The 576,716-nt window shown below is 36.0% G+C and overlaps 1 protein-coding gene and 1 long non-coding RNA gene across 4 annotated transcripts; both read right to left on the reverse strand.

Annotated features, from left to right (window-relative positions):
• Positions 1-152,140: 152,140 nt before the first annotated feature.
• Positions 152,141-429,193, reverse strand: FSTL5 (follistatin like 5). 2 transcript variants are annotated; one of them, XM_048304426.1, is made up of 16 exons: positions 428,929-429,193; positions 405,377-405,515; positions 386,219-386,252; positions 347,130-347,378; positions 283,177-283,373; positions 273,695-273,815; positions 242,760-242,926; positions 222,444-222,564; positions 214,874-215,035; positions 212,840-212,974; positions 199,456-199,482; positions 195,135-195,253; positions 188,124-188,273; positions 181,780-181,887; positions 180,082-180,206; positions 152,141-154,578 (listed from the first exon to the last, which is right to left on the reverse strand). In XM_048304426.1, the coding sequence occupies exons 2-16, from the start codon at positions 405,497-405,499 to the stop codon at positions 153,876-153,878; spliced, it is 2,541 nt and encodes an 846-aa protein (XP_048160383.1). In that variant the 5' UTR covers positions 405,500-405,515; positions 428,929-429,193; the 3' UTR covers positions 152,141-153,875. The 2 variants fall into 2 exon arrangements, with proteins under 2 accessions (XP_048160383.1, XP_048160384.1); XM_048304427.1 differs by lacking the exon at positions 199,456-199,482.
• An 83,908-nt stretch (positions 429,194-513,101) lies between these two features.
• On the reverse strand, positions 513,102-519,648 carry LOC125325645. Of its 2 annotated transcripts, XR_007203466.1 has the most exons (4): positions 519,532-519,648; positions 518,763-518,971; positions 516,112-516,310; positions 513,102-514,393 (listed from the first exon to the last, which is right to left on the reverse strand). It is a non-coding gene; the product is annotated as an uncharacterized LOC125325645 (long non-coding RNA). The 2 variants fall into 2 exon arrangements; XR_007203465.1 differs by lacking the exon at positions 519,532-519,648 and having other exon boundaries at positions 518,763-519,169.
• Between the last annotated feature and the right edge of the window lie 57,068 nt (positions 519,649-576,716).

The following is a 576,716-nucleotide window of genomic DNA, read 5'->3' on the forward strand; positions in this document are numbered from 1 at the left end:
GAATGGGTGTACATGTTAAAAAACACACATGCATATGATACAAGAGGTTTAAGACAAACTTATTACATAAAACACAATCTTCGTAGGTTATTCATTATCATGATGGTTCTAGCAAGATAAGAATATTTAGCTTCTACATGTTGGAAATCAGAAGTGATAGTCATCACTTTGTAAAATGCCTTCTAAATTTCTTTCTCATGCCTTCATTCACATTCAGCTCTCTGAGCTTGGGAATGACCAGCAAAATCCCCACTGAGGACTACTGTGCAGGTACATGTATGTATTGAAAACTCTTTAATGCATTTACTGAACTTGTTCTTCAATTAAAAAAAAAAAACCCTAAACACCAGTATTTTGCTCAGGTTTGTTCAAAAAAAGAAGTCTAAAGCATGAAGCTATTGGATAAATTCTCATCATTGTGTGAAAAAAAAGCCAGTACAGGCAGCATGTTGGGACCTTCTAATCTTTTGCACCCGACAGTTGTGCACTCTGCCACAGCTGCTATATGCCAGTTCGTGTGATCTTGGAGCTGCAGAAACTCTTGCAAAGGGCAACTGGACAAGCACAATGTGCATCCTGCTTGAACACGCTACTCATCTTTTGGTTACGCTGCTACAGAATCAGAGAATTTTAAGGTTGCAGAAGACCTTTAAGATCATCAAGTCCAGCCATCAATCAACCACACCACCACACTGATGATTAAACCGTGTCCTCCAGTGCCATATCCACAAGTTTTTCTTTAAAACTTCCAGGGATGGTGACTCCACCATTTCCCTGGGCAGCCTATTCCATTGCTTTACAACCCTCTCCATGAAAAAATTTTACTAAATGCCTTATCTAAACATCCCCTTGCACAACTTGAGGCCATTTCCTCTTGCCCTGTCACTTGTTAGCTGGGAGGACAGGTTGCCCCCCACCTGGCTACAACCTTCTTTCAGGTAGTTGCAGAGAGTAATAAGGTCTCCCCTGAGCCTTCGTTTCTCCAGGCTAAAAAACCCTAGCTCCCCCATCCATTCCTCATAAGAATTTGAAAAATAATTTCCCAATGGGAAGACAGCTAATGGAACCAAAAGTACAGCTGGAGAAACAAAAGAAGCAGCAAGATCTGGGAATAGAACTGGAGAACAGATTGCCTGTAGTCTACTCATCAGAAAGGGATGCCTGATTTCTCCAGAGTTTGCTGCCTACGGTTCTGACCAGTAGTTCTTAACTGTACACATCAAGGTCCTCCAGGCTCAAGACACAGAATCACAGAATATTCTGAGTTGGAAGGGATGCAGAAGGATCATCAAGTCCAACTCTTAAGTGAATGACCCAGAGAGGGATTGAACACACAACTGTGGTGTTTCAGTGTGGGTGAAACCATGGCCAAAGTCCTTAACAGTGAAATAGATGTTAAATTCAAAGATGTAGCTGGATGTGAGGAGGAAAAATTAGAGATTATGGAGTTTGTTAACTTTCTGAAAAATCCCAAACAATATGAGAATTTGGGAGCAAAAATTCCAAAGATGGCAATTCTGACAGGTCCTCAAGGTACCGGGGAAACACTTCTAGCTAAAGCTACAGCCTGAGAAGCTAATGTACCATTTTATCACAATCAATGGTTCAGAGTTCTTAGAGATATTTGTTGATGTGGGTCCAGCTCAAGTTAGAGACTTATTTGCTCTTGCTTGGAAAAATGCCTTGTGCCTTCTCTTCATCGATGAAATAAATGCAGTAGGAAGGAAGAGAGGAAGGGGCAAATTTGCAGGACAAGGAGAGCACTCAATCAGTTCCCAGTAGAAATAGATTGATTTAATGCAACCACAAATTTTGGCAGGGCCAGATATATTTGAACATTCTCTAATGAGGCCAGAACACTTTGACAGGCAGATTTAAAATGAATTCCCAGATATAAAAGGAACTACATCTATTTTCATAGTTCACCGTACGCCTCTGAAATGAGACATTATTCTAAGTAAATATAACCTAGCAAGAAAATACACATTACCAACACCTGGCTTTTCTGGTGCTGTCATGTAAATGCTGGGATAAGCAAATGTGTTGGCTGCAATTAGAAGTTAAAGAAAATGAAATACAAGGGTTTTAATAATGGTTCGAAATTTCTGGTGAGGGAATACTCTATCATACCCAAAGTAAGAACTTCTCATGCTCTAACTGATCCCTTTCCCTCCTAATAATTTTCTTTTTAGTTAGACTGTATATTTTTGTTTACATATGGCTAATGTTTTGTCTGTGTGTTTAGGGGTTTAAATGAGGGGTTTTTGTTGTTCTGGGAAGTTATGTGCTGCCCTTAAGCTTTCCAAAATCCCTTCAGTAATTTTGGCTAAGAAAACAGTGGTTGCTTTTAGGAATAATACAGCTCCCCTTCTTTCCTCAGATTTTTACTAATCAATACCAATGACTTGTAACAATATCTTGCATAACCTTTGCATACAACCTTAAATAATCATAGAATCACAGAATGGTTATGGTTGGAAGGGACCTTAAAGATCATCTGGTTCCAAACCTCCTAACATGGGCAGGAAACCTTGTCTCATTTAAAAACATCATAGATGTTCAGCAGTCCAGAAAGCATTCATGGGTAAAAAAAAAGCTGAAAAGATTTATAAACAATTCAAGGAATAAACATAGAAAGGGCAGGACACATAGAGAATGAGAGGAAGGTTGGCATAGGAAAAAAAGGGAAAAAGAAAAATGAGCACTACTGGGGCTGAATATTTTAGGATGGTCTGGAGAAAAATAATCAGGATGTCAGCACACCAGCCACATTTTTCTGCTTTCCAAAGCTCAATTTAGAGTCAAATCCATGATCTCTAAGCTCTTTGTAATATTCTTCCCTATGGACTGCTGTACCCTGTCTCCCTGAGGACAGTTGTTTGGTTTTTTTCCATTATCCATGCGACTTTCTCTCCACCTTATTTGGTCTGACAGGTTTCTCTTTTCAGTGATCCAGTTTTGCTTTTCTCTCTTTCCTACCTTTGTGCTTTGACTCTAATAGCTTCTCTTTTTGGTATGTGGAAGTCAGACACACTTTGGCTCTCTAAGAGGACTTGCCATATTAATTTAAGCTTTACCTTGACAAATATGCAAATACCATCTTAATTTTAGGTTTGGACTTAAGTGAGATAAAACACATTTAATGACTTCCTTGAAGCAGGACCTCAATTTCATTACTCTAATCTCATGTTCTTTCAAGGTGTGCACAGAGCGATTAATATATTTATAAGTTATTAATCCTGCTGAAATTTTTATGTACACACAAATGCAATAGTTCTGTAAAATGTGATGAGTTAAAAATTACCAGTCTCTGGCAGAATACCTGTTTGAAAATGACTGTGTGCTATTTCTCTCTGTGTGTGTGCTCACTGTCTAAAAGCAAATTGTTACATTGCATCAGGCACTTACATTTTATGTTCTTTTCAAAAAGAAGCAAAAAGAATCCTGAATTTATTTATGTAGAAAAATATTTATTGAACCTTTCCTTGAACTACCACCACCATCCAATGTTTCCATTAAGAAAAGCAGACCATGGAAGATGAAAGATAATTTTAACAGCAGTTCACATTTTGTGCTACTTCTCTCATTATGCAGTGTATACACATTCCTTAATATGTTTTCAGATGCCTTCTTTCCCATTTCAAGAGTTTTGCTATCAAAATTCATGCATGAACTTATGTAAATAAAATAATGTGGGTACTGGTCCAGAGTCTGGGCATCATTTCATTGGTTTAAATCTAGAACAGCTATTATTTTCAGTAGGACTGTTTGTATTTATACCCAGTGTAAGGGAATTTTGATGATGTGTTTCCTAAGAGGAACAGCTATTTTTATTCTCTTCTGAAATGGAATTTTTGCTTATATCTTTAACAGTAAAGTTGAGCCTCTGTACAAAAAGAAAGCATTAGAATTCTAAATCACTAATGATTTAATCAACACATTAAAATTATAAAATTATAGTCTTTTCTAAATTTGCGTATTAACAACCTTTCTTCCTCCTTTTCAGCAAAACACCTGACTTAAAAGAAACTATCACAGTGCTGTGAATTCAACTCATGTGTAGCATCTTTTCAGGCATAGAATCTACAGACACTCGCAGGAAAAAGCAAATCACAGCCTTTGCATTTTTTCACTAAACTAGTTAACCTATTTACCATGCCCCATTTCTGAAACAAAACACATTTCTGAAGCATGCAACATTTTGTTCACTGTACCACATAGAATGCATTTTGCATACAGAGGTCTTCATTATTAGCATCTGGTAGGTTAGGTTCTAATCATTAAACAGAAATTCATGCTATATATTAGTACATGTAATGCAAGAAGTTTACTTAATACATCCATTCCCTCTCACTTGCCCCAGCTCTGACCCCTCCAAAGATGGCAAAAGCTACTTCAGGATCCCTTTTTTTAAGAAATTAGGTCAGTAGTCTCTTGAAGGTAAATATTGTGTGTGTGAGTGAATGATAATCATGGGGTTTTTTGTTAATATTTATTAAGTAGAGAAGATAAACTAGTAGCAGTAAATATTTAGAAGACTAACCCTTCTGTTACACCTTAACCTGACTAAGGAATGTAATACTGGGAGGTATTTTCTGCAGTTTGTACACGGTAACTTTCTAGACTGTTAAAATATTCACAAATTGAAACATACGTGTATTTTACCTCTTTTGCATAATGAATAAGCATATTAATTATATAACACAGCATGCATCAAAAATGATAAAAAACACAAATGAAAAAAAAACAAATTGAGTCACAAAAAATCTAACTATATATGTTTATCTTTTTGTAATCCTAGAATAGATCTTTAGGCTTAAGAGGGGAAGAAAGTGCAACACAATGAAACAAAGTTAGGATTCCTCTAAACTGCTCTTTCCCCCAGCTTATCCTATCTATGCTGAATATTTTAATGAGGAAAAGTATAAATGTAATTTCTATTATTACATCAATGACTTTCACAGTATCTAGAAGCCAGCATAATACAATTTAGTCATAATACAATTTTATATGCTCAATGCATGAAAATTCTTTATATGAGTTTTCACCAATGAAAAGGGAAAAAACATATGTATAAATCAATTCCAAGATGTAGAGAAAAAAATGCTACAATCTTAGAAGAAGTTTTGAATCAAATTAATGAAAAAGCTCCTCATAAAGTCATAAATGCATGTGAAAAGTTCTAAACTATAACCTGTATTTATAAATGTATTGCACATGTGTAAATTTGTGTGATGCACTACGTGTGCAATACATATATAACCCAATATATTTTAAATATAAATCATGTGCATGCAATGTATTCTATTCTGAAAGTAAAACTTAATAAAATGTCAAATCAAACACAGTCCAGTGGAAAAAAAACTTAAAAAAAACATAAATACTGAGGGAAGACTATAAATTTTAGTAATTCCACAGACACAATTTCACCTTTGAAAACATCAACATCTAAAACAGTGTGAATAATTAAAACAGCAGTGGTAGCAGAAATTTCAATGTCAGATATTTTTCTTTAGTGGACATCACTCAGAATAACTCATAAGCAGGATAGCAAAACACATTTAACAGATCTCTTGTGCAATAATACCAATTTTCACTAGTTTCCAAATGTATTTTACTGTATGATATGTAGTAATACTAGAATGCAACAGATGGTATGGGACTGAATTCAAGGAAACAACCCACTGTAGCATTCTGGCATAGTAATAAAACTCATCAATAGAATCAAATCTGGAGTAGAAAAGAAGTGAGAATTTTTTTACAAACAAAAGATTTCTGCAGAGGAATTATATACTTAACTTCATATGTTCAGTGTATTTCATTTAATGAATAATGTGAAAAGTACATAGTAGGTGTCTTTTCCATCATGTTGGGGCAAAACTTTAAAACTCAGATACTTTTTTTACTCTTGATTAAAAATGTGACAATTATGACATTGGCATTTCACAAAGTGTGTGACTAACTGCAAGACAACATTTGTACCAATTTTCCATATTAATTTCTAAACTCAGATCTCATTATAAAATCTTAGTATACTAAACCCAAAGAACAATACACTGGGAAGAAGTAGTTGACTTTTACACTGTTGTACTGATGGAGGTTAAAAGCACAAAAAAAGCCCAAAGCAAGGAAAAGATTTTTTTGGTGTCTTGGTTTTGTCCATGACTCCCAAAACACACTCTCTATGCATTCTTAAATATGTCTACATCTGATTTTTTTTTTTTTAATTTTGAGCCAGAAAATCTGGTATGTTTTGAATGAAAACAATCAAAATATTTTCATTCCTCGAATTTAAAAAATTAAACACATAATGATCACATAAAATATCTAGTACTAAATCTTGAGAAAAAAATTATTTGAAATACTCATTAGTTGTAAATACTACACATTCACCTACAGGAGTTTTTCTTGACTCTATTTCCTAGGTTACCTCGCTTCTCTGCTAATGATACAGAGCTGACTACTGAAGGATATATTAGAGGAAATTCTCATGAGGGGGAGTTAACAGGAATGTTTCTGAAAATGCACTCTCCAGCTATACTTCTCCCCTTTTTTAAGCAATGCACAAGAAATAGGATTTTTATTCAGGATACAGGAGAAACTTCTGAACTCAGTAGCTTTTTGGGTCAATATATGCAACATTAGAACTTGGAATATTCCCTTCACTGTGGCAACAGTAAATAAGCCATACTGTATGTATATTTCATTGTGACAAAAGCCACCTAGAGCAATGGACCTAGTTTGTATGTTTTCTCCATTTCATGACTGAAATAGCTCCATTAGGAATAACAGTGCGTTGCCTACAACTTCAAATAGCAATAAATGAAGAAGAAGTTTTTAGTCAAGGTTGTTAACAAAGAAGGCAATTTAGAGAACATATATAGTCTTACAGTTTAGTATTTTGGATTTTTTTGGTTTTGTTGGTTTTTTTTTTTTTTTTTTTTTTTTTTTTAATATGAAAGGAAATATCAGGAACTTTTGCCATATTATAAAAAGGGTCTGTGGGGAACTTCAATTTTCACTTAAGTTTTTCCATGAAAACTTTTCAAAGCTAGCTACAGGCTTCAATGCCCTTCACCCGACATCTGGGATTGCCAGTCAACTAAGGATTACCTTTACTAAGGGTTTATTAATTTCTGTCAATCCTGGTAGTTTCAATTGAATTTTTCAGTATGTTCTTAAGAACTAAAAAACCTCCAAACCTCACCACTCCAAAACCAGCCACACTAATAACTCCTTTGAGACAGAAACCTTTGTCAATCTCTGTGAAAAAATAACAGGGGTAATATCACCTTCTTTCAGAGTCTTAAGAACGTTGTGAACTCTTGCATTAATACTACAAGCTTGAAAACTTTGGTATTAAGCAACAGATTAGAACAGGCACAATACAAGGCAATCACTATTGCACACTGATGTCCCTAATGTCTACCAACCTTTATAATTTCACTAACATAAGAAAGTAAAACTATGGAAAATTTCATTTTACTTAATTTTGTACTAGGAAGAGGGAAAAAGTAAACGTTGACAGAAATGGTAGAAATGCAAATATCTGCAGTGATCGTTCTGACAAGAAACACAAACTAGTAAGTAGGAGAAACTCACTCCAAATACAAATCTTCAAAAATACGACCTAAGGGCTTGTTTTCACAGATTTCCTTCCTATGTTAAAAAGAAAAACCCCAAAATCCCCAACTGTCATATTGTAAAAAGGTCCCACTTTTTTATGTCTGATGTGGAAATTTTTTATTCTCTAAATACACATGAATTCCATCATTCCAGAAATATTCAAAGAATTAAATGGGAAAATCTGTATAAGATCAGTGACACAAAACTACCAAAAAATTAAGCAATTCCTTAGAAAATGAATGTTCTTCCAATTTCGATGCCCCACAACTCAGATCAACTCCTGAACAGTCTGTTAAGAAATTGTGGCAAGATATTTTTATCTGGTGAGATACCCCTCTGTTTTCTATAAATTCCTGCTTTAGCCATTATGAAGAAACTAATGAAGCACAACAGATTATGGCAGCCCTCTGAAAGATGGGAGACAGAGTTTTGATTTTTTTCCCCTGATCTCATTTTTTTTGCATTTACCATTATTTCCTTTATTCCCTTAGAAAAGCCTGAAACGTTCTGTATGTAACCCATAGAAGTTTCTGTTCTACTCAAAGACTGGTTTGTTTCAGTGAAAAAGAAAAAAAACCCTCTCAAATTCCACTATATTTATTTGGTTTCTCAAACTTGTAGTGATCAGCATGGCCTGATCTGAATTGTTTTAAAAACCGTGCTGGGTTGTGAAGGTATTGTGTAAAGTGTTATCTGGTGGTACTCAAAAGTGATTCAAGATCACCACAGAGCTCGTGACAGAGGCCCACAAAATGCTACTGATTTGTATTTGAGCTGCTCTTTCTGCTATTTATCTTTTCAATAGAGGGTGACCTGATAGCTTTCTGTTAAGCATGTGCATAGGGAGACGGTTTCCAAATACAGAAGGTTCTTTATCTTTTATTATTTAGGTATTGAGTGATATAAGCAGATTTCAAGTTAAATATTAAGAGCTATAAATTAAGAGACTGCTTTTTAGTATGGATTTTGATGTTTGGGAGTTTTCTAGCAGTAAGGTTTCATCTGATAAAAGTCTTCTATTACTATAGATTTAAAATAGCAAATCTGGGTTTTCACCTAGCTGTGAATGTTCAAAAAATAGAATCCCGTTTTCATGTGAAATATTCCATTTGAAAAAAATCCCAAATGCTTGAAAAATAAATGTTGTATCTGATTTTTTTTTTTTCTTAAAACCAAGTATAGGAAAGGCAGCAAAATGTTGAATCCAGGCTAGAACTGGCAGCCAGGGATAAAGGCAGATATTGATGACGTAATTTGCGACTGTCCTATGTATACATACAAGTGAACAACATGCAAACTGGCTGTGGTTGTCATTTACTTTTGAAACTTACTCTTTAACACAAACCTGAATGAGTTTCTTAGACACACAGAAGTTTAGATTTAGGGTTCTCAGTAATATGAGTTACCTAATGCATCCACTTTTTCATGCAACTGTAGTCTCCCAGCCAACGAACCCAACACTAGCTACCAGTATAGAATTAAGAATTAAACTGCACCTCTCTCTCTCAAATCTTTTCTCCTAAGTACCTTCCCCATCATTCATTTAATTAAGATCTACAGTGAATATTGTGAATATCAAACTCTTAAAGGTCATTGTGACCTATGAAAAACAAGTGCATTTCTCTAGTGGATGAGTAAACACTGATAAAGTTTAGGCCAGCGACAGTGAAATATCCAAGAAAAGCAATACAAGGCAGTCCCAACAGAGACAGACACTGTCTGCTATGCCCTTATCTGCATTTACTAATGCTTAATTGTTGATCCTGTTTTTTTCCCCTTCACCAGCATCTTTTATAATTCACACTAAATTATACAGGATATGAGACAGACTATTCAAGGCACAAGTTTATTATCAGTTTATTCTGTCTGATTAGCCAAAACTTTCATTGTAATACACAGGGGAATTCATTATGCCTCTACTGGAGTCTAATTCATAGATAAAATGCTCAGAATAATGTCTTCAGCCTGAAATTAAACTGCTTTGGTTTCCCTAAAGAGCTCACTTTTATTTCCAGGTCAGTAACATTAAGGATACCTTCAGCTATAGATAAATACATTATTTTAATTTGGAGAAACATTTTCAAGGTTCCAAAAAAAAAAAAGAAAAGGTAGGCATATTTACAAATATTTACCAATACTTTAGAATAGTAAGAAAACCCCATCTCTCTCAATACCTCCAAAAAGAAAGCCATTTTAGACTAAGTAAAAAATTGTGGAACCGTCATACTGCTTTTAACGTTTTCATCTCTAAAATCTATAAATAGGACAGGAGAAGTCAGGAAAGGATTATACTGACATGATCCACTTTCTAAGAATTAATAGCTTTCCTGCATCCTTAGCTCAGGAAAGGCCTTAAATGAAACACTCTGCTACCATTTCTAGAGGCACCAAATACAATTTCTGCACCAAAATATCTTAAAAGATACCTTCATTGCTAGTAGCACCATATTCCAATGAGCAACAATATTAAGAGTTCTTACAGAAAACCATTTAGGAAGGCTGAGAAGTTTGCAAGTATATTTAGAATATTTTCAAATGCTTACTTAACACTAATGAATTCAAGCTATTACTGTTAAGCATCATTTTGAAGCTTTATATATTGAATTCAGCATTTATGATGCACAGCCATACAACACTGCAGAAGATAGAAATTTTTGATTAGAAAATATAAAAATCTAGATTCTATCCACTATGAAGTCCTAGTAATTCATATCTCTGAAGCAGCAACAATATGTAGAAAGCAGCAAAATTAATCAGGAGAGCCAGAGTCTTGTGGAACATTGTCTATTATTTTTAATGAATTCTCTTTACCAGTTCAGAGACTCCAGTGCAATTTTTTTTCTGTGGAGACATAATACATTTTATGATGTAATACTTTCTAGACAATTATGGCTACTCAACTGTTTAAATCAATGAACTACTCCTAAAGAGTCACTTCTTTTCTGCTTCACTAAGGGAAAATAAAATAAATTCCCTTGTGTGTTCTACACATCTTCTTTGATAGGTAAATAATCTCTAATAAGGTAAAACATTTTCTTATTTTGGACAAATATGTAAATTAAGCCTGAGGAGATAAATTTTATAAAACAATAAAATTCATGTGTATTTTTGTTGTTGTTGTTTTGGGGTGGTTTTTGTTGTTGTTGTTGTTTTATCTAGATTTTCTTTAATATTGGAAAATATCAAAATACCAGGAGATATAGGAAAGGCAACCTATTGCTAGCTAGAATTAGAACTAAGTGAAAGGCAAAGTAATTCTAGCCTAGTGTTTCAATATCAACCAGACATCCAAAGGAAAACCATAGCTACAAATATCTAAACCCACCTTTGTGTTTCATACACCTGACTGATGCATGCCTGAGGGACATTTGCTGATTGTCACAGGTTATACATGATTGGTACCTGATGCATGAATAGAAGAGCTACTGCTCCTAATCAAATTTGGTTCCTAAACAGAAAAGATGTGCACACACAATAACTGTGGAGTGACCAAAGGTATGCCTTAATTTAGTGTAGCTAAGGCAGCTCTAGAAATTTCCTGACGTTCCAATAAGAGACATTTAGAAGGATCCCTGTAGTAACTGTCAAATGAAATCTTGCATGCAACATGTTTTAAGGTGAAAGATTACTCTTACAAAATATTGTTAAGGAAACACAAACTACAACAGCAAATAACCAAACATATATCTGTACTGCTACATTGAAATAGAAATCATGGGTCAATCGACATTATATTTTTTTTCCAAGAACTATAATGAAAAAATGCTTCATGTCAGTAAACAAACACATACCTTTGTTGACCCCTTAAAATAAGAGGTTACCTTTGCCATATCTACGATTAATTTACAAACCAAACAGTTACAGATGAGCCTCACACAATGCAATCATAAAGAGAAATTCAATAATTCTGTCTTGAATGAGTTTACTTTGCCTGAAATACTTGATTTCTCAGGAGTCATTAAAATTTCCTCCTGGGGGCTAACTCTGTGTAACACCCTATCACATTAATATCTATGAATAATATTAACATATTCCATTATTATAATAATATTAATACACATTCACCAGTTTCAGTTTAGGAGTTTCACATTACATAGGTTTCTTTTACTCAGGCCAGAAATTACCTCCGAGCTATTGGGAATAACTGTTGTTCTCCATCCAGTATTGTTGTAAAAGGTCTTTGAGCTCCTTTACAGAAACAAGTGGCTGTTGAATGATAGTCTCCAAGTCACAGAAAAGGGAACATACATCTGCCTAAACCAGTAGCTTAGGAGCCTGGCTGCTGTTTTGAGAGGGAAGTGTAGTAATATATTTAATGGAGGAAAGAACAATTACAGTAGTTTCAAAATACAGCCAGATGAAAGAGGAAGGTTTATTTCCTCAAACACACAGTTTCAGCCAAACTCAAGTAAAAAGGAGTTTAAATACTGAATTTGAGCAATCCAATTATTTCAAATTACACACTTTAAAACAGGTAAGGGCATCCATTTTTTAAAGAAATCTACTGCTCCCTTACAGGTAACAGAGAAAAATATTAGTTGTCACTTCTAGATCAAAGAGGTAAATGGTTTATGTGGCTCTTTCTTCATTCTAGACTCAAATCTTTGCAATTTAGCAAATCTAGATCTCATGATGGGTTTCTGCTGAAATTTTGGCTCAAGATTTTCATATATTGACATAACAGTAATAATATTCTCTTACATCTGTCTGATGTTAGTTGTGACAGTTAACAGACGTTAATTCCTCATTTTTAAATAATGAGAGTAAATAGTTTTGAATCCTAGATATAAGAGGTTTTAGAAACAGTTCCCTTTGAATGACTTTGAAAATCTGGAGTGTCTGATAACCCAGAATTATAAAATCACTGAGAATGGAAATTCTAGTTTGAAATACACAATGTGTTTCCAAAGTTTGTATTACACTAAGGAGAATTCTTTGCCCTTTAATATGGGAAAAATGACAATTTCTTCCTTTCACTAATGTTCAAGCGCCTCATTGAGAATGTTGTGAAAAGCACCAACAAAACATCATTAGTATGTCTACAAGAAAGAAAGCTGATCAAAAAGTGGAGGAGTACCACACAAGTCCAGGGAGAGACAAGTCCTTGGTTGTCTCTCTCCTCCTTAAAGTTGCTGCCTTCCTGGATCAGAACAGTGACCTTGTCTTGCACCTCTCACACTGCAGGCCAAATCCATTCCTTAGGCTGTGAATAACTGGTGTGGGAAGAAGTCCCATATTACACTCAAACTTTCTTTCAAGAAAAAAGTTCCCTTTAAACTGAGGCACTCACCATGAACAATTTTTATTTCAATTAGCCACATCATTAGAAATTATTGTGAAAAACTAATCATGATAATCAAACTTATGTTCATAGTCCTCTTTCAAGGCAGGGTGACTTAATGGTACAATATATTTGGATCTCCAAGGTCTTTTGAGAAAACCATATAAACTCCATCTTTCGTGAGGCACTGAATGACCTAAGGACTCAATATGTCACCATGGAAATGATTCAAATCATATAAATACCAAGATACTGGCCTGCCTTCTCCGAGAGCTCTCTCCTGTACAGCCCTGGCCACAGCATGGCTGGAGAGTGTGAGCGGTGGGGTGGGGGAAGGAAGCTTGGAGGTGAAAGAGCTCATCATTCTGATTTTTGTTAGTTTGAAGGGTGTAAAAATTTAGTCACTATAAAGTTTAGTCCCCTATATTATGATTCCTCCATAACATTTTATTTTTCTTACCACTCACTGCTTTAAAAGAGGGGGATGATCAGAAGTGTGTACATATATATATATATATATATATACACACACACACATTCATATATATAGATGAATGTTTCAGTATATATTATATATATATATATATATATTTATGCACACATATATTCACACATATATGTATACACACCCCCCCCCCCCATGTATGTGAGTATAAAATAGTTGTTACTGAGCATTTATCCACAGGCACCTCTAGACATACTAAGCTAGAGGAGGTTTACACTGCATTCAGACAGTATGTACAGAAAGAAATTAGATAAACGGGGATGCCTCATAATGAAGCCTGTTTCGTTGATAAGAGAACAAGATATCTGATTGCTGAAATCAGCTTGCTTCCTGTTGTTGCAGAAATGTGCTGTGTGGAGAGATAGCAACGCAACAGTCATTTCAAAATTGAATTTCAAGATGTAGTCACCATGAAACCAGGAATTGATTTGAAAAGCCTACAAATGCCTCCTTCACCTCCTACTTGGATTTAAACCAGAAACACTTTTAGTACAGAGTTACAGAAGGCGTGTGTAATTTGGCATTTCTAATTTTGACACAAAATTCTATAAATATGCATTTAAAAACATAAAAAAGGAAGCTTATATTTAGGATTTATGTTTATATTTTGTGGCTGGATAGGGACTACACCTGGAAAATCACTAGTTTACTTTTTGGAAAGGTTTTTTGGAAAGGAAGTGTTTTTAATGTTGACATCAAACAATCACCTGCCATTTCACAAATTCATTGAACCCAATGGATGAAAAAATAAACAAACAAATGAGGTAAATATTTTGCCACTTTCAGCACCAAAATAAGAGAAAATCCACCAAAAGTGTCTTGCAACTCTTTAGAATGCGTGGTTGCTTAAAATACAGTACAATAGAAGTATATAAAATTATAAGATCTATAGCATTATTTGCAAATATTTGTATAATTTCTTGTTTAACAGGTTAATATGTACTCACAATAAAAGCTTTATAATCATTTTGAAACAATGTGGTATAGTATGCCACATTTTCTAAATATTGCCCTATACAAGCATTATTCTTCATGAAAGAGTGGAAGAAATTGGTCTAAATAAATTTTACTCTACAGTTAAAGCAAATGTACGAGAGCCTTGCAAATAACAAGAGCCAAAGAATAAATTGTTTCCTTTCCTGCAGCATTTGTTTAAAGAGTTTGAGCTCATTTCTCCTTTGACATGTCAAAGAAATCTGTAGACATAACCAGTGGAGATATGAAAGTATGCTAATACATTAAAAATTGACAAATTTTTAATTTGAAAGCAAGGAGGGAGGGAGGAAGGAAGGAAAGAAAGAATGAAAGAGGGAGCAATTTAGGAAATCAGCTACCCAAAAGCAGAATTATGTACACATTGAGTCCTTAGGGGAATTTTTGAGTTTGTTGAATTGACAAAGTCATTCTTAAAGAAGGTAGCATTTATTCACAAACGAATGAATTTTTTGCCTCCTGCTGCCACAGTGAGACTCCTCATATCAATAATTTCAGTTTTATGTTCTCTTAATTAAAAAGCTATCAACAATATTAAGATTGTATTTAAATATTTTTGGCTATACTTGGACATTCTGAGACTTTTTTTGCCTCTATACATCCAGATTTCCAATGCAGTAACATACAGCATTAGTAGTAGTCTCACACTCCAATTATTTTTTTAAATCATCAAGAAGGCAGGATTCATTATTGTTTCTTTAGATCTCTTGGAAGCCTTTGATATACAAGATGTCTGAGAATATAGACATGAGAGACAAAGCTTAACTTACTGCATTCTTATCTTTCCTCTGAGTGAAATGAAGACTAGAATTATGCATCATGTGTTCCTGGTCTCGGTCATATAAAAAAATTGAAGTGTTTTACTTTGCTCCTATTCTGAGGAGCATATAAAAACACAGATACAAATATTCAAGATACAGTAGAAAATTGACATCTTAAGAATATATCTGAGAAAGCATAGCCTTTTTTGTCTATAAATTCACATGCAGATAGTACAATCACTCATGTTGGTAAGACTAGATTCATTCTCTGCTTTCCCTACACAGACTCCCCACACACATAGGCAGACAGAGCTATTTTTTCCCATAAAAATAGTGACTGAGTACCCAAAATCCCTTCAGTCTTTCAGAACTCAAAGCATTAAAACTGGGAATCAACCTTTATATTTTCTCTTTCTCTCAGAGAAGAAGCCCTAGCAAATGGGAAGAATGGCTGGAAAGTGCTTGTTCGCTAACTGAAGGTGATATAAAAGCTATTGTGGAGTACTGGATACAATAGACTCTCATCAGAAGGAATAGCTACACCAGTAGTGAGCAAGGTTTATGCTACGAGTGTTGTTAGACCACCAACTGTTTTGCATACACGGCTTCAAGCTACTGTTGAGAAATATGGTTCCTCTGTTCCAGGAATGATTATTTCTTGCATTACACATGCAACTTAGAGCTGTCTCTATCCACCTGCACAAACTATTCAATCACTTTCTGCTTCACTGTTCTTCTTATTCAATTATTAGAAACAATTCTGACAGTTTCTCACACCAAGAAATACCTACTTATAAATATTCTTCTGCTGATTTTTGGTTTGAAGAACGTACACGACCACAAAAGGCCTAAAGTGATCTTCCAAAGCATGTATGTTTTTGTATGTCATATTAATTACCGTTAATATTCTGCTATGTAAAGCTGAGCATCCTGGAATTTTTGCTCATTGTACTATAACAACTCTTTTGAAATAACAAACTCTTGAAATAACCATACTCTAGCATAAGCACAGTCCACAAGAATTAACAGTCCATCACATTTGACTGAACTGAACCCCATCCCATAGTGATTTCTCAGCTTTGAACCTTACAGACAGAACTTTCTATATGTATCAGTATTTTGTTATATGCAATCAGATGGGAGTTATCCTCTCAGCTAGGTCCCTCTCTGTCTCCCAGGTTCCATACATCTTTTCCATTGAATACAATACTAATCTTTGTCATGCCCTTGGCTGTCTTTACATCATCCTTTACACTTCACTTTCAACCCTCTTGGCCTAAGGCAAGTCTCATGGAGAACATTACTTGTTTAATCATTCTTGGCTAAAAAATAGATGACAATAAATATTTTTTTATTTCATCTGGAAGATAAACTCTATCATTCGTACTCCAAAATTAATTATACCAAGAGACAAAAAAAAAAGCAAATTTCAAATAAAAATTTGTTGTACTCAATAAATAACTGCCTGAAAAAAACCCCAAAGAATCCTCACTGAATTAAAGATATACAAAGTTGTCATAGGACAACTACTTAATTATTATGACTTAGCCAATTATGCAGCTAGTTGTAGTGACCAGGTTTCTGATTTATTTTTTAGGAATGTCACACTATAAAATATCTTGTGGGTGGGATTTTTTTTCCTGAATTATTTTTCCAGAATGAAATTCTTTTCCTAACAGGTCTGTTTAAGCCTACTTCCATTTCATAAGATCTGCCATAATTGCATAACTTAAGCAATTAAATAAATGCCAACAAACCAATCAATTAATGCCAGTGTATACAGGATAACAGCAGATTGATTTGTATCAGTAGAATTTATGTCACAGTCCCAAATTTTCATTACAATGAGATAAATGAATGAGAGCTTGGTGCACGTTAGATAGTAAAAGTGTGACAGTGATTCAGCAAGGGACATTAAGAACATTAATGAACAAACATAACAGTCTGAAAATGAAACACTTAAGAATGTAGAACAGTTCTCTGTAAAAGTAAAACCAGGAAACCGTAACAGTTCAAAATAAAGGCATTCCCAAAAGATTCATGTAATGAAACTGAAAGCAGAAACTCTTCAGAGTTGTTAATTTAGAGTAGAACTGAGTCCTGCACAAAGAAACTAGCAAGACTATATTGTTAATTGAAGACACAGCTGTGAATTAGTCTCAAACATTTGATGCTGTCAAATTCCATGGAATATACCTTAAATTAGTCTAGTTATGGATAAGAGAGATGCTGCATTCATCTTCTCACAGGTGGAAAAGTTTCTCATAGTGGAAGCCTTTTCTGAACCAAATCAGTTTCATCAGCAGTAGTCACCCATTGTTTGGTTGCTTCTGTTCCCAACATTTCCTTCAATACCAGCAAGCTTGCTTGGCATTGTGTCCCCTATAGAAGACGTAAAGGTGACTGTGTCTGCCTACAGTCTGAGGCCATACTGTGACTGCTGTCTGTAGCAGACATTCATTTCTTTTATGTGCTAAGCCAGATGGCAGACAGGGGATGCCTGATATTTTTAGCACTCTATGCCATGTACGACCAGCTGAAGGATTCCCACATTAAAGAATAATCATAAAAAATTCTGAAAGTGTTTAAAATAGCTAAAATCTTTATAGCTGAAGTGCTGGAGTGCTACAGGTCTAGAATAAACCTTTTTCTTCAAGGCAACCTGTGGAGAAAATTTGTTTGCATACCTCTTTTTAGGTAATCAGAAGTAGAGCCTTTTTGATGCTTCAGTAACCACTGCACTTATTCAGAATTTATGCTGTATGTGATATAACCGGCTCAATTCAATGAATAGTACTAAAGCTAATGGCTTTTCTTAGAAGTAAAAATGAGGGCTATGTTTCCCACTGAACGCCTTAATATAAAATGAATTTTTACTTTATTTAAAAGGAGAAAAAAAAGTGATTCCATAACACAACTTGAGCCACTAAATAAACATTTTATGGAGTTCCTAGTGCTTTCCTTAATTCTCACCTTATTTTTTTAAACTTCATCCTCTTTTTTTTAACTTTTATAAAGCTCAAACATAATCTAACAAAAATAAATTGGTAGAGGTCTAAGATTAACAGTGGTTAAAGGGTAATTAACTTTCTGTAATTAGCCTTGTTGTTAACTAGAAACACTTAAAACAATTGGGGGGGAAAAAAAGCAGCAAATTTTAGAGTAATATCTGATGAAGGCTACCACAAGAGGGAGAAGAGATGGAAATTGATTCTTTCCACCAGTTGCTCCTTCACACCATTTTTTAATTGATTCTTTCCACCAGTTGCTCCTTCATGCCGTTTTTAAACTGGCAGAAGAATCTTGGCCTAGGAGTACTGCCAGTCTAACAGATGGCTATAAGTGCTGCTAGCCAGGAGAAATCAAAATGTGCATCAATTTTGAGGACTGGGATTATGTTCTTATCCAGGGGCTATCAAAGCAAAAGCCTGAGCCAGATTTTCTTCTCAACTATAAAGGTGTAAACGTATACAAATGAAAAACTCAATTTCTTTCTCTACAGTCATAATATCAGAGGATGAAAACTTTTGGTCTTTAATAAATGACCACCAGGAACAAACTCCGTTTTAGATCTATTTAGATCTGAATCTTTAGATGTTGCTTCTCAAGTCTGATTTTGTTTGTCTTACAAGATTGACTGTGCACTTATCTTGACCCTGACTTCTGTGAGTAGATCTACACTGGCATTTAACTTGGAGCCTGATGCTATATTCAGGCTCAAAACTCCTAGGTTTTCCACACAACCTTCACCTCACTTTTCTGTCTCAGTTCTTAAAATGAATAATAAACGAAAATAAATGGATTGGCAATAACTCAAGTGTTGCTATGACCCAGCCCACTGAGGGGCTGGGGCAGCGAGATGCCAATCAATCCCGGACCCTCCCGCGGATCGAGTTTCCCCAAGACACAGACTTGGAAGGTGGGTCGATGGGCGGCTCAGAAGCTTAAGCCGCATCTCCCCGGGGCTGTGCCCAGGTCCAAGCTGCCTCCCCCTGTTAGGGAAAAATCCCGGTTACTCGGTTGTTCATGGGTTCTTTATTATAACTCCCGCCTCTCGGTTTCTCCCATTGGTTCTTTTTGAATTGTACCCTCCCCCGGCTTGTAACTCATTGGTCGTTTTCCCCTTTCCCCATGTTTTTCAAGCCTCCTATAAAACTGAGGAAAAAGCCTCTCAGAGGATCCCTGTCATTGCCATGTTCTGGTTGCCAGACTTCTGACAATAAACCTGTTGGAAGCCAGACCAGAACAGCCTCTTTCTTCCTTTACCTCCGAGCTAAGTGAGCCAATCCCATCGGCTCTTGCCGTGTTTCCTCTGCAAAGAAGCCAGCGAGCGCGCACAGCCAGCAGCACCATTCCTGATGCCGAAAGTTGCTCCTGCGACGCACAGAAGTAACACAGCTGGACTCTCTCTGATCGAGGGCATGCCAGAGCTCGTGCAGTGAGCACAGAACTGCGTTACTCAAGCTGTTTCCTACAAGCAATCTGGATACAACTCACTAGTCACTTTGAGTACAGTAAATGGAAGATAAAAAGTCACTACAAACACAGGGTTTGGGTTTTATTTATCTGCTCTGACCAATTCTGGTGTTGGTCTTGTACACTGTATTTAATGTATATTATACCAGTAAGATCAGATTTGGGTTTCTTATTTTCTTTTCCTTTAAAGCCTCTACCAGAGTAACTGACTTAAAGCAACATCTTTTATTTGATATTATAATATTAAAAATTATGTGTCTCACTTGATCTAGTATTTCATTGGTGAGACAGACTTTTCTCCAGCCACAAAACTGAACAAATATTATTTTCTGAATTATTTTTTTCTGTTTCCTGCTGATTTAATGTCCTTTGCTTTCTCTGAGAATACTTGTTATTGATGCTACTTAGATATTGTATCTTAATGGCTTTTAGGTTGTAGCACTCATTGGAGAACACACACGTTTTTCTGTCAGCTATGAAAACTGAGAAAGAATTTTTTTTTATTTCTACAGTACAGAATTCACATTGTTAGAGATAGACCTGAAAACAGGTGTTTTCACCAATGTAAAAAAACCCCTAAACCCCGCACTTCTTAAGATACTCTACATATTTTTTGTACAGACCACTTAGAAAATTATGTCTAGGTAAGATTAGAATTGTTACATGAGAGTCAATTAATCATATAAAACCGGGGCAATATATAGGTCATGATCTCAGGACTTGTTCACCTTCTCAAATCCATGGACAAGAGCAATTTTTCATCTGAAGCAGTTCTTCCAAACACTTTATTTTTGTAATAATTATAGACCTAATGCTTTTTCCGCACCTTTAAATGTCAGGAAAAATAAAAGAATTTAGTAGAATTACTTTCAAATAGCAGTTGCTTGAAATACTCAATTTGCTTTCTTTTTATTTGAAAATGTGTACAACTATTGCCATATAGCTTTAAAAATTCCTGTGATATTATTACTGAATCTTTGCATTATCTTCTAATCAAAACAAAACCAGTCGAAAAATATCCAGTGCGTGCAGATGTGAGTTATACCTAGGAAAACTGAGCTAGAGGTCAGATCAAACAACTTAGACACCGGTAAGCAATGTTAGAGAAAAAAAATAATTTGAAAGAAAACCATAACCTATATTTATAGCCTGGACACGAGCATACATCTTCTGCCAACTGCCTCCAGCCTCAGCCCAGCTGATTGTTATAACCCTTACATTGCTCCTGGTGGTTTTGCTAGCTATGGGTCTCATATTAAGTCAAAATGATTTAACTTAGCAAAGACCTGATGCTTGCTTTGTTTAAGCTAGTATTTTCTAGTGTATCAAAGTAAATTAGGAATTCTTTTTGGAGAGGGTCGAAAGCTGGTTAAAGGATGTCACACACTTTGATCTTTGTATTGGTTGTGATCAACACATAATCTGTAAAAGGATACTGGTTTTTGTATGTTAATACAGCTCTTTGTACTTTGTACTTACAGTTTCTTCATTTACATTTAGCTAAGAAACTTGGACTGATGCCTTAGTGTTATTTACTTATGGCTGTACTTCCCCAAAACATATAGAATCCGTTTATATGGGTTATGTTATTTCATGAAGTTTTACCACCCACTAAGTACAGTATTAATTTAAAATGTCTGACACTTTACAATCCTGAGTTAACTGCATCTACTCTGGCTCCAGTTCTGAGTCACAATAACTGAAAATGTTGGTTCCAACATCAAGGTTTCAAAGTAAAACCTGACTCTGCCAGTGAAACTCATTATCCCTTTCTATTGCCCTTGGTGCTCTAAAATACGTTAGCTGCTTCACTTGGGGGAGAGCATCTGAAAAAAGATGTAGATGTACCTCTGTTACCACCTGAAGGGTGATAACATTTGCCTGCAACTCTGACAGAAGAAATGTGCTGACTCTTGCAGTAGAGAAACTAGTAAACTTTAGTTAAAGGACTTTAAAGAACTGATCCTGCAGAATATTTTAATCCTAAATTTTGACCACTTTATGTTGAAAAATATACATAAAGCACATTTCTAAGTTCAGAATTCAAAGAAAAATCACAATGAAGTATGTTATTTACTTTTCTCACTGTTTTTGATGGTAATTTAAAGACAATATTTTCAATGAGGGACAAAAAATTAAATTTAATTAGCACCTTAAAATTAACTTATTGCCTCATGAATTTCCCCACCAATCTGGAGAAAAGCTGTTTCATTATGATAGCATATTGACAAATCCTTCAATTTTAAATTTAAATCAGCATTTTATACACATACTGTTATTTGTTTATATGAACACAGTAATAAAAATACCACTTTAATTTTAATAGGTAATGTATGTAGACATGTAATCAATATTCTCTTGTTAATCTATATTTCACATGTTAAGCTTGAGGAATTGTTGAAAATTATAGTAGTATTGAAAATTAGGGTAGTGGTCTCACTTTGCATTATGTTTCTAATTATCAAAGATAAATTTATATATGTTTAAACTATGAAAGAAGGACTTTTTTCCCCTCAGTTCACTATTGATATAAAGGGAATCAGGCAGTCAAATAACTAGATAGGATGTCTTCAAATATAACCTCTGGAACGTAGAAACAATGAAATGTCAATGCACTTTTGTTTAATTAACATTATTATACTATTGTTATTCTGAAGTATAGAATATATCAGGACACAGTAATTGCTGTTATCTTACCATGAAATTCCTGACAAAGCAGAAGTACATCTATGACTCCCCCGGAGATTTTAATTTAATTAACTCTGTGGTGAAGGGGTTACCATTCATTTTCACTTGAATTTCCAGAGAAGTTTCCATTACTTCTCCTCTCTCCACACCCTACCTCCCACCCCCACATCCTAAAAAGAATTTCGGGCTCGTGAACTATATTTTTTCGTCAATGCTCCACTGTGCTCCACCACAAAGAGTGGTAGACGACCACTCTTTGTGTCTGATTTGGATTCAGAATCAAAACACGTAAGTCTGGCCAGGATAATTGGTCTACTCTGTGTTCAATGCCAAGGATACTCACTGACTCTTTTAATGGAGAATGGCAAAGCAAAAGCCAACTCAAAACTGTATTATCTGATCATGCCATTTAGTCAAATCAAACATAACGATGGATTAATAAAAATCAAAACCATGTCTCTTGCTTTCGACCACCCCTACTTCTTATTCACTGCCTAAAATAGAAGTAGATATGTTATGACCCCATTAATGTTGTGAACACCAAACACCTCTTTTCACTAATGACAGTTTTTACCTACAAATTAAATTTACCATTCCTTTTGTGGTATTTTAATTCATATGCCCAAATCTACAAACTATTTTGTAAGATGCATGGTTATTCCATTTTGCTGTAGTCTTTACAGAAGATAAACAGACAAAGTTTGCAATGGAATCAGTTTATGAAGTGACATTTATGAAGAGGTTGTAGACGCAGGGTTTTTTTTTAATTTGGACTTTTTCTTTATGTTCACAAGCTTCCAAAAACCAAATATACAAAACAAAAATTGAATGAAAGAATATGGATGTTAAAAAAATATCTGAAAACTATTTCAAGCTGTCACCAGCATTTTAAGTATATTTATAATTCATATGCTATGTGATGATCATACACAACAACCTAATCACAACAGTTGTTGCTTTTTATATCTACCTATATACTTTATTTGTAGGGGTGTTCAGAAGAAAAGGAGCTTATAAAAGTGGATAAGAAGACATTTAACCATGTTATATTCTTAACAAGTGTTCAGACTGAAAGTGAACATACCCTGGAAATTAAAGATTTCAATAACTGCTGCAGATTTTCCTTGCTTTGTTAATGCAATATTAATGAATGACAGTTCATTCCAATTCTGGTCTACATTATCAATTAAATCCTTATTTTGAAGAGTCTGAAAAAACAATTAATTGTACAAATTAATCTGAAGCATGGTCTACATTGCAGGCTCAAATATATATTGCTTTAAGGTCAATAAATAAGTAACTTATGAATTTCTACTGCTCATACCTGACCTGTCCCTACACTAAAATGCACAATACATTTCCAGTTCGGAAAAGAACAAAAGAAGACAGTCCTTTTTAAGTGGATGCACTGGTCCATTAAACATTATGATTGATTTGCTCTCCTGTACCAGCCCAAGAAAAAGAAAACTTTCCTCTCACACAAACAAACCCTTTATGAAAGCTGTGTTAATGTTCACCACTGTATTTCTAAGGATTCCAAAACACTGGGCCTCACAAAACTTTCCCCAGAGGAATGAGGAACAGGACAAAAATAGGGTAAAAAAAAAACAATTACTTCTATTTTTCCCCAATCCTGTCTTATAGTGAATGTAATTCAAAAGACATTTTTTCAGCCATAGGACAGAAACAAAGGCTGTTGCTGCATTGCATGATGAAGCACCATGCATCTAAGCAGATATGACAGATTATCCCTAACAGCAGGCTGATAGCACAGCTGTACTCCACTCCTTCTGGTTGCTTCTGCGACAGTACAAATATTCCTGTGCACCATAACACATTATGGGCATGCCAAATGTCCTCTCTGTATAATTCATACTGCAAACGATTTCACCTTTAAAACCAAGATAAATCTAAAACTCCATCCAATCACTTGCTAAAAATACTAACGGAAAGTACCCCAATTAAAGCAAATATTGGTAACTGAACTGAAATTATTTTTCAATTATATTTTTCCTGACAGTTACCTAACATGACTTGGTTGAAAGCAGCCCATGCTTAAAGAATACGTATTTTGACCTACAGTACTTCTTACATATGAACAAGATGACATATTAGACAACAAAAAAAAAAATTACAAAGAAACCTCTAAAACCTCCTTAAATGCTCTGGCTTCCAGACAGTGAGATATTGTGTTTTCTTTTGAATGACAAGGGAAAAAAAAAAAACACCCAAATCTTCTAATTTGGAGGTGTAGGGAAGCATCCAAATAAAAGTTATATTGGTTGCTTGAGGTATTTATTTTTCAGTGTAAAGTCTATATTATCTGTAGTGATGTGACATGAATCATCCTCAATTTTTGTATGGAGGAATAATCCCATGCACCAGTATATGCTGGCTTCCCAGCCAAGTTGTGCTGTCTCCATCTGTGAGTATAATCAAGACCCAGCTGGACATTATCCTGGACACCCAGCTTAGTTGGACCAGATGATCTCAAGAGGTCCCTTCTAACCGAAATCTGTGATGTCAAATGATGTCAGCATGACAGAATAGCGTGCAGAGTGTAGCATTTAATTTACTTAGCTGTGTCTTAATACGTTTATGTCTCTTGACTGACATTTTTAGAATAAGCCCAACAGCTGAACATTATTTTTTGACACTGTTGCCTTTACTGTGCATTTAAATGAAACCACAGACTTTTCTTAGTTTAAGTTTGTGCAAGGGAAAAATGGCTCAAGCAAAGCTAAATGACAGAAACGTTTTTCTTTTTCAGTGCTTACCAACTCTCAGTGGGCAGAGGAAAAACTCTCACAGTGTCAAAAGTTTGCAGTTCACTTGTTTCCTACTAATTGACATTATGCCACAAGAATCCAACTTGCAGCGTTGAATAATTAAAAATTAGTTGCCTGCTACTTAAAGCTCCCAGTGGGAAACACACAGACATGTCTGTACGATGTACTGAGAAAGGTCAAGGCTTTGGGCTGCATTCAGTGTTTGGATTGTGTTTCAGTGGCTTAAAACACCAAGAAGCCTTAATAGAGTTAAACTTGCTATTGACATAAATGAGGGTAATTGGGACCTCAAAACAGACATCATCATTTTCCCCTTCCCACAAATGAAATAAGGGTGAGCTGAGAACTAAACTCTGAAGCAGAAATAAAGTCAATCTGTCTTCCTTTCTATAGGAGGACATTTTGGTAAGTATAGAAATGATACTGAGAAACCATCCCTAACGCTCGACTTGCCACTCTTTCTAAATGTCATGAAGCATATGATATCTAAAAGCAGTTTTGATTTATTGATTAGGAACTTAAGGTCATATTATCTCATGGGCTTGTGCAGAAAGAATGAGTTAGAAATACCATTATATACAGGAGCTATTTGTCATAGAAGAAGGTTACCTCTTTTACCATAATCTAAAGGAAAAATGTATCTTTTGAGTTTCCAAATCAGTCTGTGAAAATGACTGAAGGCTGGATGCCTAGCTCCAGAAATAGTCCTTTGAAACCTTCTCTTAGAATGTTAAATTATTTGAAACCTCCTCTCAGATACTTTAAGCATGTTAATTTAGACTACATATACGCAGATTAGTCCCATTCAGGAGTAGTCAGGTGGTCAAGAGATTACTGAAGTACATAAAATCTGTGGGAATTGATATTATACAAATGTGTTAGCATTTTGTTCCAAACAGTTTTAAAAGCAGCTATTTAGAATCACAGAATCTCCTGAGCTGGAAGGGACCCACAAGAATCATCAAAATCCTGTGTCTCCTTACTTTACACATGTGGAAAAGTTGAAAGAATTGTGATCTTTACAGTAAATCAAGAACTTTTAAGAAAGCTAACTTTAAAAAAAAAAGTTTTAATTTTTCCCATGTGCCTGTTACTTCCTCAAAACCATATATTCTCAAGAGAAGTTTTTTGAATATATACATTTCTCACAGAAGTAGTTATACTTTAAGCCCAGAAGGACACCTTTCAAGTCTTTTTCCATTTTATGTCAGGTATTTGATATAACAGATTTTTCTTTGTTTTGAAACAGCTTTTAGGAGTCTTGATTCATTTCCTTCTGGGTTTTAGAACTTCGGTATCCATTTCTATCTTTTGACCTGAACTCATCTTGATGTTAGAAGACAAAAAAAAAGCAGATGAGAACAGATTGTGTACGAATAGTTTTCCTCCAAGTCATGAAAGCAAGTTATGAATTAATTATTATTGCAGCTGAGCAGCAAGTGACTGTGACAGTGTATTTTGACATAATGCAATAATATAATAAGAAAAGGTTGAAATGTTTTTTTCCTCAGAAAGCCAAAATCTAAGTGAGATATATAATGTGTAAGTCATGTGACAAATTTGTGTCATCAGAAGTAGGGCCAGATTCAGGAGTCATATGCAAGCCACATATATAAATGGGTATAAACAAAGAGACAGCTCCTGTGTGGGAATACATCCACTATTAGGATGACTACAGTTTGGAGTCTACATATATACTACATGTCTAATTCCTTCTGTTGCCATAAAAATCAAACACCAGTAAGCATTAGGTGCCAGACTTTAGTTCCAGCCAAAAAATGAGATTCCCATTCATTGCCATATGCCCTATTGAGGGGCTCTACCAAGCCACTACGGTGCTCCAGTAGGTCATTTCATGTATGCAAAGAAACACAGGACAATCATGGTTTCAGAGAATGACCCCCATTGCTGGCTTCAGGATTTTTCTTCAAGTTGTACTTCTAATCCTACATAATGTCTAGGGTAGGTCTGTGTGTTTAGAAAAGCTCAACATTGTCTCATATTACTCCCTCAGAAATCAGTTGAAAAGCCTTGCTCTGACAAAAGGAGATGCGGAGATTTTTACCAGAATAAACCCTGAGTATAACTACAGCAATAGACCTGTGACAGTATTGTTGAATTCAGCATAAATCAACACCTGCTAACTAAGTCTCTTCGTTTGTCCATCTGTGCTGTATGGCTAGATAAATATCCTAAGTCACTCTCAATATTTTAGGCTGGCACAATGATTTATGACAATGAAGATTAAGGGCCGGTAGATGGGGGAAGAGCTAGGAAAAAATGTGCATTGCCTTGGTGTAGATCTCTTGTTGAACTTGAAATGTAAGTACAAAAAGAAATATATTATCCTTTCCTTATTTTACAACAATTTTGGGGGTTTTTTAATGCTAAGATTTTGCATCATGCTTGAAGACATTGGATCTAATTGGTTTATTCTTTCTTAGAAGCTCTCAGAGAATGTAATTTTGAAGAGATTGTTACACATATATGTTGTTCTATATATATATATATATATATGTATGATGTTCTTCAGCTAGAAGTTTTACATATTTCTGGAATTCCTCTCCTTCAGAGAGAGGCCAGTGAAGAGGTGATGTGTGAAACCATTGGTACCTGTTGTGAGAGCTAATATACTGAAATACCTCTATTTTTAGCATAGATTTATTTTCTTGTATGAATACAAGTCTAATGCAATGTACTAGGAATTAGTAATTCTAATCTCAGTTTCTTTCTGCCTCCAGATTTACTGGCTAAAAGGGGACTTGGTGGAAAATAAAAGGAACTCAACACAATCTATGAGCCTAGAGGAAATGCCAGAATACCATCAGTATCTTTATATTTTTTGCTTGCATTTAGTTTGTGCCTGAGCTTCTAGTAATTTCCTCATGGGTGGCATTGATCAATAGACAGAAATGAAAAAACATGAAATTCTATCACAACATGAGAAAAAATATTTTCACTATGAGGATGGTCAAAGACAAAAACAGGTTTGCCCAGAGAAGTCATGAATTCTTCCCTTTTGGAGATATTCGAAGTCTGACTGGATACATCCAAGACAATCTCATCCTCTGACCCTACTTGAGAGGTGGAAGATGTGGGGTGAACCAGGTGATCTCAAGAAGTCACTTGCAAACCCCAAAAATTCTGTAATTCTGTGAATCTCAGTTGTGTCAGTATGAGGGACTTAGAATCCTCAGAATACATATGCTCATTCATGTTTGAATAAAGACAATTGTACATTTTTCTATGGCACAAAAGGTTGAAGTTTCAATACAAAAAATTCAAACGTTAAGTAGATCTCACATTAGATGAGACAGAAAAATTAAAAAACATTAAAAAAACCCAACCCACAAAAGAACTTAACAAAGAATACAACAACAAGGAACTCTGAACTCCTGAACTCCTACAAACTCCTTGCTTCCTCTGCAATCTTGGCTGCACATCACTTCTGTAAAAATGCCAAGACTTAGGAGATGCAATTTTAGTTTTGCTGATTTGGGTGAGTGGCATTTGAGCTTCCACTGTAGATAGCAGTTTTTAAACAAGCATAAGAAATACTTCCTATGTGTGTATGTCTATAACCTAAAAACAAAGTGTCTCTTCTAAATCAACCCAGGCCAGGTTACTAGTTTTGCATTCTATATAACTCTTGGCAATGAACTTTTCTTATGATGAAAATTTTGTTTTTCTTCTTCTATAGAGAGATCCTGACTTTCTAAACAACAAGTGAAATACCAGAACTCATTTAGGTCTCTTGAAACAATTTTACTGATTTTTATGGAAAAAAAGATGCACTGTAACTGCTTAGGACTAACCATATTTTGGGGACATAGAACCAGTCTAGCCAGATTTCTCCTTTACCCATTGTTGCTATGACCTAGCCCTCTGCGGGGCTGGGGCAGCGAGATGCTAATCAATCCCAAGCTGCCTTCCTCAGTTTGGGAAAATTTCCTCTTACTCAGTTGTTCATTGGTTCTTTGTTGTATCTGCCACCTCCCAGTTTCCCCTGTTGGTTCTTGTTGAATTGTATCCTCCCCCTGGCTTGTAACTCATTGGTTGTTTTTCCCTTTCCCCGCGGTTTTCAAGCCCCCTATAAAATTGAAGAAAAAGCCTCTCGGTGGGATCCCAGATTAAGATTATTGACATTTTCTAGTTGCCAAACTTCTAACAATAAACCTGTTGGAAGCCAGACCAGAACCGCCTCTCTCTTCCTTTGTCGCTGAACTAACGTGAGCCAATACCATCGGCTCCTACCACGTCTCCTCTGCAAAGAAGCCAGCGAGCGCGCACAGCCAGCAGCACCATTCCTGATGCCGAAAGTTGCTTCTGCGACGCACAGAAGTAACACAGCTGGACTCTCTCTAATCGAGGGTATGCCAGAGTTCATGCAGTGAGCACAGAACTAAGTTAGACCATCAATGTTGGGATCCTGCCTACTTTTGAGTATTTAAGATCACAGCAAATTATTTTAAGAATAGGGCTTGTTTGAGCTTTCCTATCCAACGTGGCGTGTTACACAGCATACTAATTAACAGAAAAAAACCCCAAAACCATTTTTTCCTATGTGGAGAGAGCGATTCACCACTGTGATGGACTCCATGTATATTTTTAATAAGAACTGATTAAATTAGCATTCTGTGCTACTTTCAAAACTACAAATAATGTTTTAAAACCAATCTTAACTCTTCATTACAAAAAAAACTTAGAGAAAATGCAATAATGAACCATAAATCATCAGCTAAACTAACATCTAAAAATTAGTTGAGAATATTTGTTGCTGATCAATATTTAACATTGGGGACCAGCATTTTACCTTACATGTACAAAAGCAATTCAGAAATGTCATGGAGGTTTCACAGAGTCTAACAACACAGGGGCCAAATGGAATTAATAACACCTGCAATTAATATTTTCCCATATAAGCTGAGCACGTATTACAGAAACTATTGAAGGTGGAAAGGTTAAAATACTAGATTTACAGCTGCATATCAGGAAACACAGAGGATGTACTTTCAGAAGTACAGTTTTCAAATTTTGCCTTAAAGCTGTGATTTTACACAATAACGGTAAGTAATAGAACAAGAGAAGAGTATGGATAGCAGTAAATAGGGAACAGTGTAATGAGGAGTCAGCTCTAAGGGTAAAAACCCTGGAAAGTAAAAGGAATTGATGATAACTCATGTATGATATAAAATTGGGAGACAAATAACACTTCTTCTATCAGTACACAACCCATGAATAATATATACATACTTTAGACCTAATCCCATCTTCTATATATCCTCTAGCTAAAGTAATAAGTAAAAATGCCAAGAACAAAAGGGGAATGATTTTTCAACACACTGCTGTATGTAGTATCTGTTTTGTTTTAAAAAAAGAAGAAAAATATTATTTCAACTGAAAAGATGAAAATTAGAAAAAAATACAGGTTTTTTAGTCTTCATACAAAGACAGAAACCTGATGGGCAACAGTAAAAAGGATGTACCTGAGACTTCATGAAATGCATCAGAACCAAAGTAAAATTCAGTAGTAATTACTCCAGTTGGAGATCATGAATAAGATGGTAGTAGTTAAGGCCCAGAGAAACAAATTACACAGATGGAAAGAAAAACCCAAAAAATTAAGCACCTAGGAGTCAGCTCAAAAAAAAGCGACTGAAGCAAGATGAGATGTGACAGATATAGATGCGGGTAAAAGAAACAATGTAATTGAGAGAGATGTGAAAGTAATCCCAATGTGAAACTGAAATTGTACTTGAAAACTGAATTAAAATAATAAAAGGGGTGTAGAAAAGCATTTTCTCTAAGATGCCATTTAAATAACTAAAACGAAAGCAATGGAAGTTGTATTAAAAATAAGGAGATCAGTAATTTCAGTTTCAAAGAGTAATGGAAATTGGGAGTATGAACATTTTTACTCATCTCTGTAGGCTCTTAGGTTTGACCTGTAAATCAATAGATGGTAGTCTGATTCATCACTAGAAACCGGAGCTAATCAGACATTTTCCACATTTCCTTCAGTTGAACCAGGGGCATTCCTACTCCTCCAGATAGGAATGAAGATCTATCAGGCTAGAGAGAAAACACAGAAATGAATGTGGTTTCAGGCCTTCAGTTAAGGTACCTCCATCATAAGTAAGTGAAAGATACATGTTGTGGTCCCTGCCACAAGCAATGTTTGACCTTTGAAACAAATTGCTTTCTAGCAGATGAACAAGAGATCATTGAGAAGCAATTTAATGCTACAGCTATTCTACCCTCAAAGCTGCACTGTGTAAAGTTTCCCTGGACTTTTTTTCTACACTGGACTCCAAAGGTCTGAGACAGAAAAGTTAAATGGATAAAAGTTAAACTGCCATGGTTTAATGACATCCAGGAACTAATATCCATGCAGTGGACCCTCCCCCTCCCGTCCTCTGCCCCACTGGGATAGGGAGCAGAATCATAAAAAGGCAAAATTTGTGTGTTGTGATAAGAACAGTTTCATAATTGGAATAAGGTAAAATCATGATGATGAGAGCAGGAAAGGGGAGAAGGAAGGGATAACATCCTGTAACAATACAGTTGCTGACCACCCACCGACCAATGCCCATCACATCCCCAAGCAACAACTGGCTGCTCCTGGCCAGCTCCCCCAGTTTATACACTGAGCATGATGTCCTGTGGTGTGGAATATCCCTTTGGCCAGTTGGGGTCAGCTGTCCCAGCTATGCTCCCTCACAGGTTCTTGTGCACCTCCTCACTGACAGAGCACGAGACAGTGAAAATTCCTTGACTTAAGGTAAGAACTACTGAGCAACAGCTAGAATATCAGTATGTTATCAACAATAGTCTCATAATATATCCAAAAACCACAGCCTTGTTCCAGTTACTCTGAAAAAAATTAACTCTTTCACAGCCAAAACCAAAACAGAAACTATATAAACATGAAGCATTAATTTCATTCTGATGGTCAAAATGATCACAGAACGTAGTGATAATAACCATGAATTCCCTTCTCTGTCACTTTTCTGAAAATCGTGAATACCGTTTTGAATAATTTTCTCTTTTATTACATAAGTGGCTTTTATGAGTGGCTCAGCATGTACAAGTCACAAATATAATAAGCATTCTCTATGTCTGATGAACCAAACCCATCGGGAAGTTCACCCACTTTTTAAGACCAGATTGATTTATTAAAGGGGACAAAGAGAAAGAGGATCCCATCTAATCTCTGTACATGTGCATCTTCTTAACCCTCTTGATCAGACCTGGAAAACTAGCCTTGAGTTCATTGGTGTGCCCCTTACAGTGTGACAGTTATTTTTAGCAGTTGCCTCATTGCCATAACACACAGGTCTTGAAAAGCTGTGAGGTTGCTCCAAGAAAAAAACTAATCACTTAGATTTACCAGCAGCTTAGTTATGTTTTGGAATCTAATAGTGAGAAAATAATGATTTAAGGAAAAAAAAAATCTATTTTCTAATTTGTATCCATTTCCTTATTAGTTCCTTTACCTCCTCACTCCATATATATCTCTTTTTCTCCACCTGAGACATGTTTGGGAAAGGATGATCACTTTGTCCTGTGATCCAGAACACTAAGAACAATACCTAGTTATTGTCCTGTGAACCCATTTTGTAATACTGTAATTCAAAGACACATAATTAAAACAGAAAAACAACAACAAAGAAAGGAACAAACTAACCCCTAAAAAACAAATACACAAAACCTCAACCCACTCCCAACATTAATATTAGTGTGGTGTTTGAAAGCATAGTCCTTACAGCACCAGAATTAGTTCTAGATTAAGAAAGTATACTATAAAAATTTTTTAGGAATTACTGATATATTCTTCGTTCTCTCTCTAAATTCTTTTAGTTTGTGTTTTTTTTCACTCATTCTCATATGATTACATTAATACTATTTTATTTCCAATACTTAAAGTAATTTTCTTCTTCTCTATTCAACCAACCTAGATTCAAGCATGATTTTTTTTCGTGTGTATGTTTCTCTGTACCCTTCCATGCATTACTTCAATCTTTTATTACCTGTACTTTTTGTTTATAACCCTAACAGTTTTCTGAATGTGAAAACCATTTATTTCATCTTTTGAGAAAAGACTTTTATTCATACATCTTTCAGAATGCAATCATTGCTGTCCTCAGCTGTGGGGAATCTTGCTGACAGTGGACTAACTTTTGACCCAGACATATGCTTCCACTTTGCAACAAGAGTTATTTTAAATGCTATTTCTGCTCTTCTATAAAAGGTCACTTAATCCAAAAGGCTGGATTGAGCAGTTTGTATGTGGCTAAAAGATAAATACAGTTTGAATCACCTGGGAATAAAAGTCTTCTCCTGCAGGTTCTCTAGAGCTGAAAGGCTGAATCCAATTTTGTTTTTACATTGCCATAAGATAAATGTGTTTTGAATGTCATCTTAGTTAAAGAGAAGTAGTTTGTTTTTTTCCTGTAAAAAACCTGTGCTTTTCTTCTGGCAGCAAGTTATTTTCTTAAGAACTCTCACTTCTGAGAATCAACATGTAATAAAGATTCCTCTGTGTTGATGATATTGCTGTAAGCACATTTGAAAAACAATGCAAATTCTTTTTTTAAGCTTTTTTTTTTACTCTTAATTTAACAAATGGTTCTTGCCTCATAAAAAAAAGCCAGTTTCTGTTTCCATTGCCTTTTCTTTCTCTGCTTTTTACTTATTTCCCCATCCTGGAACAGTGAATTTTCTGCAGCAAGAAAGAACCATTTCCTAATAAAAGAAAAAAAGCTTCCTCTAATTTCAACATACAGAATAAGCAATTTTTGTACAAATAGAGATTTATAATTTGTTCTGTGCTATTTAGCAAGAGCCTTATCCTGTCTAGAAGAGCAAATGCATTTCATAGAGGCAAATTCAATATCTGAGATATTATCAACTGAATTTATGGAAATACTAGCATTTAATAAGCTGATTCATTTAATCATGAGTATTCCACAAGCTTGTCCTTTTGTTAAGCATGGTACTATAATTTTTTTTTTTTTTCCATTAATATAACTTCAATCGTCTCACTTCAAAAATAATTTTGCCATCCCGTTTGCGAGGTATTGCTATACAAAGCAAGTGGGTGGGGGGGTGAAGAATCAAAAGGGTAAAAGTGAGAAAACTTGTGGGTTGAGACCAAGATAGTGTAATAATAATACCTATTGTTGTTACAGAATCTTGTAATGAAAAATGATGTCTTGGGGTGACTTTATGATGTGTATCCCATATCTCTGCCCATGCCCAGAAATTAACTTTGTGCCTTTCTATGCCTCTGAACTGAGCCTGAGAGGGGGAAGGAAAAAACTGAGCAAAACTTTTTCAAAGCAGTTTGCAGCTTGTTCAAGGTCACACAGAGATAGCAGGTTTTTTTTTTCCCAGCTGCGGCAGGGGAGCGAGGAAGCACCCGGCTTGCTGCTTTCCAGTCAGCTTTTGGCCAGTTGTTTCAGTTTCTTGCTCTCCGGAGAGAGACTGAGAGTTGAACTTTGTTTTTCCTTACCCGGAATTCCAGATTTTCTCCCTTTTCTACTGGACTGCTTTCAACCTCAGAGCACATCGGGAGGACTTTCCACTGGGCACAGAGGGCCTGGCCCTGGGCCAAGCCCCAGCTCTGAGGAGACCAAAGGGAGGACTCTTAACACTTTTTCCCAGGTTTTTCTCCACAGCGAGAGATGATATCATTTAGCATTATTTAGCATTATTATCCTTTTCCCGTGGTTTGTTAAATAAATAGTTTTATCTCCTTCACTTTCCTTCGAGGAAAATTTATTTTTCCCGAACCTGGTGGGGGAGGGGTGGTTGTGCCTTCTCTCAGAGGATATATTTCTAAATTTGGCCAAACCAGAACAAACGAAAATATCAAAGAGAGAGAAAATAAAACAAGATAAGTGATGAAAGTGAAAAAAATTCCTCACCACCAAGTAACTCATGTCCAGCCAGCCCATGAGAATGAGTCCTGGGGTGATGTTATGAAGCCGCTTTATTCCTTAACCATCCGCTCAATGCCCGAGCATGCTGTGCCTTTAAGATGGACCCGGGGGCGGGGCCGGAGCCAGGGACTGGAGGGGGCGGTTGAACGGCTCAGCCCAAGGGCTCCAGGGTCTGGGCAGGGCTCGGGAGGGAGTGCGCCAGGAGCACTGTGCTGCTTTTTGGGTTTCCTTTGTGTTCTGGCTAGCTGGGAAAAGGTTCTGTTGGTTTTTTTCTTGCTCTTTTTCCCTTGCTTTCCCCGTGCCTCACTGCCTCCCTTCCCTCCTCGCTGGTCCAGGGAGCCTGCGGGTGGCCCCAGTGGGCTGGCGGGATGGCCCCGGCTGGTCCAAGCCCACGTGTCTGTTCCCGCTCCAGGAATTTGTTGTATTTTGAGGGGTTTTTTTTATCCTGCTCCACCCTGTTTTGTTTGTGTTTTGGTTTTTTTTCCTACTTTCTCTTCTTGTGACCCACTTGTCTTGTTGGTGGAGGAAAAGGGGAGGCCCTTTCCTCCTGAAGTTTTGTCTCCAAAACCGAGACAGAGCAGCAATACCCCACTAATCTCTCCCTCATTTTATTGCTGAGCATGGCGCCACAGGTATGGAATATCCCTTTGGTCAGTTGGTTTCAGTGGCCCCAGTTGTGCCCCTGACTCCTTGATGGTGGGGTGCGGTGAGGAACAGAAAAGGCCTTGGACCCATGTGAACACTGCTCAGCAATAACAAAAACATCTCTGTATCACCAACAGTTTCCCCCATAGTAGCTACTGTAAATAAAATAAACTCTATCCCAGCCAAAACTAGCACAATACCATTTTTTGTACATAGCTTTAATAAGCCGGGCTTCCACATGGACACACTGAAATTCTTTCTACTATTTGACCAAATTGCACCAAGTAATTTCACTGAAGTAAATAAAAGTCATACTAACCAAATCTGACCCCCAATATTTCCATTATTATCATTCTTTGCCCCTCTTGCTTCTCCACTTCATAGGTGACTGTTCTGAAACCACCATGAGTGAATAAGGATTGCGAGGCTGCATTTTCTTGTGAAGGACGTGACTGGGTCAGGGTCAAGATCAAGAAGCTAGTATGAAAAGCAAAGAACACACAGCATGCCATACCCACTTCAAAGTTTAGTGAATGACTTTTAACTCTTGTTCTCAGACAACACAAAGAAAATTAGGAGACAAAGCTGCATGCTGCAAGTTGCTCCCGGCAATTTAAGTCCCAAGTGTCACACTGAGACCAAATTTCAGTACTGTGGCATGCATATCCTGTCTCATCTCTGCATCATATTAATCCTTTTTTTATACATTTAAAGCTGGTTTTATGCAACCAAGCATCTACTTTCTGGCACCTTATCAAATCTGTTTGCAGGCAAAAGTAATTTAGAATGCTTTTCACTTCACATTAGAAGCTTAAAAGTTTATATCTGAGTTTAAGATCCCCAACATAAATTTTTTTGAGAGCTTGATGACAAATATATTTCTATTCTTTAAGGCTCTCTGTTAAGCAAAAACCTCGGAATTATGTGAAGACAGACAGGTTTCTGTCCAACAGAACTGTTGTCCTGGTTTTGCAATTGGATTGTGCAATTTGATCAAGAATTATCAGCACACGGTGACTTTTTGATATATACATTTATGTGGGTTTTTTCTGTGCCTAAAGATTAAAGGGCGCTCTCTGCTCCTCTGTCACCTGTTAAGCACCTGACAGTTAAGATCAGTTGTTCCACAGCTCATTACCTGTTATTGCGACCTACCTCTGATCTATTACAGATTCAGGGTCTATGATTTTGCAGGGCACCCTACCTACCTACAACAGTCCCTCTTGTAAGGCAAATCAATCATTCACATTCTGCTCATTTATTATCTGCAGCTTCAGCTGACAGAAGCTGCAGCTGCACATCTCTTCTAGGACTCCCATATATTTCTTTCTATACTGCTATCTAAAGACATACTTTTGTCATTCTGAGAGCTGTTTTATGTTTGCAAAACACATTTGTCAAAACACTCAGCACTTAAAAATGCATAGTAAAGGTTCAATATATCAGACATAGCCATTTTGTTTTACAGTTGCAAAACTTGCTTGCACAGACACAGAATTTCCAAGTTTGCAATACCAAAATTAATGCTCAATGTCCAATTATTTAGAATTAAGCCTGAAGCATCTGTTTTTCTCAAACATTTCAATGGCATGGAGTTAGATTGTTTATTTCTTACCCACAGACTTTCCTATCCACAATGCATGTACACAATCTGCATAAACTTCAAGAGGAAGAAATGCAAAAGATCTGTTCCATTAGTAAAACTTAAAATTCCTACCAAACAACAACAGAACCAATGACTGAATCACTTAGGCATTGGGAATACTTCAATCACATTAGACAAAAGTTTTAACTGACTTCTTTGTCTAATGCTTCACAACTAATTCTCCTCTATTTGTGCTTTGCAGCATTTAAAATTTCAAGGAGAAAAACAAACAAACCATCCGTTCTATTTCAGTACACAAGATTCAATAACAGAAGATTTATTTGTACGTTTCCTAGAATTAGATAATCTTTGAAGGTACTGCATGTGTAACAAAAGTTATCTGAGTATAACTTCTACAACATGAAAATATTTTAGCAGCCTACCCAAGTCTCAGTGGGAAAGGTTTTACCCTGCTTACCAAGACAACAATAATTGTCCCCACTACACTAGGGAAACTGTAGAGCACAGAGAGAAATTGGAGGCATGGATGGGCAGCTCTGGGGACTGAGCCATCTACATAAGTTGTCCACAGTGACCAAGGGCACCAAATGCAGAGATGAATGAAACAGCAGCTGTCTCATAGTTGTGTATCTTGGCATAAGAAAATAAACAGTAACCACTCAAGATTTTATTTGAATATGTAGGACTATGTTTGTGCTATTTTAGAGAGAACAAGTATTTAATTGTATAATCTCAGACACTTAACAATATTTTTTTGTTCCCAAGAAGCATTTTGCTTAATATTAAAATAACACACATAAGCGCACAACAGGGCTACTCACAGATATTCACAACTCCCAAACCTCCCTCCAGCTCCATTCAGAATGGCTGAAAATGATAACAATCATAGCCTGTGTTAAATTCATGAGCATATACTGCAAGCAATTTCTTCTTTTCAGAGTTTTTTTTCCTAACATGATGTTACCAATCCTCTACACTATAGAAGAAGTTCAGAATTATAAGAGCAAATACTAACTCTTGATTCCAGAAATGAGTTAATTTTGTTATAGATGTGATCAGGAAAATGACAAGGATTAGCTACATCCTTTTCTGTGTTTACAGAATGACAGTGGCATAAGAAATCAGACAAGATAAACTTTTCAGATTTCACACTGAGCAGATGGAGCATTCTTTCAACTTAATATTGTTTTCTGATAGAGTCAGTTGTTAGCAAAAGATAAGGAAAATGGAAACTTTAGTCCTGATCTAGCAGAAATAAGTAGATGTCAACAAAATACAATATGTTCCTCTTCAATAACACTGTTTTAAAAGTTGCCTTTGTTAAGATACCTGTTTTGCAAGATCCTCTATAGAGTAGAATAGAGTGGAGTGGAGTAGAGTAGAGTGGAGTAGAATAGACTAGAATATTTCAGTTGGAAGGGAAAACTAAAGCATGTTATTATGGGCATTATCTAACACAACAACATTCAAAGCTTTCCTTTCCTTTTTCTGATTATCCAAAATATGATTCATAGGCATTTGAAATACATATATATGTATTTCTACTCATAGCTAGCATATATTTCCACGAATCACCAAACCATCCCTTTACATACAAAAGCAACCCCTTTCTTCAAAGCTATTCTCTTTGCAACTGTTTCTTAAAGGTGGCTGTCCTCCAACCTCCCTGAAACTGGTAGTGGAACATCTCTAACAATATATTTCTCACAGACCCTGGAGATAGTGTTTGCCTTTACAAAGAAAAGGATATACGAGGTAGTGTTAATGATTCTATTTCATATCTGCTTTGACTGATCTGTACGTAGCTTTAATTTCAAAAGGAGTAACAGGGTGTGAAGTGTTTGCAACTGCAATTAAAACCAGGAAAGACTCAGTGTGCTCATGACTGAGAGAATTAGTGTTTGACTGCTGTAAGATTTTTAGTCTTCCAAAGCATTTGTAAAATCACTCAGGAGTGCTGTTATCCCTTCTTTTTCTTCCTTATTTTTGTTCCTAAATAGCAAGCTGGTATTAATGCTGTCCTTGTTAAGATTAACGTGAAAACAGTCCAAGTTTTGTCCTTAGAGGAGAACAGAATCTGTCCCACACAGTACAGGAAGCATGTCAGGGGAGGACAAGAAAACAAATTTTTTTTTTGCGGTATTAGAAACAAAATTATTAGATGACTCTTAACTCATACTGACTTAATATATAACTGATAATAATTTCTGAGTGAAAGATGTGAGTTGTTTTCCTCCATTTCATCATTTCCTCTTTTTTTGCCTTTTTTATTTAATGTATTGATGAGCATTCTCCTCTGTATGTCCTCTATCCCCCAAATACAATTTAGTGCTTCTAAAATCTAAATAGATTTATGGAGACTGACTAAAACCTGGGACAACTTCTACTCAACAAACTTAATGGCTAAAACTCACATAACATTCATACAGACAAACTCCAGTTCTATTGAACTGTTTGTATTTGTGAGTTTTTTGTATATAGACAGTATTTTGAAAGCTTAGTTCTCTTCTGAATGCATAAATTTGTTCACAAGAACTTCGCTTATGAACTGGCTAGAAGATTTCTTATTCTTCCTCTGCAGTAGCCTCTGAGTTTGGGAACTTCATAGCACAGCCTGCATAGCATTTATAAGGTTACTAAAAGAAGCTGTGAAGAGACACACACAAAAGATGCATATTTTTCACTTCAGAGAAGGTGTTTAGCTGTAGATCTATCAAATATGCAGCTGTAAGTTTTGCAAAGATGTGACAAAAAGTGTGAAAGTGTAGGAAAGCTTTATTCCAAGCTCTTGCATAGATCCTAAATAAAGTAGAAACAGGATCAATAACTGGGTTCTCTTGACTGCAGTCAATAAATTTGAAGAGTAAGTTAATTATAAAATATTATTTTCATATTAGACAATCACTGTTTATGAAGCTGACTGCAGTTTAGTGCATAGCTCAAATTTTCTTCCCATTATCCACTTCATCACATAAATCAAGTGAAGCCCTCTCAAAGCTTTCCTAGTATTATCTATACATACATCTTTCAATACTAATTTGATACAACATACTACTTTATGGTAAGCCTTCAGCTGGCTGGAAAACTCAGACTTTGTCAGAAGCCAAAGAGTTCTGAGCTGGCAGAAACATTTTTCCCAACAAGGGCTTTCCAAACACAGGAGCCAAGTTACTTTGACTGACTATTGAATCACAACACTTTTGAAGCTCATCACCAGCATTTCAAACATAAATGAGCACCTAAGTCTGCATCTCCCTTAAGAACAGACCTAAATAACTAGTTGAGTTGCATGGCACAGCATTAAGATGCTGCCTTTAAAAAGGCAGAGTCTTAATACTCCTGGACAGCTGTACTGTGTGAACTAGAGACATCAGAGTTTGCTGCTCACAGCAGGGCTCAGATGCCGCCTGGTTAAGTAAAAGTCTTAGCTGCACATTCTGCTACAAATCAACCAAATGCTGCTTCTACTGCAGCAGGCATGTAATCTTGCAAATGAGAATGGATGCTAGTTTTGGAGCACTGTTTATGAGTCTTTTCGCAATAGATGGAGATCATATATCATTTTCTGCATGTCACTCAGATTCTGTTAAACACATAAATTACTACTTATCCGTAAAACAAAAGAAGGAAATCTATTTTATTATTCCCCTGGAAAATCTAAACAAATTATGCAACATCACACTTCCACCTACTAGAAAGCAATAAATTATGTATGTAGAAAGGGGAAATAAGAGAGGAAGTATCAAAGAAGAACAGAATACATCATAAAAATGCTGTTCACACTACAAGACGTAAGGCTTTATCAGATTTTCTATTCTGATCCATTATGCTCTGGGGATCATCTCAGCCTCAGAGCAATTCTTTTCAGTTGATGTATAACTCTAAAGTGGATATAGTGTGGGTTTGTTTTTTTTTTTTTTGTCCATCCTGGTAACCAAAAAGGAAATTAGAAATGTCACCGTAGAGGTACCCATATTGGTGAGATACAATGGGCACTTTTCTCATATAAAATCTTCAGCATGAAAGTGTATTTAAACTAAGGCATAATGGCCAGCATCACCAGATACTTAAGGTTTGGAAAAAAACACTAAGTAGAGACTGGGAATTACTTCAGGATTCTCAGTACAGGATATCAACTACATTCCTGAAAATTTCTGAGTGAGGGAATTAACAGACTAAATTACTTTGTCAGGGAAAGAGGTAGCTACTCACAGCTTTCCCATTACTTTTTGATACCCAAGCAACTCAAATTCTTCAGTTAGATGTATCAGGAATATAAGCCTGTGGGATTGGGTGTTTGTATTTTCTGGAAGGGAAAAAAAATAAAGGATGTTGCAAAACATTGGTCAATTCTGCATGTCTTTTTAATTTTTTTTTCCTCTTTTGTCTAAAACTGGTTGAGTTGAACCTAATTTTTCACAGGGTACAAGGAATCTTCATTCTTCAGTTTCTTGAGAGGAAGTTCATACACAGTGCCTACCTCTATAGCTTTTTGGCTGTTCTGAAATCATTTGTTAATGGACATTCAAAGCTGTTTCTCATTCTTCAGAAACATTCCTAGGCTGCATCAGTCACCACAACAAGGGTGTAACTATCAGTTAAGAATTGTACAGCAGCTTATTGCAGTGGTCGACTACAACTGGACTGTTGCAACAAATGACAGGGTAAAAAGTAGATCTAAGTCATTTGGCTCATGCCTATTGTTGCAGTTGCTTTCATCTGCCTTGACTCATCTGTTTCTTGCACAACAATTTTGAAACTCTTCAAGCTTAATTCTATTTACTATTAATTGTGTTATGAGAAAGCAGCAAAAATACCACATTCTATTTTCACTCTTGGATAATTTGCTGTAATAGGAAGGCAGAATGCAGGCTGTTAATCATGCTAAAACACCTCTAAACTGAGACAGCTATGGTTAATGCAGGCAATGTAGTTTTCTACCTAATGGTGAGCTACACTTTGCAAGAAAGAAGAATGCAGGAGGTTTCTCAGGGTTCAGCATTTAGGGCAATAAAGTCTGTGAACAGAGGGCATTTTTGACTTGGTTACCTTTATATTTATGTTTGTGAGGTTTTTTCACAGAACATCCAATCACACTTTTCTATAGATTGCGCATTTTCCTCTATACCATTTCAAAAGCAAATTAACATCAAAAAGTATGATCTATGTATTATTTTCCCTTGATTCACATAACCTTCAATTTTTAATTTATTTACAGAAATTTCTTAATTGAAGACCATGTTGCCTCATCCAGATTTCCCTATAATTCATCATAAACAAGTTATTAAAGGCATTAAAAAATTAGAATCATAAATGCATACCACCATCTCTTTAAGTTCTTTATTTCTGTAATCTGCGTATGCTACCTTGTTCCATCTACCTAGAGGAAATGATAAAATAATAGACACAGTATATGTGCTCTCAGTTTGTCCTTTAAGTTTCTTTAAAAAGAGTGACTGGGTTAAAAGGATTTCCTTGAGGCTTGCTCTGGCTTTAGGAAGGAGCTAAGAGTCCAGGGACAGAAGATTCAGAGGTTACAAAGTGTACTAAGTGAACAGGCAGCCTGCAGGGGAGGGAAAAAAAGAAAAAGAAAGAAAAAACAAGTTACAGCCCGCTGTTAGGACAGAAGGAACCTTCCTATGGGCTGGTGGTGAGGACTGAGTGTGAGAGAATCAGGGAACTGGTTGAAATCAAGCCCTGAAACAAGTTGCTCTTCTGCTAGCAAACTGTGGGCACACCATCCTGTATATAATTTCTTACAGTTAATACTGAACACACATGGCAAAGCAATCCTCACAGCATGTGGAAATATCTGCAAAGAGAGTGATACCAACTGAATAACTGTTAACTGTCGTGCCAAGTACCTATAATAATTCCCTATGCCATTTACTCCAAACTCATAAATGCAATTGGCTGTGATTTTTTTGTTCTTCATTTCTTTTTAATTTCTTTTGTTTCCTCCCTGTATAGCGAGATTAGCTTGGTTTAGAGCACAGTGCTAACACTGAGGCTCGTGGTTCAATCCCTGTGTGGGCCATTCGCTTAAGAGCTGGACTTGATGATCCTTGTAGGCCCCTTCCAACTCAGAATATTCTGTGATCTGGAAATAAATTCCTGACTGCCATTATTCTGAAGACAGAGAGGACAGCATATAATTTTTATATATATAAATATAAATATTTAATGGAAAAGGCTATCAGTCTTTCCTTTAATACTTTATTTCTTATCATTAATCAGACCAGAGCCATTAAGGAAAAGAAAAATACCAGAAGTCTTAAGGTGTTATGAACTTCTGTTAATCCTTGCATCCATATAAAATGAACAGAGAGGGTAATGAAAGAAATCATGGAAGAAGAGAACTGCTGATCTCATACTACAAAACATTAATGGCTTAGCTACCAAACTATATTTCTGTTTGTTTTTGCAAGAACAGAAGAAAGTACAAAGAGGATTTCTGGTGAAATATGTCTGAAATGAATTGTGTTTGCACTGGGATAAAAATTCATAGCTTGAAGCACACAAAAAAATAAACTAATATTAAATCTAATATTGGGACAGGCTCCTCTGAGCTGTCTGCTGCTCTGTTGACATATAATAGTGTCATATGTTAGCGTAACTCCGGAAGTGATTTTCTCGCAAAGAGATGCTTACAGCTTCCTCTATGACCTAACAGAACCTATCAACTGGCTAGTTTGAATATTGACAATTTTTAAAGCCACTTAAAATTTTGACCGCCTCTGTGGTCCACATTTAAGAATGGACAAATCCCGGGGAAGCTCTCTCGCTTCCAGCCTTGGGACAGGTAACTGGCCTGGGCCCGTGCGGCCCAGCAGGCCCGGGCCAGGCCCTGCTCGGCCGGGGCCAGGCCAGGCCACAGCCATCCTGGAGCTGTGCAGCCCTGTTCCACCCGCAGCCCCCAAACAGTCCTGTTACGTGCAGATGGTGAGCCCCCCACCCCTTTCCAGTGCGGCCAAGATTCAGCTGAAGCTGCCCCGCTGCCTGGCAAAGATCATGTGACCAACAGCGATAAGCGAATTCCAGCTGCAAGGCCGGGGTGAGATTAACCCTTTTAGTGCTGTAAGTTTCCTCCAGAACAGATGAAGCCTGCAGACATTAAGTAAAGAAAGAAGAGCTGAAAGAAATCTGAGGGAGGAGAAAGAGGAGATGCTTAGAAGCTGAAACTCTGTTGTAAAGCTATGGTGGTGATGGACTATGATATATCAGAGTACCTGTTGTAATTTCATGAAAGCATGGGGGGGTGGAGCGTTCAAACTGTACATGTGAGCAAAAGCACCTGTGCTGGAAGAAGCAAATGCTGAAGCAGCTGTAATTTGACGAGAAGTTTGAATAGGGAGAGATGGAAGTGATGAGGACTCTTGCTCCAAATCAGAAAGAGAAAGACCTCTGTTCCTAGAGATGCTCCCAAAGATAGTCTTAGATATGAAGATGATGAGGACCCATTTGCTCCCAGGGAAGGGGGAGGGCCTCTATTTCTAGAGATGAAGATGCTCCCAGAGATGCGTGAAGAGAACCTTTGTTGTTGAACAGCTCAACCTTAAAATGGTACCCCAGTAGCTCAAGATTGGACCCTCGAAAACAGTTGTGGGAAAAGCTGCAAGTCATGGGTAGGGACTCTCACATGTGAGCAGAGAACCAACTCGGGCAACTGTCTCGCTGTGACATTGAAGCCATGAGAGAATTTCTTGTGGAGATGTCTCCATAGCATGAGCAAGAGAGACTCCTCTTCCTAAATGGACTGAACAAGGTTATTATGGAAGTGGTAAACTGACTGAAAATCTCAAGGGTTGTCTTTTTACATTGTCAGTGGGAGAAGGGAGAAAGGTGGGAGGAGGAGAAGAGTTCTGAAGGTGTGGTATGATTTTTTTTCTTTCTTTTAGGTCTGTTAATAAACTTCTTTATATTCTTTTAAGTTTTGTGCCTGCTTTGCTTTCTCCTAATTCTTATCTCCTAGAATGTAAATAAGTAAGTAATGAGTATTTTAGACCAAACCACTACACTAAATTGGTGTTTCTGCCCGGTTACAAACTGAACCCGCTACAAATAGTCTGCTCAGAATTACAACTTACATTTTTGTACTACAAAGATGAACACAACTCCTGAGTTAGGTAAGAAAAAATTATTCCAAAATAATAAAAAACAAATATTTCTTTTCTTTAAATGCCGTGGTGTTTTGTAGCTTAAACCAACAAATCTTGATTGTCATATTGTAAAAAAAATTTCTATCTTTTTGTGTGTTTGATTGTCATCTAGCCCCCTAAACTTGCACATGGAAAATTTTTTGTTAGAGAGAAAAAATTTTAGTATGTACTTAGTTTCTCTACATTTGCAGAATACACAGCTAAGGATAATTACAGGAGCATCTGAAGGTTAGTTACAAAAAAGCATAATGAAAATCTCCAGAACAATTCAATAACTACTATTTGACATAAATTTATGCATGCTCCAATGCACTCAAATCAACTTTTTCATCTTTTACTTAGGTTCAAATTAACTTCTCAAATGTATAAAGTAATTGTGTTTACAGAACACAGAAGAGAAAACCTCCTTCTAAAAGGCATTGAACAGAATTAATACTACTGGCTTAGTCTAAGTAAGATAATCACTTTTGAAAAACTGATTGATAAATAAAAATTTCCTTATGTGCGGTGTCTCAGTTGCTGATTGGCTCATATTTGCACAAGTTCTTTATGGTTGCTTGAGGCAATCAGTCAATGGCAAAGGAAGCTCTACAATTAAAATAAATTATTGTGTTCAGGAGACAAAGGCAGAATATTTTATATGAACACAGAAAGTGAGGGGACATCAATTGGTATAAACAATGATGGGAGAAAAAAATAGTTGCTATTGTTCTTGTAACACATTTTGAAATACACTTTGCTTTCAGAACCTGGCAAGTCGTGCATTTCTTTTTAAAAAAGGAACTGGCTTAAGAAAAACAGGTTGGTTTAAGAAAGCAGGTTGTCACAGACTTTGGAAGTTTTCATGCTGCTTGATGGCACCAAGGGCTCTAAATAAGTCCATGTCATCACATTGGGACATGTTCTGAAAGCCTTCTTTTTGCTTACCAATAGCCCAGAGAATTGGGCAATATTCAACTTATACTTTATTAATCAATTCTTCTACCTATTTTTACTAGGTAGAGTAGATCTGTTAATGTCTTAATCCAACAAAGTAAAGAAGCCTAGTGGCTTCAGAACATATTGGTCATGAGAAGCAATTATATGTAATGCCCTGCAATCATTATTAGCCAGGTATAATATGATATTTAACATTTGCTCCTGAAACTGAAGTTGATGTGAGGAGAGGGGAGAGTTATAATGCTATTTGTAACTTGACTTCATGAAACCTGGAAACTCCTCTGATTCCTGCCACTAACACCTACAAGCTGCCATAAGTAAATCCAAGCAATATAGCATAACAAGAACATACAGACACTGGTAAATAAATCCTGTCAAAACACCATCTACAAACAGCTTCATAAAAATACATAAAATTGTCAGTTTTGTATTACTACTATGGGAGAAAATGTCTGCAGTAAATCTTCTGGATTTGATGACATCTCAGACTTAAGAAACTTAGATTAAATATGCCAAATTTCTTGAATTTTAACACTATCTGATTAATTTTATGTTTTATGCCTCACAGTAATAACATGAATATATGTAGCTGGGAAAGTTTATACATATTCTTAAGGAAAAGTAATTGAATACTTCATCGGAGTTCATAGTCATCTAGTCGTCGTCCATACTTCAATACTTCAATAGGTCTTCTATCTTCTATACTTAGCAGGTATCATGAGACATTGTAAAAAGTTTTAAAATTATTTAAGCCATCTTTGGAGCAAGTTGGATAGAGAGAGTGAGAAAGGTTCACCATATGTTTGTGAGACCTGCTCAGGTCTCTGCTGAGACCTGCCACATTGATTCACTTTTCACTTACATGACATTGTCTGTTGAGAACATCTGTATCCTAATAGGTCAAACACCGTGAATGCACTCATTCTGACACTTAGGAGTAGAGAGCTGCTCTTTTCCCTTGAGCAAGTCATTTATGTGAGAACTGGCGACAGACTAAGCTTAGTTTCCTTGCTTTTAGCTCTGTACTAGCAACATGGCCCAAACCTCCTCCACAAATTTCTTTTCCAATGAAAGAACATCAGTAATCTCCCTCTTAACTGTGTAACATCCCCTCTCTCTCCAAGCTTTCCCATGTATACATGTTATCATCATTCATTACAAAGCAGAAAAAATAGGATTGGTTTTACCACCAGGTACTCCAGCTTTTTTCTCATAAAAACTTCAGCTTCAATTTATTTATTAATCTCAAAAGCCAATTTTGTTTTCTGGAAGAAACACTGAACTTAATTACTTTCCAACAGACCATGTCCTTTGCCATAGACAGTTTCTGTGGAACAAAACCAAAAGAATTTGAAATTCATTGGAACTATGGATTATTATTGCTACTTGCAACTCAAGAGCTTATTGTAGTATCTTTCCTCTCAGTCCATTTTAAGAGAACTTAGAGAAATAAACAAATAAAAATCCCAAACAAACAAGCAAAAAACAACAACAAAAAAAACCCCACCAAATTTTGATTCTAAAAATCATGATTTAACAGAATCAAAGTTCCTTTTCTCTTCAGTTCTCTCTCTCCAAATATACATACAAGTTCAACCACCTAGCACCCTTCCACCAACCAGGATATCAAATATTACACTTCATGTGTTCTTTAACAATCCATCCTAATCATACCTCAAGGAGCAGTAATACTTTTGCTGCTTGGAATCACATAAAACATACTTTTGGAGGGGACTCAGGATACTACTCAGTGCAACAGCCTTCTCCAAGTAGGGGCAACCTCACAAGTAGACCAGATTTTTTTGAACATTGTCCAGAGGTGTTTTGAAAACCTCCAGAGAATCTCTGGGCTGCATGTCCAAAAAGGTCAGTCAGGATGTTTTTTCCTTGCGCACCTACCTGCTGATACAGTTTGGGACTGCCACCTTCTGCCCTTTAGTTGTTGTCATCTGAGAAGAGGCTGGCTCTATCTGCTTTACAACCCTCCTTTAGGTGATGGCACACTATGATTAGATTTGCCCTGCTCCCATAGCTTGCCCTTTTCCAGACTAAATTAATCAAGCTCCTCTGGCCTCTCTTTGCATGTCTTGTGGTTCAGCACTCCCAGCCATCTTAGAGGCCTTCCACAGCACCTTCTTCAGCTTATCAACATCTCTTTTGCGCTGGTGAGCCCCAAATCATAGACAGATACCATGTAGCTGTTGTCATTCCCTTGATGAAAGGATCAATATTTTAGAAAGAGAGTGGGAGTGGAATTGCTGACAAATAGATGTGTAGGACCTAAAATTAAACTTCACAGAGGATGATTTACAGAGGGGAAAAAGAAGACAAAATTTAAATCTATTTCATACCTACCTTCTCTCAAAATTACAAAAGAAAAGACATCTAGTGGTATAATAATTGCCATGGAACACTAACTGCTATCTTTCACTGGTTAAACAAAACTTGAAAAAGAAACTGCACAGAACAACCAAACAGTATAAATCTAGCAAAATAGCCCCATAAAGCAGTTCAGGAAGATGCTACTTCACCTTAGGAAAAGAAGTATAGAACTGGCTTTAGATCAACCCCTTAAAAACATCCTTTAGATAAGCAGTGGATAGGGGAGGCCTTATACTGTGTAGTCAGAGTAAGACCTATAGAGATTCACCTCACCCTGACCACATAAGTTTAGGAAAGGTATCAGAAATAGACTGAGAATCTGAAATTGCTAGAATAGTGACATGAAATGATTCAAGCAAGTTCAACAATAGTTGCTTTCTTTATCTTCTGAATCTTCTCCTCCTTTTTGTCTGCTAGCTGCAATTCCTCTCCTTCACTTCTCACACAGTTATTTTCAGTTTTTGTCTTTTCTTGGTTATTTTTTTTTTTCTTTTTTCATGTTTGTAGCCCTATAAATGTTACTTTGCTGAGTTTCAGTCAGCTAAACACAAACTTGCTTTTCCTGAATTTTTTTTTAAACTTCAAACTAGAAGCCTTGAGATTTGATACCAAACAGTGAGCTGAAAATCTCTGATTTCCAAATAAAATTTTGTCACTCACAAAAGTGATGTACTTTTACTATAAGTATGCCTCTCACCAGAGCCATGTGGTGGGCCACTCAGAATGCTCTGCTGTCAAGGTCAAACAGTGAAGTCTGACAATGCCCTTCAATGCCCTCTTCCCCATCTCAACCACTCAGGTATTCCCACTGCTTAGTTATGTGCATATGCCTTAACCTGCTTCATTCTCTTAATTTATTTTTCTGCTTATTATGTAGAATTTAAACATAAGTTAATTTTGGGTCATTCATACTGAAGGCTTAATACCCTCTAAATCTAATTTTATTGAATCTCCAGGCTGTTGCAAACCTCAACTCATAACATTACAGCATAGCTCACAACTCCAGATCATTTTTTTCTCCCAAAACTGTGAGGAAAGTACAGTTTGTTTCCAACTTGTAGTCAGTCTGTTGTTTACCTGAGCTGGATTTTGTCTTTTATAAACCTATATTGATATATTTTATATCAAGCAAGCCTTGCCAAACTTTTCCTCCATTTCCCCACCACCAAAACCTCCTGCTGCAAAACACATATAGCTTAATCCAGACCTGACTTGAACAATCTGTTTGTATCTCTATGTTTTACAATTTTTTCAAATTTTTATCATTAACATTCCTAAAGAGGGATTTTTCCTAAACTTTAAAAGTTCCTGACATGGTTAAGTTTTAAACATAACCATGCTAATGGTCTAAATAATAATAATAGTAAAATAGAAAAGTTATATCTTTCTGTCCACATCCAAGAGTTCTATAACACGCTGCTGAGAAAAATCTGTGTATGATATATCTTAATCTTTCCACTTAGCTGCCATGTTACAGTAGTAAAACTACTGATGTCTGAGATGTAAGATTATAGAAATTCCTTAAAGCTCTCATAAAAAACTTTAAGTGAAAAATGGAAGCCTCTTTCAACCATTCCTTCCTGCTTTTGTTAACATCATTATGAAATAATAGATACATACCTTGGATATGGACAGCATAATAATGATTTTCTATTGGAGAAACAAAAAACCCAAGTACTACAATAGTACTGCAAATAAGCAGAAACCTGGATGCTTCTACAGATTTTTCAACACAGACCTGTAGAGAATACAAAGACTAACAGGCATTGAGTGCAGCTTACTAGCTGGATTTCATTTATTCTGAAACTTCCTCGTCCTATTTTCGGAAGGAGATTGGAAGAGATTGGTGGTTCCCTTTGCATGATTCTTTTTCCCATTTAAGATCTACCATTAGCTCCGTCATTGTTTCCAATTTTTATAGCGAAATGTAATCAACAACAAGCACTGAGCCCAAAAGGAGCCAAAAACCTAGCTGGAAGATTCTGAAGTCTTTTATAGAAAAAGGGGATCTCTAAGAAGGACATATGATTTCAATAAAAACCTTACTCTGCAGTATTATGCAATATATCTAGTAATAGTAAGAAGTCCTCTCTAATCTATCTAGTGTAATTAAGCCCTGTTTGGAATTCATTCTCACTTTTCAAAGAGGCACCTGAAGCTATTTTGAAGTTTGAAATTACACAGATTCTGTTCCAATGCGAAGTGTATTTTGTACTTAAGATTGTCAGTGGCAGTCACACCATGCTGCGAGAAGATAAGCAGAATTGCCAGTAGGAAAACTGTTGAAATTCCAGCAATAAATCTTATTCCAGAATATTCACCAATATTCTTTAATGAATATTTTTATATGTTTTTTCTCCTTATACAAAGGAAATACTACTTTAATTCTCCTGACAGCTATTTTACTTTGACAGCGCATTTGTAGAAAAAGCTCTAGGGGTAAATTTGCTTCATTATTATATTTTACTGTTTTACAGCCACACATGGTTTTCTTATTTGGAGTCAGCTAGTAGCCTTTTGCTGTCTAAAGTGTGGGTAAAAACAGATAAGAAAAATATATTTTCCTAGAGAAAGAGAAAAAAAATAAAGCGCTTCTCTCTGACTTTTTAGTTGTCAACAAAATTCTAATAAAAACTAGCTTTTAACTTTTGTCTTACTAATAACGTTGAAAAGTTTTCATTAAAAGGCTTACTTTCTTTTAGCCTGCCACTTTGAAAGAAAGACATAAGTTGAATAATTTACCACTCACTATTTAGCACTGAAAAATACACAGAAAAGATGGTTTAAAATAGAGTTGCTCAGCTGCTTCTCTTCATAGTGAAGTAAATTAAATTAAGTGAAGTTGCTGGTTGGCTCTTGTGTATTTGGAGTCTCTTCATCAATATGAGTCATCTAACACTCAATAGGGTTTATCATAGATAGTACATTGCACAAATGACAGTGTAAGGGAAGTTTATAGTAAGATGTGGAAGGAACATCCTTCTGTTTTCTTTCCACAAGATATGCTGGAAGAGTTTTATGAGACAAAAAATGGTATTTTACAGTCAGACATTTCTCCATCCATTAATAAACCCATAGCCCCTGTGAAAAATAAAAAGAAATTGAAAGCATTTGAAATACATCCGGTGCATTTACAGAGCACTATTTAAAGGAAATGGATCTTGTAATCACAGTAATTCAAAATGGTGACATTTCAGCTTTAGACTTCAAGTTTACTTTTCATTTGAAATTTTCAGGTACTGCAACTGCAATGGGATGTCTTATGGTTAACCTCAGGAGCCCAACAGAAGATTTGCAAACATAATGTGGAGGCCACATGCACTCAGTGAAAATTTGGAAACCTGTGTTAGATATCCAGGAACTCCCAGTAGAAAGTGACAAAAATCATCCAGTCAGTAAGGGCCAGAAGGCACCTAAAGACAATATCCTTAAGCACAGAATCACTGTCTGGTCTAAAGAGGTGACTGTCCTGTTCTGCTCTGCACTGGTGTGGCCTTGCCTTGAGCACTGTGTGCAGTTTTGGGCACTACAATATAAAAAATACACTAAAGCTATTTAAAGAACATCCAAGAGATGGCTATGAACGTAATGAAGGCTCTGGAGGGGAAGCCCTGTGAGGAGCTGCTGAGGTAACTTGGTCTGTACAGTCTGGAGTGGGTAACCTCATCGCAGTCTACAACTTCCTTGTGAGGGGAAGAGGGACTGATCTCTTCTTGCTCATGACCAGTGATAAGACTCGAAGAAAAATCATGAAGTTGTGTCAGGGCAGGTTTAGGTTGGATATTAGAAAAAGGTTCCTCACCCAGAGGATTGCTGGGCACTGGAACAGGCTCCTCAGGGAATTAGCCACAGCACCAAGCCTGAGTTCAAGAAACATTTGGGCGATGCTCCATGGTGTGATTCTGCTCAGTGCCAGGAGTTGGAGTTGATGATCCTATGGGTCCCTTCCAACTCAGCATACTCTATGATTCTAAGTGTGCAACTCCTTACTTATTTAGATGGCTAATGGAGGAAGTACAGAAGATGTCATTTATCTTATCTCAAGCAATTTTATCTGTTGAAGAGGATGAAAGTTTGGTAAGAAAGTTTCACAGATATGTAGGCTTGGCAGAAAGATCTCTGAATGTAGAAACTGAGGATGAGATAGAAACGAAAGCAAGTTTTGATACAGAGTAAAAGAACGTTTTGCTGAACCAGTGATCACTGAATAACTGAGAAGGCAAAGGGTGGAGATGAGCTGGAAGGAGATTTTTATGATTAGGACAAAGGTATGTGACTACAAACAAAGACGTGTTTTTCACCAAGTAAATAAGTCTCAAGAAGAGCATAAGTAAATAGAAAACATGTTTTTACGAAAAAGAGAGATATCGCAGGCAAACAAGAAATGTCGATGTAGCAAGAAGAAGAGAGGTCTGAGAATTTTCCATTTTAAGCTTAAATTGTAACTTACTTACTCTTGTGATTGGGTAATAATGACTATAATATGGTGATGGTAGTAGCTATGATAGGCTATAGGCAAATGTAAAGGTATTGTGTATGGTGCTTATTGGTTATTATGTATTAAGATACTCTGCAAAGAAAAGTATAAAATGCTTTGTAACTTGAACAGAAAGGGGCTTCAGGTATGCCTACAGCTGGAGCTGGCAGCTGTAGGGCTGGCTTTGGATACCCACTCCCTGAAATGCTGTAACTTCACCTATGCAATAAACAGCTTTCAAGAGAGCCGCCTGAAGTCCAGACATCCTTCGTGAAACTTTCTCCTATATTTATCAGAATTATTTCATGTCTCTTATCATTAGGTATCTGCATTCAGGGACACTTTCCTAAAAATTAAGATGACAGGCTCACTCCTTTTTTCCTTCCCAATAAGAAAAAGACTACTAACCCTTGTTAATATTAACAGGGGTTAATATAAGGTTTTGCAAGAACAGAGAGAAATTTGAAAGTACTGTATATTTTACCCTCTTCTATAATACATTTGGTTAAAGTATACCAGATCAAATAATTATTAAAATAATTTGGGGAAATTGGATGCTAGTCTAACTGAAAACAGATTTATTGCATAGATTGCTATTTTTCAGAGAAAGAAGAGGTAAGGGAGAGTAGATGAGACTTATTTTTTGAGCAATTTTGAGTTTCTTTTGGTTTCCCCAACTAGACTCACTTGTCTCAGTGGAATGAATGACAACCTATAGAGTTGGATAATAACATGAAAGACCAAAGAGGGTCAAGCTACTTAAGATCACCAAGTGCAAGGTTAAGTAGTGAATCAATCCCAGTTTGTGAGTATCTACAGCAGAACAAAACTTTTATAATGAGTTCTTCAGCACACAAAGACACAACAAGGATCTAAGAGCTGGAAAACAAAGCCAAATTCAAACTAGCAACACAGTGCACATTTTTATGATAAAAAACTAATAATAGAAACACTTCAGCAGGGATTGCAATGGATTCTCTGTCACTGGGATTGCTAACATGATCTGATAGGATAGATTTTTTCATTTCTAAAGACCAATACTGCTGCTTAGGGATACACAGAAGTCCTATTTAGTGTGCCATAGAATACCTAGGATCATATTGTTTCTTCCTTGCTTAATCATGTATGAGTAATTATATCAGATACCACTAAAATTAACACACATTAAGGGTTTCCACCCACAAAATGAGTTTTTCACTTGAAGTATAAGTGATGGCTTATTTTTCCTTGCCTTAAGAGGACAATGAATTCCTAGAAATCTTGAAATTAGTCAGGTTATGATTTGGAAAGAAGCAGATACCCCTAAAGAACCATGAAAACTCTGTGTACATTTATTTTTATTCTTTCTGTTAAGGGACAATACAGCTCCAATGCTTCCCTAAAGAAATATTCCATGTTACTGTTTACTTGTCACCCACAGCCACTACTGTTGTGTAAAATGGCTACTTCAAACAGCAAAATCTGATTCTGTTTTCATGTATAAATCAGCTGCAAGTGGTGGGCTTCAGGTTGGAATTGCAAAGAGAAGTTCTGTACTCCCTAATTATTCTGTGCAAACTAGTAATACACCAATAAAAGGGGCAGATATAGAGCCACAAGTATAAAACACCCCTGCTCACCAAATGTATAGAGTTTATGTATTTACTACTTACTTTTTCTCACTGTATAATTTTTTCCCCTTCATTTATATACCCAAAGTTTCTCTTGGGTGTCAAAATACACTGTTATCTAAGGGAAATCAATGTTTATGAAATACTATGATGCCAAAATCAGGTGCACATCAGCAGCAGCTCATCATACTTTCTTGTGCAGCATCATTCCAACATGATGGCAATGACATCTCAATTCCAACAGACTACATAGACTTCGTTTTTAACCTCTCCAGGGTAATTTTTCTTTAGCTGAGAGCTTTATGTCTTTACATTCTTCCTTGAATCCCAGAACTAGCTACATTTCCTATGAGCATAAATTTGGAAAAAAGTGACTGTAAAAGGTGTTAAACAAATGAAAAGTTTTAATACTGATGATTTTTCTGTCATGTATTCTGTCATCCAGCAGACTTGTTCAGCTAGTAGCTGCACATTGCAAGAACTGCCTTTTAATATGGTTTTAAAATGGTTATTGACTGTACCTCCTAAAGGTCAGAGCTGAAGGTATTCTGCTCTTCACTGCTATTTCCCTCCTTCTCTTTTTGGTTGTCAAAACCAGTCAATGAATACAAGTGCATACACCTTAAAAGAAAGGTTAGTTCAGACTGGATTGCATCATGCTAAATTGCCAGGCATTTGTCTGTCATGTATCATGTTTGGTTCAGATAGATCTAACTATAATTTTTTTTTTCTTTCAGTGAGGGGGAAATTCTTATTGAGTATTAGTTGTGAAAATTGTTTTGTTTTTATTGCATGAAGGTCAAGTAAAATAAAGCTAGGTTTTTGTTTGTTGGTTTATGATTGCTACATTTTATTTAAAGCATTTAATTATTTCCACCCCCCAAAAATAAAAAAAAACCCAATTCTTCTGGCTAGGAAAATAAACTGTACGGGAAGCAATTTCCATAGGAAATAGAAAAAGGTTTGTTTCTCATCTTAAGACTGGAATGAAGAAAAAAACCCCTCCTTTCTGCATAGCAATATCCCCAAACCATTTGATTTTATTTAAAGCTTGTGATACAGGAGAAGTGAGCCATGTTATATCTAGCCCATGAAAAAAGTTCCATTGAAAGATGAAATTCAGGGTGTATTTTTTTATGTGGAGCACTCCATACACATTTGATGGAAGTGCAAAAAATGGAAATCAATGCTGATCTTAGCCCAAGAACATTGGTTGAAGTATAATAGCAGATTGGGAGTGGATAAGAAATGAACTGCAGATCAAGTAAGAAAGATTTCCTGCAGACTGTGCTTGTGCAGAGCTTTACCTTTAGCTCAAGAAACAGACAAGGTTCTTGAGCAGTCAAGGGTTTGTCTTTCAGTCCCACAGAGGATTTTTTTATATAAATTACATTTAATTGCCCATTTATTTTTGTATATCACTAGAAGGAGGTATATATGACAGCCTCTGGTCATACTTATATAGAAAATGTTGAACTACAAATGTTTTATTTCACGAGTTCAGGAAGAGTCAATAATTCATATGTAGTGTAACCACAGGCAAAATTTCCAAGTATTTCTACACATACTAACTGAAATCTATCCACAGCATACTCTAGACTGTATTTAGGTGGGAGCTTCATTTCACAATTCCTAGTTATTCTGTCTTTTACTGAATATAATTCCTTTGACCTTTCTGTGGTCCCTACGGTTGTAGTTCCTGAGATTCCGATTACATTTGTTGAGAGCCCGCTTCCTGCAACTCATTCTTAGTAGTTCATTGACTGAAAAAAATGCAATTTAAAAAAAACCCCAAACCCAACATGTTAGTATTGAGGCTACTTTGAAATTCCATTCTGATTAAGAAATACAGCAAAAATACGGAGGCATCTGAGGAAGGCGTGCTCTAAAATATACAATTTACAACACTGATCCTGCAAACAAATGCATAATTATGAGCAACCACTGACAAACAGTGTTGTCTTTACCAGCTTTGGTTGTTTGGGCTGCAGATGTGGTAAAACTTCTGATTTATATATTTTTTTAATTTCCTGAGAAGTAATTTTACAATGATGCCTAGAGCATGCGAGAGGCTCTTTCCTTAGCTTCATCATAAATCTAAACAAATAAATTATAATAGCAATGGTGCTTTCCTCTCGGATAAAACTCTTACATCGTGCCATAAAAAAGGGGTAAAAAGGTAGAGGTAATTCCATTTTTCACAGCATCAATTTAGAATCAATTTAACTTACCTACATAATGAAAATTATATGAGAAAATCGTGCACATTTAGGTGTCAACAAGATATACTCATGCTAAAACATTGTCACCTTCAGTTACTATGATGCTTTTCATTTTTATGCTGTTAAATTCTTTAGTTTTTACAATGATCATTTGCATTAGAAAGATAACCTTAGAAATGTTACATAATAACCTCTGCAAACAAATACAGATTCAAACAATGTAAATGTGCAGACAGAAAATAGCACTAAAAATATGTTTAAAGAAAAATGCCCCCAAAATACATCAGAAATTTATACTGCTCATAATTTCAATTCCTATCTAAGTCTCTAGTAATGTGCTTAACAGTATATATACTGAGAAGACTTGGATTTTAGAATGCCACTGAAATTAAGTACCCCAGACATATACTAGATGAAAGAAGTCATGTCAGACTTCATAATATAAAATAATAGGTACAAGGAGCCATATCTGGACAAGAACATAAGGGTATGGCTCATTATAAAGATGAAAATTATACCAAGAAGAACTGAGGTATTACAGATAAATTGAAATAAAAGGAAAAAGTCATGCATGTTAAAAACTACCTGGAAGTACAATCCAGAAGTAGCTCTGTTCAGTGCCCATCTATTTTTAAAACTTGAAAAAAATATAAAAGTTCCAATTTTGTACATCTCAATGACCCATATTAAGATGTGGGATTGATGGTTCATGCACATCTCTCACAGACTCTTGATTAGATTTCTCCAAATTTCCATTTCATCGATTTTGAGAGTGACACCTTATGAAAATTTCAGGTATCTGTTGGGGTGACTGTTAAGTGGTGATGACAATACATTGGAATCTTTGAATAAAGATTTGTCAACAACAAAAGAATAAACAAATTAATTTAAAAATCCAGCACAGTAAAGAAATGGTCAAAAAGGATACAAATTGTCATTCACTTTTATATGAGAAAAAATAAAACAGACCTAGCAAGCTAAATGTAAAACTGCAGTAAAGCAAACCGGGTGATACTTCAAGATGAAACTTGAAGAAGGCATAAAATAAAATGTTTTCAAGCACAGAAGAAGTAGGATGACTGTAGAGTCAGTGGGGCCAGCAGATTATCAAAGTACAAAAAAGACGCACTAGAGAAAGGGAAGACCACTGCAGAAAAGACAAGGGAATCCTTTCATCAGTGTTCACTATGGAGAAGGTCAGGAATGTTCCCTTCTTCACAAGGTACGAGATGGAGAAACTATTTTCTTTTAGAAATACATCAATAGAAGAGGTTTTAGTACAAATTAATAAATTGAACAGTAACAGTTGTCAGGACCAGGCAATTTGTTCAAGAGGTTCAAGAGTGAAAGAAGTCTAGTATGAAGTTGCTGAGTTACTGACTGTAGCATATAAACTATTGCTCTAATAAGACTCTGTGTCAAGAGGAATAAAAAACAGAATTGAAGAGATAAACCTCTTGAGAAAGGACTCATGCAAAGACTTAGGGAATACAGAAGAGCAAATTGGATAGCCATCAGGAAAACAAGTAAGAATTACTATTCTAGAATTAATAGATGATAGATAAATATGAAATATTTGCTAAAGCTCCACATGACTTTTATAGATTTTTGGGAGGACTACTGCCTCTCAGATTACACTGAAGGTGTTAATAAGCATAGATTAAGTAATATAACTAATCTGGATCTTCAAAAAGCTTTTAACAAGTTTCCATTCTCCAATATTTGACCCATGTTGTTCTTTTTTTCATTCTTTTTATTACTTCTGTTTTTATTAAATGCGTTCTTTTTAGGTTAATTATGTCAATGTAATTTCATACTCTATTCTTTTTTTCAGCTGCTGTATTTCTAAGTTACTTAAAAAATGAAAATCAGAAAAAGCTTTGATGCACATTGATGGAAAGCTGTCTAGGCTATTGATCAGCCAATTTGCAGAATTTCTTAAGGTCCTTTCACAATGAAATTCTGATATTGCTCCCTGGGCAATAATAAATGCATCTCCTGGGATAATACACAACTCAATTTTCAACCTAGAGTTTATTCTCTTCAAAATGCAGTTAATATCAAGTTAACAAGAAACACTATCAATTCTCAGAAGCAAATGTCCTGTTCCATACAGAAAAATGCACTGAAGACAGTCAATTTTTATGAAAGCTGGGCAGAACACTCCTTTAATTATCCTGAAGAAAAATTTTGAAAGAGTAAGATAAAAATGTTTTTTTAAGAAATCCAGAGAAGGAACAGTTTCCAAATATTGCATTTTGATGTACTCCTTCTAATAGCATTTCAAATATTTTTTTTAAGTGAAGAGGTATTAGGAGACATATTTGGAATTAGCCATAGATGGTGGTGGTTGTTTGTTTTTTTAATTACCTTTTTCAGAACTGCAGATCTATAAATCAAATAAGAATATAGTTGAGCTAAACAATGTAGCTGTGATTGCAGTTCAGAGTTTCACCTCAGCTGCAAACTCCGTGTCTCAGTCATGCAAAGGATTACATTCTTTCTCTTTATGAAAAAAGGGACAGGTCCCTGTTATCCCTGTTTCAGTCCTCTGTTATTCAATTAGAGTATTTAAATTAAATTTATGTTTTATGCGAGCAAACCCAATTAAACCCTACAAGGAAGTGTCTCCACAGGTTCATTTACTAGAGCTTTGTTTATGAAGGACAGAAATTTACCCTTTGGAGTGGAATCTACAGCATTCAGCAATATCAGATACAGCACAACACTACCCATTTAATTTTATAAAATATTACCAAATTACATCCTTTTATAAATCCTATTTTTTTTTTCAGCCAAAAAGATGAAAAAGCAACTACAGGGAACACAAGGTTTAATAAATACCAAGAGGAAGCTATCCAGCCTTAGATCAATTTGTTGATATCTTTGTTACTACTTCTCACTGTTTTGCTTTAGTAGTTGCATATTTTATCTGTGCTTAATTCCTTTATTGCCTAGTTAGCATCAAAGATTATCATATAAACCAGAGAAAAGGGAGAACAATATGCCTGTCTCCCCCTGCTCCCACAATAAAAAAAAAGCCTTCAAGCCAGCAAAAAACCCACCATATTTTTCAGTATACAAAGATTGTATCAGCTAGAAAATATCTAAAACCTTATAGTAAGTAGACTACCTGGCAATATTTTAATTAAAAATATCTCTACCAAGCACATAGTACTGTTTACAAAAAGGATTATCTTGGCCTCTGCAATGGCAGTTTTGTGTACTTGAGTTATAAACTGACATTAGCACTGGACTACACAGCACAGCCTTTGAAAGCAAAAGTAAACACAATGATTTTTTTTTTTATCATCATTAGTCTGAAAAAATGAAAATGAAGACTGTCCAAAAAAATATTTGCTGTAGCCTAATATATCACAGCAAATAAAGAACAAGTGACTAACCACTTGTCTATAATCAACAAAACAAGAGCCACAAAATGAAAAAAGATAATGTTAAATCTTCAATTTAAATAAAAAAGGTAAGTAATCCACAGTGCCATTTGTAGTGGCATTATAGTGCCAAGGAATTGTAGATGTCCAATAAAATGCTCGAGTTTGTGTAATATACCATATGTGAAAAGCTCCACCCTTACTATAAATCATCACAGTTTTATTGTTCTAGAAGTTCTAAACGGAATGTATTTATTCTTAATGTCAGTGTGAAAGAATTCCAATAAATATATAAAAACAATTTTGGTGAGAGTTCGAGGTTCTTTTGGTTGGTTGGTTTTTCTTAACCTCAGCACTGTAGTTCTAACGCCACAGAATTTCAAAAACAGTGTTATTCCTGACAGAATTCTTCCATTAGTTTCCAGCCACAAGTGGGATCGGACAAAATTCAAAGTCACATAAAAAGCAGCAACTCAAAAGGCAAGGAATGAGATGCCTTGTTTTTAGGATACACTAAATATTTTCAAGCCACCCTCCCACTGGTGATGACTTTGTGTTAGTGGCTACCAAGACACGTTGCTTAGATCACCAGATGCTGACAGATTTTGCATTTCTTCTTTTTTTATAAAGAAAGCTTGTCAAGAATTTTCGAAAAACTATTTCTGTTTTGGGGCAGTCTCTGTCAAACTAGTTGCAAATTTTGCTATTGCATTCATGCTTTTGGTTAGTTCAAACTTAAAAATCTCCTACCAACATTAGGAAATGCAGCTCTCACATTAATTTGTATCAGATAACTTACATGCTTAGTCAGTACATGTGCAGAATCCAAAACAGTACACTACTGTTTCTAAACATATTTCAAAATTATGTCATTAGTATTTTGAGAGTTTTTTTGGTCTTTACAATAAGTTATGTTATGCAGGAAAACAGTATTAATAAATAGAAACGGAGAAAGAATGTAGGGAAAAAATGGGCAGAGAAAAGCAGAGATACATTAAAAAAAATCAAGGGAGTAGGCAGAAAATTAATCCATGTAGTTTGAAAAAAAAAAAGGGAACACAATAAATGAAAATTCAGAGATAAAAGAACCCAGGAAATGGGATGACATATTTTTAGCAAGTCCAAATATTATCTGCACTAATGAGCACTAGACAGAAAAAAGTTTAACCATCTTTCTTGAAAATGAGAGAAAACTCAGAGAATGGGACTGCAAGGAAACCAACAGAAAAGTTTAGCAATTAAAGACCATAGCCAGTCTAAGTGTTTTTATACAATGTGCTGCACCCCCTGCAGTCACAAGGAAAAGGGATGTAGTTGTAGTGAGTGAAGGATATGAATAATACTTTATATAATTCCTTAAATGATTCTTTTGTACAATGAAGATTTATTTCTAAAGTCAGTAAAACAGTATTTGTAGCTACATTTATATAAAAGGATGGAGCAAATATTTGTCTGCTCAGCTGTTACTCCTAGGTTGAACCATTTTTGGTGTTGCTACTGAATCTGCCTAATAGGGTGAAACATGCTTTCAAGGAGCACGGACATACCATCACTACTCCATAAGAAGCTACTAAAAAATTACTCAATTTGATTGCTGTTAGGATCTGAGATGACATTGGCTAAGATTAGTCCTTTAGGGTGAAAGGAAATTTTGTAAATTAATTCTGATATAACCTCCGAAACTAAATTTCAGGAGCTCTGAGATAGTACAGAATATCATTCTAACGTCAGTTGTAACTCTAAACGCGTGTTTTTCATGAGAAGATGGTCAGAAACCATGCATAACCTCTGTCAACATGGAAAGAGATTTCTTGATCCACTATCTGCTTTCTAGTTGATTGGCAGCACACAATGCAAAACAGCAAAAAGTAATTCCAACCCATTCATGTCAGAGACTTTAAAAGGAACAATTCCTACCTGTTCCTTTCCACAACACACTCATCAATTTTGATAACTATTATGATCATATACAGTTTTAAATATTCAAATTAATTCTGCTAATTATGTGAAATCATTTAGATATGATCAGTTAGCCTTCCACATGCCCTGTACTTCTCTTTAGACCTGTGGATTACCTTGTAATTATCAGCTCTGCTATTTGCTGCTCCCAGACACTGGAAAAAACCACGGGTCCTGATTATAAAACATGTGCAGTGGATCTTTCCTAAGTGGAATATCTTTCAGGAAAAAATAGCACCTCAGTGCTACTGGTTCCTTTTATTGATTCACTCCACATGATTTCTACAACAGATGAAGGATGTTGAGTCCCCAGATTATACACTTTCCTCTTCCACTAACTTTAACAATAGTTTCTAGCACTGCATGTTTCTTGTTTTTCTCTGGAGAAAACTGCCAAGAGATGGAGATCAATACTTCATGCTTCTCAGTACCCCTCCAGTTTAGTTTTCCACCCTTTTCTACCTCATTGCTAGCCTTTCTTCTCCTTGATCATTTTGCATCTAATGTATAACTTTTGCAGTAGTCAAGACATGCTTCTTTTGTGAGCTACTATGAGAAACAACTGATGGAAAAAGCGCCCTCACAGTACTAACACCAAGACATGCTCAAAGTGACTTCCTTCTTTTAGGTGCTAGTCTTACCAGCAAAGAGATACCTCTATCCTCTCTAATGGCCAGTAGTAAGAACTACAACACTAACCCACAGCCCAGTTAGACGTAGGAGGAATGACTTATTTGCAAAGATCTGGAAGCTCTAGGGAAGCCAGAGAACACCACAAGTAGATGAAGCCTGATATCATGCTGCCTAGAAACCAATGTATATTTTGTGGAAGAGGAAGACAATCTGAAAAAACTGTTTCAGATCCAAGAATTTCCAATCCAACATTACCTCTCACAAAAAAAAAAAAAAAAAAAAAAAGTATTAGCAAACACTAACAACTATAAAATAGAAGTTGTTTACTATATTCTATTTAGTAAATATAAAACTCTAAGAGAATTTTCATAGGCATGTAGACTACAGTTACTTCAGTGTAATTGTTACCTGTAGTAAGTGTTAGCCTAGACATTGTTAATGAATGAGATTCTGTTAGTTTACAGAGTGAAATAATCTCACACACTCATCTGATGCCATGATGATTTTTTGCCTTTTCTTTTATATACCTTTTATACCTTTTTATAACTTCTGCATTCTTAGTGTTTTTTGCCTACATTCTTGGACTTTTTTGTCAAGATAGGAGACTAAACAATCTTCATCGTTAGGGATCAGAAAGCCCCAGACACCAAGGTCCTCCCCAGAACACATTTTGTAAACTAAGATAGAACCATCCAGGGGAAGGTTCCTTGGGGAGGGCGGCTCACTCGAGCCTCTCATTGGGAAATCTTTGATAGATATGCTAATTAGTAAGACCTATAATGTTATACCTGATCTTTTGGGGGTGGGCATTGTGGTGTGCATTGAGGTGCATTCCACCTGGATGTAGTGCACCTAAGGATCCTTAAAATAAATACCGAGATAAAATCCCTTTTTCCCTTCTAACGGTGTTTGACTCTTGATTTTAAGACCAGGAAAAGGCATCACACCCATATTGGTATGTCTAAGCCAGCATCTCAACCAGGTTCTACTGATCAAGACATGAAGGAATATTATTTGTATACTTGATATTACATATTTTTATTCTTATTATTCAATCGAATTTTTTCATTAGGTACAAATTCCCTGTAAAATTTGTTATGTTTTAAACCTAAATGGCTGCATCTCATTAACACCTTGTTTGGCTGCTTATTTCTATCCTAAAGGTCTGCAGTACACTATGTACTTACTACGGTACTGTAACTCTGGTTTAATCCTTCCGGTGTGTTGTGTTGCAATGCAGAGATTTCATTTGTGCTACATTACAAATATGTTTTTGTTTAAACAATGACACTGCCTAATGTTTTTCTTGGTCTTGACTAGGTTTCATGTGATGAGTATAATTTTCTGTTTACATTACCTTTACATATTCTGTGTCACTGTATTACATTTTCTCTGTAATTATATTAATTAGGAGAAATGTAGATTAAAACATTCAAGGTTTTGTTATCAATTAAGTAATAAGGAGATCAACTTTTCTAAGCGATCTAGAAAGAAAGCTTCGCACTATATATACTATGCTGTTATGCAAAACAGTGCATATAAAATCAGTTTCAGTGACTAAAGCAGCATTTAGAACTTTTTGTTTCTGCAGTTGTTACAGTTTTGAGGCTGCTTCTATCACCATAATAAGCTGCAGTAGGCACATTTTCATAGAGTAAATAAAACTATGGGCAAACTCTGCACTCTTCAGACTCCATTAAATAGGATTTTTATTCTTGTAATGGACTTTGCGGCCCAAAAGCACACTGAGAAGTTCGAAGTCCAATAGAGAGGCCTTATTAATAAAGACTACAAAAGAGAAACAGTTCACATAAAGGTTTCGGAATTCAGATCAAGTAACTTATAAATTATTACTCGATAGTTACTTGGGTTTGACAGAACTGCCCTCTACTTCACCCTCTCCTAAAACACAAGAGATACTTGATTTCAGAGCAGTGAACAAATAGCATGTGATGACTTCTTTCCCCTACAGTATTCCAGTGTTTCATGCTTGTTTTCTCTATGGAAGAAGCACCAGCAAAACATATCTGCTGTAGTTGCAAACTGGCCTTACTATTTCTTTGTAAAATCTGTAAACAACATAGTTTGTACCAGGAGAAACATGATAAACTGTGTTTATGTTCTAGGATGAAAAATTAGTCACAGTGTCTAGAAATCAGATAGCTGCATTAGCACAACCATTGTGCTTGAATAAGCCCTGCTTAGAGCCATGACATAGCACCTAAGAAATGTATTTAATATGCATAGAATAATAGAATTATTATGCTTGGAAAAGGCCTCTAAGATTATCTAGGCCTATTGCTAACCTAGTGCCAGCATGTTCACCACTAAACCATATCCCCAGGTGCCACATCTACATGATTTTTAACACTTCCAAGCACAGTGACTCCAACACTTCCATGAGCAGCCTGTTCCAAAGCCTGACCACAATTTAGAGAAAAAAATTTTCCTAATATCCAACCTAAACCTTCAGTAATACAACTTGAGGCCATTTTCTCTTGACCTGGCACTTGATACCTGGGGGAAGAGACCAACCCCCACCTGGTTGAAACCTCCTTTCAGGCAGTTGTAGAGCACAATAAGGTTGCCCCTGAGCCTCCTTTTCTCCAAGCTAAACACCTGCAGCTCCCCCAGCTGCTCCTCATAAAACCTGCACCCCAGACCCTTCACCAGCCCTGTTGCCCTTCTCTGGACAGGAGGGCTCCAGCACCTCAATGTCCTTCTTGTAGTGAGGGGCCTAGAACTGAACACAGGATTCAAGGCGCAGCCTCACCAGAGCTGAGTACAGGGGGACAGTCACTGCCCTGGTCCTGCTGGCCACACTATTGCTGATACAGGCCAGGTTGCTATCGGCCTTCTTGGCCACCTGGGCACACGCTGTCTTGTTCAGACAGCTGTCAACCAGCAGCCCCAAGTCCTCCTCCATTGGGCAGCTTCCCAGCCCCTCTGCCTGTAGCACTGCATGGGGTTGTTGTGACCCATCACTTGGCCATATTAAACTTCAGACAATTGCCCTCTGCCCATTGATCCAGCCTGTCCAGATCCCTCTGTAGAACGTTCCTTCTGTTCAACAGATCCACGCTGCCACCCAACCTGGCTTATAAACTAATAAACTTATAAACTAACTTATAAACTAAAGATGCATTTGATCCCCTCATCCAAGTAATCAATAAAGGCATTAAATAGAACTGACCCCAAAACTGTGCCCTGGAGAACACTACCAGTGACCAGCTGCCAACTGGAGGTAACTCCATTCATCACCCCTCCCTCAGCCCAGCCATCCAGCCAGTTTTTTACCTAAGGAAGAGTATACACCTGTCCAAGCCATAACAGTGTCAAAAGCTTTACTAAAGTCCAGACAGACTACATCCCAGCATCCACAGCCCTTCCCTCATACACTAAGGAGATAACCTTTTCATAGGAGGAGATCGGATCTGTCAAGCAGGACTTGCCTTTCATAAACCCATGCTTGTTGGGCCTGATCTCCTGGTTGTCCTGCACATGCCACATAACGGCACAGAAAATTATCTGCTCCATGACTTTCCTTTGCCCTGAGGTCAGCTGGCAGGCCTGTAGTTCTCTGGACTCTCCTTCCAACCTTTCTCATAGATGGGCTAACCTCCAGTCAACTGGGACCTCCCCAGTTAACCTAGACTGCTAGTAAGTGATGGGAAGTGACTCAACAAGCACTTCCACTAGCTCCCTCAAAATACTTGATTGGATCCTATTCAGCCCCATGGACACACGTGCCTCCAATTGGTGTAGTGGATCCCTAAACATTTCTCCTTGGATTATGGGGGCTTTCATTCTGCTTTCCATACCTGTCTTAAAGCTCATGTCCTGGATACCCTGAGAAAAACTGGGTACTTACTTTGAAGACTGAGGCAAAGAAGTAATTAAATATCTCAGCCTTTTCCTGAGCATCTGTCGCTATGTTTTCTTGTACATGCAGTGAAGGATGAAGATTCTCCTTGGGTTCCTTTTGTTACTGACATATTTGTTACAAGACAATTTTCTTAACTTTTACAGCAGTAGCCAAATTAAGTTCTAGCTACACTTTGGCCCTTCTAATTTTGTCCCTGCATAACCTCACAGTGTCCTTTTAGTACTCCTGAGTTGCCAGCGCCTTCTTCCAAGGGAGATACACTCTCTTTTTTTCCCCTCCCTGAATTCCAATGAAAGATTTATGTTCAGCCAGGCTGGTCTTCTTCCCTGCTGGCTCACCTTTCGACACACGAGGATACTCTGCTTCTGCACCTCTAATGTTTCCTTCATAAAATGTCCAGACTTCTTGGACTCCTTTGCCCTTCAGGAATGCCTCCCCAACAGACTCCCTCAACCAGTCCCTTAAACAGGACAAACCCTACCTTCTGAACATTCAAGGTGTATGTTGCGGTGGCTAAGTCCACTTTACACCCCCCAAGTTACCCTAAAAGTGATCTCTCCCTACAACACTATGCTAGAAAGTTCTCACTTTGTCTAGATTCTGCTGGTCACTGGCCCTCTCCCCCCCCCCATCCCTTTTCCCATTGGCCCCTGTTATGTCACTCAACCTTGCCTCTGCCCCCTAGCCCTCAGACTATTGGTTTTGGATGCTCTGCCCACCTTTGGGAGCTCTCGGGATAAAACTGGCGTGGGCATTCAGTTCTTGGTTCTTCATGCTTCTGTTCCCTTTGGGTGTGTTGCCATTAAACACCTTGGAATTGCATGCAGAGAACCCCTCTCACCTCTTTGTCTCCAGTTCATGCACAGACTGTGGGTGTGAGCGGCTGTTCACGACCACCTGTGAAGGTGAGATCGTGTGCATGTGTAGGTGCTGGCAGAGCGCTGCCTGAGCAGCATGAGGGACCCTGTGGAATATACATGGCATTGGTTCACCGAAGCCCTCTTCCATAGTAGTAGTTCTACTGACCCCTCTCCCTACTTCAAGAGTTGAAAATTATCATTCTGTGATCATTTTGCCCAAGGCTTTCTCCAGCCACCACATCTCACACCAGTCTTTCTCTGTCCACAAACAGCAGGTCCTGTGGGAAAGCTTCCCTAGTTGGCCTCATCATCAGCTGTGTCAGGAAGGTATATTCCTCACACTTCAAGAACCTTCTTAAACTGATTTCTCTGTGCTGTGTTGTATTTCCAGTTTGCAGGTTGAAGTACCTCATGAGAACAAGAGCTGGCGATTGTGAAACTTCCCCCAGCCACTTATAAAATATTTCATCTGTCTCTTCATCCAGAACAGGATATTTACTGATTGGCCTTCCCCTGATCCTTAACCATAAGTACCCAGCCCTATCGTCACCATCATTAAGGTCTGGACAATCAAAACACATTCTAACACGCAGGTCTACCCGATGCCTCTCCTTCCTTTCCTGTCATTTCTGAAGAACTTACAGGCACCCATTGCAGCACTTCAGTTGTGCAAGTCATGCCACCACATTTCTGTGATGGCAACTAAAAAAAAGAACAGTCTGGAATTCTCTGTAATAAACAAAACTGGATCTCCAAATTCACTAATTTGAATTGTGTTCTGTGCTTTATTCCTCCTGAAGAAATGGATATGTTTCTCAAAATTGCTACCCAATTAACATGTAGAAGGGCCCCTGAATATTTAAAAATCTCAGCCAGAGGATTGACAGTCTCTGATGGAAAGGTCAGTTTTCAATTGAGAGATTTTTTTTTTCCCCATTTCTGTGCAATAGCCCATAATGAATGAGCAAACTGTGTTTCAGGATTGTAGCTCAACTGGAACACAGAAATTAATTGTGCCAATCAGTCAGCAAGTAGCAACCTGTCACAAGTGCCTGCACATATTAACTATGAAATGAGTCAAAAGAATAAATATTCAGCATGAAAACCTTCTGAGAGCATAGCACAGTTATGTCTGCTTCCAGTAAAATTCACAGCACAGCTGTATTTGCTCTGCCAAACAGAGATAGAAGTCTAAAGCCAAAATTGGATTAATTAAGCAAGGGTTGTAGGATCACCACAGGCTGATCCCAGCATAACAAATGAGATGATGCTTCCAGTTCTTCCTGTGTGCTGGCCAAAATAATTGTTCTGTAGCAGGCTGTACTTGGAAAGACAGCTCTGAAGGCCATGCTATTTGGGTAACCTTTTACAATTATGCCACAAATTAATCCACTTGTTAATGTTTGTCATCATGGAAAGACACTTTAAAAATCCTAGATACATTATTGCTGCCCATGACAACCATCTGCAACAATCAGCTCCTTGGAATAAATTTCAAACTAGTGCATTTTGAGCTAAGGCCACACTGAAAATTAATGGCTTGGAAAGGTTGTGGATTTTATCCATTTTATTATACATGGTATGTTAACCATGTACATATGGTATTATTCATGCATTAAAATAATTCTAACATAGTAAAATTACTGAGATAAATATTGAATTCTCTGTTTCTGTTGATGGAGAATGGCTCAGCTACCACCCCTGTTGATGTACCATTGTTGCTCAGAGGAAACAAACCTAACAAGAAAAATAGAACCACCAGAAGTGCATACCTAAGACCTGAATATAAAAGATGAAAAGCTTGAAACTATGAGACTCATAAATCCCTCTTTGAAGAGGTGGGGAGATATAGCCCAGAATTCATGAGAGAGAACCCCAGGCAGACAGACTCATTCTAAAAGGGAGCTTCTCAACAATTGCCCAGCAAAACCTCAGGGCTCGGTATTGAAGGGCAATAGACATCCCCAAGTTTAAAAATTTGTCTAAGCCAGATCTCAGTAGCATTGGATGAGACATAACAGGGCAACCAAATGAATTCTTCTTGTAAATATTGATAATTTTGCTACTTATTTTTTCTCTTCATTACCCAGTTTGCCACCTGAGAATTAAGACCACAATCTTTTGATTTGCTGAAATAATTCTGTTTTGATTTTAACCGCAGAACACTTTATGACAGTGATGCCTTTTCCTGGTCTTAAAATCAATACTCAAACACAGTTAGAAGGGAAAAAAGGGATTTTACCTTCGCATTTATTTTAAGGATCCTTAGGTGCACTACGTCCAGGTGGAATGCACCTCAATGCACACTGCAATACACGCCCCCAAAAGATCTGGTATAACATTACAGGTCTTACTAATTAGCATATCTATCAATGATTCCCCAATTAGAGGCTCAAGTGAGCCCCCCTCTCCAAGGAACCTTCCCCTGGATGGTTCTATCTTAGTTTACAAAATGTGTTCTGGAGAGGACCTTGGTGTCTGGGGCTTTCTGATCCTTAACTACGAGGCTTGTAAGATGTTTAATTTCCTATCTTGACAAACAAGTCCAAGAATTTAGGCTAAAAATCACTAAGAATACAAAAAGCTGTAAAAGGGGTATATAAAAGGGGTATAAAAGAAAAGGCAAAAAATCATCATGGCATCAACAGAAAAGCAACTAGGTGAAGGTAATAAACCTGCAGCACATTTCCCCAGAGTCAATAGAGAGAAATCAAATGGTGTATACCTATCACATGTATGTACACCTTTAAAAGATTTAAAGATCTTAGCGCTCTTTGAGGAATTGCACCATCCTACTAAATCAAACCAAAATTCAGTATAGGGACTGGAAACACCTCTTATTTTCTGGGGAAGAATTTCCATTAGAACCTATAATAGCACTTGTTCTGTAAGGAACAGGAAAAATAACACCCCCTAAATCTTCATGATAATTTGGGAATTGAAAAAGAGATATTGTTAATTTATAATTAAAAGACACTTGTTTGTGTCTATTAACAGCATTTTAATATAACTACTACCATAATATTTATACATCACTATCTATATGGATATTAAATGAAAAAGGGTAATAGAACTAATGCACTTGGTTTAGAAATTTCTTTCCATTGTCTCTCTTTTGCACCTATTTTTCTTGAGTACTGCTGCTTGTACCTAAACAAGAACCCTGATTAAGTCCTAATTCGGCAAAAGCCTTACAGCTTCTTACTCACTACAGAAAATCATAGAATCATATATTATCCTGAGTTGGAAGGGACCCAAAATATCATCAAAGTACAGCTCCTGGCCCTGCACAGGATCAACCCAAAAGTCACAGCATGTGCCTGTGAGCATTTTCAATGCAATAGAAATGCGAATGGAAACGAATCTGTATGCACGTGGTCAGAATGCTAGCTGCACTTCAAGCATCCCTTCCTGGGAACATACACTTTGTTAAAAGAATCATGCAATACTATAAACAAATAGTCTTTTCATGTTTTCACTCACTGAAAGATTTATGAAGCCTAACAACTTCCATTGGGGCAGTGACTACTACTACAACTGCCACATGTTTAGCAGGGGAAAGAAAAATCTGGAAAACTTGAGCAGAGTGCTGTGGAGGGCTCTGTAATTTTTAGAACAAAGTATTTTGTGAGAGATGTAGAATCAAGCTTCATCTAACACCAAGAGCTGTCACTGAGATTGAAGGAAAAAAAGGTAAGAAAAAGATGGGGTGGGGAAAAAAGAGAGATTATATGGTTTAATATTAATTAGAAATCAACCAGAAATTCCTTATGTAGAAGTTGCTTGAAGCATTATAATATCCATTAAAAGGCTTGAGTGCAATTTTGGATGAAGTGATCTAAAGAGGTAAGAAATATGATTTATTTATTTTCTTTTATAACTGAAACCAAGGGTCAAACAAGTTTGACTCCAACACCCAGTGTCTGAAACATTAAAAATGGTTTAATGGAAGATAGGTGCTTAGCATTGTACTACATCAGGTTTTCAAAGTTAACACTGAAATATGCCTCTAATTAACAAGGCTAGTGTAACTGTTCAGGTATAAGTTTGAAATAATGACAATCTCTGGTATAGAAGAATTCAGATTTAAGCTAAAACTTACTGGGACTCAAGACAGAAGACAAGTCAATTACAAGACTTGTGATATTTCCCCATATACAGTGGAAAATATAAAGGCAAAAAGAATGACCCACAGTCACCAATAAAAGGATAGAAGAACGATATGTTCTGATTCTGTAACTTCTCCAGTAAAAGAAGACAACTCATCTGAAGTTTGTAGTGCTGTTTGTAAATAGACAAAGCTTTGCACTGCAGATCAAAGACAGTAGCTGCGATGTCTTTGACTCCCTTATTCCACCTATGCTAGTAGACAATGTTCTAGCTAGATTGTGAAGTCAGATATAGTGGAATCACTCTCACAATGCTGGGCTCCAGAAATATCAGGCAAGTGCTTAATTTTAATGTCTATTTATAAATACCTATGATAAGCAAGAATTCCAGTAAACAAGAAATACTTGAAATTTAGTTAACACAGAACTCTGCACTTCTAAGAAGTGTAGAACAAGTGCTGTGACTTTTGAGCACAATTATCACCAAGTGAAAGAGCAGGGAAATGACTCTCCATGGACATGGTTTAATATTTATCAAGATATACTTTAAGAAACTAAACATGTAGGAAGGTCGTTTGCACTAGAAACATTTTCCCATGTGGAATTCTTTGGGGAATCAAATGCAGAATTCTGCCTCCCAATAGAGAGTCTGCCTCATTATAGCACCTGAGACTGCTTTGAGTACATCTGCAGTCTAGTGTGACAACTCTAAAGTAAATTTGTACTCACAAAATTACTAACGAGTTGTTACTTGGGTTTTACAGGAGGGCAGATGAGAGGAGAATCAAATTATTCTGATTAAAGCATGAAAAAAATTATTTATGGGCATGATCAACTATCTTTCTGAAGTAGGTACATACAGAATCTTGTGGACTAATGTGCTGAAGTGTTTGATGAAGAAAACCATAAATAAAACTCCCATCCCTGAATGCTAAAATGATGTAGTGCTCATGCAGTCATTTTGTAAAGCAACATGAGGATAAACACTAGTGCATAGCCAACATTTCTTTGTAGTAATTACTAGAGACAAGACAGAGATAGATAGTGATTATGATCAAGTAAAAATGTACAACTTGCACAGATTTTGGAAGTGAAAAATCTAGTTCTCACCTTTGGAGCAAAACTATATCAGAAGTTACATTGCAAGCCATTTCATCACAAAACTTAGTTGATCAAAACTCTGCAATAATCTCCACGTGCTAAGATGAGGATGATAAGGTGGTCAAGAGTACTAGAAGGTGGTCCAAACAGAACAGACTTTACAGTATAGTTATGCACAAAGAATAAACGATCCACACATTGTATTACAGATGTGTGTCTGACAAAGAACTTGAACATACCCAATAAATCACTGAATAAGATGGCTTGCCACAGGCTCTTATAAATAAGTCTTATTCCTGGAAAGAGTACTTGTAAGACAGGTTGGAAGTATTATTTTATTTATGAGATGGGGCCCAAGGCCTGATCTCAGGAGTTTTAAACATGACATCAGGTCCTCGGTCCACACTGTAAAAGGCATATTTCAGAAGTGATATGTAACATATGTAGCAGAGACATAACCTTTCAGAGATGAAGCAAAAAGGGCACCTCAACAAATGAGGCATAACTTCAATCTAGAAGAGTTTGGACAAAGTCTCATCTCCAAGGCTGGCTGAAGAGGAAGGCATAAAATGAGAATAAATAGTATAAAGGTATAAACTAGAAGGGGGACTCTGTATTGAGGAATCTGAATTATCATTTTGTTCATAGTGTGATGTCAGAGCCATTTTCCTTTGTAGGTAACACATCTTTTACTAGAGGGATACAAGAAAACAAATCCCCATACAAAAGATGAAGAGCTAAACTCTTAAAAAGAAACAACAAGCAAGGTGCAGTACAGGTTTAAAAAATCAAAAATATAGAAGTTGGACCAAAGCCTTACTCTCTGTAGGTTTATTTGAATGCTATACAATATCACCATATCTCAACAAAACAAAACCAAACCACACTTCCATGATAAAAAGTCCATCTAGTTTCATAAGGGTTGCATCCCTTTGTGTTATTACCCAGCATGCAGCACATAAAATATTTTGAGAACAGCCTGGCCTTACTGAAGTCAGTGGGAAATTTGAAATTGCCTTTGGTGGAGCCAGGATGAAAGTCAGCAGTCCTATTGATTTCAGCAATACTCTTAATTGTCTGAGGATATGCACAAACACGAATCTTCAAAGGAGCAGGGCTTTGAACAATTCGGTTGTGTGTATTTACCAGTTGAGAAGAGAAAAATGTTTTAAATCTGGCTGCAACAGTAGCATGAGTTTCAAATGAAATTAAGTGCACTATTGCATTACATATATGCAGTTTAACTGAAATGAGTGCTCTGGATCAGCAGGTGTCAGTCCCCTGCTGTGAAATAAATTTAGATAGCTGAAGGCAAGAGAAGCATCCTGCAGCAGAGCCCAGCAGCCATGTGTGCTCTAGCTCTGCATTAGGGAGCCTGAGCAGAGAGGGAACCATCTTTCAAGCCAAGATTCCGGTTTCAAGGCCTGCAGTTTTCAGTGTCCTCATTTTTTATTGAATAGAAAAGAGGGGACGTGTCCAGACTGAGAGAAGATCTCAAGGTGTCTAGGCTGCTTGCTCCTAGACATGGTATTTCCTTAAATGCTCAGGTTCTTTCTCGCTTACATGGGACAGCCTAATTCCTTCAACTGCACAGGTTTAGAAGTCAAAGGCACCACGGGGAGGTCCCAGAACCAACACATTGCAAGGCACTCTCCAAAGATGGAAGAACTCTACATAACACTTTGCTTCCACATAAAAGAAAAACCACGAAAACATAGGGGTTCAACTTCTACCTTATCTTAGTTGCAAATTTTCTTTTTGTTCTTGTTTGTGTGTGCATAAAAAAAGAGAGAATATTTTTACATTCAAAATTGCAACCTGTTCTAACATTGCAAAGGTTTTTCTTTGTAAATTTTGTATCTGGTTCACACAAGCAAATTTCATTTCCTGTCAAATCAGTTAAAACTAAGAACTAAAAAAGAAACAAACTTTAAAAGTTAGTAACATCTGGGCGGTACAGCTTATGACACATAAGTGCATTCAAAGTACAAAATGTACTCAGATGACTCCCAAATCATAGAAAAAGCTCCTTTTTAAAATCTATCCTAAATGACTATTACTATCTAATAAATTGGATCTGTTCCTTTTTTTTAAAAATACATTTTGTCATCACAGGCTGAGGCTGTAGAAATGTGTTTTGGGGGGGAGGGTTGTTGATTTTTTTTTCTTTTTTTTTCCCCTGCTGTTTTGTTTGTTTAGTTGCTTTGGCACGTGGTAAGTCAAAGAATTAAATAAAAATGATCCTTCTCACATCTTATTCTGTTTAATCCCCTACCCCAAACCGTGAATCTTGGGCATGACATGCACATCTGCTTTTTCCAGTGCACAAGGAAGACATAAAATTTCCGTAGTACAAATAACACTTCCTTTTAAGGCTGTATGTTAGCTACAGCAATCTGATTTGCAACCACCACTCTGTAACTTGTCTAATCAACTCTCAAATGGATATTAGATCCAATTCACTGACTGGCTCTTTTCCCTTACTATAATTTCTTCTACAGCTGATCTCTTAGTTCCAAAACATTATCCACAGACATAAAGTATATATTAAAAGTCACTAGGCTTTCAATTCTACTAGACAATACCAGAGGCACTGCAACTATTTACCTTTTATGATATTATTTACTTTAACTATATCATTTTTACGTTATTTGTATTTCACATAAATCTTGTCATCAATAAAATTACAGAAACACATTGTTAACCATTTCTTGAAAATCCATGACAAAATTGAACACTGAGTCCATTATTTTTTGTTTATCTCCACCTTAAAATAAAGCTACTTTTATTAAAAAAAAAAAGCACCCTTAAAACATATACATTTAAATTACTACATTTTAGAAATTGTCATGTTATTTTTAACAACAAAGAAAAGAATACTGAAATATTTAAGATATCTGCTACCATTGCCTAGTTTGGTCTGTTAACTTCATATTTAAGAATACTTCTATTTAAATAAAAATATAAAATGTAGTCCATGGTGTGCAATCAGGTCGACTTTTTGATACTATGTAAAAAAAAGAAATTATTTAGCCAATATGTTCTGATGTTATTTACCATACTTGGATTTCTTTCCTGCCCAAAACTGATAGTAAAATAAGTCAAGCTCACCAGATGGAAAAGTACCAAAGTTGTCAATTTGTAATTATTGCTTGGAAAAACAGATCAATTGAGTCTTTACCATTAAAAGTTTGGTTCTTTAATAAAGATTTTTTGTAATTTTATTAGCACTGTGTTCAATTTGGTTTAAAGGTGTTTGGGTTTTTTTATATAGAGGACATTTGAAGGATTGACTGTACTAAAGGAGAGGAAATTTAACGACAAAAGCATATTTTAAATTAATTTTGCAGAACACTTATGATAAATGAATCTCATCTTTATACTGATTAACACCTGAGACATTATTTGGTTCCTAAGATATATTCAGCTATCCAGGGAACAGAAACTATATTTCATTATTTATATCACTGATCGAAACAACAAGGATTCTGCACATCAGGAGATAAAAACACTGAAGGAGCTCTTTATTAACAAGCTACATATAATATACATGTAATCAGTAAAATTCTGAAAAATAACCCATTCGGGGGGGGGGGGGGGGTGGGTGGAAAATATGCACAGTATGTCTAATAAATTTTATATTGAATTTTTTTAAATTCTCATTATGATCTCCAGGTAAAAAAGCTGGAATGTGTTCCCCTATGTGAACTTACCCTGCCTGGAGCCCTGCCTGGAGTATCCTCCTCATTTTCTTCTTGAACTTTTCTCCTTACTGAAAACTATGGGTAAGGAACAGCAAAGACAACACCTCCCATTCCAACAAGAGCGGAGGACAGGCACAGCCAGGGCCAGGGAATCCTCAGGTTCACTGTATTCCTGCAGATAAACTCCCATACATGCTTTAGAAGAACTGAGTCAAGGCTATCTGCTAGTGGACTGCATCACTGTTAACCAAGCTATTCAAGTCAAACAAGTTTATGGCAAAGCAACATCAAAAAAAGATGTTCAGGGTCTCCATTTTCAGAGTTTCAGAGTTCATCTTGAGTATTTACTTGATCGGACATAAAGGAAAGCAGTCCAGGATTACCAAAGACACAAAAATCCTAATCTTCCAGGAATCTGAGAGTATAACCAGAATTACATGCTTGCCTTGGATTTATAGTCTTCCTGAGGTAGCCAGTTTTAACAGCTCCTAGAGTCACACAGTGGCTTTCCTCCACAAAGTCAGTGTGTGCTACTTTCTGTGCCAGCCTACTGGTGCCTCAGACATCCAGACTGAGGACTAAACCAAAACCTGGGGTGTCTTCTCAACTTTGTATGTTCCAGAACAATTTTGCCTTTGTACTTGGATTTCCATACAGTGGAAAACAGTGTAAATAGATAAATAAGAAAGAAATCAACACTATATAGTTTAAGGAAACCCCTATAAATCGTGATTTTTATCTCACTTATAGAGAGAATATGTTCACTAGATAGTGTGTGCACCTTCTACCTAGTAAAGTCAATCATACAGAAAAAAACTAACCTCCAGAATGGGAACTTCTTAATGAAGTATACTCTATATAAATAGATATAGTATTTCTCTGCATAAATATACTGATTTTTTTCACAGTAATAATACTGTGGGGGAAAGACAAGAATAAAGACACCTGCTCTTCTGCAGGTCTGAAAAAAATTGAGATGACAGCACAGAGACTGAGTTTATAGCATGTAAGACAAAGTGTTGCAAAATAAGTGAGCTATTCCTATGCAAGCTGGAAGGGGACTGGAAACTGTAATTGCAGTAACATGATGTGTCATGTTGCAGTGGCTATTTTTTCTCTTCATCTAAAGTCACTTGTCTCTATGATACCTTAAAACGCACACTGCAGTTGTACACATGAAATTAACCTGACAAAACTGTTAAGTTGCACAGCTATAGAAACATACTGGAGGGTGGGGTGGAGAGGGGACAGAGGAGAATGTGTGCACTTATACATAAATTATTGGTCCATATGTTAATGATAGGTACACAGTCATTTTGTATTTTTAAAAATAATTCATGTCATATATTTTTTATATACAGCTAAAAAAAGGGTGCAAAAAATTTACAGGTGCTACCTATCATGTACAAACAAAAGTATTCACAGATGTCCAAGACTTATGGTGTATTGAAGCAAAATATTTGAGTGTTTAAAATGTTTGTATTTTCTTTCAGGTGCATCATTGAAAGCATGAAAAATTCAAAATATTAAAATTTTTCAGATGTTAGTACATGCTGGGTTGGCAGTAACTCCAAATACTGTTCTCAGAGCTCATGATTTATTTCAGTAGCCAAAAGGATTTTTAAGAGCTCTTAGAGTACCTAAGATAGGTACAAGCAGGCAGCTTGAGGTACAGAACAGAAAAAGGCTTTTGTATATTAAAAACCAGAGACCTTTATGAAGAAGCCTCATGAGTTTTTACCCTGCAAAGAGTAACTAAATGATCTGGAAAATGAGAAATCTTTGAAAATATTTGTTCCATCCATACCAGGCATTGGAACACAGGCTGAATTTAACAACATCACTTACAATCTTCATTATCACAATCCATGGGAAGCATTCATTATTAAAAAAAAAAAAAAAATCATTTCAGCATAATTTCTTGAAAACAAGTGTTAATTTAAAGGTACATTTAGTGAAAAAAAATATATTCTGAGACCACTGTCTTTCTAAATTTAATTACCTCTCCAGGTTTCTCTCTATCTGAAGTGAGGTTATACGCCTGTGCTTCTAAAGGTTTACAAGGGAGATAGCCATTCACTTATCTTTGAAATTCAGTGATAGTTTATACAAATCCTTTCCTGCCTCCTTAAGGGATATTATTTTAAATAGATGTATGTAATCCTAGGATGGTGCTTTTATATTTTACAAGAATCTTTTGCACTAGGAAGTCTCACGTCACTTTTATTTATTAATTAATATAAATCCATTCCTTGAATCTGAGCCACAGTTGAGCAACTATAATTACAGGTAGTCCTATAGAATAATTTTATTTAGCCTTTTATTATCAGTAAAAAAAGACATGGTTTCCATAATGAAACCAAATGACTCCATAATAAAGCATCCATGAAGCTCTTACATGATATTAGGTGTTTCTTAGGGGAAGGTGAGGTTGGTATTGGTTTGGGGGTTTTTTACACCTTAGAGCAAGATTATATACAGAAAACAAAATGATTAATTTTAAGTAATGAGGTATTAATATATTTTTGAACAATTTCATCTATATTTTTAATTTTCCAGACACAAGAGGAATTTTGAAGATGGCTGATTCTATCATATATCATATTGAGATCCAGCATACTAAAAGCTATAATTGTTAGTGAAATCCTCCTCTTCCTAAAATAAAATGAAGTTTTCCATTGACTTTCGTAAAAACACTGAACTATTTTTAACTTTAAAAAAATGAAACTTACTTACTTTTAAGACATTTTGAGGACAGTATTTTGGCCTATATTAAGGATTACATACAGCAAAAACATATACATTTATCTATCCTGGTAAAGCAGATCTTTCTGAATTCTCCTTTTGATTTGTTTTTTTTTTTAATTATATTGCATGAATTCTGATATTTGCAATGCCACCTAGCCAAGGAGTAACTTCTGAGGCCTGGGTTATGCTGCACAGCACTATGCTTAATATTCCCTCACAGCACTCAGCTGCTCTCTGAAATTGGGGTGAGTGGAAGGGTCTCTCACTTCCCTGACTTCTAATTTCTCTGAGCATATGATCTGTTTATCCCTCTCTGACAGAGGGTACATTTTCTCTGCTTTCTTTGTCCTCCAGCTCACTTTTGCAGCACCTTTCTGCTTTGGCTTGTACTAAAGCAGATAGTTTAGCTTGCATAAAGGGAGACCCCTAGAATCCTAATTCTCATAAAAACCATTTTCTCCTGAAAAATTGAAACCTGTATGCTGTGTGACTACTGGCTCCAAAATGTCAGTGCTTATCCAAAAAGCAGATAGAATTGTCATCCTGTTGTCATTAAAGAAGGTCTTAATAAATATATTTTTTGTAGTTCAAAAATAACACTGAAGAGATAATAGGTGAGAGGCTCCCTGCTGGTTGAGGAGGATTGCCAACACTAGAAGTGGGCCAGATGATTTACAGGACAAATGCTACCTAACTTTCTTGGCAGAATAAAGGAGGTGGGAACTACCACTCAGCATTGTCACAGATGAAGTTATTGTGTACTAGCGTACATAGAATGTGATGAATATGGTCAGTACAAGCAGAAAAGATGACACCTGTGGCTCTTCGAGACCAGCAAAGCTCTGTTAGCCTGCAACATTTTCCAGGCAAGGCACAGCTTTTAGAGCTGCGGTGACAGCAGGAACTTTCCCTTGGGAGATGCACAGTTTCAGAGGGATATAGTTTCAAAGTATGAGTAACAAGACTAAGTATTTCATAATCATTTAGAAAACCCATTTTCAAGGCAAAAGCTCACCTTCATGTTGCACTCATTTATGACAGTGTCCAGGTTGATTTCATGATTAACCAGCTGCCTCCTTGCAAGTAGGTAACTTTAAATAGATTTTCAACCTGTGTCATGATGGTCACTAATAAGTTCTTTACTACTGTTACCCCTAGCTGAGCTTTACTGGCAACATCTTATTCCCAGCTCATCAGGAAGACTTCTGGAAAAAGTTGAAACCATCTTAAATATTGAAATGTAGGACTTTTAAGCCTCAAACTGAACCCTGATTTTCTCTGAGGGGAAGGCTAATTTTCAGACTCAAGGGTATCTTTCGTCTTAAAAAATGCCCAAAATGAAGAAATTAAGTTCAAAATTCTAGTTCAGTGAGAACACAGAAATCAAAGCTGGCTCATGATTAGAGCAATTTATTAGAAAAGTATTGGATTATTCATCCTTTGAAGTCTTGAGCAGCCTTATGGAAATTATGATGCAAAGTGTAATTTACAGAGAACTGTATGATCCTGAGTTTCTGTTTAAATATTCATAAGACATTTGACGCTACAGGAAAACAGACAATGGTTTCTGATACACAGACGTAGACTCAATAATCCAATAGTATCTTCTGACTTGACATTTTAGAAAAATGTGCTGATATAATATTTTGTGTGGAGTTTGCTTTTGTTGGGGTTGGGTTTTTTGTTTTGTTTCTGGTTTTTTTCCAGAATGAAGGCAGAAATTCAAGAAGATAATTATTTTCTGTTGGTTATTATAAGTTGGTTTTGGCTTTACTGTCTTTTTTTTTCTTTCTAAACAAGCCAAACTGATGTTATTGCAAGAAAAGCAGTATATTGAAAATAGAATAATAATTAAAATTATTTATCTGTACCATAGATTGCTAGCTTCTTTGTCACCTCTCCAGAAGTATTTAGCTCTAGCTGGAAAAAAATTCAATTAATTTTACAAAACTAAAAGTGAATTCGGACCAGAACCTGCTATAAATCGCAGCAATGCTATAATACTAATTTCTTATCACACAAGTTTCAGAAAACATGAAATGTGAGGAGGTTTTTCCACGCAGGAAAAGATGAACTTTTTCATAAATTTTATATGCATAAAATATGCATACTAAATGCATTACCAAAAAATAAATTAATAAAGTACTTGACCAAAAGCAAGTTAATAAAACCCCAAACCATCCCATACAGTGTACAGGTTGCATTTCTTTGATACACTAACATCAAAGTAAAAAATAAAATCTGTAAGGAAGTAATCCCATACTCTGCTACAGTGACAAAGCAGTCCTAGAACTGGACTAGCAGTTGGGATTCCTGTCTGTGTGCTTGCTCCTATGACTCAAAAGCAGAGCTGAGCACTTAAAGAACACATTTTACACCCGTTCTATTCCTCCAGCATCAGGAAATTGGAGTGGCAGAACAGTGCTTACTCTTTCCCATCCCTCGAAACTTCAAAAGCTGAATCTGTACATGTTTAGTTTGAGGAGTTTGTTTCAGGGGCGGGGAGGGGGTTGGCTCTGTGTTTTTTGTTTAGATGGCATTAATCTGTGTTTAAAACTTGCTCTGATCCTTGTAATGAGATCTCACTTGTTACAATCATTTTTAATATGTACGGGTGAGTAAGAAAGCAAATGGACGACGTGATGCCCTAATGAGAATGTTTGCTGTCATAGAGATTAATAGGGAAAATGGATTATACCACCAACTGCTGCTGGATTGGATCTGAAATCTTGGCTGTGTGAATAAAATAATAATTACTGATGATCGAGTGTATGACAAAGAGTGTAAATAGATTTTTGGACAGTTTCTAAATAATACAAATTCTAATTACAAAGTACATTAATTATTTTTAGATGAAGCACTAAAACATCAAAATAGCTAAGTAGTATAGTCATTTATGAGATTATACTTTTGTTAGAAAGAAATGGAAAAGCTAAATTAACACTATAAATTGTTGCAGAACTTTATAGAGACAGTAAAATCACTTTGTTGCGTGGCTTTCTTCACAAGATAACATAGGTATTCTAACTTTAATAACCGGTACCAACAACTCTGTGTGCAAAAGAGAAGGGAGGATAGATCCTACTTTTTTCATTTGTAACAGTGCAGGACTTGGCATTCACCCTTTTGTACAGATATTACACTTATTTGTGCAAAGAGAAACAATAGTCTTTAAGTAGATATCTTCTTTTAGTAAACAAGGAGGCCACAAACAGGAGTACAGAGTGGAACTTTAGGACAACAACCGTAACACAGCTGTAGCAGTGTGTTATGAAAACATTTTGCAGAAGCTTTTTTTAAAGTTTTAATGTCTGGAGCTTGAGACACAGCCTGAAAGTTTGTAAGTTAAAAAAAAAAAAAAAACAACTAGACATTATTTTCTTAGCTATTCCTCAAGTACAGCAAATTTTGCATTTTTCCTTCTCCTGGCTGAATGCAAGCTTGCTACAGCACACAGTAATTACTCAAGAGAATTATAAACCATGATCATGGGATGAAATGATGGCCTACAGAAGTTGTGCAGGTAGTCACATCAGCCACTTGTCCTAAGGCAGCTGAGAATAAATTCCTGTCTGTTGCAAGTGTGGTCTCTTTTACCCTGTATTTTTCTTAATTACTTTTTTTTAAATTTTATTTTTCCCTGGCTGACACATTGAATTTTAAAACCATATACCTTTTGAAAAGCCCATAGCAACCTTTTTGTTTTGCTTCTTCCCCACAATACAGTCTTATTATGGAGTTATTTGCACATAAGCATATTGAAATGAACTTCAGGGAGGTTATTTAATTTATTTTTACTATTGCTGGTTGGTTTTTTCCCTGAAAAATCCATGGCACATTTCCTGACATAATAATTAAAGGGACGTTAGGAATAAGTAAGAATGTACTTGTAGAAAGACTAAATTGCCAACTCTGGTTTTATATGTAAGATTAAAGCTCTACAGACAACTGTTATTTTCTAGCAGTAAATTAGACTACTATATATACAGTATGTATAGAAAGTGTGAGGATAATGGCAAAATGAATACTACTCTGTCACATAATGAGGAATAAAATGAGCTCTAAGTTACACAGAGGATCGAATATTATGGTAGCTGGTGAAAGCCACAGGACATTTTGATAAAATATCTAAATATAATTAGACATAGTTCTTTTATTATCAAAAGTGAACTAAGAAACAGGCTCTGAAAGACATAATTTATTTCCAGTTTCAGAGACAATGGAATACCTATTTCTATGGAAACTTGAAAGGATTTTCTGTGACACAGATCAGTGTCCTTTTTCTTAACTGTTTACTCAACTTCTTAACAGCTTTAAATTAATTATTTTACTCATAATTTTTTTCATATGATCATATCATTGATCATAACGTCTGTCTCTTAAGTGTGAAGGGTATTTAAATGATGAAAGAAAATAATTTTGTTATAGTAAACAAAAGAAAATAAAATTCAAACATCTTCCTTCCAAAAAGAGATACAAAAAGCTTCACAACAAATACTTTGGCATTTGTTTGCCCTTTGTATTTTTTTTTTTAAATAAACTAAAGACTTCTCCTCTTAAAATGAGTTGAATTACAAGAGTGATTGATGCTGTGCTACTAGTTAAAATTTTGCTTCCTTTGAATATGCGTAAAGATTTCTTTTTATATTCTCCAATAGTCATCTGGTTTTGGGGCTTGCTTTTCTTCTTTTTTACTAAAGTTTTGAGCACAGTGAAAAATTAAACATGGGGAATTTATCCCATTGCACTTTTTGAAGATTGATGAAATTCAATCCACCTTGAATGACATACTGAATACATGGAATTGTGAAAGTGGGAGCTATGAATTGAAACAGCAAAGTTATTTGTGATTTATAAGCTCCCAAAGGCTTTACATCAAAACAACGGGAAAGGTTTTCATATGGTCTAGAATGAATTCTGCTTCTTAGCAAACACAAAAAAACCCCCTAAGAATGAAAGTTGATTTAAAGGACCTAATCTTCCTCCAGGTGAAAGCACACCCCTATTGCTACTTATTCTAAATGAGACCCTCAGTTTTATTCCTAGCACCAAGCATTTCCTGTCTTCTGAAGGATTTATTACTCTCCAACCTGAGTTTCCAGCAAACAGTTCTCTCCTCAAAAGATGAGATCAATGGCCTCAAACTTTTAAAGGAGTAATCTTCTGTAATTCTGAAATTTTAGGTTATATTATGGAAAGTTACAGTAGGTATAGCCTGTCACGAACTGAGCTATAATTATAACAGGTTTATGCAGCTACTCAGAAAGCTCTTCTGGATGTAAAGCAGAAAAATTCACTTGTGACTCATCTAGCCATCTCTATGCACTTATATATCTCTCTAGCTGTACCTTTCCTTTGTTTCAGCACAGATCCCGTGTATTCACCACGGGTGACACTGGAACACAAACACAGCAATATCCCATCGCAGTGCAATGGGACAATGACCACACTCACTGGTACAAAGGTATTTACAAAATGAGTGGGGGGAAAGGCTCCTTCACTCTCCCTCCCCTGCTGCGTATCCCACACAGGCCACACCCTGACACACTGCAAGCTCATTGAGCACCCACCAGCCCACACAACCCAGCTCCTACGGCTGCACTGCCTTCCTAAGAGAGCTTGGGCTCTGCCTTAGGCACCTTGAGGCAGAATCACCCATTCCAGGCCGTCCTTAAGCTACAAAAAAAAAGCTAAGGACTTATTCTGGAAGGAAGATAGATAAGCACAACAACAAAATACATCCACATTAGCACATGGAATAAGGTATGTGCAGATGCATCTGTGCAAATAAACACATTCTTTTCCTACAACTTTTCAGCACTTCTTCTAGCTCCCTTTATTCCTTGTGCTGAGGATGATTTCAATATAATAGGTAAATGGTTGTAACATTTAATCATCTACCCAGAAAGCTTTGGGCTATTTTATTTGAGCTTTGTTTTTTTTTATTTTGGTTGGGTTTTCTTTGTCTTTTTTTTTTTTTTTTTTTTGGTATTTTTTGTTTGTTTGTTTGGGTGGGGTTTTTTTGTTGTTATTTTGGTTTGGTTTTTTTGAGGGGGAGGCTTTCTGAAAGTGTTCTTTGGGAAGACCATTCACATGGTTCTACTGGAACTTGGGAGAAATCACAGAAAGTTTTTTAACCTGGCATCTGTCTTGTGCATACTCAGTAAAAGCTGATTTGAGAGAGATTTCAGGGAAAGCCTGAGGCTGTGTTACCTCTCCAGGGTGCTGAGAAGCCAAGACTGCTTGGAACATTTGAGCAGAGTCCTGGCACTCAGAAAGGAGGTCATGTCCAACGTTTGAAAGCTGGCAGTATCCAGCTTTCTGTTATGGCATATCCCAGAGGAAATATTATTTGATATAGGTAAAAGATATCTCTATGTCACTACTTTTATTTTTTCTCTGATAAGAATAGTACATATTTTTTTTCCTTGTCTGAAGATTTTGGCCAAGTTTTGCGGTATGTCTTAACTAAGAGAACTGAACTATATTTTACAGAAATCTCACTTGCTGAAAACTTAAAACAGCTAATTCAGACACCACAACACCTAGGGCTGTATCATCTGCTCCAGTGTGATGGGCACATTTATTTCATGGTTACTGGGTTTCAGTTAGTTATTGGAATCACTGTAATCTATGAAAATAAAAGGTCAAGAGTTTTTTTCTCTCTGTTTCTATAAGCAGGATGGTTACATAGTTTCCTCCTATTCTACTTGAATTACAGGGGTATATAATAGGCAAAGATGACCAAAAAAATTTAGTTTCATGCAAAACCTCACCTTATCTTTTTAAATTTTTTTCCCCTCTTACCCAGAGATGAGAGGCAAATCTGCATATATACATGCAATGCAACAGAATATTCAAAATATATAATTCTGGAATTTTCTCAAATTTTTCTAGAGGAAACCAAACCTTTATCAGGCAAAAAACCTACTTTCTTAATATAGACAAAACAGACAAGTATTCTAAACCAACCCTCCAAATTACCATTAAATAGGTACTTCTTCAATCAAGAATGTTTCAGAAAACTGCATGGCACATAAATAAATGATCCCATTGCTGCTTTCATTAAGAAACATGCCAATGCAATGGTTTAAATAACAGACATATAGAGCCTTTCTGTTAAAATGATGGGAAGGGTGAAGTTTGTTGACTGTTTCAGCCATGCCCGCAGAAGTGTGCAGCTGAAGGCATTTGGGCACAGGTGTTCAGACAGTGGTGGAGTTCCACTACACAGAGGAGTAAAGTCTCAGGGACAGCAGGAGCAGGGTGCAGAGTCACCCATCTGCTCTTAGAGGTTTCATCACTGCCAAGAGGAGAAACACTGGTGGTGTAGAGTCAGACTGATCCACAGTAAGGCAGCACACAGACAAAAAAGCCTGTTGCTGCACACACACCCTCTCTGCTTACTGCTGTGATTCTCATAGGCAGTATGGAAAACCCAATTGCTTTGGGCAGTTCAGCATTAGGGCAGATGCATTTGTTCTCTTTCTCTGCTAAATGGTTATGGCAGGGGCCTTCTACTGTCTGAAAGGAAGTTTTGAACGATTTAGAAAACACAGACATCCATTTTTACAATTTTACTAAATCTGCGTTCATATACTCATTAGGGAAATTCTATACTTATTGGAAGAACCTGGTTTGGACCATTTTTTTTGCTCCTTCAATTTTGTTTAGCTGTCCACAGCTGATATTGTCCCTCTTAAAATTATTTTTCTCAGTGGAAACATCCCTTTCAAGATCAGCAAATTGTGGCATTAATAAATCATCTTGAAAACCAGGATTAAGCATTTCTGAGATTTTGGAAACAAAACCACTTCTATATTGTTGCTGAGTGATTGAAACAGACAACTGATGCAAATTCCTTATAGCGGTGTTTCACAGACTTCTGACATTACTTTACTGCAATAACAACTGTTAATTAAATTCACTCAACTAGAATATATTCTAGTAATCACTGACTTAATTTACTGAGAATTTCAAACTTTAAATTATTAAAGATGAAAGGTACAAAAGAGGACCATTTATCACACCTGCTACACTTTTCATGGTATAACTTCTATAGATTTCTTATAAAGAAGTAATTAAATCAACATGTCCACTATGACATGAATATGTTTCTTTTCCAATGTCAGAGCTATTATTCATGCCAAAGATCATCCTACTAACTCTCCTTGGTGTCATAAGTATATGCAGTCATTTGTCAATAGTCTCATCCTCCCCCAGAACATCTTTTATGTGAAGATTTTTGGTTTTTTTTTTCCTTTTTCTGCTTGTGAAGATGTCACAGTTTCCCATGGATGTGTTACTTCCTTATTCTTCCTATATACAAGAAGTCTTAATATTCAGGATGCTAAGTTCACATTATATTCCACTTGGAGTCAACAGGACCTATAAAGCTCAAATACATCATATTAACTGTCTGTTACACCATCACCACCAGGGCAGGAAAAAATTGTAAGTATTTACACTGGTCCTGGGTAAAATCTGAAGGAAACTTTTCCCTAGTTTAATGTAGCTGACGTCACAATGTCCTGTACAGTGACATGGCCCCGTAGTGTTAACTGATCATGTCACATCCCCTGCATGTCAGTGACAATTTTCTGAAAAATAGTTGGAAGATGTTGGACTAAGGTTCCCAGAGAAGGAAAAAAAATCTCCATAGTCCCAGTCATGTATCCACAGCAGTCCTGATGAAGCAGGAGACACCTCCAAGCAACTGTCAGCTCCCAGAGGTCTGCCTTGGGAGCAGACACATCACAGCCCAAGGAAAGTAACACAGCCAGTTTTCCCAAACTCTGGTTTATACACTAAGGAAAAAGCACACTGTGGATCGTTAAACATGGCAGTGACATCCACCTGTGGACTATCAACAGGTCAAATTACACAAACATTTATGTTGATGGCCAGAAGAAAACAGGAGGCTCTGAAAATCTGTTCCAGCTATTAGTCTTTGATTTGCTCAACTATGTAGCTGATCCATGTAGCAGCTAACCTAATGAATTAAAGAATATTATTAGATCAGTTTTGAAGAATAATAGAATTTTTGCATAGTTTATTAATATTACATTGCAATGTTTATCATGGCAAGGAACTACTCTTAAAACCACATTATGGCAGTGTCATCAGGATCAGGAGCTCAAGCAGTACAGCATTGAAATGTAGATAAAATCCAATTTTCTTGGAAACAGTATCTTTTCTATTACCTTTTTAAGCTATTTTAAGCTGTAAAAAATAGTAGGGAAACACTATGGCTTCCTCTTTGCCTACTTCTGAACAGTTATTGTATGGAACAATGTAGATAATGCCCATCTAATGAGTATTTCATTCTCTCTGCTTCAGATCAGACAGAGCAGAGTGAGTTTCACTGAGACTGATTAGTGTTCATACAGAATATCATAGAGAGCAAAGGGTAAGCAATTACTTTTCTCTATAAAAATGCAACTACCTTTAGCACATATATTCAGTGGAGAGGGGAAAAATAATCCGGGATACTGCTAACTCTTTGTGGCTATGCTTCTGCAGTCATTGTTACAGTTATGCTAATATGAGGATTCAATTCTGCAAATGCATTTTGCTGCTTATCATGGATTTTATCATATATCAAGAATAAATTACTATAGAAGGAGCCTAGTATAACTAAATTTCAAGTTTTCTGAGAGCTATTGATTGCCTTCTCTCATTAACTGCTATTGAAAACTGTTCAGTAAATTATAACAAAGTAATAAAGGAGATAATTGCTTTAATAATCAGGTTTCTATATTGCTTTTCTGTGGAAATGAATAAAGAATATATTAAATCCTAAAGAACAGAGTAAAGCCTCTAAGTCATCGACAGACCATATTCCTATTTTGTCTAATGATGTCTTATTCCCCTAGCATTTCAGTGAAGCAGTGTGTCCATATGTCACAGGTTCTATTCCATGACAGCAATGCTCTGGGGTTCAAGCAAGTAGCTTCTTGTGGGGGATATCATTGCTGTGACACTCTGCTAATGTACTAGTTCTAAAACCTTTTTGGAGAGATCCCTAGTATGATTTCTTATTGCCAGAATTACTTCGAAATTCAATAATATTTGATGATGGGGGACAGAAAGGAAAGGGGAGGGAAGGGGAAGCAAAAGGTGAAAAAAGGATAAAAAGGACATGGTGTTAACCCTAGTGAAGGTAAACATGGGATTCTATTTACTGGGTCTTCAGAATGACAAGAGTAATTCTAGTTCAGCAGAAATCATTAATAATAGAAGCCCAGGATGCTAACAGAGCTCTCTGAGGGTACAAGCACAACCCAAGGAGATTAGTTACTGGTCATTAAAGGAATATAGTCTTCACAGCTGTGTGGAAGTGGATTTACAGGATATAAATGAGAACAAGAACATATCAAACAGATTTGAAATGGTCAGATACAAAGATAATATAAAAGTGGTAACAAGAAAACATGCAAGGAAGTCAGTCCTTAAAAGAATGCGAACCAAGAGACAAAAAAGATAGAATTATTTCAGCATTATTCTCTGAAGTTAAGGATGCAACACCTGACCAGTGCCAATACTTCAACATCCACATGGAGCCACCTCCTCTTCAGTAAAAGAAGAATGCCCCTTTTTGATTTCCTTCTTCATATATTTTATATATAATTTCTGAAATCGCAGAATTTCAAAGAGCAACCTATGCATCTGTCACATATCTAACACAAGGAGACAGATATCACAGCATCAATTTACAGTAAAGGCAAATGCAACAGCAGACATGTGACAAGACCTGGGATGATGGCAGGGGAAGACATTTGTGGACAATGGTCAACAGGGATTGAAGCATAGTTGTAATGCAGGAAAAAGTGGCTAGGGAGTAAAAGCATTGGGCAACTGAGAGAATAAAAATCTTCTGTTGCACTTAAAAAAACCCCCCAAACCAAAAAATACCACAACCACAACAGAGGTACTTGGTTTGAGTACAAAATGTACTTGGTTCTTAGACAAAATGAACAGGCATTAGTCTCAAGTAGCATAATAAAGAATACAATGAAAATGTGATGGTATTCTTCTCCCCCTTGTCTTAAAGCACTTTGACTAATTGCACTTATTAAGTGCATCTATAGTGAAACTGAGTGAAAACAACAAATTTTCACTCATTTAAGTGGTTCTCTTTCTTTCTACATCTGGGACCTGGCTGAAAATATAAGAGTTCTGGGGAAGGAAATTCCTGTAGTCAGTGATGCAGAATCCAAGTTCTGAGTAATGTTACACCAATTCCAATGTTACCCAAACAAATCTTTAAGAAGCAAATATTATATTAATGTACTGTTGAATCAGTAGAATGTGTAAAACTACAAATTTTTACTCTTTTTTTAAAGAAGTGTATTTCTTGTTATACTACACTGCATTTTTGATGATTAGGCATTAACATTTCTTAGGCTCTTCACACAATAACAAAACCCCACCTTACCTACAAGCAAACAACCCCTATATATCAGCTAAACCCCAAGTAGTCTGATTATCTCCTACCTCTAATTTTTCAAATCCATATAAGCGTCAACATATCCTCACAAATTAGGTCTGTATCATCAGATTTCCCTTCTCGATTTTAAGTATTTTCACAAAAAAGATATGGTCTATTTACATATAGATTAGCCAAAACCAATGCTACATATATGCAAAAATTATTTTGTATTTTGTATTAGATTCTTAAAATTAATTTTTAATTATTTTGACCCAGTTTTGATGATGAAATTTCTGGGCCATGCTTTTTTTTTTTATCTGATACCATTTCAAAACATTTTCCCATCTTCCTGCTATAAGCAACTTTAGTGTTTCCTAATTTCAGTGCCTTCTGAATTCATGGTTGGCTTAAAAAATACTGTATTTGTTTTGTTCTTCCTTAAAGATATGAAATGCATAAAAAATTTACAGTATCCAAATATGAAGAACTTTTGTTGAAGGAAAAAAGCTTACTTCACTGTTTGCATTCTTTAGCCACCTATTTTTCATTGACTTCTTGTCAAAACTGATAATAAATAACAAAATTAATAAGATACCTATGGACACTGGTGTTATTTCATAATAACAAAACTGACTCCTATGACATGAAAAAGCAACTAATAAAGTGTCACTTAAAGCAGACAAATATATGCCAAAGGCTAAGCCTAGAATCAGTGTACTAGTAATGTAATAATATGTTGTTCCCATCAGGCTTCGTTACAGTTCCTGGATTTATTTAATTCTATTCATGCCTAGCACAGCTCTCAGAAAGAGCTATTAGAGTATATCATCTAGCTTGTCACAAAAAGAAATACAAGTCATCCATTTCAATCTAAAAGTAAACTGAAAAAAACCCCAAACAACTAAACCACCTTTACCTACTATTTCAATGTGTTCATTCTTTGTGAGTGGTAAAGTTTCTGTGACATCCATAAAATGATGATGCATAGCAAAACTGAGGTCTTGGGAATGACCATAAGGCCTGTTGAGATATAAGCTGTGGTTTCTGCCCCAAGCGCAAGGTGGAAGAATGCAAGTTCAAGAAAATAAAGTGAAGTTTGAAAAGAGGAAACAATTTCTACATTTTAAATATTTAAAATATATGTCTGCATTGCTTTCTTTTCTTTCTAAAGGTCTCAACATGTGAGAACTTTAAAATGCCACAGCTAAGAAGGACATAAATTCAAGCTACTATTTCTTCCATTCATTAGACAGGAGAAGGGAAGGGTCTCAGTGGCTGTTACTATAGGGAGTTCCAATTTCATTGCTTTTTTAGTTTGTTGGGTTTTTTTTCTGTGCAACGTGCCCCCACACCCCTCAAAAGAAAAGAATAATTCTACCCATTGTTTTAGAGCAAAATGCTGTGAAACAAAGGTTAGAACACAATTTTCTTAGAAAAAAATGAACAGGCATTAGTCTCAAGTAGCATATTAAAGAATACAATGAAAATATGATGGTATTCTTCTCCCCTTTGTCTTAAAGCATTTTGACTAAGCTGATTAAGTGCATCTATAGTGACACTGAGTGAAAACAACACATGAATACATCCTTTTTTTTTTTAAATAAAAACTAGAGAAAACAGAGCCATGTATAAGATGTTTTCCCCCGTCTAAATTTAAAAAAAAATAAATAAAAAGGTCCTATTGTATATATTTGTTTTCAAACAAGATAGTATTTAAACTACCTTTGTCTATGGCAAATTAATATTCTGGGATACTAGCTGTGACACTTCTGCAAATTAGTTTATAAATGAAAAAAAGATATTAACACTCATTCAATATTGAACATAACACTAATTTAATTTTGTTGATTGCGACTGCCTTCACTCTCAAACCTGGGTACCAGAAAACATAAATTACAAACCCAGAATTTTACTGACTACATAGCATACTGATTGATTTGGTCAGCTTACATTGCAGGTAAGAATTTTAGAAATATGAACAGGCACTTTAGTTACAACAATTTGTTGCAAGATACAGCACTAAGCACTGAGAACTCTTTCTAATTTATATGTATAGGAATTCACAACCCAAATTCGCTGATCGTTGCTGTATTTAGATGTTCTTTAGTGTAGTCATTAGAGGAAAAATGAAGGGTTGATTTTTTTTTAATCTACTTACACCCTTCTCATTACTTCCCTATTTTCAAAAAAAAAGTACTATTATTAATTTTTCAAAGTGACAAATTTTTAATCATTTGTAGTAAAGTTCTGCATTACATATCAATTTTCAACATGCAAGCCTTTGTAAACCTGTCAGCATATTTTACAATTCATCAGAAGTAATTTATCCTAAATCACTTCAGAAAAATCAAGTATAAGAACACTTAAATGAGAGCTATCCACAAATACATTATAATCCTCTTAAATAGTCAGCAGCTTAGTCCTGCAAAATAGTCACTTAGGAGTGATTCAGCTGATTAAAAGATAACTGTACCAGATTGGAGAAGCCTAAACTTCACTTTCAGAGGAAAATTACTGTCACCGATTTCACTCAGATGGGATGGATTGCTTCTCCTTGGACCTCGCTCTCACAAGTGCTTACAGAGGTTTACATGACAAGCCTGATCTAGGTACCCAAATTTCACATGCACAAGCTTAGGTAAAAGGAACCACATCACTAGATTTCATTTATTCCTTTTAATCATAGCACGTTTAAGACAAAAAAGCTTCAGCTAGATGTCTCATCTTTTATTAATTGCCTCTAGATTCTCTAGGCAAATCATCCAGATCCTCTATAAAATTCTCTTCTCTCAATAAGGTGGAATCAAAGCCTTAAGTAATCTGAAGCTATTTACTCACAGGGCCTTCAGAAATGGAAAATTTCTGGAGTAACCTAATTGGAACTTGCCACTTTTTAATTATACTATATAATTGCCTGCGTTTTCGACTCTGTGACTACAAGCCCCTTAAGCCTTTTTTTAGTTTTACCCTTCCTATTTGAAATCAAAGATCTTTCTCTGTATTTTGTGTTATATATTCACTCAGTTTTGATAGTTAACTGCCATACCATAGCTGCAATGTTTTTTCCTGAATCACACCAGCATGCAAACCCCCAGACCCCAGAAGTACTAAGCAATTTCAGCCATAAGAGGACATATTGAAGGAGCAGTTCCAGTATCTGCCTGAGAGTGACAACCTCTTTGAAGTATGAGGCCTCAGAAATCTCTCCTGTTTCCTGAATATAGTCCATTTTAGTATTTGAAGTTATTAGTCATGATGTTTTCATTTCTTTCACTTTTTATATTCCCTTTGCCTTGTGCTTTGCAAATAACAGGTTCCAGTAAAAATAACAGGTGTACAAAAGAGAAGAGTTTTCTGCTGTTGATCATTCTCTAGTTAATTTAAGTTCTGCTCTGGGAAATGCAGAATTTTTGTTTATTATCTGAGTGAAATGAGGAAGAGGAACATCCATGTTACAGCTTGGATTCAACCAAATCCTAGATCTGGTTTCCACAAAATATTTCCAGTATTTCATTTATCTTTTTCTATGTCTCCTTTCACCTACAGTTGAAAAAAACATTTCTGTCTATAGAAGACAAGCTTTACTGGAGTAAAACTGAAACTTTCTCTTGGCCAAAACCGTTCCATCTTTGCCCATCCATTTTCATTTATCTGAGAATGTATTCCACAGGCTGCTTGAGATGTTTTTCTTTCACCTATGTAATAAATTGCGATAATTAGGAACACAGGCTGAATACTCACCCCTTCACTGCCAAGTCAAAATATGCACCAGCTTTGACAAAGCAAGATCAACACATGCAATTGCATGACAACCAACAAATCTATGTGATCAATCAACTTCACTTGCCTGGAACTAGTTAAGTTATATGAACTGTCAGTGGATTTATAAGTAACTTTCTTTCTTGTCTCCTGAACCACCAAATTTTATTTAAATGTAGACTGCATGAGGAAAAGAAATTATGATGCTTCACATATTTGTTAAAATTGGGGCCAAATGTCTTTCAGCTACATTCCTTCACACTTGTGATCTCTAGGCAAAGACAGCTAACAGACTGGTGGATCACCAAAGGGTTTGGATGGAAATTTTAAATTCAGAGGTTTTACTTCACCAACTGTAGCCTGAAGCAATAATGAATCATTTTCAAACAGTGCAGTGAACCAAAGGTAAGTACAAATATCCAAATATCACCAGAAACAATAGCCTGGGGATTTTATCACTGTACTATCATTATGACCATAACTTAGCTTTAATGTTATCTAAAAACGAGTTTAATGACTGAAAAGCACCAGAAAAATCAAACAGAATATACAAACAAACAAAAAAAATTGTCCCCTAAAAAAGGCAAATAATAAAAAGAAGAAACTAAACCAAGAAAGTTCAGGTCTTCAGCTGAAATTATGTGATAACCATATGAGACACTGAAACATCTAGCTGAACCAGTGTCTCCAGTTTTAAGACACAAACAGGAAAAGCCTAGGAAAATTCATTCCTTTCATACTAAATATTTGCTAGAAAACATTTGGCTTTAATTCATTGTTTCTCCATTTACCTTTATATTTGATTCTGAGACTTCAAGAATCCTTTTTTTTCTAATGAAAGTCCAGAGACAAAAACCTATTATTATTCTGTTGGTAACTCTGCCTTGTGCTGCACCACTGCACTTCAATACTGACCTATAAAAGCAGTCTTGTCTAGAGATAAGAGCAACTGGGTCTGCACCCTCAGTGAAGAAAAACTGATAGTTTTTCCAAAATTTTTATTTATATTATTAACTAAGAAGTTCTCAACTAGGAACTATATTTGCTTTAAATACATGTCCTTTTGCAAAAATTGTTAAAAGAAAATGTTTAAATTTTCTCTGATTAGGATATTTGGAAAGTAAACAGTATAAGTGGTCAAGCTACACTGTTAACTTGCATTTTCAGTAACATAATGGAATTAATTGTTAGTGATTCAAAGTGAGTTTAAGTTTTTATTCATGGTTTGGAATAATCTTCACAGTGAATTGTGTCACTCCTATCCTCACTTGAGTAAATATTTGTTTTGTTACAATGCCAACTTCAGAAACCAGATTTATATAAAACAAAATGTTCAAGGCAATAAGTGAACAAAGAAAGGCCTGCAGTTCCCATATAAACAAAACTTGGCTTTGAGAACAATATATTGACTGCACTCCTTGCATGGGAAAAAGAGTGATGATTGTTAACTTGAGCAAGGCTAATATTCAACATATAGGTAAACTAATCTTTTGCAAATTCCTTACAGACATAAGATCTAAACCCACTGATCTGACTGTAACAATTAACGAAAGGCCATTACTTCAATTTAAGGAAGAGTGCTCCACAAGAGCCTGCTCCAAATGAAATTAAATTCAAAATTACAGTAATATAAATAAGTGAAAAGAAACATAAACAACAAGCTAATGGAACAAAGTTAATATGAAGCAAAATTAGGAAGATTGCAGGAATTAAGTGCTACAGTTATTGTATAGTTTAAGAAGGTGAAATTCTGAACGTTTTAAAATAAAGGAACCACTTGAATGATTGACTGAAAGCAGTTCCTGGTATCTCCTTTTTTCTTCCCTTCCCTGTGTTACACAAAAGAGAACCATCTCCCAAATGATTTACTAAAATTGAACTAACCCTTCCACAGGTGGGAAAACACACTGCTTTACTTTCCAGACTACAGTGCTGCTACAGCACCACTTTGGGTAGTTCCTTATTACGCACCTCTGTTCCAGATAAGTTTCCTTCTGCCGTTTGTGATTTAAATAGCTGTGAGACAGTGAAATAAAATTACTTAATTTAAATGGCAAAGGTGGGAAGCTGTGATACAACTTATTCTAAGCTGTCTATTATTTTGTCTCACAGTGACTTTCAAAGAGCAAATTAGTTGCCTGTAGTTTTTTCAGTATCTGGTGGTTTACAGCAAATTAATTTTCCCATGCTTTTCCCATTTTCTTCCTAGATTCCCTTCTGCAGTTGGAAGTCAGATTGATCTCTTAAAATAATTTGTGTACTTTTCTATACTAGCTGATAGATGTCCATATTAAAAAGTGAACTGCATCCTTGACCACAATCGCTCTAATTTTGACATTATTAGAACGGATTATAAACTCCAGTGGCCTTGAACTGGGAGGAGAAGAGCCTTCAAGATGTAGTGAGTAGTAGGTAGGGAGCTGCAAATGTGTAGGAAAAGACACATTTGCTTCATTCATAAAGGCTGCAGTGAGAGAGGCTGGTCATCTGGGGGAATGGGGAGGGGAGTCTGTAGCTGCAGTAGCCCCTCTGTGGGCTGATGATGCAGGATAGAGTGCTTAAGTCAGGCTTAGGGAGAAAGCCAAAGTTCCCATAGCTACTGAGTACTTCTGTATTTATGATCTCGGAGACATATAAGTTCAGTTACTTGTTTTCACTACTATAGAAAGCACACAGAATTAATTTATAAAGAGCTTTCAACACACTACATGATTATGTTCTTTCTAAATACCAAGTTTTTGCAAAATATTTTAAAAATATTTCAGATTCTTCTACACAACCTTCTTTCCAAGAAAGTATTGATGATGAAATAGAAAGCCTAAGAAAAATTTAAAGCACTTCTATTTACAGCATGACATCCAAAATTCAATATATTTTTTTCTTTAAAATTTAAAAAATTAACATATTTAAAGTTGTTTTTCCAGTTTTAAACAATACAATCCCCACAAAACTCACAAGTTAGAGCTATCATCAGTTATTTAGACAAAGAAATAAGTCATACCAACAAATCCCATTACCTTCTATTCTCTTCAGAAAGCAAAATTTGACAAATTAAAAAAAAATTCATGGTTCATAACAATTAAAATCTCTGGTAGCAAAACTTTTTTTTTAATGAAACACTTAATATTTAATTTCTTTTGGAAAAATGAACTTAATTAACATGACTTTGAAGTTAATAATGAACATTTCACACGTCCCAAATGGCAGTTTCATTTATCACTCATGTGTATCTATCTAATTTATCTGAATGGAAATAGTCCATTATGTATAGTAAAAAAGGTAGTGCTCATAAAAAAAAAAATGTGCAGAAAGAGTTCTACACTGTACTGGATCCCAAGAGAGCCTATGGCTTTGAATTTTTCATTTTATTTCACTTTCTTACTGGAAAAAGATAAACCTATACTTTCCAGAGATGTCAATCTATTCACACAGGTTCCTCATGAAAAATACTCATTTATTTTGTAACTCATGTCTGAAGAGATGATTGCTGAGGTTGTAAGCTATTGGTATATCAGTGAAGTCTGCTAAAGGATCTGTATCAGAAGATTTGAAGTTGTCACATGCTTTGCTTTATGAAGATCTTTCTAGTTTTGAAAATTTCAGTTTTTGGATCCTTTCATAGCAGTGACATACCAGCTCACATAGTTTGTGGGGGCCCTGTGTCCTTTATACCACCACCAATGCTTTCATCCCAGCTCTTAGCAGGCTGCAAGGCACATCCTGAGGGAGGAAAGCCATTGTTATTACCTGATTTTGCAAAATTATTCTTGAACACTAAGAATTAATTAAAAGTCTGTGTATCAATTCAGTCCAGTTTGAGACAGCTAAACCTCTGAAGAACCTCTGAAGATGCACAAAATTTCTGAATCACTGTGTTAGTACATAAGCCAGAAATGATAAACCCTAGTATCTGGTTCAAGCCTAACCCTGAATTTTGACTTTTTTTTTTTTTTTTTTGGTTTGATTTTCTTTTTGATCATTGTAAGGTCTTTGCCAGATAATTTGTTTTTAAGCACTCCTTAGTCAAAGTATGCCTTCTTTATGGAAGAGCTGCCGCAAGAGAAGCCAAGTACCTACTCATTTTTACACTTTGTCTCTTTCTTAAATACTTATTCATGCAAGAGAAAAAAAAATATGCACAGGGTGTCTAAAGGTCATAACCTCAGTTTGAGCCCCATATTGACATTTTGTTTCTTAAGTCTACTCTATGAAATTTAAAGTTTGTTTTTTACCTTGATTTTTCAAGAAATTATGTATAAAGTATTTCACTACAAACACAGTTGTGTTTTTGTAGCCCTATCTGAAGAAGTAATTCAGGATCATACATTAGTGATTACATGAAACATCTACACAATAGGCTGGGAGCAGTATGCAGGAATATTCTCTAGTCCTGTATTGTTCTAAAGGATTGTACTGTTTTATTAATATTGAAGTTATATTGCTAAAATAATATTCTATCATCTTTATTAGGAAATTTATTTCAGTATTTTTCTTGGTTTTAAAGGAAGTATCACAATACAATGACACAGAAAACAAAAAAAGAATACCAATATATTTTCCAATAGATAGTAGTACCAGTAATCATACTGATAAAAAGATATTTGTACACTACTATTCTGGAAATTCATGCATTAAAGCAAGAGATAGTTTTAATTAACTCACTCAGTTTTAATTTAAAAGCTGCAGGAAATTTGGCTAGGTAGGACTGGGAAATGAAAACTGAGAATCACAAAGAAATAAGTTAAGACTTGACTATTCATCCATTTTCTCTGATTTTGAAACTAAAATAATTTCATGGGATACCAAAATTGCTGAAGAGTCCTTTCCAAGAGTAGCTTTGGGCAAGTTAACTCAAAAACATGTTTTATGCTTCTATTATATTATCCACTTGTATTCACTAAAGGTCCATTAACACTTTCCATATTTTATTATTCTCATTTGTCTTCCCCCCAGTCCAGAACAATTAAAGGACAAGTTAACATGGGAAAGATACTCCTAAATTCTGCATTTTTCTTCTTATAAAATACTAGGTTTGTAGAAGTTGTCAGCAAACATATGGATACAGTACTTCCACAAAAAATAAACCAAATAAACAAACCAAAACACCCTCCTACCCCCCTTGCCAAAAAAAAAAAAACCCAAACCAAAACCAAAAAATCAAACCATCAACCAAACAAAAAACCCATCACCCCAACAACAAAAAAACCCAAAACCAAGTAGCTTTTTTTCATTGAAATTACAAAATTCACCTCTACGGAATTCGTAGTGCTTGAAAGGCCTAGTTAAGATACAGCATACATTTAGATGATACAGTTGTGCTTCATTCATTAAGCAGATAAGAAGAATAGAGCTACATGATGGACTCCATATTGTTAAACTGAGGCAGACAATTTACTTCAATACCACATAACCTTCACTGAAAATAAAAAGATCGTTAAAAATAAGGATATAGCTTCTACTCTCTTCACAAACCATATTTTATTATATTTTATTGGTACTCAGTATTTTTTTCCTACACAAGCAATTGAAAGGTTTACGTCATAAATTTTTATGATTACATGGAGAAGTAGGTAATAGTCCAAGAAGGTAATAATTTTATAAATTGTAGAGAAATGAATGGCAAATAGATTACTTTTGCTTCCGCCTTTTAGATAAACCCTCCAATTACATTAATCATTCTAAAAGACTTTTATTCAAATGCTTATGTTCAGAATTCCTCTTCCATACAGAGCATTCATTGCTCAATGCCAAATCCTGAGGTCTGTTTAGTGCTGTTGGACATTTTCCATTTCTTACCTCTATAATTTTTGGGCAGTTGGTATTAATACAGGGGAACTTAGAAGAAATATCAGAGGAATTCAATCAACAAAGACAGAAGTTCCTGTGATACAGATTATCATCTGTATAGAAACTTACTTGAAGGTACAGTCCTAACATTTGGCCATGAAAAGTGTTCCTTGTGAAAGTTTGCTATGTCGTGTGTTCATTTTTGTGGGATTTTCTGGATGAACAAGTTACAAATCTGTTCTGCCGTGATAACTTTCAGACACCCCTTCTGTGACATCCTGCCTGTAGCCATAAACATGCACCACACATTCAAGTAGCCTAAAACAGTATCATGACTGAAAGATCAGCCATGACACGTGCCAACATTTCTTCTGAGATATCTTGACACTACACTTAGCTACCTGATAACAAGTAGAAGCAGATTTTAACATCTCTTTGAAAAAAATTGTGTCCTCCCTACTTTATACAGTGGTAAGAACTGCTGTGCCCTTTTAGCCATATATGATGCTAACCAAACAACACCATTGTCTGGTGATTTGTACAATAGAAAGATAGGGCAACATTAAGAAAGACAATTGGGCAGCAGTGACTGATAAGGCATAATTATTTTAAGAGGTGAAAAAAGCAGAAAACCACCTTTTTTATTATGTCTTTACAGCTTGATCCAGACATTTATTTATTTTTTTAGTCAAAAGAAATCAGCCTTTTTCTTTCATCAATAGACCCATATGCTTACATCAATAAGTATCAGACTTTCTCCAACAGAGAAATATGGAGAAACAAAGTTATTTCTTCTATATATTAGGTTACAAATCCTTACACAGCCTCACTTTACCAGGTCTTTATTCCATTTCCGTTCTTTGTCTTCAGAACACTTCTATACCAAGTTCATCTTTTTGCTATCTAAATTTTATCTGTTTAATCCTCTTTGCTTTCTCATACACCAAAATTTAAAATGTTAGTTTGTCTGTCTCCCTTCTCTTTTCTCCATGCTCAAATGTGTCTTTGAATTCTGCCTACTGATCCTAAGGTACAGTTATTCATCCTAATGCATCGCATGTAAGTTTCCCAACAATTATATCTGTATATACATTTGAACAAATGCTTCTCCTCGCTTGCTTTCCTCCATCCCAATCTTTCCTTTTCTGTTCCTGCTTCAGCATTTGTTTCCTTTACTGTCTGCATTATCTCATCATTTACAAAACTGGGAAGTGTCTTTCCTATTCTTCTGTGAGATGGAAATAGCAGAGAGCGGGGATATGTTTATTTGATTGCAACCAGCTCCATTACAAGTCCATAGTAACACTACTGAGCCTCCTCATGCTTCTTCTACTTCTGCAAGTATTATGAAATAGCAGAAAATCTTCATCAGCTGTCTTTCACCCCATCCCCCCACAAGAGCTGCAAGTAAAATGCCTCTGTGACCTTCCTTTCCAGCTCTCTGTTCTTTCCAGTGCAAGGTCTAGTTTTGAGGGACTACAGCTATGCAGTGTTTTTCATGTTGTCAAACCTAGGCTAAGCTGTGAGAAAATATGTAGACTAAAGCTGTGTAGGAAAAACAAAATTGCTGTAAAAGCTAAGCTCACACATTAAAGAAGAAAACACAAATATGCAAGGCATACAATTCATCCAAGGATGAATAGAGATTGACCCTTCAGCACGTGACCAGTGAAATCTTAGGCAGCAAAGACACTTTTGGTATCACAGGAATGACAAACATTAATGCTCAGGCAGTAGCTAGCTTAGTCTCATCAGCTGTGCACAGTTGCCAAAAACCAAGCGCTTTGTAATTCTGTGTTGTTTAGAAACTGCTTGTATTCTCTGCTTGCACACAGAAAAAAAAGTATATCAAGTGATCTGGACTGTGAAGGATGTCAAGACCAAAACTGACCATTATAATCAATCAAAACCCACATCCCTGATGACCTCTGCTCCCTCACACTTTGCTATGCTCAGCAAAACTGATATCAGAGAGAGGTTACCGCTGCTATGTAACTTGCAGGAAATTGCTAAAAGACTTTTAGTTAGACTTGGTGTTGAAATTCAAAAATATATCATCTTTCCATCTGAATTTTTGTTTATTTTTTTGACCTTGATTGCACTTCCTGCATCTGGAATATGTTGAAATAGTGTAAAGATTGCCATGGTGCAATCATAGAAAACTCAAGGCTGGAAGAGACCTTTAAGATTATTGAGTCCAACCATTAACACAGCACTTTCAAGTCCACTACTAACTGTGTCCCCAGATGCTCTATCCACATTTTTTTGAACATTTCCAGGGACGGTGATTTCATCACTTCCCTGGACAACCTTTACTGAGGCTTGAAAACCTTTTCAGTGAATAATACTTTCATAATATCCACTCCAAACCTCCCCTGGTGCAACTTGAGGCCCTTTCCTCTTACTCTTGACACCTGGGAGAAGAGTCTGCTCCCCACCTGGCTACACCCTCCTTTCCGGCAGTGGTAGAGAGCAACAAGGTCTCCCCTGAGCTTCCTTTTCTCCAGGCAAAGCTCCTGGCTCCCTCAGCTGCTCCTCACAGGACTTGTGCTCCAAACCGTTCACCAGCTCTGCTGCCCTTCCCTGGACTCTCTCCAGCACCCTTGTCCTTCTTGTAATGAGGGGCCCAGAACTAAACAGAGGGGTAAAGGTGCAGCCTCACCAGTGCAAAGCACATGGGGACCATCACTGCCCTGGTCCATCCAGCTGCACTATTGCTGATCCAAGCCAGGATGCCATCAGCCTTCTTGGCCACCTGGGCACTCGTTGGCTCATGTTCAGCTGGCTGTTGACCAGCATTCACAGATCCCTTTTTCACCAGCCACCCTTTCCCCATCCTGCAGCACTGCATGGAGTTGCTGTGACCCAAGGGAAGGACCTGGCACCTGGCCTTTGTTGGGGTCCCTCCCCCCTGCCGTGGGGTCCTGGGAGAGGGGCCCTGGGGGGGAGCACGGGGTTTCCCTAGCCCTGGTCAGCCTCGTTCCCCACTGGTTGTTTTGTGTTCCCCTGCCTGGGAAGGTCCCTCGGGTCCTGTGATTGTTCAGTTCTTGGCCAAGTCGCTGACCAGGAGGCTGGAAAAATAAACATCTCTGAAAATATCTACCAAGAATCGGTCCTTATATTCTTTTCCACAGGCCTCGTTGTCTGATATACATGTTGCAAGAATCCCCACTGCAACAGGCCGTGTTAAACCTCACACTGCTGGTCTTGGCCCATTGATCCACCCTGTCCAGATCCCTCCGTAGAGCCTTCCTACCCTCCAGCAGATCATAACAGTATCAAAGGTTTTAATAAAGCCCAGGTAGATAATATCCACTGTTTTTCTCTCATCCACTAAGCAGGTGACCTTGCCATAGAAAGAGACTGGGATGGTCAAGCAGGACCTGCCTTTCATAAACCCCTGCTGTCTGAGCCTCATCCTCTGGTTGTTAGGTATGTGCCATGTGATGGCCCTTGCGATGATCTGTTCCATGACCTTCCCTGGTGCAGAGAACAGACTGACAGGCCTCTAGTTCCCCATATCCTCCTTCCAGTCTCCCTTGTAGATGGGAATCACATTTGCTGGCTTCCAGCCAGCTGGGTCCTCCCAGGTTAGCCAGGATGGCTGATAGAAAATGAAGTCTCCTTACCTCTCCTTTTGCTTCTGATGTACTTATAGAAAGATGCTTTGTTGTGTTTTATGGCAGTAGCCAGACTAAGTTATAATAGGGCTTTGATTGTTTAATTTTCTCCCTGCATAGCTTCACAGTGTGCTGCTTGTGGTGAGAGATAGGAAACAATGTGGCCCTTCCTGCCACTCAGGCCACTTTTCATACTTTAGTTTGCATAAAACCATTCTCCTGTCAGGGGGTAATATGCAGGTGTTTAAATATAGAAGTGAAAGAAAAATGTGCTGTTCTGATAGAAAACTATTTGCTGAAGAAGAAATAGAAATATCGAGCAAGTTCAGAATGGTTTTGACTCACTAGTGATTCAAAGATAGGCTTTCAAAAGGGGTGAAGAAAAGGAAGGATAGTAGGTGTTTTTATACGTCACAATGTGAACTAGATAGCTGAGGGGCATAACAGGTACTTCACTAACCAGGATATATGTAGAAAATGAAGAAGCCTCAGATAATCTAATACAGAAATAGTTTTTAGCTCTGGGAATTTGAGAGAAAAGTCAGCAAGCTGGAGGATTAAAGAACTTAGCTAGTGGACACTAGAATGCTCCAGGCAGAGAAAAAACATTTTCAGTCAATGATTACAGCTATTCTCTTTGTACAGGGCACTTCTTTCATTTTATAAAGCACTGAAATACATGTATGAAACTCTAGTTGCCATTCTGCCTAACCTATTGTCTGTATGGAACGAGAAAAATTCTGTTCTGTATCCCTCCTGCTGCTGCCCAACCTTGACCATGCAAACCCAATGCAGGAACAGAGAATTTCCTTAATAGCCAGGTATAATTTTATGCTTCTGTACCAAGAAAATATCAACTAAAACCATCTATATTTAATTTGAAACAACTATGAACATGAATAGCTGAAGGGTCAACACAAACACAGAAGATTTGCTTAGATATGGTTTAATAAAAAGAGTTTAAAATGTCTAAGTATTATGTTTCATAAATTTCTGCATCACTGTTTTTCCATTAGAGAAGCAATGTTTTTCCTGCCACTGAGGACTGTATCAAATACACTGATGATTGGTTTTTTTAATCCAGGAAAACTTCCTTCCAAGCACCCTTACTTCTCCCCTCAACTTTGTTTGAAATCCTTTACAAACAAAATCAATTCACAAAGAATCGACATCAAGAGCTGGCAGACCCTCTTATTAACTCCCTATTCATTACTGTTTAGGGAGTTCATTGAAAGAAGATGGTTTATGATCACTTTAGAGTATACTTCATTCAATTCTTAACATTTGACAGATATTTTTCAGATCAGTCATTGCGTACAGAGATTTACAAGCAGTGTGTCAGAAGATCAGTTTGAATCAGATTTCTCCCTATTATGAAAAAATTTGATTTTTTCCCCCTAAATTTAATTGTTTAAACTAAATGTTTCAGATTTCTTCTCTTAATATGGGATATTTCAAATGAAACTACTACACTTTCAATTACAAACAAACAAAATTGTAGAAGTTTCCAAATCCAACTTGTCTGAAAATCTATCATAGCACTCCTGCGTCTTTTTGAGTTATTCATTCAATCCTGAGAATATTTTTAGTTGAAAAATTTTACCTTAATTTAAAGTGTCCTTTTACCTTGCCATAAGTTTACAGCCAGGATAAAGCAAATACTCCTTATATCTCAGAATTAGTACTTGCAATATGTGAACCACATATATTCTGTTACTAGGACAGCATTTTAACTGTTAAGGTGACATAGAGTTCATTTTCACTCACTGAAAATGTGAATGTTCAAAGGTTTATCTAATACTCTGTAAATACAATACCTTTACAGAACCCTTCTCCTTACTGCCACCCTGAATGCCTGAGTAAGGCAGGTAAGACCTTTCAGTAACCAGTTATCAGGAGCTACATGCTATATCATTCAGCTTTGCAAGCTCTAAATATTTTTAAACATTTAGTATTAGTTTATCTCCACATACCAGCATCTTATACGTAAATAAATTAATAGGCTAAATTAATCTCAATAATAAAATTATCAACTTTTACTGTTTCTGAGAACTTATGAGGGAAAAAACCCATATTGTTTTGGTATTTAAATTCTTCTTGACGTGTCCCCTAATGACAACCTTCACAATAATCTTGCATTATTCTGAAAAAATGTTAAAATTTTTGAGTATATGCCTTTATAATATTGCTAGCTATTCAGTAACTCTAAGTAATCTCAAATTGCCTAAAATTTTTCAGTAGTCAAGACCTGTGAAGTCCTATTCTACTTGCAGTTTTTAATATTAATCTCCCAGAAGAAAAGGAGCTGTTTAAACTATTGTCAGAATTCAACATTCAGCAGCTTTTTGGTCAATTTGCATCACACCTGGGTCCTCTCCAGCATTCTCTGCAATCTGAGATAGTTTTTTCTTCACAAGAGCAATGAGATCTAATCACTAACTCTAGCAGAGAGGAGAAAAATCATTTGTCATTTTTGCTTAAAAATTACTTTTTCTTAACCACTTAGGTAGTTTATCCTGTTACATGAATATGCTTAAAAGGCCATTTTCAGAGAAAAAAGCTAACTAATTTCATGACAGAAATAAAAACCCCAAAATTAAATGAATTTTAGGAGATAAATTTAAAAGCCACTACTAAAAATGGTTGAAAAATAAATCCAGTTAAAATTAGTAATTCATTCAAAAAAAAAATCAAAAGTAATTTTTGACACTCAGGATATCAACCTAGGGAACAATAAATATGGTGCTCAGATATTTATTAAACTCCCCCCAAAACATTGAATGCATTGATTTATAAAATTCAAAGGTAATACCTATTAATTAAAGCTTTCCTGTGTGTTAGTAATGCATTTTGGGCATTTACATGCCACATGAAAGGAGAACAAACCTCCTTTTCTTCTACTCTCTCAAAAGTGTTTACCAAAATCTTGGCTAAAGTTTAAATTTAAAGTTTTACAGATTATTTTTCTAGCTGTAATTATACAACAGACTTAAAAGTGCTGAATCTTAACCACTGCAAAATTTTAGCCCTCCATGGATAAATCCTTTTGTGGAGGAATTAATTTCTGTGGTGGTTGGGTTTTGGCTGCTAGAACAGCGTGGAACAGACTAACTAAGGGTCCCTGCATCTTACCTGCTCATTTTTAATCCATTTTTTTTTCTGTTATAATTAAGTGCTGTAAAAATTCCCATGACTGGAATTCTGGTTATCTCCTTGTCCAAGAGTACTACATTTCATGAGCTGAATCCTGTGCTGCTGTGGCCATCCCAGGGAACAAATAGGATAAAGGTGCACCAGTCACAGCACCAGTAAAGCTTACAGGGAAAGACCAGAACTAACCTGCTCCTATGGAATCACCAGTTATCCACATCCTTCTCGTGAATCAAGAGAAGAGAGTGAATATCTTATACAAGGTTACTGGGGAAAGCGATACCATGATATTGGAGCCATCCTGTGAAGGGGCAAAGAAAATAATTTCCACTGCAAAATGAAAATAAAGGAGATTGTGCCAGTAACTCCAGTGCAAATTAGCAGTGAAATCTCAGCCATTGCTATTGAAATGGCATCAATCTTTACATCATGAAGCAATTCTGCATCTCCCCGCAATGAGTAAGGCCCACTGTCATTGACTATGCAAAGGATTTGCACAATGAATATTCTTCATATATCAATAAATTGCTCATCAGGAAGATGGATGGTTTTTGATTCCCAGCAGTTTCCTGGCATAGCGCAAAAAACCCAAAAAAATTAAACCACTAGAGGTGGAACAGGAAACAACTCCATCAACTCATAGAAATATTAGTTAACATTATTTTCTCTCAGAACTGTGAGCATTGTGTCTGTTTTGTGCCTTCCCTTCTTTTTAAACTATCCTCATATTTTACACCATAAATCAGGGGGTTTTTTTCTTCAAATACTGGATCATACAAGAACCACACAAGCAGTTTTTCTAAAAAAGAATACCACAAAAAATTACAACCACTACCAATAATCCCTCACCACATATACGGAAACCAACACACTTGTTTCCACATTTCCAACTGCCATAGGAAAAACTTCCTCCTCTCAAACAAGTCCCAAGAAAATCGATTATCAGAAGAAAGTTATGGAAGTTCAGTTAACCCTTAAAGATTTGTAATCCACAGTATCAAAATACATCATCGATTTTTGTGGCTTCTTTTTTGCTATTTCAATCACAAATACTGAAATGTGCATATATAATTAGGAAATGATAATAGGAGAGATCAAAAGGAAGTTATCTACCATGCATTTTTAATGATTTTGAGAAAGGATTTTGATGGCACAGAAGAAGACATTATTAAAACCTCAAAGTTCTTAACAGCAAGATTTGTTATAGGTACTTCTATCTTCCAATCTTTTTTAAATATTTGCAATCATGTCCTTTCTATTGGCACTTTTCATGTAGCTCCATTATGTCACTTCTAAATTATTTCCCTTTTCAAGATTCTAAACATAGAAAGAAAAGGCTTCTATATTTTTTTTTTCTTAGAAAAACAAAATCCCTTGCCCTTTAAAATTTCAAATTCAACTCTTCCATTGTCCTTTGATCAAATTCCTTGAAGAACAAGAGAAACCACTTAATTTTTGTTGGTTAAAACTACAGTGCATTTTATTATCAATGCACTAAAGACCCTTTGAATGCATCTGCTAACTTTTACATCACTAAATGCATCATATTGAAAACATAAAACCACACACTACAACCCACAAACAAAGGGAAGCCTTAAAGGGAAGATTAAGCAGTTCCTCTATATGCTTTAATGTCCACGAAATATTGTATTTATATTATGGTTTGCACAAGAAGAATTCTTCATGCATGGAGCATGTAAACTGACTTTGACAATTAAATATGCAGGAAGGAAGGAAAAAATATTTTACTTGAAACTGAAATGTGCTGTTGCTACAATATAGACCAAAATGTCAGTTTATTTACATACAGTTGAGATGACTGATTTAAGTTCAAACTAATAGTAATCCAAAAATGTTGATTAGATCATGCTGCAACATATAGGTCATAACTCAGTTGCACCATCATCTTGTCATACTACCTTGAAAAGTCAAAGGGACTTCAAGATGTATGTAATAATGGTAATCTGTTGCAGTGGGGATCCTGCAACACGCATATATCAAACCAGGAGTCCCGTGGAAAGGAAATATATATAGACAGACAGATTCTTGCTAGATGTTTCAGAGATGTTTATTTCTCCAGCCGCATGGCCGGAGCTCTGCCGAGGAACTGCTACAGTCACGGGACCAAGGGTCCTTCTGCCCGCGCAGGGAACACAAACCAACCAATGGGAACGAGGCTGAGCAGGGGCAGGGAAACCCCGTGTCTGTGCCCTCAGGGCCCCTCTCCCAGGGCTACACGGCAGGGGAGGGACCCCAACAGTAATCAAGAGGAAAGGGGGTTACTGAACCTTTAGTTATCATTTTCTCTTGCAATTCTAACTGAATACCTTATCACTGGTGAATGGAAATACTAATTTCTTTAGCTGAACAAAACAAAGACCCAATATGTATGTCTTTTTGTACAGCTGGCTATACACACCCACAGTTTGGCTGTTAATGTTAGAAAATAATCCATAAACATAAATATTTTATGTGTAAAACCTACCAAGATTTCATTATTAAGCATCATCTCAGTTTTGTGTTGTAAAAGTATATTTTTTGGTCTCATCTGTGGAATATCCTGGGATTACCAAAGGTAATATATGATGGCAATAAAAGTTGCTGCTCATCTCAGATTTTCTGAAGTATTGTATATTTTATGGGGTCAATTTTTAGAAATTTATCATTTCCATGGTGCTTGCAATTTCATGGTATTCGAGTGTTAACACCCAGCTGCACAAAGGAGTTCTACAATCCTGTATTTCTTCCTTTAAATCTGCTGTACTGCAACAGAATCAAGTAGATATAAGCCTGTATTTTTCTATTTGTTATTTAATAGTAGTGATATCCTGTTGAAGCTTCCAGAGGAGTTGTAAATTGTATTTCTATAGCTGGCACATGTTACAGGAACACTGCTTAAGTGCATGTCTCCATTTCTCACCAGAGATATGGGAAGATTTTATTTCAGCATATATTTTCTTTCTGGAAGATACCAAAACAGTCTGCTCTCCTTTTAAGGGAAATTGAAGCTTTACTTCCTTTAGAAATGCATTCTCACTGAATTCAGAACTATGTGCAATGTAATGCTAATATCAGTGTTAATGGCAGAATGCCATTTCTCTTCTCTAGGTGCTTTAAAAAACACCCCCACAGAAGAAAAACTCCCCACCAATGCACACCTGTTTGACATCAGGGGAGATTTCAGAATCAGTTGTTTTGAGCATAGCAGGTTATATCCTTGTGCTTCTTATGGATACACGCAGGACAACATCTTTGCAACCACAAGAAGGTGTTTTGTGCCTGCACACCCAAAACAACTTCTCTAATGAACATGTCAATGACAAACAGCATCATTTTTTCCAACACTTCCTGGTTTGTAGAGAAAAACCCACACAATGCTAGCTTTATTCTTTTTTTTTAATCAGTGCTTTTCACAGCAAGTTGCACAAAGCATGATCATTTCTGGTTTTAAATCTTACTAGAAAAAACCAAGAATTGCATCAAGATGATTCTAACAGGCCTTTTTCATTCTGAAAGAGATTATAGGGATAGATTTGCATTATACATCGCAGGGGGTTAAAGAAGTATTTTAAGACCTCATTTTTATTGAAATATTCACTTGGCTGAATGCACACTAATGGGTTGCTCGTACACACAGAGCACTAACTATGATATTTAATAATGTAGGTCATCATTTCCCTGTCATCCAGTTGCCAACAGCTATTTCTTATTTTATATGTCAATGATAATTTTTTTGGAGCAGTAACTGCATGTGTGTGTCCAACCAATGAGACCTGTATTCATAAATAAGACACATATGGTGTCTTATTGTCCCCTCAACAGCAGTGAGGGGAATGCTACAGAACAGAGAACAGCATGAAGATGGGCTGCTCTGAACAGTTGAGGACACTTAGGTAAAAACTTCTAAAATTACTCTTTTTTTTCATATTGCTCATATTTTATGTATCTATATGCTATTATGGTTCTCTTTTAAAATTTAAATAACTTTTTAAAGAAATAATATCAAACAATCAAACACACATGGAAATTACCTCTGTAAAATAGAGACAGTTCCTGTTCTTAAACAGAATTACTACATTTTGCCCTTTCCTGTCCAAAATCCTTCGGTTCCAACTGATTTCATTGTATTTAAAAGTTTCATTCCCCCCTCCCTACAATCACAATTTTGTTTATCAGGTACTGATGGGTAGAGCACTTACAACAAAATTTTAACAACAACTCAAACAGTGCAGTGGCATCAGATAAAATGATGTAGGTGTAAAAAACTGCACACTATCTAAGCAAAATTATTTTTTCACTACATGGACAAGATATAAAGTAATCTGAAAGCTTACAATACTGTGTTTATCCAAAGATGCTGGCTGAGTACAAGTAACAAGCAGAGCTTCTAAGACTAAATCCAGATAATAATGAAAGGTGTACAAAATGCGTTAGATAAATCCAGTCTTTTACACTTCAAAAAGGTGATGGACTAGATTAAAATAATAATAATGGTAATAATAAGTCCCTGCTTAGGGTATTTATCAAGATTTGCTAAGGGTGATTGGGCTTCTTTTCACTTTGCTATGATATAGGTTAAATGAAACAGTACTTCTCCTTAAATCTCCAAACGTCATTCTAATTTCTGAAACACTCTTAGCCATTACAAGCAGTTCTTCACTTCAGTAGTCTGTTCCTTGAAGCACTGACTAAGGTGGATTTCACAGAAGTCAGCTGAGCCAGGGGTTTACAGTTCACTTGTCTGGCACAGACCTTCAAGAGCAAGTAGCCAACTCCAGAAACACATTCAGCAGTTCAGAAATAAATCATCTATACCTAATATTGTAAAGGTTAGTTTTATTATGGATATTATTGAATATCTTTTTGACTTCCAAAAACTAACTTGAAGATTTTTACGCACACATGTGTATTAATTTAAAGGTAGCCCACAACTGTATGTTGTGTGTTATCTTCTTCACAATCCTGATCTCTTCAGAAACATAAAACAGTATAAAAATGACTTTGAATTCATATGAGATGTGATGAAAATCAGGGAAATTATCAGCTTTAGCATGGATTGTAATACAATGCATAAAAATGTGGTAAATGTTTCTTTTGTTTTTAACACAAAAAAAAAAAGTTAATAAAACTGTTTCATACCTAGAGACAACAGGTACAGAAACAGAATCATTTAACAGAATCATTGCTTAACTGAGCAATTAAAAATAGAATTGAACTTTTCAATGTATTTTAAATTTCATACAAGCTGTATCACATCTTGCTTATTAGTTTCATATTATGCACATCCAGGCATACTTTCTATGAATACATTAAGTTTTCATATTGCTAGAATTTATTCTATTTCTATGACTACTTTGTATACAAATTTTAACAACCTTACCAGCTATTCAGAGATAATCTGGTTTTGTTCTGTAGTTTAAATTTCATATTTATTCTGTCACTAGTAAAAGCAGACACAAACTTAATTTGGCATTACTTTACAGGGCATTTCTTTTAGTTTCTATATATAGTCCCTGTCCCTTTTACCCTATAATGGTTAATGGTGACCTATACTTTCCATTAAACACTGAAAATAACACCTTCATTGTAAAGCTATTTTTAAATAATCATCATTCACAGTTAATTGTTAAGGCATTTTCCTACTCGTTCACTTCTTACTGTGAGATTACATGAGAAAAATCAAGCGAAAAAGATTATTAAACACTATTTTGAGGTAAGGATTTAAGGATTGACCTATGCGTGAGATTTTCTTACTAAAGAACTAATCACAGGGTTCTGAAAACAACTAAAGTCTTCACAGGTTTTTGTGTCTAGGCCAGCAACTGAATACAGGTGGAAAAAAAATCCCATACAGTGAGGTTCAGTTTAAAAAGCAAAAATAAGTAAATAAAAGATTTAGACCCAAATCTTCACCAAATGTGAATCACAGGACCCATCTGAAGAAAGCCCAGCAACACATAGTAAAGAACATGATAATATCTCCATGCTTCATTAATATAAATAAATGTTTTACAATATAAGTTTCTTCTCTTACAGTTATAAAAAAAATCTCACCTAAATTTATTAAACATCTGATAAACAAGCTGATATGGTCATAGGTCAAGTGATAGAAAAATGATGGAAAACACAAAAATAAGCACACACACAAGATTTAGTTGCAAATACAGTCCTCAGAAAACTCATCTTCCTTTTTATTTGTGACTTAAGGCCTTCAGTAGAAAAAAAAAAGCCCTTGAAGTCTTTTATGTGATGTTAGGAAGTATTTGATGACTTTCAATTTTCAGGTTACACAGAGACATTTTTTATAGACAACCAGGATTGTCAGGAGACACATTTGGTACAATGTGTTTTTAGTGTTATATCAAGTGACAAGCTATAATCTATACCTCTAGACTCTCTTATTATTAGTAAATTATTTCCCCCATGAAAACACTGTTTCATGGTGAATTTTTTTTTTTTTTTTTAAACACACTGCTTTCAAAATTAAGTAGAATAAGATATTTACCCAAAAGTTTTCTTGGAAGTTAAAGCCTGACAGTGGACTCAAGTATGTTTTTAACCAAACTAAATTTTGGGGCAACTGAGGCAAGAGGTTAAATAGAGAAACAGAGAAGGCTGCCAGCTGTACTATGAGCCTATGTTTCTAAACCTTTTGGGTCCTTTCTGACAGATTTGTCTATCTAATGTGATTTTTCTCCCTTTCTTTAAATCTACCTTTGTTTCTTCATTCTTTCTCACTTCCATTAGAGTCATTAAGATGTTTGACGGACTAACATTCTTCTTCTTAGTTTGAATTTTTTGTTTGATATTTAATTTTTTTAAATTGTTTCAAAAAGTTTTGGAACACATGTAGTATCATATTTTGGCTTGATGGTCTTTAAAATTTGAAATTTTTTTCTGATACATTTTTTTTATAATATTTGCAAGTAATACAAGTACTTTCCAGCACTAAAATATAGTATGCTTCAAAATTCAAAGAAACTTCATTTTCTGAATGCATGAGGTGAGAAAATTAAGACATTAAAGGACAAAGTGTCTTACTCAAGTTGTCATACTTGAAATTGATACTTCAGCATCTTTTTAGAAAGCAAAATACAAAATGGTCTTTTAATCAGTTCAGTTACCTCCCTCAGGTTTCTTCAGCCTTTGTTCTCTCTTAACAAAGTGCTTTTCAAATTATAGAAGAAAAGGTAAAGGTTTCCCTCCTCCCAACTTTCCTCCCTATAACTTGCATTTAATTGCTCCTATAATCTTTGTAGCTGAAGTCCTTTGGATACAAGGTGCCTTTTCAAGTGAGGTATTGTTGGTGTTGCCTGAAGCTATTATAATGTAATAATTTTCTTTGACCTCCATGCATTTTGCAGAATAGAACAGCAGCATTACAACCCCCATGGCACACCATGTAAGTAGCTACACCATAGAACACAGGCAGGAAGTTTCTAAGGAAGACTTATTCCACTGCAGCATGGAAATGTCTTCATGTAGAACAACCCTTGGGCTTCATCTGAGTATTTTAATTAAGTGCAATGCCAAAACCAAAGTTCTATTAAAATTCTAGTTTTGTTCTTGAATTTCCCCAGGTGGTTAATGTGCTATGATAACGTGTCACAATAGGAGAAAAAACAGGATTCTCAAAGCATCATTGAGCAGAAATACTCAAGAGTGCACACACTACTTATCACATAACTTAAGCAGGACTGTTTAATTGGAAAGTTTATAATGTGTTTTGATCTGCCAAGCATTCTTCGACATTTTAGTGATAAAACTCTTTGGAGATATCCTTAATAGCTTGGTGTTTGCAGCACAGGATGAACAAAGCAGCATTGCTGAATCCATGTTTTTACTGTGAGTATCTCTGTATGATCCCTATAAAAGTTCACAAAGACGCTTCATAGAATGGAAGTCTGTCAAAAACTGAAAGATGATAGAGGTCCAGACTGTTCTTTATCACTGCACATAAGAGAAATCATACCTCACAGAGGGCAAAATGATAAATTAGAGATAAATAAAAGAGATCATGCTTTATGTCAGTATTGAACTACATTTAATGAGCCAAGAAGGCATTTCAAGTCCTATTTGATACAGAGAGACAAAAGCATTCACTCCAGATTTTGCAGCATGTTAACATCACCATAGTTTAAAACAAACAAACAGTCAACACCACAATAGTTTGATCAGGTAGAGTTTCAAATGCATATAAAAATACCATAAAATTAAGTCAGCTGACAGAGAAATTAAAACCTATGTGACCAAAATTCTGGACATGTATAAGTTCAAAAGGGATTGTATCAGGTCTGTATACAAGATTATCAAGGGGTCAAATACTGCCATATCTTACAGACAACTAGTAGTATAATTTTTGAACTAAAGTTAAAAAAAAAAAAAAAAGAAAAATCTTACAAAATTATTGAATTTTAAAAAACTTATTTGCACTTCATACACAACCAAATTAATGTTCTTTTTAAGGTTATCAAATATAAACTAAACTATATTTTTTGCTTGGCAACTAATGCAAATATGAAGAAGAAAAGTCTTGAGTGTTTTCTGCCAAAACATTCCACTCCAACCACTGAAGTACATGACTTCTAGCAGGAGGCAGAAAGGGATGCATGAATCACTAATGGCACTTTTCTCAAGAAAAAGTATATTCTAATAGAGGATTCTGTACTAGGAGTAGAAATAATCCTGTTGACAAGAAGAACTCCAGTCCATTTATGTCTCATTTCCCTAGAACAGAAGTATTTGCACTAAGTTTTTCAAGGCGCTGCACAAAGAGCAGATTCCTAAAGCTGCAAACCATACCCTCTACGTTTTTCCTCAAGTTGTTTAAATTGTACCAGAATACCCAGAAGAAGTGTGATCGTGAGTATATTTTTTACCTCATGCAAAGTATCTAAAAATAGAACAAATAACTATGCTTCACTTAACTGAATTATTGCTTAAATAAAATCTGAATCCCAGATTTCTTGAGTTCAGCTTTGGCATTTGCTGCTAGACTAGAATTGCTGCCTGAGATCAATGGGTGGTAGAGTAAGTAATAAGATATAAGGAAGGCATATTACAAGTTAAAAATCACTAAAATCATTGACAAAGGTACAAGAGTGGAGCTGCAGAAAGCAGTAAAAGGAAATACAGTATTAACAACTTGAAGTTAAGAAAAAATCCCCTAGCCATATTGCTAATATTAAAATATTCAGCCTCAGACTTTCACTTTACCATGTTAAAACTGCATTTTCTTCCCAGAGGAGATACTGACCTGCTCTAAGTATAGAACTATGCTGACTCCGTAGCAGCATTGCTATACCTCTTCCTAACACCTTTTCTTCCTCAATACTCTCATTTGAATGAAAAGAAGGAAAGTTGGTTAGGCAAGTCTTGTTCTTCTATGAGCTTTGATTTTTAGACCCTTTTTCCACCTCGATGCACTTTCATATCTTTATTCTAAGTGAATAAGCTCTCAGCATGAAAAATTCTTTATTTCTCCACTATTTCTGTAACACAACAGCTAATACATATTTATAGTTTTTTAAGCCAGTTATCTTAACTGAAATCAAGATTTCTGTGTCTTTAATTCATCTCTTGGTTTTAACCAATGTAGAAACTACAGAGATTCATAGTGTACTTTTTATCTCCTTGGATGCAAGATCAGAGATTATTCACAAAAAGTTTAAAAGTTCCTTAGCTCAAGTGACTATGCAGTCACATAAATATTTTAACCAAAGGACCTAAATTGAGTCATATGCTGCTGAGAAGATTATACTTGCATTGTTTTCTTTGTTGCCTCCTCTTTACAGTTCTTTTTTTGTCAACGCCTGCCTTAACCTTATAATTAATCTACTTGGAGATCACGTCAGGTCTTGCATATTCAGAGAAAACAAGTTCTATTGCATGGAGCTAATAAATCAAAGGCAGCACTGACTTGTTCAAAACAGACACTTGTTTTGGATTCTCCTCAACAGTTCTGAAGACCTGACACACCACATATGTACAACTCCAGCCTGACAGGGATGTGGTTTTAAAGCAGTTCTATATGGTGAACATATAGAACTGCTTTTTTATTAAGCAGTTCTAGATGGTGATTTTCTGATGGATTCCTGCTGTTTTACAAGTCCTTCTCTGTCTATCCCTACATCTTTATTTCTCATGGTAATTAAAAAAAAAAAAAAAGGAGAAAGAAAAAAATATCAATGCAGTAAACCATGGTGTAAGAATAAAAGACTAGATCTATATGAAGACTTGCAAATTCCAACACATATGTACAAGAGCATCATTCAGCAGTTGCCTAATACTGCAGTTAGCTAAGGCCCTGTGCTCAGGATTCTGCTGTTGAAGTCTGCCCATGCTTTATGGTGTTTGTGGTGTGCCACCAATGAAATCATCAACACCACCAAGTACGTGGCACTTAGAAAGGGATTTTCAACAAGTCAGCCTGCTTGCCAGCTGAATACTTTTTTTATTGGCTCCCAGTGTAAAGCAAAATAAAGATTTTTTTTTTGCTTAGAGAAAAACCACCACAAAACAAAACCCAAAACAAACAGCCCAACTACAGAAAACAGAGCATTGGTAAATGTAGATACTTCACTTCCCTAATGCAGTAGCAAAAAAATACATTTATTTTAAATTTTTAAATTTATTTACAAGTTTCTTCAGGAAATGTAGGGAAAGTAGTATGTTTAAAATTTGTTGGTGGTTCAAGCATTTATTTCCTTTTTGGCTCTGCAAGTGACATTACTGACTCAGCCCTTCTGGCTGTAACAGCAAAATTCACAATCTCCTCCAAAAACACTTTTCCCATTTCTGTGCCAGAAGGGCTTCTTATAGAAGCATGAACTTGGTAGTTTTGTGGGAGAGGAGCTGTAGAATGGTGAGTGAAGGATTTGGCAGAGCTGGGAAGGTGGTGGAATACAGAGGGATCTAATACCCTCCACAGAGCATTAAAGATTTCCAGTCTCCTCAAACACCTCAGAGTCATTTTACAGCTCCTTTCCAACTTCCTCTGACTCATCTCAGAATGATATATATTAGCAACCCCAAAAACACTTCTGCTGCAGAAATTGTTCTCCCTCAAGGTTCCTGAAATGAATAAGTTATTTTCTCTCTATCCTTAGGCCAGTGAGTTTCAGATATGGCTTACATTATTGAAAAGCTTGAAACAGCTCTTCAGGAAAGATGAGTCTTAAATTTCATTTTGCTCTAGTGCCTAGGCATCTTAATGTAGGTTTTTTAGTTGGGAATTACATCCTTGAATACTTTTCTGGATTTCAGTGTCTAAATCCCTTCTTTCAAAAAGTTTTCTTTTCAAAAAAGCTCCCAAGAAATAAAGAAGTGATACAGGCCTTTCAGCTAATGAGCAGAAAGATAATTAAAGCCAAGATGCTTTTTTCATTTTTCTTCTTTACTTAAAAACATTCAAACTACTCAGATAACTCCTCTTACTGTAATGCTTTCATTTCAGGTTGTAAGTGAAGAGCAAGGGAGATCATGACACTATAACCTACTAGCTCAGATACTCACATGGTGCATTAAATAGCAGGAGGTTTGCTAACACTTGAACTAACACTTGAACTTCACTAACTAACTCTATTTAAAAGTAACAGCCAAAACTTGGTTGTACAATTTTAGCCAAAGCATTGCAACTTTGTCCTAAAGTAAAACCATGTTTGAATTTGCAGTCCCAAAAGACCTGATCAATCAAATCCCACCTGTAACGTGCATCGCACCTGAGAAAGATCTTTGGTGTGTTTCATAAGCACAAAGTCAATTTTTGGTTCACTTATTTAATAAGATAAACCTTTTTGTATTTACAGTATTGGTGGTTATACCTTTATTTTTAGATGGTCATTTTGGATGGTAAAAGTTCCAAGTCAACAAAAATTTTATTTTCATTGGCCCAAGATAACGTGATAAAGTATCACATTATCTCTCAGTATGAAAAGAAGTGAAAAGGTGCACTTTATTGACAAACACCTTATACAAAATTGTGACTGTTTGGCAGCTTCACCAAGTTTTTCCTTTTATTTGGAAACAAATCCAATTGTTTCCCTGGATTTTCTGAGGTCATTCTGTCTCATGAATGAAATATAAAGGTCAATTTCTTCCACACTGACATTCAAAACAGAATGCGGGGCATTTCACATAAATATACTTTATTCCCTGCTAATCCATAGTATCGTTAAGGTTGGAAAAGACCTCTAAGATTGTCAAGTCCAACTATTAAATGAGCACTGCTACATTCACCACTACACTATGTCTCCAAGTGTCTTACACATTGTTTGAAAAATTACAAGGATGGTGATTCCACCACTTCTCTGGGCAGCCTGTTCCAAGGCCTGATCACCCTTTCAGTGAAGAATTTTTTCCTAATATCCAATTCAAACCTCCCCTAATGCAACTTGAGGCTGTGTCCTCTTGCCCTGTCACTTGTGGCCTGGGAGAAGAGACTGACTCCCACCTGGTTATACCCTCCTTTCAAGGCAGTTGTAGAGAGCAATAAGTTCCTTCCCTGAACCTCCTTTTCTCCAGGCTAAACATCCCCAGCTCCTTCAGCTGCTTCTTATCAGACTTGTGCTCCAGATCTTTCACCAGCTTCAATGTTATAGAACGCATTGTGAGCCTTTCTTCTCAGCTTCCCTAGATCTCTGCCATTCAAAGGAAGACTCACAGGATGAACAATTGCACTTGAGGCTACTGAGAAAGTAGCTATGACCATCAAACAGGAGGGAAAAAACGTACACCTCATGTGAGCTTGTTCCTCATTTTGTTTGATGAACTACTGACCAAACAAATATCTGAATAATCCTTATTTGGCATCTGTGTAACTTCCTTTTATACAGCTAGTGGGGATTTTAAGTGTGTTTTCATAATATTCTTCAAAATTTAAAAGCATATTCCCACTTGTACAGAAATCTTAGAGTTTGGCCCACAAAGTGTACCACGTAAACAAACAAACAAAAAATCAACATTTTGAACTGGTGCCTAATACCGAAAGAACAACTCCTTTGTTTCTTTGGTCCCTGCTGTGGTAGGGCTTCCTCAGTAGCTGAAGTAGTTCTCTACAGAGTTGAAGGTGAGGATCAAAGCTCCTCTTCAAGGAAGCTCCCAGGTATTTCTTCCCTATGAGGTCAAGCTGCAGCCAGAGCTCACTCAGCTGGATATGTGACTCACTTTCAAAAGCACAAAGGTGATTCCTGTAACATGGTAACTGTGCCAGTACTTAGCCCAGTACCAATCCTTCTCAATTGCTGAGCTACATGCTACCAAAACAGCACTGTTTGATAGTACCCAGGTAGACGTAACAAAAAGTGTCACTGGCAAAAAGTGGCATTAATTTGTAAAACAAATTCCTGTAAGTTTGCCATCTGCAATGGGAAAAGCAGCAGAAGCTAACAGAAGAGGGAGAAAACAAACACAGCACCAGCCACAAAACACATCTAAAAAGAAACATTGCTTAGTGTGAAATTGGGTAAAGTCAGAATGGCTTTTCAAAACTGAAGGAGCACTGTTAGGCTTGGGAACTAGCATTTAAATTAGTTAAGTTCACAGATAAGGGATATCTGACCAATACTACAAGGCTTTCAAGAAGATTAATTGCCAAAGCATCTTAAGCTGTGTAGCCATGGGATAAAAGGATGGTCCTGAACAATTTGTTGGAAGATTGGATAAAGTGAATTTTCATAGTGGAGACCTACTGTGATGAGGGTTTCACAAGTGCTGGGTTACATGCTAATCAACACTACAAATACATAAACTACTCATAAAAGAGAAAAAATAATGAAGTGGCACAGGTTGTTTATGAAATTACTCGGTTCAAAATAGTTTTTATGCAACTTACATGATTATAAATTGGCAAATGAAATTTAACATGAAGTGATGCAAGTAACAACAACAAAAAATAATCCCAGCATCTACAGATAGTAAGGACACTGCCTATATCAAAAGAAGGCAAAATTTGGGGCTACAATAGATAATTCTAAGAAAAAAAGAAAGAAAAAAGCCAACAACAACAAAAAAGACAGTTTAGAGTGTAACAGCATTCAAAATAAACTTGGTAATTATTAGGAAAGCTGTTGTGCTTGACAGAGCACACAGTGAGACTGTTTGGATCCAAATACAACTCTTAAAAAACTCAAAAGCTAAAGAAGTGTAAATTAGGAGCTCAGAAAAATCTATGGTCAAACGTCAGATGTTTCCAGAACATAATAGACACCAGTTGTGTGGAATGATTTCTCAGTAACCACAGTATTAATATCAGCACCAAAAGAAATAGGTTTGTAAAGAAGAAAGTCTCTTTCAACAAACATAGGGCAATAAAAATCTCGCTGTGAGCACTGAAGCTTACACATACCCCCTGAGCTCTGCTTACACAAGGGCCAGAAGAAAAACCTGTATGAGGAACATTACCTTCCTTCACAAGATTTTAGAGGATGAATTTTCTGTATTGTACCTGGTACTTGTCATGATTGTGCCTCGAATTGACCTAAGACAGGAGGATTTGCCCTTACATAATGGAAAGAGTGTCTCATAAAGGCTTCCCTTCTAAGGTAATGCACAGAAAAGCTTTATTTCTGGTATTAAATTTGTCACATTCCTAAATAGTCTCAAAAATACTTGTAGCTAAGTGTAAAACAAATCTCATGGGTCTGTTCTTTTAAATTTCTTTCAAAGTAGGATAGAATTATTTCTATTTTAATGAGGGTTTTTTTGCTAATTTGCTAGTCAAAGTCATTTACCCAGCAGATCTCTCTTGTTGCCCGACTGTGCTTCCTACTTTGAAGTTGCAGAAATAGTTAAAAGGAACAGAATGTTTCTTGATCTCCAAAACTACTACATGCATTGAAAAGTAATAGAGCCCCGTGAGCATTTGAAGTGAACCAGTTAACTTTAGGCAGATTCTTTAAAATGTAGCACTAGAGTGCTGCAGGCTAAAGGAATGATCACTAATAAGGAGTCTTTGGCACATGGTATCCACCATCTTACACTGAGAAGTGTACTGAGCAGTTTGGAGCACAGCTTGGAGCAAAACTAGAAACTCTTTGGCTTTCTACCACGTATATACTACAGTTTTATTCTCTCTTCTGGTAAAGTAACAAGTTCCGGTGCATAATTGCTGAATAAAAGCCCAAACAAACAATCCTAGAGTATGACCCGCACTTAGAGCATGAGTCACACATGTATTCACAATATTTAAAAAGTATTGACTACTATAAAGGCTTTTCAAACAGAAAAAAATCTGTAAGATGTTTTGTTGAACAACAAAGGAAGTATGCAGAAAAGGCACAGCTTTGTAGAATAGAGTATTATGCAGTGTGTTAGCTATAAGACAGTTTCTTCTGCCATTCTAGGTACAGTAACCTCTGAAACCATGCTAGGAAAATTTGGGTTACACAGCAGCAACTACAATAAGACCTACAAAAGGTGCAAACCTCCAAATTTATTTGATCAGTCACACTTTGTAACTAGTAAAAACACTTTTCCAAAGCTTATGTTACATTTTGACATCTGACGGGGAGAATTATTTTATATAGCTGCTGATTGAAAATGATGTTTTGGTATGTGTTAGTCATTAAAGAGAATGTTCCATAAAGAATCTCATATCTTCAATACCAACATTTCTCTCAAGTAGAATTTTCTTTATATAAAGGAAGAATACATTTTCATTTCAAGTATACTGGCTTTTGTGGAGGTCTGAAAAATATCTGAATGCATTGCCTTTGTACAGTTGAAAAACCTTCTTGTATTCATGTAGATAAATCTCTTTCATGAACTTATTATCTCAGTAATTGGCAAATTCCCTGGATGGATTACCAAAGCCACCTCGAGGCAGAGGTATGTGCCCATTCCTGATGCTGTCCTGCCCAGCACCAGCAAATCTATCAGTAAGTAAGGAATCAATGAGGTGTAGTAACTGAGACCAGTGACATAAGATGACTAATTAGTATATCTGGCTAAGCTATTCTGTATTTATTTTTCAAGTTCCCAGCTTCATTTTTAAATGTTAAGTTCTTTATGCATGCTTATCTCCAGGACAGGTTAAAACTCCATGAATGTTGTCTCTTTAGCCCATCTGAAGATTAAAGTAGAAGTGAAGTTTTGACTGAAAAGATAAAATAAGTATTACATTTTCTTTCTCATGGAAAGCTGGTCTAAAGTAAGTGCTATTGAGTTCTGGGAAATCTTATTATCAATTATTCTTGAGTCTTTTGTTGTTGCTGTCATCACTGATGGTAAGTTATGGTACGCTTAAAATTTCTGTGAAGAATATGTTTACTGTCATTCATCACTGAGATTTACAGAGATCCCATAACAGCAATTAAATGTGGTTGTTTACTCAATGCTGTCACCAGAAGAGGATCTAGCCTGTAGAGTGGAACTATTCAGGGGCCTGAAAATGTTTTATTTGTCAGTCACATCTAAAACATGAGCCAACAAGCATCTCTTTTAGGGTCCTCTACACATTTCAAGAAAACCAGAATTCTTGGCCAGTAAAGAGTGTTTGGTTAAAATGCTTGTTTTGTCTGTAAAGCCAAATGAAACACTTCATTAACTCATTCTTAGTAAAAATTCAAAATTTTAAAAGGATGACTGGCTTTCTCTGTAAGCAATTATGTGCTGTTACTTGTAAGCCTCACTTGGTGCCAAAGAGGAGACCCCAGTATAAAAGCCATACCTGTTGCTCATCCCTTGGTCAAACAGAAGTTGCATGATACATAAATCAGTGCTTAAAGTGCAGAAACGTTCATTAAAAGATTTAGACAAAGAAAGGATTAAATAAAAAAAGAAAGCATTTCTTTTGCTCCACAGCTCAAAGCTGTTCCTCACATCAGGGTTTCAGAGAGATGTAGAAAAGACATAAATCTTTGTATCATAGGAATCCTGTGGTGATATACGCAAAGGAGAATCCAGGTTTTTGCATTCCTAAAGTGAAAATAAACAAGTGGTTTCAAAAAGGAGTAAGATGTTACCATGTCTCCCATAACAGATAATGAAAATCTCTAGTAAGTACAAGATATGATGCCATATCTGAGGGAAAAGCACAAAGCTGTGTCAGAAAGGTTTACGTTAGATATAAGGAAAGCCTTTCACACAGAGGATGGTTGAGCTCTGGAGTAGGCTCCCCAGGGAAGTGGTCACAGAGCCAAGCCTGAGAGAGTGTAAAAACCATTTGGACAATGCTCTCAGGGGCACGGTGTAACTGTTGGGGTGTCCTGTGCAGGGCCAGGAGTTGGAATCTATGATCCTAGTTGAACCCTTCCAACTCAGGATGCTCTGTGATATTGTCTTCAGTTCACTTCTTTCTTCAATTCCTGACTGTCAAGGCACACCTGAGAGATTTATAAATATCTGTTCAGCAAACTCACTGGAGTGGTGAATTTAATACCATGAAATAGGGCTAATCAGTAAAAAGAGTACATGCAGAGTGTCATGGTATGAGTCTTCTGCAGCACTGCTAAGGAGTGCTTCATGCAGTAGTGCAGATGCATGGGCATTCCATGCCAATACTCAGTGAAACAGCGTATCTACTCTAGCAGACTCAACTAATGAAATAAAGGTTATCACTCCTAAATGGACCAAGAAGTGAGGCATATCCTATAAAAACATTATTTTATAGAAGCAGGTCTATTTAATGCTTTAAAACTGCCACTGAAATTGCTGGTATGACCTTCAGTTTCCAATGTGCAGGTATTTTTAGCAATCCATAACTGTCAAAGTTGATGAAACTTTCTCCTACCGTACCTAAAAGCTTTGTAAAACTTCCATTATTCCTGACAATTAGTAATAATGGGCAGTTGTTTTAATGGGTGCTTATGTGTGACTGCAATATTAAGAACATGCTCATTGATTTAAAGTACTTTGTTTTAAACAGGAAGTGGTACAGTAATTTTCAAAATTTCAAAGTTGGTTTGCTTTGGTAACATTTATATACTACAAGTAATTTATTCTGCTGCTACAGAATATTTTTAATAAATACAAGATCATTTTAACCAGTACTACTTTCCTAGCTGAAAAATTATTTTCTTTAATGAAATCTGTAAGTTGGAAGAAAACTCATGATGCAAGAATCTGGTGTATATGTATATACACACACACACACATATATATATAATTACAATACAGAGTTAGGAAATTTAATTGCTGTAAGTTCTTCAGTCAAATCTAAGTTGAGCACAATCATGTTTTTAAAAGTGCCTTATTATAACCAAAGGAAAACCTGCAATTTTAATTTACCTAGGTATATCTTTACAAGGTTACAGGAGATATGGTGTTTAATCCCAACATTACCTCTTTCTTCATATATTTTTCAGTGACACTTAAAACTAATTTATAGAAAGTACTAAATGGTTCCTTTGTGAATTGGGAAAATGCAAGACAAATATCCTTTGTAAAGCTTTCTGGTTTAAGTGTTGATATCAAACATCAGGTCACACAGGTATTTGGCAGTTCACTTTTACTGCTCCACAGGGAAAGTGTCACAGCAGAAAGCAGATAAAGAAAAGCCTTATACTACTCAATAGAAGTTATTAATGGATATTTGTACTGGGTTTAGGTGACAAGTTTATGATTGTGGGGACCTGCCAGGGTGCCTTGTGTGACGAGAACGAGAGCCACTCCCATGGACAGAACCAGTCCCAGCCATCTTCACTGCTGTTCAAAGCTGAACAACACAGGTGCCCTTGTGACAATGTATTTAAGAAAGGGCAAAAAGTGATGCATGCCAGATGTGAGAAAGGGGAGGGAGAAAAATGTAAGCAAAACAGCTCTGCAGACACAAGGTCAGCGTGGGACTGGGAGGAGGTTCTCCAGGCATGAGAACAGAGATCCACCTGCACCCATGTAGACAGTGTGGAGGTGGTTATCCATCTGCAGCCTGTGGACAGGAACATAGAACAGATATCCACACTGATGCTTGGTGGGGGAGGACGTAAAAGCATCATGAGTGAATTTGGTCCTGAGAAGAAGGGAGGGATGAGGTGAAAGTGATTTTAGTTTTGTCTTTGTTTCTCACTCTCCCATTCTATTTTTAATTGGCAATTAATCTTCCCTAGTCAAGTTTATTTTGCCCATGATGGTAATTAGCAAGTGATTTCCTTGCCTTTATCCTGACCCCTAAGCTCTTTGATCTTATTTTCTGATTCTGTCTTGCTGAGGAGAGGGAGCAAGAGAGCAGCTGGATGGGGGTCTGACAACAAGACAAGGTTAACCCACCACAATTTTGCAGATCTTGGATTAAAATTATTTAGCCACAAAGGACTCAGGAGCAGCCTTCCAGAATCATCTAAAAGTAGAAGTTAATTGTTTTATTAGAGGGCTAATACAATATCATTTCCTGCAGCAGTGACGCAGGACATCAACAAGGTCTTGTGCTATGCATAAGACCTTTAATCAGGCCTGTTGCACCTCTTTAGATAAATGCCTTTAGAAATTTATTAAATGACAACCGTTATCAGCATTGTGGAAAACAGCAGCAAGTGAATGTCAGTGACTAGGTCCTGATAGCATTCAGACCCAAATGAAAGTAAACATCATTTTAACCTGCCTGCAATTTCAAGCACTACTAGTGATTTTGGATTCCCAATCTTAGCGTGATTTCTTGAAGGCAGGTACTCAGCATTATCTGAAAGTACCATACACCTGACAACATCTTTGATAAAAAACACTTTCAGAATTCTCACTCCACATTTGACCTAGAGGCAATTCTCATCACAAATATGTAGTTACTTTAGTTTAAGCAAACAGGAATCAACAGGTTAGAAAAAAGGCTCTGAGAGTACTAACTGCTGAATTTAATAGCTTTTTGTTCAAGAGCACAAAAAGCCCTGCTTTACTGAGCTGTAAGTTAACTTTGCTTGCTTACACTGTTACAGGTCTGAATTGACAGCGTGAAAAGTTATCAGTCTTAAGAAACTCAGTTGAATATTGTCAGTGTTTCAAATGAACACTGGAGAAAGAATAAGTGCAAATTAAAAGAAATCATACGAAGCTAAGTGTTATCATGTCAACAGAACATTCTAGAGGTTTTTAAAAAATATCCACATGAAATCAGAATGTAAATGAAACCTGACAATATACACAAATATCCCAAGTTGTATCAGCCTGAGGGAAGAATTCTGATTTCTACAACAATTTGTTCTCATAGTACTATGACATCCAGTGTCTTCAAGATAAAAAAGCAATAAAAAAGTCTATCCTGGCTGTAAGCTCTAAAGTAAAGGATTACTGTGATAAAGTCAAGCAGTTGTCTCTGTAGAGCATTTTAGATTGTCTGCAATAGAAAAAGCTGTGAGTGAGACATAAGTACAGGAGGAGAATCTGTTAGTGTTTGACATTAACTAGTGAAAAGCTCTCTAACTCTTAAACTGGTGATTCTCCTTCCTAGGGTTCTTACCACATTCCTTCAGGCTGAAAGAAGTTGAATAGTCTTTTTGTAACAAGGAGTACATGGTAGGTTCTTCTAAATTTTTAGGAGAATTTCACATAAATGGTGAAACCATAATCATAAAAATGTAAAATTAATAAATATAAAAAACATGATGAACAAGATACTTATGATATAACAGTACAGAACTCCAGGGAAAGAAATATTGCTGTAACTTCCTAGTGACTGAAAAAGAACTGATTCCAGGTGCTGCAATTAAATCGTTGTGAAAGAAATAAGTGGATTACAGCAGAGAATACCAAATTCCCAAGGTTGATTTATACACAATTATTTATATGCCTGAGCAGGTGTCTCGATAGCAACTTCAGCAGTGAATTTTACAATTCACAGGTGTAACATCCCTTTCAGAACTCCAGCAAAGACAGCTGTGTTTGAACAATTTCAGCCTGCCAATAGTTTCTCATACTCCTACTTTTCCTAAGATGCTGTGTCCCCAAAACTGCTGCAAACTTGTTTCACTCCTTTACTACAAAGAAATGAAAGATTTTGTGCTTAGGCAGACTCATAAGGTTGTTTGATGTATTGCTGTTTTGCAGCTACATATATAGCATAATCAGCAATTCCCTAGAGTACAGGAACAAAGTTAGTGTTTGCAGTGCTCAAACTTTCCTCATTTACAAGCCATGCAAAAGTGAAAAGTTTGGAGTTTGCCACAAAACTTTTGAGTCCATTTTAGATATTCATAAATGCCCATTTCAAAGGTGGCACAGCTTCATGATCAATAATGGATTTCTCTTTATGTCGTATCTGTGAAAGACTCTTATCTTGATTTTACAAGGTAAGCCATGGAAAACTAGAACCCTGAAACCAGAGTACACAAATGACTTAAATGTCTATTCCTTAAACACAGGAAGAACTAGTAATTTTTTAAGAGGATTAGTAGGCACCTCAAAACTCCATTGCTGAAAACAGAACAGCCTAAAATATTGCATAATAATGCACGGGTACAAAACTAAGATGGGTTTTTCTCTGTGCTGTTGCTGCTTTATTTTGGCTTTTAGTAAGAAGAGACAGCCTTCTTAAGTCTCAGCATGAAAATCTATCCTTTTATAGATCCTGTAGAGGTGAAAATATATTAAAAATGAAGTTTACATGGCATCTATAAATTCTCCTGAGATACATTGGATATACTCTGATCTGTTAGGTTGGTTTAATTAAAAGATTATGATTTTAGTGAGATATTTGAACAGTTTAAAGGAAATCAAATGAAGAAAAAAGTCTTCACTGTGCCTAATTTTGTTAGCAAACTATGAAATCTGCAAGAAAAACTTGTGCTCAATCAAACCTATTAAAAGCCACCAAGACAAAAGTACCAAGGAACATCAGTGCATTAATTCTAACCACACTTAGATACAGAAAGTTGGACAGATTTTTTGTTCCACCAATTTTCATGACTTATCCTCACAATGTCTGTCTGGTCTACATAAGAAAGCTAAATCCTTTTTGCTGTTGGATATGTGGTCTAGCTATCCCAAAGAGTGACAGCACAGGGCTAGCAGGGAACAAAAGCAACTGCTACACTGAAGGTTGTGCTTTCAAGAATGGCATTTTAGTTCTAATGAATCTCTTCCTGACATCCAAGCATATCTGAAGTACTATTGTGGTCTCAGTTTTCTGCTCCTCAGCCAGCAGGGGCTAAAACTGACAGCTCACTTCCCTACATAGGGAGAGAGACTACCTCTTACCTCATGAAACTTAAAAGTGATCCTTCTGGCTGGATAAGAGAGACAGACTCTAATGGGAGAAGCATCAGTTCTTACTCAGCTGAAAGGAAGGCGGTTCTGATGACAAGATTCAAAGGAAGAATAATGAAAATACAGCAGAGTGGAGGATCATTTTTACACTGAATGATACTTATGATCCCCCAGTGGATGTCTCCTTTGCTAAACTTCCAATTTTATTCGTATCTACAACATTATGAGTTTTGTTCATTAAAATAATTCAGTACCATTATACTATGACATTTTAGTATGACATATGCTCAGTAACTGCAATCAGGCTATAATTACTTCACAAATATATTTGAAAAACCTAAAAAGGCTCTTAGGAAATCACATACACTCTCCTTTCCTTAATGGCATTTGTGCAAACCACATATTTCAAAAATATTCTGTATTATAGAAGTGTTTCTGTGCATAGGAAAGATTACCTAACTCCCCAGTGGTTAAGAAGAGTTAAATATGCACTAGCATCCCTGATGTATTACTTAGTCATGTAAAATAGAGGCAAGTCAAAAGGAAAAATGTACGGTTCCATAGAGAAAAAATTTTATAAATAGCCCAAGAATGGCATTTGTGATAACTTCTGCAATGCCAGTACATGGCCCTCTTTTCCAACTAAGTCATACTTTAGTACTAAAAATGTGATAGAACTTCAGGTACAGTCCTAAAAACAAAATTTCTGTCAATATTTTAGTTCTTGAAAAACTAGGTAAGACTGAAAAACCAAATGTTTTCATAAACCCTTAGCAAATTTCTGTGAGTGTGTGATGCTCTGCTTAAATATAACAGACTTGAACAACTTGGGGTGGTTTGTCTGTTTTAGTGTTGGCTTTCTTGTATTTTGTACTCTTGTGTTTTGAGTGTTTATGTTTGGTTTGGGGATCTTTTTCCCCACTATGTCCTTACAGCCTTGAATTTCCATTCCTTTTTTCTATAGTAGATCAGAAGTGATAAGATTTTGCAAATAAATACTGTTATCTCTTCTAATCCATTGATCCAATGAGTTCTTGCAGCATTTCCAGCTAACATTATGGAATAAAGATTTTGGCTACTCAGAAGATTTTTTGTCCTTTATGTTATAATCAGAATTATTATATTATATAATCAGAAAGGGTGTTGTTTCTTTATTTCATTTGTAAATTATTTACTCCGATCAAGAAAAATGCATGACAAAACCTAGCTAAGCAGAATTTGACCCTCTAATCAAAGCGACCAAAGAAATAGTTAGTAATAGTTAAAAGAATTTGGAAATAATAAAATTTTTGTAATACAAGGGTTCTTTAATTAACTGAGATCTCTGTTATTTTTTAGAAGCAATCAACATAAACCTGGATCCAAAGAGCTAAGGGTTTGGAAGAATTCTTTTGTTTTAAACCACATTTCTTTAACTGCTTAACACATTTCTTTAACACATTTTACATTTCTTTAGTACATTTCTTAACTGTTCAGAAATTACATGGGTGTTTACCTTTGTGCATTAGGTAAGGTCCTAATGTTGGAGCTTCTATTTGCAGAAACAGAACCAATGGCCTCTGGAATTGTCCATTTCATAATCTCAAAACCAATGAAGATAATAAATATGTTCACAGTATGGGACTGGTTGGTGTACTAAAATGTCCTGTGGGACTCAACTAATAATATTCTTTATGTCAGAGCTGCCAGCAATGATGTGGATTATTTTGAAGGTTTTCATAAACCAATCTTTCACTGTCCTCCAGGGCTGCCTGGAGGACAGAAGTATAGTTTCATGAGAAAATATCAAACTTTTCATCTCACATTAGAACAAATATGATAACTTTGAACTTTTGAGTAAAAGACATAAGAAAAGAAAAAAGTTATAGCCCAGTTTGGGCACCCATTTGTTGTCCTGAGGGTTCAAAAGCACATCCTGGCCAGAAAGGAAAAAGAAAAAAATCAGAACCATATTCTTGTTTCCAAATAAATGCTTTAACAGTCTGACTTCACCATGTACATTTGGCCTCCCCAAATAACAATATTTTTTTACAACACAATGCGTTCTGACAAAAGAGATTTAACAAATTAGCATTTTTTTCTGACAGATAAAGGCTTTTGGTGCAGCTGCCTGCTCACTGATGAGGAAGCACAAGTTCTGTCCTGTTCTGCTGATGATAGTTTGTTGAAATATTCTGTGGCTGTTCTGTGGTTTCAAATTTGAAAAGCAAGAAGACTGGCTCTTACTGTAGGAAACATCCAACGACTGCTATTTTAGCACACAGCATTTACATATTGAATGGCAGCAGCCTCTGTTGTGAGGCAGCAGTAAATGGACACCACACAATCTGACTATGCTACTCTGATGTTCAACATGCTCTTCCTCATGCACACATAAGGAACAAAGACCTCCATGTCATTGCCAAGAACTCTTTTCCTAAGCTGCTTGCATTTAAAATGTAAGTGTAAATAATTATGTTTTCATCATTTTAAAAAAATGCACACAAAGACACATGAACCTTTCAATCTTGCCATCTGCTTTTATGTGGCAATTTGGTCTTTTGTGGGATTTTTTTGGTGTGTTTTGATTTTTTTGTCCCCTCTGCTGTTGAAATGCCACTGTGAGGTGCAGCAAGGTCAGAATAACATCCACTATTTTCTTGTACTGAATCCTTAGAAGCATTCTAAAACATTTAAACATAACAGTACCATAAAAACAAACAAACAAACAAACAACCTCATGGGTAACAACGATCCATCTATGCCATAATATCAGCTTTATATAACAGTTTAAATGATGGCAAGTCCTATCAGCATTCTTAGCTGGGACAAGATACATTTGGAGATTGTGTCACTCAGAATTAGGTACTTCCATTGCAGCCAGGTTTCTGAACTCCCATCACAGAGTTTAAATTGGCAGAGCTATGAGGCTGACTAGTCACCACTATGGAAAATAACTCAGCTCATTCTAGGTCCTACCAGGTAGATCTGAACTGTGCTTATTTGATATTGCAATGGTAAAAAAAAAAAAACTAACAAACCACCCTATACACACTCAGAGAACGGAATATCTGTTATTTGACTTGTTATTCATTTCACTTTTTGCCAGTGAATGCTTTTATCATTTTACTTTGCTCCACTATTGTAATCTACAACCTTACCCATGGGAGGATTTATTAAAAAAAGAAATAAAAAGGACACAGAAACTTCAAACCCTTTCCATCTTCTGTTCTGAAAATATCTTAAGTGTATTTTAAGTTATGTAATTTTAAACAAACACAGCCTTATTCAAGACTTGACTATCAGATGTACATGCTTTAAAAATATTTCACATACAAGAATGCAATATGGGATGCTTGGAAACATTATCATGACATTGCCTCAAGTTCTTTCATGAAAAGATTAGGCTGCAATTTACATAAGTAATATTACCATCTGAGGCTCTCTTTTTTTCTTCCATAGGAACTAGAGTACTTTTCTGCAAAGAATATACTCTCTATATATAATGGTCCTGGAATTTACTTGCAATTTGAATTTTTTCTCCTTGTAATTTGAAAGGCAGCTTTCTGACTATTTTTGGCCTGCTGTGGTAAAGGGGCATATCTTTAAGTGGAATTTAACAGAATTTTCAGAATATATTCTTCTTGGAGTTATGCATTTCATCTGTGAAATTGAAACACTTTCTTTAGAAACAAGAAATACTGCAACCTTCACTCATGAAAGGAAGAATATCAATATTCTGCAAGGAGAGGTCACTCCCAGTACAAAACCCTAAGTGTTTTCAAAGGATATATTTAAATATCTGTCCTATCTAGAGACTTTCAAAGGAAGAAGCACAAGGAAAGGAATTCAGTTCATTTATTCCTTGACCATGGCTATACACAGATGAATCTGAATGGGAAAGTGTGGGAAAAAAAAAAAAAAAAAAAAGAAAAAAAAGAGGAAATGGACAGTTTCTTACTTTAAGAATGGGCCAAATTCACAAATATGATTATAGTAATTCCACAAATTTGTAGAAACTGGTGGAAAATATATAATCTTGGCACAATTCTCAAGAGGGTGGTTTATCTTTAGATGTTAAGGAGTGTGATTAGCAGCCAAAGAACTACAGAGAATATTTGCATTTATCCAATGTTACATTTGTGATCCTTCAACCCAGTCCATCAGATGTGGAAAACAAACTTCATAATTCCTTCAAAAACTGTTCCAACCCAACATAAAATATTTGACATGTCTTCCTTCATAACTCCATGCACAAAGCCATTTCACCACCTTCTCCACAGACTTCCAGTGTTCAGCCTAAATGTGCTTGTACAGACTATATAACTGCTAGCTTTCCACCACTACCCTAATCTTTACCCTAATCACCACTAACTTTCTGCTTTTGGAACTTAGAAGAATCCACATCCCCCTTCAACTGTTATTATACCAAACTAAGAAAACCAAACAAGTTATTTATTTTTCTCTCAAACAGCAACATAAGCATTCAATTTTATTATTATTCTGGATGTCTTCCTTCAGGGTTCAATTTGGAGTTCAACTCTCAAGTCATACATGAAAGAGATGTCATCACCTTTTACAAAACAGTGTTATGACTGCATTTTTTTCTAATGGAAACATCTTTTCTAACTAGTTACACAGCAAAAGTCCTAATATGTTTGCCAGTAAGCCCCTTTTCTTCACATCAGTGTGTTAATGCAAAAATAACAGTTGTTTTGATTTGATCCAGATTACCTGTCCTCTTGACCACACTATATAACAACTTTATGCATTTCCTCATTCTCATTTTATTTGTCAAGGTTTATATGATTTATTTTGATAGTTACAACTTAACTAATGCAGTTTTGTCCATTCCTTCCTTATTCCTTTATTTATATCCTTTTAAAAGAAAGTAACAAAATGTTTTTCCCCCTCCATTTTCCAAAAAATATATTCATAGGCATCGTGCTTATTCTTTCCACTATAAATTTTTAGTATTTTTTATTTAATTGCAGATATTGTAAGAAAACTGCAGAGTTTCAGAGTTTCCTGCAGTAGACCCCCTCTCTGATCCCATGTGCCCCTGCAGAGGTGAACAGGACCATCATCACCTTTGCAGATTTCACTCTCTTGCCTCTTATTTGTGCCTCGAATTTGCCCAGAGCTACAGCTGGACCTTCAGCAGGCCCCCAGCTAGGATGTGCTCACTCAAGGAAAAGTATCCCAAGATCACAAAAAAAAAAAAATCTTTCTGGGGAACAGTAGATAGGACATTATGTACAGGTGCATGAATGATAACTGTTGGTTGAAAGGTAACATTTTACATAACATCATTCCACACCAACATGGTGCTTTTGAGTGGACTACTGCTATACCAAACAGTCTGAGATAACTTTGCATATCAAAACAAACAAACAAGCAAAAAGTTAAAATTAGTTTTCTAACAGAAAGAACCTCATCAGAGCTGAGTTTGACTAAGACATACAATCTATCAACAAACTGACATAAACATTTAGAGGACAAGAGAAAAGAAACTTTTTCAGTGCTTTTAGTTTCTCAGATATCTCTTTGGCTATTACAGCCGGATAATTATGTTCTGTTATCCACAAGAAAGCATTCATCTGACTCTACTCCTACACAAAAATAACTTCTAGTACCGCCAAAGCATGAATTTTTTGACAGGTTTGGGTTAGAAACACACCAAATAATTTCACTACTGCTATTTTTCTCTCCATTATAATTTTTTTTTCTGTCTCCCATTGCTTGAAGAGAGATTGTCAACTACACTCACAGATTCTGTTCTAAAACACCAAGAAGTCAGAAGAGTGACTGCTATATTTTTTAAGAGGTTGCCACACCATTTGAAAGCATTTGGAGGCAGAAATACTTCTAACAACAACCTGTTCATATTTCATCACTGCCAGTTTCCAGTCTAAGCTATGTAAAGCAAGATGAACAATCTAGGAACATCCAGAAGGTGCACAAACTTTAAGGTATAAGGTTAGTGCAAAAACTGCCTAATCCTATTTCACAATATCTCACCTTGACCATCTTTTCAGCACTAATAGGAGCACCGCATGTCATTAAAGTCAGCAGTCCATATCAAACAGACATAGATGCCATCCATCACTACAGACCTCACTGCACATTTTAAGCACACTTGAAGTTTCTAGTTCTAGCTAAATGATTTGTTTTTCTCTCTAAAGGAAAGACATGAAATTCATCATGAAATTACCTTAACATCCTGCTGCAACAGAGAGGGTCTTTGTAACTCATCTGTAGCCGTATGCTTTGTTTCTTGTATAACAACTGATCAGAAAAAGAGCAGTCACTCTGAGTCCTGGGCAGGAAATCTTTCGAGACTTGTAGTATAGCCTTTTCTTGAAGATTAAACAAAATCTGTGGAACAAACTTTTTTCCCTGAGGAGAAAGGAGTCCTCCTTCTTTCTGAAAGTACCTGAATAACTGCAGCTGGGCAGTCACACCCCCAGGAAAAAAAGACATCACAAGTGTGGATAATGAGATTTGGAAAGAAGAGCTTGGAATAGGAACCAGAACTAATAAAAAGGGGGAAAAGAAAGAGCAAGGTGGAGTTTTGGGATAAAAATAATTATTTTTGGTTTTTTCTATATGTTGATTGATGTTTTTGTTGAAAGAATTTCATTGCTACCAATGTTTAAATGAATGCTAATTTAGATTTAATAAACTTTAAGCTTCAAGCAGATCAGTCTCAAAGTTCTGCACAGTTTTCAGTCCCAAAATATCCTTATGTCTTTCCTTTCTTTAAAAGCTATTGGTTTTACCAAGAGAAAAAAACTAAACAAATTAATTTTCAAATCCCTATGCTTTGTGTAATAGAAGCAATGGACATAAATTTAATTCTGCTTGTCAGTAACAAGTGAACTATTTAGACATACAAAGATACTCTATCTTTTAGAAAATGGCTTTAATTAAGCAAAAGGTGGATGTATGAAATAAACCTTGTCTTTTCAGACTCAAACATTCAATGAAAATTCATTGGTTTCTGTAGAACAAATGTTTCTTTGTTCTAGATAGTAGTTGAAAACTCAATAAAGATAAAAGAAATAGGCAAGGATTTCCACATAGCTACAGAAGATTTTAGTCCAAATATTTGCTTTTTCTTAGTTCTGAGTAAATCTAGGGGCTGTTGTCTGGGGCAGTGCCCATTGCAATTGCTCATTTACTGCCTTGCAGCTGCTCCAGTCCATGTTCAGCTGCCAAAAGGAAAGGATCCCCTCACTTGGTGGGCAGCAACCCACACCTGAGAGAAGGATAACAATGCCTGCTCTCAAACTGCAAGTGCAAATATGAGGCTGGACTACAGAGATTTCTGAAGTGCTTTGATAAAATGCTTTTTTGGTAGCATGTCTCCTAAAAAAGTATGAAATCTTGGAAACTGTCTAGGGGGAAAAATATTTTTTAGCTATGCCCTGCTCTAGGAATGTTATCAACAAATTACTCCTAAAGAGCAAAGCACTTGCATTAGCCTTAAAAGAAAATACCCTTATGTCTCGGTTTTGAAAGACAGGTGTCTGCTAAGGAAGGCAGAGGCCCCCCTTGAAGTGGCAGATATAACCCCTTTTCCCTCCAAGTTATTATATTTTGAAATCAAGAGCCTTTAGGCAAAGATGTGGGAAATAGGAATAACAGTTCTTTACTATATATATATATGTATATAACCAGTTAAACAAAACAACAACAACTATGGCAGTAACAGCAATCACAAACCCAGTCCCAGCCTTCTCGGCTGTCAGGCCCTTTCCCCTCGGGTGCAGTTCCGCTCGCAGCCGGCAGGGGCGCTGGCGGCTCCCGGTGAGCAGGGCAGGTGCGATGGTTCCCCCGCGGCTGCAGGGGGCGCTCCGGAGCGAGCTCGGGAAACCCGCGGCTCTGGTGCCCTGGGATCCCGGGAAGGGATGGAACAAAGGCTTCACAAACCCCTGGGCAGTTGATCCCGGACTCTCAGGAACAGCAGGCTGGAATGGCAGGGACGAACGCAAATCCCGGGTGGCAGGCGAGATGTATCCAGATGGGAGAACCCCACGGAGGCCCAGGCAGGCAGGGCGAGCAGGGCTACAGCGTAGCAAAAGCTCGAAGCAGCAGCGGGGCAGGGCAGCCACAGCCCGGTCTCCAGCAGGGCAGGGAAAGCGGCTTTTGGGGTCCCGGCGTTGTTTCCAGCAGGAAGAAAGAACGGCCAAAAAGAAAGCAGCAGCAGCTCCTTTCTCTGCAGCTTCTCTCTCCGGACGCTCAGAGCGAACTGCCCCCACACCCAGGTGTAGACAAAGGAGTAGCCAGGCCCGCCCCACCCCCCTTTTTGTCTTTCTTAAGTACAGCTATTTGTCCCCTAGCAACATGCATATGGGAGAAAATTCCTTTAACAGGAAAAAAAACTAAGACTAAACTAAAACCCCAACACCTTAACAACTGGCACTGCTAATCATAATGGTGGGTAGGGGAGTCATTATGTAAATGATCATTTATGAAGCATTTCACTGGCATCCCAACAGGACAATAAAACATTTTATAAATAAAAGGAGTCAGTAAGGTGGAGTAAGAATTTTCTTTAGGGTTTTTTTGGTTGTCAATGACAAAGGTTCTGTTGATATTTTGGTCATATTGAATAAGGCTGATTCATGTTTGAAATAATTTCTGAGATAACCTAAGAAATAGAAAGGTCTTGTGAGAAAGTAGGTCTGATACTCCCCCTCCCTACTGCACTGTTCAAAGACAGTAAGCAATGACAGTAAGCAATGAATACTTTGCTAAAAAAGCCTAACTTGTTAGTGAAAATTCAAATTTTGAGTATGCTGTAACAAAGTATGACCTTGGTAGCACAAAGATATGACATTCTTATTTTTGATTCCACAGAGTTCATATGTGATATCATAGTTTAGACTATCCACACTAAAGGGAAAAGGCTGAAGTCAGTTTATCTTGTGTTCTAGTAGCTGTAAGAGCTCTTACAGACTCATAGCAAAGATTAATCTAATATCATGTACTGCTTTAGTAGAAGGCTGCACTCATTGCTAAGAAACAGGGGAAAGTAGAGAAATCTTTTCCATCTTCTGATTAGAATTTAGGGGTTTTCTGAACTAGAGACCTGACCAAAAGCATTATCTTTAACATCTATTGGAAAAAAAGGGATGTCAATTCTCCATGCCATTTCACAAACAGGTCTGAAGTTTTGATCCAGAAGCAGTACATAAACAGATGAATCAGATCAGAAAGGAAAATGGTGCATTTACGACAAAAGGACATCTGATTCTGAAATTGTCTGGTATCAGTTTCATAAAATTAGGTTTAACAATATTTTTAAAGTATTAAGAATTTGCTAGGCAAGTTATACTTTGTGACATTGTTGGATTTTTCTTTAAAGACAATATTCTGGAAAATTGCTGGTGAAACAGAAGTCTCTGAGACAGCTAGAGAAAGAAAGAAGTTAGGATCATAAAGAATAAAATACATGATTGTGAACAAGAAAGATGTTATTACAAATGTCACTCTAAAAAAATATATATATACATTTACTTTAATCTAAAGGAATAATCTGAGAGACAGGTTTGCAGGATGTCATTACAGCTAGCACCTGCAGCATGTTTCATATCTGAATGCCCTCTTTGACACTCCACAAGTCCTGAAGGGTTTTTAAGAACTTAGGCACCTTCAGCTAAACAGATTACCCACTTGTCACTTGTCCAAATAAATTTTGAATACTACTGTATTAGTAAGAAGAAAAATCACCTCAAATTTAATTCACCAACAATAGATTAAGAGACCAGTCCTGGTTTCTAATTTCCTCCTGGTGAAGGAAACTTGAAAGTTCATCCATCAGGCAACTTTTCTGCTGTGTAACTGCATTTCTGAAAAAGAGCCTGTCTTGTTTCATTGGGGGTTTTTTGTCTGGTTGGTTTTTTTCACTCCAAAAAGGGTGAATTTTAAGTGATTTTGACTTTGATACCTGGAACAAAAGAGTTGTGAGGCAGATGACTTCAGCTGGATTGAATTCTGGGGCTCTGGCTACATCATTTTAAGTTACAGATTAGTGTGGGGGTTTGCAGAAATTTCTACCTCTATGCAAAAGTGAGGTAAATTTAGAGGACAAAAGTACTTTGCTGTAGTAACAATATAATTTTTTTTCAGGAAAATGGTTGTCTTTCTCATGCGAATCTGTAGTTGCTAATTTTTTGTGTATGGTAGTAAATTACAAAGAATTGAAAATCCAGAATCTCAATTTCATCTTCAACAGCATAAAAAGATCCTGAACAGTCCACCCTTTTTTGCATCCCATCCCTACTCTCTGCCTATCTTTCATTTCAGGGCCAAAAGGTAGGTAGGTATATAGGTAAATAATTATTGCAACGAAAATTCTTGAGAACTACTGCACTGTTTCTAGTTGTGGCACAGTGCTGAGACTTTTATGACAGCTCTCCAGCAAAGTGGGGAGAAGGAAAAAGATGACACATCATTCATCATGACTTTGCCCTTATGAAAACTGCATAGACTTTCCTTTTTTAAAAAAATTGATGGAGTTTATATATTGATTTAGTTTATTTTCAAATGCTGGGACAGTTAAAGAAATGGAGCCAAAATAAAATAACCCATTTGTATAAGTCTGGGGAATTGATAAAAAACATTGCATTTGCATGAGATTTTTCAAAAAAGATTGTTTAATATCGCTGTCCTTTAAAACCCCGAATGGTATAGTTGGGAAAGATATAAATCAGGTAGATGAACACTGCATCCTTAGTGCTGCCACTTATGCCTCCAACTAATAGAAGATGCAAATGATGCTTATTAAGAGAAGTTAAAGGAGATAGAATTAGCACTACAGATCTAATAGAAAACCTAGTTTTTATTCCAGGGATTTCATAAACCAAAACTAATAAGTGCTTTACCGTCCAAAATGTTCATCCAGTCTTTTCTCCTTTGGTATTGATATGCTATATAACCAATTTTAACTATTCAATAGGAGGAAGTTACTATAGACAGGTCTTGCAGAGTAATTATGTTTTCAGGAATAATGAAAGGATGAAATGTACAGAAATTAGATGAAAGATTAAATAGATCTTTTCAGTTCCAAGAACAGTTGATAATGCCTGTTATGGGTATGTTATACTCAATGAACTGTTATGGCCAAAAATAAAAACCCATAAAGTTTCATACAGAGCCAAGAATTTATTTCTAACCTAATAATAATGTCAACAGTCTAAATACAATAGGGCCAATTAATCTTGCTACAGTAATATTAAGTTATAGTCCAAATTCATGCTGAAAAGCCTTACTATTGATGTCATTAAGATTGTTATTCAACACTTAACGAATAACTACTTTTTTCTTCGGTGTTGTATTCACTGCTAACATCTGTTGCATCACAGGGTCAATTGTACTTATCTCCATCAAGCAGAGAAGTGGTGGCAGGCTATCAGCATCCTGAGTTGCTTCCAAATAGGGCTTCAGTTTAGGTGTGTGTACAGCATCCCTTCTGCCTCGCTGCTGGCATTCAGCTGGGACTATCTTTACATGCTTTCTTATCACAGTCTGCACACTGAAGTTTGAAAATTGCACCATAGCCTCCTTCAACTTTATTTGCCATAAGGGGCTACTGCTCTTTAGGCAAAGAGTGAAAAACCTGGTCTGTCAGACCTTTACATTAAAGTTTATTCACAGGGGGCAACTAAAGCTAGGAATTAATCATTAGACCAACAGAGAATTATTAAGAGGAGATAAGAGCAGCTCAGGCCAAGGCAAGTCCAGACAAGTCCTGAGAGCTTCACAATCAGGTCAACACAAAATCTGTAGACTTTTACTAGCCATGGAAAAGGTCATATTTACCGTCTTACTGGCAGGGAAAATATGGCAATAATGGCCAAGTGAAGCTCACTGAAAGAGCAAATTGCTTCAGTAGATTATGCAATGACAGAATTTGACTGCTCAGTCATTCTATTTTGAAAAGAGAAAAATCATTGAACAAGGCCTAGGATGCAGCAAAAAAAAATGGAGGGATCTGAACAAGACATTAAAATAGTGAGGTCAGCAAGTTATGTAAAAAATGTATTATGGCAGTTAAAACACTCTGTAGGTGGGGAAAAAAAAAAAAGTAATATTGGCAAAAAACCCACAAACCCAAACAAAAGCCTACACAAGCTCACACATTTAAAAATTACCATGAGTTGAATGTCTCATGAGTTGAAGCAATTTTTGTGCTTTAAAAGTATTGAGACGAATTTTCTCTGAACATATGGATCACTGTACAAGAAACTTAGGTGTGGGATTTGTTTTGGAAATCGTCACATCCAAGATGCTGCTCCAAGAGAGCATCTTCAAGTGCGGCAAGCCCTGGAGGTTTCACGCCCATCCACGCGGGAAGGATGGGTGCTGATGCCACACTAGATGGCAGTGCTGTTCACGGAGCAGGCTGCCTTCAAGCCTTCGTGTGGGAACGGCTTCTCCAGGGATACATCTGACTCCTGCTAAGTGATAACTTATCGCTGTGTTGATGGCTAAAACGAAGTAATGCGCATCTGGAAAAAAATAAAAGCACAAAGAAAAAAAGACTGGACTTGATATGATAAATCAGGAATTTCTATGTAGGCTGGATACGAATTTGGAAGCTCAGATACTGTTGAATGCATTTCATGTTTGATATGTCCAATGAAAAAGCAGATTATATTAGAAAATCACATACTGATCACATGCAGAATTGTATGTGAGTTCACAGTGAACAGCAAAAAGTGTTTTAATACTACATACAGACCTAAAGGAATTATTCTGACACTTAGAAAGTAGAACAACACATTTCTTATCATAGAATGGTTTAGGTTAAAAGGAATCTTAAAGATCATCTAGTTCTAACTCCCCTGCCTTGGCCAGGGACAACTTCTACTTGGCCAGGTTTCTCAGAGCTCTATTCAACCTGTCCTTCATATGTTGTTATGAATTCTCATTCTAAGAACATGCTTTTCTATGGAGACATCATATTCCAGGCAAATGGATTGGTGAAGACTGGGGAAAAAGAAAAGGGGAAAACATTATTTCAAGAAACACAAATTGCTCTTCTTAAACAATTTCAGTTGTACATGCATCAGTCATTCAAGCAAACTCTCTTGTGAAATTTGTAGAGTAATGTGAAAAATAAAATGTCAGTTGTGGGAAAAGCCCCTTTGCATATATTTCATTGAAATTCCTTTCAGTGATGACAGTTAGGAAGTTTTAACAAATCTAAAAGCATAAAAGACTGCCACATGAATGTAAAGATGGAAAAAAGTCAATCCAGCATTCAGTTCCTTCAGTAAAACTCTCCAGAGAGCAGAGAAGATGCTAAGACGGAGTCTACCCAGACTTTGACTGACTGCATTGTTGCTGACCTGGCTGCAGCAAATTACCTCATATAACCTCACAGAAGAAAAATGTATTTTATTCCTTAAGACCTAAAACCCCCCAAACATTTTAACAAAGTGCATTTTAGTAAAGTATAAAAGCATAATCCTAGAAACACCAGTTAAAATATAGCCTACCTGTGGAGACAGGTAACCTACATTTGAGTTTGACTTTCCCCATCCTGGAATGTTCTAGTTCTTTCTCTTTGCAAGGCTACCTCAGTTTTTATAGCATTGAAGAGCTTTTAACACTTCACTCATGACAGCATGGGTCAAGAAAGCAGTAATCCCTCACAGAGCTTCCCTGAAAAGCTGAATCCAGCAGTACTCTTGATTAAAGGTTTGTAAAAAAAGCCATAGACAGTGCAATGAGTGGAGTAACAGAAACAGTCAAGTTTTAACAGTGTACAGTTTCTGTGTGGTGCCTAGAAACCCAACAGCAGTGGTTCAGGACTTTGCATGAAGCTAGAAAGGCAGAGGAGTACAAGTTGAATGTAGGCTAGCCCAAATTCATTGATAAGGAGAGAGCTATAGAGTCCTAGAATACAGTATTTTTTGGTGTTTCCAACAGATATATGGAGATACCAATGCCGTTGTACAACGTATTAATGAAATGTCATGTCAAAATCTCCATATATTTCTAATCTCTATGTTCAATATAGAAAAGTTCAAAGCTGCTAGAATAATCGTTTAGGTTGGAAAAGACCTTTGAAATCATTGAGTCCAACTATAAATAGGCTCATGAAGGTCTGTGTTTGTGAGATCTTTCCTTCCCAGAAAAAAATTTCCTTGCTGGTTTCTTCAGGGTATGTTAAGAAGGAATGGTAAAGAGGAAAAAACTGGAAAGATCCTGCTGGTAACATTGTGCCTGAGACTGTGACAAAAGTTGCTGACAAATTCAGAGACAATTTGGCATTGTGTACTGAATAAGCCAGCAGATCCCACTGAGTACTTGCAGGGTTCCGGGATAAAGGTGTTTTCCTCAGAATGTCACATAATGTGTATACTCAGCATAAAAATGAGATATGGCACACAGCCACATACTGCTCCAATTCAGGTATTAGCAAGAGACAATATTATGGGGAAAAAGAAAATCTTTAAGATTTTATAAAACAAAGGAATGTTAACAGTGAGAACAGTGCCACTATTGTGACTGAGGCTTCCAGTAAGCTGATTAAAGTTTGTTTGTCCCAGACATACTGAATTTTTAACTGGAGTCTGACGCTATAAATGTAACAAACTGAAAAAGTCCCATTATTTCCTGCTTGCAGGGCCTTCTTTGCATGTTTTTCCAGAGTTAAGAGAAAAGCTACCATAGTTACTTTGTGCAGCAGAGGAGCAATTCATAGAAACTCTGGCATTTGCTAATAATCTGCAAGAGTGTGGAAACCAAATGGCAGCTATTTCAGTGAAGTAGCAGAAAGCTCGCTCAGCTTCTTTTCATATTGTCACTCATATTGCTTTAATAGGGAAAACAAACTGAACTAGTTTTCTGGTGTGTCATTGTTTCTCCCAGTACTTTTTCATTCAATGTTTTAAACCTTATGGATCAGAAGTGGTCAGGACTTGCTTGACCTGCCTTGAGGTCAGGCACAGTACCTATGTCTTATAAACAGAAGAAAATACTTGCTTAGTTTATGCTTATAATAGTAACGTGGACTATGTTCATTAGAATTTGTACACATTTTATTTGAAAAGTTAATTTGTGACATGCAAGATATTATGATGCTTTATACACTTATCTTTTCTCACAAAACTTCCATTCATGTGCTGTGAACTCCACTGTATTCCCAATAGTTTTAAGTTTCAGACCTACGAAACATGTAAAATGCCCGAGTACAAAATTTAGATCCGTAGAAACTGCGCTGACCTGCCTCCATAACTTGGGCCTGTAAATTCTCCTGTGCATGTCAGCTTTCTCCAACATATTTTCTAGTGTCTGCTTCTGAGTATGTCAAGGTCTGACTATATTCCCACAATGCTAAGCAATTTGAAGACTTATTTCAGACCCATGTCAGCAGAGAGTAGGCTCTTTCTGTCGCAGAAATAGTGGGGTCTAATGCTGCAGAGGCTTCTTACCCTGTCCTTGATATTGTTCTAACATAAGCAATCTGATCAAATTAATAAAAATCAATCTGCAATATTCAGTATAAATATAAAAGCCTGGAAATTGCCCACTAATTTATTTATTTTGGGGTGAGTAAAACAAGAAAGCCCATTCAGATCAATGACTTCTATCGAGTTCCTTTCTGAGCCATCAACTCTTCCCATGCTGCATCAGAGGATCCAGGGCTTTCATCTGTGGGTGTGAATGCCACTTCCAGCTCCAAAGTTCAGGTTAAGTTCTGTTTCAGTCCAGTCCTCCATCATTTCTGTTTCTTTACAGAAATGCTCAAACTATGTTAAGCACATGTAAACACCAAGACGACAGTTAAGTCTGTGACAAATTTTACCCTTCAGCAATCTAGGACATACAATTGCGTGTTTCAATTCATTTGGAGAAATGCTAGACATCCCCACATTGTGTCTCATTTGGATTAAACCATTGTGTTTCTGCTCTGTAATGACTCTGTAGTGTGTGGCTCTGTGGCACTCCTCTCAAATGACGACAGACTTGCTTCATTCTTCACAAATCTTGGATAGTCAGCACTTTCAGAAACTAAGCTGAAACTAATTTATCCTACTGGAGGACAAGAACAACTTCCCTAAAATCAATTAAATCACACTAAGCAGCAGATGGAACCTAAGCAGAATACTGTACAATATTTGGTAGCAGAAAAAAAAACCCCACCTTCTGTGTGATTCTTAAAGCTAAGTACTGTAATAGCAAAATATATTTTTATTTTCTTGGATTTTTCTGTGTTTTTATGTTTTCTTCTCAGGTCTGTTCAGGATCTGAATTTGCCAGTGAAGTGTGCCAAGGGTGTTTTCCTATTCTAGTTAAATTAAAAAAAAAGATTGCCTTGAAGAACAAGAGAAGACATGACTGGCAATACAACACTATCTGAACACCAGAGTTCTTGAATTTTAACCATGTAGTTCACTTGTATAAACCAATACTTAGAAAAATTCTTCAGAATTACTGAAGCCTAGAATAAAAAGAGGAAAAGAGTTTTCTATTTTCCTGCTATTATATGCCTACGTGTCAGGAAAAAAGAGGTATTTGAAGAATCGAAGAATGATTTGGAATTATATCAATATGAAAAGATTAAAGAAAGAGTGGGAATATAATGATCTCAACTCCCCAAAAGTTTGTCATTCAAATGAAAGTATATTTGGAGAAGCAACAGAGAAATTTAATTCTGTTATTTTCATATTACTAAATTATCACCTGTCTGTGAGGTGTGTAAATCATGATCAATCCCAGTGAATAAAAATCTACAGTCAATAACTGAATCTCTAAATAAAATAGGGTTTAGTAGATCTCAAAAAAAAGTTTTCTGGTTAAAACTTAAAAACAAGCAATAGTAGTATTATGGTATTAACAAAAGCCTTAAAGAACACTCACATTTATTGAACCGAGAATATTCAGTCCTTGGCACATTTAAAATATTTAGGAAACCAGAAAAATACTCTTTGGAACACCAGGTTCTCATGTATGTGTGATGATCACATAAGCCCTTCATTTTTAGGGTAAAACTCATCAGATATTTAGATCTTTTTGAAGAAGGGCTTCATTTATATACAAATATTTCTAGTTTTTCTCCATTATGGCAAGTAATTAACTAGCAGTTCAATCCCTCCTATGAGGCCTCTACCCTTAGAACATCATAGCTTTACTGTGTCTCATACACATTTATTTACATCAGTAAACAGAATGAGGGCAAGAATGAAAAATGGGAACACGCAATCATTTCTGCTATCAGCACAAAGGAAGATGACTCAAGTAGCAAGATTTCTGTTACAGAACTACAGGTTATGGATGCCAAAACCAGTATTAAATGTGATAATGAAAAATAATAATGAAAAACTCAAGCAACATTTTAACTTCTCTGAGCAAAGTGCCTCAGCCCAAGACAGCACTGACTGAAATTCTGCTAGACCCTGTATTTTAGAGAGCTGTGGGTAAGGTTTGGTTTGAAATCTGGAAGGCTTGTCTTCACCACTTTCTGAGCCCAAAACCACTTAAGATTCCTGTACTAAACTGAAGCTAACTCTTCACCCACTTGGTCCCAGCCACAAAGGGCACTGAACAACTTCCACTACTCTATCTCCTTGTACCTGTCAGCACAGCTGGCATGTGAAACAGCAGGAGGTAAACATAAGATGAAAGTACTACAGAGCTCCTGGCTTTTGTGTCCCACACAGATCTTGAATGATGTGGTTGTATCTCTCTCTCATGGCTTTCCTCCTTGGTACACACAAAATGCTGCTGCTAGGGGGTACAAAAGGCTAGCTCTACAAAAATAAACATTCTCCTACAGAGTAAACAAAAAGATGCAGAAAAATTAGGCAAACACCTCTCTTCAGTGAAGTGAATGAAAGGTGTTCTATTTGGGTTTTAAATAACAGTCAGAGGTTTATCACAAGACCGAGGTCATCCAAAGTAAATAGAGCTTAGCAAAACAGGTAAAGTAAAAGCAATATCTTGTGGAAATGTAATATGATTTGAGATGAAAATGATTAATCATTTCAGCCAAAATTGATCTGAGCATCAAAGACAACTCAAAAGCTCATGCTGATCTAGTGGGAAAGAGGCTCAGTCCCATAGTTAAATGTTTCATTTAAGCTTACAAGGTAAAAGAGGATAACATATTAATGCCAGTAGGACCAGGGAAATGACTGCCACTCTGGACTTGGCACTGGTGAGGCCTCAATTTGAATGCGGTACCCAGTTCTTGGCTCCCCACTTCAAGCGAGACTTTAAGGGGCTGGAACATGTCAAGCACTGGAGCTAATGGAGGGTCTAGAGAATAAGTCCTATGAGGAGCAGCTGAGGGAGCTGGGGTTGTTAAATCTGGAAAAACAGGAGGCTCGGGGTAACCTTATCACTCTCTACAACTGCCTGAGGGTGTAGCCAGGTAGGGTTCAACCTCTTCTCCCAGCGACAGGACAAGAGGAAACAGCCTCAAACTGCACCAGGGGAGTTCATTAGGAAGAATTTCTTCACTGCAAGTGGTTAAGCATTGGAATGGGCTGCTCATGGAAGTGGTGGAGTCACCATCCCTGGGAGTGTTCAAGAAACAACTGAACAGGGTGCTCAGTGCTATGGTCTTGTTGATGTGGTGGTGTTCAGTCAAAGATTGGACTTGAAGGTCTTTTCCAACCTTACTGATTCTATTATTCTATGGTTCTAAGATAGCACAAATGCCACCCCAGATGTCCACTTAACTGGAAATACAAAGGACCCAGAAGCCACCGACTGGTGGAGGAAAGGATATGAAGGTCCAGCCTGAACAGCAGTAAACTATGTAGTTCTGTTCTCAAAGTATAGGGAGAAAGTTTATTTAGAAATCGTATCCAACTACAGTTCACAAGTGTATCTCCTTACTTAATCTTTACATAGAGAAAATGGATATTTATTTACAATTTTAATTAAGACACTTAAAAACTAATTTTGCTATAACTTGGAGACTTAGCTCCTCTTCCCTTCTCATTTATGCAATAATTTTTCCTTATTCTGCTGTTTCTACTTGTTCACAGTATTGGCTGCAACATTAATAATGATTTAGCATAGGTCTGCTGAGATGGGGGTGAGAGGGGGGAAAGCAATCTTATTGTGACAGATTCCAGGATACTGGAATTCCACCATACTGGGGTATGGTGGATTGTGGTTTGCTTTTTTTTCTTGAATCTCATACAAGGAGAGTACTGAAAAATTTTACCAGGCAAGTACATTTTTTTTCATAGGTATAATGACAATTAAAAGGAAAGCATATACCTAAGTTTTCATTACTAGAGAAAAATATAAAAAGAAGCATTGCACAATGAGAGAACTATTTGTCCATCCTTGTGTAAAGGACACATACCTGGAGAAGATTAAAAATAAGAACATTAACATCATGACTTGTAACAGGAGGCTATTTTTTTCATCTATTAAATTAAAATAAGAACAAGTTTAATATTCATAAGCTAGAAGAAGCAATTTTTCATGCATTAGTTCTAAATAGAAAAAAGCAATTTCAGTATCTTTCAGTCTTTTATCAGTAACTGAATTTGTCATACTTTGTGAAAGACAGCTCACTGAAGACAGTTTAAAATCATTTTTAAAGTAGTGGCACACCAACAGGGCATTTAACCCATTAAGAGGTGACAGGCAGGATAGATTCAAGTGAAATATGTATTTGTAACTCCTGTTCATGAATTTTTATCACTGGTCAATAGATTTTTGACACATAGTCTTGTTAGTACTTTCTCTGAAAATTTCATTCTAGGTTACTATTTAAACAAAACAAACACCTCTGCCACCTTCCCCCCCCCGAAAAAAATCCAACAAAAAAACAATCAAAAACCCCTCAAATCCAAACAAAAACACCCCAATATAAAACCAATATAAAACCCCTCGAACAATCTGGAAGTTGAATTACCTGTGCTAAGGAACCTAAGCATATCTTAGATGATGATCTCTTTAACTCTCAGATTACAGACCTGTCAGAATCTCTTCCTTCCTCAATACAACAAGGAAATAGTTCACCACACTTTGTTGCCAAGACTGTGTTGTGTTATACTCACTGACTGTAAAATAAGTCCTAACATCAGCGTAAGTAAGATTAAGTAAGATTTTGTCCCTTTCTTCCAAATTTAACTATTATGGTGATTCCATGAAGTACTCTAAGTACTGATTTTTTTTTTTTTTTTTTTAATTCCAGTATTACATAAAATGGATTGACAATGTGTGGAGGTAGGAGTCCAACACTCCCTGACTAGGTTCTTTTAGAGGTTCCACATTGGAGGATTTAAAGTTTAATATCAAATTTACTTGACATAATTGTTGTTTCATGACATTTTGATTTAGTAGAGTATTACAGCAGCACACTGAAATCGTAACAGAAGCATGATGTAGCTATTGCAAAACGCAGTTGAATCACCATGCAAACATAGTTCCATCACCAGTCCCAGTATTCTCATCATCATGGTGCTGGGTGTGTCAAGTCACCAGAAAGATCAACAATGGCTGAAACAGGTCAAGCCCATTACTCTCTTCTAAGTTCATTTTAGTAGCTGGCCAGTTTTCAAAGTGAACATTAGGTTGAGCCACACGTACACTTTCTCTCCCCACGCTGCTCTGGCTAGTTCAGAACAGTCTCCACTAATTATCCCAGGGAAAGCTGTTAATACAACCTGATGACTCACTGGTAGAGATGTGTATCTAAGACAAAGTTTACTTTTCAGTCCCCCTGAAAATGCAGCTTTCTTTACAATAATTGGTCATTCTTGACATTCTTCCCTGAGCTCATTATTTTTGCCCTTCTCCTCCGAGTCTTCCTCCATTGTGGGGAGATTGGTCACAGTGAAACACGGTCAGTGTGGTGCAAGTGCAAAGGGTCTCAACTGCTGGGCTCCATCTCACAGCTCTCTAATTAGCGTATGTATGTACAGAATGACTTTTTCCCCTCTCTCACCTCATATGCTTTCTGAATTTGGCTGAAATTAGGATTTTTAGATACAAAGTTAAGACTATGTTTTTCCTCATTTAACAACAGTATTCACAAAAAGATGAATTCATACTTACGGGTTATTACAGCTAAATAATGTTTAAATATGTCCTTTTTTAATTCCTATGTGTTCTACATTTTAGTTGCTAACCTCAAAACAAAGTTTTCAGTAGGTTTCTTTAGGAACTGCTTAAGATGAAGACCAAAATGCAAAGGACAAACTGATGAGAGATGAACAGGACTTTATATTAAAAGTGTTTCCTTTGAAGACATGACCATAGTTATGACGTGAGTTCTCCTATCTCAAATTGATTAGTAAGTTAACAGATCATTTTATTCCCCTACTGAACTATACTATAAATGCCTAGAACAGTTTGACTAGAAAAGCTGAGACAAGGACACACTTAAATGGCTATGTTCACATTTGGACACAGAATGGTAAGAGATCTTATCTACAATGGTTTTCTCAAGTTTTCCTTCCCTCTGCCACAGCTTTTTTTCAGATACATCAAAAGGAGCACTTACCTCTGCATATTTCATCCTGTGCAAGTTCTACAATCAGCTTGGGATTTCCTGGAATCCAAGAAACGTGTTCTGGATTTCAAATGAGAATATCCTTGGTTTAAAGTGAGATGTTCAGAGCTAAGGATTTCAAGTGACAAAACATATTGTTTTTCGAGTTTTGCTTAGGCCATACTTCAGCCAAACCGTAACACTTGCAGGTTTTACATTAAACCCAATCAGAAACTTAAACAACTAAAATAAATTAAGTCTCCTGTTGTTTCCGTCCCCAAGTCATAATGATAGAATCACAAGACAACTGAGGTCTGAAGGGCCCTTGGCAGGTCTCTAGTCCTACACTCTGCTAGTCACAGCCAGTTCCACTAAAGGTCAAATGGGCATAATCCAGACAGGTGTAAAAAACACCAAGGATGGAGACTGCATAGTCTCCCTAAGCAACCTGCTCCCATGCTTGACTGTCATTGCAGCTTTTCCTTACATCCAGTCTGAAACTCAATTTATGCTGCTGTGTCTTGTCCTCCTGCTACACACAGATGTGAAGAATCTAACCCTGTCTCTTTTATAACCTCCCATGGGTACTGGCAGGCTGTTCTTAGGCCTCCCTGAAGACATCACCTCTCTAGGTTGAAAAAGCCCCTTTACATCAGCTTTCCTCATAGAGCTGCTAGCAAAAAATGGGAAAAGGTTCCAGCTCTTCCCGTCATTTAGATTAAAGCTTTCAGTCAGGCCATCTGTATTTGAGAAAGCTGAACTTCAACTGTAAGAGCTACGAAAGCAACCACGGTGATCAAATATTTGTTTAACTTCACTGAAAAAACAATGGTGAGAAGTTGTGACCATTGTTTACATACAGAGTCTGGAATATATTGTCAAAAAAGAAGTAGAATTATTGAAGGCAAATAATAATAATCACATCACTCAACCTGCTGGTCATGTCTCTCTTGATGCAGACCAGGATGCAGTTGGATTTCTGGGTTGCAAGCGCGCACTGCTGAGTCATACTGAGCTTTTCATCCACTAACACTCCCAAGTCTTTCTCCCTAAGGTTTGCTTCAATCCATTCTCCACTCAGCCTGTACTTGTGCTTTAGATGTACTAATAGATGAGCTTTTCTTTGTAGCAGCCAAAGGAAACTTTTCCAGTTACTTAAGAAAAAAAATTCTTTCCAACTGCATATTATTTTGCATATACATAAATACATCTCTTTTCATACATCTGTATAAAACAATAGGTGCTTTCAAATAGTCAGTTTTACTTGCCAGCTCAGTGTGGCTGATTGGATGATTCACCAAAGTCAGGACTGTTTAAAATTTATGGGGTTTATTCTCCTTTTGTCAAGCATTTTCTACATACAGAACATTCACGTGGTATAAATTACAGAACAAAAAATGCATGAGACAGACTACTGTAATTGAGTAACAGACAGTTTACATGATTATTGTTTGTTCACAAAGGAAAAGAGTTCTTAAAAAGGAAAACAGATTCAGTAGCTAGAAATGTAAGCAAATTTTTATCTCAGTTAAATCTACTTACCAGGAGGTTTGCTCAAGCTAAAGAGAGATCTACTGTACCACACAGGGCAGAATGCTCAATGCACACAAGATTACAATGCTAGAAAATTCCAGATTTCTAAGCAATTTTACACAATCTAAATTGCAGTAAAACTTTGTTTAAAAAAAGGTATTTTTTTTCTGATTGCCTTCAGTAAATGGAGGTCATTTTAAGAGCTTATAAGCATTCTTTAGCAAAAAACATAATAAAAATAAAAATACTCTCAAACTTCTAAGTCATTGTTCTGAGTGTGGATAGATGTTCACTGCTGGCTTCCTATTGACTTATTATTCTATTTATGGGAATCTTATTTTTCCCATTTACATGTTTAACCAGTGTTAGGACACTAAGTAAACAAACTATAAAAAATACAAAGTTTTTGTTGTTTCAGTTTTTTCCTTTTTTTTTTTCTTTTATATTAATCCAATTGGATGCATGGACTAGAAAACCTGTTGAGCTAACCAAATGTTTTAACAAACAGGAATCAATGGTACAATGAATAAGCAAAAATGTTATCTACTGATTGTAGACTTCAGTTCTTTGCATTTTCTTCATTTTCTTAAAATGCATTTTCTTTATTTTTAATTAACTGTTTCCTCAATGATATAAGTGAAGTTTTGTAATGCCAGGTTTTTAGAATGTGGTATACTCTGAAAGGATGTGCAATATTTCTCTTCACTAGACCTGAAACTCCTTGCTGATGCCACCCTGTGATAGCTGAAAAAATCTATTTTTTTTCTAAAAAAAGGTTAAGCTTCTGCAAGCAGCTTTCTCAACTAAGACACCATAAAAATAAACTCCAAAATGCAGTGATCAGAAAACACTGCAAATATAATTTCTGGGGTTTTTTTTCTTGTCCATGTATGTTGCACAACTTGACACCAGGAATTTGGTAGCAAACTTTCTTTCCAATGGCAAGCAATCCTGTAGCCACAGTGGGAAAAAATTTTATAATTTCTATGTTTGTCTTTCTTGTGAGACTTTCGCTTCAAGGCACAAAAAGATTTAACAGTGGACTGGACAGGACATAATATTTCAGCTTAAGGAGTCAAAGGTTGTTCTACATCAGCTCTTGCTTTGTGTCTGAAGCAAAACGTAACAAAATTTGAATCATATTTAACTCTTCCATTTACAAATGCAAAGTACCATATTAAATTCCCTGAAACTTTTTTGGTTGGTTTTTTTTTTTCCTTCTTCTTTTACAATAATTTATTATACGAATCATGAATTTCAATATTTAGTTATTTCAGTCAAATAACACAATCTCAGTTGATAATTAATAAGGAGTACCATCATCAAATAGCCATCATTTTAGTCACTTTTATGTGGAAGTTGATTCAAATTGTGTACATGTCAAAGGAATAACAGGTATAGAAGGGCTTAACAATTAAAAATGAAAATTGTGTAAATTTGAAGAATGGTGTAATTTAAGTGCAATGTACTGTAAAACTATTAACTCAGTAAATAAATATCTAACACAGATCCTTATGCTTCTCCGACCCAAATTACTGTGTTGCCTCTCTCAACTTCAGTGATTTCACAATTTAACTTATTGAGCCGTCCATCCAGGATAAACAGAGATTCCTTGGAAGGGGTCATGAGATACTGACCAAAAAGGCCACTGTCTTTTATAAGACGGTTCTTACTGTTCCAAGGCCATTCGTCTGCCTTGATGGGCTCCTTCAGACTCTTCACCATTTTAACCTTGCCAGAGGAGAGCTCCATGAAGAGAACATCAGTTTGTGTGCTGGAGCTGCAGTAGACATTGTACTGATGAGCTTCAGTGAAGGATGGCTGAAAAGCTACATCAGATATGTGCAAATTAGTGTGAATGTCAAATGCATCCTGTATTTCTCCTCTCACTGTGATGGACTGGATCCTCATGAGGCCTTTTGCATCATCAATGCTGAGAAGGTAGTGTCCATCTGGGGAGATATGTGGCACGCCCGTCACATCGCCGTTGTATCCGATCACGGAATCAGTAACGCTATCCACGATGAGCTGCGGTAGGACAGCCCCGGTGGTGTCAGGCTTACAGCAGATAAAAAGATATCCTCCAAGATGTGTATAAGCCAGTGACTGAGGAATGCAATTATAATCCTTTAAACTAATTGTCTTGATGTACGACATTGTTTCTAGATCAATTTTCTGGAGCATGGGATCGTCCTTATGAAGAATATATCCAAACCTGAAAGGAGAAGCACAAAACCAAAGTCAGAGCTACTTGTGTGCATTATATATGAATAGAGAAAGACACCATGAGCTAAGGAGACAAGTTATTACGTGCAGCGGAGTATATATTGCTATATATCTTAGCTTCAGATGTTTCAGATATTAAGCAGTTTATAATATTTAATTTTTAGTGTTCTTGTAAATTAGAGTGCATAAAAAAAAATGCCTAAAACACATTTATCTGATTATTGGGAAAGTTCTTTTTTCCTACTGACATGAGGGAAAAGGTAAACATTACTTTCAGCATATCTATTCACTTCTAACTTTTACAAAAGCCAGGAAGGAGAAAGAGATTAAATATCAATAGATAGTACACCCCACATATTTGAATTCAGTTCATACAGCTCTTCGACTTACTTGGGAACATCATCTTAACCCAGTGCTCATTGTTATTCAGATAATTATCTGAATCTTCCTTATTTTAATTCAATAGAAATTAATATCATAAAAGGACTTAGGTTTATGCCTCCTAATTATCCAAACACCATATTTCTTACAATTTAAATGACCCTTTATGCTCTTCCATACCTCAAGGAACTTTCACTGAACATGAATAATATGGTTAAATTTTTAAATCCTAGAGCTGATTGTTTTTAACCTTTTAAATATAAACTATATGACTATTCTTTAATGTTAATGTATATACTCTGACTGTACAATCAAATATATATATATATATGCAAAAAATGTACTTCTAAATATTATGGAGTCATGTGGAAGTATACTAGCTTTACTTATCTAAGTAGCTTTCACAGCACTTTTCCCAAACAGCTGTTTTCCTTTGGCACATTTCTTGGCATTTTCCTCTGAATCTTTGATCCTAAGAATGAGGCTGTGTAATAATATATATAATCTAAAAAGCCCTTTCACATCCTGTTGATTTAAAGCTCTATGACAGTCAGAATGCTCCAACAATTGAGTCGACAAATAACACAGTATTTTCACACTATACTTGCAACCCCAGTGTATTTATTAGTCAGTGAACCACCAAAGTAATAGGTAAAAAAGGTTTCAGGACATCGTTCAGTCAGTTCCTCAGTATAAGACAGGGTGAATTACATCTGCACTTTCTACTGAATTGATGTAAGAACACTTTTAATTTTAGCCCCACCTTCCAAAATCCTTGCATACTGCTGCAGTATCATAAAAGCACAGAACTAAAGAACTATTTCTGTTGGAAGGGACCTCAGGATTTCATTTGGTCCAAATCCTGCCCAAAGAAGGGCCAGCGTGAATCAGATTGGCCGCGATTACAATTTGAGCTGATTATGAGATCATTTTTGACTTTGATTATTCTGCCACTTATAAATACATGAATTCAGTCATCTTGGTTAGAAAAGTGTGAGTGAGGTTTTACGAAAGTCATGTCTGGAGAACTTGGAATGGATAAATTACCATTACTTTTCTACTCATGAAGTCTGCTGTTTTGTCATAGAAAAGATTAGGATCATCAAGCAGAATTTAATTTTTAGGTTTTTTGGCCACATAACATCTGTTTGTTAATCTTTTTTGGTAGCCATAAAGTCATTGATTTCTGGTTCCATTATTAGTTAGTAAGCATTTTTCAGCTATAAGAAAGAGACTTGTGCTGTATTATGTACAGAATCATCCTGTAATAGAAAAGGTTAAATAGGTAACAACACTGACATTTCCCACGTCTCCATGTTTAATAACCAGTTATCTGGGCAGTGGTTACAAAAGGACAATAGAATTGGCTTATTGATTGCCTTTTTACATAACAATGCTCAGCAACAATCAGTGAACTATCCAGGAGTGTTCACAAGAAGATAAAGGGAAAACAAGTAATTTTAAGGTCAGTGTGATGACAGGCACTTAATTTTAATTAACAGTAAATTAATTTTCAGCTATTATAATATTATTTAATCCATTTTAATGAAAGTACATAGTACAGAGAGTTCTTGCTTTAACTACTTTTGATCTCAATTTTTTGCAAACACACAATAAACTTTTTGTGTTTGAGATTGGCAAACTGACCTTGGGATTGAAAACATTATTCTTCTCTTTCAGTATACCAACATATAGTCATGGGAAAAATCAGGAAATCTTTTTTAAAAGTGAAAGAAAGGGCTCTCTCAGAGTTGCTTTTATCTAACATGGGTATTAAACCACAGACTTATATCCAAGTGAAATTTTCCAATATACATAAACATACACCAAATCCATACTGAAAACACAGCAGTCATCATCTACATGATTAAATATATAAACATTTTTTAAAATTTGGCCTGTTGTTTTCAGAAACTGTATTAAACACAGTAATAAATTGTTTTCTGTAAAAAAATCAGACATTTAACATTTGAAAATATTTGATCCCTTTTATTCTATATATGTGTTCATCATACTTCATGGTACCTTTATTTAATTCAGGAAAAAGACTTAAAATCTCACTGTATGATTTGAGTTGCATTATAGTTTCTATCTTGCATGAAAGAAAACACAAGTAATCTTTAAAAAAAAAAAAGGTAACCTTTTTTAAAAAACCCAAATGAATTCTTAACCATTTTCTACCACAAAACAAATCTAAGAATCTTAATAGATATATTTTAAACTGATCAAAACCTAAACCAATTTTTTTTCATTTATCATATATCAACCAGACAAGTAAGAAGAAGAAATCTTTGCGCTGCTTGACAATTTATTTTTTTTTAAAGATTATTCCAGGTCATAAAAATGACCTTTTTCTAAAGTAAAACATAAATGCAAAACAAGATTAGCATCAATTATCTAAATCAGCAAATCTTAGTTGCTGATTTAAATTGTGATTAAAATGAAGGATTTAAATCAATGTGATTCAAAGAAATCTGCCTTGCTTATGATTATTTGATTAAGCAGTATTAATGATCAATTTATGTGATATTTTTTTCATTCAAACGTTATCGATTTCAAGAGGAATATATAAGTTACTTATCTTTGCTCCTCAAATAATATTCCCAGAATACGTGTTTTTGAACGACAGGTACACTTAACCTATGTTAACTTTGGTTGCATAAACCCTCTGATTACCAAATCTGAATGTGTTGCCTAAGTTAAAGAAAAGGTCTTGCCTACCTTCCCTGGGGGTAACATCAGCTGAAAACGTGGAAAGACTCATGTTTGAGATCTAGCCTTCCCCACAGAGGACACTGCCACTGGTTTGTACACCAGCTTCTCATTACCTAGTGGTACCTAGGTACACTCTAAACTCTGCCAGTTAAAAGGTTTGTATAAGCATTCCCCAATGCATGCCATTAAGATAAATTTTATTTACTGTGGAATAATTAAGATCCTTTAAATGTTTTTTTGTTGAATAATATGGTTAGTGTCAATGAAGTATCTTAGGAGCCACAGAAGAATGTGGACATAAACCTTCCCCCTAGCACAGGCATGTTTTTAAAAAAATTATGCTTGTCCACAGCAAGGTTCTCCAGGTCTCCACAGTTAGTCATCAAACACATTTTATAACAAATCAGCTGATAACATACCATGTCTCAAGTGTTTTAACCTAAATTTCCCAAAGAATTCTTGTACGGCTTTATCTGTCTTTGTAATATTTAGTTCACAGTTCAAAAAGCCACAAGTAAGAAGCTTACAGGATCTTGGACAGATTGTTCCTGTGATGTAAACAGTGGCTTCAGCTTTGGCAATTGAGTTTAACTGAAAACTGTAGAAACCGGCTTCAACATTCTAACCACCTTATCTGATGTTGTATTTATTGCACCTGGGAGATCTACTGTCCCTTGCTCTGGAGCTATTAAAGAACTTGATTTTATATGCTACAGCGGCCAACCATAGATATTCTGATAATCAGTTATACCAGAATGCCTGTTTAAAATGTATCTTACTTTTAAAGTGTGCAAAGAGCAATTTAATACATTTTTTTCAGAGATTGTTTATTTTCAACTTACAACTGTTTACAGCTATCCATGCTATTCATTGCATTTTGTTTACTTCTGAATTGGAAACAAAGGTTTGTGAGATATGCTCTCTTTCCTTCCTTAAAGTATTGACTTCTCTAGCCCTGATAAAATATAATTCTATTTTCTCGTAACACTAACACGCAAAAGACTTTTTGCTTTATAAATGTTTTCTAGTTCAAACTTTAAAAAGTCACTACTTTGGACAGAGATGTAAAGTTAGCCTAGAACGTAATATCTCTGGAGCTGAATACACTAAAAGATCAGTTATGTGAGCAGAATAATACACTGAACTTAAGCAGTAGTTTTTACTTACTGATTTCAAAGCATTGCACAGATAGTACATAGTGTAAAGAAAGCTGAATGACTGGCCTAAGGCTAATAATCCATTGGCATAGTCTGAGTGAAAATACAGGTTATCTAAGGCCCAACATGGTTTCTAACCGATCATGCTATAGGCTACCATTGCAACTGAGGTACTAAAGAGATGGATGTGAGAATGTACACACAATAAAAATATATAATTTTGAATAAGAGTATAAAAAAATCACTCTGTCAAAAAAAAAGTTTTTGATTACTAAAAATAGACAGAACTTTGGACCTGGCTGGGAGAGAAGCTGCTGAACTTTCACGAAGGATCTACCCTTCCCAAAACCAGAAGTACAGCTGCCAAAAGTAATTTATTGGAACTAATAGGATTTTATCAATACTACTGTTTAAACAATTCTTTCTTGGCTGTCATATTGCCTGTAACGTTTCAGTGCTCCAATTAAAATTCAGTCAAGCTGGACAGGGATGTAAATACCCAAACAGCCCAACAATATGGATAAAAACAAGGTGGGGGGGAAATCATTTAAAGCTGCCAGTCGTCTTGAGTGTAAAAGGATTTGGCAAGCTGTGTGTTTGATATGTTTGTCTGCCTGTTTCAGTGAGAGCTGTGTGGTTGGAGTTTTGAGAAGCTGAACAAATCAAGAGAGGTCTGTTCCTGTGCCTGTGAGGTTTGTGAGGCTGATTCTTAGTCTCTGAGAATTGCTAGGCAGAGGTGTAAGGATGGAAAAAGTAATGAAGTTCTGGAGGAATGATACAGAAGGGAAAAGGGGAAGTGAAGAAAATTGATAAGAAAAGCTAAGATTTCCATGTCTGGTATAGTTTAAAAAAACAAACCCAACAGAAAAAACAAATAATGAGAAAATATACTTTTGTTACCTGAAGATGAGAAAGTACTTTCCAAGCCACCGGCAACTGAGGAAGGTGATAAACAGGTTTTTTTTATAGGGACATATATATCTGTCAGGTTAGATAATTTGTTCCTAATAATTTTGAAAGAGTTGACTAGCTCTTAGCATTTTAATAAATCTCAGAATAACAGGAAAATTTGGAAAGTCTAAAAAAAAAAAGACTTGAAATATTCATAAGACAAAGTCAGGTATTCCAGCTAAGCTGAACAGCTTGATGCATATCCAAGGGAAATAATAAAATAGATGATATGAGAATGAACTACAGAAAATCATGAATATAACACCATCAACGTGGGTTTATGAAAAAATTAATTTTGTCAGACAAACCTAATTTAATTTTTTTATTAGTAAACTTTCTGAAGGTAACTGAGTATCAGAAGGGCATAGCTTTCTTGGAATAAAAACTGATACCTGAAGGAAAAATAATTTATCTGTAATAACATGTAGTTGTCAATGCAGAATCATAATTTTACAGGAAACTTCTTGGTACAAAAGCTGATACTTCGCAAAATTTTCACACATGATTTGGATGTAAATATGTATCCATGACACTAAGGTTGTAGATAATGACAGCAAAATCATTATAATCAGTTGCTCATTCAAGCAAAATGTGTTCAAAGGTAGCCAAGTGTAAAGTTGAGCAGCTTCACAAGTGAATGAGGAATGTAGGACATGAACACAGACCCGTATCCTAAAAACCAGCAGCTATAAAAGATTTAATGATCATAGCAGACATGCAAGTCAATATGAAATCTGAGTCTAATGAGTCAAAACCAAAACCCAAAAGCCTCTGACCCTCTGTGAAGTCCTTGGAGATATATCCAGAGAGAGGTAAGAATAATACAACAGACTCATATTTGTATTCTGCACTGAGGAGACTAAACTGAGAATTCTTTATGGTTTTTTTGTTCGGTTTTTTTTTTTTTTTTTCCTTTCCATTTCTGCCCTCCTAAAAAGGAATATTAAAAAATTAGGGGCAAGGACAAACCTGAAAATTATTTGTGGAATGGAGACAATGGTTTTATGCAACAGTCTGAATCCAATATAAAATGACTGCATACTGAAACCAACAACTTTAAATGAGGAATAGGTATTTTTTCCTAACAATAGGGACAATGTACCATTGCAACCAATTACCAGAGATATGATGAATTTTCTGTGGTGGGAATCTCTGGTAAAGATTATACTACTATCTACTTGGATAAGTAGATGTAGCTTCAGAAGTATCAGATTCATTATCTGAATCGCTTGATGCCTAATTGAAATGTTTAAATTCTAAATTATATACAGAAAGTCAAAGAAGATATTCTCATGGTCTCTTCTAGCTGATGAATATATGAAACATCATTTTTTTGGCTTTGTTCATATAATCAAAATTGCATAGGTACAATAGATTTTAATCTTATACTACTCATTCATTTGATGCTGAGATACTAAGAACCATAAAATCATAGAAACCTCAAGGTTGGAAAAGACCTTTAAGATGATACAGTCCAACCATTCCCACAGTACTACCACCGTTACCCCTAAACCACTAAACCACATCACCATATCATCCAGATGCCTCTTAAACACCTCCAGGGATGGTGACTCCATCACCTCCCAGGGCAGCCCATTCCAATGCCTGAAAAGCAGCAGCCAAGTGTTTAAACTTCATGAAATAGCGGCGATTTGACACAATGCCTTAGCTCACACACACACACACACACTAAAGTTGAATGCAGACAAATCTGCCTTTCTGCAGGACTGAGGTTGTGATCCCACTTTTCCACGCACTGTGTAGAAAAGAGCTGGTTTTTAAAACTTACCTTACACTGTTTCTGATCTTAACTAATTGTGAATTTCACACACTAGTTACTAATACTTTTACAATTACTGATCTTTCATACACACACATATATTTTGAAAATAAGCATCCTCCTTGACAACATATTGGTCTCCAAATTCAGGAAGCTTATGAATTGCTTGTAATATTACAACCATATAATGATAACAGCTATAATTTCATGTGGTGTGAAGGATGTTCTAAGGCTGAATGGTCATTCTTTTGAGGTTTATGGATCTACATGTAGAAGATCATGGTCAATAGCTTGGAGGAATGCAGTTAGATCACGGAGACCTGCTTCAGAACTGTTACCTGTTTACACACAGCAATGATCAATTGCAAATAAATTTTAGCCCACTGTCCAATAACCTAATTGCTGTCTTCTAACTAACTGATTAATCTGTCTTCCCTTCTCTACAGTATTATGAACCTTCTCAGCATACCAGTGTCAGATTATTAACTCTGCTTCCATTGCCAGATTTGCCTTCATCTTTCTGATGAGAAGACAAGAACAACTGTAAAAAAAAATAGTACTTACCAAATTTATCAGAAAAAAGTATTGCAAGTCTCTAAGGTGACAGTTTTGGACTGCACAGGCAAGTAGATTGGGGGATGCAAAAAATGTTGTCCTCCAGTGGTGTCTACAGAACCAGCAAAGCAGGGACATCTCACAAAACTGATTATCAGTGAGATTTTTGTATGAGGTCTTGGAAAACCAAATCAGTAAGTGCATGTGCTGAGCTTTGACTACCTCAAGATATCTTTTTCCATTCCAAGTAAAGGAAAGCTATTAAATCTGAGTAAAGAAGTCTGCATTAGTACTCTATGTTCTATAAAGAGCTGAACCCAACTTACAAAGTAGCCATAATATTGTAACTTTCCAAAGCACTTGGTGACTTAAAAGGATTTAAAAAATACATCCATTCATAATTATGTGATGAAATTGTGTCTGTCACCTCTGTGCAGTTAGCCTGGTTTTTATGATTAAGCTGTTGGAAAACAAGTGATAGTTGAGAATACCTTCACTTTTCCTGAATGTTTTATGTTGATGGAATATGCAGTGAAAAGTTTCCTCTCATATAGCTTAGTATGTAGAAGCCTCCCACTGCTCATTAATTTCTGATAAATATTTATGACAATTTCGACCTTATGTCTCTTCTATGCAGTGAAATCATGCACAGTATCAGACAGCACATAAAGGCATTTGTCACAGTGCATGTTGGAATCACATGTAACTTAAACCTGCCAGACATAAGAGCAAATCTTTACATTTCCAGTAATTTTTTGTACAGTCAATGCAAGTGGGAACTGTAGCCTGTGGGCATATCACTCCAATTGGAGTAAACGCTAGAACTGTGAAATCTGTGATTGTTTCTTTCTGCACTTACTCCATATGAACAAACAATAAAGATTTTAATCCCAGATTTTCAAGATTTTTGACCATATGTTGTGGCAAAAATTTAAAAGAAATAGGACTAATTATACTTAGCAACTCTATAGCAGTTTCTGTAAGAGCAGTATACTGGTTTGGCTGAGACGGAATTAATTTTTATCATACCATAATTTTTATCATGTATGGTGCTGTGTTTTAAATTTGTGAACAAAACTGTTGATAGCTCACCAATGTTTTAGTTATTGTTGAGCACTGCTGGCACAGCATCAAGGCCTTCTCTGTTTCTTACTCTGCCTTCCCCATGAGTAGTCTGGATGTTTGCAAGAGGTTGGGAGGTGACACAGCAGGCTACCCCAGGGATATTCCATGACATGTAACATTATGTTCAACAATAAAACTTCTTCCAAAGTAGCTGTTGCTCCTGCTAGGTGGAAGCTCAGCTGCTGGCTGGGGACAGCTCACCACAGGGAGGCATTAGTTTTCCATAATGAGCTTTACAGTACCCAGACAAAGGGGAACTGAGGTAACTAAAATTTACTTGTCCAAACCAACTTAAAAAAGATGGGAAGAGTATCCTATAAGGTGGTAATTGTAAAAAGCATTTAAAAAAAAACAAAACCAAAAAGCAGATTATATAGATGATTGCCTTATTTTTTAAAAATGAGAAAAAACTTGCCCACATATATAAAGTCACATAATTACAGTGACGAAGTTAACAACATTATAAATTCTGTGTTTGTCTCACAAAATAAATTCAAGACATAATTTTTCAAGTATTTTAAAGCATTTTAAATGTATTTCAAATATGGGATTTTGCTCCAAGTTTTATGGAACTTGGAGCCTGTCTGTAACACATACAGAACAAAAAGAACAGTAAACCCAGGAAGTCCATCATTCTTTTCCCAAAATAGGTATCATAATTACCACTATCCTATTTCCTGAAAAACAACCTGAAAACTCTCATTGCCAAGCTCTCATTGTCAAAGTAATCCTTATAGCAAATCAGATTATTGCTCTACCAAAACTACTGCTCTCTCTTGCTCGCATCAGATTATCAAATGTCTCAGAGTGGGGGAAATCTTTCAACAAATCTTTCTTTGGAATAATGTGCTCACAGAAACTTGCCCATCACTGAGAAACAACTTATGACATGAGGCATTAATATTAAATTTATATTTTAAAAGGTATCAATTTTGGAAATCTTACTGGGCATTATTATTATACATAAATATTGTCCGTTTTTACAAGTATTTTCACATCCTGTGTTTTTTCATACCTAATTTTCACAGTATTTTACCTGCAAAATTTCCATCACCTTAAGTTCCATCATTTGTGTCAGGTAAAAAGGGTAAAAACCAAATTTTCTTTTCCTTACATGCTATACAACTTTCACTTATGAGAAAATAGGAAAGTGCAGAGTATCACACTATAACAGGATTTATATAGCTGCTGCCCTTTCACTGCCCAAAATAAATTATTCAATCACCACCCTTTAAGGTGGGGGGCTTTCAAACCAGAAAAAACCCCCTCTGTTAATGTAGAAAAATGTTTTATTATGGTTTAGAACAAGTAGTGCTGGTTTTACATAAAATTCCTCTCAAGTTCTTTAACAAGTCTGTTCAGCTGAAGTAGCACTGACTCTTGCTGAGTTCAAGAAGAGTATTTTGCTTTTGAGGAATGAACAAAACTTTCTTTTCCCCCTCTCAAATACTTCACTGTTCCTGTATATCTGTTATGTCATTGCTATTTCTAGCTATACCAAAAATGATTTGAAAGTCATTAAACAATTTAAAATGTGTACAGCTTCCTGCTCTGGATTTTGTGGGTTTGTTCCATAACAAGAACCTAGATTTCAATAAATTAATTAGAAAATGTATTGTAGAACTATCATTGGTAGAATGTGCTATGTATAGGTAGTTGTAAATGAACCTGAAAAACAGAAACCTGACTGAAATTTTTAGTGACTCACCCAGTTCTGTGGGAGGTTTCCTGGTTACAGGATGTCACAATTATGTCCATAACTCTCCATCTTCATCACCGCAGTACCTACAGAAGTTTTTTTCTTATTTCTAGTACTGAGAAAAGGCTTAATAAGAAACTTATTCCAGAAGGTCAGTACTTACTGCCTGAACTTAGCACTGCCACATTTTAGTATCTCTTTCCATATCTGAAAAGGGTTGACATTATTTACAAACCAAAATACATAGCCATTGCACAAGGAGGTTGTTTATTGTCAAGCCTTTTCTGAATTCAATAGATACAGCCACAGGGCAAACACTCATCTTGTGGGTTGGTGTATTTCAGACTGGCAAGGATTCTGCTACCATTTTGTTACGACTGTGAATAGGTGTGTAGCAAAAGATCCTTAAGTATCCCTCTTGTCTTTGGACCCTTCTTCTGTCATCTAAATCCTACAGGACAGAGGGAGGGATAAGAGGGGAAAAGCCCCACACCAATTCAGTGCTGAAATTGCATGAAATATCACTCTCACATACCTGCCGTTTACTTACTCCCAGTCTGATGAGTTTTAATGGAGGTATGTATTATTTGATATAAAAAGGGCATATTACAAAACATAAACATGCATACATACACATGAGTATGTAGAGCAGGTATAATATCACCTTTCTGTTGAAGTACAGGAAGAAAAGGATGTTTTAGGGCATCCCTCCTTTCACTGTTTTTTTTTTTTTTTTTTCTAATATGAGAAGTGGAAAAGTAAAAATAATTTTTGCTCACAGGTTCTGGGCCTCAGTACTAAGGTTCCAAAAATTTTCACTGCTCCTTTCTGCAGAATCCTGTATCTTCCAAATTTGCCTATAAAGAGTCCACTGATGCTGTTTGAGATCAAGTGGTAGTATCCTTGAAAGTGATGACCTTTCCTTGTCCTCTCAAGGGATAAGCATGCTCTCTCTCTTCTTAGGATTAAACATAAATATTTTCATTTTCAGCTGATGAACTGGAGAGTTGAATGCCTGTATATCAATATCATATATAATTTAGGACAGCAGTGCTAAATCTCAAGCCACAGAGTTGAGTTCTGGGTGGTTCTGAAACGGATTTCAAGTAATACACTTTAAAATTAAAAAAGGTGTAGTTTAGATTAAGCACACATGCAAAATGAGTGCACTGCCACAATGACTCGTTTAATTTTAAATACTGTGTTTTTTATAATCTGTTGTTTTCATCAGTTTATTGATGAAATTGATATATGAACCAGAAAGTGAAAAAGTCACAGAAATGATATGTCTTAATTGTATCTCTTCCAGACTACATAAACATATCAAGTTGTCTATATTTATATCCTTACTGCTTTGAAATAAACAAGAAAAAGCCTATTTTTGCAATTCTAATCAAGCACAGCTGTTATTCTCCTCTTCAATCATATCAGTGGTCAATAAGGAGGTTCAGGAATTGCCACTATAAATGTACAGCTTTGCTACAATTCCTTGGGGCAAAAATAATTCTCTACGGGTGGTGTTCCTTTTCTGTGGACCCCTACACTTCTATGCATAACTATGTATGTCTGAATATGAGCTGAAAATCTAGGCTGCTATTTTTGCCAGCAGAAATCTAGACCATACAGTCAACAGTGTCTGAAGCATTTTTTAAAATAACCAGTACCAGACCCTGTAGGGGGTGAGAAAAATTGTTTTTTGAACTCCACTCTGTGTATAGACTAAACCTCCACTAACCATAGCAGAAGACAGACAGCTTACACCCACGGATACACTGTATTTTCACATCTAAATCTAGGTGCCTACAATCTGAAACTAACGCTCACCATAAGCATCCTATCAGCATGAAAACATAATATCCAAATATAGCCTTATAAAACCATGCAAAGATTTGGACAATTGAAGCTTAAATGACTGACACTACATCACGATGTGACTAAGAGTTGCAATTACATTTGATATGTGATTGTTTCTCCAACCCATTATAATTCAGGTATCATACAGCTGTAGGGGCTGTTAAAGCTGCCCTTTGTGGTCAGAAATTAAAACTACTGATTTGAAGAATAGCTAGCACTGCTGAAAGTGCCTGCATAGAGTGAAGAATGTTATATAAATCTCCATGCAAAACAGCCCTAAAAGCAGAGATGTCCCTCCCAGCATTTTCAGGAATGTCTGAAGATGATTTTCACTGCTCTCAAAGCATAGCTTTAAGAAAAAACCATCACTTTACTTTCCACAGAAAGCATGCTTTGCCAACCATAAAAATCAACTTCAATGTTTTATCAATTCTAGAGAGTCATCAAACAAAGAGAATCTCTTCAGAGTCTCTCTTTAATTTTTATCTTAGGGTTTTGCTGAGATCTACGAACTGCATGCAAATCTTATATATGAATTTCCAAAAGCAACTTTTTTCAACATAATATCTTAGTGAACTATGTTTTCATGACACTATTAAAGTACTTGATATACTCTGACAGAATTACCACCATGGATACTGCAAAATATCGAGATGGGATCCCCTTCAGACAATGAATTTGCAAAAGATAACTAATATTTTTCAAGAATACTAAATATAATGGAATGTGGCTAGGAAGCATGCTACATCTACTGATTTTAAAAGTTTAAGAAATTTCCCAGTTTTTAAAGAATTATTTTTAAAGAGTTTCTGCAGACAGGAAGTATAAAAGCTGTGCAAGGGAATGGTACACCACCTGTGCTACACAATTTTTCCCATTCTAAAGCACGGGTCCCACATGGATAACACAGGATGAAATTAAAGCCTACTGAGGCACAATTACTTGAATTAGCTAGAGCAGAGTTAGGTCCAAATTGTCTTACCATTATTGTCTCTATAACACTGTGAAATGTATATTAGGTTATTGTGTAAAACACACTAAAGCAAAGGCCATAAGAGAAAAACAAAGCACGAAGGAGAAACTCAATGCAGGACTTAAAGAAGTTCTGTACCGGAAAGGTGCCAAAGCCATGTGAATTCTGACACTGTGTCCTTAAATTTGCAAGGTGTCAGTTTTTTTCCACCCTTCAGGCAGAGCAAGTTACTTTGCCTCTGCTATGCACAAAGAATAGCCAAGCAAGATGCAAGTGTGGAGCTGCCAACAGGTGGCAAATTAACAACCTGACTTCCTCTGTGCTATTTTCTTCTTTTAGACAAGCTGTATATATTGCTTACCACTGCAACTGCAGTCAGTATAAAAGAGGAAATATCTAAGCATTGTTTAAAAAGACAAAATAGAGAAAATCTTTGGAAATATCTTCCTAGAAGAAGAAGAAGATGATGATGATGTAAAAACTTATGTCCTCTATCCTTTCTTGTTTTGGCCTACCCCCAGAGATTAGCCTCATGAAGTCTATAGACATTTTTTTAAGGTCTGAAATCAATCACTTCAGGAAAATTATGTTCTCAAATTAAAAAGAAAATCTAACAGAAGAGAATTAAATGAACAACAATCAAAATTATCTGTGGAAGAAGCAAACAGCAGTACTTTTGTAAAAAAGAGTTTATAACTCAAATAACTTCATTCAAGAAAAAAAACCCCATACCATTATCGACTTTATCCTGAGTAAATAAAAATTTTGTTTAAAGCCACCCAATGTTCTATGCCTTAGACAGCTTTTTTTTTTTTTTTTTTCCAAAATTTATGCAAAAAATCAACCTGGGAAGATAAAGTTCTATTATTACAAAGTTTGATCAAATCTGCTGACCAAAAGTTTTCTGGGTCTCAAAAGAAAATGCCATTAACTACCCAAAACCAGTGTGTTAGAGGTTCAGGGTCTACACTGATCTTACAAAAAGCTTCTGATCTACCAATATGGCAAACTACTACCATTTAAACAAAATACTGAAATGGAAGTGTGTTATATACCAAACTTTTTTTTCTGTTAAATGAAGTTATCCACAGTAGCTCTGGAGAAGGAAATATTAATAACTAAGGAAAGGAAAAAGGAAAATTGGTGTAAGAACTTTTTTCTTAGCTGTATAAATCAACAGCCTTTACTGGTACTTGTACTTTTTGCTACCAGTGCAACTAAGAATTTTCTAACATACGACATACAACACTGCAAACATTATTTACTTTTTTAAAATTACTCTTCAGTTTATATCCACACAGATGATTGTAAAGATGACTGCTCACACTGGTATATTTTACTTCAGATGCCTTGCATTCATACAATTCAAATCATCACAAAATTATTTTTTCTTGCTTAAAGAGTTTTTAAAATACATAATTTTCATTGTCACATTCTACTACAATTACTGTAGTATAATGCAGAAAATAAAATATTTACCTCTAGATTAAAAATATCTTTAATTGTGGAAGTGATTCTAGTTTAAAAAACTCAGCACTGCAAGAGCATAACAGCTTTCTTCTCAGGACTTACAAGATTGTTGTTGCCTGGAATAGTTCATTTCTGACAGGTTGCTCAGAAAAGACCTTTCTTTAACTTCTGCAGTTCAGAAATGGTTGTTTGATGATAACAAAAGGCTAAGTGGATTTTTCCCAGTAGGAATTGCTCAGCAGCACAAATGGTGCCTTTCTTTCGGGTACAAAAACAGTTTTTCACCTAAGTTTGCTTTCCTAATTTTGTTCCTGATGCTCTTTACAACATTAGGAACACTTGCTTCCTATTTTTCTTTTGTATCACAAAAGGCACTTTTTTTCTCCTTTTTTGGTATTTGCATGTAACAGCATTAAGCACAAAGCATTCTCCTATCTGAGGAAATCTGTAAAATCTTAATAATTCTCTATTTTTTAAGTGTTTATGTGCATGAACACATACATTCACGCACACATATCTGGAAAATATTTCTGCCCTCTTCACCACTTTATCTATTTATTGGTTGCAATTATTGTGTGTGAAATATTTAAAAGTGACTCATAAAAAAGAGAAATAACATTTGCAGCAGTATCATGTGGCTGTGATAATGTACCTGGGAAGTAATAACATAGCAGTCCTTAGGAGTGGGAAACAAATGGTAAAGAAAAAAAAAAGAAAATTAAACCACACAGAACATAAGGCTGTGGGGCCACTCTTATGGAAAATCAGTAATTTTAGAGTAAAATGAGATCATCACTATAATTTCTGTTATAAGGAGAACAGAATTTGATGGCAGGTCTAATTTTCTAAAAATATTGACCCCTTTATTATATTCCTGTTTGGGAAGAAGTTCTGGGTTTTGAAAACTTCAGGTTTCTGTGTTCTTATAGATTTGCACATTGAACATCTCATCTGTACTTCTCAAATTAGAAGAAAAAAATGTCTATCCAATAACAGATAATCTTTGACATTTATAGCATATGTGGGATGGAAGAGGAAAATTAATATACAGACAGCTATAACTTGATTTCATTAAAATCATTATTATTATTATTACTATTATTATTATGTGGATTAAGGAATACATTTTTATGATAAAAATAGAAGCCAGCACAGATCTAGTCCATCAGAAGTCATAAGTCATCTGTCAGAAGTCATAAGTTTACTTAATAATACTGATGAAAATAAATACAGGTCTTGACAGATCAATTCAGAAAGGAACTTAATATTCAATTGTAAGTTGTATGAAACCAACATTTTTAGATCTGTGGGAGCAGACAATCTTAGTAATGATAAAATTTCTGATTAGATCCTAAAATGTACTGAAATAGAATAGAAAAGGTTATCTCAAGGGCTAGGGGCAAAAGAGCAAAATCCCAAAAGAGACCTGCAGTCCCACACAAAGGGAAAAACAAGTGCTGAATATCACCTGAGAGACCTGAATGAAAGTGATCTTGTAATAAGTATTTCAAGATTTCAGAGACTGATATTCACAGATTTGTTCTGAAGATTTTATTCTTTTTTGATATTTCTTTTTATATACTTCATATAAGCGAATATTGTGTCTCTATTTCCATTCTCAGCAAGGGAGCTCAGTGTAGAGAGGATTAAATTGGATGTCAGAGACTCCACAGTCAATGATGGTCAAAAATACTAAAATGACTGGGTTTTTTTCTCTCTTTCTTTTACTCTCTCAGCACATACTGACCATTATTTTGAAAAATAAGGATATCAAGGACTTCAAGACAGCCATGCAAGACAGAAGGGAAGAAATATTTCAGCAAGGGCTTGAAGGAATCCTGACAAGTGCTATGTTCCTAGAATAAAGAGATCTTCTCAAATTAAGCTTTGTGCTCTGAGATTGAATAGGAAAAAATCCATTACTAGACAATAAGCAACAGAGATAGAAAATAATATTATAAAATAGATAGCTTTGTGCATTAGTAAGCTTTCAACTTCTGAGTTTATCCTACATCATATTTAATAAGATTGGCTCTGGATTAAAAAATGAACACCACAAAGTTAATGCTGCTGAGACGAAGTAAATGACATTTTAAGTGTCATCAACAAAATCCGCGCTCTTATCAGGATAGTTTTCACTTGGGTGAAAAAACCACAAGTGTACAATCTTTCAAGCATTTATTTGTGGGAAAGAATATGCAAGTTGTCTTCTGTAACTCGGCTGGATAAATCAAGTAAGTAAATCAAGCACTTCTTGCAGGAAGAGCTGACTTCTTTTAACATGCTGCACACAAAGCCCAGGACTTCCCACATTATTTGCACAGGGTAGGGATAAATCCTGAATTTTTTGGGTACTAGTGATGCAGGAGTCTATGAATTGTTTGAGGTCTCTCTTGCGGAGCACTTGCAAGATGTTTATTACAACACACTTTTTAATGATTGCAAATTGTTGTCCAATGCTGACAAGAAATAATCCAAGAAATTTTAGGACAAAGGGAAGTACCTTCATTTCTAAATTTTTAGAATCCAGGAATATATGAAACTGTTCGTGTTGTACCATAAGGGAACCCACACAGCAAAAACCTACTTTTAGTGTTGGCAGCAAATGCATTTTTCTGTCTCATACTTTCTAGGGAAGGAGAGCTAGCAATTTAATAATTAAAAGAAAAAATCATTTTTAAAGCAATAAAAGTCAAAGAAATGGCTATCTATACAGACATAGTGAACAAAAGACATTCTAAAGATGCTCCTAAATGTCAGTACAAGGTAGGATAGGATTAAGAAAATCTGGTACTTCAGAAAATATGGTAACATCAAGGTGGGTAGATGTAATATGGACTGAATAGTCAAATTTATATATGTCAAAAGAAATAGCACTAGTACAGAATGAATAATGAGGTAGAGATAAGGACTACAAAAGTGATAAATTACATACATCAAAACAGTCTCAATAGATCTTTTTCTTCATTTTAAACATGAAGTTCACATACTCATAGATGGGGATATGTGAATATTCTTAAGAACAAATACTGAACTTTACCACAAATCCTTTCTCCCCTTTTAGTTTCTACTACTGACCCAAATTAAGAAAATATTAGACTGAACAAAAAAAAAAAAAGTTTCAAAAAAACCCCATGATAAAATATTATTTTGTGCATATAGAAGCATTAGAAATGACATTTGAATTAAAAATGTAAAATTACCATGGGAAAAAAGATCGGGCACATCATGGCAAATTGCTGTGCTCTATCTGTAGATTGTAAGGGAGGTGGGGGTTGGTTCGAGTGGCTCTGTTAAGATGGAAGTTGGATGTTTTATTCACCATAGGACATTACATGCTGACAGCTGAGAACCCACGGAAGGAACACAGACAAAAATAGTCTATTTGTGTAGATTTGAAAGTTCCCTTAAAGTCTTTGATTTATATGATTTAAACCCATTTTATATGGTTTGTAACACAACAAATAGGAAATCTTAAACAAAATTAACAAAAATATATTCTAAATATTAAAAAATAGAACTGAACAAATGAAAATTTCCAATCACATTTTTACTAGCTCATTGTCACAGATCTATACTACAGCACTATTCCTGCTGCTATCCTGAAAACAGCCTCCATACAAGGCAGGCCCAGAAAAATTTTTAAAAATAATTGTGCTCTGGTTGTTTATTAACAAACATACAAAAAACCAAAAAAGGCTAATTGCATCATTTTAAGACTGACTCCAAGCTAATAAACGAATGTTTATAAATTGGGGCATTTTTTGAAAACCAGTGAGTAATTAAGGCAGCACTAAGATAACTTCTAACCACTAGGTAGAACAAATCATGTGCCATAATTGCAGAGATTAGTTTCCTCTTATAGTTGATTATGTTTTTAAACATTACATTGTGTCATATGTTTCTAAATACTGGCACTGATAGATGCTGAATTTTTAAAAGCAGGTAGGTTCTACAGACAGGTACAACATTTATTTTTAGCAATGGTTTGATCACTTAAGGTGGAAGATGATATTTTTCCAAAGGTAAATATTCCTGTAATGACTTCTACACATGCAAAAGAGAAAAACCTTACAGTGTGAAAAAATAAATAAATTACAATTTAGCAAAACCACCTTTTGTTGTATTACAGTTGGCTAGACTTACTTAAGCCAGGTTCTAGGCATTTTCTGAGCTAATAGGGAAGGTCAAATAGAACACAGGGATTCTTTTTTCTTTTTTTTTTAACTGATGCTGTTGTTTTATAGTGCTACAAAGGCCGCTTGCAATCATGTGTTTCGGGCAACATTTGAAGGGAATTTTCATTTCTACATAGTCACACTGAAGTGGAAATGGTTTTTCATATAATCTTTTTTTCTGCTGACAGCTGGAATTTGTTGTTCAAGAACTTTGTGAAGTTTTACTCAAGGTACCTAAGAGGAAAAGATTTAGACCATAACATAAAAAAATTGGTCAGAAGTATTGTATTGTCAGCTGACATGGGAAAAGGCATGTAGAATAACTGATTCCACAAACAAGATAGTTTTCCAGACTGATTCCTCATATATGTGTGTGTGTCTATGTGTGCATACATCTATTTTGCAAGTTTAGAAAGTCACACTGAATAAAAATATTAAAAAAGTTTTATATTGGCTACATATACATGTGCAATTAATTATTATTAAATTTCATAGCACTGAGGTGAAAATGAACTTTAAAATTTAAAATATTGCCTTCCTGAATTCCAAAAGGCCCTGGCTTCAGCAATGTTATTCACACCTCAGAACATCATTTCAGTGATGGCAAATCTTAACTGCATTTGTGGAATGACAGCAATTATCTTCATCTTCATGATCTCTGTAGGTGCTTTCCCACAGACACAGATGGGAATCCTTACTGCCTAGCACATTTTAAAGCCTGCAAACCCTGGTCCTTGTCAGTTAGAATACAGGAGTGGACCTGAAAAAGGACACCTGTGTAAATCTGGGCACTTGGTATATCTTGTATTTACCTAAAGGACCGAGAGTTTCTTAGTTTAAAGATATGTAGTCACTATATTTATGGAATTTTTGAGTGGGAACATGCAAACAGAGGAGCTCTGAAGTAGTGAATATAGTTTTGACACACTAAAGAGGACCTGCACATTTCTAAAAAGGCACTTATTTCAATAGCTGTTGCTGTTGCCAATGGTGGTAGTTGGACAAAGTAAGTTTCAATGCTTTAAAACTGTTTGAGCTGAATCTCTCAATCGGTCATTCTTTATATTCCCTCTGGAACAAAGATGCTCTAAAATCCACTATTTAAAGCCAATAAAAAAGGTGCAGCAAAAGACTTTTTGCTGTCTTCTCTCTCTCTTTCCCAAAACCCCCTATTTTTCAAAAGCAACATATTTACGGGCCAGAAGTGTCCTTCTTTTGGGGGGCAAATACACAGAGAGGGGAAAGATTGGCAAGGTTTCTATTTAGGATTAGTCTCTCACTAAGACACAAAGTGGGAGGCTGAAGAGTGAACCCCTAACCCTCCTTTGTGTGCCGTGCCACCATGTAGGATTCACTGACAGATTCCACAATCATTATTAGAAATTGCAGAGTACTTTCTACATCTTTTATAGATCTAGATCTAGATCCCTGGTACTACTGAGCTGTCTCAGATTCCTCAAGCTTTCAAGCTGCTCCCCTATTTTCCCCGTATCATTGTAGGTTTATAGCTTGATGACTAAGAACTGTCTCAAAACTTCTGCTCCCCTAACATGCACTGTGAACAGAATTTGCAAAATATCAGATCGTCCCTTATCTTCGCACTAAATCATACTGTCCATGTGAAAAATTCAACCCCTAAATTAATTCTATCTCTTTTGTTAATGTTTCATCTACAGTTGACTCAGCATTTACCACTGCCATTATTTCACTCAGAAACTACTGAATAGAAAGCTTTCTCTGATTATGTAGGATTTTCGCAGCAAAAATAATATCTTCTGTTTGATTATTTGTATAGAAACACTGAAAATGCTCTCACACTCTGTCAGCTACTTCACACCTCTGTAGGTGCTTAAACTCTGGAATGATGAAATGTGAATTTACCAAATCACCGCCTCACATGGGTTTCATTTAAGAAGGAATGCACTGGCAGCACATTCCAATTAACTCTTGAAGAAAAGCTTAGTTTTTGGATTGTTTTGTGCAAATGAATAAGTGTAATTTTAGAAAGACTGCTTCCCCTGTTACCGTACACAACAGAGGCATAAAAGAGAGAAAAACTCAAACAGAATATGTTAACTCTCTTCATATCCTGAGCCAACTCACCAGTGAGTTGATTGCTCATTCTTCCACTTGTTAGGTCAGGTAACTGTATGACATTTAAAACACTGCTAAAAGATTAAAACATCTAAAAAGTTAGAGTTACTCCATTACAGTGAGTTCATTTAATACCACTTTTGAAACACTTTACAGAGTGTAGTGAAAGACCTTAATTTATTCCAATTATCTTTTGTTCACTTGGATTTATGAACACTGGAGCTCAAATAATCAGCCCTTTTGCTCCTTCGGCTTCCAAGAATATATTTTCATGAGTATTGTACAAGTCATCTTTCTGCAACCATCCCACATACTAATTGGAAAAGTCTATTTTTGAGATAAGGAGTGGTATTAGCAGACAATTAAGGACAAGATCATTGGTTGTGCTGAATTGCTTTGGAACAGAAATAGCTCCCTGAATAAAATTTTCTTCTTAGTAAATGTATAAGGACAAATACTGAAAACACATACCCAATTCTTATAAGGTGCTTCTACAAAAGGAAAAAGCTTCAGAAGTAACCAAGGATAAACACCTTCGCATTCGTACTGTTTATTACAGAGTAATAGATCTCCTATTACTACCTACTTTTGTGGCCCTGGTGTTTGGTATTTTTTCAACAGAAGTGGGGGAGGGGGAGACTTTTTTCAAGCTGTGTGTACTGAAAATATGGGCATGAAACTGTGCATGAAAAACAGTGCTTTACATTCATTCATTCTCTTTGTGTAATTCAAAGTATATTGACAGTGAGTGCGCTGCCAATGATAATAGCAGGATGGGCTATTTTTCAAGATAGGCAAGATGAGTATTTAATTTCTTCCCTTTGAAATCTTCAGATTTCCAACAGCAAGACTGAGCAAACTTCTTTCAGTGTTCTTTCAAACAATAATTATCACTGTTTTGTGGCATAGTCTCTTTTTTCTAAGATTAAGATCTGTTGTGCATTACACTACAACTAGCTGGCACAAGCAGCTCATGAAAACTCATGGGAAACTGACTTCCTCTAAACTCTGACTTTGCTTAGTGAGAAAAAGAAGGAAATTTATTTCCATCATGAAGGAATTCTCAAAGGCATGAGGAAATTCCTTCCTTAGAGTCAGCAGGTGAACTAGTCTTGTGGGAAAAAAAAAAAAAAACAAACCAGACAGGAAATTCTAGAATTAAGTCACCTATACTTTTAAAGCATTATCATGGGATGCCAACCAGGTCTATCTGCAGCTGAGACTCTCTGTACAACCATGGATTTGCTATCTGGAAACATCAGTGGGGCTGCTCTACACATTATTAGGGAGATAACTAGTATTATTTTCACTATAACTAAGAGATACTTTCTTTTCTTTACAAATACATACATACACACAGACACATACATATATTTATAAATGCAGATACAAAAGGATTACAGACAAAACATCGTTTGATTCCTGATGGTGTTTGAGTGGAAGGCAATAGTATTACTGGGACATAAAAGAGAGGGAGACACCTTCCTAACATTCCAAAACTATCTGGTGGTGCTGAACTTACCACATTTTTCTCCCCAAAATGATAAATTTTCTTGTCCTCTTCTGTACCCATATCAACTAGCCACCAATTATAAAAGAAAGTTTAAAGATAATAAATTCATCTATTTTTCCTCCATTTCTTTTGGCTCATGCCTACTTAGTTTGGTTAGCTGGTGCTTTGATGGTGCACCACAGTTGTTCAGAGCATGAATGTTACACCTGCTGGTTATCAAACCAAAGGGTTATTTGCCCTGACTCCTGCTGTGTGATAAGTACAATCAAATATTAACTCAGTCAGTGGTAGGAAAAAGATGGGAAAACATTTTTTTTTCCCTTGGAATGAATTACTGTTTACCTGAGACCAAAATTTATAGTATCTCTTCAAATGTCTGATGTGGAGGAAGTGTGTCCTAAATTATCTCCTGCCCAAAAGAGCATTAAAATGTGTGGAATTTTCTTTTCTAATAGTGGGTAGTCCATTTGGATTTTCATATATAAAAATAACTAACCTAGGTAAATCAAAAGTATAGTCCCATCACTTATTAAGTAAAATTATTTCGCAACAAGTTTTAAGCACATACATACTACCAGCAATTACCATTTTAGCTATTATTAAAAAGAAAAAAAATAATGACTCACTGTAGCTTTAAATTATTTGCCTTTACTTCTGTTCCTCTGTGTCAACAAGCCAACCTATTGGACAGAATATGCTGCAGATAGTAATATACTGCAGATGGTATCAGATGGTTTGTGCTAGAAATTTAATTAATTCTTTTAAGTGATATGTCTTTTTTTGCTTAGAATTGCCTTTATTCTGACTGTGTGTTTGGTTCTGGAAGCTAATTTGGTAAGCCATGCATACTGTCTTCTGCTCCATCATTCAAAATTTTAGTTTACAGGTGACAAATGCACCTAGCTACAGAAAGCTTTCCTTTTTCTGAAAGGGGCTGGTTTTGCATGGTGAAAGGGAACTGATTTCTGACAAAGAGTAAATAGGGCCCTTGGGCAATTAACTACGCCAGCCAACTTAGCCAGGGGGGTTATTTCCCTTGTAGCTGTTTTTTGCAATTCACAGTCATAAATTGCTCCCCTGGTTGGTATACACTCCCAAGAATAATAAACTCAAGCTTTATGTTTGTTGCCTAACATCCTTAAGAAACACATGCTGAGATTGAGCATTTGTTTTGTTGACTGGTGATATTAAATTTAATAGACTGGGTTTTTCTACATCACTATTAAGTTGATGAATACAGTTAATTTTAAATCTTTCCTGTCACATTGTTCACATAGTGCATTCCTATTTAAACAAAATAATCAAGGTACTTGCAGGCCAAACATTTTATGGAAGACAAATTCTTCAACAACTGATTAACATAAATAGGTCTTGAAGAATACATTAAAAAAATCCCACTTTATTTATCTACATAGTGGTTTTAACATTTTCTTTTTTAGAAAAGACATTCTATATAATTACTAGCATTTCCAGTAAGCTCATGATTTGGTAAAACCAAATTGATTTTGTTCATTAAATCCCCAAATCTATGGTTTTAGCAGTGGCAAAACTACTGCAGGCTTTTTGTCAGATCACAAATTTTCTTTTGGCATTTTGGCAATCTTGGCAATTTTATCTGACATGTGAATAAAAATAATAAAATAAAAATTACCAGGCCTCATTTGATGTACGTATTAATCGTGTATCTGCAGGCACTTATTTGATTTTATTCTTTCAGTGTTCTTTTTTATTCCTGTGGGTTTTCTTTTATTCTTTCATTCCCTCTTCTCCTCAGTTTCACATAGGACATGGGAAATGACTCAGCCGCTGAAGGTAACTGTGACTCAATGTGCAAAGCAGGAAGCGGCTACTTGACCTATTTGTGTAAAATATCAACTTAAAAAAAAAGAGTTGCACAAGACGAGTCCAACACTAGCTTTGGACTGACCCTATTTTTCTTTTCTTAGTCCTGATTCCCCTCCTTGTATGATGTTTATCCCTATCCATGTTTTTATTTTCCTGTTTACTTGAATATTAAAGTACCTATATGTCAGTTCTGTTTGGGCAGTACCTCTAGTACTTGCTAGTTCATGAAGCAGTAACTTTTGTTCTCACAACACATATGTTTCAAATACAGCAGAAATATTTAATGTTTTCCTAAGGCTGAATGTGAGGACTGCAGATTACTTCAGGGACACAAGAAGAATTTGTCTACTCAGTTCAAGAAATTAGGTAATAATGGTACTTAGAGTCAATTTATTATTTAGCTACATTAATTTATACGTTTCCTTTTAAATTGCATATGGCTGATTGCTAACTTAGTTATTAGTTAACAGTTCTGAAGGAAATTTAAAAAATTATCTTTCATCAACAACATCTTTAGGAGAAGCCAAGTGTTTGATACAGAAGACTAGATTCTGCACAGGCACACAGAGCAAATTCTGAAATCAATTGTAAAATCACCCTAAATTGCATATTTTCACATTTAAAAGACTACCACTCACTACAATCAGAAATTATATCCTTGCTAATGGAGATGCCTGTAATTTGAGATGTTTGCTTAAATGGAATGATGACAGTTAAGATCATCTAATGAAGGTATTTCTATAGAAACTTGAACTTGGAATATCAGAATAAACAATGGAGTTAATTGTTGGCAGAGCAGTTTTGAGATGAAATGGATCTGTGTCAGCTTGCAAAGAAACTTAGAAGTTCTAAACATACAAACTACTAATACACATTAATGCAATACTCAGATGTAAAAATCCTAGACTACAGGACTCAATCCCTACAGGCAGAAATGTTGCAGAAAATAATATGAAAAGCAAATTATATGTCACATTCTTACTAGTGTATTTTGAGGAAGAAAAATAGATTTTCCTCTAAGAGGTCTTGGGGAGAGCTCTGCTTTATGCCTGTGCTAAGAGTTGTCCTGTTTTCTTCACCCTCCCTTTCCATATGGCTTTTGAAATCCAGCTGATCAAATTGTTCAGTTCTGTCACAGCAGAACCTGTTCTTTGGATAAACACAGAGACAATCCTACATTCACTACATTCAGATAAACTTACCGTATGTGGGTAATGATGAGGGTTGTAGCTGGAATGAAAAAGTCATCCACTCTGTCAAACTGCTTTCCCACTGGCTGAGTGTGGATTGTGTGATGAGAGACACTCCCACTGGCTTGCGTTATCACCTGGATAAAGTGATGATCATTATAAACTGTAGAAGTACTCTTTCAAAATTAAATCTCAATCCAAATGAATCAATACAGTAGTGCCTCTGTATTCCTTCTCTTGTATTGTCTTTCAGTTACCAAGAAAATGAATTCAAATGACAGGGAATAAAGCTGATCAACATTACAGATTTCAGAGAACTATTACATACCTGACCACTTAGTCTTCGTACTCCATCTTTTTTTATCACCCCTGCATCCATATTTATTCATTTGCATTACTAAGACCTTTAACAGTTCTTAGTTTAAACTAAGTTTTTTGTTTATCTTTTTTTTTATACTAGATCTTAGAGTGAGATTAAATTTTTTAAACTCTTCAGCCAGAGTGAAAAGATGAGATGCTATCCACATATCCACTGGAACATATGGCTATGCATATTCCCAATTCTTGTCAGACATGAGGTAATTCAACATAGAACAGACATATTTCAGAAGAACAAGCTGAACTGAGTTTATTTATGCCTTAAATTGTTATGAGCCAGTTTTATTCAAATCCCAAAATCTTGGATCTTCTCTGAAGCAAATGTTTATGGGTGAATAAAAGACAATTCCATATAATAGCCACTATGCTATTCACATATATGCATTAAGAGTGGATTTTTTTTAGAAAAGAAAAAAATCTACTATCTATACTAAAAATGAGGGTGAGGATGATCAGTCACTTTAAAATATGGTAAGACTGACTCAGTTATCAGTTCTGGAGAGGAGTGACAGCTAAACTTCCACAAATTACCTTGCATGCTCAAAGTTACTAAGAGGCTGTAGGTGCTAAAAAGGTGATTTCAAATGTTACTAATTTTACTTTTCAAATTTCTCTTATTCTTTTTCTTATATATAAGTATATATTAATATAAGTATATAATAAATGCATAAGGATTTCATTAACTTCTGAAGAAAAGGAAAACAAATTAAAATTAAAATGAATTTTTAAATTATGATATAAGGGTGATCATCATAGTCTCAGGGAATTACTATAAATAAGGAACAGAAATTAATAAAAAAGTAGTAAGGTAAGTAGAGCTTCTTGAAATGTTTCTTTAGGGACTGTCCCTAGGCTTTTTGCTGCTCCAAGGTACGGGAAAAATAAAGATTTTTAATATCTTTCATATATAAAAAAACCAGTACAGACAGAGCTTGACACCTCCAGAGTGTAAATATGACCTTAATGAAAAGGAAACATGTCTAAAGTCTGGTTTATCCTCTTATTAGGGACAAAAATATCATGAACAGCAACAGTTTGCTCTCAAAAGATTGGCAGTGTAGAACATGCTGCTGTTTTCAGCTGCATTCCTTATCCTTCTATCAATTTGCCATTGTCAGTTCTGACTAAGGGTGTAGAAAATAATCATTAACTTCTTTGGTGAAGTCAGTTGTCTGACTTGTTTTCTGGTTACCTAAAATAATTTCTCTGCACTTGTGGGGGTCATGGTAATAATGCTTAAAGGAAAATATGCAACACATTGCAATTACTCAAACTACACAAAGGTTCAACTTGTCTAGATTTCCTTACATATAATCATTGTGATCACCTCACCTGCAAAGTTGGTGAATTCTTTTCCATGTTTCCCCAGCTCAGCACCCAGACTTGATCATGTGATTTATCATAGTGTAGTTTCACTGGAACAGGATCTGTACTTACTGCCTGAAATGTAATAAAAATAGAAACCCTTTCTGTCACATTTTCAAAGGAAACATTAGTATATATGCTTGAATGAAAATGATGAGTAGATATGCATTTCCAAATACTTTCAGACTGTATTTAAGAATTATGTTGACAATTGTTGAAACAGGCCTCTGATTAATTCAGAGTTACCGAATTGCTGAAAATGTGTTTTTTATTCATTATGTACTCTAACACTTGGCATCAAAACTACATTCTATTGGAGCTATTAAGAAGTTGAAAACAAAGGTTTTAAATCAAGTAAAAAACTACTTGTCTTCCTTCCCTGCCATCACTCTCACTTTACATGTATTGGTTGAAAAACTACACCATTTAGTGAAAAATGGTTAAAAAGGGAAGAATATTCTCAAGCCACACACTGGAATTAATATGTTACTGCATACAAACAACATGATGTTGCTGCACCCAAAGCTTCCTACCTGTTAAAATGTGTATATTTTGTTGAAGTAGGAAGAATTGTTTTCATATGTTTTCCAATTACAGTTGCTACTTTTCATAGACCTGTGATGAGAACCAAAGTGTTTTCCCTACAACTTTGAGCACTCTCTTGAGATCACGAACCTTTTAGACAGTTTTTGGTATGAGAACTGAAGGCTCCAGAGGTATGAAATGGGAGGACAGTGTATTTGATTAAGACGTGTTCTGCACAGGCTGAACAATTGGAGGGATTACTTTTTTATTTTCATCATTAAAGAAGAAAAAATAGGCGGAAATTGTTTTTTAGTCTTACCATTATGGAACTGTAAAGCACAGCTTGTTTATCAGTGTGTCAAGGAGAGTACCAGCTGGCTAATTAAGTGAACCTAATTTAAACTAATGATGTAGATCCTCCAGATAATGCACTAATGGCTGGCTGAGACTGCTGATGATACTTAACTGTACTCCTGAGGTGTTGCAAGCGACCACTTCATCTAAGCAGAATTTGTTTTTCCTTTTGAAAATGGAAAATGAAGCCAGGTTGCTCACCAGCTCATTTAAAATCAGAAATTACCCCTGGAAAAAGGTCATTTGTGTTTGATAACTTTTTTTTGCTACATGTTAGAAAACAAGTTGCTTAAAATAATACTTGCACTGTTGTATAGCTAATTTGTCAAGGCATGTCAAATTTCCTTTTGGCTTCCCCAGACAAAGGTCTGACCCATACATGTTCTGCCAGAGGACTGCCAGCTGTCTGTAGAGTTGGGGTCATGGCACAGCCAGGAGGAGCAGAAGGAATTGCCTGCAGGGTCAGGCACAGGCAATACAGCTCCCTAGAGGGAAGCCAGCAGCAAAAAAGAGTCAAGCATCTCGGAAGCAGACTTGCACAGCTGTTTCCAGCTGACCAGGCTGATCTGCCAGCAGCACACTGAGGACTGAACAATGATGACTCCGTTTACTTCAGCCTCTAAGCCATCCCACTCAGTGGTATGCTGCTATGCAATACTGCACTATTCTTGCTTTCAAGAATTTACAAATGAAAGCAAATGCTTCTCTTAACTTTAGAAAGAGAATTATAAGCCAAAAAGTCTCTCTCTATATATATCTCTAAAGATACAACATTCATGTTTCCAATACATTTCAATTTAGTCTGCTGTAGAATCCTCTAAAGTACTTATTTTGATAAATATACCTGTCATAAAAATAAATCATCCTCAAATCTAGTTGTCACATATGTGCACACCTTTTACATTAACTTTCATAGTAAAAAGGAAAAACATGTATAATAGTACTTCAGAGAAAACACGGTAATAAGCAAAACCAAATAAACATTATTTTTACACAGAAAACAGCATAACTACATGACTTAAAGCCTTTTCAAATAAATTTTTAATCTTCTATAGGGTTTTTGCATAGTGACAGAAGTTTCATTAGAGTGCTCTCACTTTCAAAATATGAAGTTATCTCCACATTTGTTCCCACTAGCCTATGTGCATTTTTGCAAGGTAGGTTCTTCTTTAAGATGTAGACTAGAAAAAGGTACATGCACATGAACATGTATGGAAATTATATTCTCTGTATTAATATGATTTTTAGAAAACAGGCAGTCTAACAAGAAAAATATTCTCAATTCTGAGTAGCTTAGTTTCTATTTTCCAAAAATGAATTAATTTTTTTTTTTCTGGGCTAGGCAGTACTCTAAGTAATGAAAATAGACTGATCTGACTGGAAAATTAAATTCCCTTCTGTTTGTACAAGTGTTTTTTAAGTGCGTATCATATGAGCAGAGGAACATTTAATGGTTAGAAAGTTCTTCCTGCTTGCAAAAAATATAGAAAAGAAATGCTTATTTTTAAAAGAAGACAGAGACATGCTTGTTATAAGAAATGCTAAACAAAGTATCTCTTGACTTGTCACTAAATTTCTAATTAGCCTTACTTCAATTCTAAAACCCATCTGTGAATCAACAGCGGTTTTACTTTTTACAGTTTTATATTATGTGTAAAAAGATTGTATAGCTTTTGTGCTTTCATTATTTATTTGTTTTGTTTGTGACTACTGTTACTTTTTTGTTTTGTTTTGTTATTAAGTCTATCTGAATAATGGCATGGGTAAGCTGGACAGACAGCAAGGCCCCTTGAACTTTTCCCATGTATTTGGCTAACCATATCCTAGGAAATAATATTCAGATCAGTAACGAATAGTAAAAATTCTACTTAGGTGTTCAAAAGTGACGTTAACACATTTGGTTTAATTTATTTATCTGATTTAACTGTTATTCCTTAGTTATGTTGTCTTACCAAATATCTTTGTGAAGTACTGTGAAATGGAAAGATAATAAATTATGAATACTGAAACACCTACAACCATCAAAACCAAGACTTTCATTCCTGCAAAAGTTTTCCACAGCTGGGGTAAATTTAAATCTATACTTTCCTAAATTCATAATCTGGATATTATTAAATTAGTGGAAAACAATGCTATTCTATCCCTCAAAATAAAATTCCTTTGAAAGTGATTTTTTTTCCCTCTGGAAGAACATGAAATCTTCTGGAATATCCTGGTTTTAGCTCAATATACTTGCTAAGTAGCACAGACTTAGTGCATAAAGCTCTTTGCTACACTTAGGCATTCTCTGTCTGGTTTTCAGCTCATTACAGAAAATTGAATATTTTAATGATAGAACAATCTAACTCCATTAAAAAACTGCACAATTGCTCTACATATTTCTGGGAAAGGGCTGCACTTTTAATTAGTGGTTAATTTACTGAATTTTACTTTTAATTAACATATATCTTTGCAGTAAGTATCTCTACACATTTTGTAACAGTAAAGTGATATATATTTATATATATTTAAAACAATAACTAATGTAACTGAAGACAAATTAGAAGATCCTACCAATGAACCTATTTCATAAAACCTAAATTAAAACCTGTTTTTAGTGAGCTCAAGAGGAATCATGTGCTTTTGACACTGAAGTCTAAATGCTAATAAAGGCAATTACATTGATATTTCATTCCTCCTGTGTAGAAAAGGAAGCTGACACCTGAATGTCAGTCAGAGACCATGGAAAACATTGCCAGACATTCCAGTCTTTCAAATTTGTGGATTGTGTTGAGACGATGGGTTTTTAGTCTGTCTTCCTGAAGTAATATATCAAACCAGTTGTAAAAAAGTATTGTTTTCAGAAAGAAAAAAATCATTACCCACTAAGTTTATCTCTATTTTAATATGCAAAGGCCAAGCGAACAAAAAAAAACCCCCATGAAACCCTTTTTATTATTAACTTCTTGAATAAAACATTTTGTAAGTCCCTAGCATTTGGAGAGTTCAAGTTTTGAGGAAGCCATGTCTGAGTAAGCTGACACACAATACAGAAAGGAGATGTTTCAAGTATGCAAAGGTATTAAAATTATTTGTGAATTTAATGCAATTTTATAATTGCAATTTTGCTATTTACTTTTAAATTTCATATGCATACACATAATACATGTGTATACTTACATTGTGGAATAGTTTGAGTTGGAAGGCACCTTTAAAAGTCATCTAGTCCAAACCCTCTGTACTGAGCACGGACATCTTCAACTAGGTCAGGCTGGTCAGAGCTCCATCTAACCTGACTTTGAAGGTTTCCAGGGATGGGGCTTCTACTACTTCTCTGGGCTACCTCTGAGACTGTTTCACAAACCTCATTGTAAAAAATGTCTTCCTTATATCTAGTCTGCATCTACCATCTGTTATTTAATACCATTACCCCTTGTCCTATTGCTACTGTCCCTATTAATAAATCTGTCTCCAAATTTCTTAGGAGTCCCCTTTAAGTATTGAAAGGACACAATACTGTCTCCCTGTAGCCTAAAATATAATCTATGCATTAAAGATTTTCATTCACCAGTGAAAAAAGCAAAAGGCATCAAGAAAAGCTCTATTTAAGTGGGTTTTTATTAACAATTTAGTTAGGTTTCTAATTTTAAAAACCCCACGTTTTATTTAGCTAAAGAACACCTGTTTCCTATGCATAGGATGGTATTATAAGCACTGTGCTATTATAAGCACATTGGGTTTGCATGACAAGCTTTGGTAGCTGGGGAGCCATACAGGTGGCTCCTGTGAGAAGCTGTGAGACGCTTCCTCCATGTCTCCAAAGCCAATGCCAGCTGGTTCCAACACAGACCCGCTCCTGGCCAATATCTAGTCAGTCCGTGGTGGGGTAGAACCTCTGGGATAACATAACTGAGTAGCAAAAAAGTGTTCTTGTGGAGAAGTGCTGGCAACTAGATGAGAGAGGAGTGAGAATATGCAAGAGGAACAGCTCTGCAGATGCCCAGGTCAGTGGAGAAGGAGGGGCAGTAGGTGCTCCAGGTGACCCAACAGAGATTCCCTTGCAGCCTGGGGTGAGGACCACGGTGAAGCAACTGTGCCTCTGCTGCACATGGAGTCCGTGGTGGAGCAGAGATCCACCGTGGAGGATCCCACACTGGTGTGGGTGAATGACTGAAGGAGGCTCTGAATCCATGGGAAGCCCATGATGGAGCAGGCTCCCGGGAGGACCCGTGAACTTGTGGAGAGAGGCACCCAAGCTGAAACAGGTTTATTGGCAGGACTTGTGACCCCACAGGGGACCCAACCGGGAGCAATCTGTTCCTGAAGGACTGTGCCCCACGGACAGGGACCCACACTGGAGCAATTCATGAAGAACTGAAGCTCATGGGAAAGACACTGGAGAAGTTCATGGAGGACTGTCTCTCATGGGAATGGCCCCACGAAGGAGAAAGGGAAAAGACTATTCTCTCTGAGGAAGAAGCAGCAGCAGAAATACCATGTGAGAACTGACCTCCTCCCATTTCTCATCTCCCTCACTGCCGGTGGGGAAAGAGGCAGAGATTTAGGAATAAAATTAAGACCAGGAAGGAGGGAAGGCTGGGGTACAGGACAGGTTTTTTTAGGATTTGTTTTACTCCTCATTATCCTTTTTAGATTTTGGTAAGGAAACGTGTTGAAGTTATTATTAAAGTCAAATCTGTTTTGCCTGTGATGATAATTGGTGAGTGATCTTTTCCTGCCCTTATCTCAACCCACAAGCCTCTTCTTTCCCATGTCCAGCTGGGGAGAGGAGCGATAAGAGTGGCTTTTGGGGGGTATCTGGCCTCCAGTCAGGGTCAACACACCACACCTAGTTTTGCACAGACTCTATGACTGCATCAATCTCTGTAGCATAGCATTAATTTCTCTCTTTTACTCAATGAATTATTTTCACTAAGCAGAGTATCTCCAGCTCTCAAGAAAGAGGAATAGAGAAGAAGTTTGAATTCATAGTCTCCAGTCTTGGCTAAGGATGGTATTTATTTTTACTGTTTCAGTAATTTCACTGTCTAAAAGTGTACAGATTAATAGTCCTCCACCTTCTGTAACCAAATCTGACCTTTCCGTCAAAGCTGATAGACACCTTCTTGTGATAAGACTCTATTTTAGCCAATCCTCATTTTCAAATGAAAGGGACCTAAAGCCAGAAACTTCTTAAAGAAATAATTTTCTCAACCACTTGAATGCTATTCTCAACCACTAAGAGCTATTTTCCATGTTATCTCCCTCCCAATTATCTATTCAGAACAGTCACTAAACAAAAACTGCTGTTGAATGTTGAAAGTAAGTGAGCTTTTTTCGAAATAATGTGTTTACTCTCAAGATAATTGCATTTCTGTTTCTGAAACATGAAGGAAAGTCTTAATTTTTTTTGTCTAAATTAAATAGTAACTTTAAAAATGAGAAAGAAATACCTGTACAACTTTCTGAGACTGCACATCAAGAATGAGAACTCTGTCAAGTGTGGGCTGAGTTACGTATATAAACTTGTCTTTTACATTAACAGCAGTAGCCCATACACACCGCTGAACAGGATCACCACCTGCTTTGGGACAAACTTCATCCTATAATTCAACAGAAACAGGGAACGTGTAAGAATCAAAACAGTCAACAATGTAATAGAAAGACAAATTATACTCCTTTTCTTCTTTTTTAACTGTAAAATAAAACCTCAGAAAACGTAGGGAAGGAAAAAGGACACTTGACACTAGGATATAAGCTCAGTTAGTCAAACTGCATCTTGTAAGCACCACAACTCACAAGCACTGTAAAATAATCCATACACCAAATTTGGGGATGTTTTCTAGAAGTTCAAGAAGTTAGTACGGTTGACCTGAGAAAAAAAAAAAAAATTGAAACAACCATACATGTAGAAATAAAGTGAGCAAGGGGCAGGAGACCTTAAAACCAGAAAACCAAATCTGACACACGATGCCTTGTTGCTGCAGTAGCTGGCAGCTCCCGCCTGAGCAGCATCACTGTGCCCTGCAAAGGGAGGCAGCACAGGCATGGCTTTGCACCCTGCAGCTGAGAACACAGCAGTGCCTAACTGGGGAGGTGATAATGTACAAATGAAGACAAAGAGGTGGTGGTGCAGTGCAAACTGTCACACAGCACAGGGGCAAAGCAGCAGTTAGAGAGATCAGCTGTTCTGGTCACTCAGAGAACTGATAGGTTAAAGATCAAGTGTTTGGCTACTTCTGCCATGAAACATTCTCATGGCCTATCTTACTACTGTTAAACCCAACAAATACTAAATGTCTTCTTACTACCATTGCTTCCCTCTCTGCCCTTCCATTCCTGCAAAAGGATGAATTTGAAAAAAAACCAAACCTCTGTTCAGTGAATTGATATTTAGTAATACATATAACTATACACTCAGTCAATACAGTTAACTGTAGTTTACATGCTCACTCTTTCTGATTTGTAGAAATATATGGCCAATCATCATGTATTTATCTACCTATTTGTGAATATTTTCTCCCAGAAAAGCTTGGTTTTATAAAAAATAAAATTTACTTGGTGAAACATGTTACTCTATTTGGAAATTCCACTTATGAAATAGCATGATTTCTTTCCTATAATGGATACTATAATTATTTAAAAAGAAGGTCCTGAAAAATACTCTGCTTGGAGAAGTACAGCATGTATCAAGCTTGTTTGTTTTCCTGACCTTTTCTTCTTTTGACTCTTATTTTATATTCCTTGCATCACAAGGGACAATTTCACCAAATCATAAGTATTATTTCTTTTTGCCACTTATCTGCTGCTTATTCCTAATTTAGAATGCTCTGCCTGATACATCATAACTGGTCGCTGTGAAAATAATTATGATATGTCAGCAGATAATGACTCAATGTAGAATGAGCAGCAAGAGATGATGAGATCTTAAACAAGAATTCTGTTTCTAAGCATCAAGCTCCTTTTAAAAGGCACAGGAAACATTATGTGACAGAACACCATGTCTGGCACTAAGCAATGCTCTTCAAGACGATGATGCATTTCAACACTTATTTTTCTGTATCATCAACATTCTTTGCCTGCTGTGCCTCTACATTTTCGAAAATACACTCAATCTTTATGTGTCAAAAGAAGAAATAAATCAATTTCCAGCTTTAAAAGAGGGAGTTTCTTTGCAGAAGATTGAAAGCCACTGCTTTCTTTTACACGGCTCCTAAACCTCAACAAAAGGAAGTTATTTCAGGAATCATATTGATAAGGAAAGGTTACGAAACTCAGGTACCGTGTGATAGCACATCATCAGGAACTTCAGGAGAACTTAGAAATAAGTAACAAGTAAGATTTAGTTTGTGCTGATAAAAAGCCATGAAGATCAAAGGGAGAAGTTAAAAATCTAGTTTTTAGGGAATGACAGGCATGGGACAAAAGGGACTTTCATTCTTAAAAGCAGCTAAATGCTTTTTACTGTTGCATAAAGTCAACATATGCAAGTATGTCTCTAATATGATGTGCAATCACCATATCAGTGCTCTATTGTCATTTGCCTTCTGGATAATTGCCACTTCAACTGGAAGTTTTTTTCACTGATCTCATTATTTTTTATATTTAATCTAAATATACCTTGTCTTAGCTCCATACTTTATCTGAACAGATAACTACATCTAGATTGTTCTACTCAATCCTCTTTATTCCTCAGAGAGAGCACCTTCTTCAAACAACGAATCTGCAAATATTTGTAACCAATCTATACAGAGACATTATTTTCAGTCGTCTCTCAGGGACTCACATTAACTTACATGAGTTTCTGGGACTGAGTTCTACAAGGACATATTCAATATATTGTTCAAAAATAAGGCTGCCTTCTGCTGAAGGAATCTGGGTTTCTCTTGCATGGCATCATATAGATTAGTGTAAATGATTACTCTGATACCACCTCCCCTTGTGGGATGTATAGCAGAACAGCAAAGTACTCTAACTTAAGCACTTATATCTAGAGATGAGCTACCTCCTTATACATTTTCCTGAATCTGAGTCTAAAATACTTACTGAAGTGTATTTTTAAAGATTTTTTCCATTTTAAGACCAATACATAGTCATATATATGCAACCACACATATACATATCTACAAATAGAAATGTACTTTAAAGGTTCTAAAATATTTTTCATGTTGTCTTAAATTTATATAATCTAATGCCAATTCTCACCTTGCCCAAAAAGAAGGAAAACATAAAATAAAAGCAATAACCTGTTTTTCCAAAGAAACAGTAAACATTATGCATCAAAATTCTCATGACCAAAACTGATTTTTTTCCAGTATAAACTGATTTATGTGGTTGTTTCTCTAGTTATTGAAATCTGCATTTATCTGAAGCTGTTTCAACAGAAATGGAATCTTGCTGTTGAAAATTTAACATTTATCTGATTAGACAGTTTGGACTTCTTTTACACTACAGGCAGTTATACTGAGGCTCCATATTAATTTCCCCAGTGGTTGAGTAATAGGTTAAAATAATTTCTCCTTAAAATATAAGCATAAACCCACCATTTTCTTCTTCTAATTAAAATGGGAGCAATTTATTTTTTCCTAATTTATTCTTAAAAAAAAAAATAAAAAGCTAACATCTGATAAAACATTAATTTACTTCATTGTTGTATTCCCCCCAGACTTTTTAATCAAAAAGTGACTTGCTCTGTAACAAGTCAGCAGATGGAGGGAAATAAATCCTTAGAGAAAGTTTTTCAACATAGTCTGGGGCAAGAAAATCTCAAGAGGAAACATGTACTTGCAGACTTATATGTGCAAATTCTAGGTTTATTAACTTACACTTACTGCAAGCGTCCTCAGTGTTTTAAGAGGATGTGAGTCAAAGTCTTTAGGCAGTATAATGAAATGCCTAGCTATGCTATGGCTGCCTAAGAGTGAGATGATACCAACAGGTTAAAACAGTACAAGTTTTAAGACATGAATTTATGTATCACATCTTCTATATTAAGTTATTGTTTTCTTGACATTCTTTAGTAAAAATCAGACCGTGAAATTTTTTTATACTTTTTTTTTTTTACAAACAAGGGTTAGCAATTACTACACTTTCTGTGCTGAAAGAGTGTAAACAAAAGCAGTTTCTGCAGACTACAAAGTATGTTTCAATGTAATTTCCTGTGGAGACTTCGGTCTGCCATGTAGTCACATTAATTATTTTGAAATTGAGTATTTTGCTCAGACCTCCAGCATACATTCAAATGTGAGATGGCATATTTCACTGAAATTTTTCCATTATATGCTACTTCTTGTAATAAACAGAAAATCAGTTTTATGTTGAAGCCAAAAGGATTTTTTCATTAGTCTCAAAAAGGCATCTGTTTCAATTGCTTTTTTCCTAGTCTCTGGAAATAATTATTCTAACTGGGATTCACTGTGAAAGGAAAATAAAAACACTTTTGCATAAGAATTAGAATCAAAGTCTTTGGATAATATTAATTTACAGAGGATACACAGAGGTTGAATGTCAGTGAGGAAAATGTCCCAAGCACTTCAGAATGATGAGACATTTAACAGGTGAAAGACTCTACTTGAACCATGGTTAAGAATCTATTTGACAACAGGTTAAACAAACAGCTGTCAAAGCTGGTCTAACTAAGCAATAACTTACATCGGAAAACAGAAATCACTTTATTTCTGTCCCTATGCATCTAGAATTGTCACTATCAGACATATAAATTTCTACTTGCACTTGAAATTAAGAAGATTCAAGTGATTTAGGAGATTCTCGGAAGGAGAAGAAGAAGGTCTTTACAATTTCTGTCACCCATGATGATCCAGTAAAGCACTAAATCTTTTGCTGCACTTCAAACACAATGAGCCATGTTAGATACACACCACAGTGCTTTGCTGTATTTACACTCAGTGGGATAAGAGGTAATTAAATATTTAGATAAGGGTTCTCAAGTATATAGCTAGTGAGAAAATATATTTACCTTTAGCAAAATGAGCATACCTAACTATGTACGTGTGTAAGTACTGCAGCGTTGTTCACAATACGATGCAATACTATGTAGAAACACCTGAGCTCATTCTTTTATAGAAGCTCAGTTCAGGTTTGTGGACAAACAGGAAACCTGTGGAGGAACACTGGAGTGCCATGGGTAATATCCAGACATTTTCTATAATCTAAACAGCACTGCTGAATTTGGAAATGTTTCTATGCTTTAGCAACTCTTTGGCAATAAACGGCCCTCCTGTGGTTTTACTTGAACAGCTGATTCAGAAAAGTGTAAAGAAATAGGAGAGGTTTAAGCAAGCCTGTATTTCCTTTAATGTTAATATGTTAATAGTTAAGTCATGGAGATGCTCTAATGTCAAAGGCTATGTAACACTACCTCAATATATGCTTGGTACACTTACCAACATCTCTGATTAGTAAAAGTATATGACAGAGCCAAAGAGAATTACTAACCAGCAATTTATGACATGAACTCTTACTACTAAGCAATCACATCCTGAACTTGATAAAAATCTGATCCTGGAACAGAACTGGGTTATTTTATTATTTTCATTTAGAGGAAAGAGACTTCCCAAAGAGGCTTGAGGAATATATGATATTCTTCAAAGGAGGAAACAGTTGTCTAAAGCTTCATAGTCAATTAACTTTCTCAAGGATATACTACTGTTGTTATAGTAATATACAGTATATGCAGCGAATTTTATTAAGTTTTTTTTTCATTCTGCTTCTAGGAGGAAAGTGCTTTTTAAGGAGTTTTTTCAAAATATTTACTGAAAACTATTCCTCAGTTTATTTGTTTTTATGCAGTGAAAAACAATGTCACTCTGAGTAGAAAAACATTAATATTTTAGAAATACTTTCCAGATATTTCTAATTTCTGTTGCAAGAATAAATGTTTATTAACCACCCTATGTGAGGTAAGATATTTTCACTGTTCAGAGAAATAAGCAGAAATATCTTGAATTTAATGGGCAAAACGACATGAATGTAGGTAAAAATCTTAGTTTCTATTTTATTAACCACACCTCTCTCCATAGCTCCACACCTACATAGCTCAAGAAGGACAAGTCTATCCCCAGTTTAAAATTAAAATTATCGAGTAGCCTGATTTCCTGGTCTTTCCTTTTTTTTTTTTCTTTTTTTTTTCTTTTTTTTTCCCCCCTAAGAGGATATAGTTATTATGCTACTCCAGATTTGAAAGGTTCAAACAGGAAACAAATCTGACTTATTCATCCTGATTATTGCCACATTTAAATAAAAATACTCTTAAAATCTAGGCTGCACTTTAGACCAATAAAATTTTAACAGACTTCTCAAATAATCAGCTTTTTAATTAAACAGCCAAAAAAAAGTTTTTTGGCTTATTTTTGGCTGTGTCAACCTAATTTCACTTAAGCAGCACAAATCAAGGTATGATTAGCTGTTCAAAGCATAATTATTCACACTAAAATCTTGTTGCTGAGTACAGCAGCCTTTGACATCAATAATGATAACTGAAGAGGCAAATTCCATTGAGACAGCTCTAGCTCTGCTGTCATTGAGGCATTAGAGAAAAAAAAAAAACCAAAATGTACAGCTCAATGCTTAGTATGTATTTCAAGGTCACTCATTCAAATCCAAATGAGAAAAAGTTACTGTTTTTGAAAGGTGATAGATCATATAGAGTAAGTCTTAATGCAGTGACTAGTACCAAGTGTTCCTGTGGGAACATGCATCATGTCAGCTAGCAATCTGATTAGCAGTAAAGGGAAAACATCACAAGAATAAATGGAAGTGGAGAATACACGAGTGTTTTTATGCATCCTACTCAGGGAAACTACATCATAAATTCTCAGAATTTGGAGAAATCAGCTATAAATATGTTAACAGTAAAGTTACTGAAACTACTTATATGAATTTTAAGTTGGAACAAAAGCATCAATCATCTCTACTAACTTCAGTGGAAGCTTTGAGAGTGTTTACCAGCACAGGGATTTGCCTCACGATAGTTGAGAGTTTAATATAGACAAACATCCAGTGGATAAAAGGAAACCATTAAAACCATCCCATCCCCCCAACAAAAATCCTGTATTTACTATAGAGAGAATCAATCCCTGATTCACTAAGATGAACTTAACTGTGGGTCTGAGGTGGGGAGCTGGTGGGGATTAAACAAAAAAACCCAACAACAAATTCAGAAATACAGAGCTGTTAAAGAACTAGGAAAGGAGAAAGACAGCCAAAGAAAGAAAAGGGTTGCAAAAGTATTCAGGCAATATTCAATTGAAATAGAGACTGAAAGTATGAATTTAATAGAGGAAAATACAAGAAATTTTGAGATCACCATTATAAGCTTTTTATTAATTCAGAAGACATGGCTGAATTTATGAAGCAGAAAACACTAAACTAGTAATAATAAATTCTTATGCAAATAAAATTATAATTGAGAAAACACTACAAATAGATTTTTAAAAACAACTTGCCTGAAAACCGAGGAGTTTTTCACTAGGCTTAATATGCCTCTGAAATTCACATTCCACTGGTTGTATTACTTTGATGCCATCTTCATAAAAAACATAAAACATGTTCCCAATTCCCAGACCTTAGGGACAAAAACACATTGAAATGTATAAAATTAAATAATGACAAAGAAAATCCTTGTCTTGAACTAAAAACCTAATCACAGTTCGGTATGAGATCAATTTGTTAATGTGTATAGCAGTGATACAGCTAAACCTATGGGATCTTTTGTTGTAAAACTAAAACAAAACTGTTACATTTTTCAGAATTTCACATAATTTTCTCCATTGGCAAGTCTTTATGAATACAGATCTAGAAATACACAGTTTGACAGCTGCAGCAATAAAAGTGATCTTGTGACATCATCTACACTGAAATCAAATTAATATAAATTCTCTATGTATTCCTTTTTTTTTTTTTTTCTTTTGCTCAGGGTTGGAAGACTTAACATAATTTCTGTATAACACTGAAAGAGAAGACCAGAGTCTTTGTTATAAACCCTTACTTGATATTTCAGTCAGAAAAAGAAATATTCTCTATTTTATTTTATTACAAAGACAGAGTTGGGCAGATCTTCATTCCAATGTTGAAGGGCCACAGGTGTTTACAGAACTATTCAATCCTTCTTCCACAACGTTGCTGAATGAAAGGCATGATGCTAAGTTTTGTGGAGAAGGTGGGAACCAGATGTGTAGCATGAAGCCTCACAATATCTGTGATCAAGGTTATGACCACAGAAATGGACAGTCTCGTTAGTTTTGCATGTGCCAACTAAGACAACAGTTGTTGATTTGCTATGTGGATGCTGTAACGGGTGATCAGTTTATATTCATAAAATTCTTTGAAGAAAATCATAGTACTCATGAAATTATAACTATAACTATTCAGACAACTAAACTGTTGGCTACAATTTATCCTGGGCACAGGACCTAAGCTTCCACTTGACATAACAATGTGTGGTATAGGAACTCAGAGGAGTGAAACCCAGGAAAAAGAAATTTGAATCTGAAATTCTGCTTATGCTAACTTCTGAAGGAAAACAAAGTTTAACAGAGAGAGAACAGGTCTTAATAGAAAACAGAATAATGAGAAAATCAAGAGGGGGTAGGGAAAATGCATGTTTGTGTATGTATGTATTTATGTACACACATGAATAAAAGTTTCCAGTCCCTGTTAGGATTCACATAGCCAATACAGTTGCTCAAAACGTAGTAATATGCAGAAGATGTTCAGCCTACACCCAAACACACAAGGTAAATTATCTTTGAGAAATCTTGCAGAATCATTTCCCATTTCTGGCCAAATTTTCCCAGAAAGAAAGGAGGGGCAGTCTCCAAGCAGGGTTTTCCTCACTTTATACCAAATTTAACTATTAATAGGTTACCAAAAAGTGGGAGAGAAATTTGTCTATGCTGCATTTGGTGTAACATAGAAGCAGGCTTAGGTTCATGGAAAACTCCCCAGTCATGTCTATTCAGAGCACAGGGCATACTCAGGGCAAAATGCCCACTCTGGGCATTGGCACCTCGGTATGCCTTGGCAGATAAACCACACAGGCTGTATAAGACAGTAAGTTAAGGCCTCTCTTTAGAAAATGCCTGATATTGTATCGTGTAAGAACAGCTGGAATTTGCAGATAAGCCTGACTGATGTTAGGCTGCCTGTACCAGTGAACACAGTGTAGAGAACTCTAGCTGAGCAAGTGGCATATTGTGTCTTGGGGATGAATATGTATGTGAACCTGGCTGGGGACAAAACAGGGTTTTCCCTTCTCCCTCCTCTCATTGGCTGAAGTATATTAGAGTTATTAGCAGGATAAGCAATACCAGAACGTGAGGAAGTAACTCAGCTGATAGCCCCAGGTGACCCAGACATTTGATAAACAGGTTCCTAAACTTCCACCTCAGGTGTCAATACTCCAAAGCAAGATTTCCAATGTACAGATAATATTTATGCCTAACAAACAGCCCAAAGTTTTAAAGCTTTATTTCCAAAGTCTGGATAATAATGTTCTACAAAAACTGTTCTACAAAATCAGTGACAGACACACCGTATGAAATGTCCTTCTTCCATTTCAATACCAAGTTAAGGAAGCCAGTTCATATAACAAAACTTTACCTGTGGATCCAATTAGTTAAGTCCTGTTTCCAACTTATTATGACCCAATACTCTTGAGTCAGTGGCTACAGATACCTATCCAAGTATCTAATCTGCATAAATACCTAATCACCTAGGCAAGCCACTTTCTCAGAACTACAGGAGCTATTCCTTTAAAGACTTAATTTTGCAATCCTCCCCCCACTAAACACAATCCTGCACATTTTTAATGCAGTGTCAGAAGCAATAGACAAATAGATTTGCTTTATTTAGACTAAATTGATACTTAAAACTGGCTAACACTGATTTTTTTTTTAAATGGTGGTGGTTGGGGTTCTTTTGCAAACATATGAATATATTTACATTTATTTATCTACTGTATTATTACTGTAATACACATGTACCTTCAAAATCCTTTCAGATTTTCTCATGCAAGTGGATGTGATAAAATATTTGTGCACTTGATACAGAAATATCTGTAGGCACTAAGGCCTATGTATGGTTTCATGATCTTGATTGTCCTACTAATCACCCATGCCTCCGCTCCTATCTGTTAATACTTTGATAACAGAAAATGGCAGAGTACGCATGGCCCAGAGAAGTCAGCAGTGATGTTTATTGGCATCTTCAGGGTACTGTTCTCCTCTAAAATATTTCCAGTGCTGTAATTAGTAACAGCATTTCTTGGAAACACAAGGATTGGCCAATGAGAAATGCAGGAGAGATTGAGAAAATCTGCTCTAGGAGACACAAAATCTGCTACTATAAATTGTTTTCTGTTTAGCTTCACATTAGTCACAGAAAAACTTGAATGTCTTTACCATAAGCCCTCTGGTACGCTCTTATTTTTAATTGGTCTTTTTTGTCATAGAATTTAAGTTTTCCTAGGTGCATTCTAACCACTGAAGGCAACAAACTGTCTTGAAAAGACAATCATCTAAAAAAATCAAGGTGATACTAATCATGTTTTCAGTTTTATTTGAGATAAAATATAATTGATCCTTCTCAACAAGAGGTGAGAACACCATACTTTTGAGAATTTGGTGCAATCATGTTGCATATCAGTTTAATAATTTACAGTGGAATGGTATGAAGCCCTAAACACATCATTTGCACTCTGCAAGGCCAATAGAGCAGGAGGCTCACAGCTGAGCTCCACCACAATTAGGGAGATGATTTTTTGTACCAGCCGAGCAACTGGTAAAATGAATAAAAAAATAAAACTAGTTCATATTTATAAATACACTGGGAAAGCCAAAGGTTACTATGTACAGGCAAATGAAATATCAGATTTCTGAGTTTTTAAATTAATTTAAAACCAATTTTTAAAAAGTCTACGGAAATACCATTTCTAACATGAATTCACAGCAAAGCCTGATCCACTTATTATATTATTCTCTTGTATTAACAATCTTCCAATGGAAATAATTGAAACAATTTCTTACTCCTGAAATATATTAATTCCTAAATTGCAACTTTAGATGAAGAATACATGAGTTAGAACAACAAAATGGGAATGCATGACAACACTTAGATTATGGTATTTTTCTGGAATATGAGATAATTTTGAGATTATGTTGTATATATTTGAAAACTAATACCTATCTTTTGCTTGTAAAATAAAATTTCCATGACTTTTATAACACCTGATTTTGTCTTTATTTATATTTATCCTTCAGTTCATTACAAACATCCATTCCCTGTCCCTGTCCCAACATTTATTTACAAACCTTTCCTGAGTATAAGAATAAGATGCTTGGTTTCATTAAGCAACAACAGGTATCTCAATTTTAAACTGCTTAACACTATAATGTTGTCAAATAAGAGAGATTCATACAAGAAAATCAGTCTCAACAGCATACAGTTTTATCATGGCAACAAAAGTTAAATGTCTACATTTTAAATCTGAGCTTCTTGCATATCTTTGAGCAATTGTCTGAAAATTGTGAACAGCTTATTTCCTTCTCTCTCCCAAAAAAGAAAAGGAGTTTGCGAAAGTATGAGCCTTTAAGGCATTCATTACCCCTGTAATTTTTCTTTAAATGAAATTCCTCAGTGTTGCAAGGGAGTAGGTAATTACTGTAACTGTAGAGTATGATCAAACATAGACACACACACAAAAGAAACAACAGATGACCATTTCATCATAATACAGAAAATATGAACAAAAGTAATCGCCATTAGTACCTTGCTCTCGCCACAATATGTTTGCAACTGCAGCATGTAAGAGAAAGAAAGAACAGAAAATACAAATGAACAAGATAAAACAAGAAATGATTCATTAATTCTGAAATAATTATGCTGCTTTAACATCTGATCCACTACAATACTCCTACAGGTAAATCAATGGAAACTGTGAACTAACGATAGTTCTCTACGTCACATGACAAAATTGTGTTTAGCCAGAGCAGTTATTCGGGATAGGGTAAACCCCATCACTCCCACTAAATTCCCCCAAGCTAACTCCATTAACCAGTATCAATACTGTGTTTCATAATCTATTACAAAAAGCATGTGCAGTTTTCATGCATATAAATGATGCATATTAATGACAGGTGATGCAATTTTCATAATTTCCTTTAAACCCTGGACTTTGAAGATATTGAGTTCAGGACACTTATGAGAGAGATATGCAAAATCAAAACAAGATATTGTTCTGTATGGCTGTAGAACAACCATGCTACCAAAATTGTCATGTTGCATAATGTTTGCCATTATCTTTGGAAGACCAAGACTGGAAGTATAGGTTGGCATGGTAACCAACTAAATGTTTACATTGTTTTTTCTGTGAAAACATAGATTTTATTTGGCCATCTTGTTTACAATTGGATTTTAGACCTTTGAGAACAATGAAAATTATATTAGCCTAATATTGCTCTTTCTGTCTGCAGAGGGAAAAAAACAAATAAAGAAAATACAATTTTGCAAATTGTAAATATTTAGAACTCAGCATGCAACAGAATAAAATTTTTAAAACACCATCACTGAAAACCAAAGCTTATTGCAAAGTAATGATCTTAAGAATTAAAAAAAAACCAAAACAGCTTAAAGGAAAGGAATACAACACAGAAAACACATATGTCACACACACACACGTAATGAAATTGGGACATTCATTGAAACACAGTGTTGCAAAAGATAAAAACATTAGTATGCTTTAAAAAAAAAAAGTTTAGAAAAAGCAATGAAACACATATTATTAAAAATTATTTTGGTACACAGAAGTTCCTCAGTTGCTGACAGCTGAAAGTTGGGAGTGAAAAAGGAACTATCACTCCAGAAAAGGCCTGGATACTATGATTTTCCCAAATATCATTTGTACTTCAACAGATAGGAGATGGAAAAAACAGCCCTGGGACATGATGCAGGCCTTTGGGTCTGGTACTTCAGTCAGTTTTGGATTCAGCCCCCTGTCTAGGTATCTAGCCTGGACTTCATCATGACATGGTTTGTCTTTGAGGGCATCCAAAAGATTTCTAAGGACATCCTAAACAATATCTCCTACATCCACCCTGCCAGTCACCTCACTGCAGAGGGCTGTCAGGCCCACCAGGAATTTTTTCCTCCGTAAATCCATGCTGACTGCTCCTAAACACCTTCTAGTTCTGGGAATGGTTTCCAGGATGAAATGCTCCATCTCCATTCCAGAAATCAAGGTGAGGCCGATGCACCTATCGTGTCTTGGATTCTCCCTCTTGCCCCTGAAGAGCAGTGCTGGCTTTCTTACAGTCTGCAGGAACCTCCTCGATCACCATGATCCTTCACAGATCATCCAGAGTGGCCTCCCAATGCCATGGGCTAGTTTGCCCAGTGCTTGTGGGTGCATGCTATCCAGGCCCTTCCATCTGTGAAAGTCCACTTCGTGTAAATGGTCTCAATCAGATCCTATACACCATGGATATGGCTTCCTTGCCAGAGGATGATTTCCTTCCCAAACTTTCCCAGCGGTGTCACACTCCTAGGAACAGTTTTGCCAGGAAAGACCAACGTGAAGAAACCTTAAGTACAACTTGTCCCCTTCCATATCCTTTGCCACAAGGTCCTCACCCATTCAGTAGGCCCACATTTGCCCTTAGCCTTCTCTTTCCAGCTGATGTTTCTGTACAAGCCCATCTTTTGCCCTTTATGCCATTCACCAGACTCAGCTCCAGTTGGGTTCTGGAACTTCTAAGTTTATCCCTACATGCCCAAACAGTGGCTCCAGATGCAGATCACAATTCTGTATGTTTGCTATGTTATCTCACACAGCCTTTCTTATGCAATAAAGAAAATTGATTTCCCCAGGGCAACCTGGAGGATCTCCTTTAAAATTAGTTTTCTCTTCACATTGTGAGGAAATAACCATGTAATACATGGCACTTGAGGTCCCATAAATTCAGCCATAATGTTCTAAAGTTTATCGTTGTTTTTCTAGGGGTGACATAGAAAAGAAAATAAAAAGTAATTACAATTATGCAGCTGCATGGAATTGCACAGGATCAAACAAAATGATTTAAGATGCTAAGTACAGAACACATTAATTTGTGTTAATGTAAAATGATATGTATGATTCTGAGCTTTGCTCAACAAAATGGGCAGGATAATAAGTGTTTTAAAAGCCTCACATATTAATTTTAAAATTAGCATATCAGCTGGAAGAAAATTGAGACATAATTTAAGAATGCAATATAAAATCATAAACAACAGCCACCATCTCTCCTAACAGATCAAGAAACCTCACTTAGTTTTTTAATCAGACCTATAACTTATGTTCAGGAAAGATGTCAACTCTTGAGACAAAGAGTTCAATGATGGAACAACTACAAGTATAAGGTATGCTAAGGAACATTGTTTACCTTCCTTTTTGGTTAAGCAAAAATTAACATTTTCAGCCACACTTTATACTAAATTCTCAAACATTTGCAAACTTCATGATGTAAGAATACATAATTATTGATAGATCTCAGCAAAATTTTCTGGTTTCAAGATGGAATATCATCATCTCTCTTGCCCTGATTCCATATAGCTACTAAATAGTATCAGGAAAAGTACTGTGAGCCTTACAGAAGACATCATATTCCAGAAGTTTGTGACCTTGAGTAGGCTATGTCTGCGACACGGGGCCTTGTACATAAGGCTTGGGAAGCCTGCATGTCACATGAGTACCTGCTGCAAGGATATGTGCTGGAATGCCCATAAAAGCCTGTGCTGCACACTCACGGGTCTTATGACAAATGTAACATTGCAACCAGCCATAAGATATATGGGTTTCTTTGTTACACCAGATGAAACCACCGCAGCATGGGAGGGAGGGGGAACCTCTCCATGGACAGGATCTGCACAGCTTGCTATGGGAAAATCCATCCACAGTTAATCCCATGCTGCATAAATCCTCAATGCCCAGCATGTGAAGGGTTGCAAGATTTACTCAGTATCTATATATTCCTCTTTTTATTAGATCTTATTAAAGCAGCTATTTTATTACACCATTTGTTGCTGGGCCTTTTATATTGTCATCAAAAAGAAGTCTGCATTGTTTGTCTCTCTCCCTCCTCCCCCAGCAGCACAAAACAAGGGAGAATCCAAGTTTTCTTGAAAGTGGTTTTCTTTTTTTCTTTTCTTTTTTCTTTTCTTTTCTTTTTTCTTTTCTTTTCTTTTTTTTAAAGAATACTTACAGCTCCATAAAAATCACTCTTCATGGTCCTTGCATAGCTATTCTATGGTTTTATGTACAGCCCCAGCCTTTGATTAGGAGCAGCTAACATTACCTCTGAATGCCTGCTCTTCATCTTTGTTATATATTGTCTGTGTTGGTTGAACGGTAATAGGTTGCACATATTTCACTAAACTTTGTCCTTAGTAATTAATGAAATTCTGCAACAGACTAATAGCAGGGTAATTTCTTACCCACTTCGGATGGAAACAGCAACTGCAAAGAGCCACGGTATTTCTAGCACTAAATGAATGAGGGTACTACAATATCACTTTCCAAATAAATTCTGTATCCTCTTTCTTATTGCATTGGTAATAAATGTCATTACATTCACTTTTCTGACTCAAAAGACAATTTCAAAGATTTCAACTATGTCAACTAGTGTTCTTCCTCCCTACTTTTCTTTTCTTAAAACATTCAATGCATTTTGGAAATAAAGTGTGTGTGTGTGTGTGTGTGTGTAAAATTGACATTGAGTGAGTCTGAAGACTAAATTTAGCTCTTCTACTTCCTTTCGGCATTATAATTAGCTGTTCAAATTTTCAGTAGTCAGCATACAATACTATATATCCAGACCTACTCAAATAAAATGGATATCAATTAAAACCTTAATATCTGAAAAATTTCTTTGTTTGCTGCACTAAGAGAACAATGCCGTTTAAGACGGCTTTAAAAATAGGGGAAACCAGAAAAAAGACATCTGCATTATATAATATTCCAAATTTAAAAATTGCAGGGGAAAACGTGAATAATGATTGTTCATGAATATAGAACCACTGTTGTTAATTCCAAGTTTCATCTCATCAAAACACAAGCTTTGTACTCAATATTTTGTAAATATTTTATCTGAATTTCTATCAGAACTTAACAGCTGATAAAAAAAATCAATGGTTTCATGTCAGCTGATTGCTCTAAGCTTTGCACTGTCAGATAGGAAACCACTGTCCCTTTCAGTGCCTTCAATTCCATGATGGCAGGAGGTCACAAGTAGATGTAATAGAAAATGCAGTAAGGCATATGACAAAAATGTGTAGTTCAATATTATTTTTCAGAATTGTCCTATTATAACCTACTGCACCTTCAATTGCATAAAAAAAGTAATTTCAAGATGTTTAAAGGGATGCTGTCTCCTTACTTCACTGACAGCCACCACCTGTCAACTGTTTAGATTAATCCTATACGGATGAGAGTCTTACTCACTCTCTTTTCTCACATCTCTAATGCATACACACCCTTATGTTACAGGGTGAATCTATACCATAATTACTATATTTTGCTGAACCACATAAGTTTTTAATTATTATTTGTATATTAAAAATAATTGTGTTAAAAGTGAAGATGAGGTTGACATGAATTACTTTTTGCTCAGCTTCCACAATCCAGCCGAATGAAAAAAGTTATGCACATAACTGCTTTTAATTTCATTCTTTCTATAAGAAATTCAGATTTGTTTGATTTATATACAAATGCAAATATATAAAAACTAATTTATTTGTGAAGCCAACACTTTTTTTAAAGTTTCTATTGCTTGCTTCAAGTATTTTAAAAATAATTGCCATTAAAATTTCTTTCAAAATTCCAATCTGTTCTTATGTGACATGCACTTTAATTTCATTTCAGGTTAGCTAATACAATAACCAAAGATCTGGTTTATGTATATTAGACTATTATTTATCAGTTAAAAGTCAACAGTTGACATTTTAATTTTGTTCAAATATGAACATGTTAGCTTATTTTTCTACATTTTGTATAATTCTTTATAATTAATCATGTATAAGTTCTTTCCCATAGCACATTAACTCAATCCAGTCTACACTAGCAGGAAGAAAAAACGGTTCATGAGCTGAATTACTTGGTAGCTTGAAATAAAGTCTTTGCCTACGATGCTGTCAACAAGTATAAACTTGTTTAGCTCTGCCATAAAATAAAATGCCAGCATAAATTATCTCAGGAAATTAGGTAAATAGGTACCATTCAGTATCAGATGTGACAGGAAGATTCTATTAAAATTGCATAAAGCCTTTCAGAGAGAATTTAGGCCATAAATCACCATCAAAAGGCTTTTAGTCTTATTCCTAGTTCCAGACAGTGGAGATGTCTTGTTGCCTATGATGGCCATAAACCTGTCAAGTCAGTAGCATTCAGATCACATAATCTTGTTAGGTGATAGGACTATGACATTACCTAAAAAAGGCCCAGTTAGAAACAGAGCTACTTAATGGCATGGAACAGTTATATGATTTTTTTAAAATGTATTCCTAAGATACAGTGCATGAGGCAGAGAACATTTGTTCTGCTTTTTGTGACTAGGGGAAAGAATCTAAAGGATAAATTATCTTGCCTATGCTGATGTCATAGTGGGCGAATTCAGTAACACAAAAGCGTATGGTTGATAACCAAAATGAAACCTACTAAATATTAAAAGACAATCAAGTACTCTCAAATTGGTCTTGAAAATGTCTTAATAGCTTTACTTGATAACTATCTATCATGCCAGTTGTCTCCCCAAGGTACATAGATATGTCTCAATAAAATTTAAGAGAAACACCAAAGAAGTCATATTAATCAAGGGCAAACTGAACTGTGCTTTTTAACACAATTTTTTGGAAATAATTAAGAGAAATAATAATATTTTAAAAAATAAAAAGTAACAAACCCACAGACCAATTTCATTTTAAAGGAAACAGCATGAGCTTTTATGATCAATGGTGCTAGTATGGTAGAATCAGAAAAGAAACTAAAGCACAACTGATGGACCTGTCAAAGTCATCAAGAAACAAAACAAAAAAAAATACAGATTTTTAGAGTTACTTTACTTCCAAACTATTTTACTAGTAGCTAAGATAAAAATTTTATTTGAAAATTACCCTTGAAAATACTCACTTGTCTTTGATGATGAATATTTTTTATTTTCCTGCTTTTTACACTGCCTGATTTTCTTTAGAAAAAAAATATCTGTATGCAGTGTAATCTGATGTTCCATATGTGTATCAGATTACATCAATATATTCCACTCCATTATTTCTCTTAAATATTCCACTATTAGTGTAAGTCTTCCTTGTTATCTTTTTCCTAAGTTAACAAAATGGTTTATTTGGTATATTTAGCTATGTATTATATTCCATATTCAATTAATGTTACTTTGACTAAAAACTGAAATTGGACCAAATCCATTGGTTTTACTACTACCGCAATGGAACCTCATTAAATAAATAAATCCCACAAATGGAAGTTGTAATTTCTTCCTCCTCTATTTGTGATTATTACTGTACTGTGTATCAATAAAAAAACGGCAGTAACATGTTGCCCACTCCACCTTCTCATAAATTTATTGTCAAGATACACTGCCAAAATATCTTTGTTCTACATTTAAATTCTTCAGCTTCCAAACAGTGTTTCAACAACAGCAAGATGATGACTTTGGTTTGCCCTATGGCTTCTAGGAGTTGGGCTGATCCAATCTGTCTGTGATTATCAAATGTAGTCATCAGCAGAAATCTACAGTGGAGTTGTACGCTTGTGTGTACATGCTTTAAATGATGGTAAATCCAGCAGTATGGGGGAGAAAGCTATCCATTAATAAAGGGTTTGAGAGTCCCTTAAAATGTATCTGCACGTATTACAAGGTAGAAAATGAAAGCCATCTTTTATCAGTTGCTGCAGGGATGCTGGGCAGTAGAATATAGAACCTGTTTACAAAAAGAGAGAAATTGGAATCCTTAAGAAAAGAAGTAGTCTTAGTTATGACGAAATCCCATTTTTCAGCTAACAGAAGAAGTTCCAGCAGTCTGACATTCCTTTATACCATTGAAGCAGCAGAAACCCTGGAAATCATCACAGATTGCTACTAAAGGTAGAAGAAAAGCCTTGTCATATCAGAGCTATTCAAGTTTTAAATTGTACTGCTATGAACTAGTTTGGTTTTTTAATGTTCTGTTGACAATATATAGCTATAAATATTTTTGCCCTGTATTTTTACAGGGGCAGGATAATAATTGAAAACAGAGCCTGATTGAATGTCTTCTACCTTACAAAGGAAAAAAAAGGAGGGTAAATTATGTGTAATCAAGACAAATATTTAAAATATCCAGGTACAAACGCAGTGCATAGAAATACTTGCTAAAAGTTGTTTCAGATGTTTAGTCTGGTGCTACTGGTTTTGAAAAAAAATCAGAATACATCATAAAGTTTAGGAGTGCCATAAAGTACCACTATATTTGCTCCTAGTAGTTGCCCACTTCCTGAAACTTAATAACTCAAGCAGCTGTGGGCTAGTTAAACTGGGGCATATAAAAGAACAGACAACACTTGCATAGAATTAAATTCAGTAAGAGATCAAAAAAACAAGAAGACAATTATAAGTCAGCTAATATGTTCTAACAGAGACCACGTCTTAACAGACAAACTTGGTTATATTTTTTGATGTAAATAGAAGTTTAGTCATGTAAAAATTTGTATAGTTGTAACCCATAATTTTTCTAAACATTCAATTTGTTAACACAGAATATTCTGATTAAACATTAGTTATTTAATAATGGTAAAGTATATGTTAATTGAATTAAAAACTGCCAAAATAATTAATCTGAGAAGGTAGTTAAATCATTAGTAAAATGTGAAGAAGAACGTTCTGGAGCATGTCCAGAGCAACAGGTTGAGGATTGTGTCATAACAACTTTCATCAGTGATCTGTAAGCAAATACAAAATCATTTCCTAAGAAGTCTGTGAATTACTTGTAATGATAAATAACAGTTCTAAGAAAATGTTTGAAAGACTTTGTCAAGTTCATCTCTAAAAGAATTAAATTTTGTTATATCCAAATGGAAATGTAGATGTATTGGAAAACAAAGAACAGACTATGACTAACTGAGACATGTGAGACGGAACAGGACTTGGAAAGTGAGGTCTGATAGCATATGGGAGATAAACAGATAAACAAGCTTCCACTGCTTATATTAGTAGAAAATAGTGACAAAGGATCCATAGATATGGAAGAAAAAATTACCAAATACGTATTTCTCTTTCCAGAACATTAAAGAAACAAATAATACATCTGCTGCTGCAAAGAGCAGTTCCCATTTAAAAAAAACCCCAAACTGTACCAAACCAATTAGAATTCTCAAAACAAAAAGACTGAGTACTGTGGTAATTGTCTTATTATGAGGGACCTATATATTATGTGTGTGAGAATTTGCAATCAATATTCATAGAACAACAATTCTTAAGAGGTCAATTTATTGGGGGGAAAAAAAAGAGAGAGACTCAAAGGAGGCAACTGAAGGAAAAACTGACTTCAAAATGGAAACAGCATTATTCTGTCTTAGCAAAATTGATTAATAAGTAAAGCAAAATATATCAAGAGAAATGAGGGATTTTTTGACTCTGCATGTCTGACTCAGGTATATGCATGTCTGTAAGGATACACTTCAGGCAAACAAAGCATTAGATCTGTATTCAGGCAGAACAGACTGCAATTTAATGTCTTGTGAAATGTAGAAGATAGAGTTAGATAAAACGGTTCCATCACGCTTGAGTCTATGAATCCATGCAATACCTGTTCTGAAAAATGAAAATATGTTGGAAGGAAACTAAAACCAGACTTTAAACTGCTATTTGTATTTACAAATGTGATTACACCAAAGACTCCTTCCAACACAGCTGAGCTCTCTCAGGTATTATTAGAGGATCATGTCAGTAGGGGAGACTCTTGAGTCTTCAATGAGATTTAGACCAGGTCATTAATCCCCAGAATGTTTTTACCAGTCACCGCAGGGGTTATTCAGCTATCACCCAGACCAGCTATCTCATTCTCAATGGCTTTAACTGCAAGCTTGAGGGAAAATTGAATTCACAGCAAAAAAAGGAATTTGCAGTCTCTAGAGAATAAAAACAGCACAGTTCTCACATTCAAAAGTGGTTTAGATACTACTGCTGTTGTCAACATCAGAGGAATTAAACAGGATCTGATAAAAGAGAACAGTAGACATTTATCACCAGTACTTATAAGAGATATTTATATAGGTAATACCAACCAAAATTTTCCATTATAACTTCACAAATCTACCAAAAAGGATCCATGTGCTGGTATATAGTTGTTAAATAAATAAATAAATAAAATTTCAGCTACAGAATGAGTTAATCGGTAAAAGGCATGTCTAACACTAAAGTATTATAAAGAAAATAATTTCATTTCTCCCACCTAAGACAATGTTAAAATGAAAACATATTTTCAGAAGTCTTACTTTTAGTGTACATTGAAAAAGGCTGATGTGCTAAGAAGAGGCCAAACTATTCTTGAGACTGTCATCCACTACTCAAAATTTTACCTATGTGAGACAGAACAATGGTTTTGTGTTCAGTGCTGGCATTTACTGAACAGATCTGGATGACAAGGCATTTTCAGAGTATTCTTCATTCAATTCCATCTAGATTACCATCCTGATGATGAACCATTATAATCAAAATTATATTGACTTTTCTTGAGAACTGGATTTCAAATATCTGAAACTGGAAACTTTAAAATAAACAAGACCCTAGCACCCTCAATTCATACTTTGCATTGTATAACTTTATTTTTCCTACTAGCATCACATTTCCCACAATTCAGTATAGCTTTGCCATTCACTTCTTTTCTCTTTATAATACAGACAGGTGTATTACATGAATCTGCAAAAATCCTGTGAATTATAAAAACCTAGCAGTCTGATAGCATTTTTAGACAGATGATGGAAAGGTTTGCTTATTATTTAACCATCTACTTGTCCATAATGACACTGATTTTAATTTAGTCAGAGGTACCAGAAAATATAATATTTTCTCTTAGGAGCTGTTTAAATTACCCATTTGCAAAGAAATGAACTAGCCTTTCCCTTTCTGCCACAGATATTATTTTTTTCTCAAAGCACTGAAAGGGGTTTTTCCATAAATTTGGGATGTATTGAGATTCCACAGAAAAATAATAAAAATTTAGTTTATTGTGCAAAGTAACATTAAATCACAAAAGTTTACATATGCACATAAACAATGGGTCAGATAAGTACAAAAGTGAACACTTAATTTGACTATTAAACTTTCTAGGAAATAAAATGCATGCCCTGGTAACGGAATCATGTTCTGTATTTTTTATGTGGCTTTTGAAATTACTGTCATGCTCAAGGCACTACAATTGTACTTTATATTTTAGAACTCAACTGTAAAGTTCTCACTAAACTCTCAATAGCAAATCACCTCAATGTTCAGAAATGCTTTTATTTTGCTTTGATTTTTATCTTATGTGACATCACAAAGGAGAAAAGCCCAGATTAACTGACAAGCTAGTGAGAATTTGACCTTCTTTTATTCACAACACTAACCTATGATTTCCAAAAGGGAGCTCTCTAGTAAGGAACCAAAAAAAAAAAAAAAAGTAAATATGTCTGCTTTATTCTCCTAAAGGAGGATAAAAGGAAAATAATTTATAAAAATGTCATCAGTGACAGAAATAGTTTATATCAGATCATACGGAAACACATTTACATTCACCAGAGACTATCTTTAGGATGTAACTTGTTACCTAATCAGCAGACCTGAAATTAAAGTAGCTGTGCTTAATATGTGTGGGTGGGGTAAAAAAAAAAGACCCAAATCCTATCCAAGTGGTTTTACCTATGTAATTTTATTCCCTAATAATCCCTAATTTCATGCATGAACAAGAATTTTGGGAAAAATATAAAAACAAGTGGAGAAGAGTTAATAATGAGGCCCTTCTACTTCAAGTATCAGATCTCTGATGCTAGCAACTCCTCACTGCAATAGAATTTTTTTAAAAACAGCAGCAGTTTTTTAAACTGCATCTATAAAAATTTGCACCTGTTAAGATAATTTGTTCATGTCAACAGTGCTATTTTTATTGGTAGGTACTGTAGTCTTCTCTCATGTACCGAAATGGGTGGCTGAGCAAATTGGACTTGAAAATGTAAATATCTGCTACACCTAAATTTGAATGTTACAACTATGCATCTGTGGGTTATATGAGTATTTACACATGGACCAATGCTTAGGAAACCATGTTCAAACACCAAGGAACATAATGGTAAAACGCTTGCCTTCAACATACAACATTGAACTTGCATAGTAAATTACTTTTATAGGAAGGAAGATGACTATATCTTTTGGATGAATTGTATTAGAAATAATTTGGTTTATATTCTGTCTTCCTTCATTTACATTTTTCATTACACCAATGGTCATTCTAAAAACTTATTGCTAGTAGATCCTAAGGTATTTGTAACAAGCTGTGTTCATTGCATGGCATGGGATTTTACAAATCCTGCTAAGGTAGCAGACCTAAAATTATTACACCACATTACAAGTCCTGAAAAAAGTGTTTTGCATTGTTGTGGATATCCCTATCATATTCACAGCAGATCAGGTCTTCAGAAGATAAAGTTACTTAACTAAAACACTTTGAAACTGTATGGTTGGCTACAAATATTTTGTTGTTAAGGCCAAAGTTTTAACCAAACATACACAAACTAGAGTTCACCAGGCTCTTGAAATTTGGCAAAATTCACAACATTTTTTGTACAATGCAAAAGGCAAATGGAAGTGGTAAAGCTACTTCACATTACCAGATTACCAGAAATGCTGCATGATCAAACAACTTACTTATCCTTAGGTGCCCTCCCAGAAACGTCTGAACAATAATTTTCATGACACTTAAAAAACCCCATGTTAAGTCTTTTTAAAAGACAATTAATTAGTGTTACTAAAATCAGCTAAGCAAAGATATCAACATTTAGGTTATAAAACTTTCCTGCATGGAAGATTTCCTCTGAAACATTTAAAGCATAGTAAACCTATATGTAACAGAACTCAACGTCCTGCAGCTTGGAAGTGTCAGGCAGACTTGCAGCGCTACTAATTCTGTCTCTGGTATCCTGCCGAGTACTTGGCACTGTTGAATAAGCTTCTAAATAAACAGGAATGTCTTAAGTTAATGCAATCACACTCACTAGTAAGACAACCATCATTTTACTAGATGTATTTATAATAAATATATAGTATTCATTACAGTAACAGATTAAAAAAAAAAAAAAACACAAAAAAAAAAAAAAAAAACAACCAACCAAACCAATCAAACAAAAAATGGGTGAAGTATAAACTCAGGAATGGATTTTTCTAAGCAAAGTGAGGCAAGAGGAAAGAAATACCAAGTTAGACAAATAATAGGTAAACAGGGTTAATAAAGCCCACCACCATTTAACAGAGGATAAAGCAAGCTACTTGTTAGAAGTGATAGTGATTTCTTTGGCACATTCAACTCCCAGCATAGCAAGTGAATGTGTTCATTGTTGCTCTGCAATCCTGAAGAACCACAGTCATCCAGGCACAAGACAGCATGGGCAGGCTGGAACTGATCCGGACCTGCTGGGCACTTCAGTAGGTCCGATCAAGTCTTATGATCACTTTCATGTCATGAGGGCCAATTTTGACTCTTGGCATATCTCAATAACACACAGGAAAAAAAGGTCTTTTTCTCACACCCCCATAAACCACTGGAAAACACACTAATAGTCACCATATATAGATATCCAGTTCCCTTTTCCCTTCACATTCCCTTCATATGCAACACATCTATAATGAGGAAACTATCAAAAATTTACCAGCAATGTAAAAAATACGTTGATTCACAGAATGAATCAGGGATTTCATTTTACTTCTTAATATAGTGCAGATCGTGCACTCTGCCTTCAGTGACTCTTGGATACCATTAATTGAACTTTATTTTTTTAAATCACCTATCTGCACAAACCCAATTTATTTAATGCTTCATAGTTTTAATACTGATTAAATGTTTGAGTGTGGTCGGCATGCATTTTTCTAACTCTCACAATACTTACGAGTCTTTCGAGCAGAATCTTCCACAAAGAGAGAAGAAATATCTTCATCCACCCCTGCTTCATTCTTTGCAATGCAAGTGTAAGCTCCTGTATCTTCATAGCGCACATTGCTAATGTGAACCTCACTACCATTTGCTGAAAGGAGAGGGAAAAAAAAAATCAATGTGCAGACAATGCTAGGGCTTTCAGATTATAAATGCAGAAGGGTTTCTCTGCTTATACTAATTAAACCATTTTCATTCTTGACTTCGTAACTTGGAGGCATGCCAAATTAGTCCAAAGGTATTCAACTGGCTAGTGAATTACATGCACTATTTCATCTCACAGATACCCAGAGTGCCTCAGCTGATTTTGCACTTCAGAGCCAAATACCAATCTAAGGTTTTATATATATTTGACTACAGTTTTTTTTAATCAGGTAAATATTGGGTTTTTATTATGTTGTATTTGGTCACTTGACACCATAATTTCCTTTACACAAAATAATCCATGGAAAATAACAGGCCAAACTTTCAATGTAAATAAAAATTTTAATAAAATTATTTGTTATTCCTAACCAGAGTCACCTAGTTACTTTTGGGTTTGTGTGACTGTAGTGTAACAACAGGAAAAAAAAGGTGCATTGAAATTTTTCACCTACATCAATGTAGAAGCTTATGGAAACCTCAGGAATTGTATCAGCTTGTGCAGGAATGACGACAAACAGTCCAGGTTTCACGGGCAAAGATCTTTTAAATAATGTGATGTCAATAATGGTGTGAACAATGATTCATTGAATTTTAAGTATAGTAAACTTGTTCAGCTGTAGGAACTATACAAAAACCAGCTTTGTAGGTATTCTAAAGACTAGAAGGGGCACTGTCTTACTGTGTAGCACCCTTTTAGCTTGAAGCTGGTGCATAGATAGTTTAACTCAGAAAAATCTCAGGGAAAATGTAATGAGATCTTCAAAATTGTATTTCAAATAATTAAATGCTAGAAAATTGAATTAAACATATTTTGCTTAGGGAAGAACACTTTTAATTTATTTATCATAAATATATGGAACAGAGAGAAAGGGAAAAAAATTCCCTCAAATCCCTAAAGGTAAAATTAAGAGAATGCTGCTATGGAAGAGGAGTTCATCCCTTTCTACTCATAGTGGAAAGTGTTTCTGCAAGGCAATTGTTCACAAATATCCAGGGGAGCTGTCCATGAAAGAACAGAGGACTATGACATCTGCAGGTAAAGTAACTCTTCAGAGAAGCACTTGCCATGTCTGTCCCACTGCTTCTTACAGTGGGAGTGCTGTACTATCCTAATTAACATCCTGGTTTTGTTGATGAGTGAAAGTTTTGAAGGGAACACTAGTAGCAGGAGATTTTGTTTTCCTATGGCTGATCAAAAATCACCAGAAAGACTGAAGAAGCATGAAGATTTTATGCTGGACAGGTCCACTGATTTTGCTGAGCCCTGAAGATTCATACAAATGAACTGTTGATTAAAGGTAAGACTTTCCTTTAGTTTTTGATAGGGCTTTTTGGGGTTTTGGGGGTTTTTGCAGGTTTTTGGGGTTTGAGGGGTTTGGGGTTTTTTGGGGAGGGAGATAGGGTTTGTGTGTGTGTATGCAAAGTCTTTGCACTCCCATGGAGGTCTGCTGATACCCTTCAGAAAACAGCACATCCATTTCAGGTATTTCTTCTCCAGTCCTTTCTACCATCAGGTCCCCAAATCTCATTAAGATTCTTATCAGTTCTGACTGGGATCAGGTCTAGGACTGTCTGCTCCACTGAGATACTGCACATTTTCAAACAGAGAAGAGCACATTGGAATTTTCTGGTAATCCTGCCAGTAAATACAATCATTATTCTAACGAAGAGAAGGCAGAGAAGATATGTGTCTTGGGGAGTAACTGAAAGATATCACATCTTTTGAAATGTTTTAGCTTCGATTTCAAGCCTTAGTTAAAACTGTGGAAAAAGGGCAGCTAGTATGGAAACAATGCATGGATAAAACACTAGCAATGTGTAGAAAACAATAAATACACCCCTTTACCTTGAAGAGTTAGCTGTTTGGACAACTTTGGAGTGATATCAATTCCATTCTTCAGCCAACCAAGCTGTGGGTTGGGAATACCTTCAGCGTGGCACCGAAGGCTAGCTGTCACACCTGGCTCCCTTGCCTGGCTCTCTGGATAGACTCGGATAACTGGTGGAACTGAATACAGAAAACAATTATAACTTAGTGAAGAACATCATCTTCATTTTAAGAAAAATAATTACAAGCAATTCAGAAGACCCCTGCAGCTATATATAACAACACGCAGATGTGGTATTAGTCAGATATTCAGTGACATTCAATGCAGAATTCTGTCTCAGAAAATACATGAAGCAGAAAAAATATTCTGTGAGAAAAACCTCTTTTCACTGCCTGCGGTATCAAAGAAAAATGCCTCAATTCTAGTTCAATAGTTTGTGGTTGAGTAATAAGACTTTTATTTTTCCTTAGATTCCTTTATAAAATATGAAAAATGTACAATTAGTAAGTCATGATATGTTGTACAAAGACTGTAACTGTCCTGTTTCACAAACTTTAACAATTCATCTCTACCTTTTCCCTCTTTCCAAAACACCTATCAACAATCCATTCTACCTGCATAAAACCTGTTCAGGTTTATACTTTTCTATACCTGTTCAGAGAGGACCTTCTGTACCCATGATACCACTTCCCTTCTTTATCACATGGACACATCACTAGCTTATGTTCAACCTGACTTCCCTCTGAAGTCCTTTTCTGCCAAGATGCTTTCCACTAGGCGGTCCCCAGCATATACCAGTGCACAGGAGTTGTTCCTCCCTGGGTGCAGGACTCTAGCACTTCTTGTTGAACTTCTTAAATTCCTGCTGGTTCATTTCTCCATCCTGTCAAACTCCCTATGAATAGCAGCAAGATTCTGTAGTCTATCAGCCATTCCTCCCAGTTTGGTGCCATCTACAAAACTGTTGAAGGTAGAACTCTGCCCCATCATTCAGATCATTAAGATGTTAAACAAGACAGGTAGCCTTCTGGACAAAATGTCCACACAGTTGGATAACTGTGTTACATAATGGGTGAACAACGGGCTCACTGGTCAGGAACAAAGAGTTACAGTGAATGGGGCAATATCTGGCAGGGATCCGGTCCCTAGTGGGGTTCCACAGGGCTCCATCCTCAGCCCAGTTCTCTTCAACACCTTATTAACGACTTGGATGCAGGACTTGAAGGAATACTAAGCAACTTTGCTGACAACACCAAATTGGGAGAAGCTGTTGACTCCCTCGAGGGCAGAGAGGTCCTGCAGAAAGATGGGCAATCACTAACTGCATGAAGTTTAACAAGGGAACATGGCAGATTCTGCACCAGGGATGGGGCAACCCTGGTTGTGTGTATAAACTGGGGAATGAGGTGCTGGAGAGCAGCACTGTAGAAAGGGACCTAGAGGTCCTGGTCGATACCAGCAGTGCCCTGGCAGCCAGGAGGGCCAAGCGTATCCTGGGGTGCATCCCACACTACTCCGCACTGGGGAGGCCCCACCTCGAGCACCTGAGTGAAGTTTTGGGGACCACAATACACAAAAGACACTGAGTGGTTAGAGAATGTCCAAAGTAGGGCCACAAGGATTGTGAAGGGTTTTCAGGTGAAGCCATGTGAGAAGTGGCTGTGGGCACTTGCTGTATTCAGCCTGGAGGAGACTGAGGGGAGACCTCATTGCAGACTACAGCTTCCTTGTGAAGGCAAGGGGAGGGGCAGACACTGATCTCTTTGTGGTGATCAGTGACAGGACCTGAGGGAGCGGCATGAAACTGTGTCAGGGGAGGTTTAAGTTGGGTATCAGGAAAAAGTTCTTCACCCAGAGGGTGTTTGGGCACTGGAACAGGCTCCCAGGAAAGTGGTCACAGCACCAAGCATGATAGAGTTCATTAAGTGTTTGGACAATGCTCTCAGGCACATGGTATGACTGTTGGGCTGTCCTGTGTAGGACCCGGAGTTGGACTCAATGATCCTGATGGGTCCCTTCCAACTCAGCAGATTCTGTGAACCTATGTATAAGACTAATCTTATGAGTTTTTTTATTAATAAAATATAAGAATTGTTGACATCAATTTTCCAAGGTTTGAAAACTTGCTGCAGTATATGCTCACCAATTAAAAGCCTTCTACATACCACACATCAGTAGTGTCAGTGACATCACAGTGGACATATTCCTATTGGTAATCAATAGCTAAGCAAGATATAAAAATCCTGCTATGTAAACTTTTTAGATGAATAACTATTTATCTTGTCCTTAATTTTTTTATAGAGAGAACTTGCTCGAGGTTGTTTCTAACAATTAAAAAATATTAACTTTAATAGGATTAAAGAAGTCTATTTTCTATTCGCCAAAGTTTTGTTTAATGCAGCTGTAAAAATGTGGAATACTTAGGCTGTGTCACAAAACACAGCTGGTTAGAGGATGAAGTATCAGTTGATAATGAAAGAAGATAACAAGATCAAAAATTAACTGTGTCTATTTTGGCCTGAGATTAAATATTTTCAAATCCTATTCAACTATTTAAAAGGAATGTCTCAGCATGCTGTCCCATTAGATCACAGAAATGCCTTACATTTCTACATTACAAGAAATACACAAACGTACTTTATCTCAGAGAGGATGCAAGAATCAGTAGGTTTCAGGGATATTTTAAACCCAGTTAGAAGATGGTCTCTTCAACATAACCCCAATATGCAAATTGAAAAAATGTAATATAATAACATAGGAGAAGGTTAAAAATTAGATAATATGGCTTTTAGTTTATTAAGACTACCAGCTGAGAGGAAGAGCTTATAAAAATCAGAGATTTAAGGTTTATATTGATTTTCTGAAAAGGACTTTGCTTTCATGGAAGTGGCTCTTTATTTTCCTCTAAAGCCTGATATTGCCACTCCTATTTCCTCTCCATTTCTTCCCTGTTCTATCTGCTCTTGCATAGCATCTCTGAGATCCGTACTGAGACCTTGCCTTCCCCACTGTGTTCTTCAGACTGAGCCCCGCTTGACTGCACATTCAGTGGTCTGAACATTTTTTGGCACCTCAGCTCCCAGTCTTGCCCTGCCTCACTTCCTAAAATCCAATTTTCATGTCTGCCTGTTCAGCATTTCTTGACACAAGGTCCTTTAGGCAGCCTACCTCATGTTGTAGATTTCCCACTGCAGCAAAGCCAAATGGCTAATTCTTCCACTCTGTCTCTGGAAAAGCAAGGCCCTCCACTTCCTTAGAGACAGGATTGCCATCACTGAACACTCTCAAGCATCTCAGCAACAGAAACAACTTTTAGGACCAATAGCAAGGCATTGCAATTAATTGTGTTCTGACTACATATGCAAGGATATTTCTTGTCTCTTTTTCTGTCAGTGAAATATTCTCATTGCATATAAAACCTCATAGGTATTTAACTATCGCACCTTGACAGACTTCTACTGAGCACACGTGAAGAGAATTTTTTTTAACAGTCCAATTTCAAAGAATTTTCATTGACTAGAAAAAGGAAATAATTAATTTTATTTGGGCAAAAGGCATGCAATATTTTGGATGCAATATTATTGTTAAGAAAGTTCTAGAAAATACTGTAAGTGAAATCAAATTCTTCCTAAACCAACAAATAAAATCTCACCCTGCATGACAAAATGTTATTGTCACTAAATTAACTACTTAAGGGTTGTTAGAAGAAGTGAAAGCGAAGAGAGGACCTGCTCAAATGAAAATATGTCTGAGTTTTCTTTTACTACCCCTTATTTCTATAGTAGATTGCTTTAGCACTGTTTTCCCAGGCACAGAGGTTCTTGCATGACAGTAGGGCTTATTTCTTGCCCGATCTTTCCTCTATTTGCTGCCATTTTCCTCTTTTCTCAGCAACTCTCTGTCTGGTAGGTTATCTGTACAACTAGTAATGTTTTCAACCCTCCTTTTTCATGATAATTTTTATTTCATGTTACCCTGAAGCCTCTTTGTAATATTCTACTAAGAAAGAACTGTGCAACTGAGGCATGCAGACAGCTGAAATACAAGTGCAGTTACGGGCTCAGTCTATTAAGTTAACTTGATGTGACAAGTTCAATGTGAAGTCTTTGGGGTTCATTTGAATCACCTTTTTTTTTTTATTTTGTTTTGGGTATTTGTTGTTGTTGTGGTTTGGGGTATTTTTTTTCTGTAACTGACCATAAATATCACCAGAAATGAAATTTTAAGTACACAATTAATTGTTCTCACTGACTTTCAAAGAGATATGCTCTAGCATCTTAACCTAAAGAAGCTTACTTTACGAGGGAGACACCATTACATAGGTTAAAAAGGGAGGGGAGACACTGGATGTTTGTATTTAGCAGAGTAATGTATAACACATAATTGAGTGAATTCTGTATCCCTTATCTTTCAATCCAACAAGCAATGTGAGACTGTTGGTTCCAAATATGGTGGATATGTAACTATTCAATACCTCTAACATTTGCTATAAAACCTTCTGAGTATTACTTCAGTCGGATCTGATGGGGGAAGGGGAGGGAGAAAATAGTCTATTCAAGCTGTCTTGAATCCAGGGAGAATGTATGCGTTTAAAAAAGAAACAGGTGGTATCTATAGCGAACTAGGTTCTTCTAATGATGTATAGAACAACTCTTCTGTTAAACTGAGATGCTTTGGAAAAACAAAGCTGGCAAACAATTCTTCAGACACTATACATTCCCAATTTATATCTGGCCAAGGGACTGGATTCTCCTTTATTTACCTTAAGGTATAAAAACTACTGATCTTATTTAAGCATCACTGATATATTAGAAGAAAAATAAAGGTCAAACTGAGAGACTCAGATTCATTTAGTCATAAAGTCTGAGTCATATAATCTCAAATTTATATGCACTGAAAGTTTTAAGTATTATGTAAATACTAATAATTAAGATTTTTATGAAAGAGTTACTCCTTCCTGATCACATTTCTTTTGTAGTTTATATGAAGTGTTAAATATCAACTTATAGTATTGCTTACAATATTTACTTTACCATTTTATTTGTCCAAGAGTAGACTGATTTTTTCACTATAAAAGAAGTTTTTTACAGTGCTCATTAAGTGTATTTTTAAGACTCCAATGGAAGCTCATTATTTTTTACTACTATGCTAGATAATTCAAAACTAAAAAAAACCTTAGATTTTAATCGTAAGTCAGATTTATATATATAAAAATTGCATACTAGCAGAAAATATATGAATTGTTTTCTAAAAATATATAGCTGTACATAAATGGAAACCAAGAGAGAACTTAAAATTTAATTACATTGTTTTCATTGAACCTTCATATTAGATCTTTGTGATCAACGTAGTCTCATTATCCCATTAACCTTTTGACTGACTCTCCAGTTAATACAAGTATCATTATACTAATTAGTCGTTATCATAGCTCCAAATACTGACCATCATGCCTGTGCTTAAGAAGATTATTCCTTAGAAGTACAGGTCTAAACTGTGGAAGAGCTGCTCATCTGACCTTTAATCTCAATGGATTTAACTCCATTTATCCACAACATGCACAGAAAATAATCCTACTGCTCAAAAGGCCTCCTTTTCCTGTTTCTTGCTCCCCAAAACAGCAACATCCAAAATCATTTAGGAAGGTATCATTCCAGTGCCAGCTTTTGGAATAGCAGCAATCTGAGGTTTACAGGGTGAAAAAACCAGATGAAAAAACCCAATTTCTTGGCAGACACTTTATCACCAGAAAAATCTACATTTGTCCTCCTTCACGTCTCTCAAATTATATTTCTTGATTTTCTAGTCTTGCAGAAAACCTTCTAAAACTTAAGTGGAGTTTTGCCTCATTATGTGCTGAACTGAGTCAAACATGAAGAATCCTAGTATTTTAACTCTTGCTATGCACCTCTGGAGGATTATTTACACATTGGATCGGTAAGGAATGTGTTGATAAGAATATAATTTTGTTGATAATTTAGGGTAAACCAGACCCTATAAAACAGCGGAGAATGTTGTCCAAGAACCTACTAATGTGTTCAGCTTGCCAACCACACTGCTATGTATGCAGGAATTAAAATATGAACAAACTTCACTTCAGTCTTCTCACTGGTTTAGCCGGTACTTGCTACCCGGCTTTTCAAATGACAGAAAATAATCCCAGAAGAAAAAATTGGAGGAAAAGATGTTGATGCCATGTATTAGCTCAGGGACAACACTCTATCTACAATGTGTTGTGGGTCAGGAGGGGAAGAAGTTGGGGAAAAAAAGCTGAGATATATGGATAGATAAATCTTATAAGCCAGCTTCCTGGAGAAATGTAACAGCAGAGACAACATGTTTATAAAACTGCAAACAAGCACTAAATGTCAAAGTAATTTAAAATGTGAAGATATTAACAAGAGAAAAGGGGAAAAAGTCTATTAAAAGAAGAATGAATCATATTAAAAGCCAAAATAATCTTGGAAGCTGTATTTCATATGTATATAAATATAAGAATAACAGAAAAAATTTCAGCATTCTTGAATGAGATGTCAAAAAAAAGTCAGCCTAATAAGGGTTTATGCAAGTGATTAATAACTAACAAAACAAAGAATGATTGTAATAGCAGTGGCCAGGAAACTAGGGCTAGAGTATGCCTCAGGAGAGAAATAGGGTCTCTTAATGCAAAGCAAATTTGGAGAAGATTGGGGTCAAACATGATTCTGGATAGGATTAATTAACAACATGGAATGACAAACACTGGTAGTTTACTGCAGAAAGGGAGTCTTAAGAGTCAAAGATAAATATGAATTGAAATACCATGAAAGTACTCAAAGAAAAAAAAAAAGACATTAAATCTCAGTGGTGATAAAGCATACCCTTCATCACTGGAAAAGAACTGCTTAAAATAATTTAGGAAATAAATTGCATATAGGAAAAACAGCTAGGACAGGGTACACCAGCTCTAGAGAAGGTAAAGGCCTGTCTTCAGGGCACGACTAACAAAACAGTTAAGTTTTGTCCAAGTACAGAATTCAATGAAGTGTTACCTGGAACTTGAACAGATGCAGGAAAATATAAAAATCAAGACTTCAAATCCAGGTGCCTCAAGTTAATCTACTAAAATCATGGTTAGATTTCAATATCATAAATGTGAATTTAGAAGCCTGCATCAATTACAGAACCTTCTGGGAAGTGCATTCTATTAATCTTATACTCAACAAAACATTCTTAACTTTAGAAACTTACACACTTATTTTTCTCAATGTGTTCTCCAGGTTACTAAATTAGTACCCAAAACTACTTTATCTGTGTATACATGCATATATAAACCACTTATTGTTCTGCATAACATCACAGGTGCAAAGCAAGTCCTCTGGACTATCTTTAAACCTTTTAATAGTTATTATTGATATGGAAGCAATAAATTAAAATTATTGTGTTCCATTATTTTTAAGGTTACTTGAAGGAGAACACTGAAGAAAAAATTATATATCTTTTTCTATTAAGCTGTAACACAATACAAAAAAAAGTAAAACAGCAACAACAGATCTGCTTAACAAAATCCAAGTTTCTTATGGACTTGATAATTGGAACATTTTTCCTTACCAGTCACCTGGAGAATATGAGTTTGATAGAGCTTATCATACCCATCAGCAAAGCAGGTGTAATTTCCCATATGAGTTGTGGTAACCTTAGTGATGTACAAGGACCCATCATCTCCAAAATCCTACCAGGAAAGATTAAAAACAAGGTTATCATAATTCAGCCCACATCTCTACAGTAATTATGCTCGTCATCTTGGCAACAAAGCTGTGATACAAGTATCAGACATCACAAATATTAAATCAGAATATCTGACAGTAATCCGAAATTCAAATATTATACTTGTGAATGGTGGAGTTGTTTATACTTGCTACCTATATTGTGACTGTAAAAGAAAACACAACTTTTATATTAACAACTAGTTAAACTCTGCAGAAGCAATATGTTTATTTAGCTATGACAGTTATTTGCAGAAGAAAAGCTGTTGAGGATTGGATCCGACCAGAGGGAAAAAATAAATCTCTGCAAAAATTAACAAGTTAAATGACATCCTGTGGAAGTGTTGTCATCTTCTGTAATGAACAGACAGACCAAAAAAAAAACCACCTCATTTTTCTTCAATTCTTCTCATTAGATTCAGGGATACATTGCAGAAGCACTACTGCTGTAAACTAATTTCAGTGATCTGGGATTCCTGAAAGCAAATGTTTGTGGTCAAGACTGAGGCAAAGCAGGCTTTTAGTACATCATCGTCTTCTACGTCTTTTGGCACTGGGTTCCACGCCAGCTCAGCAAAAGGCCCATATTTTCCCCTCTTTCTGTTGCTGCTGATACAGTCCTGAAACTCTGTAGATCTTCGTGACTCTCACCAGATCCAATTCTGGGATGACTTTTTCTTTCCTTATCTGCACATTCAAATACAGTCTCCATGTTCTTCCTGGGTCACCTGCTGTTCCTTACACCTTCTTCCTTTTATTTGAATTCTCTCAAGAGCTCATTGTTCATTAATACAGACTTCTGGCTGCTTTTGATTAACTGTTCATTGCAAAAGCCTGTTCTTGAGCATAGAGGAGGTCATCCTTGAAAATCAACCATCTCTCTTAGACCCCTTTTTCTTTCAGCAAGATCTTCTATGGGATTCTTCCAAGCACATCCTTGAATAGGCTGAAGTCTTCTCTCCTGAAGTCCATGGTTGTATTGCTTTTTGCCCTGCTGTCTTCTCTTAGGCTCCTCAACTCTGCCATCTCATAGTCACCACAGCCAATGTTGTCCTCACCTTTGTATCTCCAACCAGTTCTTCCTTATCAAGTTTCTTCACAAACTTTGTAACCTCTTCTATAAATTCCTCAGTTCCTATTGAAGACTTTATCAAAAGCTTCCAAAAACAAAAGCTTCAGCTACAATACGTCGTTCAGGAAGTCCATAAGTTGCACAGTAAAAGAAATTTGATGGAAAATATTACTATGTGCTGCCTTATTCTTACATTCTATCCTTTGGATGTTATCAATGACAAAATACTGGGCTACATTAACTTCTGGTTCATTGTGACTGTACTTGCACTCCTCCATGATCTTACCTATGGCTTTTCCAATTTATTGAGGTTTATTTTTTTTCAGTTCTCAGTTTCCAGTTTTTGTTCTTACCCAGAGAACATAATCTCATATTTCATTCAAGATTACTTTCACTATAACATCTTGAGTCTTTTTGTAGACTGAAATTTAAACATGAAAACTGAAGCATCTATGAAATTTCCTTTAATTTCTCAGTTTTCTTTCTTTAAACATACTCAAAATATTATTCAAAAAACATATGTCTCTATGTATTTCTTTCTTTTTTTCATCCAAAGATGTTTGGGCAACTAAATTTCACATTTGCACAACTCTGTGCTTACAATGATTCTGCCAGTTGTTCATTGGAAGAAGAAGACAACCCACCTAAAAATTAACCTACCTGGTAATCCTGTCAATAACTTGTCTTTCTTAAGATAACTATAGGTTTCTATATTAGCACTTTGGTTACACAGAAAATATTTCTACCAAATCTTCAATATACCATTGCATGTTACCACTGCAAAGATCAAAAAAGGGACCCTCTTTAAGACTTTTTATGCGAACCAATACCATTGGATTTCCCTTCAGAATAACCCACACAACTAACTTCAAAAAACTTCCCTATTGGATGTTCTGATCTTTATCTCTTTCTAAAATATATGACGCAGAAGATCAATTTACTTTTCCCCTCTTACTAGCTGAACACATGTTTTCAAGGTGCTCCTCTTTAACAACATTTTTAGTGGAAGATGAAAGAACAGTGATTCAAAAGAGCCACACTACAGGTACTTACATTTTATCTGGAAAATGGATATTGTTATTGCTGTCTAAAACTTTTTGCCTAATCTCTGCCATATGTATTTGTGAACAAAATAGGGCATAGGATGGAGTGTATAAAAATTCAGCTGCTACAATGCAGTCTGGAGACTGGTTTACTTTACCATTCCTTATGCTAAATTATTAGATATTGCTTTGAAGCACACTTACCTGTTACAGCCTTTTAACTAGCTCATTGCAGGATATGATATCTTTAGGTACTATAGCTATTTTCTAAGTAAACAGGTGTCTGTGTTACGGTTTCTCCCTTCTTTTTCATAGAAACAATGGATGAAACATCCCTCTGAATATTTTACATTAGTATCTCAATAGAATTCACACATGATGACACTCAAGAGAGTTAGAATTTTATGGATAGCGTTTTTTGTTGGTAGTGGTGAGTTTTGTCTGGTTGGTTGGTTTGGTTTTTTTGCAACTACAAAATAAATGTCCCTAGCTTATTGTTATACCGAGTTCAATGTTTGTTTTGTTAATTAAAGCAAACTACTCAATACAAAGTGAACTTAATGTGGTAAGCAGCATTTGAAAATGGATGGTGAAGTGCAAAGAGAGCTATTTGACATTGCATGTTGACAAGCATTTAGTGCCTTATTGACTAACTCACAAACTAAGTAATTAAAAAAAACCTGTATCTATACTGACACACAAATATCTTTGACACAGAGCCTTCAAACATCAACAGCAAAAAACACAGAAAAGTGGTTTTTTACCTTTTGGAAAATATATTTGATGACAGTAAAAAAATTGCTACAAGCTCAATTTTTGTTCTCCTACTGTTCAAATAGAAATGGCAAGGTACTTTTAAAATTACATTGAGAAACCCTAATTATTTTTGTCATACTTAAAAAGATAGAATTGAACAATTATCTTAACAATGATTCCACTGCAATTCTGTTCTCCTGAAGAACTTGACATTTTACAAATCATGATATATGTTATGAGTCATGAGTAAATTAACATGAAAAGAAAACTTTAATTTGATAGTGAATCTTTGCTTTGGTTTCTTACTGCTTATAAAACAGAAACTAAAGGTGATTTTTGGTTCTGAATCAGCAATTATTTCCTTGGAGTTTGTAACTTGCTTTCATATGCTAACACTTTCCATATAAGAGAATTTACGACCATTTGCCAGTACTTCTTCATTAAAAGCTATAGAAAGACTGTTCCAGCTTCCTCCCCACAGGAGAACATACAATGAAATAGACTGCTTGAATTTGTTCATCATCACAGAAGCTAGAAGTGGTTTTGGTTTTGCTTGTGGCGTTTTGTTTTTGGTATTTTTTCCCAGCATTTGTTGCCAATATACTGCTCTCTTAAATAACTTTTTGGGGTTTTGTGCTTTGCATAAATAATAATAATTTTAAAAATCCAATAAAAAAAAGAACATAGGCTATGTGAACTGAAGATGTGAATTCTTACTTACATTATCCTCAAATAGAAAAAAAAATAGTTTATTGTGTCCTTAATAAATGGAATTAGCAAACATCAAATATTTTTAATTCATAGCTTTTCATATTACCTTTATTTCTATTTGCAGTCTTTAACCAATCTACAACAAAGGGAAAAAAATATATTGTTTGGTCTCTTTTTTACTGATGGTTAGCAGAGTTATCATAGTTCAATTATAATGATAACAAACTCTGGGTGGGGGAATTTCCCTTCTTTTTAAAGGAAAATCTTGATTTTCTAATGGGAAAAGTCAAAAACCACCAAATCATCTGTCTCTGAGCTGATCAGGTAGAAAATTTGAAGCTAAGAATTAAAAATTTTATTGGTTTCCTAAAGGAAAGCTGGATCAACAATTGCAACCAAACAGATATATCCAGAACAGCAGTTGTTTGCTTGTAAAACACAGCCAAGATACATACCCCCCCTTATTTCCTGTACATCCCTCCAAGCTTTCTGCATTTTATTTCAGTCAACTCATAGAAGTACCAGTAATACTAATGTCCCATTCTTGCTCATATTTTACATACCTTTCAGTATCTCTAACTTCCTTTATTACAAAGACACAGAGAGTAGATAACCTTTTGAGGGTTAACTGAAAACATTTTTTAAAATAATCATTTATGTACGGTTGGTTTGCCAGATAAAGTCAGCTCAGGCTTTTCATGCTAATGTCAATGTTACAACTCCTATTTGCCAAGTAATCAGTTTCTCTGTTCACATTGGCAAAGCAATGCAACTCTGCAGTTTGCTATGGACTGTCAGAAAGAAATTATATTCCACAAAGAAATCTGAAAATAATTGCACTTGGCAGAAATCCAAGATGGTTTTTGAAGTTTGCCTTCTAGATTAAGAAGGAAAACAAAATCTACATTTCATAAGGACAAATTTTGCATGCCTTCTCTCAGTCTCATATTTTAAAGCTGCAATAAGAATAAATCATGATCTAGCGTAAGTCCACTGGCTGAAGAATCATCCTGACAGAAAATTGCAAATCATGCCAAAGCTTAAAGAAGAAAAGCATGCAGTCTAACATAAGCACTAGTATAGTATATGCAGTAGAAAGCGACAGGATCTTAAAAGAAACTCTGCTCTGAAGAATGTAATACCAGACACCAATTCGTGACTATTAATGCAGGCTAGTTTTAGTCAAAGGAAATTAATCCTCCTAAGCTTCTTTTACAGTCATTTGAGAAAGCTCGGGGTAGCAAAATCCTTTCATGGGACCGTTCAGTGGATCTGTCATTGCTCACTGTTTTAGCTGCCACCCACCTCTCTCTGCTGACCATGAAAACAAACTTCCTAGCTACAATTAGACATTCTAAGCATTCCATTGGTTCCTCTTTTCTTGACACTGGAGAGAACAGAAAGAAAAAAGCAAATAATGACTGAACTTTACAGGCTGTGTTTCATTACTGCAAATAGCTTTACTAGCCTTACTCTGCTGATGACTGGGTAAAGCGGTGATCATTTGGTGAGTAATTCAGAACATCTAACTAAATCTCCAATGCTGAGAAAGTCTTCATGCATCCTAAGCCTGTATTACAAATGGTCAATGCAGAGGTCAGCCACTACTCTTGCTTCCTAAAATAAGACTTTGTAATGCATGAGCCCAGGCTGTTAGCTGAATTGAGCAGGATTTGGCTGTATGCAGCAAATCTGAAAAAAAGGTTATTTCTCTGACTATAAATGAACATACTAATACTGTACCTGTTTCGATAATTAATTAGATAGGTATGATTTTCCCTTTATTCTCTGGGATACAGTAAGGGCTGCAATTTCACTTCATGAGGAAACAGTAACAGCTAATAAATGGTAATATCCATTATTCTACAGAAAACACGCAACTGATTTGTGCTTTTCAAAAAATGTCTGTTGATTAAAAATTAATTTTGCTATTTTGAAATCTAATAATGTTCAAGCCTCCTAAGAACCTGAAGAGGGATGACAGAGAAAAGTGACATAAAATGCCTCAGTGCTAGATCACCACTGAGAATAATGACTTCATTTGATACGTAGATGTGTAAAGAGAATTTGGATTTTTTTTCTTGTTTATGGCAGACACTAGACATAAGTGAGAGCTTTTCCAAAGTACTAGAGCTCTTGAGGCTTGCCATAAAACATCACTAACCTTTTACTTCCCCAAAAACTCTGTAATTTTATGCTATCTTGCTATGAATCTGCTATAAGGACTGCAAATTTATTTAGACATTAAAAATCTCCAACTGAGTAGATGCAGTATATCTTAAATGGAAAATTCAGCATGTTCTGATACAGCTGTCTTTTTTATTGCTTCATATTACATAGAGATCTTCAGAATGACTCATATACCATTTAACTTTTACTCCTTTTTAACAAAACAAATTGTTATATGTTGGGGATCCCCACTGCAACAGTTATATAATCAGATTTAATCAGATAAATCTATTTGACATTAATTTCTCATATATTTTTCAAGTTCACCTCATAACCAATGAGATGAATAATAATTACCCAATTACCACAGTTTATTATCATTCCCCCAAACGGTTCTTTTTTTCTTTTTTTTTTAAATCAGCTTTAATTGTAGATGTATTTATTATTACACTCCAAGCTAGCTCTGCAAAGGGAAACTAGCTTTGCACTATGCAGTTTACTTGGATCATATTCCGAAGGTGTCTAACTCTTAAGAGGCCCAGAGAAGCAGAAGTACTGATGTCATTTACCCTTCAAATTTAGAGTTAAGTTTAGAGTTAAATTTGTGGAATAAGCTTTTAGCAAGAGCATCCCCATTTGTACCTTCCTTCTTTAAAGACATTTTATTTGTAGAAAGAGTGCAAAGAAGTCACTGAATACTTCCTAAATTTTTCTGATTCTAAAAATATCACACTATATAATTACACTGTGCTAAGATCTAATATGTTATCAAATATTTAGATTACAAATTATTACGTTCTAAATTTATAAAGTTTATTAAAGTTTTTGATCTTCCTATTGCATAAGACACTGGATTTCAGTTTTAGTCTCATGAGTCCAAACCCCTTTTCTTATGTTGAAAAAAAATCATATATTTTGTTCCTGAACTGCAGTCATCTTAAACTAAAAGAACTCATTTTATTTCATACAAACAAATTTCTCCAGACGTTTCTTTACAAACTCAAGAGAATCTACAAAAAAATACTAAAGAAAACAAACAACCCTTAAATTTTTGTATTACTCAAATTTTCATCCAATTATCATCTAGTCCATCCCATGTATTTATGAACTATCCAGGAGTGAGACAGACAAGTAGGAAGAGTGCCTTCAAGGTTTATGCAATCTACAAAAGCCTTGTGGGATAAACTTTGGTTTGTCACAAACTCCTTAATGTACATGTGATAAACCAATAAACAGACTCAAAAATACCTTTTCAAACAACTTTCAAAGATCTTGCAGATAAAACTACCTAAACCAAAAAAGATAGACATTGGTTGGGAATCCCCTAATATGTGGCAGCTGAAGAGGATATATGGGAGAGAAAAAAAAAACCAAAAAAACAAAAACCTAGTACCTTAAAATGATTACAAAATCAGAATGATTCACTTTAGCTCATTCTTAGCACACAAGGGGGGAAAAAAGCATATTATAACTCTAATAGTTTTCTTCAAGTTGATCTCTCATTTTAAACACAGCATTAATGTGTGAAGTGAAGACAACAGTAGAAAGAAAACAGGGCCAGTCACACATTACTTGGATTATAAATACTATGCCACTTGTGCCAGTTTGTTATCAAGTACGTCATATAACAAATGGGCACATATATACTTAGATTTTGAACGTAATTCCCATATGAAACATTTTTTTCAACTACACACGTGATTACATACAACAAAGTGAGTGACATCCATTCTCTATCCATCTTTTGCTCTTTTCTTATAAAATCAAAATATTGGCAGTTTGAATGCCAGCACAGCAGCTTCACCTAAGGGTTTAGCCAAGATTGACACACTCAATACTTCTGAAATATTTTTCTTAGAGCCTTTTAAATAAACAGCAAATTCCAGTCAACTCGAACTGAGCACTCAGTATGAGCTGGAGTACTACAAATAGATGCTGAATTTATGCTAATAAAATACTGAAAGCTGAGACAATTTACGTTTAATAACAATCTTAGTTATCTAAGCATCACACACACACTGTCTTTGCTAGAAACACTAATAGAACAATCCATGTCCATCAGTCTAATTCTTTATCACAAGAAATCTTTACTAGGCATAATTGATTCCTTCATATCAATGAAAGAAAAGACACTTCAAGGTCATTGGCAGCAACCTTTTACTGTAACCACAGAAACTAGTTATGCAGGAAAAATTCTTTGGGTTTTGTTTTGGAGGTAGGGTTTTTGTTTGTTTTGTTTTCCCTCTCTACAGAAATGAATTGTGATACTTTTTAGTATCGCCTTTGTATTGTCTGGTTCTGGTTTCTGGTCAGATTAACTGTAGGCCATTGGAAGAACATCCTGGTATAAAACAAGAAAAATTACAGTGTTCAAAAAGTTTTCAGTAAAAAACCAAAAATTTTCAGCATATGGTGGCACTGACAAACATATTTTCTAGAGCTGTACCAAGTATGACTTCTGTCCTTTTACTGATATGAAACCAAGATGTTATGGTAAGCCCACAGGTATCACATATTTTGATGGCTGTTCACAGACAAAGACAATAGCATAATGCTGAATAACAAAATCTCATTACTTTCTACACATTATTGCCAATAATATATTTCTGTTTCTTCTTTCTGTTACATCTCCTTCTGTTACATATCTTTCTGTTACATCTAGGCTGTGTTTGAGTCACAAAATGAGGTTGGAAATTCGCCATTTGAAAAGGGATTGTGAATAGTCATTATAAATATTTTCTGGATGCTATTAACAAATAAATCTTGCTGATATTTAGATGCTTTGTTCTTATTAAATGCTTATATTTGTTATACATAGAAAGTTTACTATATCCTGCTACTTGCAGGTAAACTGTGTGTATTTAAAAGCAAAGTGCCTAATTGAGGTACATGTGTTTCCTGTGTTACAATAGTTCTAAAAAACAATTGAACACAGTACTGTCAATTGCACAACTAAAAATAAGACCATAAACTCCAGTTAAATTAAATGCTTATACAAAAATGTATATGCAAATGAGAGTATCACACTGAGTCATGACCATATTCCTATGCTCTCTTTAAATTGAGCAACAGGTTCTCTCTTCTGTGAGACATCCACTACTTCAATTTTACCACTGCTCTGCCAATCACAGTAAGAAGTTCTCTTCTGTTGCAACACTAGCTAACTCTTTATTAACACACCTCAAATTTCTACAAGATGTACCGAAATAATTTTCCTTCTCAGTACACCATAGTTGTTAATATTTGTCTCCTGAAATTAATTTTTGCTTTTCTAAGTACCGCTTTCTGTAATGGGCCCAAAATTATTTTAGAAGTGCACATCCTTTACAAAACATGAAGCTATAGACACTATATTTTCTTTTTTTCACCCTTGTTCTTTGCTTTTATTTTCAACAATGGGACAGCACTGTCCATTGGAAAGATTCTATGTTACTGTCACCATATGAAACTCTATTACTGAAATACCATAATATGATCTTTTTCTTATATACAGTGCAGCCTTACTTTGGAAGACTGAAATGTACAGTTGTTCTTTTTCTCTAGCTAACCCTTGATTTCTATGATATTTTACTCCAGTCATTAGCTGTTGCCAACTGATCATAGAATCCATGTCAGAAATAAGGTTTCTATTAATACAGAGGGGGGGGAAAAAGGCAGCTTTTCCTTCTCTGTCTTCCTTTTGAAACATTAATTGTTCAATAATCACAGGTTAAACTTCAAAGACTTTTTCACGAATGAATTTCTTGTCTGATGTTAATACTAATGTATATAATGTTAAAAATGTGAAGGCAAAACAGGATTTCAGTTGTCTTTCATTAACTATAAGTTACAATAGTAGGAACTGCACAGAATTCGTAACACTTCCCAAATTGCTACACAAAATTTTAAATATCTTGTAGACAAAAGTCATATGGTATTGATATTTTACTGTGCCAGAGTATGGCAATTCCACTTGATTTCTCATTAACACAAACAGGTCTGTAAAGACAGACTCTTGCCTGGAAGGAGCACAAATTCTACAAAGGAAGGCATGGCTTCCTCCCAGTTAAGTAACAGAACAATTGAAATAAAATGCTTAAAAACTGTTGCTATTAAAATTCTTAAGAGTAAATGGACACAAAAGTTTGCTTTTAAACCAAACAAGGTAAGATACTTCAGATGAGAGTGATAAGAAAGTTTCCTTTTATTAAGGTACTCAGAAATTTATTTTCTATGTAAAAAAAAAAATTCTTTTTCCTCTTCAAGATTTCAATTAAGTATCTATATGCAAATACTTATGATTTGAAAACATTAATATATTTTCCTTAGAAAGTTCTAGATGGAAAATGTTCATCAGCAAAACCAAAACATATTTAGTAGGTACTTTAAAGTAACTGTCAATCACTTCTATCTCACTTTACCCATGAAAGTATAATAAAGAATGCAGATTCAGTGATTCTCTGTAAACTCACCTGAATTTTCCTTACTCAAGGACAATTTTTTACGCCAAACCCAATTAGGTATTATTTAGAAGCGCTGTTTCAGCTTCCCTACTTCTGTTTGTAGTTTTAAGCCAGGCATACACGAAAGGAGAATCAGATGGACATCACTGATGGATCTGTTTCCCAAATCATACTAAATTAGGAAATCCTTTAGTTTATTTTTTCTCTCCTTTTGAACAGAATAATGAAAACGCTCTGCCATGGATACAAAGGCTCTTGTATATACCCAAACAGAAAAAGTTCTGAAACTTTTCAAAAGGAAGCTCTAGATTATAAAGAATGCTATGTAAGAATAGTATAAAAATGAAAAAGAAAGGAAGGAAGAATATACATGAAGGTGATAAAATTAACAGGTGAAAGAGAAATCAGTCTGAGCTAAAGTAAAATTAATTAAATTTAGATACGAATGGTATCAGGTATATGAGTAGACAGATCACTGACAAGTTTGATTCAGAGAAATCTTAGATATCATAATTTGAAAATCATAGCAGATATATCCTTTTCTGTTGTTATCCAGTCAGAGTTCACAAAGTGATCAGATTTGGTCTAGATAAACAATTTGCTTCATGTTCACTTTTGCAAGTAGTGGTACCAATTATTTTTCAGATGGGTAGCAATTTTCTTTCTGAGTCAGTACTGAGCAAATACCTTTGTACACTTCTGTAGTATTTTTTTTTTTTAATTATTATTAGTTTTGAGAATATATAAATGCCAGTTGAGCCAAGTTCCCAATAGATAATTATGCCCTATGTATCCTAATTTTTCCTCCTGGGCTGCTTGTGATGGCGGGCCAGAAAGGGTTTCTCTTTTTTTTTTTTTTTTTTTTTATTTAAGCAATTGTGCCTCTCTGTTCAATGAAACAGACTCCTGGATATCAAAGCACTTTTACTGCTGGTGATATGGCCCTCCTATTTAATGTACTACAGCAATGATTGGAAAGTCAGGACTGTGAGCCATAGGAGGCCATTATTAACAAAGCATCTTTCTCATGATCTTAAGAAGGAGTGACCTTTACTGCTAGCTCTAGCATAGTCTGGGTTGCTCTTTCAAGACTTCTTTTCTAAAATAATAACCTGAAAAGCTTAGTCTTCTTTATGTGTATTATAAAACCCTTTCTCATAATTCTTCTGAAAGCTGTGAAAAGCATGAAGTCTACAAGAGTAACAAAACTACTGCAAAATGACCTGGACAAGTAAGGAGAAATAAATATGTAACTAGTAATAAAATTATTCAGAAATGATCCTGTTTTTCACCCAGTTGATGGAATATATATAGCAAAAGAAGTGAGAGGAGTAAGTTTATAACCGTACATAAAAATCAAACTGCAATTTTTTGATGAGCTAATCGGAAATTAATAGCACAAACTGAATTTGCTAGTAACAGCAATACTGAATGCAGACATAACCTGCATTTCTAGATACATATACAGAAAAGTGTGGGATATGCCCAGCCACTGAAAAGAGCAGAGAAAACAGTGAATTTGAACTGAAAAGAAGAGGTTGAGGAAGAAAGATATTATGGGAGTGAAAAAAGATGCTTAAGAAGTTTTAGAAGTCATCTTATGACACAAAATATAAACCAGCTTTCCACTAATTTTAAAATACAGGGAAGATGGGCAAGAGTGAAAAAAATGTGTGATAAAAGTTCTGGTGCCTGAAAAAAAAGGAGTAGGAGTTACTCCTAAATTCAAGCTCCAAATGTACTTGATAGACAGCTGTATGTGCAGCTATCCTGCACCACCTGGATTAGCTTTGGGATGTTCCTAACTGAGCACGCTGGTCTAAGGTGCAGAACAGTACTCCCATCCATTTGCCCAAATTTCATCTTTCATTATTAATTATCAAGAAGGACATGGCAGAAACTAAATTCTCCTGAAAAAAAGATGAGAACTGAACAGTAATAGATGTGATTATTATACAGTGGGGAAAAAATATAGCTTTGGAACTTTAAAATATTTTTTACACCTTCTATAGTTATGACGCAACAACAATGGGCCTTGCAAAATATTACATGGCAGGTATGCATGCCCTCAAGTAACTGAGCCAGGTATCTGTTCAGAGAGCTGAACTCACAAGACCAACAAGACCAAAAATGGCTTTACAAAATCAGTTGGCATTAGATATGCTATTATTAAAGGAACAAGGGAACTGCGGAATCTTAATTCATTCACAATGCAACATTATCAGTTGAAGAAGCCTGAGCCAAAATGAAACAAATCACTGATCAAATATCAGAGCTCTTCCAATCACTCCGAACCTAAGGTTGGTGCCGTGGTTGAAGTCCATATTCTAAACCTTGTGACTCATGGGGCGGAGGCAATGTCTGTAATGATGATTGGGTTGATGATTGCAACTGCAGCTACATTTGTAATGGTTGGGATAACTATTGTACACTGTATAATTGCTTGTGTCATTTTTCTGCTGCTTCTGTCTTTTCTCCTCTGACTTTTCTACAAACACATCGCCCCGCTGGACAACCTGTGAAATGAGAAAAAGGTCCCAGGAAGACACTGTTTGAGCCACAGGGTGATGTAAGAGACTTAAAGACCACAATTGCCTCAAACATTGTCAAGGCCACAGAAGTGACTTGCCATAAGATAAGTCACCACAGTGTGAACTTGAGATAAGGACAGAAGACATGAATTTGCAACAGGAAGGCATTTATTCCAGGCCTAGAGGAGTTGAAGTGTGGTTAACACATCCTGGTTAATGTATCCAGACAAAAATTCCCACTGTGGCAAACTGTGAGAAAGGAAACAACTGCTTATACACACGCTACCCCAAGTTATGGGAATATTTGTGACCACCCATGGATACCCACAACTTGGACTGCATAAAAGTGGTGCCTCCAGAAGGACTACCGAGAAGACCAGGGTGAAGAAAGACCAATGGGATGCCTCTGGATCCACAGTGTGGTGACTATTTTCTGCTTGATCTCTCTCTCCTTCTCTGCCCCCCCGCTCCTTCCTATTTCTTTCTATCTCTGTACCTCACATTTACTGTTAAATAAAATCCGTAGTACTGATTTCAGCATATGGTCTCATTTGACTTTAATTCAGGCAGAGGCATCTCTCAACTGGATCATAACAAGTGGAGTAGAAAAAAAAAAACAAAACAAAAATGGTATTCAACTCATGAAATAGAAAAGATAATAATACATCCTACTTAAAAAAATAACTGTGTAACAGATAAAGGGCAATTCAATATAGATAAAAATAGAAACATGCTGACTTTGATGAGTCACTGTTAATCAAATCCAACCACCTCATCAGAAAAATCAGTAGAAAATATCTGAGAGAGATGTAATGTGTTTAAGAGGTGTCATAAGCATAACATAAAAGGAAAACGTGCAACTAGGCTTTCAAAGTGAACCTCATATATATAAGAAGTTATATATATATATAACTTCATATATATATCCTGGTTGTAACACACAGAATACCACATCGAAGATCACACACTGAAATTGCTGCACTGAAATTTACTGGTAAAAACTCAAAATAAACTGATCAGGATCCAGATTTTGTACAAACTGCCAGCTTTTTGCCTATGGTACTACAATTGAACAGTTTAATTTGTTCATTGTTGGACTATGAGTTACTGACTTCCAAAAAGGAAGAGGTTAGGAGCATCACCTCTGAAAGGAAGTAAGCTCTGGTGCTCCCTTCATGTCATAGGACCTCTACACTTTCCCTCACACAAGCAATAAGATGGCCCCTTGGCAAAACTTCAGAGAGGAGAAAAACTTCCTCAGGAATGAAACAAGAGCATGCAGAGCTTGCTGCAGCAAATCAGAAAGTGAGTGCATTGACTGCAAGCAGGCATTCCCTCTTTTAGGACATTTGAGAAAAAAGAAATAGGTTTACATGAATGTTTAATATCTTTTTGTCATGGTTTAGGTATGGTATTCCCTAATTTAATGTTCTTAGTGAAACATGCCAAACCATGTGGAGTTCAATCATGCCGCCTCCCCCTGCGGCAGCCTGGAGAGGAGAACTGGAGAAATTCTCAAGAGGGAAAGATCATGGGTTGAGGTAAGAACAATTTACTGGAAATAGCAATGGAGTAAGACAACAAACAGTAACAGCAACAATTCTAATGAAAGATTATACAAGAAGAAAAGAAGTGAATGATTCATACTTGATTGCTCACCTGCACCCACAGAAACCCCCCAAAACACCTGACTTCTCCCTTTGTGACTCAACTCAGTGGGAAAGGGAGCCCTTCCCCCATTTCTGAAAAACGACATGAGGCGGTATAGAATGCCCTCAGAGTCCCAGACATGCTCCCTTCCTGGCTACTGCAAAAATTTACCATGTCTGGCCAGAGCCAGGGCACTACTTTCTTCTGACTATTAATTTTCTCTTTCTTTAAATTTAAGTCCCCTAGTTTATATCCTAAATCTTTTTTTTTTTTTTTTTTTTTTTTTTAATTTCTAAGAGTTGTTTTATCTGATTTGGGGAGCAGATAAAAAAGATTGAAGAATATTTCCCTGACATTTATGGTTCACCTGGGACTCTGTTGGAAGCAAAAACACACAAGCACACAGACACAAATTTTTCTCAGACAGGGCATTAATATTTCTAACCATCATATTAAAGTCATAACTGTGTTGTACTAAGAACAATTCAACAATGCATAAAGAGAAGCTTGTATGTGGGTCCATACTATCCCATGGGAGAAAACAATGTTGAAAGGAATAATTCATGAGGTTCTCCTGACATTTTTCTTAAGAATAATAAAAGGAACAAAGGATGAGAAGCTGGAAGAAAAAGAAGAGGTCAGATGTCTGGAGTCCTTTCTAGGAAAGGTGCTTAGTGTTTTGGACAATCTGGAAACCTTTCTGTCAACAGTTGCTGATCAGAACTCTACAGAATAGAAGCTATCACATTCTTCAGAAAATGTTAGCTTTTAGTGGCATTCTCCTTTACAGTGTTTTGGGTTGTGTTTTTTCTTTCTGGACGAAGGGCAAATATGTCAAGAAGAAAACGCCAGCTGTCACCAAAAAGTGACAGTTTTAATGTGCAAATTAATTCTACCAAGCTAAAGAAATGAGAAGTTTTGAAAAAAAAGATAACCTATACATAACTTCAAAACCCCCAAAATGGAAATATTACATGCTTTCCATGAAGGCAGCCTAAAGAAAGATATTATGAGCTTTTACCAAGAGGAAGAAGTTGAATGACACTATTTTGGAAAGTTATTGTTAAACTTTGCATGTGGACAAATCTCAGTAGATCTTCAAAAAATGTAAGAAAAGGGGCCGAGATCTTATAAGTGTGATTGCTCCCATGTACAGGAAAGAACCTGAAGGCAAAGGTGGAATAAAATATCAGAAAAACAATAAAGTAAAATAAGTTATGAAGACTTTAAAAAGTGAATGAATTAACACTAAAAAAGTAATACGTGTTGCATTTGGGAAATACATCTGCTATTTTTCATACATGGGAATTATTATCTCTAATGAATAGTAGGTTAGATAAAAACAAGAGGAAAGTGGAAAGGCAAATATTAAATTTAAGATGCAGGAAAACAGCAAGCAAAAAAAAAGCCTTTATATATGTGTACTGAAATATCAGCAAAATGCCCTGTGATATCAGTTCTGTAGTGAGTCACAGCATAATTATATTACAATTTAAGTAAAATTTGCAGAGGCATATAATTTTTCATAATTTCACTCGGATGCTAATTATCCCTGCCTCCCATCAGTTTCAGTAAGAGAAGGACTAGTAGCAAGATGCCCTACTTCCACAAATAGTAGTTATTAGTACCATAAGAAGAGTTGAGTAGTACTAAGGACTTATAAAATTATCAACTGGATATTACCAGTAATATTACTAACACACGCTTTGTAGAACATTTTTAAATGCACCACTTAAACACAAATTTCTATTTTCATGCTTTGAAAGTATTTCTTAATATTTCTTTAAAATGTCTTAGAGTATACAAGACATTAGTCATTATCAAGACTCATTTTTAGCCACTCCACAGCTGACAGCTTTAGAGATATATCTTGTACACTTTCAGTAGAGGAGTAGAGTATTTAAAAAACAAAAATAACATAAATTGAACTATCAATTTCGGTTTAGACCTGGATTCCTTTCCTTCTTGTTGCATTTTTCCATTTGACAAAACACTAGGACATTATATTGTTCTGAATTTTCCCCTCCTCAAAGCAAATAGCTTAATTCATATTGAGACCTGGATAGTTGCAAAAGCTGAATTTCTAATTATGAGCACTTGCTATGATTTACAAAATCCCATTGTCACTACTGCTTTGTCTGACTGGTTTCCTATACATGTGCTGACTTCCAGTTATGTTGATCTTTGATGCATTTTACTGAAAAAACCCCATAACCCTATCTTCCCAGGCCAGTGTTGGCCTTGTTATTTTCAGAAAATGTACTGCCCTTTACACAATATTATTAGTCTTGAGATGCACAGATGTGGTTCTTGTATAACTGAGTAAATTAAGAATTCCCAGAGTTAGGCAAACATCACTGTAGTTTAAATATAGCCATAGTAAAACCTGGAGTACCTGTCTCTGGGGACATCTTATATTATACAAGGAGTATAGAATCTAGAAATAAATTGAGAGAGATCAAATCTGTGAAAACAGTGAAACATAAAATAAATTTTGAAGAAAAGAAGGTCTGGGGACGGATCTAACTCAGTGTCTTTCTGTCCATTATTTTGTTGTTTCTTTTTTAAATCCAGACACCATTAATTATTTCTTCCTCTCTATTTTACTTTATCTGCAAAGACAGATTAATATTCCACATATATACATATTTGAGCTCTATTAATTTTAGTGCCTCACTCTGTGGATATTGAATCTGACCTCTTTCTGTATCTGAATCGCAATTAAACTGTTAATATTAAGGGACTAAACTGTAATATAATTTTTGCTTAAAAAGAATTCCAAACATTCCTGATTGTTTACAATTTTCTTAAGCTAACATACAAATGATGAATATGGTCATCCTCAGAATTATGCACTCCTGTCACTGGAAGCTTTTACTCCTTTAAAAAGTCTTACTGTACCTGTACACAAAACGAAGGCACCAACATAACCCTAGCATTCAGGTAACATTTTGCAGACCTTTTTTTTAATGTTTGTGGGTTGTTAACCCAATACACTATCACACATTCCTCCTCTCCTATTAAATATAAATTAATCTGGCCAATTCTAGAGATTTCAACATTTCTTTGAATGTCTGATCACCACTGTGATCTCACTTCAAAGTGGGCATCTCACAAGTTTTCAAAATTCAACACTCTTCTAGCTGTGGTAAGTATTTCGGAAATGTGCTCTGGCTAACAGCCATGCTCCCATCCAGCTGCTCTCTCACTCACTCCTTCTCCACTCCCCACAGTAGGACAGGGGCAGAAAATAAGAGAAACGTGAATGAGAAAGCTCATGGGTTCAGACAAACACTGGGAGATTGCTTAGTAAGTACCATTGTTCTATGTCCAGAACAGCCTTGATCTTGGGAAATTTAGAAATTTAGAGAACTGCCTCCCTCGACCTGCTGGCCACTCCTCTTTTGATGCAGCCCAGGATGCAGTTGCCCTTCTAGACTGCAAGCACACACTGTTGGTTCATGTCCAGCTCTCACCCATGAGAGTCTTTCTCATCTGCTCTCAATGACTTCTCCCAGTCCGTACTTGTATCTGGGATTGCCCTGACCCAGGTGCAGCACCTTGCACTTGGACTCATTGAACCTCATGAGGTTCCTCTGGGTCCACTTATCAGATTTGTCCAGGTCCCCCTGGATGGCATCCCATCTTTCTGATGTGTCAAATGCACCACTCAGCTGTATGTCATGTGCAAACTTGCTGAAGGTGCACACGATCACACTGTCTGTGTCACTGATAGAGATGTTGAAGAGCACCACTCCCAAGACAGATCCCTGAGAGGCACCTCTTGTTCACTGGCCTCCACTTAGACACAATAACACAGAGTTGTTGACCATAACCTCTGGCTCCATCCATCCATCCATCCATCCATTTCCAATTTGGAGAGAAGGATGTTGCATGGTACCAAACTGAAGGCCCTGCAGAAGTCTGGATAGGTAATATCTGTTGATCTTTCCTTGTCAACAACTGTCACCATAGAAGGTCACCAGACTGGTCAGGCAATTGGTCAAGTCCTTCAAGATAAACCTGCTCCAATGTGGATGTTTTGGATAACTGCTTCACCAAGGAGTACCTTCTGCTTCTCCAGCTTTAGACTTACCTCTGCTGCTTCTTGCCTTTTTGTTCTCTAATCTCTCTCTCTCTCTCCCTGGGCTTTTATGTCCTTTTTTGAATTTTCTTTCAGAGATGCCACGAGTGTGTCTGAGTAGCTGCCCTGCCGATGGTCCCTTGGGACTGGCTGCATACAGCACTGGCTGCATACACCCTGTCCTTTTCCCTGAGAGCCACACCTGTGGCCCCTGCTGCCAATTCCTGGGCACCTGCACCAAGCACAAGAACTTTCTCTGCTTGGTTTTTGTTGTTTTGGTTTTTGTTTGGCTTTTTTTATACCCAAAATGTATGTATCAAGCTTAGAAAACACTTGCTCTTTTATGTCTGCAAAAAAAGCCAACTGAACCCTTCAGTCTGAAGCTGAGCTGTTAGCTTCATCATTTCCATTCATCATTTCCCTTTTATTTCTGCACGTACAGATGCATCTTCCTGTTTCTATCTAGGGCTCATGCCAGCTATTACACTTAGAATTGATTAGTAAGAACTCCAAATAATGGTTTGGAACATCATGAATATTTACAGAAAGGTAACAAATATTGCAGACAGGATCTTGTGAACATGGGCAAGACACTTTTCAGTGTCAGTCATATGATTAATATCAAACTAACAAAAGCAATTGTTATTGAACAGAGAACTTTTCAGATGATGTTGGGTTTATCCTAAGCCTCTCAAGAGACTTAAAGCCACCACTCAAGCAAGATGAGCTTTCAAGCTTTGAAACTGTCCTTTATCTTACAAAGCACCACTGTGAGGAAGCTCAGTTTACTAACAGAACTAACAAAACCAGAAATCAAAGAGAGATTATGTGTGGCAACAATTTCCACCTTAAAAATAAAACATTCATAAAAAAAAGAAATAAAAATAGACAAACTAGGTATTTGATTGTGGCAATATTCCACACACACAACAGTGCAGGTGATTTCAGACTCACTTGGGCTAGACACACAACACAACTCCCGATGTAACAATTCGTCCACATTTAGAACTTTGCTAACATAAAATGGCCAAAACAAAGAAAGCATACCCAGAAGCATACAAAATACAAACGAAAGCCTATTTTTAGTTATGCCAGAAGATGTAATTCTAATTATCTTTTTCTATTTTCCTCTGTATTTTTAGGTCATAGCACTGTTAGGTGGCAAAAACTTGCCTTCCTGACAAAAATATTTATAAATTATACCAATATTCTGTGTTTCATTCTTTGAGAGGTACCAGATAACTGCTGAATATTTGGAGGAATGGGCAAAACAAATGATTTTATTATGAAATACTTATTTTGGAAAAATATATATTTCTATTGAACTATTATAAAAGAAGATTATTGTTATGATGTTTGTACATGAAAATATTCATGTCCCAGATTTCTCTTTTCTTTTAAATATTTGAAGACTGTGCAATCCTGAATGTCTAATGCTGAGTCTATTTTGGGCTGCAATCTAGTCCTCATGTGCTTCTTTAGCTATATTTATTTTTTAAATGATTGGTCTGTGAAACATATTTTCTCTATATTTAACAGGGGTTCAAATACACTGCAAATAAAAACAAATGGAGTTTGCTGCATATCATTTCCATTTCTTTTCTTTGAAACAGCAGAAGTATGTTGCTTGTTATGCATCACTTTTCTATTATTTATGAGAGGTATTGATAAAAAGCTGTTAAAAAGAACTTTCTGTTACTTACACTGATATCTTCCAAAGCCAAGCTGTTCAGAATGACATTGTTCCTCTTCCAGATGATGGGAGGTCTCAGGGTTCCCTGGATGGCACAACTTAAGACAGCACTCTGTCCCACTGTTGCTGCAGTGGTGCTTATTTTTTGATCTTCAGGCAGACTCAGCTGAATTACATCTGCAAAAAACATATTGTTTGTAAGATCAATTAACAGGCAGTTTCATGAACCTAATCAGCATGAACTTTTTGTATACTGGTAATTCAAGTATTTTAGCTGGAATGAAAGTAAAAAGAACTTCCAAAAACCCCAGTAAATTCAGAGTATCACATATAAAGGTCAGTGTGACATTTCAATTAAATTGACTGACAAGCATCAGCCTGTAAGAAGCAGCATTTAACACGAAAGTGAATTCCAGAGGCACACCTGACTGTGTATCCAAAATCAGACACTGGAAGTTATCTGACAGTTAAGGTAGGTGCAGTGGACAAGTCAGAACTTTTATTCTATTTTTTTTCGGGCTAACTAACTGTTCATCATTAGTCAATCTTTAAAAAAATCTTACAAAATTTAGACATGTGTGATAGGAGTCCAGACCTTGAATCTTTCTCTGTTCATATATGTATTAAAAAGCTCCAGTATTAACAGAAGGCTAATTCACTTCTATGTCCAGAACTCATTTGGACACTTGCATAGAAAAGAGTGATACACATCAAACTGACAACATTGCATACTCTTCCCTCTTGTGTAATTGCTTCAAGTTACAGACTGATCAGCTGAGAGTTAGCTTTTCACCTGGGGTGGGCCTAACGAAATATAACCTATTAAAATTCTATACTTGTAAGGATTTTGTCATATTAGACAAAAGAACTATACAGGAACTGAAGATCATCCAAATAACAATTTTTCCACTCAGCTGCTAAAGCATGAAAAATCTCCACGTTTTTTATCTTTCATTCTTCAAGTAAACTACAAAAGGCATCCTGTGTCTATTCTCCTTTAATTATGAAAATACTGTCAAATAAGAGACACATTAACTCTTTCATTATAGGAAAGAAGGAATCTGTAACAAAGTTAAGATCTTCTATAGGTTCCTTTTAGCCTCATAAAAGCAATACTTTGTAATTAACACTTCCCCCCCTCCTCCTTCCACCCTTCCCAGCATTAGAAAAGCATGTTAGCATCCTCAGGAAAGTAAGCTTAGCTTTTCAATAATTAAATTAAATCCTTTAAAAATATGATTAAGAATAATAATTTTATACTTAGTTCCAAAGAGAGGCCCCCTGATTCTTTCCTCTTTCAGAAAAAGTGCACTCTATGACTCAAAATGTAAGTGATAGTGCCCACCAGATGGGCCCAAATGAGACCAACCTTTTTTAACTAGATTCAATACCTGACACAATGCCTTACATGAAGGAAATGTACTAATGACCCTTCTGCTGTTTACTTTACTTTTAAAAATCTACTGCATTCTCAGAAGCACTTCATGTTCCATGCTACAGGAGATGGTTCTTCAGTGACACTACCTTGCAGACTTACTGAGATGTACCTGCTACTGAATGATTCAAAACTTCTGGTAGCCAACAAATAGTACGCATATTTTGCTTTTTTACTCAAGAGAAGATCTCAAAAGTGAAATAAATATTCTGATATTTCATTTATAAATTTATATTTCCTGTATTTTTCAAAGTCACTATTCAATTTAGGAAAGGCATGAAGGAGGGATCATGAAATCAGCTGGTGTAGGGCTGTCTATGAAAACTGCTAACCTTCACATGGTAAACTGACACAGGCAATTTAAATTCTACAAGATTTCATAGTCTTTTTTCACTTAACTTCAGTATTACTATGGATGCTTACATAAACAAGGGCAGTCACTCTTACAGATGTTTATAACTTTTAATTAGAGGATGACACTAGAAAATAGAGCCTCTATCAAATATAAAACTTTATATTTCCTAAATGAGCAAAATATTCTGAAACCAAAATGAGAGACTATCATTTTGTTGACACCAAGAGTTCAAATGTTTTTTTTTCAAACTGCCTTGCTTTGAATAGTAATGATAACCTTATCATAAAAAATAATTAAGATAATGTTAATAACAACAACAATAATAATAATATAGGATGATAATACTAGTTTTGCCAGAGAAACTCCCAAAGAATTTCTGAAAAAATTCTGAATTATTTTTGATATGCCATTTGCAATTTTTATCTCATGACTATATTGTAACAAAAGGGCCAAATGCAGAATTTTAAAATATGAAGAAACAGTTGTACTATCTGGAACTAGTCAACTCAGTGATGTTACACATATCTTAGCAGTTATGAAAAAAAACCTATTGTAATAAATGCTAGAATCATTGCTTTCCTGCAGAATACTGAATATTTATGCAAAAACCGTCATATATTATAAAACTATATATATTTATATTATTATTTAATAGGAAAAAAGGTATGTAATTACATTATAGCTTATTTTCTTGAGAGAAAACTATAGCATATATTTTCTTCTTATTGGGGGAAAAAACGTTACCACCCAACCCAAAAAGCACTAAGCTTACAGGGCAGTACCTGGTGCAGAATCTTTGGCAGGTAACTCCCTGAAAATTCCTGTCCATTAACTGTCTGCAACCACAGTGAAAGAGGCAAACACTGCTGGGGGTGGAAGGGTGTGGTGTGTACAAAAAGCTGTCAGGTGCAGAAAGCAGAACTGGTGCCACAGTTCAGGCGCTATGACATTCTTTCGGAAATACTGGCCAGGAATTAAATGATGCATTTAGCATCTCTTATTTTCTCCTTGAAAGAAATAAACCTGGTTCTGAGAGCAAATAATTTTTAGATAGATACTGATGTCACGTCATTAAGAGATTCCTGACCAGGATGACTCCTAGCTTTCCCTCCATGTTGCATTTGTAGATCAATAATAATTGTTTGAAGTTTAGTCACACACGTTTTGTTCATTTAACATTAAATGAAAAAGCAGAGTAAAGGTTTAGAAAATTTGGAAGTGAAATTAATTCTGTTTACTGACACCATCACCAAGCAAAAAAGCAAATGTGGGTATTGTTGGTTACAGAGCAGTAATATTTTAAGTAGCCAGCAGACACTACCTTTTACAGCTTGCTATTTTTAGAAGCGTGGATCCTCTACTATGGCGTACCATATTAATGAGTTTGTTTGTAACTCCTCCAGATGCAGTATCAATCTGACACGCATCCCTGGTTCTTAATTATAAAAGTTATTGGATACACGCTTTCAGATAAAGGAGAGAAATGCAAACAAACAAAAAAAAAATCTAAACCATAACAACCCAAATGTTTAAATAAAAGCTAGAAGCATAGTTAAGAGATGAAGACAACAGACAATGTAAAAATATCTGGTTGGAAATAAAATAAAGCTATTATAAAATAGGACAAAAGGAGTGAAAGCAGAGTAAATATTAACTATTGGGAAGACATTTTAGAACTTTAACATTGACCAGGAAAAAGGAACTCTTACTGAAGAGGTTCAAAAATATCAAAGATTTTAAACAACAAAGCAAAACCAAAACCAACCAACCAACCAATAAACCCCAAACAAGTAAACCAAATCAAAACGAATCATTTAAATGTAAGATATTCCTGCACTGGTTGAGGAATGTGTGTTAGATGGTTGAAAGGGTTTGATAAATTCCCCATCTGCTGAAGCCATTCTGCAAACTTCCCTACCCTTCATCCTGCTTTATGGTCCTGAGCCAAGTTCTTCTGGCTCTTCCCAACTTGTTTTTGTTACTGAAGTTACTACTGTATTTGATCCAGCTTGAATTTATCCCTCTTGAAAACACGTGAAAGAAAACTGTACACAATATTTAGGATTAATTAAGTGGAATATATCAACTAATCCATATCTTTTTCTGAAAGACTTTGGTCAAAATGTCTGTAGAATGCAATTGCCATTTTCATGCAGATCTCATCTGGTTTCTCAGAGTTGCCCTGTAAATGACAAGTCACACAATCTTCTTCTACTCTGCTCTTTCCAGTAGATTACTTCTCAGTAATTATACTAAAGTATAATTTCTTACCATTAACCAAGTATAAGAACTTGTACTTTGTAACATTAATTTTCATATCACTTTTACTGTGCCAGGCTTTAAGGTTATCCAATTCCAATCTTTAAATAAGTTTGCTTCCCAGGTGGTCTTTGGAGAGCTTCAATAACTCCTTCTCAAAGTGGTATTTTCCTGTTTCACTGAACCCATATCATCTCCCTTTCATCCAGGTCCTTGTTCATTTTATCACTACTAACTTCCAGGATTTTAGTTGACTAAACAGATTCTAATGTGTAAACATCCCAAGTGCTTTACTGAAAATTATGAAAGCACTTTTTTTTTATTGCTTCTCTTTAGTTATCTAGAATCTATTCTATAGACCTACTTTTGCTTGTCCTTCAGGTAAAATTAGATCAAATTACGAATAGTTCTTCTATTACAATTTTCTAAGTACTTTCTAATATAAATATCTTTCTGATATCTTTCAAAATATCTTCAGAACTTACTGAAATCCAGTGCAACATGACATCACTCCAACTGAACCAAGAAATACTGCAAATGATGATCAATTAGATTAGAATGTAAGCACTTGAATTTTCTCAGTTTGACCAAAATGTAGTAAGTAAATTGAGAAAGGCAGGAAAAAGGAGTTTTCAAAGTTGACATGTTGCAAAACTATTACAACAGCAATACAGATAAACAAATAATGGAACCCTATTTTAGCATGTTTTTTTCAAGAGTCATACATCTTAGGTTGCCATTCTTAGTATGAGTTAAGCTTTATCAATATTCTTCCAAGACAACAGATAAAATTATATCATTGTACTTTTAAAGCAGAGTAGGGCTCTGCTAGGAAAAAAAAAGATAGTGACAGCTGTACAGTGCTTTGACCAACAATTCTGTTTTCTTAATCCTAACTACATTGGGTTGGTGTGCATAATGTGGAACAGTTTGATGCTCTAAATTTAGCACATTTAGGAGGAGAGTTGTTATACTTGGATTTGAGCTTTCTGAAGAAGTTAAAGAATAAATAGTAAAAGCAGGGCTATTTCAGTTCTTTTCCTATACATGAAAAAAATCCAATCTCCAACTCCTTTGATGGCACAAAATAGCCTGTAGGGGACTGTACACAATCATAAAATTCATTTGTGGTCTTAGAATACCAAATCAGGCTACTGATTTGGAAGAGAAGAGAAGCACTGAAGTACATGAAATTTAGTGAGGCTAAGTAAGTTCCTTACTGCCTCTTAAGGATGAGTAAAGAAAAACCACAATATCACTCTGAATAAAAGGTTTTAAAAGCTAAAAAGTATGAGATGTTGTATTTGTAGTCTGTGTATCACTTTATAATTGATTATCTTGTTAAAGTGAGGAAGGGAGGAAGTTCTTACTCAACTGGAGACTGCCTTGGTTAATTTAATTCCATTAACAAATGTGCAATTTGAACCTTCTCATTTGCTTCCATAAGTTCTGTGTATTTATTCAAAGCAGCCACAAAACTCTTCTGAGTCTAAACTAATGAACATTATGCCAAATGATACCTGCTTTTTAAAATTAAGACAACATCAAGGCTGTATTTATTTTGTTTGCCTATTTCAAACCTAATTTAGATTAAAACAACTTTTAAAACCAAGCAAAAAGCCTTTTGTCCATGAACTCTGTACTTAATGTATAACATTACTGGGTGGCTTGAATTAGCTGAAAGGCAGCTAGGTAATGTGCCTTTTACTCTTCTGGCATTGCTCCCACTTTCCTTAAATTGACACAACAAAAGCTTTTTCATCAGTCTCATTTTGCTGTTCTTTTACAGCAATTTTAAAATCAGCACACATCACCATTAGCATGACTAATTTTGTCATTATCTGCTGTATATTCTGCTTTGAACTTGTTGTAAACATATTATTCACATATTTAGTAAAATGTTTCAGTATGAAAAGTAACAGAACATGGTTCATGAGTGTCTGTTGCTAGGATCTTATGCCAGCAAATAAGTCTTTCTGTTCCCAAAATCCATTTAAAAGCACACATACTAACAAGCTGGGAAAAAAAAAAAAAAAAAAGAAAAGAAAAAGCATAAATAACTTTTGCATGATTCCTTAATGTTTTAGCTGCCAAGCTTGGATTAAAATTCAGGCAATATTGTTGTTACAAAAAATCTGAAAGCTCCTAACATTATAATTATCACTTATTTTGTCTTTTCTGACAAGAGACTTGAAAAACATTTTTTGTTGAAAATATAATACTGTCATAGCTCCTGTTTATAGGAAGTCCTGTAGAAACCAATTACATCAGAAAATTATCAGAAAACATGAAAGAAAACACAGTAATTTCTGCATTTTTTTATAGTACTAGTCAATGAAAAGAATAGAGAGTGATTCATTGGTCGTCCTAGGAAACCTTTATTTTATGGGAGAACTTAAAGCTTCTCTGAAAGACAAATGTGAAGCTAACACCCCAAGGTTTCTGTTTCCTCTCACAAGAATAGAGTATATTTTATTCAAATACCTAGAAACATTAAGAGTGCTTCATGTTTTAACAGTACAAAGGATAAAGTAGAATATATCAGCTGACCTCTTGCTTCAGTGAATTTAGCATCAAATTCTTTTATTACTGAAACAGCTTTCATCTTTGATTTTTTAGGACCAAAAATTACTAAAGAAGCAAATACCTTTAAAGAAAATTCTTACAAATAATTTGAAATAAATAAAATTACTAAATAAACTATAGATGATTATATTTATGAAAATTTTATAGATGTATGTACTTATAAAGTGCTTACCACTGAAGCAAAGTCTATGTTATTTAATGGTTCTTTGAAGTAACAAGAACAACTGTAGACTGTGACTGTAAGAAGTAGCTGAAGGACTTTTGGATTAATAGGCTGCAAGTACATTTGTCAGGAGAGAAACAGTGGAGTGATGATAAGCAGTTTTATCAACTCTGTCCCCTCCAGCAGAGAAAAATTCAAATCAATGATTAGAAATTCTTTGGAAAGCATCTGAAATCAAGCAAAACCCGAAATAATTTTGCTCCATGATTTGTAGACTATAGAATACTATATGCAGCTCTGTGTCCTCTGTAAGGTAGGTAAAAGCTCAGAGGAAAGACAAGAGTGATCAAGGTACGGAGCAGTTTAAATATATATTAAAAAAAACAGATAGGCATGAATTTTTATTAAAAAAAACCCTAATGATGCAGAGATCTTTGACAGAAGCCAATAAATTCATGGATATCATGGAAATGCTGGGAAAGCATTTCCACGACAGCACAATAGCTTATTGTTTCTTCTAACACCAGAAAGCCATCAAAAAAACTGAGGGGCCAGGTTCAAAATGAAGGACAGCAGTTTGAAGTGATATATCTGAAAAAAATCTTTTCCAAAGGTTACCGTAGATTCCAGAAGCTTACATGTGCAGATTACAGAAACACTTGGGACAAATTATAATGATACTATCCTTACACTTCTCCAGACATCAACTCAAGTTCATGGTTGAAAGAAAGCATTGGAATGGCTGGACCTGGGACCAATACAGTTGGTTTTACTGTGTTAAGGCATATTTCTTAATTTTACATGGAAATCACCCAGGAAATGGGTGCTCAAAGCTTCTTTAACTGTTATTTCATTTAGTAAATAAAGGGAACATAATTTAAGGTATTTTAACATTTTGAATGAAACAAGTAAATCAACTGCAATGCACTTGAATTAATAATCATTGTATATTACCTCTTGAAAATAACTTTGCCCCTCTGATATTTTTAACTGATTTTTACAGGATTTCCTCTGAATGTCTTTGCTCACATATTACATATGTTTTAATTTTTAAAAAAATATTATTCATGGCAACTATCATTAAAATTAACAATTATCACTTTTTGTTTATTTCAAATTCACAAACTGATTAAGCTAAAAAAAAAAGTCCAAGCTCATTATACATGTGTTTTAAATTTAATTCTTACTTTAATTAAATGAGTTTCACTTCCTTTGTCCATTGACTCTAACACCTCCTCAAGACCCTGTGTTTCACACAAATGTGCACTAAATCTATATGCATTAGTTTTTGCCTTATATTCCTGTATCTGTACTACAGGAATACTGAGCATGTTTTGAAAAGTATCACTACTACATTTGTTTAGGATATTTACAACAGTGCAGATAACGGGTTCACCCTACAGACTATATTGTTTTGAGAACCCTGGGAAGTTGCATTCAATTGTTCTGAAAACTTTTCCAGCCCAAGGGAAGACCCAGGCCAAGAAAGGTAACTCCTGATCTATACAGCTTCAAAGTCTTCTGTTGCAAGGGAAATCAGTAATCTACTCCCATAATGTCGACAGCCTGTTTCTCACAGGCGATTTATTAGGCATAAGCAAAACAATCCAAAATTTGCATATCCTGACTGAAAGACTAGTTCTTTCTCCTCATGAAATGCTTCTATGCATTTAAGTCTCTTGAAGAGACAGTAAACGAAGTGGCAAATAATAAGGCTCTCTCTCTCCTGTCTCTAGTGTCATCTCAGCAGACTGAAACTGCCTGCCCAACCTTAACATATCCTCTCAGTATGTTCTGAAACTGATTTCATGCACCATTCAGTGAATCCTAAGGGAAATTTCAAAGTTATTTTGATGGGTTAAAATTTGATTTGATGCATGTTACTGGAATTGCTGATCTGAAAGTAGTCAGCTATGGTATCCTAGGTTTATGTGTATATATAAACTTGCAACTTTTATAGATTCAATATTCCAAGTTAGACAACAATATATTTCTAGCCTATAAAGTTGCTGCAATAGTTAATTATAAATTGTGTTTAGAAAAGAATCTCAGAGTAAATGTAAATATTTTTCAGATAACCTATTCCCATTTTTAGACTTAGATCCCATTTTAAAGGCTACACTTGAGATTAGTAAGATATAGTTAAAACACTTGTACATAAAAAATATTTCCAAAATAACAGAAACCACAACAGCCCAGAAAATATGATAAGTTCTCTCAAATAAAATGATACATTACTGTTTAAGAAAATATGCCAAATTACCTATTCCAATTATACCTGTCCTTATATGTGATACCACACCCACAGCAATGACCATTTGTATGGACACATATGAATAATGACTGTGCATCAATAGCATCTCAACGTTTTCTGATACATTTTCTTAAACACAATTGTTCTTGCAGCAATAGTTACTTTTTAAAAATCTATGAAAAATGTTCTTTTTGTTTCTTTTATTTTAAGATAAGAGGAGAGCATATGCTAAAAATGACCTATGCAAAAATAAAGCAATCTAGTGGATCACAGAGCAGTATTAGCATGGGTACTTCAAATGAGATACATTAGAATTTAAAAAAAACCTCACAGACTTGCAACAAATTTTATCATTTAGTGTTCAACACTTTACACTTATGTGTAACTTATATCCATTGTAAATTCAACAGAGAGTATGTGCCTTTGTTCAGAACATGGAGAATAAGATGACTCTCCACAACAACACTGACATTGTCACTAAAAAATACTGTCTTTACTTGAGTTTTAGATGTTTTCTTTTAAAACAGAAAAATAATTCTCGCTGTACATGTGTGTTTTTAATAAGAACTGTTGCAGAATTGGACTGTGTCAATTTTTAAGAATAAGAGCAGAAAGCATATCAGGTATTTATGCAACGTTGATGGGATGTTAAATTTTGTCTCGGCACTCTTTTATGGCATCTCAGTGCTTAATTTTCCAAAGTTAGTATTTTTAGATGCACAAAGCTGAACTTCAAGTCTTCCAAAAACCGCTGTGCTGAGTCTTTGCAACAGTGGTGAGAAAGGTCTTTAAGGTGTACAAAAGAGGAAAAAATTGCAGAAGAGAGGGGGGAAAGGCACGTAAGAAAGATAGTTATTGAAAAAATTTTGGAAGTTATTTAGGTTGAATGAAATTTTCCATTTCATTATTAACATGACCTATCCTGTTTCTTCTTGAGAAGGAGCATCGTTCATTTTTCCAAATGTAATGCACCATTTCCAAAACACCTCTCTAGTTTTGCTGATAACATCATGTTAACACCAGCTTATGCATACCACCAAGTTTCTGAAAAGCTTCAATTTCATACTTCTGTGCTTGCTGTCAGCTTCTGTGCATTTCACCAACTCCTCTGGGACATATTTCTGGGCATTAGAAATTACCTACACCAAAAATGCATATTTTAAAATATACTTGAAAAATTTCTATTGTAGATTCTGGAAATGCTGACTATTATAGCAACTGATCAGATAAGACAAGGTAAAGAAAGATATGACTGCTTTCTACAGTCACTGTAAATATATTCATTAAATTTTAAAGCCCTAAGATGGGTATGCCTTTCATCTTGCATCACAGGCATATATGTGATTGCACAGATATCACTGTCTTCAAAATATGATTATATTTAGTAAGTAAGGGAGAAAATATTGAAGAAAAAGTCTTTATTTTCCTTGTTTTCTTACTTATGTTTCTTCAATTAAGTATCAGTGTGAGTTTATTTCAAAAAATTATTTATAACATTGCATTTATTCATTTGAGGTTTGGGTTATTTATAAATTTAGTAGCTTGCTTTTCAGTTTTGGAATGACATAGACAGAAACAAGTAGTACAAAGAGATTATTTGGCTGAAGAGAACACTGCATGTTCCTCTGATGTACCAGAATCTGTAATGAGTGGCAACAAAAACTTCACAGAATAGTGAGGAAGAAACATCATGAGGCCGGATTAAGCTACAGATTTCCAAAATTGGGATGTACTTGCAGCTGTGAGCAGCCTGAGCAAGGCTTCTAAATAGCTCAACTAAAGTGGAATTCATCAAGGTGGATAAAACTCTTTAAACCAGGATACTTTTCCCCATGGAAATGCTTAAAAAGTACTTATCATTTCATGCCATCTGTTCCTCTCATAAGACAAAATTATTACTTTTCAATAATAGCTTCAAAAACATCTCTCTTCAGGTAAAAAAAGAAAGAATATATGAAAATGACACTTCATAGAAAGAAAACCATGAGGTTGACACCCAATGACTTCAGTGTTTATCTGCAAATCAATAAGCACACATTTATATGTGTACACAACCTCACAAGAGATTGTTATAGTCAAAATCAGTATTTTGGCAGCTCCTATGATTTACTTCCATTTAAAAACTGTTAATATATCTTTGCTTTTTCTTCTAGATGCTTTTCCAGCTACACAGAATCTCAGATGCATTCAGTATAGTCTTTGCTTTTTTCTTTCCCTCCCTCCACCCTTTCATTTCATGTCTTCTTATTCTCATCTTTTATTTCTCCCCAGTCCTACTTCCCCTTTTGTTTCTCTACCTTACTGCTCATGTCCACTGATCCTGTAAGTTCTTCTTGTCCCGTCTCAAATACATTCAGATACAGTATTTATGCAATAGCTCTAGAGACTGAAGTAAGCATCAGCTGGGTTTCATTACATCTGGAACTGATTACTTGGCTTCATCACTGGGTAAGGTGAGGGGAGGAGGGTTCATGGCTACCTTGTGGCTTGGCAGCACAACTTAGTGCACCAACCCATTAGAGTTTGCAGGTATGCATCCTTACCACTTCCTGCCTGAATTCTGGGAAAGATGTGTCTGTTCCCAAATGCACATCATCTCCTGTATGGCAAGGTGGGAGACACAAACATGTTTGTCATGTTCTAGTAAGTATGCTAGTCTGGACAACAGGGAGATCGTGATAGTGAGCACGTTATTTTTCATCCAACAATTTATCTCAGATATTTTGTTCAGATTTAGATCATAATCCAAACAGCAATACACCCTTTACAAGATACTACCAGAGTATAACTTGCTGTCAGAATAGGAGTGTATACAATTAAATACAGAAATATTAACCAGATTGTCTTCTATTCCTACTGACTTTTCAGTTTGTTCCAAGAAAAGGAAAAATCTGTTTTCAAAACACTGATCACAAATGTAGATTTTAGCCAATATAAATTGATACTAGAAACTATTCAGACCTTTCCACTGGTGTATCAAATACTTAACAATATTTGTGATTATGTCTCCTCCATGTATATCCTGTAGAAGTCATCTGCTATGGACCCAGCCACCATGGGTCACCGTGTCTTTTAAACCTCTATAAAGCAAATATGCTACAAACCACTTCTTACATCGCTCTTTTTAGATTTTCCTGTATAGATTTTTGACAAGACCTGGAACAGTATTCAGCTGTCTACAGTGTCAAGTCCTGTCATCTCTGGAACACTTCCTCAGCTGAAATAGGAGCTTTCCCACCATCCCATCCAAGACTGTGCAGTTTCACAGTTTATCTTCTCAGTCATGCACAGAACATGCCGATGCATATGCAGATGTGTAGATTTAAACTTTAAAATAAAGTTTGTTTCACAAAGTTTTAGAAAATCAAACTTAGTCTCACTTCCCCCCTACTCCATATCACTCTTTTCTTGACAATCCCTCAGAATCTGGACTTATGGTGGTGAGCCATCTCATCAGGCTTCACATATGGGAAGATACATCTTCTAGAATATAAAAATTCCTACTGAATGTCTGCTGATAAATGCCTGACGTGGAAAAATGCTTCTTGTTGGTAACACTTTTCATGAAGAATGGTTGAAGACAAATGACAAAAGGAAAGGGGGTGTGTTGGAATATGGTACACACACAAGGCTGGGACACAAACACAGTAAGACACATAACACATAGATTAAAGTTGCTGTCTAAGCTCCAAATGTAGTCTGAATTAGAACATCAAGCAGAATCCAGACCTCTAGAAGAAGAATCCATGATCTATTGCAGTAACACAGCTTTATAATAAAGCCACCCTAATCAGATAAAAAAAAATCTGTCAGAACACATGTATCCTGCAACTGATAAATGGTCAACAGCAAATGCACAAGGAAGAAAGCACCTGGCAAGCATATAGTGATAATACTGTTTTAGCACCCATCGACACAGTATTGCCAGGCCAGAGGCAGTTTATGGTGGTGACACTAGCATAATGACTCAGAAGAGTTAATTATCCTGCAAGAAAAGGAATATAGACTAGCATTAACTTGCTTGTTAGCTAAAGAATTCCACTGCTTTAATCTGAGGAATCCCTTAGTTTGGAACGGGGGGGGAGTATTTTTTCATGAGGAACAAGGAAAATAAAGTCCTGTCATCATGTTTTTACACTAAGGTGACGTTAAAGAAGAAAAAAAAAACCCAAAAAAACCCCAACCAACCAACAAAAGAAAAATCCCAAATCAAATCACCAAAATGACTACCTTTTTTCTTATAAGGAAAAAGATTTTAAAAAATGTAAATTTCAGATAATATGACTCCTAAACTAAAAACTCTTGAGTTGTTCAAATCTATGAAAATAATATGAATATTATGCTTTAAATCTGAAAAATGTATACTTTTTTTTTATTGACAGAGATTAAAACTGCTGTCAGAGGAAAATAATAGTAGTAATTATGATGACCACACATTTAATCCAAAGATACAAGCACAAAGTTAAAGGATGAAGCTTTGGTACATGTCTATCTTCTCACACATATAGAAAGTTTACTTATGAACAACTTAATTATAAAATGTAAGTGAAACAAAGACAGGGTTTTCCAGGGTGAAATAGGAAATTAATAACCCCTTGGAAGTTCTATACAAAATTTAGATAATTGAATCAGAATTTGTATTAAATCAAAAAATGGAAAGCTTTTCTACAATGTATTTCATTTCAATGATCTTGATTTCCACAGACACTCCACCCCCTGCAAACTATAACATATGTTTTATTATGGATTCCAAGTTCTACACCCAGTCGAAGTGTCAGTTTCTTTGCTTCCCTCAAGTTGATTCCACTCACTTCCCTGGGCTTACACCAAAATATGCAGCTTGTTTCAGCTATTCCACAACTCCCATCTAACTGTTGGTTGTCTACTAAGAAGTTCACCTGATCTTGTATATGTCCCTGAAGTCCTCTTTTTCCCACCTTCACTGGACATCACCATTTGCATTAGTTTTCTCATCTTTCTGAGCGGGAGATTTTCCCTAGGTCCCCTGTTACTCATCTGGAAGACAGAAGACCAGATATTCTCCACAAACCATATCAGCAGAGAAAGTTAAACTAAAATTCTGCTAAAAATTCAGCCACTACAAAATCATCTTGTCTATCCTTAATCTCACTTTTGATCTAATTCTGGGATGGATGAGGAAAACAATTTATGGACAAAAGACCTGGTTTTGAAGACAATTTTTAATAACAGACTATATTCATTTTCTACTTTGGGTACTTTCAACAGCTTTTAATTTTCAGGAGCATACAAAGCTCCAGCTGTTGTGAAAGCTGCTGATTAGGGAGCATAAACTACTGACAGGAGACTTTCTTTTCTTAACCTTCACAAATGTCTCTGTCCTAACTTTGCCCTTACTATATTCTATTCTTACTATGTTCTATATGAATGAGATATAATTGAATTTCATGAAGTAAATATAGTTCTAGGTAAACAATAATAGGGTTAAAAGGTGATGTTGAAAAAAGCCAAGAATGAAACACTCCCACCTTCAGGACTAATTCAACTCTAAAAGATACCTCACACTGACATTTTATTATCAACTATATTCATTGACTTAACCACTGATAGCACTTTTCTTTAAAACATCTGTAAAACCTTAAGATAGATACAAATAATAAACCGTGATGACTGACTACTTTCAAACAAAGACATTTCAGTTTGAAGAATGCACAAAAGGTTTATAATACCAATAAACATAAGGGAGGATTATACACTACATTTTCTAAATCCTCACAGGAAATGTAATGAGAAATAAGGCTAATTGTGATTCATTATAAGACCCATTCCAAATATTTGGCACATCACTAGCACAAGGCTCACCCAGTACTGGAAATTAGAAATGACAAAAAAGGAATGTCATAAAGTTGAAAATAATATTTTTCATTAAAACAGTGGCACACATAAGTATTCATGAATGGTGTTATATGATAAAAGTACATGGTAATTTTTTGAACTCTGAATAAATCCATTCAAATTATGCACCCTGTGATGATGGCAAATTCAAATACAGAGACTGGTAAAGAACGAATGATAATTTTCTAAAATAATTTTTAAAATACAATGTTAACAAATTTGCAAGCTGTAAAGACAGATACACAATGTTAAACATCAGAGGACTTCCCAGAGAAGTGAAAAAGCTGTATTTATTCAGCTTTGTGTGGGGAACACTTAGCAGACTATACACATGAATTCAAGCCTGAACTGGTTTCTATTATGAAATGATGAGCAATACGGTTAATAGAACAGTAGAGAACATCATTTACTCTAACCAGGCTTTGGTTCAGTCACTCAGAGCACTGCTGAACCCCAGGTAGGGAGGTGTGGATAGCATGAGTGAACTGCAAGTATCTTACCCTGCCTTCAGGCTCAAAGGGTCAGCATTTCACAGACTAAAGGTCAGCTTACTACAAGTGGTTTCAATACTGTTTAACATTTTCGTTAAGGACTTGGATGACAAGACAGAACGGACCCTCAGAAATCTTGCAGCTGTCACCAAATTCACAGGATCAAGAAGCAGACTTCTACAAGATTGCCCTTCAGAGGGAACTTTATAAACAGAAGGAATGGGCTGACAAACTGTGAAATTCTACCAAGACAAATGTAAAGTCTTGCACTTGGGACACAGTAAGTCCATGTAAAAATACAGGGATTCACCTGGCTAGAAATCAGCTTTGCAGACAAGGATTCAGGTAGACCCCAACTGGAACATGAATAAAGGAGCTTGGCCAAATGCCTGCAAGAATTCCCCTCTAACACGTTTTGTGATTCAATGATCCCAGCTACGAAGTAGTCTGTGAAAAATCTGAATTACTAATGCCAGTGGTTAGGGTTGCAAAAGACAAAGGTGATCCAGTCCATGCAGCCCAGATGGATTTCTGAAAAGCTCTTAACAGTATCCCTCAAGTGTTCATCAAGAGCTTTGAAGGGAGAGCTACATGTTTTACAAACTCTGCCAGCATGACTTCATGTCTCAGTGTGAGTCTAGGGAGCAGTAATACTGACATCAGATAGTAGATGCATGGCAAGTGAGCCAAAAAAAGGTTAAACTGTTCGTGTTCAACAGGCCTAGCTTCCCAATGTGACACTGTTCTTTATCTAGATACCATTTCATTTGTTCAAAGTACAGCTTCAGTTTACTCCCATTTCATCTAAGACTACCCAGAACCTCTGGGGTTGCATCCTTTTCCTGAACATGAGGAATATGCAATCCTGTCCAGCTAAACAATAAATCTAAATTGAATAAACTACTAGTCTGATGCATTGCACTACTTAGGAGCTTTGATTCAAAAGCAAAGACAATTTTTCCACTTAAAAACACACATTTGTTTACCATTAGTTTTCTCTTTTTTCTTATTGTAATTATCTGTCTTGTTCACTAAACCACCTTTCAGCACCAATAATAAAAGACACAGAAGTTTTAACAGACAAAAGCTATTTTTGGACTATACTTATGATTCATTCTCCATTCTCTTCATCAAATGAAACAGAACACCAAGGCATATGTGCGAAGATGATTAAAATTTCATAATGCAGTAACAAAAAGTCAAGTAAAGTTGAGCCAAACTTCTTTTAATATCTTAATTGAATGACTTGAATTATAAATTATATTAAAAAGAGGAGATCAAGAAAAATACTACCATCTAGCACTAGTGAAAGCCCAGCTACATGGGCTTAAATCTCCAGAGTATATGAATCTTTGAATTGATTAAGAAACTGGAGACCTAAGAGCTGCCACAGCCTCTTGTCTTTCTACAAGCAATATTAACTATTTCTGCCAGGGACTCCCCAGTTATTTGGTGTCAGCCAAGAGAAATGACCAAGGATCGTGTCTTTCAGATTCAGGTTCTGAGGGAGCAGTTGTCAATTATAAACTCTTCTGCATCTTTTTGTTTAGCAAATTTCTTTCACTCTATCCATCACTGTATCAAACTGCTTCCTTGTGTATTTTGTCTCTTCAGCAACTCTTGCTACCAGTGCTATCATCATTTACCTACTTTCTAGTTGCTGTCAGTGAAATCAATTGAAATTAAAGGTGTCTCACCAAGTAACACATGACCTCAGAAAAATTTACTAGTCAAATGCTCAAAGTGGGTCCACTGTGGAGTATAAAGATATCCAAAATGTCTTGTTTAGTTAGAAGAAGTCACCTTTCCTGCTGGAGATTGCTGTGGATTAGGTCATGTAAACTATGTGTTGAACTCAACTTTTTTTCATCTAAAGTAGTTAAAGCTAACTCAGCTATTTTTAATTAACTTGCAGCATAAATACTCAGTGCTTGACTTATACATTATCCAAAACGCAATGAGTTTTTGCAGTTCCTTTCTTCTATGGGATCTATTAAATCATAGGGAAGCAGAGGACATAATACCTCAAATATTATTAAATGTTCCCTCTCTGTGAGCCAGAAAAATTTGCTTCAAAGACAAAAATTCCATCATTGTAGAAGTATGGTATATTCCAAAGCACCAATATTTCTTCTGATCTGAGAGAATGTTTCCTATTCTGTTTTTCAGTTCAACAACTGAATAGCTAAAATGAATCTCAAAACATCTGCAAATTTAAAGCACCCTTTTGCAATGAACCCATAATGATGAACAAATTAAAAAATCCTAACACTATATTATGCAAAAAATATAGGCACAGAACAAAAATTTGTTACGAGCTATACTTTTACTTTATATTGCAATATATATATATATGGCAATAACTTAATAAAAATGGTATTTGGGTAAGAACAGCCAGTAATGTGCATTAGGAATAAAACATAATTAAAAAGACATCTAGCCCATTACTCCTTAAAATGTTTTTTTTTTTTCCTCTTGAAAAGAAATTTCACAGGAAATGAAGTTGGGTGTTAAACACAGCTTTCTTATCCAGAGAACACAGAAGTGTTAATTCACTGAAGTAACAGTGATAATTGGTTTTGACCTTATTTATTGTAGAATATGTTGCTGAATTAGTCTAAACAAAACCAGGAGTTTATGCAAAAATCAATTTCTGTATGCTTGTTGTATTTGCACATGACTAGTTCAAGTAAAACCATTTTATCTAAATGCTAGGAGTTAGCATAAATATTTTCAAGTAATTTTACTAGTATAGATCCAAATTTAATGCTCCTGTTTATTGCAAATACAGATGATGAACACCAATACTGCACACTTGCTGTTGCCTAAAATGAAACATTTAAAATGCTTCAATCTATGAAGTATTTCTGGAGCTAATCAATAATGAAATGGGAATTTTAAGAGGAGAGTTGGCAGCCCTGGTAATTCACAGTTTTACGCATGAAGCTCTCAGTTTATAAATGTAATAATTTGCCAATTTTATTTATTGTGTACCTTCATTTCACTTTCAAATTTCAAGGCTTTTTTTCCAGAATGGTAATAGAATTTCTAAACATCTAAGATCACTGGACCTGTCCTGAATTTTATATAATAACCCAATTTTGTAAAAACCATCTCCTCATCCAGTTCTGTCAGGAGAACGAGAGGACAGTATTCTAAAATAGTAATTCAGGATTAAATTAGCTGAACTGCGAATGTGGTTAAAAAGCCTAAAGCATAGCAGAACTACCATATTTCTGCATAAAAAGAAGGAGTCCATGCAACTGTTCTTCAATAGTTCCCTGAAATCCTCAGACTAGAGTTATGAATCAGGTCCTCACAGGAATCTTTAACATAGAAATAAGCAGAAATGAAAGCAGCTTTAGTATGAAAGAGATTCTGAAAAATCCATCAACTGGCTGAAGTGCGTATTCACATTTAGAGGGGAAAAAGAAAGCAAGAAGAACTCAAGGCAGGCTCTGTTACCTGACTGTACAGAGGCTTCTAATCTTTGCTATTCACTGAGGAGAGTTTCACTTCTCTTATGAACGGGGGGTGTTTGTGCAAAGGATCAAGACTTCACGTTGAGCTCAGTGACATATTCTGAGAACAAGGACTGTGGATACTCTGCTCTCAGCTTTGCATATCTGGTATGTTTCCCCAAGACTAAAGCAGGCAATGGGCTATGCATCTAAGAAGACCAGCACAAAGGTTAAAGGACAACCTAAAGACGGATTAGATTAAGCTGTGACTCTTATCACTTCAGTCCTGTAAAATATAGTCCTACTCACAGTATTTTCTACCCTTTCACAGACACCAGATCTTGGAATCTGTTGGCAGCTCTCTTATGAAGAAAAGTTACCAGCAGAGTTGCACCTGGACCTCCACTGAAACTCATATTGTTCAACATCATCCACGAGAAGTGGAAAGAATATAAAGTGATAAATTTTTCTGGGATAGGATTTCTGGAGAATAGCTAATCAGGTAGTTTAGGTAGCAAACATAAAAGCTGATTTGCTTAAAGACCTTACTTATTATATTGGCATACCATGCCAAATTCAATATACTTAATTCAGTATTGGAAGTATTGCATGAAGGAAAAAATGCCAAACCTTGTTTACAGAATGACAGGCTCTCAACTAGTTAGCATTGCTCAGGTATGAGACCTTTATAGTATACTTTGCAGTTTTAGGAAAACATCTACTCAGTCCTGACAATATGACAATAAAAGGAATTATTAGGTTAAGACTGGTACTCAGAAAAAAATTCCTATGGCACTGTATAAATCCATGTTACATGAGGAACTTGACTGTTTGCTTTCTGTCCCTCCCTCTGTAAAAAAAAACTTACAGTAAAACTTGAAAAACAACAGAGAAACACAAAAAGAATGACCAAAGATGTGGGAGGTGTTCCATACAAGCAGCTATTAAATGACATGGGGATTTCAGAATGGAAAAGAGATGACTACAAAGGCATGTCAGGAACATAAGAAAAAAATGCAACACAACTGTTTCAGAGAAAAGAAATATGGAACAACTGTTCATGGTTTCTTATCATACAAAACTTAATAAACTAAACAGGAGGTGTGCAAAATGAAGAAAAAAAAGATAGCACTTGTATCCAGGACACATTATATTGTGTCTCTGAAACAGAATACTGTAGATGCTAATTCCACATGGGTCCCAAAAGTAATCAAACCTATGAGTGAGGCATCCATCAAGAGCTATTAAAGAGAGGCAGTCTCTGAGAAAAAAATCACTAAAGAGGAGAAAATATTTTAGAAGAAACTTATATGCTTTTGCTTCTTCAGCAATCTTCCCTAAGCACTCTTAGAACAAAGATACTGCACTAGATGTACATTTGTTCTAACCCAGAAAAGTTAATATGTATATGTTGTTACTCAAAGTAGACATTAACTCGACAATTCATGAGCAAGAACACAACATTAATCTTTGTTTAGCATCAAATATTTCTTAAACGGCCTACTCAGCAAGTTTTAAAACACTATTAAAATTCCCTCCAACAAATACATCTCTACCATATGTCTTGGTTGGGAAGAATTATAATCATAATGCAAAACAAATTTTTTAAATATGACATTTTCTCCAAACATTTATTCATGCCAGAGTGGCAAACAGATTTCTTGTTAGATCCCTACCATCTTAGGCAATCACATTCCCAATTCTTATACTAAATAACTACATAAAGAAGGCTTATGTGGTTTTGCTCTCCTCTAGATTTTCACTATTTTGCATCTTTTTTTAAATCTCTTTTGACACAATATTGCACTATGTAAACCTCTGCTTCACAGCCTTTGTATGACACCTTCTTTTTTACTATAGTCAAAATTGCATTTCCATATAAATCACTTGCTAACCTACTTAAGATAAGATTTGACACTTTGCTAGCATGATCTGTTTTGAAAACCAGTTTGAGAATCTACTGACAATTTAATTCTGTATATAACACAGGCACAGGGATATTTCGTTAACCTGTTTCCTCATGTTCTTTGGTAGAAAATGTTCAGGTTTTCTTATTGGAGACTGGGGAGAAGACTGGGGTTTTGTATGTGTTTGGATTTTTTTAATATCCAACCACATCTATAATACATTTGGAAAATTGCACAGATGTTTTTAGGCTATTGATAGTATCACAGAATCATTTAGGTTGAAAAAGATCTAAAAAATCATTATGCCAAATTTTAACCCAGCACTGATGAGTCCACACTAAACCATGTCCCTAAGTGTCCCATCTACACATCTCAGATAATACTCATCCAACTAAATGAGGGCTGCAGTCACCAGAGGGAGTGGAGTCAGACAATTTCATCTATTTCATGATAGACAATTTCATCAAATATATGCAATCCATACCCACATAAATATTCCTACTGAATTCAGCTCACATGTAACTCTTTAATGAATACATAAACAATTATTATATGCAATTATGAGATGTTTATTTCTGAAGATTTAGAAAGCCAGGAGTGATGAGAAGCAATTAGTCTCACAGTTTACAATATCACAGACCACTAAAATAGCTGTAACTGCAGTACTTGATATTCTTTCTGCCCTAACCATACAGTTGTCAATATTTATACCAAGTTTTAGCAGCTTAAATTCTGGCATGACACACTCAACTCTATACACATACGAGTATTTTTAGCAGCGACAGTATATTAGAAGCTACTTAAAAACACTGAGAGATCTGTGCTATACAAACCAGGCAACTGCTTGATAACAAGAGACTAAGACTTACTGAAATAAAATTTAAAACCCAAATCAAACAAAATAAAAAAAAGAAGATTTTTTCATGTATATCTTCAACATATCAAGTACTTCTATCACTACAGGATTAAATAGATCCTAATTCCCTGAGTTAAAATAACAACATGTAAATTATATTTTCCTTCATTCAATATATAACTTCAGAAAATGAAGTTAAATACTAGTCAGAAACAACAATTTATCATGCTGGAATCCTTTTATCCAAGCACTTTGTGAATGTGCTAAAACAATCAGCATTTTCTAATAAATGTACTAGCAACTGTTACAAAGTAGACCAATAAGATTAATAGATGAGCTAAAGAACAATATTCTACCTTAAAAAAGAAACCCTTAACATATTTTTTGAAGTGAATGGATTTTCAAATGCTTTTGGGATGATGAGATCAATTTATTTTCATTAAACTGTAATAATTTCACAATTTTAATATTGAAAATTAATTTATCCATATTTTCTTTGACATATTGAATAAAATATTTCCTTCACTGTATACTTCAGTTAGCCAAAAATACATATCTACTAGGACAGTTTTAAACTGTAAAAGCATACAACACAAAAAACCCCTCACACTATGGAATAACTATATTAAAGAAAAAAAATATACCAAACTCAAAAGCTATGGTGAAATGCTACAATAAGTCTTTTAACTGTCCTATTATTTTGAGAAATTAAGTTAGGAATGAAATTTCCTGAAGTAAGAAAACTTTCTGGAACCTGATCCACCATGAACAATGAAGGGAACTAAAAGGTTTCTTCTTCAATGTATTTCTTTGCATTGCAGGTATTTTTGAGACAATTTCTTCTTACTGTATGTTATTTGAGGGCATTCAACAATAAAATTTCCCAGTGCAATGTAATGCACTTCTCTTTAAGGTCTAGTGAGAAAAGCTCACAAGTTTTGCAAAATTGGAATTACTATTTTCCTATTTACTCCATTTACAGAATTTTCAAAGTACTTTCATAAAACCTATTACATAACTGTGTCTTTGGATTTTCTTTTTACAGTGAAAATGTCGAATATTCTAAAGAAATCCATATGTCTCAGATATTACTACAAACCCTCTACATTCCTCTGACTAATGATTTTTTAATTTTTATTTACCCAAATGTGAGAATAAAACCAAAGCAGGCAGAGTAAAGGAGTTACTAAAAAACCCAAACCAGACCTTTCTAAAAAACCCCAAATCACTACCAATAAGACCAAACAAAAACCAAAATAAAAAACCCCAAACAATAAACCAGCAAGGAAAAAACCCAAACCCAAAAAAGTTCTGAATAAAATTACTTAGTAGCACTTTTCTAAAGTGAACATTACTGCTTGATATTTAAAAATCACCAGTAGGCAAAAAAAGCAAAACAATGAATAGATTAATCAAATGGATTTCTTACTAAATAATACTTTAAGAGCTATTAATATTCATGATAGTTCCAGATGAGCAATTCTGTCTTGAAGTAGAAATACTTAATGCTCTTGCTTGTGGAGTAGCTGGTGATTGTCTCCTTTAATGGCCAGTCATTACTCCTTATGTTCTGATAGCACCTTTCTTCTCTCCACCTCACCCCCAATATGAAGAAAGACAGCTTCCTTTAAAATAGTTGATAAAGGAAACTAGTTATAAATTACTATTTTAAATTCCCTTGAAATTTCCTTAAAATATCTACATAAAAGCTTTTGTGGATGTTGGGACATCAGTCATAGCCTAAACTTAAAAGTATACTGCTCTACAGAGATAAAAATATTCTCATAAATCACAATGTAAAAAAAAAATATTAGCAACAATTCTATAACTCACCACAGATAACTGATTCCTGAGAAACAGGATCAATTACTGAGGTACTTTGCTAACCACAGTCAGATATGTGTAATTGTTTGGTGTTTACTTTTTCCTCACCATTCTGTGTCACTCTCCAGAATGAGCTCACTGAAAGACATACAAGACTTCAGTCTCCAGCATTTCGAGCCAGTAGCAAATGCCATGCAAGTCAATCTCTACCAATCCTCTTGTCTGAAACAAAGCTACTGTAACTAAGGTGTTTTGTTCCAGTCCTCTTCCTCTGCAATCCTCTGTTTCACAGTGCTATCTCTGGTAACTTACATCACCAAAGCAGGCAAAAGCTTTCAGGTAAATGCACTGATAGGATTAGAGATCAGCAGAGCTGAAGGTTCATAAACTAAATCTCCTAGTTTCTTCAGTATATTATGACACCTGAAGACACTGTGAAATATTTGTTTTATCTACTCACACAAACCTAGGATGGCCTTAAATTTGTTACCTGATTCCCCAAAAACATGAAAAAAAATCAGTTGGCATCAACTCGAATTGACTTAGTGGCATGTAAGAAATTTCAGGTACACTACTTCAATCCATGAAACCTTAGATATTTCCTTGTTTCTAATGATCAGTTTAAAGTCCTGCCCACTCAATAGAAGAGGGTACATTTTCTTCCAGCGGAGATTCTCTAGACTGAAAATACATATAGCACAGGTAAGAATTTGAGAGATAGATTAGGTTGAGCAAAAAAAATTACCATGAACTCCAATAGCTCCTGCTCAATGTGATGTTAACTGGTGTTTCTAGAGGTTAGTGGAGAAATATAACACCCTCTGGAACAATCTAATACGCTCAAGTTGTTGCTGAAAAGGAATTAATGGTAGCAGGAGACAGAATACTACCTCTTCCTCCCTCAGAAATGTTTCCTCCACTATTTGTTAACATGTTTTATTATTGAAGACTCATCACGGTTATAAATCTCTGACTCAGATTACACACTAAATACAGTATTTGGGACCTCATTTGAATTAATTGGAAATATAAAATCTGTAAGTATTTTTTGAGTTACACTTTGTGGACTTCAAGATAACTTAAGGAATCCAGTGGGAATTCTCATTTATTTCATTTAGTAATTCAATATATGCCTTTTTAAAATTTAGATACTGTTGTAGGGTTGTTTGGTTTTGGTTTTTTGTTTTATTGGTTTTTTTAAAATTCTGGTCTATTTTGCTTCAGAAACAAAGATTCATATTTCAAAAAAAGAATTTCTGAATGTGCACCTGTAATTATTACATCTGACAACTTAAAATAGAAGTAGAGCTATTATAATGAAAGCAGTGATGCTTTAGAATATTTTTCAGAACTGAGAGAATGCAATAACTAAGAATGTGTGTTCAAAATGAAGCATTAAGTATTTACAGGAACTTCTGGCTCCTTCTTTTCCACATGATTCAAGACACAACAAAGCACTGATTTTGACAGTCATATTAGTCACTGGCCTCAAAGTTTCTCCTAACAGGTGAGCCCAAAGCAAGTTCCATAATTTTGGACCAGATCAAAACCTTCCGTAACATCTGCAGTTAACTGGAGGCACGTAAATCACTTCACACAAATACTTCAGCAACAAGGAGTGCTTGAAATCCAAATTTGATATCTGTGACCTGAATGCAATTTCAAAACTGAAGATACTTTTAAATACATACAGTATTAGCATGTACGGTAGCAACATACAAGATCCCAGGTACCAGCTGCACAACAGATTAGGTATCGTTAAGAGTGCCGAGTGATACCCGAAAGCACAAGTAGTTCCAGTGAAACTACAGAGCATCATTAATAGAAGAATGACAATTAAGTCATATTTTGTTTTGTCTAGATAACTCACACTTTCTTGTGTGTCTAAGGGTAATTTTTATAGTCAAGTCCTCACTGTCCACAGTCCTTCTGTGGCCCCTTTTTTTGAGTGTAAGACAACATCAAGAATAGTCCTACACTAAACAACAGAAATCAATTCTGAAAGACATTGCTATTTTTTTCCCTTCATTTTATGCAGGAGGTCAATTGTTACATAGAACAGTTAGTTCAATTATGTACAATAAATTTGAGGTTTATATTAAGTGTATTCAATCAGTTTTATGCAGAAATGTCTAAATTAGTGTCATTATTTCTACAGAAATTACAAAGAGAAGTGCCTAGGTATACATCGGCTGAGTGATCAAACAGAGTAATTTATTACTATTTATTTTCTTGTGGTATGCCTTGAGATATTACAACCCACCATGAAGGCCACCTCAAGCACCTGCTTTGAAATGTTATTTTGTATTGGAGGAAAGCAAATAAGATAATTTATTTTAGAAAAGAACACTAGAAGAAAAACAAAAAGAGACAATGTTTACAGCTAACACAAAATTTTCTTGATGCTATAGGAGACATTAACCAAAGAAAGAAAGCAGTTGAAAAATAAAGGAAGCATATTGGTTGAGATTTAGTTTATAGAACACATAAAATGAACAAGAAACTGTATTCCACACTCTTTTTAGCTTTTGTTTGGCTCCTTCATCTTAGGATTTTGCCTGCCTTTTCAGAAAAAGAAAAACATATCCTTCCTTGTCTAAAAAAATATTTGCTGATAAAAAATCCTTTAGCTTGGGACTGGCTGAAGAAGGAATGCAAAGAAAAGCAAAACAAAACACTAAGATGGAACTGGACCACTTTTAGGATATAATTTTACATGACATGGCCAAAGCAGTGGAGGACCGAATCAGCTGATACCTTCAGTCTCAAGCTCTAAAAATCTAGCTAGAGCTAAACTTTCTGCTTTATCTGCTTGTGTTAGAGGAAGCTATTTTTCAGGTTCCTCTCTGCACACACTATCAATCTAGTTAAATTGTTATGGAATACAGCAGACAAATAACTAGGAGACAAATGCTATAGCACCAAAAATTACTCCTCATGATATGAGTGCAAACAGCCTATTTCCAAAAAACCACAGTGGTCTTACCAATAGGTAAAACCTTATAGAGGCCAGCAAGCATCTTTCATCCACTTGCAACACTCTGTGAATCTTGGCAGAAATACTCAAGGTTGAGAGCACCCTTTCAGATATTTTCTTTCTTTGTTACTGCCTAAGCATCTGACCTTCTGAAGGGGGAAAGGGACTTTTTTTCTTCCACTGCATATAGTTATTTACATTTAGCTGTCCAGTTTCTTGTGAATCCATTCTGTCAGATAAAATGAGACTGTTGAAAGTAAATCACAAAATACAAGTAAGCATTTATATGTATGTATGTAGAGATACAGAATTATGTGCATATTAATACCTTTAAAACAGCCTATGCTTCATCTTTGCCCTTAAGGTGCTTCCTTTTCTACAGCTGGAGTTAAAATTAGAATTGCTGGTATTTGTGAGGAAAACTTCTAAGTATGCCAACGAAAAAAATCCTACCTGCAAATGCTAATGAAACAAGACTGATAATTAATCCCAAAGATAGGCATTCATATGTAAATAAAATGCAATTGTGTAAGTCTTTGAAGAGAAACTTCTTCAATGGAGTAGTTTGTTCAACAACATAGTGAAGATTATTTTTAATCCTATCTGTGTTCAAAATCTTACCTAAGTGTTTTTAAGTACTACTTGAAATCAAAGCTGGAAAAGTGCACACCAGTAGTATGCTTGATTATCACTACCCCCTTTTTAGGCCAAGGCTGAGGACACAAATTTCCCTTATGCCTTTTCTTACACCTTCTCCAGCCTTCTCATTATTTTTTCAAAAGTTCTTTTGTGCTTAATAGAGAATGCTGATGGACAGTTGCCTTTAGAAAATGAGATCTCTTTAATGTTCATCAAATTCAAATACGACCTAAAGGATAATTTGTTAACTACTGTACATTCTATATTTTAGCAGTACTAGGTACAAACTGGCTTGAAAAGAACCCTTGTGGTACTGCTGTGTATAAAAACTATGGTGCTGTGACCCTGTGACCCCTATTGCCCTTGCCCAACCTCTACCACCTTGTCTTAGCATTTCTGTGCTCATATGATTCTGATTCCTCTTACAAAAATAAAAAAAGAAAAAAATACACAAACAACTCTTTAAATTGTGTGGAAGCTTTGAATAGGATCAATTTCTCCTTCACTGCAAAGCCAAATTTTCTTCACTGCCATTCTGAGTGAATAAAAGTTGGCAACACATATTCCAGCAGTTGCACAAACTTCAAGGAGAACTTGACATTTCTCAAATCCACTCCTTCACTACAATTAGGGATAGAGACAATTCCACTGGGAATAGCAGGGATTAAACAGAGATTAAGTTCCATATGTACATTAAAATGGTAAATGTAAAGGAATGAAAAACCCATGAAAAACACACTGTCAAGTTCAATTGATGGGATCGTGCAAGAGGTCAAAAATTCTAGAAGCACTTTTTAAATTTAAATTAAAGGTTATGTCTTTTAAGTGTTTCTAAACAACAAATAACACTAAAATATTTTAGAAGACAATCCCCTGTAAATACCATTACACAGTTATAATCTTTCACTCACTATATAGTAATGAAAATAATTTGAAAAAAAACTTTCCTGTTTTGTTTTCTATTTGTTCTACATGTTTGAAAGTGTCTGAGCTGGTGAAAAATAATCTTTTTCATATTGTAAAATGGGATCATTCCAAACATTATTATATAACATATTATAACATATAATCATAATGGAACATAAAAATACTAAGAATATTAAAATTAATTAATCGTGAATATATAATAAAATAGAATGTAAATTTGAAAATATTTACATATTTAAAAGAAATTCCTGGCAAAAAAACAGGTTTATTTATATTTGGAATAAGTATTTGCAACCTCCCTATGTCACTTTATTAAAGAAAATTAAAACATTTAATTATTTTGTAGGTGGATGCTTAATTCAGGAAATTTTTTTTGTGGAATAGTGTGTGGAAGATGTGTTGTGAGTGCTTCTTGTGTACATTTCCATACATGGATCTTGTTCCCTGTCTATATTAATTGTCTGTATCCTGGTAAATCCAGACTTGGCATTATGAGTACCAGCTCACAAGCTTTGCTGTAGGCAAACAACACAGGCCTCTGGAGAGGGGCTGACACATTTGCTTTACCTTGGGCTGGCGTGGCTTGCATGAAGAGCTTGGTTTCAGCTTTGTGCCATCTTGTTTAGCCATATGAACAGTAGTCAAGGGACCAGGTGCCTCATTCAATTTGTTTTGGTTTCCCTTAGCTTAGTATACTTTTATAGCATTACATAATTTTTGTTAATGCTAGTGAGGTAGGTCAAACTGACTGAATTCAAATTCTCTTGAGACAAAATGAAATGGAACTACCATTAGTCATCAAATTTATTTCAAGAGTATTTATTCTACCTTCATTACAGAAGGTTATGTTATGACACATTTCTTTGACTTTCTGGACACACAACATACAATGCAGTAGCAGCTGTTTTTAGGTTTGATTTTTCATTATGTAATGAATACATATAAATTTTATTAACAACACAGAAAAATGAATCTTACTCTAGAAATCATCTTCCAAGATAGCGTTATAGTTTTAAACAGGGTCTTCTCCACTATTCTATTGCAACAAGGAAACCTAAATGATTCTTAATCTTGCATAATCTAATGTTTTCATTACCATTCATATTAAGGCAATGCTTAACATACCATATGGAAATTATTTTCATTATTCAAAAGTCCATTAAAAATATATAATGAAAAGCTATTCTTACATCTGGAGTTTTACAACTATACAAAATAGTCCCTCAGAGACACATCAAAATCTTATTTGGAAGAATTATGTTATACTTCCATAAATACAATGTTTGCAAAAAGCATGCTAGTGCTTTAAACATGTCTTTAACCTTCTTGGATTGCTATATATGTTAAAGGCTTCAATAGCAATTTCTCCATCTGTGCACATGATCAAGATCTAGAAGTACAACATCTAGCCATATAATCGTAGCTAATGTGTGTATTTCTACAGATGCTATATAATTCCATACATTTTTGTAAGCCAAATTTGTATCACAACCTATAAAAAAGAAATTAAGGTATTTCCTAGTGTTTTGTTGCTGCAGATCCATTAATTTATCTCAATGCCCTAGTATCTCCCATTTTCTTCCCCCACCTCATTTCTTGGCTCTGCTCACACTTCTTTTGCATGAGTTATGGTCTGACCCTTCACTTAATCAATTCAGGTCACACAATAGGATTGGGGTGGGATGTGGGAGGTGAATATTTTTCTGCTGACTTAGTAAGTGACTCAGAAGAGAGACTGTGACTGTTAGCACACTGTAAGAAAGGCAGTCAGATAACTTCAGGTAGCAGGATCAAGTTCTTTTTAGGAGCAGTACGTAATTCGTTCAGCTAAGCTGCATCACAAAATCCCACTTTCTGAAAGACTTTCAGAGAAAGAAAAATCTAATTCAATGGTCAAAACTAAGAAACTTTCAGGAAGTCTGTCTTGATTATTCATTTCAAGTTTATTCTTCTTGCTTTCCATGCAGCTATTTTTTTTTTTTTTTTTCTAATATCAATTCATTACTTTTTAGTTTAAAACTTAAGGCAGTTTTTTATCCTTTTTTCATTTGATATCACCTAAAGTGGCTGAGTGCTCATCTGCCCAAAGATAAAGTACAAGCAGACTAAAGCAACAGGCTCAAAATGAATTACTCAAAATGAAGATACATTAATGGACTAGTCAATGTATAATAAGTAATTATAAAAAGAATTTAGGACAAACTTGATCTTGTGTACTGCCACGTTACTCAGTTTGGAGCAACAGCTTTTAAACCAGTGTCAGATTTCAAGATTCAATCGTAAATTTGAGGTAGATAAGAGTGAAAAATCATCAGTTCTTATCTGGATATAACAAAATATATGGATATTACATTTAACATACTGTATAAAAGCTCTTAACACCTTTCTTCTGTCCGCTAACCCAGTGGTTTGATCAAGATATTTGTTTGTACTGTGCACATTTGTCCTGAGACCCCTTTGGCATCCAGGGAACAAATACCTTGCAAAACTACACCACAAATCCTTATCTCCTTCTGAGTCCTGTGAAGCTGTAAGGCACCCAATAAAAACCCAAAAAACATTTGTTGCTGGGTTTGTCAAGAATGCTCTTATCAGCACTCATACATAAAGGTGTGGGGACGTATTTCGGTTCCACTGAGTATGTCTTGACCACACTACTTTCCACTAGTGAACAACACAAAATTAGCAATGCATGTTGGCATCAAGAAAGATTATCCATGAATTCTCCATTACCAAAATCCTTCATAAATCTAGAAGCTACTAGGTATCATTGATTTCTGCTAAAAAGTTTTCTGCTATGTCATGACTATTAAATTGCATGAATTTAAATAAAGCATCCAGACGTTTCAATACTCAGAAATCAAACCCCGCCATTTAGGAAAACAAAGCAAGAAAGAGAAAACAAGGCAGAAAGAAAAGACTAATCTTGGTACTTACGAAAAGCTCTGTAGAACTCTTCTAGAGCTAGGTGCTTGTCACCATTATAATCATCATATTTCAGCAAATCAAACACAGAGCAGTCAGACGGTTCCTTGCCAAGCTCATCCCGTTTTATTACCTGACAAGAAAATTATAACCATGAAATTACATTTGAACTCTTTGAGTTCTCTGGTATAATTAATTGTTTCTAATAATCATTTAATAGATCATTTTAAGGTTGCTGTGGGGCAATGAACTGCAACTGTGTAAAGTCAGGGATTTCCAGTTACTTTGTAATTATTTATTAGAGTTTTAAAAGTTAATACCTTTAGGACAGACTCTCTGAAATTACACAAAAGTTTTTAGAATATACAGACTATCCATATAATGGAGATAGACTGAAGCACTATAAAGACACCGGAAATTTTAAAGCTGATTTTACTTTATAAGTACAGGAATGGTGATTAAGAAACATTCAAATATACCTAAAATAGTAATTTCCAGAGTACAAATGGCATAATGTCTTTTTCCTCTAATTCCTAACCACAGAAACCAAATGCAGACACTTTCAAAAATAACTAATATAAACTCTTACTACCCTACTAATTGTATCAACTTCTTATAGGCTTTTCACAAGCCTATTACCTTAACAAAGACCTGTTACATAAGTAGCTGACCTGAAAAGGCTCCTGTTTCTCAATGGGGACAAATAGAATTTGTGAACAGATCATAATTAATAGCTATTCTATTTTTAACTCCAATGAACTTATCCCAGAGCAATGTTCTTTAATAAATGCACCATTATTTTTTTTTAAATCTGCGTGTGTTGTAAGAGATCCCCTTACATTCCAGCCGGGGAATTTTTAAGATGCTGAGAGTGATTCAGAACTGTTATATTGCATGGGGCCATGTATTAGAAGTACTATCACATAACTGAAAGAGCCAAAACTGATGTAACTTTTCATAATACTGCTCAGTTTACAGTTTTGTATCAGGCACAGAAGAAAGGACTATAACTATAGTTAATTCTCAGGTAAAATAATTACTCTTCCAACCCTTTATCAGTCTCCCATGAAAATTGAAAAGCCATTATATTTTTATTAATGGAGGATATCTTCTGAAAAACAAGGGATACAGGGGCTTTTGTGTTTCAGTTGCTCTGCAAAGGAATTCATTCAGTTACTATTCATGTAAACACAAAATACCTAAAAGAATAATAGGGAATAACAGGAGCATTAGAGGAAAAAGAAAAGACACATTTTATGCTACCAGAAGTCATCTCCTACATAATAATATAAAAGCATTATAAAAGATAATCACCTTGTTAGTACATTAGAGAGTATGAAAACCATTTACAAAGATAAGAAAAATCACTACAAAACCACATTTTGCTATTATCAATTAAAAATACATACTATGTTACCTGAATATTAGTGCTAGCTACTTCCTATCCTTTAAAAGCCTTTTTATTGAGCTCACATTAAAGTGAATTAAGAAAAAATGAAATTGTGTAGATCTTGCAGCTGGTACATTAAGGACAAAAATGCAGTCTGGGAAAAATTAGTAACTCTAAACCCATTACAGTTTAGAAGTACTAAATATGTAATGGTGTGCACTGGAAACTTTAGCAATCACTGAAATTTCAAGGCCTTGGACATTTAGTATGAGAAGCATTGTTCCTCTCATTGTTTCAATGTTTTAAATGCTTGCTTTCACTATCTTCAATTCTACAAATAAAGATGAAACTTTACACTTAGGTGTAAGTCAAAGGTTGAAGAAAACCTTTTTAAATCCCCACAAACACCTGCCTTTATAGTACCAGCTTTTAAATATCAAATTAGTGTTCTTAGCTTCCATTCGTTGAACTAAAATTGGTTATCTGTTAAAAACTGACCAATTGAAAAGCAGCATATTTTAAAAAAGAAGAATCATAATTTAAAAAAATATTAGAATTATTGTGCTATTTCCAATAATGATACTATAGACAGGTACATTTCATCATCCTGGCAATTTTTAAATTTTTTTCCTCAGTAGATCTATCATTTTGATTACAGATATAAGATTCAATGTTTATTTTTGTATATACATCTTTATGCAGATGATATACTTCGGAGTTCTTTGGAAAATACACTCGCTGTTGATAAACCCTCCAAACGCATCTGTGAGGACAGATTTTAGAAGGTACAGACGTGATTTATATGGTGATTAATCTTAATTATCTGTGATTTGCTACTAGAAGAGCTGTTCCAACCTGAATTCTCTTGTGCAGGATCAAGCCATGTCCCAGCTTTCCAATGGGATCTGTGGATCAGATCAACTCTGTGATCAGAAGCAAAATTCACCTTTATGGAAATTTTGGGTTGTTGGTTGGCTTTTCCTTTCAAAGGGGTGGGGTTTTATCACGAGATATCACTCAGAGCTAGGTACAACTCAGGTGGAGGTGGTTTGGATTTTGAAAAATTACCTGTTTCTGTAGCAGCTTGAAGTGCAGATCTACTGTGATATGAAGTTACAAGCTAAATGAGATTCCAAGAAAGCCAATATGACAGCCTGACAAATTAAGGTTGCCCACTTCTTTATGGAAGTTTTTTGCAAGACATTAATTTACTTAAAAGCATAGGATAAACAGAATAAAATTCCATGCATACGATACACCACCATGTAATCACACTTGTGTTTCACAGATGATCCAACAATGTGCCTTAAATTTTAAATTCTATTAATCTCTGTCCATGGAGAAGACTAAAATTCAAGGAAAGTATTTCTTAAGCCAATTCCTTAAACCCAGACTGTCTACTCCTGGATTAAACTAAACAGACAGCGTTGTTCAGGAGGCAGAAGAAAAACTGGGAAAATTTTCAGCAAGTCACATGCTAGAAACAAAATACTATAAAGGTTAAAGCCTGATTAAGATTGTCTGCACAATTTTATGGTTGTGCCATACAAATCAAACACAGATAATTGATTTCAAACCTTTAAGATGAAAATTCATACCAGAGAATGTTAGCAAATATTTATGCCCACAATTTTTAGTTTGAATTTGCATAAAGACAGTGAAGCATTTACTTTCCATATTATAAACTGGTAAAAGGCAAAATATACAGAAAACTGTTCATGGTTCATTGTGAAACCCTGTAAATGCTGAAAACTTAAAAACTTATCTATATTTTCAAGTTAAATATGTCTTTTCCAAATTATGAAACTTATCCATCGCAATTTAATACTCTTTGAAACACAGAGGAAGGACTTGCATTTTTTGGAAAAAAATTACATTTCTAAAAGATATAGCACACAATTATCTATTGCCTATGAAACACCATACTATTACCCCAGTTCAAATCCTCTCAGAAATTTAGTCAGTACAACTCCAAACTTTAGAACACTGGGAAACGTAATCTGATTAAAAATTACAAACTGCACATCAGAATAGATTGTGTCATTCATTTTAATCTGATTTCTGATAGTCAAAATGAAAAATCTGCAGATGTTATGAAACTAGATCACAAATAACATAACACATCTTTTGTTAGTCCACCTTACCTGAAGTATTATCAGTCAGTGTTTTTTTATTTGCTTGTGATTAATGGTCTTTATATACCACCCCAAGGAAACTACTATATAAATACAACTACAAACAAAACCTTCCTTTAAATCAAATATGGTCATTCAGTCAGTGTGTGTTCATCTTCCCTAAAAACAAGTACCTCATCACCGCAGTGCCACTCAGGGCTTGATAAAACACCAAGTACATCAAACACCAAAAACTGTGAGAACTGTGCTTCAAATTAATTGTGACTGCACAAGGGGGGGGTCAATTACTTGTTCCACCATCTTCCACAGCAGTATAACCTTTTATAAATTAAAAGAATTGATTATCATGAAACTAAATTGATAATAAAGGTTGGTAAATTGTTCCTTGCTTTAACTTCCCTTAATCTAGTTAAATCAATATTCTTATAATTTACCAGCAAGTTCTGCAGGGCAGCAACACCATCCTCTTACTTGGTGTCTACAGTAGCGTGGTATCTTTGATATATGTAGAGTGAGTAAAGATACTGGACTTCTGCATCACAGAATGACGCAGAAACCCCTGAGGAAATGGGTATCTGCACTGCTAAACCCACACGAAGTGGCCTACAGAGGCATGTACTCAATTTCATTCAAATGCGTTATCTCAATACTACCCCAAACCAATCAAGTTACATAGCTCAGACATGAGATCTCTTTCTGCAAACTACTCCAATGAAAGGCACATTTCCCTGTCTTTCCAATTCTGCACTTAGCAGAGGGAAGACCTAATCTGACTCAGAAGATATAAGTGTGTCCTTAGGTGTCTGCAAATATAATGCTAGAGACGCCTAGCTCACAGTGTAGGACCAGAATAGGTATTAGGGCCACAGAGATAGGCTGGGTAAAATTCTGCATCTCAGAACTAAACCCAGAACCACCAGCACTCTGAGCCTGTGGCTCTGGACTTGACCAAGATAAAACAAGATAAATGAGTGCAAACAAAATCCTGCACCATTATACTTTGTGTCCACTTCCAGATAGCATCAGTCCTTGAACCTTCTCAAGAAATGAAGCTTACTCCTGCTTCCTTCACAGCATGCAAGAATATAACTGGAAATGCTTATACCTGATAAAACCAAAGGCAACGAAGGAAGATCAAGATGTTACAGTTTGCATGATGATCACAGTGTTTGTATGCTTTATCTAACTCCTAATTCCTAAAAGAGTCTTAATTCCCACCAATTTTAAGGTTTCATGTAGGGTTTTTATTTTTATTTTGAACCTAGAATTGAGTATAGCACATTTAGTTTTTCCTAGAATAGTGATAGTAAAAATAGATAATGCAACCTAAATAACATGTCCCTAATTAATAGCAGAAAATAAATAGAACTACAAATCAACATGGAAAATATTCTTCTGCTTATGTAACATGTAGGGAAAACCAAAGTTGATTAAAAACACAGAGACCCATTATTCCTTCTCTGAGCTCCAAGTCCTCCAAATAACTCTTAATAACAGCACTGATTAGATGCAAAATCAGAAGTCATGAAGGTAAAAATTTAAATGCCAAGGTCCAACCAAGTATTTTGATCAGTTTGATCAGAAACCAAGTCTGACAGATGCAATTTATGTAAGTTGTATCTCTGCAAACAAGTCCCATGAAGTATTGGCTGGCATAAAGTGCCACAGTATTGTCATTAATAAAGAAATACAACCAAAATAACTGTGGAGTATTTTCTTTTTGCTGATATAAGGATGAGTTTTTAGAGAAAAGTAATGTATTTTCATTTGTCATATGTTAACCTGGTAAATAAAGGAAATCTATTCAGGTATTTGAAATTATGGATACTAGTTTATAAATAAGGATGTTAACTTCTTTCTTTGACTCTAAAAACTGATCATTGAAAGGAGGGAAAGGAAGAGGAAAACTTTTTATTATTACTATTATTATTGTTATTGTTATATATTCAACTTGCTTTCAGGCTATGTCACTTCCCTTTTCTGTAAAATTTTGCTTTCTGAGTTCATTAGTGTAAGAAATAAATAGAAAAAAAGCATCTCGAAGTCTAATCAAGTGTAGATTATTTCACTTCACATACTTCTTCCTTCAAAAAGGAACTTGAATTTCATTGTTGAGCAAGATGAAACATTTTTAGAGCTTATGCATCTTTCACTGACAGCTACCAGAACAGGTTTACTGTTTATAAAATGGCAGTTCCACCATAGCAGAACGACTGCATTCATAACTGGAAAAACACATGTTACTCCCATGCCTACCCATAACACTTCTGCTCTTTTTCCTCTTCTATATAGAAAAACAATATGGAGTAATCAAGCAGTCTACAGTGATAGAAACACTGGTATTTCATTTACAAATTTTTATTAAATTCGAACTTGGTTTTGTGTAAGATAAAATAGATTAAAAAAAGAGTCTGTTAACAACTGAATATTCATAGCTAACCAGAAGATTCAATTATCTTCCATTAGGTTGGATTCTTTTAAAATGTTTCAAAGTGCTTTAAAAACAAATCAAACCCTTCAAGGAACCACCTCATCTTACCAGAAACCTTGCAGATATGTTGATCAGAGATGATGAAGATGATGAGAATCCCGCCTATTTCATGGTTTGCAATTTTGGAAAGATAGATACCCTCTCTGGTTAGTACCTACTTCTCAAACCAGAGTGGTCTAAAGTGTTAAATTTGTAAGTTCTTTCAAAATCACTTGCCAATATAGGATTTGGAAACTAAAATATTAAATGAATCAGACTCAGCGATTAAAGCAGTCAAGGAGGAGAAGAATTTACATCAGAAAAAAATGTCCATTTAGCCTGCATGGAGCTACATAATCCCACTGTTTTCCTATCACATTCACACAGTGTATGGGAGTTAAAATTCTTTTTAGCTGCAATTCTGCGTTGGACTACCCAGCCATGAAAAATATTATATCCAGTGTTGCTGCCTGTCCTGAGCTTCCCCTCCCCCTCCCCAAGACACTTGCCTCTGCCATGTGCTCTGAACCCCTTTGTTCCAAGCGCGGGCAAAGCCAAATGTAACTCAAACTCTTCAGCAGTGTCTGACTGGCCGCTCACCCCGGGTCCGCCCCCAGTCCGCCCCTTTCCCCTTCTCCCAATAAAAGAAAGGACCAAGGCAGGGCCCGTTCTCTCTGGCTTTGCATCCTTTCTGTGAACATCTCTTGTCGTCTGTTTCTTTTGAAAGCTTCTAACTGCAGGGAATTGAGCGAGCAGAGGGCTGTATTTCTCCCTCTTTGCTTCTGCTGGTGGTATGTGCTTTGCAGCTGATACAGGTACCGATTTTAGAGCTCCTGAAATGCTGGATTGCCCGTGCTACCTCTCTGGGCTGCTCGAGGCTTTCGAAGGCATTGAACTACAAGCGCTAGCCGGTAAAAAGCTGAAAAGATACCTCCTCAACCCAGGTGCTAGAATTGTTGAAACGGCAGAAAAAAATAGTCTGCCAATTTTTAATTTATTGCTATCAGATTTGAAGTATTGAAACTACCAAAACAACAAAAAAACCCCCAAAGAGACAAACCTTTCTTACTATTTGAAATAGGGTTTTTTTAAATAAAAACATTATTTTTGCTTTTTTGGGGAGAGAAATATTTGTTTCTCTTGCATCAAGATGCAAATTCACCTTATGACTTTTGATCCAAAATACATCAATAAAATTGGAGTGTTGCTGTCACCATTTCCAATCTTCAACTGATTCATTTCAATTTTACATTAGGTAGGATGACTATATAGACACCTATGAGATAATAAATGCAATCCAAGGGCCTGATTGCACAGCAAGATTGATGATATGTAAAATTTAAGATGCACTATAAACTGAACTTCAATATATTCACATGAACTTAAATTAACTCCAGGAGTCCTTGTTTTATGCAGAAAGTATGTTGCTTTTCATATCTCCTTAATATGATTGCATTTAAAATGCAGACAGGAGCTGTTATTTATGACAACTCTGCAGATTTCAAAATTTGTACTCTGAGCACAACTGAGAAAAATTCTCCTAATCCTGAGAACGTTTTCAGGAGTACAGTAATGTCTCCCTGGGGATTGTTGACCCTGGCTGGATACCACGTGGCCACCAAAGCTGCTCTGTTACTCCTCAGCTGGCTAGGAAAGCAAAAATACAATGAAAAGTTCATGGGCCAAGATAAAGTCAGGGAGAGATCACTCACCAATTACTATCATGGGCAAAACAGACTCACCTTGGGGACAAATTAACTGAATCCATTACCAATCAGACAAGAGAAAGATAAATGACAAATAAAACCTAATATCAGCAACACCTTTCCTCCAAGGGGCTTAACCTCACCGACCACATTCTCGACACTGTCCCTCCCCAGCAGAGCAGAGGGACAGGGAATAGGGGCTGCAGTCAGTTCATCACATGTTCTCTTTTCTACTCCCTCCTCCTCAGAGGGAGAACTCATCTCACTCTTCCCCTCCTACAGGAGAGAGTCCTCCATGAACTGCTCCAACATGAGTCCTTCCCCTGGGATGCAGTTCTTCATGAACAGCTCCAGCCTCAATCCCTTCCAAAGGGTGCAGTCCTTCAGGAACAGACTGCTCCAGCACGGGTCCCTCTTGTCAAAACATACAATGACAAAGCAAAAAACACTAGCAATGAATTTACTTCACCTTAATCTGTAGGTTGAAAAATTTGATGTTTCTGCAATGAACTTTAGCAAAACCAAACAGCACATGTTTGGGGTTTAAGGCTGACTTGTTTCCATACTTGTGAAAAAGCACTACTTTACAGCTGCCATTATAAATTCCTCTTTACAGAAAAAAAAAATCATGGGGAAAAGTACGTATATAAAGTTTGAAAACACAATAATTGAAGAATTTTTTTTATTATTTTAAAACTATGTTTGACACACACAGAAGAAGGAAAAGCAAACATGTAGCAACTGAATAGAGAAGAATTAAATATAGTTTGCAAATCTATATATGTGATTCCTATCTATACTATGTATTCATATAGTATATTCATATATAACGCGTTTGTAAGATATACGCAGGCACCAAAGTCCTTTGAAAGTTGAAGTTCTGAAAGACTCTAAAAAGCAGAAGGAAAAACCAATCTTATAAAAATAAAGAAAAATAGTTTTAAATCAGTCTTTTGAAATACTGCACTAGTAGTTGGCCTGATACCTGTATTTGCAATCACCCTCAGGTCCTTGAAATTGTGACTAGAATTTTAAAAGTTAGCTGTATGGAAATAACTCCAACCTACCTCTTAATACTGCCATGCAACTTAAAACATAGGATAATGATCAACACACACATCTAAAAAAATCCTACTTTTCTTGAACATTTAATTGGCTGCCTAGTAGTAGACTCATTAATATAGTTCAGCCATGATTAGGTTTCTGAAACACAGACCTCTAGTAAATCAAAGTACATTTGCCCCATCAACACTCTTTAATAGAATCAGTCATTTTAGGTAGATTAAAGCTGGTGCGGTTATGCCTACCAGAGTAGCAATTACTGGTTTAGATCTGTAATTAGTTAAAATTTGCTATTTAGAGACTACCGTGAACTCTCTTTGCAGGATTTCTTCTGTACTTCTCTAGCCCTAACTAAGATAAAGCAATAATACTTCTTTAGTATTACAGAAGTGATTGACCTCATTATTTTAATTTTTTTCAACTTCTACAATACATCTATACAGTTGGACTGGATGACAATATGCAGTGGATAATAAAACAACTCATGGTCACAGTAGCCTAGAGTGTTCTAACACACTGGAGTACACTTCAAAGCATTATATTCAAATTACTAAATAATCACTACAGAATTTCTGAATAACTCAGCCATTCAAAAATTCTCAAATGAAGTTTTACACCTCAGAGAGTCACATTTTCTAAAGTATCCTAAGACATGATATTCCATGTTTGTATGTCCTGACAAAGACATCTGAATAGTCACGGTGCTAACAGAAACAAAAACTAAATCTTACCTGAGATAACTCATTCGTGTCCACAAGTCCATTGTTGTCTGAATCAAAATAATTGAACATTTGATCTACAAGAAGTTTCTTTAATGCCATTTTCTCACCAACAGATTTATCTTTTGATTGTTCAATGTATCTCTGCTTTTGTAGATCCAGTAACACATTTTTCACTTCAGTGTATTCAGTAGGTTTGCATTTATCCCCTGAAAATAAAATACACAAAACAAGATTATTTTGCATTTGATTTCCTATTAAAAGTTTAAATGTAAACAAAACAAAATCAAAAACTAAAAAAGCAAAGAGTATTAACTTCTTATAACACTACAAACAGGGTTCTTTTAAGAAGTAAGAAATTAATTCTGTAGTGGTTTGATCCATAACATTTCCTTGTCTGGTCTTCAAATTAAGACAAAAATAAATTATTGCAGTTTTAGATACTTTTTTAGACAATGTTCTCTGCTTATAGATACTAAGCGAACTTTTATCAATTTCCAAGCATGTCCTTTTTTTATTTATCATTCTGGAAAGGTGCATCTGAAGATTTATTACAGTGTTACCTCTGGTAAAGCTTTTCATATAAATGTAGGAATGTAATGTATGCAAAAACCCCTGCACATATGCCAGAAAAATATATAGTATATCTTTCATAATAATATTTGACTTCAAAAAGCAGAAATTACTCTTCAGTGCTCATAATCTATCTCTACTTTTCATTTATTGGACATAGCAAGCTTATTTAAACAAGAAAAGGTGGGATTGCCAAAGGAAGAGAAAAGATATCTTTGACAAAATCTGGTTTACTCTTTTCATTATCAAGTCTTCTATAAAATGGAAAATGTTACAGAAATTTCCTGCATACAGTGGTTACAGTCAGTACTTATTTTAAACCAAAGCACAAAATAATGTATGCCTGCTGTTCTCTTATGTCAGTTGCTGCATATTTTAAATTGGATAGAGAAACAGTTTAAAAGGGTTTGTTTGGGTTTTTTTATTAAGATAACCTTAGGATTTCAAAAGGGTTTTTTATAAGATGAGATATGGAAATGTGTACCAGCATAATACAATGTATTTCATGCAGACAGATATTTACAGTTAGCCAATACATAACTTCAAGTAGTGAATTCAAGGACACAGCAATATACAGATTAGCAAAGAAAGTTATTTTGCAACCTTCTTTTTAGTCACTATTCTGAAGATACAATGATGTATGAGAAACAACTATTTACCCCATGGAAACTGCATAGGCAGTTTTGAAATTTTTGTTTTGAAAGTGGATCTTTTAAGAAACATCTAATTTACAGGTATGGGACTGGAATTTATTACTTTGGTATATTTAAGGGCATATGCATCATTATGGCGACACTATGAACACCTTCATAGCCATTAAAAAAGGCAGAAAGAGAAAACGTTCCTAAATGCTTCTCACTATCCTAGAAAGACTCTGATCTAGAAAAGACTGATTTATGATAGAAGTTAAATCATGGAAGAAGATAAAATGTTTTTTGGAATCAAAACTACTCTAGCCTTTTTTGTTTTGGTTTTTCTAAAAGCCACCAACTGTTATGTAGCTATTAAGTAATAGAAATAGACAAACCCAAGCTGTATTTAACTGACAGCCTAAGCTATGCATAGTATTTGCATATTTGTCCTCATCTGCCAGGGGAATGAAGATTGAGGCCATACAATTTGTAAGAGTTGAGTTCTGCGTGACTGCTTTTCAGGGGTCTAATGCAGAAATACTGAGTAGGGAAACATGTTTATTCCTCAGGCATTCTGAAGCTGCAGTGAGCAAACCTTGCCATCTGAATGGATGTAGGCTCCAGGTGGTGGGGAGGGAAAAGAGCACTTAACTTGAACATACTCTGATTCATTTGGGTGAACTCCAAGAGACTGGGACAGAAAACAAGTATCATCTTTGTCTCCCCTAGACAACTTCTCTGGTTGTGGTGTCCTCGAAAAGACAGTCTGGCTTCACTCTGCTGCAGGTGATGGCTAACACCATTTTACCTACACTCTTGGCAGGGCTGGGGTGGTGAGGAAGACAAGACAAATCCTATTAGATAAGGTACTGCTCAGAGCTAGCTACACATTAGATTTTAGCTCCTGTAAACCATCAGTCTCATTCTGCAGTTTTAAAACTGCGAAGAGCTATTCTTTAGAGACAGACAACACAGCAAAAGAGTTATATCTGTTAAACCATGGATTTGACACAGTAGCATTCACAAGTCGCTTCGTGTCTGACTTCAAAAAAGACATAGAAAATTAACAAAAAAGTCACACTGACAATACTTTTTCCTTGAAACACAGGACAATGTTTCTCACTTTAAGGATTGATCAAGAATTGAAAAGAGATTCTACAAATCTCTACAAAGGCAATAATGATGCTAATGCTCATTTGAATATTGAAGATATTTAATAATAAATTCTGGAAAACTTTTGCAAAAAATTGCACAAATATTTCCATGAGTAATTTTACAAAACATGTAAATTTAGAGGAAAAACAATTAAATTTATGTATCACATGATCATGAAAAGTGTTGCAATAATAAGTGGTGTTTTCTAGTTTTAACTCAAAATAGAGCTTATGAAAACCTTTGTAAAGGAAGTTCGATCGCAGTCCAGGAAAGACATTTTAATGCACTTTAGACATTAACTTTACATCTAAAGTTTAAGGAAAAATGAAGTAATGTATTCTCTCACAACATCTGTTCAGAGAGAGAAGAAAGAATTCAGACAACATATTTACCACAACATTTCTTTTCTTGTACACTTCTCATTGCATAGCACAAACTTCTGTAGCTAGTATAATAGCCATATAAGAGCACTTACATATTGCATGTTTATAAACTATTTATACATTTTTCCACAAGAGAAAAATTTCTGTATCATTTTTTAATATAAAATACAAGCGCTGTCTAATACAAAATAACCTGAGAGGCTGCTACTGCCACGTACATTTGGGTACTTCCTGTAGAAAAACTTCATTCACAAATTAAACAAAGCAATCTGTTAGAACTACTATATTATTTATATTTTGTTCTAACACCAACCTTCTAAATATTACTATGAACTTTAACAATGTATTTTAAGCCAGTGAGTGATGAACCCTCAATTTATGATCTTAGCTAATTACAGTTGTGGTAAACCAGGTTTCCACAGCTATACTACATTAAAACGTTTTCATTTTAAACATAATTGAAAGTAGTCTTTACACCAACATCTGGAATTTAAGGACAAACATGATGGATGGATGTTACTGACAGATAAGGCAATCACAGGGAAACAATTAGACACTCCTAGTGAACACAGGGCACAACTTCATTAACAAATTGCCCTCTTATCTCATTTTCATGACTGCCTTTTACTCCATTATTTGAGGAAATGTGAAGCTGATGTTTAAATTACAAGAATGAGGCTCTGTTTATAGGAGACCTCCCCCAGGCTGGAGTAGCAGCACAGAGGAAAACGCAGTTGCCTTATTTATGTTCTAATTTAGTAAGCATTACCTGTGAAATAGTTGTCTCAATGACACACAAATGGTAAATGGGGATTAAGTATGTCAACCTTTACAGCGAGGAAAAGCAATTTATGTTTAACAAAATTGAGAAAGACAAACTACTGGGAATATACTACAATTATATTACTTCCAGAAAGGCCTACTAAATTCTATATAATTAGCTACATACATGAAAGGATAACATACACATACATAATTTACTACCTTAATTCAGTTTTCTCATACTTTTTCATTTCATTTTTGAACTAGAATCCATACAAAAATAAATAGCTACTTTCTGAAAAATTCCTAGAAAGTAATAATAGAACAAGAAAACAGAAAATCTGCTTTTCTGTTTGTTTCATTCATGGAAAGGACCAGTTCTGCTACACAACAATTTTTGTCAAAAAAATGAACAAAAACAAACCCCAAACCAAAAACCTAAATAAAAAAACTCCGCTACAATTTATTTCACAAGTTTCCTGAAATTGTCTGTGCAATCACAGAAGGTGTGCAAAAACCTGAAAGTGACAAAAAACCCACACTGGAATCTTAAGTGCAGTCCTCCAGTCCCATATCTTGCAATTTCTGAAGTAGTGATATTCCTAGGGTTTACTTCGTTCAAACTCAAAAATGGTAGAAAAATGGAAACATTTGCTGTTTCCTTCCATTCAGTGCAACAGTTTTATAGCTGTACCTCTGTTACCTAGGAAACAGCTGAAAGTTAGATTTTGCGTGCTATTGTCCTTCTAGACTGTATTGAATAGATGGTATCTGCCTATAACAGAAAAAGAAGTTCTGTTTGACAATTAGTCCTCCTTAATTTGCAAGAGAAAAAATTATCACAAAATTAACTAATTATTTATTAAAAGATGGCAAAGGAATATACATATTCTTAACACCTGCAGAAAAATATTAAAGAATCAGCTGAAATAATAGTTTAGGGAACACTTTTTATATTCAAAGTCAGATATCAGATTCTTTAATTTTGCAGGTTTTAGAAAAACACAAAGAAAATAATGCACATATTTTAAAAGCACAATAAGAAAACCATTTGATTTCTGTTCTCAGTTCTTTCACCACACTTATGGTTAATACTTTAATCTTTCCTTGCCTGAGCCTCCCCATTTAGCAGGAACAACCCTTATGTCAGAGAGCTAACATTCATGGCATGTCTATCCCTATAAAAGTCATCAGCTGCTGAGATACAGTTTGATTCTGAGCTATTTTTGATTTTGCACTGAGTTTTATCTCTATATCTACTGATAGATTTTTATCTATTTCTACATAGCACAAATAGTTTCCACATTTTTCCTTTAAAATTAAAATAACTTTGGATCTATCTGACATGGCAACTAGTTTTCAGTGAAGCATATCTCATAGGAACAGATTTAAATAATCCAAAACTGATATATACATAAATCAGATTTTTGGAAATGGACTAGACCTGATAAGCAGCAAGCTTATTTTTAACCTTCTACACTCTGAACATATTCAGAATAATCTAATTAGCCAAAACAATTCACCGCAAAATTACAAATTACATTGCACGGAGCAAACATGAGAAATTAATCCAAGATTATATATATATATATCTATACTTACACACATATAGAAACTAATGCAGATATGCACACACGTATTCATGTGCACGTACACATGCACATATACCCCCCCTGTACACAGGATGAAGTCAGTAGAGATATAATCTGATATCAATTCAATTTCAAACAAAACATAAGAGGCAACTTGAAGGTCTTCTTCCATTCAGCTATTTTTCAATATCTGTCTATAGATAAAGCATGAAAGTTGGAATCTTACTTGTAGCCCTAGTAAATAAAGGCATATTTTAGGCTACTAAAATTGCTTAGGCTTATCTGAAAGAAACTTCAAGTTCAGATATTGTTTCACAATATCTTATTTTTCAATATAAAACCCATATCTTCCAAATCTAGAGGTGAAAATTTTGACCCTTATTCTTTGGTCTCCTCACTAAAGCTCTGGAACCAGAAGAGAAACAATCTCACCTGGACATAGAACTGAATTTTTGACCTATGGTCCAGAGTTTGAGGTGGGTGGAGAGGAAAGCTTTACACTCAAAAGCAAATAAACAGGGATTAACATCAAAGCTATCAAAAGGTTTTCCCTGCTGTAGCTATGTTTTAAATAAAAGGTGAGAATTTTCTACCTTTTTTTAAAAAACATGAAATTTCAGGGCTGCAAATTTTGACCCAAGAGCTGCTCACCTTTAGACATTCAGAGTAACTAAAAAAAAAAAAAAAAGGAAAAAAAAGAAAAAAGAGGAAAAGACATTTTGAATCTGCGTTTGGCTTTTTTTGGGGGGGAGGGGAGTAATTTACACAGCACTCAGTCAGCAGATGTGCTGCTTTATGTCTTATTGTGTAGCATATGTACTTTCTAATGACATAATTATCTAAATCTAAATTCAGCATTACCATCAAAGTCAAGATACTCAGGTGTTAAGGACTTCAGTTACTCAATTCTGTTGTGTTAATAGGTCTAAGCAGCTACAAAAATTGTTTAGAATATTCAACAGTGCCATTTTTATGTGATATACACATAAAAATACCTCCCACACAAAAAAGCACCCAATTATCCAGAGACAGGCATAAAAATACAAAATTTTAAAGTTATATCTGTCACTGTCCTTGGAAAATACTTCTAAATGATTACCATAGCTGGAATATAAAATAGAAAAGAATCTAGATTTTCAAAGCCTTAGTTGCACCCTGTAAATAAGGAATATTGCTGTCCTTTCCTCAGATATCAACAGTTAAAATGTTCTTAACCATTCTGACTTTTCAAAACTAAAAATCATAAGACAGAAGTAATAATTTCATTTAATTACAAATACTGGCACAATTCTGGTGTCCAGTCTTATCTGGAGACACACATAAACAGCTTTTCTGTGCCTAAGCAATCAGTAAATATTTCAGATAAACTATTCAGATTTTCCTTAGAGAAATGCTATTTAGGTTAAGTAACAGTACAAGCTGTAATAAATTTGCATTAAGAAAATGGAAAAACAGGCAATTAGGTAAAATAGGTAATAAAGATAGGTAAAAAATAGGTAATACTATTTCAACTCTTTTTTTCTTTTTTTTTTTAGAACTGGTTAGAAACATTATATGAAGTGACAAATATTAACTTAAAAAGTAACTACAAAATGAAGAAAAGTACGGAAATCAGCATTTGGGGTAGTGGTGTGTGTTGGTCTTCTGGCTGTTAATGTGGAATAGTTGTTACATCACAGATCTCCTGACAGAAGCAAATAGGTCATATAAACTTCCACCTTCAAGGTGACATCTGAAAGCTATAGCAGGTTGACAATAATGAGCAAAACATCATTTTCCACAGCTGAGAAAACAGTGAATGTGGGGGTTGTGTGGACTGCATTGTTAGCACCACAAACACTGTAAGCACTGCTAGTCTGTGACTGAAAAATGCAGGACTCTTCTACAGGATTGACCCTGTCTTGAAACAACAGAAACCCACACAGCTTTCGTACAGTGATATCACTTCGCAGAATTTCTCATGTCTTGTATGCTTGCTTTGAGGTATTATACCATGGCAAAGAAGAGATGAAAATGGGTGCATTTAACAAATGAAGGGATATGAGGTTTTTTTCTTGTATCCAGTTGAAGCTTTTGGATCAGTTTTTCTATTTGTTTCATACATCTTAAAAAAATTAACCTCCCATTTCATCAGTAAACATTAATAAGAAAATCTGAGTTTTCTTTTCATTTTTAAAAGAAATTTGAGAGAGAAAAAGAGAAAAGCAGTGTGTCCCAAAGGAAGGCATCATTAAAAATGAAGGTTGAAACAGAAGTTTAATGCAGCATTTTATTTTCCCCTCTAGTGGAGTTAATGCAACCATTGCTGTTAGTCTTCCTCCCACAGGGCTTAAAAAATTTTTGACTTGAACTGTCTAAAGTGATACTATGAAAGTTGTGAAATGCTATAGGCCTACATTTAGAAAAAAAGAAAAAAAGAAAAAGCATTCCAAATCCAGCAAGAAAACACTTATGGGATATAAGCTTTGTCAGAAAATCTATGCAGAATTCCACTTCTGCTTCTTGGGAAGCATGTGTCAGAGGGCTCTCTCTTACTAAAAATAAAGAAAGAAGCAAAAAGTTACTGAAAGAGATGAAATGTTAAGTCACAATCTTCCTTTTCCCAAAAATTTCCCAGAGATGTGGAGTATTAAAGGGTTTATGAAGGTGAGGCGTGAAGACTGGGCCTAACTAAAACAGTACTAAAATGTTGGGGGGAAAAAAAGAAAAGACAGTTCCGTTGCTCCGTTTCTGTTTCTTCTCCACCATCACCTATGCCCACTTCTTGCTTTGTTTCACCTTTATCACAGATGGGTTTTGGTGCTAATTGCAGAAGTTGTTACATTCAGTCTTGTGGTATAGGATAAAGAGACTTAGTTTTATGTGTGTGTATATATATGGAACCAAAAGTTAACAATAACTTGGCATCACACACACTTGTATCTGAGTTTCTCCTCATACTCGTACTTGAAGTTAGAGGCATGTAAATCAATGCAAGAGAAAAGCTAGGCCTACAAACCCTGACTTTCCTTTAGAGATACAGTGTGAACCTTGCAAAGTTCTCAGATTGGGCACAGAGTTTGACCAGTCATCCTTAAGCAGTATTTTGATCATTTTTTTCTTTCACAGTCACAGAAAAGGCTACCTAGAGAAAATAGATCAATATTTGAATTGAATATTCTTGAACTATAAATACATGCTTTAGAAGAGACATTTCTCATCTATAGTTTGATGTAGAAAGGCATTAGGAAGAATTAGACTCCAGCTTTTCACCAATTGCAATGAAATTAATAGCTTTGTTTGCTTACAGCTGAAGCTTTGTTTCTAAGCGTTTCATTCAACACTTAATCTTCAGCAGAAATTTCCTTATTCACATAGATTTAAGGATTTAAAAAGAAGTTTTATTCTATTTGGTTTCATATTAATTCTGTGTTTCTAGATACAATCCTTCATATACTTCAGAAAGGGTTGTAAAGCATTGGAACAGACTACCCAGGGAAGTGATGGAGTCACCATTCCTGGAAGTGTTCAAAAATTCATGTGGATATGACACCAGACAACATGATTGAATGGTCAACACAATGCTGGTGCTGGGTTAATAGCTGACCTTGATGATCTTAAAGCTCTTTTCAAATCTCAGCAATGATATGATTCAAATCAAAGCAATCTGAAGGTAATAAGAATCCCTATTTTCCTACCATTTTAAGATATTTTTTTAGATTTTAAGATGTTTTTCATGTGATCACTTTGCATGATTAGAATAAAATTAAGGGGATTGATTGTTTGGGCTTTTTTTTTAAATTTGTGCTAATTCTAATTTCAAGTTATTATAATATTTTTGCTTTCTCTCTGTGACTGATGGATAGTGTTTTATTCGTAATTATTATTAATTAATGCTGCCTTCCAAACCTAAAGTTGACTGTGTCCTAGCCATAACTCAAAAGAAGTGTTATATGTACCATGATGTCTTTAGAAGAGATGTACTCTTCTAAATGAAGAGGGCCACGTCTGTCATTACAATTAACCTGCCAAAACAAAATTATATACAGACCAGCTCTTGCATCTGAACTGAACACATCTAAATATTTTATTTCAGCATTAACTTCATTTTTCTTGTGGATTCTGATATCTGGCACTGCATACTCCGAACAGAGGCAACTTTCAAAGTAAGCATGTAATGAAATTAGAGTTTAAATAGTTTTAATGATTCTACAATTGTATGTCTTTCCCTTGAATAGTACTTTTTGTTTTGTTTTCACCATTTTTAAGAAGCAAAAGTCTCTTTAGAATAAAATACAGATATACTAAAAAAATCAAGGTATGCTCTTAACTAAAGGATAACAGCTGACTTGAAAGAGCATTTGTGGATAAAACACCACATAACAAATATTATCACAATTTTTAGATGTTAAAAACACTTTGCAGATCTGTATTGTTTCACGTCAATAAAGAGGGGAAAGCTTTTATGAATTCTTTATTACTCTCACAATCAAATAAAATATATCTCATTTATGTTTGTGTTGCCCAGCTAATGATTTTTCTTGAGAAGATATCAGGGATCACTGAGCCTGATGGTGAGATTGTGGAAGCTTATCTTTGTACTATGTAACACATATATCACTTCCTGAACAGGTATAGTTACTCTATTTTATATAAAGTCTCTGAAATAGGTGGTCTGGTTTACGTATATAAACATGACAGTGATCACAAGATAACATCTAACACTTAAAAATATGGACTTTCAACCTGTCAACTAGTATGTGCCACAGAGCAATTTTGGGTACATCTATCCCCTCACAATAGACTATGTAAACTGACAGTTTTCATTCTGTATGTCTCCTCTTCACAGATAAATGAAGGGAGGTAGTGTAAGATTTCAAAATATGTAATTTGCAAAATGGGTACAATTCTTGTCTATTTGTAGAAGAGTTACACCCACATCTGCTATTTGTATTTTCCTCCTTTCAAACTTTGACTTTAAAGTAAATAAGCTTCCAGTCTCTAAAAACAAATACTGAATGAAAAAAGGACATTATAGCTTGTCTTTTGGGGTATTTCTCTTTAGGGGGATTCTCATCTGCCACCATACTAAAAAGCTCTGCCCCACCATATATTTTGTAAAGTTTCTGCACAGCCTTGAAGCCATGCATGTTCAGCTGGTTTATGGAGAAGGAGTCATGTTCTCCTGTCCAGAAGTTTTACCTCACCAGAGAGCAAATTCCAAGAGTACAGCAAGAGCAGAGAATCTGTCAGTGACTGAATTAAACTAACATCTGCATACTAAAAAAACCCTTAACTGTGAAACAAAATTATGTATGTTTCTTAAGAAAAAGTGTGAATTTTTACCACTAGCACTTAATATATCTGTAGATCTCTTAAATAATAAACTAGGGAAAAGGGCCAAGTTTTCCTTGAAACTATTGAAGAAATCATTATACTCAAATTCTTCCTTAATATAATGAAAAAACCAATTTTCAAAATACCTTACCTTATCATATATTTTTTTAGAATAAAATCAGTTCCAGTTTCAAATGTAATATTTGAGTTACCCCTGCTGAAGGAAAGTAGCAGCAGTGCTGGTTAACAGAATTACAACAGGAAAGTAATGCAAGACGAGGCGAGGACAACAATATGTATTGTGAAAAAACATTTGTTTCAATATTCAAATTGCTAAACAACAGGTGCAAAAGTCAAACAAATTAACAAATAGGAGTAGATACATTAAACATTAAATGAGAATAAAAAGGAACCCCCTGACATGTGATACTGCTATTACAGTTCCAGAGAAAATATGTTGGGAAATTATGTCAGAAACAGGGCATGTATATAAATATGTATACTTATGTGTACTAACACTAATAAAGCAACAGCCAAGCTCATATGCAAATAAGATAGAAGACAAGTTTTTGTTCAATGCATTTAATCTTTGGAAAGGGGTCAACTACCCTGTTAAGAATGGGAAAATCGTATCTGCATAATACTGCTCAAGATAACCTTGCAGAACAAGTTTATCTGCTGTAATATTCTCGGTGTTTCAGAAAAACAGGAACACAGTGGGAACACTACAATAAAGTACTGGCTGTTGTATAGAAATAATTGGAGCTATAAACAAGTATCCTCAGTTCTTTTTTTTGTACTAAATAGAAATTAAATTCACAAACCCATTTAAGAAACTCTAGAAACAAACTTATATATAAATTTCATCTTAGTTGGTTGCTTGAAATAGCAGGCACAGATTTGATTTAGATAAAAGTCCCTCCATTTTAGTTTCTTATATCGAACAACACCACGGTAAAGAAATTATTGTTTTGAAAAAAGATATTCCCTTTTCATACATGAGAGAAAATGCACAAATACAATTGTATTACTGCTACCAGATTACTTAGTGGATTTGGTCAAACTCTACTGTATTTTTGTAAACTCATTCTAGTCAAAAAGTAATGTACAAGAAATTAATAGAAAACTTATGTACTGTGTAAAAACGTATTTTATATGCACTGAAAAATGGTGACAAAATCTCTAGTGATCAGTGTGACTGAAATCTGAATACTAGTACCAGGCTTTTCTCATTGTAAGTAATTAGGCACACAAAGCAAATGTTCAAAAATCCCTGCCTAGAAATAAAAAGCATGTATTAATTACTATTATTCTTGAAGTCTTCTAATTCTTGTATCCATAGGCATACAAAACTGATTTAAACACTGAGATCTTTAGACAAAGCAGTACACTGGAAAGAAGATTGTACTGTGACATGTACCCCACTGTGTGAATGGATGACACTTTAAAGGATTTGTAAATTTACTCAGGTTTAACCTAAATTTACCTCTAGACCTTGACTGAAAAGGGAGGAATGGGAAAAAAAAAAGGTGAAAAGAGCTTCATATTACCCTGAGATTATTTTCAAGTTAGGTAGTTTTCAGAGCTTCCTACCAGTGACAAGTAACCTGAATTTAGTCTGTCATCTAACTTGGAGATTGAATTCTATCATTTACAACCAAGGGGGACCACAACATTCACATAACAGAGACAAGGAAGGTTATTGCTGCTGTTATTATTATATTATTATTATTATAAATATTAATATTATTATTAATACTACTAGTGCTACTACTACTATTATTATTACTCCTGTTCTGAGAAAAGAATGGGGTTAAATAGTAAGAGTAATTTTTTTTACAAGACATTCCAGGAGCCCCGAAAAAGCAATATATTGCAGGCTTTACAGAAAGACTTACTCTGCAAATAACCTTGAGAATGAAACTCAATCTTTATTTCTCTTCTTTTTCTACATGCCCTATCTAGTAAAGGGGAAGTGGTGAGAATGGACATAAAATTGTCTTTTAGAAATTAAAAAATAACCCTTATATTGGATAAATCTGAAGATGTTAGAAGACATTGGTACTATAGCTGTCTTGCTTTTTTTAGAGTTGTAAACATAGATTTCTTTGAATCTGGGTTAAGAGGGGCTGTTCCTGGATTCTGTTTTGTTTTAAAGGAAAACATGAATACAAAAAAGTCTCACTTCAGACTTCTCAGAAATTATTAATCCATTAGATGTATTGGCAGGAAATAAAATGAACAGCATTTAGATACAGATTATCACTTTTATAAATGGATAAACTTATTTTGCCTTCCAACTTTGCCCATTCAGTTGTCAGGAGAGATAGTCGAGATCCTCTCACAAATATTGAAAATACATTTTTGAAGTCTCAAATAGACAGTAAATGTTAAGAAAATTTAATTACCAGAATTCTCCTAGATGCAAAGTGAACCTGTGCATTTAGCTTTTGTGAATGCTAAGAGTTAAGAAATATTTTTGGCCTTGCAATAAATGAGACAATATACCAGCCTGTGAATTGCAACATGGACACTTGTGCATATACTACACATAACATAACACTGGACTGGAATGCATAGGAAAAGGCTGGGAAGCAAGGGTACATGACATGCAGTTCTTTAAGAGGGCCCTTTTTGTTAAATTAATCATTCTTTAAAACCCTAAAGAACAGTCACTATGTCAATTCAAAACTTAAGTGACTTCAAGAAATGCCCTGACCAATTAAAATTACTTTGAGTCCTACCTGGGAATAAAAAACTTCGCTAAAAGCTGTTAAACATAGCTAATTCAGCAAGGACACACTGCTGTGTGAGAGCAAACAGAAACTGCAAGAAACCATGATAACTATCTCCAAGAAAGAGGTTATCTAGTTACATCTGTAGGTCAGCTGAAGTGTGTTGTAAAACTCCAAAGCAGTTTCATCCTTTCTGACTTGTAAGAGGTTTAAAAAAAATCTTTTATTCTCCAAAAATCCACCAAGACAAACGATCAAGAATTTGGGGACTTCATCTGAGATCAAATACCTGATGTATAGCCAGCTTCACAGCATCACAAGTCCTTCTGAAAAAAGTATCAGTAATTTGAGAAGACACAATAATGAAGGTGGAAGTTCATTACTTAATATGAACCTCTCACACCAAATACACCACTTACATTTATTCCGAGGAGATGGGAATGTAAAGAGGCTTCTTCTGGAAGGACCTTTCCAGAGGAAAGTTTAAGAATAATCTAAATCACTTTTTTCACTCCCCTTGAAGAATGCTTTTTATTTGGATAGAGTATGTATCAAGAGACAAGAGGAGCGTACCCAAACTCCAAACTACTCTAAGAAACAGAAATTAACTCATTAAGAAGACAACATTTTACCTTAATGGCTTTAATTCTCTTGTTCAGTAAATCAGTTTGTGCCAGCAAAGTGAATTACACCCTATTCTCAGAGTCTTCACTCCTGAAAATCAAGCTGATCTGACCTTAAAGAAGGTGGGGACAACCTTCCTATGCCTGAATGAGTGCCCAGGCTTCAGAGGTATCCCTGGGGCATCTTGGCACACTCAGTCTCAGATCCCTGAACAGGTGCCAGAGGGCAACAAGAATTTGAAGAAGTGGAACTGGAAAAGATTTAAATGTGAAACACTAAACACTGACACTAAAACACTGCGAAAAGTGAGATCACCTCACTATGTCATGTTCTTAGCAGGCAGTGGGGGACAATCATGGCATGGCACTGACACTTCTGCTTCTAGAGGCTTCTTACCCATTTCTTGGCTCAGATAAACCCCCCTGGTTTTCACAGGGGAAGCTTCTAAATACAAGGCATGAGCTCAGGTGCACTTCAGGTACTGAGAGCAGAGATTCTGGCTATAAACTGAGAAATCAATCTATATCTTAACTGGGTATAATCTTCTACCATTACACTGTTCTAAGGGACTAAGAAAAAGGCAGATAAAAATAGCCTTAGCAGAATAAATTTGAAAGTCCACATGTGCCAGGTTTGTTATTAACAGTAGACCAAGCAACTCCTGACCTGTGAAGGTTACAAGCAGGTTAGCAAGTTTATTATTGCATTTTTTCCTCAGGGGAAAGAGAGACCAAAAACATAAAAAGAAAATCATCATGATAAGGACAAATATTTTAAAAAGTAAGTAGGTCTGATTAAAAAAAAAAACAACAACCACTAAACTTTTTTTTAATTAATATTTTAAATCAGGACAGAAAAACAAAATTAAAGATGTGGGTGGACACACCAACTTTACCCATGTATGAGCACAGAACATCCTCAACAGATCCTGCTAAAGCCAAAGCACATACCAGTAGCAAACATTTCTGATATATACCATTTCAACATATACACTAAAAATAAGTATATACTGCAATTCATGCTGAACAAAACACTATCACTGTTATGCTGTCACTTTGCTACAAATCTCCTTGCAAAGGGTCAAATATAGGAATCTAGATTGAAATCTGAACATAAATTAACTTTATGTTGCATATCTCAGCAAAAGAGTTGAGGAACACTCAGAAACTCTTCTCAGCAGAAAATTTTCCCAGTTTAGTATGCGCAAGTGGGTATATATTTAGTTATTTGGGTGTTCTTTTATCTCATCATCAAGACATGCTGCCATGGTATGACCTTCCAGAGCACAGTCTATAGTAAATATTTTCCTTCAAAGCTATTTCTCATCATACAATGCTGATGGGGACTTTTTTTTGGCAAAGGTAGTCCTCTAAGTAGAATTTCACCAGACACATGTCATATAACCATTTCTTGGTGTGCATTAGATATTGTCAGATATGAAAAAAATATTTTGTCAGAACAGAAACATTTGGTCAGCAACAAGAATGGGCTGTTTAAACAGCAGCTCTCAAAACAGATGTGGTTGCTATTATTGTCCTTTTGCCATCTGACACTAAAATCAGGTCCAATTTATTTAGATTATTTGTTCAATGCTAAAAATGTCATGCTCAGCAAATATAAATGCTATCTGTTCAGAAGAACTTCTATTCTAAAGGCAATTTCACAGAATATAATCACACACCTCTTTCCCTTACCCCTTTCTATTTCTCTACCACTGAATTTTCCTTGATGGTTTCTGACTTGTTAAATGAGTTGGTTTACTCACTACAGTAGAATTAACTATGTTAAAAGCAAAAGAGACCTTGCACTCTTGTATTGGGACTGAATTTCTGACTATCAGAATACTTAATTCCTCAATTACTCAATGAATTAATATGCAAGGTTTACCTAAGAAGCACACACTGAACATTCCCACACGTTACTGCAGTTGCTCTAGATTATCTTCCCCCACCCCACCTCTAAAGCAAAGAGTGATAAAATTCTCAGTGTGCTTTCCCTGTGGATATAATGTTTCTATCAAACAGATGGGTGGATTTCTTCAATCTTTCCAACAAGAATTAATGGAAATTAAAAAAGGATTTATTGACTAGTGGCAGATGGCTGAAGGATTTTGCTTAGGTACAACTCATGTAAATCACAAAAAAACCAAATTCAACCTCTTGCTGTGGACAAGAGGTTACTTCTGCATTAAATTAGGAGCATTGTGCTCACTGTTGAAAGGAAGTAAACACTTCCCTTTTTACAGCTGAACATTGCTTAATCCAAAAGTCATGTGCTTGGGAACACTATGCCAAGGAAATACAAAATTTGCTTTCTATTTCACAGGGTCACAGAATGGGTAAGGTTGGAAGGGACCACAGTAGGTCACATCTGGTCCAACCTCCCTGCTCAAGCAGTGTCATCCCAGAGCACATGGCACAGGAGTGCATCCACCTGGTTCTTGAATATCTCCAGTGAGGGAGACTCCACAACCTCTCTGGGCAACCTGTTCCAGTGCTCGGTCACCTGCAGAGTAAAAACGTTCTTCTTCATATTCAGGTGGATCTTCCTGGGCATCAGTTTCTGCCGCATTGCCTCTTGTCCTATTGCTCAGCACCACCGAGCAGAGCCTGGCTCCACCCTCTGCCACCCTCCCTTCAGATACCGACAGACACTGATGAGGTCCCCTCTCAGTTGTCTCTTTTCATGGCTGAACAGGCCCAGCTCCCTCAGCCTTTCCTCATAAGAGAGATGCTCCTGTCCCTTCATCATCTTTGTCGCCCTTCGCTGGACCCAATCCATGTCTCTCTTGTCCTGAGGAGCCCAGACCTGGACACAGCATTCCAGATGTGCCTCACCAGAGCTGAGCAGAGGGGCAGGATCACCTCCCTTGACCTTCTGGAATGCTCTTCCTAATGTGTCCCAGGACACCATTGGCCTCTTGGCCAAAAGAGCCCTGCTGGGTCATGGACAGCTTGGTGTTCACCAGGATCCCCAGGTCCTTCTCCACAGAGCTGCTTTTCCATGCCTGTGTAAAATCTAACAGCTCTGGGTCTAAAAACACTAGGATTGAAATTTTAGAGCACAGTTTGATTTTTATGTATTCATAGTAATTTATTACTATGCAGAAAATTGATCTCTTACTTGATAAAAATTGTATTTGGAAAGAAAATATTATCTTTGCAAACATAAAGAATATTTATTAACCCAAAATCAATTTAAGTAGATTCTATAAAATATTTTAATAATTACTACATTTTTTTCTCATTCACTAAGGTCTTGATAACCTAATATAATATTAAGTTACAAGCTCTGAAGCCTCAGAAATTATACATAAAAACCACAATAATTTATTTATAGTCCCCATTAAATGTTTATGTTTCTTGAGCTAAAAAGAAAGAAACTCTTCTATTTTATGTTGTTGTAATTACAGAAACTAATCAGAGAGCTAATCTTTGTTTCTGGTGAAAAAATAAAACAATTAAAAATATCTTCTGTCAAGACATAATAGTATTTAACCTATATCTGCATTTTAATATAATTTCTATTTTAATATTTTTCTTATAATCCATTTAATTTTTAAAAGCACACTGGAAACAGGATAAGATGATGGTTTGGGGCACTAGTTTACTGCTTGCTTTTTTTTCCTCCAGAACAATAACCTAGATATTTGTGTGATCTATTTGAAATCTCTTCTCTTACTAATAAACCCTCTATGCAAACAGTTAAAATTATAATTACTAGGATATTTCAGCTCTATCTAGATGTAATATTAGTTGCAATTCCAAAATGTTAATGGATTTTCATGTTATAGGCTTTATGTGCAGCTAGCCTTTGTCAGCCTTGAGAGAAATTGCAAAACCAACCTTAAGTGACCTCTAAGAATCGTTACCTCATCATACAACATAATTTCTGGTAAATTTCCAAAACTAGCAACACTGTTCCCAAGTTTTATCTGTTCCTAAAAGTATTAATGTAGATATTATTAACATACATATATTACCAAACCTACCCAAGCCTACTCAGAAATTTTAAAAAGAGTTTCCGCATTGCATGATTTGCTGGTAGATCAGTGTGTTCTGAAGAACAGCATGCAATTTAGAAAGTAGTCAACCCTGACTACAAGCCCAGTGTGTACTCAGAAAGAGTTCTCTTTAGTAATGCAGCACAGGTACTTGAAGAGCTTGAATGGCTATATGTACAGGTAAACTGAAGGACATGACCCACCAGGCATTTATTAAAACCAGCTTTCCTACAGTTCAGTCATTGTTAATATTGCTGCTCTCTTGAAAACAGGAGCAATTTTGCTTTACATATTTACTCTACAAATCCAACTGGAATGCAATAACCTCATGAAAAGGCAATTAAATTGAGAAAAAAATACAACCCTACTTTTCACTTATCGCATTAAAATATTGTAACACAAACATACACACACACACACACACAGAGAATTTATAGCTTTGGTAGAAAACAAAAACTTCTACAAACTTAGCCAACCAAACAAAGTACCAGTCTACGGAACTACTTTCAATTCTTAATGGCTCCATGGGTAAAAGACAATTAGTGAAGTCAATAATTTGTCACATATGCTTGCTGCTGGTAGATTACAAAGCTGTCTTCCATGTCCTGTTCTTAGCCCACAGTGAGAGCTATATTCTTAGAAAATTTATGCAGAATTGGTTTGTGAAAAATGCAGCTGGAAAATTAAGAATTAAATCTCACTAACATGATGCAAAGATACATGTTCCCAAGTCTAATTGAATTTCCACACATTTAAAGTACAAATAATTTAACTCAAAAATTTAGGCTTTCCTGCTATCTTTTAGGTATAGCTAAGAACAAGTCTGTACCTTTTATTTTGTATTTACTATAGGCTAGAATGATTTAAAAATTAAGAAAGGGGGAAGCGAAGCAGTTGAAATATTTAATGCTTAATTGGACTTAATGAACTTTAAATGAGTTTTTAAAGAAGTGTATGTGGGATGGTAGCCTGAATTCTGCTCCATACTAAAAATACATTTTCATAGAATATTCATACTGAATGCAACCAACTTATCCTTTGAAAGGTGTGTTGGCATGCTAATGATTTTTCACTGTAACAATCTAAATAGATCACTTTTCTCACTTGAATATTTGCATTTTAAAAAGTCAAGTCCTTCTGAAATTTACGGTTATAAAATGTGACAACTACTTGTACTAAATTGTGATTAGTCCAAATAAGACAAAACATAACATGTAGCTTCCATCCATAAGGTAGAGTTCTTCTGAAAGTGCCAAATGTAAGATGCAATATCACTTTATTTTTTTCAAGGTATGGCAAAAGATATAAGTACAATCCAACTTGATTTAATTTATACAGAAACCTTGATTAAATCCAAAAATCACACTTCTTTCAATAGAGCAAGCCTGCATATTAACTATTTGGAACAGATTAGTTTATGAGCAAGTCATTGACCATGAAGTTTGAAAAGAGAAGCATAGGATAATGATACAAAGGAACAAAAATATACAATATTAAAATACTTATATTTTTAATATCAACCAGTGACATGAGTTTTTTGAAACCATTCTTTCAACCGATTTGATGCTAGCAAAACCAAGCATCAATTAGCTAAAGTTCTTTAGAACTCCCAATTAAACTTAATTGAAATAATAAATTGAAAAAAAATTTCAAGACCAAGAACTGTTTTCATTGAATCTCTGCTAAGAACTACAGGGTGTAGCTTTATCAAGAAAAAAATATGACAGTATTTATGCGAAGAAGTAGTTTATCTTGCATGGAGTCCTCAGTAAAAACACTCAAGAAATATTTCTACGTGCACAGCAATATCCTTTGAGCTTTCCTAAGCATTTCCAAACCTCCTGAAAACATATTTTCATTTTTTTTCCATTCTCTTCTCATCTGTCTTATGTTTTGTATTCTTCCTTTTATTCTAAGTAACATATTCCTCCTCCTCTCAATCTTTATATTAGAATTAAATGGTGTCCACAGTATGTCTTAAAGAACACTCTGCATTGCATATGCAATTTCCTCATAAATCAATTCTTTGGCTTGAAATTCAGGATGAGAGAAGATAGATTAGTTCAGAAATTCACATGGATGGAAAAGTTAATGTAGATTCTGGTATTTCAGCTGCTTGAAGGAGACACATGCACATGCTGTTATAGGAAGGGACAACACTGCCTTGGTCTGTTTTGTCTGCCTCTCCCACACTGGTAATTAAAGTCTTTTGTCCTTGTACTGACACCAACTTTGCTAAAAGATTCCTGACTGCTTGCCATGCTTTTTTAAGATTGCCACTTCTCTTTCAAATAACTAAGTGTAGGTTTTGGTGGGTGTTTGGAAGGTCAGTCTTCTATGGTGCTCCACATAAAATAGATAAGCAGCTTTGTACTCCAGAAATGCTGCAAATACTATATACGTAGACCGCTTAAAGTTTTCACCCAGGTTAATTAAGAAATGTAATGTAAGTTAGAGGTAATTTCTTAATGTAAATTAAGAAAAGTACACTCAAGAAAAACTGTCATCCTCATGAAGATAAAGAATATTAAGTACACCAATTATCTGAACATCATCCTCAAATTCCTTGACTGGATTATGTAATTATTAAAATGAGAGTTGCAGTTGTTTTCCTGGTATCTCAGACAATAATAAGGTTAAGTGCTCTAATGGGTTTTTTTCTGTCTTATTTGTTACTGGATACCTATAGAACTTCTGCAATGTACAGAAGACCACTCAAAAGCAGAAACACCAAACAAGTTAACATGGAATCAAAACCTCCTAAAACTCTTCCTTCCCAGGTTCATTTCTAAGGGAGATGAGCTCTCTCCTTTTAAAGCTTTTCCCAGCACTGGCATTATTTTATTTCAAGTATCACAGTAATCTTTGCAGCTCAGGAAACTGGGCTCTGAATAATCTACCATTTTAAATTCTTTTGGATTTAATTTTGTACTCCAAAAGATGGGAGGTACCAATGTTGGTTCACATAAAATTCTCATCACTAAAAAAACTGATGGGTTTAATCTATCTAGATTACTAGCTACACAAAAATAAGAACAGCGAAAGATCTCTGTTAATTCATTCAGACCAATGTGCCCAGCCTACAATTTTGTCTTGAGACAAACTGGCTCTCTGTCAATCCTTGGTGCCTCCTTCTTCCTCTTGTCCAATCTACTCTGCCATGGGTCTTTCAGAAGCTACATGGAAGTAGTTTCACACCTGCTTCACAGCAAAATTCCTCAAGCATAATTCTGGAGTGAAAATGCTGGAACTAGGCAGAACAAGTGGAGAAGACTTAGTTACCGGAACTCTATGTATGGAGCAATATATGTCAGACAGACACAAAATGTAGCTTGATTTTTGACATCACACGCTCTGAAGAAGTTCATGCTTTAATAATTTTCTATTGATTTTATAAAGATAAATGGAACAATTACAGAAAAGGGGAGAGACTTTGATTCAACAACAAAATCTTGACCAAATAATCACAATTTCTACCCCTTTCTCCCCAAAAAAATCCTTTTAAAATTGCAAAACCCACTGTAATGGAAAACTTATAATAAGATACTACTCTTGGGATTATGGGAAGAAAGACTGACAGTTAGGATAAAAATATATTTTTGGAAGAATATGAGGTAGTAATTCACCAAGCATTTAGAATTTGCCAAACAAGGTATCCTCAGAGACAACTAAGTCATAATAGAGCATTCAAAAGGCTTCCAGAAGAATGTTGTAAGGCAACCGAGCAGAATTCAGTGTCAGAAAACACAAACAGTGAGCTGCTCAGGAAAATGTCACAAGCCCGGATGACACAAAAACAGGAAAAAAACTTTTATTTACTAAGAAGAAAGGACAACACTCAGGTAAAATACAAGCAAGCCACCAACCACTCATTAAGTTGCTATTCCACAGCCTGTAAACTAAACTTAAGAGGGAAAATCAGTACAGTTCTGAAAGCACCAACAGTACTGGGAAGTACACTGCAGAGGAGCAGTTGTGCAAGAGCCTCAAACAACACAAAGATAAGATGACTGCTACCAGAGAAAAACAAAAGGTGCATATGAACGTCATTGTGACATAGCAGTAAGAAATTCTTAACTCACAGTCTTTTTCTTTTTGCTAACTTGATTTTATGACTGATCACATAGCTTTATTTCCAAAAAATGTCAGGACAATCCTGGCTCCCAGAGGCTATTTCCAGCTGTATATCCAGTTGGCTCCAGTATACCAATTTAATACTTCATAACCTGCTGAAATGGATAAGAAATCAATCTCACCTGTACTTAACATTGTAAAACTACAAAATGGTAGCAGTGAAACACAGATTGTCACCTGCTGACATTTTATTAAAAAAAACAAACCCAAAAAAACAAACAAAACCAACCAACCACACAACAACTAAAAAAAGCCAAAAAAACCAACCCCTGAATAGGTATGTTTGCACTGCTAGAGACTAATGTTAATGTCACTGTGGATCTGTAGAGAGATTAAAAACAACAGATACGGAAACAGGGGAAAAAAACAACCTAGGTGTGATTTTGAGTTTAGGAACTGCCATTTCTCTCTGAAAATTGTATCAATTGTTTGAGAGAGATGCATGTTGCAAACATATAGGAAGCAGCTTTCCAGAGAGGTTAAAACATTTTTCTCTGAAACCAAATAAAATATTTTTTGGTATGTTTTATTTCATTAGGTCCAGATGCACTGTGCCATTGTGAACGCTCAGCAAAATTTATGAATGAATTGTACCCTGCCAATAGCAGTGCTGGTAACTCAGCAAGATCTTTGCATATCACTTTGGCATATGAAAAGACCAACTCAGTTTATCCAATATTCTCAATATTCAATTCATTTTTTATGAATTACTTCATATTCTGTATTGTGCTACTTTAAATGCCTATGATGAGTGTCTTCAAAGGCTTTAGCATGAAACAGAACAACTGAAACTCTCTGCAGGATCAGCAATAGGAAAAAGGACACAAAATTCCTAACTTTCTTCTACTTATAATATGGAAAATTTTAAGCTTTTAAAATGAACTAACAGTTGGAAAAATATCTCTTAGGAAGAAAAAAAACCCCATATGCTTAGCACATGCAAATTACTCAGGTATCTGCACGGCTTGTTAATTATACTCTGAGGCCTCTCAGCACTGGCAGTATTTGTGTCCTCTTTTGCAATCTTCTCTTATGCCAGAAGTGATCTGTATAGCTTTGGGGTACAGGCTGTGCTCAGGAGTCCTAAAGTGCCTGGTAGTTTCATTGCTCCCGAGGAGGGCAGAGCCATGGACTGAGATAGTCTCCTTCAATTTAGACTAATCCAATGAATGGCTTTGCTGGTTAAAACCTAGACCTTGAATTTCAATTCGTATTCAAGCTGTGAGCTGGTATTTCAAGCACAGTCCAACAGAGGAGGGGCAATAGTGCTGACTATTGTCATTAACCAGGCTACTCAATTCTAAACATGCTGAACCATTTCTCAGAATTGAGAACTTTATTTCCATGTACAATTATCAGTAACGGAGTTGTAACCATTGCTCAACTTTTCGGCCTTATGTTACAAGGTATCTCATCTTTCAGGTAGTCTTTTTTTTTTTCTTTCTTTTTTAACTTTAAGATGACATGACTACATTGTTCAGTAGTGTCACTGAGGATTCCAGAAATGCCCTGAACTGCTAGAAACTCAAGGATGGGAAATGTTTGATGAATAGAGACCTTAGACATATAGGCAGTTCTACTAAATGCTTTTTGGGTTTTTTTTAAATCTCTCCCAGAGCTTTGACTTTTGTTTCATTGTTCAGCTTTAATTCCCTGCTTGCCCTCCAAAACCCACGTCCTTTTAACCACTGAGACTGCAGTTTTAAGGGACTTATGGATTCAACTGTATTCAGTAAATAGATAACATTCAGGTTACATGAGGAAAAAAGCGGCATTACCGAGACATTTTGAACATTCAAGTTGAATATTTGTTAGGCAACTTAGTGCAAATATTTGTTAGGATGTAGCAAACAGCAACTCATAAAACTACAAATAATAGAAGAAGCAAGACTTAAAAAGCCAGAGCAGTGCTTTTTGTCTGTTATTCCAAATGCACATTAGGTTCATCTGTTCACACAGCAAGGCAACATAATCCCAAAGAATAAAATACTAGAAATTCAAATGAGAAATATCTTACGAAGAACGCAGTGTAAACTTACTTAACTTCCTCTATTTTTCCTGTTTTGAGAAGTTACAAAGTTGAAAACAGATTAAAAAAATAGACAATACAGTTACACGTTCCCAGCAAAAGATGTCTCTAACACATCAAAGCAGCAAACTACTGTAGTAGCAGGGGGACCTAACAGCAGGACTGTTACAACAAGAAACACCTTGTTATTGTATAGTCAACATCTGTGCTTCCTAAATGGCAAAGTAAATGAACATAATGGTTAGTGCCCTGTATTCACATTTTGCCACCTGCATATGCATGGCAATATATTGAGCAATCAAATCAAATAGCACCAAAAAAAAAAAAAAAAAAAAAAAGAATCCCTGATCTGTCTCTCCACTTCCCTTTAACATCCATCTGAAATGTGTTTATATGCAGCAAAACAACATACCAAAGTTCTACAGATAACCCAAACAATCAACACTATTAGCTGTAGAAAGATCAGGACATAATCAGCAATGTGACTTCATAATTTGGCAAGATGAAATAAAAATATTGGAGTAGGTCCTACTTGCTTGTCTATATTCAGTAATTTTATAAATATAATTACATCATAATTCTAGAAATCTCAGTTAAGCAGTTACTAAAAGCTTACACATCTGGAACTTCTTAAGAATAGAGGTAGTAAAAAATCCTTCATCTATTATCATGCAAGCCTCAAAACCCTCAAATAACATTCTAGGGCCACACCTGTTGACCTGTGTTCTATACCTATCAGTACTTTAAAGCCTGCTAGTATTATCTGAGAAAAAACAATTAAGAAAATGAGAGGATTAAAAATTATTTCTAGTTATCATAAATAGCTAATGCTTCTATATGAAGAACTTCACACCCTTTTGCTGAGGGCAGAGAAACATCTTCCTAGGGGAATGGCAGTCTGTAAGATTTAAGACTAGGATTTCAGTTAAGGACAAATCCAGCAAATGCACAATCCTTTTTCCAAGAGATCTGCTTCTTTCTAAGATAGGAATCCTATGGGCAGTTGAGGTTGCATAAATCTTACTCTTAAAAGAACATTTTCATTTCATTCCATGACAGATCAGCACTTTGTAAATAGTTGTCTGCATTTTATGTGAACCAGTATGATTCAAACTCATGTTGCATCAGCAATCCTAGAGAATGGAGGAGTTGCAATGACTCAGTGATACTGCTGAATTCCTAGAGTGAAACACTAACCCACACTGCTCCTTAATGGGACAAACAAGCCAAACAAGCCTGTTATTAAAATTACTTGAAGTCATTAAAGTGCAAAAGAAAAGCACTGTTTTGCATATATAAACATTCCCTAGTGCTTAATATCTAATTAGTAAAATTTAACCTAAAAAAAAATATTTAGAATGTAATTATGGCTTTTTTAAACTCATGGATGAATTAGGTTTATTTGGGTTTTTCAAATTAGTTTTAGTCTTTACCCAGTTTTAAAATTTTCAAAGCATTATGGATAATACCTAAATTATAAAATTACAGCAGTCATACAGACAGAGCAGCCATTTTACTTTCCTGACCTTAAGAAATGTAATATGAGAGCACTTTATTACATCAGGCAGAAGGATCCAAGAGTGTTCTTCCCAGAGAAATTCAAATGTGGCTGCTCCTTTTAATTGCTGTCAGGAGTTCCAAAAGTCTAAGACAATGAGAATCCAAAGGAGATTAAGTATGTACTCTATATTAGTTCCATAAATGCTGACACCACACCCAAGGAAGTGAAATGGCTATATAGCAACTGTCTGTTTCCCTCTACAAACAATTTTGAACAAAGTTTTGCTGGAATAAAATTACTATCAAAAACAAAGTAGCTATGCAGCATAGAAATTTTAGGGTCCTCCATATTTTGCAAACCTAAATATTTGCAGCACTGAGAAAAGAATCATTTTATGCACATTAGAAAACACTTAACAGTCCTGACTGTGGGCAGGACTTGCTGGCCATGTAAGAATCCATAGACATACGTGCATTACTACCTTCTCATTGCTTAGAGTAGATTAGTTTTCAATCAAATTGAGATAGGCAAAATAGTGGAAACGGTAGAGCTAGAGGCAATTAGCCCAGCTGGAAGTGCATAGTGAGGAGCCTTTGATGTGAAGCAACATGCAAGGTGAATATTTATTTCCAAACAGAGTACAGTGCAAACTAGAAAACATCAGAAATAATTGGCTGATTTTTTATAACTGAGTTCAAACTCAGTTATATTTTATTGCATCTAAAATATGCATATAACATTAGTGTTTATTTTTGTCCACCTAGTTATACATGTATGCTTTTCCATGTTATTAAAAATATGTTCATTTATAAATTAATTTTAAATTTCTCTGCTCAGAATAACTTCCTTTTAAATATTAGAAGGAGACTGAGATGAGAATGAAGGGAAATCTATAGGGAAGTTTCAAAACCATTTTTTCTACACATGCTCTGACTGAATTTATAATGAAGATGGCTACAACTGAGAAAATTAAGAATTCCTGCGCTTGGAATTTTGCAGAAAATGAATGACAGTGGGAAAAGGTCTTTGTTTCCTATCCACATCAATGTCTTACCTAACTCTAGTGTACAACTTACTGGCAAATCTTTTCTGTAAAGCAAAGCATGTGCTGGTTCAAAAAAAAACAAAAACAAACTTTATTTCAATTAATTTTAACATGTATCATTCTTTGCCTCAGATGGTTTAGGCACAAGGTGCTTGCTCTTAATTACTCAAGATTCTGTCCTTTATACTCTGAGCCATTTTGAATAAGTGGCAGGTTTTTCTTTTCAATTTTCCTTTTTCTCTCAGCATTTCCAAAAAAGTAGCTAAAATCTAAACCTTCAAAATATTTCACTGAAACCCTAAGCAAAACAAGAGCCTGTATAACATGTATATTATAATAGGTTACATAAGATAACGTCATTTGTATGTGGAAGTTTAAGCCTATAGCTTTTTGTGTGCATTTAATTATCAAGTTTTTATTAAATATCTATCTATATATGTTTATTATATATATATCTGTGTGTGTGTATAGGTTGTGATTTTTTTGATATTTAAAAAATCACTACAAATCTTATAATTTATCTTAATGATCTATAACTGTGTGCAAATACATAAGACATTTGAAAGCAAAATTATTAAGCAGTGTTGTTGAATTTTCCCAAGGAAATACTACTGATTAGCAACTGGCTTTAGTGCTCACAGTAATATAGGGGGAAACATTCAAATCTGAAGATAGATTTGAAGTAAAAATGGGATGGGCTTACAGACTGCAGCTACATGTTTAATGTATTATTTTATTTATTACACAAAGTATTTAAGCTTACATTTCTAAGAGGTATTCCCATAATATTTGAAACACTTTTTAATGTCAAATGTAATGGGAAACTGCAAGTGTCTCCAAGACAAACAACCACTTTATCTTTGATCTTCATGTTCTCTCTCGTTTTAAGACAGCATATACAGGCATGCAATATTTCCTGTCAGCCTTTGAAGGAATACACAACAGCTGTTGATATAAAATTATACATGCTTCTTAATTTTTATTTTATGCACACATATGTTTTAGAGTGCTCTCTAATCAATTCTTTCAGAAGTACCATCAGGATTAGCATTGAAACAAACCAAAATATAAATGGATTCTTACATCTCAGAAACAAATGTGGCCCTAGAACTCACAACAATACTTTAAATCTCTTATCTCTTTAATCTGGCATAGTGGTTTACTAAACATAGTTGGAATATAAAAGCCTTTGTGCAGTCAATATCCTGGTGCATTAGCAGGTGTGCTGTAAGAACACAGTTTTGAATTTCATCACCTCTGATCATTAACTTATCATGCAGTGGAAGGATATTTCAAACTGACTGTAGTGCCAACACAGTGTAAAGAGCTTAGGAAAAATCACTCAAGCAAGAACCAATAACAGATTTTGTTTACAATGAAGGACTGAGGAAAAATCATTAACACACTACAGTGTTTTAAAAGACAGATGGCAGAACAGTAGACCTAAATTTAGCCACACAACTATAATCATATAGTACATGGAGAAGAAAAGCACGCTTTGAAAACCTCAGTATAGTTAATAGAGTTCCTTTTGCTGGCTGTATCTACACTATCAAAAGCACAGAGTTGGCCATTGACTTGGAGATGAGTGATAATTTTCTAGGACGACCTTGCTTCTGTATTTATCTTTTTTAACTGAAATTTTTGTTTATAGAATTTATACTAAGCCATCCCAAAGCTGTCAGACTGCACTTCAGGATGTGCACTAAACAAAGGAAATTACATGACATGCACCTTTTTGTGCCAGCATCGTTGTCAAAAGAGGCATGAAGTGGAATGACATATTTCATTAGCATTTCTCTTTCATAGCAAGTATATCTGCTGCTGTAGATATTTATATCTTGCTAGAGAAAGCACTGTTCAAGACAAGTGCCAGGTACTGGAGCAGAACATAGTCATGTTTCCTTAGGTCTGGACAGAGTTCGATTTATAGTCTTGAACAGGCTTCCAAACAGAACTACTTCCTGCATAGCTAAGACTTCCACATCATTCTTTTTAAATTACCTTTTTGCTTGAGGGAGACCTAGTAGTCATGCTTTCTATCTGAAATAATCAGGTAGCCTGTTACAGATTAAGACTATGCAATATAGTGAAGCAAAACTCAAGTTTCCCCTTCATAATCATATTCCCAAATGTGACATTTAAACGTTAAAGCAAATCATGCCAAAAGTTAATTATTTGGGCAGAAGGGTGCCATCCTTCCTGTCTAGATAAGAGAATATTCTTTGTCCTCAAATAGGAATACCCCTGAAGAATCTTGAATAACTCTATTCATAGCTATATAATTGTATAGTTCCATCCACCAAAGTAGCTTCTCAGTGACTTGTAAAAAAAAAAAATCCCTTTGATCTTTAATTTAATATCTTTTGGTTTTAATCTGAGCCAAGTTGAACAAAGGCACAGAATAAAGATGTATGTTACCTGCACATTTCAACAAGTAGCTCTTGCCATTCCAGCTTCTGATTGTATACACAGGTTGTATACAACGTAAATTTGTAATGTAAAACAATTACAAATCTTAAACAGAATATATAATACTGTTTTTATTGACCAATGAATTAAAAACATTTGCATGACCAATAGGTTATGGAAGGAATTTAAACTGGATGGCTTTTATGGATTCCGATGGACAAAAATGCAGTCTTGACATTAGATTAATACTAACAGCTGTTACTAATAAGTTCTGACATGGTTTATAGATATTTTAAAACAAATTAAGCAATTCATCCTGAATAGACAATGAGCTCTAATACTGGTTTAGCTTTGGTGGAGACAGAGAGGGAAGTTCTCTGACTCATTAAAGAACCTTGATAGAGATGTTTCCAGCTACTCAACGAATAATCAGATCTCACAAGTACTGGACTGCGAATGACATTTGATGGCTACTCTCATGGCCTCTGGTTATGCTCCTCACACACACACAGATTTTGCTAACCCTGTAATCTCACCCATTTGCAGTGCTGGGATGTAAAAGAAAATAGCGTCTGGGCCAAGCAGGGCTAGAGATGCTGCAGTGCTGTACTGCAGCGTCATCTCTCACACTCATCACCTCATGTTTGACACCACCAGTGACCACCCCCACACACAACCTGCTCAAAAGCTTCAGTGCACAGTGCCATGAAGCAGTGAAAAGGCTGCCATTGTGTGCAGCAGCTGCTCATTTACTGCTTAACTGTGCCTGGTATTTAAAGCAGTCTTGATAATAGGCTCAATCCCAACAATGCCACCATTCCCTCCTACTCCCATAATGTCAGGCATGGCATCTAACAATGGGAGACAGTGTACACCTCGAGTCTAAAGGCCCAGTTTGATTCAGCTAGCAAGAAAAGGAAAGTTTTTGGTACAGTTTTGTAATTTTTTGTCACTGTTTTACTTTAGGGACAAAAGCCTTCATGCAGTATTAAAGTCACATGCTCAGGGTTTATATTTTGCACAGCACTTCCCAGCAAAGTAAACGGCATAAATCTAATTTAACAGCATTTCTTATGGCTCACAGTGCCTTCTTTAAACAAGCTTTCCTCCAGAGTTTACAAAAGCCATGTATTAAAGCCAGAAAAATAAATTATGGGGCTTTGTGACCTCCCTATCTGGCAACAACAATAAGTGGCATTAAGGCAGAGCTCTGCACATTTCTAGGGAACGTGTAATTTTCCACTGAAAAGGATTCTCCTACTGTCATTTACCAAAGGCTACACGAACAGGCTATTATCATAAGGTATAGAAGAGAGTTTTGTGTGGTTGATTTGGGTTTTTTTTTTTTTAAACCAATTCAAAAAAGCAAGGTTCTTTATCAAAAAAATTTTTAACTAACCTCAATATGGAATCAAAGGCAGTAAGAGTGGGTGATAGCCTGGATAAAGCAAACATATAATGAGATGAAGATGATGATGACCTACATGACCCCATTCATAAGCAAAATACCTGCTCTGAAACTGGACAAAGGAAAATCTGACAAGTTTCCAACTTGTGTTTGTGGTTAAACCACAATCAAAGCTTATTATTATAAACAACTTACGATTTTTTTTTTTTTTTTGCACAGTTTTACTCTTACATGTTCTCTAAAACAGCCAGTATTGGTGCTTTCAAAATGGTAAGAATAAAAGTCACATGACAAGAGTTATTGTAACATCAAATAACACAGCAATAACTGAAAGATTTTTTTAAAAGCAACCCTATTCTCTTAGCAGACAAGATCTAGGAATAACACTTTGATCTTCAGCTTGATGCAGCAGCAGATAGATCAAGAATTATTCTTATTGTAAAAAGGTTATAGGTTATGAGCTGTCAGCAGAAGATAATTCACAATAATAAAAGAATTAGAGAAAGCAGTGTACTAAGTCTACCTACTCTGTTACAATCCCTAAGAGATGAAAGAACAGAATTTATGTTTTCACCCCTTGAGTGTTTCACTGGCTAAGAAAAGCTAGCAAATTCAATGCAAGTCTCTTTGGATATTTTTTTTTTTTTTTTCAGAAAACACAGTTAGACAGGGTAAATGAGTACTACTAATTTTAATGATCTTCCTCACTGGGACACATTTTTTTAAAGTTCCATCCTCTTGAAGAGACCTTTATATAGCTCTTCCTCAATGGATTTTATAACACTTCACAGAGGAAACAAGATATAATTTTCCTTCAATTTATAGTAAGGAAAACCAACTGAAAACCCCAATATAGGTATCAAGAGAGATTCTCAAGGCCGGAATCACCTAAGAATTTTCAAACAAGGTTCTGATGCTGATGACTAACTCCCACAACCCTAAGGGCTTGCAAGAACTGGCTTGCTTTTTCTGAGTATCCATGGAGACTAATGGGAGAGTCCCTACCTTTCTCAGTAGCTCCTGGGACTAGGGCTTCCCAGAATCTATTAATTTCCACTTTTATCCCAGCTCTATTCACAAACATGGTAAACAAAGATAGAAACAAAAGCCAGGTTTCAGAAGAGGAAGAATGGTGATCTGTGCACTAGCAAGCCTGAAAAGATAGGCTAATTAATGTCCAGACACTGATTTGGCCACCATCATCTAAGAGAGAACAAATGAGACTTTTGGCAGGTTCCACTTTATGGTCTCAAACCCGAGTTGACAGGATTTTAAGGAGAAACATTTTTGAACAAAAAGCTTGAAGAGCAGATCACTGAGATCAAAATCAGACCACAAGCAGTGCAAACCATCAAGGTAAAGTCTGGAAAAGTCTTGACTGAGAACTTATATTTCTATTTGATACTTCAATTGAACTTAAATCTAATCATCAGTATTTACTGAAAGTGAAGCTTTTATGCTGCTAACATATCTATCTTTTAATACTACATGAAGCTGAATGCCAAAAATATAAACGCAGCATTATGGGGAGAAAAGTAAAAGAAAAGAGGTTAGGTGTCCATAAACCTTTCTTTTATGCCTCATTTCTCTAACACAAATGGACTCCATTTCCACTTAAAGAATCCCTTTGATTTACTGAGTATTAATAGCTGCATTTCATTCCTGAAATACAATGTGATTAGTAATTATGTTCAGAGACAGATAATGTACTCACATCACTCACGCTTTCACAATGTCTGGAAATCACTACTGCACTACTGAAAAACAGGTTTGGAATGTGCTACAAACTTAACAAAGAGAGTCACTCACAGAAGGTCAAGATCTTTCAGAAAGTTTTCAAAGCCCTGGCTTAGTATTGGCTTATTCTGTCAGTTCTCTACCAGGTTTCAGAAAAAAACCTTGGGGGAAACTTTATGCATTTTCAGGAAGGCATTTCTGATCATATTAGATCATTACATACTCTCCTGTTCCTCTACTGTTGAGAAATTTAGTAGTATTTTTCATATACAGCTTTATGTAGCTAGACTCTTGTTTGCCCTCTATCGTTTCTCCAGCACCTCATACAGAAGCTCTTTGCATGGTTTTCTTAAAAGTGTGAGTTTTTTGGGGTTTTTTTTACAGTAATATTATAAAGTAACTATGTCACAGATGTACAAGAATGAACCTGAAAATGGTAAAGGTGCAATTTCATGAACTACTTATGTCAACCCAAGTCTAAACTGCTGCAAAAAGCGGTATTTCTCTGTTCCTTGTGCCCAGTCAATGTGTTTCCTCCTACTGTGTGTCAGCATTAGATTTCTGATACCTTAGATACAAATTAAAAACACAATCTATCTTTAAATGTTTGAATTTTTAACTCTCAAACTGAATTTTATTTTAATTTATAAAATTTCTATCAGTGTTGACCTGTCTTGGCTAGAATTTCCCACAGGTTCCTGCAACTATACTTGATTATTACTGATGAGTATGTGAACTTCTATCATGAAAACAATCTCTTACCTATCTCAGAAATCAGCATAAGAGAGCTTTCTAGGTTTAAGATCCCAGTCTGCAGGCTATTGGTACAGGGTATTTGTACCAGGATAACAGCTTCTTGGGACTAGACCCTTTAGCTTTTCTTGGTCCGATCTCCTTCAAGTGAGGACTTAGCCATTTCACTTGCTCTGAAACAACAAAAAAAACCCCAACCCAAAACCAAAACAAACCAACCAAAAAAAAACCAAAACAAAACAAAAAAACAAACCCCAAACCAAAAAACCAACCAAAAAAAATCGAAAACCTACAAAACACCAAACCAAAAAACCAAACCAAGACCTACACAGACTAAAACCTCAATAAATCCTTCTTTAGCTTTTTATCCTTTAATCTGCCAACTTCCCGTTCTCCATTCTCCAAAAGTTTTAAACTGATTTTCCAGGAGAGGACATTTTCTTTTATGTATACTTAGCATAAAGTTAGCTGTCAAATCTGAATGTTCTTGTTCTTGAGCTTCTGCTATGCAAACAGTGAGATGCTTGTTAAGGGCTTGGTTCCACAGCTCCACAGTTTGAGCACTTGTGATATGGGACACAATTAACTAGGCATCACAGTTTATCCATACACTGATTTCTCACAATAAGCACACATAAACTGCTATCATTTATCACAATGTCAAAACTGCAACGGAGATGTAGATACTTTGGGGCACGGCTCCTGTAAAAGAAAAATCTGTACAGCTCCACTGACTTTAGTGGACCTACAGCACTTATATTGTTAAAGAATGGGATCCAGTGTAATTTGAAACTCCAACACAGACACAGTAAAATTTAATGTAGCTTGGAAAGGATCTATTCTAGAAACAGCTTGTAAGCATCAGATAATTACTCTCTTCAGATAGTTACAAGGGTGGATTAATTTTACATCTTGCTCATTTCCATTTAGTAGGATGCAGATGAATCAATGCTACAAGAGGAAAAAATGCAGGAATGTTTATCAAAATGTGTAAACGTGTTTACAGTCTTTTGCAGTATGTTCATTCAATCTCATATTTACTTAATTACAGATAATCTTGAGTAATAATGAAGAAAGATTCTCAAAGAATCCCTGCCTATTGAACTACAAGATTAAGAAAAAATTTCCAAAAAGCCTCATTATTTTGTAGGGACTATCTCTCTAAAGGTCGATGATGATCTCATGAGGGTATCTATCCTTTCTTTTTTCCCCTCAGTTATATAAATAGGTTTATTTTTAGAAGATCTTTTAGAGCTGCATGGCTTTGAGTGGTCAAAAAACGTAAGAAATATTGCACAGAGAGAAGAGATACAAGGTGAAATTGCCTTTAGTGTCTAGAACCCTGAATTATAGTTTTATTCCATGAAAACCGTGGTATAAATTATTTATCCTGCTGCTTAGAAAGATTCCATGGTAGAAATATTTTGTATTCTCCAGTTTCCACCCTTCTGAAAGAGTTTCTACATCTAGTCATGTCATTTATATCCAGAATACATAAAAGGAGATAGCTCTTTCTACAGGACTGAAGCAACTCTTTCTAGTTCTAAGCTCTTCTCCCTTGTAAAGGGCTCCTTACTCAAGAGAAAGGGTAAACGTTCCTGTACCCTCAAGAGAAAGAGTAAGGGTTCCTTACTGAGAGAAAATGTAAAGTAAATCAAGAGCCTTAGACAGGAATTGTTTTCCCCTCTATCAAATCTATTAAACAAGTGCAGTACCTTGAAAATGGAAATTGCTATACAAGAGCTAAATACTATTGCCATTACTTCATTTCCAAGGGACAGCTGCTATTAAGGTCATTCTCTGTAGAATTATTAATTTAGCATTTTCCATTATATGGCCTGCTTTACACTATTCTAACCATGCCAAAATTTAAGCACTTGGACTGCAATATTGTTTGTCATTTTTGTCCTTTTAAAAACTTAACAATGACCATTTTATGCTTTGTATGTTAAAATATGCAAAATCCACTGGATTTAAAGGTTTTTTACAGCTTTCCTATTATTTCTGGAGCATTTTTGTTACCATAAATACAAAGAATATCTCCAGCACACTTGCTTGAAACCTGACTGGGAATGGAGGATTGCTTTTGCAACTACAAAGATACCTTTTCCTGTCAATAATTCCTCCAGAGTTACTCAGTGTAAAAATCAAAAAAATTAATATATTCAATATATATTTTATTGACTCTGGCAGCTAAATAACAAGATTTCCACTTCAACAGGCATGCCTCACAACCAGGGAGACTATAGACCACAAAGAGATTAATCCCTCCCTATTTCAAATTGCTTTTTCTGAAGAACAAAGGACATTACGGGAAGAGATCTATAATTGATCTTTGCATTGCAGCACTGTTATTTCAGTATTTTTCTTGTCCAGACATAATAAAGCAAAAAGTGTCCTACTGGTGAGACGAAATGGAAAGGAGCTGTAATGGAAATAAGAGAACAATGGCAGCTTTGATAAGCAGAGAATTATAAGAGGAATAGACTGGAATTGGTACGCCCAGGTGAGGTACACCTACATGGGTAGGGACTGATTGTATGATAGAGGATGGGCCAGAAAGACATAAAATTTGAGGAGTCACTGGAGTCTACAATCAGATATTGAGCTGCTATTTTTTCTTTGACATTCTAGGAAAAAAAACGATGAAACTTACGGACAAATATGTGCTTTATTCCTCCTAAGTGAGGGGCTATATTGCATTGTTACTTCTGCTCTGAGCATGCAGGAGAAATGTCCTTCATGCACCTGAGAAATCCAGCCCAGCTACTGAGGAGTAACATGGTAACACATATTAACTGGTTCTAGTTTATTTCTTAAAAAGAAATAAAAATTTTTAAATATTAAAGACTTAGAAAAACTATTAATGATGTCATCAAGTTTAAGTGTAAGCTAATATTATCTAGTTTGGATTTAATTTGACTTCAGTGGACATAACCAATCAAATATTGTATTAAAGGAACAAGTGCTAATGCACACCATGAAGTCTGTAACACATACAGTGCTCAGGGAAAAAAATGCTCAGGCTCAAACAAATAGTTAGCACTTCTGCCTCAGTATAATATATTAAAGAGTTTTACATGTTCAGATAAAAATCAAAATATTGTACTTGGAAGGTATTTTATAGGGTATGTTCCTTTCCTGAGCTGGGTTTTCCCTACAGTATTGCCTTCTTTCCACCTATCCTCACGAAAGGTCTAAGAATTAGCGGTGAAGGGGCATATGGAAGGAGAGGGGAGAGCTCATTATTCTCACAGGAAATTGTCCATGTAGAGATTTCTAGACTAGACTGCCCACTTACCTGTAACTAAACATCTTATACCTTGGAAAGTCTTATGTATGTATCTTCAATGATGAAAAATTAAGTTATATTCTGAATAAATGACTACTTAGGGCTTCAAATACCATATTCTGCATATTATGAGAGAGGACATATCACATTGGTTAGAGAGGAAGAGTCTTCATGGTTTCTTTTCCTAGAACTGGTGTAAAGATGTGCTTGTTCACTTTACAAAATTAGATCTAAAAAATTATATTCAGTCATTTGTATCAAACCCAGACTATTAGTCTGCATTAATTATATGAGCAAGTAGATTTAGAAAGCAATATCAAATGTTAATTTTAAAACAGAGGGGGGAAAAACTGTGCCAATCCACAGGGAAGAAAATAGTCATTAAATTTTGAAATACGATTTCTGACTGAATTTCCTTGTTATTCAGAGGAGCACTGTTGCTACAGAGAAAAGGTAAACAAAGCCATCCAACGCATGAAAACTTTTCCTATTTCAGGGAGTGATTTAGCACAGCTACAAAGTTAATTCATACATACTAGAAGTCATAAGGGAAGAAAATGTTAATAATCCACACTCAACAGGGTTTTAAGACATGGTGTTTATTGAACGGTGAAAGGCCCCATCTAGGATGATATACAGAACTTTACTAGGCCTAGTACTCAGCATCCTCAGTAATAACCTAGAAGATTCAATAAGTAATAAGCTGAAGAAATACATAAATCACACCAGAGATCAAGCAGTATCAATGAGATAATGATTTTCAAAACACAACCTGAAGATAATGAAATTCCATTACACTGGGAAAAATAACTTAAAAAAGTTCTTGAAGAGAAAGAAGTTTTCAGAGAAACACAAAATCAGGGGAGTTAAGAGAGAAACAATATATTTTACTGACGTGAATTGGTTGCAACAAAGCCTTTGCTGCATTAGGCTGTGTATATCAAGAGATACATACAACAGCATTTCAGCACTTGGTATCCTGCACTTCCACAGTTGCTTCTGGAACAGCATACTCAGTTCTGGGCATATCACCAGAAAAGTACTGTCAAATTAGAAAAGATTTGAAGAACAGTATAGAATTTTAACGCCTGAGGGAATTTTATGTTACAAGATTTAGGTGAACAATAATGAACTATGCTCTTTAGCAAGGACCAAAAAATACAAATACAACAGTAAGGTTAAATAATATTGTTGAAGAGGATTTAATTGCCTTATGAAACAAACAAAAAAACCCCAACCCAACATTAAAGTTAAAAAAAATGAAACACTTAACTAAATGAGACAATAGTCTCTTGGTGCAATTATCTCTATGGGACACTGAGAAAAGCTTCTCTGGAAAATTTAAAACTAGGATACTTAAACCAAGAAGCACCCAGGTCAGGGACAAGATTAGGATATAGCAGGAAATAATGATGTTCCTGAGAAAAGGAAACCAGAGCAAAAAGCAAAGAGAGTTCATGAATATCAGAAACTCCTAAACACAATTATCAAGTGAAGCATTGAGAAATGGTATCTCAGGACTTCTACTGTTTAGTAGTTTATGTCTGTAGCACCTATTTCTACAAAATATGTTTTTCAATAGTAGGTGTAAATTTTAGGGTATTCTGACTGGAAATTCTACTATCAGTAATAGCAAATACTTATTGTAAGTGTAGACAAGAACAGAACTAGAAAAAATAATCCAAATCAAAATCAAAGCCTAGCTTTCTTACAAACTAAGTCCACTTTATTCAGAAAGTAATTAGCTTATCCAGACTCAAATGTACATATACAAAAGACATACTTTGTATACAAAGGAGAGCTGACTTAAACAAGACCTTGCCATGAAACAAAACACAACAAAACTCTGCTGCAGAATGAAATAAGCAAAAAGTCATTCTCATACACTCACACTTCAAGGGCCTCTCAGGCATGAAAGATGAGAATGTTAAAAAGGTTAATTTCAGCTCTCAGGTATGCCTGACTAAAGGCAGATTGCAATAAGAAATTGCTTTAATTATGGCAAGCCAGCTAACTGTATCCCTAAAGTTTTTAGCTCTAATAATAATAGTTAAGGAATTTTGAGAGATTCTATGATAACCACCACATTCATATCAAAACACATTTGGGACCACATTTTGCCCTTAGTTACACCATTTCAAATCAGTATTAAACTTGCCAAATTGATGTAGATTCTGTTTACAAAAGCCTTTAGACTCACAAAGCATTCAGAAATGGAGCACAGCTTTAATAACTAAAACAGTAGGGAATATTTCTTACAATCGAGACATTCATAGATGTAGTAGAAAAAAAGATTAAAAATTGAAACTTTCTTTAGATAAATTATTCCTTCTCAGATGCCACATCTCCAGGAAGATTCTTCAGCTATGAGAATTGAGAGTATTATGAAAAATCTACCTTTCTCTTCAGTTGAAATTCTGTAGCTTAAAACAGTACCTGGAATAAGGATTAGGACTTGATCCTCCCACATTAGTGCTCCAACTAGCAACCTAGAGACTATTTCTGACCCATACACAGGCACAATAGCTTTGTAGAGTCTTTCAACACGAATAGGTCAACCCTCAAACTTTAAAAATTTTGTAAGCTACAATTCCTGAGGTAGTCTACCCCCCAAATGAAGCAGAAGGGGCACCCAATTCTTGTTTCCCACCACATGATGAATGCAAGAGGGACATCGACACCTCCATTTCAATGAACTTTACAGCTGCTTCAACAGAGCTCTGAATACATCTAGCAAAAGCAATCCCTGTAGGTGAAATACACAGAAAAACAACAACCTAACTCTATGCCAGACAGATTCCAAGCAATTTAACTCAGGATTTTTGTGACAGTCACATACTTTGGCAGCAACAAGCTCTTGGATACTCATCTAAAGAAATGCGCATACTTATTTTTTGCATTAAAACGTTGAACTAGGATTCTAGTGGGACAGTGAAATCAATCTATCAATCAAACAAACAAACAAAGAACTCAGTCCTTACCCTCTAATGGATTGGAGTAGAGTTGACTGGGATTGGAGGAAATGTGTGGCTACAGTCAGGGTTACTATGCAAGTGTCTGTTTCTTGTTGGTCTACCTACATCACATATCTTGAGTATTTTTTTGATTGTTGTGCCTTATCAACACCTTTTCTTCTACCATTACTTGTTTAAATGAATCTTTCCAACACATTTCATCTGCTACCACAATAGATTTTAATCTTATACTACTTCCTGTTGTTGCTTAAATATAATTTTCCACAATTATTTATGGAAATCTATCTATTCAAACATCAGAACCAAAATCCTATATGACAACATTTCTCTACTAGGAAAGAGAACTAGGACATTTACTTTGAAAATGACAAACATATGTTGCCCAAGTCCCATAGAGTTTCATATGCTGAAGCTAATTACAATACTGTATTAATAATAATTTTAAAAAATAAAGGAGAACAGCAACAGTAAGACAAGTAAAATAGATTTCAATTGGCTATATTCTGAGAGGACCATTTCCCAGTGTATCTTAGAAAAATTTTTAAGGCAAGATTTGGCATAAAAAGGTATTTCAGTAGCTTGAAAATCCCAGAATTACACATAGTGATGCAGGGTATAGCCATGCCATGAATCATCTGTCTCACTCAAAGAATAGAATTGAAAATAAATTTTCTAAGCAGTAGATTTAAAACCCAAAAGGAAGACCTTTCCATATATGGCACAATTCAATTTAAAAATTCCTTCTTACAGAATGTTTCATAAAACAAAAGCATAAATTGGATTAGCTTCAGAACAGGCCAGCTGGGAGCTCCGAGTCCTTAAATTCCTAGTTACCAGAATCTGGGAAGACATACTTGTGAGAATTGCTATATCCATCTTCTATTTCTTGCTTCTTTTCTCAGAAGTATTCACTATTACCAAACTATGCAAATGTATAATCTGACTTAATTGATCTTACCATATTACATGCAGTGCCAAGAATAAAATGCATACCGTAAGTTGGTGAGGTACGTGCTATAGCACCCACACACTGAGCAAAGAGCTAAGCCATGGAACAATATTAAAAAAACTGAAGATACATTCGAAAGTGTGCACTTTTCCAGATTCATTAACTATAGGTTTGTGTTCCTCAGCACTGAAGGTTCACTGCTACTTTACATTATGTCCAGATTTGAAAATAATTGAAGATGATATTAAGCCAAATGAAAAAGAAAAAAACTACCCAGGCATGAAAATTAACTGAAAAAGAGCAAACTACAGATAAATATTTCTAAACAAAGTATATTTTTCATTGATGCATCGTGTAAAACTAAAGCAATATGCAAGGGAAATGAAGAAGAAATTATCATAAAGGAAAAAAAAAGTTAAGACAGCCAAGGAGACTCACTGCATAAGTGCATAGAGGAATAAAACCAATCTCTCCCCTCCCCCAGTACACAGTTTTACTTTGAAAAATAGCACTAATATTTAATGCTCAAAAAAAAGAGAAGAGGAGCTATAAAATCACAACAATTGTGTAGATTGCTTGGAATGTCAAAAAACACAGTTATGAATGTATGTGTGGGAGAGAAATTAAAATGTGATTAAAAAACTTAAGTTTTCAGTTGGTACCCTTAAAATTTGGTGTAAAATGATTATTAGTAAATTAATACATTTCACAGCTGGATAGCTACACAGATATATACTAAGAAAGTATCAGAAGCATAGGTAGCTTTGAGAGGGATGGCTTTATGGCAAGACAAAATATTAAATATATCAGCCAAAGTAAGCCATAATTATTTCTATATTTGCTAGGTACTAGCTATGCAAGATTTGGAACTTGAAACTGTTGAAGCAAAATAACATTCTACCATTTGTTATTTTTAGTCTGAGGACAGGTATGCATAAAATAACTCTAAATAAGATGAAATAGATTAGTTTATAGCAAATTATAGTCTTGATAATTCCCAAGAGGTTTTTCTGTTGTTTAAGCTTTAAAAATAAAATTAACTATTAAATTCAGTGTCAATAAGCATTTTATTGATCACAAGACAGGAGTGAAACAAGGTTCCATCATGCCAATTCTAAAGAAGTTCTTTGTTCCAATGAATTTACTATTTCACTATCTTCAACATGTACCTACATGTTGCTAGAAATAAAAAATACCTTGTAATGAAGTTTTTATATAGTCAATCTTCCTGCTAGTCAATGTTTTTTGATGAAAACTCTAGTCAAAATGAACTGGAAAAAATCCAAACCATACACAAGTTAATGGTAGGGTAGCTTCATTGTACATATAACAAGGCTATTATACCAAAATATTGCTTTTCTTGCAAGAATTTTCTGAGTCAGTATCAATTTAAAAGTTAATAAATAGTATTTTTCTACATCCTCACACAAACCTTTGCCACCAAAGCCATAGTCTCTGCCCAGAAAACACACAGTAATTTCAAACCAGTTTCTCCCAACAGTGGCGATTGCATTTAAGTTACAAAGATGAAATTTCATCTCTGTAAACCAATGATGTAAGGTAAGGACGTAGAATACATTAAGTACTTAGGAAGTGATACCAACTGACATTGAAACAAGTGATGTGATACATGGTATTACTTTTGCCTCCTTATGACTTCCTTCCTCCCCTCTGTGATGAAATTTACCTGCCATAAACCAACGAGGAAACGCTCCATGACTTCAGCTGAGTCAGCTTTCTGTGACTCCTACTGCGAGCCAGGAGACAGAGCCAAGAGACTGTTAAATCCCACTGCAGTCATGGGTCCATTAGGGGAGAGATTCAGATACATTTTGGGGAACCCAAAAATCTCTCAGTGATATTTACATGTCTGCCAACAGCAAAACTATCATCTGCTGTTTAAAACTGCAAACATCACATTTAGGACACTTTAAATAAGGAATTTACATGCTGAACTGTGCTTATCCTACTGAAATGAATATGTGTGTATTGACCAAAAAAAAGGAATATGAACTTGTCTTACAGTCAGTTGTTACTTCTTAACTCAAAGCAATTAATTAAAAAAAAAAAAAATCCAACTACTAAATCCCTACATTCCTAACTTCCATAGATTTAATCACATATTTGTAATTTTCAAATTTTAAGGTATAGAATATTTGAAATATAATTAGAAAAAAAGTATGAAATAATTAGAATTTTTAAACCTAGAATGTGGAGCAGACTAACCAACACCATGGTATTTTACAGAGCCTTTTATTATTAAAGGAACATCAACTGGATCACTCTCCAGTCGTACACACATTTCCTCGTACAGATATTTTAATAGGATTATACCCATGCAAGGGAAAAAAAACAAAACAAAACAAACCTAGACATGAGAAGTTTTTCACTGAGGAAGTGGATCTATCAGAATTATTAATGCTGTATCTATTTTAGCTATCACATTGAAAAAAAATACTTGAAAGTTTATGGTAAGTATTTATAGAAATGATAGAGAAGGACTGTTTATAGAGCCAGATAGTGACGAGTAAATGGGCAGTTATTTTAAACTGTGATGACATGCTTAGATTAGATGTTAGGAAGAAATTCTTCACTATGAGTGTGGTGAAGCACTGAACAGGTTGTGCAAAGAGGTTGTGGATGGCCCACCCCTGCATGTACAGACAGACTGAGAGGCTGGAGAGCAGCACTGCAGGAGGGACCTAGTGGTGCCAGCAACAGCAAGTTGAATGTGCATCAGCAGTGCCCTGGCAGCCAGGAGGGCCAAGCGTGTCCTGGGGGGCATCAGGCACAGCATCGCCAGCCGGGCAAGGGAGGAGATTGTCCCAGTCTGCTCTGCACTCATCCTGAATCCTGTGTGCAGTTTTAGGCACCACAATATAAAAAAGTCATTAGACTATTAGAGAATGTGCAAAGAAGGACAACAAGGATGGTGAAGGGTCTGGAGGTGAAGCCGTATGAGGAGTGTCTGAGGTCACTTGCTCTGTTCAGCCTGGTGAAGAGGAGACTGAGGGGAGACCTCATTGAAGTTACAACTTCCTTGTGAAGGCAAGAGGAGGAGCAGGGACTGATCTCTTCTCTGTGGTGACCAGCGAGAGGAAATGTAGGAATGGCCTGAAGTTGTGTCAGAGGAGGTTTAGGTTAAATACTAGGAAAAAGTTTTTCACCCAAAGGGTGGTTGGGCACTGGAACAGGCTCCCCAGGACCTGGTCACAGCACCAAGACTGATGTTGTTCAAGAAATGTCTGGACAACGTTCTCAGGCACATGGTGTGATTCCTGGAGCTGTCCTGTGCAGGGCCAGAAGTTGGACTTTGATGAACACTGTGGATCCTTTCCAACTCAGCACATTCTGTGATTCTGTGTTTAGGGCCGGGTTGGATGGGACCCTGAGCAACCTGGTCTTGTGAATGGCATCCTTCCCATGGCAAGGAGGGTGGAACCAGTTCATCTTAAGGTCTCTTCCAATCCAAAACATTCTATAATTCTATACTGCTGTGAGTAGTGGCACGGATACCTACTCCTTTGTTCTCTATTGTAATTAAATTCCAGCAGGAACTTACTAACAAAATAGGTATCTGTGCAAACTTTCCATCTCTGGACTTCAGCACAGTCTGTTCAGAGTAAATATTTGGAGATTATCTTGTGCCAAATTTAACTTCCACTAAGCACGCAACCGTGCAAGTTAACCAATAGGTTCAGACAAAACGGAGTGAATTTTTGAAAAGGAAGAAAAAATAGAGTAGGTACACAAAATTCCAAGCTTTCTTTCTAAAGTATAAAAATGACAGATAATACTTGTAACAATGTGTTTGAAACAGTAAGCTAGGCTGTATTGTTAAGCAGAAACACAGAATTAAATCTTCCACAATGCTATTCTTACTGCTATCTGCAACCACTTTTTATAATCATTCTTTGTGACATCATCACAAACCCCGTGCATACTCATTTTTCAAGCTTCTTTAGTATTATTAAGTCTGCTGTGATGAAAAAATATATTCCATATGGAAACATTGTCAAGGTAATATTCCTCAGGTCATAAACCACTAAGCAAGCAAAATTCAAGCATCTGATCATGAGTTCAAGTACCTTCAAATTTATGAAATGAAACTTCAGCCAACTTATGGATATTTGCAGCTCACAAACAATATAAAAATTATGAGAATCCTTAACTTGAACTACAAAAAGTAACAGTTTCACCTTTCATAATGTACCACAAAATATGAAATAGATTTTGGCAAACTATACTTTGCATATCTTGTACTTATTAGTCAAATATTAGTCATAAATTTGTCTAGTTCCTGAAAACAAGTCTAACAATAATTTTCCATGCATAAAATTATAATTCTTACACAAAAGGTCAGCCTAGTATTTTTTATGTTTGAACATTAGTAGCTGCCATATAAAAATTATTCCACAAATGTGACCACACCTACTTCTCCCTTGTCTAATTACAGTGAAAAGGATAAAAAAATTGCATTCCATTTTCAAAGCCTGTTTTGCTATCCAGGATCAAACTAGCACTGCACAAAAGCAGATTATACTTTCAGAAATTCTTCATGTTAAATGTGGTAGGAACACAAGGGAGTTTTATCTAATTAATTTATTGAAAGAATCACTAGCACATAAATTACAAATTCCAGCTAAAGGATTATGGTAGTGTACAGAGAGTGACTGGCTATTCAATTAAAGATCTCATGTAGTTTTCCTGCAATTGCTTTTCCTCTTGGATTTTATATTCATTCATCTGCCAAGGGACATCTTGAATACCTCCATCATTACTGCTCTCATTTATTTAGTCAAAATAGCATTGTTCCTTCTTTTTGAAAGATGACATGAAGGATTCAGAGCTCAGAAATGGATCTTTCAAAGATTTGTTTTAAATATAGAACAACTCTGTATATCAATCACAAGCTATAGTGTAAGACAACATTTTTCTTGAGATTCTAAAATCCCTTTCCCTACTGTGTTTATAGAATGAACTGTACTGCAGGCTGCAATCAGCAAATCTGAAATTATTTGCTTTATAACATCTTACTTTCCTATCTTTCTGGGTTTAAACCTTATGCTTTTTTTCTTCCTTCATATTGATTTACAGAGATATATTATTTTACAACTACTTGCATCAGAATTGCCTAAGTCACAGGTTCATCAATTCCTCCTAACAGAACTCCAATTATATTTCTTAAGGGATTTTCCCTCTCATCCATTACTGACACCCATTCTCAGACTTCATTTTCAGTCTCTTTTCCCCCTGCTGGACATTGTTCTCAGTATGGCTAGAGAGGTATTAATCCTTTCTTCTCAGAACATGTGAGTACTCTACTGTGCTGAGTACCTGTCTCATAAAAAAATGTTCGTAATTCAGGATTTTTATCAATCATCTACTAGTTCACCATTAGAATTCCACATTATGCACAGCAAAACTGATTTGTCATACACACTTGTTCAGACCATTTCAGATATTTAATTTGATTTATTACGATGCATTTAAACATGGCGTTTGTAAGCCCACTCTGGAAAAGTGCACATCAGTAAAAACAGACACTCGACAGCCTCATGTTCACTTTACAGAGGTGGTTGGTAGCTGCCATCTGGTTAAGCGACTATAGGAAGACTATCCTCAGCAGTGGCGTTTGTAGTGTATAAAGTCTGCTCCACAGAGGGACAGAACAAAAGCAGACCTGCTAAGTGGCACAAGGACATTGCACCTGTCTGTCATCAGAAGTGCCCAAGGTCATGCTGGATGGAGCTCTGAGTAACCCAGTCTAGTGGGTAGCATCCCTGGCCCTGGCAGAAGGGTTGGAACTAGATGACCTTTAAGGTCCCTTCCAACCCAAAACATTCTGTGATTCTATGAAAAAAGGGCAAAAGGGACAGGAAGAGAGAAGGAGAGTGAGTACACACACACCCCCCCAACAACTTTGTCTTTTGTTGGCCATGCTACATGCCTCTTCTACTGACTTCTACTAATACAGCTCCACCAGATAAGTACAATTTCCATTATTCTCTACATTAGCAAATAAAGTAGAACAGAAACATAGTAGTGATGTTACTTCAGGCAGACCATTGAACACGGTTCACATTCCCAGCAGAAGAAATAGAGTTGAAAGAAATATTATGCCCTCATAAAAATTGCATGAGTTATTATGCACTGGCAAATGTAAATTGTTTCCACGACACAGCACCAGTTTTCTACAGAGCTTATCTCTTGCCTGCCCCTTGGTACACAATGTCCAGCTCAATCCTACAGATTCACGCACTGATGATATGAGGTAAAGTTAACTCAGCCATTTAAACTGGTCTGTGGTTTTAGTTGTCTAACACTATGTTGAGTTGCTCAAGTACCTACTGAAGTCAGCTGAAAGACTGACATCTCATATTAGGCCTTAAATTAGAATGCCACACCACCCTGTTGTTGTTATAAAGTAGCACTGTATGTGTATCTATATATTATATGTACATTCTATATTCTCTCTATATATAGAGAAACCTTCTGTCACTTTAGCCACAGGTATTCTATTACTTTTATGTACCAGATAATTTACCAGGAATGTAACTTTTTTTCCTTTTTTTTAATATCAGCTGAATTTAAATTAAAACATTTTTGGATTTGCAATCACAAGAAAATTATTGTGCATTTCCAAGGTACAGTAAGTCAGCAAATGGCCTACAGATATGTATACAAATTTATGAATTAGCCCATAAAAGCTATGTGTGGAAGACTGGTCAAAGACATTGTTTTTAAATTGTGACTTAAGAAAATAATTGTATATTTATTAGACTGTCTGAATTTCTACTACTTTCATAATGGTATGAGATGTATTTGAGAGTTGATATTGGATGTCAGTGGAGGAAATTGAAAATAGTTCAGTTGATAAGATTCTACCTTTAACAAAATGGTGCTATTGCCTGCAAATGCAGTTAAAACGCTATTAAATGCCTGTACTTTGAAATGTATCCCAAAGCTATTTGATGTCTCTTTCTGCATCTTATTAGCAGTCAAGAAAATTCACATCACCAAAACATTTAAAAATGCTGCCCAGAGCAGACCCATTTTTATTATCAGCAGAGAGGATTATCAAGTAATCAAGGAACTTCTTTCCACAGGCAAGTCTGAACTGGTCATTTAGTGCTCATACTGATGAAAATACTCCCTGTAGAGATTCGAAACAGAGATGAAAACTCAATCTCAGCAGCACAGTGAAAACCCATCAATGTTCCTTTAAATAAATCCTTCCTTTGGAAAGTTATTTTTTTAACAAACAGGTATTTGCTAAGAGGAAGGTATAACATAGCAACTTCTCCACACGGAGATGGCAAGAAAAAGTGGAAAGTAAGAGCAGATGCAGAAGGAATGAGACAATTTTCATTCTTCCCGTAAGAACCTCAAGAACTTCTAAGACTTTTCATCGTCTCTTCTCAGTCATGTATAAACTACAATCTTCTTATCCTCTTTGACTACTTGAAACATTTTTTTTTCTACTCCACCCAAGCTTTTTACTGTTTAATTTTTTTTTTTTTTTCCCCATAGCTAAAACTCATGTCTTTGGCGGTTTGGGGTTGTTTTTTTCTTGTTTGTTTTAAATTTCATGGAAGTTCCCTATAAGGACTCGTGATTTCCTCATGGCGTTTGGATCTCATCTCCCTAGCAGGTCCAAAGGACTGTGATAGCATACATTCATTGATCACTGGCTAATTACTACCAATTTCTTCTGGTTACATAGTTGTCACTCTACACTTTAAAAAGATCACGCACAATTAGCAATTATAAATCATCCTTCTCTGAAGACACAATTTCACAGCCAATGTGTCTTTGTAAACATATTAGTTAGTATGAGTTCATAAACATAAATTTAATATTATTTATTGGTTTGCATATACACACCTATATACAATTTATATATATAATATATATTAAAATATATAATTTGTGGGTTAAATTACCTCAAAACCAATGAATTTTCTTCAGCAGTTTTATACACCAACTCAAAGGAGCTGGCTAGATAACCCAGGCTTCAGCAACTACTACACTATAAGAAGTGAAATAGAATGAAACCTTAGAATTTACACAACAAAATGAGTCCACTGTGTCCTGATTTTGGCTGGGACTGAGTTAATTTTCTAAACCTTCCTGTGGTGTTTAGCTGCCTGCAGGTAAAACCACAAGGATCAAAATCTAAGATCCTTCTGTGATCGAAATCACAATTCCTTCTACAGACAGTGAGATTTGATGGAGACGAGAAAGAAAAATTCAACCTTAAAAAAACATTGACCAAGGACACTTCAAGAAAGACCAGGCAGATCCTGAATACTTAATAACAGAACACTGAAAGGTGTGACAGCAATTTGTCTCAACTGTCACACCTGTCATGTAAGAGAGGAAAAAAACTCAGTGATGCAGTTTTCAAAATGCAAAACAAAGCAGAACAAAATTGCCACTCAGTGAATATCTCTTCTGTATCTTATTACCTAAAATACAAAGGAAGATGGAGGTTTCACGTAACAGGTGTGTATCCTCTTCAGGAGAGAAAATAAATCCCTCCGAGTCATTCATGCAGAAAAATTCTCCAAGTTAGGACTGTCTCACAGGGACCAAAATCCACAAAATACACCTACCCAAAAAAAAGACCAAACCAGTAGACTGAGACATAGAAAGTCAACAGGAAATGGAACTCCACCAGAAATCTCTGCCCCTGTGTTCTATCACAAACTAGTATTAGCCCTACCTGAGCCTCCACACTGTGTTGAACATCACTATTCCTCCATTACCAATAAGCACATGAATGTAAAGATTCACTTCTCTGGCAATTGTAAGAGAGTCTACATTTCAGAGGCCCGAGCCATTAGTCTCAGAGCCATATTCTAGGAGTATTTTAAGTGTGCACACAGTAAAAGTTTAATGTTAGGAATGTGCTAATTTGAATTTCAAAACATAGTGTTTTGTTGAAATAAGCAGACCAAATTGTGTATAGCCCCATACTTTTGCAGTATTCAGAATGAGTTGTGCTTTCAATGATGTATGAAAGTCAGTTGGTTGAGGTACATTTCATCAAGTTAAGAGAACCTTCCTACTTTGCTGAAGTTAGGAAAGCAGTAAGTGAGAAATGCAGAAAAAATAATGAGATACTTGTACAGACTTTTGCTTGCACACAGATAACTTTCTATTTTTCCAACACCTCAGATCAAAAGAGATCTTTGTAGCGTTTCTGAGCACCACTGATCTCCTAAGATTGACTGACTAGAGACAACAAGGCCAGCCAGTTCACAGACTGGAGTAGCCAACATTTGTACGGCAAGGAAAATGGTGAAATGCCTGTAGGATCAATTTTTAACAATTTACTGTGACAGGAATTCCAGCCTGACAGCTTATATTCTTTGTTGACTGTTCTTTTCTTGTGGGTTTTGTTTTATTGATTGGTTTTGAAGTTTTTTTTTAAGGACTGACTCTACTCTTATTTCCATTTTAGTATCTCAGCTTCTTAGTCTTTCAGCAATTTCAAGATTTTATTTCTGACAAAAGGAGAAGTAAAAATTGTTGCAAATAATTTGGAATATAAAAAACAGTAATAATTTTTTTAAAAATCACACACACGACAACACTCTGAGTGACCAATCAACACAGTGGTGTACAGCAAAGCAAAAAGTAAAGAAGTTTAACTTAGAAGAGAAAATCCAAGTAATTCCTCCTATTCTCTCTTCACCAAAACTTGTTTTTCAAAGTTCATCAAAAGAACTCTATCTTGATTGGTCAAAATTGTGATTGTACTATATCACCTGCAACATAACTCTTTTGGTTTAGTGAAAGACATGGATCTCTCAACTCTGCATGCTTAGCTTTTATAGAGACCTTTTTTTTGTGAAAAAGATTTTCTCTCTTTTTTTTTATGACTGCCTCATAAATAAAAATTGTAAACAAATTTAAACTGATGTAATTTCTGGGAAGTTACTTGGCCTTATTCTACATGTTGTGTGGACTGATCATCCTGGCTTTGTACTCTTGCATCTACTCTATACAATGAAAAACTTTGTCCATCTGTTTTCTGCCACTCTTACAATTAAAAAAAAAATAGGTGTCATTTTAAATAATTTTTTTAAAGTAACAATGGAAGAATTTTCCAACAATATTCCTGTTACTTTTTACTTCCACAAGTAATTTCTGTAACATTTCCATTCAACTTCTTGCAAAGTGAACCTCCTCTTTTTCACCAGTCCAATAAACAAATACAAATGATTACCATATTAAAATGAAGTTATCTCACCTTCACTTGTAATCTTATGTACACTCACTCTCTTTTACAAGAGACAGAGAATTAAGATCCTTTATTGTTTGATTTACCCTGTGTCTTTGAAATAATAATACCTTATTCAATCTTTTGCACTGAAAACTCAACTCCTTAAATTATGCAATATAAAAGAGTATTTAAATACTGCAAATACCAAAGCTTGATCAGGTAAACTCTGCATGATGTTTTGTGCTATCACGTGATTCTCATGTGCCACCATTCACTTCTCATGTCAAAAATTTCTGTATTTCAAGCAAGATCCAGAAGGTTTTTTAAAAAATTTTATACAGGAAAATATACTTACTACATGTAGACTGGAAATGTATCTACAATGCATCCTAGTGTTGCAGCCTTTTGATCATCTAAACAACAGCATTGTTCAGGAAAACAACTACATACCCAGATTTTCATCTTCCAGAAGCAAGTGTGGCCCCATCCACACATAGACTGGCCCCATCCACACATAATTCACAGTATGAATTTGTCCTGGGTTGCAGTGTATTCTATTACCATCCTCAGGAGCTGTTGAAATCAGGTGGGGCAGTGTTTCTTTGCCTCCTCCCCCCAGACTATCTTTCTGTTAATTGCCCATCATTGTCCTGCCGCCTGACTCAGCGATAACTCCCTCTGGACTATCTTCTGTTAATGAGCCTAATCAACACTTGGCCTCATGACTCGTTACCCCATTGTGAGATGCTCCACCCAGAGGGAGGAACCAAGCATCCCATCGTGGATATAATCTGGGACTCTGAACACCAGAGACAACCCTTCCCACTGGATTTCCAGAGGATAGGAGCTACACAGCCACCACTGGACCTTCTGAGGAAGAGCAGACCCTTTTTTCTACAGGATCACTGCTTCAGAGGACTGCAACCACCATTCTACCAGACTGCTACCACCACCCTTCCTTACAGGGACTCAGGCTGTATCTTGACTCTGTCAGTTTGAACCGGTGTTTTCTTTTAGTTTTTTTTCCTTTTCTTTAATTTCCCCATTAAATTGTTATTCTGACTTGGTGCCTCCCACTGGTTTGTTTTCAAACTAGTACAGAATTAGAAATATTATGACGCACACCCAGATCCCATGAGGCTTAAAAGTGTCTTCATTGCCACCATCACCACTAATACTTGCATAGGGAGTAAAACAAACAAAGAAATGAAGCAATGATTTTCTTTTTTTCTCAACACTATTTTTGGAGTGAAGTGGGAGGTTTTTTAACTGATGTCAAAGTAATTAATATATGAATGTATAGTTTGGTTATACAAAGAGAATACCAAGACAACTCTAATGGCTATACATATTGTACTTAGACTTATGTTCATTTATCTGTGAACTACAAAAATGAATAAAGGTTGTAAGAATTTATAACTGGCTACTTCATTTGTACTCCTGGGTCCCCCATCAACTGCTAACTCATGACTTAACCTATTAATGTCTTTCTATCATTGGTATATCTGATCTTCCTGCTGCCTATAGCCGCAGGACTATAACTTAATTCAAGTCCACTGAGGGCAAAAGATTAATGAAAATGTCTCTATTTATTTCCAGAGTCCAATATAAGCAGTACTAAGACCAAAAAAACCCCACAAAACAAACAAACAAAACAAGCCCCCCCCAAAACCTCAAAAAAAATGACCAACCAAAAAAAAATTTAAAAAAAAAACCAGACACACAAAAAAAAAAACAAAAACAAAAGATACCAACCAAACAAGAAAACCCAAACTATCACAACAAGGACATGTAATGTCATAGGAGTCTCTTCTGATCTCTCCTTTTCTTTGTTTTTTTTTCAACTACCTATTCTCTACAAATACTGGACATAAGCAAAGCAAGTCTAACTCTACTTTTTTAAAAGCACCAACATTCTCAGAATACTTCTAAACTTTTTAATATTTTAAAGGAGTCATACAAGAAAATCTTTAAAACCTTAGTTAAACTGTGAGGTAAATTTCCAAAACATACACAGTAGGTAAACCCTACCCAATATAAGTGAGGATCTGCCACCAGCTGTGGTGTTTGCCAAATCAACTGGATTTATGTTTCAGGTAAATCCTGAGATCATTTCAGATCAACATTCAAGTTTACATCACACTAGTGGTAAAAACAGTGTGTTTTTTCAATAGTTTTTTCAGGTTTGAGGAAGGGGTTTTCTTTGTTTTTTTATTTGTTTTTTATGGTTTATTTATTTCAAACCTCTAACTCAGTATTTTCTGCCTTGGGCTCCCTTTTACATCTTCCATGCTTGCAATATAAGAAATATTCATCAACTGATTGATTTCAATGAACCTAATCTTCATTAGACTCAGCAGGGAGGACTGAATTAGATCCTGAGATCACTGAAGGATAGTGTCAGAAAAACTCCCATATAAACTAGAAGGTTTTCCCTGCCCCACAGTAATCCTTAGCACTTCGGGATTTTTTGTAAACAAAAATCTGAAACACATAAGTTTTAATTTCCTTTAAAAATATTTAATTATAAAATACTGTAAAAATGAAAGAAAGCATTAAAATTCTTATATTGTACATGTCATTTGTGTTCACTCAACTATCTCATTTATATGGATTTCATGTACTCAGTATTATTAGGGTCTTTTAAATCTTTTACCAGGTTTTTTTTCCTACAAGATTTATCACAAAAGTATGTTTTTCCAACTACCATAGCTAAAATGTCTGCTCTAAAACTTCATCATACAGTAAAGAAGATAGATATATTCCCAGTGCGGCCATTCACCATCTGCTTAAGCAAATACACTTCAAGATGCTTCTACAATTGTGATAAAGTGACAGCAAATCTAAGAGCACACAGAGCTCATATTCTAAAGTGATGATTGTACAACTATAGTTTGCATCATAAGGGACCAATAAAAATCTTTATGTTCTGTTTGAATGGCAAGGACTTGTATAAAAGAGAAGACAGAATAGGAAAATAACGAAGAACTGATCCATTCAGCAGTTGTCTTAAATTTAGAAGCACTAATGAAACGTCTTGACCATAATTAGTACTTAACACCACAAGGATATTTTTCCCTCTTTCCGATTTTTTTTTACTGATATACGAGGCTTTCCATTTTATTAGATCCCAGGAGTGTTTTTTTCTCATTTTCCAGGTGGGATTAAGAGTATGGAGTGCTCATCATTAACAACACTTCTGCTACTCTCCATGCATTTAGATTTTTATTCTTCTAATTATCAAAGTGATGACCAGGAAATGCTAATTCACAGCCTCCTCCTCACACAGTGAAATATCCTGACAAACAGGCTGAATACCAAGTGAAAACCTGCAGTTTTATTAGTCAATAGCGCTTTGTCTATTCTGTACAACAAACATTACTAGACAGATATCAAATCTGTATTAAAACACTGCTAATAGCAAAATTTCAGTGCACTGCCTGTTTACCAGGAGTCTTAGTAATAACTCTATAGAGAATACAGCTAAGAATTCTACTGCTTTAAGGCCAACATCAGCAGTTTTCTTTGGCATAAATACTTTTTCTTGTAGAAATTCAGCAGACTTGGTCTCTAAATGGTGAGAAGAAAAAAGAATCTCCACCATCTGTTCCAGCCCTGAGGGAAACAAACTTTCCTGGCAGTATATAGTTCAGGATTTAATTGCACCCAAAGCCAATACAAATACATGCAAAAATATAAAACACCGCTCTTAGTGAGTGGAAGTTTTGTGTTATTCTACTTCAGCTTATTTCTTAGGGCTATAGTTTAACTTATTTTTGCTGTAATGTTTTCCTTTATTTCTGTTGTTTGCTTTCAACAATTTTAAATTAAATCCACATAATCATTCCAGATAAAGAGAAAACCAAAGGATCTAATTAGATTTCATTGCCCAGTTTATCAAATTGTATTTACTCTCTGCATGAGTATCAGGAAAAGCACATTTGCTAAGGTCTAGGAGAAAGACTAGCTTCTTCATGAAAATAAAAACTTCAAATAATATAAATTTTATAAATTTCATAGAAATTATTATAGATAACCAGTAACAAAGCTCTGGTTTCAATGACAGCAAAAGGGAGAAGTTCAGAGTCAAACAAGGAGAAAAATAAATTAGAATGAGGTAAAAATTTACTTTGATTTTCTGAAATTAATCTTTTAAAAATCAGTTTCAGCTGGAGGATTCTTTGGGCCATTCTACATATATTTAACTATGAGCCACACTTGTTTTATCTCAGGATAAAGTCTGATAAAATACTCTACTTTAATTGAAGTTTATTTCAAAAGGAGTATTGTATAATCGACAATTCCATAGTAAAAATGCTGGAATTGAATCACTAATTACAGGTCTCTGTCAAACTTTAAATTATTATCTTTTGCTTGCAATGTTTTCTGTTACAGAAGTAACAGTATAAGCTCTGGTTACAGTAGTATAAATACTTTATTTTTTTAAAATAAGGTATACAAAAACTACCAAGTCCTGACAATAAATATAATATATTCAATGTTCATCAAAATCATGCTACTTCATTTATTTTATTTACCTGTCTATGACACAATTAACAGAGTATACTGCCCAAGTCTTCTTCTGTAGAAAGCGCTTGTGGCTACTTATTTTCTAGTTGCCTCTAATACTTGTTCATACCATAACTTTAAAAACATAATAAGAACATGAGAGCTGCCATCACAAGCATGGTGGCAGGAAGTTTTCTTTGTATCACAGTGTGTTCTAGTCACAGGATGAGAAAAATGAAAGGAAAAAATTGGAAATCATTTCAGTAGTGATCTACTAAGAAACATAATTTGGAAGCATCTGACTCTTGCATCTCATTATTTCTTTTCTGCACTTTCTATCAGACTCCAAGAAAGTTGAAAAAACCCCAATATTTACAGATATTGACAGAATTTGCCTAAACTAGCTGCTGTCAACTGAGTAGATTAAGTTTAAGTTTCTTTGAATCAGTTTCATTTCTCAGGTTCTACTAAGGTGCTACACAATAAAACCAAGCAAATAAAGGCAAAGCTAGATTTCTAGTTTAGCTGACTGTAAACCCCATCTACCATCCTATGTTAAAAGAGAGTAAATGGCAGACCACAAGAGAAAACCTTTTAACTGACAGGTTTTTATCCCCTGTTTTATACCCCATCCACTATTATCTACTAGAGCCAGAAATGGAAATTAAAAATCATTTTTGCATGCCTACTTCTCTCCAAATTACTGAGATTCTGTAAAAGAAGCTATGGCTTTTTTTAAGTTGGTATACCGTACACTAGCCAACTTGAATTACAAATAGCATGCCAGTGCCTTGTATATGTATCCAGTTGCTAATGATTTTTAAAGGCCAACAATATGTTCCATCAGAAAAATTTCCCACAAGACCTAATGATAATTCTGACGTTATTTAATTAAAACTTTTTAAACTTTGCATTAGGCCAACCAATGTTCAGTAGTTTAAGATCTTGTGCTTACTCTAAACTTAAAAATTATGTATCCCACTTAAATGTCTCCCTGAATACAAGGCTTCTTTTATTTACTATAAATTTATGATAAAACAGTTTAAATTTAGTTTTACTGTGTAATAATTTTCACTGTCCCATGCCACCAATTTGATATAAAAAAGAATTCTCTAATTATTTTAATAGTTTTTTAACTGGCACCAAGAAGTTTTAGGTTTGAAGTACAAGGAGCCATAGTGCCACTACATTATGGAGTAGTTACCTTTCTTTTTCCAGTTTTAAACACATTTTCTATTCTCAATACTAGGCGATACTAATATATATTTTAGAACATCATAAAAGAAGCTGTGTGGTGGTTTTTTTGCCTTTTCCTAAACTTTTTTATAAGGGCTATTTGAGCTCAGATATTGAGACATGATTTGAACCATACCTGTACAATCCTTGTATTGCTAGAAATGCATCAACACTTTTGTGACGGTACTGAAAAAGCAGGAGAGCAAAGAATATCTATCCTGTGAGTGGCACTGCCCTATCTGCAGGCCCAAGGTACCAGGTTAGAAAGAAGGGCACTAGTAGGACTCTAATGCTACCTGTCCACTGATAACTCTTTGCCAGAACTCTGTTTCTGTTTCTTTTCCTCTAACCTCTCCAATTCCTCCTCAACAGTACCAGAAACTACTGGCTGAATTTCAGCACCATGTGCTACATTCTGTTTCTTTAAAATCAGGCCGAAGGTGTATAAGAAGTAAGGATGTTTTTTCAGAGATGCTTATCCACAGAATGGTTGAGGTTGAAGAAAGAAATCACCTGGTGCTGCTCCCTTGCTCAAGAAGGGCCACCTAGAACTGCTTGCCCAGGACCACATCCAATCAGGTTTTTAGTATCTCCAAGGAAGAAGACTTTACAATGTTGGTTGTCTGATTCAGTGACTTGACAGAGACTTAAGAACGCAGCTTTCAGGTTAATAGAGCTTCTTTGAACAGATTCAACATCATTACTGGAAAAATTAAAGGTTTTAAAATTTTCTACCAGTGAAAATCTGTGATGTCCACAGACCCATTTCTTTGTGTGGTTTCAAACAGCAGCGATGACCTTACAAGAAATTTTAAACTTCATTAAGTTTGTACAGAGATTAGCTAGTGAACACAGATTCTTCATCACTATATGAATGTAGAATACATAATAGGTTAGAGCTGATTAAAAGATTTATCCCAGCACTGAAGGAATTGATATACAAAGACTGGGACTGCTCCAGACACTGAAAATAAGGGATGTCTTTGCAGTATATCTTCAGCCAGTCAAAAAAGCCAAACCTATATTCATAACTTGTTTCAAGATTGTCATTGCCCCATCCAACATTTTAGAGGTATGAATTCAATGCAAAGGAGGAAGGAGAGAGTAGAGTTTGAGACTTAAGTTGCAAAGAGATACAGTATCACTGACAGCAGTGAAGCAGGGTATATTGAACAGTGTTTTTAAATTAAGCTTGTTATATGCATGTTCTCATAAATATCTTGAATTTAGCCTCACTCTGCAGATCCAGTAGCAGATATTACATATGTTGGCCTTGTGTGCCAGTTAGTTTAAGCATTTTAAGACAACACTGGGGAATTTAAGAGAGATATTTGAGAAAATCTTGCACAGATGTTGGAGGAAAAACCACCAGTTTTCCAAATCCCACGAGCAAGGCAACTCAAGAAAATGAACTGTGTGGGGACAGCAGAGTAGGGGAACAGTGCTAAAATTTCATATGGTTTCAATGGGTATTAAAAAGAACCAGTTTTCTATTGGTTAGAGCATCTCTTTCCAACAAAGTGCTGAAAGAAGTAGCACACCTGCCATTAGCAGTTATTTTTACCACTCTGTGAATGTGCAATTACTAATGTTATCTCTGCATGAATTCAGGATTTAATATTAATTTTTTAAGTGTTGCACTAAAGTGAAGATATCTAGATCATAGGCTGAATTAGTAATCTAAGTCTAATAATTCCTATGTGCTATCAAATGTGTTTTAAGATCAAGCAGAATCCTCAAGTTCTGAAAGATTTTTTCGTATTTCTTTTCACAACGCAGCTTGTGTTGAACATACTTCTGGAGTGATAGTTGAAGCTTGACACTTTATTGGCAGCAACCTTAAGGGTGATGTTATACACAGAAATTCAGGCTTTCAGGAAGAGTGTAATAATGATGTTGTTGAGAACTTCTACAGAGAAGCCAACTGATAGCCAAAGTAAAAAAGCAAGTGCATCTTAGCGCAAAATTTCTTTTGCAATGAAAATATTGGATTGATATTCAGATTAACATATCCTAAAATTTCTTTTGAAAGACTGGCTAATGAGCAAACTTAAATAATGTGTTTAAGATTTATATAAAAGATGAGATGAAATATTTATTGAAGTGAAACTGGTAAGATGACAGAGATTATATGCTTGCTTTTGAAGTATATGAACATCAAATAAGATTAAATAAATGTCAGTGCTTCTAAATGAATGTGCCAATATTTTAAGAACCAGTCTAAGATCACCTAGGGCACAAATCAAACATACACAAAAATTTTAAAATTACAATCTTTGAACTAATCCTGTGGAAGTCACTGTAGAGGCTAGAAAGGAATTCTAGATCTTTTCTGTGGGATAGTATTTAGTTCACTTCAACTCATTTCCCCCAGCCCTCTTTAAAAAGGAAAAGCCTGTAGGCTTTCCACACTATAGTATTTACAGTCTGCTGCTGAAATCCTGTGTTGCTTTAACTCGCAGGATCTGCTGTATGTCAAACACCAAAGCTTGCCTTGAATTTCTTCCTGCTTTCTTATTTCATAGTTTTTCTGTCTTTTCTTGCAATACAAGGCAGCCTATTCATATCTACTCTTAGCTTGCCCTGATGATTTTGTAAGAGGCCTTCATATCCTTTTTAAGCCATTTACTACTTTTGGTCATTCCTGCTACTGTCTTCTGAACTTTTTCCAGTTTTCTCATACTTTGAATTTGTCCATAGTCCGCTCTTATCCTCTGCCCTGAACAGCTTAGTATTGGGAGCAAGATTTCCAACCTAAGTTTCTACTTTGTCTTTCAGGAACAGTCAGGGGAAAAGCAAATGTTGCAACAGTCTTTAGATATCTAGATATTTTAGTAATAGTAGTAAGAAATCTGAAGATCACAGACTTTTTAACACAGGAAAATATTCACCAAATGATAAATGAGACAAAAATAGAAAGAGATTAAAATAATGTTAATATCACAAGGATGTCACAGAAGCTACTTAAAAGTAAAAAGCTTACATATGAAGTAAACTTTATTCCAGAAATAGTCTATAAAATTCAAAGTATATAGGAGTATTTGCTATATTCCTGAAGATTCAAAGCAAATTGCCATTTGTCATAATGACCGAGTGTATCATCGTATGGAAAAAAAATATAACATAAAATATACAAGAAGCTCAGGGTGCATAGAAAACACAAGATGAATTTGTCATGAACAAGTTTTTAAACTCTTACTTAGATTTACTGGCCTGGGTTTAGGAGAACAGAGTAAAAGAAGTGAACACAAAAAAATTGTAACTGAACCTTATCTGATGTCCTGAGAATGCCATTCATGACCCAGTACATTGTTCCACATGAGTCCAGCTGAACTTTAGAGAAGCTGAAGAATAATGTTTCCAGCCTTCTACATTCTGCACAAAGCCATTAATTTCACAGTGCCACTTCACAGAATAAAGATAAGGGTGGAAACACCAAGTAAAATAATTCTAGGCCATTCGAATCACCATCCTCTAATGCTTGTTAAAGGTATGGCTAGCAAGAGCCAGGGGTTAGTCAATAGTGTCAAACACACAGAGTCAGATGCTTGTATTGCTTTTCTTACACCCAGCTGAAGCTGCTTGGAAACACAAAGTGCCTGGCTTGAGAACATTCCGGACACTGGAAGCAGAGAGCGTGCAGAGGCCACCTAGCTTCTGCATGCTCCCGTGCTCATGCTCTGCACAAACTACTTACCCAGCAGTAAGTAGTTTGTAAAAGCAGTAAAAGTAAGTAAAAGCAGTACCAAAACATATCACACTTCCCAGCTCATATGGTCAATATCAGATCTAATGAATAATCTAAGCTTCAAACTTTGAATTTTATCATTAACCTTTCCTTTAGTTCATCATTTATGTTTCTTCTTCTTCCCCCTCACTGAACACACCATCCTGGCACTTGACCATCTCTATGAATACCATTCTTAGAAAGTTCCTTGGATCACAAAGCATTTTCTAAAGAGTTCTCTTGCTTTTTTAGTATAACTGTAAATATTTTACATTTTTTAGATAGTTCAGGCTTGAGAACTCCTCTGAAAGTGATTGGAAAATTTTCAATCTCTAACATGCAGTTACAGGACACTGGACTTTAGCTGAGGGAAACAAAGGACTCTACAGGTAGACAAAATACTTCTAATTTAAATTCATAGAAAAGGGGATTATAAGTAATTAGTTTCTCTGTAGAATTCATTTTGCTTTTATATGAGAAGAAATTGAGACAGTTTATTGACTAACTCTCAGGGTCACAGTTGGCATCTAAACATCTAACCAAGCCAGTAGGAAAAATCGTTCAGTTTCTGATGCATCATGACATGCTAATAAGTAACTGAGGGAATAATTATAGAAGGAGTGGAGGAAAAGTAATTTCTAATTTAGTATGGCCATTATCTTGAGCCATGTCAAAAATGTATCATTTGCATAACAGTCTCAATCATCAAGGAAAGACTTTCAACTTCAATTACTGTTTTGCACGTATTCCACACGTATTTTGGAAAAAGGGGCGATTTAATTTGGTGTGAAGAAATAAAGATAGCAAGTGAAAAGGAATAAAAAAAATGAAAAAAGGAAGTAGTCCAATGAATCTCGAAATAAATAAGCTACAATAAGAAGCAGGTAATGGACCAGAATTTGAAGTTTTAGTTTAAAAAAACATCATGTCAGCAGAATACAGCTTTAACACAGATTTCACTACCTCAAAATGTATTTATAAAATGTTTCAGAAATGGCTCTCTCTGAAGGACTTGATGCTTTTTGTCTGTGTTCTATGCACAGCTTAGCTAAGACACACATTTCTCAGTGATTTTAATGGAGTTTCAACATATAAGCCAAAGATGTCTCTCATTTAGCAAGGCAATCCTTAAACTCCACTTATCATGTAAGTGTTTAAAAGGGCAATTTTCAAACCATTAAGTAGATCTCACGATGTTTGAGATCAACTATAAATCATTTGGTTACAAGATGTATTATTCAAATAATTACAGCTACCTAGCTACTATTGTAATGTCAATTAGGTAATAGAACATTAGCTTTTAAAATTTTATTCTCCTGACACAGAACACTAGTGTTTTCTAGTAAGCTTACTCATTTAAATAAGGTGTATTTCTCGGCTTCTCTCATCTTGAGCCCCATACCCAACCTAAAACTTAGGATTTCTGCATCAAGAAATATTTCACCCCAAAGAGGGGAGACCAGAGAACCCAGCATGAGGATTTGAAACACAAGTACCCCAAAGCATGACCAGTCAGAGATAAAATACACCAAAAAAAAAAAAAAAAAAAAAAAAAAAGCTAAGTACACAGTAGTTTGATCTGAAAATCAATGATTACCAATAAACCAGAAATTAAAAATACTTAACTGCTGTCTTAATATAGTCATTGTTGACAGTCACTACCCTATCATGTAACAGCATCTTGCAGGACCTCCTTCCCCTCACACTCTGCCCCAGTTTGGACTAGCCTCTTCTAAAGAGCTTTGTGAAAGCCTGAAGAAAGTGCTCAGAATATTTGTTTTCTGATCTTTTTTGAATTTTTCTGCTCTCAGAAGCAGGTCCTTGAAATGAGATTTGTGCTAGAGGATGTCAGTTAAACTAACGAGGACACGCGGCAGTGCCCTTCTGACACCATCAATAGTGATGGGGTTCACCTTCTCTATCCAGGAGTAGCACCCTTGAGGGTTTTTTCCCATTAGCTTTTTACTATTTTTGATCTGTAACTGGCAGAACCTTCAGCTTTACTGAAGGTGATCTACTAGTGGTTAGCTTAGAAATGTTTTCTAAAAGAAAGAAGTCACATAAAAATAGCTTGACATCTTCTGCCTTCTTTACCACATAGATACAGTAGATGTTGGAAGACAGTTAACAGTCAAGAAAGGCAAAAATGCTTTAACAGCACTGTGCTGGGGTTCACCTTCTCTATCCAGGAGTAGCACCCTTGAGGGTTTTTTCCCATTAGCTTTTTACTATTTTTGATCTGTAACTGGCAGAACCTTCAGCTTTACTGAAGGTGATCTACTAGTGGTTAGCTTAGAAATGTTTTCTAAAAGAAAGAAGTCACATAAAAATAGCTTGACATCTTCTGCCTTCTTTACCACATAGATACAGTAGATGTTGGAAGACAGTTAACAGTCAAGAAAGGCAAAAATGCTTTAACAGCACTGTGCTCAACTACAGCAATGAAGGAGCTGGAGTTAAGATAGAAGAAAGTCAGATTGATAAGGCCCAAATATATGAAATAATATAAAAAAGAATAACTGTCCCTGTCTCATTTGTTTAACACCACTGAAGTCAACATAAGATGAGAAAGAAGAGAGAAAATGAAATAATTTACAATATTTCTAGACATGTAGTTATGGCCCAAATTAGAGAACTTGAGTATCTTGATAAATAACAATTTTCAGAAGGCATCTAAGACAAAGTCCCTCGGATACCCTAGTCCTTTACTGAAGACTGTAATTGACTACAGGAGAAACCTAATTTTTTACATTTTTAATCCAGCATCTAAATTAGGTGTATGAAGTTGAACATCATTCAGATACTCCATTGTCCACAGCAATAAGTGTGAAAGAAACATGGTGAATTCAAACCATAAAGATGAGCTAACAAAACTTAATACAACCTTTGGATGATATTTCTACCTGAAGTACTGTCTCATTTCTCATTTCCATAAATAAATATCTCTTTGTCTAAGGGGGGAAAATGTAGCAGCTCTGTAATTTTTCCCACACATGCTCTGAAATTACTTGTGTTGCATACGCCACACTAAAGAATTGAAATTAGCCCTGTAAATTTAAACATTTTGTGGTTTTTTACAGTCATTTCTTCTATCAGAGTACTGCATCATCCAAGTTCTTTTAAAGAGATTGTGATTGTTAAGATGGCAGCATTCATGTTTTGTTGTTATTGCACAAACCATTCCCTACAAGCCCTATCTGTCATACTCCTAGAATCCCATTTTAATCTTACACTACCTCAGAACACATGCTACTTACTTAAAGCCTACATATTGTGATGATATATCAATTTCAAACAGCATCCACAGTTAGTTTTGAACAAAGTTAAACTTTCACTGTTACTTATATGTGTAGTTGCTGTTAGATTTCCACACCTCCAGTTTAACCTATGGATAGCTGTACCTTAGCATCTTTTGATGAAGTTGCTGAGCTTAACATGTTTTTATGAGACACTAGATAGACTAATAAAAAAGGGCCTTATTAAAAAATTTCCCCTCCCATCAAAGCCATCCATCTTTTTTAACCAGGGAAAACACACTCAAAATCTGTCAAAGTACTCACAAATATTCTTATTCAAGGTCTGCATTGGCAGAGTTCCAGAAACCTGCAAGGTGTGCTCAAATTATAGAAAAAAAGAGCATGTTGCAATTGTCCACACTGCCAGCATACAATGCTCACCATAAGCTGTATGTCTCAGAATTCAGGCTGGCACCTCTTAGCATTCAGAAGATTAAAAAGTAACTAATCGTGCATGCTTTGATGAGTACACAAGGAAACTCTTCATTATCCAAATTCAAAGCAAGAAAGACCCATGTAGCCATGAACAAGCTGCTGATCTATCAACTTCAACACCAAATATGAGCACAGGTCTACAACCTTCCAAAACCCCTCTGAAATCCTAAATTCCGTTTTTCCTGTAACAAAGATTAATATCCTTCAGGCTTTGGGATCTAAGTACATTCAGATGAACAAGGTCAGCAACCACATTTGTAAGGCAAGCTGCCATAGATTAGTTTCTAAGAGACAACTGGTTTATTCAGGTTAAAAAGGGGCGATTGCCCAGAGCATTGAGTATAAACAACAGGAAAAAAAATCCATAAGGTACCTCTGGAGTGCAATACTTACTGTGTTAACTGTTCAAGTCATTTACTCACTGTACACTCAGTGCAGACTCTATAGAGATTTAATTGAACAGCTTGAAAACACATACCCGATAGCAAATATTCCAGATATTTTTCAGCCATGCTTACCTTTAAAGAAACAATCTTCGTTGTGTACAATGGTGATCTTTTGCTTTTTCAGACAGGCAGCCCTGTGCACTTCACAGTGGTTTTCATAGAATTCTCCATCAGACCCACACACAGGTTTGTAATGTGGCTTGCAGTGCTCCATGCACAGACACTCGGCTTGGCCAGTCTTTCCATTCACAACGCAGTGTCTGCCCAGACCACAGTACTTGTTTTCACATGATCCAAAATGGCCATCCTGACCAAGATACCCTTAGAAAAAGAAAAAAAAAAGTTTCGATTTAATAATTACATTTTGCTTAATTGCATGCAAGATACAAAAAGGATTGATTTGTGTAAATGAAGTGAGACTGTCTTTTGTTCCATCCTTGATTAATATTAAACATAGGTCAACCTGATGTTACACAAATTTTGTCTCTTTATCATGACTTTTATACTTTTAATCATTGTCACACGCTAACTGTAATTAAGAGCAAGATCTAGCAACAAGAGTTACTCTTCATTAAAAAATTAATAGTAAATAATTACTTTTTAAAGTATATTGAAGTTTGTTGCCTTAAGATTGCTATACTATTGCATGTAAGAACAATGCATTCTCTAGAATTTAGATCATAGGATGTCTCAAATTGGAAGGGACACATAAGGACCGAATCTAACTCTGTACTCCTTGCAGGACTACCTAAAACTAAACCATGCAATTAATAGAATCTTCCAGAAGCTTCAAGAACAGGCAGATAAAATAGACATTCACACATTGAGACTGATACATGAGAACAACTAGAGCAGAATAAGGCCTCTTAATCAATATGGAGAATTTTTTAAAAAACCAACAAAACCTCTGTGGTGGCACTACAAGGACATTTCAGGAAACAGAGCATGAAGAGCAGGTCTGATATCAAACAAATGGTGGCTAGAAGGAGACCCATGAACTTCTAGTGGTATTTCAATGACACAAATGTGATCTGGATAGCGAACAGAGCTTTAAGAGTGCTGCAGTAGAAATAGAGGCATTTGTGCTGACCACAACTTGCAATTCCTTCTGCTCCTAAAACATGGAAATGGATTGTCTACATCAGGCTACCAAAGCCACCTGTCTGCTTTCTATCTGTGCTGCTGCCACCATGTAAGATAAGTACTGTTGTCAGTAGTAGATCTCTTGGTGAAAGAGGAAGTTCAGTGCACAGTAATATTTCCTTATTATATCCTCAGTTTCCGTTTTGACTGCCATAGAATAACTACAGCTTCTTGGCAAGAGAAAGGGTATCATGTGAAAATGAAAGCAGAATTGTCAATTGCAATTATCAATTAAGCAGGTGTCCTGAAAACATAATTGTGTCATAAAATATGTATAAAAAGACTAAAATGTCTCCAAATGTGGGAGAACTGCCCTTCACAGTTACTTCATTTTATTCTCTCGCTCCACACTCCTAATGTCCAGAACAAATACCTAGTATTCTAATTATTTGCAATACTCTCCTTATCCTCGCACGCTAGGTGAATTCATCCTTGGCTAACCCATATAAAAATAGCATGAAGAAGCAAATCACAATGCATAATTCGGTAGTAATTTGGTCATACTAGATTCATTTTCCATAGTGAAGCACTAACATGTCAATACCATAGCTTGACGCACATTTCTTCAAGCACTGAGAATTTACGTTCTTCACTTCAGTGGCAGAAATAAAATCTCACCACTTTTTCTTCCGAAGACTATGGGTCTATTAGACAACCATGCCTTGATTTCTTGCTCTCTTACACAGCACAAATTTTCTAGACAAATATACTACAGAAAGCACACAACCATGAAATTTGGCTCTAATGACATGCTTTCGCTATATTACTTGATAACAATTTCAGCACAAAGTTGAGAGGACTACGTATTCACCTCAGGTGTTGTATGGCTGATATAACTACACTCCAGTGATTTTTATACACATGTACAGACCAGACTGATGGTGGGTTTAACTGCTCACACACCAAAATTACTTGAAATAGGAAAACCCAATTCAACATTAAAAATTTCCCACAGATTTTTGACAGTATTTCTCCTTGTGCCAATGCATCACCACTGTACATGAACAACAGTCATTAGCTGACAGAAATTAATGCAAACCAAATTTCCCTATGTCCTTATACTAAAGCTAATCTCAAATAAAGCTTTGCAATGTCCAAGAGTGCTTTACAGCACAGGTCATGTATTCATGTTACAGAATCTAAGAACTTCTTTGAAGTGATGAAACTTTTACAGTTTGAGGACAAAGTGCATAAACCATTATTATTTCTGCTTTCTGAATTGAAGATAAAGATCTCAGATCTCCATCTGACAACTGCTCTGAATTATTGAGAGGTGTGTGGTGACTCAAAAATGTACTGTGCTGTACGTTATGAATACAGAACTCATTTAAGACTTCTCTTGGGACTTCATCTTAGTACTATAATTGAATCTGATGCCTGAATGCAAAACACCTTCTTTCAGATAAGGGAGAATATTTTACATAATATATATAGATATTTATAATATTGGTATATGTCAACATATACCAATTTTGTACAGCAATAAGCAAGCACCTTTTCTGCCGTAATGAAAAACTGTATTTATTTTGAAATGTTTTGTTGTAACCATACAGGAACCAATAGGGAGAGCCTGAGGGAGTGGCCAAGGCTAAGGGCAGGGGGGAGCAGGAAGGGGAACATGGCATCATGAAAGCAGTGGGTTAACAGGCTACCACATCGTTTTATGTATGTCTTCATTTTATACCATTAACTATTCCGAAACAATACATAAATTTGCATACATCACTGCATGTGCAACTCCTTCAACTGAAGTCTGTGGTAAAATTCCCACTGACCTCAAGAGAAGCAAGATTCTTTCTCCAGATACAATTTGAAGCCTTCAGTTAGCATTAAGTTATAGTCTTAAGTTTCAGCATGTTTACCAGGCACTGTTCTGTACTGAAAAGGAGCAGCTATGTAGTGTTTCCAGTAGTTTATAGTACATATTCAAGAAAAAACAGTTAAAAGAGTACTCTGAAACAGTCCACCAAACAGTGGTTACCAGATTACCAGATCACTCAAAACAAATAAATAAATAAAATCCATGCAATTCCAAAACAGGTGACAAAATGCTCACAAACACAAATTTGAACTAAACATGCACCCCATTATGAAAATGTAAACAAATCAATCAATCTAAAGAGCTACGGAGAGATACCAAGAAATGGGTTTAGATATAAGTTAAAAAAACAAATGAACAACCAAAATACAGCTTAAGTAAAACCAGTTTCTGCTGCTTTTCACTGCTCCAGTCCAAATTGCAAAAATCACTATATTTGGCAAATCCTTCATTTCCTTTTTTGTTTCCAAAAAAGGTACTTCCATAATTTTAATCTTGGAATAGAACAGCCACTAAGCTACAGGAATCTTGCCATTAACAAAAGAGAAACCATATTTTAAACCAATATGGGCTATGACATGCAACCCATTCAGGAACGCCTGACTGTTTCAGTCACCACCAGGAAACTGAGACCATTACTTTTCCTTCCTGGATTTATTATTATTGGAGGTTTACTTTTGATACCTTGATAACGGATGAGGTTTTTTCAGTTTGTTGGGGTTTTTTTAGGGGTTTTTGGTTGGGTTTCTTGAATGCCGGTGTAGAGAAGTCTCCTGGGATAAAACTGCTTAGGGTGCAGCACCCATGCAGGAGACCATCACCATCACAAACACCGAGTTTTTCAGAAGGCTGTTATTTTATCTAAGCACTTAGGTTTACAAAGTAAGTTAGTCCAAGATTAACTTAATTTCCCATATTTAGATATAATTCAGTAACTTAGCTGAGAAGGTAAGCAACATTGCATATTCAATATTAAGAAAGCCAGGAAGTCAGGATGACAAATAATCTAGCCATGAATGCTAATACTTTACCAGGAATTGTTATTACTTATGTGATTATAGGCACATCTACATTTTTCAAATGCCACAACACAAAAATAGGGAAGCGTGTACCCATATGAGCTATGTACTCTGAATTTTCAGCCAAAAAAGTGTAATATTTACACATTCTGAGAGGATCTACAGTACCACAGGAAACAAAATGTACTTTGTTCCATCTGATAGTAAGTAAGGAAACATTCAAATTATCATAGCCTTAAGTTAAAAAAAAAAAAAAAAAATCACACTTTAAGAACTATCACTAAAAATTTATTACACCCAAAACAGCCAAAGCAGTCACATAGATTTTTCAGATTCTCTGGAAACTGAAAACTCTAAACAGATACCAAATGGAAGAGCAAACAAAAAATAAGAGTTTTTTATTTCTAGAAAGTAGAGAAATGAAATTGTTTTAACTTTTAAGAAAAAAAAAGAACAAATACAGTTTCAAGTTGGCAGTTGGGACTCCTCACACAGGTTTCCTATTTAAAGGCTAGTTCAACAGCATCCATAGCTGAGAAAGTTGTAGGTCACGCTTTGATTCATTTACAGCTGGGAATTAAGCTGATGTTTTAGCATGCAAAAGACTCACAGAAATATATACTTTATCCTTTTATCTAATCAGTTTAGAGAAATGTTGCACAAGGAAACTTTGGAAATTCATGAGAGTATGAATCACCATGTTCTACAGTTGACCCTGGGCTGGAACACACATACACACACAGAGAGGCTTTCTGTATGCTGAGCAGCCTCTCACAAACTCAGACTGGTTTCTTATTTCCCTAACAAAATAATTGGCATTCATGGCTTCTACCCTAACTTGCTGCATTACACACATGTCACATAAAACAAAGTGGCAGCTATTTTTCAAGACAATGCACCAATACTTTGTGTATTGGTAATTTCCAGGGTCAAAAGTCCTGTGTCCAATTCCCTGCTCTTCTATTTAAAACCATTCTTTAAATGACAATTCCAGCTCTACAGCTGTATCTTTGCTTAATACAGTATCCATGAAAGGCCTAACCAAGACTGTAATCCTTATTTTAGTAAGTGGTCAGTGTAGTCTCAGGTTTTAGCAGCAAACAAAATTGATCACCATCTACCATTAACACTCATAGGGCATTAACACTGAGCATGACCCCAGTATGAACTCTGAGAATCTGCTCATAAATATTAAAACTCTAGACTTCTTATATTTTTGAACTGTAGTGTTTTAGCAACAGTTCTTTAACAAATTTTTATTTCACTAGCAAGACCAGATTGTAATTATATTGGCTGAGGGTGACACTAAATCTGCTCTACTCATTATCCAGAACTCTTGGTGTACAAAATTGTTCAGAAATTTAGATTTTTTTTGTACTTTGGTTAGGAATATTTTGGCCAGAGGACAAAATTTAAAGAAAAGAGTGGATTATTTGAGAACAAATAAAAAAATTATTCAAAATTTGCCAATATGATGATTATGGGAATCAATTTCCACCACATAACAGCCCATATCTTAACAAACTAAAGACAACTAGTGGTTCAAAGAGGGGAGGGTGGAAAACAAGGACAAACAAAAGCTCCACAGCCATGCAGGGGCAGGATGAGGATCTGCAGCTGCAGCCCATTGCCCTCAGCAACAGACCCTTGCAGCTCACAGCCCCCAGCCCTGCTCCCACCTGCAGGAGTGAAAGAAAATCACACACATGGCTCATCATTCTCTTGCTGTGGCATGGGTTCCTTTCAGCAGCAGCCAAGTAAGCTGGACTGCTTTATACAATAGTTTATTCTGGCTGTGTGTACAATTAATTTTTGGCTGGGTCTTGTACTATCCTCTCCTCCCTTCTTTGCTGCCTGCTCCCTGTGCCCTCAGACACACACTCACCCACCTTTCCTCCCCTCCCTCCCTCCTTCCCTGTAGAGGCACTGGAAGTACTGTCAAGATTCACACCTCCATAGAACTTGATGAAGACCTTCTGGTGGGCTCAGTATTTATCAGTGAGGACCAACAGAAACTGACACAGGCATTATGACTGCACAACCTTTTATCAACCTTTTATCAAGCCTAAATACACTCAGGAGAATAAGGCTCTGTATTCAAATAAAGTGACTTTCTTATTGCCCTATAAAGGCAAGCTGGAACAAATTAGGGGAAAGTGACACACTTTTAAATGCAATAACATGCAAAACTACAGTGAGAAAAAGAAGAACAAAATACTACCAAGTAATACCAAGGAGATCTGTAAATGCTGAATACCCAGCTATTAACCTAAAATATTGAAACCTCCCAAAAAAGTGCATCTGTCAGCCAGAAGCAGTCAGGTTAGCATCTTTGTCCACATTAATCTGCTTCTCTTCCCAGTGCTTAGCAGCCATCTTCAGCAAAATCTACACAATTTAGTTTCCTCAGGAAAGAGAAAAATCGTATCATACCTCCTTTCCTTGAATGAAATTGAAGATCAGGAAAAAAAACACCACATAAGAAAATGAGTAGAAATTACAATACAACCAGAACTACACAAACACCTGTTTTGCTTATTAGGCAGAAACTTTTCCCCCTTTCCAGAGCCTTCACCTGCTCCTCTCTTGCCCTTGTAGCAACCCCTTTATAGGCTTGCTCCACTCCAGGTGCCCACATCAGGGGGCTCAGCAGCTGCCTGGCCCTTGCCTCCTGCAAATACAAAGGCTTTCTGTGGCTTCCTGCCTCTGTAAAATTTCTTGTTCACTCACAGGGCTATTAAACACCTGCTTTGATATCAGAGGCAATGCCTGTGACAACTCTGCTGCAGAGCCTTTCCTCCAGTGAGGTGCCCTGTTCAGATTTCTGCCTGTGCCAAATTCAATTTCACCACCCAAGTGGTGCAGAGCAGTGCTCTGGCCCAGGGCCCACACAGCAAGTTCTTGTGTGCCACCTCGTAGCCCAGGGCCCTGCCAGTTCCCTCAGGTGACATTACCATCCTAGCAAGGATGGTTCTCACGCTCATGGGAACCAAGAAGAGGTTGCCCAATTCTCCTTCACTGCTAGGAGGTGATTCTTGGGCACAATACTAAGTCTTGTAAAAATCTCTGTCATTAATCACCCTCCTTACATTTGACCAGTGACCATTAAATTTATAAAATAGTCTGTGGGCTCCAGACATGCTACTTGCCTTACACAGGGGGAATGGAAAATGCACACAAGGTCTGACACAAACAGCTGAATAGATTTGGATTAAGAGCACTACTGGCTCTAAGTGTAAATATAGACTGATGTCCTTTGAGCAGTTTCAAGCCAGCAATTCATTACTTTCAATTAAATCCTTATCTCTGATTAGCATTAACTGTGTCTTTCTCACATATTATCTTTATCTTTTGAAAACTGTTTATAATTCATTTAGCATCAAACCAGTGGCAAAAAGAGTTTCTTTAACACAAAGCAGGAAACAAATTGCACGTTTGCCTTATCACAGATACATGGACCTTTATTCAAATGGTTGATTGCCTTTCAATTGCAGCCCAGCAGGCAATCCTCTATTCTGCCAAACACATCACCCAGTGTCACCGAGAGCAGGAAATGTGCATCATAGCGACAGCAGTTTTGAAAAGGTCATAGTCTGAACAACCTTTCACACATTTTAATGCTTATTTGAAATAAGGCTTTCTGACTATCACCAAGGGCTAGTTTAGTTCTCAGTCAGACAAAACAACCTAAGTATTGGTTTTGTTATTCAAAAGCCAAACCGATTCGTTTTAGCAACAATGATCAAAACAATCAAAAGTTTCAGTTAAATTATTGACTGATTTTTGCTTTACTTAGTTAAAATTAGGAAGGCTGGATTTGGGTTCAAGAACCAAGGTTTAACTGCTGTGTCACACAATAACAATATTAACTGTTCCTCTTTGGCAACTTTTCACATGAAGGGCAGATTTGTCCATTTTGAGATAATAGTATAGTAAAAAGCTATTCTTTCCTTGATAGGTATATGTGTCTTTCCATGTGATTAAATATGCTTCTATATGAACCAACATTATAAAAAGAAAATTTAACCCAACCCCTGATCAAGTAGCTGTCATGAAACAGGTCAGTCAATTATCCATAGTACAAACTAGCATACCACAATCCAGAGTTTATTCAGTTCCTGTGTTAGACATTGAAACAACACTGTTTTGTTGGAGTTTTTAACTTCAAAGCCCTCCTTGCAGATAAAAGCTGTGATGTCTTTCTGCTACCTTCCCCAGGGACCTGTACTAGAAAAAGTAGCACATACATTGAGCAGCATTTAAACCATATGGTTAAAGTGCAGCACCATTACTGCTCAGGGAAAGCTAAAAAAGAAATGTCAAGTATTTTCAGTTTTACTGATGTGAAACATGTGCTCTCAGTAAATTTCACATTGTCCATTTTTTTCCAGTTGTTCCTAAGGAACTGTGCTGGGCTGACCCTGGACAGTAGGTAACTGCCCACCCAGTCGCTTGCTCACTGTCACAGGAATTCAGAAGGAATTCAATACAGAATTCATTCCCTCATTTCCACTGGCAGGCAGATGCCCAGCCATCTTCTGGGAAACAGCAGAAGTAACAGGGCCACGTCTTAACCACCAATATTCCCCCCCAGCCTGCCATCCTCCTTTTGCCCAGCTGGTACCATGAGCAGAACGTTCTACGGAATGGGAAACCCCTTTGGGCCGGCTCCACCAGCCATGGCTTTTCCCAACTTCTTGCTTTCAGAGGGGCAGAGTGGAAATAGAAAAGGCCTCTATGGAAAGAATGTTCAGTGGTATCTAAAACTCAGCACTGTCTTGGTCACCAATGAGAGTATTATGTGGGCTGGTTTCATGCCAGAATGACCCACTACAGGAATACTGTGGGAGCTTTGACAGATTTTCAGGCATTAAAAATCCAGCAAAGGGCATGTGGGGGTGTGTGTTATAATCCAAACTGTTAATCAGTGGCACTTTTTAGAAAAAAATATACCTTTAAAAGAATATCATGATAGTTTTGTTATATGGAATTTCTCATTCAATTTCTTTTACACAACCAGTAAGATACTAATAATTTCCATGACCTTTACATGTGTGGAAAATAAACACATGAAATTTAATGGTGTAAAAATTATTAAGGTGAGATATGATCTTTACAAGCCCTTCAGAAAGAACAGCAAAACACTGCACACTTGTATATATGACGACAGCTCTCAGAGCCACTTAGCTAACAAACTTTGACACTAATGGGCCATGTGTGGATTTCGGAAAGGAAAAAAAAAAAACCCACCAACAGACCAAAAAAACCCCAAAACCCCCCAAAACCCCCAACAAAACAACGTACAAAAAGTAAATATTTTAGAGGAAGTTTTTTAAAAAGTGTTTCTATAAAGAATATACATATAAATGGTGAAACAATACTATTTCCCTCTGACTTTGCTGGAAGAAAACAATCTTAATTATGCTTGAACTTTCATTACTTAATTCTGCCATTTTAAGTAAGCTAGAAGTTATGCAGAGTCCCACGCACTGAGTATACACCTCATCTTTTTTTTTATTTTTTCAGAGCAGGACTGATCCTACCTGCTCCATATATTCAGCAAAGTTGTCAGTTTTTTTCTAAAGATGTTAGAATTAACCCAAAATATCTACAAATACCAAAAAATCACACTGAAAGCTAGGCAGTATTAAAACAAAAAGGCAAAATGCTTTTCCAGACCTCTCTTAGGAGACGATATTGCTCTATGGAAAGAAAAAAAATACATGGAAAAGTGAAATACCAAAAATTATTTTTACATCTATGGACGTCTATTGAAAATACCTGACAAACCAGAGATGTGCACTCAAATAAATATAAAAGTGATTACTTTCACAGAAAATAATGCCCAAGTGAGATGACTCAGTCAAGCAACATGACTACTGAAAAATTTTTCTGTGCTTAGACTAAAGATATTTTCTGTGAAATATAATTCCTAGGGGAAAAAAAGAAAAAAAACATAGTTTTCTTGCTAAACCACAGTAACACAGTTTCCATTTTATATCCAGTAGTCTTTATAGAAATAGTTTGCTGTAGAATTGATTATTCTCTTTAATAAATATGTAAAAGCAAACTAAAGTCAAACTATAAACAGTCCTATCTCCCACTTCAAGGAAAATCATTCTTACAAGAAAACCATCTATTTCTTTACGAATGAGAAAGCATTTAGCTTTTAATGGAAAGGAAAAATCTAGCCAGATATTTCAACTGTCTTGTTTTTTGTTTTAGTTGATATAACTTCTGTCTAGAGACAAATTGCCCTTCTAAACCTGGAAAAAAATACTACTTTTTTTCTTAGATAATATTAGAATTTGATAAAACCCACCAGCATTCTACATAAGAATTAATCTAGAGCTTTAGTAGTAGATAATCCTTAAGCATTTAAGAAATACAAGCTATAGAACTAATTGTACAAAAGCATAAAAGGTAATTTTAAATTACTATTCAATAGAGTGCTGTCTACAAGAACATTTATAGTGATGTGTAACTTCCACACACCTGGTTCAGCTGTTGCATTTCTTCCCACCAGAAAATGGCAGGAAGTTAAACTGAAACTTATGATCACCACAGCTGCCAAATCCCTGTCTGTTGTTTCAGTGGTTTAGCTACTGAAGTGCAGAAATGTTTCAAACAAATGAAAATGAAAATCCTGTTCTGATATTTGTTGTATATGCAGTTTCTAAAAGCAAAATTAACTTTCATGCCCCTTAATAAAGCTAAATATTTTGTTAACACATCATACTTTCATAGGTAATTTCAAGAAATTTATGAAATGAGATACACAGATGTAAATTTGCTTTTAATAGCTAGAGAAATAAACTTTGCCATGAGAATGATTTTTTTGAGCTACTATTTTTTAAAATTCATTTAACTGAATTAAAAGTCATTTCAGGTCACCAAACCCTGTTTATGCTTGGCAACCCTAAATTATTAATTGAAGCAGAAACAAATATTTCATCACAAATCCTTTTAAAGTAGCAATGCCATTGTAACTAAATTTTTACAATTGATTTTCTCCTAAACAGTTTAGTTGAATGACTGAAATTATAATCCACAATATATTTTCCTCTATGCTTAAAGGCTGCCTTTACAGCATTTTGAAAACTATCAAACAAACCTATATGAGATCTGCGTGAAATGACTCATTAGTCGAAAGTTCCTGGAATGACCCAGATAACTGGCTTTGTTTTCCATAAAACAGTTCTATCTCGACACTATACATTTATCCTTATGCACAAGCATGACTGAATTATAACTGTATGATTTTTCTTTTCAATGCTACATTGTAAGGTAACATTCCTAGAGTGCCTACATTCATTTTAAGTCATGGCAGAACTTATTTCACCATCTTAATTTCATTCTGTATGTAGATGAAGTAGCACAGTACTACAGTCTAGGAAAAAAGAAAGTACAAATAGGAATAGGAATGACTTTTAAAGCTGTTTAATCCATAAATTGCCATAGCTGTTTCTGAAGAATTTGGACATTAGTGTACTTCCAGTCATACTGGTTAATACAAACTTCTTGTTGAGTTTTTAAACCTATTCTTTATTTCATACAGAATTTAACCTGCATCACTTCTTGAAAATTCAACTAAAACTAAAAGACATTTTAATAGTATTGCTACCCATGTATTTGTAAACGAATTTCACAGAATTCTGTTAGCGCTGCAATTTCTAGAAAACAGCAAAATGATGGATGATGTATTTGTAAAGCTTTCTGGAGCTCCCATCGCTTTTTTGAAAAGGAGGTGGAAAGCCCATTATCTTGAAAGAATGCTACGTATTTCCTTTATAGTTATTTTTAATTTTCCTCCTGAATCTAACAGACAGTTTAAACAATATTCATCAATATATATGGCCTATTTTTTTTATCAACATAACTTAAGTGGAGTGATTTTTTTCTGGGTATGTATGCCTGACAACGTGCAGGTACTGAACTTCTATCTTCCTCTCTCTTCCTCATCCCCACAAGAATGATGTGCCTTTCCTTCCCACATTTCTCTTCTTGAAGAACTTTTTTGAATAGACAGAAGTCTTGACAGTAAAATTCCATCCACAGGAACACCACGAGAGCACCACAAATTAACTCAGCAAGAAAAAAAAAAAGTTCTGTGGATTTTGTATCATAGTCAAGTTGAGCTGATTTTTTCCAAATGAGGCACACTTTCCTGTGACTTGATACCTGTGTGCTGTGATAAAAGAGACACTGAAGATTTCCAAGGCAGTGATGCCAGCTGAAACAGACAAAAATGTGCAAATAATTTAGCAAAGTGTTAAGTGCACCATCTGAAGTTGTGTCAGTACCATGAAATCCCTGCAGCTAACACAGAAAGCATTCCAAGTGCTAATGACTAAACCCTTCATACTTTCAAAGTTGGAGTTATATTTGGTTTGTTTCAGTTCCTTTTTTTCTCCTCTAAGTGGACTATTTGCCATTTTATTTGGGCATTTGATTAACTTGAGCACTGTAAAAATGAGAAGTCATGATGTAGGGTTTTTTGTAGTTCTATAATTTCTGCTTAGTGAAATCAAGGAAATATCATTTTACAGTACAGACATTAACAAATAGCTCATGAGTGATCTTAGACCTCCACTGATATGAAAGTAGTGTGACTTAACTGTTCTTTGAATTAATGCATGGTGAACAGCAGAATTTTTAACCAGTACAGAGAGCAAGGTAAGTTCATACTGAACAAATGTATAACAAAACACCGCTGTTCCCTCCGCGGCCAGGACACATCACAAATAGTCCCTCCGGCGGATCCCTCCGCGGCCAGGACCGCATCACCGCGGGTCCCCTCTGGCAGATCCCTCTGTTATCAATGGTATTGTGATGTTGGCTTTTCGCATGCTACATCATTGTTATGGATTTATTGTGATGTTGGTTTTTTTATGTTCCTTAATGTTAGAAAAGCTTTGCCTGGGTTCTGTAATGTAATGCTGTAGAATGTCTGTAGTTTGGGTGGTGAGTTTGGGAAGGATGGGGGGGGTCTTCGCATTCCTGGAAAATCTTATCAGAAGAAAAGAACCCGAAAGCAGACGGAATGGAGCCAAGGAAAAAGATAAGACTGATAAGATGATACTCAGCAACTCCAAAGAATTAATGAATTATGCATGATGGTGATGAATACGAAATAAGCGATGTACTTTTACAGACGATCTTTTGGATGTAAAAGTGTGCCTTTGGATCTCTGCCGAAGCACCTGGCCGACCGTAACACCCTTGTTGCTGTTGTCTCCTAATTGTCCCTTTTATTAAACTTTCCTTAAAATTTTACAAAGAGCGAACCTCGTTTTTCACAACAGAGAAAATTCTCTCTTTCTGAGATTCACAATTTACAAGCACCTACATCTTTATGCTTAGTCAATCACAGCTTGCCTAATGTGAAAAGATTTGGCAGGTAGCTTTATTATTCTGAATTCATTTCTTTTCCCTCTCTGGTAGCACAATAATGAAATCCATTATTATGTGATTCTGGACGTTGTGACAGAAAGTCATGCTTCTATCGGAGTCCACCTAGGCCAACCTGTCTGACTTACACTCTTACAAACAATGCATGATTGGATGAACTTTGAAATACGTTTTGTATTCCTGCTATGTGAGAAATGAATAGCTTGTAAACATCACAGATATAACAATTCTATGGAGATGAGAAACAGACTACCACAACTCTAAAAATTAAAAAGTGATGTGTAACAAAGTAGGATGCTTATGGATTTGTTTGAAAGAAGACTAGCTTCAACATGAGCTGATGATCTGGAGATGTGTCAAATAATCTGTTCATAGAGAAGAGGAAACATTCAAGCTTAATAAAAATTACTATTTCTCTGTACAAAACTCCATTTTAAAACTGCCCATTTATATGTTTAAGTTGCAATCAAATTCAATTTCTTTTTTAAGTAGAATATTTCTGAGGGATCAAAAGGAAAACTGCAAAACAACCTTCAGATCACATTAATGTGAACAGTTATCATGGACAAACCACAAATCACTGATCATTAAATAGTTCTTGAGAATAAAGGCAATTTTAAATTTATGGAACACAAAGATCCCTTCAAGAACCCGTGAGCAGATTTTTCACGGCGATCTTTGTTTCTATGAAAGGGGCACAAATTTGGGAGGAGGTGTCAGTGCTCATCAGTTCCAGTTCAAGAAGAAAAGTCAGTCAGTTGCCAAAATTGTCCCCAAAAAATCTCTTGTGTGAGACACCAGGACTGTGCAAAAGGAGGGTGCATCTACCACTACACATATTCCTACAGCAGAGCTGGTTCATTTTCTTTTCACAAATATCGATTAAATTTTGATCAAAAGGTCATCCTAATTAAACCATCATTCCGAAAACAAAATATTAGACTAAATTGATACAAATGGACTCGTGGGTATATCAAAGGTACCTCAAATAAATCTAGTACTTCTGCCACTACATAGATCTAAAATCTTTTCATATTTTCAATTATTGAGTCCAGAATTCCAACACTTTGTGCTTGAATATAAAATACTCCTATATCTGTGCAATGTAACAAAACTAGAACAAAAAGTTAAGTGATATTTTAGTGTTAAAAAAACCCCAAGCCCCCAATTATATCTAAATTCTTCTTGTGCACATTAGGGCCTTCTCCTCATTATGAAGTCAACCTTTTTTGAACTACTTGACATAGTCTCATATGTTCTTCTTTAAACCCAAAGGGAGGAAACACCATATTTCACGAACTTTTATTAGTTTGTATACTCATCAGGCAAATCCAATCTCTGAATAATAGTGGGTTTTATGTTGCCTGCAAGTGAGCAACATGCCAAAGCTACTAATATCTAAAGATTAAAACCAAAGTAAAATAGTTGTAAGTTATCTATAAGGTATTGCTAAGGGCCTAGAATAGTTTTTTACGGTGTTCCCCCATACATGGTATGCCCATCCTGAGAATAATTCCATGCATAAGAGGTAAACTTTAGAGTAATTGCTAATAAAATTAGCAACTGCTCAGTATGAAAAAAGAGTATAAGAAACTGATCTAAAATGAGAAGTAACTGAAAAGGTGAGGAAGAATATAGTGTGTTATTTAAAAAGGCCCAAGCATGTCTTTAATAGTAAAGGTAAATATTTCATTAGGAAAAGTTAACCTGTCACATAAAGAATATTCTGCTGTACTACAGTTGTCCTCATGCTGTGTTTGCTAGGATTCCTATGAATCTGGTCTATGTAATATATGACAAGTGATTCCACAAAATCAAAATTGAACTTGTTATGAAGACATATATTGCACTTAGCAACACGAAGGAATAACCGAACTCTGTCCAAAAATCAACTCTTTCTTCTTGTAGGCATTCTGATAAAGAACATTACAAAAATCATTATGTTGTTTTATGTTTTTGTCAAGTATTTTATAAAATCAAAGGAAATGAACTAAAATATTAAGGAATAAAGAATCCTGGTGAACAGATAAGAATAAATACACTTTTCTGCTAGAGAGAACTTACCCTTCAGATTTTCAAATCCCACTGCAAGTTTTCCTGCATGTGGTAAAACCACAAAATACAGCAAAAGTCATCTCAGTTGCTTTCTTTAACATTCAGTACACTTCAGGGTCACAGAAGAATTTAAAATGCACTAGTAAGCATTTTGATGCTAAGGATACTGAGAGAATAACGATCATATGGAATGAAGCTGACTGGAAACACTGTTCTAGCAAGAATCAGATAATGTAACATAGATTTTTATTAGAAAATATAAATTTGTTGGAAAAAATTCTCCATGGGAAGATATTAACTTGAAAAAAATTGACCAGGTAAAGTAGTTGAGACTCCAACAGACAGTAGCCTGATTTTTGCTGAGGGTACAGGATCCTAAAACAGCTCACATTTAAAATACTTGAAGGCAATAAAATTTACTGAGGGTAAAAAGCCCCTTGGCTCTGAACAAATTGCAATTCTGAGAAGTCTCAATTCGCTGTCACTATAAAATTTTGATTCACTTCTGAAACAGAAGAGCACCGTCAACTTCAGTCAAAAATTTGTCCAAGCTTGAGTATACTTTTGATTTTCCCCATATTGGGAAAGTCTTTGCCATATGTCTCTGATATAGTGCAGTACTGTACTGGAAAACAAAATAGTTCCCTTCACAGCTTGCTTTTCATCAATACTACTCACAGTAATGGTACTCAGTAGTATAAAGCTTCTTAACCCAGCTAGAGTTAAGATTTAACCAAATAAAAATCTGACAACACATAACAGAGTACAGAAGTCTTATAATCTGTTCAGAGAGCTCCTCTCTTCCATCCTCATGAAGTGAAATGAGTATCCTTTCTGGTGTAATTTCAGAAAAGCAAAATGATGAATACTACTCATTCTGCACTAATACTCATGCACATCTCTCTTCTCTTCTGTCATTTGCAACACTTTAGAACAGAATTTTGTCTCGTTACTCCTAAAGTACAGAACCTAGAACTTCTTTCTTTTCAATTTTTTCCATTTCTACTACTCCAGTTTTAAATAATCGTATCTTCTGAATGCCTCCTGCTATTTCTTCTGACATTAAAGTTTTCAGAAAGTGCAAAATGTTCTCACTCACCCAAAGATAATGTTCATATTTATTTGCTGAATTCTAGTAAAGCTAAGAAGGAATTATAATAGTTTTTGTTCCCCAGAGAATACCATATGACTGGAGCTGTTTGTACACAGCAATGCTCCTATAAACAACATACACCACAGAATAATAGTGATGCTTCATAAACAATGAAGTGTTATTACAAATGCATCATTTGCAAACATATACAGGATGGCTTTCTATAAAATTTATTTAATATAGCCAAGCTCCATTTAATATAAGCCAGTCAGAAGGCAAATTTAAGCCACGTTAATGTGAACTTATTTCTCTAAACTCTAGGCACACTCCTGGTCACTGCAGTGAAACAAAGCAATTCACACCACTTCGTGCATCAACAGAAAACCATCCATGCAGGGTCACCCACTGCTCCAAGGAAGAGGTGGAAGCCTAAGGGGAAAGACCGGCATATTACCCCCTGTTGGCTAATGACTAATTCGAATCAGGTCTTCAAAGCCCACAAGATTCAGTCCTGAGATAGTTGAACAAAAATGAGTGTTAAGGTCCATATATCGACTTGCATAAGGGTTAAGATTCAATGTCTCAGACACTTTCCTGTTAAAATCCTGAGCACTCTTTACACCACATCTGAGGTGTTCTCTGTGGAAGACACACAGTCTTCCCTCTGCAGAAAAATGTTTATTATACACTTTGCTTTCTTCCATCTCTTTTATGAACTTACATAATTTTCTTTTGAGGAAATGACAATCATTTGGCTATATCTCATAAGAATTAAAAATAAAAGCTATAGATGGCTCTTTGAGCCATCAGCCTCATGGAACTTGTTTTCTCACAGATTTCTATCTTCTGTCTCTCAGCTTTGCCTTTGCTTTTTACTTTTCCTTGCCCCAAAATGTTCTCATTCTTTGCAGTAAATCCATGTCTCCTAGAACATGCTACCAGGAAATAGTAGGAGTACATGGGGAACAGCCCAAACAGACAAACCAACTGACATTCCGGCACGTATACAGAGGTTAGCCTGACATTACTTATGTGCAGCACATATTGAAAACATCTTCTTTTCTCTCTGGGAGATACTAATTAAGTAGTTAATTTTGCAAAGTTGTTGACTAGGACAAACATGGCAGAATGTATTTCTAAAACTACAATTTCTGTTTCCAAATTGACTCAACCTGATCAATATACTTAAAAAATTATTATGAGGGGACTGACAGGAGAAAAAAAAAAGGAAAAGGTGACTCAGATGACTCTATAAGCTTCCTTTTCTAAAGAACCCAGACTATAAAAGAAAAAAAGAAAAATATAAATTAATAAAATGGTAGCTAATAAATAATTAACTATATACTGACTAGGAAGTACTTAATTTACCTTTGGACAGAGCTGATAATTAAGGTAAGAAAACAACTTATATGAAGTACAATAACCATCAGGAGATTTATTAAAGAGCATTTCAAAATAATTTTAATGTTACCTAAAATTCATCAAGCAGTTAAACTCCTTGTGCTAGGTCTATAAGACAATCTTGTAAGAACACACATTCCTGATGCTATTAAAAAGTTTCACTGTAGGCAGTCAGCGTCTTATAAATGCAAGATGAGTACACTTCGATGTTGTCACTGGATTTTTTTGCCTATTTAACTGTGAGCTGCATTCACTAATGCATACATTTTCTTGTCATTTTTCTTAACATTCATCACCTGAAACATCTTTTAAATAGCCCTAAATTCCCTATTATAAAGAAATTCTTAAATTTTATAGACATTTGTACACATGCTCACTTCAAGTGTGAGAAGGTCAGAGCTACAAAAACACAATCCTTTTAAATATGCAATCCTCTTAAAATTAGTATCTATCTGTAACCTGTATTTAAATAACAAATGACTTCTGTGTCAATGTTCATGTTATAAATGTTAATATGGCAGTAGAAGAACATGAAGGGTTCATGTTCTAAACACTGACATCAAACTTTTGAAGCCTGAAATTGCAGATAGGTTAAATTTGCTGAAATCTGTACTAAAAGCCATGTGCTAGCCTGAAATCTTCATCCAACCTTCAGATTCCTCAGCACACCAACATAAAACACTCCCAATCTTTGTACTTTCTCCTCAGGGCTAGAAGTATCCATTTTTCTCTGTGGTCCTATCATAAACAGGCTTAGGGGTGTATCTCTGCTCTATAATCACAGTGAGATTAAGACCCTGCTTACATAAAGACACAGAAGGAAATCCTGTGTTCAGGGTAAATGACAGAATGCAGAAAGGTTACAGCTAAAACATTGTTTCAGTAAGGTAAAAAAATGCCAGTTTTTCCTCCCTTCATTCTTAATTTTCTTTTTTTTCAGAGCCTAGAAAATTTGGTTGCAGACAAACTTTTCAGACTGCTGCCTACAGTTGTGACATCCATGAGTACGCTGAACGCTTCAAGTGAATCACCATCAACATCACAGTAGCCATGTTACTGAGAAGTATAAGCTCCTTTTGTTCCTAATAACAAGGTTATATTTTTGCTGCATGGTACCTTGGAATGACTACTGCTACACAAAGGCTCAGTGGATTTTGGAAATGAGAATGTTTCCTTTGTTAGGTTGCAATTTCTCATTTAAGATGCCCTAACGAGGAATACTGAGCTCATGCTTGTGTTGAAAACTCACCTAAAGGAATTCCCAGTATGTATTAAGGATGCTCCAGCTCTCAAGTTTCAGGGACTTTAAAATAATACCAGGTTTTTTCTGCAGTAAGGAGATAATGTGAAAATTGGGTTATTTTCTTCTTTTGTGGTTTTATCTCATTTAGTTTTAAGCATATGTACTTTTCATGATACAGTCTATTTGCATTTTCACTATGTTTCACTAAGGAAAGAAAAAAAAAAAAAATTATTAAAAAAACCAGCACTGACACTCAAGGCATATGCCTCTTAAATAATTTTGTGTTCTATGGACAGTGTAGCTAGGCGGGGGATGGAAGGAAAATGACTGCTAGCATAGCAGATAAAGCATAAATTCCTATTAACTAGAAAATGTGGCATAGAAAGTTCATTTCCTATTTTGGTGGATAATGTGACCAGCTCCCAGAAAAAACAAACAAAAAAAGGAATTAGGACCATATAAAGACACATTAACTACTGAAATGAAGGTTGTTCTTATTTGCACAATATCCAATCCAATTTTAGCTATAAGAAATTATATAAAATGAGACTTGGAAAGAAAAGCACTGCTCTCAAATCTTCAATTTTTCCTGCTGTTTTTCATACTACTAAAACTTCTAATACCCATAGTCATAGATATGCTTCAGAAACCAGGTTGTCTAAGGTATGAGGTCTGGCAACTTTTTATGCCTTTCTCCCTTTGTCTCTAAACCTTGGAGACTAGGTGAATGAAACTGGTGTTGTTCTGGTTTTACTTGTTTATGGTTTGGTTTTTTTTTTAAACTGTCTAAAAATACACTCAAGGTGTACAGATAGTGTTGACCAGAGTTAAGCCAACATATGTGAGCATACCCCTCACTATGCTAATATGCTCTGCATTCACTAAACCAACTTATGCTATATGCATTGAAAATAATTGTTTTTCAGTTCTTATAGCTGTCTCCCTAAAGTCAAGAACATAATGATAAATTGCTAGAAATATAGCAATATTTACAACCCCTGAGACAGAACGGAAATATTCAGAATACAAGTTTCTTATTATTAGACTCTTGGCACTGCTTCGTGTCAATGTTGTTACTGTATCTCCAAGAATGCCTTTGATTTTCTGAGTCTTTCCTCCCCTGTCTGTGTCCTCCATTGCAGTTGGCAGTTGTATTGGTTTTGGGGGGTTTTTTTGGTGTATATAAGTGTACTTCATACACAAAACTAAACTCTGAAAGAGAGAAGCTGATACAGACTGTTGTTGCCTGATTGTTAACAGAGAAATTCACATCAGAATTTGACCTGTGAACAGCCTGAGTTCTGTTGTCTTCCAGGAGAATTCCAATTTTAACTTTAGATGGTTTGGGGACACATAAAAATTGCCTGTCTTCTCTATCATATAGTGCCACATTCCAGAAAAACAGAAATATTGAAATAGATTCCTGCTACAGAAATGAAAAATAAACAAATGTGAGATTCATTTCTTCAAGTTGAAGGCTGTTTGTCATTTAGGCAACCTCAATATGAATGCAATCATCTTCCTGCCTATTGGCATAAATCTAGTTCTTCTTTTGCACATTCACCTGTAGATTGAACACTAGATTCAATGAGAATGTAATACCTTAAGCATATAGTCTTGATTACCTAAGTTTTTTAACATCTGTTGTTCACGTTCCTAAATTTCCAATACTTCATTTTTTTCTCCCCTCAAGCAGAAACTAGTGATCCCCAGGCAAAATTATAAATAATGTCACCAAATAATGTAACTTTTACTATTCACAGGCATCTATGTAAATGTTTAACAATAGCACAGGCATTTTCTATTTTAATTAGACATTTCAGCCATGTTCAGCTGAGTCAAGTAAAACAATTTTAAGTAACTGGTTTTTTTTTTTTATTTCTGAATAATAAGTATGAGACCACACCAGCTTTAGACTCTATGTGGGTTCATTCATGCTAGTTTGATTTCTTAATGATTAATTTCTATCTAGTATACTATTTTTGTTCTGTGTATTTTAGCATTGTCTGCTCCAAATAAGGAAATATAAAATAGAATTGCCACCCAGTTGAGTTGCCCTAGATAAACAATCGAAAATCCCTGAAGGGATTAGTGATTTGCAAATGTTTTAATGGTTTCCTCTGAGACAAAAGTCTGGACTCCTTTAATGCAAGCAAGGATTACACATGTAATCTCATACTGGGGCTAGCTCTCCAGTTCAAAAATTCTGCTACCAAACCAGCAAAAAACCAGTACCAGTTAGGTACAGAAGAATATGACTTGTGACTTACCTTGTGGGTATAACTCAGTAGGGTGCTTTTGTATATTCTATATATAAGGAAATACCATGAGAAAAAAAGTACAGAAGTCCTCAGATTAAAGCTCTGGAGGACATTAAATATGTGCACTCAAGGTCTGTACAACCATACAATTTTTTCAGAGATATAAGATTTCTCTATGAAATTCTGGTTTGATGTGCTTCATGTAAAGTATGTATGGTCATTTAGTGCCAAAAATAAAGACACTTTATATAGAAAAGAAATACAAATGTATCAAAAAGGTAAAAGTGCTACTGATTCTAGCTCATAGGTTCATCCAGAAGTTTTTTTATGTCATTTTGATTAAGTTGCAAACCATTGTGGCAATAAACTGACTTTTGAGGTTCTAAAAGTATATATGAAATGTGAACAACAGAAGTACAGAACACATTTTTGCTACCCTGTATAATTTATGCCAAATATCTTCAGTGTGATATTACTATACTGGAAAAGCTCAGTCAAAATTCCATCTTGAAAGTCACAACTAAAGCACACAAAACACGTTATTTTAAACACAATTACTATAAAAGAGAAAGTCAAACATTTTGATATCCCTTTAAGACATTTGTATGTATACTTGTCTGTCAAACACATGGCTCTCTGTACCAAGCAATTAGCCAATACATTTTTATCCTTGAAGAAATACCAGCGACTATTCAGACTACCTTTTAAGCAAAAAGTTAGACAAAACTGTTACTCCACTGAAGGCCAAAAAATATACTTTGATTTTTCTAATACCTAGTTTGTAACATACATATTTCTGGGTTTAGAAGTGAGCAGGTGAAACGTATTCTGCTAAACCTTGTACTTGTATAGCTGAAGGGAAGAAGTAGATCAAATCCAAATGTATTGCATATTTTCTGTTATCTGAATAATGTAAAGCCTACAAACTGGTTATCAATTTTTCAGATAACATAAAATAGAATGGTTTATTTTTTCATTATATGAATTTCATTATTTAGTAGAAGAAAATGACTGCTCCATTATTCATCATTTGCTGCTTAGTTATTTAGTATAGGGGTAGCCAAACATTTTTGACCGAACAGCCAAAAAATCAGTTTGATATTGTTCAAGATGACATTCTTTCTAGCTCCAGAAAAACATGTCAAAATTTAAAAGGTGGACAAAAAAAGAACAAGACATATCCTGTTCTCCTGCTCTCAGGACAACAAAACAGAATCAATCAAACAGAAACCCACATGGAAACAATAATCATGAAACTATGAAACAATTAGTAGTGAGAAAATAGTAATGAGAAGAATGCACCAAAACGAAGGCATTTCTGTGTGCCTTGTAAAAGAGTGGAAAAATTCTACATATCTAAAATATTTCTGATTTCCCATTGCAAAACTGGCTTTCAGTTTCTGTTTTACACATGACATGACAAAGTTTCAGAAATCAATCCATAAGCTCTGGCATTGAAATGAATACAATGTGCATTTTAAGCTCTTGATCGTGCATCTCTGTGGAAAGACTAACAGACTAAAGGCTCTAACAAATTCAATTCATGCAATACGGACTTCAGTTCCTGCTTCTGAAAGGCCTACCTTATCCCACAGAGTTCTCGGGAACAAAAGAAATGCTAATAACTGATGGTATACAGATACTGCAAATGAAGGTTATTTTCAGTAGCTGGTTGTATTGCAATATGCTCCATAACTGAGAGAACCAAATATTAACATGGCATGAGTACTCCCTCAAATTAGAGGATGCACATCCTATAGACGGCTTTAAACTTAATGTTATTCTTGCAGCTTGTGCTGTTGTACACTGTGGCTGATAAATTGCTATTGTTTATTTTTATTTAGAAAATAACAACATATTTAGCCCCTATGTTCTCCTGCACACTGAGTGATAGAAAAGCTTTCCTCTCTGTCTATTTGTTAAGTAGAAAACCGTGCATTTCACAAAGTAGCGTTACCACAATCTGCCCTGCAATTAAAGTCAGCTTCTAACTTGAGATGGTGCACCATCTCAAGTTAGAAAACATTCAGGACAGAATAAACAGTTAGGTGCCTGTTAGCTTTCTTTGTATGCATAATGTGATTCACCCACTCAATGTAAAGCTCACTAGAGCTCACAAGCCCCGAGTCCAAGACCAAGGAAAAATTAAGACACAAATAACTAAGTTGGTTCTAAGGTAGACCTGGCCACTTCTTCTGGCACCACTCTCAAAATAAGCCAGAAAAGCTGGATAGCAGTGAACCAACTTAGTTAATTGTGTAATCCATCTGCTGTTGGAAGATGACAGGATGTTTTTGGTCCCCGTTTTTGCGCTAAGCACAACCCAGCTCTTCTACCTCAATTTAATCAATGAATGTAGAATTTTTCTGTACAAAAGAAAGAGCATTTTCTTAACTGAATAACTGAAAACAGACACAAATTTCTAAATTACTGATCTCTGCTCAATATTTCTCAAAGCATAAGGAGCAATTTTGTAAATTTATTGCTAAGATACTTTCAAGGCACTCTGAAAAGGATTTTTTTTTGCATTTTAAATCTTTCAGAATTAAGTGTTCTAAGTCTCTGTCTGCCATCAAAATCAAGCACACCTACAGAATCCCACTGAAGTCAAACAAATTCAATATATTCAACAAGAATCTACCAGTAGAGAATGTTTTTGACTCAATGGCTTGAAAAAGGTGATTGCACGCTACTTAAGAAAATCCTCATATTAAAATCAGGGGTTTTTTGTTAAATTCAATCAATTAACTTTTAGACCATTTAAAAATCATTAATCTATTTTGCACTACTGTTTGCAGGCAAACCAATGTTTCTCAGCAGCCAGTGTGATTCAAAAGTTCTTTAAAAAGTGATACGCAAACATAACATGAACTAAAATGGCTTCTCTGTGTACACTTAACATTTCATGAGTTAAAGCATTTTTTGGCATTTTTCTTCAAGTTGTCCTTCCAGTGCCCTATCTCAAATTAAAGAACAAAAAATTCTAAGCCTGTTTAATTTAGAATAGCAATGAATTAATCCTAATAATGAAATAACTTCATACAACATTGTCTTTGAATCATTAGAGGATTTGCAGATAGTATCTTGTGAATGCAAACAAGATAATCTTACAAGCACAGATACCAAATAACCCTTTTTCCAAACACTGGCGGGCATGCATATTCAACAAAATGCAAATATTGACTTTTCTGATAGCAACTAGATCAGATTGCTAAGGTGTCTGATGAGACACTGCAATCCCAGTGTGGGAAACAGCACTGACCTTCATGCTCTGCATGGCAAGCCTGTAGCTTGCTTGCATTTATGATTCCCCTAAACTCTGAGCGTTTGCCACAACTGCAAGAATAAAGTAGACATGTGGAAAAGGGCAATCTCAGTCAGTACAGAAGAGCTTGAAAGAAAGTAAACAGGTTTCATGTCTCATAATACCTCTCCAGAGAGACAAGGAAAGGAAGAAATGTCATTTGCAATTGACTGCTTATGAAGATAAATGGGCACATAAAGAGACTTTTTTTTCCTTAACAAGCAAGGAAAGAGGATAACAGGTCACACACCTTGCACATTCAGCAATCAGTATGTCCAGCAAGTGTGTGGGAATACAGACCTATGAAAAATGCTAATACTTTAAAGAGCATTCATCCAGAAGGAGAGCATGCAATCACACAGAGAGTCATGTGACATGCTTTACCAAAAACCTCCTCAAACATGCTATAAAAACCCAAATTTAAAAGAAGAAATATCTATAATACTGTATTATTTCAGCTTGTATGTTTTAATCTTGAACTACATTACACTTCCAAATTTTGCCTAATCCAACACTTCAGTTTGAAGTGGAAATAAAGAAATGAATGGGAAAAAGCTCAGCATTTCCTGCTACTTTTATTACACTTGCTGTAGACGACATGATACCTTAAAATGGTTGTTTGAAATACGTATTTAAAGGCTATTAAAGACTCACAAGAAGTCCTTTTTTTCCTAGATTCTCATTTCTGTTCTAAGATTCTCCTTCTACACATTTTTTTGCTGTATGTCTGTCCCAACATTTTATCTGTATGCCTGTGAACATATAGACATATTTCTTTAAGTTTACTAATATATGTTTACACAGGAGTATGTTGAACCACCTGAGAAAGACTACATTTAAGCAATATCAATACATTCTCTTTAGCTTTCATCATTCTCTATTACTTCCGCGAATGTTATTTCATTAATGATACTCCTAACTCTATGTATGGCTTTTATTTTTGAGATGTTGGTTACAATTATAAAGAGTAATAAGATTTTTCAATGTTTCTGGGGGAAGAAGGTCAGATTACTGCTATTTAGACCAGAGTGAAACCTACATATATGATCCTTTGAGCATAGAAATTATGATTATGAAACCAGAATATTTTTACTGGGTTTTCTTCCTCCATTTGTAATGCATTTTTAGTGGGCAATTATCCTTAAAGCTACAAAATCACAGCTTTTACATTTTATGAGGAAGAATCAATGTGTGCTTATTAGAAACTTGGTGGCACTTATAGTACGAATGGGATTTTTGTATGCCTTTCTATTTGCTAAAACTCTCTAATCTTTCCTTCCTTCTGAGAGCCTTCATTTAATCAGCTCTATGCTGGACTTTAAAAAGCTAAGAAAAATGCTTGTTTTAATATCCTTGGATATATTTATTTCTGAGATAATGAAATGTTTTCTTAAATTTCCATTAAAGCAATGCTGCCATGGATTTTATGGTCTTTTAAAAGAATGAAAACATCAAGATTTGACTGATTATTTCTAGTGGTCCAGCGTTCACAATTATATTTGTGGGTTTTGTGAAAAATTTAAATAGAGAGTAACCTGAACCTTATTATTGAGAATTTTTGTTTTGAGATCCTGCCAGCACAGCAATCTAAGCCTGTGCTTTGGTTAAGTCTAGACAGGACACCAAATGCTATAGAAACAAAAATTTATAGCCTGGGCACTATACGTGCAAATAAATTCTATATGCTACGAAGTCCAGCATGCATGAAGAGAATAAAGAATCCCACTCTATCACTTTGCTATTGAATACAAAGACACTTGCTTCTAGAATGGGATTTAGATGTGTAACCATTCGTGTCAAATCTCTTAGATTATTTAAACAACAATCAGCCAGTACTTTATCAGCCATGGATTTACCTTTTAACCAACCCCTGTGCAAGAAAATTCTGGTAAGTGTATGAACAAAAATCTATCCCACTGTATTTCTTTCCCAGGCTGGAAACTCTGATCAAACAGCTTTTTGATCAATACCTGTTGCCTGAGCAGCCAAAGGCCTCCACTTATGTTGTTATTCAGGGCCACACAGAATTACAGTTTGTTACTGTCATTGCAATGATACCATATGGATATCCTTTCCACAGCTCAGCAAAACAAAATCTGGCAAACGTTATTGTCAACTGCTACAATTTTGAAAGACAAACTTTTTCTGACAGTTATCTGTCCATCATATAAATTTAAAAATCTTTAAGTATCAGTCAAAATTTACCCTATTATGATATCAGATAATATTTTAAAAATTAGAAAAATATTTGAATCCCTATTAATTAATAAAATACAATTCTTTCTTGAAGATTGATCGGGCCCTCCAAGGTCATGGAAGCATAGGTCAATTTACAAATATATGCCTGTAAAGACATGATCCCAACTGAATGTTAGCTGTTTTCACTCAGACTGTCTCGTAAAGTTCACTCCTTTTCAGAACCTGAAACTGAAAACTATGTGCCCTGTGACTATGAGGAAAGCTAGAAATTACTTCAAATACTTAATCTCTAAAAACCTTTGAAAGTTCAAGGGCATATCCTACCCTTGCATATTCAAGGGAGGTTGCATTTTAAGCCTTACATATATTCTCCCCTGAGAACACAGATTACTTTCTGCCATGCCAAATATTGAAAGATATGAATGGCTGGTATGCAAAAGGGAGTCAGAGCTTATACAAAACAGGACACAGGTGGGAAAGAACATGGAAAAAGAAGGCTTGAGAGAAAATGATCCAGGCCATGGCTGCACAAATAAAGTTATCTTTACAAAGGAATGTGAATGCAAAAAACCAGAGTTTTATCATAACCCATAAACTGAAACATTTTACCTTGCCCTATAAACAGAACACCTTAGATTAGTCTTCCAGATAAGAGAAGTCTTGCTTCAATTTAAAGGAGATGCTGAGTGACTCCTTGTACCATCCCTTTCAGGCAATTTCCTGAGATTTTTCTTTCATTAATGCATCACTTTGCATGAACTCAAATAAATTTGTGTACAGGTAAAGCACCAAATCTCCTCCTTAGCTTCACAGAACCAGGGAAATTCCTCCTGAAACAGGTTTAATTCAATTTTTACTTTGTTATTTGCACGCAATCACACATAGCATTTTTAATATCATATTAATTCATGCAAAGAGGAAGAAACTGCACACAGAGAAATGTCTTGCTGCATGCAAGGAGTACTGCCTCTTGTTTAAAATAATTATAATCTACCTAACTTTTCATTTTGGGAGTTTCATGCTTTTTTCAAGCATTTGTATCAACGTGCTTTTAAGCATTCCGTTCTGCTAAGAAAAACAACTTGTGTTCTCGAGTTTTACTTAAAAATACTGTCTGAACACTAGAGTAACCCTTCTCTGTATTTGCTTATGATTAAATTAAATTCTATCTAAAACATGAACATTCTGAAATAGATATGGTATGTCAGGTGAGATTTAAGAAGTGTCATATGTAACACTTTTTAGTATTTCATCACCTCTGCTAGGAAAACCTTCTTGATACATTATGAACAGCTGAGGGATTTATGACATTTTGTTTACTCAAGTTATCGTAAAGTTGATAAACTTTTTTTATTATTTTCCTTTGTGGTTTCTTGATTAGAGGAAAAAAATTATTCCAGTTTCTTGATTTATGCTGTGATATTTAATCTTATTTTCAACACAAACCTAAAAAATCATTCAATTTCTTTAGTCGTGTATTTAGATCTAAATCTTAGTAACTCTACTGACAACTTCCTGCCAAATCAGAAGTCTCCTTTTTTTTTTCACAGAATACTGTTATGTGTATTTAAATAAAAGAAAAAAAAAAAACCACCATTTTTAATAATAGCAAATTAATTTTTACATTTCAGCAAACATTCAAAAAGCTACTTTGAAAAATGACCAGAAATTTTATTATTAGGAAGAAAGAGTAGAAAGCTGTATTCATTTGCTAAAGATGTACACAACTGCATAACCAAAAAATTTTGTATGTATTTTGTATGGTTTTGTACTCATCACTTGAATAGGTACAATATAAATACAATTTTTAATGTTACTCTCTTGAATTAAATTTTGAGCCATAATATATCTATCCATTGTTTTAATGGAAATAATATCTTTAATTTAACTAGTGCACTTCCTTTTAGTTCTCATTTGTGTCATGTAGGAATATATAGAGATAGGTCTATTTTTAATATTTGATGCAGTTTAATTTACAGCTCATTCAGCTAAGGATTTAGTTTTCAGGTCTTGGGGAGCTACTTTAAGGATTAAAAAAGAAATTCATAAAAGAAATCTCATTTTTATAGATGTGAATTAAAAAGGAGAAAGACATTTGAGTGACTGCAACCCCTGGTTTGGATCCCTTCAGAAAAAGGTATAATAATTACCCACATTTAAACTGCTAGTTAAAATGGATGCATTCATTCCTTGCAAAGTTTCCTTAGAAATATTAGGCTCTTAAGCATAATCTAAACAGACAGCTGGGTCCACTCTTTATGATAATGTGCCACACAGCTTTATTAATCTGACCTTTGGAAACAAATGAGAAATTTTATACTGCCCCACCATAATTGTTAGTGGCAGGCATTTTAGCAGTCTTTAATTTGCACTTCACTGTAACATCTCCTTTCAGTTATGATGTAAACATTAACAGGATCTGACACTGTTAATCATGTTCTGGTGTCTAAGGCAAGTGGCAAAAGAGTGTGCTTGGAGCAAACCAGAACACGACCTTAATGACAGTGAAACACATCAACCCCTGCTTTTCAAAGACAAAGGAAAAAACTGAATACTGTAATTGCCTCAGCCAGCATCTGAACGATATACAGCGCTGCAATAATTGGGGATGGGAGCTGAGGTGGAAATTTTGTTCAACAGACTCATTTTTCAAGTTTATATAAGTTCTGATTATCCTTTAAGTTGCTTGCAAGAATTATTTGATAGGAGAAAACGCCTTTTTAATGTATAATCAATAGTATTCTGAAGAATATTATATGAATGCCAAAAGTAATTCTGTTTTAGATGGCATGAGTATAGAAATTTCTTCCAGGTGACACAAACGTGTCAGGTCTTTTTCTGCATAAGTGTTCTTAAAAGTTTGTGTAAACAGCACAGAAAACCCACATGCAAGTTATGCTGATAGCTATCAGTGTTATAAATATACAATAAAAACCAGTGGCCTCATACCTGAATGAAAAAGATACCTATTTACAGGTATTTATTAAAAAAAAAAAAAAAACTTAATAGAATTTATATACCAGATCTCTTGCTTCTGAATGTTATGTATGCCTCCTCAACTTCAATTTTTCTTTCATTACAACCCTTTCTCAACTTTAAATGCTTCTTTTCAAATAGTCTAATTGAACTATTGCCTATATTGGATTTTAAGTTCATATCTAAAAAAATATTGTAGAGCTTTTAAAGGTCTCTGTGGATTTTTAAAATGATCTCTATGCATATCTTTTTCAGTGATATAAATATCATAGCCTTCTTTCTGTTCAGTAATGAGGCATCACAAGAGACTATTTTATATAAACATATTGAGATAATACTGAGATCTACTGATAAAGCAAGGGTTATGCTACAGGCAAATAAAACCCAATAACAGAAGTTGCCTTCCCAAAAATTCCAATATAGACTTTTTAGCTGTTACACTGTATACTTATTTACAAATAAAATGCAAGTTTTTTGTTTAGTAGCATTAGGAGAGTTTCTGACATGCACTTTGCTTTTTGAAAATCTATTCTAAAAGGAAAACTTCAAGTTGTTAAGATAGGAAGATTATCTTGCTTCAACAGTCTGTCACACAAAACATGAGCTGCACTTTCTATCATTCTCATTAGTTTATTCTTGGTCATAATAATTGCCTGCTACATCACAGGTAGTGTGAAATAGCCTGCTCCACCTGGTTATCATATGTCAGATTTAACAAAGTTATCTGTGGTGCTGATACAAATCATATTTTGCTCTTCATTCTGAGAATGAATGTTCTGCAAAGGAGTAGGGTACACAGAAGAGGCAGATAATATTTTAAACCAGCTAAACTTCACAGGAAACGACCCGTTTTACATTTAGATTTCTATTGTTAGTGTAATCAAAGAAATATTCACTACATGTGAGAAACATGGCATGCACAGCCTACAGACCCTTCACTAATGTATATATATCTGTATATATCTATATTAAAGGATCCAAGGATACTTTTTCTGTGAATTTAGTGCAAATCATCAGTGCTCAAGAGCTAACTCAAATTACTTCATAAAGCCATCTGTGGTTTGTGTACCTCTTTTAAGACGAAAGAGGTAAACCAAAGCCATTTCTGAAAATACACATTGTCTAAAGCGCAAAGAAGAATCTTAATATATAAAATTACAAAGCTTTTAGCATTAATTTTTAACTTTAAAACCTCAACATTATTAAGAAAAGAATAGACTAACTTAAAGTCAATTCATATGCATTAACTCTTCTCAGCCTACTCCTGAAACAACACAAGACATTAGCTGAAACATTTTCACTAAAATGTTCAAGTTAAACAGTAACTACTCTTACATGGAAGCTTTAAAACAAAATTTATGTGGGAAAAAAAAATCAAACTGCACTGCTATTCAAAGTCTTTTGTGGGTCTTGCATCATTAAAATTCAGACTACCAATACATTTAAATGTAAATAACCAAAATTGCTACATTCATCCTCTGAGTGACTTCTTTAAAGCTAGTAAAGTCTTAATAGGAATGCATATGTATTTCAGTCAGTATTCAGCACTCCACTCCCTTGCCAGTGTTGAATCTCTTCTCTGCTGTATTTGTTCCTATTAAGTGTTTGTGCACTACAGAGAACAACTTCATGAATGCCGTGGAACTTACCCTCTCTTGTCAAGTTCACAGTATCTACTTTGAAATAGGTTTAGTAATTTAACAGAATGCAACCTAAATTTTAGGAGGACACGGATGATTTTTTTTTAAAAAACAAGATAGGGCTACCCATCTCTTTTGTTAGCTCAACTGTGCTACTACATGCAGAAATAACCATTGCATTTCCTGTTAGAATAGATATATCATTTTCGAGAAGAGTTCTTGCCTAGAATTTTGACACAGACCATCTTTTTCCCTTCCAAGTTTCTGAATGTCATGAATATTACATATGAGAAGCGAACCAAACTCAGATGTACATTTCCCTGCTGTAAAGAAAATCCAAAGAAGAAATAAATTCTTTGTATGTATAATTCCTAAAGCTGCTATCAAGTCAAACACATCTCACATGAATTTCATCCTTTTATGAATGCAACAGAGCACAGTCGTAGAATATTTTTTGCTTTCATATTTTCTCCACTATCATTATATATACATTATTATATAATGTATATAGGATCATATATATATACATTATCATATAATATACATTATAATTATATGCAATAAATATCAGTAGTTATCTCTGTAGTCACTATTAGATTAGATGTGCATCCCCTCACACAGTTTTAAATACTGGCAGAAATAATGGATGTGCATTTAAGAAAAAACAAAGATGCATCTGACTATTCCAATTGATTTTTTTGAATATACACTGGAAGCTGTGAATTTTTCTGTAATTTAGAAAAAATTTTTAGTCTCATTCTGACTCTTTTGGTTTTTAGTTACTATCTTTTTAGCATATATATTTTCTCATAGCAAAAATGGACTTGGAAACTTCACAGCCAAGCAATATAAAGTTGGAAATAACTCCTCTGTGAAAATGCATACATAATTTGTAATAAAACACTCAAGAAATTCTATGTGATGCTGTCTTCCCCTGACACTAACATACTAAAACTGCAGACAATTTTTCACCAGTATGAAATGTAGGTCTAGAATTTAGACTAAGGTAAATGCTGCAATTCTGAAAAATATTTGCACCATGCTGTATTCACTTTTTATTACTTTAGCATTTTTAATTAATTTCTTGACTAAGATAAAGTATGTTTACCTCAAGACAACAACTGGTGAGGCAAACATGTTTGTGCAGTTTACACTGTTTATGTCCATGGCATTACACTGGTAGCAGGTCTGACAAGGTTACTATACAAATACTGTGCTGTATTGACAGATAGATATGAAAGCTGGAATTCTGCACTGTCAAATAATGCTTTGTTTAAAAAAAATAAGAAAACATTTTCATAAAACTGTACATACAGGAGAGACTTTGCTCTTAACGTATACTTTCTATGTCTGAGTAATCCCACTGTTATCAAAATATTACCTAGAACTAATATCTGACACTGACTCACACACTTTACTTTCTCAAAATGAGCTTCAGGCCTGTTGAAAAATAAACTGTAAGATTAACTGTTACACTAAAATTATTTTCACACATGAAGAAATTTGTTTCTTTTAAATGCATTTCATAATCTGACTCTGAATTGATTCAAATTTAGCGTTGTAATTTCTACAAGTGTTAATCATGCTAAAGCCATTCCAATATAATAATACATAGAGAACACCCCAAAACATTCAGTTAATAACACTATGTCTGTAGTTATTTTGTGAGAAAGGGAAAGGAGAATTATTCAGGTGTAAAACAGAACACCATTTCTTATGGCAATTCTTAAGTAACAAAAGAGATTTTAGTTTCAGTTGACTAGGCCTTGGAGGAGAATGGAACAGAATAAAGGGGATAGTATTTGGCATGCTTAATTCAAAAATCCTCATACCAGCTCTTCAAAGTTTATTCAGTCAGGTAAGTTGGAGCATAATGACAAAGAAAAGAACTTCAGAACAAACCCTGTAGGTCAAATTATTTAGCAGTTGCATTTCAATGAAAACAATGATCTTGGACAAACATTTACCAATGTGTTTGCTGCTACACACAGTCTCTAAAATACTACATTTTTTTCTGAAATGTACTGATCCAGTAGAGAAGCTACAGCAGTAGTCAGTTCAGTCCAAGAGGATTGCAGTTCAGATTCTAACCATACACAATTAATACAAGTCTGTTGAAAGAGGAATTAAGAATCATTTGCTTGAGTAGACAAAAGGAATCACTGGATTCATTACAGAATGTAAGGAACTGTATTTTTTGCCACAGTTAATGGTTTTAACATGACAAAGGATGCTGATATCATGTATTCTGCATCAGAACATGCATAGTTTTATCCTTTATCAAAAGTAATAACAGCCAGACATATTGCAGGATGGATCTAACAGTTTGTTCACCCTCTGGCATTTGAGAATATCTCCAGGTACAATTTCATTTTTACAAGTTGTAATTCAAATAAGGCCTTACTGATTTTTCCCCTTAAATTCTTTCCATTTTGAACCTTTTCAAGCTTTTTTTCAGTTTCTGTCTTACATTCATCAGTGCACAGGAAAAGATCACACCAGTCTGGGATCCCAAAAAAGGCCACAAGGGTTGTGCAGGTATGCTAACTTTTTAAGGATTAAAGAGTAAGTAAGATACACAAGTGATACCTATATGATTTCCTCTCTAATTTTGGTAGCTAAAGATTATAAAAGGAACAGATGTTTGTTAATGATATCAGAAGAGTCTCACAGTATGTTCATTATCATAGAGAATTATGTTTTTGAAACTCGTCCATGAGCCAACAATGGTTTTACATTCAGATTATTAAGGTAAGCAAAAAATGAGAAGTATTGAGTACAACTAGAAACTCAAGCTGTAATTAAAATTATGTCGTTCAAAATTCTCTAAACGGTTTAATTTTGAGTATTAGTGATGTTCAAAGCTCAGATCAGTAGTAGCTAGCAAGCATTTTAAAAGCATCCTATACAGTTGGTACCTAAGTGCACTTCACTAAAATAAAAACCCCTTCAAGTTAATAAAATTAAAATTATTTGCATGCACATTTTGAAGACGCTATTGCAAGTGCCTATTTTCCAAATCTAAGCTGGAGCACCTTTTCTGTCTTTCAAAAGGTGTTCTTTAAGTTGCTAAACTAATAGGCAAAGTTACACAACTAGTGTACACCATCGTATCATTGTTCAACATCAACACAACAACCACCTTACTCTCAGCCTAAATTCAGATTTTTTTTTTCTCTGATTTTCCTGGGGATTTTTAGAAACATATTACACATTGCTTCTCTATACTAAAATGGATTACAAATTCTCAAAAAAGAAAATTATTGTACTGTAATTCAAACTGGGACTGAGCTTAGGAACTGATATGAAATGCTAGCAGTTAATTGAAATATTTTTGTGGCTCGTTATTTCCTGTATGCCAGTGTTTTTTCTGAGAAAAGGAATTGAGATGCCTTTCAAGTCTGGCAAATAGTTGATATGTTTCACTAGACAACCTCCTGGTACTTCAGAAGTAAAAGTTATTCAGAATAATATTGTCAGAAATTATTTCTACTTTAAAGTTTATAATGATCTTTATTAAAAGCACATGAATGTCTCCTAAGTCAAGCATAAGCTGGGAAGAAAATTCTTCCCATTGCTTAAAGTAAGACAATTTCTGATGTTTCCAATTCATCACAAAAAATATCTATTTTATTTTCCACTACAGGTTTGGAATAAAACATTTTTTTGTCTGAAGGAGTTAATACTGGAAAAGAAAGGTAAGTGTTGGGGTTTTAGTTTAGTCTTAGGTTTTCCTGTTAAAGGAATTTTCTCCCATATGCATGTTGCTAGGGGACAAATAGCTGTACTTAAGAAAGACAAAAAGGGGAGTGGGGCGGGCCTGGCTACTCTTTTGTCTACACCTGGGTGTGGGGACAGTTCGCTCTGAGCGTCCGGAGAGAGAAGCTGCAGAGAAAGGAGCTGCTGCTGCTTTCTTTTTGGCCGTTCTTTCTTCCTGCTGGAAGCAACGCCGGGACCCCAAAAGCCGCTTTTTCCCTGCCCTGCTGGAGACCGGGCTGTGGCTGCCCTGCTCCGCTGCTGCTTCGAGCTTTCGCTACGCTGTAGCCCTGCTCGCCCTGCCTGCCTGGGCCTCCGTGGTTTTTTCCCATCTGGATACATCTCGTCTGCCACCCGGGATTTGCGTTCGTCCCTGCCATTCCAGCCTGCTGTTCCTGAGAGTCCGGGATCGGCTGCCCAGCGGTTTGTGAAGCCTTTGTTCCATCCCTTCCCGGGATCCCAGGGCACCAGAGCCGCGGGTTTCCCGAGCTCGCTCCGGAGCGCCCCCTGCAGCCGCGGGGGAACCATCGCACCTGCCCTGCTCACCGGGAGCCGCCAGCGCCCCTGCCGGCTGCGAGCGGAACTGCACCCGAGGGGAAAGGGCCTGACAGCCGAGAAGGCTGGGACTGGGTTTGTGATTGCTGTTACTGCCGCAGTTGTTGTTGTTTTGTTTGACTGGTTATATACATATATATATATAGTAAAGAACTGTTATTCCTATTTCCCACATCTTTGCCTAAAGGCCCTTGATTTCAAAATATAATAACTTGGAGGGAAAAGGGGTTATATCTGCCACTTCAAGGGGGGCCTCTGCCTTCCTTAGCAGACACCTGTCTTTCAAAACCGAGACAGTAAGGAAGGTCAAATGGGACTTCAAGCCAGCAATTAAAAGTTAGCAAGGCTTAGTTCGTGATCGCCTTGTTATTCCTTTTATATTACAGAAGTGTTACGAAGCTAATTTCATTTGTATTTTGCCCTGTGATAATCATTTTAACACACAAAGATTCTCAGAAGCATAAGGAAGTTTGCCGACATATACTAAAATTGTAAAATGTTAACATAGTGTTTTACATAAAAGCAGTGCTGCTTTTCTCAAACAGTGTACAAAAAGATCTGTTATCTGTTAAGTAAAACAAGAAAAAGCATATCACAGATCAGAAAGATATGGGATTAGTGTCAGAACAGGGTGTGTTTGAGTATTGGCTTCTATTCTGGTGTGATTGACTTAGAGGCTGAAAGCAGAAGTAACAGATGGGAAAAACAAGCAGGTCAGAAATGTGTCAGGGAGAAAAAAAACCACTACAGAACAATAAAAACATCCTTACTAAAATAAAAATAGGAATCTGATGTATTTTATAGCAATTTTAAATAAATTGGGTAAAATGAAAAATTACTAGGTATTTATAATATAATTAAAGATACAGAATGGTCCTTCTTACTAATATATTGATCCTGCTGAAGTCAAAAAGCATTTGACTTGAATTCTGCTGTAATATCCTCCCCTCTTAAAAAATCCAATCTAATGAAATTATTAACAAAAATTAGATATTGAACTAGTGACATTAACTGAAGTTATGAGGCACAACAGAGACTCCAGCATTTCACTTGGTAAGGATAAGCTGTAATTGTCCTCTGAATTAAGAGGACAACACTGCTTCTGAAAGTGTCAGAACCGTTAAGAAATCACAGAAATTATTTTCTCCTTCTACCATATGTAGTGGTTGAAATATGCAGAGTGTAAGGAATATTGCTAGAAACTCGTCCTGAGAATTTCAGGAAAATTTACCTATCTCACAAGAACATATGCAGAGCACAAAACATTTAGATATTGCATGTGAACTGCAGTTGCTCACTGACAAAACAAAAATGCTTATGCTGAAACATTAACTTAGTCTTGTTTCATCTGAACCAACCAGTATTTTAAGTAGAAAAAGTTTTAAGATTTTAAATAAAAATATCTTTCTGAAACTTTGCAATTACATGGAAAAAGAACACATGAAAACAAATAAATTTAAAGAATATGAAAACATATTGAACCCCACAAAAAATCCCAATCATAAATCCACATCAAAATAGCATTATGCAATAAAGTATATCTGCAGATACATATATGTTCCAAAGACTACTCTTGAGTATGATTAGTCTTCCAGACCACCAAAATCTTCCAAGTTGAACTGTCAGTTTAGGCAAACATATCTTGCAAGAAGTTTAGTAGGTTAAAAATTTCCTCAAGTGATGTTACAGATACAATCACAACAAATTTTGTGCAGCTGAGCACCAATTTCACTGTATCATATGAGAAAACGGGGATCTCCCTTCAAGTAGAGTTTAATGGGTTCCTTTGGTTGTAGCTGCAGGCACTATTTTATAATCCTTGGAAAATTATTTCCGTGCTTAGTTAACTAAACTAACAGCTAATGAATATGATGGGCACTCCCATCCAGGTCATTCCTTTATTCCTACTTTTACTTGTTGGTCACATACATACCATAATGACCACCTGGCAACAGCATGGGGTGGGGTGTGCAAAAAAGACTGTCAAACATCATATATAACGGACATAAAGCATAAAAATCCACAAAGAATGGCCCATTTCAGAGTCCTTCAGTATTCACACATCATTTATTCCTGTAATCTAATCTGAGTTTTCACAGTCTTTTTTGTAATTTGTATTAAGTCAGGAAAGGTTTTTGGACAATACATCATGAATGCACTTACTACATGTAGAGAAGATTCAACTTTATATTGTATTAACTCAGAAAAGAAAATTATAAATCACAAATTGGTTGAAAATGAAGGAGATTTTTTGGTTCAATTATCTTTCCCATGCACACTCCTCAAATGAAGGACCATAGGACATTCAGGTGATGTAAATTATCATATCATCATAAACGATGTAATTGTCCTGACACAGCTCCAATCAACCATCAGCTTTAGTCTGCCTTTAGATGCTTGTGTTTGGCCTCAGTGTGAGAGAAAGAAAGAAAATTGAGATGAATGAGTACTATGATACATAAATAACTGGATTAAGAACAGCTAACTCAGGTGATATGATTACACATTGCTTCATAAGGCAATAAAAAAGATACAGGTTGGTTTGTAGCTTCATTCCCTTGTCTCTTTGCAACATAGAGCTGCTGCTCTTTCTCCTACCCTCCCTTTGTTTTCCTTTTAAAGTATCTCATATCCTATCTCTTTAAACAACTGAAATATCAAGAGAACAATGCTTGCTACTATTGGCAATTCTGCTTTTCATTGCTTGTTTAGCCATTTTTAACCAAGAGATTTGGATGTTCTGTCTCTTAACAGAGAGTTTTGGAAGTCTTAATTTTCTTGACACAAGGCTGTTTCTTTAACCTGGATATTCTATTTCACATAGTGCTTAGCCACTGGCACAAAGGTGCAGTGAAAATATAAATTGTAGGCAAAAACCACCCCCAGCAGTCATTTTGCAAGGCAGCCTATTAAGGACATGATTCACTTGTGCACAAATTGGAATTACATCCAGTTTCAGATTTACTGAATGGAAAGGGAGAAGCTAAATTGATGGTACTGATGTTTTATGAAAGCATGATACCCAGCCATAGTCAAGGACACAAACTTAGTGAGAAGCTATCTCCCATCCGGAGTGCAACAATCAGTGTTGTTCATCTCAGAGTTCCAAAACCAGTACCTAATACATTTCCTTTCTAAATTTCAACCCCTTTCCTGGATATATTTTTATCATTTCAAATACCAAAATACTCAGTAGACAATCCATCTGGATAGTTTTTACCAATAATGAATGTTGCATTTGTGATAATTATATGAATGCCCACATTTTGAAAATAATTGGCACTTACCTTTATTTCTTGTGCTTTCATGATGCTTTTCCTGCTGCAATTAAGAGCAGAAAAATGTATTAATTGCAGAATTAGTTATCCCAAAAATCATAAAATCATAGACATACAAGATCCAAGTGAGACAGTCTAGTTCCTCCTCCATCCTGCTCCAACATAAAATCAACTGCACTTTGCCTGATGCCTCAAGAGTCCTGTATAACCCATTTTTAAACTCCCCTAGCATTTTTCACCTTTTTTTTTCTCCAACCATGACTGTGATTAAGTGCTGGAACACATTATCCAAGGGGGCCATGCAGTCTCTATCACTTGACGTCTGTCTTGGGAGATGCTCATAATTCAGCTGCACAAGTCCCTGTAAAATTGGGACTTGTCCCCTGATACAATTTTGAAGCATGAAAATTTACTCAAGGTAGTAATCTGTCCCCAAAATTTCAAACTTTGATTTTACGATATTTGCTCAAAAGGATGCTCTTTATTTTGGGTACTGCAATTCTTCAAATATTTGCTGCTATATAAGTTTATGCTAGTAAAAATAGCACTAGGAGTAGGCTAAACGCAAAACACTTCTAAATTTTGTCCCATTACAAGAAAGAATTTTTTCTCATAATTTTAACAAGAAGAGAAAATTATGTAAGTTTTTTTCTTTCATTGCAATTTCTAATGGGCATTTTTAAGCATTTTAGCTTTTGATAACTAAGAGGGTGTACTGGTTACCCTTCAGTAGTTATTGCACTGTTTTATTTTACCTATATACACTAAGGATTTGTTATTATTGTGCTCATAACAGGTTTATTTAGTCTCTAAAGCATCCAGACTGTACACAGGAATCTGTAAAAAGTTAATGTTTCAGCAGCAATTCATACATCTTTTAACAGTATATCTGTTAATATTTTCTAATTCACAGGGACATAGAAATGTCTAGTTACCATTAACTTAAGCACAAGGCCATCTAATCCTCAAACAACTAAAACATATTGTTTCAACTTTTTCTAATTTTCTGAAATAATAAATAATATAGGTACTGATGCAATATTTTTGTTCTTCCCTGCAACCCAATTTTACAAATCTAAGTCAATGACTCTTTTCTTGGCTTTTTTTTCAAACAAGTAATTATGTCAAAACTTCTATGTATCTGGGAAGCATGTTTTCAAGTTTCTCCATGACTACATTAGAAACACTAATAAGAAATTTAAAAAAAAATACAAAATAAAATCCATTATCAGTAAAATGTGATGTACTTGATTGTAAGGCATTTTCTCATACATTTCTAGTATTTCCTAAACACAGTGAATGGTATTTCCTGAAATACTGGATATGGTATGATGTGCTGAATTTACCAGTATCAATTTTCACGCCATTCTGATTTTCATGCTATACTAAAATTAAAGCAATAGTTTTAGTATTGGTTAATTTCTTTCACGTTTCATTTGACACTACAGTCAGCATTTGGTTTAGAGGATCTGTCTAGGTATTTCTTCTAGTCTTCTAGAGGAGAATTTGCTTTTAATTTTCATTTTATGTATCTTTAGAAGTCATGGAGTGATACTTAGCCTTTAATAGGCCAGTGTAAACACAGAAGAATCTTGTTAATGATAAGCAATCTGTGCTTATTAAAATATCAACCAACCACCAAGATTTAGAGTTGTGTTAGCATTCAGATAGCACAATTTACAGGCTCCATGGACACTGTTTCGTTCCACAAAACTCACTAGTCTTTTTTCCCTTCTTTAGTTTCAAATCAGAATAATGGAAATTTTTACCAATAAAGCTGCAATAGATTCTGAAGACTTAATCCAAGAATTGATTACTAGATCAGAGTAGACTTGCAGGAAAGCATTATTAAAAATCAAATACTGGTATCAAAGGAGAAAATAAACACTAATTAGGATGAGAAATACTTATTAGGAAGAAGAGAGTGCAAAAAGTTTGGCAAACTTCAGAGTAGAAACAAAATGATTCAGATAAAATTTTAAAATTTAAAAAAAACATGTTGGGTTTTTTTTAATGGAATGTGTTAAGATTTCAAGGAAAGGAGGCATTAATGGAAAATGTCTTTTCAGACCTCATCTCTTCTAATATCTTTATTTTCTTTAATTTCAGCTGAAGATTTTTGAGCAAATTTTCATAACTTAGTTTTCCTCAAAATACTCAAATTTTAATTTTAAGCTGCCATTCAAACTAGACAGAAAAAACTTTCTTAGCAGATCATAGAACAACCTCGGTGTGATATTCCTTGGGCCAAGCAAGATGCTTGCTAGCAGTGAAGAGCATCCACATAAAAAGAAAAGTCTCTATGCCTCAAGTTATTTCAAAATTAACCAGTGATTAGACAGGGTGTAGCATCTCTGAACTCAGAAATTAGCTTCCTGCCTAGAGAAACCTTGCTAGATTTGACTTTTCAACAGAAATAACAGAGTTAAAAAATGCAGACAAATTTATACTGAGGCTGAATTAAATACAGATTCCTCCTTAATACTGAAAGATAAATTATGTGAAATATTTGCTGTAGAAAATCACTAAGAAGCAATGAATTATGCTAGTGAGACAGTGTTACAAGCACCTATAACTTAGGAAAATTAATTTCAGATGCTCAGGGAAATAGGAACTGCTCATCCTGCTGGGAAACAGACAAAAAAATAAACAAAAATTTCATGGTCCTGGAATGTGAGAGTGGTAAATGAACTTTTGAAACTTTAGGTAAACAAATGTTCATAGTGACATTTATTTCCACCTGCATTTGTGTAGTTTGCTAGGCTGTTAGTGCTAGTTGGACTGAAAATAACAAAATTCTACCCATATACTATTAGAAAGTGTGTAAAAGTGCAAGCATTGTGGTAGTAAGTAAAATGTACTTCTGTATGAACACTTGTGTGGAGGACATCAGAAACCCACTATTGCACATATTTCTGTTGTTTTTCTCCTGTAATTGCATTATGATACATAAACAGAATATTTTCACCTAACATGTTAACAATCAAAGAAATTATATGCAAATAAACAAATAAATCTATACCTATATATAAATAAAACTGGAATGATTACATGAACTGCACTACTATATTGGTACCTATTGATATCAGCCATCTGTAAGCAGAACCAACATAAACCAAACATTTTGTATTCCAGGATATTTTTATCAGCTTCAATATAGCAAAACACTTTTGAATTTAGCACTTTCCAAACGAATTAATCAGACAGGTTGCATGGCATTTTATGGGCTTATGTTGCATTACAGTGTATCGGCCTGGTGAAATGGATCGATGCAGAACATATTAAAACTCTAAAGAAACCTTTCCTGTATGCCCAAAAGGCTGAATTTAAAGTAAACTTTCCAAAGTACACTCCATGGAAGTGGAGACAATGATTTTCTGTTATGTTTGTGAACTAAAAAAAGATCACAGATGGTTTACCATACAAATCATTATTGTTACAAATCATACGTTATAAACTATTTGCAATATAAATTAAATGAGGCTCTGCAAAGAAACTCATTTAAATACACAGAAATGCTTTTCTAAGGTATGAAAGGTCCTTTTCTAGTGCTATTTTCTTTTTTGTCTTAATACATAAACACTATCAACATCTCTTAAAACATCCCAGCATTTTGACATCATCATTAGTCAGAAATGCCATGTTTGCTAAATGAGGCTGGCATACTATCAAGTCTTATTTAGAAGGGCTTCATATTAGCAATAAGGGGTGTAGAGAAGGACAGTGAAAGGGACTCTTAAATTGCAGTGATTCCCAAGAAGGTACAAAGCTATTTATAGGAAAGACCAGAGCTGATCTGTAAAAGTAATTGACATTCTAGGACTAAGACAATACATCAACTATTTAAGAAACAGTAAAGCCTATTTCTTAGCTCCATTTAAATATGTATCTTGTGAATTTTCCCTTTTTGAAAGAAAATTAGTGTTTGTAAACCTTGGATGTTGCACATAGAAACATTCTGACTTCCACTTAATTCTGTGTTCTTTAAAAGAGAAACTACATGACTGTATTGCATCTAGAACCTCACTTATCATTGTGCCTGAATCATCTGCTGAGGATCTGGGTATGTGTCTGCCAGAGTGGGCTACTGATAAAGAAGATGAGCCCTATTTTGTCTTTGGAAAACTCAGACAAAGCCTCCTTTGCTATGCTGGTTCTATTTAAAAAGTAGCTGCCGAATTAATCAAATTCCTAGAATAAACAAAGTACTAATTAGTGTAAAGCATATGGTAGATTGTCCTTGACATGTGGCAAAAATTAAAATAATTTAATAAACATAAACCATTAATTACAGAAGCTGATGAAAAAGGGAGTGCAAAGTTATTTGCTTTTTTTACATTTTTTAATGAAAAGTTATCATTAGTCATATAATAGAATATAGTGAAAATGCAGAAAATCAGTTTTGTGTTCATTATCTTTAAGGCTAATTCTGCATTGGGGTACTATATTGCAAATAATAATAGTAATTATTATTATTATAATAATTATAATAATAATGGAATAATTGTTATTAAAGAAAATATTTCATTAAGAGAGGAAACAAAATAGTTATTATTGTTAAAACTTGTACAAGCTATAGTAGCTGAATTAACAATATATTCACTTAAATTAATACCGCAACTTTAATTACAAGAAATGTGAATTACAAATGTACAGAAACTTTTTATTCATGGGTGAAATAGCAGCATGGTTACAGCCAGGGAGTACAAGCACACATACTGCACAAAGCAATCTGGTATACTATTCTCAGACCCAATTTGATCAATGACGTTAGGCTGAAGATTTGTGTTTCAAAGAAGTTTTACAGAATCAAACTTCAGCAGAGTCTTAGCAACTGCAGTACAATTGCAATTTAAACTAAAAATGCATGCAAAGCAGAAGCAATGACATTTACATTTGTAAAGCTATTCTGTTAAGCAGCAGTAAGCAATGCCTTGCTTCCTATGGTAAGGAAGAAAGAATGTGCAAAAAGTGAACCATTTTCCTCTTGCTCTTGTCAGAACACTATTTACTGCAGAAAGCTTTTTAGTTCAGTGTTTGCAGCAGGATTCCTGAACTGGTATTCTGCATACACAGCCCAGTCTTCTTAGAGATTGCCACCATTTATAGCAGCAAATTCTGAGAAAATAATATGCCACAGGTTATTCTTGTATTGATTAAGGCATCGCATGAATATAAGATTGTGTGAAGGAAACAAGATGTGAAGCAAGGTTGCTAGGCAAAAATAAGGTAATATATTAAGCTGTTGAAGTTTTCAGAATTAATGGCATTCCCAGGAATATTGCTAAATATTAGTCTTAATATTACAGTATTACAATATTACAGGCCTGGGGAGAAAAAATGATGAAGTCTTGAATTCGTGAATCTGTTTGAAAGCAACCCAACAGTATTTGGGGAGCCTGGATACAAGAGTGAAATATTTGTCATAAAAACCAAAACTGCGGTGATGCGATGTTTTTATTGTATTTTGTATGTTCTTTGTACCCTAAGGGCTCATCCCTACCTTCCCCACTTCCAGTCCCAGTTGATCTGTCCCAGATCCAAGCCGCTCCCCCAGTGCTCCCAAAAATGGTTATCCCCTCCCCTTGTTCTGGCTCCTTCCCTATCAATCACCCAAACCCCTCCCGGAGTTCTGGACTCTTCTGTGCCTATCACCAAAGCCCTCCCTAATTACCCTTATATGGTCCGCGTCAATCCCCCGAGACCCTGCCCCCTCGGATACCTCCCCTCTTGGAAATCCCCTAAACCTCGATGCCCCATTGGGGCATGTGACCCCTTTCCCTCCACCTCTCGAGACTATTGGTCCGCGTGAATGTCTATCCCTGTCCATATCCCTCCCCCAAAGACCCCTATTGGCCCCCTGTCAGGCCATCCCCGTTGTAACACCTCCCTTTATAAGTTGTTGCACAGATCCGATCTGTGCTTGTGCTCCTTGGACTCCGTTTGGGCAGTAAATCTGAAACTGTATCCAAAGGCAAGCCTCCCTGTAACTTTTTATCTTTCCCTTCGTCAAGGGCTGCTGACTGCTACAGTGCCTGGAGCCTTTGCTCCCCTGGGTAGAGCAGAGGCTTCAGAGGAGCAGCCTTAAAGCTCCATGCCTCCAGCTGCTCCCCATTCCTGCCGCACACCGCTGGAACCAGCCTGGGCAGTGGACAGCAGCGGTCACTGCGACACAAAACCAAACCAACCACAGAGATGGGAAGAGTGAAATGTGAAATACGCCGATTTGGTTCTTGCTTTGCTGATTTAGATCCCTGAGGAACATGAAGAACAATCACGGTAGACCCAGGAAGCTGAGTTTGAAGCAGTTGTTCTCTGTGTGCAGATTACAATCCCTTGAAAGCAAAGGGGAAGCACAGCAGAAATAAAGATCTGAAAAGTTCAACATCATCTTGTCTATGTCTACATACTCTGAAGGAAAACTATCTCTAGACCAGGCTTCAACAAAGTGTGTGATTTCTAGGGACGAAAAGTGGACAGAAGAAGTTCTACACAAAGATCCACAGGTTTTTTTCAATTCAGGCCTGTCTGACATACAAGTAAATAACCTAGATGTTTGCAAAGGCATGTATTATTCTTAAAGGCAGCCTTTGTGCTCAAGGTGAAACAGTTCTGGGCTAAAGTTACTGTCTAAATTCCAGTGTTCTTCAGTACCAACTGAATTTAAGCAGATTCCTGCTAGCAACACAGTAACACTGTTTATACCTCATGTATGCACCATATATTGCATTCTACAAAACAACATTTCTTTTTTAAAATAGGCAGAGTCAGTCAGATTAGTACCTTTTCAAAGCAACAATTCCTTCTGGCAGGATTGTTCATGATTCACATAGACACATTTCCAAAGCAATGCTGCCTAGTGTAAAAAGACCTGTTTGCATCAGGCTGCAGATAGCTCCCAAGACAAATAAGCACCCTATAGGACCTCTAATCCCTGATTACTCTTGCAGTTGAAAGGCAGCTGAGAAGTAGTTTTGGGGTTTATATTTAAATTCAAGGATTCTTATTTCACTAAATCATTGGGGTTTAACAGTACTATAAATTTGTTGTTGTTATTTTTTGTTTGTTGGGGTTTTTTTGTTTGTTTCCAGTCTAAGAGCTTGTCCAAGAGGAACCCTAATGATTCTACAGGCCAAATGAAACTGTAGTGAACTATGGGGAATTATAAGGAAGTACATGAATAATGACTTAACAAAAGTAATTACTATTTGTGCATATTTTGCATTAAACTTCATATGCTCAGACACTCAGTGCAGTATTACTTTCCCATGCACAGACAGCATAAGATGTATTTTCTTCAAGACTACCAAGAAAGAAATGCAATTACACAGGACAGTTGGTGAGGTGCTACAGATGAATATACTTATTTAATGTAGCTCAGAAGCTAATCATATTCAGTGTAAATATACATTTATTTTGCAATTATCTGAGAACACTCTAGATGTGAATAGGCAAAGAAGGGGGAAGAGATCTCCAAGAAGCAACACTTTAGCATACTGAATTATCACTGGAAATTCTAGGATACAGTATTTAATGGGTATTCTATTATCTTCCCCCTTACATCAGTACCTAAAGCTCCAGGTACCCTCACAATAACTGAACAGTAGTATATTTCCTGACAATATACTGCTAGTTAAAAAAAAGGCAAGCCAGTACAGAGGGATCTTAGCCACAGAATTCCAAATGACATTAATGGCAGTAATTTGCCTACAATCCCTCTTCGTTTTTCTTTTTAAATTTCAGAGGTGGTTTTAAGTGTAATTTTCTAAAACCACATAATGTATTTTGCTTTTTATTATTCAGTCTGTCTGAGGCTCACTCAGATCTTATTTTTCCTCTTAGCAGATTTTTGTACAGATAGATGAAAATCTGCAGGAAGAATGACAATTAGAGGGTATAGACATGAGAGCATAAACATCAATTACCTTCTTATAATCCAGGAATGCAAGTAGTATTTAGTCTGCACTAAGACATAATTACGGGTAAAATTGTAGTCTTTCTACAAGTATTGATTAAAACCAGTATGCTGAGGCATTGCTAGGAATAACAGGTTCTTTCTACCATTCATTTTATAAGGGCAGATAAAGTAGTGTAGCAAAGCAAAAGGAAAGTTCAGGATATGAATATTAATCAATTGCACCTGCCCTTTTGTAAAGTGTTAAACTCTGTATTTGAGGAACACATTCATTTAAACCAGAGATTTGATGAAAGGTTATATCGTGTTACCCACCGTGTGACATTTAGGAAACTAGAAAGTAAAATTAGGATTGTATTTTCCTCTACTGAATCTTAGAAAATTCAGGATTAACTCAGTATTTGATTGGTGAATTTCAATTTATTTTTCAAAATGAATTATGAAGTGCAGCTATATACTCTGCAGATACACTAACAATTGGTTATAGTTTTCTTACTGTGTAGTAGGCAATGCACTGTAAAGTTTTGAGTTACTTTCTCTTGGCATTCATGCTGGAAACAATTAGCTTGAAAAAAAGAGTTCACAGAGAGCTGAAATAACAATCCAGTAAATAGCTGAAGTTCTAATCTAATCGATAATACTGTAGTTTTAATTATAGTAGTTCCTTTTATATATATATATGAAGACATCTATTTTTCTTCCCTGCCTTAGACTGATACAAGCAAACACCAATAAAATAGAGTTTGTTAGGAATAGTAAACTACAAATAATGTCTTGCAAATATTTCCTTGTACCAAACCAATCACTTTGATTGTGTTCCATCTAATGATGGAGTAGGTCCCAAGAAGCAGTCACTGGCAAAACAAGACAGATGTATCCAAATGGTAAGCTCTGTACTTTGCTAATAATAATCCATCAAAAATTTTTTTTGAAAATATGAAGATATAGAAAATATTTGAAGATTCAGTAAATTCTTTGAAAGGTATGTTTCACTATGCCCCACTTAGAGGAGGAATGAAGGAATAATGAAATAAATAGGTGACCTTTATATGGAAAGCCAGACTGACCAATGCAATGGTTTCTCAGACCTTTATAAAAATGCCACAAACTATGTGTTGCAGTGGGATTAGTCTTTTACAGTTTTGGGGATCATCTGCTTGCAATACAGTAGTTACTGTTAATTTCAGAATTGTAGCATCAAATTATGTAATACCAAATAATGACACATATACCAACAAGTTGAATACATTCCATTAAGATGATGTAATATTAGTGCTTTGTTACTTGCATTGATGTATGACAATAATCCACAGGTAATAATAATAGAAAGCAATGCCATTTAGTGAAATGAAATAGTGAAATGAAATAGTGAAATGAAAATTCCACTGATGCCTCAAGAGAGTGATAGGCCTTACTTGTCCCCAGAAAATAGACTTGAGTTATAAGCTGCTTATTAGAGTTACCTAACCAAAGTTATAAGCAATACAATAAACAAATGACTAATAATTTTTCTTAGGTTTGTTTTCATTGGAAGAAGGGGCCTAGAATAAGCTTGTTAGATTTCTCTTACTTCAAATAATATTTTGTTAGAATGCATTGGGCAGGGGGATTCAATTTCATGAAGTTGTTTGATAGAATTGACAATGAACATTAAGGAGATGCTATTAACATTATGCAATGTTACAGAAATATTTATAGCTATTAAACTCACTTCACATGAACATACTGTTCATACACTGCATTGTTTATACATTGTGTTAATTTATATAAATAGTATAAATGCAGTTTATACTATTTGTATACTTTGTATACTTGTAGTTAACCAAGTACATTAAATGGAAACTTTCAGGTTTTTTCCAATTTTTTAAAATATATGGCAAATAAAACAAAAATCTCTTACTCATCTCTTGCATCTCATGAGACCCCACCTCAAGTTCTGTGTTCAGCTCCGGGATCCCCAGCATACGTACATGGAGCTGCTGGAGTGAGTTCGGGAGAGGCCCACAAAGATGCTCAGAGGACTGACGCACCTCTCCCATGAAGTCAGGCTGAGACACTTGGGGTTCTTCAGCCCACAGAAAAATCTTTCAGATACCTTCAAGGTCAAACCATTCTATGATTCTGTGAGCAATTTTAATGAAGTCAAATAGCAACATTTTTGTATTAGTAAAGTTTGGGAGAGCTTTGTTTTGAATGTTATGTTTTAGGCATAAAGCTTCCGTGTTCTTAACACTATGGTTATTTAACCATAGCTGTAGCAATGCATAACAATAAGAACAAAGATGTAACTAGACATCTTTTAATTAGGCTCTCATTAAGCTCTCCATTTTCTTTGTGTCAAGCCCAAGCACAGAAACCAAAACCTTTAATGCTTTCAATGGGTATTCTATCCTTTAGCCTCATCTTTTGAAAGGAGACTGGGGTTTTTTGTTGTTTTAACTAATGCTGTCATTTGGGTTTTCTTCATAATGGAAAATGAATCTGAAAGACATCACATTCCCTTAGCTCATGGTTGAAGGGATTTGAGAATTCTGATGGGTGTAGTGTTCTTGCCTGGTATGATTTACCATGGAATCAGTTATCAGGAACAAATACAGTGCCCTGAGCTGGACTACGTATATGATCCCACCAGCAATTATAAAAGAGAAAAAAATAACATGTCCTAACAACTACTGTAATCTAGCAGTCACCTTACCCAGAACTGAAGGCATTTTAAGGTAAAAATAGCCTATTTCAGTAAGTTCACAAGGTAAGAGGACTTTCTTACTGTTATTTTGATCTATAAACAATGAAGTCACAGAGTTTTCCAGTTACAAAATTCTCAAAAGGAAAGGCTGCTGAAGAAAGCCAAATTGAATACACCTAAACCTAATATACGTAAACACAGATCAATGCTTCTTACCATGGCTCCTTGCAAAGATTTCAAATGAAAAAATTTAAACTGTTCACAAAAAAAAAAGCTAAAAAATTTCTTAGATATTGTGATAGCAAATATTTGTACTGCAAGATAACAAAAATCATGTTCACATGAAGTACAGATGGGTTGTTCAACCTGACATCTTGGTAACACAAAATCAGAACAGTGGCTACTGTAAAAGAAAAAAATAAAAAGGTACAGTAGTATATCATTAAATACTACTTTATCTAAAAAATACCAGATTTGTGCTCCCACTGCATATCACACACCCAGTAAAATTATCACAGTTCAAAATGACAACTGAAAACATAGTTAGAAAAAAGTAAGCAATGAACAAGAGTTAAAACTAGCGATGCATTTTCCCACTACTAAAAGGAGACAATTTATTCTGAACTTGTTTTTCTACCACACAAAGTATAGGAATAAAAGTATTAAAGATGTTTTAAAATATGGATATTGAAAAGAAACATGGATGCAAGACCTAACATTTAGCCAACCTAATTGATGCCAATTTAAGAGGAATCTAACAGTGCACAAATATTTTGATTTGATTGTATAATAAAGCCCAGTGTAACAAAGAGTTTTCTTTCTATTTCTTTCTTTCTTTTATTGCTGTATACCAATGCTACATTCCCTCAGCTGGGAATACATCACCCTATAGATGCACAGTATACTAATGTTTAAAACTGTAATGGGTTGACACTGGCTGGATGGCAGCACCCACCAAAGCTGCTCTATCACTCCCCTCCACAAGTGGACAGCGGGGAGAAAATATAATGAAAGGTTCATGAGTTAAGGACTGGGAGAGGTCACTCACCAAATACTGGTACAGGTATAACAGAATTAGAGATATTAACTGAATTTACTTCTAAGAAAATCAGAGCAGTATAATGAGAAGTAAAATAAGACCTTAAAAACACCTTCCCCCACTCTTCCCTCCTTCCCAAGTTCTACCTCTTCCACTGCAGCAGCACAGGGAGATGGGGAATGAGGGTTTTGGCCAGTCCATCACACACTGTTCCTGCCATTGCTCACAGAGAGGAGCCCTTCCCCTGCTCTAGTATGGGGTCCCTCCCCTGGGAGACAGTCCTTCAATGAAGTTCTCCAACCTGAATCCATCCCTTCTGCAACAGTTCTCCTCATAATGCTGCTGTTGTAACATGGGTCACTCTTCCACAGGGTGCAGTCCGTCAGGCACTGCCTGCTCCAACGTGGGTTCCCCATGGGGTCACAAGTCCCACCAGGAAACCTATTCCAGCATGGGCTCCTCTCTCCATGGGCCTGCAGGTCCCTGCCAGCCTCCTTTCAGGCATCCACCTGATTGGGTGTGGGTCTCCTTCATGGGCTGCAGGTGGATCTCTGCATCCTCATGGTCCTCCATGGGGTCACGGCTGCTTCACCATGGTCTGCACCACAGGCTGAAGGAGAATCGCTGCTAGGGCACCGGGAACACCTCCTCCCTCTCCTTCTGATCAGACACTGGTGTCTGCAGAGCTGTTCCTCTCACATATTCTTTCCCCACTGTTCACTTAATCCAGTTATATCTGCACAATAACTTTTCTTCCTTCTTGAATATGTTATCACAGGGGTTACCGCCATTTCTGATTGGCTCAGCCTTGGCCAGCAGTGGGTCTGTCCTGGACCCGGCTGGCACTGGCTGGGATCATGAAGGAAGCCTCTGGCAGCTTCTCACAGAAGCCATCCCTGCAGCCCCACTGCTATGAAGACCAGGTCAGGCTAACCCAACACAAAAGCAAATGCTTAAACTACATAATTATTTTCATTTAAAACCAGAATTTAAATAGCTAATTAGAATCAGAGGTGAAAAATAAACCATAAGCTAAGCTGATCATTATTTAGTTAAAAATTAAAAAAAAAAAGTCTGGGGTACAGCCCAGTTTGTCTACATACCAAGAAAACTATTATACACCATGTTTATTATTTAAGTTTAATATAAGTTTTATTTTGATTTTTACTTATTACTTCTCACATTATAAGCATTTTCTATGCTATAGTATGTTACTTTCATTTTAACAAACCAAGATAATAAAGGTTAATATAGATAATAAAAGTCTACATCTTCTAGGTAATAAATATGGTATTAAATCCATGAGGAAAATGCCTGAGAAAAAGAAGCAATGGAAAAGAAAAATAAAGCATTTCTCTGATAGGAAAAAGAATAAAGAGATGGAATTAAATTACAAAGTAGTCTTGAGGACCTGAAGAGTAAGAGGCAACAAGGAAGCCATGGAAAAGAGCCAGATCTCATAAACACACAGTTCAAGTATCTGGCCTCTTTCATGATCTTAGAAATACAAACTGCACAAATTTAAACAGGAGCAAATCACCTCAAGTAATATATCAAACAAATCTCTCCTGGCTTTGTTTTGCTATTACTGCAATTGCAATTTGTGAGGACAATTTGCTATCATAATAGAATATGAAAAAACACGCTTATCAAGAATCTGAAATGATAGCTGATATACATTGGGTTTGCACTGAATCCCAAACACCAGAAAGGTAAAAAAACATTTCTTATCTATTCCCAGGATAACTGGAAATCCTCTTCCTAGGATTCAACCTGAGAAGGCCAAGCTGACTACTGAAGAAGGTAATTACATTGCCTCCCTATACCACCATGTTATGTTTTATCCTTTGTTGTCAACCCAGAAAGAGAAATTAAAAAAACAATGTTAATCAAAAGGTAGATCATACATGTGAATTTCATCATCCCTCAAAATATTTGGTTGAGATTAATCTTTTCCACAGTGATGATGTTCAGTAACAGGAACAAAAAAGATAGGCACATCAAGAGGTTCAGCCCAATAGTTAAGATGCACCTTTGCTCCCTGACTGGCCCTCTTGATCTGACTACAAGTTTTTACAAGTTTATAGACAGGCATTGCTAATAAGTATCAGCAGGCATCTTGAAAGCAGGGATCAGCCTTGCCTTAATTCCAGGCTTTGATACTCCACCCTCCAGTTACTGACTAGCTGGAAGAAGGATTATAGAAGAAATTTTACAGGGAGAATTTAGAAGCAACTTTCGTAAAATGTAAAAAATGCTTTGAGCATGTAGTGAGACACAGCAAAAATAAAATGTTTAATTGATATTAGCTTGTTAATGCACAATGATTGTAATGGGATTTAAAGAAAAAATTACCCATGTCTTTTTAATGCTACTGCCCACAGGAAAAATCAGATTAGAATGCAGAATTCCCTCCCTCTCCTGAGAAAAGGAAAATAAAATTAAACAAACAAACAAACAAAAAACCAAAGACTTCTTGACTACACTTACAGATTAAAAAACTAAAACTGAGTCTTGCTACTTCTAATCCTGGAATTTGCATAGGACATAGATACTGTGCTCACAGAACCTCAGAAGGAAGAAAATTCTCATGTTACTTTAGAGCTGAGAGAAGCACTGATGTGACTAGGAAAAGTTCTGTTCTTACTCCTCAGAATTCACTGCTCATCTTCAATAGATTTTTTCCCTTCTCTCTCCCTAGGACAGAGGATTTTAGAGGATCCCATTTTATGACTTCTCAGATCCTGCAAGCAAACAGATTTTCCAGATAGACATGGTGAACTATAAATCTCAGGTTGTCTAGAGACCAGACAACACAGGGAAAGCCCAGGCTAGTTTTGAATCCTGGAATACTACTTTCTATGCATTTCTTTCTTGGCCATGACATTCTAAATGACAATAAAATCATTGAGCACTCAGCCTGTTTATATTTTACAGGCGTTTCAGTGCTGTTAGTTGAGGAAGAACATTTTATAAGTTTTGGGCAAAAACCTAAAAGTAATACATGGGGTTTTTTCTGTGCTTTGTGCTTATGTATTCAAATTTGCTTTTAATAACCTGGGACAGAAACTTAGGTTTTTCTCTTGCTTTAATTCAGACAAACTCTGATTAAACACTTCCAAACTGGATCTAATGTTAATGTAACCTAAACCCCTCTAAACTGACCTAGTCCTGAGCCCTAATTCAATGTGAATCAGGGTTGAACTGATGAATTTAGCAGCAAACAGCAACAGTAAGAAGGGAAGGAGAGAAGAAAAAGGGACAGAGGCAGGTTTTTTACAGGAAGTTAAAAGCAGTATTTTAGTCTGGAGAAACATCACAGACAACAGTGAGGGCTGCACATCTGAGTCACTTCCCCTTAGCCCTTTGGTAAAACAAGACAAAACCAGGACAAGGCTGGAAAGAAGTTTGAATCAACAGATCAGTAGAAGCCAGTGAAAGCTGGCACATCCCCTTTGCTGTAACCTCTGTGCACTCCCGCTCAGCTGGACAACAGAAGCTCTTTTCTGACGGAGCATCCTGCACGGGCCCAGACACAGGCCAAGGCTAAGGCTGAGGCTCAGGCTGAACTCTGACTTCCTGGGATTCTCCCCTCTCTCTGTTCCCAGGTTCCCCCGAGCCCAGCCCTGCCTATGCTGTCGGGGCAGTGGTTGCTCTCAGTGAGCGCTTAGCCCTGAATTTTGGGAACATGATTGTCCTAACCTCGAAAGTTCAAAATTGGGCCTAAGTAAAAGGAGTCCAGGGGACAAGGACTAAATTACACCTTCACCAACTGTCCCTTTAGACTAAAACTGAACTGCTCCCCACCCGTGATGAGATCATTAACAACGAGGCACTGTCACCAGTATTATTCCCTGCTAAACCATGTGAATCACCTGGCTTGCCAAGGTGGGTTGTGTGTGCATGTGTTAGATACGCAGAGTTGGCATGCCCTGGAGTATACATATGGATGTACAGGCTATATTCCATATTTCTTAGCGTCTGACAGAGAATCGGCAGCCAACAGTTGCCATTCTGTTGGCTGCCACCTGCCTGTTTATACCTGGAATCTCAGAGCATACAGTCTTTCACTGAAGACATTGCATAAACATTGGTCTCTGTCAAAGGCATACAAATTACAAGAAGAAAATTCATTAGGATGCTAAAAATACTTCCTAGCAATATCAGGTGGGAACCTAGGTATTAACAAATTGCTCACAATACTTCAGCAGCAATGCAAGAAGACTCCCAAATGGAAAGTACCTTACAAACTCTTCCAGTGTTATGACAAATGAAGAACCAAGGATTACCTGGCTTAACAAGAAATTCACATGCTGTTCAGACACAGCCTGGTACTTTTCAGCATAACCACATAAATGTAAGCCGTGGCAGTTAAACAAGGGTAGGGGACTGGAAACAAAACTTTGAGGAGTGCTTTGTAATATTCTTTCTCAGTTCTGGTTCAAGAGAACTCATCTCTTCCTGGTTTTGAATAGTTCATATATAAACAATGTAGTCAAACATTTGATCTTCATTGCCATTAAAATGGCCATGATAATGAGCATTTCTATAATTATGTATTATAATGAAATACAGAATCAAAGAATGTTAGGACGTTTGGAAGTCACCTTGTTATATCTTCCTGCTCAAGCATGGTCACCTGCAACAGGTTGTCCCAGACCACGTGCAGACAGTTTTTAAATGTCTGCAAAGATGAAGATTTAACAAGCACTCTGGGCAATCTGTTCCAGTGCTGAGTCACCCTCAAAGTAAAATAATGCTTCCTTATGCATAATTTTTTTCCCTATTTGTAAAGTTTTTTTCCATACCAATGCTATTCTTATGCTTTCAGATAATCATATATATAGATTAAATTCCTACTTGTAATTTCTATGCATGAGAAGCTGAAATCGTTTATAATCCCTTTTAAAACAACAAAAGCTTTATGATATGAATGCCTGTTTTCACCACAAACACAATCATTATTTCAAGAGAGTACCTAAGTACCAACAGGATTGTTTTTCCCTGCATGTTGACATTTAAGGTTGCTCTCGTTGGACTATTGTTCAAGTTAGATAAATTCCCCTTTATGAGAGCAACAGTGATTAATATATATCTATTTTTTAATCTTTGCACACATAAACTTGCATACATATTGCCTAATCAAAGGAAATGTAACTGCATATATTCATTATCATCTGTTTGTAGTAAGTATTCTATTGGCATAACTTAATCTAAGCACTCGATTTATTAAGTGTTTGATTGAAGCAGAAAGTTTCATTTACCAGATTTATATTTTGAGTATCCATATCCATGCCAAAGCTGGTTTTAAAAATTGACTTTAGAAAAGTTTTACATTCCTAGCTTTTTTATACAAACATATATCCCTAATACCAAAAGCTGAACGATACTAAAACTTTTTTTTATCTAGACATATTGCCTAGGAAAAAACCCACCATATTTTTCAATATATTGTTTTATATCTAGTTTTAATTACTTTTATCTTGTTTGCATATGTCTGTGTGATTCCTCCAATATTAAACTTGAAAAGTTTATGACAGCCTATTCCAAGAATTATATGAGAGTTATCAGTACTTTAAAAGTATAATTAAGACAACATAAACACCAACATATGAATAGTTCCACATACATTCATTAAGATCAGAGAACATCTAACCTCAGAAAATAATACTAATCATACCCCATATTCTGTCCTTCATTGTTCTTACAGTCTTCATGGTTTTGTGTTGGGGTTTTTTTGCACACGTGATTTCTCTCTCACATGATTCATTCCATGGTTTCATTACTAGTTTCTCTCTTCCTTCGAGATTTCAAAGAACCTTTCTTGTGCTATTTTATTTTATTTTGCTTACAGCTGTCAAATGGAAATAAAGTGATGAGACAAAGTTTTGATAATACTCAGCATAAAAAACCTGTGTGCTGATAGAGTTATGTATTTCTTTGACTGTAGCCTGATTCAGTCTTTATTCTGATTGAGAACATTCCATAGAGGATGCATAATTGTATAATTTTAAGATTTTATTTTCCATCTGTTAAGAAACTTCTTGTATTTAATCTACATAGCATACAAAATATTTGCTAATAGGCAATTTTACTTGTTTGAGAACTCACACTGTCAATTCCTCCTTATATGACGAGATATTGGGTCTTTTTTTTTAAACTGAGGACCAAAAAGAAGTATCTTTCATACTTTATAAAAAAGTATTGAGAAATAAAACTAGCAGTATCTTGAAACATTAATAGAAACTAACATTTAGAGTTTCTGGCTATAATTCAGACCTTTTACTTGTAGCACAAAAATTTAGAAGGGTGAAAAGAATTTTTTTTTTCATCTCTGCTTGACTGTAGGTCTTAAGGCACTTCAGATGTTGCTCCCACGACTATCATGCCAAGAAAAAATAAAGTTGATCAGATCTATGCTAACTTTAGACAGCCCATGGAAATATTACAGCCCTCTTCCTTGTTTTACAGAACCACCACAGAAGCTTCCCTTTCAGCAACCAGAAGAAGAGCAGGACTTGTTAGCTGAGAACTGTTTCAGGAGTCCTGGATTCATGACAAAGGAGCAGCAGGTGGGTATAATTTGAATGACATGTAGTCGTTGAATATGGGAACCACGTAACTCAGAAAACATCTGCACTATGCCATGGTCCAAAACTCCTAAATTCAGCAAGCACTGGGAACATCTACCTCTTGCAAACAAGTTAACTTCAGCACCATTCTTCTTTGATGGGCAGTTTCCCTGTTCGTTGCACAGACTGAAATTCACTGAGGACTGGGACAAGTCATTGCCTTAAGCAGATGCTGACAGTTGCTTTAAGAGACAGCCTCTCCTGGCTCTCCCTCTGAGTTTCTGTTGATATAACTAATCTCTTTTTGAAGCTGTTGGGGTTTTTTAGGAGCTCTCCTGGTTTTTTTTGGGTTTTTTTTTCTCTGTTAAAGGAATTTTCCCCCTATACATGTTGCTAGGGGAACAAATGGCCGAGTATTTAGATAAACAAATGACCTGGCTGCTCTTTTTGTTTCACCTGGGGGTGTGGGCAGTTGGTCTCAGCATCGAACCTGCCCTGCTCACCGGGAGCCGCCAGCGCCCCTGCCGGCTGCGAGCGGAACTGCACCCGAGGGGAAAGGGCCCGGCAGCCGGGAAGGCTGGGACTGGGTTTGTGATTGCTGTTACTGCCAGAGTTATTGTTGTTTGTTTGACTGGTTATACACATACAGATATATAATAGTAAAGAACTGTTATTCCTATTTCCCACATCTTTGCCTAAAAGCCCTTGATTTCAAAATTATAATAACTCGGAGGGAACAGGGTTGCATCTGCCATTCCAAGGGAGGCTCCTGCCTTCCTTAGCAGACACCTGTCTTTCAAACCAAGACAGAAGCTAAAACAGATCTTACGTCATTCTCTTTGAAAAAGTTAATTTCTGAACATTACTCTAATAAACACAAAAAAGACAAGGCTGGAGTATAATTTATCCCTGGACCTTGGAAGAAAAGCAAGAAGTATTAGAGAATAATCCATACCTTGTGCCGTAATCTTATTAGGGGCTGATAGGGCCTGAAGTTGTATCCTTCCTTGACTGGCCACCCATCTGCTCCCAGCAAAATGCATCCAAGAAGTAAAACAGCAGACCACCACATAAACATCTTTACAGGTCTGTTTCTGTCAAAAAAAAATGTGCAAGTTCAGAGACACAATATTACTTTGGCATAAATCATATAATAAAGGTTTACAATACTGATAATCCATTTGTGGACTTGAATAAATATAGTAGATATAGGACAATCTGTCTGGCACAACAGCAAAGAGGAAAAATAGTGGTAGTATCTGGGACAGCAGTATCAATTTGGTTGTGCTGAACAGAACATTTTCTTATCACTGTTCAATATTCATATGAGGGAGTCACTGAGGAAACAACCAGGAAAAGTCAAAGAAAGATAGAATGTTAGAGAAAAGCAGTGGAGAAAAATGAAATACATTCTCTCAGATGAATGAAAAAAATTATCATTGATCACATGTTCATCAAATTTTCCTTTAAATATAGTCTCTCATGATGCACTATTCACAACCTAAAAGCTTATAATAATCATACTCAGATTTATAGATACATATGGCATGAGAGTTCCCTTATGTGGTTCCTAATGGATGTACACATGTACATTTCATAAGCGGTTTCAGAACTTATTAGAGATATGCAATATTTATTATTGATATTCAGCATTTGTGTTGAAACCATCATGTTAAAGAGACAACACAGCAAACTGATCTTCATTACTTCAAGGCACTCCCAAGTCAGTCTGCTTAGTCTACATTATTTAGTCCTGCCATATGGGACAGAGATGAACCACTTTCACACATGAGTGGGTTTTTATTCCCCTTTCTACTTTGCTTTTAGTTCGCTTACCCTGCCAATGTAGAAACCTCTGATAAGATATACAGGAGTAAGTACAAAACATCATAAGTGTGCCCTAGGAGCCAGATTGTGCATCGAATCTTCGAGTCTTGCCTGACATTTTCTTTTCTATGGGAAATCATCTGAGCATAAAATGTGAACAAATTGGGGATCACTTATTATCCTCTATCATTTACAGTCATGCTCCTGGCAATACTGTTAAACAAACTGTGGATTTGATTCCTATCATTCTTCACATATCAGTAGTCCTCACAGTCACCTGAAGGCAGAGACTGAATAGAATTAATTCCTGTGGAGATTTTAAAAGTAGTAAATGGACTACTCTTACCTCTATTCACAGGCTCAGTAACAGGATCCTACTTAAGTCTGGTACCCTTCTTTGCGGACTACTCTACCGAACTTGGCAAAACCACATAAAGGTCTGTTTCATTCTCATTCCATCTGATTTTTCCCAGCCTGCCTTGCCTTCACACTTGTAATTCAAACAAAAGATCGACATTAATACACCGTATTACTTTGACATCACTTACCTTTTGTTCCACCAAACCTAATCTCATTCTGGGTCCCCCTATTAATCAAACTTCACATTTCTTCTCATTTATCATTGCTTATTCTAAAAGTTTCCACTTCAATTATCTTTCTTTGGCACTCCAGCTTTTCTAATATACACAGTAGAAGTATCTCTCTTAGGAGAGCTTGCACAGAATACATTAAGCAGAGAATTATTTGAAACACAGAAAACAAGCTCTATTACAGAGAGATATTTTACATAAATAACTTTAGGCTTGTTCTTTTACACCTGTTCAGTAACAGGATATTACAGTGCTGATAGGAAATGACACAGTGGAATTTTCTTCTTGGGTTCCCCTCATACTTCCACCAAAACAGAATGGCTAATCAGATGGACCTTTGCTATGGGATTATTGCAACTAATCTAGCTCACTGACTGCAAACAGCAAAAAAAGACTATTTCAGAACTGTGAGAATTCAAGTACATTAAGGTATGGCATTTTCCTTCACTGATTCTGTGTTAGTTCTCAGTATCACTGTTACTGGAAAAATAAGTCCATTGAAGAAAAAAAAAACCTAACAAAAGAAATATGAAAAATCAGAATCTTGATTTTTTTGATTTCAAAGAAAACATCCCTTTATTTGTGTTTTGTTGAATTTTTTTTTTAAATATACTTAATTGTTGACTTTCAAGGTCAGAATCAGATTAGTTTAGCACCTGTGCATGCTAAGGCTAGCTATGCACTGTTGAACCTTTGTCCCCTTTGTGCACTTGTGGAGTATCTCTCTGTACAACGAAAATTTGGTTGAAAAACAGTCATTTCACAGAAGGTTGTAAGAGCAACCACATTGTACCACCCTCCCACAAACTGAATATATTTTAGCCTCATGTGGTGTGAAAGAATAGAGTCCTTATAGTTTTGAAAATTCTTTGACCTTGAAAGGCTTATTCTTTGTACTTTTACAGAAGAAGAGAAAATTACTGCATGCTCAGTTTCTGAATTCATTGCCTGATACTTGGATGAAAACTTACAGCACAAATTTAAAAAGTAAGCTTTTTGGACAGATGCCACCTAAAATCTCAAAAGTATGTAGGGTGTATGCAGTTATTATTTGCCTTTTTAGAATTTAAAATATCCACTTTTTTTTTTTTTGAGGAGCATACATTTTCTATGGAATGTATTGGATATCTTAAATAATTATTTATTTTTAAATTACTACCAAAACCCACAGTTCTCCTTAACACAGTACTATTATGAAGTCTCTATTTTATGGAAAATTATGATCTGTCCTAAAGACTTGCATTGTTAAAGAGTTGAACTAAGAGCAGGAATAAAAATGACTTTTCAAAGCTTCATTACAACTCCAGATTTTGGTGCTGCACATAGCTGAACAGAAAGAAATAAGGTATCAAGACTATATATTCATGTTACCTAAAATTGCTTCTTTCTTATTTCTACTTGAAGATGCAGCACAAATTACAAGCAAAGAAGTTTTTTACTTTTCTTTAATAGTATATTATCAAGAAATCAGAAATTGTGTTTTGAAAGAATTCTTATACCATGCATCCTGGGCAAAATAACATATTTCTGAACTCAAATTTGCATTAATGATCTAGACCCTGTTTACTCATTAATTACAATCTGGCAGAACTTGATTTTTCAGTGTTTAGATAGCTTTCTTCAGTATTTTTAACTTCATTAACTACATATTTGTAAAGCAATTGCTTATAGGTTTTTACTATATGTCTACTTCTATTTTTACTGAAGACTGTTGCTTCTTTATATTCATATAACCATGTCTGGAAATCTGATGAGTTTACTCTCTTTAAGCAGACACCAAACTGTATCTCTGTGTTTTCTTCCTCTGCACATTTCTCATTTATAGTATAGCTTATAGGTTAAAATGCAAAGAAAAATTTAAAAATTCAAAAACATTCCAGTACATATTTTAATGTATATATATATGATTTCTCTGCCAGTAAACACTGAACTGAAATTCTTAAAATACTACTAGCAATAATTCCATATCTTCTATCCTATTAATGCAAACAGTTAATTTACAGCTACTTATTGCATGTAAATAATTAGGGGGTGGGGCTATCCCCCCTCCCCCCCCCCTTCACTGCACAGAAATAATTAAGGTGCTGGGTTTCTTTCCTCAATGTGCATTAATTCTCTTTTAACAATGAGCTTAATGCACTCTTTTAGCATTAAACTGATCTATGTTGTAGGAGTCTCATGTATTGACTGTCATCCTTAGATTTTCCTCATCAGCTGAGGAGGAATAGAGTGAAGGATGTTGAACAGATAATGGTTGTTCCTTATTTCTCACTGTACAGCAATTTCTTCAGTATCAAATTTAGATTTTCCTTTCTGATTCTCAGAAAGCTCTGTCATTTCACTTTTTAGCCCATTTCCAGAGCATTCATGAACCTGATGTACTCTGCAGTTTTCTCACTATTGACTTCTTTCCATTTCAGTTACTTCTGAAATTTTTTTATAAATTATTATCCGTAAGAGGATTATTTTATTCTCTGTCAAGTTTGTACCTTAAAACTCTTGGGTGAGGAGCACTGCTAGGAGAGCTATAGCTTCTGAACTGACAGAAGGAATACCTTAGCATATCTCACCTGCCTCATTAGGTAAGGGAATTGGGACCCTCAAATATTTTTGATTTTTTTTTTTAAGCAAAGAAAACTACATGAAAAGTTCACAGAGTTTCCACCATCACCCTGATGATCAGCTAGTCACCCTTGAGTTAGAGACAATTTCTTTTAATTCTTGAGGACATGTAATGCAAACCTATTATCTCGCTTTTCTCTCCTGCTAGCGCTTTTCACACTTGCAAGTCCAATATTTTGTGGAAAACAAATTAAATCCCAGTTCTGACGCCTTGCTTATGAATATCTAATAATGATTAATATATTCTACAATACCATAGTGACTGCTTCCTCTCAAAGTTATGATGATTTCTAAATCTTCTCAGAAGTTCATTGGTAATATTTGTTCTTTGCCTGACTCCTTCTTGTTGGACTAGGAAAGAGGTTGCTACTGTGAGAGTTTAGCAAATATATAATAAACACTATTTTACCTGTTCCCATACTGTAATCTTCACTGAGAAGATTGAAACGATATCATCTTTTACACAACCAGTTCCAAATATGATAATGTGTATTCACAGTGTATTTAAAAAAATAAAAAACTAATTAATGTAACCTGGCTTAGCCAGAGTTTATATGAAGAGTTAAAACATATACCCAGTTACAAGAATGCCCTAATTTAAATTATTAAATTATTAACTTTCCCATTTTCAAACCTCTTTTTGTTCCAGAATTCCTCAGCTATTATGCTCTGTTCTGTGTTGATTAATGGTGACTAGCCAGAATATTTGGTATTAAGAAGAGAGATATAATTCATTTGAAAATAAAAGTATTCCACCCCAATAAACTGATCTGATCAACTTAATGCCCCTACAAAGTATAATAAATGAAATTTTAAATACTGGCTCAATCACTGCATTCCTCCTGCCTTTAAAAGAAAAGATACATCAGATATTAACCTGGCATTATTTAAAAGGTCAGCTTCAACATATCAAGGAGGAGTACAGTATGCTCTTAGGAAATGTCAGTCTCTGTCTTTTACATATTATTAATCTGAAAATAAAAATAAGAATAAAATTAATTGTCTATTTTGTGGGGATCAGAAAAAGACCATAAGCCATGTCACCATATTCAGTGTTATTAATAGGTTTATAATACAGCCAGAGTAATAAATATAAACCATGCTTCATTGCCTGTGACTTTGAGGATTTCATTGCATATAATGATGGACACAAAATACCAGCCATGAAAGAATACACTGCTACCATTTCTTAAGATGCTTTTATCTACCCTTATGGTTTCATGGCAGAAAGGTAGACACAAACAAAGTATTTTCTTGTGTAGAGACTAATATATTGCATTAACTTTGAATGAATAGCAGAAGTTTTAGCTATAAACATGTCTTTTCCCATTAGCCTGCCTCTACTCTACCCTAGTGCCCCACATCTTCACACAGAGCCTGCCTTAAAAAAACTTATGATAGTTATCTTTACACCAAAAACGGGGTGCTTACAAAGAAATCACAGTATGAGATTTTCTCAAGAATGCAGCCGTAATCCATATCTAGCAATGTTTCTCCTTGTCAAAGTGCAACGTGGAAAGCAGATCACGGGGTCGTGGGGGCAGCTCTCACCCCCACGACTTGCTGACAGCTTTTGAGCACTGCACACTTCATGCTGTCACCTTCCAGTTCTCCTCCAGAAGTGGCAGCCACACTCTGAACCAGAGTTGTTAGGTCACCTTAACTATGTACAGAAGGCTTGGGGCTTGCAACAGTGAAGTTCAGCACTGCCACGGCAGCCAACAGCTCGTACATCTGCGTACCAATCTGTTCTGTCTCTCAGCTGAGACTTTATGTGGCCGCAGCCACTCACTGTGCAGGCACATGCTCTTCATCCTTCACCCACCAAAAGAGGCTGGCAAGTCATTTTGGAACAGACAGCAATGCTACTGACAGCTCATGTGCTGGAACACACAGGTTGAGTAATATTTTTTTAAAAAATCTCACAAAAAGCCCTCACCACCCCAGATGTATCCTGCCTTCTGCCAGCTCCTGCCCATCTCTCTCTCACTCCTTTCCTGATTTAAACTGCAAAACCATCACACTGCACAAGCAGAGAGTGGAGTGCAGGCCCTCGAACTCCTGGTCCTGTACTACTGCACTTGGTCTGTGTGCAGACACTACAAACGTGGCGCCTCCAGACACTACCTCCAGGCACCACCGTGGTGAGCAGCCAGCACCAGGACCAGCTTTCCCGGCCTTTCACTGTTACTCTCTGCCCTCATGCCACTTGCACTGCCAGGTGCTGGTGGGTAAGAGCAGAAGCCCAGGCAGCCCATACCCCCTCTGTCGGGGGATGCAAGCAAGATCCATTTGCCCAGGGCTTTTCTAGAAGGGCTCCTTTGGAATCAGCTCTAAAGATTTACAGCGGCTCATGTGAACCTGTACACAAGTGGCCTGAGCATGCCAGGGGCATTTCTGAAAGATCAAAACACCTGAAATGCAGACGCAGCAGAGACGCTTATCTTTGCTGCTAACTTCATGCTCTAATTTGATCTTACCATTTTCATTTATTATTTATTTATACAAAGGATGACACCCAGATGTCTTAGTGTTAGTAACCCAGTTAATGAATAATAATTATATTATTTCATATAATTTCAATGAATTATAATGAAACGAGACATTGCAATTTTAAACCTTTCTTATAAGTTCTTCACATGGTCTCAGAACCATTAGTATTTCAGAAAGAAGAAGAAAATGAGGGTCGTATAGTTCACATATCTCAGAAGAGCTTTTTTTAATGGATTTGAGGTGTGTGTATTGATCTATTTTTTTCCCAAGACTTCAGTATCAACCTCAGGGTGGTTTTAGCATCATTGATATATGCAAGTGCTAGTTTGTGGAGGTTACACTGTTAGCAAGGTGGTCTCTTTCTTCCCTCATTAAGCAAACTTGTCACAGCTGGTTCCTCAATATCCTAGAGGATTAATGTTTACCCATCATGGAAGTATCTGAACCAATGGGAATTCAACCACTTTATGTTATGAAACCAGAAACAGAAAACCTGCCAGCTTAGAACTCAGGTGAATAGCTTGGTACTGTTAATATTTTACAAAATTTGTAAATTGACACATAGTATACCACTGGGTCACTGTGTACTTTGCACAGGCTAGAAAAGACAAACATTTTGGTTTTCAAGTTTTTAAAGTTTTTCTTCTAAAATAAAATACTACTAACACTAAATGTAAGAAGAAACAACAGCTGTTGGCACTTCCATCGTAAACCATTAAGAGTACATTTGAGAAAAGACATTATCCTAGAGAAAGCAAAATGGCTGCTTAAAATACAACTTTTTTTTTAAACAGGTAATCTGCTAAATTAAAGACTAAAATTTTCCATATTTGCTGTGATACACTAATCTATCATCCTTACTTCTCTCCTTTGTTCAAGAAAAGATTGAGGTTTGGTAGAACAGTAGTTACCAACGAAACTACTGAAACCTTTGTGTTATTGAACTCCTTGGATGAATGCTAAACCATGATATGTCTGTCACTAATTCAAACAGGCATGATAATTTAGAGAATTACTTTCTATTAAGTATTCTGGTTAATGTTATAATTTTATCCCTTCACACCTATGAAACTCTCTGCATTGAAGTGCTGTAGCCAACAGAGATGGATCCCATCTTTTTTACCCAGTGAAAGAGATTCTTCAGTAATTCAGGTGGTTTAAAGTCAACCCACCTGGAGATTTTTCCTCAAGATCACCATGCAAATGGAAAAGACTGGAATAGACAGGTTTGAGGGTTTTGCCTATAATTGGATTTGAAGTAACAAAAGAATTATAAAGGACTAAAGAAGGAAACTAAGTCACAAACCACAAAAAGGTAAAGAGAGAAGGTAGGTAGGGATGGGGGAAGCAACATTTCAGCAGTCTTCATAGGACAGGAAGGTAACTAGAGCGCATATCAGCGAGAGATGTGACACTGGAAAGCCTACGACATGCAAGAAACCATGAGCTCCTCAAACGCAGCAGGACATGGATGCACTCTGGTGTGATGGAGTCTACACAACAGTACTGACAGGAAATATGAAATTATCAAACTGCAGAGAATAAAGATGCATGTAGATTTCTGTACAACTGGATCGAAGCACAGCTCAATCCATAACCAAAAGGACTGATGAATGTTGCAGCTGTTTAAATAAACACGGACTATCTGTAGCTGAGGGCAGTTTGTCCTTATCAGGATTGAACCAAAAATACATTTGCCCTCCAGTACTCTCCCCCAGTGCCCACATTAATATAATTAACTATAGATGAAATCCCGACCTAATTGACAACATGAAAATAACTCTAAAATCCACATTTAATATGTTTGATCCAGAATTTCACCCTATTTATACAATTTAGTTACAATGAACATTCACAAGAATGGAAACAAAACTTTAAAATAACTCTGTTAGCTAAAATGAAAGAAATTCAAAGTTTCTTGTGATTGTCTTTAGAAAAAAATCTATTCCCATTTATATAGGTTCACAGAAATATGCAAATAGGGTAAAGTGTTCTGTACCTGAATAGCCAAAATAGTTAAAATATTTTTCTTTTTCATTTTAACTGCTGTGGAGTTTTTTGCCTCTCTCCTTTCCTACTTTGTGGTGACTCGACTCTCTTTCTTCATTACTTCTCACAAAGGCCAGCTTTCTTCATGAGCCTCAATTCAGCACAATCAGAAAGAAATACAGAAAATTGCACTTGTTTAGTCAGTCATAAAGCTGGCATACGTTCTTAGTGCCATGTGCTTGGATGTTGAAGTCCAAGTCTGTAAAAGAAGGATTTTCTTACCTTATGTAAAAATAAATTAATAGACTGAGAGAAATAGGAAGGAAACACATAAAGTTCTGAGATTCTATAGAACAAAAAACCTCACCCTATCACACCTCATGAAAAATAAAAATTGACTCTGACAGCTGACTTGGTCATTTGCATTCTACTATTTATATTATTAGTGCATCATTACAGTACACAGTAATTTTCCTAGAAAAACTGCATCCTTCTTTAAATTTTGCAAAGATATTTCTAATAAAATAGTGCATTTCTCATATGCTTACAGTCCCATCCAATAGGATCCAAACCTACATTTCCTGCTATGTTTTAACTGTCTTGTACTATTTTACTGAGTTTTATTGCTTATGGTTTTATACCACTCTAATATAACTACTAGGAAGAAGTAGTTCCAAATGCATGCTGGAAAGCTGACAGTATACCAGAAAAACCTACCATTTCCTGATTAGGTTGTAGCTAAAAAGGATTGTAAAATAAGATTTTTTCAATAATTCATTAGCTAAAAATATTGTTACTTCTAAAAAAATGAAACGGAGATAATACAAAGCAAGGAGCAGCCAGTATGTGGTGATGAAATGGTAGTATGTGAAAGGAATGTATTTTGTCTCTCCTCAACCACCCTTGTATAACAGATTGAAAACAATTTTTTTTTTGGTCACTGACCTAAAAAACAAAAAAATTTTACATATTTTATTTGGTTCTGCTTTTTGGGGTTTTGAGGAGGATTTTTTGCAATGTTTGGTTATTTTTGGAAAGGCAAAAAGGTAAATAGCTTCAGTTTTATTTATACAATAGAAATACAGGAAATAGTTAATGTAGAATTGACTAGAATGAAGTTTTGACCATCAGTGTGCCAGGAAACACTAGAAAGAGCCTCTCAACAAAAAAAAACCCCTATATTTCACCAAGAAATTCATGCTCAGATGCCATCACCAGACACTCCATATCACATCTAGTATGAACTCTGTGCATAGGCAAGAACATCCCATCTCTTCTCATGTGAAGATGTCACTGTGAAGCTACAGCCTGAAGAGTGACCACCCCATCTCCCTGAAATATAAGTCTGTGCTCCCTTTTTCATCCCACCTTGATGCTATTCTCAATTTTTGATTCAACCGCATCCACCCTGGGATTGTCTAGGACACCTTTGTGAAGTGCAATGCTCATGAAGACGAGCCAGGAGATACTGCTGAACATCCCATCCCAACTGCTCTGTCACAAACGCTGGTCACGTGGCAAATGTCCAAGTGGCCCTTTATTGATGAATCCCTTACTGTCACATGAATTATCCTCAGTGCTGACTCAGGTAAGCATCCCTATGGTGTTAGTGCTGAAAGCTTCTCTTGCCTCTGTATTTTAAACTTCTGGGAATGCCTGCCCCTCAGCAATTTCAAATATTTCTTGTTAACCAGATGAGATTTTCTGCAAGCCACAAAACACAGAAATTCATCAAGGCAGAGAAAGAGGGCTTTGAAAGTTATTTTGAAAGTTTTTATCTGGTTCAGCAACATGCAATGGAATCTGAAGACTGTTTACTGTCTTGCAGTTCTTACATGACTATTAAGCAGTGGAAAAAGCCTCAGTGAAGGCTGTCCAAATGACTTTAATTAATCACTTCAACATTAATCACTTTAATACAATCATTCTTGCATTATGAAAATCTCTGGTTTTGAAAAAACAGGATTACCCTGCCTACAGATAGAGGGAAGAATCCACCTTTCTTTGTCATCTTCAATGTCTTAAAGTTGCATAAATGAGGCAATCTGACGTTCAGTGAAGAGAGGTGATGATAACTTCCATCCTCCAGAGTAAGACATGGATCATCTCAAATCACAGCTGATAGCAAACCCAGGTCAAACCCTCTCTCTTTGCCTCCTCCAAAAATACGGAGTATGATCTGTAGCACTAGAAAGTTCCAGCAGGAAGAAAAAGAGAGTGCCAAAGAAGGATAAAGGCAATAAATGTCAGGGAACCAAACTGATGCATCGGGTTCACTGTTCATCTTCTTGGCATAGTGCAGGAGATGAGGGAAAAGGGGATGCTGCTAAGAAGGAAGAGAGGATATTCCATGTAGCAGTGCACACTGCTCATATTCCCTAATTCCTCACTTAATAAAAGAGTGCCAACACTCACTGACACTGCAGCCGGTGGCTGCAACTTCTAAGTTGAACACTTGGAAACAAAACAAGAGTAGAGCCATTGCTGCTCTCTCTCAAAGTCAACTGTTTTGGGCAGCCTCCTATGCTTAAAGCCAGCCTCGCCAACAACCCAAGATCCAATTTGTAAGGTTCTGCTAAGTACTCCCTATTCGTGGTCCTTAATACTACCAGAGACTCAGAGTTCCTTACAGTTCTGAGTGAACCATATAATACACAATGCATACTGAGGAAAAAAAGGAGAGTAGGTGCCATTAAAAAGTATCAAAAAGCACCCCTTATTTCCAAAGTCACTTGACCTCTTTGAACATCACCCATGAAAGATAGCCTGGATTCACCTCTATGTTTTGCCCCACTTTTGGCTACTCTAAAAGCCCAAGGGAGATCTGTATCTGGAAAGGGAATATTTAAAAACTACTCCAGAAGAACCATTTACAAAGCTGGGAAAGACAGCTTTTTGGGTTTGGTTTTTTGGTTTGTTGGGTTTTTGGGTTTTTTTGTTTTGTTTTTTTAACCATAATGGGATATCAGAAGCATGCCTGGGAGAATAAATGCAGGGGTTGTTTGCTTTACATCAGTCTCTTTCTAGACCAGTATTCCTGTAAGTCTATCCTCACCCACTTGAGATACTACTATAGGGATAAACTATCCCACTAGAAGCCCTAAGAGAAAGGTTTAAAGCTATGTCTTGGGATGCACAGGGGAGAGAGTAGTTACCTGCAGTTCAGTGCCTGAAGTCATAGGGACTGTACTGCTCTGTTCAAGTTTTATCCCAGACGATTACTGTTACAGTCTACGTCTACAGTAACACACTGGTTCAATCAAATCAGTTTTACATCATTTTGATGGAAGTGATCTTGTTCCATCAGAGCTTAAACTGATCTTTGGTCGTGATATTCCAACTGATAGGTGGAGAGCAGTGCAGGAAAAGGGTTAATTTCTAGCCAGACCAGCTCCCTAATCCTTCTCACCACTCATATCAACACCACTGGCCAATGGATGGAAAGACTGATCAACAGGTGTAACAGGATGTGAGGGATAGCAGTGACCCCAACACAGTTCAATTAATATTATAAGTTTATTTAGCTACAGACTGAAATTGCACTCTGATTATGACTTTACTTGCTCAGTTACGTCAAAGTGAACACAATAAACTCTAAATCAACTTATTTAAAATATAACTGAAAGGCTGTTTGAGCAAGCTTAGTATCTCTCTTACATTGTTGTGACAATAAACATGACCCAGAATCCCACAGCAAAGTGGAAGACTTTTTTGCTATTGGGACTCTCAATTATCTATTATTTTATCTACTGTAAACACATATTCTAGCAGCATTCTAGTGTTTAGGGTGGTTTTTGGTCATAACAGCCCTTCATGAACATTCAGAAATTTAGGACTCTTCTTTAGTAATACTGACTTTTACCATTAATATTCTTCTGTTGTTAGATTTGCTCACTGGCTCTAATTTTATAATATTTCCCACAGATGGCGAGGAATAACATGCATGCAAGGATAAAAAGGAGGATGCAAATTTCAAAACAATGCCATAATCTTCATTACAGAAGTGTTTGTCTAGTAATTAAGTGTGGAGCTGCACATATGGTGTCTGATTTATCCTCGTATTTTCATTGATGCAAACCTGCTATGATAATATTAATGTAAATGTAACCATACCACTTTTCAGTCAGTCTGGGAGCACAGAAATGCTATTTTTTTCTTCTCTTTTTCCACTAGTAATTACTTTTTTTTCCACTAGAAACTGAAAGAAAAAAAGAAAAGTAGCTACAAAGTCATGAGTTTAGCTATTGCAGACTTTTCTTTTTCCCCTTTGTGTATTTAAGGGAAATAGCTACTTCCCTTAAATACACAAAGAATTTCATTCTCTTTTGGTGGATCAGGAGTTACATTCTTCTGGTTCACAATTATTTCATCAATGTTTTCACTCCCAACACATGCTATGGTAGCCAGCAAACAAGAAGCATTTCTCTAGAGAAATATGTCCAAGGCTTCTGCCCTCTGCCTAAATATCTTACACTAAAATTTAATTCCTGCTGAAGATAAAAATGACACTGTCTCTTAACATGGAGCAACAGAAAAAAATATTTCTCAGTTCACAAACTCCTTCCTTGAAAGAATACTTAAGAGCGCACTCTAAAGCTTTTGTTAATTTGTATGTACAATTACTAGGTTTTTTATTTCACTTACTGCTCACTTTCCACTCTGTTTTTTAAGCCCAGATCTGCCAAATTCTGACCCTTCATTTGTGAGCAGTTATGTGTCTTCTTCTGAGTGTAGATGTAGAACAAGCCAAAAGGAGTAGCAGGATTCAGCTCCTGTTCATAGTGTTCAGCTCCTAGAAAGCATAACCTTCTATTTTCTGTACTCCAATTCTTGCTAGTCTTGAGAGACTAGGTAAACTCAGAAATGTCCTAAATTAGAAATTTACGAGCAGCACTTCTTAAAAGATACTTTTTCATATTAAAACACTCAAAGATGACATTTCCACATAGTGCTAATAACAGCTTTCTCCCCCACTCCCCATGGCTTTCTCTGAAGTATAATTAAATTTTAAAAATATTTACTATGGAAAAGTCTTTCTCTGGATTGTTTCTCCTCCACTTGCACTTATTAACAACCTTCAGAATAATTTTTTGGCTAGATGTACCCTTTCCAATCAGGAAATTTCCACTCTGAAGCTTCACTTTTAGGCCTCATCTTTGTAAATTAGTTGAACTTTCACACACACTGCATACTCATTTTAAGGCAGTGTGACTCTTTTCAGTAGCACTTTCCTATTTCATTCTGCCTCAGTTTAAGTTCCTCACAGAGGTGTTTTAACTTGTGAAATCTTACAGTTGACATTTTGTATTCCACGCAAAGGCTACATGATGAACAGTTACAAATTGTTATAAATAATGAAATACACTATCTTTAACACAAAAAACCTGGCTTTCTGAGGCCTAAAGGCCTTTTGTGAAATAAATTACTCTAAAAAATAGAGAAAGTAAACCCAAAGTAAAAGATAACAGAGGAAAAACAATTTGCAGCAAATGGTATTCCTTCTTGACATCCCAAATTTGCTGTGGCTTGTAAATCTGTTGACTTTACCAATGGTAACCGCAGAATTCCAGTTCTAGAGAGAAATGGTGAATTGATGCTTAAAAATCCCTCAAATTACCAAAGTGCGTCTCATGGTTGATGAATACAAATCAATATGCCACAGAAACCTTCTGCTGCATGCTGGGATAAGAAAGGTCATGTTGAAAATACAAATTATCATCAGAGATGTTAAGGATCTCAGATGTATGGGAAGTTTAAAATAAGTCTTGACTTTGAATACTAAAAAAAACCCCAACCATTACTAATGATTTTTGCAATGCTTATACGTAACTTTGCAACTCTTTTCGTAGCTCTTTTTGGAAGAGCTCAAACTGAACACAATCACAGAATCATTAATCAATGGAATATACCTCTAAGATCACCAACCATTAGCCCAGCAGTGCTGTGTTCACCACTAAACACTGTCCCCAAGTGACACATCCACATATTCCTTGACCACTTCCAGGGATGGTGGACCACTTCCCTAGGCAGCCTGTTCCAATGCCTGACCACCCTTTTAGTGAAGGCATTTTTCTTACTGGGAAATATTTAATACCCAATACTTAACACTTAAATAACACAAATTTTATAATTCAGAATTTGCATCCATGCATACAATTCTCCCTTCAATTTCTTCATTAGAAAAAATAACAAAGGTACAAAACTTATTTTTTTAACCATGTAAAGCTTCATGATCAGCTCTTTAGGTTTTCTTTCACCATTTACTCATGATAACTCCAGAAACATGCCCAGCTTATAAAAAATATAAGACTAACTCACTAAAATTGGACCTTTGTCTCTCAAAAGGCAAGCAGAGAATGATAAAAATGAAATTATTAGCCATAATACTTCACACTGTTCATCGAGGAGACAGATGCAGCTCATAAATTAATAAATGCACTCTAAATCATTAGAGTCAGCAAATTATATCACAAACTTTCATTTCAATCTCTTTATTAATGTGAGAGCTGTTCTATCTGAGAAACCATGAGAACGGGGGGGGCTATATTATTATACAGATTTCTGAGACTTTGGAAGTATAAATCAAATTTTCAGTATAGATTTATTAATGACTTATGTGTATATCATGTATTTTTACAAAGATAAGCATAGCAGCCCTTTTAAAAGTTTACTTATGAATGGAAAAGATTACTGAGAGCCTAGAGCAGTAGATGAATGTGACTATCACACAGAAAAGGTATAAAGGACGCAAATATATTAAAATATTAGATCTTTTTGGTCCTTTGGGGACACCAGTTTTAAGATCTGATGCTTGAAGCACTCTACTAATATTTCAAATGCAACCTCCAAGGTGCAGAAAACCTCCCCCCACCCTGCTGACTGCACCAAGAACATACAAATATAGACTGTTCAAATATTTCTGTGAAAAAAATTCTCCAACCATAAAATAAGAGAATCAGCCTCTTAAGACAGTAGACTAAAATGCAACTATAGCTAAGCAACACAGTTTAAATTCACTAGAGAAAGTGTCTTCAGTTCAAAAAATAATTTACATTATACAAAAGTTAAATCTCAGAAGTGATGTTAAATGTAGTTTTTTCTTTCAGTGTCCCAAGAAAAGAACTAAATCAGCCCATGCATCTATGTCTAGGAAAATTTCTACAGAATATTACTGTTTATCAAAATCAGCCTCAAGCAAATACAAAAACATCTAAAAGAGAAATATATTTTTTGTGTTGAAATACTACCATAGCACTAATTATGGCTGGGTTTCTGAATTACATGAGCATATAAAGGTAGCATAAATGAAAGATAGAAACATAACATATAGGTAAGAAGACAAACAATTTTAATAAAATAATATTTTAACTCTCCACTATACTAGCTAAGATTCATTCACCTTAAAAGGCATAGGAAAAAAATGAAAAATATAATCAGCCTTCAACCTATAATAACCTGGTGCTGTGTCTTATATTTTAAATAAGAATTTTCTCTCTGTCAAAGTGCTTGATAATATGGAAGAGCAGCACTGTGATGAACTGTATTTCAACTTAAAAATCAGCCCTCAAGATTAAAAACATCAATTTCTCACTGAAGCTGAGGTTATGGCTAACCTTGGCTGTTGCAAGGAGAGGGAGGATCCGTGCAACTTAATTCCACTTGACAAGGACAAACCCAAAGTACTGTCATCACAAGGGACTTCTCTTCTTTCTCTGTGGCCCTTCCACTGCAAAAACTGATGATGAGCTGAACTTATGTTTCCATCTTGAAACAGGGCAGAGAGAAAAGAAGGGCTGTCAAAATAAGATGCTACTTTTAAAAAAACCCCTAAATGTAATTTAAATTTAATTTAAATGATTTAGCTAAACTAGAGAGACATAGAGTTGATGCATGGACTACTCAGTCAATAAGGAATTGGCTGGATGGTCAGACCCTCAGTGCTCTGGTCAATGGCCCAATATCCAAGTGGAGACCAGTGACAAGTGGCGTTCCTCAGGGGCTGGTACTGGGACTGGTGCTACTTAACAGCTCCATCAGTGACATGGACAGTGTGACTGAGTGCATCATCAGCAAGTTGGCCAATGACTCCAAGCTGCGTGGTTTAGTCAACACACTAGAGAGAAAGGATGCCATCCAGAGGGACCTGGACAGGCTTGCGAGGTGGGACTGCGCAAAACTCTTGAAGTTCAACAAGGCCAAGTGCAAGGTCCTGCACTTGGGTCGTGGCAATCCCAAGTACAAATAAAGGTTGGGTGGAGAACAGGTTGAGAGCATCCCTGGCAAGAAGGACTTGGGGGTGCTGGCTGACAAGAAGTTCAACATGACTCAGCAATGTGCACTTGCAGTGCAGAAAGACAAATCCTGGGCAGCAGCAAAGGAATTGTGGACAGAAGGTCAAGGGCGATGATCCTCCTCCTCCACTCCATTCTTGTGAGACACCACCTGGAGTACTGTATCCATCTCTGAGAGCCCCAACATAAGGATGTGCCCCTGTTGGAACAAGTCTGGAGGAGGGCCACCAAGATGACCAGAGGGCTGGAGCACCTCTCCTATGAAGCACCGCTCAAGGCTCAGAGAGTTGGGGTTGTTCAGGTTGGAGAAGAGAAAGTTCCAGGGAGACCACATTGAGGCCTTCCACTACCTAAAGGGGCCTTCCACAGAAGATGAAGAGGTACTTTTTACAAGGCCATGTAGTGATAGGATGAGGAAGAATAACTTTAAACTGAGAGTAGTTTTAGATTATATATTAGGAGGAAATTCTTCACTATGAGGGTGTTGACACACCAGAGCAGCTTGCCCAGAGAAGCTGTGGATGCTCCAAGCCCTGGAAGTGTTCAAGACCAAACTGGATGGACTTTGAGAAACCTGGTCTATTGGAAGGTGTCCTTTCCCATGGCAGGGGGGTGGAACAGGATGATCTCTAAGGTCCCTTCCAATCCAAAGCATTCTTTCCTTGATAATATCAGATTTTGCACTCCTATGAATACTGCAGAGATAACTGAGCAAATGTTTGGAAATGTCTTTCAGAGAATTTTCTGAGGATTCACCTCTCAGACCTGAGGAGTATCTGTAAAACACCGAGAAAACCTGCCTTTAACAAAGGTACCTGGTCTCAGGTTTCTTTCAGCTATCAAATCTCTCATAAAAGGTGAATAGTTACCAAGATGTGGTACAAATGTCTTATAAAAGCTTCTACTTTTTGTTGGTATAAGGCTCAAAACAGACCCTTAGGAGGGAAAAATTAGACACTGCTACAAATGATGATGCAGAAGGAACAAAAACCTCTCCAAAATGTGACAAAATAATTCTCTTTCTCTTAAAATATAAATGCAAAAGCATTTTCAAAATTAACAAGGTGCATATCTTCTTTTACTTATGTACAATAAGTTATTTTCTGCTCTATGAATAAAAAGTTGGACTCCTGCAACTCTGAATGACCAGTTCACAAATACCTGTGTTTAATTCATGTGCATTTAGCTTTCCATTGCGCTACAGTTTGTTCTCAGAAAGCAGGTATTAGTCTTTTCTCAGTATACGCTAAATGTGTTTGAACCTTGCATGTTTCTTGTTATCACTGGAAGGCCATGATTGTTACCAAATACAATCCTCAATTGTATAAATAATTGTAACATTAGTACACTATATTCACTCTGTAACAGAGTCAAAGGTTGCATTTATCTTTTTGACTGCTTTTGCATATGAATCAAGATTTCCATTGATGTACCAGAATGATGTGAAAGTGCTTTGGTTTTGCTTCCTGAGCAATCATTTATGAAAAAAATTAATAAAACTCATAAACAACACATATTATCAGTTATAGTGGTGTTTTAAGCAAAGTTTATGAAAGAAAATACATTAAAAAAATAGAGCTTGAAATGTTGAACTTTGAAACAAGTCTTAATCTGCAAGCTCTTTGAAAACAAAGTTTATTTCTACTATCCATCATGTAAGAATTTTCTACCTGCTTTTGTTTTATTGCTCATTGATTTGTTTAAACATGTATGATTTACGTATTGTTTAGGAAGATAAAGTTCTGTTATAATAATAAAAATACGTACAGTTCAGAGTTACAATGCAGAAAGCCTCTTAAAATATTTTATTTCCTAATGGAAGCAAAAGTATGTAAAGTAATAATCTAGAAGTTCCAATCATTTACTAAAAGAGCATTTTTAGTAATAAATAAGTTTTTATCTCATTAAAGTTATGAGCTGCTTTCAGATTATTTTATTTCTTTTTGTAGGTATTAGGAAATTCCTTATGAAGGAACTAAAAATACTTTCAGAAAGTTTTTAATATGCTGATATGAAAATGATAGTGGCTTTTACCACAAGACTGCCTATTCAGTGGTAAAAATATTTCAGATTACAATAAGCCTCACTAGGAATAAAATGAGAAGAAAGCTCTCTCTGTCAGGAAAAGAAAGAAATATTTTAAATATCCTTCATCTTCCATCTAACATTTCCAAGTACTTTATCGCACAAAAAAGTCTTTCTGAAATCTGCTCTGAAAAGCACTGCTGGACACCAAACTCAGTTAATTCAAATGCAAATAAACTGTGAACTTCAACCTACTTCAAGCAATCAGTGCAAGCATTGCCAACTCTCCCCTCATTTAACTCTTTAGAACTTCTTATTTTCTTAAGATTTGCACGACTCAGCAATGGAGCCAAGTAATTCACCACTAATTTTACATAATGAATGCTATAAAGAGTGATTAATTGAACAGACTTACTATGATCATTTCTAGGATACTAAGTGCAAATACCTGCATAAATATTACTATCAAATAAAGCTAAAAATAGATGAGAAATACATATTTCCCAAGTCATTCCCATCCCCTCTTGGCAAGGAATCTTGCCTGGCTAAACCACAGCAACCTCTCTTGGCCAGTATACTTAGCCAATACAAACAGAAGTAACAATGGCATAGAGGAAATGAGAGATACCAGCAATTAGGGAGCTTTTCTGAAGTTCTTCTGCCACAGTAACTGTGCAGAAATTCCTTGATCTGCACTGACCCATCCAAATAAAGACACATCTGTTAATAAATGCAACTGATAGAAAGGAACACAACCTACCTGGACACAAGTCTTTGTATCTAGAGATTACTCAACCCAAAACCTAAAAAAACAACTTGTAAAATAGCAAGGAAGAGAATAAAGCTGTGGGTTTGATTTCTCTTGAATATTTTTCCTGGGCAGTAGTAACCCTTGATATTGGAGGTGTTAGAGGGAGTTTCATATGGCACTATTTTCAAAGGGGCCAGACAACCACGACTCTTGGTCAACCCACAGCTTTCTCAATGTCTCTTTACTACAGAGAAAATATTTGACTTACTGCTCTTCCGATAATATAAATTTAATTTAAATTTAATTTAAATTATTTATCTAAACTAGAGAGACATGGAGTTGATGCATGGACTACTCAGTTGATGATGATTTGGCTGGATGGTCAGACCCTCAGTGCTGTGGTCAATGGCTCAATATCCAAGTGGAGACCAGTGACAAGTGGCATTCTGTCTACCAAGAGGAAGGGAAAAGCATGCTGTATTTGCTGATAGCTATTCCCTATGCTTCAGAAGGTAAAAAAAAAAAAAAAAAAAAGAAGCTTGAACTAAAAAACAGGATTAAACAGATTTACAAACAAACTTGCTAATCTATTTACTTTAAAATTATATAGCATAACAGACCAAGCTACACTGAATAGTTAACAAATCTGGTCCTGCTTCTGCTTAGAAAAACTCTAGAACAAAGTCAAGAGTGCCACTGGATTCACTGCTTCCCCTTGAGCCAGCCACTCTTGCAATATTTAATGTCCACAATTATCCAATAGCATTTGCCAGCCCAGAGCAAAATAATCAGAATTGACTTCCTAAACTTCATTTGACCTCTTACCTTTGAGATATGAAAGCCAAGTTCAGATCTGTTAAATGGCAGAACTATTCCTATTGGAGCTCCATCTTCAGATTTGAAACTAATAAAACTGAGCAGAGCCTTATTTTTAATATTATTTTACAGTCTTGAGAAGAGTTACAGAAAATTTGTATTTTCTGAAATGTTATATAAAGTCACACAGTTTGGGACAGCATGCATTCTTCTAAGAAAAATAGAAGTTTGGTATTTTTAAAAGACAATTTATGTGATTGTAACAGTTCTTCTAAGACTGAATATTGCTTTTTAAACAAACACTGAGAATTACTGGATAAACTCACACACAAATAAAATCAGAATGAAAAACTGACATGATTAGGTAGATCTAGAACACGACTAGATCTGAGCAACCACAATATTTGGGCTTTTACTGATTACCATTTGCTGTCAAAAGCCTTAAACCAGCAAATAAACAAGTGATCCACTGGAAAAAATAAGCTTTGGACCCCTGACAAGGTTGTGCATTTGTTGATATTTTCAATAGTCATGTGCGCCCTCACATGAAGACCTTTGTGTGTTGGTCAGCTTAAGAAGAGTCTATAAAGTACCTCTTTAAACCCAAATTTTCCGTGAATCCTGTTTTTGTAACAAAACTCCTCCCTGATTTTGCATTAGTTCTGCAGTCAGCTGTTTGGTCAAGTCATTAACAACTTTTGCGTGATGTTGATAAAGGACTTGGAACTGCATATTATAAAAAATCACATCCTTATAAGTTTATACATATGCTTGAACAAGGTTTACTACTGCAGACAGACTTCTTCTAGTTAGAACCAATGACCAAAATGGCTATGGACCACACTTAATGGATACACATATTTAGAGCACCATTTTGTTGAAAAATAGCAGTGCCATTTTACCTCCTCCAGAATATATGTATCATTTCAAATACCCATTTTTCAAACATGATTTATCAAATAAAGCAGCCTAATACAAACTAAGGCAAACCATTACACAGAAAATACAATCAGATATAAGATTTAAATTTAAAAGCACAGAATTAATGTCTTAGTATCATAGTTTATCATCCGGCTGATGCTGGTAAAACGACTGATCTCAGAAAGGTCAATCACTTTTAATCATGTAATAACAGACATAGTCCCGTTAGCTGGAAAAAGACTATGTGTAGAAATAAAGACCACTCAAGTGAACAGTGATTTGCAGATGCAGGTCGTGTATAAACATTAGAAGTTTGGATATAAAATTAGTGGGTTGGGGTTGTTCTGTTGTGGGCCTTTCTTTCTCTCAGTTATTGTAGTGCCTGCACCACCTGGTTCAAGCTAACTTTTTCAAAATAATTTCGTAATGTCTACTTCAAAAAGTAAACAGCCTGAATCTCCATACCTTAAAAGCCATCATTAAAAATTATATCAAAATATTTCAAAGCAAATCAATATTCACGTCAATGACAGATGATAAGAGCTGTCTTAGCTGATGGATAGACTGTCAATGAAGGCTTGCAACCAGTGCAAGTGGTGTGTAATAAACTTTCATTCCCTGCTGTTGAGAGAGGAAGAAGACAGCTGTTTTATGACTGGAGAGAGGGGAAGGGAGACAGAACAATAAAACATATTTCCTAATTCTACCCAAATGTAATGAAAGTCCTGGCATGCTAAACTACTTTCTCCTCATTTTGCTAGCTTTCCACTTCACCCATCAGTAGCTCTGTGCTGCTGCCTGATGGTTATCTTTATACTCTAGCTGATACATTCAGCAAAAAGAATCCACCTTAACATTAAGGAAATGATGCAGGAGCAAAAAAATGCTGTAATGCTATGAAGCAGCCTCCTTTGATCAGCTTCATCTCATCAACAGAAGTTACTTTATGCACACAGCTAACACAACAGCTAGCACTTGTGAAGGACAACTGTGTAGAGAAACACTTGTGCTTTAGGTCCCAGTTCCTAAGAAAATTCCTCACAACCAAAAGTGTATGAAGTGCTACCTAATCCTAAAAAACACAAGATGGGAACCTCATTTACCTGCTTATTCTGTTCAGTTATCTCAGTAGCACTGGCTAGCAGCAGCAGTAGCCTATTCCCTCTGGAATCAACCTTAATCTCAGACAGAATCCCCTGCATGGGACTCAGCTCCGCATGTGCAGAAATCCCTGTGTAGCGCTGAGCTCTGCATGTGCACAACTCTGACAACTCACAGAAACAGCAGCAAACTCCTCTGTGAAGCAGAGTTCCTTACCAAGCTCACGAAACATTAAACACTGCTGAAAGAAAAAGACATTACATCTGCCCACACTTCTCAGTTCTATTCAATTACTGACAACAGCAGTCCTATAAATGCAACATCATATGGTATTATTAAATCCAAGATTCGCATTTACGCCTAGTTGCATCCTGGAAGCAGGCCTGACGTTCGGCCAACATTAAAGGAAAAAAATCCACTACTTTCACAGACGCACACCCCCCGCACATTGACGTTGGAGGCAGAAGTAGTGATGATCCCTTTCATAAAGGTGCTGTTTCACAAGTTGACAGCGTTACAGTGCTGAATTTTTTGTCAAGTAACAGGGTATCACTGTCCTTCTGTTACACACGTATACAGGCACGCACAAGAACACAGAGCAACATGGGGCTACGCTTTTAAATCCTCTTTAATTCCTACTTTACTCTCTACTTCCCGGAATGACCTCGCATATCCTGTCTTCCCCCAGACAGAATCAACCAGAGCTTCTCTAGTCCCCCCCAAATCGGTTTTTATACAAGGAAGGTTCTGTAATGTGCTTGGAGATCTTTCTGTAATATTCAAGATTTAAAAAAAACCCCATTTTCAATCATTTAAAAATTACTCTGAGAGTCAGCTTTCAATAAAAATAAACCTCGAACTTTTCATTCAGATTCATCTTTTGTTTATGGAGCCCTTTTCACTGAAAGCTGCAACCCTTTTCCAAGCCTTGCCCCTACACTGACCTAAGAGCTACCAAGCTTCCAAGTTTGCTCTGCCTTTAATTGCCAGCTCCTCCATCCGATCCAGCACCCTGCTACCATTTACGTGAAAAATATATGTGTGCGTGTGTGTATATACATATATTGGTATGGCTGCTTACCTTGTCCGAGAGTCACTAAAATCCACAAAGGGAAAAAAACCAAAAACCCCAGCTCGACGGGTCCTCGCGCAAATGGCAAAGAGAGGAACACTTCTTCCTTTAACAAAGCCAAAAGCGGCTCCGCCGCGACCCGGCGAGCAAGAGAGCGAGCGACTCGTCCGGAGCAAACTCGGCGCAGTTCCCGTGACGGCGCTTCCCGGCGGGAGCAGGCGCGGGGAGCGGTTCCGCGGGCGCGGAGGCGGCGCGGGCGCCCTTCAGCACCCGGCGCGGCGCGGACAGCAGCGGCCGCGCTCCCGCCCAGCCCGACTGCCGCCCGCCGCCGCCCGCCGCTCGCACCGCCCCCGCGCCGCCCCCAGCGCCGGGCGGGCTCCCAAACTTGCGCCCGACCACCGCCTCCGTTTTCTGGCTTATTGCGGTTTTCTACGGGCCGGGGGGATAGAACGTCTCGTGTCGCCTCAGCCCTCGGCGCCGAGGCGTTCCGTGCCTACGCAGGGGGCTGTTTTCCCGGCAGAGGTCACCGAATCCCTCCTTCGGCTTCCCCTCCGCAGGGCCGTGGCCCCGCTCCCTTTTCCCCGCGGTGCGCACAGAGCCGGCCCCGGGCGGCGGCACCCAGCGCCCGGGCAGGTGGCAGCGCGGGCGCCGGCAGTGAGAAGCGCAACTGCTGAGAAACAGCGAGTAACTCGCCCCTGAAGCACGGAGGGGTGTTGTGTTGTGCCGGCGTGTTTCAAGCAGGGGGGATGTTACGCAGAATTCATAGGGTTTAACATATCAACGGGCTATCTGAAAGTTCAGGTATGCTGGAGGCTTTGCACACCTGTATCGGTAATCCCTAGCGTCCACACCAAATTCAGGCTCTTGAGTGCCAAGGTGGAGGTCCCTGGTAACCCTTGCCAGAAACATGGACATGTGACTGGGAGTCTTATTTAGTTACACAAAACAAAAGGGGAAGAGAAAAATCACCTTGAGATAGGACCATTAATTACATGCTCCATTTATAAGCAGGAGAAGAGGTACCTTTGGATGAACAGGAACAATCAAAACAAAAAATCCAACTGGAAGGTAATCGCCTAAAAACTTAGAAATATATTTATGTGAAGTCAAGCAGAGAAACAGTATTTTGAAGTCTCACTTGAATCTGCTTTATTGTGAGATAACAGGTTTAGTTATCCGATTTATTATGTTTAAATTAATTTACTATCCATTCCACCACTTTTAAAGAATAGCTCCTTCATCTTCGATGTGAAATCATTATGAAAATTAAATATCTAGTCCTCATGCCATTATAGGTTACCTGTTTTGGGCCTTTTGGGAAAATACATTACAGATTAAAGTATTAAACTGTCTTTAAATCACCCATGGCTAGGGTAAAGCCAGACAGAGGTCAGCTGCTCTGACGTACATCAGCTTTCTAGGTTAATTACACTTGTGTCTACATGTGGAATAAACACACAGTGAGAAACAAAACTAGGCAAATACCATACCTAAAACCTGAACTAGTTAACATAGGAAATAATAGAGCAGGATAGGTTGGATTGCATTAGCTTATTACTGTTTTGTGAGGGAGTTCTTACTGGACTGATAATTAGGTCATGGCACTGCAAGAAGAAACATGATTAACTTTGACACACGGAGTGTGGAATGTAAAGCCAAATAAACTAGACTTTCATTGACCCAACCCTTTCTAACTGCCAGTTATCATGAAGGCAGCTTGTCTGGCGTGTGGGTTGCATTTCTGAAACCCTATTATTTCACTTCTCCCCTCATTTTTCTCTTAAAACCTCTCAGTTTTTTGCAAAGTTCAGACAATATAATTGCACTACTTAAGGAAAATTTTTGCAATGCAAAATTGACACTCAGTCTACTAGCACAGCTGCACCAGAAACTCTCCTGGGACAGAGGTAAATCCCAAACTGACCTATTCAAAACTAAGGCCAAATTGCAATGTTGTGAGGGTGAATAGGGACCTTGCTCATCCATTCTCCTTTGCCATTTTGAAAGTACATGAAACAATCAATCAACAATTATGTAGATGTTTTATATAATCCAAATTTTGAAGTAGTCAGGAAATTGGTCAAATGATGCAAGATCTGACATACCATAACTTACTGCTTGACTTTGCAAATTAGTACGCAACGAATCCCCAAAACAGCACATGGAAGACCCTCAAAACTTGAAAATCTCTGTACCTTGTGAGGACTTGCACTCCTAAATTTCAGTGTAAATAATGATACAATCATGGAATACATTAAGGTATCTTGGCATTCTTGCAATTTTGGGTGTGTTTATCTGATCATGCGTATCTTTATTCTTTTTAAACTCACTGAGGTATTCAATTTAAAAGCTCATAGTTAATTAAAATTACTTTAATGTATTTTAGCACATACATTTTTCTAACTTTTCCTCTAATTTAGATCTGTATCAGCTATAGACCACATTTAGAAAATAAATTTTGTTTATTCACATCCTGACATCTTTCTGTCTTCTGCTTAATGAATATTATTTGTGAGATCCATTTTTTACATTGTTGGCTCTATTTTTAGACACACACACAAAAAAACCCCATGTGAATGAATTTTTTTTTTTTTTTTTATTATTGTTATTATTTTGGGACCCATACATTATATCATCAGTTTCTGCAGTTCAAACATTTTCATCCACAGAGTAACTGGGATATTACTTTATTGGATGTAATGCAGACCAATATATATTATTGTAATGAAGAACATATTCTGTGCCTAGCAATTAATTGCTACTCCAGAGAGACTGTTGCTGCTTAGTAGTATAACCATAACCTTAATTTGGATACTTTATGATCGTATCTGGCAGCTCCCACATAGTGTGCCAGACAATTTTCAGTTTGGTATACTCCTGAGACCCATGTGCTTGACAATCAGTTATGCTTGGTTTTTATTTTTTCTACCCCAATTACTATATTTGAAGCATTTGCCATTGGGCAGAGGAGAACACATGCAGTAAGTACTGGCATTTTCTTGTAAAGAGGAGAAACACAGAGGAACTTCAAAGCTGGTTTATGTTTGTTTAGACTATAGATATAACTAATAAAGATTCTCTACTTTGTATTTATGAGATGCTGCTTAATATAACACCCAATACAGCAGGAAACTTTATGCAAGACAAAGAGAAGACCAAAGTCTCTGTATGTTAAAGGGAAGTTAATGCAAATAATAGATGATTCAAGTTGTTTTAGCAACCTATTCAGTATTTGTCCATGCCATGGTTTAACTCCAGTTAGCAGTCAAAAACCAGGACATTCCAGAGCATTTGCTCTTACACTTTACAACCTAGCCATAACTCACCGAAGTTAGAACAACAGTCACTTTCTTTGACTAATTTGTATCTCCTTTTCTACTGAAAAATTGTAGAGAAGGGGTTATATTCCTTGTAAACAGCATTGCACACAAAATGAATGCAGAATTAGAGAGCAAGCATCGTTTTTCGGAAGTGACTATTTTTCTTCTCTTCGCTTTTCTACCACTAGTACTTCTAATACAATCAATTTAATTTTTTTTTTTTAATTTGTGCTTTGGATTTTGTGTTAATAATCAAGAAGGGACAAAAATAGGACATTTCAAAAACTTGCCGTGTTACTTACTCTTTAGATTATTCCAGTGACTTCTGTGTGGCTTGGTACTCCTCACCACCTGCAAGTTCAATAACAAAATTTTATTTTTCTGTGATCTATCTTTAAACATTGGAACTGAAAAGCATTCCCATTAATAGTTACCAAAAAATTCAGGATATTAATACCTGATACTACTAAACGTTAATTAATTTGTCTCAAAGTAGCCCAACAATTACAATGTAGTAAATAAGACGAAAAACCAAAAAACATAATTATTTTTGTCTTTGAATGAAGAATATGCAACACATTAAACACAACTATATTTGTAGCTTAATATCAAACGTAGTTTCAGGCAGAATAAATTCTAGCAATACTGAAATCTCATTTCAAAATACACAGTCCAAAGTACTGTCCTTTGTAGGATTTAATTTCCACTTCTTAACAAATTATTCCTCTTTTATTTGAAGACAACAGCTGCCCCTTCAGTGCAGCTGTTACTAGTGAAGATCATTGATTAGCCTGAAGTCAATGACAGCAAAGGAACTCTCAGGATGCTCTGATATGAGATAGCATGAATAATCCTCCAGATCTCTCTCTCTCCTGCACACACACAGCATGAAGTTTGGACACATACATCTTTCCCTCATTTTCCACTGGTCTAATTCACTCAGTGTCTGTTCAGTGTTTTAATGAAAGATGATAGTGCATCCACTATAAACTCTGTTCTGAACAAAAAGGACGAGGAATGCATTGAGGCCTGGACCGGTGCTTTTATAACAGCAGGGCATCGGGAGCACCGGAATGACAGACACTGGCAAATGGCATAGAAGAAAATGAGCTTACTCGTGGCTTGGAGAAAGGTTGTGCCAACCATCTGTCACACAAGATCTCCCAAATGACAGCAAGGATCATAAAGCCACATTAAGGTTTTCCCCATATCTCCTCAAAGCCAGTTCTCACAAAGGGACCCAAATAAAAGGAATATGCATTATTGTTCACACACAAGAAACCTACCTTTGAAATTCATCAAGATAATTCAAATGCATACCACAAAATAACAGATGTAAACTCAGAGTGTGGGGGGGAGAAGCCTAGGCCCCGAGTTTAGATCTGTAGATTTTTTCATTATTTCTAATAAAAAAATGCTATAAATTCATGTCAGTGTGTAGCAGCATTACAGTGATAGTGATTCTGACAAGATGACACTGTCCCCATTCTCATCTTTTGAAAATAAAGCAACAACTTTTTAAACAGTGAGAAGATAATACACTATGGAATTAATACCCACATTAAAAATTATTACTGGAAAAGTATTAGGCAATGAGGATAAATATTTGATTTCGTATCATCTAGCTTTTTTCAACTTCATTTGGGATCTAATAATTTCATTATTCATTATAGTTGAAATCTGAAAGCATAATACCACTCGATAGTAGATAGTACAGATTCTATTAAAAAAAAAAAACAACAAAAACCAAAAACTCCACACAAAGAGAAAGCAGATACTCAATTCCAGTGCCTAGTTGTAACATTTAAAAGAGATCTCTTAGGGCACCTACTGGAGAATTTTAGCATTGCATGCCAAAGAAAGCCTGTAAAAAGAATCTTTGTACAAGATTTAAACAAGAACAGTAATTCAGCCTTTTTTTTTCTTCTCTGAGCAGTCCTCATTCTATTGACTGTAGCACTTAAAGCAAATAACCAAATGAGAAAACGTCACAGCTGACAGTATTCACTGGTGGAAGGGAAAGACCTAATACTCTACATTTCAGAATTTGGCAGCTCTTGACTATTTAAATGTTATTAAGTTAAATACATCATGCTGTGTTTATATAGAAAAAATATTTTACATTAAAAATTTTACTAAAACCATAATAAGAAATTTAATTCGTAGGAATTACATATTGACAAGCATGTCAAAGTCTTTGGATTAGGATAGTTTACTCTTCAAGTTAGTTTTTTCAAACTATTTAGATATTTTGATTTTTGATTTTTTCCCTATGAAGTTCTGTGGTAGTAATCCTGACATCTGTAAATATTTACCATCTTGTTTACATTTGCTGTTTGATTTATTTCTGTCCACTAACACAGAATATTCTCTATTTTATAGCTCATTTCCTGAAAGTCCCACACAGGTGATTTCTGGAGACATATGGTGTGTAGTTTTGAGTTTATCTAGCCTGTGACAGAAAACAGTTGTTTAACTTATTTTACAGAAAAGATAGCTTTGGAAATTTTATCAATAAAGCAGCAAGCACCTCATATCAGCCTCATAAAGCTGAATTTATTTTTAAGCAAAAGTTCTGTAAGGGCCTTTCTTAATTCAACATATTTTTGTGTTTTCCAAGAGTCAGTGACCTGTAACAGTCACTTACAAACTCTAGGGAGAACTGTCTGATACCCTGTTAAAAAACACCAGCACCAAACCCAGAACAATAACACACCTAACCTGCTGCTGAGGCACACTGGCAAGTTGTTAATATCCACTACCACTGCAGTTTAGGTAACCTATTCCAAACCAATAAAAATCCCCTTGAGCAAGGGATAAGTATCATCCTTGTGTTCATTTTATGCATTACAATAGGAGCTACACTTCAGAGAAATTTTTGAAAAGACATGCAGACTTCTGTGCCAGTGCTCAAATTCAAACACCCTGTGCAGTCTGTAAGCATCCATGAATTGTCTGATCATTACAGCACTGGAGAATAATTCCTCATACAATCTGAGAGTTCCTGCATTTGCCCTAAATCTCTGTGGCAGAGATGAAGCACAATTACTTGGCTTTGAGTGGGTTTTCCTAGGGAATAAGCCAATAAAAATAATAATTGCATGTCTGGAACAAAAGTCTAAATTAATGTACAGTGTTGTGTAGCCTAATTCACTCCTAGTCATGTAGCTCATCCTCATCCCAAGTTGTACTGAGAATATAAAGGAACCAGTTCTTCAAAGAATGCACTTACTGACTTTGAAGCGAGTAGGTCTGTGAACTCTGGTATCTGTACAGGCTAAGAGACATTTCCTACAGTTCTGGAGAACAAGAGCAGAATATAATAAGATATGTAGACACATCTTACCCTGTCTCTCCTTGAGAGTGATCAGCTTGTCCCAGAAGAGCATAAGGAATATTAAATGGCACAAGTATTCTGGCTTATTGTGTTTGTGACTTTGATACAGCAGAATTTCTCACTTCTTTAGGAGATAAATTTCCTCAAAGGTTCATGCCCATATTACAACAACTACATATGGTAAAGAATGCAGTGAACTTTTCAGCTGGGAGACAATGTCATTATTCTACATATCAGTTAGTTCACAGTTCTACTCAGCCAGAATCCTTCTTTGTCTTTCCAGACAACATTCTAACAGTCTGAATAAGAACAAAAAAAAAAAATAAAGCTAAGCAGTTCAAGAAAAATGGAAGTATCATCCTCTGGCAACTAATTTCTAACCATTTTGCCACTGCTTCTGCACAGAGGAATGATGTGATGTAAAAGGGGCAGTATGACAGCTTCATGTTGGCAAATCCTAATGCAGAAAAAGGATATATTCATACTCCTTACTAATAAAGTAGTTCCTGGGACAAAATTAAAGCTGTAGTCTTGTATTCTGCACATATTTTATTAATTTAATTTCATTTTCCTTTCTTTTTCATAGGTCACTCTATAAACTCTGACATTCACAGGAAACCAACTTACTCCTGCCAGTAATACAGTGTTAAATATTAACAAGCACACATTTCTTAAATAATATGAGGGATATGAAATGGTTACCTGAAACTCTTCAGTTTTTATACCTCTCAATGAACCCAATTTGGGAATCAACCAGATCTACTTCAAAACTTATCTAATTTGAAGTGACAGACCTTTAACTACATATGATGTACTATCCAATTATGTGTAGAAAAATCTATTTTCACCATTACAGTACCATTTGAAAATCTGAGATTTGATTTGCCAAAAAAATCAGATTTTCTCCAAGTACTTTACTCAAGAAGGAAAAAAAAAAAGAAGACAGTGCATTACAGCTTGTTAAATATTCAGTTAAAAGATGTCCTTTCTTGTAGTTTATCCTACCCTTCATGTAATTTCTATTGAAGTCAGAAATAGGCCATGTAGGAGTTCTTGTTCATCATTTTTGTGGATTTACAGAAATTTGAAAAGGATTACCCAGTCACACATGAATATAATAAAATTTGGAAGAAAAAGCTAGGAAAAATAAGATCTTATTTTGGTTTTAAAAACAGTTACAAAGTTGTTGAAATTCATTATAAGAGAAATTTTTGTGTTTATTCCTAACACATGTGATTACTTTACTACTATTCACAAATACAGATCACATTACTTCTGTATACTTCCACAAGAAAAGAAAACACTGATGCCCTCTTTTGCTTCAATGGGAAAAATACTGAGAGGCTAAGCTGTTTAAGCAGTTACAAAAGAAATCTGGGGCACTGCTGGGAACAGAAGTTTCCTATTTCTTATTCATTCTTAATCACATGATAATCCTGCCTTATCAATCAACATGTCAATTTAAAAGCAGTGATTACAAGTCATCAATAGTGATGATCCAATATTTCAGTACAACTGAAAAAGACACACAACTGAACTTTAAAGAGAGTTCAGAAAAATCACAGTAGCATGCATTTTAGCATAAATGCTACTGCTTGCCTGATATAATCCAATACCATTGATTCAGGAAAAATACTTACAGTCACTGTAAAAATGCCTGCTGTGCTGGCTTTGCTTAGCGTGTGCTACAGAATATACACACTCTGTGTTATTTCACTAAAAACCTCCAGAGATACAGACAGTACAGTTACACTGTCAACATTTGGAAGCAGGATCAGATACATATCACACTTTTATATTTGCTTCTCTGCTAAATCAGTTACTTGTTTTCAGTCAGGAAGCCAACATTATTCTGAAGTTTCAGAATTCAGAGATTTACACAGTTCATAGAGTACATTATAAAAGTGTATTAAGTACTACTCACAAGTATAGATATTTAAGGTATCAAATGGCATTCATGTAAATGTACATTAGAAAGCTTTAATAAAAGGCTACTAAGTTGCTAAATAAATCATCAGGTTTGAAATGCAGGTGGAATATGCATACTCAACTTGCACTTATCTGTAAGCATATATATTCCAGCACAATTTCTGTCCACACACACCACAAGTGGTTTTCTCCAGCAGCTCAGGGAACAGATATGGTTGAGACAATGTCTACTTGCAAAACAGCAAAAGCTATTTTCTTCAGGCACATGTAATTGCTAATCACTTATTATGAGGTGTTTGTTCTTAGTGATTTACTGAGAACCAAAGAGGCAGAAGTCAAGTTTCAAGGCAGAAACCAGGTGAATAAAGCCAGAAAGCCTGTCCTTAGTCCACCTGCAATCATGCATGACATAAATTTAGCCTTCTGCAACTAGTAACATACTTCAAATGGGAGCCATTTTACTCACCAGGTATTGGTGTCTTTCACAGTTTTGAGGGGTGATAGAGAAAAAACTAAAGTTGTGGTCTAGACAGAGAGGTGTGGATTACGTAAAGTGACCTACAACCAGTATGGAACTGGCAACTTTAAAACATGGGCAGAAGACCAGGGTTTGAAGGACAGACAGTTATATTTTCAGTAAAGGGTATTTCCTGAGAGAAACATCACTGGAACAACCAAAGAGGTTAAATGGCAGGACAAGATCACAGACAAAAAGATTCTCTGAACAGCTGAGTACAGGAAGTAGAGATAACAAGAGACAAAAGAAAGAGTTGAGGAATAGAAAGAAGCAGGTGAGATTGAGCAAGAGAGAACAGAATTAAATTCCTGGAATAAGTGAAATGGCTAGAGATGGAGAATGGATAAGAAAACTAGGTACATAGGATACTGAGAAAAGGGAAAAGAAATATAATGAGATCACCTCATGATTCACCTGCTACTTTTTTTTAATGGAAAGCACTCCACAAGATTTTGTTCAAAATGAAAGACTCAAAGAAGAAACTCAGAGATGAATCGTTAATTGTTTCCTTCAAAAAATAGAAACTGTAAACAAAAACTGTCACTCTGAATTGCAGAATTAAGAAGGCTCAGTTCAGTATCTGCTTGAAAATAACCATTTGCAAGTCATGTTAGAATGTCTATATCTATAACAGAAAAGTATAAACCCAATGTAAATTGGTAATCTTGATAATCATCTATTAAAAACTGTCTACAGATGAAAATATATTCAACTAACAGATTCCCAGATAAATTTGAATAATGAATGTATTTCAGAAGCAGAAACTTAGCAAATACAGAAATGGCAAAATTAAGGAGATATCCATGCAATATGTTTGCTCAGTTTTTAGATAGTACTCCCAAAACGCAGGTGATAAAAGAAATGAAAAGGACAATGCATTTGCACTCTTTATAAGATTTACTAATGCAGCTCATGGTGAAATTAGCAACAATATGACTGGATAGCAAATAATTACCCAAAGCTCTTCAAAATAAAATCATGTTGCACTCAAACGTTTTATAGGTGCCAAGCAGTACAAAGGCGTATTAGAAGAATTGCTTAGACCAGCCATAAAAGCGTAGTAAAATTACATTCTCTTCTTTAAAACTGCTGCTCACATAGGACCATATTTTAGTCTAAGTGTCTGTGGATGCAAAACAGAACTAGTAAGAGTGAAGTTTTAAGTAGTCGTAACTAGTAAGAGTGAGGCTAACCCTATCATGCAGCATAGAAATAACTCAGTAGGCAATTTAACACTAAATCAAGTGTAAGTGTCACAGAATCACAAAATTTTTAGAGTGGAAGGGACTTCTGGAGATCATCTAGTCCAACCCCCCTGCCTAGACAGGGCTATAGTAGCAAAGCAGACTAAGATAATGTACAACCTACTGGCAGTGCAGCTTTAGTGCAAATATTCTTTGAAAAACAGTTTTGAAATAAAATATAGTTTAACACCTGTGGATATTATGCTCTCACTCTTTTCTGATTTGTGGCACAGTTATATTCAGGGCAGTAGCTTCACTCTAAAACTAAATATGCAGAAACAAAGCCAAGTTCATCATGCTGTGAATATTCTAAAGCACTCCAACAACATTGTAAGAAGAGAAAGAGTTAAGCAAACAGTTCAGAAAAATGAAACTGGTACAATATATCTATTTTCAAACATTAAGAGCACTGCTACAGAAAGTGCCTTGATTTGCTGCCTGTGGATCTATTCAACGAAGACTGCAGCTGGTCCAGTGGAGCTATTTGACTATGTATGAAGCAGTGTGTGACTACACATGAAACAGAGTGATGGCTGCAAAATTAAGTCATAACTGGGAAAGGATGGAGAAGTGCATTGTCATATAGACAAAGAAGGAAAATAATATGGATTATATAGACATATTTTGATGCATGGATTTTATTTCTATCCAATCCTGTGGAATATTTACCAAGTACGGTTTCATAAGAATAATCCTTCATGTTAGGATTATCATGTTAGGATGCAGAAGTGTCATTTCAAATCTATAAACAATGACTCTTCAGTAAATCTCACCTCAGTGTATGGCCAGCCTGCTTAAAATTCTATCTAAGCTTTCAGATCTTTCTTCAAATCCCTCATTCATTACCCATCTGAAACATATAATTGATTGTAATTAAACCCAAAATAAGGTCACTATACAACTTGCCCCAGCTCTTTATACATACATAGATTCAACAGATCTTAACATACTAATGACCAATCTGCAGTTTACTGTGCACAGGTCAGTTCATAAAGCCTGTTTCAGAGAGACAAATTTTTGTGTGGTATTAGCAAAACTATCACAAGACACCCTTCAGTTTATATTGATTCGTTCCATGTGTTTCCTTTGAAGGAATTAAGTAAAATTTGGACTGATCCAAGCTGTTACTGACTTTTCCAACTGATTCCATCTTGCAGCTCTTAGAACTGTTGTCTGTTTTAGAATTCAACTATATCTGCAGATATTCCATCAACCAAACATTTCTCCTTTTATGAGTAGTCATTTTTTTTCCTGATCCAGCCTTTCAAATCTACTACAAAGGACAACTCCAGTGATTTTAAATGTAGGGAATTTTTTTTTATTTAGCATATGATTGAGACTATTCTTATGTTTTTTCCTTCAATTAACTGTAAAGCAACAAGACTATTATTTTGATATACTCCCTTAGAGTCTAATTGAAGATTTAGATACCTAATTTTAAGGATCAAGTCTTGAGGAATAATCATCCCTGTTCTACTTGAGTTCCTCCAGCAGTGTGTGTTTTGATTAGATAAACATAAAATAATTAGAAAACCCTTAATGTGAATGTTTGCTTGTCTTTTGGCACACCTTATCATAGTCTATTCTGTCATCCCCCGTACAGCTCAAAATGTTATGCTGGCATTAACAGCTGTGCTTTTTGTTTGCATTATCTTTTGTGCCTTTTTCATCAAACATGAAACTCTTTGGTGTGCTACATCATATCTGGCACATGCAGTGTTCTGAAGAGGAAATGTAGAAGTGTAATCTGTGTTACTGCAAAAATTAACAAGTGGAACGATCTGTAGAACATTAAACATTCACTCTACATTGCTTTCCTCCTTTCCTTGAAACTTTACATGACTCAGAAGTGAACAGCATACATAAAAGTATCTCATGGAGATCTATGGACTACACTGCACAATGCAGATCAGAATTTTTAGAAAAGTGCGCTCCTGAGAGATGTGGGCATTTCAAATATCATACTTCATCCCAACTAAGATGAACAACTGAAGTTGTTTGCTTTCTAGAATTTGACATATACTTAAAATGAAGCATCTACACACATATTCTTTCCTTACAGAGGATGATTAACTCTTCTGATTTTGCGGACTGTGGCTGTACTGTGCTATAGAAACCACTATTGACTTTAATGGTCTCTTGGTAATAATAATTAAATTGTTAAAATTTGAATAAACTCACAAATAAGGAAAGAATCACATTTTCATAATCCTGAAAAACAAATCATTGATATACTCTTTAATTGCATAGTCTTTTTTTTACTTTATTTATACTTTTACTTCATTATAGCCATGTAATTTTTTTTTCCTCAATTCAATATACACCTCGAAATTATACTTTTAATGCTTTCACATTCTTAATTTCCAAGTTCTTGACCCCTTTTATTATACAAATTCACCAGGTATTATTCCTGTAGGCTTCATCAATATCACTAAGGTTTGCCCACATTTTCTTCTAGGAAACAAGTTTACGTGAATTCTCCTGTACCACCTAATCCAAAGGATGTTGAATGTTTTTTGGTGGAACATAGGTATGTGCAGTATTTGAGGAAGAGTTCCTGATTTCTTGAAAACAATCAGAGGATTTCTCTTATGTTCAGTAAATCAGACTGATGATACTGTGTCCAAATAGACAATTATTCATCCTACAAGAATTCAACTTGAATATTACCAAACTACTAAACCCCAAGAGTCTGATTATCCATAACTAAAGTTCTTGCTATATACTTCAAATTGTTTGGGTTCATTAATTTTGTGTGGAGTTTTAGTCAAAGTATACCCAACAATAAAAACTGTAAGCATAAAGATTTGCTTCATAATCAGTGTCAAAAACTGTCGGAGATGAAAGGCAGCATTCAAACCTACAGTGACTGTGATTTTGGTTAAAATGCTGATAATAACATCCTCTATTTTGGTAAGGATAGTTTAGCACGTTGTTCTATTTTTCATGCAAAGATATACAGTAAATTTTATGGAGGTTTAAACCTGAATTGAGAACAAAGTACCTGTGGAAACTCTTCCACAAAGTTTTACAGAAATGTATGTGGAAACTATTCTGTGCCCCATCCCCCTCATATTCTCCAAGAATAGCTGATGTTTAGGAAGAGTCAGTGGCTTAACAGAAAGACTGTGAAGTGTGTCCAGCAGTTATCAAAAGAGCAGCCAAAGGTATAAATATGAATGTTATTATTTAAAACATATTTTATGTTTCAAACATAAACATGTTTTAGGAGAAAAAAAATACATTCTATGGTAGCATTAGCTTCTATATCCTGCTACAGAAACTGTAAGAATTACAAGTTTTCACTAAATTCTAGCTTTAACTATTCAGAGTTGTGCACTTTTTTTTTGTTTTCTAGTCGTTTGCTTTCTGGTTAAGGTAGCTGAGGTACTGTTGTGATGACCTAAGGTCTGTTTGTTACTGTGTTAGTGTATTAGCTGGAGACCATATTAAAAGAAAAGTGTCTCTTTCGTTTCTTACCTTAGTCCCTGTTGTAGCAACGCTGAGAAAAACAAAGGTCTTAGAAAGGGAGCAGAAGAATCAGAGCATTGAGGAGGTCACTACAACAAGTTCCATAAGTAGAATAAGTAATAAGACTTCCAAACATGTAATCTGTTGAACATGTCCATCTTGCTCTTGTGAGAACACAGTGCTTTGCAACCTCCAGCTTGCCTGTGATGCCACAAATCCACAGTGAAAACCCAGCTTCCAGGAACAGGCAGCCCGAGTCTTTGATTATCAGTTCTTACTTATGAAATATGAACCTTCTCTGGTGTCAAATTGATTTAAGAGTGATACTTTTTGTATCTTTCTGGTTTTTAGTGCAACTACCTGGGGAACTAATTTGAGAAAGAAGCAGAACAGTTTAATTTTGTATGAGAACTCTTTCAATCTGAAGATTATGCAATTTGCACTAAATTTGTTAATGTTTAAATGACCGTAGAGCAAAGTAATTTTAGAGTTAATACATGGAAACGTTCATTGGCTAAGACTGTTATACAAGACCAGGTTTGCAATCTCCCAGCTTCCCTAATGCCATTCATTCTCCTGATGCTGTTCAAAGTATTTGATGTCTCATACTAGTGAAGTCATTAAATCCACAAGAAAGTTGAAAAATTCTTTTTCCATATTTCAGCTTGGGAGAATCCAGAATTGCACTTTAACACTGGTTTTACATGAATGCTTACCAGTAGCTGCTTTGAGTGCCTCTGTCAACCTCCCCCTCTCTGTAAGCTCTTTTCAGCAAAATAGTTACGTGTCTCTTATTTTTATCCCATATTTTTTAACTCTCTTCAATCTTATTAAATCCTCTGCAAGAGAATATAATGGCCAGATGATTCAGTGGTTCCCATCTGTACAGGAAAATCTCTGGTAGCATCAGTGAGGATTTTTATGTAAAATCCTCTCATCTGGGCAACATTATTGTGGAGTCTATCTGGGAGATTTTATGAAATCATAATTCTTTCAAATTCAGAGGAAAAATAAACACCACTCATTCAAGAGGGTAGAATTTTACCCATTCTGAGGCTTGCCCTGCCTTTCTTGTGAAATAAGGACCTTCTAATTGAAAAGGCATATTAATTTGGAGTGGCATTTTTTAAGTGGAAAATCATCTCTTTTTTTCCCCCATTTTCTAGTCCTACATCTCTAGAGAAGTACAATAGGTTTAGATTCTATGTATTTGTACCAAAAGGGCTTATTCAAAGAGTTTTCTGTCTTTCTCTTACTTCTGTTATCCTTCTGAAGCATGCGCTTGATAAGCCTTGGTATGCTGAGATTGCTCCTCCATTTGCCTTTCTTTTGTTGGCTTTATTTTAAGACTGTTGACCAGAAAACAACACATCTGCTACAGAATGCTCATACTTTTCAACCCTTTGCTATTCATCAGATCAAAATTTACCACTTCAGAGCATCATGTTTTCTCTTTTCATCACGACTTCTAGATCTCCAAGGACCCATCTTTGTTTTTCTTATATTTGCTTCCTGTGGTATTATTTGTGCTCACAAATGATACCTGCTGTAATTAGACTAGTGTGTTCCAGCCTTCAGGCAGCTTTGAGTAAATATGAGAACCGTGCTACTTGGATACCTGAAAATGAGTGCTGCTTCTTTCATTTGGTCTTTTGCATTACCTGGGGTCTGGAAAATGGAAAAATAAACATTGATTTACTGCTATCAGTCCCCTGCCCCTTCAACACAGTAAACCTAGACACTGTAAACTTGAATTACAGCACATTTTTACCAAGATTTTAACTTGATGGCCCCCACATGATCTGTGATATTCTCTATGGGATTGGAGGATGCAGCTTTGGCACATGAGGCCCAACAGTAAACACCCCTTTATCCAGCTGTGTTTCCCTCTGCTCACCCCAAACACTCACATTCTGTAGCCTTCTCCTGCAGTCTCCTCCTCTCAAAACAACAGTACTCAAATATAAATAGGTAGAGATATACTGGTTTCAAATTTTTCACCATTTCAGATTTTATTTCTCCTCTAATGTTTGTCGGTGGGTTTTTTCCTGAGCCATGGATAGTTGCTGAAGTAGATACTCTTAAAATAATATTATGACAGAGAAAAAAAAAAAAAGGAAAAAAATTCTTACTGGGAGAAAATTAGAAAACAGCCACATTTCAGCTGGGGAGATAAAACAGTAAATTGAAGTCCTACCTAAAAAGAAAGAATATGTAATTGATTATATGCCACAAAGAGAGAAAATACCAGTATAGATACTGAGAGCAGAAGGATGTAACATTAAATTTGGCAGAAGAGCACAGCTTCACTGGCAAATACTTACAAATGTTTATTAAATATAGGAATAAACTGAGTTCATTCAGCAAAGAAAACAGGCAAAGAGGCACAGTTATACCTGGCAGCTACTTACTTAAGTGACACATTGAAACTGACGGAGGATTAAAATGCAAGATTTAAACTGGGGGGAAGTGAGCTATAACCACTCTGCTTGGGTTTTTTCCACAAACTAGGAGATACTACACTAATCTCTTACAATATCAGACAGTTAAAATAATGTTTATTTAGTGTCATAACCAGTTCCTATCTCTCCTTGATTGGTAGTGACTTCTTAAGCTATTTTTAATACCAAGTCACTGATTAAATTAAGTCAAATCTTGTTAAATTAGTTAGCTAATTTTACACGCTTATCTAGACCATCAATGTCTATACCAATGCTACTTTTATATCCACAACTGCAGTGTAAATGTGATGAGTGCATCTAATTACTAGCAATGCCAGCTCTAAAGGCTGAAAGTCTTCTCTGTGACAGGGAAACATCCACAGCCCTCAGCTTGCCATCTTACATGCACATGAACACAGTGACAACAGCCACACTGTCATACAGCTATTCTTGTACCTTTAGTATTGTTTTACTGTATCACAAGAGCAAGAGAGTACCACATTCCACTAGAAATGGAATATCACAAAATAACACAGAGATGGCAAAAGCCAGCTGGGTTTTCCCAGCCAACCACGTCTATTTGTTTTGTAATGAATTTTACAACACTTAAAAATTTCTTATCAATACTTGAGCTTTGGAGTCCTGCAAGACTTTTGGTAATTAAGACAGACACAAAATAAAAAACACAGATTTCCATGGTTCAGAGAAGTTCTGATTCAGAGCTTCTCATGTGCACATCAATATCTGTAGCTCAGGCTGCCATTCCATTACCACACAACCACTTTAACAAATTCCTGAGCACTTTACTTTGCCTTATGCACATCTTACTCCTTGTCATTGTATTTTTCTTCATAACTCCATACATAATAATAATGAATGGCACTAGCAATGACTTGATAGGAGAGCTGGCTGTCACAGCAAATAACCATTGCCTTAATGAAAGACAATACTCGAGTGTCTTAGAGCCTTTGAACTAATTTCCTTGCTTACTAGTACATTTTAGTTTGTGATTTTTTTAACAAGACAATATATTTTATATTTTTCCAAGCTCATCAGTTTTTATCAAGAGACTAAAGATAATTTGCATCAATGCCTACTACATTACTCTTGGTCCTGTAAAATTTCCCGGTGTTTTTCCTTTGAGTTGAACAACAACATTTAACTAAGCAATGTGTAGATAATGATATATAAAGCCAATCGAGGGTAAACTCTGCTCATTTATTCTATCGCTAACTAAAGAAACCAAAAAGTTAACCATGCTTTTATTTGTAAGAAAAAGTCAAGGGTTTGGCTCAGCACTGTTCCTCATTTGCTTACTACTATCCTTTTTGCATATGGGTGAGAGGGTCAGAGCACTGGACCATGAAAAGGAAGCTCTAGAAGACAAGAGAGATGAAGAAAATGAAAACTAAAAGAGGTGCTAGTGTGTCCTGTTTCACAGCAGCAGCCTTATCCTGACTGTCCAACCAATATCAGCTTTAGTGATATTTTTGTAATTGCTTTCAAAATGTATTTTTCAAACAATTTTCTTCCGAGAAGCTTGACACAATTGAGAAGACAGTTTAGTAAGGCCAGTGCCTGCTTAGTTTCCTACAATCCAGAATAACACTCCAGTTTCATCTCGGTATCCTTTCTCCTTCCTTTTAACATCTACGTGTGGTCATGCCATCCTGTACACTAAGAATATATAATTAAAAATTCAAACAACCAAAACCAGTCCCACACTCAGTGAGAGGACAGAAGATATTTTAAAATTATCATTTAAATATTTATTGTGAAAAAATTATTATTTAAATAACAGGTCACAAAATACAAAGAATGTCATGAGTCAGTATTGTACTGATCAATTCAAATACTGTCCTTCACTTGACTTTGTTTGAAATATTTTTCACTTTCACCTGAGTCAGTTCAACAAAGAGAAACTGATCTTTATGAAATTAAAGTGTAACTCTACCTTACAATGAAAAATAGAAGTGATTTGTTCATAGATTTACATATAAAAAAATGATAATGGAAAGTGTGTACTTTGCTATAAATACTTCCACTGGCACTACTTCTGTACACAGATGCCCAGATTTTTATGCATATATGTACATTCATATGTATGTACATGCAAATGCATTTTATTAGTCAGAGTGGTAAATGTGTGTTTATTCTCCACTCTAAGTATGAAGGTTCACTGTTGCAAAGATGTGGGACATTACATTTTATTCAAAATATTTTGCAGTGTCATTCATAAAGAAATAAACAATTGTATTTCAAAAGTAAAAAAATTTAAAATTCAAAAGGCAGAAAATTGACTCAAAAATAATCAGTTATTCATAATAAAAGCATTTTAAAAAGTAAGTTTAGTATTTTGATTTATGTTTGGGGTTTTTTTAATAACACTTCAGAGGGATTTCTGTTGCAGGGTAATTTTATTTTTTTTTTAAGTTACTAATTTTCGCTTGGTAAATCTGATATTCCTTAGATCACTACTCATTTGTGCACATGCCCAATGGTTTCTAATCAAATATAGCAAACCACATCAATTTTGCTTTGCTTTCAAAAGTGATGGATGACTTATCTCTGTTCAAGAATGTGAAAATCTACAAGTTTTCCTTGAAAGGACCTTAGATGCAAGGCCACGTTACTTTTATTTTTCATGTAGTACATAACCCCCAGGCAGCGATAAATTTCCCATCTTTTCATTCTCGCACAGATGTGATAGCTCAGCAAGTATCTACATAATTTCTTAATTACTGTTTCCAACTTTGGATCTCTTAAGTTTCCTTTATTATCACTTGAAAATTCAACAGCTACCCTATATTTTTGGGGTTTTTTGCTACATTAAAAAGGCTCATATTTTAGTTAAAATCATACTCAGTATGAGTAAAGGAAGACTTTAGTAAAGCCAGACTGTGAACTACATTACTGGAAGTAAAATACAAATAAAAAGATCATCAAAAACAAGTTAAGTATCTATGGTTTCTTATTAGAACAAAAATAGCTTTGCAAAACATTTAGGGCTTCTTGTTCCCTTCAAGTGATCAAATACATGTTTATAAAATATTTTCAAGTTTCACATTTTTCTAACCAATTTATAAACTTTGCACTAACCTCAAAAGCAATACTAGGTAGAAGATTAAGAGCAAGTAGAAAAATAAATGCTTTTATGCTAAATAAAAAACTGCAGGCAGAAAATTTTGTAGGATACTTTGAAGGAACTGGTGAGAAGAATTTGAGGAGTCATATATATGGAATGTAAATATAAACATAAATACAGGAAAGAGAGACAAAGGCTTGAAGAAAATATCAGCAGATTTTATTCTTGTAGCAGAAGTTTCTGGAACAAAGCAGGAAACTGTAGCTCCTGGGTGAAAATGAGTTTCATTCTGCACACTAAACCCCAGGCAGTAGCACACACAGGCTCACACGAAGGCTGCACAATCACCTGTTTTCAAGGAAGATGAATTCAGACTACAATTGAAACAAAGAAATGAACCCTCAGTTGGAGAGTAGGGAGGTGCAGTGGTTAAAGGAGAGGATCTTGGTTTATTCACCTTTGCAAAAAACAGAGTAACTGGGAATGTAACACAAGTTCGTAAAAAGAGCCTTATGAGAAAAACGAGGCTAACAAAATTTTATTTCTGTGTTAAAGCAAAGATAATACTGGCATAGACAATAAATAGCATATACTTGTCTATAGATTCAGGTCAAAGAAAGAATCCCAAGAGTGACACTGAATGTATATTTAGACAAAAGCCTCCTGACCCCTACTTTGAAATGTTATTTGGCTGCCCTATGAAAGGAATAATAAGGATGTCTTTCCTTATTTTCTAGTGAAGGAACTAGCTTCTTTTTCTCCTGTGTTCATATTCCCTGATGTTCTGTGCCAGTGTTTAGGAAATTTAAATAGAAACAAGTAAATTTATCTTTTAAGAACCTTGTAACATTTCTTTGAGAACAATGAAATACAATGTTTAATGCTACTTTTGCTTCATGGGGTGTAACCCTTAAATTAGTAAGTATTTCAGCCTTCAAAATCTGTGCGAGAAACACTGGTATAGGAAGGAGAAATTCCCCTCTTTTAGGCCACATGAGAAAGTGAAATTCTGCAATACTTAAATATATTCTATAACTTAAAGCCACCTATTTTTTACCTTTTCCCTTATTTTTACTTAATCTGTTTCTGCCATTGAAAAGTGGCATCAGAATAGTAACTAGACAGACTGCATTCAAGCAGGTCTCTCAAAGGAACAGGTTGGGGACTGACCGCTGCCATACCCTGTCAGACCTCTTAAAGTGGATATAAGAAAGCAGGGTCTGAGGTCAGAAGTTCAGGGAATATTTAATTGCTGCCTCTGACTGCCTAACAAGGATGTAGAGAGAAGACAGACTTGGTCTCTTCTGGAAGTGCTCAGTGGAAGGAGAGGCAACAAGTAGAAATTGCAGGAGACGCTCCAGCTACTTGCAAGCAAACTATCCTCGCAGTAAGAGCTGTCAAACATTGGAATGGTTTGTCCAGAGGGTTTGGACACTCATCTTTGGAGATAAAAAACCCATGAAAATTATCAAAATGTAGAAAATACAACATATGTACTTTGAGCTTATGACTTTCTGATTGTTTAAAGATCACACTGTAAACATATTAACAATTTAACTTACTAGTTAAGTGAAAGTATTATTGAAAACAAGTAAGGCAATCTTATCCATAAACTCCAAACAAGCAGATAACCCAAAATAGGTGTGTGGGCTAATTTTACAGAGACTTAGAAGTCCAAATGTGTGGCAGGTATAAGAACCAATGTGCTGGACCCTCAGGGTAGTGTTGTGTCTTCATACAAGAAGAAGTAACAGTTAATGGACATGCTGTCCATCAACTTTTTTTTCTTATCTTCTTTGAAAAAAAACCACCAAGAAAATAAATACTTTAATATTCATAAAGTATTTTGTAAATATTGAAACATGTGCAAGTTGTTTTTTCCCAAACCTTAGCTATTGCTATTAGGCATGCCAACAGAAAAATGATGTGAAAGGATATTTTTGCAATAAACAGGACCTTCTTGACATAGCTGTCTGAAAGTCTAACAATTTATTCTGACTAGAAATGTGCATAGTTCAGATGGCGCCAATATTTGCACTGACTACAAATAATGTACTCTTTCTTCATGCCATTACAATGAGATGTAAATTCTTTATTAAAAGATACACATGCCTAGCAGCAGCATTGTTCATTTGTCCCTTCAGAAGTGAATGAGCATACTCTGTGTGTAGCTCTGTGGTCCTGTGAACACAGTCCTGTCATCAACAGTAGGAGGTCACTGACTTCCTATTGGGCTTGCAAGGCTCCAGGACTAAAGTTTACCAGTTTGCCTGCTTTGCTTTGAACTTGTCTTCACCTGACTCCAGCCTTCCTTTTACTTTGTTTAGCTCTAACAGGGATGTGTTAACAGAGATGGGCATGTTTGGTTTACATGTCCTTATCTTGGTGAGGAACACACATAGTTTTAATACATGTAGTAGCAGCAAGTAGTTATTCTGTGTAGAGTGGGGGCTTTATGGCTTTAATAGAATAACATGTTGTAGAGAAATAGAGGCCTGGAACGACAGCAAAGGCTTCTAGAAGTGGCAGTGCCAAATGCAGGATAGAAGTGTATTTGTTGAGCAGGGGCATGGGCTGGCAATGGAAACTCCTGGGTTTACAAGCTACTCACTAATGGTCACATGAAGAAACAATTATCCAATTTCAGACAAAACTATGCAGTTTGCATCTAACATATGTAAATTGCATCACAGAGCACACTTGCAGAACAGTGAAGAAACTAAGTGGAAAGATATCCTAGCAACATATAAAAATACCTAAAATTTTATATGTTCTAGCCCAAGGAAGAAGAAAATGTCATGATAAAACTTCTTGAAGCAAAAGGATGCTGGCAACTTCCTGTATTCTTCTACCTTGTTCCTTCTCACTACTCCTTGCAACAGTGAAATATTAAGGATTATTATGAGGAGTGCTTAACTGTATGATTATCTAAATTTGCTGTGACTTAATCCTGTACTAGTATTTGCATTATTACTGTTTCTCTTTCTGTAATGATTAAATATGAACTGCTAAAGATGATTCTTAGATTAATCTTTAAGGTGTCAATTAAGAAAAATAACAAATTCTGACTTTCCTTAAAAGGTCTTTTCCTGTTTTGTGTGTAACAAGATACTAAGGATAACATTTTTTTTATCTTTGCTAAGAGTCATGACAATAATGATATCATGGACAACAGTTGAATGATGCCTAGAACACAATTTAATTACTATTTAAATATTAATCTAGATATTAATCAAAATAATGGGAGTTAGAAAGCAGTCTCTCTATTGTATTTAAGCAAAAATGACCCTGCATATTTTGACATGCATATTTTAGCACTTCAGTTCTAGGTGAATGTTGCCACCCCCTACCCAGTTCTCATTGGTTTTCTTTTGTTTCTCAATACTCTAGAATACAGTTTTATGACAAGAAAATAAGCCATTTTTTTCTTCTTTCATGCAAACCCATAAAAATCCCAAGATTATTACTTTTTCTGGAAATCAGACTTAAATTTGCAGCCATCCAAACCCATAAAATTGTCTGAAAACAGAAATATACTTTATGGTTAAATTCATATTTAAAGCAAAAATATCAAATAATTCCCCTCCACACCCCGCACCATCCCCGCTCCCATCCCCCGAGAATAATTGATGACTACCTCATGGGATTGTTAACTAAATATAAGCAAAAAAACCTCCTAGAAAGATGTTTTCTTTTTATTGTATGCACTAAGAAAAATTCTGATTGCCTTGGATTATGGCTTTCAATTACTACATATTTTACTGATCCTGCACATGGCATTTTTTTAACATAGTCTACACTACACAAAAGAAGTCAGTTGCCTGTCTCAAATACCTCAACTCAATTCCTCTCACTCTAGTGAGTTCCTTCTTAACTGAATTTGGCTATGCACTAATTAGCACAGAATGAAATATGTATGCACCCAACAGGGAGTGCTGCAGACTTTGCCTGTAAAATTTAACAGCCCAACGTGAGCATACTCAGAGTTTTGGAAGATTTCATTTTGTCTTCAATATGCAGAAACTTATGCTTTCTATCAGAAAATTGCAAAGTGCTATCATGCTACACATTTTCTGGAAGACTCTTTTACAGCATCCCCAGAGGGGACTGAATAAAGAGTATTTTAATGTAGATTGAGCTCATTAAAGTATTTCTTCCCTAAAGTCCTGTTTCAACCCGGTTTCCAGAATAGATGAGAGAAAGTTGAGGGAAGACTTTTGCCCCCATATAGAACTTTTAGAAATGTCAGATGACTACTAATTTATTCTTGAATGCTAATTGTGATATTGTGTGACTAGGAAGGAGTCAGTGGGATTTGGAGATACTGTGGTCACAGCAGGTACATTGTACCTGAGAATCTCTGAGGTAAAAATGTTGCGTTATTTTGATTAGGTTTTTTTTTTTGTTAAGGTGTAACTTGACATCTTGGAACTCCTTACTCTAAAAATACCCTATTTGTGTCATTATTGTTTCTGTATGAAATATATGAAAATACCAATAAATTAGTACACATAATGGATCTTTCTCATAGTTTCAGATCGAGATTTAAAGTGACTTTCATGATCCTAGTTACAAATTTCTGATGTTCAGTGACTGCATGAGCAACATTTGCTGAACTTTGGACTATGCACAATTATTCTCATATACAGAAACATGAGGCTATTCCTGTGAGTTAAGGCTCAAATACAGCAAAGCATTTGTTGCACTCTTTGGCTTAAAACAAGACTTCAATCCCAGAGAGTTCAAAAAGGCTTAAATACAATTTCATGTATCTATTCTGACAGGTGCAAAGCTCCAAGCTAGAAGCATTTAATGAAGACCCTAGCATAAGCTCAGACAGCACAGGGATGGTTTCAGACAGTAGCAATTTCAGATAAATAACTTAGACATGTTCCACTGGCCTAGTTAGTGGGGTTGATTCTACAGGTACACTGAAAGCTGCTGATACCTGGGCTGACTACACTAGGATGCAATCTGAGAGAAGCAGACAAAGCAGGGAGCAGGAATAATCCAGCTGCAGCTCTGTGCAGATCATTTCCAAGATGATAAATTGTTCTGTACAGAGCAATTCTTCATGAAGCTGGTATACAGAATGGACCCAAGAGGCTTCACTACACAAAACTGCTTGTAGTCAAATTAAACAGCTGCAAGCAAAACATTACTCTATATACAAAAATTATAATAATAAATATTATTCTGAGCCCTAATACACTTTGAATAAGATCACATTAGATATAACAGCAACTGGAAGAGGACAAGAAATCTTTAGTTTTAAAAGCAAGGTATCTACTAATAAAACATAGAAAGCACTGTTTATTTTATGGTTTAAAATAAACCATAAAACTTGCATCTGAACACTTGATACCACTTGTATACTGTAATGTAAATAATAATATTTGGCCTGGCACTGGCAAATATCACTGTTGACATTTTCTCTGGGGGAAAAAAACCAAACACACACACTCCAAAATCCCCAAACAAAACAAAACAATCATCCTCCAGCAAATTGCAGTATATGTTTAGTTTGTATTTGGAATTATTTTATGCAAAAATATGGGATATAAATAAGGCTTCCTTAATTGCTTACGAATCATTTTTCTACACAATTTAATCATATTCTTTCTGCTGTATTCACTGAAAACAATATTAAGCTGAAATAGATATTGAAGTTTATCTGAAAGCACACCATAAAAATAATATATAAAATATGAATAGATAGCTTTACATATCACTGAAAGATCACTGATCACTGAAAACTCCCAAACCCTTATAACTGCATAGCTAAAACTGTTGGCTTCATTTGTTGCCTCTTATTAAATGTGACACGTATGTCCCACAACGGAAGGCACAAACTCCATTAAAATGTTTGATCTAAGGTAACAACAGGGATAAGTTGAAATACTGCAATAAATAAAACACACGTATTCCTGCGTAACTGCAGAACATTTTTATCTTGTTTTTGCTTTCTCTCTATCTAAAGAAAATTGTCTCAACTAAGGGCTAAGTGATTTTACTCTTCAAAATGAGGAATAGAAATGTCTTAGAAAAAGTAACGAAAACCAAGTTGTATAACACGGAGAAATTTAAACTGTTAGAGTTAACAGAAATGAAGGAACACAGAAAAATCTGGTTTACTTCATTGAGGCTTAGTGGGGAAAAAACATATTTCCCCTGAATGGATGGACTACTGTAGTATTAATAGCTAAAAAACAAAGGGGGGGGCTCTGTCTTTATGAATAGAAGGCTATAGATCTGAAATACTGAGGAAAATTATAGCTCCCCTCTCTTTTCCTCAGCTGTCCCCAAGGTGCCAGGTAAGTGCAAGATCCTTACTCCTGAGCATAACACACACCCTGGTGCTGGGCCAGGGGCAGCCTGGAAAGAGGTCAAGGACCCAGCAGCCAGCCAAGCAGCATCCAACGGAAAAGGGGTGAGATGCAAAACAACATGACAAAGGGACAAGTCAGAATTTACAACCTACTATGCAATAGCATCTGATGAGGACTATAAAATCAATTTCATGAACCACATAAGCACTATCCTTAGATGCGGAGCCACTGCTTGTTAGAGACCTTTGTTTCCCACCCCAACCTCATTCAGGTAGATTCTATCTTATACACTAACGTGCTTTTTGGTTTTTTTTTTAATACATCCAGGGATAGAGATTCCACGGCCTCTCTTAACAAGGTAACCAGTCTTGCTTAATGATGTAAAACTTGCTTTAGACCAGAGTAACTAAAAGTTAAGCATCCATCCAACCATGTAAAAAGATCCCTACATTAGCCCATAATTTACAGGCTGTTTACATTACACCTCATTAGGAAATTGCTTTCTGGTCAAAGTCTTTAATCCCCTACTACTTATAATGCTTTGTCCAGCTAGACTTTTTATGCAAGTTCCATGAAATGGTTGTTCAAGGAAATCTTTCTCAAAGAATGCTTCCGGTAATAAAACCTCAAACTGTGTTTGAGAGAGTGGAAAAGATTATTTTGTTGTTATTGCTGAGATTATAACTTTTATGTCCGGTATCAAGCTCATTAAAATACTTCTTGAAGTCAGCAGTACTTGAATATTTTAAATGAGCATTACTTTCATCTTGGATATCTCTTTTCTCAGCTGCTGAGATTTTAATTTTAGGTTCATGGAAAAGTTAGACAGTGACAGCATTCCCTTCCTTTCCTCCATACTCCAGTCACTCTTCTTCTGGTGATAATTGCTCAATACTTCCTTTTTGGCTACAGTAATTGAAGTAATTGCCCTGTCACCACAAGAAGAGAACTTTGCAGAACATCAGCACCACCACCCCCAGAAGGCATGAGAAAAAGTTTATGTCAGAACAAGAAGGATAATTCCCTATTATTCTTGTACTATACAGGTAATTTTTTCATTGCCTTAATATCTTTTAAGGTACCAAAGATATCAGTCTTTATGATACTCTCTCCTATAGGAAGAATTATTTTTTTGCAGGCAGTGTGACTCAGTCACAAAAAGAATATAATATACATAAAATAAAAAATGCTCAAGAATCTTTTGAATTACCCTAGAGAACAATTTACATTTCAGTTTTAGCATTATCATTTTAAACTAGAAACAATTCTGTAATTTTTCATTAAATAAAACTGAAAGTTTTTTAGCAATACCACACATACTTTTTTTTCTCCTCATGAAAGAAAGACTTTTTACCTTTAAATTTCTGTTGAAATTGCACTCTCTGCTAAGATTAGCTCAGTTGGTTAGAGCATGGCGCTAATAATGCCATGATTGTGGGTTTAATCCCCATATCACTTAAGATTTGCACTCAATGATCCTTGTGGGGAAAAAAAAAATCTTAGTCTGAGACAAGCAAAAAGCCCAGAACTTTATAATCATACTAAAACACACAGCTCAATCTTTTAAAACTTGCCAAGCAACAGAAATCAATGTTTATTCCCACTGTCTGGAAAATCAGATTATTTGTATGGGTTCCACATATATATGGATTTGAAAATCCCCATATATATGGATTTGAAAATCCCCACCAAATAAAAAAACTAAAGGACTGATTAAATTTCTGCTACAAACAATTACAAAAAAAACCCCAAACCCTCTTATCTACTTAGCTTATTATTCTGCTAGAATGATTCCAAATATAAAAAAAAAAAAAAAAAATAGGCAATTTCAAAATAAGAACTTTGAAATAAGAGTTTCCTTCAGAAATACGACCATGATGTGCATTATACCATTAGTAGAAATTGCTAATTACAGCCAGAGTTCTAGCTCATGGCACTTGGGAAACAAATACATGTGACCATAGCTGGTGACTGCATCCAAAATTTCCAGTCACTGCTGTGTTCATGGGGCTGCCCTTACTCCTGGGAATGAGGCACATCCAGTATTGCCTTGAAAGGGCTCTGCTTCCCTCAGACCAAGGACTCGGATGTCCAAACATGCTCCTACTCTTGACAGAGTGGTCCAGGAAACAACCTTGGCTTCCACCCACCTCTCCCTCAGACTCCCCCTCCTTGCTTGGGAATGCACTGGATGAGGCACCCAGGCTGCAGTGAAGACATGCTAGATCTTTAACATAAAATGATGCCTGTGCATTGACTTGCATAACTTCCTAATAACTCAGAGATGAACATGGAACATATAAAACAGAGCTGCTCTACAGCAATTTTGCAATTACAGCTTTACAGCTTCTTATCCCAGCAATATTTACAATATGCACTCACACCTTCAAACAACAGTTCCTTTACCATCTAGGATTAGCAATATGCTGACAATGTCCTGACAGGCACAAAATGTTATCAACTAAATTTAAAAAAAAATCGATCAAGCTAGAGTGGGTTTGGTTTTGTGTCTGGGTTTTTTTTTTGGTATTTTCTTTCTTTTTTAACAAGCTAGTAACCTGATTAACTTTTAAAATTGCTATTATGCCCGCCTGTGGTTAAAATATTGTGCTGAACCAGAGTATCTCCATTGATATCCATCTCAATTATGTGAATTTGTTCAAAAGAGGAAGAGTGGAAGGGGTACCAAGAGGGTACATACACTGAAAGGAACGCAGAAATCTGATCAGTCCTCTGTACTTCAGACAGCAAAAAGATCACAGTAATAAAATATGGACAGTATTTAATAAATCAAACAATGCAGCCCATTCTGACTCTAAATCGTTAATATTAATCACTTGCATTACTCAAATATCGATTTTGGTAGAATGAGAAGGGTTGGTGACTTCATCCCCCTTCCTCAAAATTTATATTGTTTGCTGTATTCAGCATTCATTTTCCCTTCTCCTCTTCTGTTCTGTGGGCTTGCCAACACTACTTTACAAATATCAAATTAAATTACAAATTAGAGAGCAGAGCAAGAGGCGATTAAATATGGTAAAAAGTATTATTGTGCTGCTTCAACAGTTTCAGCAGAGGTTAAAATCAAGCAAAAGAGGAAAAATCTAAAGATGGTCATTATAATTGCATAAGCACACATCAGGAGATCTTAAAACTATTGTCCTCTATAACCCTACTAAGTATAGTCCTTTTACATTTATCAATACATTTCCCAGGTTTCAGTGTTGCAAATAGAATGACTTCTCAAAATATTAGGAAATTATTTTTCTAAACTGGTAACAATGTTTGTTTAAGTATGGGTACTTCTCTGCAATCCCACTCTGGAGTAGCATTGCTGTCTCTGGAAAAAGTTACCCAGTTCCCTAGAATCTTGCGCAACGTGTTCTAGGACAACCCTGCTCAAGCAGAGAGATTGGACCCGATGACCCACTGTGGTCTCTTCCAAACTGACTGATTCTGTGATCTGGGGTTTCATACAAGTGAAACTTTCAACTTTTTCTGTACATTGTTACTGCAGTTACTAACGTAACCATTTGGAGCACGACACATCCCCTCTCCCCTTCATAAGTGAACAGGAAAGTCCTGTTCTTGAGGTTGGGAAAGAAGTATAAAATCCACAGCAGCAGCATGACAGCAGATGCATACTTAGGGCATTGAAATGTCACACAGCACCACAGCAGTGCTGCAGGGTAGGCAAGAGCCCGTGAGCAAACAGCACAGGACAGTTCTCATGCCCTTGTAGGCAAACCCACAGAGGTCTGTTGTTACTTCTTCCAGATACTGTGGTGACAGATACTGTGGCTTTAAATGAATGTTTTATTGCCAAGGTAATTATGACAAGCCTTAGACTAGGGAAAATTTGAAATTTAAATAGCATTTTCTTTTTCATCTTTTTTATGAGTGTGTAAATATTGTTTCATATAGTAAGTGTATAAAAACAATGCAACTATTTGTCAGATCTTTAGATTTTATTTCACCAAACATTTCCATGATTTATTCAGACTGTACACAATTATACTCTCTCTGCAATTTTTTATATTAATCTGGAACAAATATAGCTAAAAAGACATGTTAAAAATAAGACACAAATCACTGATTAACTGAGGTTCTTGTAATAATAGTACATTTGAAGCTCGTTCTCTGAATGCTGTATGCCAGTATATCCACTGTGCTCAGATCAATGACTCAAGTTTCACAGACTATTAGGCTGACAGCGGCCAAGCAGAACTCGCTGTGTGAGGTGATTCCACAACACTGGCCCCAATGCATTTTGGGCAAAATCAGGATATGACTGAAAAGTGATTCAATAACCTACTTAGCAAATCAGTCCGTGACTCAGGCACTTGAAATAATGCAATGTGCACAGAAGCAAAAAAAAAAATAAATTAAATGCAGATCCTTTTTCACTTCATTCTTCCCTGGTCAAATTGCACTGGCAGCCTTAGTAAGGCACAGGTTGCTAGTTTTAGTGTTTGACTGATCATGCACAAACTTTTTTTTGTGATTTGGGACAAAAAAAGTAAAATAATAAAAGTGAACAATGAAAAATATGGAAGCATTTAAAAATGTTATTTTGTTGCTTTGGATTTGGAACAATAATTCTCATCTAGCATCACAGCTACTAGCTAAGACACTAAACCAAAACAAATACGTGTCATTACCCAGTAGCCAAGACCCCCTAAAATATGAATGCATAAAGGGTGCAAAATTTTATACTCAATTCAGAAATTTAATCTCCTTATGAAACTGTTTTTAAGTTCTGGTCCTGAGATTATTCTCAACCATTCACCTCAACTATGCTGTTAGAAGCAAGACATGTAGAATCATACAGTTCAATTTCTGTGACATATATGCCCTTGTAAAAATTATAAATAAATGAGACAGCTTAGCTAATGAGAAATCTTGTGGAAGTAGCTTCAAGTTCAAACTCTTGTTTGGAAAATTTAATACACAGGTAGACATATGACAGCTCCTTCTTCCTTTACTTATATTGGATTTCCAAAAACAATAACCTCTTAAAATGTTCATGTAATTAGACCATGCAGAAATCAGCCAATTTTAGTCTTTTAGATACAGATAACTGTTAGTTTGAGTTAGGTGTTAGCAAAGACAAATATTGTGTTATATATAAACAGAAAAACACTGCACACATCATTTATCTAAGTCCTTGTAAGGATGCTATAAAAATAATAGTGTGATAGGAATTATTTGTCAGATTCAACTGTTTACAAGACAGTGAAGAAGAAGGTGTTCACTAAAAGAAGGAGCAAAAGAATAGTAATTCTAAGGTATTTGTGAAAGATATTCATAAGAATGAGGTAGTTAAACAGATGACATCAGCTTGCTTCTTCCTAGTCTCAAGACTGTGGTATTTTGACATTTAAACTAAAGAGAGTCGGTATTTAAAAAAGGCCTCTTCATTGTAACAAATACTACTATATTTTGTGTTAATTAGAGTTACATATTAGGATTATCATGCTCATGAACAGTGCATGAAAGTTTAATTAAAAGACCACTAAATTATTCATTTTTAATGAAACTGCCAGGAATTCTGCGGAGAAGTTCAACAACATTTATCATATCATTACACTAATTAACTTCTTTCTAGATAGTGAATAAAAGCTTGTAAGAATCCATAGAAATTCCTTAAAGGTTGATGTATCTTCAGATATATAAGAAAAAGCACACTTCAATATGTTCCCAGATCTTAGAAAAAATAAACTTTAAAAACATATTCATGAAAGCAATACAATGAACAAGACTTGTACTGTTCGACGGGAAATGGGTCAGATGTGGAAAAGTAAGGAAGAGTACTTTTAGAAGAGTACACAGAAGAAAACCAGTATGTAAAAAGATACTAACAGCAGGAGGTACAGATGAACTAGAGAGAGCCATTTAAAAGGATAAATAATAATTGAAAGGTAAATAACTGATCAAAAAAAAAAAAGGCATACAGGTAATAGAATAGGAAGGATACAAGCTCTTGGCCTTCACCCTTAGAAATAAACTAAGCAGAGTGAAAACTTCATCTTTCTAACAACTTCTATTGCAGACAGTGACTAGCATCCTAAAGGTGATGGAAGTAGTCAGAAAAACATAGTAGTAGTTCAAATAAGATTTGAATTTCTTTCTGTGATAGGCCTTGTCCAGGTTTCAGCTAGGATAAAGTTAATTTTTTCCCACTAGCTGTTACAGTGCTGTATTTTGGATTCAGAATGAGAACAGTGTTGATAATACACTGATGTTTTGGGGTTTTGTTAAGTCCATTTATCCTAAGTCAAATACTGCTTTTTTCCTTGTCTCATGTTCAGCCAGTGAGGAGGTACGCAAAAAAAAAACAAGCTGGGAGGGAGCACAGCTGGGACAGGTGACCCAAACTGACCAAAGGGATATTCCACACCACAGAACATCGTGCCTGGTATATAAAGTCAGGGAGTTACCTGGAAGTGGGAGCTGATTTAGGTTTGATGGTAAGAAATTGCATTGTGCAGCACTTGTTGGGGTTTTTTCCTTATTATTGTCATTATTATTATAATTTACCATTATTACGGTATTCTTACTTTCTTTTCAATTGTTAAAATGTTCTTATCTCAACCTACAAGTTTTACTGTGATTCTCCTCCCCATTCAACCGGATTGGGGAGTGGGGAGATGGGGGCTGCCTTAGCAGCTGTGTGGTGTTTCATCTTCAGCTGGGCTTAAGACATGACAGGCCTATTAAAGCATTAGCAGGATTTATTCCTTCTTGGCCCTCAGTAAATCTAAACTCTGAGAAGATAAGAAACAGTTTTGAAACAGAGTTATAGCACTTCTGATCTCCTCAGTAAGCCGTGTGGAAGTACTGTACTCGTGCACAAGTGCTTCCCCTAGAGAAGCTCTCCTGTGCATGGCCAGAATAGCATTTGAAAGAAAACTGAAAACCACTCACCTCCAATCTCCCATTAGTACAATTCAAGGCAAATAAGGAATAGACAAAATCACAAGAGAAACTAATGCAGGAAGAGCAGACCTCGCTCATATTTTTCCTACATGTAGTTGTAGGATAGCAACCTGTTGAGATGGTGAATAACCATACCATTCTTTATTTAACTCTAAGTGTGAAGCCTATATCATAGACTTGTGAAGATTAGAGATGCTTAAATAAACCAAAAAAACCCCAAGATTCTCAACATCGCTGAGACATAACAGAGACAAATTTAACTTCCACAGAACAGAGCTGGTATTTTACAATCCACTCCAGCAAAGCACATATCTTGTGCTGAGCCATGGTTAAGTCAAAATCACCCATGTTAACACACAACTGCTCTCCAACTTACATTCTTTCAAGAGGCCTACTTTATCTTAGTGTAAAATTCTACAAAGACTTTATCTGTCCCTAGGTTTCCCATTAACCTTAAATGCTGTAGGGTGGGAGCATTCTCTTGAAGCACCACACCACATTCAGAATTGATGCTGTTTCCTAGACACAAGGTGCTCACCACTGTCAAACACAAGGCACCTGATTCAGGAAAAATTTTGGTCAGGCCCCATATAGTTATTCTCATTTGAAAATACTCTGTGATTCCTGCTCAAACACAAAACCTAAATGGTCATGGCAGAAACGTTGTTTCATTTCCAGTACAAAGACTAGCCAAACATTGTGTTAGATAAAAAAAGCAGTTAACCATCTCTGTCTAGAAACCTCTTTCTCAGAGGAATAGGGCCAGATCTGTTAGTCCAGCAAAGGTCCATGCCCCCAGTTCCAACCTGCAGCAAGAGTAAGCACCTGTTCCCAGTAGCCACACGCACACAGAGCACGTATGTACGTGTACAGAGTTTCAGAGTTTGCAACACAGGACAATAACACACCTTTGTATGTGGGAAGCAGCACCTTAGCATATCTTACACCTTAGCATATCTTTAGGTTTACACATCCAAGGTAATCCTTTTTGTCCACTGAAGCAGGATCAAGAAACCTTCGTGCCTTTTTCCAACATCTCCATGCATTATGTTAACCAATATAGATTTTATTTGTAAGAATTAATAAATAAAATTAAGGGGTTTTCCCCACAGTCTTTTTCATGAGGCAGATTAGCATTCTATTTAATCTACCCGCCTCCATCTCTGAAAGTTCTCTTCCAACCAGTCAGTGGGATCCTAAGTTCTGAACTGAACAATTAATCCTAAAACATTCATAAAATATGCCAGAGTATGCTGCGTTTTACCACCTCAGTTACAAATGCGTATTTGTCACATTCAAGTCTCTGCAAGCAGGGATGTTCATCTCTATTTCTGCAACTCTTAGCAAACGGCTTTATCACTCTCTACAAATAAATAAAAGCAACAATTTTTACAGAAGATATTAACCCAGCTCTGAGCTGCTAAAAAATCTCGTTTGATATTCCCTGTTTTGGAGGGAGTGGTAGGGTGGCATGAGAGTCTTAAGCCTATCCCTTATTAGTGACGTCAGTAGAGATAAATCCTTTATTTTCTACTTTAGAAACACCACAAGTGATCATGTTTGCCCCTCCCATTACCATGGTTTTTGATTTCTGACTGTTCATTCTTGCTGTCAATGAAGACATAGAAAGCAATTTAGAAAATTGCAGTGCATGGATGCATAGACCATCTTTAGATGAAAAATTAATTCAAATAAAAGACAGCAGTCATGATTTTGCCTAAATGCTACCACTTCTGAATTTCTGTCACTACTTTCCCACAATCTGCTTTGTTTCAAAGCCAAAACAACTGTCATTATAGGGAATGAGCTGTGCACAGATAAAATCCTGTTGCCAAGAATGTGGGCTTTTGAAAACACTCACTAAATGTGTGGCTGTTGTATGTGATTCCCTGGAATGTTAGAGCAGCTTCATATCTGCAGTCACCGAGCCTGACATAAACATTTCTTAAGCTAATAGTTATTCAAATGTTTTTTTAATTCTCAAGCTTGTCTAGGAGCTAATACAGTTCTTAAGACAGTATGAAATAAGAAAAGCTGAGAGGACAGATGAGCATAAGCTTATAGGCAAGGGAGAACAGAAAAAGAATAATATTAAGATCAGGCCACAACAAAAGCTTAAGTTGGAAGACACATGAACCTATAGCCATAAATCAAACTCCAGTTTGAATATACATGCATTAAGGGGGTTGGCATAAAAATATCTGAAAACATTACCCTAAATTGTTTCCATTTTTTGCTGTCATCTGATAAACATTTGGAATTTCAGACATCTAATAGAAAGAATAATAACTCCTCCACAGAACTTTAGTAAGAGATAGAGTCATGCCCCACCCCCTGACCTCCATAAATAGCAGAAACCTGAAAAACCTTGGAAATTATAAAAGGCATTCTTTTGTCATCTGAAGTCTCCCCTTGCATTTTTTTTCTCCCTTAAGTTTGGATAGTAGTTAATTTTGTCAAAAGTAATAGCACTTTAATTGGCATATTATACTCCTAGTGAAAAGTCTCTTAAGAACATAAAATACGAAATTAACTAACAGAGTATGTAAGTTTATATGACAAATCAAGTGTTTAAAGAAAGAGGCAGCTTATTATCAGGAAAAAAAACCCCAAACAATAGAAAAGCAAGCAAAATTTTAAAACCTAGAACTTAAAATTTTCATACTCATCTACTGTTGGTAAGAAAAGAAAAAAACATAGATAGAAAATCACAAAAAAATCTTATGTGATTAACAAAACAATATTAAAAAGCCAAAAGTATTTCATCACAAGTTACTCCAGAATTGGGAAAACTTCTTGCAACATCAGCAATACCTTTGAAGTTTTTCTTTACCGTTCTTTGAATTCTCCAAGTGTGTACTTTAAATTTTCCTGCATGTCTTCCTTATCAATACATCTTTACACGTTTAAACTGTCTTTGTCTAATTACAGAAAGCAGAAAAGTATTTCAAAGCTTACATTAGTTTCTCAAACTGTGTAGCTGAAACTTTGAGAGGATTTCATTCATTAATAAATAAAACCTCAGCACTTACTGATGACTTCCCAAGTTGCAAGTCTACATGCATGTACTGGTGCTCAACAAAACAGCAATATTTGACTTGGTACTCACAAATTGTACAGCTGTAAGAAGCTCAAGGAGAGCACTGTTAAAATCCTGTGGGTCCTTTGGAAAAACATCAAGGATTTAACAAAGCAGGGGCATATTGTGCCCTGGGAGAAGAAACTTGCTTTCTTGATTGGGTGAAGGCAATGGGGAAGGGCAGCAGCAGGTGCCTCTAACACTAATAGCAAGTTCTGAGCTCACCAGGGACTGCTCCAGCAGTTCACTACTCAGTGTTAACTCTCTGGCTACAGCAGCCTGGGCAGCCACATCCATGCCCTCCAGAAGAGAGCCCCATGTTCATACAGCCCATGGGCTGCTGCTGCAGGGCCTCCTGCCACCCTACCTGAATGCCCCCCATGCACACACCTCAGTGCCAGCACACAGGGGGCTGGCAGAACATGTAGTCCCAGAGTGACAAAGAAGCTCATCATGCTGCCTACTCATGTTTTTCCTCCCTGCAGGCCTCCAAAAATACGTCTTCAAACTGCCTCATGTATTTAAATGCAGAAATGAAATCAGAAGTTCAAGGACAACAGAATAAAATTGCCACACATTGGCCTACCATGTATGATGCCTTCCCCAGATTTTTAAGACAAATGAAACTATGAAAACAATTTATTACTCATGTTGCAAAACAACTTCTTAACAACTAGTCCTGAAAGCATTATATATATATTTATAGATATGTGTATCTCCTAATGGCATCTAGTGTCTCTTTGTAGAGTCAATTACTCAATCAATGACTCTAGGACAGAAATATGTGGGAAATATGTGCAAACAGGCTGTGCTAATAAAATGCTTTTTACATTATCAGGACATTACAGCTTGACCACTGAAGAAAATAAAATGTGTCCTTAATAGGAGACCCCAGCAGTACAGGCACACAATGATCACAAAATTTTAAGGATCTCCAGCTGTTCCTGGAGGGATGCAACCTTGGTAGCAGGGAAGAAAATACTTTCGGGGTAACAGATAAAAAAGGGAATTTATCCACACAACGACAAAACATCCCGCAGATTGTAAGACTCAGACACATTTTCAGACCAATGAAGAAAAAATAAGTAAACAAACTGTGATAGAAAATGCATAAACATAAAAACACAGCTGCACCCAAGAATGAGGAGAAAGAAACCCTCCAAATCATGCACTCCTTGTGCAGTTGTTGAGTTCAACAACTCCCTGTTCTTAACTAAGTAGACTAAGAATCAATTTATGGCTCTGTGGGTAGGTACATTTCTCTAGCAATCACTTTGATTACCTGTGATTTTTGGTTTCATTAACTGCCCTAGAGAGCTGGTAGCAATATTTGTCCTTCACACCATTCAGAATCACATCAGATTATGAACCAGACAAGCCTAAATTTGCAAATCTGCACTTCACTACCATTTTTCCAGTTTGACTTCTTTAAGAGTCCAGCCCATTTCTGGGAACGTTAGGTTCAACTAGCTGATCAGTGGAAATATGCAGCTAAGATCTTCCATGTTGATGACAATTAACAGTTTTTACCATTACAGAATTATACATGAGTAATTTTCATTCACATAAAGTCATCTACTTTTTCCAAGAGACCTTGCATTCTCCCCTCACTGTACATCTGGCTTTCATTCTGTCTTTCCACTATTAAGTCAAAACACATTTTTCTCTTCACTGCTTCTATTGCAGTACTGATTTTTTTTTTTTTGTCTAAGTCTGTTTAAATGTTTACCATAACATTTCTAACACTATTTTAAGAGAATGCTGCATTCAGAATGGTTGTGTTGTGCTTTCAGTGTGATTTTCCAATGGCATATCTCAGCAGCACATGTTGAACAGCTGGAAACCATCTAATTAGAACAGGGAGGAAAAAAGAAAAAGGATGTTTGAGATGAATAGTAATCATATCCATCACACTCATGGTTTTTCTTATTTATATAGCACACACCTGTGTCTAATTGGCAATGAAAATGACTGTAGGATGAAACACTGAGCTGACCTTATATTATATTTCTCCTTCTCTGAGCTTTAAATAGATTTTGTTATGTTACTTTAATTATATAGGTAGATTTGTTTACTGAAGCATTCACATTAATACTCATTTCATGCAAAGGGGCAAATTACTTTTTTAATTATGTGTCTTTGGGAGGGCTACATAGTTAAGATGAGTTGCTGCCTGCTAGTCTCCACAGACGATAATCCTGGCAACTCAATGCAAAACACCTTCAGTGGCATTAAGTTTTCATACAGTAAATATGTACACGTTTTTGAAGCTGTATCAGTGTATTGGGTTTTTTAAAAACACCTGCACTAGTGACTCATCTACATCTTTAGGTAAGAAAATCTTTACAAAGCTGGAACAAGTTGCCCAGATAAGCTGTGGATGCCCCATCCCTGGAGGTGTTCAAGGCCAGGCTGGGTGGGGCTCTGAGCAACCTGGTCCAGCTGGGGGTGTCCCTACCCCTGGCAGGGTGGTTGGGACTAGATGACCTTCAAGGGCCCCTTTCAACCCAAGCCATTTCATGACTCTGTGAAATGGTAGCCTCAGAGCCTAAACCACAACAGAGTACATTTCTATTGAAAAACTGCAATTGAAAGATTACTATTAACTTCAGGGAAATTAACTCAAGCAGAGATATTTATGTGCATAATATTAAACAGAGAAATAGAAATGCTGCATTGTTTTTGTTTCTTCTGTATTTTCCTTAGCATCTTTACAAGTTACCTTTTTAAATTTATTTTAGTGCAAACTCTTCTCTATTATGATTATAGAATAAACCTTGGAATCGTTTCTGAGCATGTTAATGTAAGAACAAAAAAAATCCAGAATTAGACCAAAAAAAACCAAACCCCAACTTTTCTTAAAATCTTGAAAAATACTGTAGGATTTTTAAGGAAATCTCTTTGCTTTCTTACCAGAGTAGACTTGTGATCAGAATTCCTAATTTTACAACTGCATTAAAAATTACTGAAAAGAGTTATAATCTTGAAATTACCAAACTCAATGTTCCATCATTTCAAATTCGGTTAAAATGTTTCAGCTTAATTTGAGATAAAATGATATTAAAATTAAAATGTACACATTAATTGCTAATAACAGGATTAATTAAATAGTTAGCTAGGAGGCAGCTATTATTTTAATGGTTCTAAAAGCATAATCTACTTTGAAAATAGCAAAACAAAGCAGACAGCACACTGAAAACTGACCTGTAGTGAGTGCACAAAGAAACAAGACATGATGTAGAACAGAGGGTTCTCTTCCAAGCATAACTTCTAGTTTGAAGGATCAGGTGTGTCAGTAATTTTAAACATCCAGTTTTCTGCTGATATTGTAATGGTTTAGGGGCATGAGCAGTGGTATTGATTTGATTTACTAATATACACTGCATCAATTATAAAAACATGAGTTCAGTGTTGGAGAAATACAGTATCTGGAATATGTGCTATTCATCTCGGTACGTGTGCATCTCTTTAAATGTTAATTGAAACTTTCTGTCATGTTCATATTCCATGCTCTTATCACCACTAAATTTTCTAATGGCAACAAAAATCCAAGCCCATTTCAGTTTTGTGAGTGGGGGCTGCCAGTTGGGGGATTTTTGCCAGCTTTTTGAAACCTCAGAAACTAATTTGTAAAATTTTCTCTCCTTTTAGCAGAAACACGTGTAATTCAATTACCATAGTTATTCTGGGTGATACAGTTTCATATGCTCTTCAACTTTTTTGAGTAAATCCAGAAGGATGTAATCAGGTAATTATTAATCCTCTTGCAGAACCTTCTTGATTTCCTATGATACATACCAATCAAATCTTATTTTCACTTTTGTTAGGTCACTGTGCTTCTCCTAATAAAATTTCATAATTTCTTTCATTGTTAAATCTTCATTCCACATTTATTGCTAAGAATAGTCAAGGACAACATTGTACAAGTTTTAGGTTGTACTGCATGAATTCTATAGTTTGGAGGTATTTGCTTTACTTTTGGGGAGTTTCATGGGGTTTGTGGGTATTTTCTTGGTTTTTTTTTTTCTTTTTTAAATGAATGCATTTCTCAAATACAAATTGCACATCCTGTCAACCATTTCTCCTCTAAGCAAGTGTAAAATGCTTGTGTAAACTTCATTGGCATTGTGTCTGTGTACATCAACACTTAAATCCAAGTCAGGATTTAGGTTCCTCAGTATTTTCTTACATAAATCCCAGACTAAATCCACAAACCCCTGCTCAACATTTGTGTCCCAGTCTGTGGGGCGCTTTAATTTGCAAGACAGTTCTTGATTCAACTCAGAAATGTTCTGGGTATGTAATTTTTGTGTCACAGAACATCTGTAGTCTGAACAGTCAGGAAAATTTGCCAAACCCTTTGGCATAGAGGATACTCCAAGAATCCCCATTTCTTAAGAGGCAGAAGAGCCCTAATCAGCAAGGTATATGCAAATCACACAGTTCTAGCCCCCAGATTCCTCTTGGAGAGAGATATTAATGGAACCAAAATAACGTAGAGCAAAGAGACCTGAAGTCTATGCACTTCAAAGTGAGGATTTGTAACTAATTTCTACCTCTGAAATTTTCATCTCTTTGATTTTAAACTGTAAAATGTAAAAAGAATTCTGGAACCAAGAAGAAAGAGCAAGACCATCCTACAATTCCTTTCCTTTTTGTTTGCTCCTGTTTGATGAAAATTACACAGTTGCAGAGGTCAGCAGAGTCTACTTTGGCTTTTAATTAGGCTATTAGAATACTTTCCTGGGAGACACGGGTTTAAACCTTCCAGCAAAAAAGGGTTAACCTCAAATTTACTGCTTACCACAAGAGTTCTGCATGAAGTTGTGATGCAAAAGATGGTGAGTGCAGCATTTAAAATAAACATATATAATTGATACAGTGTAGTGGAATGGATATAACTTAAACAAAAATTCTAGCCGTATGCACTATAACAATATGCAGTTAATAAGGAGAAGTTTGGGATTGTCCTCATGAGACACCTTCCTCAAGCAGAATCCTATTTTATCATTTCTGGTTCTATTTCATCTAATCAGGAACAGATAACTATAAATATGCATTACTGGATCACAGTTTGTTCCTTCTCCAATATTTAGAGCTAGGTAAAACAAACATCTGGAACTCCAGATTGCTCTAGCAATCAAAATCTTTGTTTCAAATTCCACAATGTTATTCCTATCACAAGAAGTCTTACACCATGTATGTAAATTTTTACACCAATGTTTGGGAGTTTATACTAAAAAATATGTCAATATGTAAATGAGTTTTAGAAGTAATAGCAGGAAAGACTGAAAGAGAAAAAGGTAGCAGCAATCAAAGCACTCAGCTATAAAGGAAATCCCTGTTAGTTATCCTGAACATTTGACTGCTTTCCCTACCTCTATGCAGAAATACGAAAGCATTCCTAAAAGCCACAGATTTGAAGGTGGTTGTGCCATTGGGATTCACACTTAGGTACCAGGCAATTTTCATAGGCACCTAAAACATGAGATTCCCATTGATTTCACTGGGAGTTCCACACTTAACCGAGTGTATGTTTCCTTTGTATAGTGCAAAACTGATAAAAGAATAAATGATTTCTTTTACAGGCTTTAGCACTAGATGGCAGAAATATTATAATACTCATCTGACCATGAGAAAGCCTTCTGTAGTGTATAAAGGGAAAGCAAGAGCATAGCTTCTAACCTTTTATTGAGATTTTAACCTACCTTTTCAACAGTGTGAAAAGACTCATTTAAAAACTTGAATAATTCCACTTTCCACAGAATCCACAAACAAAATTTCTGTAACATGGAATTTTCCATTTTATCTGGATCCCCCAGGTCAGATGCTTCAGGATGAAAGATCAAAGTCAATAATTTGGGAAGTAATGATGTAATCCTCACTTCTCAAAAAAAACCCCAAAGAAACAAAAAAACAACCAAACAAAAACAAGCAAAACAACAACAAAAAACCAAAGAAACAAAAAGACAAAGAAACAACGACAAAAACCCAAACAAAACAAAACCAACAAAAAACCCCCACATTAACTGGGGAAGGAAGGCAAGAGGAAGAAACATCAGATTTCAAATGGCTCATTAGCAAGTACATCTTTAAACCTGCATCTTTATGACAACTCCTTATGTTAAGAAGTCACACAGTGACTGACTTGTCTTTTAGAAAGTCAAAGAAGTTGGAATTCACTCTCCAGCTACCTCAGCTGTTGAGGGATACATTTTCAAAGCTGCATGCATGAGTTACAACAAAGGTAAGGCTGGCCATGACAGCATCTTTCACACCTGTTGATGTTGTAGCTCTTTCTATTCAATATTAATAAATTCAGCATGTAATTATTTTGCCATCTGTCTCTTGTAGAAGCATTTATTTCTGTCCTTCTAGTGAGCACTACAAAAAACATATTGAGTAATTTCTTCCAACATAATGACTAATAAATTGCAATAATGAGGTTTTGTGTACCATATAAGAAAGTAAGACAGTTATTAAATGACTTGTTATCTTTTTTCTACTATGCATCATTGCCAAGACAAATTACTTAACTGTAGAATAACATCAGCATTTATTTTAGCATGTACAAAGTGTTGTTTTGGGGTCTTTTATTCTACCTATGAAAATTTCTAACAGCCTAAATTCTGCAATTTAATATCAGTTGGTTCAAATTTTTTATCCAGTTTTGTAACTCTCTTATTATTTTGACAAGAAACCTAGTACGTGTTGACTGTTATGTTTGCATTATAAAAAACAAACAAAGAAATCTGTGGAGCCATAGGCTTATTCAAATGAAATCAAATGTGTATAAAAATTCAAGTATCTGATTTTCAACTCTTAGCATTTTGCTGAAATTGTCTAAGAAGGGAAATTTCGCAAGAGGGAACACATATGTAACCAAAATAAATGGCTCTTCCCTCTCTAATTATTTGATTCTGAGATTGCATTTAAGTATTCAAGAAATGAGATTTTAATAATTTTAACCTGTTTCAGGTGAAGAGCAAAGATCAAATAGTTGACTTCTTAATACAAGTAACCTTGAAGAGCCACAAGATTGCTATGAAGAGGCTGGTAAAGCAGCTTTTCTTTTGCAGTTACTGTTTTGTGAAGTCTTTCAGTTTTTTATCAGCTTCACTTTCAAATATTGCTGGTGTTCAGTTGAATGAATTAAGCAGTTTTTAACTGTTCCACATAACTACTACTAATAAACTGATTTTCATTCAAAATTATAGCTTAGATTGGGTGATATATGTTTCCATTTATTTACAGATGACATTTAAATTCATTTGCATGTTATTTTGCCAACTTAGGTGTACAATTATTTTAGAGCAATGAAGTCTATAAGTATTCTCCTTCCAAAGTTGCTAGATAGGTTATAATCCCTGGAAAGTTACATCCCCAACTCCTGTGCATGGTTTTTTTATGACCTAAAGATGTCCTCAAAGAAGAAAGCAAAGCAGATTAACACCTCTTTACTTCCAGGTTTCATGAAGTTAAAAACAAAAAAGAAATTTTACAACTGGCAATTCTATCCAAGGTGTTAAATCCTATGTAATATGTGTGTGGGGGAATTTTTCTGTAAGTAAGTTACCTAAAGCAGTATAATAAGACCATCTCTAACATAGACTAGAATGTTTGTATCCCTTGTTCAGAGGCTATGCCATCCACTAAGAAATACTTCTGCCACCCTGGTCACTGATCAAAGCAAGAAATTGTGCCTTACCTTTAATTTGGAAGAGTATTTTTCTATTATATGTTTTTGTCACTGAACATTTCATCTGTTCCTTATTCTGACATGCTTATTTTGGGAATTTTCTTCCCCTTGTAGTCTATCTTCATGCAAGAAAGAGTAGCCTCACTATCTGGCAATTAACAAGTACTTTTAATTTGCAAATCAGTCCAAATTTTTACACTTATAGCTGCAAAACTGTAGATAAACTCCTGTCACTAACAAATAATTAAAGTTAAAATTTTATCTCAATGAAGGCAAAGTGTGACATATGTCATTTAACCTCTTGAAATATGTCTTTCACATTAAACCAAAAAATCTTTCATCAATAAATTGTTTCTCCAAATCAGAAGTATTTTTCTCTTACTCTTTAAAAGGTGTTTCTAGCTAAAGAAAAGTTTCAGGCTGATAACTCTAATGAATAACACACTCAATGTCTTTCCAGATCATATTATTCAGCTGTAGATGAAATCAGAAAGAAGTAATCCTCCTCCCTTTTCTGTGTTCTCCCTCTAAAATCAATGAGTTGATTGAGTACTTGCATGCTAGTACTGACAGAAGCTAGGTTCTCAGATTCCTAAAGACCAACTACAGGACAATACATGAAAGTGAAGATTTTTGAGTTATTCTGAAGAAGCATGTCAGTCCTTACCTAGAAATAAATTTCCTGTCTTAATGACTGCTCACTCCTTGGTCTTTGGGCTGAAATTAATCCTGGGGATCTGAAAAAGGGGATCTAATGCAATGGTCCCTAGATTTGATACATCACTCCAGATACTATGTAAAACAGACTAAACTGTCATATCACTTGACAAAGAAATAAGAACTCTTTTAAAATTTTTTTTTAAAATCTGAGGCAAAACATACTGCATGAAAAATCATCAGCCCACCATTTGTGAAAACACTCCTTTATTAGTTCCTGTATCAATCAGTTTCTGTTTAGCTTAGGGCTTATTCTGTGATTTTGTGGTGGTTATGAAGAAACTCAAATTTTGATTGTCAGATGAAAGTTTAGGTAGTCCTGGATAAGCAAGTTTTCATTTCATGCAGCAATAGAAATAGGACTACTTTCTCTGATGCTGATAATGTTTTTCTTTCCCACCCTTCATTGAGTCAGGTGAACATTTGAACTACCACCACACCTTAGAAAAGAGGTCCTATACTGGATGTTGACAAACTTGATGTGACAGCAACTCTGAAATATTGGATGATACAATGTCAAAGAACTTTCAGAACAGAAGATGTATCAATTAGGTTGCACAAAGCTGTTATTGGGGTGAATAAGAAAGAATTATCTGAGCTTGAAATGACCTTTCTGTAAGACATTACTTCCCTTACTGTTTTGTTACTGTCTTTCCCTACCTAATGGCAACCTTAATTTCAGAGCTCAAAGCCTCGAAGCAGGGATAGGAAGGCAGTAGGTTGTAGCTGAGCGAGCTGTACGAAGCAGGTTGGTGCCAGCCCTAGGGATTGCCAGGAAGAGTAAAGCAGGAGATAATAGAGGTGAGGTGATTGTTAGAGGGGAAAATAGATTAATGAGATATGTAGCAAAGAGGTCTGAGGGAACAAAAAAGGAAAGCAAACAAGCACTCATGGTATTTCGACCTCAACAGAATCCCTACTATTTACAACAAGGTTGCCAGTGGAAACTCCCATTGCAGAGACAGGAGTGCAGCTAGGTTTGCTCGACAGGAACCTGTTTCTTCTCATTATTCCAACCTGTTGCTAGTGTTTAATTCAAGTTAAACTGTAATGGATGAATCATTTTATTTTCTTCCAGATACCAGATCAGAACTTCTCCAGACAGCACTGCTATTTTGTCCACAGATAGGGAAGGATCTTAGACTGCAATAAAGAGCCACAGAACTCATTAGCAAGCAATACCCAGCAGCAAACAAGACAATTATCTGAGAGCTCCTGCTCTGCTCTCACAATGGCTTAAATTAACCTGCTTATCATTGGAAATAGAGAGGAAAGAAATGCTTCAGCTCTCAGGTGTAAGACAGAGATTCAGCTAAGACAGAAAACTGACTTTATTATCCTTTCATCACACAATTCCTGGGTAACAGAACAGCCTCATTATTTCTAGTTGGCATATTTTCAAAGCATAGATTGTTTCCTAAGCCACTTTGATATTTTGACTAGTCATTTCTTCCATTTGAGAATCAAGACTGGTGTGTTTATTTGCTCTAAACCAGGGCATAGAAAAATTTCCAAGACTAGTTTATAAAATCCATTTTAGTATGGATTTGAAGCAAATTGTAGTCAAATTTGGGCTCCAAATTAAGTGTTGGAGTACATATACACTCTAAAAGGCACTAGGGAATCTGAGGTATTAAGAAGGTTTCTTGGAGAATAAAAAACTTGTTAATTTCACCTTTATTTAATTATCTTCTGCTCTTCTTTTTCTTCAACAAATACAAAGAATTAAACCATTCCATCGATAAAGGAAAATTTCACAGATTAACTCCTTTTGGGACAGGTGGCCAAGCCATAGAGCTGACTCTCCTCATTCACAGCTACTATGCAGTAGCTTGGGGTAGACAACCTTTCTTAAGATTTATAAGTTTTTGGCACTTTACCAGAAGTGATGTTACTTCTGTTGATTTGTCTATTGTTTGTTTTCCATACCTGAGCACTAGTTTGTTTTTGCATCACCGCTATTTTACAGACACTGGTGTAGCAGCTGTGCAGTCAGCATTGCACCTCTCCTTCTCTAAGCAAATCCAAGCAGACAGTGCTGTTCCAATGCCTCTGACCCTGACTAGTCCATGTGGCTAAGAAACAAGGCCTCAGGGTTAAAGGAGCTTCTTTCATTTCTACAGTTTAGAGAGCGTTTGTTCTAAAGATGTTCCTGCAGAATTAAAGAGCTCTGTACTCTGACGCACAAATACGAGAACAATATTCATCCCAGCTACATTTATCCTCCTCTGTAATAACACAGAGTTGTTAGGTTGGAGATTAAAACTGTGATGCTCTTCAGCTGGTGCAGCATTCTGCACAAAAGGCACTGCATTCAGTAAGAGTCTGAAGATGTGCACCCAGGAAGCTGCTGATCAGCAATGTCAGTATCTTAGTGATTTGAGGTTTCATTTTCAGCCAACAAAAGACTTAAAGTCATTCTGTCAACCTGTCTTCTCTGTAGCTAAGTACTGTTGTGACAGTAGAAATAAGGGCTAATTAGCAAAACAAAAATCAATCCTATTCAACGTTAAGTAAATTCTTTTTCCTTTTTTTTTTTTTTTTTTAATTCCTTCACATAATGACACACTGAGAGGGAATCTACTTAATCTAAAATTTTTCAGACTAAGTTTTTCATGCTTTTCTCAGGGTATCCCAGGGTCTCAACACAGCCATAGGTTCATAAAATAGACTGAACTGGAAAGGACCCATAAGGATCCTTGAGCCCAACTCCTTTTCTTTTTTTCCCTAAACTTTTTGTTCATCAGTCACAATGCCCCTGAGTTCAATGCACAACATATACACGACACAATTACAGTAATTTTTACAAATATTTTAAAGCATGAGGAAAAAAATACACAAAGATGCAAATAGTAAAATTATTGTGCAAGAATCATGCATTATCCCTTTTTGAGCTGACTAATTTTGCATTAAAAAAAGACCAAAACTCAAGGCAACATATATAACTTGCATCATAATCTGGGAAACTAAATAAAATCACCTAGTAAATCCATTTCAGTATGTAGTATGGAGTAAGATAAAAAGGCATCAGTTTAATTCTTTTAATCTTTAAATCAGCAAGTTTAATTTCTGCTTGGATGATATAATAATAAATATAGTAGAAGTGGGAATGATACAGTTAATTTAAGCACATAGAAAAAACTATGGCTTCTGCTGGATAGATTTAATACAAGTTTTTTGTTCTTATTCAGCATTCTCTCCTTTCCCCACATAATGGAAAAAAAAAAGGAGAGATTATTTCCTTCCAGATGACCTCAGAATACGAAATGAAAGCAAATATTTAGAAACGTAAAACTGAGGTCAGCTCAACAGCTGTTAGGAAGATGTTTAAGATTTATTTGATTCCAGCCAGGAGCCAAGCCTGATCATTAATCACATAATTCCCTCTAGGGTGATGAAAGTAGCCCTGCGGTGAATCTGACAATACAGAAGTAGCAATTGTCCTCCTAATAACTTTTATTGCCTGCACATAATGGAAAAAGTGTGGGAAGCTTTTTAAATTTTCCTTTCATTGGTCATGCACATCTTTTCACTCCAGAAGAAAATCTAGTAGGCTTTCACCAACAAAACAGCTGGAGACATCTCCTTCTCCATGGAACAGAAACGAAGAGTTTATGCGTAACTTGTACTAGCTAATGACTTTTTAACAGAGGTCTATCTTAGACTTTCAGAAACATTCAGATTATCATGGCCTTCTAATGCAAGTCTTAAATCATCTTAGCTTCCTCGTGTTTGTCTTGATTTTTTCATAGGTTTCTCTTGATTTTAGTGTAGCCTCTCACTGCAAGTGCCATTTAGCATAAAGTCTGAGATACTGTAATCGCTGCTGAGAAGGTTTGCTTGACACCAGTAAGTAGAAATACTTCCCAAAACCCAAATACCTTATCCTACTATTTCTTAACAGGATTGCCTGGATTTCACCCACTGGCACTCATAACCACACACTAATTTCTAGTATGAATAAAAATATTTTTCCATCCTCATCAACCAAATGCTTCAAGTAGAAAAAAATGGATGGAGCAATTAAAAAAAGAAAAAATTGTTCAAAGCCTAACTACATACACAGAACCAGAGGAAAATCCTCATGCCTTTGACTGACCTTTCAGCCATGAGGGAGCATATGATATAAGAAATAAACTAGTGAACTGGTAAAAATAAAGCACTACTGTTTCGCCACACAATCTGCTCAGCATGCCTAAATAAGCAGCCCATATTACTCTTTAGAAATCCCTTTTTCTTTACTGCTTCATCACAGTAAATTGAGACATATAAACATGTCAACTGGACAATAACAAATGCTAAATCTCAATTTAAGGTTAGAATGCTCATTCTACTCATGTCCATTTATGTCCAACCTCATAGACAAAAGTTTTCCTGAGAACTTTAAAATTTCAGATCCTGACATTTTTCTGTAGTAAGAAGCACACTGTAGATTTTGACAATAGACACATACAAGAAATTGCTTGGTGTCACAATATGCATGCAGTTGGATACAGTTATCAAAAGCATTATTAAACACTGCTATCTGTGCAAACCAGGGAATAATTTCAAGCACCATGTCTGAATTCCCTATGTATAAATATTTCTAATCCTTAGCTGTAACTGGCAAAACAAATTAATATTTAAGTGTTCTTGGAATAAAATAGGCATTTAAATTAAGGGACTGGTAACATGGTTTCCTATTGCTTTTTGGAAAAAATCCACAGACTAAATATGGTCACCATCACTAAATATGGTCACCATCAGAGGTGACTCAAAAATGATCTTCTACCTTAAACAATAGCATCTTAGAAAAAGACACAGGAAAATTTGACATAAAAATTAATTTAGAAATACTTTATATTTAAGTATGTTTACTTCTCAGCACTAAATTTATCATCACATTCTTTGAAAGAATTGCTACTACAGAATTCTCTTTACATATATCCCAAGGTAGGATGTGGTTAAAAATACAGTTATGTCTGAATTAACCCAACATTCTCTGTTATATTTAGGAACATAAAACTATAATTAGAGTATATTGCATACTGCCATTTAATTACCTTATTTGTAAGCCCAGATCTTTCCAACCAGAAACACTACTTCTGGTTAAACAGACTGCTAAAAACAATTGCTGTTATAAGACAATTATTCTTCTCTGTACTCGGCTTACTAATTAACTCATTTAGTAAGTATCACTGAGTTCCTCAGAGCCCAACAGAAGCTACAACCTCCTGGTTAACGAGGCAGAGTCACTTGGACTTAATTTTGAGGAACATCTGGGCTCAACTCAAAGATTGCTTCCTTGCTCTCCCCTATTACCTCAGTGTCTGGCTTGCCTTGATCTGGTATGGTAGCTGCATCCTTTACCTTCTTTTAAATAAAAGAAGGAACGGCATACCTCACATTCTATCAGAACAGGAAAATTTCTTCCAAAAGGAGCAATTTTTGCCCCTATTACTATTAGCCCCTATTACTATTTGTCCCTATTATTCCTTAAAATCAATCATCAGAAAAAAGCCGCAAGCAAACGAATCCAACCCCTCTCAAAAACAAACAAACAAACAAACAAAAAAACAACCCCAAAAAAACCCCACAAAAATAATCCACAAAAACCTCAAAATACCTGGAGATATCTTTTCCTCTAGTAATATTTGATTGAAGTTTATCAAGATTCTAACAAGCAGTAGCAAATTGAACTACAAAACATCTTACAGTAGCTTAATCAAGTTTTAGGGCAAAAACATTTGCATATACTTAAAAGAACCCTTTCAAAACATACATGAGTTCAATGTCCTAAAGACACAAAATATCCTTTAATGTTAACGTATAACTTCAGTTGGGGCTTTATAACATACAGAAATAAAAACATCATTCTGTCTATAGAATGTTGTTCCAGGATTATCCATGAACCTAAAAAAAGACTATATTCTGGTGTTTTGAGAATGTTTTAGAAGTATGTGTCCATTATCAATACAAGTGGACAAAAGCCACTCGCACAAGAAGAGATTTAAAACTCTTCAGTACTTCTTCAGAAAGACGAGTTACCAGGATGAAGTAATAATTTCCTATACAGTTGAAATCAGGATTGTTGGGGGTTTTTTCCCTCATATTTATTATCATGACACAGAGCCCAGCCCGTCTGGAAAAAATTGGTCTTACCAGAGGAAAATGAAATTCAAAGTTGCCTTCAGTGACAACAGGCAAAGCAACTCTATTCCCTTTTTCTCCAATTCACTTTTGCCATCTAGAAAAGTGGAGAATTTTATTGCATGTGTTTGTAAGGCACTAATAGAATTACCATAATTTTTTTGAGATATTCTAAGGAAATGAGAATTAAAAACAAGACAACAAACCAAAACCCAAAACAAAGACAGTCAGTACTTCTACAGAGCTACATGGAGCAAGTGATTTGTGATTTTGCAAAAAAAAACCATGGCAAGTCAATTTGGATCTCTCTCCTGTCTCCTGGTTATTCAGAAAGACCTGTAGCTGGGGCAAAGCAAGTTAACATTCCCAAATCATTTAAATCCACTTTGTTCTGGAAGAATGGGGAGAAGAAAAGGGAATCCTGGAACTAGAAATGAAAGTATAATCCGGAAATCTGGTTAGAAACCTTGGATTGGGACCTATGGAGGCCTATTATATGATATTTCTTCTGCTTAACCAGAATCATTCTCACTCCAGTGAGGCAGCCAGGCATATGCCACATGCAAAGACACAGCAGATGCAGAAATGCAGACAGGGGAGCTAAGAAGTTGTTTGTTTGCACCACAGGAGAGAAAAGGCAAAACAAATGCTCAAGGCTGCACAGTGGAATGACAAGTGTCTTAAACTAAAGGTGTGTGTTGCACAGAGATAAAAACATGCCCCAGCAAGAGCCACATCTGTAATTCATATAGGTGCTTATTTGATAGGATGCCTATTGAAGCTGGCTTTGTTACACCCTCGAAGCAACCAAAAAAAAAGGAAATATAAGAAAACATTGTCATAGTCTAAGTACTCTCCAACAGTTGCACACTCCTTTCCTGCCCTGTCTGTCTAAAGAACTTTTTTCCTTCCTTTTCTTCCTTCAGATTCTCATCTTTAATTTAGACTATGGAATCGTGGAAGTCCCAGCAGAATAAGAACAAACTTTGTTTAAATATTCAATGTCATAAATAAAATTTTTAATAATCTCTGTCATAATAAATGCTCTAATTTAAATAAACCAAATGAATAAATTTGTCCTATCATATTAGCATATACACAAATATTCATTTATGATACTAGAACAGCTCAGCATTTGTTGGCCATCTGTAATTACAGACTTACAGGTTAGCCCAATAATACATTCTGCTTTAAGAGACATTTAAAAATTTTATCAGAGAAGAATAAATACAAGCCAAGTGTTTTTCCCTCAATTCAAATATCTTCTCTTCTTGCTTATGTAAGTCAAACCTTAACCTGAGCTACAATATAGTTCATTACACTCTTTAGATGCATGGCTGAGCCAGTTAATTCTGCTTTCATGCTCAAGTAGCAGATGCACAGGAGTGTGGCCATATTAATAACTCTCATTAGAGTCGGGAATGCCACTGAAAGTTCATTCCTCCTTATGTACTCTGAAAAAGAAAAGGTGCAAAAGGTTCAAATTCCAAGTGGCTATCTAATAATCCAAAACCCAGAGGTTCTCAGAGTACAGTATTGCAGCATTGTCTCAGTTCTGTTCTGTATCTATACACAGAGAAACACTTCTGTCACCTAAATCTCTCAGCACCTTTTCATAAGGTTTTTTCTTAACAAAAGAAGAAAAATTAAAAGCAGGATACACCCCTACTATAGCAACAATACCTCAGCCTGCTACAAAATAACATTCTTTAACTAAAAAAATAATAGTGGATTTCTTTGTTAATACCTACACATTGTCATTTTACTTTCTCTCAGAAGTTACCAGTTGGAAAAGGAGCCTTAGAGAAGCAGAAGAATGTTTCTGTACAGCTTGTGCCACTTCAGGACAGAATCACTATGCTTTTGAATTAGGATTATGCTTATAATTGCATGACACATCACAAGATAGCGGACTTTTCTTACTTGTTTAACAAAACAGAATATTAAAAACTTGGCAATATTATTGACATATCACAAAATCCTTTAGGGACACTCATTTCCTGAAAGCTCAGGTAATACAATGTAATTGACACTACGAGAAATTAATCTAGTAAAGTTCTTGATTTTTTCTCCCCTGTTTTTACTGTAATGCTGTTGACTGCACATTCTGTTCTCACTTCTCATGAAGGGCCATTATTTCTGTCTCAAGTAGTTTTATATGGCTTTTAAAAAGCTTTTAAGCAGAGTAGCTACATTTATGTCAGAACATTTTTCAAGTGTGTTCTGCAGACAGAGAAAGAAGTCAGTGTTTAGCAAGACACATTGTTTCCTTGTGTAGAACATGTAAATGGTGACTGCCCAAACAAGATTTGTGTAATATCTATTGGAATTCCAACAGCTAATCATAACGAAAATTTAAGTGACACGAAACACATGTTCCACAATAATCAAAATGAAGAAAGTTTACAAAGTACAAGATTTTGTATGACATCACTGAACTCTTGGTGACACTACATCAGAAGAATAAGAGAAAAGTGAATGCTACCTTTTTTGCCTCGAAGAAAAAAGAAGAGCTGGAAATAAGTCAATTGTAGCTGTTATGGTCTTGTGGCACTTAGGACTTGGCTTTGAATGGTTTTCTCCCTTAACCTGCTTTTAGCTCCTCAGTAATTACAGTTACCATAATGAAGCCCAGGCAGGTCTAATCAAGCAAGTAAGAATATGATCTTAAACAATGAAGGAACAATCAAAGAATAACAAGCTGAAACCATGAGCCAGCTAAGAGCTAATGGGTCAGGACTGGTAGGCATACATGGACAACATTGTGGTGGGTGTCTGCTACAGGCTGTCTGACCAGGATGAAGAATTAGATGATGCCTTTTTAAACAATTGGAAGAAGTCTATTATTCACAGGCACTTGCTCTCATGTGCAACTTGAACCACCACTATCTTCTAGAGAGGCAACACAACAGACATAGGCAAGGGCACAAGTTTCCTGCCACAAGTAATACACAAGTCAGTATGGGGAGATGGCTTTTGCTAGACTTCATGCTTATAAACAAGAAAGGACTGCTTGGGAACATATAAGGTTTGGGAGTAGTCTTGGCTGCAGTGATGACAAGATGATGAAGATCAGAGTTCTGAGACGAGAAAATAAAACAGACAGCAAGATCATAACTCTGGCCTTTAAAAAAGCAAATTTTGATCTGTTCTGCTTGAAAGAATCTCGTGGGAGACTGTCTTAAAGAGAGAGGATCAGGAGACTTAGTTTATTTTCAAGGATCACCTCATCCAAGCTTAAGAATAGTCCATCCCGATGAGCAGGAAATCAAGGAAAGGTGGCAGAGGACCTGCATGGATGAACAGTAGGTCTTGATAAAAAATTTGATGTAAAGATGAAGGTAGAAGAGGGACAAGGTAGATGTATACATCTACAATAGGTAGATGTAAAGATAGGAGGTAGAAAGAGGGACAAGTGACCCAGGAGGAATATAGGTAGACTGAGTGTGCGGGGTTATGAAAGTGGAATATCCTTTGGAGATGAATCTGTCAGATATGATATTTGCAGATACTACAGGCTTGAATCTGACCCATACTCAGACCTACTTTGTGTCTGGCAGCATCATATTTAGGACATGACATGTCTCTAATTAGCACTGTTTTGCAGTGTACCCTGAATGCAACTGCATTACAAATTACTATGGATATTCCATCCCCAAAAACAAATGTGACCCCACTACCTTCCACTTACCAAGATCAGCAAAAGCAGAGGACAGGTGTTATCGTCTTGAATAAAATGGACACATTTTGCAGTGGTATCCACTCTCTTGGGCTCTGCAAAGAGAATTAGATGAGGGAACTCATAAATCTTAAGCTTCCATAAGTTTCTGAAATGAACCTGGGGTTCACACGTGTGTATTGGCAATGAGAAAGGCAGTGTTTTGCATGCAGGTAGTCTTGTCTCACTTGTTTAAAAAAGTCCCACATTATTCTTTTCCTTTTTATCATTGATCCACCAGCAAGGTAAAAACATCTAGATCAGGTGTACATCTATTTCTGATCCTAATAGTAGAGAAACCAAAATCACTTGCTGCTGGCTACTGCAGTCCTTCCTGGTTTTCCACAAAGATTTAAGGGGAGTTCCTTTATTTTCATGCATGTCACAGGCAATGTTTCATGATGCAAAGTTAGTAGGTCTCTTTCCTACTAGGCTTTTTGTAGAGTTATTCTTCAATCTGTAAGTTGGATCTGTCTGGATGAAAAAAACATTTAAAAAACTCTATTGCTCTAAATTTCACCCATTGCCTGGTGAAGACTCATCAGACAACATGATAATTATTTCCTTCTTTGAATACGTTCTTCAAATACAGCACAGTTTTCAAAAGATGGCAGCATAATTTGCAACATTCACTAGATAATCCTTCTATTTCCCCCAGTCTGTGCAATAATCCATTATGCTTCTTTTATATTTCCTCTTGTCTTTCTGTTATATCTCCTCCCACAATAGAAAATGCTTTATGTATCACATGTGCATGCAATGCTCTAGGCAGAAAGACCTGAAAATGTTTTATATGTGAGCCTGCAAACTTTTCTCTTGTGGGTAAAAGACATTTTACAACTGGACCATATTGTATGCAGCCCAGTGTAAAACATGAAATGAAATGCTGTAGGACTCAACTTACTGGCAGTATAGGCCATGAATAACTACTTCAAGACAATTTACCAACATTAGTGTTGAACTGTCACAAGGCTGGACTACTGCTGTATCTTACATGTCAATGTAACGTGCCAGCATACACGAGGTTAATTTTTTCTCTGTCATCCTACTGAACGTCAGAATTGTTCTCTGCAACCACACCTTTGAGATTTTATATCTTTCTGAAAGGACTTATTAAACTTTATGGATCTTTCCTCCCCGTTTTTTGTCCCAGTGTTGAAATTAATTTCACTCATGTAATAATGTTTGTGTTATATTTATGTTATAATCCTCCCCATTTTCAAGAAATTAAGTATGATGTTGGAAAAAAACTTATGTAAGCCTCATTGGCTAAAAAAATGCAATTGCTAGCTAGAGGAGCTTGATTTATTATTAGCTTATTTTTCTAAGCAACTGGAGCAGGCAATACTTCAAATGTAATATATATGGATAGCATTATTTCTCACTTGTTCAGCACCATTCTGAATAATTACTCTCTGTAATTCCTACCATATAGTAATAGGATGTCAATTCCTTTTTTCAGCATTAAATTTCTCTCTTTCTTTAATGTCTTTTGAAAACATCTCTTAACCAATAAATAGTAGATGCCTAGGGAGAAATAAACTCCATAGGGTATGATAAATAAAGTTAACAGGAAAAGTTTCAGGGTGGTTGTTGTGTGTTTCGTTGTTATTTTAAAGTAAAATAGGCCTGTCTTTTATTGTTAATGGTTTCTATGATCACAAAGTTTGTACATTCTTCTCTTATTAAAACAAATAACTTCAGTTCTCGGACTTTATGGTTCCAGTAAAATATTTTTCTAACAGCAAGGGAAATGCATACAATGCAAAACATCCATCAACAGCATCATCCATGGCCATACAATCCAGTATTTTATAAAAGAGATGACAAATGTCTTTCTGCATCAGTAGGAGCAAACAGACACATTTTAGGGCAAAAAAGAGTCTATTATATCTTTTGTCACATTATCTGATGATTCAAAATACTGATGTTTCTAGGAATTCCTGTAGGCTTCCCTGTTGGAAACATTCTGCTTAGCAGATATAGATGTTAAATAAACAAAGGAGTGCTAACTTGCAAAGCTTTATGGTCGCTTACCAAGAAAAATTTTAGTTCTGAGTAAGTGCAACAGTTGAGTGAAAGAGCAGAAATTAAATCTTGTATGGGGAAACCACTAGAATTTATGAAAACACATGCAGTGTGACCATAATGGAACAGCACAGAGATACAGAAACATGTAGAAGGTAGAAACCAAGTATTTATTCTTGGTGATTCAGGTTTTTCAATTCAGATGCCTTTCAAAAAAGTAATAAGGTATTATATTTCATGATATTTTGCAAAGTGAGCTAAAAACAGATGTATATATATTATATTAAAAATTGGAAGGTGTTTGTAGTTTGGCCCATTCCTTGTTTCACATTGTGAAATATTGACTTGATAACTCCCACCGCCAGTGCAGAGCCAGACTTGATAAATGACGTAGGGACATGTCAGCATATTTACTAGCATAAATAATTTTCAGTATCATGAATTATGAAGAGTGTTCACATCAAATTATCTAAAACTTGTACTGTAGTTCCATTTCTATAACGAGCGCTGTTTTCTCATGGTCAATAATCTTGACAAACAGTTAGTTAGCTGGAATGACTTTCTTACAAAGAAATAAACAACAAATAATACCTTGCACAGCTAACTCTAAGAAACAGCACTTACAAAAGTGGTAATATTTGGCATGTTTATTGAAAACTTGCCCCTTCCAAGCTGACTTCATTATTTTGAAGCCAGAATAATTACTTCTTATAGTACCTACAGGAAAAATACTGGGAGCAAAATCAGCTCAGTGGGACATCTGGTCTTCTTTTAATAGCATTCATAATTTAAAGAAGTGACTTTATGACTATAGCACCCCACTTTTGCCAGTTCCTAACTATAGCTTTGAATGTATGGTTTATTGGGCAATAGGAACATTTTTATTTAGCCATTAAGATTATAATTATGCCCCCACAGCTCCTATTGCATTGCCTAGCAAATTTAAGGGATTTGGTTTTACTACTACCACCACCAAAAAGAAAACCCCAAAAGCCCACCAAACCCACAACTTCATGAACAGGCAAAAATCTTTTGATTTTGATCCTATAAGACCATATGTTTTAGCAGTAAGCATAGACAAATAAGAGACCAACAACTCTGAAAAAATAGTTTGAGAACTTACTACCCATATTTTACAAATTTTGTAAGTTATTTCAACTAGCTCCACTCTGGCTCAAGGGACCAAATGCCCCCTGAAGGTTGATGTGCATTGAGCACACTCCTGGAAAGCATCTGTAATTTAGTTTTGTCCGAGAGGAATGACGTTCAAATACTAAGAGGCTTCTCCACAACATCATCCAAAGCACAGAAAGCAGGACAATTGGGCTAGTCATGGGACTTCTGTTCCAGCCTAAACTACTGATGTTCATCACACTGAAATGCTGCCAGATATATTGGTCTTTTCATAAGGTGGGATTCAAGCAGATTTGTTAAGGGATAGCAATCATGCTAGTGATTTCAAGATTCATAAAGGAATGGGGAACATTACCCTAGGGGAAGTAAACTTTCAACATATAATCAGAAACAAAAAAATGTTTTCATTCATAGTAGAAGGTAGCTAATGCTGAAAGCCATAGTCATCTATTATTCCTTATCAGATAGATATTAGTTGGGTGACTCTCAGTTTTAAAGATCTACAAATATCAATTTGAAAATTGAGCAAACCTGAGACATGTCTTGCTGCCAGTGATTCTGACAAGACTTTCAATTTGAATTAATCATGTCTTAAATTTACAATTTAAGGGCCTACCACATTGAAGAATATGGGTGATTTTCTCTGTGGATAAGGAAAATAAGTGCTGGAAGACTCAATTACATATGCTGAGAGAGAGAGTTGCATGTTAATACTTCTGGATAGGTAAATACAACTAAAAAGGAACAGAGTCAACTCTAATGTAAAAAGGAGGCTTTGGAGCTCAGGTAAATTAAGGGGATGGGCCTGCATTCGATTGCATGGCCCTAAGAGAGGGAATTGGGCAGTCCTATTAAATCTGTGAGTAGATCAAGAGCCTTCAGTTATACTTAAGCTCTGGTAAGGGGGTAAGATAGAACAGGATTTTGGGTCTTTAATAGGTAATGTCTCTAAAAATTATTTTGAAATAAAAAAGGGTTGCATGTTACCCCAGTTTTACAGAGCTGGTGGATATTATTGCTTCCAGACTGTATATACCAGTCTGCAAAGCAACTTTCAGCGTAGCTGATCAAGTCCACGCTGTTTAAAGGTCACTGTCACCATCTAGTGGCAGTCCGAAGGAGTTTAGACAGCACATTCCTAACTGTTTATTATGAAAGAACAATGTATTCGGACGTTTTCTACACGTATTACATTCATTTAAGCTCTTCAGCTTAATATTTGGCTAACATTTTAATGTAGACTCTAATTAATATTTACAAATATTTGTTAAAAACTAGAATTCACCTTTCCTGGCTGTTTGCTGCCTGTTTCTCATAGACCCTTTCACATAATTTTGGGAGCTGGACGCAGGTCTACCTACTAAGTTTAATATAGATTTCAGAATAAATGAAATAACTTCTCATGATTATTACTGCACTGTCATTTTTTTCCAGTTTCTGTGAGACTTAGAATCTCACAGAGGATGCTCTGTAACACTGTCGTAAGTGTAGACTACTTTTAAGGGGAAAGATCTTTGTAACTGTGGTTAAGAAACAAAATCATTTCAATATTATTGTTCCAATTTTGTGTACACCACCTTTCTAACCTATCCACACTCTTTTCTGCTCTTCTCACTTTCCCTATTTACAATCTATTGGTGTAGAAAGAATAAAAGCTTTTATTATACAGTAATCTGCAGTCATAACATGTTCCAGAAAACAAATATGTGCCTGTAGTTAATGCCATTTCTCAAAGTTATTGTGTATTAGTAAAATCACTGGACTTCACTAAGCACTTACTGTTCATAGAATGGGGATATTAGCATTTGTTTTTCTGATATACTACTACTACACCTTTTCAATTATAATAAATAAGATAGACTTATTAACTACTCATTTTCTTTGACAATTCAAGAAAATCAGTTTTTACTATATGAGTAAGAACACAAACCGTCATGCCAATAATACTCATAAACCTTTAAAATAAGTAACTTCAAAATCCACCCCATCTACTACAGTTCTCTAAAGCTACTGCTTTCCTTGTAGTCCCATATATTATCTTTTCTTCATTTCATTCATGACACTTCTAATTGGATGTTTCACTGTTGCCAAGAGGAGAGCCCCATGTATTGGCCTGAGGAAACCTGCTTCAGTTTTCACTCTTGGCTAAAAGCCTCTACCTCAATACCTTAGAGGAATTTTAACATCTTTCTCCATTAAAGAATTCTTCCCTTTGCCTCACTGCCATTTTTTTTTCAAAACTCTGCCTTCTCCTTTTCCTCTGGTTTTCTTTATGTTTGGCTGGTTGAGGAGGACTTTTTTATACAGAAGGTTCTGTTTGAATTTTATGTCTCCCACAGGTACTATGCGAGAGAGATTACTACTGCCCTCACCAAACTATCAAACCCTTCCTCACCTCTGTGCACAACATTTTGTATACTTTACAAACCATGACATTCTATCATTACTAACTTGGAATGCATAGAACAATTCCAAATGCTGTAGACTCTGAAAAGTTATCCCAATAGCACTGTGGGGTTTATTGTAGAGCTTCCCCCCACCCAAAGCATATAGATGTTGCAGTTTACAGCCATAGGCCAGTCTGTGCTTTGAGCCAGAAACAGGCAGCCCATACTATTTGTATGTGCAATATCCCAACCAGAAAAGCCAGTGAACGAAGAAAACCTACTGAGCATATTATATCAGAACAGCAAAAAGCCAATTGCAAAAAAATGCATCAACCTTTTGGACAGAAAAAGCACATGGCAAGGAGCTGAAAGAAGCAGCATTCTATCACCATCTACTTGGAAAGATGTGATATTAGGAGGAAAGAGACAGGTGGAGGCTCCACTCTGTTACAGGCAACAAGTGCCAAGGGTTTTGATGTCTATGATTCAGTTCACCATGAACACAAAGGAAACTAAATTACAGTCACATGATCCATGGAGAAGTGTCAGCTGGTACTGAGGGAGGGTTTTATATTTTGCTTTTGGAAAGCCAGCGAATGTACAAAAGCACAAAGAGTACATGCACTTATTTGTAATCAGGTTTTTAAAAAAGTAAAACAAAAAAACCCCCAAAGGAAAACAACCTTATCTGTAAGCCCCTGTTAACTGAAGACTATCATATATTCTTAAAAAACAAACCAAAATATGTAACGGACTCAAAACCAGTAAGAAAATTATATATTGCATAATTCAGGTCTTTGTGGATTGCCTAAAATACTGATAGCATTCAAATTACTAGCAACCTGTGATTCAGAAAACAGTGACCATAACTAGACAGTGGAATTGGCTATTATCAACCCACAATTGATGCCATTTGGCCAACACACAGTAATGCCATTGCAATAAACAGCATCGTTTCTCAACGCTTCAGTTACAGCACCAGCAGGACATACAGGGATGCTTCTGAGGCACATCCTCGGTTTTTAAAATGAATTGCTACAGACTCTGCCAGAAAGTGGCGGTACAGAAGGATTGCAAGCTCATATTCTTTTATCAGAAGCTGCTAGTTCAGAAAGAATTACATTTGCTTCTGTCCTTTTCTGTTTATCCTCATTCTCTCTTCTGTAGAATATCACTTTTCAAGTCAAAAGAGAGAGACTGTTTTGATGTCAGGGAAGGTGAGGCATTTTGGGAAATATATAAGGTTTCTTAAACTTCCCATTATTTGAAACACTTCAGCTAACATTGCATAAGAGGAGAAAGACTTTTTCCTTATCTTATTTTGGAAAGTAACCCAAAATATAGAAATTATATAATCAATTCAGTTCAATTTTCTGATTTCTTGGGACAAATGTAATGTTTTTCACACAGCATATAATTTAGTTTGCTTAATCCTGGTTTGGAAGAAAGCAGAAAATAAGTTTGCCGTGAGACATTTCTGAATAAACTAAAAAAACCCCAAAAAAAACAGCTCAGAAAAGGAACTTAATTCAAAAGAAGAAGACTGAGAATGACACCATAGTTTCAGCGACCTGAAATGAACAATATCTTCATACCTAGAATACATTTTACTACAGCAAGAAAATTCATAAGATAGTTTTCAACCACAGACAGCTAAAATTGAACAGCAAATGCAAATAGCAAGCCAATGATAAATTATTTTCATTAGGAACCAGAAATATATCTGTCCTGCTTTTGAGAAGCCATTTCTAACACCTCTTAAATCAGACAAAAATCTACTGGGAAGATAAACAATAACAAATGTAAAGCAGTTTGCCAGAGGAAAACATTGTCATTTTCAAAAAACCGCCTCACAGGTCTTGCACATTAATTCCCCACTTCTTTTCTATTGTGTTTGCACAGATCTATTTACAGAAAAACAAACAAACAAACAAACCAACCACATCATCTGGAATAGTGCATGGTATTACCCAGGGACATTTAATCACATTTAGAAAAATATGCTTAAAACATTGGTAGCTAACAGTTTTTGCATATACTCTTAATCTTTCAGACCAGATTAAAGGTCTGAAAAATACTGAGTAGTGGTTCAACAAAAAGGATTTCTAATATTTTTTTAAACAAGAATCAGGGACTAGCCCAATACCTAGTAAAAGAGGAAATATATAATATAGCTATAAGGGGGTGCCTACTTCTAAAAAATAGAGACCAACTTCCTTCTATCCATTAGCTCTAAGACAGGTTCTGTGTTTGATCAAACTGGCACTTCACAGAATCACAGAATATTCTGAATTGGAAGAGACCCACAAGGATCACCAAGTCCAACTCCTAAGTGAATGGCTCATATGGGCATTGAATCACCAAGCTTTGCATTATTAGCACCATGCTCCAAACTGAGCTAATCTCAGGTTTTGTAGGAGATTCTTGGCTAATAAAAAGTCAAGGGAAACATGCCGCTTAGAAGAGTTTCTGCAATCTTTTGAAATGGCACAGCTCTTTCAATCAAAGTTGATTCAACTGTTTTAAAATACCTTCCCCCTCTATCCCTCAACACCAAGTCCCCCCCTACTCTTCCCTCACCAAGGAATGTCTTCCAGGATCACTTTCCATCATCCAAGAGCTAGGAAGGAGTGAAGAAGGTAACACCCTGAAGAGTATGACAGAGAATGTTCTGCCAAGAAATACTGGAACTGCAATGGAGAAACTCTGAAGGTGCAGCTGCTCAGCCAAGACCCAGAAGGGATACAGACTTTCAAAGCCTGCAGAAACCCTCTACTGCCCAGAGGACTTCCATGCTCCTATACCAACATCTTAACCTATATCAACATTTTAACCTATGCCAGTTCTATACCATTGCATTAGCAGTATCTCTGGCCACATGCTCCCTTCTGCACTCCTATACTTTGCCTTCCCTAGAATGGCACCATTTCACTTTTCTAAATCCGTAAGGATTGTACAGTGATCATCGGGACCATCGACACAAGTATGGGACCAACTTCCCTTTTGTTTTAAATACATTTGGTGCTTCTGGATTTTGCATTCCAAATACTTCATTCTGTATTTCATTTTGTTTCTTTCTTTCCTATCTTTACATTCATATCCTGCTATAAATCTCATCTCCCCTTGGGTATAGCCATTTTAGTCTAAGATACTGTAACCAAGAATTTGCACATAACAATATCTTTCTGCAATGTTATTTAGGACAAGTAAGTTATTCAGGTAAAGGAGTCTTTAACTTAGATGGCACTAGAACAAAAAAAAAATATGAAGACCAAAGCCCGATAATCCTATGGCACTGACTTAGCTACTTGTTAGAGGAGAGGAATTTTGACTTAGCACACTTGTAAAATTTGTTCCACATACTTGGAAATACAAGGAGGAATTACATCATTGCCTGTATCTTAGCAGTATGTTTATGTTCCAGTTGACAGACTGTTTGTAGTGGTGAGTTAGACAGGACTCATTCAAACAACAAACTTGGAGACAACCGCTTCTACTGTCTAGGTGATGATGTTCATCAGATTGGAGAATCTTCCCTTATGGGACATCTACACCCAAGCACATTCTGTTTCAGGGAGGTACTGTTCACTCAGACATTGAACTCCCTCAGGAATGTTAATTATATGCATTATAGAAAATGACATGTCCCACTGAATATAACTAATAATTTCATGGTTTGTCAAAGTAGAAGCAATCAAATAGCCTAGAAGTAGTTTCCTGAAAGAGCTTCAGAAAAATAACTCTGGAGAACAACAAGCAAAAAGAAGGCTAGAAACCTTTGTAGAATTGATCCATTTTACTTAAAGAGAAATCTTGCTGAGTGGTGATGTAACCTGATATGACAAATTCGCTATTTGGAATAATCTTTCCTGCTACAAGTACAAAGAAAATATTTTTCAGATGATACAATGTGACCCATGCCCAGATGGTGGCTTTATTTGACATCATCTGCCAGAAAATTTTGCTAGCTGAACTACCCTACTGCTAATATAACTCTTTTATATCTTGCTTGAAAAAAGTTATCATCATTATTGTAAAAAAATTTATATTTGTATTTGAAAACTTTTTATGTACATCCTCTCATGCATCTTCTTTTCATTTATATACATATGTATTATCACTGTTTTATACCTTGGGTTTATGTTTCATAGTTTTTCCCCAAGTATTTTTCAGTCTTTGGACAGCTTCTTCTATAAATTTGACAAATTTCTGTGCACACAAGAAAAAACATCAGATGTACCATTTCTTTAACCAATACTATATATACACTGGACGTCAGAATTCTTTCCTTCAGTTTCCAGCAGTTTGGTTTTATTGTTTGCATGACTTCCTTCCTCTGCATACATTATAACATTGTCTTTTACTTTCTAAACCATTTCCAAGACTGGTTTAAATTGTGCTATTCCACTACTCCCCATCCCCCACTCCCAACTCACCATTCCTTTTGTTGACAATTCTTTTTATAGGATATTTGGGCATATCAAATGCATTTTTCATTCCCATTTAGACAGGAGTGGATGCCCACATAGATCATCTTGCTCCAAACTGTTATGAGAAGAGCTGGGACCAAAGGCTGCAATGACCTATGGGAACTTCCTGAGGGTTAGTGGCAGGGTTCCCAATAATTTCTCTGTGCCTAGAGAAGGCTCCCACCAAGCCCAGGAGAACTGTACTGAGGGAGTACAGTTAATCTTCCTTTGGTTCACACTGAAGATTTGGGGCATATTGGCCAACATTTCAAGGGGCATGAAGGGGAAGGAAGAGTAAGCCATACGCACTCTGGGTCGTCTGACTCATTGCAATAACAACATTAGGCTGGTTGCAATGCATGGGCACCTTTCCTCCTGTATTAAGCAGGCCAAGAAAATGACCAAAGTCAGTATAATAGCAACAAAAGCAATATCTGTTGCATAAATTGCTAGTACTGGCAGGCAAGGAGCAGCAAACATCAGCAGAGGCATCTTACAGACAGCTGTTGATGGATGTTCCCACCACTTTAAGCAGCCCAAGCTACTTTTTAGGAAAAGGACAGTAGAACTGACATGTAACACAGCAGGTTTATTGAAAGAAGTAAAGATGGTCACTAATATTTTAACAGTTTGGTCTGAACCATGCACATTCAGGAGGAAAATTAATAATTTTAATAGACTAAGTTTACACACGCAAAGGAGAACAGACCTAAAGACTTGTGACCTGTTACTGGTATCAGTGAATACTGTAATCATGCATTAGTTTAAAAAAATAGCAAATTTAACTATTAGTCATTGCTGAACAAAATAGCATATAATTTATTCAGTACCTTATTAGAGCTGCATGGGTTTTTCACGTATTGAGTACATTAACCTTTCTGCTAAATGACTTAGTTTTACACAAAAATAGTCATGCTATAACAACAGTTTGACTAAATTTACACTTGGCTCATCTCTGTATATGATTAAGGGTTTTGAATCTCTATTATCAGTGGATTTTTTGGCCAGTGATTTTAATACTTCTTTTCAAATAGTTAGCGAAAAATGCTTAGAAAAAATGGACATGAAAGCTCACCACTGCATTCTGCATTTCTAAACCCACATGAGCTCTCAATTAAACTTAGTTCATGGTGACCAGCCTTGACTAAAACAGCAAATTCTAGAAAGTACTCATATGAAGCCAAAATTAATGCAGAAACAGTAATATCACTGGAGCTAATGGAAATACATAGTTTTGTGGACACATCTAACTAGTGTGTAAAAAGACAATAAAAATAATCACTATTTTAATTTCTGCATTATTTAGTGTAAATTAAGAATCTGAAAGATCTACCAAAACCTTGAGGCTTCACATGAAAGCTACCAGTCATTTTTTTCTAGTGTCAATAAATCTTACCTGGTCAGGGCATTAGGTAGGGATAAGAGGAGGAAAGGGAGGAAAAAGGCTGATGGGGACATGTTTAGGCTACTGGTTTTGGTTTCCTAATTTTTATAGGAAGGTCTTTACTACAAACCAGAATAAGGAAGCAGTTTCAGAGAAACCAATCAAATGTAATAAGTGTTGTACGGATTTGTAAAACTTACAGCAATCATCTTTGATGTGATAAATTCATTTGACAGTCTCATATAAACACACAGCTTCAAAAACTAAGCAGAAAGAAGAGGAAATTCAGAAAACAGAAAAGAGAAACTTGGATTGCATATAAAAGATATGGAAAATGAAGAGCAGAAGGGCAAATATTACATTGTTTTTGTTGATTACTAAAGCTGAAGAGCTAGATAAAGTCTATATAGACCAAAGAGAAAGGAATGGAAACTCAATATTAGAACTCTCTGGATGGGTAGAAATGGTAGAAATAGGAAAATTTTGGCATTTATCACTAAAAATGGCAATAATGAAAGAAAAGTCTGCATTTGTTGTTTGTTTCTGGATTATACTCTGCAAATCTGTTTTTTTTTAAAGAAAATATACAGTGGGAAAAAGTGGATTCTAGAGAAGTCCCTTTTCAACAATGAAGTTTATGTCAGATCCTGTAACCATCTTAAATACAACTAAAAGCAGTTGATAAACCACTGCTTCCAGCAATTTCATTTCTTGTGTTCATCCTGAACTTTGTTACAGTTTAGATGTCTATTCGTCCTTCCTGTTTACTCTTCCAGACCCCTTGACTTGGACTTACCTCTGGATGTTTACTCTAACTTTTAGAAAGATGGTGATGTCACAGTCCACCTGAGAGTTTAAGAAATGGATCCTAAACATGTCGGTGCATTAAGGAAACTTCACAAGACTCTCTGGCAGTCCCAGTCCCCACTCAAGAGAGTGCTCACTGCTGGGACCAAAGGCCCTTCACAGCTGGCAGCTCCAGAGAGCCCATGGGGGCCCTGCTGGACTCCCCTCACACTCACCCAGCCAGAGCAGGTTTCCTTACTGCTTCAACCCCATAGCAGATGGGAAGTTCCTAATTTGCTAAAAGTGAAAGGTATAACACGAATTATATAAATAAACAGCACTGTGCAGGATATAACTTAATAATCTTCCATGCTAGCACCTGAAGGGTCTTGTTCCTCTCAGTGTTGTGCCACAGGTAGGTAGTTTTCAGAACTGCATTTTCCATGTCAAGAAAATGAGACCAGTTTTTGAATTTAAACATATCTTAGTGGTGTTCAACGGCCACTTGTACCATAAAAGCAGAGAAGTGTTTAAATACAAAGTAAGCATTAGTGGAGGCCTATGTAAATCAAAATCAATTGCTGTTCTTTGCTTTAAAGCATTCTTTAAGCTTTTTCATTAAAAGGAAGAAAAGAGAGCACTCAACAAGGTTTTCCAGCACACACCACCAGATAGCAGTAAAGGATAAGAAGAAAGATTTTAAAAGTAACCACTAAAGGCCACAGAGCAGAGGAACAGAGGGAAGAAATAAACACAAGCTCAACAATTTGATGGATCCCTCACAGCCTAATTACATACATGTGCAAATGCAAGGATGTCTAATTTGATGTATTACATATTAATCAGGCAGGAAAGAAAGCAATGTCATTATATCTGGGTATGATTTCAACCAGACATTCAGCTGCAGTCCTCCTTTTCTTGGCAAACATTTAGTTTTTGCCATTCTTTGTGTTTGGCAGCCTAGCTAGGATACCATCATCACTGTTCAGTAGACCAAGATCACCATTTTTAGTGGTCTGGACTGAGCAAACTGAGCATGTTTATTGCTGCATTTTGATGTATTTCTGTCTTCCCCCACCTCCCAAACTGCATTTGTTAATATTTTATCTGTTGTAACTGGTATCAGCTATTCTGGGTAAACAACATTAGATGAGCCCTTCGGACCTTGTAGAAGCAGGGATATTTTTTGTCCCCACTTAAGAGCACTTGCTTGCTGACAATGAAGGCAACCCTTGACACCTGAACATCCAATTCTTCACCTTTCTATTGCACTGCACATTTAGACACCAGATGGCAGATACTCCCCATCAGACTAACATCTAATATTAAGTTTCAGAAATATCTACAGTATTAAATGAGTTTCTTGAGTTTACCAACTCTGTTGTCATAGGTAACTTTTGTTAAGTATGGTCTTCTGTCTACATTAAATAATTTTATCTCTGATAGGAGAGGGCAGAATATTTTCTAGTTCTTTTCAAATTAAATTTCTTAGTACTTTTGCTGTTCCTCTCAGTTACTTCAGTCAAAACAGCTTTTCCTCATAAGTTGTGTCATAAAATTGACTCATTTACATGAAGGTAGACAGCAGTAGTAAATAACAGGAATTCCTTGACTAAAACCAGAAAAAGTGCCAGGATCTGCATTAAAAAAAAAAAAAAATAAAAAGAGAGAAAAAAATCCTTGACATGGATTACTAATGGATTACCATGATACTAAAAGTACTCAAAGTCTGCTAACTACTTTAGAAGCCTAAGATCATGGATTTATTTGTTTATTTTATGGTCTATGATTGGTTGGTAAATCAGTTTCTAGCTTCTAATACTGTGTGCATTACCTAGCTTGCAGTACAAATGTGAATCCTTTTCTGAGTTGATTATCTACTCATGGCTGTTTTGTTAAAGAGAATACAAATTTGGTGGCAATTATGAAGATTTTGAGATATAAAGGTACATATTATGCCACCGATTTTTGTTACTAATATAGATGGGTATAGCCATACAGTGTGATGTTGAGAAACTGAATATATTTAAACTGAATATAAATAAACTGAATATACTTAATTAAGAAGACCTCTCTTACACAGGTAAGACCTAAGTCACAGTAATACATGAAGCTTCTCTCAGAAACTGCTGCAGACAGACCAAAAATGTGTGTGTGTGTATGCGTATATATATATACACACACACACACATATACATATGTGTGCATATATATATATGTATATGTATATAAAGGCCTAACCAAGACTGTAATCCTTATTTTAGTAAGTGGTCAGTGTAGTCTCAGGTTTTAGCAGCAAGCAAAATTGATCACCATCTACCATTAACACTCATAGGGCATTAACACTGAGCATGACCCCAGTATGAACTCTGAGCATCTGCTCATAAATATTAAAACTCTAGACTTTTTATATTTTTGAACTGTAGTGTTTTAGCAACAGTTCTTTAACAAATTTTTATTTCACTAGCAAGACCAGATTGTAATTACATTGACCGAGGGTGACACTAAATCTGCTCTACTCATTATCCAGAACTCTTGGTGTACAAAATTGTTCAGAAATTTAGATTTTTTTTTTTTTACTTTGGTTAGGAATATTTTGGCCAGAGGACAAACTTTAAAGAAAAGAGTGGATTATTTGAGAGCAAATAAAAAAATTATTCAAAATTTGCCAGTATGATGATTATGGGAATCAATTTCCACCACATAACAGCCCATATCTTAACAAACTAAAGACAACTAGTGGTTCAAAGAGGGGAGGGTGGAAAACAAGGACAAACAAAAGCTCCACAGCCATGCAAGGGCAGGATGAGGATCTGCAGCTGCAGCCCATTGCCCTCAGCAACAGACCCTTGCAGCTCACAGCCCCCAGCCCTGCTCCCACCTGCAGGAGTGAAAGAAAATCACACACATGGCTCATCATTCTCTTGCTGTGGCATGGGTTCCTTTCAGCAGCAGCCAAGTAAGCTGGACTGCTTTATACAATAGTTTATTCTGGCTGTGTGTACAATTAATTTTTGGCTGGGTCTTGTACTATCCTCTCCTCCCTTCTTTGCTGCCTGCTCCCTGTGCCCTCAGACACACACTCACCCCCCTTTCCTCCCCTCCCTCCCTCCTTCCTTGTAGAGGCACTGGAAGTACTGTCAAGATTCACACCTCCATAGAACTTGATGAAGACCTTCTGGTGGGCTCAGTATTTATCAGTGAGGACCAACAGAAACTGACACAGGCATTATGACTGCACAACCTTTTATCAACCTTTTATCAAGCCTAAATACACTCAGGAGAATAAGGGTCTGTATTCAAATAAAGTGACTTTCTTATTGCCCTATAAAGGCAAGCTGGAACAAATTAGGGGAAAGTGACACACTTTTAAACGCAATAATATGCAAAACTACAGTGAGAAAAAGAAGAACAAAATACTACCAAGTAATACCAAGGAGATCTGTAAATGCTGAATACCCAGCTATTAACCTAAAATATTGAAACCTCCCAAAAAAGTGCATCTGTCAGCCAGAAGCAGTCAGGTTAGCATCTTTGTCCACATTAATCTGCTTCTCTTCCCAGTGCTTAGCAGCCATCTTCAGCAAAATCCACACAATTTAGTTTCCTCAGGAAAGAGAAAAATCGTATCATACCTCCTTTCCTTGAATGAAATTGAAGATCAGGAAAAAAAACACCACATAAGAAAATGAGTAGAAATTACAATACAACCAGAACTACACAAACACCTGTTTTGCTTATTAGGCAGAAACTTTTCCCCCTTTCCAGAGCCTTCACCTGCTCCTCTCTTGCCCTTGTAGCAACCCCTTTATAGGCTTGCTCCACTCCAGGTGCCCACATCAGGGGGCTCAGCAGCTGCCTGGCCCTTGCCTCCTGCAAATACAAAGGCTTTCTGTGGCTTCCTGCCTCTGTAAAATTTCTTGTTCGCTCACAGGGCTATTAAACACCTGCTTTGATATCAGAGGCAATGCCTGTGACAACTCTGCTGCAGAGCCTTTCCTCCAGTGAGGTGCCCTGTTCAGATTTCTGCCTGTGCCAAATTCAATTTCACCACCCAAGTGGTGCTGGGCAGTGCTCTGGCCCAGGGCCCACACAGCAAGTTCTTGTGTGCCACCTCGTAGCCCAGGGCCCTGCCAGTTCCCTCAGGTGACATTACCATCCTAGCAAGGATGGTTCTCACGCTCATGGGAACCAAGAAGAGGTTGCCCAATTCTCCTTCACTGCTAGGAGGTGATTCTTGGGCACAATACTAAGTCTTGTAAAAATCTCTGTCATTAATCACCCTCCTTACATTTGACCAGTGACCATTAAGTTTATAAAATGGTCTGTGGGCTCCAGACATGCTACTTGCCTTACACAGGGGGAATGGAAAATGCACACAAGGTCTGACACAAACAGCTGAATAGATTTGGATTAAGAGCACTACTGGCTCTAAGTGTAAATATAGACTGATGTCCTTTGAGCAGTTTCAAGCCAGCAATTCATTACTTTCAATTAAATCCTTATCTCTGATTAGCATTAACTGTGTCTTTCTCACATATTATCTTTATCTTTTGAAAACTGTTTATAATTCATTTAGCATCAAACCAGTGGCAAAAAGAGTTTCTTTAACACAAAGCAGGAAACAAATTGCACGTTTGCCTTATCACAGATACATGGACCTTTATTCAAATGGTTGATTGCCTTTCAATTGCAGCCCAGCAGGCAATCCTCTATTCTGCCAAACACATCACCCAGTGTCACCGAGAGCAGGAAATGTGCATCATAGCGACAGCAGTTTTGAAAAGGTCATAGTCTGAACAACCTTTCACACGTTTTAACGCTTATTTGAAATAAGGCTTTCTGACTATCACAAAGGGCTAGTTTAGTTCTCAGTCAGACAAAACAACCTAAGTATTGGTTTTGTTATTCAAAAGCCAAACCGATTCGTTTTAGCAACAATGATCAAAACAATCAAAAGTTTCAGTTAAATTATTGACTGATTTTTGCTTTACTTAGTTAAAATTAGGAAGGCTGGATTTGGGTTCAAGAACCAAGGTTCTTGATGTGTCACACAATAATAATATTAACTGTTCCTCTTTGGCAGCTTTTCACATGAAGGGCAGATTTGTCCATTTTGAGCTAATAGTATAGTAAAAAGCTATTCTTTCCTTGATAGGTATATGTGTCTTTCCCTGTGATTAAATATGCTTCTATATGAACCAACATTATAAAAAGAAAATTTAACCCAACCCCTGATCAAGTAGCTGTCATGAAACAGGTCAGTCAATTATCCATGGTACAAACTAGCATACCACAATCCAGAGTTTATTCAGTTCCTGTGTTAGACATTGAAACAACACTGTTTTGTTGGAGTTTTTAACTTCAAAGCCCTCCTTGCAGATAAAAGCTGTGATGTCTTTCTGCTACCTTCCCCAGGGACCTGTACTAGAAAAAGTAGCACATACATTGAGCAGCATTTAAACCATATGGTTAAAGTGCAGCACCATTACTGCTCAGGGAAAGCTAAAAAAGAAATGTCAAGTATTTTCAGTTTTACTGATGTGAAACATGTGCTCTCAGTAAATTTCACATTGTCCATTTTTTTCCAGTTGTTCCTAAGGAACTGTGCTGGGCTGACCCTGGACAGTAGGTAACTGCCCACCCAGTCGCTTGCTCACTGTCACAGGAATTCAGAAGGAATTCAATACAGAATTCATTCCCTCATTTCCACTGGCAGGCAGATGCCCAGCCATCTTCTGAGAAACAGCAGAAGTAACAGGGCCACGTCTTAACCACCAATATTCCCCCCCAGCCTGCCATCCTCCTTTTGCCCAGCTGGTACCATGAGCAGAATGTTCTACGGAATGGGAAACCCCTTTGGCCAGTTTGGGCCGGCTCCACCAGCCATGGCTTTTCCCAACTTCTTGCTTTCAGAGGGGCAGAGTGGAAATAGAAAAGGCCTCTATGGAAAGAATGTTCAGTGGTATCTAAAACTCAGCACTGTCTTGGTCACCAATGAGAGTATTATGTGGGCTGGTTTCATGCCAGAATGACCCACTACAGGAATACTGTGGGAGCTTTGACAGATTTTCAGGCATTAAAAATCCAGCAAAGGGCATGTGGGGGTGTGTGTTATAATCCAAACTGTTAATCAGTGGCACTTTTTAGAGAAAAATATACCTTTAAAAGAATATCATGATAGTTTTGTTATATGGAATTTCTCATTCAATTTCTTTTACACAACCAGTAAGATACTAATAATTTCCATGACCTTTACATGTATGGAAAATAAACACATGCAATTTAATGGTGTAAAAATTATTAAGGTGAGATATGATCTTTACAAGCCCTTCAGAAAGAACAGCAAAACACTGCACACTTGTATATATGATGACAGCTCTCAGAGCCACTTAGCTAACAAACTTTGACACTAATGGCCCATGTGTGGATTTCGGAAAGGAAAAAAAAAAACCCACCAACAGACCAAAAAAACCCCAAAACCCCCCAAAACCCCCAACAAAACAATGTACAAAAAGTAAATATTTTAGAGGAAGTTTCTTAAAAAGTGTTTCTATAAAGAATATACATATAAATGGTGAAACAATACTATTTCCCTCTGGACTTTGCTGGAAGAAAATAATCTTAATTATGCTTGAACTTTCATTACTTAATTCTGCCATTTTAAGTAAGCTAAAAGTTATGCAGAGTCCCATGCACTGAGTATACACCTTGGGATAAACAGAATTGCCCAATCAAAATTTACAAAGAAATAACATTTATTATGCGACCAAAATATCGGTCTCAAAAGCCACGATCGAGAAAAGCAGCTCCGAGCCCGGGGTCGGAGCTGGGTGAACACGCATAGATCTGATCTCTATCGCACCAGACCTCCCAAGTTCACGACTGCTGCTTCGGCTGGTTCCTTCTTATACAGTTTTTGGGCAAAGTCCGAATTAATTCTATTCTTCTCGTAATTTTAACATATTCATGAAGTTTTCTTGTCCTGGAGTTGGGCTGCACAAAGCCTTTCCTGGCTCTGATGAATTGTCCATCCTGGGTGATGAATGGGCCATTTCTGGTGATGGAAGGGCCATCTCTGATGATGGATGGGCCATCTCTGGTTCCTGGAACAGTTATTTTTAGTTCTTGGAATGTCCTATTCCTTATCAGATGAGATGTAGATATCAGAGTGTGGTGATCAAGTCGTCATGGTGCAAATGTCTCCGTGATAAGATCCAACCCCACCTAGGTGGAATCCTCACTTATTGTGAGAGAACTTCTTTTAGTGTTGTGAAATTTTTCTCTCAGCCGGGCTGGTGGAGGGATTTTGAAACCCTGTCTCTACATGGTCTGATTACATTCCAGTTTTATACATAATAGCACAAATTACATACTTTATTTATAACAATTCCCCCCCTTTTTGTATGGAAACATTAATTCGTGCTACCTTTTGTTACTTATAAAAAAATAGAAATACTATCATCAAATACTTACTACAAATATAAAGGTATGAATATTCAAACAAAATAATTCCTTTTAGTCATAGCTATTTAGTTTTTTCTTGTAACTCTAGCTTTTCCTCCTTAATCTGCTTTTCAAACTTTATCAGAACCTCGGCAGCTTTACTATTTGCTTCTTCTTCTTTTAATTCCATGATTTTAGAGATTTTATTGTTTTTGCCTAATCCTCCAGCAGCTAGTTCTGGGTCCATGGGCACCTCAGCTATTTGCATACCTTGTACTACTGAGTGTATTAATCTAATAAAACATGGTATCATGCAGGGTATGAATATCACCCCGGCCACTGAACAAAGTACGAAAAATGCTACTTTCTTCCACCATGTACCATCAAATAATTGTTGCCACCAAGATGCTTGTAAGATGGAATTCCATTTTTGAACTGGAACACGTGCCACTTTTTTGATCTCAGCTGCGAGGTCCCTGATGGTCTCTCCATAGTCATCAATTTCTATGCAGCATTCTGATTCATTGAACTTGCCACAGACTCCCCCTTCCTCAGCTAACAAATAGTCTAATGCAATTCGGTTTTGGTGTACAAAGGCCCGCATCTGGGAATGTTGTTTAGCTAACAGTTCTAGTGCATCCGAGGTATGATTTGAAACCACTTCTACTACAGCTTGGAGCCTTATGAGTTGATTGAGTAAATATACAGGGGTTCTATACCCCCAGCTCCCATCCTGTGCCCATGTTGCTGGGCGATAATATTGGATTATTCTTTCGGCGGGCCATTCTTCTTCACCCCACTTTTGATTCCCACCTGCTATAGTGTTGGGGTTTTTAAGAGATGTTGGGGTTTTTAAGAGATCTAGGGTATTTTTCTGTTAAAGGAATTTTCCCCTATTCTGTTACTAAGATACAAATAGCTGGGTGCTTCAGAGAAGACAAAAGACCTGGCTACTCTTTTGTTTCACCTGGGTGTGGGGTCAGTTCGCTCTCGGCATCCGGAGAGAGAAGCTGCAGAGAAAGGAGCTGCTGGTTCTTTTTTTTCGGCCGTTTTTTTCTTTCTGCTGGAAAGAACACTGGGATCCCAAAGCCGCTTTCCCTGCCCTGCTGGAGGCTGGGCTGTGGCCGCCCTGCCCCGCTGCTGCTTGGAGCCTTCACTACGCTGTAGCTGTGCTCGAACTGCCTGCCCGACCTCTGGCGGGGTTCCCCGTTTGGATACATCTCGTCTGTCCTCCGGGATTTGTGGTCGTCCCTGCTGTTCCAGCCTGCCATTCCAGCTTGCTGTTCCCGAGGGTCCGGCCGGACACCGGAATCGGCTGCCCAGGGGTTTGTGAAGCCTTTGTTCCATCCCTTCCCGGGATCCCGGGGCACCAGTGCCGCGTGCTCCCCGAGCTCGCTCCGGAGCGCCCCCTGCAGCCGCGGGGGAACCATCGCACCTGCCCTGCTCACCGGGAGCCGCCAGCGCCCCTGCCGGCTGCGAGCGGAACTGCACCCGAGGGGAAAGGGCCCGACAGCCGAGAAGGCTGGCACTGGGTTTGTGATTGTTTGCTGTTACTGCCGCAGTTATTGCTGTTTGTTTGACTGGTTATATATATAATAGTAAAGAACTGTTATTCCTATTTTCCCACATCTTTGCCTAAAAGCCCTTGATTTCAAAATTATAATAACTCGGAGGGAAAGTGGTTACATCTGCCATTCCAAGGGAGGCTTCTGCCTTCCTTAGCAGACACCTGTCTTTCAAACCAAGACATATAGGTAGTGTTTTCTTTATCCCCCTTTTCTTTCAGCTTAAGGTTTCGTATAGAGGGGGTCCTAACAGGCCACTTTCTGATCTGGGGAGTGTAAAGAAAGAAGGTTGAATCATACCTAGAGTGCATGAACCTTTCCATTTACTGGGTAGTTCGCTGTATGCCTTTTTGCCACATATCCAGTATATACCATCAGGGGCTTTCCATTTTATTCTCGTATTTTCTGGTTCTCTCCGATACTCTTTTAAGTCTTCTAAGAATTGGTAAGGGTTAGCTCCAGATTGCTTGTACCAACAAAGGTTGACTCGACTATTCCAATCATAATTTGCTTTTCTTTCTTGACTCCAATATCCTGCAGGGGGTTCTGGTAGCCAGATTTTACTTTTGTTATTCGAATATATTGCTAGGGTGGATATACACGGGGTGTATCCCACAACCTCAGTATATTCATTTCCTTCCCTGCTGATGCAAATTATTCCTATTACTTCTTGGTCTAGAATCCAACCTTCAGGCCTCTGTGTAGTCTTTGAGAACTGATTTTTATCTCTTTTTAGAAGTTGTTCTGGAGCTAAGCCTTCACCCTTCCAAGGCCATTTTTCTGCTGATTTTAGCTCTCTACATATCCAACAGTTGGATAAACCTAACTCAGTAGCAATTTCTTGCATTAGGTTTATGAACAAATTAGTGTTAAGGGTTGGCCATTCCCAATCATTATACTGCTTTTCTGGTAAGTCGTATTGTTTGCTTACTGCCAATAGTCTCTCTTGTTCTATTCTCTTTTTTTTATTTCTGATTCTTGTTTCTTAAGGTCTAATGCTACCTGTTTCATAGTGTTTTCTGGGTCCATGCCATCCTTGTTCTTAGAAAAGCAAAAGGTGTTAGCATATTGCAAGCATGCCCTGTCATCATTTTCCTCAAGGTCTAGTATAACAGGTTTGTTGCTCAGGGTCAGTTTACCCTGATATTTTAAATTTTGCCCCACTTAGTAGGTTTTTCCACTCATAATACACATGCTTAATGTAGAGGTATCATAGCACAGACTGTTAACCTGAAAGTAGGCCACAAAAATGGGTTTCATTTTTCCTCTTATCCCAACAGTCTGATTACATTGGTTGCAAGTTGGAATAGGTTTTTGTGTGGCTTCTCTTTTATATCTATTAAAGTGGTGTCTACTTTTAATAGGAGGTGCCCTTGACTGCCCGTGTTTAGAGCTTGCAACTTGGGGGTAGCACAAAATTACCCCATTTGTTTTACATATTTGGAATCGAGTGCAGTTTATATGACAGGTCTTGCCTTTCTTTCTGATTTCACAGACCTCTGGGACTTGATATGTACCCCGTTCCTTTAAGAGGCTTGGCAGACACAGCTTACACCTCTTGGTGAGGTTTTCCCTCTGTGTAGGACCAGCTATCCGGCTGTAGGTTAGCTGTCTGGCATATGGCTAGGCTCAGAACCATCAGGAATCCTCACAGATGCATTCCTCTGCCTGTGCCTACGCCCACTGGGTTGCTACCAGCGGCGAGGTGAACAATCTTCTCGGTAGCAGGAATATTGTCCTGGGATCCTGTGGCCAGATCGAGCTGCATACTGCCTTTTGTACACGCCCCACCTAGAGAGTTTAACTGTGTCAGTCCCGCAGGGTACTTTATTTAACCTGCGACACTCGACAGTTAGAATCTGTGCCAAAGAGTCTAATTTTCTCCTTACTTCGTTTTTGTATAGGTGATACTACTTTAAAGAATCCAATTATATTATACTCAAATTTGTAGCAAGCTGTAAAACACGGCTAGTCAAGTCTTGTTCTTCTTCTAAACACTGTGTACACAAGCCTCTGGGTCTATAGCCCCTTTGGCAATGAGTAACCCAAACCTCGTGACAATATTCGCACTCAGAAGAGACAAACGTGTAACATGTACAAGCAATTACAATACAACTTATCTGGTCCCTCCCGGTCATTTGCTGGGCCAGCACAGTTTTATCTTTAAGTCCCCTGGGGCAGAAGTGATCCTCCACTCAGGTGTCTCTTCTTGAAGTTCTGTCTTCTTCACTCGAGAAGCGTGCGTCCAGCCTCTCTCTGCTGTCTGAACCGCTGCGTCAGTCCATGCCTTCTCAATCTCTGTAGATTTCTGTTAATTTCTATTAGGTATGGTTGTATTTGTCCATCCTCTATCCCGGGGTGTCCTACTGGCATCCCGTATAACATTTTGAAAGGTGACAGCCCTGCCTCTGAATGCGGCATAGTTCGGATATTTAACAAGGCTAAGGGGAGACATTTTACCCATGTCATTTTTGTTTCCAGCATTAATTTAGATAATTGAGCTTTTAGTGTCTGATTCATTTTTTCAACTCGACTCGAACTCTGGGGGTGCTAAGGAGTGTGATACTCTCATTGAATTCTCAGAGCTTCAGCCAATTGCTTAATAATTTTTGAGGTAAAATGTGTTCCCTGACCTGAGTCTATATAATTTATCATGCCATCGGGGTATAATTTCTTCTAATAATATTTTTTTATAAGGTTTGGGCTGTACTTCTAGGGGTTGGGAAAGCCTCTACCCAATGTGTTAATTTATTTACTAAACTAACAGATTTTTATACTTCCTCACTTTAGTCAACTCTGTAAAATTTATTTGAATTTTCTTAAAAGGCCGGTGGGCTGCAGGGCAACTTCCCAACACTGCTCATTGAGATTTAGCCCGGTTTATTTTTTGGCATGTCATGCATCCTTGTACCTCCTGCTTGGTTAACTCATAAATTCTTACATCTGAAAACTTAAAAAAAAAAAAATTGTTCTGCTAGAGCCTGTGCCCCCCAGTGAGTTTGCTGATGTAGCCTTTTTTAGAATTTTCCTACTGTATTCCTTTGACAGTAGCTCCCTCCCATCAGGTAACTTCTACTTACCTTTTTTTTTTTTTTTTTAACTTTTTCCCTTATTTTTAAATGGACTTCAATCTCCTTTTTGGAAGGTTATGGGGGGGGTATTCTCTGAGTTCTCTTTGCTCGACCTCTGGGGTACTCACCTTTAATAATGCTGCGTTTTCGCCTCTTTATCAGCTCTTCGGGTCTGGAACTGCATTCCTGTATGCACTCTGGCTCCCTGACAGCTTCCAGGATCTGTTTTATTATTTCCCCATGGGTTAATCCTCTCCTTCTGGTGTTAATTAACCCTCTTTCTTCCCAAATTTCCCCAAAAGTGTGTACCACACCAAATGCATACTTGGAGTCTGTAAAAATAGTTCCCCTTTTTTTTTTTTCGTTAGCCAATGTCCCAGGTATTCTACCTCCGGTTCAGTGAACTGGGGTTTTGATTTGGAGACTTTTAACCCCTTGTCTCCTAAGAAGTTTAACAACTTTATAGTGGCTTCTCTCACATCCCTTTCTGCTGGTCCAGCCACCAGCAAGCCATCCACGCACTGAGGCAGCCTGGCTCCCCGAACAAAACCGGCTGAGCAATTGCTCAAGAGCCCGACCAAACAAGCTCGGTTGTAGGAACTTTGGGGTTCAGTCTGGACCGGGCGTAGACGGACGGTGACGAGATCTCTATAAGCAGATCTTGGAACATGTGGTTTATTGCAAAGGGCGTGGGTACAGGGGCACTGCTTAGAGCTGCAGCTGGCAGCTCTGAGCAGGCCCAAGAGAGCAAGAGAGTAAGCGAGTAAGTAAGGAGAGAGAGAGAGAGAGAGAGAGAGTGTAAGAGTGTGCGAAGAGTAAGAGAGAGAGTGAGAGTGGAGAGTGTGTAAGAGTGGAATGGTGAAGTCCTGGTTACAATACAATAAATCATCTTCTGTACTGAATATTCTAATTGTCACTAACCAATCTAATACAAGATACAAATCCTATAGCATTTACATACAGCCTATAAGAGTTCTTATATTACCATAGAGTGTTACATCTTAACTTCTAAAAACTACTCTTTGGACCCCTTCTGCTGAGCTAGTAGGGTCTGCTCTGACCCTTGGACCTGCCTGCAAGCAGAGGGTATTGTTCAATCAAGGGGGGATTACCTTCAGTCGGCCATACCATTGTTTTCCAGTTGTTCAGTAACTAAGACTTGGTATTTCAAAGGTGGCTTTCATTTCAATGTCGCCTGTAGTTTTCATATTCCCAAAATCTTTTGTCAGGCAATCATATTTATAAGGCTTTCCTGTTTCATCTTCCCCAACACTCGGTGAGTCCACAAACCCCTGAGGCAAGGAGGCTCACCCGAGCCGCCGCCCCCAGCGGGTTCCCGGATCCCCCCACCGAAAAGTGAAACAATCCCAGCTCTCCTCTGCCAGAGTACAAGTCCAAAAAGGCACCTCTCAAGTCTACCACACTACACCAGGTATCTGAGGGGGAGTGTCACCCAGCAAAGTGCACGGATTAGGGGACCGTGGGGAACAGCACCCCAGCTATTACTTGCTTTAGTCTTTTTCTCCCTTCTATAGGAAGAGGATATTGTTTAACTCCTAATCAGATCTTCTGGCCTTTTAATCTCAATACGAATGGGTGTCATTTCTATTCTGCCTGCCTCTCCTTTGGTATAAGAGACTTTCGAATTCACCTTGTCTTTATCCTCTATGGATAGTTTGTATAAGCTCACTACAAACTGTGACTCCTGAACAATCAAGCTTACCTCCAAAGCCACCATCAAATCTTTTCTTAACAAATTGTAGTCTGCCTCTTCAATCAACAAAACATTCCCTAGGCATGTCCTGGTTTCAGATTTGAACTCTACATTTTTAATAACCGGGACATTAAAGGATTCCCCTTTTGCTCCGACCACCGTCAGGGTATCTTTGCTTGTTGTACATCCACTCGGCAGTCACTGAACGGTGGTTTGTTCAGCTCCCGAATCTACCAAAAAAAATCAGTTCCTGCTTTAGGGGTCTGACTTTTAATTTTATCAAGGGCTTCCTGGACCGTAAATTGAGAAGCCTCTGACATGCCTAGACCTCCTGAAAGATTTTGTCATCTTTCATCCTTCTCCCATGCATCAACCCCTTTCTCTTCTTGCGTGCTAAATATTCCAGTGTGCATAGTCCCCCCATCAACTAAAGCATACCCTGACATTCTTTTTCCTTGTACACATCTGGAAGAACCGTCTACAGATATTATTTCTCTTCTGAAAGGGCTTGTTCATCGAGATCTGCTCAAACTTTGGTGTTTTGCTTCTCCTTTAAGAGAAACAGCAGAAGCAGTCGTTGCCAGGGGAACGGTGCAGGCGAGGGAGTGGGGGTAGGAGGTGGGAATCCTCTCTGAGGCTGATTCCTCCAGGAGTGGGGGGGGGATAAGCGGGAAGTGCCGCTGGCACTGGCAAGGGGACAAGCTCTTCTGACGGATACCAGAGCCTGGTGTGGAGCCTCTGCACAGGTCCACAGCAGCCATGGCAGCAGCACTCCGAGCTGCCGGCGGGCCCAGCACAGCCCACGGGGCCGAAGCCGGGTTCAATGGAGCTGTGTCAGACAACGCAGCGGGGGCAGGGGCCAGCAGAACGGCCGCGGACATCGGGACCGGGGCCGGAGTAGGGACTGGGGCCACCACTGGGGCCGGGGCAGGGGCACGGGCGGGAGGCCATAAGGGGATGCTGGTCTGCCGCTGGACCCGCAGGGGCTGGAGGGGGCGGCGGGAACACTGGGGCTACCGGCAGAGCCGCTGCCGCTGGGACAAGTGGTGGAGCCGCAGGCGATGCTATAAGAGCCGGGACAGGCGGGACCTCAGGCTCCAGGGCCGGCGGTGCAGCTGCGAGCGGCGCCACAGGAGCCCGGGCTTGGGGGGGGGGTGGGGGGCAATGCTTCCAGGGGGCCCCAGCCCCTCTCTTTCTTGTTTTCCTTTTTCTCCTTTCCTTGGGTTTATGTCTCCTTTCGGGACAGTCCACCCCAATCCTCTAATATCCACCCTAGGGGACTATCTCTAAGGATTTCAGGTATCCCTTGTTCCTTCCCACCCCCTGATTTTTCTTAGGGTTTTCTTGAGATTGTACTCTTTTTCTGTCCCGTCTTAAAGAAAAATGAAAAAAAGATTAAAAAATTACTTCTTACCTGGACTTTGCGCAGAGTCCTCTAAGTTCCTGAATTCGGTACCGTTTCGAATTTGTATTTTAATTTCTTACCGGTATAGTAGCCCTCGCAGAGGACCCCTCTGGGGGTTTTCCTCTGGTAACTGCTCTCAAAGTTCTGACTTTTACCTGGAATAACTATGTCCAAGACTAGGGGGCTTAGAATCCTTGAACTCGATAAAGGACGTACCCTTCCCCCTAGCCGTCCGCGATCGATCCCTCGAATTTCTCGATTTATTCGGGCTTGACGTGTGGAAAAGAATTAGATTTTACCCCGTGTCTTTCGCTTCCCCCATGACCGACCTCTTCCCTCGCGGGAGAGAGGAACTGTGATCTTGGGGTCCGCACTCGCTTCGTGATAATATCACGTCTCACACACGTGTTCGATCACCCTCACTCAACCACGTGATACATACGGTCCGTTTTCCTGCGTGGATTCTTCGTGCACATAGATTTTTATGAGTGAATTACCCTGCTGTGGCTCCGGGGATCCCACCCTGGGTCCCCCCCGAGTTCCCTGAGAGCTCGTTTTATTCCCTTCTCTCGATCGAAGTTCTGATTTAAATTAGGTTCATTGATACGATTGGTCCGCGGGATCCCCTGTCTGGCCAGGCCGCTAGAAAAATCAGCGGGGCGCCTCCTGGGCGAAAAAGGGGTCCGCGATACCCCAAATCCTATCACGTCGGGGTCACCAAACTGGGATAAACAGAATTGCCCAATCAAAATTTACAAAGAAATAACATTTATTATGTGACCGAAATATCGGTCTCAAAAGCCACGATCGAGAAAAGCAGCTCCGAGCCCGGGGTCGGAGCTGGGTGAACACGCATAGATCTGATCTCTATCGCACCAGACCTCCCAAGTTCACGACTGCTGCTTCGGCTGGTTCCTTCTTATACAGTTTTTGGGCAAAGTCCGAATTAATTCTATTCTTCTCGTAATTTCAGCATATTCATGAAGTTTTCTTGTCCTGGAGTTGGGCTGCACAAAGCCTTTCCTGGCTCTGATGAATTGTCCATCCTGGGTGATGAATGGGCCATTTCTGGTGATGGAAGGGCCATCTCTGATGATAGATGGGCCATCTCTGGTTCCTGGAACAGTTATTTTTAGTTCTTGGAATGTCCTATTCCTTATCAGATGAGATGTAGATATCAGAGTGTGGTGATCAAGTCGTCATGGTGCAAATGTCTCTGTGATAAGATCCAACCCCACCTAGGTGGAAACCTCACTTATTGTGAGAGAACTTCCTTTAGTGTTGTGAAATTTTTCTCTCAGCCGGGCTGGTGGAGGGATTTTGAAACTGTCTCTACATGGTCTGATTACATTCCAGTTTTATACATAGTAGCACGAATTACATACTTTATTTATAACACACCTCATCTTTTTTTTTATTTTTTCAGAGCAGGACTGATCCTACCTGCTCCATATATTCAGCAAAGTTGTCAGTTTTTTTCTAAAGATGTTAGAATTAACCCAAAATATCTACAAATACCAAAAAATCACACTGAAAGCTAGGCAGTATTAAAACAAAAAGGCAAAATGCTTTTCCAGACCTCTCTTAGGAGACGATATTGCTCTATGGAAAGAAAAAAAATACATGGAAAAGTGAAATACCAAAAATTATTTTTACATCTATGGACGTCTATTGAAAATACCTGACAAACCAGAGATGTGCACTCAAATAAATATAAAAGTGATTACTTTCACAGAAAATAATGCCCAAGTGAGATGACTCAGTCAAGCAACATGACTACTGAAAAATTTTTCTGTGCTTAGACTAAAGATATTTTCTGTGAAATATAATTCCTAGGGGAAAAAAAGAAAAAAAACATAGTTTTCTTGCTAAACCACAGTAACACAGTTTCCATTTTATATCCAGTAGTCTTTATAGAAATAGTTTGCTGTAGAATTGATTATTCTCTTTAATAAATATGTAAAAGCAAACTAAAGTCAAACTACAAACAGTCCTATCTCCCACTTCAAGGAAAATCATTCTTACAAGAAAACCATCTATTTCTTTACGAATGAGAAAGCATTTAGCTTTTAATGGAAAGGAAAAATCTAGCCAGATATTTCAACTGTCTTGTTTTTTGTTTTAGTTGATATAACTTCTGTCTAGAGACAAATTGCCCTTCTAAACCTGGAAAAAAATACTACTTTTTTTCTTAGATAATATTAGAATTTGATAAAACCCACCAGCATTCTACATAAGAATTAATCTAGAGCTTTAGTAGTAGATAATCTTTAAGCATTTAAGAAATACAAGCTATAGAACTAATTGTACAAAAGCATAAAAGGTAATTTTAAATTACTATTCAATAGAGTGCTGTCTACAAGAACATTTATAGTGATGTGTAACTTCCACACACCTGGTTCAGCTGTTGCATTTCTTCCCACCAGAAAATGGCAGGAAGTTAAACTGAAACTTATGATCACCACAGCTGCCAAATCCCTGTCTGTTGTTTCAGTGGTTTAGCTACTGAAGTGCAGAAATGTTTCAAACAAATGAAAATGAAAATCCTGTTCTGATATTTGTTGTATATGCAGTTTCTAAAAGCAAAATTAACTTTCATGCCCCTTAATAAAGCTAAATATTTTGTTAACACATCATACTTTCATAGGTAATTTCAAGAAATTTATGAAATGAGATACACAGATGTAAATTTGCTTTTAATAGCTAGAGAAATAAACTTTGCCATGAGAATGATTTTTTTGAGCTACTATTTTTTAAAATTCATTTAACTGAATTAAAAGTCATTTCAGGTCACTAAACCCTGTTTATGCTTGGCAACCCTAAATTATTAATTGAAGCAGAAACAAATATTTCATCACAAATCCTTTTAAAGTAGCAATGCCATTGTAACTAAATTTTTACAATTGATTTTCTCCTAAACAGTTTAGTTGAATGACTGAAATTATAATCCACAATATATTTTCCTCTATGCTTAAAGGCTGCCTTTACAGCATTTTGAAAACTATCAAACAAACCTATATGAGATCTGCGTGAAATGACTCATTAGTCGAAAGTTCCTGGAATGACCCAGATAACTGGCTTTGTTTTCCATAAAACAGTTCTATCTCGACACTATACATTTATCCTTATGCACAAGCATGACTGAATTATAACTGTATGATTTTTCTTTTCAATGCTACATTGTAAGGTAACATTCCTAGAGTGCCTACATTCATTTTAAGTCATGGCAGAACTTATTTCACCATCTTAATTTCATTTTGTATGTAGATGAAGTAGCACAGTACTACAGTCTAGGAAAAAAGAAAGTACAAATAGGAATAGGAATGACTTTTAAAGCTGTTTAATCCATAAATTGCCATAGCTGTTTCTGAAGAATTTGGACATTAGTGTACTTCCAGTCATACTGGTTAATACAAACTTCTTGTTGAGTTTTTAAACCTATTCTTTATTTCATACAGAATTTAACCTGCATCACTTCTTGAAAATTCAACTAAAACTAAAAGACATTTTAATAGTATTGCTACCCATGTATTTGTAAACGAATTTCACAGAATTCTGTTAGCGCTGCAATTTCTAGAAAACAGCAAAATGATGGATGATGTATTTGTAAAGCTTTCTGGAGCTCCCATCGCTTTTTTGAAAAGGAGGTGGAAAGCCCATTATCTTGAAAGAATGCTACGTATTTCCTCTATAGTTATTTTTAATTTTCCTCCTGAATCTGACAGACAGTTTAAACAATATTCATCAATATATATGGCCTATTTTTTTATCAACATAACTTAATTGGAGTGATTTTTTCTGGGTATGTATGCCTGACAACGTGCAGGTACTGAACTTCTATCTTCCTCTCTCTTCCTCATCCCCACAAGAATGATGTGCCTTTCCTTCCCACATTTCTCTTCTTGAAGAACTTTTTTGAATAGACAGAAGTCTTGACAGTAAAATTCCATCCACAGGAACACCACGAGAGCACCACAAATTAACTCAGCAAGAAAAAAAAAAAGTTCTGTGGATTTTGTATCATAGTCAAGTTGAGCTGATTTTTTCCAAATGAGGCACACTTTCCTGTGACTTGATACCTGTGTGCTGTGATAAAAGAGACACTGAAGATTTCCAAAGCAGTGATGCCAGCTGAAACAGACAAAAATGTGCAAATAATTTAGCAAAGTGTTAAGTGCACCATCTGAAGTTGTGTCAGTACCATGAAATCCCTGCAGCTAACACAGAAAGCATTCCAAGTGCTAATGACTAAACCCTTCATACTTTCAAAGTCGGAGTTATATTTGGTTTGTTTCAGTTCCTTTTTTTATCCTCTAAGTGGACTATTTGCCATTTTATTTGGGCATTTGCTTGAGCACTGTAAAAATGAGAAGTCATGATGTAGGGTTTTTTTGTATTTCTATAATTTCTGCTTAGTGAGATCAAGGAAATATCATTTTACAGTACAGACATTAACAAATAGCTCATGAGTGATCTTAGGCCTCCACTGATACGAAAGTAGTGTGACTTAACTGTGTTCTTTGAATTAATGCATGGTGAACAGCAGATTTTTTAACCAGTACAGAGAGCAAGGCAAGTTCATACTGAACAAATGTAAAACAAAACAACTGACAAAAAGTGTTTAGTAAATAGAGGGATTTTTCTAATCTAATTATTATCTATTAATATTGTGTTTTAATAAAAAGGAAACATCTTTCTTGACAATTTCTCAGGGATTATTTACTGCTTTTTATTTTAAAACAATGTGCAATCTCATAACAATATCCAACAGACACCTTTAAAAGACAATGCACACCATAAGAAACAGCAGATGAATAAAGTATTACTTTTTTTCCCCATTTTCAGTTCAGTCCCTAGAATCTAATGGTCAACAGCAAGGGCGATACTCCTATTCTCACATCTGAATTCATACTTAAGATAATTCTGGCTACCTTCAGTTTATTTTCTTTATTCCAATATGTGAGAGGGAGGAAGAATCTTCAGTCCACTTTAGACTTTTAGAGGGATAATCACCAGCTTAGAAAAAACAGTCAATGTAATGCTTTTAAAAACCAATTTGGCATAGAACCATTGAATCATTAAGGTTAGAAAAGACCTTTAAGATCATTGAGTCCAACTGTTAACCCCGCAGTGCCATCTTCACCAATAAACCATGCCCTTAAGTGCCACATCTACATGTTATTTGAATGTTTTCAGGTATGGTGACTCTATCACTTCCCTGGACAGCTTGTTCCAATGCCTGACCACCCTTTCAGTGAAGTAATTTTTCCTAATATCCAGTCTAACACACACACACATCGATGAAACTTGAAGCCTTTCCCTCTTGTCCTGTTGTTTGTTACTTGGAAGAAACCGATCCCCATTTACAACCTTCTTTCAGGCAGTTGTAGAGAGTGGTAAGGTCCCTCCTGAACCGTATTCCTCCAGGCTAAACAACCCCAGCTCTCTCAGCCACTTCTCATCAGACTTGTGCTCCCTTGCCCTTTTCTGGACCCACTGCAGAACCTCTCTTGTAGCGAGGGGCTCAAAACTAAACTCAGGATTTGAGGTGTGGCCTCACCAGTGCTGAGTCCAGGGGGATGATCACTGCCCTGGTTCTGCTGGCCACACTGTTCTTGATACAAGCCAAGATGCCACTGGACTTCTTGGCCACCTGGGCACAGCTGGCTCATGTTCAGCTGCCCATCAACCAGCACCCCCCCCAGGGCTTTTCTCCAATGGGCATTTTTCCAGCCACTCTGCCACAAGCCTGTAGCACTGCATGGGGCTGTTGTGACAAAAACACAGGACCCAGCTCTGTCCAGATCCCTCTGCAGAGCCTTCCTTCCCTCCAGCAGACTCCCACTCACCTTGGTGTCATCTGCAAACCGACCAAGGGTGTACTCAATGCCATCGTCCAGGTCATCAGTACAGATCTGAAACAGGACTGAGCTCTGGGGAATCCCACTAGTGACCAACCCACCAACTGGATGCAACTCCATTCACCATCACTCTCCAGGCCTGGCCATCCCAGCCATGGGAAGCCAGATTTCCAGTCATGAACTTAGGCTTGATGGAAGACACAAAGACAGGAAAAAAAATAATGAAAGATCTTAAGCATTTGATTTTGGTTCCTAAGTTCACATCTAAGGAAATACACAAAACACAGATAAAGAAATAGTAGATCTTCAGGTTTCTTTTATTTACTTGATTCAGCCACACTATTTGGAAAAAAGACATGTCTGTTATGATCTCAAATGTGTTAATAACCTGCATGTCCACCATGACTTGTTTTCAATACCAAGTTACTGGAAATGTTTTTCAAGGGCAAGAATATCCTTCTACGCATATGAAATACCATTCCTTCGCCAATAACTTAAACATAAGAAAGGGGAAAACATCAACCATTCATCTTTTAAGCTGCTGTTATTTGAAACATTTATCTGTCAGACTTCTATTGAACTCTCCACTTTGGTTTGTGTTATTCAAAGGTTCTGTATGGACTTGATTTAAGCATTCAGCAATCATGCAGAAAATAGTTCAACTTCTGATTTTTCTAAGAAAATGAGAAAGCTAAATAAGGTAACCAGTTTTCAACACAAAATAAAACCCAGAAGCCTTGTATTAAACTGTAAGGTTTTTCCTCTTCAGTACCAAAACAAATAAATAAATAAATTTTCCAGTGTAAAGTAAAGCAAGGATGTGTGTGTTCTTTCCTGCTTCTCCACTAGAGCCTTATTTTACATAGCTTCCTAATATATTCCCTGAAAATCCAATTTGACATTCATTCAGTCAGGCGTAAATTGTGGGCCTTGAGCAGCCTGAATTCCTACACCAAGTAAAAAAACAAACAAACAAACAAACAAAACCAACCACAATCATAAGAGATTTGGAAATAGGAGTAGGAATTCTTTCTTGAGATCATGAAATTTTGTGAGCAAGATGAATTCCAAGCATGGTTTTGGAGACGCAGTCCTGCAGCCCCTGGAAAGTAACAAATTTAAGAAGTCTGATTAAATTTTTTCCCTCCCCTATCTCCCACAGCTGAAAAACTTGGGGAAGAGTGGAGCAGAGAACTCCACCCTGTTATGCATGACAAAGACTTGTGGTTGAAAAAAGTCAGGGGAGATTTTTCTCTGAAGCATCACTCCCAGAACTCGAAGCAGTGAGGAATGCTTCTAGCCAACTGCTGACAGCAGCCTGCACTCAACCCAGCTGCAAAGGCTTCCTCTCCCTCCTCCCTTTTAATGTAGGAGCAGGCAACAGGTCCTGCTCTGCACCCCAGCCTCTGCAAGCCACGTTTGCTGCTGTGTGCTGCACATGGCTGGGGCTGGACAAAGGATTGCCCCCAGCTTACACTCCAGAAGTGGACTATTAACCCAGTTATTGTGGAAACTTCCTCCTCTAGCAGATGTTTAATGCAGTAACCTCTTTCAAGACACGCCCCCCCACCACCTCCTTCCACTGCAAGGCCTTGCTTCTGGTGTCCAATGGGAATGCACTGCAGCCAACAAATACACCTTATGTCAAAAGCATCAGGACACTGCCCCCTCCTAGCAAAGCACAGGCAGGGAACTGCTAGCAGCATCAGAGAAACTCATGACATACGCTAAAAATCACAGCCATAAAGTATAAGCAGTACAAATAAGATGGTAAAAAAGGCAGAAAGGAAATTCCTGCTCTAACAGCTATAGCACAACCAGAGCATTCCTGACTCCTTTCCTCACCTGATTGTGAACTGCAGACACCACTAAACTTACATTAAATCTCTGCTGAAAGAAACACACGACTGCTATGAATACTGCCAGCTGACAATGTTCTTGTAAAGGGCCACTGTCTGGCAATCACATCAGAAAGAGATGTGGTCCAGAGATGGAACAGAAAGGAACGTATACCCAGTCTTCTCAGGGAGATGGGTGATTTCTCCCGCCCCTGGGCTTTGAGGGTTTTCTTGTATTTGCTGATGTTTTAAGCCTAGATGATCTCTTGCCCCTCCAGGGCAACACTAGAATAGGAGAACAATGATTCAGTAGGAGAGATTTACCTGAACAGAGCAATGAAACTTTGTGATGTTTTAACTAGAGCTAGTAGAGCAAAGTCTGGATATGGCTTACTGCACAGTTCCCCTTGTCTGACACTTCCAGAAAAGCCAAAAAACTACATGTGACAATAGAGCAAGATGCAAACACTGAAGACAGAAAGAATCCAGAAAGCAAACAAACAGAAACAAGCAAGAAAAAGCCCCTGATGGCTTACAGGAAAGAAGGCAATTAAAAAAAAAAAAAAAGGGGGGGGGTTGGGGGGAAAGCACAAATTTGACTTAATTTCTTTACTTGAAGAGTTTTTCCAACAAATGAAATTGGAGAATATGGTGAGGGTGAGATGAGATGATGAATGAAAGAGCACAGAAACAGGTTCACTATGTTTCCTCTACTCTCTATTTATGCCAGGCTCTCTGGAAAGATTGACCATATTACTGATGTACAGGTAACAAAGGCACAAACCAAAAGCATTCCTGTACCTTGCTGGGAAATTCATTCTTCAAAGGTTAACTCATTGCACAGTGTTTTTCCACGTGCTTGATTTACACCTCAGACAGGCCATACAGCTTGCAGAGGCATCTGTTGGGATATGTCTCCAAAACGTGGGCTCACAACACCAGGTCTGCAGATTTCCTGAGGCACCTCCAGCCAGCGCTCCTTCACATACAGAGTCTTGAATTACATCCACCTGGACCAGGGAGGCACTCTGAATATTTTCTTGCAATTTTCAATCACGGCAAGAACCTGATCTCATGTGGCTGCCAACTAACCATTGTGAAAAACGAGGTTCACTCTTTGTAAAATTTTAAGGAAAGTTTAATAAAAGGGACAATTAGGAGACAACAGCAACAAGGGTGTTACGGCCGGCCGGGTGCTTCGGCAGAGATCCAAAGGCACACCTTTACATCCAAAAGATCGTCTGTAAAATACATCGCTTATTTCGTATTCATCACCATCATGCATAATTCATTAATTCTTTGGAGTTGCTGAGTATCATCTTATCAGTCTTATCTTTTTCCTTGGCTCCATTCCATCTGCTTTCGGGTTCTTTTCTTCTGATAAGATTTTCCAGGAATGTGAAGACCCCCCCCATCCTTCCCAAACTGACCACCCAAACTACAGACATTCTACAGCATTACATTACAGAACCCAGGCAAAGCTTTTCTAACATTAAGGAACATAAAAAAACCAACATCACAATAAATCCATAACAATGATGTAGCATGCGAAAAGCCAACATCACAATACCATTGATAACAGAGGGATCTGCCAGAGGGGACCCGCGGTGATGCGGTCCTGGCCGCGGAGGGATCCGCTGGAGGGACTACTTGTGATGCGATCCTGCCCGCAGAGGGAACAGCGGTGAGGCGTCCTGGCCGCGGAGGTGTGAAAAACGAGGTTCACTCTTTGCAATAAAGCAGTTTTTTCCTGAGGAATGAGAGGGAAATAATTTCTTTTTACCCTGCTACATTTCCATTTTATTTTTGGGCAAATAGAGCAGTATTAGGAAAAGCAATCAGAGCTCCGGAATAACATCTGACTTTTTCTACTGCAGAGAAGAACGTGAGCATCCTTTGCTCTTTAGGCTTACCTGTTTAAGCACAAGCTGTGCATTATATTACAGCATTCTTGAAAAAGAGCTGTCAAGAACAGCTCTTTTCACCTGATGGGCTTTCCTTTGCTTTCTCTTCCTCAGAATCACACACACTGCTCTATATTTTGTGCTCAGAGCACAGTGCATATCAATATTTCATCAATTCCGTTGTGTAATAGCTTGGAATTCACAGTTTATAAAACAGTTTGAGATGTATACTAACATAGGGATACAGAGTTATGTGCCTGATGATAGATGTTATCAGACCTAGTCATAAAATGCATTTTTTCAGTTTAGCGTCAGGTTTTGTTGATGTTTATCTTTGAAAGTCTGTGTCAGCACCGGCATTAAAATAAATCCAGTTTTTAATGCTATTTGAGTTCATTTTATGAGACATTATATAAGATGAATTATGCATTATTTTATGCATACTTGCAGTGCTGTCTCTTAGAGTTTAGATTTCACTTTAGATTTAATTTTATTTCATTTCATAGTTTTATTTAACACTTGAATTGTCATGGCCTTGGGGTATTCTACTGTTTTCTACTTCAACTTAGGGTCTATAGACCTTCTCTTTTCCTCTCATTTCTTCACAGGCATGTAACATTTAGCTTTTCTGCTTTGTTTTTACATCTGCTCTTCAGGGAAACTACTTTTTCAACAAGATTGTTTCAGAATAGTTCAACAATAGTAACAGAAAAATAAACAGTGAGTTTGTTTAGATGACTGTTTTCTAATGTTGTCCTTATTCTAGAGGGAATGTAGAAATGATAGTCCTTTTGCACATTCCAGTCCTAGTCACTAGTGTTTCTTTTAAGAACTTCCATGCTTGGGGGAAAAAATTGGGAGGGAAATAGGGGAGGGAAAAAATTTAATCAGACTTCTTAAATTTGTTACTTTCCAGGGGCTGCAAGACTGTGTCTCCAAAACCATTACTTTATCCTTACGGCAGTTGCCTCTGGAATTGCAATCACATCATATTCTGCCTCTTCTCCTGGTAGTTAGGATGGGCTTCTTTAGCTTCTTCCTTTTTCTTTCTTTTCTCTTTCATACCCTTTTGCCTTCTACTTTTACTACGCAGTGAGAGAGCCAGGGAAATGAAGAGAGTGCTGCACACCTCTGCCCTTTTCACACTGAGGAAGGAATGTGTCTCTCTTATGGGTGCTATGGCTCTATCCCAACAAAAAAGGCAAAAACTGTGAAGTGGATTTTTTTCCAAAGCGTATGTTTAGATGCACAAGTAAGGTCAACTTCTAGTAGGTTCTGTACTCTTAGGCAAATTTGTAAATGTCACCCTTTTTATGTAATGTCAATGTGGGTTTTCTTTAAACAAGGTAAATAATGAAGCACCAAAGATAACTTAGTACAAGCAAGGCTTTCCCCTGCTTGAAAGAATGCTGACTGGAGCAGATATCAGAGTCCTTATTTGCACTTATTTCCTTGTTAGAGGCTTCAAAAAGGATCACCATATCCTGACAATTCAGTTTGCCCTGTCCTGCACCACTCTCCTATGCTTTGTTCAGTCTAAGTTTCAACACCTCAGGCTGTGAGGATTTAATTACTGTTTCTGGGGGATTATTTTAACTGCAGCTCTCACAGGTTTTACTGTTCTAGCTTCACCTCTGCTCTAAAGCCAAGGAATGCTCAAGTGTTCCATAGCCTGTGTGGTTTTGGGGCCTCTACAAGCCTGTACTACAGAATACTCTCAACTTTAACCTTTCCTTTGTCTTTTGCATCCAGAACAAACTCTCTAGATCTTTGATTTCCTTAATAGGGTAGTGAATTTATCTCAGCTGTTTTGGGTGAGCTTAGTGAGCTTTGCCCTACACTGGACTGCTTCCAGTCTTTCTGTGAATTGTACATTAAATGTGCTCCCTCCTTTTAATGAACACTCCATCCCAGCTGCATTTTTTTTATTAAGACTTCGTGGACCGGTTCTTGGTGAGTCTTGCTAAATAACTCTTTAAAGAAGATTCTCATTGTCCAGAGGTAGGATCATGTAGCGCTGAGCTTGTCTTTTAGCTTGTTACTTTTCCAGTGGTTAGATCAGCTGCACTTAGGCCCATTTTGTCATTAGGAAGTTATTAAACTGCTGCCCTGTGGCTTCATCTTCAGACATTGACCTTTCTATTGCCGTTTTGTGCATGGTTCAACCTGTGGTAGTGGCACTTGTGGGTTTTTTTTCCCTTTCCAAAGGAATTGCATTGAGGGTGATGGGGCACAGACTAAGGGAAGTTGTAATCTGAGTCCTGTGAAAAATGCTAATAAACTACAAATCAGGTATTGACACTTAAAATACAGGACTGTATTTCAGTGAGAATCTTCTGCTTTCATCTGAGAAATAGCCTTGAATATTGTGAATCTTCTAGCATGGTGGTGGGGCAGCGTTCCTGATAAATGTGAGAGTTTCACTTGCTGAATTCCTATTTTTTACTGTTGGCAGTAGCTTTTTTCTTCCCTTTTTTCCCGTCTTGCATTGTCACAGGCATCTCAGGAAACTCATTTACCCTAATCCTGTGTTTGACTTATGAGACCCAATGAGCTAATAGCTTGAGAATAAATTGCTGTAGCAATTGCATTCATAAATATCATGAACAGCTTCCTTAAAGTGGTGTTTGATTACTTGAGACAAAGCTTTCAAAATATTAAAACGGTTTAAAATAATCACTTGGCTAAAGCAATAAAATTCTGTGAATGCATTTCATTTTTCATAACCCTCTATTTATTTCCCTTTTCAGAAAAAGGACGAGAGGCCTGTATTAAAAAGTAATTAAATCTGCAACCCAAGCAAGACACAGAAAATTCAAAATTTAATGCTAATGCAGTTTTTTCATTTTGCAGATGATTGTTGCCCACTCACATCCATGCAAGTATGCACATCATTAACATGGACAAAGAGATGACTGTTAACTTTGAAATTCTTGCTTTCCAAGAGTTTATTTCACAATCTTATTATGTAAATGTGGTTTTGTTAACTTGTGCAGTTGCCAGGAGAATTAGCATCTGTCTATAGAGCTGCATGAGATGCATCTGCAAAAGCTGGGTAGGACTATCTGTTCTCTTGAAAAAGAGTCATGTTGCTTTGATTTAGAACTAATCTTTAGAAGTTTAAAGCATCCTGACAGTATAAACCAAACAAATCTAACCGTGTGATGGCGGTGTTTGCCAAATGAGACAGTGTCCTGCGTGGCATTCTGTGCATCCCGCTAAGGCTTGGGGGGTTACTGCTGCATAATTGCTGGGTTTCCTAAAGAAAAGGTGTGTGTCGTGAGGCCATGTGAAAATACATAGAACAAAAATTTTTGGCTATTCACTTAAAAAAAAAATTAGTGTTGGGTCCCTAGTTTTTTCTAGTATAACACAGGAAGTGTTTGTCGGGGGAGGGATATTTGACAAAGCCTTATTTCTGTTACATCGGGAGACCTGATGTGTTTGTTCTTGATTGTATGTCTGATCCAACATGAGGGGAATGAGAACATTCCATTAAATACTCCATTGCCTGGGACTCTCCTGGCTGGAGGGCAGCTCTGGGAGTTCCCACGCCAGGTAGTTCAGCTACCAAAAAAGTAGAATTAGAAGGCTCATTAGAACAAAATTAGAAAAAAAAATAGAAGGCTCATTTGAACAAAAGAGTTTGAAGAAATGACTACTTGAGGTAAATGAAGGCATGTTGAAAAGAAGGTCATTTAAAAATGAACAAATAAATAAAATTTAGGAGTTTTGAGTGTCTGTAGCCTCTGCTGAAATCAGAGTGCTGTGTATTTAAAGTTAAGCCATTAGTGATTCTGCTTGATAGTAATCTGAAGTTCCCTGTAAGGCAAATTACCATTTACCTCTCTGGTATTGGAAATGGAAAATTGGCAGTAATGCTTTTAAAAGAGAGCCTGTGAATAATTTTCTTGGCTCTTGTGTGCAGTGACAAACACAACAACGCCGACTGCATCACAATTTTTAAATAACTCTGCATTCCTTCTTCCTCTACTTCTAAGCCAAATCAGTTTTATTTACACCACTTCACTTTGATACAGCTAATAGGGCCCTTGTGATAGATTTAGACACTGAGTGGAGGAAAGAGATGATTCTCACTTTAATTAATGCTACAGCTTGTTAATCTTGTGCTCTTTACTTTTACACATCTTAGCAAAGACAAATGGTTTTAGTAGATAAGAAAGACTATTGAACGATGAAAAGGATGGAGGGACATTGATTGTAATTTTTAAGGAATATTTAAAATTGTACAAATGAAGAAAAAATTTAATGCTATATTTTTAATGTGGTGATCAAATGACAAGTACTGTTGCTTATTGGAAGCTGCTTTGCATATAATGCCTGGAATTAAAATGGTAAGACAAGGACTTTTCTTGCAGTTCTTAGTAGGTCTGCAATATTTTTTTATTAACACAAGGTTATATTGCACCCATGGACTAAAATACGTACTGCAGAAAGAATTTCAATACTGTGCTGGATTCTGCCTGAATGTATCCCAGTGCAGGACTGTGGCCTTCATTTGTCTTTTTTTTATTTCCTGATTTGAGGGGTTTTGTTAACTTGAAATGGAGAAGTTACTTAAATGCTTTAAAGGAGGTTGTGTGTTGAAAGCCAACCTTGTCTTAAACTTTCGTAAACTGGAAATCTTCAAAAATGCATTCTGTATTCCTGAATAAAGTTGGTGTTTTAATACTGTTCACAAGTGAGCCTGTCCCCTCTCATGAAGTCTCAGTTGTTTTAAAGCCTCCTACATGAGGCTTCTTTTTGCATTCCGTGTTTAGTTTTGTTAACTCTTTGTGGGTTTTAAATATATTTTTAAAACAAAGTGATATTGGAAGCTCACATGTACCCGTATGTATAAAAATATACTGATCCCTATATGTCCATATTTATACAAATGAAAATTATTTAATTTCATAACTTCTCATTTTGCTGTCCTGTTTGTGCCGTCAAAGATGAGGCATCTGAACCAGTTTTGTTGTCTGCTTTGTTGCAAAGCTCTAGAGGCCGCAGCAGAGGTTGGTGCTCTGTGCTGGCTGTTGTATATGGATTTAGCAATTTAGCTGTCAGCATCAGCCTCTCCCTCCCCCCTTCTGCCTGCCACTTCCCCCCACTCACGTTGCCAGCACAATGTCCCTGTTTATCTCCAGGTCCAGGATCCACGTGCTGGGTGAGCCGGATTCAAGTGGAGATGCTCCGTGGAGGCAGCGTGCCTGGCTGCAGTCCCAAGTCAGGAGTCTGCCCTCGACAGATGCCTCATGCAGGCATCACCACTATCAGGGGGAACCATCCAGCCCCAAAAAGTCCAGACCCGCTTCTTGTCAAAGTAATGTTACTCAAAGGATTACTGTAAGAAGTACCCCTGATGTTATAAAGTTATTTTCCCAGACTAAGGAGAACTAATTCAAGTGTTATGTCTAAGTAGTTGAATTTCTGTAAGTATACAGAGGTTGGCATATCCCACTTCCATGATTGTTCTCCACTTGCTACCTTCACAAAGGCATGCCAATTTTATTGTTATTCTCATTAATTAAATCACATGCCCTCACTCAGATTCTCAGATGGAAATCTTTGTTTGGTGCTGGCAAACTGCCCCAAAATAGCTGTGGATCCAGAATTCAACACCTGTGGCACAAGGGAGATGGAGCTGTTGAGGTTGCCACAATGGGCTCTCTGCAGGGGAGAGAGTACTGGAGTCTCAGAGCTGGCTCATTCAGTCTCATATCCCAGCAAGAGCTATGCTTAAGCAATGTTGATAATAAATACCATACTCTCCAACTAAGATCCCTACTTAAGGTTTTTTATTCTCTCTGCTTCGATTTGTTTAAAGATCCTAATTTTTACACCTTAAAAATCAAATAGGCAGCAGTGATTTTTGAGAGCAACATCGTTTCTTGCTGGTTTGCAAGCACTCTGTTAATCAGTCAGCCTCAGTTATCTGTTGGAGAGAGAACTGAGCAGCTTTTCACTGTTTGGGGAGCTGTAGTCCAAAATTATTTGCTGTTACTAATTGAAGCAAAGACATCTTCATGTGGAAATTCACAGCTCTTCTTTGCTTTTCAAAGCAAAGCTGAGGGTATGCGTACTGCATAAAGCACTTTGGAAAAGTCCTGGATTGATCTCTCTAGGGAATTTACTTTCCTCTTTATCTGCCAAACATACTGTGAATAGATAAATTGAAACATGATTCTCTGCTTCCCAAAATCCTGACAGTATTCCTTACAGCCTTATTGCAGGGACCACTGAAGAAGAAGAGGTAGAGCAGTTTTGGGGTTGATCTGACCCTTAGTATTTCTGTGGGAATGAATACCAAGTGTTTCACTAGGTGCAGTTGCTTTGATGCTGGATACTATGCAGAAGACCCCCATTCACTGAGAATTGATTTGGGACCATCACTTCCTTTCTGCTTCCCAAGAGCCACTCTACAGGTGGCTTTTTCTTTTTTTTCCTAGTCTCATTTTACCTAAGGTTAATTCCTATCAGTTACCCTGAGGAGAAACCTTTCATCTCTCATTATTTGATACTACAGCCTGTAACTCCTTCAAATTTAAACCACTGTTGTTTTCCAGCATAAAAGTGAAATAACCTTCACCTGTGCAGGAACAACAGGAGTAACAGCTCAGCTTCACCCAAACCTCTCACTTCTCAAGGAGTGCCCTGGCAGCATCAATTTGACTGAATGAATCTGAGTCTTTTTATATTTATTTGGAACACCTGCTATTGCCTTGACAGATGTGAGTCCTGTTGCAGCACAGGGATGAAGAAGTATGATGTTGTGTTTGACAGAGTAGATTTTTCTTCTCATTTGTTTGTGACAGAGTTATTTTAGAAAATGCTCCTCGCCCAGTGCTGCATCCAAAGTAGCACTATCTCGTGGAGGTGTGGGGTAAGGGGAGGACAGGAGGGTTGGCTGTTTCATGTATATGTATATATGTCAACTGATTAGGAGATTTCTTATGTGTTCCAGCTCTTGTACCTGAATAAGAAATATTTAAATGCTGCTCAATAAGTGAATTTTCAGACTAAGGAAGTATGGTTGATACATGGCTGCTCGTTTGCTAATTTCTGTTTACTCAAATATGTTGCATAGTCAAGAGCAAAAATTCTCCATGCATCTGTTGCTGTATTTACTGTTCTCCCTTGGCACTCTGTGCAGAGCAGTGGAGTTAGCAGAACCAATGAACTACCCAAAGTGGATTTGGAGAGTGCTTTGCTTCAGAAATAAGGGAGCTGGCTTACATATCCACTTGCAAGGTGTTGTGTTAGATACGCTGGTTAAGACATGAATTACATAAAATAAAATTGTACCTGAGCTTCTACAGGGAAAAGAAAAAAAAAGTATCAAACCTGTGAATCAGAGAGACACAGCAGATCTTCATCAGCAAGGCCAGTCTAGGAGCTGGCTGCAGGTCAGTTAGATATTCCTGCACTGTGAGCCCAGTGGAGCTGCAGGTGCAGCACTCACAGGAGAAAGCAGTAGTTGTTTCAGGTTTGGTAGCAGGAGTTGGTCTGTCTGGTATGTGACACCTGAAATATGTGAAAATCATTCTAGACCAATTGTCAGCTTCCTTTGAGAAACTACATGGAAATTGTTTGGCTGCTTTGTTTAAGTCATGTTTCTCAAGCAACTAATGACTCTCTCTTCTTTTTTTATCCATTGCAGGGATGGGAGGAAGTTTTGCGCTGTTTTTAAAGTAGGGACACCTGAGACAGGGAGAGACCTCAAAATAAATTTCAGGAATAACAGAACCTGCATCTTCCAAGATCCAGTTTCCTTACCACTGGATAGTGCCATCTTATCCATATATTTGAGATCTTTTAAATCCTTTATTCCATTTAACAGAAGATTTTTTGCAGATTTAAGGAGGAAAAAAAATAAAAGAGGTAAGTCTGGATATGCAGGTAACTGTTTCAAGTTCTTTTTCTTTTTGCAAAAAATTCTTGCAGTGATCAAAAAAACATGAACAAGTGTTTGAATTCCTTATTTTCTTCTAACTTTCTAGGTATTTGTTAGCCCTATTATTTCTGCAGACTCGTTGAAACAGTTAATCTGTGTAGCTCTTCACATGGAGGAGGACTTTGCTCTAGAATAACGTTCCGGGCTAGATCTTCACCTAGAGTAGGTATTTCTGTAGGTTTCCATGAAAGAAGGTTGTAGCTTAATGAATGTGTGGACTGTGAATGTCTCCCAGAAGGGAGCTGGGGGGTGTACTGGAAATGGATTGCTGTAAATAATGCTGGTTTAGAAATGCCCACTGGAATTACAGTGTGTGGAGGGGAGGGCCACAGGTTACTACAGGCCCTGAAGGAACACTTCGTCAGGTGGCTGGCACCAACATTTTCTGCTTTATGGAACTGGGGAAAGGAGGGGGAGGAGGTGGGAGGGAGAAATGTCTTTTTGACCCTGAGTTTATAGGTACCACAAAGTGATACAAGGAACTACAGAGAGAAGAGCGTGACCTGGCTGCCTTTCATGCTGGCATTTGAAAAATTAGCTCAAGATAGTGCTTTGAAGGGTAATATTATTTAAAAAATAAAAGAAGTCCCCACTTTATTTTCTTGATATTGATATGAAGAAGGAGATGGCTAACGTGGGTGAGAGAGTGATTCAGAATGGTTTTCGGATGGCTTTTTTTTTCTTTCTTTGAAAATTTAGGTGAAATTAATTATGGAATGGCAGCAGCGTCCTAACTAAAGTGAGTGCTTTCATCTCACCTCCTGCTTTTAAAATAGCTGCTCTTATCTCTGCTTTGAGGAAGGGGATGTGGGGGGGAGAGCACCCTGGTCCTCTTGCAGCCTGACAGTCACCAGATGAATGGGATGCCTTAGAAGACCTGGGGCCATTAAAGCCTGCCAGCAAAGACATTAAGAGCCTGCCAATGTGCTGATAGCATGTTTTGTGTTAATCTGATGAAGTAAGCAGAGGAGCTGTTCCCAGCACAGGCCAAGTGCAGCATAGGGAAGCACTTGTTGTGCTCAGCGAGATGGGCTTTGAGCTGCTCTAAGGGTGTGGTGTGACACCAAGACAGGACCGAATGCAAAACCCTAAGAGGATGAGGCTCTGGCTGGGGAGGAGAAGGCAGACAGGGAGTTGGAGTGCTAATAGCATTGCTGCCTGCTAATCCCATCAGGGCAGCCCCTGCTCTTGGTTTTTTCCCTGGGAGTGTGTGTATGCCGTGTGTGGTGGAATCCCAGGTCGGGTGAGAGCTGAAGGCCATACCACTGTGTGAGGGTGAGCCTCCCTCCAGCTGCTGGGTAACGAGCCTTATAACCCCATTGTAAGCAGAGGTTAATCCTGCTGCATGGTGGGCTGGTAGCACCAGCAGCTCCAGGGGCTGTTCATTACCTCTCAGTGCACAGGACATGCCTGCACAGGCACACCCAAGGATTTCGCATTCCTTTGAAGAAACAGGCATTTTTTTCAGTGGATGCAGTCTGATCTGGCATTCTGCAATCACCTGTAGCCAGTGGTTCCAGGATCAGTGTTGAATCAGGGGGATGGGAAGCAGGAGAATTAGTTTGTTAGGAACAATGCATCCAGCTTGGTCAGCATACCAGGGCAGGAAGAAAAGATAAGAGACCACTGATAAGGGCAGAGGGAGTCTCAGACAGACAACTCAACCCAAAACTAGCTCAACCCAAAACTAGCTCAAACCAGTCTCGAAGCTTAAACCCAGGCCAGGGGTACAAAAGAGCATGCGTAGGGAAGAAAGGTGAAAAGTTCAGGATGATGAAGACTCCTGACTTCATCAAAAACCACACTACGCAAGCGCAACGCGGATGTAAATGACTTTTGGGTTCATTATAATACGAAGCGAGGCTGGGCAGGGCTAGGTGATGAATATGTATAGCCGTGTTGCGAAACTTAATGAATATGGAACTTGTAACCCGATAAATATTGAGCTGAATGCAGCTGTTGGCACGCATGATTTTGGAGGAGCGATCCTCCGTGCGTCCCAGCGCTGGAAATAAACATACCTACTTTACTACTTCTTTAGTAGTGGAGTTCTGTCCGCTCTTCAGTGTGAGGGGAGATCTTAGATTGCTAGATATGCTCAAGACAGGGGCTTTGGACTTCAGCCCTCTTACAGTGACTGAGGATAGTAGCTGAACCTCTATGGCAGCCCCAGGACTAAGTCAGTCTGAAAGCCCTTAAACCACATTATGGGATCCAAGTAGCTGCTTCAAAGGAAGCTGCACAGATCATTTTTACCAGCCTGGCTTGCTGCTACTCCAAAACAACTGTGGCAGCTGCTCAGTCTCAGAGACAAACTTTGGTGTCACTTTGTGCCTTTTACCAGGTTTAGTGAATAATACGTAAACTTAAGAGCAGATTCCTCTCGTGCAGACACACATCAGTTCTGCGTGCATGCACCCACTCCTGTCTCTCTGGAGAGAAATTGAAACATCCTTCAGTCAGTCCTGCCTCAAAATCGTTATGCAGGCTATTATACAGTCTCTTACAGAGAACTAAAGCTTTTCAGCTTCTGTGTGTAAGCTAGGAGCAAATTATGATCCTGCTTTTACCCTGGTGTACCTCATCAGCAGGGAGAGGTGAAAGTGCCTGAGCACAAGGCTTGCTGTGTGAGTCTGGACAGGACCCGTGGATCCTGGCTTGCTCTTTCAACATCTGAATTGTGTGCACTGGCTTCAGCTTAAAGGCATGATGATGGAGAGATCTTTGAAAGCATGTGAGGGATTTAGAAGTGCATTATGTATTCCAAAATGTAGCACTTCATGCATGTTCAATATGCCACTGGCACGGCTCTGTGTTACTACAGGATGTGTAAAACATACATTGCCCACAATAGTTTTGAGGACAAAAGGTGGATTATCAAACACTGGCCATAACTGAGTGTCTAGTCAAAAACCTGATCACCACGTGGTTATTTTTCATTACATGGAATCAGCCTTTTGCTGCTCTGGGCATCATAAGCTCAGTCCTGCTGGCAGTGCCTCAACAGCTGCTTTTAGAAAAGGAAATGTCTCTGTTTTTCCCGTGTTCCCTGCCTGCCACACTCCCTGATGGCCAAGGCATCCCACCAGCCATTCACTGTTTCTAGCTCTGTGTGTTGCTGTGTTTCTGCAAGGAATAGGGAGTCATCACAGTGATGTTGAAAAGTGAATATTGCTGTACTTTGAAAGACTCTTGGGCCAGCAGCCAAGGTCAAAACCTCAGACTAATGTAATTTGAGGTCGAATTTATTACTTATACTTTCCTAAAGGTTTCTGTGCAATGCCACTACTTTTTAACTTCATTTCAGTTTGCCTTGCTTAGACAAACTTTTCTGTGGTCTTCCTGAAGAGCCAGGGCCTGACAGGACATCTCCAGGATTGCTGGGACCTGCCCAGTTGTCAGGAGTGTTTGTTTGTGGCCTCTGGTGGCATATCTGTGAGCTGGATTACAGGTGAGGAACAGCGTCTGCAGTGCCCAGGAGGAGAGTGGGGAATAGGGACCAGAAACCTCTGTGGCCAAGATCATGGACCCATGGGAAAACAGGAGTTTGCTTATCAATGGTAGCAGTGGTGTATTGGAGTACAGCAGCTGGCTCAACTGGCAGAGCTGGTCTCCCTCTGCACTGGCTGTCCTGGATCAGAGGCCTGTACTGGGTGAACTCTGATCCACATTTGAGACAGTTTTTATGTGAGAGCTCCGTTAGCATTTCACATATGTAACCCAAAGAAAAATCAGGAATACTTCACCTAAACGGGAAGAATATCACTTATGATAGAAGAGGTTCATTATTGATTTCCACTTGTAGCAGCTTTTAAAAGTGATCCTTACTGTGTGTAATTCTGGAATGGATGTTGATAGAGCATGATTTCTTCATGTGAGTGCACAGTACAGTATGGATATGTTTATTCTCGGAGCTGCAGTAGCCTGAAGATACTATTTATAAATCCTTTTTTCTTTCATGAAAGCACTGGAGAGGGCAAAGCTTTCTGCTGCATCATGTTTGCAACAGTGAAGTGGGCAGAGTTCAGTTTACCCACGTAGCCTGAGAAAAATTGGGGGAATACGCCATCTATAGCCACCTCTGTAGTACTTCTTTTCCTGAGGTTGTGTGCTGCTTTTTCAGTCCTTTCTACAAATATGTTGTTGAAAACTTTGGCAAGAGATTCTTAGTGCCAATGAAGGGGAGTGAATATTTTTAACCTTTCTATGTTGCCTTTTTTTTTTTTTTTTTTAAACAAAAAAATGCCAGCCTAGTGGTAAGGAAAAATAATTCTTTTGAGTATTAAATCCCTCTGATTTTAAATTTAATGTCAAAGAAGAAAATGTGCTCCTTTGTTTGTCTTCCCATATTTCTCCATGGTTTGTAAAGATCTCCCAGGATCTGGTATCAAGTGTCTTTAGGAAATAATCTGTACTCTTTAATGGCAGACCTTGTGCAAAGAAATATCTCCTTTGGCTGCTCCTGGTGTCCAAGCAGAAAGAGGGCATGTTTGAATAGAGCACTGCATTTTGAGAGCAAACGCTGAGGCAGGGGTCAGCAGCCTGGAAATCAGTGCCGTGCAGGGCTAAAACTGCCCATATAGCTCAGTCACTGTAGTGTGGGAGGAAAAAATGCTATGTGGTCAGCATTTGTCACTTCAGGCTTTTTTGGGAAGCAAAGATGGAAACGCACATGTAATAATAATTTATAACCATTAGAAATAATCACTCCAGGGGATAATTTAGCCTCTTTTGAGCCTTGTTGGATAGTGACAATTATTATAATGATATAATAATAATTATAATGATATTCTTTTCTTGATCTCTTTCACTTTTACTACTGTTTAGAAATAAAGTAACAAGTAAATTGAAACTACTGTAGTAGTTCTCACTGTTACCCCAGACAGTAACATGGGCATAACAAAATCTCAGCTGAAAATAAAGTTGCAGTTAGGCATTCCTTTATTCACAGAGAAACAGATTCAATCTTAAAATTCTTTTCAATGTTCTTTTGTTGATCCAACACTTTCCACTTACAATACTGTGTGTGATCAGTGATCCCAGTTTAACTTGTTTAAGTTCCATTTGAATTTCAGGGGTAAACAGTAGTGGGGAGTTGGAGAGCTACAGTTTGAAACTTTGTACTTAGGATGGCAACAGTCAGCAATATGCTTATGACAGATTTGATTGAAGTATCTTCTTCTTTCAAGTAAGTTGGCCAACAGTGGAAAAAATGTAGGAAGAAACCATTTGTTACAATTATGATTTGATCTCATGTATCATGTTTCCCCTAGTTTCTCCTTTAGTTTTCTGTAGTAAGATTCTGATGATGTAGCCCCTGAAAGGGAATATTTTCTAAATGGTTTTTTTTGCTACTTGTGTGAAGTTACAGATTTTTCTGTAGCTAAAAATGTCCTTGTAGCCCAATGAACTAACAAGAGAACAATTTCTAAAGAAAGAGAAATGGTGCATTAGTTTTGTTAAATACTTTTCTCTAAAAGAGAAAAGTGAGCTCAGGTGATGCTGAGAGACCTTCCCAAGGTACATAGATTTTTACCACTTTATTTTACACATACCTCTTAAAAATAATAACAGTATAACAAAGAACTTATAATTGTTTTAATGAAACTCATTTATGAAACTGCTGACTTGAGTAGCTATGGTATGCAAATTATTATAATTTGGTTTGTACCAGGAGATGATGATGTGCACGACACCAATTTTTGAAGATTTTTCTAACAGAATCAAGAAGTAATTTTGTTTTAATTCATCTATTCTATTAACATTTTGAGAAAGACTTTGGTGTCACCAAATGCGTTTAAAGAAATTGAAGTTCCATATATCAAGGTTTAGTAATTGTCAACAAAATAGAAAACCATATGAGGAGCTATTCCTGACTTTCCTATGTAAGAGAGTCTCAAGGAATTTATTCTGGATTCACTGTTATCTAATATCCCCAAAAGTGGTCTGGAAAAAGGGGATGAGCAAGATTGTAAAGTTTGTGCCCTCCACCTTTTCATTCAAAGTAGCAAAAATGAAATTTAGTTGCAAAGAGCCGTAGAAAGACTCCATGATAATGCATGATGGAGTGATAAAATGGCATGTGAGATTCAGTGCAGATAAATGCACTTGCACTTGGGAATTAATAATTTTCTGCATGAAAACCAGTGACACTGAATTAAATTTTGCTCGAGAGAGAACTTAAAATTTTAACCCTTTGTTCTAAATAAATGATAGCTCAAAGAACAGTAGCAGTCAAAAAAAAAAATAAAAAAGGCAGCTAGAGTATTAAGAAGTATTAGAAAAGGGAGGGAAAACAAACCGTGAAACCTTGTGCCCTTGTATAAATGCCCTAATTTGCCTGCAGATTCATTGTTACCTGAAGTTCTGGTTACCTGTATTCTGAAAGTGTATTTTAAGATTTAAATATGTATGAAGAAGGACAACAAGGATGATCACAGATCTGAAACTTTTTTTAAGGATTTTAAGGACTTTTTTTTAAGGATTCATTAGATAGATTAGGTTTACTCATCTTGGAAAAGTTACAACCAAGATGGAAGTCTATGTAGTGTTGAGTTCCATAGAACAGATGAATGGAAGTCACTGTCCATGATTTATTTTTTCTTCTCTATGCAAAAAGATGAGGGCTATCACATGGAATTATCCAGTGAAATGTCAGAACAAAGGGGTACACTGTTATGTGCTCAAAGATCAGACAAATTGGTGAAAGCAGAAATTCTGGCTGCTGCATGGTGTTTTCCCCTCTCGTGCCTCAGAGCCTGACCTGCCCATGGTAATTTTGTGAGGTCTCATGGCTGAAGGGTGTCTGTGGTTCCAGGCTGGTGCCACATGGACTGGGGGTATTTTGACTGGGAAGTGTGAAGTGGGGATCAGGTGAAAAAATCAGAACTGGAAGTCACTCTTGTGTAATCTGTGGAAAGGGATGCATCTTAAGTTCTTCTCTCTCCATCATCCTTGCACCACAGAGTGCTGCAATTGCAGTCCTGTTCTTGGAAAAACAGAACCATTTTTGTTAGAAAAGACCTTTAAGGTCACTGAGTCTAACCCCTAACCCCACGCTGCCAAGTCCACCACTAAACCATGTCCTTAAGTGCCACACCTACTTGTCTTTTAAGTACCTCCAGGGATGGTACAGAAGTCTGATCTTCCTCATACTTTCTTGAGTACTTCTAAGCATTGTATGGAGATTTTTTGACTCTTTTTTTCCCCCTCTAGCTGCTAGCAAAGATAAATGTATGGGAACAGTGTCTCTTAATACACGGAACTGAGCAGGGATGCTGTTTGCCTTTGGCAGTACTTCTTATTACTCTCAAAGAGGAGTGATGATTATAACTTGAAATGGAATCCATTTTAGATGTATAATTAAGTCCTTCTGACAAGAAGAAAATTGTAAATTCAGCTTTTGGAACTTTAATATGTAGGGTAAATCCTACAGAACAAGAGCATAGCAAGGCTCTGAAGTAATACCAGTGCCCACAGCTGCAAAATACATAAAACAATGCAACTACAGAAAGAATTAAACTGTCTAAAGCATGGAGCTAAGTGGCAATGAAAAAATCCATGTTATAGTTGTGTATGTCATGTATTTTCTTACTGTACAATCATTTAAGACAAGCTGACTGCTATACACAACCCAAGTGGGAAAAGGTGATAAAGCTGTTTGCATTAAATTTTGTACTAGAATGATAAAATCAGTCATAATGGATCATAAGCAATGAAGATATTTTATCTTTTTTTCATGAATCTTCCTCAACCTTAAATTACAATGGAAAAAGAGCAAATAGCTCATTAATTAATGATGTTTTTTCCTCACTTTAAACCCTTCATAAGAAAGGGAGTAATAGATAAAAAAATATGTATGTGAAAGAGATTTCACATTTCAGATCTGCAATAAAGTCATGCAGTACTTTGACTTTTGATACTGCTTTCTAAGCTACAGGAGGGCTGTTGCAGAAAACTCTTGAAGTTCTAGCATTTCAAGATTTCAGTATGTGAGACCTGTTGAATCATAGACATTTTTTGAATTATTTAAATGAAATTTTTCGTAATTCTTTTTATTTTAGAAAAGTAATGACTTACAAAGTAATGAGCTTTGATTGTCCTGTTGTGCTTTCGGGATCTTAATATATTGTAGTAACTTGCAATTATTCTCAGAAGTGTCAGACATTACACTAATGCTTGGAAATTTTAATATTATAAGTACAAGTTCCAAATTGAAGGCATCTTGCAAAGAAATCTGCCTGCAGAGTTGTCAATACCACAACCAAAAACCTACCAGTGATTTCTTTCCCGTTTGAAACCTCTATCTCCACATAATTCTTGACATTTTCATCTTTAGTTAAAGTGTATCACTGTAGGTCAGGATAGTGATATATTAATGTCTTTTTCAAAAGTTATTGGGGTTTGATTGTGTGACTCCTGCTAACAGAGCAGTTGGCAGGTCTATATCAGTCTGTGGCAAAAAAGGCTAATTTTCAAAGTCTATAGACTGTCACATTATTTTTACTTTGAATTCTGTACTGTCTGTATTTTCTTAGTTCTGCCTCAACTTCTTGATCGAAGTTTATTATTATGTTTTAAAATTTTTAGATTGTAAATCACTTTTAGAGCTGGTATGCAGTAAATATGCTGTCAAAACTACACTGGAAAAAAAGATGTTCTCATAATTCAGAAAACTTTTACAGATCAGCAGTTCTACTTTAAAACCATTCTAAGACATCATAGATTCAAATTCTGTGAACTCTGGGTTACAACTCTCGAATTCTGTTGCAAGATTTTTACAATATTGTAAAAATCTGTGTTCTTTAGTGTTTCTTTCACATCATCTCAAACAAATCGCAGATTAAGGGCGTCTTCTCTATGAAGGGCCTCAACAGCTACTGTTCACTGTTCCTTATTGCAGATGATTCTGAAGTAGCAGTGTCAGCTGTAGATTGTCATAAATGCTAAGGGGATGCTTGATAATTGTAATAATTGCATACAGTGAATTAATTCATTGGTTCATAATTAAACAAAATATAGAAGAGAATAATGCATTCCTTCTTTTTGGTTACTCTTTTCCCCTGTAATTATTTTTCCAAGAAATGCGTTAGGGGGCAGCAGAGCCACGTGGAGACTCAGGTCGCAACTGTATTCTGCTTTTTTGTTAGAAATTGTGTTTGCTGCTGATGCTGTTGCCCAAATATAAGGCATCATGTTATCTCAACACTGAATAAGCAAAATGAATAGTCTTTGAGTAATCAAATGTATAATCAGGGATATTATTGCTGAGCAGAGCTTGCACAGTGTCAAGGCCATTCCTGCTTCTCTTACCACCCTGCTAGGGAGGAGGCTGGGGTGGCACAAGAAGCTGGGAAGGGACACAGCTGGGACAGCTGACCCCGACTGCCCAAAGGGATATTCCATCCTATCATGCTTGGTGTATGCAGCTTGGGGACATTTAGACTGGTGGTGTTTGTCTTCCCAAGTCCCTGTGACACGGGATGGGGCCTGCTCTCCCAGGAATGGTGGAACACCTGCCTGCTCATTGGATGCAGAGAATGAATTTCATGTTTTGCTTTGCTCTTGCATGTGAATTTTGCTTTCCCTACTAAACTCTCTTAATTTCAACCTGTGAGTTTTCTCACTTTTCCAATTCTCTCCCCAAACCTGCTGGTGGGGGAGTCAGTGAGTGGCTCTGTGGCACCTAGTTGACCCTGGGGTTACAACAATGGAATACTGAAAACATGGTTAGGAATGTGAGAATTTCAATTTGTAGTAAGCTTTCCATCTCTAGATTAGGACAATTTCAGGTAGTATTTTAGCAGCCTGTATGCTTCATCTCTTAAGAAAGGAGATACAAAGTGTAAAGGGAACTTATAGAATGTGCAACTGAATTTTTTATTGCAAATTTGTTTTTCTTTTGAATAATTTATTCAAAAACAATTTTTGAAATCTTGATTTAACTGATGATGTTGAAATGCAGATTATAATGAAAATTAAAATGGGAATGTTGACCATTTCATTACTGTTAAAAATCTGAGAACTGGAGTATTTTCTTCCATATTCTGATGTGAGTACACAATAATTGCAGAACTGTTTGATGGAGAGTTCTGTAAAAATGCAAATTGCTTTGTAAATATTTTTGTTATAGAAGAAATGTTGCTCAACACTGGTACAGTGGAGCTTAAAAAAACTGAAAAAAGAGCAGGAAACTTCTGTTGGATCTGTGGTCCTAGAGACTGTAAGGTATTTCAATCTTGATCTTGCACCACGACAGCTTTCAGGTGATTTATTTTTTAGAATGGTGGTATTTGAAGAGGTTTGGCTACTTTTGAGATAGTTATCCTACATGAAAGGATAAAAAAATAATAAAGCTTTTTATGGATTTTAATTTTAATTTACCTACAATATTTATATCTTGAATTTTTTTTTTTTTTTTGAGTAAGACTTTTGAGGACAAAGAGGAGTTCTATTTCTGTCTCTCAAGGGTAATAATGAACACCTTCATTGGGAAAGATGGCCATCTTTCAAGACTTTAATTATTAGTTTCTATTTATGGAACTGACTCATCATCAGACTAAAGTCTTTAAGTGGGTCACTACTTTTCTAAGTCTTTACTGTAGATTATCTCAGAAGTCATTGCCCTTTCTCTAACTACTGTTCTTTCATATGAATAAGTTATAGAAATCTTACAGCATAGTTTTGATTTGCCTGTGTTTCTTGTTCAGTTCCTCTTTTTTTTCCTTTTTGTATATTTTATAATTTTTTTTTGCATTTCAGATTCATTGCCCTGTTTTAGTCAGATTTCAGATAGAAATGCCAGTCTAGTTTAAGATTTTACTTTAGAGGCATAACTAAGGGTAGAAGGGAAAACATTTAAATGATTAATTGGAGTCTATTAAAATGCTGAACCTTTTGTTCTGTATCTGTTGGTTTTAATAAAATATTTTTCTTGATATGTTTCTGATTCTACTGTGCGCAGAGATAATCATGCCTGAGTCTTGTAATCTTCCTGTTTCTCTTAGAATTAGACAATTTTTCATTATTTCCAAGGACTTGTTTGCAAGGTTGTACTTCTCAGCAGAAGACCAGCTGCAGATGCGTGTCTTTCTTAAAACTTATTACAGAATCAATGGGCTCAGTTAATACTTCTTGTGAAAATACTTATGAGTAATAATAGCCATCAAGTGTATCAGAACACAGAGAACTAAAGTGTTATGATCCTCAGGAGAGAAAGAGCTTTCAAATTCTCTGAAACTAATTCTGCTTTCTTGTAAGCAAAACATACCCTATTTTATATTTTTATTTGTTTACTATAAACTTGCTTAAATAAAAGCAGTACGTAAACTTTAATCATTTAAGGAATTTTCACAGTTAAAATGTAATAGGACAACAAGGAACAACATGAAAAGCTGATGAAATAAATAAGCTCATAAGTGGATCATAAACTATTTGGAGTGCTTTTATAGCACTTGCAGCAGCTGTTTTGGCCTTATCTTCTCCCTGGAGAAGTGACAGTATGTGACGTGGGGTTGAATCCTTACTTTTATTTTGCACAACCACTATTTTTAGGCCAGAGCTCCTTCACTGTGCCTTCAAAGCCTAATCCACCTCTCTAAGACTCCCCAAGTTGCTGCTTTTTTCTTACTGTGAGTACATGTTTTTTGGTAAGCCATGAATTCCCAAAGCACGTTTTTACTGTCAAACAAATGTAGGCTGAAGTCCAGCAAAGCACTTAGATGTCAATAGTTAAATACATAGTTAGCTGTTGCATTGGACTGCACTAGGACTGCTTACATATTTTAAGCTATGGACATCCAGAAGTGCTTTAGTGGATTGGTGCCCACATGCAATGCCAAGGAAGAGCAAAAAATCTGCATTATGTTACTGAGCTAGGCCCTCTGGTACAGAGAAATATCTGCAAAGCCTTCACTTAGAAAAATATATAATTAAAATCCTATTTTTAAATAGCTAAAATATTTGCATTATAACATATGCACTTTATAAATATCACAGAATTAGTTTAAAAAAACCCCAACAAAACAGCTGTTCATTTTGACTTGCTCTTGTGGGACTATTACTGTGCTTTGGTAAGACTGGCAGTTGCTTTGAAAATATGTAAGGACTGGTGTATCAGGCTGGGACCAGGCAGCTCTGCAGATCTAGGGCTGTTTGCCCATAAAATATGGTTTGGAAGGAGAGCTGGAGAGAGTGAATAATTCTGTGGCATAATGTGAGAAAATAGAGTGTGTGAACAAAGCAGCAGCATTAAAAGGTCTGTGCTGAGAGGCACTGCCTTAGTTTCAGTGTTATAACCCTCGATGGCATGATTGGGTTAGGGAGTTTGTGATATATTGTGCTGGGAAAGATGAACAACATGCAAATGAGCTTATTTTGACGGGCATTTTATTAAAAGAAGTATTAAAACCCAAACCAGTGACAATTGTTATGCTAGAGGTTATTGAGGTGGCTGTAAAGGCTACATAATCACCGTACACATCTTCAGGCAATGGTATCTCAGGTCTTACTCCAGCTGTTTCATCAATAAACTTAAAGTTTCAGGTAGTACTTGAGAATGTGAAAAACACATCCTTTTAAAACAGCATGTGTAATCAGCCTAAATCTACTTTACAAGGTTGGGTATTGAAACTAAAAGGTACTGCTGGAATCTGACACTGATACATTGGCTAATGCTGGCAACATGCTGGGAACTACCTGTGTGCTGTAACACTGGAAGGCAGTCCATTAGTGCCTGAATTAATGCACTCAGAGACTTTTAATTCTTCACAGAATCTATTTCCATATTTAATTACGGGAAAGTCAGAGAAAAAAGTTACAAAGCACCTTCTTCATCCATTTCGTTGTCAACGGGAGTGGCGATTAGTAATTCTTCTTCAAGTTATATTGCAGTGTTCACTTAAAATAATGCAGCTCCTTGCTGAGTTTGCTCCAATTAAACCATATTTTATTTGCTAATGACTTACCAAGTTGACAATGACCTTGAAGTTGGTATTGTCAACACTTCTTGGCATAAAGAGCTGGATGATTTAGAGTTATTAAGAGTGCATCAATATATTCTTTGGTCTGTCAGTATTTTTAAAAAGATTTTTAATTCCATTACAGATACTTTACCTGAATAAAGTACAGGTTAGTAAGTTAAGTAACAGTCAATTTATATTGCTTTTACTGAAGATTTAAAAAATATGTACATATAAAACAACACTTCTATTGTTTTTGACTTTGCAAGTGCACTGAACTGAACCATCTTTAAAATTGAGTAGCTTTAATAATTAGAAATGCAGTTGGTTACTGTCACATTTCTGTTGGCCATAAGTCACTTATATAAATAAATTTATAAGTATTTAGCTACTGAATTTCCCTGTTTCAGAAGTTACACTTTATCATGGTTAAATTTATTTCACTGTGGTATCATTGTACTGCTAGTAGCATCACTAGTACTCTAGCATGGTAGTATCATTACTAGTATTTCACTGCTAGTATCATTGAACAGAATAAGATATTAATTTTTTATGAATGCCTCTTGGCAATTTAAAATGAAGGTGAATAGTAAAATTACATTTATATAGTTTAGAAATACTTAGAACCTCATAGTTACAATTAAGTAATGTGTGTGCTTTAGATGTGATTTTAGATGTGGACTAGTTTGAACATTTTAGATCAGAGAATTTTGCTCAAATGAGTGCACTAATTAACTATTTTGTCACTAAAAGTATCACTGAACTTGCTGATTTCCTGATTTTTGTCATGTTTGTCCTTTTGGAAGCTGATGTTGCATGTTCTCTTAATCCAGATGCACACATAATCACACCACCAATTGATGCACATTATTTGCGGGGAGCTATCATTAGTTCTTGTTCTTCATGTTTTCATATTACATCATACCTGTCTTAAAGGGGTGGGGGGAGAAAGAACCTTAATGACTTTAGAAAGAAGTTGATGTCATTACTTTAAAAAAATACTCTATCATAAATTTCATGTTCTAATTTAATGCATTTAAATTGTATGATATTTTACTTGTTAAGAACATTATTTCCTTTGCAAAAATATGATTTACTGTGTACCATTTAAAAAAAAAGTGATCAAACTGCCATCTTTCCTCAAGCAGATCTTTGAAGAATATACTCCTTTTGTTTTACTTTCAAGAATTGAGTTACTATGCCATAAAATTTTACTTTAATGGAGTTATCATTATGTGCAAAACTGTAACTGAGAAATCACATTATCTAATTGCTGTTTCTTAACTCTGAAACTGCTCTCAGTTTCTGCATCATGCCTAATAAAATATCATAGAGGCTTTGGACTGTTCAATCTAGAGATTGTGAGGTGTCTAGGACCTTTTGAATGTTTAAATGTTAAATAATAGTCTGTACATATATATATATATACGTGTATGTGTATTACTGTATCCTGCAGCCATAGGGAGGAGAGGAGAGACGATCTAGCAGGCAGAAATTGTGCAGCAAGATTGATTTATTTAATTATTTTACCAACTCTTTTATAGACTTTTTTCTTCATAGTCTAATTGGACAAAGGATCAGACACCCCCTGGGGTGATTGGCTAGAATCCTAAAGCCTCCATTGTCAAAATATTTTCCTACTGTACCATAAACATAGTTCTACAAGGTCACAGGTGTTCATAGTTTACAGAACTTCTGCAATATCTTCCGTGAGAGAGAAAAGTATCCCACGGGCCTAGAAAGAAGCAGGAAAATTTCTTGCTAACAGCAATATTGTATCCACATGTATGCATATATATGTATATATGGCTTCCTAGGGAGTAGCAAGCACAGATTTCAGTCTAAGTCACTCAATTACATACATAAACTTAAGTATACGGATGATTATTATCTCTTTCTCTTAAAAATGCCTTTTAGAATATTTTTTTCAATTATACAGGAAGTAGAGTAAATGTAAAGTAAGAATGTGCTAAGCATTCCCCTGTAGATGTTAGAATATGGCTAGCAAGGCCTGTTATCTGATTGTATGACATATTCACATGGTGAGGTTTTCTTTCACAGTACTTTTATTTGGAAATTATTAATTTATTTGAATTAGCAAGGGATTCAAATAAGTAAATTTCCTTAAGAATACATAGTGTGACTAGTTTTTAAAAAGCAGACATGACTTCTAATGTTCAGCACTTCAGTTTTTAATCAGAAAAATCCCCATTCTTCAGTCAGCTGGGATATTTGAAATTGCTCATAATTTCACATTATTTTTTCAGTCATGTAAGGTTTACTGCTCTGTAAATATACAGATATATTTTTGTACATATACAAAAAAAAGCAGCATATGCATGAAATGAGAGAATGACTGCTTTTTTCCCCTATTTTTAAAAAAATGTAGATTTGCAAAACATACTTTTCATTATTATGGGAATGACTACTATGGCATTAGAAACATTTAATGTATTTAAAATATGTTTCTAAGTGTACTACTCTTGTTCTATGTAAAGTTCATTTCCTTTCCAAGCGCTGCCTCCAGTAGAGAGAGGCAGAAAGTACAGCTATAGTGGGTATACAGACCAATAATCTCATGGTAAAATGGCAATGTGCACATTTTAATCTCCATAGCAGGGCTGTATATTTTCACAGTTTATTGTTAGTAATTTAATCTCATTCCTTTAGACACACAAATGACTTATTTTTTTTCAGAGCTGATGCTCCTCTGGGTGGGCTTCAGGTTGGTGTTCACATTTTTAGCTGCCAGAGAAATTAGGTCTAACTGATGTGAGGCTGCTATCTGCCCAACATTTTTTCTTGTCAGAGAGGATGTGCTGGAGATCAGGGCCATTCAACTCTTGGAGACCCCCACCAGTGTGGTTAGAATGTACAAGACTTTTCCTGCCAGGAGAAAGGTTCTGTTTCATTAATAATAATATTGTGCTCTTCCTTTATTAGTATTGTAATCAAATGTAAGTAGTTCCACAGCATTAACCATATAAAAAGTTCAATATGCTTATCCTTATTATAGACTTCAAAATGAATTATATTTCTACAGGATCTAATCTGTCACAATTAAAACGAGTTTTAAAAAGAGCATTTTGTACATAGCTGAATAATAATATTTTTTTGTTCTACCATGCATTAAACCAGTAATAAATAGTGCCCTACGGAACCACTTGATGGTGCTGTCACTCTTTTACTCTGAAAATTCAGTTTAACTCTCATGCTTCCTTTGTAATAATAATCATCTTAAATTTCTTTAAATGGTGAAGGAGGAGGAATTGTATAAGCAAGGAAATTAATTTTGGTTTTCTTTTTTTTCTTTTCTTTTTTCTTTCTTACAAGGAAAAGGTAACATGTTAAGAGATAAATATATAAACCTGTGGGATTTTTTTTATTATTGTGAGGTTGTGAGAATGCATACACTGGAAATAGAGATGCTACATATCTATAAAAAAGGAATCTTATCTGAGGAAGATGCTAACTGTTATTTTCAGGATCCTGAAGTCATTTATGCATAATGAAGGAAAAATACGACTGAGTTGTTTTTCTGAAATGAGACTGACTTCAATACTAAAATTACTGAATTTTAGAAATGTGCATGCTGATCATAGGTGCACATTCTGTTACTGGTAGGTAAGTGTTTTTGGTCCCCCCCGCCTTCTCCTTCCCCCCCCCCCCCCCCAAAAAAAAAATACTAGAAAGATGATACTCTTTGATAGCCAGTCTTATTCCCAGCATGTAACTGAGAATGTTCTCACTGTAGTCAGTGTATCAGATTTGTTAGAAATCATGTCAAACTTGCTGTGAGTAATTTTGACGGATTTAGAATTAGTGAGGGAAATTTTAGATATATAATGTATCTCTTGAACTGTTGTTTTCTGATATCTAAAGACACATTCTGTCTACAGTCCATATATGTGAATTTCATATATATGTGTAGAGTTGAACATGGAATGGAAAAGCTAGTAATAAAGGGAAGGGGAATCTTTGTACAGATCGTTGTGATGAGTTCAAGGTAGATGTGTTCTATCCAGCTTAGTGCATTTTATTCAGCCATTTCCAGCCCGTGACTACTATTAAATGTATTCATGCTGGAAACCAGCAATTTAGGCTCCAACCCAGGGAGGGGAAAGTGTGACACAAGCACATAAGAGAACAAAAGGACGCTACATGAACATAAAGTTTGTAAATTTTTTATGTACCTCACACTAAAAGGAATTTTTTCTACTGCTACAACTTCCATGTCACCTGTTGAATGGGCCACAGCTGGATGTGTGTTTGACAGCTGGAAAGACCACTATGCAGATGTGTGCAGAAAGTGTAATTGGACAGATGAGTGGTCCATTGAGCAGGTTTGCAGTGTTGAGGTCTGACTGCTTGATGTGGTCAATGGTAACCCGAATTTTGTTACTCTTACCATCTTTATGCATTCTGATCTATATAGTTTGAAGCTAAATTGTTAATCAGTACTATGTTTTCTATGATAATCACCACAAGTGTATGACTTGAAAAGCAGCTCTGAGTAAGAAATAGAATGAAAAATCTAACTTGAATAAATAAGAAAACATTTCTTAAAAAGTTTTGTTTCTAAAGTGAAATATGCTGGCTGGAATCACAAGCTGCTTCCCTGCTGGAGAACCACTGTAGCTGTAAATCCTCAAAGCTCTCTTAGCTGATACTGGAGTTACTGTTCTCTGTGGTTTCAGCATTACCCATTACAATGCTGTTAGTGAAATAAACGTGTTAGTATTAGAGAATTATTGGCTTAACAGTTGCTGTTTGTTTGCAGAGAACAGTGAGACTGAGGGTGGGTTGAGGGTAGAGATGTGTGAGAAAATTGGGGGAAAACCTGCTGGAAGACCTTTGGAGGGCAATAAAATTAAGCTGCTGTATGGTTAATATTGTAATTATGGTATAACTAGCAAAGAAATGCCCTAACAAACAGCCCTATGAATAAGATTTGCCACAAGCATCTAAGTGATGTTCATACAATAATTTTGGCTGGCAACTACTATATATTTTAGCTGTGCTTTGTAGATAGGGCACAAACATGGCCAAGAAACTGCAAAATTCTTTGAAAAATTAATTTTTTCCTTTCTGTTTCTGTATGTTACTTATTCTTCCCTGAAATATAAGGGATGTATTTCAATCATTTAACTGGAAAAAGGTGTGAGTTTAAACCTCAAGATGGGCCAGGTCTGGGCAATATGACATAACTTAGTAAATAACAATTAGCCAGGATATTTTATTGTTTTCTGTTTATTCAAAAATTATGGTATTAATTCTTTAGAATTAATTTGGGTTTTTTTTGGTTTTATTTGCACTCTGCTGATATATGTTGATTGTCTTCTGCTTTTTAGCCTTTCAGTTTGCAGCAGTCAGGCTCATTTGCTGTTCCTGAGCTCTTATTCTTCATGAAGACTTTCTTTTCATATGTGCAGGCATTTTTCCTTATTTCACTGGAAATCTAATCCTCACAGTTATTAATTTTGCTGTGGTTTCAGAGCAGTGAACGCATTTTTAAAGGTTTCTTTTACTGAAAGCCAATTTACTTTATACTTGATGGCTTGTAAAAAATATGATCTAGTTTCAGTAACTTAGTTGAGCTTTTGACTCATCTAGGCTGGTCTTCTGCCACACTTGATAGCCTTTTTCCACATTAGAATGTGCTCTGAGGAGAGTGTTCCTGAATATCAATCAGCTCAGCTCTCCTGAGCCTCTTGGCCATTCAGCTCTCTGGGACAGAGTCAAACAGGATCCCTAAGTGAGTCAGAGCTGGGAGGGATGCCCTGCTGGGCTTGTTACTGATGAAAAAAAGACAAATTCTTTAGGGCTGTGAAGGTCAAAGAGATGGTGGAATTTAAGATCCTGAGAAAAGCGGGGAAGGCAAATAGTAAAATTAATCCTCATTTAACTAATCCTTAATTTAGCCCCTTCTCTTGACTGCCAAATGGCTCATTGTTAAATAGGATGTGAGGAAGTATTCCTCCTAGTTGGGCTTATAGCCTTGTGTTAAGAGGAAGGCATCTCGTTTATGTCAGTAACTTCCTGTAGCAGTGCTCATTAAGATACTCCAGACTATATATTTCTGCTGCTGTATGAGTGGTCATTAAGAAACTAGAAAATGTCTGTATGACCACTGCTTCCTGCTCTGTGTGTCTTACAAGTATAAATGACCAGCTCGAATTTCTTTCAAAAGCAACGTCAAAAAAAGACTTTCAGTTTCAGACTGTGCATCCTGTTCTCAAACTCAAAGTGAAAAATGTGTGTGAAAAGTTTGGAACAAACAAGATTTTACAATCTCGTTCAGTGACTGCTGGTTGGTTTAAGCAGCAAAATGATCAATATGCTGCCTGATGTTGGTTGTGTTTGTAGGTAAGCAGTGCTCCTGTGTTTGTTATAGATGGCATTTTGGCAAAAATCCCAACCCTTGACAGATTTCATCTTTGTGATTCCAACCTTCAATGTCTGAATTGTCTATTCCTCATATAGGGTCTTACACCTTGCAGGTGCTTTTTTAAGATGTAATGTTAATTAAGAGTTGATGTTCATGCCTGAGCAGTTTCTACATGTATTTCAGAGGCCTGGGTCTATGGAACTTTTGAATAAAATTAAAAATACAGATTACTTATATCTGTATATTTAACCAAGCAGCTGATTTGGCCTGAGTTTTCAGACTGCAGCTCTAAATTCATTAGAAGTTGGAAAGAGAAATTTTAAAAATAAACTTCAGTTTGCATTATCTGTAGGCTGGTTCATCTTAATTTGCTGTGCAAGCATCTGTCATGGTTTAAATCCTTTCCAGTGTCTCTGCCAGATTTATTTGAATGTCATTTGAAGTGGTCATAAAAACTACTTCAGTATTTAACGTGATTTCCTTTGAAGACTTTTCCCCTAAAATTAGTAATAGAAGGGCTCTCTAGAGAATTGCTTCTATGAAGAGAGTTTTAAAAATTTGTGTTGTAGCTAGACTTGTTTTAGCTAATTACAGTGTTAAGTCTCATAATTAGAGTGAGAGAATCGTAACTCACTTAAAGCTTTATTTGACACGTGTTAGGGTAACAGCTGAAAAATTGTATGCTTTCTTTAAGCTTTTTCTCCATTGAGTGGTTGTTAGAGTCATCCTGTGATAATAACTACATGATTTTGCCATTTTTGGAACAAGGCTTGTGTTGCTTCTTTAGGTTTACTGCATAATTGTACAATGTTGTGGGGCCCCTCCCCATAGAGAACAATCTTGGCTTTCATTAGTTATTGCAAACAGCAGCTGTTTGTAATAAGATAGGCTTCCACTAAATGTATTTAGATAAGCATTTAAAAATGAAGACCCATAAATCTTTCCTTTAGCTTTCTAAAGGGAAGCTACACTGCATTATGAAAAAGTCAACAGCAAGAAAAAATGAGGCAAGAAAAAATATGACCTCTTCATCCCACAGTAATAGAATTACAAGAAGAAAAGGAGGTAATGGCACTTCAGCTTTTTCCTACTATTTGAAAACTAATTTATACCCAGATTCCAGGTGTAAGGCTTTTATAAGAAGATGGAAAAAACCCTGAAATTTATATTGAAAATGAAAAAAAAAAACCCAGCTAGTTAAGAACGAAAATTCACAAGCTTTTTTTTTTTCCCCTCCCTACTTCAGTGTAAATCCTGTGAAATAATTTAAGAGCATAAGCTTTTTATACTTAGAAATCATGAAGCTGGAACAGATTGTCCAGGGAGGTTGTGAAGTCTCCAAGATATTCAAGAACTGTCTGGATGCAATCCTGTGCAATAAGCTCTGGGATGACCCTGCCTGAGCAGGGAGGTTGGACCATGACCCCATGTTACCCACCCACTGTGCTCCCTCCCTTCCAACCTTACCCATTGTGTGATTCTGTATTGTCACACACTTTTGGAATATGCCAAAATTGTGATCAAATGACTCATGACTCCTCTCAGAATTCATCAAGATTTGAAAAATATATGTGAAAATACGTTCAGAACAAATTACCTGTGCTGTTGTTTTGCTTTATGTTTTGAACTGAACAAATGAAATATTTCATAGGGTTTACCTAGCACGGCAGAATTTTGGAGTCAGGCAAGACTTAAGCTACAGGAAACTTCTTTAGCTTCCCTATACTCTTTTTCTTATGTAAAAATACTTTATTTTAAAATTTTCTTTATATATATTTTTAGAGATTGAAGTTAGGAAAATGTAAAAAAATCAATACTTCACTACATCCACCTGTATTTTCTCTTTTGACTGAGTTTTCCATATCTCCAGCAAAACCTGTTTTAGGTGTGAAACTTCTTGTAGTTGTACATTCTTAGTTTTTCTACTTTCACTCAGTGTGACTAAAGAATTGTAAGGCAAATTGGACAGATACTACGAGCTTAAGGTGAGAAGTGATTGAACACCAAGCACTGTTTTTGAAAGTTGAGCACTAGAAGTAACTAATTGGGTTTCATTAAACATGCAATGTCAGAAATGTTGATAGTTTTGAGAAAAATCTGCAAATAACTTTTCACAGGCATAAAAATAGTTTTCTTAAAATTCAATTAAGTATAGCTATGGGACTTGTGAATTTTGAAAACCTGTGTGTATGGATGCAAAACTGAGAAGAAATCACTATTTTTGGCACATAAACCTTGCAACTGAAGGCTATTGTAACTAAGATTGTTACATCGCTGTACAGAGAATCCTGAAAATACTTGTATAAATATGGCATAAACTTGCAAAATCTGTCTGATGAGATCTCTTGAAATGATAAGGATGTCTTTCAGATATACACTGTGAACTGCAGTTTCTTATTTGGGATATTCTCAGGTGATAATTAATGAGGAAGTTACTACCTCGTCTCACTGAAAAAACCCAAGACAAACCTGAAGGACAGAACAGTGACGTAAATGGGGGAGCTGCAGTGGTGGGAGGCAGATGTTCTCTTGGCATGTGATCAGATGTGTGCCAAGCTGAGGGCTTTGTGTAAGCTTTTACCTTCTTGGCTCTTTTATGCTGCATTCTTTAACTCCTAGTAAAGTATTTCGGTCTTCCTTGGGTGTGTAAATCTGCCTGTGATGCAAGAGGAAAGGAATGATGTAAAGGGATACACAAGGAGATGAGCTGAGATAGCCTAGCACTCCTTTTACTAAGGACCAAGCAATGCAGAAAACTGGATAGATTCAGGAAGGAGGGGAAATCTGGCCTTTGTAGGTAGGAAAAGGTACAAAAGGAGGTATTTTTTACTGCATGTTAGGAGAGGAAGAGTTTTTATTTTTCCCATCTGCCTTTAAAGTTCAATAAAGAATTGATGAATAAATGTTGCTTCATGTTTTCAAAGTACACAAAATGTCTGATTACAATGTTCTTTCCAGGTTTCTGTTACGTGCTAAGGCATACAAATTTATTATTAAGAAAAAATTGAGGAAAAGACACGTTAAGTGAGAATTAAAGCCAAGAGTACATCCCAGTAATTGAAGCTGATGAAGTGTGCTGTAATTACCTTAAAGAGATCTCAGTTTTTCATGGTATGGAAAGCACAAGTGACCAGGTAAAAACCAGCTTTTTGTCCTTAGCTGGGATGATACCCACAGTTCAAATGACTGTGTGGAAAATAGTCATGGGAACACTTATTTGGACCCAGCCATGTGCTCTGGAATTGAATGAAGGAACTGCAAACCTCATTTTTGGAACCAAACTTAACCCTGGGCTTTAGAATTAGATTTGCTGGTTCCCAGGAAAGATTGCATGCTAATGTAGGCTTTTTTGTATTCTAAAGGTATTCATAGCACTTTGCTGCTGATCCACAGATTTATGCTAAGACTTGAGCTTACAGTGCAGCCCATTAACCAGAGCAGTATCTTTCCACAGTCCTCCTTTCCTCAAAACTTTAATTTAATGTCAACAAGTCTGCAAGTTCTTAGTCAAATTCAGTTAAGACTGACTAATAGGTTAAAAATTATCAAGAAAGGACAAATTGACTCCTAAACCTGAAAGCATATCCATTTTTTCCTCTAAAGACCAGTCTGCAAATTGCAGTGTCTTTAATCATCAGTTCATTCCAATTTAGATTCACAAATGCTAAAATGTGCAGTTGAAACTGTCTATTTGTCATAGTGTCCTTTCTTGAAAAGACAAGGATTTCCGTAATTACCCTATTGAGGTTTTGATGTCTTAAAATATTTGGAATTTTTTTTTCTTAAGCTGTGCTTGAATTAGGATTTCCAGAGTTTACAATGTTTGGTTTTGCTATAATGTCTGTATAATGAGTTTTAGGTGGTTTTGGTGGGGTTTTGTTGTTGTTGTTGTTTGTTTTGTTTTTCTAATATGGTCAATATAAAATTTCCCCTCATTTTTTTGATGAATAAATTTATAGAAGTATCTTAATGAGTAAAAAACAAAAGGAGGCAGTGAAGTTTACAGGATTTCCCTGATTTTAGAACATGATTTCTGCCAGCTATAACTTTGTATGAGAACCTTGTTTCATCACGAACTGCTTCTCTCCCCTACTCCCAAAGGTTTCTTAGGGGGAAAAAATTATAAAATTTTGTAAGAAACTGTATCTTTTAGCTAAAGCTGTTGAAAAATAGAGTAGTACAGTTGGGGAGATACAACAGTCTTGCTGAAAGTGATGGAAAAAAATCTCTCAAAGTATGGACGGACTTGCAACTTTTATTTTGCTTATACTTAAAGTGAAAGGATAATAAAATCAAGTGAACACAAATTAAAGAACATTTTACAGTGACTTCTCTCCATTCATTTTCTTTCTTTGTCTAGCTCTCTGTGTTCAAATTGTGTCCTGAGAAGCAGATATATTTAAAAAGAGCAGACAAGAGATACTTTCTTTAATACATCTACAATGCAAAAAACCCCCTTTTTAAAATAGTAAAAAGATTTTGAATTTTTTGAAGAATGGTTTATGCATATACTTTAATATATTTTGCAGTTTTGAAAATATATATGCTGAAGCTGTGCGAAGGGTTGAGAGAATGGAGGCATCCAAGCTGAATTCATGCCAGAGAATTTCCATGGAGAGTTTGGCAAAATACATGTTAATATATATATATAGACACACATATGGAATGTAAATCAAACTTCAACAGATAACTGATGTTGGCATTTTATGAGGTACAATTGATTCCTTTGGATTACAAGAAAGTAATCATTATGCAATGAGAAAGTTATGTATGTGTTTATTGCAAAGACTTAAATCAGTCTGTAAATAGTTTGTTGATCCTAATGTATATATAGCCAATTTTTTGTATTGTTAAATATGTGTTTAATATAAAGTACTATCACCTTGGAATTAATGAAATGGTTTATAAATTAAAAAGCCTGTGTAGGCTGTTTCCCTACTAGGAAATAGGAAAGAAAGTAAGGGGCTTATACCATCTCAGAAAAAAGAGGAGGTGAACTAAAAATGTGAAGTGTTCACCTGCATACTTTAAAAAAAGTGATACCATCTCATTTTGTGGTGAAAAATTCATAGAACTGATTATTTTTTCATTTATAACAGGATCAGTATGATACTTTATCTTAATGAAATTAGGCTTTTAAAGATACTTCTTGTAAAAACTTTCACTGAGCAAATATTTTCTTGCATAATTTCAGAGAAAGGTCTGGAGACCCAGATTTCAGTTGGTAGTGCTACTGATACAGTAAAAAGAAAAATGCATACAGCTTGGGGAGGTGCTGCCAGTTTCTCATTTCTTCCTTAATACAGATGACTTTATAGGTAGCTTTGTTCCAAATACCCTGAATAATATCAAGGAACAGCAATGTCTAAACTGTCTGTATGTAAAAATTGTGGCATTGTTGTGAAAAAGGGAAAATGGCCAAATGCTGTATTAGGATGTGTACATAGAGGTTTGGCCTGCAATGAATGTGGTCTAATCTTGTGAGCTGTGCTACAAAAAGCAAACTTTATCTGCAGTATGGTGTCATATCCAGCGTATTTCAAGTATAAAATGTGGAGGCCATGCAGAGCCAGTTTAGAGGAAAATTGTGAGAGTAACAAGATACTTAGAGAAGGTTCCTAGACAGAAAATTGAATGAGCTGTATTCATTGCTGTAAAGAATAGAGGGAAACAACTTATTAGTAATAATCTTACTAGTAGTAATCTTCAACTATACAAATGTTTTCTAAAAAGAGGCAGAAAATAATGTGATTTCTAAATCCATCTATCATCAAGATTAGAAAAGCTTTAGCCTAGCACAGATTTGTGCACTTTTTGAAAGTTCTTGCCAAAGACTTGTAAATTTCATCGACTTTCTCCATGCAGATTTTGGCTGGATTATTTTTAGACTCAAATTTCTGAAAGGTTTTAGAATAGATTCTTTTATTTTTTGAGAAAAGGAGCATTAGGGAAGGAGAGGTATAATGAAAACTTGTCAGTTTAGTTGCCGTTTCATTACTGTGTTTACACGTATATACGTATTGAACTTTCAACTTATATAGTCCTATGAAAGGTAGTCACTTGCCATGCTAAATAAAACAAGACTTTTCTAACTCAACTTTCCTTCCAACACAACTGACTCTGTGTTGGAGACATATCTTTTGCTAGTCTGGTAAATGTCTGACTCATTTTCTTAAATTAAAATAGTTGGAAAAAAAGTAGTATCTTGTGGATGTACTGCTCTGTTACTCTTTGTGACATGGGTTGTTGATCTGCTATATTCCTATGGATCTGTGAAGGTGGGCATCTTTAGAAAGGAGGGTAGGAAAGGTGTAACAACTTCTTCCATGTGAGTTGAAGATAGAATGTAAGGAAATGGAGTCAGATTTGGAAAGGGCATTTTCTCCTCCCCCATCATATGTGTAGCTAGCTGGTCACTTGCTGTGTCCTTTGAACAATCACTTGTTTTCAGATGCTGTGTGATGACACGTTTCAGAAGTTTTGTTCACAGTACTTTATCTGTTTTCCTTTCGACAATATCAACACATTTTACCTTAGAATTCTATCTTTAAATCAGTTTGCAGGTGAAGCTATGAATGCCAACATCAGTGTTCCCTAAGCAGTCCTAACCTTCAGTGCTTGTTTAATGGCCATGCTACACTATTTAAATACAAACAGCATTTTTTTTTTAACTTGAGAGCCTATCTTTTCTGCAAACAGAATGCTACATGAGTGAAGGATGTGTATGTAGACGAATGAGATTTTGGCCAGAGGACATAAAAAAAAGTGTGGTGATGGGAGGACCTAATTGATAGACACTATTAGGTTTCTGTGTGCTGTCATCTTTAATTTAAACCACGTAGGAATGTCTTCTCTGTGTGGGCCGTAAGCTTTTAAAGCTATTCTATACTTTGTCAGTTGTATTTATACATTTAAAGGAAAGTGGATATAATGGAGAAAAATTGAGCACAGGTTAATGTGTGTCTAACAACCAGATTTTACTGGAATTATAAGTTTTCCTCATTACTAAATTGCAGGTCCTCATATGGCAAGTGAGCTAAGTGAAAAACTAACAGTCTTCTTCAGAATGTTCTGCACACATGCTACTAGGATAACATTAACACTTGGGTTTCTTTTTAGATGTTAAAGGGCATTTTTCTAGACTGTGGTTGCTTTTATTTGCCAGTGAAATTGTAAATGAGTCCATGAATACACAGTTGTTGTTTTTGCAATACTTCACCTATGTTTGATGACCCTCGCTTCCAGAGATTTCTTTTGTTTTGGGGTGGGGTTTTTCCCCTCCCCTCCCCCCCTTATCTGACTACTTTTAGTTTACTTTCTTAGAATAAATCAGTGAAATCACCCATTATAAATGAATTCACCATATATAGTTAGTTTCATCTTGTGTGTAACATTAGTAGCTTCTTGCAAAATAGAATTCTCATGTTCATGTATATTGGAGTTACTGGATCCTGAAGAGCTTCTGTTGCCTCAGGCAAAATTCTGAGGCTGCTTAATCATTTCTCTTCTGGGAACAACAGTAAATCATGTGTGAATTTAAATCTATTTGAAAAAGTAACTTACACTGGAGTCTCTCTTGGCATATATTAGCAAAACTGTAATTTATACCCCCACAGAGTAGGCATAAAATTCCTTATGTTTACTAGAAATCATTGCTTATATGCAAGGTAAATTTTTGAGTGTCACCAACTCATTAGTTTTATATGGATGAGAAAGCAAGTTCAACACAGAGAGCAGATTTACAGCTATGTCCAATTCTGTTAAAAAAAAAAAGTTGAAAAGGCTGTTTTTTGTCTTAATTCTGGGAGTTAAAGTTTGTTTAGTGTTAGCTTTTATTTGTCAAAACTTTGAGAATTTCTACTAGGTTATGACCTAGATAAACATTACATGATTCCTATCAAGCCAAAGCTTCACTTTTATTTTTAGCCTAGGATAAGTTTGTAACAACTCTCTTTACTTCTCAAATGCATTTCCTAAAATGGCAGGGTCTCCTCTCCCCTGTAAGAATGTATTGAGCCTTGTAAAATGAACGTACTGGGAGCTTGATATTCAATTTACAGTTAGGGTGTGGGTGTGTCTAATGAGGTTACTGGATGCATTAAAGATTATTCAACAGATGACCATGGAAGGGAATAAAATGTTGTCTAGCAAGGATGTCTTCTGTCTTTTTATAAGAGCAGTTATTGATGCAATGTATTATTTGGTTTAATGCTACTACAGGGTTGGTTTTTAGTATACTATTGCTTGTTAAAGCTGGTAAGAAATCTTTCCCAGTGGATGATTTGCAGAACTTGGTAAATTTGTGTTTCCTATCTACTGTTAGTAGAGTTGTATCAGAAATTAAATTGGTAGATTCTTGTGTGGTGTTTTGAAAAGAAATTAATTGATTCTGAAAGCGAGAGAGCCACTTCTCCTCAAAAGCTTTTGCATAAAAATACTTCCTTCTGGTTTTTGCTTTATGAATAATTTTATAACTTCTCTGTAGTTTTGGATAGTGCCGTGACTTTGTTGCAGCTGGTTATAAACAAAATCCTGGTGAATCCTGGCAGATGGCAATGTTCTCTGCAGGTTTCACCCCACACTAGCTCAAAGTCATAACATTTTTTGCTATAGGCTGGTTTGGTGTGGTGCGTCTTTTTTGTTTGTTTTGGTTGTGGGGGTTTTATTTCTTCCCCCACCCTCCCTTTCCTTTTTCTCTAGAGAACTTCACTGTCTGGAGTTTCCCCATTGTAACTCTTCCTGACATTTGCTCACTGCTTGAATTGATGAATGGTTGGATCTCCCACAATATTTTGTCACAAGTATCCGGCTTTTGTGGTGCCATCACCTTCATGTAGAAATTGACAGAATGAATCAAATCCTCACTTGCTTCTGTACTAACTGTTATTTTAAAAAAAAAAATCTATTAACTTGAGGTCTTTGTGAATGTGTAAAAAGTTCTTCCATGTACCACTGTCAGATTGTACTGTTTAGAAAGGTAGCTGTAGGGTTTTGCAGTAGCTATTTCCTTTAAGATTTTTGGTTTTACTGTTAGTGTCAAAGGTCATGCTTATAATTTCCTATGAATATTGGAAACTTTTATTTCTCTGGGTAATAACAGCAGTGAATCTTTCATCAGATCTTTTGCTGAGCTTTTCAGGTTATTTCATGCTGTGTAAAGTAAAATAACAGAAGATTTTTTTTTATTTTAAATGGGAGAAGACAACATTAAAGTAAGTGTGTGTGTATTAGGCAGTGTGACAGAGATATCCCAGTAAGACTAATGATTACCTGAAATACTTCTCTGTGCTTTTGAAGCTTAACCCTTTTGCTCATCAGTCAGTCAGCAGAGGCAGGTAGTGACCATTAGGTGGATTCATTAGCACCCTGCAGCCTTCTTGTACAGGGTGACCCACATCTGTCTTCATTAGAAGTTTGCCACTTGCCAGGAGTGAACAGATGGGTCATTATAGCCTACATTGCCCTCTGGGCATACCTGGAGGACAGACAAAGTCGTCCAGTACAGGACACAGATGCATGTATTCTTCATAGAATCTGGGCATTTATGATAAGTCTAATGATATTAGGCTTTTCTTTAGACAAGCTAGCTTATACTTAGTGGATTTATTTGTATTGTTATTTATTCTGTCTGATACCAGCTTGGAGGACATGAAAGGGCTAAAACAGAGACTTGAATTATTCATGACCATTTCTTTAAAAATATTCTGGAGGATAACATACAGCAGTGCTGAACTGTTAATCAGTATTTTCATTTGAACTCTAGGTGTGATTTCAGCATCTCATTTTCTTTTCCTAAAACTGGAATATTTTCTGTACAGATTAAATTAAGATTTTTTTTTGGAAAGAATTCTATGAGGTAAGGCTGAAGATAAAATGCATTCATAATCCTGTTGCCAGGAGAGGAAAGTAAAAGCCTAGTTTCCTTATTGCTTCATGCTGTTTACACTGCATGAGCTTAAATCCTGTCCTAACACCATGGTTAAAGACATTTTTGAAAAAAAAATCTGCATTTTATGTGTCAATTATTTACTATGGGTTGCCTTCTTTCAAAATTTTGGAGCAGTTAAACACATATCGTCAGTGTTAACAGCATTATAATTGATGTTCCACTTCAGTGTCTTTTGGAGAAAATTCCTTACATCACTGCTTTTAAGTAAAACACTCTTAAATGTGAGGCCAGCTGCTGCTAGAAAGCGTGCTCATGCCCCTAGCTTTTTCCCAGGAATGCTGTCCTGAATGAAACAAGAACTACGTTTACTGGTGAAGAAAGGCTCTCGTCCCACTTTAAGAAAGTGTTCTTGTATTAAAAAAAAATACACAAGGTGTCCTTCTTTCCTCTACTGGACAAACCTTATCCTCCACTTAATCATATTTACTATAAAGGGACTTTAATTGTTATCATAGCCTTTTTGTTTAGCTTTTTGCACTAAGTTGTTTGCTGTATTTAAATAACAAGTGCATTGTCTCTTCATAGTTTAGAGTAGATACTATTTTTTTCCAGTTCTTTTCTAGTGTTAAAAGAATATTCTTTTATAAATAGTATTTTTCTTACTAAACTTCTGTGAAAAATTGTTTCTGTAAGAAAATATTCATTCCATGTTGGCGTGTGTGAATATCTGCTTTCTTTTTGTGGGACTCAAAGTAGAATTTAAAGGCTTTTTGGAGCTTGTGTCTGTTGTAACAGAAACCATTCCCTTTAGGAATGGTCCTACAGTTAAATTTCATGTAAGAATAAGAATTGACTATTTTGTTTATGTTTAAAAAAATAGAAATCATGTGCTCATCTTCTTTGGTTAAAAACTAGAAACAATTTTTGTTGAATAGATTTTAAAATAAAATTGATGCTATACATTTAGTGAAAAATACTATTAGTGAGGTTGTCATAAGTAATACCCTTGAATGAAAAAACTAATAATTAAAGTCTTATGTGTAACAGATGAATTGGACACCAAAGAAAGACATGCTTTCTACTTGCAGACGAGATGATTAATTCTTCTTGGTGCATGGAAGGGAGCATTAATAGTTTCTTGTGAGGAGTGTGCTATCTTGCTGCTGTAGCTGTGTTCTACAAAGTTTTTTCACGTGTATGTTGTGTGCAATAAAAAGGTGGCAGAAGTTTATTGCTGTAACTTAAGGAAAATACTAAAATCTATTCATCCTTTCAGGTTTTGAGAAATAGCATGCTGCGTTAGCATGTTCTATGTATTTATGATCCCTGATTACACAGCAGTAAAATGACTTTCAGCATCCATCTGGAATATTTGCATGTATTTACCCTGTTTGCAAAAGCTGTTACAATGATCTGAGAGGCTCTGATTTAAGATGATGCAGGTAACCTCAATATGGCCATGTTGAATGTGTAGCTTGTGATACAATCTTTAATTACATGATGACACTATGTTTTCCAGAGAATCTTGCCTTAGGGTATACAGAATAGATAGTGTTCTTTGAGTGAAGTGCTTTTGCTTTATTTCTTTTTTATCTTCCTTGATCCGTGTGAACTCCATGCTATATATGGCACATCCTCTTTACTGTGTTCTGAAATGCAGGTGATTAATTTCCTTTCTAGTATTCCTCTGCTGCTTGTTGTAGAGGTTTTTTAACCTCCTTTACAAGCATAAAATGTGCCATCTTTCAATGACTCCTAGTCATGTTAATTTTCATTGCTGCTGTCCTCTGTTCTTTTTTTTGGTAACTAGCATCAGATCTTTCATTCTTACAACCATCCTTTGTGCATCTCTGATTCTCCATTCTATCATTAAAAACTAATTTTTTTTACTCCTTTAACAGCCAGCTATCCTGATAATAGATGAAAATTACATGAATAATTTTTATTCTGCTGTTTAATTTTGAATATGTGAAAAGGGATATAGTCTCTTGAAATTTTATCTTGATTAAAATCACTGTTACGATGTGTTAATATTGCTGGAAAGAATGGCAGTGTTTTACTGCTGTGTTGACAACATGAACACTTTTACAGTTAGCATGGCAATTCATAGTTAAGGAAGAGTGGAATGATAAATACTTTTCAGTGGCTTCATAATTGCATGTACAAATGCAGAGTTACCTTTCAGTGTTTAAGAGCCACATATTCTGTATAGCTATCTGCATTTGATAAACATGATGCTGATTTTAAATAATCACAGAATTAACTAGGTTGATTATTCATTATAGATATTTCATCTTTTTTTCATTGGGTTATCTTTTTGAATTTCAAAAGGTAGTGGAGTGACTTGTTAAGACAGCTATTTATTGGAAGTGGAGGCATGTGAACTAACACTCATAAATTCTAGAGCATGTTAGTTCACTATAATTAGTTCTTGGCAATTACTGGTGCTGATCTGTGCAGTGTGAAATTGTTATATCATGGGAACATAGATATGATGGCATAAAATTACACATTAATAAAGATATCTCTAAGATGTGACGAAGCAATCTGATGTTAACAGTGTTAAAGCTGTGCTCTGTTGTGTGCTTACACAGATCCTAGTGGAGACACAGGAACTTCTCTGAAACTCCAGGGAAGAAAATGGGGGATTCTGCTCAGAGCAATAGGAAGAGAGATACAACACTGCAATTCAGCTCTGATCCTCTTCTGGGTGGCTTGATTAAACTTTAGAAAAATTGTGGGAGGAAATAATTTTCCTAAGTGGGACCTTTCAGAATTAGTGTTACTTCAAAACCAATTCATTTTCATGCCTGATGTTTATAGCTTAAATGCAGATCGACAAATTTGACCCTGTTAAAAAGATTGCTGTAATTTAGCATCATTAGCTCTTTTCAGCATGATATTAATTAGAATATGCAAGTTAGTTGTGCTTTTTGGAGATTAAATTAATTTAATGGAGGCGATATTGATACAAGGTAATACTTGTATAATATTATTTGATGTTGTTTCTCAAGAAAAGATTGGTTTTGTATGGAGAAATCTTAGTAGAAGTAGCCTTTGATATCTACAGCTATGTTGTAATTTGTGTCAAAACTTCTCAAAAGAAATGGGTTATCAGAGGCTGAGAAAAATTTGGGATATGTAATGCTAACATAGCAAATTTTTGTCACTTCTAAACTTTTAGTCTGATTTGAGGGGCAGGGAGGCTTTGACCAATTAGTCTTTAAGCATTATGTCTTTTAGTACTTACCAGCTGCTGGAGTGACCCTCTGAAGGACAAAGACATAGCTTTTGTTCTTGGGCAGGGCAGATAGCTGAGAGGGATAACACTTTAAGCTCTAAAAGTATTTTAGTGCTGCAATGGTTTCACTTACATTTATATGGCAAAAGCATGAGAAGCTCTCAAGAGAGTAAAGTTTGACATTTTAACTTGTGTTTTTTAAGGTACTGAGAAACTGCTCAGATGTTTAGAACTTGGAATTCATACAGGTAATCGAAATACTTTATCCAATCCTTATTGACTCAGAAGGAAAAATTTCATTACTTAATGGAGTATGGACTACTTTGTCTTTATTTGGTAATGATGTGTGTCTTAACCACAAACAGAACAAATCTCTTGAATATTCTAATAGCATAAGACTTGCAAAGTGCATTTGTAAGCATAAGGTTTACAGAAATTAATGTAATACCTGGAAAAAAAATTAGAAGTAACTGTCTCATTCAAAGAGAATACAGATTGAATGAGAGAAAGTTCTGGGAGAATCCCCTGTTTTCAGTTTTGGAAAATGCATTGAATAAAGACACTTTGAACTTGAGCTTTTCTCTATTCAGTGCATAAAATAAATGTAAGGGGATAAGGATTTGCAAAAAACATATTGTTTGTATGTGTTGTGTGCAGTGAAGTATCCAGGAGCCAGAAGGTGCTGAGACTTTTAAACATAAAAATGCTGTCACTTTCAGGTTCTGTGCTTTGTTGTATCAGTCAATAAATGAAAAAAATAGACTGTGGCATAGGCTGCTCAATCCATGTGTAAGCTGTATGCTCACAGCTGTGCAGCTTCACTTCATCCTGTGCACAGTGAATCTCCTTTTAGGCAGTACCAATGGATGTGGTGTGAATCTATAGCAGTTCACACAGCTAAAGTGGTTTTTGCATCAGGATTTTGTTTTGGTACATTTCCCAATACTTAAGGACAATTAATTCAATAGTACTTTAGGCCTTTAAAAACACTTTTCTGGTCAGCAGAGCTCCAACAGACTTTTTGAAGTAAGATTAAAGTAGTTCCCTCTTGTCTACATTTGCATTTATACCCTTTTCAGCAGTGCTTCAGCTGTACGTGGCAAGGACATTGTCTTGAGCTGATTTACATTTCTTAGTATGGAGAACATTAAAGGCTCAGAGAGTATTGTAAAATCCATTAATATCAAAACTGACATCTGGCAGGTCTTACAGCAAAATTTAAGTTTCTATATCTGTGTGTGTAACGTATTTTGGGAACTATCACTTTGGAGAGAAAACTTTAAAAAGTTATAGGACAACAATATGGTACTGATGTACCAAAAAAAAAAAAAGAAATCCACATCATCATAGTGTGGAACATGATTTTTACAGTAGGCAGTATTTACACATTAGGGAAAAGTAATTTTCACAATATAGTGTGAAATTTGTAATAATTTGCATCTTGAGAGATGTGCTTGAAATGATTGCCTTTTGTTAAACCTGCAGATGTAAAAAATGGGTGCTTTAGTTGCCAAAATAGAGACATCCATGTCTTAAAAATAAAAATAACATTAGAATCTCCATGGCTGCTGAGATTTCTTTTTTCCCCTGAATCTTAACATGTGCTTTTATAGCTTTGAAAGTCATCATTCCATCTTTACCTTCAACATGTTCTGTTTTCATCTATGTTTTACAAAACTATCGTTCCATATTCCCTGTAATGATCATTTCAGGAAGTACTATCTAGTTGACTATACAACTTCCTGATGTAATACTCTATGGACTGCTTGACCTATAAACACTGAATCTGATTATATCGATAAAGTGAATTAATATCCTGAAAATTGTCAGTTATATCTGATGTGATCCATTAGCATTATAAGGTGACTTCATTGTTTCAATTTCAGTATCTTTCAGCTTAACCTTTAAAAGAAGTGTATTGTGACTATAAATAAATTTGGATTTGTGTGACTGCAGGTTTTATAAAAGTTGAATTTTTTTTTTTAACTTGTTGCTTGGCTTAAATTTTGCATTCTTAGTTTCTGCCTACAGCGGAAAGTAGGTTTTTGAGAAATTTGAAAAAAGTTTTCATGGTACTTTGTGTGGTTTTGGTTTTTTGTGGATTTTTGTTGCTGTTCTTTTGATTTGTAGGGTTTTTTTTTTTTTGGTAGGGGTTTTTTTTTTGGTAGGTTTTTTTTTTTGGTAGGGTTTTTTTTTTGGTAGGGTTTTTTTTTTGGTAGGGTTTTTTTTGGTAGGGTTTTTTTTGGTAGGGATTTTTTTTGGTAGGGTTTTTTTTGTAGGGTTTTTTTTTTGTAGGGTTTTTTTTGTAGATGTGCATCAAATGAAGTACATTGGTGGCATCATTTAAAAAAAATTGAGATACTTTTTTGACCCACTTAAAACTTTAAAAATATGTGAGTCGTAGCTCTTTAAAATGGGCTGGTTAAATGGATGTAACTTGTTGATTGACTAGCTCCATTCAAATATTCCAATTGTTGCTGGATTTTTTTCAACCAGAAGCTGTCTAAAAGGAATAAGTGAGCACAGGAGATGAGACAAAGGGTTAGGTCTGATTTATTAAACTTTTTGCTGAAGAACTCTGGGGACCCTCCAAACTGTGTGTGGGAGCACTGTGTGTTTAATTACCCCACCGTAAATACTTACATCTGAGGCATCCATCAACATCATTCTTGGACCAGAGCATCGCTTTTTAAGCGTTGCTAAGTCCAAGATTGGTAGTCAGGAGTAAGTTCTTTGGCAACAACTTTCTAAACTATATGACAATGGAAAAGATTTGATTGAAATAATTAGTTTCACTAAGAAATCTCATAAATGATTGTAGCCTCCCGGCTCATCCCTGTACTCTGAGTTTTGTATAACTGATATCCTCTCTTGCATTCTGATTTTTCATCCCCGTTATTTACCCCATCTATTATTTTTAAGCATATGCTTTTGTCTTACTCAGGTTGTCACTTGATTTTTATCCAGTAGGTAAACTCCTGAGGGAGATTTTATGTCCCTGTATTTCTGTTAATTGATACTTTTATTGGATATTTGTGGCAAGGTTTTGATAGCAGAGTGGGGAGACTGCAGGTGTGTCCTCTGTGGGAAGAGGTCAGGGACTGTCCCCTCCTTGACACAGCCTCTTTCAGGCAGCTCTGCAATGGACCCACCACACACAGAGCTGAGCCCATCAGCCAAGCTTATCCCTCTGTGAAAACATATATAGGAAAATGCAAAAAAAGAAAAAAAATCAGACAGGCAAAGGAGGAGGTGATAAAAAGAATGAGAAACAGCAGAGAAGGAAGAGGTGCTCCAGGCATCAGGGCACATTTTTTCCTGTGGCATGGAGGAGAAAAAAACCAAAGTGTCCTGACTGTCTCCCATCCCCTTGTGCCATGTTGGGATGGGTAGAAGAGTCTGGAATGACAGAGTGATTGAGCCTGGGAAATGCAGGGAGGAAAATGTTGTTTTAACATTTGTCTTCTTATTTCTTGAAAGTGAAGATGACTTTCCCTAAGCTGAGTCTTTGTCCATAGTGGTAATTGCTAAATAATCTCCCTCTTTTTATCTTGACCTAAAAGCTTTTTCTTTGTTTCCTCCTCCTGTCTCTTTAAACAAAAATAAAGGTTCAGCTTATGAAAGTCAGTAGTTTTCTTGGTTTAGTTTAAAATTATCTATATAGAGAATGTTGAACCAGAAAATTGAGTTAATGGAAAGAATGGTGCTCTTAAATTTAATTCTGTGCTGTTTCCTGCCCAAGAATCTTTCTTCCATGCAGATTCTCACTGGGACTTTGCCTGTGTTCCCTGTATGTGGTTACTGACAAATAGACTGTCATTCAGGCTGTTGTAGGTAAAAGAAGCCCCAAATGGTCACTGTTTGGTCTTCCTGAGGACGTGGCTGTATCCTGTGTGTCCTCTGTCGGTCATTCCTGACCCTACACAACAGCTGGTGGCTTTGTTGCTTGCCAGACCTGTCCGTAGCTTCCCTGAGCCACGGGCTTGGAGCTTGCAAGCTGTCAGCAGAACTCTCATTTCTTCCTCAGCCTCCTAGGCAAGGTGAGGCTGTGCTGGGGATTCCTTACAAGACAAAGTTATCTCAGACCATCCCTGCTTGATGGGCTCTTCCTGGAGAGACAAGCAACAAGGCTTCCTCTGGCTCCACCAGACCTGGAGGAGCTGGGAGTCCTGGGAGCTCTGGGTTAGTCACTGGCACTATTTATGTCACACAGGCTGTAAGCATTTGTGTATTACACTTGTTTTTAGTGTATTGGATTGGTGTCTTGTTGAAGGTCTTGTGAGCTGTTTTTCTTAAATTTAGGATTAAAATCTGTTAGGATTCCTATTTCCTCAGTAAAATAGGGATGAATATACTTTTAAAGTATAACTGAAGTTAAGAGTCTATTTTAATAATCCATGAGCAGCATTCCATATTTTTATATTGCAGATATTGTAAATATAAAATAGATTTTTCTGCTATACAAAATAAATACATTTTAATTTCTGGATGGCATAGTTCAGTGTTCTTATACTTCCAAAATATACAGTGACCCTTTTTGTAAGGGGGGAAGGAAGGGGTGGGAGGGGTGGAATCATTGAAGTAAAAGCACTAATATGACTCTCTGATTTGTATTTCCAGCACTGATTCTGTTCATAGGTATGTGTGAATCGCAAGCAAAATTTGTAGTTTATCATGTTTTGCTTGCCCTGCAGCACAGAATAAAAGTAGTTTCTGAACTCTCAAAAAATCTACAACTGATAGCAAGTGTAACTCTGTGTTTAAATAGTCTTAAATTTGTCAGATATGTGTTCCCACTCCTTCTAGGCTCCAGAACCATCTGATGCTAGTATAAATATTCTGTTTCATCATAAATGATTCAATAGGACAGCTTGTTTTGGAGTGATAGCAGTTTAATGAAAGGGTAAACATGGGAATGACTGACTGATTTTATTCATCAAAATTAATTCTAGTGTCTTTTTATAGCAGAGTTACTCAGAAAAAAATTAATTCTTGCCTACTATTGTGATTAACTTTCAAACAGCAGTTTTTCTGTATTCTTTGTAAAAAACCCTGTTGCAACATGAACAGATCTTTGCTAAAAACTTAGTAAAGCTAGTCAAATTCACAGCATTTGGTTGAAGGTTATCTTTTGCTAGATATAAAAGAATTTTTGCCATGTACTCTTGCAATCTATAGAACAGTTGTGATTTAGTCGTGTTCTGAAGTTTTTATTTAAATTCTTTATTCCAGGAACATAACTTTAAGGACAGCATCTTTCATTTCGCTGTCTGAGGTCAATTCCACTGTTGTTTTTTCTGTCTTCTTTAGCCATGTGATATCTTTATACTTAACTTGCTTGATCTACAGCTGTTTGATTTTTAAAATAGGCTGTGTTTTGACCATGTAGAGCAGCTTTTTTTTTCCTGAAAAACAAAATCTGTGGTAACTCAGGTTAATGTAATCTATGTTACAATTGCATGAAGAAGTTCTGCAGATGTAAAATCCCTGCAGTTGTGTAAGTTGAAAAGAATGTACTATGAATTAGGCAATCAATCACCAGTTACAGGTCACAAAAACCCATTAGAGTGTTGCATTCTAATAGAAATCTTTCCTATTAATAAACATATAATACTCTAGTAATTTAGGAAAATGTTGAGTTGGTATAAGATTCATACCAGAAATAATTTAAACAACCAACATTTCCCTAAAACTGTACTTAAAGAAAATTGGTTATACTTTTCTTATGAGAGGAAGGACATCTGAGGAGGAAATGTGCTTATGGTCTCACTCAGTAAATTCATAAAATAGTGATCATAGGAGCAATGTTTTAGGAACCCCTGCATTTTCCAATACTTTGCCAGTGTGCAAGACAGACACTGGTTGTTAAATGTGAAATTATTTTTGGATTAATTTATTCTATTTGCACTGCACATTTTTTTCCTATATTCCTATTACCTCACAAAATACAACTTGGGATTGCAGGAATTTTTAATATCGTGCAGCATGAGGTTGGTTAGAAGAAATAATCCTTTTATCTGATGTTCAAGTACAGAGATTTATTGTTAATTTATTTTCTTACGTTTATGTTCTAACAAAGCAAGCAGTGTTCTTCTGAAGGACTATCATACGTCATAGGTTTGGATCTAGTTTTCTCCAAAGTAAAGCAGATTTATATGAGCTATATGTGGTATTTGATCCAAATCTTCATGAGCAAAAATGTACAAGTTTCTGTCGGGGTACACTAGAATTGTGTATTTTTTTTTCTTTCTGTGCTATAAGCAATATAGTTCATTTGAGTGTTTTGAGCTATACACAGCCTTAGACCTTTCCACTAAACCTTGGTTTTGCAGTAAAGTATTCAAACAGGGGAGTCAAACCACAAACTGAAAAATTGTAATAAGTAAAAGCTTAATTGTGGTTTTGTATATATTATATTTGTATATTTATATTTGTAAATAATGAAATACAAACAGGATTTACTTGGTAATGTATTTAAAACCTTTTGGGTGTTGTGAAGGCAGCTACTGCCTGTGGCAAAGGTATTGATCTCCTTTAGAGAATGACACAGTCACAGAATATGCTTTTATAAGGTGTTGGAGATCTCTCACGAATTTGTATGCCCCCACATCCTCCCATTGACTGGTTAGTAGTTAATTTATATTCACTTTAAAATGAAATGCATGTAAGGGTTCGCTTTCAACTTCACATGAAGCTTATGCATACATTAAGCAATTGCTGGATTACTCCTCTGTGCAGGCAGTTGTGACAGTGACATGAGTTGTTTTTTCAGGGCTTTCTGGGATCTGGGCAGTATGAAATGAAAAGTCTGTTTCAGAAGAGAGAGCAGACCAAAACAAGCCATATGTGTTTTCTTTCCTTCCCTCTTAAGCACTACAATAACATAACATGTTATCATATACTGAATAATACAACTGTAAGGTAACTGTCAAGAAAGAATAATCATAGTGTTCTGTGCCAGTTTAATTAATTGTTGCTGTGTAGTTTTGCATTGTTTAGTCTGTTGATGATTATGAGATCTATGTGAATGCAACTCAGACATAAAAGTTTCTGGACCAAATATTTGGGTTTGCAATTAATGCAAACACTGCTCATATTCAGGGTGCATAACCTAATATTGGTAAGACTAATATTCTATGATATTAGTAATTAATCTTGTAATTGAAAAATACAGTAAATATGAAGGTAACTTGCTATTAAGATTAGGGTAAATGTACATACTGGTTGTTGGTCAAAGGAATGCAAATATGGTTTCCACCTCAGCATTTTTTTTTGGTCTCTAGTAAATACAAACACTTATTTATGCAAATTGATTTATAATAGTATGTTTGGTTTCTCTAATTTACAGGATTGCTAACTAATGATGAAACAATATGAATAGCACCTGTGAATGCTGGGTTTCTTTGTTTCCCTCATTTAGGGCTGTTACTAAATAAGGCTGTTTCTCTACCATACAAGCTCTATAGCAATCAACAAAATACCAAAGGTGCAATCTCAATAAGAAAAGCATGACTTTGCCAAATTAATGCATAAATATGAATTATACTTTCACTCTACTGGCAAGTTTGTTTTTCACACCAACTTAGTAGTGGTATGTAGATTGGAGGGCAAGTGGAAGAATGTATCTCTAAACCAAATTTTTATTAAACCCTATTTTTGTGCCAACACCTTTGACAGTGTTTACTCAGCCCAATCATTCCCTTGTGACAGTATCCTAAAGATGAAATCCTGGTGGTATTGAAAATGAAAGTTTAAAACAAATGTATATTTGGTATGTATAAGGGCAGCGGTGTTTGGATCTTTGTCTCCTCAATGTTTGCTTTTTCTTGAAAAGCAAGATTTTTCTCCTCCTTATTCTGCTGATTATCAAAAAGCTTTAAAAAAATGTATTTTTAAGAAGAAAGTAAAAAGACAAAAATGTGTGAGAATTTTTAGAAGGTTTTTTTTTTTTTTTCCTAAATGAGCAGCATGGTTTTAAGAATCCTTTGTACTTAGTGAAAAAAGAGAACTAGCCAATGAGAGTAGAGCTAGGTACTGAGTGTGCTCAGCAAAGCATGTCTACGCCTTGGTTCACAAATGTATATTTTTTCTGTTTTGTGAAAATGATGAGTTTAAAGGCAGAAACAATTAGTTTTGACACTTGTCATTTAAAGCAAAATATATCTTACTCACAATGGTGTGAACTCTAGACTTTCTGTGGAGTTTAAAGGACAACTTATGAAGTTATGTAATGTTAGAGAAGAAATGACAAAAGTACAGTGGTGAATCAGACATGTTACTTGTTCTTTTTGAAATAACATGTTCTTAGACTCTTCAGCTTTCCTGCTTTTATGTTTTTGTTGCATACTCTTTGTTCTTTGTCACAAATTCCCTTCTACTTCAAAATGATGATACTTTTAAAACATATTCTTCCCTACTTGCATAATGTGTCATAGAATTTTATAACATATTGCAACCTGTCACTGTATAAATCATCATCTACTGAAGGGAAGTATTTAAGAACATGATTAATTCTAAGCACTGTAACGTTCCATTGCCATGTTTATGTTGCTGAGAGAAAATTATTTTCTGTTGGTACTCGCAGATGAATAGCCTATTGTATTTTAGATAGATAAACTAAAATTGGTGAGTAAAATTGGTGAATTCTCTGCCCTAAGAGAATTGTGCTTATTCACCATTGTTGCTCTTTTAATATTTAAATCTAATTTGATTCAAATATAGAATACAAAGACATAGTTTTACAGGACAAAATGTGAATATATGTTAGCACTTCTCATTGATAAGTTATTCTTTATTACTTTGTTTTTTGGAGGGATGGATACACAAAGAATGAGCAATAATATTTCAGAATACTATTTCACTGTCATTATTAGTATGCATATACGAGAAGAAATTATTAAAAGATTATTGTCATTCTTTTGAATTGTCAGTGGAGCAAATACTGCCAAACGTGCTTTAAATAATATGCAAAATTGCTTTGAGATCCATCAAAATATTCCTTAAATCTCCTTTTTAATTCAGTGTATCTACTTCAGTCATGATACTTGTGTTTTGTTAAAAAACCTCCTAAAATCAGGCTATCTCCTACATACATATTCTTGTATATTATGAAAATATTTAACCCTCTATATGCTGATAGCCTTTGAGGATGACACATGGTTATATTGTATCTCATTTCTGCTAAATAGTGTAAATTGCAGGGATGAGTTTTCACCTTCTAGGATTTGTGTTGCAGGGCCTGGCTCAGTAAATAGCATCTCCATTGTAGTTGTTCCACTCATCTGGGCTTACACATGAGACCATGTTTGTTGGAAGAGGAAAATTATTTTTGTTAGAACAGTGGCTGTAAAGTAGGTACGTGTATGAGAAAATATGAGCAAGGGAACAAATGCTTCTGGGAGCTTGAGTGCTTCTTCAGGTGATTAAAGAAATATTTTTCTTGGATGGTCACATTAAGAAGGACTTTTGTACCTATAAACTCACCTCATTTGTCCAGTAAAAGGAGTACTTGGTACTAATTTCGTGGCCCCAACAGGATGCTGAGCCAGTTGAGCACATGGGCCACTGAAATGAATAGGATTAGTCATAAAGCAAAGCACAACGAAGGCCTCCTTGGGCTAGGACTTCAGAATATGTCTCAGTTTGAGACAAATTAGGAGGAAACGTCCTGAGACGAATGTGTCCTCAAATGGAAGGCAGGTTTTGGCAGCCCCTCCCCGACAGGTTCAAAAGGAATTTCTTGGAGGAAAGTGAAAAAAACCAATTTATTTAACAAGCAGAGTGCCACCACAGGGCACAGTAAAAAAAAAAAAAAAGAATAACATTAGATAATACAACTTCTTGTTGTGGAGAAAGATGGTGGATTTTTTTTAGAGTCCTGTTTGGCTTCTCCCGAGGTTCTCTGGAGCCAGAGTGCAGCATCCCAGGGCCTCCCCTTCGGGCTGTGGAGTGGGGCTCCTGGCAATGTCCCGGTGTTTCAGACCGGAGCAAATCTAAACAGTTCCAGGAGAAGAAGAAGAAGCCACAGTCCCGGGAAAAGCTTCTTGCCTCAGCTAACGAACAAGAAGCTAGCTAAAAGCAAAGAATTTTAACTCTGTTTCTCTCCTGAGAAAAAGAGCTGAGAGCTGGGGAAAAAACTGAGGGAGTTATCTGTGTTTTTGAACACAGGCTGCCAAAAAAATTCCACTGGCTTCCCCCCCTTCTCCTGGACCTTGCTTAAAGGTATAGAACTCATGTCTGGGCAATAAGCAGATGATAGGGACTGCAGTATCATAAAGTCACCCCAAGACATTATGTTAGCATTTGTCAATACTCTACTTCTAACTTTTATCAATCACAATTTTTTTTTTTGTGAATCATCTTGCCTTGTTGAACAGAATCACATCCTTCCCGGTTATGTCATGGGCGTACTCACATCCACTATTTGACAAGGATGAGTTAGGTAATTCTAGTCTAGCTTAGAGCTGGAGATAACCTGTAGGAAGAGAATGGATTTGGGACTGTTGAGTGCGTAACGCCTGTGTGCATGGCAACATGCATACTTATTCTGTGTCCATTTTGGAGCTGTTTAGAGAGGACAGTTCTCTTCACAATGCTTTTTGCAAACTAAAAATTAATCCAGTTATTGAAATCTACCATGGATAAGAAGAAAGTCTCTGTAAAGTAGGAACTATAAAAACAAGTTGGCAGGTTTAATCCCCTATGAAGCTGTAATCTTGCAAACTGCTGGTAGACTGCCATTAAGCTATTCATAGTCTGCAGTACTCTTAGAGAGTATCTAATTAAATGTAGTCTTTTATGGCCACTGATACACCGGTGTGGTGTACTGCTGGTTCTGTCCTTTATCTGCTCTTTCAACTTCCATGCACCGGAAATGTACTGAGATTGGTTAATATAATTTGTTTGAATTAGAAAAGAAGTAAAATAAATTCTTTAGAAAATGTGCAATGGTATATATCCATAAAGTTATTTTTGTTTCAGTGACATGGATACATTTTATTGCTTATGCCTAAATGTCTGTCAAGTCTACATAACACAGTATGAGGATCTATTAGTCTGAAGATATGTATTTACATTTTTTGTGGTTTTAGTAGCTGATGCTTTAGGAGATATTCATATTTCCAGGAGGTAGGGAACACACCTCTCATGTATCTTGTACAGTGTTTTCCATGATTCCTTTTCTTTGAAAACAACCAAAAAAATTCAAGCTCAAATCCATCCTCTCTATCCTGATAGTATAGAACTTAGAGGAAATGGAAAAAAATTAAAAGAATAGTGACTTTTTATATATGTTTTAGGTAGTAACATTAGTAAACATTAAAATCATTTACAAGCTGTTATACCTGGTTAAAAACTGTTTTCATATTTCTTTGTTTTTAGAATGCCCTATAAACTGAATGATAAAATCTGTTTTGTGTATTGTCACCTAAAAATAAATACCTTGCATGATATTCATATTTTAATAACACACAATTTTATATTTTCGTCAACACTGAAAACTTTACCTTACTATATTCAGGTGTTGCATCTCTCAGTGCTGGCCATCTGCCTTCAGGGAACTGTGAAATAAACATCCGAAGTATCTAAGTGTACGGGGTATGATTAGATTGATCACAATCAAATGTGTATATCAGTCCTAAATCAGCTTTTTTTTTAATGCTAAGATCTTTTCCAGAGAGAGCCAACTATAAATCCAGATAATTGAAGTTGGGATCTCAGCTGCTCAGAAATATCTTGAAGCTTTGTTTTTTCTTTTTGAGAAATTCTCTTGAAAGATTTCTGGTAACTTTATCTTAGAATAACTTAGTTAGAAACCCCAACAAGATAACTGTAGTTACAAAAGTGAATGATGTAACAAAAAATTTAATTAGTATTTAAAAATACTGTCAACACAAATTTTTTAAGGCAGTGGAAAAATAGATACCACTTTATGATGCTAGCAAAGCTATTTAATTAGGTAGCAATAGAAATTGAAGCACTCTAGAGGATACTCTCTGAATTACTAGCATAGTTAAAGTCCATGAAAATGTAAAATATATTTCGGCAGAATTCTGATTTTAGCATGCGTCTTGATTTAATCAGGCAGTCTAAATCCTTTGGCAAATAAATAAAGGATTAAAATAATCAAAAGAAATTATTAAAAGGGAAGTAAAGGCTGTCTAAGGGTTTTAAAAGAGAAAGAAGTTTCTCCAGTGAGAAAATGTTCTGGACACGTGGCCTAGCTTTATATAAGTTGCAGTCTTAGAGGAACAGAGAGGAGAAAAAAAAGGGTGATAGTGATGAAATGAGATTTGAGGAAAACACACAAAAAGAAGTCAGGAAAAAACCTGAACTTGATTTACTAAAAACCAGGAAGAATACAAGGTGAAAAAAACAAGCAAAAAGTTACATGATTTAAGCAGTGGTTTTATATTTAATCATGAATGTGAAAGATGACAAGTGTAGCAATGGTGCTAATAGTGATATTCTCTATCATTAGGTGGAATCTAAAAGATTGTTCAATTTTTTTGCCATTTGGAATTTTGGCTTTGTTACTAACAAATAAATAGAATACCAAACACTGGTTTGGGGTGTTTTTGAGCCTTTATGGTAAGACTAACCATTCTGAGTGTGAAATGTGAAAAATGGGGTTAAAGTGCAGTTCTGGAAAGACTAAGTCTTTTTAATGTAATTAAATTTTTTCCAAATTAGTAAAATCCTCAGTTTTATTAAAAATAAGTTTTGTAACTTGAACTGTATTTCATTATCAAGTGGCGAATGTGAGTAAAAAGTTGAAGTAGTATATCCAGAGAGAACAGAAAATTTTGAGTGATTTAGTAACTGGATTGCTTCTAGCTCTCTTCTCTCTGTAAACATATCTTGCACAAGCAGTTAAGTGGCTTCTATTTAAATGCTAAAACATTTTTATTTTATTGTCAGAATTACAGCCTTCATACTGAATCACTAATAGAACCACTTTGGAGCCATACTAAAACTAGTGCACACCACATGCCCCAGTTAATGGAAGAGCCAAGTCTTGGTGAGTTATTGTGGGTAATTCTGGGTTGCTGACCAAGACTGGTAATTCAGATTGTAGATCCACAACACAGAGACCCAGCTCAGTCTTTTGTATGACATCTCTGCCTCAAAATAGGTTGTGGATGTTTTCATTGCTTAAAGTAGCCTGTTGTATTATGAAAAGTAAAAAGTTTGTTAGCAGTCGTTAAAATAGTAAAAATAACATTGACAACTTTTCCATCTTTTGTTCCTGTTTAAACATTTACTTAGTGTATATTGGATGTGCAGTCAGTTTCCTGCTTTTACAGAACAGTTTTTTAATTGAAAAACACACAGCACAACACTTTGGCCTAATAGATAAGAAAACAAACCAAATAAGTTTATAGTTATTAAAGTACTGGTTTCAAAAACATCAGTTATAATGCATGTTTCAAAATCAATATCCAGAGAAAATGTTTGCTCATTTTTATAACCATTTTATTTAATGTGTGCATACTTTCTACCAATTTAGTAGTAAGGATTGAAATTTCAAGGATGATTAGTAAGCGAAAATGTGGCAGAGTGGCTAAAAAAATTATTTTCAGGCAACTAGCTTATTGGTAGCTGAAATGGATATAACATAATGAACAGTTGAGGTGTCATACCCTATATATGGCATGACATGCTGCTGTTGGTCTTGCTTCTGGAATGTGCAAAGAGGGAGTGTTTTTTCTCCCTGGTCCAGAGAAATTTGTAGGAAATTTGTTGTAGTAAATTGGGGAACTCAGAAGCACTTGCTAAGAAAAAGCAGTCATCTGATTTCCTCTGAAGAGAGACTAGAGATACTGAATGAAATACCCATTACTTTAAGAAAACAAAGTTGGAGATGGACAGGAGGTTTAGGGCTGACAGATGAGAAAATTTGCTTGGAGATCTCAGTTCACACAGAAAATTTTAATACAAATATCTCCAGTTGAAGCAACTGCAGGTAGAGCTAGAATGGAAAAGAACCCCCCTAACTGAAATATTACTGTGGGGCTGTAACAGAGGAAGTTTTCTGTGTAAATACAGAACTAAAACTGACCTGCATCATGATATGTGCTAAAGTGATGTGTTTACCACTTAAACATGGAGCAGGGACTGAAAAGCAGCATCTTTGTCAAGTGAAAGACAGGCCATTCCTTTCAGGCATCTTCCTTGGTTTTCCTTCCCTCTGTTTCGGAACAGACAAGTTTCCAGGAAAGAAATATTTCAGGCTGAATTATGTATGGAGGTTACTTTTTTTCCCCCTTTCTTCTGCTCTTCTTAACTATCACTTTTCACTTGAGAGCAAGTATTCCACCAGGCTGGTGTGCTATGTTTCAGGGAATGTTCTGGGTTCACAGCCTCATGCTTTTCAGTTACAGGAGTGCACAGTTCAACTTCATTATCTACTCTACCTCTGTTATTTTGTATTAGAGCTATATCCCTGCCCCCTTCAAGGGAAGCAGTCCCATTAAAATGATATTTAAACTGTCTATTTGGGGTTTAAAATTTTGTTAGGTAGGGTTAATAAAAATTTCCATAGTCTGGCACTTATGATACTGGTAATTTCTTGAGACTACAGTGCTTTGAAAACACGTGGTGTATAAAAACTAAACACTAAAGCCAAGTGCAATGGAAGCTTTCTGCTTACTAAGGTATTCAGTTCCTGGAAATTTTTGCATGGGATTTTAAAATTCATTTTATGAGATAAATTACTCCATTAACTTTACAATAGGTAGCTATTATTTTATGCTCATCTAATGCTGAGATACCATATGGCAGTGGAGATCTCTGAGCCTCTAAATGCTTCACATTTATTTTTGTCATTTTGTAGTAAATTGTATTTCTGGAAAGGAGTGCTTTTTATGTAGCTACTATGATGGTATTTAGATACTGTCATTGCTTTCCAAACTTGGTTTTTGAAAAATCTGTGCTCAGTTTGTGTTTGGGAAATTGCGTGTGTTAACCCTGCTATGCAGAAATAGTGTCTGTTCTCCCAGACAGCCAGTGTTTCATGAGCAAAGAATGTCCTTGGCCAGGGATATTGATGGCTTAATTTTTTATATTTATGCTAGCTTTAGGATACAAATGATAGGAGGTTACTTTTTATTTTTGTCTTCCTTCTTACAGTAGCATCTTTGGTGATGGTCTTCTGCAAAAATGCAGTTTTTATATGCATTGAGGATTAAAAGAGGCAAGTTGTGGATTTGAGTATTTCTATGAAGTTAATTCATGTCCAAGGACCTTTTTTATCTTAAGTTTTAGTATTTAAGACAAATTTTGTTTTACACAGTTATGAGGTGTAGAAGTTCACATTCCAAATCTGACAAGTTATTTTTTTTTCACTTGAAGGGATAATTCTTATTGAAACGTGGTTTTTTTAACCTTCTGTATTATTTCAGTAACAAATATACTTTATTGTGACTGACACATTACATCAACAGTGTCCCAAAAGCCCCTTGCTGTCTTTACAATGCAGCCCCCAGAAAATTAACCTATTCTCTTGATGGCCAGCCATGAATGCCAGCTTTATGATTCTCATATGTACCTGCTGTTTAAAGCTTAACTTTAATAGCATGAAATGTTTTGTGTCACGCTGATTAATTGAAAGATAGCAACTGATGAAGTCTCTGAAGTCAGAAATTCCACACCTTCGGTATTGCTTGACAACAAATTCTTAAGAAACAATGTGATACAGCAGCTTTCTACTGGCCAATTATTCTTGTATGTGCATAAAAATTGGATGGATTTTTTTGATCAAGTTAGAATTAATTTAGGTGGTTGCAATCTAAATAGGTATACGAGAACATAAAAAAGCAATCTTCATTATTGCAATAATAACAGCAATTAAAAACCCCACCACATGCTTTATTCTCGTGTCAGTGAACATGAGTGTATCAACTACTAGATTTAAACCATATTTATTTCATATGAATCTGAGGAGCGAGGTCCTGGCAGTATGGACTCATTGAGGGCTGTAAGGATGAAAGGTTCCTTACTGGCTACAGCTCCTATGTGTTTGACTTTTTCAGGTCACACTCCTTATCTTCAGGTCGAATTCCTAATTTTCAGTAGCTGCAAGACGTCTGGACTAACTTCTTGTCATGGAACAAGATGCAAACTTTTTTCTTTTTGAAACTTTTCTCTGCTGCTGGTCTAAAAATGGTTTTTCTGATAAGTACTGATCGTTTTGAGACACACTAATTAGTTGTGAGAGAACAAAATGAAAGCTGCAGTGAAAGGTCCTGCTTAGCTTAGTTCAGTTTTTAGCTGTTTTTTTCAACTTTCCCCACTGATGCAGTAAGTAGGGTGAGAAGAAACATGTGACTAAAAATATTAGCTATGAAAAGTGGGGTAATTCTTTACAAATGGACTGTGATAAAAAAATTGGTAATCAACTATATAACCCTTTATGCAG

The sequence above is a fragment of the Corvus hawaiiensis genome, chromosome 5 (genome assembly GCF_020740725.1).
Source record: "Corvus hawaiiensis isolate bCorHaw1 chromosome 5, bCorHaw1.pri.cur, whole genome shotgun sequence".
NCBI lineage: Eukaryota > Metazoa > Chordata > Aves > Passeriformes > Corvidae > Corvus > Corvus hawaiiensis.

What these genes read in the sequence shown, in the direction of transcription:
- FSTL5 (XM_048304426.1), bottom strand. Translation starts at nt 405,499, where the DNA reads ATGTTTATGTGGTGGTCTGCTGTTTTACTTCTTGGATGCATTTTGCTG. An exon ending in AGAGTTCTACAGAGCTTTTC is followed by an intron (nt 242,927 to 273,694) that starts GTAAGTACCAAG and finishes TGTTTTTTGCAG; the next exon opens with ATGTAATTCAGCTGAGTCTG. An exon ending in TCATATTCTCCAGGTGACTG is followed by an intron (nt 215,036 to 222,443) that starts GTAAGGAAAAAT and finishes TTCTGTATTCAG; the next exon opens with TTCCACCAGTTATCCGAGTC.